At 40.2% G+C, this 502,917-nt stretch overlaps 6 protein-coding genes and 3 pseudogenes across 13 annotated transcripts; 5 read left to right on the top strand and 4 right to left on the bottom strand.

The window, feature by feature from the left end:
- Window positions 1–23,956: 23,956 nt before the first annotated feature.
- Window positions 23,957–71,465, top strand: PROSER2 (proline and serine rich 2). Its single transcript, XM_084876290.1, has 4 exons — window positions 23,957–24,095; window positions 45,130–45,349; window positions 65,386–65,638; window positions 67,286–71,465. Exons 2-4 carry the CDS (start codon window positions 45,212–45,214, stop codon window positions 68,296–68,298), a joined length of 1,404 nt encoding a protein of 467 aa, XP_084732416.1. The 5' UTR covers window positions 23,957–24,095; window positions 45,130–45,211; the 3' UTR covers window positions 68,299–71,465.
- A 44,590-nt stretch (window positions 71,466–116,055) lies between these two features.
- On the bottom strand, window positions 116,056–224,378 carry UPF2 (UPF2 regulator of nonsense mediated mRNA decay). Of its 2 annotated transcripts, none has more exons than XM_084875639.1 (22): window positions 224,237–224,378; window positions 218,907–219,283; window positions 214,387–215,166; window positions 203,050–203,210; window positions 195,157–195,354; window positions 190,426–190,578; window positions 188,674–188,777; window positions 181,421–181,506; window positions 165,305–165,413; window positions 158,598–158,711; window positions 156,353–156,469; window positions 152,279–152,464; window positions 150,258–150,461; window positions 149,130–149,405; window positions 146,671–146,854; window positions 140,694–140,833; window positions 138,258–138,362; window positions 137,869–137,967; window positions 134,348–134,515; window positions 128,494–128,635; window positions 126,038–126,158; window positions 116,056–117,340 (listed from the first exon to the last, which is right to left on the bottom strand). In XM_084875639.1, the coding sequence occupies exons 2-22, from the start codon at window positions 219,263–219,265 to the stop codon at window positions 117,331–117,333; spliced, it is 3,816 nt and encodes a 1,271-aa protein (XP_084731765.1). In that variant the 5' UTR covers window positions 219,266–219,283; window positions 224,237–224,378; the 3' UTR covers window positions 116,056–117,330. The 2 variants fall into 2 exon arrangements, with proteins under 2 accessions (XP_084731765.1, XP_084731766.1); XM_084875640.1 differs by having other exon boundaries at window positions 190,426–190,575.
- On the top strand, window positions 174,902–175,200 carry LOC311611592 (peptidyl-prolyl cis-trans isomerase A-like; annotated as a pseudogene). Its single transcript has one exon. The product of its transcript is annotated as a peptidyl-prolyl cis-trans isomerase A-like (transcript).
- A 483-nt stretch (window positions 224,379–224,861) lies between the features above and the next one.
- LOC311612154 (D-3-phosphoglycerate dehydrogenase-like) lies at window positions 224,862–238,867 on the bottom strand (annotated as a pseudogene). The gene is made up of 2 exons: window positions 237,364–238,867; window positions 224,862–224,914 (listed from the first exon to the last, which is right to left on the bottom strand). The product of its transcript is annotated as a D-3-phosphoglycerate dehydrogenase-like (transcript).
- Window positions 238,868–261,920: 23,053 nt separating this feature from the next.
- DHTKD1 (dehydrogenase E1 and transketolase domain containing 1) lies at window positions 261,921–321,197 on the top strand. The gene is made up of 17 exons (XM_084875830.1): window positions 261,921–262,157; window positions 275,441–275,596; window positions 277,144–277,355; window positions 278,429–278,623; window positions 287,988–288,257; window positions 294,171–294,342; window positions 296,780–296,978; window positions 299,073–299,385; window positions 301,137–301,221; window positions 301,687–301,826; window positions 310,590–310,740; window positions 311,871–311,977; window positions 313,012–313,176; window positions 315,756–315,838; window positions 316,172–316,341; window positions 318,198–318,283; window positions 319,094–321,197. Exons 1-17 carry the CDS (start codon window positions 262,001–262,003, stop codon window positions 319,196–319,198), a joined length of 2,766 nt encoding a protein of 921 aa, XP_084731956.1. The 5' UTR covers window positions 261,921–262,000; the 3' UTR covers window positions 319,199–321,197.
- A 7,850-nt stretch (window positions 321,198–329,047) lies between these two features.
- SEC61A2 (SEC61 translocon subunit alpha 2) lies at window positions 329,048–358,816 on the top strand. Of its 2 annotated transcripts, XM_084876150.1 has the most exons (12): window positions 329,048–329,193; window positions 331,727–331,794; window positions 333,089–333,154; window positions 341,597–341,675; window positions 342,692–342,823; window positions 342,943–343,052; window positions 349,979–350,132; window positions 351,090–351,250; window positions 351,991–352,188; window positions 354,673–354,864; window positions 355,322–355,398; window positions 357,777–358,816. In XM_084876150.1, the coding sequence occupies exons 1-12, from the start codon at window positions 329,187–329,189 to the stop codon at window positions 357,961–357,963; spliced, it is 1,431 nt and encodes a 476-aa protein (XP_084732276.1). In that variant the 5' UTR covers window positions 329,048–329,186; the 3' UTR covers window positions 357,964–358,816. The 2 variants fall into 2 exon arrangements, 1 of the variants encoding a protein (XP_084732276.1); XR_014794346.1 differs by lacking the exon at window positions 349,979–350,132.
- A 253-nt stretch (window positions 358,817–359,069) lies between these two features.
- Window positions 359,070–401,124, bottom strand: NUDT5 (nudix hydrolase 5). Of its 3 annotated transcripts, none has more exons than XM_084876336.1 (9): window positions 400,928–401,124; window positions 389,430–389,537; window positions 371,684–371,751; window positions 368,442–368,491; window positions 366,199–366,306; window positions 364,820–364,915; window positions 364,131–364,236; window positions 361,962–362,015; window positions 359,070–359,308 (listed from the first exon to the last, which is right to left on the bottom strand). In XM_084876336.1, the coding sequence occupies exons 2-8, from the start codon at window positions 389,490–389,492 to the stop codon at window positions 361,982–361,984; spliced, it is 525 nt and encodes a 174-aa protein (XP_084732462.1). In that variant the 5' UTR covers window positions 389,493–389,537; window positions 400,928–401,124; the 3' UTR covers window positions 359,070–359,308; window positions 361,962–361,981. The 3 variants fall into 3 exon arrangements, with proteins under 3 accessions (XP_084732462.1, XP_084732461.1, XP_084732463.1); XM_084876335.1 differs by having other exon boundaries at window positions 364,135–364,236; window positions 400,928–401,107; XM_084876337.1 differs by lacking the exon at window positions 400,928–401,124 and adding an exon at window positions 400,748–400,852.
- Window positions 401,125–401,159: 35 nt separating this feature from the next.
- Window positions 401,160–461,390, top strand: CDC123 (cell division cycle 123). Its single transcript, XM_084876318.1, has 13 exons — window positions 401,160–401,293; window positions 407,509–407,580; window positions 414,312–414,369; window positions 414,909–414,941; window positions 423,319–423,414; window positions 425,429–425,535; window positions 436,482–436,530; window positions 438,793–438,868; window positions 440,218–440,340; window positions 443,078–443,106; window positions 456,430–456,558; window positions 460,202–460,339; window positions 461,145–461,390. The coding sequence occupies exons 1-13, from the start codon at window positions 401,220–401,222 to the stop codon at window positions 461,169–461,171; spliced, it is 1,011 nt and encodes a 336-aa protein (XP_084732444.1). The 5' UTR covers window positions 401,160–401,219; the 3' UTR covers window positions 461,172–461,390.
- Window positions 461,391–471,392: 10,002 nt separating this feature from the next.
- LOC311612138 (annexin A2-like) lies at window positions 471,393–472,349 on the bottom strand (annotated as a pseudogene). The gene has a single exon. The product of its transcript is annotated as an annexin A2-like (transcript).
- Window positions 472,350–502,917: the final 30,568 nt, after the last annotated feature.

Here is a 502,917-nt window from a genome sequence, read left to right as displayed (position 1 = left end):
CAGATGCCTTCTACCTTCCTATATAATTCAGATGGCATACTTTCTCATAACTTAATTAGGATGTCATTTTGCAGTTAAGGTATTTTGACATTAAATGTTTTCATACCAAATTAAAGTCACCATTGATTTTTAACTGGACATTAGAACTTCTCTTTCAGGTTTTTGTGGTTCTTGTGTCTTTAATTCTGAATAACTGCTACTCTACGATCTGAAAGAAATGCTAATCTTTGATGACAAATCAAAAGATCAAATTAGATGAAATCTTAGAAGATATAAGAGTACTGGGAGAAATTGAATTGGTTTTGGGTACACTAAAACAGAGAGATGTTTATTGGGCACCATTCCAAATGCAGGACATACTAGTACAGTGATATTCAAGACAAAGTCCCTAGCTATTTTGTATGAGTTAATGCTTCTCAACTTTTTATCTGCCTTGGCCAATTTCCAGGACCCCAAAAGGGTTGATTTTGACAGTTTTGTCCAGTTTTATACTTGTTTTTAGGAGGGGCAGGGAGAAAGTATTTGTTGACCTTTTCATGACACCATAGGTGGAAGATTGGTCTCTAAAGTGCGTTTAAAATTTTTTTAATGTAATGGGGCATGAAATTACTAGTTTTATGTTGTTTTCGCTGCCCCTATGGTTCTATACTTGTTTTGCTTCATTAATTTAAAGAACTTGCCTAATCCTTGAAGGTATTTGAACTTATAAATTATGGTCCACAGATATGACACCTAGATAATGTCCTTAATGTAATGGAATGTGTAAATAGTGCTAATTGTCCCACAAACATCTGCAATATCCAAAGGACTGTGTGTGCTAGATTCTCTGAGATAGAAATGCATTCCAGAGAAGGTCCTTCTCTTCAGGGCCTCTAAAATCCTGGGTTAAATGAGGAGCATGGATGCAAAGAGATACATAATAAATGGAATGACTGGAGTCTACAGTCAGAAAAAGAATGTTCTTTGTAGGCTGGGAAGGACAAGACATAATGTCTTAAGTTTATGACATACAGACCCTTTACATGGTTTGGAAGGTTTCTTTTCCATTACTAAAGATTATTTAGATGTTTTTACTTAGGGACTTGGAATTAAATTGATTCTGTTGAAGGGAGTGAACTGGTGCACCCTAATAGAGAGAGACAAATTTGGGATGCGACATGTTATCTTGCTGTTGATGGACTATGGACTGCAAACAGAATACTGAACCAAGAACCGAAAGACTTGGGTTCTAGGCCTAGCTCTGCAAATACCTAGGTATGAGGTTTGGGGTAGATCAGCTACCATTTTGAGAAATCTGTTCTAACAACTGTAGAAAAAGGAAGAGGTGTGGGGAAGGGAAAATCATTTTTGGTTCAAATTCTCTGTGATTCTAAGAGAAAAGGAAATAGCCTTCCCCCTACAGCCTCTAGAAGATATGGTTGTTTGCTCCCAGGTATGGTAAGAATAGATCACCAGATTTGCCCAAAGCAATAATCCTTAAAATGGTTAAGCAGGGTGTTTTTAAAAATATATATTTTACAGAGAGGAAGAGAGAGGGAAAGAGAGCTAGAAACATCGATGAGAGAGAAACATTGATCAACTGCCTCCTGCACACCCCCTACTGGGCATGTATCCACAACCGAGGTACATGCCCTTGACCGGAATCGAACCTGGGACCCTTCAGTCTGCAGTCCAATGCTCTCTCCACTGAGCCAAACCAGTTAGGGCTAAGCAGGGTTTTTTAACTTATTTTAACAAAAATACATCTTTATCTGGGGATGGAAGAAGCATATATTCCTACACACACACAAAAATGTCACCTATAATTTCAGGGAATTGACACATCCTCTGGAAGCCCAAAACAGGGACTCTAAAGGAAAAACAATGAAAAAGAGGCCTGACAAGCCTCTCAGGTTTTTGTTTTTTGTTTTGTTTTGTTTTAGAACAAAGAAAAACAGAAGTGAAGGTCTGAATTAAAAACTAACCTGGAAACATCTGTGATAGAAAATGAAAATTGTTCATTGCTGAAAAAGGACTGGAAAACAAAAACCTTCACTCTTAACAGAATTCCAGACCCAAAGGAGAAATGAAAAATTAAAGGCATTAATATTTATCATAGCCAACGAAGGAAGGGCTGCAGGAAAGGAATAGGAAGTCTGCAACAGCAATTATAACCAAAGACAGGAAACTGAGACCAGAGGCTCATCTTATTAGTTAATTTGAATGCAAAACTACAGGGGGATATTTCGGTGGCGTGCCTCAAGGGACCCTTTAATCTTTCCATGGGAAGAGTTCTTCGGGATCATCTGAAGAGTTATTAATGCTCTGTCATGCTTCTTCTTCTTGCCTTCTCCCTTTGAAAAAAATGGAGAAGGGATTCTACTGGTTAAGTGAGCATTTTTTATTTGAACTCCTGGAACATTTAAATCATGTTCATTTTGTAATTAGATTAAACTATTTTACAGAGAACCAGTCCAAGGGCTAAAGTATAAATGTGTCTGACAGAATGGAAGCGGCAGAGCCCCAGGAATCAACATGGCCTGTGGTTTCATGTTAGCACAGCCTAGGCTGCACAGAGCTGGAGGACGAAGTCAGAGGTTATCAAGCACCAGGGCAGGGACTCCCACGTTCTCCAAAGTCACAGGAAGGATCATTATCTGCTCCTAATACTGCTGCTGTATTTATAGGCTCCCAAGTCACTTAGCAGGGAGAATGGCATCAGATGCAGAATCCATAGTGCTGAGGACCTTGGGGACAAAAGATAAAATGCAACAACCTGTGTGTTCACTTGCAGGTCTGTGCATTTTGCTATTTAGAAGGTTGCTGAAGCAAGAACATCAGAGCGCAGTTTAAATCGCCTTATGGTGGATCCTGCGCACAAAGAATTTTCATGTCATCAGTGTAGTATCCTCCAATAGCACGATTTCCTGGTCAAATATGGAACCAGTCAACCCCAGGAGCTCCCTCCAAAGTTTTCGAACCACTCCATTTTGGAAATTGTAGGAAAGACCACCCATGTTCTCATGAAGTTTCCATCTGTTGATTTGTCTTTAGTTTTCCACCTGTCACTGATAGGCTGATTGATGGGAAGGCTACATAAAGCTTCTCTAAACACTGCCCTGTTCTCCCAATTCCACATTTGTATATCCATCTGCCTACCAAAGCCATACTAGAATTTCTAATTGGGCATTGCCAATTTTACAGGTCCAATACACAACTCTTGATTCTCTCCCCAAACCTGCTCCTCTTCCAAGGGTTCCTAAGGTGTCCTTGAGTCTTGTCACATCCAATCCATGTTCCCTGATAAAGTTTCCCAGACACCTTCAGGGTCTGACCACCTGTCGCTATCCCAACTGCTACACAGAGTCTAGGTCACTATTTCTCTCACCCGGAATACATAATAAGAGGGCCTCCTGACCAGCCTCCCATGTCCACCCTTTCTCTCTACACACGTCACACAGCAGCAGTCGTCCCCTGAATGCTGAGTCAAATCCCAAGATTCTCCAATCAAAATCCTCTGAACATGTCCCCTCACCCTCAGAGTTTAACCAGTCCTTGCCATAGTTTAGGAGGCCGAGTTCCTGGCTGCCTCTCTGATTACACGCTCTCCCCACCCCCCACCTCCTGCACTCCAGCCCACCAGCCTCCATGTTGTTTCCAGAGCACTCCAAGCTCACTCCCACCTCAGGACCTTTGCACACACAGTTCCCACTGCTGAGAGCTCTTCCCAGATCCCTGATTTTGGCAAGGCTCATGCTCTTCTTCAGGCTTCTGCTCACAATGTCATCTTGTCAGAGGCCTTCCAGCCATGCAGCCTAAAATACCAGTACATCTTTGTCTTTCTTTTAGCATGGTTTGCTTTTCTTGATAGCACATATCATTACCTGTCGTTACTATATATATATATATATATATATATATATATATATATATATATATATATATGCTGTTTTTTAAAAATTTATCTTTTTAGTGTGTGTGTGTGTGTGTGTGTGTGTGTTTTTCTTATCCCCTGTCTATATCTCTAGAACATGTTTAGCATAAAACAGACATTCAATAAATATTTTAAAATAAATGTTATTGGTTATTCTGCCTAGATGGGTATAAAACATCAACTATTTTCTTTTTATAGTGAAATATCATCTATACAAAGCGCATATAATACATATATACAGTTTAAAGAATAAGTGGATAGATACCCTTGTACTACCGGAAAGTGTACCAACAATATTTTCTGAGTTACTGAAGAGATTTTATACCAACTCCCAAGTACTAAATTAATTTACATTATGAGTCAATTAGGACTCTCTTTGATGCACAAAGCAGAAAGGCTAACTCAAACCAACTTAATGAATAAGAAAAATTTTCATGTAAAGTCTCATAAAACATAATCCAGAGGTAATGGAGTTTTAGGCAATGGTGGTTAGAGATTGTTACCAAAGTGTTGTTTTGATTCTTCTTCCATTCTGCCTCCCTCAATACCAGCCTCATCCTAAGGCTGACTCACCAGTGGTGGCAAGAGGACTGCTGATAGAGCCAGACTATAATGCTTTGTCTTCACATCCAGAGAAAGATCAGCATGAGCTAGAGGCTGACATCACTCTGACTGGACCTGCCTGGGGGCATTGCTGACCTCTGGGCAAATCACATGCCTCCATAGGGGAATGCAATGTGCTAATTGGCTTATCTGAGATCAAAGCGTTTAAATCTTTGAGTCCCAAATAGAAACACATGGATCCTCAAAAAGAAATCAGGGACCATTGGAAAGGCAGTAAAGCAGGCTGAGATGGCATTCAAAACTGTCACCAGAGCTTCAACACCTATAGCAGGTTAAAACATGATCATTTAACTTCAAGGGCAACATCACTAAGTTACTCCTCAGAATAACAGGAATGTTATGATGACCCCGAGGAATAAAACATCCAAATTGTACCCAGTGGACCATATTTTAGAAGGAAAAAAAATGGATGTTTGATGGATTTTGAAGAGATTCTATCAAAACATGAACTATTACAACAATGACACTCAGAGATAAGTTTCAGTTCTTCCAAATGATGTCAACTAACTGAACTGTTGTTAGCTATAATTATCAAAATTATAATGAGATGAGAAGCCATTCCTTCCACAGTTTCAGGGAATTTCTACCAATTCCAGACCTATTATTAAAAAGAAAATTATAACAATCTAAAGAGCAAAATGAGTGTGTTCTCATTAAAAAGAAAAACACAAGTAGTCCCTTCCAATCCCAACAGTTAAAAGGGGGAAATTATATCTTAGGTTACTGTATTTCCCATTTGCACTAGGAAGTATGTTGGCACTAGCTACATAACCATTACTTATTGGGAATCTGAATATTTTAATATGATTTTATTGATTTTATTGATTTTAGAGAGAGGAAGGGAGTGGGAGAGAAAGAAACATCTACTGGATGCCTTTGCCCATCCATACTGGGGACTGAGCCCACAACCAAAGCATGTGCCCTGATCAGGAATTGAGCCAGCAACCTTTCAGTGTATGGGACAATGCTCAACTGAGCCACACTGGCCAGGGCAGAGAACCTGAATATTTTTTTATCTTGAATGTTCCTTACAATATCTTGAACAAGGAAGCAGTAGGTAGCATGACCCACCATTCTACACATGGAGAAATAAAGACACAAACTTACAGGGAGCATTGAGTCCACTCAGGAGAATTTCCAATATTGGCCCTTCTCTAAATTATATGGGACTGTTGATTTTGTTTTAAGATACTAATCAAGAATCAAGATCTGGGGAGGAACCAAAATGGCAGAATAGATAAACACCTGAACTTGCTGCCTCATACAACCACATCAAAACTACTAAAAGACAAAACTATTATCATCCAGAACCATGGGAAGGCTGGCTGAGTGGAATTTATACAACTAGAAGGGAAGAGAAAAGCACACTGAGCCTGCGAGGAGGTACAGAGGTACAGAGGTACTGGCAGAAAAGGGCTGGCAACTGGGTACACTCTTGTCTTTTTCAATCAGGAGGGAGATACAAACTCCCAACTGCTCTAAACTCCAGTTCTGGGCAGGACTCTGGGGACCCAGACTCATATGGGGAGAAACTGGACTGTCTGGCATCAGGCCAGAACTCAAGGATGGCTTTCTCTCGGAGGTGCTTGCAGCAATCATTGTTCCTGCATAGTGTCGCAGGACACAGAGACCCAGGGGCCTCTCAGGGCAGGGCTAATGATCAGCCATTGCTGTTTGCTTCACCCTGGTGATTCCCTGAGACCCCGCCCCACCCAATTTACAACCCCATACAATCTGTGCGTAGAGGTTTTTGCATATGAATGGCCTGGCCTCTTGCAATCTAAAACCTAACAAACTGCAACTGTGTCAGAGAGCCCCAGAGCCTCTAAAAGAAGGCCCAAGGCTCCACAGCAGCTTGCATTACTTCATAGTTGGGCCTCATCTGGGCACTTCCAAATCTCAAACTAAGAGGAGGAATCTGTACATCTCTCTATAGGTCCTGCTGTGTGTTCTCAGGCTTTGCACCTCCTTGGAGATCCAAGAGCCAGTGTACCCAGTGGTCACAGTAAGATCATCTAGATTACAACTTTTCACATCCATAAGAGACACACTCAGTGGACAGACTCAGTGAGTACCAAAGCCCCACTGAAGCAAGTCTTACCCCATAAGGGTGTCTCTAGCACAGAAGTTCTCCTATTGTAGACACAAATCACCAACTCACAGCCAATTGGCCTGGGGGTCAATTCTTCCCAGTGATATCAATAACAATCAAGGCTTAACTACAACAAGACTGTGCACACAGCCCACAAAGGGGTGCATCAACAGTGTCCACCTTAGGTAATTAGGAAGGCTGAGCCACTGGGCCCTATAAGACACCTAGCACACAAAGCCACTCTATCAACACAGGTAAGCAGCCAAAATGCAGAGACAAAGAAACAGGTCACAAATGACAAAATGGAGAAAAGCAAACTATTGTACTGGATATAGAGTTCAAAATCATTATTATAAGGATACTCAAGAATCTTCTAGAAACCTCTGATAAATTTAGTGAGACCCTCAAAGATATGAAAAAGGACCAACTAGAAATTAAGCATACCCTGACTGAAATAAAGAATAATATACAGAGATTCAACAGCAGACTAGAGGATCCCAAGAATCAAGTCAAAGATTTGAAATACAAAGAAGCAAAAACACCCAACCGAAAAAGCAAAAAGAATCCAAAAATAAGAAGATAGTGTAAGAAGCCTCTGGGACAACTTCAAGCATACCAACATCCGAATTATGGAGGTTCTAGGAGAAGAGAAAGAGCAAGATACTAAAAACCTATTTGAAGAAATAATGACAGAAAACTTCCCCTACCTGGTGAAAAGAAATAGACTTACAAGTTCAAGAAGGGAAGCGAATCCCAAACAAAAAGGAATCCAAAGAGGTACACACCAAGACACATCATAATTAAAATGCCAAAAGCAAAAGACAGAGAGAATCTTACAAGCAGCAAGAGAAAAACAGTTAACTACAAGGGAATACCCATACAACCGTCAGCTGATTTCTCAACAGAAACTCTGCAGGCCAGAGGGAGTGGCAAGAAATGTGATGAATAGCAAGTGATGAATAGCAAGAATCTACAACCAAGATTACTCTACCCAGCAAAGTTATCATTCATAGTTGAAGGTCAGATAAAGAGCTTCACAGATAAGAAAAAGCTAAAGGAGTTCATCACTGCCAAACCAGTATTATATGAAATGCTGAAGGATATTCTTTACAAAGAGGAAGAAGAAAAAGGTAAAGCTAAAATTATGAAACAACAAAGTGACAATAAATACACATCTATCAACAATTGAGTCTAAAAATCAAGTGAATAAAAAATCTGATGAACAGATAAACTGGCGAATATAATAGAATCAGGGCATAGAAAGGGAGTGGACTGATAATTCTCATGGGGAAAAGGGTTTGGGGGGTGCAGGAAGAGACTGGACAAAAATCATACACCTATGGATGAGGACAGTGGGGGAGAGGGGTAAGGACAGAGGGTGGGGTGGGAACCAGGTAGAGGGGAACTATGTGGTTGGGGGAAGAGAGGAACAACTGAAATAATCTGAACAATAAAGATTTATTAAAAAGAAAAAGAATGAAGATCTGATACCAAGAGACAGGACTCCATCTGATAGCTCCATATTAGAGATTTTATTCAATTTTTAAATTCACTTTTACAACTGAGTTCATAATTTTAAAACATCATTTTCTTCTTTAATCAGGGCAGCCTTAAAAGTGAAAGTAGGAGGCAGTTGCCGAAGTGATGAAATCTGAGGGCCATTAGACAGTACCACAGACTGGAGGCTTACCAACACTTTGTTCTGGAGGTTGAAGTCTGAGGTCAAGGTGTCAGCAGGATTGGTTTCTACTGAGGCCTCGCACCTTATAGATGGCCACCTTTTCCCTATGCCTTCACATGGTCTTCCTCTGTCTTTGTGTACAGATTTCCTCTTCTAATAAGGATAGCAACCATATTGAGTTAGGGCCCACCCTAATGACCTCATTTTATTTTTATTTTAAAAAAACTTTGTTAATCTTCATCTGAGGATTTTTTTTTCATTGATTTTTAGAGAGAAGGGATGGGTGAGACAAACATTGATGTGAGAAAGACACATCAATTGGTTGCCTCCCACACACCCGACCAGGGCCTGGATCGAGCCTGCAATTGAGGTACATGTTCTTAACCAAAATTGAACCCAAAACTCTTCAGCCCACGGGCCAACACTCTAACCACTGAGAAAACTGGCTAGGGCACCCTCATTCTCATTGAATCCCTCTTTTAAAGACCCTACCTGTAAATACAGTCACATTCTGAGGCACTATGGTTAGGGCTTCAACATATGAACTTGGGAAGGGAGGGCATGGGTGGGAGGGGAGGACACAACTTAGCCCATAATGACAACTGATTTAAATGAATCTCTCGAAGGCTCTTGACTCCTTTCCTCAACACTGTCCCTAAAGCTGTTTCAAATCAGCCACATCAGGTTTTTCCGAGGCAGGTTTTCTAGTCTGAAGCTCTCCTGGAAAAAGGTAGCCAGGACACAGTGCAACCCCTCAGACAGCTAACTCGTGGGTCTGTTTGTTTTGTCAGAATTAGAAGTGGGTTCTGTGCGGAGTACCCTGAATTGCCCACAAGGCAATTAGTCTGGATGGGGCCTCTGGTGATGGGCACACACACTGTGATATCCCAAGAAGCTGTAGACCCAGGCAAAGGGCTGCCGACCAGTACAGCTGACTGCAAAGTAAAGCATTTAAGAATTAAAGGGAAAAAACTGCACCCCCACGGAAATAATAACAAAAGCTCCTGTTTCTTCCGCGGGTTGACTCCTGGCAAAGCTGGCAGCGCTCACCGGGATCTCTGAGTGAGGCAATCACTCAGGCTCCATTTCAGGTTTCATCACCAGGGTTGCAGACATTCCTGAAAGAATAGCCTTTAGTCAGGATTTGCCTCCAGTTATTTGGGGCGCTTCTCCCCCACACTGAGGTTATTCCCGGCCTACAGTCTGAGGCCCATTGTGTGGGGCAACGCTGGGCCTCTCAGTCTTTCTTTTCTCGCTATGTGACTTCATCCTGCTTCTGGAAAAAAGCCTCTTCTCCCCCCCACCACCCACTCCTCATCCCACTCACCACCCTTGCCACTGGGCTGTTTGCAGAGTCCAGAAAGCACAAGGAAAATTCTATACACAATCATACCCGCCCAGTGGCCACCGCAAATGGCAGGGTCCTCTCCACTATTTTAGGTCCAGAGAGCTCAGGACTGGACGGCAGCTACCTGCCTTCCTTGGACCAGGGCCTCCAAACACGGTCCAGCAGTTCACTGACACAGCCTTAACTAACCTAAGAGAAAACCTTGCCCTGCTCTAGAAAGGAATAAAATCCCTCTTCTAGAAAATTTAAAAAATAAGCTAGAGGCTCATACCTACTTGGGCCAGAGGAATGTCTCCTGAGGCCGTGCTATTTTCTAATCCAGAACCCGGCTGAGTGGCTTCTCAACAGGGACCCCTGGAGAGGACCGTGAACACCCTGGACACGGTGGCCTTTCCCCTCCTCAGCACCCGCATGGATGGGATTTAGCTCTGGCCAGAATATGGACAGTGCATTTGTTACAGGGCATTTCCTCAGGGGGCTCTGCTCTGAGACACTAACACTCTGCTCCATTGCCCGAGTTCTGTGGGCCCTTTTACGGGGCAACAACTGCCAATGACAGAGTCTCCTGCAGTGTCCTTTGCTTCTGGTTCCATCAAACTTGCTGAGAACTGTCTACATTCAACCCTTCTGCTCTTTGAGCCATCAGTGCATTGCTCCCCTGTTTTTCCCTCCAACATTCTGCCTCCACTTCTTGACCCCCTAGACCTATGGTCGGCAAACTTTGGCTTGTGAGCCAAATGCGGCTCTTTGGCCCCTTGAGTGTGTATTCTTCCACAAAATACCACGGCCTGGGCAAGTCTATTTTAAAGAAGTGGCGTTAGAAGTTTAAGTTTAAAAAATTTGGCTCTCAAAAGAAATTTCAATCATTGTACTGTTGATATTTGGCTCTGTTGACTAATGAGTTTGCTGACCCATACCCTAGTCTCTTCCTTGTCCCTTCAATTTGGTTTCTATCTACACCAAATAAACTTAATTGTTAAAATGGTTCCATGTGCCAGGTGCTTAGGGGAATGAAAAAGTGGCTTTGGGTGTAGAGATCAAAGATTTGATCCACTGGGGGCACTAAGGAAAATGGGCATGGAAACACCCACAGCACCAGATGGAATAATCAAGCAAAAGAGGGAGGGCGGGGGGAGGAAGGGAGGAAGAAGGAAGGGAGGGAGGGAGGGAAGACACTCAGGAAATCTCCATGAAGGAAGCAGCAACTAAGCTGAGATTCAAGCACCGGCTGCATCTTTTAACAGGTCAGTATGTCAGCAGCCAGGCAAGGGGTGGGGGCAGGGACAGCATGGGAAGCATTTATTCTGGCCACAGAAGGAGTTAGTGAGGGATCCAAGTAAAGAGAGTATTTGGGAACCAGTCAGAGGAATGCAGAGCTGAATTTGGGGCTGGGCCGAATTTGGGGAGCCACTGACTGAGCTGGACTCTACTGTGAGGATTACTTATCAGGTGGAGTAACATCTCACAAACAAGGGCTTAATTCCAACCTGTCTGCTTACTATCGATAGTAACAAGGGAATTCAGTCATTATTACAACTGCAATAGATCCCCAAGTTTTTTGTTTTTGTTTTTGTTTTTTTATGCCAAGCCTCTTGGTCCTTTTCCACTCACGGGGGGAAAAAGGAGAAAATCCAGTGGTTTTATAATGTGTAATCGACATTGGAATTTTAATAGGAGCAGGGTCAGAAGTTGTCATTCTCAGTCTCCCACAAACCACCTCTGAGCCTGGGCCCAGCAAACAAACGCTGTGGGGAGGACAGGCCTTCGGTCCCTGAAATTCAGGGCTGCTCCAGCAGGACTGGGGGTGGGGTCCTCCTATCTCTGCCCCTCAGCATCTGTCCCCTCCCACTGTGACTTTGAAGAGAACTGGGTCATCACTTCACAATCTTGAACCAGCTGCCAGGAAGGCTCCCTCCCCGAGGGCAGTATTGGCTGCTCCTGGAAGGCTAGCCCTGGTGAAATGGAAGGCCTGTGAGATAGCGAACAAGGCCTGTGGGGGATAGCGATCAGAGCCCGGAGGGGTGGGCAGCCCAGGCCGGTGCTGAAATGTCACACTGCCTTGGCACACGTGGGTCCTCCTGTTTCAGTTACTAGATACTTTTCACTTATTTAACGATACCCAGCCATTGCCACCGTACGGGTATCTCTTCGCTGGGCAAGTGCATGAAGGCTGTGTATTTTTAAAGTGTATGTAAACAGTCTCCCCCACCCCATATCCAATGTTTATGGGGGTTTTTTTTCAACTAATTGGCTGAAAATTATTTTGGCAAAAATCATAGTGTGTTATTCTATTGCTGATTTTGCTTTAATAATACACTGCTGGGGTGGGGTGAGTGAAATGATTGCAGGGGATCAAAAGTACAGATTCCAGTTATAAGATAAATACACTGAGTGGCCAGATTATTATAATCTCTGAACACATAATAACCTAGCCACTCAGTGTATATCCTATATAATATAAGGTTAATATGCAAATTGTCACCTTGACCAGAAGTTCGACCAGCAGGCAGGCCGGCCAACTGCCCATGTTCCTTCCTCCTGGCCAGCCTGGCTGGACCTCACCCATGCACGAATTCATGTGCCCGTTCTCTAATATGTACACTGAGTGGCCAGATTGTTATGCATTCAGAGATCATAATAATCTGGCCACTCAGTGTAAGTCCCAGGGATGCAAGTGCAGCACGGTGACCATAGTTAACAATCTTGTATTCTATACCGAAAATTGCTTAAGATCTTCAAGGTTCTCATCACAAAAAAACACACAAAAAAACCCACAAAAAAAAAAACCTTGTAACTAATGTGGTGATGTATGTTAACTAGACTTATTGGGGTGATGATTTCACAATATATACAAATATCAAATCATTAGGTTATATATCTGAAACTAAGAGAGTACTTTATGTCAATTATATCTCAATTTAAAAAAGAAATAAACTGCTTTTAGAGAAGCGCTACCTGTTAGGCTGTGGCCCTGGACTTCTGAAGGCCTGTTATTGCAGAAAGCCGCACCACGGGGGTCAGGAACCAGGTTCTTCCCGGGTTCTTTTAGAGCCTCAGTGTCTCCTTCTGAAAATCGAACAGATACTGTCATCTAGGTACTGAGTCAGCATCTGAAACATGTTTTAAGACAAAGGCATGGAAAAATACTATAAGTCCAGAGCTACAGATATAGCTCATTTTAAGCAAAAGGATTATTCCTGTGTGTAATCTGAATATTCATTTTCTTTAAAAAAAATATTTCATTGATTTTCCACAGAGAGGAAGAGAGAGGGATAGAAAGTCAGAAACATCGATGAGAGAGAACCATCAGTAGGCTGCCTCCTGCACACCCCCCACTAGGGATGCGCCCACAACCAAGGAACATGCCCCCCATCGGAATCGAACCTGGGACCTTCCAGTCCGCAGGCTGATGCTCCATCCACTGAACCAAACCATTTTCGGCAATCTGAATATTCTTAATTCATCCAACAAATTCCCGATTTAAAGGTACCTTTTAGTGAATGCATTTATGAACTAAACAATTATTTGGCCCTCTTAGACACTTTTAAACATTTGTAATTTCTTAACATAATTTTTTTTAACACAATGAAAGTTATAATGGCTTGTTCTTTGGCATATTATACATGTGTTAAATTAAATGACTCCTTGCTCATATGTCATATTTAGCTCTAGAGCTAGATCTTAATTGCTTAAACTATTCAATTTAGGAATCCAACTAGGCCTGTTCCTCTTCAGAGATCATAAGCAGGAGAGGAAGGGGAAGGGAAAAACAATGAAAATTAAATGAGTTAATTTTGCTATTTTTAGCAAAGTTGGGAAATGGGCTGATGAAAGACAAAGTTCAAATCTATAATGGAGCTGTTTGCATATCAATTATCCCTGCTATCTTCAAATAGTTACTGGTCCGTGGGAATATTTAGTCACCCTGTTGAGGACAATTATTCTCCCATCAGAACCATGGTTCCCAAGCATGGGCCATGGGTTCTCTGGGGCAGCCATAGAAGAGCAGACTATGTTCCCTCACCCACATCACCTGGACTCCCTTTGTGTCACCCCTGGCAGTCTGGCTCAGTGCTTCCAAACAGCCAAAGGAAGATGTGAAGATGTGCAAAATGAAGATGCTGTTGAGTGTAAATCCTGTCGTATCATGATCTTATAGCTTCTGTGGTTTTGCTTGAATGTAGGGCTTTGTCTGTCTTGGAGGAGATGACGCTTTACATATGCTAGCTTTACCATGGAATGATTCTGTTCTAGACTTATTTGATATATGGAAGCACAAAATCTTTTCATAAGTACTTTGTATTGGGAATTTAGTAATTATTTAGGAAACACTTCAGGAAAACGTTTTGATGCTTTTCATCAAAATCTTAATGGATCTTAATCTTAAACTAGGTAACGCAGCTTCTATTTTTTGTTTTTCCCGTAGCCCCTCCATTCCATTTCCTCAGTTGACTCTACTCAGATAATTATTTAATGAGATGAGATTTCTACTTTTCTAATGAGTTTACACTTTTCTAATGTTTCTTGCTATTCCTTAAATGCTCATAAAAGGTTATACTTTTCCCCAGTAATAATTTAATAACCTTTAAAATAGTCAACAAGAAGAGCACAAATTCCTTACTTGGCTTTATATAGAGAAAATGCATGAAAAAAGTAGTACTGTGCTTGATGCACAGGGATTCATGGAAGGCAACTCTGGTGAAAAGCAGAAAGCAGTAGATTTCATTATCGCTCTGCCACTTACTACATGAATTTTAGCAGATCACTTAATCTTTTGAGCCTGTTTCCTCACCTATACAATGGGAATGATCCCTTCATTCCAGGACTATTGTGAGAATTAAATGTGTGTGAATGAGTTTTGTAAACTATAGAATGGTATTACAGATAAAAGTGTACTGTATACCATTGTGTGTGTGTGTGTGTGTGTGTGTGTGTGTGTGTGTGTGAGAGAGAGAGAGAGAGAGAGAGAGAGAGAGAGAGAGAGAGAGAGAGAGAAAGAGAAGTTGCCTCCCACGTGAGCCTTGACTGGGGCCAGGGATTGAGCCTAACCCAGGTACGTACCCTCGACTGGAATCGAATCCAACACAATTCAGTCTGCAGACCTATGCTCTAATCTAATCACTGAGAAAAACCAGGCCGAGGCATTATTATTCATTATACCCCTGAAATGTGTCAAAGAAGGTCTCAAGGCCTTTTAAAGAGCTTAAAAAAGGTCAGGGGTCTGAAAGAATATTAGGAACTTAAAGAGAAACTAAAGGTGAGGGTCATACACTTTGTGTGGTGAATATATATGTAGCTGGTCCCATTAGTATGCACTTATACAAAGAACAGGCACCTGATGCCATAGGTCAATGTCTTGTTTGTGAATATTACACAATCTAAGCATCTCCAAGGACTCCAGTTCCTGAAGTCATTGTTTTACTTAATATTAAAATGAAATGACTTAAGTTGTCTTAATAGCAGAATCTAGAACACTCTTATTTCTCTAACATATTCAAGATCACAGGGGTTTGCTTTCTTATCTATATTATAACTGATTTCTGGGCTGTCCTCTGACTCCAAAACATCACTGCCAGCTCTACTTTAACTCTCCCTGCTTTCCTGAAACCGTGGGATATAGCCTTCTTCATTGCCCCCAGAGCTGCTGGTGTTCTAAGGTTGGGGATTGCAGAGGGTATTACCATACCAGACATCATTGCTCTCTTGAAGTCCCATCATTTCCCACACAAAGAATGGTTACATCCATGTCTTTCCATGGGGCCTGGCCTTCTACCATGTTCCTAGCTAGCCTTCCCTGCCCTTACCCTCTGGAGTCTAGACCTTCTGTTTTCTTCTTCAGTATGTATCCCAATACCCTTCTTGAGATGCCAGGGAATAATTGTTTCTGTATAAACAAAGAGGCCCAGAACCAGAATGGGCACTCACCTTGTTAAGTACGTAAATAATGCCCTGGGGTGGAGATTTCTCAGGTCATCCCCACAGAAGTAAATGTGAAGCCAGGGTGATGAATGCCTTTGCCCAGGAGAGAGTGTGATTCTGCTGAACACTCAACTTTGGATAAAAATACTTACATTTCATGGATGGTCCAGACTGTGGGATGACTGAAAGCTAGTACAAGAACTAAGAGAATACAGCTTCAGAATTATATAGAAATAGACCCTGTAGGGATTCGGATTGAGCCATCCCAATATACACCTCAATGGTATGCAGATTATTCTGAGCTAAAGGCAACTGAGACCCTGCTGGTTCAAGAGAAACTTCTGCTCCCTCCACGCACCCTTAACTATCTAGAAGAATTAAAATTAAAATTAAAATTAGCCTAGTCCATGATAAGCGTTATCACCAGAAATTACTTTTTACATGTGGCAAGGCAACCTGATATTTACTGAAAATTTGTTCTCCTTGTACTTACCTCTGCAGCTCCAAGGTGCATTACCTCATCTCCAGTTCAAATGTCTTATATGCTTCAATTTCCCTTTCTGTCTCTAAACCGCTCATGTATGTGCGGTCTGACTCTCATATGTGCAGGGTTCCCATACATATGTATGTAATTAAATTTGGTCATTTTCTTTTGCTAATCTGTTTCATGTCTATTGGGTTATTAGACCAGAGGAAAGAATTTTGAGGGTAAAGTTTCTTCTTCCCACACAACCCCAAACAGCAGGAGGTTAGGGAATAAATGAAAGGTGAAATGGTGGAGGCAATAAATAGCCTGCTACATTTTTATGTGAAGCATTTTCAAAGTTAGTAAACATTTTAAGAAAAAGAACTTTATTCCTATAACTGGTTTATTCAGGATTCTCAACTTGTTGGTGTGTAAACATGAAATTGTTTTATAGCTGGCAGCATCTGCCCCCTCCCGTCCCTGTAGTTTGTTGAATTCCCATTTCCCATAGAGCAGCAGTACATCAGTGATCAACCTGGCCAGATTTAATAATTTCCCTAATATTTTTGGTTATAAGACCAGTCTCATGTTTGTATTAAGATTCAGTTCTAATTATTAAAACAAAAAACAAAAAAACAACACAAAAATAACAAGTGTTAATAAGGATATGGAGAGACGGGACCTCTTATATACCGCTATTGGGGATTTAAAATGGTGCAGCCACTGTGGAAAACAGTGACATCCCATCATATTTGCAGGTTCCACTCATGTTTAAAGGGACTAGAACCTTGGGGACCAGCTTAGACTTCTATGTTCAAAATGTTAACCATAGAATCGCCATATGATTCAGCAATTCCTCTTGAGGACAAATAGCCCCAAATCATTGAAGCAGGGAGTCAGACAGATAGCTGTACAGCCATGTTCACTGCAGCATTACTCACAACAGCCAAAAGATGGAAGCAACCTCAGTGTCCATTGACAGCTGAATAGATAAATAAAATGTCACCTATACATACAATGGAATAATATTCAGCCTTAAAAAGGAAAGAAATTCTAATACATGTTGATAACATGGATGAACCTTAAAGACATTATGCTAAGTGAAAGAAGCCAACACAAAAGAACAAATATCAGATGATTCCATTTATATGAAGTACACAGAATAGGAAAATTCAGAGAGACAGAAAGTAGAATAGTGGCTACCAAAGGTTGTTCAGAGAGGAAATGGGAATTAATGTTTAATGGCTGTAGAATTTCTGTTTTGGATAATAAGTCCTGGAGATAGATGGTGTGATGGTTGCACAACATTGTGAATGTAATCAATGCCACTGTACATTTAAAAATTATGAATATGGTAAATTTCATGTTATATAAATACACACACACATACAGACACACATATAATTGTTTTAGTGTGTTTTTTTTTTAACTATGTTATTATTGATTTCAGAGAGAGGAAGGGAGAAGGAAAGAGAGACACAAACATCAATGATGAGAGAGAATCATCAATTGGCTACCTCATGCATGCTCCCTACTGGGGATGGAGCCCACAACCAGGGCATGTGCCCTGACTGGGAAGCAAACAGTAACCTCCTGGTTCATAGGTGACACTCAATCACTGGGCCACACCAGCTGGGCTATTATGTATATTTTACTACAATAAAAATATTTTTTTTTTTTTAAAAAAAAAGATTCAATCCTAGGCATTTGAAAACTTCATCTCAAACTCACTTGCCTGGCCCATCAGCTCTCCAGCAGCTTGCTGGGACTGCCCTCAGATAGCTTCTGTATTCCTGAGCCCCAGGAGCCAACAGGTCCCTTTTCATATGCTTGGAAGGACTTTGAGATCTGGGGTGGGTGAAGCTGCCCCCTCATCTTTCCAGACTCAGTGTGCTTGCAACCCTTCAAGCCCTGATGGAGTGGATACTCCCATGAAAGCTCCAGCCTGGGAGCAGGCATGTGTCTTTCAATCTGCCCCACACCTTAATGGAAAGGAGATTTTTGTGCCATGTTCTTTGGCTTCCAGACTGTTCACTATGATCTTTCATCCCATTTAGCTCCTTATGGCCTGTGGGTAGCTGTGGGGTGTGCTCCTTAGCAAGAACCCAGTATTCCTGGCTTGATGAACCCCCATGTTTATGAGTGATTGTCTTAGGACTCCCCCCATCACCTGGCTGTGGAATAAAAGGAAACGCTCTCTTCTATGGTAGGAAGAATTCTAAGCTGGTCCCCAAGGTTCCAGCCCCCTTAGATGTGAGTGGAACCTGTGGTTATGTTGCCGTATGTGGCAAAAGGGATTTTATATAGATGTAAAGACCCTAAACAACTGATTTGAAAATAATTAGAAGGGAGATTATCTGGTGGTTAGAATAGGGACATATTCCTCCTCCCCTTGCCCAGTGAGTGCTAACTGCCCCTCCCCAGAGTTTAGGACCCTCCAGCCTCTTCTTCATTGGGAAAAGGGGATGGATTCGGGGTATAGTAGGTGGTAAAGCCAGTTCAGATGTGTTAACTGTCAGTAAGTTCTGAGGAGATGGCTAGTTCCTAGTGACTTCTTGAATTGCCTCAGTGGCAATTTTAGGACAAGACAGGGGGAGGGGGGCAGGGGAGAAAGAATCCCACAACATTTGATTACTCACAGTGGATGGTAGTAGTATCTGGTGTGATTCCCCCCCCCCACCCCCCCTGTTTTTTTTTCTGTTGTGATTCTCTGTGGGAAAGTTTTTAAAAACCAATTTAATGACCTAGAAGTTAAAATAAAATATTTTAAGCTTATCAAAGAATTGCCAATAAGGTTTTCCCCATCTTGGGGTGTTCCCATCTTGAGGAATTAAAATTCCTCATTTTTAATTTCACCTAATTTTAGATGATTTGATTGTTTTGAATTTTCTAACATTAGAAAAAGGGGAGATAGTGTATCTTTTTTGCACAAATCTTTGTGCTCATTTCTGATTCTTTACAGAGAATCTTTAGGTATAGAATTATAGAGCCAAAATATAAACATTTTAAGGCTCTTAAAATATTTCACAAAATTGCTTTCCAGCCCAGCTGTGGCTCAATGTTTGAGTGTTGACCTCTGAACCAGGGTTGCAGGCTTGATCCCCAGTGCTGGGAGGACAGGAGGCAGCCAACCAATGATTCTATCTCATCATTGATATTTCTCTCTTTCTCTCTTCCTTCCTCTCTGAAATCAATAACAAAATATTTTTAAAAATTCCTTTCCAGTAAACATTATATCAACTTATGTTCCCACTTAATAATATATAAAATTGTTCATTTCTATGCACTTCTGCCAGTATTGAATATAAAATTTAAGAAAATATTTTCTAACTTAATAGGTGCAAATATATATTATTTTTAATTTTTAATCACTAGGTAGTGCAAACACTTTAAAATATAATTACACATACATACCACAGAGAGCTAGTTACTAGACATATTTTTCTTTTTGAGGAAATTTTTTCATTGAGCTACTAATTTTCTTATCGATTTGTATACTTTTATATTGAGGATAAAATTAACTATCAGGTTTATCATGTATAGTTCTATAGAGGTTTTTTTCCTTCTCAAATTTTGTTCATAATATTTTTAGTTGTCAAAATTTCAAAGTTTTTATGTAATCCAGTCAAATGGTCATTTCCTGTATGATTTACTCATTTCTTTTTATCCCTCCATCTTGAGGTCACATAAAGATTTGCCTAAATTTTCCTAATTTTAAAATTCTTTAATGTAGCTGAAATTTCTTTTAGTACACAATGAAAGTTAAGGGCGCACTTGATTATTTTTTCAAATTACTAGTTTTCTCAAGCCCATTTGTTGAGAAGCTATCTCTTTATTATTATTTTAGATGACTTTTACCACATAGTAAAGTCTACACTATATCAATACTATCTTTTTCTGGATTTTCTATTCCATTCCATTATTTACATCATTCAATATTAATTATTCTTCTATTATACTTTAAACTAAAGGCCCAATACACAAAATTCGGCCAGCCTGCACCCTCTCCAATCTGGGACATCCCTCTCACAATATAGGACTGCTGGTTCCCAACTGCTTGCCTCCCTGCCTTCCTGATTGCCCCTAACTGCCCTCCCCTGCTGGCCTGGTCCCTCCCAACTGCCCTCCCCTGCTGGCCATCTTGTGGTGGCCATCTTGTGTCCACATGGGGGCAGGACCTTTGACCTCATAGGGGCAGCCATCTTGTGTGTTGCGATGACAGTGAATTTGCATATTACTTTTTATTAGATAGGATAGAGGCCTGGTGCACAGGTGGAGACCAGCCGGTATGCCCTGAAGGGTGTCACGGATCAGGGTGGGGGTCCCCTTGGGGCATGGGGTGGTCTGAGCAAGGGGCCTATGGTGGTTTGCAGACCAGCCACGCACCCCAGTGACCTGAGTGGAGGCCCTGGTATCTGGGGATTTATCTTCTATAATTGAAACTTTGTAGCCTTGATTGGAGACCAGAGCAGACCAGGGCAGGAGGAAAGCTTGGCTTCCTCCATCGCTGGGAAAACCCAAGCTTCCTGCTCTCTCCAGCTCCATGGCTGCCGCCATTTTTATTGGGATTTATTTATCTTCTATAATTGAAAGGTTTATAGCCTTGAGTGGAGTCCAGGGCATGTCAGGGTGTGTAGGAAGCTTGGCTTCCTCCATTGCTGGGGAAACCCAAGCCTCCTGCTTGCTCCATGGCCTCAGCTATCTTGATTGGGTTACTCGCTCCTGATTGGCTGGTGGGCATGTATAGCGGAGGTACGGTCAATTCTCATATTACTCTCTCATTCGATAGGCTTATTATAGTCCTACACTATCCTATTTAATAAAAGGCTAATATGCAAATCGACTGAACAGTCACTATGACGCACACTGATCACCAAGGGGCAGACACTCAACACAGGAGCTGTCCCCTGGTGGTCAGTGCACTCCCACAGGGGAGCGCTGCTCAGCCAGAAGCCAGGCTCATGGCTGGCCAGTGCAGCAGTCTTGGCGGGAGACTCTCTTGCCTCTGTGGCAGGGCTAAGGATATCTGACTGCTGGCTTAGGCCCACGCCCCTAAGCCAGCAGTCAGACATACCCCAGTGGAACCTGGACTGCAAGAGGGTACAGGCCAGGCTGAAGGACCAATCCCCTCCCACCAAGTGCAAGAGTTTCATGCACCAGGCCTCTTGTGTTTCAATACTAAACAGGGAAATTTATCATATCTTTCTTCATTTTCATAATTTTTTTAACTCTTCACATTTGATATTTGTTCAGGTAAACAAAATAATTTTGTTTTAGTCTCACAAAGTAGATTTTAATAGCCTCATTGTACAATGAGAAACTGAGTCCACAAGAATAAATAGCCCGAGATTATACATCTCAGTGGACGAGGCATAAAGCAAAATCATATCTTTGACATCTCCCCTCGCAGCTCTAAAGTGCTGTAATTTTTTATTAAAAATACACACACACAAAAAAAAAAAAAACTTACAAAATTTCTTACCAACCATTCTTTTTCCTTTCCTGTCTGCCTCTCTCTAATGGCCATCATAGATACCGCCCTTTCTCAAATCAGTTTTATATATAGCACTATAATAATTTTCATAAAGTAAAAACATATTTACCTTAACTCCTTTAGTTTACTTTAAAAGTTTTAATTGACATAAGTCTATAAGAGAAATTGTCTAGCATTCAGGGGTCATGTATTACCAGCAATCATCAGAGACCAGCCCTCAGAAGACATTTATTAAAAAGTGAGTGAAGCCCTGGCCAGTGTGGTTTAGTTGGTTGGTCCCAATCACCAAAAGGTCACTGACTTGGCAACCAATTGACGTTTCTCTTTCTCTCCCTTTTCCTTCCTCTCTCTAAAATCAATAAAAACATCTTTTTTTAAAAAAAAAGTTAAGTGAATAAAAGCAAAATTTTATAAATTTCATGGGTTTTAAAGTAGTAACAATAGCACAAAGACCTTACAAGTGTTTCTTTTTCTGTTTTCCTCGCCCTCTCCCATCCCCCCTCTACACACACACACACACACACACACACACACACACACACATTATCTAAGTACTTTCATGAATAACACTCTTTAAATTCCCCTTCTAAGCTACATCTTGTGGGTTTTGTGATATTGTTTTTACCTCACTTTATATCCTTTCTCTCTTTTAGTCCCTCTGTGTATGTTCAGTTTGTACAAAGGTGCCTAGACAGGGGTGCGGAGGGGACTGGAAGCCAGCCTGTGCTCTGGCTCAGAGGAAGGGCCATCTGTTTGTCATTGCCACCAAAATCTGGGATGCACTAGCAGGGGCTGACATCTTGTCCCCTGCTTTCTCTCGGTTGAAACCCCAGTCTCATTTTCTCCCCTGTTCATTTCCTTACCCTCCCTCCTTTCCCTCCTTTTTATTTTGTCCTTCTTCCTGCCTAATCTCATCATCCTTCTATTTCTTCTTTCTTATTCTTCTCCACCTGCAAGAAATTAAATTTTACACAAAAAATGTGTAAATCACCATTTTAGATTTCAAAAGAACTAAGCTGAAATATATTTATATGTTAAAAGCTTGCCCAAGCAAAAAGTACAAAAAGAAAAAAAAAATTTCTGGGAAGCCCTTATCAAAATGTCTTCTTTCCTTTACCTGAGTTTCTTAAAGATAGGGATTGCCCATATTACTCTCATCCAGGAGTGCATATTATTTAACTTTTACTTAGCCAACACGTGATGAATGAATTAGTATTCAACACAACAGAGAACAACATTTAAACGGGGGGAGAGAACGTATACATCAAGGATTAAGGGTTGACAGAATTGATTCTCTCCTGGAGTTGGTTCAGAAAGAGGGGGATAATAATACTTGCCTAATTAACTAGCACTTTGGGCAGATTAAAGTGCTTTGCCAACATTAATTAAAGATGCTGGGAGTTAGACGAGGCCACTGTGTTATTAGCGAAAAAGTTTTCTTCCCTTTAATCAGGTATCTCTTCCTGGGGAGGGCAAAGAAATGATGTAAGGGCTAAGGAATTGGGGCTCAGCCCTGAGCGCTGCCCGTGACTCAGCCATTCTGTGCGACCAACCACTTCCTTCCTGGGTTTTCTGTAAAACGGGGATAAACACAAAGAGCATCTTGGAATACAGGTGATTATCAGGAACGCCGTTTGAGTACATAGCAAATTCTACAACTAATAAAACCCACAACTCTTGCTTTCTCCCTCTGCAGAGAGTTGTTCCACCGCCATGGAAACACCGGTAACATTAACTTCCACCACCTTACAAAGCCTCCCACGACCAGCTATTACCTCAGTCGATATTTCCAGCGATAGAGGCGGGGAGAAAACAGCACCAAGCAATGGGGTCAAAAAAAACAAAAACAAAAACAAAAAACGCTTGGACGAGTTTCTTCACCTCTCTGAGCCTGTTTTCCTGAGATTCTTCCTCTGTAAAGCGGGGGCAAGAAGTCGGGGGGTTGTTCTGAGGGTTAAAATGAAATAATGAGTATATGCTAAATGCCTTGTCCTAAGGTAGTAAGTATTCGATACATAGTGGTAATTTTCATTGTCATTAAATATAAAATAGCCTCTCAAAGCTGACAGCGGTGGAGGTGGGAGGTGGGGGGTGTCCCATTGCTTCAAAACCTCAAACGCAAACCCCTATCACTTTTCTGTGCTCAGAGGTGGCGGGTGGGGATTCCCTCTGGTGGTCCCCGATTCAGACCTCACTCGGAGGCGGAGGGTCCCTGCAGAGGCGGCGGCGCGCAGCTCCCCGCGGGGCTGTCCAGGCAGCCCGGGCGCGCGCTCTGCGTTTGGGGCCGGGCCGGCCGGTGCGCCCCGGGGGTAGGTTGGCCGCGGGGCGGCGGGTGGGGAGGGAGCGCGCGGCGGGGCGGGGCGGCGCAAGGCGCGGGAGCGAGCGGCGGCGGGGGCGCGCACAGGCGCGGGCCGGGCAGTGCGCGGCGGCGGCGAGCGCGCGGCGGGCGGCCCGGGACAGTCGTCGAGACGCGCGCGAGCGACCGGCTGTCCGGCGGCGCGAGGGCTCCGGGCGGCGGGCGGGGGGAGCCTGCGCCCCCGGAGAGCGGGCTGTGCCAGGTGAGTGCGGACTTCTCTGTCGCCGGCGGGGTCACAGCGGCGGGTGACGTCCGGGCAGCCGGTCGCCTCCTTGGCACGGCGGCGGCGAGCCGGGTGGCACTGGGAGTGTGATGAGGGAGGCTAAGGTCCGGCGGGTTTTGGGTGGAGAAGGGTGACCCCCTTTCCTGTGGCCCGCTGCCTGCGCTCCCCACTCTTCCCTGCGGGGCCGTCCTTGCGTGGGTCTCCCCCTGCGCGCTCCCCTTCTCCGCATCGCCTGTCCCGGGTCCTGGGAGTTAGGAGAGACTGGCGCAACCCGGGGGACCGTGGTCAGCCCGGCGGCCTCGCTCCCGGGAAGCCCGGTCCCTCTTTGGGGACTTGAGGGGTCCCAGGGCACCCCCGTCCAGGGCGGGGTGGAGGACGCGGCGTTCTCGGCTCCCAGGTGGTCCTATTGCGGGGCGCCGGGTGGTCCGTGATACGTGTTTAGCTTTGGGCGCAGATGGGTCCGGGGTTCCTAACACTCCTCCCTGCCCCCTCCGTGCTTCCTGGAGCGGTGGGAGGGCGTCGTGGCCCCACTTGCCGCCGTGGCCCGCGAACTCCCGTCGGTGCTCTGTCCCTTACCAGGCGGAGAGGAGGGTGAGCGCCTAATGTTGGCAGGAGGTGGCTACAGCCACCTGTTGAACTTGGGTCCTGCTGAGAATGCACAGTGGATTTTCTTCCCCACCCCTGCTCCACCACCTCTGACCCCCAGCAGGTAACTGAATCACGAAGGCACGTGTAGGGTCTGCCACTGAGCCGGGGCAGGAGGGATTAAAAAGAGAGGAAAATGTGTTGGATGTGATGCAATTTAATAAAAGGCAATAAAATAAACTCCAGTATTTCTCCAAAGCTTTGAAACTTTCCCAGTATTGTTTTACAGAGTCTAAATTTAAGCATTTAGCTTTCTTTCTTTCTTTCTTTCTTTTTTTTTTTAACCGCAGGAACTAACCTCAGAAAACTTTTAACTCTTTGCCAAGTTAAAAGGAGTTGGTGCAGAGCAGAAAACTCAATATGAGTTAAGAAAAATGATTTTGTGTGTGTGTGTCTTTTTCCCCCCTGAACAGATTGAACTGTTCAGGTCTGTGGCTGGGGACTATAGGAATAAGGCTTCTTCTATCTCCAATTTTATTGGAGAACACTTTTTTTTAACCTGTCTTTCTGAAAGGTATAGAAATAGTAAACCAGGTATTAAGTGTAAACTTGAGGAAAATGCTCTCAGGAGGAACCTTTATTAAAGATACTTTTCTGCTTTATTTTTTTTTAAGCAATGCATACTTAGTGCTCTAACACGCACTACGAAGTTTGCCCTCAAAGTTCCATGTCTGAATGCTAGATTGTTTTCCCAGGTGGAGGAGGTATTTTCCTTCATGAGGTCAATGTGGAAATACAAACAAATGCCCTATTTACTGGGACTGGGTGGGAAGGGTGGAAGTTGTCTAAAATCTCCTGCCAAACCTGACAACGTACGTATGGAATCTTGTGTATGTTCTTGCCCAGATCAGTAATAGCCATTTTTATGTGACTGGATATAGTTCTTGCTAACAGCACTTCAAATGAGCTTTCCTCTGAAATTTGTGGATGCTAGTCATTTAAAAAGTAACACATTTTCTCCATTACTAGAGATCAGAAAGCCAAAATGAAAATACTAATTTAGAGACGGCTAGAAAGATCCTTTTAAGAAAGTTTGAATGTGTTTGACTCCCTGGTGGCCTCTTTGGGGGGGGGGGGGGGCGGGGAGGAGGTGGGGCTGCCTGTTTGGGTGCAGGCTCTGCTGTTCTTAACTCACCCAGACATCTTTGTACACTGTTTGAGCACCTACAGTGTGCGGAGCCCTGAGCCCTGAGCTAGTCACTGAGCATACAAACATATCTCGATAACAGCCATATGGCCCAAACTGATTAAACCAGATGGAGTAAGCCATCCTCAGGAGCTGAAGATACCCCTGGCCCTGGTTCCAAAGTTCTCAGACACCTAAGGAGCTATAGTTGTCACCTGTGTTGATTCTAACCATCATCTCAAATAACTACAAGAGGTGGGTTGGAAGCCTTGAAGTCTGAAGGGAGAGAGGTGAAAGGCTTGGGTGAAGCAGAGAACAGGAGATCCTCTGGAACAAAAAGTCCAAGTGCATCTTATCTACCTGGTTGTGGGACAGCTGCCAGTGGCACAGAGGCCATTTGGGGGAAGGTGCCAGGGAATCCTAGGAGCATCCCAGAACTTGAGCTCTTTCCTTTGCTGGTGAAAGGCAGCATTTCGTTTCAGTTTCCATGCTCTTTCTGGTGGCAGTGATGGAGGCTTCCCTCTGTGCTCTAAAGATGATGGGCTCTGCAACTCTCCCTCCCTCTAATGCCTGCAGCATTCTCCTCTTGGATCTTTGAAGGAGCCCCGGGGCCCTGGTAGAAAAACCTCTATTTGCCCAGACACAGGAAGGTCAAATGAAGTGGAGTCACTGATAACAGCCTCTGTAGGGAGTCACAGAGAAGCTGCACCTCTCAGCAATGCCCTGTTCTGCCTTGCCGGTTTGACTCAGCGGTCGAAAGTTGACCTATGAACCAGGAGGTCACAGTTCGATTCCTATTCAGGGCACATGCCCAGGTTGTGGGCTTAATCCCCAATAAGGGGCATGCAGGAGGCAGCCGGTCAACGAGTCTGTCTCATCATTGATGTTTCTCTCTCTCTTCCTCTTCCTTCCTCTCTGAAATCAATAAAAACATATTTTTACCCTGGCCGGTTTGTCTCAGTGGATAGGGCATCAGCCTGCAGACTGAAGGGTCACAGGTTTGATTCCGGTCAAGGGCATGTACCTTGGTTGTGGGCACACCCAGTAGGGAGTATGCAGGAGGCAAATGATCAATGTTTCTTTCTCATTGATGTTTCTAACTCTTTATCCCTCCCCCTTCCTCTCTGTAAAAAAAATCAATAAAATATATATATTTTTAAAACATATTTTAAAAAAATAATGTCCTGTCCTTCTTGGGGACTCACAGAATTAATCTTGAAACCTGTTTTTAAGAAAGTAAGTGCTGGGTTACGGTTCATGCAGACAGGTAAAGAAATGTATAGGGCAGAACACTGTACTTTGCCTTACTGGAGCTGGATATGATAGCTCTTTGTGAATGTATATCTTCAGACTGGATATTTCCAAAGACCCTAGCACTGTAAAGACTTGATATTTTCCCTCTCCCTCTCCATCTCTCTCTCTCTCTCTCTCTCTCTCTCTCTCTCTCTCTCTCTCTCTCTCTCTCTCTCCTCTCTTTCTCAGTAAAATACACATAACATTAAATTTACCATGTTAAAGTGTATAAGTCAGTGGAGTTCAGTACACTCACATTATATGTGTTTATTTATTTATTTTTTTGTAGAGGTCTACAGATATTCATTCAATGAACTTTATTAACTGCATTATTCATCATTAACTTTGTATCTTCTTAACTTGTTAATAACTGAGCTATATTGAAAGATCCCACTATAATGGGGGATTTGACAACATCTGGTACTCTGAGATTACCTGTGCATACAACTTTATATTTTAGTATCTGACCATATGCATTTATAAGTTTATATTGTTAGATATGCAAAGTCAAATAGGAATTGAACTTTCATAATTACATAGTTACTTTTATCACTACTGAGGACTTTTTACTTAAAATCTATTTAGCCTCATGTAATATAGACAGAAGTGATCTTTTCATTGTTGCTGTTGTTATTATTTGTTTGATGTATCTTTTCCAATCTTTTTTAAATTTAAATATCTTTACTGAGGTATAATTGGCATTCAATAAACTGCACATATTTAAAGTGTAAATAAATGTATATTCACAATATTATGCAGTCATCACCACTATCTAGTTCCAAAACTGTTTCATCACCCCGAAGGAAAACCCATATCTATTAAGCAGTCACTTCCTCATTTCCTCCCTACTCTGGTCCCTGGCAACCTCTAATCTGCTTTCTCTCTTCATGAATTTGTTTGTTCTGGATATTTCATGTAATGGAATCATACAACATGTGGCCTTTTGTGTCTGGTTTGTTGCACTTAGTAATACTTTTGAGATTCATCCACACTGTAACATGTATAAGTACCTCATTCGTTTTTATAACTGAAGACTATCTCATTGATGGATGTACCATAATTTGTTTATACACTCATCAGTTCATGAACATTTGGGTTGTTTTCCCTTTTGAGTGTTGTGAATAATTCTGCTACGAGCATTTGTTTGAACACTTGTTTTCAGTTCTTTTGGGTCTACTAGTAAACCAAAGAGTGGAATTCCTGATTGATATAGTAATTCAATGTTTAACCTGTTGAGGAATCACCAAACTGTTTCCTATGGTAGCTGCACCATTGTACATTCCTACCAGTAATGTAGGAGGGGTCTAGTTTATCTACATCCTCGCCAACACTTATAATTTTTCCAAAGGTTTTTTTTTTTATTTAATTGCCATTCTCATGGGCATAAAGTAGTATCTCATTTGGTTTTGATTTTTATTTCCCTAATGACTAATAATGTTGAGCATCTTTTCATGTGCTTTTCGACCATTTACAGATCTTCTTTGGAAAACTGTTTGTTGAGCAATTTAATTCTCTTTTGTATTAGCTTAAGCTTAGTTATTTTTATAGCTCTCAGTTTGTATATGATCTTCCTTCTCAAATATTTACTCTGCTGTTTTGTTATTTTTTTTCTGTTTTCTCTTTCATGCTTCTGTTGTTACTTCTAGGAAACTAGTTGTCTGACTAGTGCTTTGAAATGTTTAAAATTGCGCTTATTTTCGCTGTTGATCCAAAGGCCTGGGTGTTTATCTATTCATTTGGTGATATTTGTAGACTGTTAGGACACCTACAGTGTGCTGAGCATTGAGATAGTAATTGTACATACAAATATAATTAGTCCTCTATGCTTCTATTTTTGATGTTTGCAGCTTACAATTTATTTATTTAAATTAGCAGGTCAGTAGAACCTAGCATAGGGAAAAAGAGCAGTACTAACCTGAAAGTGAGGGGAACCACCTCAGGTATCATCACTAAATAGCTGTATGATCCTAGGAACTTGGTTTCCTACTCAGTAAAATTTGGGGCAGGATTAAGTGGCTGTTTTCGCCTCTCTCAGACCTTGAAACTGGAGATTATGAATTTACTAGAAGCCTAGTGCATGAGATTCATGCACGGGTGTGTGGGGAGGTGTCCCTCAGCCCAGCCCTCACCCTCTCCAATCTGGGACCCCTAGAGGGATATCCCACTGCCCATTTAGGGAAGTCGGACATCTCTCTCACAATCCAGGACTGCTGGCTCCCAACTGCTCACCTGCCTGCCTTCCTGATTGCCCCTAACCGCTCCTACCTGCCAGCCTGATCACCCCCTAACCACTCCCCTGCTAGCCTGTTTGCCCCCAACTTTCCTCCTCTGCCGTCCTGGTCATCCCTAACTGCCCTCCCCTGCAGGGTTGATCACCTCCAACTGCCCTCCCTTGCAGGCCTGGTGCCTCCCAACTGCCCTCCCCTGCTGGCCATCTTGTGGTGGCCATCTTGTGTCCACATGGGGCAGCCATCTTATGTGTTGGAGTGATGGTCAATCTGCATATTACTCTTTTATTAGATAGGATAGAGGCCTGGTGCATGGGTGGTGGCCGGCTGGTTTGCCCTGAAGGGTGTCCCGGATCAGGGTGGGGGTTCCCTTGGGGTGTGGGGTGGCCTGGGCGAAGGGCCTGTGGTGGTTTGCAGGCCAGCCATGCCCCCTGGCAACCCAAGCAGATGCCCTGGTATCTGGGATATATTTACCTTCTACAATTGACACTTTGTAGCCTGGAGCGGAGCCAAGCCTCCTGCTTGTTCCGTGGCTGGCAGCCATTTCTGTTGGGACTTGTGTATTTCTATAATTGAAATTTTGTAGCTTTAAGCTGAGGCCTGGGCTGGCCAGGGTGTGTGGAAAGCTTTGCTTCTTTCATTGCCAGAGGCAACCCTAGCCTTCTGCTCTTTCCAGCTCTGTGGCTGCCACCATTTCTGTTTGGATTTGTTTACCTTCTATAATTGAAACGTTGTAGCCTTGAGTGGAGACCTAGGCCGGCAAGGGCAGGTTGAAAGCTTGACTTCCTCTATTGCCAGGGAAACTCAAGCCTCCTTCCTGCTCTCTGTGGCTATAGCCATCTTGGTTGGGTTTATTTGCATACTTGCTCTGATTGGCTGGTGGGCATGGCTGGTGGGTGTGGCTTGTGGGTGTAGTGGAGTGATGTTAATTTACATATTACTCTTTTATTAGGTAGGATGATTCATCACAGCTTTCTTTTACAAATCCAATTTTGTGAGCATATTTAAAATAGTTCATTTTGCACAGTCTACTTAAAGGAATTATCTTATATACAAAAAAAGGCTGTTCTCTTATATATTAGACTACACTGGTTAGTTTGGTTGATTTCTACCTTCCAAAATGGTGCATATGGTATTTTCTGTAGATTCAGAGGCTTTCAAAACACCAATCAGAAAGAATGTATACACCCCTATGTTCATAGCGGCACAATTTACAATAGCTAAAATCTGGAAACAGCCCAAATGCCCATCAGTAGATGAGTTAATAAAAAAAAAAAAATAGGGGTACATTTATACACAGAATACTATGCAGCAGTAAAAAAGAAGGATCACTTATCCTTTAAGATAGACAGCAAGGAAGGACCTGAAGGGTATTATGCTAAGCAAAATAAACCAGTTAGAGAAAGACAAGTATCACATGATCTCACTCATATGTAGAATGTAATGAACAAAATAAACTGATGAACAAAATGGATCCAGAGATACAGAAGCATGGAACAGGCTGAAGAATCTCAGAGAGAAGGCAGGGAAGGGTGGGTGGGTGGAAAGAGATCAACCAAAGAACTTGTATGGGGCAGGGGGCAAGGGCAGGCTAGAAGAGGTCAATGGGGAAAAAGGGGGGCATAAGTAATACTTCCAAAGGTAAATATATAATTAAAAATAAGTGATTCAGAGGGTTTGAAGAGCTTTCACAAACATTTACATTCCTACCATGGGAAGCACAACTGATAATATAGAAATGAACAAGGTGTGTTCCCTGTCCTTGAGAAACTGTGACCTAGTAAAGGAGAGAAAATAAATGTCAATAGGAGTTGATACCAGAGGCCTACAAGTGTCTTGGGAGCAGAGGTCAGAACATCTGTCAGAACATCTGTTGGAGGATGTAGCGTTGGAGCTGGGCCACAAGGGAAGGAGAGTGGGAAATTAGAATGGTAGAATTGTGGCTTTGATTATCATGATGAAGAGTTTAGCCTTGACTTTGGGGCATTCAGCACTGAAGGTTTATGTGCAGAGCAGATTTGTATTTGGCTTTACTGTGCAGTAGGCATTTGTATATGAAGGAATAACTTGAAGTTGAGTGGGATGATCATAGCTGAGAAAGGGAATACAGAAAGATGAAGATAGTATGGTACAAACAGAGGCGGACACAAAAAAATGTCAAATGTCAAATAGAAGTTTTGGTGCAAAGAAAGTTTTTAAAACTTTTATTTTATTCTAGAGTGGAGAGCTAATGACCTAGAATACATCCAGTTCTTTCTGACTTGCCAAATCAACCTGCAGGCATTGGACCTCACTTTCCTCATATGCTAACTTGTACCCCCCACACACTGAATAGTGCATATATATTAGCAGGAGCTCAATCTGTATTTATGAGTCATAAATATTTAAAAAGTATGTGAGGAAAATATTATATATTAGACTTTTTTTTCCTATTGATCTCTATTATGATTTTAGATATTTTCTGAGGAAAAATATTTTAGTATCAGCATGTAATAAAACCATATTTAAATCAAAGTTTAATTTCAAGAAACACTTTACTTTTTTACAATGTTAATTATCAGTTCAATGCCAAAACATTAAGTTAGCCATATAAAATTACTGATATTCAACTATTTTTGAACTACACAAATGACAGCTTTACGTTATTCAGTCTAATCATTGTGAAGGAAACCACCAACAAAATGCAATGGCAACTTACTGAATGGGAGAAGATATTAGCAAATGATACATCTGGTAAGAGGTTAATATGCAAAATAGATAAAGAATACATACAACCCAACATCAAAAAAAACAATATAATTAAAATAATGGGCAGCCTGGCTGGCATGGCTCAATGGCTGAGTGTCAGCCTATGAAACTAGGAGGTCATGGTTTGATTCCCAGTTAGAGCACATTCCTGGGTTGCAAGCTTGATCGTGGAAGAGGCAACCAACCAATGATTCTCTCTCATCGACGTTTCTATCTCTCTCTCTACTTTTCTCTCTAAAATCAATTTAAAAAATGGGCAAAGGACCTGTATAGGCACTTCTCCAAAGAGGACATAGAGGTATATATAAAGATGCTCAATATCACTAGTCATCAGGGAAATGCAGATCACTTCACATCTGACAGAATGGCTTTATCAAAAATTTAACAAAGAACAAGTGTTGGTGAGGATGAGGAGCAAAGGGAACCTTCACATACTGTTGGTGGGATTGTAAGCTGGTGCAGCCACTATGGAAAACAGTGGCAGTTCCTCAAAATATTAAAAATGGAACTACTTTATGACCCAGCAGTCCTATTTCTGGGTATTTATCTCAAGAAATCCAAAACACTAATTCAAAAAGATAACTGCACCCCTATATTCACTGCAGCATTGTTTATAATAGCCAAGCTATGGGAGTAACCTAAGAGTCCATCAATAGACTAATGAATAAGGAAGATGTGGCACATATTTACAATGGAATATTACTCAGCCATAAAGTGGAATGAAGTCTTTCAATTTGTGACAGCATGAATGGGCCTAAAGGATATTATGCTAAGGTGAAATAAGTCAGACATAGAAAGACAAATACCATATGATTTCATCTTTAGGTGGAACCAAAAAAAAAAAAAGAAGAAGAAGAAGAAGAAGAAGAAGAAGAAGAAGAAGAAGAAGAAGAAGAAGAAGTAGTAAATGAAACAGAAACAAACTGCTAGATACAGAGAATAAATTGATGGTTACCAAATTTGGTGGGGGTGGGGAGCAAAATGGGCAAAAAGGGTAAAGGTACAAACTGCCAGTTATAAAGTTAGTCATGGGGATGTAAAGTACAGCATAGTGAATATAGTGAATATAGTCAATAATAAAATAATTATGCATGGTGTCTGATGGGTACTAGATTTATTGTCGTGATCACTTTTGTAAGATATGTAAATGTCTAACCACTGTGTTGTACATCTAAACTAATATAATATGGTATGCCAATTATAATTTTAAATAATTTCTTTAAATAGTGAATTTAAAAATTCACATAAAAATATAGTGTTTTTATAGTATTTCACAGCTAATTCTCATTTCATAAGGATGTTGGTTTTGCTTTGGTTTGCCAAGGTGGTGAAGTTTACCAAGAGGCCTTTGTCATGACTTAATTGTCAGACTCACTGTTGAGCTACTGAAAGGTTGTGCTTTCTCCCAGAGAGGTTAATAGGCAGTCCTGGGAGTCCTTGAATTTCTGACATTAGGATCATCTTAACTCTTAGTTGGAGTCATCCAGTTTTTTCAACAAACATTTGCTTGTCCCCATTTCTTGAAAAATTACTGAAAGGCTCTTATCTCTTCCTCTCCATTAAAATTGGGATATGAATTTGTGCCCAAAGGCCTGGATTTGAAATGAGTAATTTGAGCTATTTGTTACTAGGTTTCCAGGCAGGACCAAAGAAGCTTCTGGGGAGAAGGGAGCCTCTGTACCTACATCCACAGGTTAAATGCTCTTCTTCCCTTTCCCTGACCAGGGCCAGCAGAGAGATTTTGGAAGATAAGATTAAAGTTTGATGCAGTGGATTGACCCAGCGGGTCTTGTGTGAGCTGTGCATTCCCTGGCTTGGATTTGAATCTGTTCAATTTGAGATAAGATACATAAGCCAGATGTCTGCCTCCAGTCTGATCGGGGTTTATAAATTCCAGTGCTAAAGGAACATGCTCTCAGCTTTGTTTTTATTTGACAATGAATGAAAAAATTAGCTAAGAATTTGGAGCTTCTCAGAAAAAACACACAATATAAAACAATAAGGTATAATTATTGCTTCTAAATAAGAAGTACTACATTTTATCTCACCAGAGTAGCTCTGGTAGTTTTTGCTGAATACATAAAGAGAAAGCATACAAACTTGTTTATCAACAGAACAACTGAAACTGGAATTTTCTTCTTTTTTTTTTTTTTAATTTGCTAAACAATCTAGAAATGCAATTGGCATGTAGAATGTCTTCTTTTTTTTTTTTTCTTTTTTCTTTTTAATGAACTAGAAATAAAATGTTGAAGGGTCTATCTTTGCAAACATTTCATCCAATAGAACTAGGTTTTCCCCTTGGTAGTGCTTGTCTGTTTGCTTTTTCCTGGGCCATAGGTTTTGTTACCAGGTGTTAAACTGAAATCTAGCCAGGTTTTTTTTTTTTTAAATTTCTTTATTGATTAAGGTATTACATATGCATCCTTATCCCCCACATTGCACCTCCCACCCACATGCAGACCCTAAGGGAAGAAGTCTCCTACTACCAGTTTTCTATTTATCATTGAACAGAAAATGTGGAAATTAGATTTTCCTAACATAGAACTTCACCTGAAAACAACGAGGTTCTATGTTAGGAAAAACTAATTTCCACATTTTCTGTTCAATGAGAGACAGAAAACTGGTAGTAGGAGACTCCTCCCCTTGGGGGCTGCGAACCAGCCTGCCTAGGCAAGGCCTCTATCCTGAACTTGTTTGCTTAGTGTAGGCGAATCAGTTACTTTCATGTGGTGTGTGGCCCTGAGGAAAACACTGCCTCCTATTAATAGTTGAAACTATTCACAGTTGAGACAGTCTGAAATCAACCTTGTTTTTCTACACTGTTCAGAAAGAGCTTTAAAAAAAAAAGTCTAAATGAAAGCATAGTAATTGCTCTGGAGAAGTAAAATTACTAGCCTTTAAAATGTTTAATTGTATTTAATACCCTTTAGTGCCAGTTAGAGCTTAAGGTCCTAAATTCTTACTGAAGGCATTTCAGAAGAAAAGAAAACATGCAATCAGAGAAAAGGCAGCATCAGGAAGCAGATGCTAAACCATTAAGCACATCAACATTTGAAAACTCCTGAACAAAACTAACTGCACTCCACCTTCCCCAACCTCCAGCCTCACGCTGAGGTGGATTTCCCTTCGATTTGCAGTGCAGGAGGACGCTGTTTGCTCGTTTGCTAGTTTGCCTTCTGAATATTTTTGAAAGCATTCTTTCCTTTCCAAGGTTTTTGGTTTCTTGACTTTGAGAAACACCCCAAACTAAAGAAAAGTTACTACGTGTGTATTTTATTTCAGCCTGTGTGTGTGCAGATCCATTTTTGAAGGAAATTTTGGCCATGGGTTGCATCTGCAGATGTACATGGGCATACGTTGATGGTGATATTTATTACACGTTAACATTTGGAACATGATTGGTTTAGTGGATCTGGTGTACCAGTTTTTTATCGGTACCAGTTTTTTCACATATTATTGTTTGTGAAGCTAAGTGAAGTGTCTCTTCTATGGCTGTATGTAAAGTTGTCCGCCCCCCTTCTGTTTCCCACTTGCCCTTGATTAAAACCCATAGATTAAATGGAAGTAATTTCTCCTAAATTTGAAGGAGTTGGCCTCTATATGTAATATAGGGGATAGAGGATAAAGGACGGTCACCACAACATTATGAACATATTCGAAACACTAAGTGTTTAAGCTTTCCTTTTAGATCACAGGTCTGTTTAAAGGACTCTAATTTTTTTTTTTTTTTTACAAAAAATAAGATGTTTTTAGAATTTTAAAATATAAATTTTGTTTAAGTAATGGATAATTAAGTCTATATTTTGTGACAAATATTTTCTAAAATTCTGTGGCTACATTAAAAGAGAAAGAGCTTAAATAAGTAAAGAAAATAAAGATTTATGTACATAGAGAAAAAAGAGAGAGAGAGAGAGAGCTTTGCCTACAAGGAGCTTATAGTCTAATTGAGAAAAAAAAAATTACATGCATAAGAAACCAGATGTGATGATCAAGGTCAGAGAAGAGGAGCACTGTGAGAGACTGTCTGGTGCAGACTGAGGGGAGAGTGATGGAGGAAGCAGTCAAAATGTGGCTCACAGCTGAGCAGAACATTGAGGGCACCAAGCTGGATAAAGGATTGATGTGGTGGAAAGGGAGACTGAAGAGATAAGGTTAGGGCAGATTCTAAAGAGACACTGAAACTCCTCTGTTCTTACAGACAGGTTCCCTGGAAGCATAGATTGGAAAATGGACAGTGCCAACGTTGACAGGCCTGTGGTATCAAAAGTAATCCAGGATGGGAAGTCCTACTTGATATTCATTGGAGATTGTTGGACTAAACATTTGTTTTATTTTTAGCAAAGTTTTGGACAGTAGAAAACTTGAAAGAAAATTAACTACAGGACCAACAACTACTTGCGTCTCTCTACTAGGTCAGCATATCTATGTGTGCATCTTTGGTACAGTGAGGGATGGAAGGTTACAGAGACTGTACTTCATGTGTAAAATTAGAGCTTGAACTGAGTTTTGCTCAGAATTATCAGATGTGCTGTGATAACTAGACTAAACTCATTTTTATGGAGCTTGTCTATAAATTATTTTTAGGTGAGAAATGAAATGGTTAATTTGGTCAAGGATGTTTTTAAAGCCCTGATAAAAGGTGAATAATATAAAGAAAGGACTTCAGTACTCAGTTTCCTTTTAACTTATGAATTGGGTTAATAAAACAATATAAAAGAGTATTGGCATCATTTATAGCTCCATCACCTAGTTAATTTCTTAGTATAAAATTAATTTTTGTCAACACATGTCACAGGAATTAACACAGAACCAGGGAGAAACACTAAAAGTTTCTTCTTTAATGTTTAAGTAAATCAGAGCAAAGTGCCTATCACATCAATACATGTAGAGCTACTAGCATTAAGGCCAACAGCGCTAGTATTTTGTGTTCACTGACCATTTCATCAAAGAGTGTGTGCTTTTCACCAAAGATGGTCATTCTCTTTATTTTCACCCACTGCTTAACCATAGGAAAAAACCCATTCATGGTTCAGAAACAATTCTACTATACTAGTAAAACTTCATTTTTAATGTTCTTGAAGGTTAAAAAAACAAAACAAAACACCTATCTGTTTTTTTTTTTATAATGGCTTGGTTGTTAGGGTTTCTTACAATATAGCTTTAAAGATAATTTCTGTCCCAAGGTTGTTTTTATAGATTTGGCAACAAGTCTTCATAAAATTCCTGTGAATGGAAGTAGGAGAGAATGAGAGATCTAAGGGTAGGGCTTAGGTGGAGCGTTGATCCTACCCTAGTGTAGGGTCTGACATGGAAAGGAGAGAGGGGAGATTTTTTTTTTATTAAATTATTATCTGTGTACATATTTTAACATCCCCCCCCCCATATATACCCTCCCTCGAGGGGAGATTTTTAAGAAGCTTATTTCTACCCCTTTCCCAGCTAAGCTGCGGTTAATAGTGGGTGACTAGACACGGATGAAGGCCTAAAAACCTGTATCATGGCATCCATGGAGTTCAGAATCCCAGGATCCGCACCTGGATATTCTCTTTTGTGAAGCGTTTACCTTGGCAATGAGTTGGAGCAGTTCTCTTTAAAAGTGTATTACAGACATGCTAAGCAAAATTAGTGCCACATCACTTGGTTAAGGTGGTTAAGTTTCCTATTCATGTTCAGAATTAACATAGACAATAATCACCTCTGTGATTTTGTTTAGCCTGCCTGTTGGGAACCTAAGTCTTACAGGATATGATTTCTTTCCCCCCACCTAGAAGGTACCAAGCCTTATAGTTGAATGTGAGGGAACCTATTTATAGTTCCAGCTTAGTTTCTTTCATAAATTGGATCAGGTCAACCTTTCCCAGGTAAATTTTTAGCTCACAGGTTGAGAACTGCTGCTGTAGAGCCTACGACCATCAGAAGACACAGATATTTACATTACGATTCATTAACAGTAGCAAAATTACAGTTATGAAGTAGCAACGAAAATAATTTTATGGTTGGGGTCACCACCACATGAGGAACTGTATTAAAGGGTCACAGCATTAGAAAGGTTGAGAACCACTGGCCTAGAGAATGGTTTAACACTCCCAACAGCAGTACATGTGGGTTCCAATTTTACCACATCCTTGCTGATATTTGTAATTTTTTAGTTGTCAATACAGTAGGTGTAAATAATATCTTATGTTCATTTTAACTTGGACTTCTTTAGTTTAGTCACTTGGGTTTTCTCTCTTGTATTCTGCTTAATCATGGTTCTTGTTCCTTTTTTTTCTAATGAGTTTCCTGTCTTTCTTGTTGATTTTCAAGAGTTTTTCATATATTCTAGCTATCAGTTCATTTTCTTAGCCATAGTAAACCCCTTCTACCAGCCTGCCACTTTTCTGTTAACATTGTCTATGGTGTCCTTAATTTTTATGTAGGTAGATCCATTGAAATTTTCACCTTAAAATTTGTACTTTTTGAGTCCTAATGAATAGGAAGATCAGTGGAGCAGAATAGGAAATTCAGAAATAGAACCTAAGACTTAAATATTTAGTATAAAATAACATTTAACATTTCAAGGTAGTGGAAAGATGGTTTTTTCAATATTTGGCATTCGAGTAATTAGGAAACTTTGGCTTAGGGATAGGGAAGTAGGTCTCTACACTAAAATAAATTCAAGTTGGATCAGATATTTAAATATGAAAAGTGAATCCATAAAAATCCTCTCTCCACAGTGAACCTTTGTTGGAATTCTGTATTTTCAGTTCTTGGGAACTAGGACTGAGGAGCCCTGCCTTTGCTTATCCTTTTTATCTGTTTGGAGAGCCAACCACAGTTTGTTTAATTAGCAGTCTCCTTAGACCTGAAACATCTTGGAGGGCTTGGCCTAGTTGTCACATTTCTGCAAAGTCCCTGAACCCTCTCAGGAAGCATTGCACGTCTTCCCCTGTGCTTCCCTGGTTCCCGTGATGACACTGAATACAGTTTACACATTCGCTTTCCACTACAGTTGGCCTCGTGTGGCAGAATTAATTACCTAGAATTTACCCAGTGTGAAGCAGGAAAACAAGTCATCAAAAGAATATGCTTCCTCTAGAAAGGAAGCTAGCACTCAAATTGAAGCAAGCACTGATGGATTGCATGAAACTTTGATTCTGAAGCCGTTGGGGAGTGGGTGAAAATTGATTGCTTGTAGGAGAGTGGTCACATCAACGCGGTGTTTCAAGATTAATCCAGCAGAAGAATAAAGGAAAAGTACAGAGAAGAATGAAAATGCGAGGAGATCTAGATGGCTATCTCAGTAATGTAGACATGTGGTATAATGGTGCTGAACTGGTGGGACTAGAAAAGAGTGGATACAACTGACATTGCTCCGAAGGAGCAGCAGGGCTTTGCAGCTGGTTGGTTGTTGAGTGGTGGGAGGAGGGAGGAATCAAAGGTGGCTTTTTGTGTGTGGAAGCTGGCAGCCACTGTGCCTGTGGGCAGGTCTTTGACTGACATAACTCAGCCTTGGGGTTTGGCCAAACCAGAATTTTCAGGTGAATGATGGAAATTATTTGGGCTGCTCTATAGACCTGATTGTGGCTATTTGGAACTTAGATGGAGTGAGGTGATGGCAGAAGGAGGACTTTCCAAGTCTTTCTGGAATGTCCAGGGGAAGTTGAAAACGAGGAGCTGCATTCATTGTTTTCTTCGCTTCAGATCAGAGGGTCCGCTAATCTAACTAACCTCAGCGCCACCCCATCCCCCAGCCCAGCACCTTCAGATTGGACAGCTGCTGCCTCCTGACCAGCTATGCTTGGCAGATGTAGATTTACTAAGACTATAGATCTCTTGTCACCTTCTCTCTTGTCACCACCCCCACCCTCCAAAAAAGAGATGTTACTGGTAAATAATGAGAAGTAAACATAGGAAGTAGAAGAGAATAAATAGAAAAACGCGCGTGTGTGGCTCACATTTCTGCTCCTGTTGTGTTAGGTTTGCCATGACTTCTTAGTGATACTTGTTCTGCTCTCCTGGTAAAAGTCAGTTTCTTCATCTGTGGGGCTATCTTAGTCTGACCCTAGTCCCACTTTTTACCAAAGAGTTATTCCTTGAGACTAAATATTTAAAGCGGTAATGACCTTCATAGACTCACAGCTGTGTCACTGCAGTCAGACCCAGCTGCTTCTTATCCCCTGCTTCTTTTTCTCATCACATCCCCTTTCCAGGGCAGAGCAGAGAAGAAGGCAGCTTGCTTGCCCTTCCTTTTCAGAAAACTCTGCTCTCTCTACAGTGTATCTCCCATAGAATTCTGTATTTTGATTTCCTGGGCCCTAGGACTTGGGAGCCCCTAGTTCTCCATTCCTGAAGAGTTCAAAGACTGACATCTTGCACCTGTAAAGGATGTTGAACCAAGGTTTTCAATTTCTCCCCCATAACCTCTGCCGTCTGCAGAATTCTTGTAAGCTTTCTCATAGTCCTTCAAAAGAATAATTTATAAAAGTCCAACGTTATAGTTTTATAGTGTCAGAATAGCTTTTAAGTTATAGAAACACAAGAAAATGGTGTTCTCTTAAATGGTATGATAAAATTACCATTGTGAGGGCCTTAGAGTGTGGCTCTGACTGCACACTTGTAGCCAAGCTCCAAACCCTTTCCCACCCACTAGGTGGTTCCACCAGGTTCCTTCATTGTGTCGGTGAGTGGGTACTCACTTCCCTGCCTTTCATCTCACTGTTGTGTGGGGGAAAGACTTACTGTCCCTCAACCCCCTACTTTCCTTGGAGCAATGATTTACTTAATCTATGAATGAATTAGAGCTGAGTCCGTGGGAAGAATCTACAGACCAGAAGGAACCCAAACATTGGCTTGTCCTCTCTGCATTTGCGCTCCCACTTTTGGGGCCGAAGCTGATGACGGGCTTAGAGGATGTGGCTGTGACGTCCACAGTCCACACCTGCCTTTTCCTGGCTTTGTCACCGGCAGCTGTCGCCGACACACTCTTACTGGTATGTCCACTGTGTGTGGTGTGTGTTCTAAGTTCATATCAGGCGTTTAACTTACTGAACTGAACACTGTGGTGAGTTTCACCAAGGTTGTCTTTAACTTCGGAGTTGCACGGTATTGGCTGTGTAGGTGGCTTATATGAAGTCTGTTTATTCTATTTTATTTTTTAAAATATATTTTATTGATTTTTTACAGAGAGAGGAAGAGAGAGGGATGGAGAGTGAGAAACATCGATGAGAGAGAATCATCCATCAGTGCCCGCAACGTACATGCCCTTGACCAGAATCGAACCTGGGACCTTTCAGTCCACAGACCGACACTCTGTCTACTGAGCCAAACTGGTTTTGGCTAAAGTCTGTTTATTGCTTAGGCTTTCTTATTAGTAAACAAACTTTAGATTTTTAACATTTTTTACCATTGGGAATAATGGCAACTTACAGAAAGTATATATGCTCAGGATGTTCTGTTCCCCAGTCTTGCTCTTAAATTGCCATGTGACTTGTGCTGATACATCTGAAAAAAATGATGAGAAATGGAGTAGGAAATAGTTTCTTTTTTAATCTGTTCTAATGTTTTCAGGATTTCTCTGAGATTTCACAGTGGACTTAAATGAAAAGGTCCTCCCAAAAGTATGCAATACTGAATGAGCATTCTCCATAATTAGTCACATTTTTGTTAAAAATTAATACACACATGAGCACAATCGCATATGCACACATACACACACTAAATTATACCAAAAGTTATTTTAATTCACGTGCCCCTCAGTATTCTTAAAGAGATTCCTAAGGCATCCTGGCAGTATTTTCTTTCTCCCATTAAAAGAAAGAGTCAGAGGACTATTCAATAAATAGTGTTGGGAAACTTGGAAAGATATGGGCAAAAAGTGAAACTAGGTCAACTTCTACACCATACACAAGAATAAACTCAAATGGACTAAAACTTAAATGTTATACTTGGAACCATAAAAATCCTAAGAGAAAACATAGGCAGTAAAATCTTGGACATTTCTCATAGCAATATTTTTCTAATATATCTCCTTGGGCAAGGGGGGAAAAAAGAAAAAATAAACAAATGGAACTACATCAAACTAAAATTTTGCACAGCAAAGGAAACCATAAAAAAAAAAGATGAAAAGACAACACACTGAATGGGAGAATATATTCAGCAATACATCTGATAAGAATTTAATATCCAAAAATTGTAAGGAACTTATAAACTCAACACTGAAAACAAAAACAAAAACAACAAAAAAAACAAAAAACCACCAAATAATCCAATTAAGAAATGGGCAAGTAACCTGAATAGACACTTCGTCAAAGAAGACATAGAAATGGCCAATAGACATATGAAAAGATGCTCTGCAGTGCTACTCATCAGAAAATGCAAATTGAGACCACAATGAGATAGCACCTCACTCCTGTCAGAATGGCTAACACCAAGAAATCAACAAGCAAGTGTTGGGTGAGGAAGTGGAGAAAAAGGAATCCTCATGCTCTGTTGGTGGGAATGCAGACTGGTGCAGCCACTGTGGGAAGCAGTACCTCTGGAAATGAAAAATGGGAATGCCTTATGACCAGCAATTCCACTTGTGGAATATATCCAAAGAAAACTGAAACACTAATCTGAAAGAATATATGCACCCCTATGTTCATTGCAGCATTATTTACAATAGACAAGATTGGGAAGCAACACAAGTATCCATCAGTAGATGACTGGATTAAAAAGCTGTGGTACAGCCTGGCTGGTTGGGTGGTTGAGCATTGGCCTATGAACCAGAAGGTCATGGTTTGATTCTCATTTGGGGCATAATCCTGGGTTGCAGGTTCAATCCCAATTGGGGGCATGCAGGAAGTAGCTGATCAATGATTCTCTCTCATTGATGTTTCTCTCTCTCCCTCTCCCTTCCTCTCTGAAATCAATAGTATCATAATAATAAAAGCCCAAGAGGTGTCACAACCAAAATGACCAAATGACCGGTCTCCATGAAATGCATGGAACACCTCTCAGGCCCTCCTCTGTGGCCCACAGGCTCTGATCGCAGCAAGGCTGGCGGCCAGCAGGCGGGGCAGCGGGCAGGTGGGCGTGGCGAGGCAGGCGCAGTTGTGAGCGCAGCTGTGAGTGCGGCAGGCGGTGGGCAGGGCCTCGCGATATTGCATGCTGGGCCTCTAGTGTATCTATAATAATAAAAGCGTAATATGCTAATTAGACCAGACGTCTCTCTAGATGACCTTCCGGACAAAGCCAGGGCTTCGAGGAAAGCCTGGGTCCTGGGTGCCAGAGGGAAGCCAGTGCCGGCAGGCAGGGGAAGAAAGGGCTACTGTTGCACTAATTTCATGCATTGTGCCTTTAGCATATTTACAAAAGAAAAGGGGGGGAAAGCCATGGTACATTTACACAATGGAATACTATTTAGCCATAAAAAAGAAGGAAATCTTGCCTTTTGTGACAGCATGGATGAGCCTGGAGAGTGTTATGCTAAATGAAGTAAACCAGTCAGAGAAAGATAAGTTCCATATATGATTTCATTTATATGTGGAATCTAATGAACAAAATAAACTAACAAACAAAGTGGAGACAGACTCATGAATATAGACTGCAGACAGTTGTCTGGGGTTGGGGTTTGTTGGGGGTTGGGTGAGAAGGATGAAGGAATTAAGCAAAGAAAAAAGAAGAAAGACTCACTGTGGCTGGTGTGGCTCAGTTGGTTGGAGTGTCATCCTGTACACCAAAAGGTGGTAGCTTCAATATTCAGTCAGGCACATATCCAGGTTGCAGTTCGATCCCTGGGGGCAAGTGCAGGAGGCAACTGATGTTTCTTTCTCTCCCCCTCTTCTCTCTAAAATCAATTGTTTGTTTTTTTTTAAAAAAAAAAAACTCTCAATGTACTAGTACTTTTTTTTTTTTTAAGGAAAGAAAATTCCTAGATGGTTTTGCTCAGTAGATACCATGTTGGCCTGCAGACTGAAGGATCCCAGGTTCAATCCTGGTCACAGGCACATGCCCAGATTGTGGGCTCAATTCCCAGTAGGGGGCATGCAGGAGGCAGCCAATCAATTATTCTCTCTCATCTCTGCTACTTCATGATGTTTCTATCTCTCCCTTCTTCTCTGAAGTCAATAAAAATATATTTTTAAAAAATAAAAAGAAAGGAAAGACTAATGGACACAGACAACAGTATGGCAATTGCCAGACGATAGGGAGGTGGGGGGAGGTGGAAGAAGGGGAAGTGGGGGATAAATGGTGATGGAAAACTTGACTTATGGGGGTAAATACACAATACAATACACAAGTGATGTATTATAGAATTGCATACCTGATACCTATATAATTTTATTAACCAATGTTACCTCAATACATAAAGTTTTTAAAAAAGAGTCAGTGGACTGTATGAAATTTAGGGCCTTATAGGGGACAGTTTCAGTGTATTTCTTCCTGAAAGTAAAAACATGAACTTTCTGATAGTATTAAATTATGGGACCTCAATATTTTATATAGAAACTAAAATACTGTATGGCTTCCAAAGAGTCTAGAATCTTGGGGATGTCAGCCAAACTTGTATTAGTAATTTATAACTCTTGTCACTTCAGCTATACTTTGAACTGTTGCGAAGCTGGAAAAGGTGTTTGAAGCAGAAAAGGCTAGAATTAATACAGCGTACAGAGGGAACCTGAGCCTGAGCGTGAAAGAGCATGGAAGTATAGAGCCTACGTGCAGAGGAAGGGGCCAGCACATTATTCTATCAAATCATTGGCACCAAAGTAATTTTTAGCACATCCGTCTTTCCTTAAAAATGGTTCTGACATCTTGATAATGGAGAAGGGTATAAAGGAGACCTGGAAACGAGCATCACCAAACCTGTTGACTTAGGGGTTCCTAGTTATCTTTGCCTTCGTGGTTGAGGCCCTAAGTGTAGGTGATGCTTACTCATGCTGAGCTTTTCGGTTGGGGGATAAGGCATTCACTCCTTAGGCTCACTAACCCTTGTGCTTGGTTTCTCTAGAAGTGATCCACGACTTCAGAATGGAACACGGGCCTCTTCCCTGCTTCTTGTGATCAAGCTGCTGGCCGACATTAATGTGGGGATGCCAGTAAACCACCAGAAATCGGACTCTTCAGAGATGGACTCTGACCTGTCACCCAGCTGCCGGCTCAGTGACCTGAGCAGAGGGGGCAGCTTGGAGAGTCGCAGTAGCAGTTCTCGCTCCAGAAGTCTCACTCTGGTGAGTGATGGTTTCCTTCAATGCTTCGATGTGCTTTGGTTGGCTGGCTTTGCCCCAACTTCCTCCCCTTTAAGGAAGATCTTATCACATTATTTTGGGTTAACTAGCTTGATGTTTTAGAATACTTGCTTTGTGAAATGGCATTGAATTTTCTTTTATGTTTTCATTGATTTTTTTACAGAGAGGAAGGGAGAGGGATAGAGAGTTAGAAACATCGATGAGAGAGAGAAACATTGATCAGCTGCCTCTTGCACACCCCCTATTGAGGATGGGCCCGCAACCAAGTACATGCCCTTGATCGGAATCAAACCTGGGACCCCTCAGTTCGAAGGCCGACGCTCTATCCACTGAGCCAAACCTGCTAGGGCTGGCATTTAATTTTTAATCATCTTAAATTTTGCACAAATATAGAGCATTATCCACAGCAGTGAAGAGAATCTCACTGTAGCCAATAACATGGCTGTTTAGACCCAGGAAGTGACAAACTTAGGCAGGGTCTTATGCCTTCCAGTTCAAAAGACCAGAGAGAAGTAAAATGGAGGGATAGGAATGGGAGACACCTGTACTACTATCAACAATAAAATATACATTAAAAAAAAAAAAAGATCTGAAGGAAGAGAAGCTCTTCACATGGTAAAAACAAACTTACTTTAAAACAGATTTTTATCTTCTTTACAAATATAAATGCTTTTGTATCCCTTATTTCAAATTGAGACCCTTACATATCATCAACAAGCTTTGGAAACTTTCATAAGAATATTCAGTTTTAAAGTTAAGAGATGACCTTTTTGTACTCCCCACTCCGCAGGATATCCATCTTTCAAGATTGAGACCTTTTATTCATAGAGGGAAGGACAAGAAAGAATTAACCTTCAATTTTACTTCTAGTGAAAACATGATTTTCCTATAGATGCTCTGAGCCCTAAAATTAACCCCAATTATTAGGAATCAGGGTATTTGGATTATTTTTTGCCTTTAACATTCATTTTCATATGTGCTGGCCTCTTGATAGAGAACCAAAATAATACCTGCCTCCGTCTCCTCCTAGAAGAGGATTGATCCCAAGTCTGTCCAGTGTTTTGGACTTGGGGAAGGAAAGTTGCTACTTTGTATCTCCATTCTAATCTTATAGGGTGCATTCTTCATATTAACCACTTAATGCCTATTTTTATCAAATTCTATGTGGTAGCTCCAACTCACATGCTCCAAATCGAACCTAATTGATCTCTATAAGCATATCCATTGAGGTGTGACATTCATTGACTATTCTATATGGCCTACTGTGTCTTCTGTGTGTGTTATTTACACATCTGCTCAGATGTTGAAGCACTGTCCTAGGTGTTAAAGACAACAATAAAGCCTGCATTCTGGTGACTGTGATCCATTTGACAGGATTGGTGTTGCAGATCAGCTTTCCAGCAGCAGCAAAATGTTTGCACCTGGCTATAAAGCAACTCGTGTTCCTGGGCTGAAGAAACTCTAAGGAGGCTAGTCGCTAGGGCGAGGAAGCTGGGCATTGCTACGTGACATCATTATCTGGCGCCCACAGTGACTGTTTCCTGGGTGGGCTGGGCTGGGCTGTGGGCCACATTTTGTGCCATGGGGTCTCAGCAGAGTTGGCTGTGATTTGATTGGGTGTTGCTGGGGTGGGGTGGGGGGGCGGTTTGTGTCCCACTTAGGGGAAGCCAAGTATTGGTTTGTCAGCACCAGGTCCATGGTGCCATTTATTTTTAAATGGCCAGTGTTAGTCATGGCAACTCCTCCATTGAGAGCCCGCCCCCTTGTGGTCAGTGCACGTCATAGCTACTGGTTGTAACAATGGACACTTAGCCTTTTATATATCCTATATAATAAAGAGGTGATATGCAAATTGACCCTCATGCCCTCGCACAAGATGGCTGCCCCCATGTGGTCAAAGATGGCCACCACAAGATGGCCTTCAGGGGAGGGTAGTTGAGGGCAACCAGGTCGGCAGGGGAGGGCAGTTGGGGGTGACCAGGCCTGCAGGGGAGGGTAGTTAGGGGCAACCAGGTTGGCAGGGGAGGCAGTTGGGAGCAATTGGGCTGGCAGGGCAGCAGTTAGGCATTGATCAGGCTGGCAGAGGAGTGGTTAGGGGGTGATCAAGCTGACAGGCAGGTGAGCGGTTGGGAGCCAGCAGTCCCTGATTGTGAGAGGGATGTCCGATTGCCAGACATCCCTCAAGGCGTCCCAGATTGGAGAGGATGCAGGCTGGGCTGAGGGACAGATTGTGCACACATTTCGTGCACCTGGATTCTAGTATGTATATATAGATTATATGTATATGACTGCATAATTTTGCCTAATATCCCACTTGACTACCTGTGCCTCACTCTAATAGAAGACACATTCCAATACTGTTGCAATACCTTCTGCTTAGACCTGTTGACTACTTTCAAGCACCTTCCTTTATTAAATAATTGAGCTAACTTTAGTTGTCATCGGTTATTTTTCCACAGTTGTGTATTTCCCTTAGATAGAACAGGATCATGGAGAAATCTAACATTTAATTTAATACTATTATTATTATTTTTTTAATCTTTATTGAAAGTATTAAATAGATCCTCTTTTTTTCCTTCATTAAACTCTTCCAGCTTACTCCCATCCTCCCCTCTGCTCAGGCCCTTACCACCCCATTGTCTGTGTCCATGGGTTATGCATATATGCATACAAGTTCATTGGTTGATCTCTTCCTACCCACCTAACCTCCTCTGAGCTTCAATAGTCTGTTCATGCTTCTGTGTCTCTGGATCTATTTTGTTCATCCTTTTATGTTGTTCATTATATTCCACTTATGAGTGAGATCATGTGATACTTATCTTTCTTTGACTGGATTATTTCGCTTAGCATAATGCTCTCCAGTTCCATCCATGGTAAGAGTTCTTTCTTTTATTGCCATGTAGTATTCCACTGTGTAGATGTACCACAGTTTTTTTTTTTATTATTCTCTTATCTGCTGATGGGCACTTAGGCTATTTCTCAATCTTAGCTATTGTAAATTGTGCTGCTCTATGAACATGAGGGTGCGTATATTCTTTCTGATGAGTGTTTCAAATTTCTTAGGATATATTCCTAGAAGTGGGATCACTGGGTCAAGTGGGAGTTCCATTTTTAATTTTTGAGGAAATTCCATACTGTTTTCTAAAATGACTGCACCAGTCTGTATTTCTACCAGCAGTGTGCTGGGGTTCCCTCTTCTCCATAACCTCACCAACACTTGCCATTTGTTGATTTGTTGATGGTAGCCATTCTGACAGGTGTGAGGTGATATCCATTGTCATTTTGATTTGCATCTCTCTGTTGATTAGTGACTTTGAGCATTTTTTCATATGTCTCTTGGCCTTCTGTATGTCCCCTTTGGAAAAGTGTCTATTTAGGTCCTTTGCCCATTTTTCAATTGGATTGTTTGTCTTTCCTTTGTTAAATTGTATGAATTCCCTATATATTTTGGAGATTAACCCCTTATTGGATGTATCATTGGCAAAAATGTTCTCCCATGAAGTGGCTCTCTTGTTATTTTATTGGTGGTTTGGTTTGCTGTGCAGATGCTTTTTATTTTGATGTAGTCCCATTTGTTTATTTTCTTCTTAGTTTCCATTGTCCTAGGAGATGTATCGGTAAACTTATTGTTATGAGAGATATCTGAGATTTTGGTGCCTGTGGTTTCTTCTAGGACTTTTATGGTTTCCCATCTTATATTTAAATATTTCATCCGTTTTGAGTTTATTCTTGTGTATGGCATAAGTTGGTGGTCTAGTTTCATTGTTTTTTGCATGTACCTGTCCAATTTTCCCAACACCATTTATTGAAGAGACTATCTCTGCTTCATTGTATGCTCTTGCCTTCTTTTGACATTTATTTTAAATGGCAACTATAGCTTTCCAAATAACTGGAGAACATTTGACTTTCACAAAGCACTCTCTTAGCATCTAGGTGCCCTGAATCAGTGAACTATCTACACTGGTACAGATTCTTAAACTTAAAAAAAATTTTCTTACCCTCATACTGTATTTTTTGGGATCTAAATTTGGAGAGGAACTATATGATTTCATTTTAAATCACTGGGTCTTTTTATGACTTGTTTCTTTAGAGTGAGACTCAACCATAACAGTTTCTCAACTTTCTGTCCTTTAATTTTTGACCCCATAAAAGATCAGTAACAATGTTTTTAGGCCTCAGTATACCTCTTGGAAGGCTCTTTCAGTAAAAGATAATCTAGTTCCAACTGCAAGTATTTCTTTTAAGCAAAAGTTATTTTTAAAAGACAATGCCTGATGTTACATGAGAGTATCCAAAAGTTTTTAAAAACTTTTAATGTTAGGAACTCTTCTCCTGAGCCAATGCAAGTTAAAAATTAAAATAGCTGCTTAAGCCAAAATCGGTTTGGCTCAGTGGATAGAGCGTCGCGTTGGCCTGCGGACTGAGAGGTCCCAGGTTCGATTCGGGCCAAGGGCATGTACATTGGTTGCGGGCACATCCCCAGTAGGGGGTGTGCAGGAGGCAGCTGGTCGATGTTCCTCTCTCATCGATGTTTCTAGCACTCTATCCCCCTCCCTTCCTTGCTGTAAAAAAGTCAATAAAATATATAAAATAGCTGCTTAAATAGAATTGTCATGGCTATCCATATAGGGAAGTTTGTGAAGTCACTCAAGAGGCTAGTTGTGTTTGTGTTTGTATTTTGTTCTACTTATAAGGAATTCTTGTTCTGAACCTTTTCTAATGAAAGTTTTAATTAGAAGGAGAACAAATTGGCCTAATTCTGAAATACTTGACTTAGAGGATACCTTTTGAATGTGTTTTTTCCTTTGAAATTTAACAAGCTTTCATACAGTACAAGGTACATGTCTTTGCAAAGTTGGTAGTGTAGTTCTAGAACCTACTACCTCAAGAGGTGATTCAGATTCAAAATAAGAGATTCAAAAAGGATTCGGAGACCTTCCTAATGATAGCTCTTTAAGGTGACAAAGGAAGCTTTGCATGTGAGGTTTCCTACGTTCTTAACCTCTGAAGGCCAGTACCTCAAACACTTACGGATCTCATAAACACCTTGGGTGGCACTGCCAGGTACAGAATGCTGCCTCCTTCCAGTGTTCTTTTCTTCTTCTTCACCCTCCTATATTCATAGCATTATTTGCCTTAGCCAAGATCTGGAAATAGCCCAAGTGCACATCAGTGGATGAATGGTTTAAAAAGCTGTGGTACAGTGACACCATGGAATACTTCCAGTGTTCTTTGGCTCATATTCTGAATGTAGACTTGAATGAAGTCTGTTCTTCCCTGCATGCACTTGGAGCTTCCTCTGGAAAAGAATGTGCTTTGGCTAGAAGAGTGGGATGCTCTTATTGCCCAAAGGTCTTAAGAAATTGCATAATATAGCTGCTTCTTTGGGATGGATTGAAAACATCCCAAAATCACAAGCATACCTCCTGTCCATTTTTATCTCTAACTTGGGCAAAAACAATTATCCAAATTCATTATTGAGTTTTTGGAAATTTAATATTCAATGAACTATCCTTCTCACTCAGCTGACAAATGTTGTGGCCCGAAAGTCACAGAATGAGTCTGTGATCAGACAGCAGTTGTCAGCTCCTGATTAATCCCTTCCTTCTGCAGAGCCTTCAGTGTCTTTGGGCCACACTCCTTAGTCATGGGATAAGAAGGAAAGCCAGCAGGGCGAATGCTGTCTTCATGGTCAGGTCGGACTGGAGTCTAAGGAACACACTAGAACCTGTCACCCTTGTTGCTAGATGATCTCAAGGAGAGAAAACAGAACAGGCTGGAAAGCAGAAGCAGACCTGGTCAGTAGTAACCCCCTCTTCCTTTCAGTTCTGTCTCCTTACCCAGATTGAACAAAAAACTTACTGGTCAAAACAGCCATTTTAAGACAGTTTAAATAGCTTTTATAAAAGTTCAATAAATATTTATTGAATGCTTACTACATATAAGAACTAATAGATGATGGACTAAAACCCAGTTTTAATCTTTCCAGGAACTCACAAGACAGCTAGGGAAAGCTCCAGGACAGTGTGACCCATGCTTAGGAGGGCTCTGCCAGAGGTGTGGTGCCACGCACTATGGCAGCTCCATCTCAGTCAAGATCTCTGTGTGATATTGTCAGTTTAAGGCAGCCATGGAGCTCAACTATAATCCTTCAAAGCCATTATTCTTAGATCTGTAATCAAAACTGTACATATATCTCATCCTTTACTGGTTTGTTTGTGTCTCTTTCCGGCCAGAAGTACAGGTTTAAGTTAGCCAGTAGTGAAAAATTACAACAATGACTAGTTAGAAAGAACCATAATTAAACCCTGTCCTGGAACTGTGGGAAACGCCACATGCACTCAGGGTCTTTCTCATGGGGTTGTTGGAGTAAGTAGAGCATTTAAAGTCGTGTGAGGAACTACAAAAAAAACTGACTTTTATTTTCTTCCTTCGGCCCTATTTTGCTTCAGCTGCAGGGCATTCTCTCATCAACTTAGCCTTGCTCAAGTGTCAGCGAGATCATTTTGGGGTCTATAGGAAGAAAATGTGAATATCAAATCACACTCCTCCAGAACAAACGCCCATGGTTGCCTGCCTAGGAGAGACTACTGGTTAAGAGATCTTGGTTCATCTCAAGAACTGTTTTCAGCCATCATAACCATTCTTAGGATTTATTTATTCACTTAGAATAGAGATGAGTCTGCTGGTTCTTGTCTTCTCCTTCACAAGGAGCTGCCACAATCATCTTAGTCTGCAGTAAAACCAAATTTCTTCATTTAAAAACAAAAGGAAAAGTTTAAGAACTACAGTTAGTAGGTGTTTAAGGTAAGGATTAGTTCAGTATGAGTATTTTAAGCCTTCTCAGTTTTTTTTTGTTCAAACAAACAAGGGTTTTCTCTCTACCATTTCCACACACACAAAAAAAAATGAACAATCCTATCTCATATCTTTACTCCCACAGGTATATCTAGGATGGTTGGCTTTTCTGATTATTGGTGACATTCACTGGAAAGGTTAGTTATCGGACTTGTCAGGATATTCCCCTCCCAGTGCTGGTGGAAGCGGGACATTTCCTTTATCTGTGCAGGTGGCATAGGCACCGGCGGGAGGAGGGCTCTGTTCTCCTCACCGAGCCTTGGACAGCGTGCTTACAATTCCTTTGGTAGGTTTAGCATTTTTTTTTTTTTTTTTTTTTTTAAATCAATCTTTATTGTTCATATTATTACAAAGGTTCCTCATTTCTTCCTCCCTCCACCAGGTTCCCACCCCACCCTCTGCCCCCTCCCCATCCCCCATTGTCCTCATCCATAGGTGCACAGTTTATGTTCAGTCTCTTCCTCCCTCCCTTTCCCCGATAGTAAATCCCTTTTCAGATAGTAAATCTGTTACTTAGCATTTTCTCATATCAATAATACCTCCACATGCCCAATGATACACTTCACACAAAAGACATTTTCAAATAGGTCAACCAGCCTCATCCAGGCCCCACCCAAGGCACTCACAGATCAACACCCCAGCGCTATACTAACTCAACACATCCAGATCTAAGACTTCATCACTTGATTCAGCAGACCCTCAAGTTCCCGCAAAAGTTTCCAGCCATGTCTGAGAGGCAGCCGTGGGCAGGTACAGGCGAGGAGCAAGCTGTTTCGGGCCTGGCTGCTCCGGGCCTGGCCTCTGTTGCTCTGGTTCGTTCCACAACCAGCTGCTCCGGGTCTGGTCACTGCCGCTCCCGACCTAGTTGCTCTGGACTTGGCTGTTGCTGCTACAGGCCTGGCCGCACCCGACCCGGCTGCTCTGGGACCGGTTGCTCCGGTCCCGGCCGCTCCGGGCCTGGCCGCTCCCAGCCTGTCAGCCGCTGCTCCGGGCCTGGCCGCTCACAGCCTGGCAGCCACTGCTCCTGGCCTGGCCGCACCAGACCCGGCTGCTCCGGGCCTGGCCGCTCCCAGCCTGGCAGCTGCTGCTCCGGGCCTGGCCGCTCCCAGCCTGGCAGCCGCTGCTCCTGGCCTGGCCGCACCAGACCCGGCTGCTCCGGGCCTGGCCGCTCCCAGCCTGGCAGCCGCTGCTCCGGGCCTGGCCGCTCCCAGCCTGGCAGCCGCTGCTCCGGGCCTGGCCGCACCAGACCCGGCTGCTCCGGGCCTGGCCGCTCCCAGCCTGGCAGCCGCTGCTCCGGGCCTGGCCGCACCAGACCCGGCTGCTCCGGGCCTGGCCGCTCCCAGCCTGGCAGCCGCTGCTCCGGGCCTGGCCGCTCCCAGCCTGGCAGCCACTGCTCCGGGCCTGGCCGCACCAGACCCGGCTGCTCCGGGCCTGGCCGCTCCCAGCCTGGCAGCCGCTGCTCCGGGCCTGGCCGCTCCCAGCCTGGCAGCCGCTGCTCCTGGCCTGGCCGCACCAGACCCGGCTGCTCCGGGCCTGGCCGCTCCCAGCCTGGCAGCCGCTGCTCCGGGCCTGGCCGCACCAGACCCGGCTGCTCCGGGCCTGGCCGCTCCCAGCCTGGCAGCCGCTGCTCCGGGCCTGGCCGCTCCCAGCCTGGCAGCCGCTGCTCCTGGCCTGGCCGCACCAGACCCGGCTGCTCCGGGCCTGGCCGCTCCCAGCCTGGCAGCCGCTTCTCCAGGCCTGGCCGCTCCCAGCCTGGCAGCCGCTGCTCCTGGCCTGGCCGCACCAGACCCGGCTGCTCCGGGCCTGGCCGCTCCCAGCCTGGCAGCCGCTGCTCCGGGCCTGGCCGCACCAGACCCGGCTGCTCCGGGCCTGGCCGCTCCCAGCCTGGCAGCCGCTGCTCCGGGCCTGGCCGCTCCCAGCCTGGCAGCTGCTGCTCCGGGCCTGGCCGCACCAGACCTGGCTGCTCCGGGCCTGGCCGCTCCCAGCCTGGCAGTCGCTGCTCCGGGCCTGGCCGCACCAGACCCGGCTGCTCCGGGCCTGGCCGCTCCCAGCCTGGCAGCTGTTGCTCTGGGCCTGGCCGCTCCCAGCCTGGCAGCCGCTGCTCCGGGCCTGGCCACACCAGACCCGGCTGCTCCGGACCTGGCTGCTCCCAGCCTGGCAGCTGCTGCTCCGGGCCTGGACGCTCCTAGCCTGGCAGCCGCTGCTCCAGGCCTGGCCACACCAGACCCAGCTGCTCCGGGCCTGGCCGCTCCCAGCCTGGCCGCCGCTGCTCCGGGCCTGGCCGCACCCGACCCGGCTGCTCCGAGCCTGGCCGCTCCCAGCCTGGATGCTCCGTGCTTGGCTACTGCTGTTCTGGGCCTGGCTGCTCCCAACCCGGCTGCTCTGGACCGGGCTTCTCCGGGCCCAGCCACTCCGTGTCTGGGTGTTCCTGGACTGGCCACCCTGGGCTTGGCCGCCTCTGCCTCAGGCCTGGCTGCCACTGCCCCAGGTCTGGCTGCTCCAGTGCTGGCCATTGATGCTCTTGTTCTGGCTGCTGCTGCTCTGGGGCCTGGCCACTGCTGCTCCGGGCCCAGCTGCCACTGCCTTGTGCCTGGCCACTCTAGGCCTGGTCGCCGCTGTTCCAACATTCTGTCCCTTTTTTCTCCTTTTTTTTTTCTTTTTTTTAAAAAAAACAAAAACGCATTTATGTTGCAATGTTGGCTGGTGCGTTGAGTTCTGACTTAGTCTTTGATTTTTCAAGATCTTCTTTGTATTCTTTCTTAAGTAATTTTACTCTCATTTGCTCTCACTTGATTTCTTCACATTGAGAACTTCTTTGGTTTCTTCCTCCTTGTCCTGGGAGCTCAGCAGGTTGGCCTGTGGCACCCCTTTGTTCTCCGCGGGCTCCCGCGCTGCTCCAGCCTGTTGCCGGGGTCGGCGCCGCCCAGGAAGCAGCCCCCGTCCTTGGCTCCGTTGCCAGCGCTCAGCAGTCGAAGGCTCAAGGGCACCCCCCCCACTGGGGGCCCCGTCGCCCGGCTCCTTGCTGGCGCCCGGCTGGCCGGTGTCCGGCAGGGGCTCCTGCTCCTCGTGGCGTTCCTCCAGTCTGGAGCTTTCTTTCTCCCTCCCACTAGGGGAGTCCAGGATCAGAGTCAACAGACTGTCCTCTGCACACAGTGTGCGCGACTCCGGGGGCTCGGCCTTTCGCCGCGCTCCCAGGACTCCACCTCACAGCTCTGTCTCCCCCTGCCCGAGCCTGGGTCCCCAGGGACTGGCCCAGACCTGGAGTTCAGGGTGGTCTGGACTGAGGCTCAGAGCTGCCGCCGGAGGCTTTGTTTCTTCCGGCTAGGGTAATCCAGCATCAGAGTCAACATTCAGTCCTCTGCGCGCCATGTGCGCGCGACTCCGGGGGCCCCGCATTTCGCCGTCCCCCGGGATTGTCTCCCCCTGCCGGAGCCTGGGTCCCCAGGGTCTGGCACATATCTTGGGGCTCAGCGCTGCCGGTTCGGGGGTTCAGCCCAGGCTGGGGGTTCTATTTCCTTCCTGCTAGGGAACGCCAGGCAGCACCCAGCCCTCTCCTCTCCGGCTGCGACCTCTCCGCGCGCGCGTGCGTGCGAGCGCGCAGCATGTCTCCGTACCTTAGGCTTTTTTTCAGCTCCTCTGATTTTCCTTCTGGTTTTCTCTCTCCTTCCTATTGTAGAGTTTTCAGTCAGTCGACTACCTGTAGCTCTGGGCAATGTCCACTCTACATTTTAGTTGTATTCCCTTGAAATTGTTGTGAGCTGCTGCGGCTAGGTGTATACCCGAGCAGCCATCTTGGATCCTCCCAGGTTTAGCATTTTTAATTTTCTAGTTTCAACATAGTAGAAATTACTTTTTCAAAACATACATATTTTGTAGAAATGTATGCACTTTTTCTCTTAAAGACTTGTAGCCATTACCTGAAATCAACATGGCAGGCAGAATGTGTAACATATGGTTTCCTATATATTTCTGTCAGCACCTGGAGTTTTGTAGCCTTAAAGGGCTTCCTTTTACTCTACGTTGATGCATTAAAAACACCATTTATAGAAAGGAACGTTTAAAAAAATACTTCTGCTGTCAGCCTGCTACCTTCCAAATAATAGGGACAAACTTAGGGTTTCTTCAATGCAACCCTTCCCAAGAAAGCTGTTGTTTTCGTTTATCCTCAGTTTCTATTCACTTAATTCTTTGGGAAATAAGTTAACAAATCCTACTTCCAAAAGCACAACAGTCAGGCGGGGACCACCACTAGGACTCCAGCTTTCTTTCCTCCTCCACATGGGCCACTAGGCCACAACCTTGCACATCCTATATAATAAAGAGGTAATATGTAAATTAACTCTCACACCCTCACAAGATGGTTGCCTACGACCAGGCTGGCAGGGGGATTATTGAGGGAAGACAAAATGACTGAATAGCAGGCTGCATGGGGTGATCAGGCAAGTGGGGGGGGGGGACTGTGAGGGGGTGATAAGACTGGCAGGGGGGGCAGTTGGGGACAACCAGGCTGGCAGGGGGTGTAGTAAGAGGTGACCAGGATGGTGGGAGGGGGGAGCAGTTAGGGGTGACCAGGTCAGCGGGGGGGAGGACGGGGGCAGTTAGGGATGACCAGGCTGGCGGGCAGCTGAGCGATTAGAAGCCAGCAATCCAGGATTGTGAGAGGGATGTCCGACTGCTGGTTTAGGCCCAATCCCCAGGGGTCCTGGATTGGAGAGGGTGCAGGCTGGGCTAGGGGACCCCCCCCCCCCGCACGAATTTTTTGCACCGGGCTTCTAGTGTGTGTGTGTGTGTGTGTGTGTGTGTGTGTGTGTGTGTGTATAACAGTGACCTAGACATTGTTAGAGTGTCTACCTGAAGACCCAAGGGTCGCGGGGTTCAATTCCCAGGCAAGAGCACATACTTTGGTTGTAGTTTGATATCAGGCCCTAGTCAGAGCAGGTGCATGCAGGTGGTAATCAATTGATATGTCTCTCACATCAGTATTTCTCTCTCGCTCTCCCTCTCTCCTTCTCTCTTTTCTTCCTTCCCTCTGCCTCCCACTCCCTCTGAAAATCAATGGAAAAAATATCCTCTGGTGAGGATAAAGTGAACATGCATATGTTTAAAACAGCTTTATTGATATATAATTCACATACCGTACAGTATGTATGGCACTCAATGGTTTTTAGTAATTCAGAGTTGTGCAACCATCATCACATTTAGAACATTAGAACATTTCCATCACCCCCAGAGAAACCCAGGGCCAGTTAGCAGTCACTCCCTGTATCCCCCCAGCGCTCTGGCTCTGCTTTTCGTGCTCTAGCTCTTCTCCAGGTCCTTCCTTTTTAATGACTGGCTGGGAAGGGCAGTGCCAGCATTTCCTGGGAATGGGAGGAGTAGATAGGGACTTTCTTGGACAAGGGCCAGGTGCCCGTTTTCTGGACATAAATCTCCTGGTACCCTGCCCTTTGGTACCAGGATTTTTCTGTTCATGATTTTTTCCCCTCTACCAGGTGCAATCAGAGTCTGGGTTCATTTGGAGGGCTGCTTCCTATCTGGGGAACTAGGCAGCAGACTGAGCCCACAGCATTTTGGGCCCTGCTGCTTCAGCCAAGGCTCAAGGGTAGACTGAAGGCACCTGGGAATACCAGTCACCCCGCGCATTTTCCAGCCTCTAACGTTAGAGAGAGAGGCTTCAAATAGGTTGAGGATGCAGGAATCTGCCTTCCAGGACGTGGGACTCTGATCACGGAGCAGCCTGGGTAGAACTGATTGGTATCTCATGTTGCACAAGAACACGGAGGTAAAACTGTGAGCTTTAGGGAAAATGCCAGGATACGATGTATGTGACCTGTGTGGGTGTCCAAGCGTGGGTCTTGGATTAATATGTGATTAGAAATGGAAATAAGTAGAATAAAACAAAAAGCAAACACAGTACTAGTTCTAGTCTTGGCCCCTCTGTGAAATAGTCTACACCCCTTGGGAAGACATTTGTTGCCTCTGAATCCAATTTTCACATTTTTAAATGTCGGAACTGGACCGGTTGATCTGTGTGTTGCATCTCTCAGCCTATGAGTCCTATACTTTGTCACAAAACATAAAACAATTGTGTAGGACCTCCCCTTTGTAAGCTTATTTTCCAAATGAAATCTTATGTTGGGGTTCCTTGCTTTTTTTTAAGTTGGATTATATGTGTGAGTTATATGCTCACTTCTTATTTGTGTAAGTTGGCATGTGTATTAAGTTATACACATGCGGGAAGTTGGCATGTGTATTAAGTTATAGGTCTATTATAGGCCAGTTGCCCATTGAATTCTACTGTCTATACAACTACGGGAAATTAATACCTAACCATGGTAGATTATAAAAAATTTGTGAGTAGCCCTATTGAAACACTGAATTGGGAAGGTCACAGTAGGAGGGGAAAAGCAGAGAGCATTATTTCTCTGCATTTTTAATTCAACAAATAATTGTGGTTACAGAGTTGTTGTTGTTTTAATTTATTTGGGGGGGGTTGTTATGGTTGTTATTATCATGTTATCCTAACAACATCCATTATGGTTGTAGTTGTTGACTACAAGGATATGTGTTATGCCAACAGCCCTAATAATTTTAGTTGCAAGGATTTTTTGTTGAATCACAGTGGTAAACTACTCCACACGGAAAGAAGAAATGGTGAAATGAATCTGGGAGAGCAGCAGAGTTAGGAGCAGTGTGCTGAGTGGGTGGGGGACAGCACGAATAAGGTACATGGAGAAAAGATAAGGCAGGAATGCTCTGCACCACATAATGTGACCCTCCAGGTGATCCCACCAATCTGCAAGAAAATCCAGAAAAATCACTAAATGAATAGTGTCGCTTAATTTCTTATGGAAGTTTCATGCTTTAGTCATCAGAGGGCCAAAACAGGCAGGTGGAGGTTAACATTTTGGTTACAGTGACAGCCCTGCAGAAAAGACTGTAAATTGGTACAGACTCTCAGAGAACTATCAGGTTGTATCTACCAAAACACACACGTATCTTATGACCCAGTGATTATATACAGATATATATCCAATGGATATATATTGCTTATCTGTTTTAGCAGTATTCTGTTCTATCTGCTTACCTAACCCATGCTGTAGAGAATTTCCCAAGTCATCATTCCTTCAGCTCATATTACCAGGCTTGTTTGAGAAATGTGCATGTATCTTTGTGTTAGTCATTCCCCAAACAAATGTATACTATGCTTTAAAGTAAAGAAAAGCCACTCACCCTAAGCAATTTAGCTCAGTGGATAGCGTATCTGCCTGTAGACTGCAGGTAGCAGGTTTGATTCCGGTCAAGGGCATGTATCTCGATTGCAGACTTGCTCACATGCAGGAGGCGACCAATTGATGTGTCTCTATCACATAGATGTTTCTCTCTGTGTGTCTCTCCTCTCCCTTCCACTCGATCTAAAAATCAATGGAAAAATAGCCTTGGGTGAGGATTAACAATAATAACAACAACAAAAAGATCTCAAATTGTGAAGATTACAGACCCTGGAAGTTAGATGCTTGGGAAGGAGGTCATGTGAGTGCCTCTGAATCATAGCAGGTAAAGCATTGCTCTATACTAGGTGGAGCAGCTTGAGTCACCTTTGCTTCCACCATAGTTTTTGCTGTTATATCAAAGTTCATGAGCACAGTATAGAGTCTAATAGTTTCATAAGGTTTATGAAATGCATCAATCTTCCATGAATACTTCTACCATCTCCCACTCACCATAAGCAATGACTTTTAATTCATACATGTTTCTTTGAAATTTACCTTCCTTTCCCCTCATTTTTTTTCAAATTATTATTATTATTATTATTTTTTACAGAGAGGAAGAGAGAGAGATAGAGAGTTAGAAACATTGATCAGCTGATTCCTGCACACCTCCCACATGCCCTTGACTGGAATCAAACCCGGGACCTTTTAGTCTGCAGGCCGACGCTCCATCCACTGAGCCAAACCAGTTAGGGCCTTTCCCCTCATTTTTGACATTTGACTATATATCCTTTAAGTATCCTTAAAGTATCCTTTAAGTATGTGTGTTCATATTAAGTAGCATACATTTAAATTAAATCATAAAAACATCTCTTTTTTTCTGTATGCATTACTTTCACTAAACATTGTATTCTTGAATTTGTAAAAACCAGTTAATAAATATAACTATCACAGTCAGTAGTTACTGAAAGAAGACTACATATAAAAGTAATCATGATAACTATACAGGTAAAAACCAAATAATAATAACTTGTACATGTTATCTATGCAAAATATATATGCATGTGGACAAGGACTTGAAGGGAACAATGAAACATGAAAATTTTTTTTTTTTGGGGGGGGGGAAGCATTATATTATTTTGAAAACTCCATTTTAAATGGCTATATAATATTCCATCTGTGAATGAGCTACTTAATCATAATACCTTATTATTGGACATTTTAGTTGTTTCTTGTTTTGCTTGTTTTCTTGCTACTATAAATACTAATAGAATTAATATATCTGTGTGTTTCTGTGTGTGTGTATTGCTACAGGTAAGTTGACTTGTAGATATATGCTTTTTCTCATAGCTCTGAATGTTTTTCTATGGTTCATAATTGTTTCCGTTTTATTTGCTGTCTTCGTGTTCCATGTAGCCCTCTGGTCTCCTTTAAAGTAGACAAGCTATTCACTGCACAGCTGACATCCTGGGGATACCACCATTGCCCAGGGATTCCCTCTCATTCTCCTGTTTCCTGGATCCTTTATCTTTTCCTTGGTTTCCTTCTTTGTCTAGGACAGTGTTTCCCAAAGTGTGGTACACGTACCCCCAGGGGTACGGGAAGAGTTTGGTGGGGGTACACGGTACACCGGAATTTGATGGGGATATGCACTGCACCGTGCTTAGCTGCGCCTAATTCTATGTTCTCATGAGTACGAGGGGTACTCAGTGTTACGACAATTATAGAAGGGGTACACATATGCCAAAAGTTTGGGAAACACTGGTCTAGGGGAACAATCTTACTCCCCACTCCCTTGCAGTAGCTTCTTGACAAAGGCATTTCTTAAAAACATCTTCATTCAAACCTAACCTAAATTTGGTTAGGCATAAAATTTGAGTCCTGAATTCATTTGGAATTTTTTTAAAAATTTTAAAAATCTAAGTCATTATTTTTTCAATTACAATTGATATATCCTACCTTAAAAAAAAAAAAAAAAAAGAGTAATATGCAAATTAACCATCACTCCGCTCCACAAGCCATGCACACAAGCCAATCAGAGAAAGTATGCAAATAGATGCAACTACAATAAGATGGCTACAGCCACAGAGAGCAGGAGGGAGGCGTTTTCCCAGCAATGGAGGAAGCCAAGCTTTCTGCCTGCCCTTGCTGGCCTAAGCCTCCACTCAAGGTTACAAAGTTTCAATTAAGGAAGGTAAACAAATCCAAACAGAAGCGGCTGCCACCACAGGGTGAGCAGGAGGCTTGGCTCTACTCCAGGCTACAAAGTTTCAATTATAGAAAGTAAATATATCTCAGATACCAGGGCCTCCGCTTGGGTCGCTGGGGGGAGTGGTAAGCCTGCAAACCACCACAGGCCCCTCACTCAGGCCACCCCATGCCCCAAGGGAACCCCCATCCTGATCCAGGACACCCTTCAGGGCAAACCAGCTGGCCCCCAACCCGTGCATCAGGCCTCTATCCTATCTAATAAAAGAGTAATATGCAGATTGACCATCACTCCAACACATAATATGGCTGCCTCCATGTGGTCAAAGATCCTGCCCCCATGTGGACACAAGATGGCCACCACAAGATGGGCAGCAGGGGAGGGCAGTTGGGAGGCACCAGGCCTGCAAGGGAGGGCAGTTGAGAGGGACCAGGCTTGCAAGGGAGGGCAGTTGAGAGGGACCAGGCCTGCAAGGGAGGGCAGTTGAGAGGGACCAGGCTTGCAAGGGAGGGCAGTTGAGAGGGACCAGGCCTGCAAGGGAGGGCAATTGAAGGTGATCAGCCCTGCAGGGGAGGGCAGTTAAGGGTGACCAGGCCAGCAGAGGAGGGAAGTTGGGGGCAAACAGGCTGGCAGGGGAGCAGTTAGACATCATTCAAGCTGGCATGGGAGTAGTTAAGGGGTGATCAGGCTGGCTGGCAGAAGCGGTTAGGGGCAATCAGGAAGGAAGGCAGCCAAGCAGTTGGGAGCCATCAGTCCTGGATTGTGAGAGGGATCCCAGATTGGAGAGGGTGCAGGCTGGGCTGAGGGACAACCCCCCACCTCCTGCCCCCATGCATGAATTTTGTGCACCAGGCCTCTAGTAATATTATATTAGTTTCAGGTATGTACTCCAGTGATTAGACATTATGCAACTTACTAAGTGATCATCTTGATAAATTTTATACCCATCTGACACCATACAGTTTTTACAATATTATACTGTACTTTACAGCTCTATGACTATCCTAGAACTACCAATTTGTACTTCTTAATCCTTTCACATTTTTCACTCATCCTCACAGCCCCTCTCCCATCTGACAACTATCAAAATGTTCTCTGTTTGAGTCTGTTACTGGTCTGCTTGTCTGTTTATTTTATTTTTTAGATTCAATTGTTGATAGATATGTATTTATTAATATATTATTATTCATATTTTGATCTTTCTTTGTTCTTAAAGAAGGTCTTTTAACATTTTATATAACAGTAGTTTGGTGGTAATGAACTCCTTCAGCTTTTCTTGTCTAGGGATCTCTTTATTTCTCCTTTAATTTTAAATTAGAGTCTTGCTGGGTAAAGTTGCCTTGGTTATAGGTCCTTACTATTCATCACTTGGAACATCTCTTGCCAATCCCTTTTGGCCTGCAAAGTTTCTGTTGAGAAATTACTGACAGTCTTATGAGAGTTCCCTTGTTGATAACTAGCTGCTTTTCTTTTACTACTTTTAAGATTCTCTCTTTGTCATTAACTTTTTGCATTTTAATTATGATGTGTCTTGGTGTGAACCTTTTTGGTTTCATCTTGTTTGGGACTCTGTGCTTCTTGGACTTGTATATCTATTTCCTTCATCAGGTTAGGGAAGTTTTTCAAATAGGTTTTCAGTTTCTTGTTCCCTCTCCTCTCTGTCCAGCATCCCCATGATGAGAAGGTTGGCACACTTGAATCCCAGAGGCTTCTTACTCTATGCTCATTTAATTTTTTTTATTTTTCTTTTGTTTGCTGTTCTGATAGAATGTTTTCTGCTTCAAAATTATTTATGTGATCCTTTACCACATCTACTGTAATAACTCCCTATAATGTATTATACATTTCAGTTATTGTATTCTTCATTTCTAACTGCTTTATTTTTTTGTTTTCTATCTCTGTTCTTAGATTTTTCTGTATCTTTTGTTTTGTTTTCTTTTCTATATTCTTATGAAGTTCTCACTGAGTTCTTTCCCTAAGTTCATTGAGCATCCTTATAACCAGTGTTTTGAACTTTACATCTTGTAGATTGTTTGTCTCCATTTCATTTCATTCTTTTTCTGGAGTTTTGTTCTGTTCTTTCATTTGGGTCATGTATCCTCATTTGGCAGCCTTCCTGTGTTTGTTTCTATGTGTTAGGTATAGTTACAACATCTCTGGATGTCAGAGTGGCCTAATGTAGTAGGTGTCCTGTAGGGCCCAGTGGCACAACCTCCCCGTTTGCCCAAGTTGGGTACTCCAAATGAGCACCCCTATCCGTGGTGCTTCAGCCTTGATTGCTGGTGGCAGTCAATTGAAGGGATTTATCCCCAGGCCAGTTGGCTGCAAAGACTGGCTGACCACCAACCACTATGGAGGATCAACTGTGCTAAGGGCTCACCCCACAGAGCAGGCTTTACTTCAGCAGGACTCTGGTGCCCACTAAGTCCATCTCTTCAGTGTGCTACTTATGGAGGTGGTTAGATGGTGACACTTAGACTCAGTCTGAAGCTTTCCACTGGGTGTGCTGGCTCTGGGGCCTCCCTGGAGATACAGATACCTCCTGTGTTCTGCTCAGGGCCACTGATCATGAGCTACAAAGCAATTTATAGGTGGCTGTTACTTGTGCTGGGCTTGGAAGTGCCCAGGAGGGGCCAAGCTGCAAACCAAGGTGGGCTGCCACTTCATGAGAGGTACAGGGCACACTGAGATCAGATGCTACTTTTTTGAGAGATTTTAGGAAAATTTGAAGCATGAGCCACAACAATCCATTTGTATGGAAAAGAAAAAAACAAACAAAAAAAACTGTAAACTGTCGGTGGGCCCACAAGTTGGGTGGTGACCGGGTTTCAGGGAATCACCAGGGCAGGACAGTGATGGCAGGCTGGTTGAGTCTTAAATATGGTGCCCACCTGCCAGCACTGTGAGTGAAGGGCTCAGAAAAGGAACAATGGCCTCTGCCAGCACTTCTGTCTGGAGAAAGCTGCCCCTCCAGCCCTCATGCTGATGCCAGACACTTCAGTGCCTCCCTGTAAGTCCCTTTCAAGCTGCTTCCCCAGTGCTGTAACTCAGAGAGAGTGAGTTCAAGTAAGTCTGTTTGTGGGCCCTTTAAAAGGAACTCTTAGGACCCTGGCCAGATAGTTCAGTTGGTTAGAACATCATCCCTCAAGGTTGTAGGTTTGATCCCCAGTCAGGGTACATATAAGATCAGCCAATGAATGCATAAATAAGTGGAACAACAAATCAATATTTCTCCTTTTCTCCCTCCCTCTCCTCTTCTCTAAAAATCAATCAATAAATAAAGTAAGAAAAAAAATTTAAAAAGACACTCCTCGTACTCTAGCACCGTCCCTCTCACTCAGCCTCAATTCCTGCTGGTTTTTACAGCCAGCAGTTGGGGACTTCTCTACCTGGCACTGGAACCCTGGGCTGGAGATCAAACTTCAAGGGCTAAAATACAAGTACCTCCTTGGAGGGGGCTGGTGTGGGCTGGGAACTCTGGCTCCTCAGCAGGGACCTCATCAGGTAAGAATGGGTGTACAACCAGCCCATTCCACATTCCACGCCTCCTATCAGCCTCAGTGTGGCTTCTTCTTTATATCCTTAGGTGTAGAATTCGGTTTGGCTATATTTCAGGCAGTTTTGAGTGATGGTTCTGTAGTGTAGTTGTAATTTTGACTTGGTTGAGGGAGGATGAGAGTACCGCATTTACCGACTGTTTTGTTTTCTCTTCCATTCCCACCCCCTCACCTGTTCTATAGGACGACGAGAGCCTGAAGTACCTCACACATGAGGAAAAGGATGTCATCCTGTTTTTTGAAGAGACTATTGATTCCCTGGAGGATGACTTTGAGGAGCAAGTCCTGTGTGACAGTGGGGTACACTGCCAGCCCCCAAAGTCTCTGGAAGGGAGCACTCCCGGCCTCTTGGAACCAGAGGATGTCATTGACTTAGTGCAGCCAGTATTCGCAGCTGGGCAACCTGAGCGCCTCCCGGATGTGACTGAAACGGCAGGTGAGGAGTGACGCGCCAGTCCCCAGACTCAGGCTTGCTTTGTTAGTGTTTGACATGACACAGGCACTGCTTTCTGTGTCTGCCAGTGTGGAGCTGTTGGGACTTACCAGACTTTTGTAGGTTAGAGGCATCATCTTCATAGTTTGTCCAACTAAGTAGATGTTTTCTTAGCGCATTAGGATGACAACACATGAAGGGCAATTCCAAAAGGGCTAGAGTTAAGGATGAAACTATTTGTCATACAGATAAACTTGATATATACAAAGAAAATAAAAAATGGCTTCAGGTAACAACTCATTACAGAAAGAAAACATACCATAGGAGGTACTTGTATTTTAGCCCTTGAAGTTTGATCTCAATTTTTGTGCAAGATTATATCCCTGCAGCTGTAGCATGGCTGCCGAGATGAGAGTATTTAAGCTGAAAAATCAGCTGGTTCAGGAAAATGGGAAATGACGAGAAGGAAAATTCAGCTCACCATCCTCTTCGTACCTTGCCTAACTCAGGGCGGCATCGAAAGGGAGGTCTGTTCAAGTCCTGTGATAGAACCGGAGGCACAAGGAGAAAATTTTCTTCCATTTTCCTTCCAAATTGGAAAAAATATTGGAAATCAATGTGGTCAAGGGCATAAGGATTAGTGATGAGGAGGAAAAAAAATAGAAGAGAAAATTATTTTGCTCGGCTATCTACAAAATACTGCCATTTGTCACAAGCCTCTAGAAATATTTTTCCCGTTTTTTATTTGTAATTAGGGCTGTGTGTTACACAACATTTTACATACTACAGTTATAGATTCCAAAGATGGAGCTTAGTTTGCAGCCATCTCTTCAAAGAAGAGACTTAATACGAATTCCCCATTTTTATCACAGTTCTTTGAAGTATAGCTCCTAAAATAAATTTGAACCAGCTGTTCCTTTAAAAATGTCAGATCACAGGTTGGCACCAAGGAAAACACATTTTGAAAATAAGCCACCTTGCCCATTAGTTCCCTAACATGACATTTTCATAGCAATTGTAAGGGCCTCCTCTTTGGCAGGCGTTGTGTGAGACTCTGCAGTAAAAGGTAAATAAGGCGGCCTACTGTTTTGCAGCTGGAGACAGGTGTATAAGCCTAAGTCCAGAACAGTAGTAGGTGACCTGTGACCAATGTATGTTCAGGATCTAGTCAAGGCTCCAAGGCTGGCACATTAAGCTCTGCCTGGGGCTGTTGAGAAACACAGCTATTTCATGGAGGAAAGTGATGGGGTTGTTGATGTGCCTCATCACCTCCTAGCTTCCATTTCCCCTTTGTACAAACCCCTGCAAAGGCAAGTTACTGTTTCCTCCTATGCATGGCTCAGGCAGATGGGTCATAAGGAGCTTGCTTTTATGGTATGCTTCCCAGGTACTGACCATTTCCGCCTGGGCAGTCTTCCACCATCACTGGTTCATTCTTCTCGTCCTGTGGTTAGGAGAACCATGTATTCTGTTCTCTCCTGTTGGTCCAGGGGACAGGGATAGAGGAGGGTCAGCTTACAGGAGGTACTGTTGAAGTTGGTATTATGTCCCTTTGAGGCCCTTTTCAATTCGGGGTCTGGGGGAGAGATGCAATGCGTTTATCTTTACATAAAGTTACATAAACTTATGAGGGTTCTGCCTACTTCTCAGGGGCTGGACCTGCCGGAAAGAAAGACACTGCTGTCCCGGAAGGCGGGGCCCAGGACGTGGAGGCTTCTCCCCCACCAGGGTGCACAGGCCCAGAGGCCCTTCCTCGGCCGCCCTCCCTGCCTGTGCCCACAGCGCCAGCCCACCCCAGGAAGGAGCAGCTCTCCTCCTCTCCGCCGGCGGAGCACCCGAAACTGCCCCGTTCCGTCCCTACTCCCCTTGTCATCGCCCAGAAAATCTCTGAGAAGTTGGCGGGAAATGAAGCACTTTCACCCACCTCGCCCTCCAAGGAGGGCAGGCCTGGAGAATGGAGGACACTGACCTCCACGGCCCCTCGAAACGGAGACCACTTGTTGTGGCACAGACACTCGGCACAGCCCGCACCCAAGATCCACCGCTTCCCCAGCAACATCAGTGTGACCAACAGCGCCGGGAAGGAGTTCAACAAGACCATCTCCAAGGCCGCGGTCAACGTGCAGGAGCGGAAAGCCCGGGTCCTGGCCAACATTAACGGAGTCTCTTTCTTCTCCATGGGGGAGTCGGAAGATCGGGCCCCAAAGGGTGATCTCCCTGAGCAGAAGAGAAGCGCCTCTCCAGAGCAGGGGACGTGTGGCCAGAGCAAGCAAGGCCCCGTCCAGGAAGCTGTGTCCACACAGGCAGGAGCACAGACCAGCAGTCAGTCCAGAGGCGTGCAGACAGAGCAGACCCCACCACTGGTGAATGGCTTCCAGAACATCCACGATGTCCTGAAGAGTGAGCCCGCTGCCTTTTTCTCCACTGGGAAAACTATCACTATCCGCCCGGATAAACTTGCACGTCAGAACGCCAGCAAGAGCTTGTATGAGCACCGGCAGCCGGACTGCGGTCAGGATGCTAGGAAGCGGTCAGGTTCGCTGCCCAGGGCCGTGGGGTTTAGACCCCAAGGCATCACCGTCCAGTTTGCTGGTCGGGGCTCCACTGAGGAAGCTCGCCGCGAGGCCCTGCGGAAGCTCGGCCTGCTGAAAGAGAACTTGTGATGGAGGACGAGTGGGGGCTGGAGGGCTGGATGGCCAGGTTGGTTTGGCCTAACGTGGATGCGCATTGTAAGGAGCAATCACAGCAGTTCCAACAGCTCTGCCCTGCTGCAGTCTAGCAATGACGGTTACCAGGACTCAGAAGTCCAGGCTGGGTGCCTGCCACCTTTGAGCTGGGATTTCCTTCTATAAACAAGGGCCAGCACTAGAGCGTCCTTTTCTAAGAACTCAGATAATAACCTTGAAGACCAATAGGTTTCTATGATTTGTAACTGCCATCTATTTTGTAGATTCAGGAGAAGATAGATTGGGTCCAATTTGCTATTCTTGAGTCTCTAACCTAGCCTTTGATCCCAAGCAAATGGACATGAAGGCCAGTTTAGATCTCTTACACTCAATTCTCTAAGCTAGGGATTTCTTCTCCTTTTGTAAGAAAATATTAAAACTGAGTGTTAAATTTTCATGGTGTCTTACCATACATGTTTGGTTTTTTTCTTTTTGAAAGGTATAGGGTAATATGTTAGCCCTAAATATGCTTTTGTTTCTTGATATAATTTGGTTTTCCTAGTTTTTTATTGAAAATTGAGATGAAACCTTTAGAGAATGTTGCACTGTAAGTTTAAGTTATGTGAGTGGAATAGAAAGGTTGAGTGTGGAAAAGATGGTAATTTCAAGGAAGCAAGTCTCATCACGCTGAAGGGTCTCTGCTGTTGAAGGGTATGTGTGTGAATGTCTATTGTGTATATACATGTATAAAATACGTTCATAGAAACATGTTAACATATACATATATAGGTATTGTGTTGGCACATATACATTCATCATTACTTATATATAAACTTCTTAAAACCCTATACTCTTGATAGACACTCAGCATTGGGGTGGGTGACATAGAAATGGTTACTTCCTAACATGGAAGTCTTTTAAGGACACACCTCCAGGATATTTCGGTGAATCCATGTGCTTTTTCCTCCGCAGTGTGTGTCCTGTTCCCAACTAAAGTAACATTCCGAATAAGGTTGCAGATAAGCAAGATAGTTTTACAAAATTTTTAATGAAGAACGTTTTCAAAGATTTAATTTATCACCTGACTTTAACCTAATTTAATTTATAACTTAATTTTGGTTCTGCATGTTCCACAGTAGCTAGTAAACAGGAGGAAACAAAAGATTCTTCAGATCACCTGTGTCCTGTGGGCACGGTCTCAGGATTAATTTAAAAGGGAAAAGACAGCACACTAGATGACAGCATGAAAAGAGCTGGTTTACTCCCAGGCTGTCCTGCATGCTGAGTTGTAACCACAACCATTATTATCAAACTATTTAAGGCTGGCGTCTTTAACCTCTAAACATAGGCTGGGAAGGGCCACACTTAGATATCACGCCCTTTTGTTATTATGACTCAGCCTCTGTCACAGAATGTTTCTTTCCTGGTGAGTATTATTTAAATTCAAATGTGATGTGAAAGACACTTTTTCATAGTGTTCCATTTGCCTTGTAAGTTACAGAAAATGATTGTAATTTCTTTTCCTTAGAATTGCAGTATTTAGTATCTCAGCCGGTTTCTTGATGGTCTTATTTTAAACAGGTATTAAAAATCGTTTTTATTTTACTCGTTTATATTGGATATGGTTAAAGGATTATTGAAGGCTATATTATCTTTTTACAAAGTGAGAGGCCATACACAGTGTTTAAAATAGAGAGTCTTGATATGGATGATTTATTTTTATCTTATCCTATGACGTCATTTGATTAAGGTGAACTTGACTATATGTAGCATATTTGTTTTCATAATGATAATTTTGAAAAATAAATTTAGATTTATCTTATATACAAACAACTTTCGTTTTGCATTTTATACTTTCAATTATTTTCTTTTAAATGTTATATCCTTTCCTTATATTTATTCATAATTTCTTGTATTTACTTCTACCATTGCTCTGGTCCTTTCTTGTGTTCAAACCCTAGAAATTAAAGCCATACATTTTGTTCGAGGTTCAAATTATGGTTGCCAATGAAGTAACCTGTCTGTGTACATATCTTGTTAACAAAAAACAACTAATTTGCTGGAGAACATTGTTTTTCTTGCCATACTACATGATAGGACACTCTTAAAGGGTCACCTTCAAAGAAATTTTAAGAACCATAGTTCAAAGCAAAATTGTAACCAAAAGGAAAGGTGAATATTAAGTGCCCGGTTTTTTGTGTTTTTTTTTCAAGTGATATTTGTAAGTCAGTCTTTGAAACTCTTTATCTTAAAATGAGGGGGAAATTCTTTTGCTTTTATTTTTATTTTTTTTATTTTTTAAGAAAATTTTTTTATTAAAGTATTATATGTGTACATATCTTACCATTGCCCTCCCCGCTTCCATACATACCCTCCCTCCCCAGAGTTTTGTGTCCATTGGTTATACTAATAGGCATATATACAAGTCCTTCGGCAGATCTCCCTACCCTCCCCACTGTAATTTGACAGTCTGTTTGTTGCTTTACTGTCTCTATATCTATTTTTTTGTTCATCAGTTTATAGTGTTCTTTATTATCCATAAATGAGTGAGGTCATGTGGTATTTTTCTTTCATTGACTGGCTTATTTCACTCAGCATAATGTTCTCCAATTCCATCCAGGTTGCTGCAAATGATAAGAATTCCTTCATTTTATGAAAACATAGTGTTCCATTGTGTAGATGAACCATAGTTTTTTGATCCAATCATCTGCTGGTGGGCACTTAAGCTGTTTCCAAATCCTAGCTATTGTAAATTGTGCTGCTATGAACATAGGGATGCATATATCCTTTTTGATTGGTGTTTCTAGTTTCTTAGGATATATTCCTAACGTGTTCCCCCGAAAATAAGACATCCTCCAAAAATAAGACCTATTTACAGGTTTCCTTCTGAGTGAAATATAAGGCACCCCCCCCCCGAAAATAAGGCCCCCCTAGGCTAAACATGAGAGATTTGGTCCACTGATTCTGAAAGAAATGGAGTCACAAGAAATTCATCAGGAAATTCAGGAATTGGATTGTTATGATGATGTTCCAGAAGATGATGACATGATTGTCATTGAATAAATGAGTAAATTCTTGATACTGTAGGATTCACAGTATGTCTGGTTTGTGTTGACAACTACCGTACTACCGTACCGTATACAGGTAATAAATTTACTTTATTTTCATTTAACAATAAATGTGTACGTATTCTTCTTCATGGAAAAATAAGACATCCCCTGAAAATAAGACCTAGCGCATCTTTCGGAGCAAAAATTAATATAAGACACTGTCTTATTTTCAGGGAAACAGGGTAGGAGTAGGATTACTGGGTCAAATGGGAGTTCCATTTTCAGCTTTTTGAGGAAACTCCGTACTGTTCTCCACAGTGGTTGCACTCCCACCAGCAGTGCATGAGGGTTCCTTTGTCATTTGTTGATTTGTTGATGATGGCCATTCTGACAAGTGTGAGATGGTACCATATTATGGTTTTGATTTGCATCTCTATTCTTTTGCTTTTATTTTTTTAAAATATATTTTATTGATTTTTAGAGAGAGGAAGGGAGAGAGATAGAGAGCTAGAAACGTCAATGAGAGAGAAACATCGACCAGCTGCCTCTTGCACACCCCCCACCAGGGATGTGCCCGCAACCAATGTACATACCCTTGACCAGAATCGAACCCAGGACCCTTCAGTCCGCAGACCGACGCTCTACCGCTGAGCCAAACCGGTTTCGGCTATTCTTTTGCTTTTAAAAAGGTATGTGTAAATGGCCCAACTAGAGTCTCCTCTGCAGACTGTAATGCTTTGCAGTTGCCAGGGTAACAGGGTCTGTTCAGTCTCTCCTCCTCCTCCCCATCTTGTTTAGTTCTTGGTGTGCACACTGATTCTCACAAAACCAGCAGAAATGTGGGTTTGTGCCGTCCTCTCCTGCCCACATTCTCCTTCTGTGGCCCCTCGGCTGTGTGTCTCTGAGTCCCAGGAAGTGCTCAGCCCAGGCCCAATTCGCGCCATGTGCTGGCTCCTTGTCCTGACCTGGACAATGTAGGCGTCTTCCCTCAGAACCCCTGGTGGGAGGTGAGCTCCCTTGTGGGCTCCCCACTTGAAATGAGCTTTCCTGAAGAGCTTCGTGCAGTTGATAAACAAGGCCTTATGGGGCCCTTAGGATTGGCCTTTTTATTTGTAAAAAATCAGAAATGTATTCTCTTTATTAAATTCCTGCATCTCTAGCTATGTGAAATTTGACCTTTCAGAGGATTTGGTGGTGGTGTATTTGTACAGAGAATCTAAGAAATCAGTTCTTTATGTTTATTCAAGAGTAATGAAGAGAGAGAACTAAGATAAATATGAAAATGTATTGTTATCAAGAAACTCGTAACTGCTATGCCATTTCCCTGGTGGATGTGGCAGAATGAGGCCCTGTTTTGATTTTATTTTAAATTTACCTATATTGTTGAAAGTTTACAGATGCCCCCCCCCCCCAATTGCTCCTCTCTATCCTGCTCTTGCCCCTTTCCCAGGCCTTCCCCTGACTATTGTCTATCCAGGGGCTATGCATATACATATGCCTTTCCCTTAGCCCCATTCCCTCTGAGAATCATCAGTCTGTTTCATGCTTCAATATCTCTGGATCTTTTTTGGTTGTCAGTTTATTTTGTGCATTAGGTGGAACCTAAGAACAAAAGCTGACTGGCTTATTTCACTTAACATAGTACTCTCCAGGCCCCTCCATGCTGTTTCAAACAAGTTCCATACTTTGCCCTTTTCCATTGCTTTGGCTCAGTGGATAGAGCATGAGCCTGCAGACTGAAGGAACCCTGGTTCGATTCCGGTAATTGATTCCACATTTCTCCTTTTGTGGCCCCTCGGCCGCATGTCATTCCGTCATTGCTTCCAGTCATTGGGGGCTCAGTGCCCAGTAGGGGGCATGCGGGAGGCCTCCAATCAATGACTCTCCCTTCCTCTCCCTTCCTTTCCCTTCCTCTCTGTAATAAAAATATTTTTAAAAATAAATCCTTTTTTAGCCGAAACCGGTTTAGCTCAATGGATAGAGCATCGGCCTGCGGACTGAAATGTCCCGGGTTCGATTCCGGTCAAAGGCATGTACCTTGGTTGCGGGTACATTCCCAGTAGGGGGTGTGCAAGAGGCAGCTGATCGATGATTCTCTCTCATCTATGTTTCTAACTCTCTATCCCTATCTCTTCCTCTCTGTAAAAAATCAATAAAATATATATATTTTTTTAAATCATTTTTTACTGCTGCAAAATATTCCATAGTGTAAATGTACCACAGTTCTTTAAACCATTTATCTACAGATGGCACTTGGGCTGTTTATAGATCTTAGTTATTGTAAATAATGTTGCTATAAACATATTTTTTCTGATTGGTGTTTTTGGCTTCTTAGGATATATTGCTAGAAGTGAGATCATTGAATCAAATGGCAGTGCCATTTTTAATTTGAGGAAATCACACTATTTTCCTTAGTGGTTTTACCAGTCTGTGTTCCCACCACAGTTTCTTTTTCTCCTCGCCAGCACTTGTTTGATGATTTGTTGATGGTAGCTATTCTGGCTGGTGTGAGGTGATACCTCATTGTCATTTTAATTTGCATCTCTGATGATCAGTGACCTTGAGCATTTTTCATGTTCCCTGGCCATTTGTATGTCCCCTTTGGAGCAGTGTCGTCCATTTAGATCTTCTGCCCATTTTTAAATTGGATTGTTTGTCTTTCTTTTATTGAGTTCTTTACATATTTTGGAAATTAACCCCTTATCAAATATATCATTGGCAAATATGTTCTCCCATAGAGTGGGTTCTCTTTTCATTTTGATGTTGGTTCCTTTTGCTGTGCAGAAGCTTTTTATTTTGATGTAGTCCCATTTGCTTATTTTTTCCCCTTATTTCTCTCGTCCTATGTGATATATTGATGAAAATTCTCTGCTATTTGCTATATTAATGAAAATTCTGATATTTTCCCACCTATGTTTTCTTTTAGGATTTTTACGGTTTTATTACTTACATTTAAATATTTTATCCATTTTGAGTTTATTCTTATGTGTGGTGTTAGTTGATGTTCTGTTTTCACTTTTTTGCATGTATCTGTCCAATTTTCCCAACACTGTGTAATGAAGAGATAGTTTTTACTCCATTGTATGCTCTTGCCTCTTTTGTCAAATATTAATTGAAGATAAGGGTTTAGGTCAATTTTTGGGTTCTCGGTTCTGTTCCGTTGGCGTATATGCCTGTTCTTGTGCCAGTACCAGGCTGTTTTGATTACAATGTCTTTGTAGAATAGCTTGATATCTGGTATTGTGATTCATTTAACTTTGTTCTTCTTTCTCAAGATTGCTATGGCTATTTAGTTTCATATACATTTTTGGAGTATTTGTTCTAGATCTGTGAAATATGCTATTGGCATTTTGATACCGATTGCATTGAATCTATAAATTGCCTTGGGTAGTCTGGACATTTTAATACCAATCCATGAACATGGTATATTTTTCCACTTGTTTATGTCTTCTTCTATCTTCTTTTTCAGCGTCCTGTAGTTTTCTGAGTATAGGTCCTTTACCCCCTTAGTTAAGTTTATTCCTAAGTATCTTAATTTTTTTTTAATATATTTTATTGATTTTTTTACAGAGAGGAAGGGAGAGAGAGAGCTAGAAACGTCGATGAGAAAGAAACATCGACCAGCTGCCTCCTGCACACCCCCCCACTGGGGATGTGCCTGCAACCAAGGTACCTGCCCTTGACCGGAATCGAACCCTGGACCTTTCAGTCCACAGACCGATGCTCTACCACTGAGCCAAACTGGTTTTGGCAATTTTTTTTGTTGTTTTTTTGTTACAATGGTAAATGGGTTTTTGTTTTTTTTAGTTTCTCTTTCTGAGAGTTTATTATTGGTGTATAAAAATGCCATCAATTTCTGGGTGTTAATTTGTATCCTGCTACATTGCCAAATTCATTTATTAAATTTAGTAGTTTTTTGTGTGGAATCTTTAGAGTTTTCTATGTACGATATCATGTCATCTATGAATAATCACAATTTTATATCCTTCTTTCCAATTAAGAAAATCACATGATCATATCAGTAGATGCAGGAAAAGCACCCATTTTTTGACAAAAGCTCTCATCAGAGTGGGAATAGACTTGGGGGTGGGGAAACTTTTCTCTGCCAAGGGCCATTTGGATATTTATAACATAATTCACGGGCCATACAAAATTATCAACTTAAAAATTAGCCTGCTGAATTTGGTCAGGCACTTAATTAACTCATCCCTAATGCCTTGGCAGGGCCAGACCAAATGATTCTCGGGCCTTATACAGCCCGTGGGCCGGATGCTCCCCATCCCTGGAATAGAGGAATCATACCTCAACATAATAAAGGCCATCTATGACAAACCTAAGCCAACATTATATGGGCAGGGGTGAGGGGGTCCATAAATTTCCCCATCAATGGGCAAAACTAAAATGATTTTCCCTAAGAACAGGAACAAGACAGGGTTCACCACTTTTATTCAACATAGTCCTGGAAGTCCTAGCCACAGTGGTCAGACAAGAAGAAAACATAAAGGCACCTCTAAATGTATTTTATCCCCCTGACAAGACAAGCTTAATAAACTGCTCCCTTGGGTTCTTAAATGCTTGCACCAAATCCTTGGTTCTCTAAGGGAGCAGGGCTTGTTTTCTGTTTTTCTTCCTGCCCCCACCTGTGCCATGCGCCCAGCTCAGCTGCGCAGGAGGAAGGGGAGGAGCGTGGGGAATGCTCACCTGTGAAAGGTTTGTGTTTTCATTGAAATGACAAGTCACCAAACAGGTTTTGTTTCTTCTCTTCACAACAAGGCCTTTTCCCTGCTTTAAAGTATGGGGAACAAGTTCCATATCTTTTTCTAATCTACTCGCTGGACAAGCCCTGTATTCAGATATCTGAGAAAAGAGAAAGCTGAGCTCTGTGGTGCCTTATCCTGGGAAAACTGGAACTCTGTGACTGGATTTGAAAGAGAGGACTGCCTGGGCACGGGCACCACGACTCAGTCCCTCCCCAGCTCCTGCCTTCCTTCCTGAGCCAGAAATGCCACAATCACCCTCTTCTCTGATAGTAAGAGCTGGCGGGGGGGGGGGGGGGGGGGGGGGGGGGGGCGGTGCGGAGGCTGCGGTGAGGCAGTAAACACCCACCTGTCTACACAAGTAAAGTTTAATGACCAAAGTGCACTCCCTGTCCTGTACTTTTAACATAAAAATGACTAGCCTTTGTGTGTCTCTTTGTTCAAAGAAAGATAAATTGTACACATTCCAAACTTATAGGACTTAAGAAATGCCAGTCACTGCTGCCACTGGCCGGCTCACTCTCCCTCCTGGGTATTGTCCTGCTGGGGGGCCTCCCGTGACCCTAGAGTGAGGTAGGGCCTGCCTCATAGGGTACCATCCCTTCAACCCTGGTCACCTTGCTCTGTAAACATTTACCTCAGGCTTGCTTCTTATCTAAACAGCATGAACTTTCTGGTTCAACAATGAACTAAAAGGAGGGAACATGGTAGTTTCTAGAGATGACCGGGAAAGCCTAAGTGACCAATGCAGGAACTCTGACCTGGGCAGGGGCTTGGAGGGTCCATAAATGCCCTAAGGAGCTGGAGGCGGGAGCAGCACCCATCCCCTCCGAGGGAACTGAGCAATCTTCCCAGGATGCTTTTCACCTCCTGGTTCCCTGGCAGTCCCTAGATCGGTCTGCCATGGCCCCACAGGTCCTTCTGCTCTGGCCACACTGGGATCTAGAGCAAAGCCGGGTCCGGAAGAATCCCCAGCCTCAGTGTTTGAGTTTAATGTAGGTTTTCCTGACTCCCGCTGCTCTTCAAGACCCTTGAGGCCAGCTATTTCCGCAATAGAACATGGCTTCTGAGTGAAGGTCAGTGAGCATTTCCAGTTTATTGTTTTTGTTTTTGTTTTTTTTATTGAATTCAGAGAGGAAGGGAGAGGGAGAGAAACATCAATGCTGAGAGAGAATCATTGATTGGCTGCCTCCTGCATGCCCCGCCCTGGGGATTGAGCCTGCAACCCGGGCCTGTGCCCTTGACTGGAATCAAACCCAGGACCTTCAGTCTGCAGGCTGACACTATCCACTGAGCCAAACCAGCCAGGGTGATTTCCAGTTTTGAGGAGGGCCTGGGTCTCCTCTCTGGGTGCTGGGCTCCTAGTTTGGTGACTTAGTTCTGTTTCGGTGCTCACCCCTTCTCCTCCTCCCCGGCCTCCAGAAAAGGTGGCAGCTGCGCTGGTCTGCCTGGGCTGGAGGTGAGGTTACTGGAGCGCAGTTATTGATAAACAGGTCGCCCTTCATAAACCTCAGGTATTTGTGTGTGAAGCAGAGCTGCCAAGGGGAGTAACCCAAGTTCTGGAAATACTTGTAAGCGGTGGGGCTAAATGAACAAGGAATCCATGTGTCAGGCGTGAAGGGCTCCGGAGAACAGGGAGCTCTGTGCACGTGTGTGCGTGCTTGCATGTGTTCCACGCTTGCGCATTCCCACACACTGCCTCCTTCAGAGACCGGCCGGTGTCTGTCCTTGGCATTCGGACTTGTTGTTGTTTACTCACCCTGAGCATTGAGACCTGCCGCAGAAGCCTGTCCTTGTCACTGACAGCACGCCCAGGCCTCGGTGGCCGTTACAGAGTCAGGTAATCGCTCGTAGAACCCACGCCCCTGACAAGTTTACATGTTCATAGTGTAAAAACAAAAGTTGTTTGAAACTTGTCTGCATTTGTGAAGCTACATGGTCTCTTGGACATCCAACTAGTTCTCCTGTTGTACAATACAACTATTTCCTGGTCCATGAATCAGGACCAAATTCATCCTTTTGCTTAGCCATTTGTTTGGTGTCTAAGCATTTTGAATTTGGGGGCAATAACTCTGTCATATAAAGACCATTCCGAGGAGTCGGAAGGCTCAGAGGGCCCCCCCCCCGCCCCCCCCCCCCCCCCCCCCCGGGTGGGATATGCTGACAGCGGGAGCGTTCTGATGGCCCCGGGACCTTGTTGGGAAGCAAACTCAGAGTCGGGTGCACTCGGTCATGCTCTTCCAAACTCACAGCCCGGCAAACCTAGTAAAGCCCTTTATTTTTTCAGTCCATCCCTAAAAGCCAAATGAGCTGAACTAAGATATTCATGATGTAAAAAGGTTGTTGGAAACTTGTCTTCATTTATGAAGCTTAGGAGATGAAGCTGAAATGACGTTTCTTCGCTCACTCGGCCCGTTGTCGCGCCGTATCCATCCGCTGCCTCAGACTGCCTGCCCGGCGCGTTGTCACCCACCATGATGAGGACATGCAGCTTCTCTCCTCTTCCCAGGACCTCTGGGGGCTCCCGGGTCCACGCCCTGACTGCTGGCTGCAAACCCCTTGCTTCCCGCACCTTCTGAGAGGGGGCGGGGTTGATGCCTTCCTCCTGTCCCTTCTCCTGAGCGTGTGGGCTGACCTGCTCAGTGTCACCCAGACTGCCACCTCGTCTCCCCCACGGAGCCTTTCTCGTCGCCCATGGAGTCATTTCTGGACCGTCCTCACGCTCTACCCGCCACTCACTATGCGCCTCCCTGATTTGCACTTAGGTCTCAGCGGGTGTGGACTGGGGACTTGTGTTTAGGGGAAAGAAGGAAAGACCGGTGAAGAATGTCTTTGCAAAGTCAGGCTTGGTGGGAAGAGCACAGACTAGAAAGAGGACGGGAGCAGTTCACGGGGAAGTCTCCCAGCCTGTCCCTGGCAGCCCTCCGAAGCTGTGCAGTCACTGCGAAGGCCAGCAGCCTCAGTGGGCAGTGCAGGGCCTGGCCGCACTGAGCAGGAGTGCTCCGGGCAGGGCAAGCAGAGCGGCCACTGCCATGCCAGGCCCAGCCTCACCCCAGAGGCCACGGCTCAGGCAAACACCTCAGCACGGTGCGAGGCTGGCCTTGCTTTCCCCATTTCAAACCTCGAACCACAGCCTAGCCATGACACAACTGCAATACAAACAGGTGCGCTCTCTCCAGTCCTGTCACAAATTATTACAACTCTGCTAATACCCTGTTTCCCCGAAAACAAGACAGTGCCTTATATTAATTTTTTCTCCCAAAGTTGCGCTAGGTCTTATTTTCAGGGGATGTCTTATCTTCCCATGCGCTAGGTCTTATTTTCAGGGGATGTCTTATTTTCGGGGAAACACGGTATTTGTAAGTGGCGCTGTTGAAATTGTTGTCTGTGTTGTACCAGGAATGGGCCTGCTCTCAGAGAACTAAGCATCCTTGCCTTGCCAGTTTCCACACTTCATCCAGTAACATTGCTATTGTTTAAATGATGGCTTTGAAAAATTCTTCAAGGAATTCCAGTGCCAGTTTGCTCAATTTTACCTTTTAAACTGAGTTTTTTCTCAGTTCAGTCATCCAATTCTGACAGTCTTATTTCCGAAGGACCATTTGCTCTTTCTAGAAACCAGGTCCACCTTCAATGCTTTATTTTGCTCTAAGTGTCGTCTGCTCCACCCCAGGCTCACTGATGCCTGGGACGCTTTAGAGCAGTGGTTCTCAGCCTTCCTAATGCCGCAACCCTTTAGGCTCTACAGCAGCGGTTCTCAACTTGTGCATCATGACCCACAGGTTGAGAATCGCTAGCATCAGAAAACACAGATATTTACATTACGATTTATAGCAATAGCAAAATTACAGTTATGAAGTAGCAACAAAAATAATTTTATGGTTGGGGGTCACCACAACATGAGGAACTGAATTAAAGGGCCGCGGCATTAGGAAGGTTGAGGACCACTGCTCTAGAAGGAGCAGGGACAGCCAGAGAGCCTGAGCTTCTCAGACCTGCAAATAGAATGTTTGAGAGGCTCTGAGAGCCGCCTCCAGAGGCTTAAGGGCGGTGGTAAACAGATAATTCCGTGTGGCCACAGGGATGACGTGGAGAAGTCTCAGCGCCATGAGGGAGCTGTATAGCACTTAAAGCTGGCTGGAAATTGGAGAGCTGCTCACCAGACGTGAGCTCCCACCTCCTCCTGGATGGGTTGGAGTGGGGAGGATGGAGAGAGATACAAGCAGACTGGTGAGTGCTCTGCCAGAGGAAAGCAGCTGGAATTGGACTCAAGATCACTTCTTCCAACTCTGGTATTTTCTCGTGGGTTCTTACAGAGCAGGCTTTGTTGTCATCCTGACCTGAGTTTGAATCCCAGGCTGACAGTTGTTAGTTATGTGACTGAACCTCTTTGAGACTCACTTTCTTCATCTGAAAAAAGGGGGACAAACCATACTTGCCTCCTAAGAAGGAGTGAGGGCTGAATGACACCAATATGTCAAGTGTGTGACTGGCATGCACCTTCACTATCATCTCCTCCTCGCCACGATTATCATCACTATCGTCATCACCTGGCTGTTATCAACATCATCATCATTATCTCCATCGCTATCATCATTACCACCATCGTCACCATCACTGTTACCACCGTCATCACCGTCACCCTCACCGTGCCACCGCCAGGAATCATAATTCCTGTCCGGCCTCATCAGGCTCAGCGGATCACACAGCCCGTTCTCACACGCAGCCCAGTGGTCACTCCGATTACTTCAGCAAGAAGTAAGCTTTAGATTCAAGTTCCACTGCCTACCGGGAAGCAGGGCTTTGCCACTTTCTAAAAATAGGTCTCCAGAGCTTATTTTCCTTCCCTGAGGCTGGCCAGGCCTGGCTTCCTGCTTAGATACACAACATCGGAGGACTCCCCGTCCACGCTCACACTTTGCCGCGTCTCTTTCCCCGTCCTCGCAGAGCTGGCGCTTCCTCCCGGCCTCCTCCCAGCTGAGGAAGTGCCTGGCCCAGCCCAGCGCCCCACAGGCTCCAGGGAACACAGGGGGATTGTCCGGCCAGGGCCGCTCGGCCGCCTTGGGCTGCGAGGAGGAAGTATTTATTTTGAGTTGCTGGGCTGGCCGGGCTGCGGCCCTCAGACTTTCCACCCCATCCAGCACTCTCAGAGCCAGCCCAGGGGAGGAGGAGCTGGGGCAGACCCTGGAGGAGGAGGGTGGCCTTGTCAGCCAGAGCTCAGAGCGGTCTCTGAGAAGCAGGTGGGATAACCCAGGCCCCGGTTAAACTGCCTTGGGTCAGAGGGTCTCCCAGCACGCCCCCTTCCTTTGCAGCATCATCTCCACCCTCCTCGCCTCCGTGGTCTATATAAAGGGACCCTATAGCTCTTCCTACAATGGCTGCTTCTCAACCCATATTGCCCAGATCCACTTCTCCCTCCAGAATGGAGCAATAGACTCTGCCTCCCTCCTCCCCCCTGCCCTTTCTCCTGTCTACCCTCCCTCCCCAGAAATGCCCTCCTGGAGCCTTGCTATGCCATGCAACTTCTTCCTCCACCGGGGCCCATCCCAGCTTTCTTAGTGGGAGACTGCTCAGAGGCCACCTAGGACCACTCGAACAGACAGCATTCCATGGGAAGCCTCAGGCTTAAGGTTTGACCTTAGCTCTCACCACTTGTGTGCAATTTAGATGATTGGGTGAGAGATTCAGAGACTAAATGAAACAATGGATGTGCAAAATTTCTGGAAACAGAAAGAGTGGTAGGGTCTAGGCCAGGGGTCTGCAACCTTTAAGACATAAAGAGCCACTTGGACCCGTTTCTGAAGGAAAAAAAAACCTGGGAGCCGCAAAACCATTGCAACATTTAAAACAAATATAACACTGCATATATTGTTTCTTACCTTAATGCTATATACCGGATCGTGCAGTTAGCTGTCAATCTGAAGAAAAAAAGGACTTTTTCACTTAACAATGTAAAATATATTTTTGCAAAATAATAGCTAATTAAAATATTTAATTTACCTGGTTAATGGGATTTTTGCTCCTGAACCTCAGTGCATAGTGTCAGCACATCAGGGCTGTAAGACGTTACCTTCATTTTCACACAGGCTTGCAAGTTGTGGGAGCCACGGTAAAGCTTCAAAAGAGCCGCATGCGGCTCTGGAGCCGTAGGTTGCCGACACCTGGTCTAGGCAATGGTTCATAGTGTAGTCCTCTAGTCAGCAAAATAAACATCATTAGGACATTTTTAGAAAAGAAAGTTAGCAGACTCACTCCAGACCCATGCAATGAGAAACTCTGGAGCAGGAACTCAGGAATACAAATTTCCCAGGTGATTCTGATGCACTGGACTAGTAAACAGAAAGCTGGTCCTTTCTTCTAAGGTCCACAGTTGGGCAGAGTCATATAAGATGCAGAATAGGTGCTGCACTGTAATCTCTGGGAGGGTAGGGACCAGGTCCTACCTATCTTTGCCTCCCCAGTGCCTAGTGTAGCATCTGGCACACAATAGGTATTCAATTAGCTCTTCTATTGAATAGGTGTGTGAACAGTAAAAGACAAAAGTAGCTCATGAGTCTTTTTTAAAAAAATATAGTTTATTGATTTTTTACAGAGAGGAAAAGAGGGATAGAGAGCTAGAAACATCGATGAGAGAAAAACATTGATGAGCCACCTCTAGCACAGTGTTTTTCAACTTTTTTTGGGCAAAGGCACACTTGTTTCATGAAAAAAATCACGAGGCACACCACCATTAGAAAATGTTAAAAAATTTAACTCTGTGCCTATATTGACTATATATAAAGTAATTCTCTTGAATAGGAATCAAATAAACACAAAGAAAGTATTTTATAATTACTTTATTATGAAATATTAAGTAAACAAAATAGTGAAAAATTATAAAATTCTTGTCTTGTCTGCACCTACGGCACACCAGGCAACATCTCGCGGCACACTAGTGTGCCGTGGAACAGCGGTTGAAAAACGCTGCTCTAGCACACCCTCCACTAGGGATATGCCCACAACCAAGGTACATGCCCTTGACCGGAATGAAACCTGGACCCTTCAGTCTGCAGGCCGACGCTCTATCCACTGAACCAAACTGGTTTCAGGTCATGAATCTTTTATAATGAACACTAGAGGCCCAGTGCATGAATTCGTGCATGGGTGGGGTCCCCCAGCCTGGCTGGCAATCAGGGCCAATTGGGGCCACGGGAGGTTGGTCAGCTGCAGGAGGTTGGCTGTTGGAGCACACTGACCACCAGGGGGCAGCTCCTGCATTGAGCGTCTGCCCCCTGGTGGTCAGTGTGCATCCCAGTGACTGGTTGACTGGTCATTCAGTGGTTGGGTTGTTTAGGCTTTTATATACTAATATACAGATATGTTAAATTTGTAATTTAGAGAGCAGCTAATGCTATCTGAGGAAGGGGATGGGGGGAGAGAAAAAATAAACTTGGACCACTTTCTCAGTCCTGGGGTAGATGATCAGGGGAACCTTCAACTAGATAAGAGCCTGCATCCCCCACTGCAACCCTGGTCTCCCTGAACGGATGGAGACATCACATGTTGGCTGTGGTTGCCATCCATTGATTCATCCTGTGGGTATTTAAACACCTGTTATGTGTGCCCCAGGGGCTGAGGATATAGTGGTGGCCAGGGCACACATGTTCTCATCCTCCCAACCTGACAATAGAGGGAGAAAATAGACAAATAAAGTATTTGCCAGAGGCATGACTAAACCATAAAGGGGAAATACAGAGGCCAGGGGACAGAGGAGGGGGAGCAATCAAGGAAGACTTCTGGTCAGAGAAGGTGGCTTAGAGGGTACGCAGGAGTTAATGGGACTAACGGTGAGGGGAATGTTCTAGGCTGATGGCTTGGCCTATGCAAAAACCCAAACACAAGTTGGAACTAATGCAATTAGGATGGTCTGCATCTGTTAGGTGCAGTCACTAATATAAGCCCTGTGTGAGGTAGGACCATGAGTGAGGGGTGCAGTCCCTGCCCACATGACCGGCAGTCTAACAATCACTCAATAAACACTCGGGTACCTTTCCAGACACTGAGATACAACAAAACAGAAACAACAAAACAGGCCTATTCTTTTTTTTTTTTTTTTTTTTTTTAATAAATATATTTTATTGATTTTTTACAGAGAGGAAGAGAGAGGGATAGAGAGTTAGAAACATCTATGAGAGAGAAGCATTGATCAGCTGCCTCTTGCACACCCCCTACTGGGGATGTGCCTGCAACCAATGTACATGCCCTTGACCGGAATCGAACCCGGGACCTTTCAGTCTGCAGGCCGACGCTCTATCCACCGAGCCAAATCGGTTTCGGCAAAATAGGCCTATTCTTAAGGAGCTTACACCCTAAAGGTGAAGACAGAAACAATAGGAAAGCCAAGAACAGAGCTTGGGAGAGAAATGTGAATGAAATGCAGGATGGTGGGCCCAGCACGGGGATGGCCATGTCATCACCAGGTAGGTAGAAGTCAGGAATGGGCCAGCTCGCCCCTCACATCACCCCACCACTCAGGGCTTTAACCAGATGGTTCTAGCATCACAGTTTGCAATCAAAGAAATGGGAAATTTCTTTGGGGAGAGGAAGGAACAAGACAAAAAGAGTGCTATGCTGTGCTATGCTAAACTAATACTATATTAGTAACATTGTTATATTAGTATAATATACACATTATACTATACATACTACGCTATGCTATACTAACACTACACTACCACACTATGCCAATACTATGTTATGCTACACGTATTATACTACATGTACTATATTGCACTATACATATACTATATGTGCTTGCTATGCTATGCCATACATACTATACTATACAAACTAGCCTAGGCTTGACTCAAAATCCACTCTTAATAAATGTTTGTGGAACTGAGCTAAGGTTTCTCCAGCTGTGAATGGGGCCTTCTCTCTTCTGCTTGGCCTTCGGGGCCTGTGACAGAAGAGAAAGTACATACACTGAGTGGCCACATTATTATGATCTCTGAACGCATAATAATCTGGCCACTCAGTGTATATCCTATATAATAAAAAGCTAATATGCAAATTGTCCCCTCGACCAGGAGTTCGGCCAGCCAACTGTCCATGTCCCCTCCCCCTGGCCAGGCTGACCGGACCCCACCCATGCACGAATTTATGCACCAGGCCTCTAATTCACACACACACACACACACACACACACACACACACACACACACACTGAGTGGCCAGATTATTATGCGTTCAGAGATCATCATAATCTGGCCACTCAGTGTATATTGGCCTCAGAATTTGGTTTCTGGCACAGAGTTCCCAAAAAAGGGCACTAGGAGCATCTCTTGTTGTAAAGTTTGCTCTTCGCCTCTGTCCCTGACACGGCACTCCTAGACCCTTACAAATCCCTAAGTGGTGAGAGAACCAGGAGAGTTCCCAGACCTCACACTTCACCTGGCTGTCCATCTGTGTCCTTTATCATGTCCCTTAATAAACTAGTAAAATGTTTCCCTGAGTTCTGTGAGTCACTCTAGCAAATTAATCAAAGCTAAGGAGGGGGCTATAGAAACCTCCAATTTATAGCCAAGTCAGACAGAAGTTGTGAGTGGCCTGGGGCCCTACTTCTTGCTATTGGCATCTAATGGGGTCAGTCTCTTGGACGGGACCCTTAACCTGTGGGGTCTGATGTGGCCTCCAGGTAGATGTGTCAGAATTGAATTAAATTTTAGGACACGCAGCTGCTGTCACAGAGTTGCTCGGTGTAGGGAAAACGCACACCCACCTGGTGTCAGAAGTGCTGGGACTGGTAGCAGTGTGAGAGCAAAGCGGAGACATTGCAGGAGAGAACTGAAATTTTCTAAGAGAGGGCCCAAGCGCCGCGCTCTAAGAGTGTCACTCCCAACGCGGGGTCTCTCTCCGCCTGAGAACCAGACCTATCCCAGTAAGTTGAGAGCAGTGATAAATGACAGGGCCAGGGAGGGGTGCTTGTGGGAGAAGCCACAGCCAGGCTAATGACAGTTAATGGTAGATTTAATCCCAGCACCAGCTGTACCTAATCAGAGGATGTTTGGTGGTGTGCCTGCTGGCTGTACCTCTGAAGGACTCACCATGAGTGGGCCCCAAACACCTATTCTCTGAAATGGGGCATTCAACAAAACCCACCTCAAATTCACACTTCATTTCTGAAAAACTGTAGGGGGAGCCTGTATGTATGGGGAAAGTGTAAATGGGCTCTTGGCCTGGCCCTGCCACCAACAAGCTCTGCAACCTGGCCCATGTCACCTCCCACATCTCAGTTTCCTCCCTGAATTAGTCAGCATAGCTGAGGCTATGCTGTGGTAACAAGTAAAGCCCATGATCTCAGTGATTTTATGCAATAACAGTCTATTTTACTCAAAGGCACGTTGTGGGTCAGGTACCTCTCCATCACATGACCACACTCTCAGGAACACATGGCCACACTTCCAGGGTCCTGCTGCTGCCAAAGAAAGAGGCATCTGGAGGGTCTTGTCTGAAAGTGGCCAACATCCCTCCTCCTACACACACATCACGTGACTGAACTCATCCCACGCCACACCTCACCATGAGAGGGCCGAAGGGCAGTCCCTGCCCAGGAGGTAGTGCCATGTCACCTTCACCCACTCAGCTGCTAAACCCATGAATTCAGTCATTGCATTTGAGGAGGGCACCTAATCTGCGGGTACTGTGGTCAGTGTGGAACTACAAAGATTCCCCCATCCTCAAGAGGTTCAGGAGGTGAGACAGACAGAGGATGTAAGGCCACAGTTCTGTGGGAGCAGCAGAGCAGGTACCTGACCCAACCTGGACAAGGCAGTGGGCAGTGCTGTGCAGGCTGGTGTTTAACAACTGACTGGATGGCCATGTATACATGCTTATACGTGCATGTGTTTTCTATGAACTGTACAGGCATAAAGCATGTGTAACACACAATTTACAAATGATGCTGAAATAAGCAATACTCTGCACTGTAAATTCCACATAGCCATTGGTTCTCACAGAATGCATTCAATTTTTGCCAAACATAGGATTTAACAAATGGACTTGCATCACCATCAGCTTTCCCCCCCAATAAATGTGTTGTCCTTAAATCTTGGATGTGATCTGCGGGTAAACTATTTCTCACTTTCATACTATTTGTTTTTATTAAATGAAACCTCTTTTGGTTTCAGCATTATGAATTTCATAATTTCACTCATTTGTTAATGACATTAGCAACTTCTTTGCTGATTCTGATAACAGTTTCCAATGCCAGGAAATATTCCATTTATTGCTCATGTTATTCACAATGTAATGACTAGAGAAACAATCTGCTTTTAAGTTTAATTTGCATTATTAACATTTTCTGTCTTACATGTATAGACAATTATCAGAACAATAAATCAAGCCCCAGTGAAAAACACTTGGCAATGGTCTGACTACTCACTGTGGCCAATTTCCAGCTACCAAGCTGACGTCACTGAGCACAGAGTTGGGAAGACAAGCAAAGTAGTCAATCAGTCTGTGCTGTTTCCACCAAACACAGGGGACATAAATGAGTAACATCAAGAACATGAAAGTCGCAATGAAATTAGAAAATGATGAACTGAGATCATTTATTACCATATTTAATTATAAGTTCATCTCATCTAATTTTAAGATGATGGCTCTGTTGAACAGCTGACCTGTAAAGTTCCTGAAAATGTAATAATTGGTCTAGCCAACCAGGACAAGCTGGCTCACGTGACTAGGAGAGGTCAGAAGAGGCAGGAGCTCTGCCTGCGCTGAATGGAAGCACATGTTGCAGTTATTCCAGAAGGAAAAGGGAGAAGGACCGTGCAGGCTGGTGAGAGCATTCGCTGAGTGGTGCTGGAGCGGGGTGACCAGATAGCCTAGTGTGGCTGGGCAGTCCCCATCTGTGCTTTTGGTCCACAGTGCCTTTTATTTTTAAAAGTACCTCATTTTGGATTAAAATTATAGGACTTCCCCCCACTAGTTGAAGAGCCACAGCCCTTCTGGTTCCCTCGGCTTGAAGCAGGAGTGGGGAGAAGAGAGGCTGATGGGTGGGCAGAGAAGCCAGGCTGGGGGTGAGGAGACGTGGAGGAGGAACAGACGTGGAGGCCGTGGCGGTGGAGAGAAAGGGGGATGAAAAAAGAAGGCACTGGGGATGACAGCTGGCACCTAGAGAGTCTTTCTTTCCAGGAGGAGCTGGCTTGTGGGCCCTGCCAGGGCCTGGGGCAGGTGGCCTCTGCCAACGATGTCTGTTGCTCATTCTTGGTGTCGCTAGGCTGGCCAGGAAGAAGGCAGAAATGCACATTCACTCAGTTACTCAGGTTCTGGCCAAAGGGAAGAGGTGACAAGGTGGCCCAGTTGCAGGGGGCGGGAGGAGGAACAGGAGGGGTTAGAATTCTCAATGGTCCATCTCCTGTAGGCAGCTTCACATTCCCAGGCCAAAGCCAGAGCCACCTCCCAGCTAAGAGTCTTCTGAGGCTGGTGTTTGAGGCTTTTTCACAAGCTGATTCACAACCACCTCACTTTCCCAGCCAGCAAACGTTCCTAAATCCTTATCCTCAAACCCTAATCCTAATCCCTCCAAGTCATCCCAACCCCTCCTTCCCCGGTCCCTACCCCCCACACACACACCAAAAAAGTGGGGGGAGGGGGATAGCTGGCCCTTCCTGGCTCTGGAGCTGAGAGCCAAGAGCAGCACAGGCCCAGCCTGATATGCACACAGAAGTGTGTGTGGCCGGGGGAGGCCAGATTGCTCCCTGGAGAAGCAGCCCAGGACAAATGATCCTAGAATTGGAATGGTCTGACTCCCTTCTAAGTCTTTCAGACCTTCCCTAAATAAGGCAAAGAATTTAGGGAACAATCTTTGGCCTTGAGTAATGAGGGGAAGAGCAAAACCTGCAGGACATGTGACTTTCATGGCAGCATTTCACAAACAGGGCTAAGTGGAAAGAAAATCTGTCTAAGTGCTGTTCTAAAGATGCTTTCTGTGTTTCCTTCCGTGTTTCAGATAGATGATAAGTAGATGATAGATAGATAGATAGATAGATAGATAGATAGATAGATAGATAATAGATGATAGAGTTCATATATATAGTGAATCTATTTAATCCTCACATCAGCCCTTGACTGGAGGAAACTGAGGCCCAGAGAGGTTAGGTGACTTCCAGAATTCCACACTGGTAAATGTCAGAGCTGAGAGTGAACCCATCAGCTTTGCCTACTGTGACACTGAGCTACTTTCCCACACACAGAGTCCTGTCCTGGGTCCTTTCCCTTTGGGACTCAGAGGGGTGAGAGTCATTAGGTCCAGGGCTGGCCCAGATTGTGGGGCCTGCAGCTTAGACAATTTGGGGGAGAGGTGCCTTCCTTAAGACAAAGACTTTGGAACTAATGGCACGGGCTTTGGAAAGGCCCATGTCAACAAGGGGCCCTGAATTTTAAGCTTCATTGGCCCTCGTGGAAGTGGGCCCCTGACTTGGTGACCTCCAGGGCTGCCAGTCTCCATCAGTCTGATTATCTCTACATGATCCTCCTGGAGTCTTTTCTGTCCTTTGGCACCCGGTTTATCTCCCTCCTCTGGGAAAGAGAAACTATATCCCAGAAGGGCAAACTGTAAGAGGATCTGAGGGAAATCCTAAAACAGCCCAGCCCTCCCTCCCCCTGTGCGACCAGCACTGAAATCTGGATTCCTGGAGGCAGGTGCTGCAAATGTGAAGCTGAGATGATTCGGACTAGAAGCTGCTGGCACCAGGCCTGCTTTCAGGAAGCATGAATAGCCAGGGAAGACATGGAAAATTTCCCGACTCGCCCTGAAGCTGAAGTGAAAGTACAGAAGGAGAAAAGGAGTGTTCCTTTCCTGAGTGCGTACAAGGCTATTCTTTTTCAGAAGCACAGAAAGGGCCACAGATGAACCCAGACAGAAGCCTCCTTCCCAGGGGGACAACCGCGTGAGGTGGCACCACAGGTGTCCGGTTTCAGACACTGTCACCCCTGACTAGCATGTTCTGTGCTATCAAAGGCACTCAGACTCTTCCACCTCTCCCTTCCCTCACCATGTTGTCCAAAAACCATAGGTGGGGCCAAGGAAGGTTAGGCGTCCGTGGGGCCGGGGGCACGATGTCTAACAGGGAAGGGGGTAGGAGAGCTGTTGTGGAGCAGGTGGCCTATGACAGGTGTCAGAGCCTGAGGAGGGCAGGTGCAGGGGTGGCATCCTCAGGGAGGAGGGAGCAGCACAATGAGAAGTTAGTCACATCCAGAGGGAGTGATAAAATAAGCCGACCTCTTAAGGATAATGGGAGCCAGCTTTCCCCAACCTGAGCAGTGGGCTACAAAATGGCAAAGAGAAAACTAAAATGACCCTCTGGTGTTGGGTTGGAAGTGAAGATGTGATGTACACTCAAGGTTTTCGATCTACATTGATAGTAGTAATAAACATACTATCCTACTAAGATAGTAGATCTACACTGATAGAAGCAGGAGTGGGGAGAAGAGAGTCTTCTAAGGCTGGTGTTTGAGGCTTTTTCACAAACCAATTCACAACCACCTCACTTTCCCAGCCATCAAACGTTCCTAAATCCCATATACATTGTTTATACCATTTCCCCCCCCCTATTTTTTATGCTTATATTTTCTCTCCCTTCTTTTCTTTTATATTCCTTTTTCTCCCCTCCCCCCTTTTATTCTTCTTATACATATTTTTCTTTTATTATTTACGTGGATGTAAATGTGTGTAGATGCATGTTCCCAAACTCAGTCCACTGACAATGCAATATCCATGAGCACACTTGGCGCCCAGATACTGGCTTCTGAATACCATTGTGAAGGAAAAAATGATTCGTGACTCTTGTTGGGGACAGTAAGGCAGACCATTCAAGGAGAGCTCCTACAAGGGAGATGTGTAAAAGGGAAGAGAAATCAGACTCAAGTCCAACTCCAGCAGGGGTAAGTGGGAGTTTATAATCCAGGAGCGGGTGGAGGTCAGAGGATGGGAAATTACTAACGAAAATGCCAAGGGGAAGGGGCATTCCTGCGGACCAACTCAGCTCAGTTCTTGCTGAAGGCATGCCAGCAAATAGGGGAGGAGGAATCTGATCAGATATCAAAGGTGGTCAGATGCCGAGGGGGTAGGCTTTTGACATCCTGACTTAGCAGGGTTCTTGCTCAAATTGCATTCTGTAAGGACAGAGTGGGGAGTCCAAGCACTGAGGAGGAGCCTGGTTAAGTCAGGCCACCGGAGCTCCACTAAAAAGAACCAGCGCTCCTAAGAGAGATGACCTGTTCCAGAGCTTGCACGGGGAACCTATAAGATGAGCCTGGGACATCTTTTTGTGCCAGAGAGTCAGTAAATGTTCAAATAATGATAGGGAGATTTCAAAAGCATACAGAGGCCAGCTTAAATGGGCTCTGACAACTAAATCTGGGACAATTTGGGCATCAAGATTAATAATAATAATAATAATAATAATAATAATAATAATGAGTCATGACCCATGGGATGAAATAGAAAACTAAGAGTCCACACATATGTTAATTGATTAATTATGTTAATTAGATAGATTTAGAATTGTATTTACAATTAATTAACTGTAGTCATTTGGTGAGTGCATTCAGTTTCAATGTACCTCCTCACAAAATACCTAATAATTACAGTAAAAACTTGCTTCATTTGAGAACCTAGCAGACAGACTTTAATAAGGGGATCACTTACATGAGTGATAGAACCAATGGGAATCATGCACCAGCTGAGAGGACCCAATGGGAGCCCAGCACCATGTCCGAGCTATTCCTACCCAAGATTCACAACCTGAATCTAAGCACGATGTTAGAAAGCTCAAACTCTATTAATAACTGAGTCTGCAATGCTCAAAAGTGTTAAGATTAATAATTTTCCATTAATAAAAGACGGAATACATCTCATATTGAAGGAGACTAAAGAGATGTGACAAATAAGTGGGACACATGATTCTGTGCTGTATTCTTTTGCTAAAGAAGGACATCATTGGAGGACAGGAAACAGTAGGGAGCTCCTTCCACTCTGACCCTCCCTTGGCCAGGAAATTCCACACTGAAAGCAGAAAAGGAAAAGTAATAGGATTTTGGCGAGGACTTGATGGTCAGGGCTAACCCTGGGTGAATGAGAATCTTCACCTATTTTTCAGGTCCTCTGGGCAAGAAAAGCCCTTCTACAACCTGTTTAGTCACCCCGGAGGAAAGGTCAGGTGCAGCAGGAACTCATTGGGAAAAGCATCCTCCTGGAGAGACGTAAACATTACTTATGAAAGGACAATGAGACAAAGACATCCGTTTGAGGGGAGGGTGGGAGGAAGCAAGGCCACCCACTCTGTGAAAAGCAGGGAGACACATGTGGCTGTCAGAGGGAGGTCATCTGGCCCTTGACCATAAGACATTGTTTATACCATTTTCTTTTTCCTATTTTTTATGCTTATATTTTCTCTCCCTTTTTTTCTTTTATATTCCTTTTTCTCCCCTCCCCCTTTTATTCTTCTTATACATATTTTTCTTTTATTATTTTTTCTCTCTTTCTTTTGTGGTTGTTATTGTTGTTTTTGTAGGAGCCTTGTGTATGTTTTTGTTTTGTTTTGTTTTGTTTTGTTTTGTTCTGTCTGCACCCGCATGACAGCTCATACTATGTAGTCAGGGTTGAGCCTCACAGTCAGCCAGCCTGAGAGGAAATCCTACCCACAAATGGGACAACAACAATTAAGACCCAGTGACAACCAGAGAGCTGAAATAAACCACACATGGGACATTCCTAGAGCATCCAGCTTAGAAGATCAAAGAGACTGCACCACCGGTTCCACAGATTACTTATGATATATGGCTATCCCACAAAGACTGCGAGGCATAGAAGTTCTATCTACTACATAGAAACAAATATTGTACAAATGGACGCTAAAAATGGGAGACACAGAAATAACCCCCATGTGAAAGAAAGGAGGAAACTCCAAAGGAAGAGCTGAATGAAATGGAGGCAAAACTTCTACCAGATACAGAACTCAAAATAATGGTTATAAGGATCCTCAAGGATCTTCCTGATCATTACAAGAAATTTAGTGGGAACTACAATAGCATGAAAAAGGAAATAGAAAGTATGGACAAAAACATTCTTCAGTCAGAAATGAAGAATACCATATTTAATATCTAGAATACACTGGAAGATTTTTTACAGGGAGGAAGAGAGAGCAATAGTTAGAAACATTGATGAGAGAGAAACATCGACCAGCTGCCTCCTGCACACCCCCTACTGGGGATGTGCCCGCAACCCAGATACATGCCCTTGACTGGAATCGAACCCGGGACCCTTCAATCCACAGGCCAACACTCTATCCATTGAACCAAACCAGTTAGGGCCGGAACAGTCTTGTGACTGCCCTTTAAGCTCTGTGTTAGGTTCAGAACGGATGATATGAGAGTTTACACTTACAGGAGGTCTAACCTTAATTTTAAAAATATTACGTAAATGTTCAGAAAGGCATTAAGTCTTGTACACCAGCAGTCAATACCAACCCATCATCTGCCAACAAGATTGGCAATGACCAGAGGGGGTTGTCTTGCCATCACGGAATGTTTCCACATTCAGTGGCCAGAGTGGCCATGTGGGAACTATACTTTTCTGAGTCTTGAGGAAATAAATTTAACTGCTGTCTATGGGGTTAAGACTTTTTTTTTATTTGTCTTTATAATTCAGGGAACTTTTTTCCATTCAATAACATATTTATAACTATTTCAAGAGATCATTGTTTTCTCATCACCTAATAAAATTGACGAGAAAGGTGTCCCAAGTTATCCCACAGCTCTGTTTACCCCTGGCCCATCACCAATATCCCCGGAGATTCATGATCCCAGTTTCAGAAGCCCAAGACTAAGGTCATGTCAAGGTTGCAGAAGCGATAGAAAGGGAAATAGAAAAACACTGAAGTGCGGTCAGTCGTTTACACTGTGTGTAAGTGCACCCCCTCCCCCACTCCCCAGCCCCGCCGCCTTTCCAGAGGAAAAGTTTCAAGGTCAGGAGAGAGGAGAAAGCAAGAGGACGGTGATGGGGAAGGGCAGCAGAAGGGACAGAGAGGAGGAAGGGAAGCTGGGATTAGCAGTCAGCCTTCACCTCTGCTTCTGGCCTGGGGCCAGCTTGATCCCTGACATCACTGAGCAAGCATTCTTAGCATTTGTCACACACCTGCTGGTCCCAGGACATTCCATTCCGAGTCCCCGTGCCAGGAGGAGGCTGCATGGAAGCCCCGGGGAGACCAAGACCCAGCTGGGACCTGGCTGGGAGTTCAGGCCACAGCAGTGACCAGCCTGGGCCGCTCCCCCTGGAAATCCTCTCACACCAGGCCCCGGTCCTCCTCGTGGAGCTCAGCACCTGGGCTGCTGGGCCCGCCCTCGGGGAGGAAGCGGCCCTGGTGCAGGTGGCCAGGCCACCCGAAAGGTCACTTTCAGGCCGGGCCAGGAATGACATCACAGCTCCTGGGCTTGTGGATTTACACGCAGGGCCCAGGGGACGGTGGTTGGAAAGCCCCTCTCCTGCCACCTGCACCGTCTCCCCCTCTGGCTGCTGCATCACCAGTTCTGCTGCGGCTGCATTTCCATTTCTCGGGTCTGGGAAGGGATCAAGCTGGCTCCTTTGAAATTAGAGCAGCCTGTTGAGTGTGTCTCTGGGACTCCAGGACCGCTTAAGATGCCTTTGGGCCCGTTGGAAGGTGATGGGTTCTTACTAACACCCCTAGGCCTCAGTCTGCAGAGGGGGCAGGCGAGGAGCCCACTTGTTCAAGCCAAGTTTATGGTTTAGGGCCAACACAGCCCCCTCCAAGGTAAGTCTGTGCCAAAGTTAAGTCTCTAAGACTCCATCTGACAAAGCCCTCCAGAACCCCCTGCATTCAGATGTGGACTCCCTGTCTTCCTTGCCAAGTGATGCTGCACACATCTCAGACCTTGTCCTGGGTCCACCTGGACCAGTGATTAACAGGCGCTTTGCTAAGGGTTTACATGGGTCACCTGAATTCCTTCCCATGACAAGCGTGTGACACTGGTTGGAAGTTAAAGTATAGAGAGCCGAAGGTCCAAGGTCAGCAAGTAACCAAGCAGGACTGGGCACAGAGCCTGTCATCTGACACCAGCTTCCCCCACCCCACCCAACACCCTGTGGGTGGGATCAAGATGTCCTGGGAGACAGAATGGACTGGTGAGGTGGGGGATCTAAGGTCCAAGGGCTGGGCGAGGGGCACTCTCCAGATACCCTGCCCCATCTGGGTAACATGTTGGTCAAAGGCATACAAGAGCCTATTCAAAGAGGTTACATCCTCCATTCCTGCAGCTCTGAGGTCTAGGTCACACACAGGATGGGACCTGGGAGGCGGGGGCGTGGCAAAGTCACCGCTGAGCTGGCAGGGGCACACAGACTCCAGTAAACAAAGCAGCCCTGAGGATGGAAACACCCTGCCTCTTCAGCAGGAAGCTGGCCGACCTCTGCAGAGGCCACTCCGCTCGTTGCACTCACGTCTTTTGTAAACCAAACCCTGTGGAATGAGCATTATGCACCCGCTGACCATCTTTCCCAAATCAACAGTCTTTACCTGGAGCTGCCTCCAGGGACAGTAAGCCCCCCCCTCCCCATCCCTCTCATCCTTCTCCCCGCCCCCCCCTCCAACCCCCGTGTCAGTTCCTCATCTGCCAGCTGGTGAAAGGCAACCCTTCCATTGAAGATGTGGTGTGGGGTTGGGTGTGGGATTGGGCATGGGGTCCCGCAGAACGTGACTTTCTCTCAACCCCATAAGCAGGTTCCGAGAGAACTGATTTGTGTTCTGCAAAAAGTCTTCTTGAATCTCTTTATAAAGCGAGGATGTGATCTGTGTTAGCTGTGCCCTCACAGGCATCCGGGGCGGGGGTGGGGGTGGGGGTGGGGGCGGTGAGGATCTGGGCAGCTGTCCAGTGATGCCCTTCCTGACTCTGTTTGTCTTTCCTAGTCTTTTCAAGGGAGGCAGTGGCTTTGTTACACCGAGTTAGCAAATACTGAGCACAGGTCATAACAAGGCTGTGCCAAGAACAGACTGAGTGATTCTTAGGTTTTGAGGTGACCTCTCCAGAGACCATGCTCTCCCTTGCAAGTCAGAGGTGATAGTGTTCCGAATGGCAGTCACTCTCATTACCCAACAAGTCAGAATTTCCTATATTCTTGAACATGGCATTTGTGAGTCTGAAAGGGATTGCCCAGGTTCATTATCTAATGAAAATATTTTCTTATCCACCACAAGAAGTCTTTTTTTTTTTTAAATATATTTTTTATTTATTTTTTACAGAGAGGAAGGGAGAGAGATAGAGAGCTAGAAACGTCGGTGAGAGAGAAACATCGACCAGCTGCCTCTTGCACACCCCCCACCGGGGATGTGCCCGCAACCAAGGTACATGCCCTTGACCGGAATCGAACCCGGGACCTTTCAGTCCACAGGCCGACGCTCTACCACTGAGCCAAACCGGTTTTGGCCACAAGAAGTCTTTTGGGCCTGGGTCAGTGCAGAACTTTGCTGTCAGGGGTGTGTTGTGAGGATAGAGGGGCAGAAGGAGAAAGAGAACATTTAAAAGAGGAAGTTAAGGGTTGACACACAAAGAGAAGTCCAGGAGAGCACAGAGCAGTCAGAGAAAGGACGCCTGGATGCCTGCAGCGGAAATAGGACCTCTTAGCTGGGCTGTGGCTGCTCCTCCCTCTTCACCCCTGGCCCCAATGGAGGACCCTGACTGGCCCTGCCCACCCAAACATTAGCTCCATCTGCAAATACTAACAGGACAACTTATCTGCATTGCCTAACCAAGGTAAACAGCCCTGCGTATGCCCAGTCACTGCCTTCACCCCAAAGGGCAGTTGCTGGGCCAAAGGTATGCACAGGGACATTTTTTCAGTAACTATTTCCTCCTGGCAAGACTTCTGGATTCAGATGGTTTTGGTTGAGTGGTTAATGTCGTCATAGAAACCTGAATCTAGAAGAATTTTTTAAAATATATTTTTATTTATTGATTTCAAAGAGGAAGTGAAATTAATGATGAGAATCATTGATTGGCCGCCTCCTGCACATCCCCTACTGGGGAACGAACCCACAACCCAGGCATGGGCCCTGACCAGGAATCGAACTGTGACCTCCTGTTCATAGGTTGCTGTTCAAACACTGAGCCACGCTAGTGGGCTAGAAGGATCTGTAAGCAGTTATGAAGTCTGTTCCCTGCCCCTTTCCCAAACTTTCTGCCCTTTTTGGAGGAAGAAACCCTGCAATTGCTGCTGGCCACACAGTGATTCACCCCTTTTTCAAACAGGAAGTCTTCCTGAGGTTTAAGCTAAATCCTCCAGGTTTCAGGGTGGGCCTGTCCCCCTCTGCTTGTCTCTCACCCATTCACCCATAGCAGGCTTCACTGCATTCAGCCCGGCCAGGCACACCCATAGCAGGACTAACCAGCTGTGTGACCTTGAGCAAACCTCTCTGAGCCTCAGTTTCCTCATCAGAAAAATGAGGAAGGAGGCTGGACTCAAAGGTCTCTTGGGCCCTGTTACAAACGGAATGGGTTCCTCCCACCCCCACCCCCCCAAAAAATTAATTCATATTGAAACCCTAAACCTCCAATGTAACTCTATTTAGAGATGGGCCTCCTAGGACATAATTAAAGTTAAATGAGGTGGTTTGGGTGGGGTTCTAATCCATTGGCTGGGATCTTTACAAGAGGAAGAGACACCAGATTTCTCCCTGCTACACACACACACACACACACACACACACACACACACACAGAGAGAGAGAGAGAGAGAGAGAGAGAGAGAGAGAGAGAGAGAGAGAGAGAGAGAGAGGTCAGAGGAGAGGTCATCTGCAAGACCAGGAGAGAGGCCTCACCAAGGCCCAGCCCCACAGGCACCTTGATTCTGGACTTCCAACCTCCAGAACTGTGAGAACTAAATGTCTATGAGATTTGATTATAGCAGCTCAGGCAGACAGACCCTTCTCCTCTGTCATTCTGATGTTGTTAAGATGGCTTGAACCCTGGTGGGAAAATCAGCAACCCCCAGCCCCTCCAGAGATTCTGAGCAGGAGCTGTTTTTGATATTGTCTATGTCAGTGAGTTTCTTCTGCAGTGTTCTCTCAGGTATAGATCAACTGGATCCTTCACCAGCCCCTACTTACCACCCCAATCTCTCCACTGACAAAAGGCCCCTGACCCGGAGCCACGAAGAACCGAAGGGCTAGGGTGCCAGAGGGAGAGGAAGAGCGAGAGGCTAGTGTATGTGTGTGTAGGGGTGGTTCTCTGCATGCTGCCTCAGTGCCCCTCTCCGGGAGGTCTTTCCTGTCCCCAATCCATCCCCCAAAGTCATCTCTACGACAAGCACTACGGCCATGCCAGTTTGCTGATCTCCTTCCAAACCTTGCTGGTTACATCTTTTGGCCCAAAGATTTTAGCTAACAGAGCCCATCCCCCAGTTATGACCTTGAGTACCACTCCCTTGGTCCACAGCTGACTGGCCCCTCCCTTTCGATTCTCCCTGAGGGGTTTATGAACCTGGGCTCTGGAGAGCAGCTGACTTAACTTCCATCAAGGCCCCCGCACCTGGTAGCTGGACAATGTCAGGCTAACTACAGACCCTCTTGAAGTCTTGTTTCCTCATCCTAATGTAGGGTCCCCTGCTAAGGTTCCTGGGAGAATTCCCTATAATTACATGTGTAAAGCACTTAGCATGGTGCCTCTATAAATATCCTATAGATTCTATAAACGTTCTGTAGATTCTATAAATCTATAAATGTTCTATAGATTCTACTTACCATCATGTAATCATTACCAAAAATAGGCACTGTGATTTTAGTTGACCACACCTTGTTCACTCAGAGATGTGGGAACGGGGCCTGACTTTGGGTGCCTACCTAGGCTGGGTTCTCCAACTTTCCAGTCAGTCCTGTGAGCCTCCAGCACACTGACGCTACCAGAGCTGGTCCCTGCTGTTTGTGACTACAGCTCTGCAACCCTCACTGGCCTCAAACTGCTTCAGCTCCAAACTCCCAGCAGCTCCCCACAGGCATGTGCTGCTGCCCCTGGCTTTTACTCAGGATCTCTCTGCTCTTCTTTATCCAAATAATTCCCACGTACTCTTTGAAAGCTCTCAAGGGTCCGCTCCTTCAGGAAGTCCCTTGCCTGCTCCCTTCTTCTGAGCTCCTGTAGGGCCTGCACACATGGGGAGTGTGGGGTGAAATTGGGTTTTCTTTATCCTTCCCTAGTGTCTGGGGCACAATGTTTACTTAATAATGTTAGTGGATGGTGGACAGATGATGGATGGATGGATGGATGGATGGATGGATGGATAAAAAAAAAATAACTGTGTCTCTAGTTGTCCCTGCTTTGAGTGATTTTCAGCTAAAGTCTGAGTTGGCACACTTCATGGCCCAAATACCTTCAGAGCTTGTGCACTGCCTGCCAAGTACAGTTCAGTCTCCTCAGTCTGGAATCTGGCCCCTAACTACTTTCTCAGTTCTTCTCTCCTTCTCTCCCACCATTCTCCATGTAAGCTGTTCCCTACATCCTTGGTACTTAGAGTGACCCTCCAACCTGCAGCATCAGCTCTACCCGGGAGCTTGTTGACACTGTCAAGCCCTATCCCGGATGCATTGTTCAGAATCTGTATTTAACAAGATCTCAAGTGGCTCATGTCCAATGAGAGTTTGAGAATCGCTGCTCTAAGCTCCTGCCAGTTGTCTGTCAAAATCCTATACAACTTTTCGTGCTCAGCTTGCCTGTGCTCCACTACCTGTAGCCCACCTGCCCAACCAAGCCCACCTACACAGACTTGCACAGGCGGGCACACACACGTGCCGTTTCTTCCCTGGAACTATCGCAGGACTTGATTTATGCCTCTTATCACAGAGCTCACATTGTTCCCGGGGTTTAAGTGCCTAGTATTTGAAACTCATCCCTCTGTTGTAAATTATAAAGGTCTGAATAAGAACCTTGTTAGTCTATTTCTTCCCATATTATGCCTCAAAAGATACCTTGTACCAAGCTGGCATTAAAAATGTGAACAGATTGTTGGAGTTAGGACCAAATGAAGGTCAGGTCCTTAACACAGAAAGATCCACAGAATCTTTGGTGGCAGTTGCCCCAGGCACCTGAGGACAAGAGTTTTAGATGTTTTCTCCTGGCATCCTTCCCTGGAATAATGGGGAGTTTCCCCAACCACTCTGCATCCTGGAGTGAAGGGGAGTGAGATACAGCCTGTGGTGGCACAGGACCCTTTGGAGGTTACCTGGCTTCCCATGCATGGGGACGGCGGGGCGGGGGGAGATGGAGGAGAGCTACCTTATTGGAGAAGCACAGCAAAGCCTGCACTTTATCAGCAGTACTGAGTTCAACCACTTCTGTTGTCATCCCAGTACTGAAATGTCAGGACACTCAGACTTCCTGGCCTCAGTGAGCTCATGCACCTCCCAACTCATCTCTTTGGGAAGGCTTCCAAACGCCCTCACCCAACCACTGCGGGGCTGCCCAGCAGGCCTGAGCGACGACGAACAGATTACTCCACACAGGCTTCTGTGAGAGAGAGGCTAAGGGGCTGTTTTACTTCAGAAGTAAAAGCATCCCTGTTTGCCTGCTTCATTGGCTTTTTATTGTAATAACAGCTTGAACTCAAATTAACCTCTGATACAACCAGCAGGTAAGTATCCTTGAGAAAATATATGCTTCTACAAGGTCGGGTCTTTAAAGACTAAACATAAGAGATTCTAGCAAAACACCCCAGGAGATCGGACTTTTTGGAAAAGTCAAGGTAATGGCTGCCGCCTTCGATAAGGTCCCCTCAGAGGCCCTGACCTTTCAGAGAATCCTCCTGACAGACATGCCAACCAAGTCCCGCGCTTCCCACAAACCACCCCTTTTTGTTTTGCGGGCTGCAGAAGACAGAGGGAGGCAGTGAACTTTCTGCTTTGGAAGGTTGGGGTCTGCAAAGCACATTCACTGCTCGAGTTCTGGTTTTGTAGACTATAAGAGAATTACAATAACAGCAATGGTTAGTCCGATCAGATACCAATTGGTTTTAGGAAAGCATGTGGTGGGGTTCTATCTACTCTAAATGCTCCTTTACCGTATTCCAAGTAGTAGGCTGCTTTCTATGCTCATTGATAGCAAGTAAGGACTCTCTAATTTGCCTTTGCAATGTGTTTACTTTTTTAGTAAGGTTATCATAAAAGACTCCCTATAGACGCCTTTTAATATCAATCCAGTGACAGTGACTATTGTTCTATCTTAAAGGGGTGATACATGTGTGTTTATGCTCCTAATCACAATTAAGCATATGCCTGTATACTATAGGGCCCTGTATTCAATGACTGCCTCTATTGCCTGTAGTCTAGCTAACATATTTTTTATTTATGTGCTGTTGTATAGTGAATTCCTTAATTATAGCATAGGGCATCTTGTCTATAACTGTGGCCGTCTGCATAGACTCAGAGAGGGCTGCTCCAGCGACGCTGGCAGTAGTGAGGACAACAACAGCTGAGATGATGGCTGCAGTGAGCATTCCCAAAAACCTTTGGGCCGTAACTGGCTCAGTGCTCTTTCTATGACTTTGGTAGCTGATGAGCCTTGCCGTGCCCTGGTGAGATTAACGGGTATCAGGATTTCTGCTTATCTTCTAAGTACCATAATAGTGCCGATGTTCAATGAAGTAATAATACTCTGAATGGTAATAGAAGATGCAGAAAGATAAGCTCCTTCTCCAATTTGTATTAAAAAAGATGAACTATGCTTTATTAGTAGAGTGGGGCCCATAACAAAGATATAGGGGTGAGTGGTGCAAGTCAGGCCATTGTCAGTAAGATTATTAGCAAAAGTTATACTAAAGTGGACAGAGGAGTTCTGGGAGTCACCATGCCACAACCTCAAAGGGCTGAAAACATGGCCTAATCTCCATAAAGTTTCCAGAACTGGCACGCCTGGTACTTGAGGTCATGTACCCTCAAGTCCAAACCTCAGGTATGCCTGCATAACCGACGAAACTACCGTGTTTCCCCGAAAATAAGACATCCTCTGAAAATAAGACCTACTTACAGGTTTCCTTCTGAGTGAAATATAAGGCATCTCCCGAAAATAAGGCCCCCCCTAGGCTAAACATGAGAGATTTGGTCCACTGATTCTGAAAGAAATGGAGTCACAAGAAATTCACCAGGAAATTCAGGAATTGGATTGTTATGATGATGTTCCAGAAGATGATGACATGATTGTCATTGAATAAATGAGTAAATTTTTGATACTGTAGGATTCACAGTTTGTCTGGTTTGTGTTGACAACTACCATACTACCGTACCGTATACAGGTAATAAATTTCCTTTATTTTCATTTAACAATAAATGTGTACCGTATTCTTCTTCATGGAAAAATAAGACATCCCCTGAAAATAAAACCTAGCACATCTTCGGGAGCAAAAATTAATATAAGACACTGTCTTATTTTCGGGGAAACAGGGTAGCATTAGATGTATGGTATGCCAGAACGTCAATGTGGTTGGCTTGCAAATGACCATGTAGGCTCCAACCTGTTGATCTCCTAGGACCGTCAAATGAGTATGATTTCCTTGACAAATTTCCCAATGGAACACCACAACAGAGGGGTCCCACCGCTTATTTTGCTTACACGGAGGGATGGGAGGCACAGTAGCATTAGTCAGATTACCACAGGCCAGAAAGCCTGCTGATAGAAATATTTAATTTACTAAATTGTTTTAAAAATGCTTCCTTATACCTGAAAAACAAAAAGTTTAAGAATTATTAATATTTTTAATAAAAGTTATAAAACCTAATCATTTTCTATTAATTTAGTTCTATAATAAAATTGTTTCTTCTTGCAAAACAATATTTCATAATATTATAACTTATAACAATAGGTATAAATGAAAGCACATTAGAATTTATTTAATATGCCTATATAAATAGAATATAATTATTATTTCCTTATTTGACAGAGTTCCCCATGTATTTTAAGTATAAAATTTCCTTTATAAGGAGAGAAAGTAAATTTTAAAATTTAAACCCTGAGAAGGTAGTCAAATATATTATTATATGTTATGATTATTATGATGATTAAACAGTATTATTTTATTTATTTTAAGTAATCAAATTTCTGATTAATAGAATTATTTTAATAATCTATATATATATAAAAAACCAGCGACCAGAATGCCAGAACGACCGGACCAGCTGGTCACTATGGCGGCCACTGTGGCCAGTAAACTGGCCCGGTCAGGGGGCAGGGCCAACAGCCAACCTCCCCTTGACCTTCCCTCCCCCTTGCCCCCCTCCCAGGCCAGCCCCACCCATGATTGGCCCAACCCACCCTGTTCAGCCTACAGCTCCTCCTCCTGGCCAGCCCCACCCCTGATCACCCCCCTCTGCCCCAATAGGGAGTGGGGCTAGCCAGCCAGCCAACCATCCATGGTCCCTCCACCAGGCTGCTGGTCCCCATTTGGGGATGGGGCTGACCAGCCAACCTCCTGCAGCTCCTCCCCCAACCTGCCCACCCTAGATCGCCCCCTCTTTCCCTGATCAGAGGCAGGGCCAGCCAGCCAACTGCCTGAGACCCTCCCCCTGACAGGCCCCACCCCTGATCTGCCCCCAACCCTGATAAGGGGCAGGGCTAGCCAGCCAACCACCCATGGCCCCTCCCATAGGCTGCTGGCCCCCGATTGGCCCACTGCCCACAGCTCCTCCCCATGGCCAGCCCCACCCCTGATCAGCCCCCACCACCCCAATCGGCCTAGGCCCCTCCCCTCAGATGGCCTGGCCCTGATGGGGCAGATTGAGGCAGGCTGGCCAGCCAACTTCCTGCTGTCTCCTCCTCCCAACATGCCTGGCCTCAATCCACCCCTGACTGGGACCGGGCTGGCCGGACCCCACCCCTGCACAAATTTGTGCACTAGGCCCCTAACATATATATATCCTATCTAATAAAAGTGATATGCAAATTAACCATCACACCACTACACCCACAAGCCACACCCATCAGCCAATCAGAGAGAGAGTATGCAAATAAACCCAACCAAGATGGCTACAGCCACAGAGAGCAGAAGGAAGCTTGGATTTCCCTTTATCGGCCTAGGCTTCCATTCAAGGCTACAAAGTTTCAATTATAGAAGGAAAATAAAGCCCAATAAAAATGGCTGCCGGCCACAAAGCAAGCAGGAGGCTTGGCTTTGTTCCAGGCTACAAAGTTTCAATTGTAGAAGATAAATAAATTCCAGATACCAGGGCCTCTGCATGGGTCGCCAGGGGATGTGGCTGGCCTGCAAACCACCATAGGCCCCTGGCCTGCACCCCACACCCCAAGGGAATCCCCACCCTGATCCGGGACACCCTTCAGGGCAAAACAGCTGCCCCCACCCATGCACCAGGCCTTTATCCTATCTAATAAAAGACTAATATACAGATTGACCATCACTCCAACACACAAGATGGCTGCCCCCATGTGGACACAAGGTGACTGCCACAAGATGGCCAGCAGGGGAGGACAGTTGGAGGCACCAGGCCTGCAAGGGAGGGCAGTTGGAGGCACCAGGCCTTCAGGGTAGGACAGTTGAAGGCAAACAGGCTGGCAGGGGAGCAGTTAGACATCAATCAAGCTGGCATGGGAGTGGTTAGGGGGTGATGAGGCTGGCAGGCCTAAGTGGTTAGGGGCCATCAGGAAGGCAGGCAGGTGAGGAGTTGGGAGCCAGCAGTCCTGGATTGTGAGAAGGATGTCCGACTGCCCATTTAGGCCCCATCCCAGTGGTACATCCCTCGAGGGGTCCCAGATTGGAGGGTGCAGGCTGGGCTGAGGGACACCGCCTAACCCCTATGCATGAATTTCGTGCACCAGAGTTTCTAACGGCTGATATATATATCCTTTGCTTCTGAAGTAAATACAGGAAAACGCTTCTTTTTTTCCTTTACTTTTAGAAATAGGCTTATTTTTTTATGGAAAACATACAATTTTTTTTTTTTTTTTAAATTCTCAGGTTCTTTTTTTTTTTTTTTTAATATATTTTATTGATTTTGTACAGATAGGAAGGGAGAGAGATAGGGAGTTAGAAACATCGATGAGAGAGAAACATTGATCAGCTGCCTCCTGCACACCCCCTTACTGGTGCCCACAACCAAGGTATATGCCCTTGACCGGAATCGAACCCAGGACCCTTCAGTCCCCAAGCCGACGGTCCATCCACTGAGCCAAACCGGTTTTGGCGGAAAACATACATTCTTAAGAAGCATCAGAGAGATAGCATGACCTTGACAACTCTCAGGAGGCTGGAGGCGGGAGGGTGTGTAGGGGGAGTAGCAGGTCCTGGGCTTTGTTCCCAGGATGGCAGTAACTCCAGGCCTTTAACCGCTTTGGTGTAAAAATGGCTTTTTTTTTCTTTACTAGGGAAGTACTCCCCCACCCCCACCTACTGCTGCTGCCACTTCTGCAGCTATTCAAGGGTATTTCTGTAGCTCTAGCCTTCCAGGATAAATTTTTGGGGAGTTTAAATAATTATTTCCCATATTTTTTTCTCTTTTTGAATAGATTAACAAAATGAAATTTGGAATATAAGAAGAGATTTTAAAAACAAAAACAAAAAATATACAGGAAATGAAAGTACTCACAAAAGCGTGGACTGGAACATTAGTCTTAGAATTTTATTTTATATGAATCTAGTATACTAAATAACATCAATCAGTAACCAACTTATATTACAGACAGACAAGAACTTCTACTAAGAGTTTCTAACGGCTGATGTCTTGAGAGGGGGAGCAGGAAGGTCCCCAAGAATAAGAGTTCTTGGCAGCTGCTGGGAAGTTCTTGTAATCCCTAGCATGAGTTCAGCCTGTTACTAGTAGCGGGGGCCTCTAGCAAAGTGAAATATGCCTAATTTTTAAACAAATGAAACCAAACAGCAAAGACACAAACCAACAATTAACAAAGACACTCTATGAGCAACATTTATAGACACGCACAACCTAATCAACCAGAGTCCTTTCCGTGGATTTTTCAGATGTCTTTTAGTGTCTGGGAATTACAGCTGAATGCAGCCCAGAGGCTCCAACACCTACAAACAGCCTGTTGTGCACAGATCTCATTATATTCTGTTCTCCTTAAGAGATGTTGACTGGCATCCAGAGTTGTTTTTGCTAAAATCTGCCGGTCCCAAGGAGTCATGTGATAATTTTCAGACAAGGCATTAAGGAGTACTTTTGTAAATGGACTGTTTGGCCCATTTTCTCTAACACTTTCCCTTATTTCTTTAAAGGTATTAAAGGAGAGAGGCTCATAAATTCTATTACCTTGTTGATCTTGCATAACTGGGCAAGCAAAAGCTCTCCTTCTAGCATGGCTGCCTGACACAGAGCCTGATAATAGAGGATTCAGTTGATGAGCCTTCCCTCACTGGAGGCAGAGGATCGGGAAATATTTCCTCCAGGGGCAGGGCTTTGGATATCACAGACTCCGCTTCAGGAGAGAGCAGCAGTACATCCTCCTGTTGCTCTGCAGGTTTTTGATCCTCCATATGAAGTGGGCATAATGCAGCTCGAACAAGAGCTCACATAGTTAATGATGATACAGGCACTCGTTTTCCCTGAGCCTAATTTCTTTTTAAATTCCTGCCCACTTGTTTCCAGAGATTAAGGTCTAGCATTCCAGCATCAGGGAACCAAGGATTATAAATCATAACAAATGTTAATAACTTTTTTAGTTGTTCTTCTGTAACACAGGCACCACCTGCTTTTAATAAGTGTTTCAGCACTGTGATATACGGCTGCTGTTCTGTGGACAAATGTTGTCCCATTATGAAACCTTAGCTGAGAAAGAATTCCCTTGAACTTGGAAATTTGAAGCAGGCTCCAATGACTTCTTACTGCGCAGTTATGTTCCTTTTCTTCCTCTTCATTTTCGAGGGTTTCACCGCGTTTCATTGTGTTCCTGGCCTCCTCACATGGGGCACCAGCTGCCGGGGCTGACCAGCAGGCCCTGAGTGACGACGAACAAATTACTCCACACAGGCTTCTGAGAGAGAGGCTAAGGGGCTGTTTTACTTCAGAAATAAAAGCAGCCCTGTGCACCTGCCTCGTTGGCTTTTTATTTTAACAACAGCTTGAACTCAAATTAACCTTTAGATACAACCAGCAGGGTAAGTATCCTTGAGAAAGTATATGCTTCTACAAGGTTGGGTCTTTAAAGATTAAACCTAGAGATTCTAGCAAAACACACCCGGGGGATTGGACTTTTGGAGAAAGTCAAGGTAGAGGCTGCCACCTTCGGTAAGGACCCCTCAGAGGCCCTGACCTTTCAGAGAATCTTCCTTACAGACATGCCAACCAAGTCCAGTGCTTCCCCACAAACCATCCCTTCTCAGGACCCTTGGTACTGAGTATGATACTTGGTTTTCTGTGTTAGCACTTGAATAAAGAATATCTATTGTTCTTCCCAATGTGGGCATCACCCTATTTCGTTGAGGGACTAAATAGAACAAGACGGTGGAGAAGGGCGAGCTTGTTCTTTGTTTCACCTGAGACATTAATCTTCTCCTGTCCTCAGACATGGTGCTCCCAGTTCCAGGGCCTCCAGAGTCAGACTGAAATATACCACTTGCTTTCCAATAGCTCCAGTTTGCAGAAGGCAGATTGTGAGACTTCTTGGCCTACATCATTGAATAAATCAATCCCTATAAATCTATCTACATATAGGCTATTCTTTCTGTTTCTCTAGGACCTCTAATATCCCAGGTGACAAAGGGTAGCACATCAGAGCTCCTCTCTTGCAATGACGGTTCTGTATCTAGATTGTAATGGGGTTATATGACTATACATGGGATCATATTATGTAGAAATACAAACATACTTCTAGCCTGATGCAGGTGAGCAAGGATCACGGACACCTTCAGCTTGGGCAGCCTCTGTTTTGTCTCCAGAGTCTCTCAGGAAAAGAGGCAAAGCAAACAAACAAAAGTCAAATTAAAGGAAAGGAAAATCCAGGTCAGGCCCAACAGAGTGAGAGATCAGTTTACAGTCAGCCCCTTTCTCACCAGTGACCCAGCATCACCCTCACTCCTCAGGCCCGGGCTCAAAGAGGACAGGCAGAGCCTGAGCTATAAATGCTTCATATAGAATCATACTTCTAAAAAAGACCACTCCACCCCCCTTCTTGTACCTCCTTTCCCTTTCCCAGAGCAATGTCATCTCAGCTCTCTGGCCAAGACCTTGCCTGCCCACCTGTATGCTAGGATGTCTCCAGGAGCAGGTCCATTTAACCATGGCCATTTTCACTGGCAGCTTGTAAAAACAGTAGGTATGGAGCCAGGCTATGCAAATTACTCAAATGGAGGAAGCGGGAGCCTCCTGACAGCTCCCCCTTTCAATGAGTGACACCACCTGGGGACTGTCTGTGTGCATTCCTTCTCAATACCCCATCCACTCAAGTGCTCAGGCCAGGAGCCCAACAATCCCTTCATACCAACCCTGCTACACAGATTCCCATCATCAAGTCCTCTCAGCTCTACTTGGGAAATCTATCTTGAATCTGTCTCCTTCTCTCCGACATCACCCCCATTGTCTCTGGTTGTTCCCTCCTCATAGGTCTCCCCAATCCTACTTTAGCTCCTTCAATTTCTCTCTCCACTCAGCAGCCAGAGAGATCCTTTAAAATCAGATCAAATCAATTGTGTCACACCTAGAAAATCCAACTTTCTCAACCTTGCTGACAAAGCCCTCTCTGATAAGGGCCCTGCCTCTCAAAGCTCTTCTGATTCTTTCTTCCACCTTTCACTTTTCCTCTCAGTTACTCAAACAAGCTGTGCTCTTCCTTTTCTCCCTCATCTTGTCTGGGATGTGCTTCCCCATCTTCAAGACAGTCCAGCCTGTCTTTGCAGAGAGGACTCTTTCTCTACAGGCCCAATCTCAAGAGGCCAAGCAGCCACAGCACCTCACCCAACAGAGCACTTGGGTTGCAGTCTGCGTCTCAGGAAAGCGGACCCTGAGAGGAGTTGAGAGCACAGGATGTTCATTAGGGAGCTCTTGTGGGATCAACAACTGTGGAAGGGGAGCAGGAAGGGGGTCAGAGGGGCAAGTTGGCTGTGATACAGGCTCAACAACAACTCCCGTGTGGAGCTCCACAGTTGAAATGACCCTGGACTTGGATGCAGGATGGCTAGGTCTTTGTACTTCTATACTGATCAATCTTTGCATGTGGGCCTCCCAAGACCATCTCCAGCAACATCTGTGGCTGAGCCCATCCCAGAAGGAACTGACAGCTCAAGGCTGCTTGCCAACAGCGCTCCCTGAACAAGGCTTTCAGAGAAGACGGTCTGGGTTGCACATCACAGTACCCATCATAGCTTATCTCTACTTGGTATTTTTCTGTATTTTTCATTATGCATGTCTCCCTCTCCTAGAGTTTAAGTGCCATAGAAGCAAGATTTTGCCTTGTATATCACTGTGACCTCATGAATGATAAAGGAATTTAATTTTCACAACCACCTGGAAGATTCATAATTCTATTATGGTACAAATGAGTTAAACAAGGCTTAGGTTAAGAAGTTTACCCAGTAAGTGGCAGGACCAGTCAGCTCTGTCTAGCTCACAGCCAGCACCCCACCACACTGGCATCATGGTATGGGGCAGTGTGGTAACTGGTCTTGTGTTGATGTGGGAGAGAACACATTCCGTGTGTGACTTTGAACAAGATTATAAATTACTAAAGGATTTGGATCATTCCCTACAATTCCTCCTAGTCTCAGTGCTTAATCAATGGCCTCTCTGAACACAGAAATCCTAGTAAATGTGGGTTCACGGATTTGAAAACCAATCCCCTCAGGCCCTTGTGCTCAACACACAAGCAAGGGGTCAAACTGATTAAATTGAAAAACAATTCTGCTTTCTCAAGTCAAAACTGCTTCTTGATTGGCTCCTTTCACTTCCTGTTCTTTGCCAATGCCCTCAAGAAGCCCAGCAAAAATCCACCTCAATCTGAAGATGACTTTGGAACATTTTTCTGGCCCCCTCTGTTTGTTAATAGACAAGTCACCAGCCTATGTGGTTTTGAGGATCCCCATCTCTTCCTAAGGGCATTCTGGAATTTTGTCCATCTGACCCCCATCCATGATATATCTTAGAAAACTCTCAAAGTGGTTTGACCCAATAGCTCACTCTTATTGGAGATACTGGACTCAGAAACTACCATGATACTTTTAGAGTCATATGAACTAGGACTACCATGCATCTGTCTTTAATATTCAAATCAAGCACCAACCCCTGTTAAGAAGAAACATACAGGAAAAAATTCATGTGAAAATAAAAGGTTTATGCTTGAATCTAAGTGGTCAGTGATTTCTGGGGAATGGGGACATTATTTCTCTATTTGGCAAGGACACAGGACTCGGTCCAGGTCAGAGTGGCCTGAAAGGTGGCATTTCTGCTGCTTGCTGTTCAGGCACATTTTTCTGTGGACAATCAAGTATTTTTTACTAGAAATTATTATTGAACTTTATATTCACTCTCTGCACACCTGAAGGGTTTATGAATTTTTCAAGGTCAAAGTCAGCTTGGTCAACTTTGTATCCAACACTGTATCTGGTATATAGAAGCTGTGGTAGTAATACTATCATTACTATCAGTTAACCTTTACTGAGCACTAACTATACAACAGCCACTGTATTAGGGCCCTCATGTCTATTATCCCAGTCTCCTCACACAACTCTAATAACTCATCCTCATTTTACAGAAAACTGGTCTATAGGTTAATAACTACCCAAAGTCATACAGGTAGGAAATATTGCAGCTGGTGCTCAATAGACATCTATGATTGAGTGAATGACCATAGTCAGCCTGGTGCCTTCACTGCCCCTCAGAACCTAGGAGGTATCTCTTGCCTCTGGGCCTCTACTGAAAAAAATGTAACAGACCTGTGTGCTCCCTAATGGCAAGTGTATACAGGTGCACAGAGCTCTGGGGGAAATACATGAAGCTCACCTGTTCACGTCTCCCATTACAAAGCAAACAGTTCATGAAACTAGAATGACATTCTCTACCCATCAATCCAGGTGAGAAATTTCCTGCCAGCACTGACGCCGAAGTTGCCTTGCTACCATCCAGAGTCAGTGAGAACCGGGAAATGGCAGACTAGTGGGACCTGTTTCCACTTTCCAAATTCCTGAGCTCAATTGATCAAGCCAGACGAGGCAAGTAAGAGCAAAGGTCAGGCAGAATTTGGGTCAAGGGCAAAAGTTTTGTTCTGAATGTGGCAGAGGCAGGTGGTTCAAAACATGGCCATGTGCATTTCCTGAGGGTTGAGCAGATACTCCAGAATTCCCATGGTCTGGAGGGAAGCATTTGCTGAGCACTTCACAGGGATCCTCCATCCCTAGCCTTGTGCTCCCAAATAAAGGGCTCTGCTTTTCTCCTCTGCAAAACAGCAGCAGAGCAACCACATTTCATTAAACCTCTTCTATTCCCTCCCTGGGGTGGTCAGGCAGACAGAGAGGCATTTTAATAAAGCTCAAGTAAAGCACTTAAATCAAATGGTGACTAGTGAGGACATAGCAAGGTTTCCTAGAAGAGGCAAAGTCTGGACTGAATTTTGAGAGGTAAGTAGTATGAGCCAGTAATACAGAACAGGATATTCCCAGCAGAGGAAACAGCGGATGCAAATGTGTAATAATAACAGTAGCTATCATCAAACAAATCCTTCGGTTGCCAAGTATTTATATACATATTTGGTCTTATTTTATTCTTAAATTTATTGAAGGTAATGTTGGTTAATAAGATTAAATAGGTTTCACGTGTGCATTACTATGATACATGATCTATACATATTATACTATATGCCCAGGCATCCCAAATAAAACTGACTATACAATATCATGTAGGATGCCAAAGAACAGGCAAAACCATGAATCTTTATATACATACATGCACACACTCAACAGAATTTGAAATGATTTTCCAATAACTAAAAAGTAGAACCACCTCCAAGGAAACAAACATTTGAAAAGTAACCCAACCATCTTCAATTACTCCTCCAGAAAGAAGCATATTTAGAGATAACAGAAGATGGTCAAGTTTCTTTTGGACTTTCAAAGTAAAACACACACATACACACACACACACACACTCAAACACACTTAAATAAGAATGCCAAAAATATTTTTTTACTTGTAACATGCTAAGAATTTCTGAATTTAAATGGACTCCACCTCCATTTTGTTTTAATGCCTAGGGAAGAACACCAGATTGAAAGCTGGGACAACTATTATATATCCAGGGCCAGCTCTAACCCAGGGGCCAGCCATAGAGTAAAATGGATGTTTTAATGAGAGCTTGTACTGATAAAAAATTCAGAATTCTTTAAAAATGAAGCTTTAGAAAGCTTACAGCTATGTGGAAAATCCACATTTAAAACCCGAGCGCGCTCAAATTTTGCATAGTGGGTGTAGGAAATGGTCCTCCCCAAGTAATTATGAAGGATCCTGGAGAGTAGCCATACCACCCCCTTGACTACAGATCACTGGTCCAAGGACAGACACCTATGCCAAGTGGGACCAGCAGTTCTGTGGTTATGCAGATTTTGCTGCAGAGCACCTGTCACTTCTGTACCTGCAAGACATAAAAGCCAGGGACATTTGGCAGCCAAGTTTAGTTAGTGTTATGAACTGAATTGTCGTTTCCTCCCCCCCCCCCAACCTTTTAATTCATTGGTCGAAGCTCCACCCCCTGCAGTGTGGCTATATTTGGAGACTGGGCCTTTGAGGAAGTAACCAAGGTTAAATGAAGTCATGAGGGTGGGTCCCTGACCCAATGAGACTGGTGTCCTTTGCAGAGAGGAAAGGCCATATGAGGACACAGTTGAAAAAACAGCCGATTGCAGGCCAAGGCTTCACCAGAAACTGATAATGCTGGCACCTTGATCTCGAGCTTCTAGCCTCCAAAACTGTGAGAAATAGATGCCTGCTGTTTAAGCTGCCCAGTCTGTGGTATTGTTATGGCAGCCAGAACGGACTAAGACAGAGGAAGAATAAAGTTGAGAAACAGAAAGCACACATGAGAGTTCAGACTGCATTTAGTCATTTCTAAAGCCCAACAATACTCGTCTTGGTTTCAAACTTTAGGATCCTTACAATAACCTCCCATGAGTTTAACAGAATTTAAATTGGGCATCTTTCATTTGCAACTATTGTAAATAACATACTAGCTGGATTCTGGACAGTTGGCAGTAAAAAATTGAATGTAAAAAACTTTAAAGCCACTTTGGATGGGAACCTGAGATATATTTCATCTCTGCCTTTTATTTAAAAACATTATTTTTAAAAATAGAAAAAAACAGCCCTAGCCTGTTTGGCTCAGTGGATAGAGCATCAGCCTGCAGACTGAAGGGTATTGGGTTCGACTGGGTCAAGGGCACATGCCTGAGTTGCGGGCTCAATCCCCAGTAAGGGGCGTGCAGGAGGAAGCTTATCAATGATTCTCTCTCATCATTGATGTTTCTCTCTCCTCCTCCCCCTCTCCTTTCCTCTCTGAAATCAATAAAAACAAAAACAAACAAAAAACCACCACCATTACCTCAGGTTTTCGAGTACGAGTATTATAAAGGTATTTTATGATATGGCTGTAGTTATTAAGAAATCTGAGGTCTGCTTTTCTTTGCTGGTGGCCTCACCACTCTAGGCCTATTTCCTTCTTTTAAAGAAGTTATTTCTATTAATTACAAAACACTACATCATCGATGACTGATCTCACAGCACTGAAAGGAGTTAAGCCCTCACACCTCTGCAAACTGGGGGTTTCTTCTAAAGTTAACATTCCACCCGTTCCAGGACCACCACCCCAGGGCCTGGCAGGGTCTGGGCCAGGATCTCTCCTCTTTATATTTCTGTGCTTTGCTTATGTGTTCACTTTTCTAGTCTTGCTTCTTGTTTGGCTTTTCTAGGTACTGTGTGCTACGTGTATCCATTCTTTTGTCTAGCCACCGGGTTTTTTCCATGGGTCAAGTATAGAGACTAAGAATATGCAAGGGCCTGGGCAGCTTTCACCAGACTCTTAGGTTCCCAGGGGTCTTTTTAGCTTTGCCCTTTAATCCTTTTGGGATCAAAGGATTAAAGAGCAGTCCAAAAGACTGGCAAAATTATGAGAATAACAGTATTTTTTTAAAAATCAGGCTTTTCCCCTCTTGGAAAGCCACCTGATTTTATATAAAAGAGGGGAAAGCCACCTGATTTTTAGAAAATATTATTATTCTCATAATCTTGTGTACCAGGTCTCTAATGTGTGCGTGTGTGTGTGTGTGTGTGTATGTATACACACACTAGAGGCCTGGTGTACAAAATTCGTGCACAGTGGGAGGGTGGGGTGGATGGCAGGATCCCTCAGCCCAGCCTGCACCCTCTCCAATCTGGGACCCCTCAGGGGATATCTGACTGCCTGTTTAGGCCCAATCCACAGGGATCGGGCCTAAACGGGCAGTCGGACACCCCTCTCACAATCCAGGACTCCTGGCTCCCAACTGCTCGCCTGCCTGCCTTCCTGATTGCCTCTAACCACTTCTGCCTGTCAGTCTGATCACCCCCTAACCACTCTGTTGCCAGTCTGATTGATGTCTAACTGATCCCCTGTCAGCCTGTTTGCCCCCAACTTCCCTCCTCTGCTGGCCTGGTCACCCCTAACTGCCATCCCCTGCAGGGTTGATCACCCCCAACTGCCCTCCCCTGTTGGCCATCTTGTGGTGACCATCTTGTGTCCACATGGGGGCAGGATCTTTGACCACATGGGGGCAGCAATCTTGTGTGTTGGAGTGATGGTCAATCTGCATATTACTTATTACAGCGTTTTTCAACCGCTGTTCTGCGGCACACTAGTGTGCCGCGAGATGTTGCCTGGTGTGCCGTAGGTGCAGACAAGACAAGAATTTTATAATTTTTCACTATTTTGTTTACTTAATATTTCATAATAAAGTAATTATAAAATACTTTCTTTGTGTTTATTTGATTCCTATTCAAGAGAATTACTTTATATATAGTCAATATAGGCACAGAGTTAAATTTTTTAACATTTTCTAATGGTGGTGTGCCTCGTGATTTTTTTCATGAAACAAGTGTGCCTTTGCCCAAAAAAGGTTGAAAAACACTGACTTATTACATAGGATGGAGATATGTGTATATGTATGGCAAGCTTCTTGGTGGATAAAACAGAATCTACCTTACATATCACTATGTAAGCTATTTTTGTTATAGTAATCTAACTGAATAATGTACGATCTTATTTGATCTTTCTTTATGGTGCCCAAAAACACCACACTTGTTCTTTCTAGATGACATATGAAAGGCAAATGAAGGTTAATTACAGCTGACTTTCAGATATCCTCTGAGTTGTGCATAATATACAGTATAATTATCTCTGGCTCCCCCAAACAATTTAAAACAGAAATGACAAAACTTTTCCAACTCTAATGACTCTCAGCTGAATTTGAAAAATTTTAGCAATAGTGATTGCAGGCACTCCTTTGGTATACATGTAAGCAAGCCCTGGAATGAACACCTAGAAAGAAATGGAAAACAATGGTTCTTGTGATTCCTTTCTGAGTTGCCTGCCTTTCAAAGGCTTTTATCACCCAGGTTTGCACACATTCTGGTAAAAACATAAACACTCCTCATGTTAGACGTGCTGTGCCAACATTTTCTAATTAGCTTTAAGCCTATTTGTTCACTGGACTCCACAGGATACTTTTTGTACTGACCCAAAGGTAAGCTAATAACTCAGGCACCTAGGAAAACAATGCAAATACAGAATGCTAAAGTGAGAGCAACAATACTAGTGAGATGCTGAAGAAATCTGAGACAACTTTAGAAAGGATGAAGATGACCTTGAAAGATACTGATTTATCCATTTAGTAGGTTTCCAAAACCAAAACCAAATAAAACCCAACCACAGCATATCTAAATTACAACACTTTATTGCAGCATCGGCAAAGGTCAGATTTCTGAAGCTGGTGAAGATTGGGCAGCATTTCCATGTGAAATGTTACAACTTTACAAGTTTTGTTTCTTATTCAATTCTACATGCAGAAACTGAAACATGGTAAAAGAAAAAATGCAAAATAGCTAGAAAAAAGATGTAATCAAGTTGTAGCATACAGATGTGCTCTTTAACTAAATTTACTATGCCTATTGAAAAGCAAACGAAAGACAACTATCCTAATAAATTAACAGATTGCCAGAAACAGACTAAGAACCCTCATTTCTATTTGGGGGGGAGGGAGAAGGAACAAAACAAAACAAAAACAAAAAGCAAAATAAAAGCTCTACTGTTTCCATACTTTGTTTAGAGACAAAGGCTGTAAACCCATGAAGGTCAACAAAATCTTCTGATCCACTTCTTGCTGTCCTTCGTCCATTTTCTGTGACATGCTGACTGGCACATTTGTTTTCAATGATACTTACAATGGGCTCAGAATCCCTTTACTCAGGCTGGTGTGACTTCCCTAAGTCATCTGAATCCATGCTCTTTGTAATACTAACAGTCTTTCACATTTTTCTTTTACCCAAATGGGCAATTTTATATCACTGACTCTTGATGGATAAAACTGATTTTTGTCCCTCATCCCTTGTTCCTCTTGAAACAGATTCCTAAACAAAAGCCTTCCTGGTGGATTATCTGATACTTTGATATTTTTCATCATTTTGTTGTCCTGCATGTAAGTTTTTACTAGAAGATTTTACTGCTTGCGCTATACTTTCCTACTGTAGTTCTGGAGCCCCCAAATGTATCTTCTTCCAACATGGGATGTTCAATTCAGAGACACTGTAACTCAAATCAAGTTTAAAACTCAAGTTCATTTCCCCCTTACCATTACCATTACAATCACTTCTTCTCAGGCTCAGTCATCTCACTGACGCTCTTCTTTCTGGGTGTAACTGCTCAGTAGTCAAGTTAACCATCTCATGTCTTGACTGCCATTCTCAGAGAAGATTAACCCTCACGTGATTTCCATTACAAAAGGCCGTTTATGCCCTATCTGGAAGCGGCTTGTTCCGGTGTTGGCAGAGGCTGCTGTTTCTGCCTCATGGCCCCAGCCTGTCCCAGGTTGTTCAGATTCGCAACTCTCTAGACCGACATGCTGAGATGTGTCCACTGCTCTCATTCAATTGCTGGAGGACTCCACTATCCACAACATCAGATACAGGACCTAATGAAATGACACGTGCTGCTGGATCAACGTCTCCTAGAAGCACAAACAGGGCAAGGTTAAAGAACTAGTACCGAGGACAAACCCCTGGTAAGAAAAGAACCCCTGAATTCCACCAGTCACTGTTTACTGTAAATTAATCAATGCTTTTTAAGGAGTACACAAACTCCTATTGGATTAAGACAATAGAATCCTGAAAGGGGGCTCTAAAAAAAGTAATTCTGACAGTGATCCAGTTATCTTTTCTACAACTACTTTCTAAGATGCTGAGAATTCGTGATTTTTGTTATGGTTGAATTGTGTACTCCCAAGTCATGCTGAGTTCTAAATTCTTGGCACCTCAGGAAGTGACCTTCTTTTGAAATAGGGTCATTACAGATGTAATCAGCCAAAACCGGTTTGGCTCAGTTGATAGAGCATCGGCCTGCGGACTGAAAGGTCCCAGGTTAGATTCCGGTCAAGGGCATGTACCTTGGTTGCAGGCACATCCCCAGTAGGGGGTGTGCAAGAGGCAGCTGAGTGATGATTCTCTCTCATCGATGTTTTTAACTCTCTATCCCTCTCTCTTTCTCTCTGTAAAAAAAAAAAAAAAAAAAAAAAAAAAAAAAAAAAAAAAAATCAATAAAAAATATATTAATTTAAAAAAAAAAAAAAAGAAAGAAAGAAGAAGAGGCCACATCAGAGTAGGATGGGCCCCTAATCCAGTATAACCATGTCCTTAGTACAAGGGGATTTTGCACACACACAAGCAGAATGCCACATGCTGAACAGCATGCTGTTAAACAATGATTGGGTTACCAAAGAGATCAAAGAAGAAATTAAAAATATCCTAGAAACCAATGACATTAAAAACACAACAATCCAAAATCTATGGGACACAATGAAAGCAGTCCTGAAAGGGAAGTTTATTACTCTACAGGCCTACCTCAAAAAATGAGAAAAAATGGTAGTAAATCATCTAACTCTATAATTTAAAGAATTAAAAAGAACAAGAAAAGACCAGAGTGAGCACAGGAAGGAGATAATAAAGAACAGAGCAGAAATAAATGACATAGAGACACAAAAACAACAACAACAATACAAAATATCAATGAAACCAAGAGCTGGTTCTTTGAAAGGATAACAAGATTGATGGACCTCTAGCCAGGCTCACCAAGAAGCAGAGAGAGAGGACCCAAATAAACAAAATCAGAAATGAAAGAGGTGAAATAACAACAGACCCCACAGAAATACAAAGAATTGTTAAAAAAAAATACTATTCCAACAAACTAGACAACATGGAGGAAATGGACATATTCTTAGAAAAATACAACCTTCCAAAACTCAATCAAGAAGAATCTAAAAATCTCAATAGACTGATAACTATGGAAAAAATTGAAGCAGTCATCAAAAAGCTTCCAGCAAACAAAAGCCCGGGGCCAGATGGCTTCACAGGGAAGTTTTACCAAACATTCAAAGAAGAACTAAGAACTAAAACCTATCCTCCTCAGACTATTCCAAAAAATTTAAGAGGAAGGAACACTTCCAAGCTCCTTCTATAAAGCCAGCATCACCCTAATACCAAAACCAGATAAAGACAACTCAATGAAGGAGAATGACAAGCCAATATCCTTCATGAACATGAATGCCAAAATCCTCAACAAAATTCTAGCAAATCGGATCCAAGCAGCACATAAGAAAGATCATACACCATGACCAAGTAGGATTTATCCTGAGGATGCAAGGATGGTACTATACCCACAGATCAATAAATGTGATGCATCACAAACAAATTGAGAGATAAAAATCACATAGTCATATCAATTGATGCAGAAAAAGCATTTGACAAAATCCAAAACACCCTTTTTTGATAAAAACTCTCAGCAAGGTGGGAATAGAAGGATCATACCTCAACATAATAAAAGCTATATATGATAAACCCACAGAAAGCATCATACTCAATGGGCAAAAACTAAAACCATTTCCCCTAAGAACAGGAATAAGTCAGGGATCCCCACTCTCACCACTCCTGTTCAACATAGTACTGGAAGTTCTAGCCATTGTGATTAGACAAGAAGAAGAAATAAAAGGCATCCAAATTGGAAAAGAATAAGTAAAACTGTCCTTATTCGCAGATGGCATGATACTGTACATAGAAAACTCTAAAGATGCCATCAAAAATTATTAGACTTTCCGAAACCGGTTTGGCTCAGTGGATAGAGCGTTGTTCTGCGGACTGAAGGGTCCCATGTTTGATTCCGGTCAAGGACATGTGCATTGGTTGCAGGCACATCCCCAGTAGGCAGGAGGCAGCTGATCGATGACTCTCTCTCATCGATGTTTCTAGCTATCTCTCTCCCTTCCTCTCTGTGAAAAATCAATAAAATATATTTAAAAAAATTATTAGACTTAATAAATGAATTCGGCAATGTAGCAGGATACAAAATTAATGCCAAGAAATCTATGGCTTTTCTATACACCAATAGTGAACTTACAGAAAGAGAAACTAGGAAAGCAATCTCATTTACCAAAAAAATTAAAGATACCTAGGAATAAACTAACTACAGAGGTAAATGACCTATACGTGGAAAACTACAGGACACTGAAGAAAGAGATAGAGGAGACATAAACAGATGGAAGAACATACTGTGTTCATGGATTGGTAGAATCAACATCATTAAAATGTCCATAATACCCAAAGCAATCTACAGATTCAATGCACTTCCCATTAAAATACCTATGGCATATTTCACAGACCTAGAACAAACTTTCCAAAAATTCATCTAGAATAAAAATAAAAAAAAATAAAAAAAAAAGACCCCAAGACCCCGAATAGTTGCAGCAACCCTGAGAAAGAAGAACAAAGTAGGTGAGATCGCAATACCAGATATCAAGCTGTATTATAAAGCTACTGTTCTCAAAACAGCCTGGTGCTGACACAAAAACAGACAGATAGATCAATGGAATAAAGAACCCAGAAATCTACCCAAACCACTATGCTCAATTAATATTTGACAAAGGAGGCATGAACATACAATGGAGTCAAGACAGTTTCTTCAATAAATGATGTTGGGGAAATTGGACAGATACATGAAAAAAAAAAAAAAAATGAAATTAGACCACCAACTTACACCATACACAAAAATAAACTCAAAATGGATAAAGGACTTAAACATAAGATGGGAAACCTTAAAAATATTAGAGGAATCCATAGGCAACAAAATCTCAGACATATGCTGAGGCAATTTCTTCACAGATACTGCTCCTAGAGCAATGGAAACTAAGGAGAAAATAAACAAATGGGACTAAATAAAAATAAAAAGTTTTCCACAGCAAAAGAAGCCATCAACAAACAACAAGAAAGCCCACTGCATGGGAGAACATATTTGCCAATGTTATCACCAATAAGATTTTAATCTCCAACATTTACAGGGAACTCATACAACTTAACAAAAAGGAAGATAACAACCCAATCAAAAAATGGGCAAAGGACCTAAATAGACACTTGTCAAAAGAAGACAGAAGGAAGGCCAAGAGACATATGAAAACATGCTCAAAGTCATTGATTATCCAAGAGATGCAAATCAAAATGACCATCTCACACCTGTCAGACTGGCTATCATCAACAAATGACATGTGCTGGTAAGGATGCGGAGAAAAAGGAACCCTTGTGCACTTCTGGTAGGAATGCAGACTGGTGCAGCCACTGTGGAGAACAGTATGGGGTTTCCTCAAAAAACTGAAAATGGAACTCCCATTTGACCCAATAATCCCACTTCTAGGAATATATCCCAAGAAACCAGAAACACCAATCAGAAGAGATATATTCACCATAGCTAAGATTTGGAAACAACCTAAGTGCCCATCAGCAGATGAGTGGATTAAAAAACTATGGCACATCCACACAATGGAATGCTAAGCTGCAGTAAAAAAGGAATTCTTACCATTTGCAACAGCATGGATGGAACTGGAGAGCATTTTGCTAAGTGAAATAATCCAGTCAGAGAAAAATAAATATCACATGATCTCATTCATTTATGGAATATATTGAACAACATAAAGTGATGAACAAAAACAGATCCAGTAACAGAGAAGCATCAATCATACCATCAAACCTCGGAGGGAAGGTAGGGGAGGGTAAGGGGGAGAGATTAAGCAAAGGACTTGTATGCATGCATATAAGCATAACCAATGGACACAGACAACAGAGGTGTAAGGGCATGAGTGGGGAGGGCAATGGGGGATAAGGACACATATATTATACCTTAATTAAAGAAATTTTTTTTAAAAAAATTGTAAAAAAAGAATACTTTAAATAAGTTCAATGAATGATAGGTAAAAAAAAAATGATCCTAGTCCTTGGTAAATAAGACACATTTATATCCTTATAGTGTAGGGGGTGCCACTTAACTAGTTTATAAGCAAACAATGATTGTGAGAGATTTAAAAATGTAAGAGTCCAAAAAGTACTTACAATTTACACTCTGGATTCCAGAGGGATTCTATTTTTTTTTTTTAAATATATTTTATTGATTTTGTACAGAGAGGAAGGGGGAGAGAGAGTTAGAAACATCGATGAGAGAGAGTCATCGATCAGCTGCCTCTTGCACACCCCCTACTGGGAATATTTTAAAGTTTAAGGAGCAGGGATGCAGTCCATATGAATTTGCAGCATATAAATCACATTAGTACTAACACCTACCAAAGATGCTAAGTTATAGTTTTTCAACACTATCAGAGTGGAAAACAACCTTGTTATGCACTATAAGATACCCAGATAATTGTTTACTTAGAGCATTTCTGCTATTTTTAACTTGTTATAAACAAATGTTAGAGCATTACTACCCCATGAGAAAGACTGAGATTTTAATTTATAGTCTCTTTCAATCCTTATTAGAAAATGAAAAAAGCCATAACACCTCAGAGCCTTATCAAAATCCACAGGTAAGAAAAACATTAAGCTGCTTTGATAACCAGTTTCTAAATAAATTTCCCTTTATCTGCCATATAACATCAACAATATTAACATTTTTAAAAAGCACTAGCCAAGTTAGGAGCCAAATTGAAAACAGTTTTGAGACCTCATTCACAGAATTTTCTTTTCAATCCTTTAAATAGGAATTCCCCACTCAGCATGTTCTCCTGAAGACATCTGGTGAACCACTGCTCTACATATATATCTTTCTGCTAAGTCTGGCCCAGTGTTAAAAATAAAACAAAGAGGCGCCAAACCGCCAGGGAAATCCACCCCATCAGTTAGTATGACTACACATTTGTTCACTTAAAAGTTTAAAAAACATTTGGTGCTCAACAGACTAAAAAACTCATATTTACATGTCTGCTTGTTCTACACTGCTATCACCACTGGCTTTGAAAATATCACAATAGTTGGCAGAGAACCATTTTCAAGAGTGATGGACAAGTTAGGATTTTATTTTTTGGGTTATGATTTTAAAAAGATATTTAAACCAGGTACTGAGGGTAGATCAAGAGTTGGGATTCTCACAAAATCATGAAATAAGGAAAAAAGCCAGGGAACAGAACATGTGGGAAAAGTTTATTAAATGACTACACATAGACTTATAAAAGGCCCTTTGTTCATTCAACAAATATTTACTAAGCATCTATGTGCTAGGCACTAAAAGCTTTGCCTTTGCCCCCATTCATTCAACCTCATGGAGAACATAAGCAAGCTAGCAAGTGATTGGCAGTGTCTTTGGAAAGACCCTGAGCCAGGACAGCAAGTACATACTGACGTATGTCAGACTTCAGAATACCAAGGAGATACCTGCTGGAGGAGCAGTGTGGTCCAGAGATAAAGCACGAGAGGGTTCCAAACAGAGGAAGGTGAAAAGATGGTAAAAGAACTAAAAGGCCAGCTTGGTTGGGAGTGGGGGGGAGGGGGAGAAATAGCAGGAGATAAAACCAATAATGTAGTACACTCTCAACCTGTTAACCAAGTAGAGGAGTTAGGACTTTCTCCTATAAGCCACGAGGACCCACTGAAGAGCTCACATAATCAGACAGCAGATTTCATTTTAGAAAGAACACTGTGGGTACAGCAGAGACAATAAAATAGAAGGGGTTGAAATTGAAGATTAAGAAGTAGATCAGGAGGCTGCTGGCAATAATGCAATGGTGATGATAGCTGGATCTAGAATCTTGCAGTAGAAGTGGAATAAAATAGGAAAGTGTAAGAGCTATTCAGCAGTAGAATTAGAGAATTTGTTAATTAACTAGATATGGAAATTGATGGAGAGAGGAACTAAACTAAAAACCTCCATTTGTAGTCTGGACAACTGGGTAGGCAGTGTTTCTATTCACTAAGCCAGAGAACAGAGAAGCAGAGCAGCTGGGGGTTAGGGACATAGTGATGTTTATGCTCCTATGAGACATCTAGGTGGCCATCTAGAAGATAGTTGGATATATAGTCAGAAAACAAAGACATAGCATCTCTAGGCAGAGGCAAGTCCAGAAAGGAGTAAGGAGACAGAAGTAGGATGAGTCAGTGAAAGAAAAGAAAGACCAGAAGACAGCAGAGCCAAGTGAAGTGAAGAGAGTGTGCCAAGAAGAAAAGGTCCATATGCTAAGTGCTCTGACAGCCTAAAAGACTCCTGAATGAAGCATTCAGAGGCAGCTTGGTGGCTGAAAGGCAGTTTCAGTGAAAAGGCAGGAAGACAGCAGACTTCAGTGAGCCTCACAATGTGACGTGAGAAAGAACAAATGTGGCCAATTCTTCCAATTTGCCTAACTAGGGGCAGGCAGAGCTGGAGGGAGGAAAGAAAAACAAATTTTAACAAAAAATTTTGAAAAACTGCTGCCAAATTAAGAAAGGCATGCCTTTGTACTCATACATACATCCATTATAACATATAAGTTTACACTACTGTTTTCCAATATTTTTGTTTCCTATTGCATAAGAAATGTTTGGTACTTAACAGACTTTCAATCAATGATTTTTTAAAGAAATATACGACTAGGGAAGAATTAGCTCTCTCAAGTTACCTGTACTTGGTTTTCCAGTGGACTATATAAATAGACCGAAAGTTAACACGTTTTCCCCCCCTGACTTTTCAATTTTCCATAATGCAGGGCTGAATCCCTGGTAGGTGCTGGATGCATGTAAGTTGAGAGGAGCAAACCCTACTGCAGATATCAATTGTGTATCACCCAATGCATTACAAATTAGGAAGATGCTACACTTGCAATATGGACAGGTGAACTTGATAGAGAACATCAATATAAGAATATTCTAACAGTTCTTTTCTCCAATCACCAGACAAAAAAAGGAAACAGGTATTATCAAGAATACTGTGGTATATATTTAATGCTACTCTAAAAAAATATAAAAGCAGGAAACTAATATTCCCATGGCATGTTAACCTAGCTAGCTGCTTCTACATTTTGGCAGCAATAAAAGGTTTTATTAAAGAACTTTAATGAAATTTGGATATTAAATATAACCTAATATCTTACTATGCTTAATTAGATGGGTTTGTATAGCATTTCTTTTCCTTCCTCCCTCCCCCAGCATTTCTAAAAACATTACAGCTAGTAGACATTAAAAACAGATCCCCAGCCGAAACCGGTTTGGCTCAGTGGATAGAGGATCGGTCTGTGAACTGAAAGGTCCCAGGTTTGATTCCGGTCAAGGGCATGTACATTGGTTGCAGGCACATCCCCAGTAGGGGGTGTGCAGGAGGCAGCTGATCGGTGTTTCTCTCTCATAAATGCTTTCTATCCCTTTCCCTTCCTCTCTGTAAAAAAATCAATAAAATATATATTAAAAAAAAAACCACAAAAACAGATCCCTAAACAGTCATGACAAACCAATTTTCAAAATTTCAATTAGATTCAAGTTGCCTGAACATACAGTTCAAAGAAAACCATCATCAGGAACACACAAGTATATTAGTGAGTAAAAGATACAGGCTTAAAGAACATCTGCATTTTCGAGACTCTCCTCAACAATGAGTTACTCCTGCTACTCCAACACACTTCCTTCTACACCTGTTCATCTGGCCTCCAAATAAGGTGACATCTTGGGTCTGTTGTATATCCTCAGTCTCAATACTAATATTCAAGAGAGAGCTCAGTAAGAGCAGCAAAGCCAATGGCACTTTGGGTCCTAACCCAACAACAAGAAAATTGAGTTGATGGTTTAAGTTTTAGGTGACCTCCCAAAAAATCTTTGGATAATTTTATTCTTTAAAAGTAGATTTTAAAAAGAGGCTTTATTAGGGAACATTTTCTATGTGAAATTCCTTATAGAGTTTTAATTATTTAAGGTTTAGCAATTCAAGTTAAAGTAGAAATAACATAAATCCCAGCAGGACATTTCATCATTTAACAAATAAAATAACACAAAACAAACTCAACCTGCTTGCTATACTTTCAAGTTTTTTTAAACATTAAGATGACTAAACACTGACCTGAGAGAGCCTAACACAAAGCCTACGATTTCTCTCAGACTAATATATAAACCAGTCTTCTCTAAAAATGCAAAAGAAAACCAACCTTAAAAACAGAAAAGACCCCTTGGGAGAGTGAAAGCCAACATCAGTGTGGCTGAAATCAAGACTTAAAAAACCAAACACCTGTAACTATTTTATAAATAAGTTTTCTTTTCTTAAATACCTATAACATGAAGACTTTACCATTTTGCTAATAATTAGGTCTTTATCATGAACAATAATCCAGAATTACCTAATTTATACACAGAAGAGCTAAGGGAGAACTGAGAGACAGTCATACCTCCCACCAGTCTTAAAGATTAGATCCGCATTAGGTGCTCCCTTTGGATGTTGGTAACGGGGCCTCCGCTCACGATTGGTGTTTGCTGGAGCTGGGCGCTGGGCAAGAGACTGCAGCATTTCTGTCATGAGGAGCAAAATAGAAAAGGTGGTGAACTCTGGTAAACGTTCTCTCCCATGAAGCATAAAACACCCCAGAGAGATCACGTGTATTAGTTCAGTCATGTTGCTGACTAAAGAAAATGACAGTTAAACAGATTAAAATGATTAAATACTGAAAGATCACATCAAGAAATGAGATTTGCTCTTTAAAATCCAATGTCTCCATTACTGTCAATTTGGCCTTTATAGTAAGTATCTTGTGAGGCAGTAAAAGAGTATGAGATATAGTAATACTGTTTTTGGAACAGGATAATGTTGGTTCTGCTGTTAATTAGTTGTGGGACTTTGAATTCAGTTTCCCTAAATATAAAATGTGAATAATAATCATTTATAGAACTGTGAGGATTAACTGCTTTGAAAAAGTACATAAAACAGTATCTGGTCTATAGTTATACTGAATATTAGCTATTATTGTTTACTAGAGGCCTGGTGGGGTCCCTCAGCCTGGCCTGCAGGGATCAGGCCAAAACCAGCTCTCTGACATCCCCCGAGGGGTCCCAGATTGCAAAAGGGTGCAGGCCAGGCTGAGGGACCCCACCAATGCACGAATCCATTAAACCAGGCCTCCAACATCCCCCGATAGGTCCGGAATGCAGGTGACGCAGATTCGGGTCCAACAGTGCCCCAGCAGCAACCTAACCCACGGCTGATTCCACAAGGAATCAGGCTCCCTCCTCTACTGGTCAGAGCGTCTGCTCCTGGTGTTCATTGTGCATCACAGCTACTGAGCAAACGGCCAACGGTCAGATGGTCACTTAGGTTTTTATATGTGTAGTTTATTAAAAATGCTGTCTAACCGAAACCGGTTTGGCTCAGTGGATAGAGCGTCAGCCTGCTGACTGAAAGGTCTCAGGTTCGATCCCCATCAAGGGCATGTACACTGGTTGCAGGCACATCCCCAATAGGGGGTGTGTAGGAGGCAGCTGGCCAATGATTCTCTCTCATCAATGTTTCTAACTCTCTATCCCTCTCTCTTCCTCTCTAAAAAATCAATAAAATATATTGGGGGGAAAAAGAAAAATAAAAAGAATGCTGTCTATCCAGACAATGAGGGGGGAGTGAGGGGAGTAAAGGTCTGGGGTGGGGGTGGGTCTGAGCTGGTGGGGGTCAATGAGAGGAAAGGGGGACACATGCAATACTTTCAACAATAAAGAATTATATTATTTTTAAAAAGAATGCTGTCCATCAACTGGAAGAGGAGATGCTAGAAGTGAGATTTAAAGACAGAAACTGAGTGTTTATTTACACAACAATCGCTTGCACAAAAAGGCATTTTGCCAGCCTGGCCAGTGTCAGTCAGTTGTTGAGCATCAACCTATGAACCACGGAGGGCACAGTTCGATTCAAGTTAGGGCATATTCCTGGATTGTGGGCTCAATAGCCAGTAGGGAGCATGCAGGAGGTAGCCAATTGATGATTATCTCTCATCACTGATGTTTGTATCTCTCTCCCCCTCTCTGAAATCAATAAAATAAAATTTCTTTTAAAAAGCAGTTTGTCAGTATAATATTATATAAGCAACTATATTTTGGCTCTAAAATCTGGGTGCCACAGAGATGCCAAAAAGATGGCTTATGAGATATCCATGGATTCTTTGCATAAAGTTCCAGTTAATCCAAGAATATTAAGTATCTATAATAATCTATAATAATAAAGGCATAATATACTAATTAGACCAGACATCCTTCCAGACAACTTTCCAGGCGAAACCAAGCTGAGAGGGAAGCCCAGGTCCTGGGAGCCTGCTGGTGGCTGGAAGGAAGCTCAGGTCCCAGTTGCTGGAGGTAAGCCCAGGTACCGGGTGTTAGAGGAAAGCGGTGCCAGCAGCCAGGGGAAGGAAGGCCTACTCTTGCACAAATTTCGTGCATTGGGCCTCTAGTGTCTATATAAAAGTAGAGCTCTAATTTGAGCATACCCTCAAATATGAAGGAATATGGGTTCCTCAAGACCAGGATTTCCAAACAGGCAAAAAGAGATCATAAATATTTGTTGAGTAAATTTGCTCACAGTTTGGCTGACATGATTAAAAATTGATTATCTCACTTGCAAACATAGCTCTATTGGTATGGAATCTGAGTTATGGAATTAGCAAATTATGATGACAATTATTTTTATTTTATAAATAGGTGAGAGAAAAATGAAGATAGAAGGGACAAAAAAAAAAAACATTCAACTTCTCAGACTAAATATATATAAACATGATATGGAAAGGTCAACATGATGTTTATTTTCTATATTTTAAAAGACCTAAAAGAATCAAATATTTCTACTTCTGTCCTTTAAATGATTTTATACCTTGATAATCTTCTTGTTCTTGTCGTTCATTGATATCTAGCGTGAGCTTTTTCATTCTCATCCTTTCTTCCTGTTCTGCCTGTTGCTGGTTCCAATGATTTGCAGCAAGTTGGGAAGACATGGGTACATTAAGGATCTTAAACTGAGGGGGGAAAAAGGAAAAAACAAATGACTTGAGAAAATCAAGAGGGGAAAAAAAGATTTCAAATAAAATAACAAGAAGAATTAAATGAATTTAGAAAAAAAAATAATGTCTTTCCTTTCCCATAAGTCAGTAAAGACAGTAAAATCTAAGAACATACACAGAAAATAGTACTACTTTATTAGAGACAAACCTATTAGATTTGGATGGGAAGTGGAGGCCATCAAGTTCAACCTCCATGAAAAGCAGAAGCTCCTCTTCCCTGCACCCTGCTTGGCAGCACACACCTAGCAATGAGAGCATTTCCATTTTGTAGACCTTCTCATATAATTGTCAGAAAGGCTTTATGTAGCAAACTGTAATCTGTATCCTTTTCATTTCTATGCTCTGGAACCAGTTTTGCCCTCCTGAACAACACTGAACAAATCTAGTCCACCTTCAGTATTAACAGACCTTCATAATTCTCAAGATAGCTGTGATGCTGGAAAGAAGGAAGAGTTAAGGAACTGACATACAAGATCTATTTCAGTTATGCAAGAGAGTCCTTATCTATGGAATGTTTTTGTTTTCAGCAGGATGTCCTTGGTTTATAATTGCACAAGGTATACAAAATAAGATAAAACCTATAAATATATGGAAATTGTTAAGTAAGCTATGCAACTATCTGAGTAATAAATGGAGATGTTTTGTAGCCTAAATTCTCTCTGCTGTGTATAATTTGCACCCTCTCATTATAGAGTCCTCCTCTAACACTCTGAACTAAAGGAATGTCTGATGCAGAAAGGAAAGACATGGAGAGCTGTGCTCAGGATCCCAGACTTCTGCCTGCGTGACCTATGCTTTTAAATGCCTGCATCCTTAAAATTATTAGTAAAGCTTAAAACTGCATAAGAATGCTAATCCATGCCCTAACTGGTTTGGCTCAGTAGACAGAGTGTTGGCCTGCAGACTCAAGGGTCCCAGGGTAGAAATGCTTTCCAACCAGTAGGTTAGCTTGCTGCTGGGGTCCGGTTGATCGGGACTGAGTGAGACAGGCTGAACATGCCCTGGAGCCCTCCCCCAGTCCCTCCTCAGATGGCCAACCTCCGGTGTCCCTCCCTGGCCCCGATCATGTACTGGTGGGGTCCCTCAGACTGGCCTGTGCCCTCCTGCAATCCAGGACCCCTTGAGGGGTGTCAGAGAGCCGGTTTTGGCTTGAGGTCAGGCTGAGGAACTCCACTAATGCACAAATTCGTGCACCAGGCCTCTAGTTATAAATAAATGACAAAAACACTTTATGACCTGATACAAGTTTTACAAAAGGGAAAGTTCTCATGTAGTATGTGCTTTACAAGAATAGAAAAGAGGGAGCACAAGAGACAAATTTCCTGATGCCATCCTCTCCAGTGCCTTTGACATACTGATATACTTTTAAAAGAGAGGTTCTTCTTATAGCAAGATAGATGGCAAAAACAATAGTCACTCAATTAGATTTCCTGGAATATGATAATGGGTAATGGTGATTTACACTGTATTTTAAAGCTACTTCAATTAATAAAATAAACTGATGAACAAAACTGGTCCAGAGGTATGGCTGCATGGAACAGACTGATATATCTCAGAGGGGAGGTGGGTGTAAGGGACAGAAACAGATTAACCAAAGAACTTAATATGCATATCTGTGCAGCTCATGGGTATAGATAGCAGTGGTGAAGGCCTGGGGTGGGGCAGGGAGTTGGGTGGAAGAGGATAAGTGGGGGGAAATGGGGAATATCTTTAAAACTGTCAAAATAAAAAATAAATTTAGCCCAGATGGCATGGCTGAGTGGTTGAACATCAATCTATGAACCAGTAGGTCACGGTTCAATTCACAGTGAGGGCACATGCCCAGGTTGCAGGCTCCATCCCCAGTGTGGGGCATGCAGGAAGCAGCCAATCAATGATTCTCTCATCACTTACATTTCTATCTCTCTCTCCCCTTCTCCCTAAAATCAAAACAAATATGTTAAAAATAAATTTAAAAACAAAACTACTTCATAACTGTAGCTGAAATTGCAGAAAAAATACATATATGTATCCAAACACATAGACATAATCCCAAGTTACTATGACAGATAGTATCAGTTACTCCAGTCAAAAGATATGTAAAACAAATAATGATTCCTTATAAATATTAACTGAAAAAAGGGTTGTTTACAAGCATTAAACTATAATATATTGTGCATTTGTTTAAAATAATAAAATAGCTTTATAACATAATGATTTTATTAATTTAAAACATTTAAGTAATCAAAACATTTTATTTCAACTCAGTATTCTAATTTATAAATATTAAACCTAGATAAAATATCAATAGAATTATCCTTCTTTCTTTCTACCTACTCACCTCAGTGGTATAAATTTGTATTTTCCTAATGACTACAGGAGAAAGTTATTTCTGAGTACAAATTTGTACACAAAGAGATCTTTCACTTAAGAACCAAAGATTCCTATAAAGGCAACACATTTCACATTTCTAGAAAAACCGTTGCACCAAAAGGGCCAACACCCAAAACGCAAATAAAGAAATAAAAACCTGAACAAAATGTATTTTCTTTTTCAGACCACAAAAGAGCAGTGATGTTTCTCAAATAATGTTCATAAAGTTGAACCTTTTCCAAAATTCCAAATAAAGTTTGAGTTGAAAATGTACTTAATAACCAAGTATTTTGAACTCTCATTTCATGTTTGAGAATGTTTTTTAATAAAGTTCAATAAAACTGTTTTCTTAAAAATTAAACAAAATTTCCCATTTTAAGAAGGACTTCTACTCATTTTGTATAAAGCTACAAGGGTTACACAGTATATAACCTACCCACTTTAAACTAAAAACATTCCTTTTAATAAATAAGTACACTGTCTTATTTTGAGCCATATGAGTTAGAATTTAAGTCTGCTGAAATAAATTTATTGTTCAAAGCTCAAAAGTATTTTTAAGAGAGGTTTTTTATTTCATTTCTGAAAAGGTCATATGGGGTAAACAAGTTGACAATGGTATAATGAATTTTCATGTGTGCCTCACAAAAGGGAGGGACAAATGAAAAACGTACCGTAAATAAAATTACTCTGTGTAATTATATTCCTTCAGTAGCTGCAAGAGCTACAAGGGAATAGGAACCAACGTACTGCTAACTGAAGTTATCAGTATTGCCCTTCACAATAACAAACACACCTTTTTTAACAGTGATGGTACATTTATACAATGGAAAACTACTCAGCCATAAAAAGGAAGAAAATTTTACTCTTTGCAACAGCATGGGTAGACCTGGAGAGTATTATGCTAATTGAAATAAACCAGGCAGAAAAAGATAAGCAACATATTTCACTCATATGTGGAACTTAATGAACTGAACTAACAAGCAAAATAGAGACAGACTTACAAAAAGCAGACAGTTCTTCTCGGTGGCAAGGGTGTTGGGGAGATAGAGGTATTGAGCAAAAAAGAAAAAATAGAGAAGGAACTCATAGACATAATGGTATGGTGATTGGGGAAGGTGGAAGGTGGAAGACGGTATAGGGCAGGGGTCCTCAAACTTTTTAAAGTGGGGGCCAGATCACGGTCCCTCAGAGAGCTGGAGGGCCGGACTATATGAACTACTAATTCCTAATTCCTACTAGTTTGAAGACCCCTGGTATAGGGGAATAAATAGTGAAGGGAAGGGAAAGGAGGAGAGGGGAGGAGAAAGGAGAGGAGGGGAGGGGAGAGGAGGGGAGGGGAGAGGAGGGGAGGAGAGAAGAGGGGAGGGAAGGGGAGGAAAGGGGAGGACAGGAGAGGAGAGGAGACGCCCTTTTTTTGGCACCCAAACATCTGGTATTAAGAACTGAAAGTTTTTTAAGAAAAATAAAACGAAGCAGTCCTAAAATGCAATGATAGAAATAAAAGTCGATCACAGAGAACATAGTCCCAAGAAAAGCAAAAAGTCTGAACTTTGAATATCCTGGTAACTGTGGTAAACTAGCAGTTCCATGTGTACTGAGGACAGCAATCGTGCAAAGTTCAAAGAATTCCTCATTTTTCCAGAGAATGAGTGGAGGACAAGCAAGAATTTAACCTTGATGTAAGGATGAGACAGGGTGAAACTTTCCTGAATGCACCATACTGGAGAATGAAGAATGAACTTATGAGTGGAAAGGAATTATGAACACAGTATCTGAAAAAGTTACAGCAGGGCTCTGAACCTAAGTCAAAGTTAACTATTAAAATGAGTCATGATATAAATCCTTTCCAATGTTCATTCCACATTCTAATTAACATATAGTTCTTGAATCACAAGATTTACCTGCACTACAGCAAAATAATGGTTTATTGTGCAACTTTAATCCTTTGTGTAAATATGAAATTACATAACAAAAGCAAAGATAAAATTTAGGCAATCATCTCTTTGAGAGTGCACTGGTAGGGAGGGAACAGAATATCCCTTCCACCATGAGATACCTTATTAGAGGTCTTCCCTGATCATCCACCTAAAATAGTAATCTCCCTCTCATGGCCCAACCCAGTCGATTTCTATCCTCTTATCTTGCTTTATTTTTCTTCATAGCAATTAGTATTTTATTGTCCGCCTTCCATAAATAGAATGAAATCTCCCAAAGAGAGGAGGGACTTTGCTTGCCTGCTGTATGTTCTACACATAGGATAATGTATGGTGTGTAGCAAGTAAACAATAAATATCTGTTAAATGACTATTTGAATGAGTGTGGGAGCCAGGTATTAAACTCTAAGAGAAGTTGTTGTACCTACCCTATTTCATAGAATCTAAGATTCTATTGTAAGATTATTTTACATACCACTAATCAGGAAAATGCTGTCAATTATCACGAGATTCTATCAACTTTAAGCAGCAACTTGATTTCAAAAATACTCCTACAGCACTGGTAATGCATGATATATCTTAGAGTGTGTCTGAGAGCTGGGCTTTATTTTCTTCATAGCACTTTTCACTATCTGCAAGTATATGATGTTTATCTATCTCCCTCAGCAGGATGTAAGCTGTCAATGTATGTATCCCTGAAGGAACAGCTTAACAGGGAAATGATTCTGAGGGCCATCTGTGAAGTACAGGAAAGAAGAGGGAAGCAATCTAAGGAGAATGGAGAAGCATCCAGAGTCAAAAAACAATTATTTTTAAGAAAAACCATAACAATTGAGCATTTCCTTTTTTTTCATTATCAACATATTTCATTTTTTTTTAATTTTTACTCATTTTTTTCTTAGAGAGAGGAAGGAAGAGGGTGTGTGTGGGGGGGGGCACGAGAGCGCGAAAGCGAAAGAAAGAAACATCAATTTGTTGTCCCACTTATTTATGCATTCATTGGTTGATTATTATATTGTATATGCACTAACTGGGGATGGAACCCGCAACCTTGGTGTATAGGGGCAACGCTTTAACCAACCCTTAGCTCCTGGGCAGGGCCTGAGCATTTTCTTGAGATGTATCTGTCCTCTTTGCCTTTCCCACTATGAGCATACTTAAGAACCTTCCCTACTGAAATAAATGTCCTTTCATTCAAAAATACCATTCTGTACAAGTCAGAGATGTGTCTTCTGAATATATACTAGATGAAATTATTTCTACCACTGAATACTTTCAACTCTTTTCCCCTTTTAGGCAAAAAACAATTTAGAACCTAAAAAATATAGTTACTCCTTCTACTTGATTCTATCAATCATGATAACAGAGGGCCGTTTCTTACCTGTTGTTTATTGCCTTTTCTAGTTAACATGACAAATGGCATTGTATCTGCAGATTCTGTCTCTCCTTCTCCACCACCAAGTGGAGGTCCTTTCCTCAGCTGACTTTTGAGATGCAAGGGAATAGCAACATCAAGTTGGTGCACTTTAACAGATTCGCCACTTCGTTGCTGAAAGACAGAAATGAAAAAATATAAATACTCCAAGGCACACTGATATATGTCAATATAAACTGCAAACAATTCATTCAGTGTTACATTTTTTCAAACACAATCATTAGAGTCTGAGTAATCTTTGTGCAGATGAAACCACTGGCCCCCAAACCCTTATTAACCCGTGAAGAACTGTGACTTGGCTCCAGGTTATCACTCCAGCCCCTCCATGCCAAACACACAATGTTGTTGCTTCTACTAAATTTCCCTGTTCCTGTAATGTACTGTGTCTTTTCAGTCATAATCATAGCACACATCTTCCCTCATAATTTTCGTATGCCATAACTGCCTGTTTATCTGTGAGTCTCCCCCCAAGACTGGTGGGTTTCATCACTGTATATGCTCTCACAATCACTCCATTTATGTTTCTCTTGATCTCCAGACATCTCTATGATTTATGTTTCTATGATCTCCAGACATTTCCATAGGCTTCTCAAACTTACCATGGCCAAGTGGAATGCCTGCTCACTCTGCCCTTGTTGACTGTCAGAGAGACTAGCAAGTGGCCCAAGCTAAAAAAATTGAGTATCATCCTTGACTCCTCATTCCCTACACCACTATCCAATCAAGCACCAAATAAATCTAGCTCAAATCCAGACTTCTCTCCAGGTGCCCACGCACTATCAAACAGATGACCATCATGTCACACACCACAACAGTCTCTCTGAGCAGTTTCCCTGCTTTTAGTTTGTCGAAGGCACCACTCCAAAGGTGTCCCATTCAATAATCTATTCTCATGCTGTGCTACTCTTCCACAGATTGACGATGTTCCATTAATACCGACCTTCTGGTTCTTTTCTGCTTCAGGAACTTCAACAAATCATTCTCCTATTTCCCCTACATGACTCCATTTTACCTGTCTTTTCTAAAAGTCATGATCTCAGCCCTAGCCGGTTTGGCTCGGTAAATAGAGCGTCAGCCTGTACTGAAGGGTCCCAGACTCGATCCCCAGTAGGGAGCATGCAGCAGGTAGCTGATCAATGATTCTCTCTCATCATTGATGCTTCTATCTCTCCCTCTCCCTCTCCCTTCCTCTCTGAAATCAATAGAAATTCATTTTTTTAAAAAGAAAATATTCTATAAATACCCAATAAAATTATTTTAAAAATTAGAAGTCATGATCTCAGAGATGCCTTCCCTGATTATCTTATCTAAAGAAGGCCCTTTCCCTTACTTTCTATGAAAACACTGTTCTTTTAATTCTTGAATATTTATCACAATTTGAAAGTATGTGTTTGTTTACTTGTTAAATATCTGCCTTCCCCATAAAACTACATTCTAAGAGTAGAAAGCAGGTCTGTTTTTTTGTTTGTTTGTTTTTTTACGTACTACTTTATAGTAAACCTGTTGCTCCACAGTTAAGCACGTAGTAGGTACTCAATAAATACTTGCTAGACAAATGAATAAGTGGCTTCTGACTAATGTAAGATAGTTTCTTTATAAAGAAAATTGTTTTATTATCTTATCACATGGAGTATCCTATATAATAAAGAAGTAATATGCAAATTAACCCTCACAAGATGGCTGTCTACGACCAGGCTTGCAAGAGCATTAGTGAGAGATGACCAAACAACTAAACAAGCAGACTGCATGGGGTGACCAGGCCAGCAGGGGGGTTAGTGAGGGGTGACCAAATGACTGAACAAGCAGGCTGCGTGGGGTGATCAGGCCAGTATGGGGGCTATGAGGGGCGACCAGGCCGGCGGGGGGGGGGGGGGGGGGTAGTTGGGGAAAACCAGGCCACGGGGGTGGGGGGGGGGGGGGTGAGGGGCAATTAGGGGTGACCAAGACAGCAGAGGGGGCAGTTGGCAATCAGGCCAGCATGGGGAGCAGTAAGAGGCAATCAGGCAAGTGGGGGCGGGGCAGTTAGGGGCAACCAGGCCAGAAGGGGGGGGGGGGGGCAGTTGAGGGAGACCAGGCTGGCGGGGGTGGGGGGGGTGGCTAGGGGCGATTGGCGATTAGGCTGGCGGGGGGGGGGGGGCGCGGGGCGGGGAGAAAGCAGTAGGAGCAACCAGGTAGGCAAGGAGAGTGCAGTTGGGGTGACCTGGCCCGCAGGAGTGGGGGGGCAGTTAGGGGCAACCAGGCAGGCAGGCAGGTGAGCGGTTGGGAGCCAGCAGGCCTGGATTGTGAGAGGGATGTCTGACTGCCGGTTTAGGCCTGATCCCTGGGATCGAGTCTAAACTGGCAGTTGGATATCCTCCAAGGGGTCCCAAACTGGAGAGGGTGCAGGCTAGGGTGAGGGGTATCCCCACACACACACCTGTGCACGAATTTCATGCACAAGGCCTCAGCAGACTATAATGATTATTTTATTTGATTTGTGCTCCTAAGTGATGTAAGATTTATTTACTAAATTAAGAGCTTTCTAGATACATGAACAAATTGGCCTACTATACCTTTAGTAGTAATTTGTACATTATCATAGCCTTCAGCCTTAGTAGAAGCAATGTAAGTAAAATCCATTATTTTTTCTCTAAAGGATTATTCCCCACAAGTATACAGACTCTGCTATTATTTTCCTAGTATCTTTAATCTCAATAATAATCCACCTCTTTTAACTCTGACCTTCTTTAGCTACCTCCCCATTTCTCTTCCCTTTCTAGTAAAAACTCCTTAAGAGTTAGCTACATCTATTAGCCATCATTTTCACCTCATCCCTTCTCATTTTCTATTAAACCCACCCCAAGTAGCTTTCATCCCACCATTCCAACAAAGGTACTTTTTTCAAGTCACCAAAGTGTTTAACAACAACTAGTATGTATAGGGCTCAAGTATACAATCTATGAGATTTCAACTCTATAGGAAAACATAATTACTCTAAAATTACTGGCTTGACAGAGCTTTTTCTAAAATCCAGTGCTTTAATGTCATGAATACATTAAATAATTAACAATTCTTTAAACATCAAATAACTAATATTCCTCTAAATATTTGTTATTCAAATTATACATCAAATTTAGGAATTTACAAAATTAAATTTCCCTAAATACTTATCTTCTGCAAAGTATGACTCCTAACCAAACTGCAAGTAAAGGGTCTTAGAGATGATTCAGAAAGAAAAGGTCAAAGTTGCTATAATGAAATTACTCTATTCCAGGTCTTGTATTTACTACATTTATTCCCACACTATCTTAAAGAAAGGTACAAATCAGGACATGAAATCCAAGCACTGGCAGCTGCAAATTATACAAATAAGGAGAATGCTACAGAGGCAAATATTTACATAGTAGAGACCTTCCTATTAACCAGAACTGAATGTGCTGCAATGTTTTGTATTGAGAGATATTGTGAACTAGAACAACATTTCATACCTGAAGATTTTCTAACATCATTTTATCCAGAGCTTGAATGAAGTCCTCATCTTCTATACAAGGTACATGCTTAAGTCCACCTCCTTTGATCATTACCTCCTTATTAAAACAAAACAAAAATAAGAAATCAGACCAGAAATTGTAACATTAATGATTTGTATAACAGAAACTTTGGTATTTGATAACTTAACTTGTTTCACATACTTAAGGAATGAGTAAGTAAAATATATAACATTATTAAATATTAAAAGAACTTATTAAAAAAAAGTATTTAGGAAAACAAACTGAAAATAAACACCGAAAGAAATAGTTTTCAATAATTATAATAAAACTGAAATACTATGAAAATGTTGCACAATTTCAAGAAGCAAATTTTCAGCCATACTTACAGTATTTTCTTCATCAGTTTCATTCTCCTTATTTGAATCTGTAAGATAATCTGTATTCTCTTCCTCATCTTCCTCTCCTTCCTCTTCATCATTATCAGAACCCTCCTGAAATTTAACATTAGATGATTAAAACATTTTAGAAAGGGTAATTACATTTTACATGCCTTAAAATGATTTTAAAACGTCTGTATAATTGTTTATTATTCACAAATGTAGGGCAAAGTCAGCGGGCAACAGTTACTACATACCAGCAGCTGAAATCCCATTTCACTATCTTTCACTAATCTAATAACACAAAGATCCTTTGTAGAATCTCTTCCATGAATTCCACAAAGAATGGGTTTCCTGAACCTTGTGTATTTTTCTCCCCCCTAACTAACTAAAGAGCCTGAATTTGTCATAATTGGTTTTTAATATCCATCCAATTCTGCAAAGCAATAATTCATTTTAACATCATTACCAATTGAAAGCAGTCACTCAATTTTATAAAGCACTACACTGTATAAAAGCATCTCAGTTTGGGAGGTGTTCTCACATACTACATTTTGTTTTTGTTTTACCCAATTCTAAAGAAGGAAGGATAAGCTTTACTGTCCCCATTTTTATACATGAAAAACCCAAGGTTCAGAAAAGTTTAAATAACACTTCTAAGTTATCATACTCTCCTAAATGCTTTAAGCACTCAAGGAACACACACACACATACACACACACACACACACACAAATACACCTTAATATTAACCTTAATAATTATAAACTTATATTTATAATTGTTTTAGTATATGAGAAAGTGCTAATTCCAAGGTTTAAATTTTATTTTCATTATTTTTTATTCTTATGTATCCTTCTTTTTATTTTTTAACTTTCTAATTTAAGTATACATAATAGAGACAGGATACTTAATGAACCCTTAGTTACGCATTTCACAACTGAACAACTATTAGCTCATAATCAGTTTCTAGTTTCTTCCATACCCCTAACATTCCCCAGTCTACCTCCAGATCATGAAGCAAATCTCAGACATTCTATTATTTTAGCTGAAACTTTTAAAACTTAAGCAGGTTTAGAAGTAAAAAGGAAAGAATTAAAACTATTAGCTTAATCTATATAAAAAAATGATATTTTGGTAGGTCCAAATAGAAGATCAATTTCATATGGTTTAGCCTAATAGAGTCATAAAAACAACAGGGCATGTTATCACAGTGCATGATGAATTTCAGATTTCTATACCATTATATCTGAGAGAAAAAAAGCTAAGTTCATTAATATGTAGTCAATAATTTTTTTTCCATAAAACCCACAGATTAAAAGTTCATATTCAAAAGTAAGATTAAGAAACACAGGAGAACAAACAACATTTTTCTTCAAATTGCTTACTAAATAAAAATCCTAACCATAATAATACATGTCCATAGACTATACAACACCAAGAATGAACCCTAATGTAAACTATAGACTTTGGGTGATAATGATGTGTCAATGTAGAATTTGTACATTGTAGGTTCATCAATGTGCGGATGTACCACTCTAGTGAAGACTGAAGGAGGAGATTGTGCATGTCTGGGATACTGCATGGAGTACACAGGAAGTCTCCTTACCTACCCCTCAATTTTGCTATAAATCTAAAACTACTCTAAAAAGTTAGTCTTAATAAAAACAGCCCTGCTGGTGTGGCTCAGTAGTTGAGTGTTGACCTATGAATTAGAAGATCATGGTTCGATTCTTGATCAGGCCACATGCCTGGGTTGTGGGCTTAATGCTCAGTGTGGCAGTTGTTCAATGATTCTCTCATCATTGATGTTTCTCTCTCTCTCTCTCTCCCCCCCCCTTCCTCTATGATTAAATAATAATAAAAAACAATCCTATGATCAGTATTTACTTCTTAAAAAACCTTAATGAATCCAGAGATTTTATTTCAGAGATACTATTAATTATATCCTATAGAATAAAGAGATAATATGCAAATTAACCCTCAAACGATGGTTGCCTACAACCGGGCCAACAGGGGGGTTAGTGAGGGACGACCAAACGACTGACCAGCAAACTAAGTGGGGCGACCAGGCTGGCGGGGGGATGGGGCAGTTTGAGAGGGGGCGCAGTTAGGAGCAACCAGGCCAGCAGGGAGGAAGCAGAGGGAGGTAGTGAGAGGTGATCAGGCCGGCAAGGGCGGGGGGAGGAAGAGGGAAGCAAGCAGTTAGGGGCAACCAGGCAGGCAAGCAGAAGAGCATTTGTGAGCCAGTGGTCCTGGATTGGAGAGGGTGAAGGCTGGGCTGAGGGGAAACCCCCCTCCACCGTGCATGAATTTCATGCACCAGGCCTCTAGTTTACTATCATACAACTGAGGGGTAGATTTTATTTTATAAAGGAAATTTTGCTCATATAGTCAAAATACTCTAGTACAAATGTACCTATTTGCTATAAATTAAAGTCATCACCTCTTCTTCTGGTTCATTTACTTCACTTTCATTTCCAGATTGTTCTTCTGTTTCAGCTCCTCCTTCTTCTTCTTCTTCATCCTCTTCAAGATTTTCTCCTTCTGTCATAGAATCTTTTGAATCTTTGTCATTTACTAGGCCTTGCAGTGAGAGGAAAGTAGAAAAATACATTTTAAAAAGATAAAGGCAAGTTTTCAATACCACTTCATTTAAAAGTATGTATTAAGAAAATTCAATAGCCATTTTTTCCAAAACAACAGTAAAATAGAAACAGAATTTAAAACTATTTTGATAAACATTTAAAAAATTAAACAGAACTTCCTTTCAGTTGATATATTTCTTAGTCACTAACAAAAAAGAAAAACACACACATATTTTCCCCTACTCTAGAGTTTCAAACTGTTTATCTTAGCCTCAAAAAGTAGCAGCACATAAGATGCCACCTCAGCCATATAAAATGTACCTCGATTCCACTTATTTTTTCAGTTCCACATTTTAATAAGTATTTCAAGGATCTCTAAAAACTCAGATATAAAATTGTCACTTTAATGGAGAAATCACATTTGAATATATATTTGAATGCCTGCAAATTAAGACTAAGGAAAGGCAAAACAATATGGTGACACACCTAACAGCTGTGTCACCACAGAACTTAATTTTTTTGTTCAGTAACAGCATTCTCCTCCTGAGGGAACTCCCTGGCTTGAATTTGCTTCTACCTCCCCATGTTCATCCACATTCACTATCTACTCAATTCCTCTTATCTTCTGAATACCAAACTACCTCTCTACTTCCAAGAGGCATATAATACAGCTTCATCGGATCTCTTTCCCATGTTTTTTCCCACGCCTTCTGCTATAGTGAGGTCAGATTCTTGTCATTAAAAAGCACATTACCTTGCAATCTTGCTCATCAATACTCTTCTCAAAATAAAATCCAAATACTTTCCCCCCTACTTGCTTTTACAGCACTTGGAGAGTTTATCAGAACACTTTACATTTAAGAATATATGTATGTGTAATATTTTTTTTTAATTTCAGAAGTGTTACATTAGATTAGAAGGCCCTTAAAAACAAAGAACTTCTTATATATGTATATTCAAAACTTATCAGAGGCCATATATTGATACTACACAGTAGGTGTTTAGTAAATAGTTGTTTACTCACAGAATCTTAGCCAATTAGTACAGAAAGAATGATATGATTTAACCCTTCCATTTTGTGAGGAATACGGAAGCCCAGAGAGTTTTAATAACCCAACCAATAAAAGTAAAAAAAATCGCCAAAACCGGTTTGGGTCAGTGGTAGAGTGTTGTTCTGCGGACTAAAAGGTCCCGGGTTCCATTCCGGTCAAGGGCATGTACCTTGGTTGTGGGCATATCCCCAGTAGGGGGTGTGCAAGAGGCAGCTGATCGATGACTCTCTCTCATCGATGTTTGTAACTCTCTCTATCCCTCTCCCTTCCTCTCTGTAAAAAATCAATAAAATATATATATATATAAAAAAAAAGTAAAAAAAAAATCACTCCAATGTCCAAAGTCTAAGCAATTAATTAAACACTGACAATGTCCGGCCATTGTGGCTCAGTAGTTGAGCATGGACCTATGAACCACAAAGTCATTGTTCAATACTCCGTCAGGGCACATGCTCAATTGCTGGGTCAATCCCCAGTAGGGGCTGTGCAGGAGACAGCCAATCAATGATTCTCTCTCATCATTGATATTTCTCTCTCTCACTCCCTCTCCCTTCCTTTCTGAAATCAATTTAAAAAATATTAAAAAAAACAAAAAACAGAAAAATATGGAAGTACAGTGTGATTAAAGTAGATACATTCAAGTTTGGAAATTTTAAAAAAATTTTGAGAAGATGGATGAAGCTCAATAAGATCTACTTTACATGGAAAATAATACTGAGATTTAAATTCCATTTAACTTAAATATTTTCCACCTACTACTTATTAGTTTTCATAGAAAGAAATAGACTTTACATGTAAATTTTATTTGTTTTTAGGGACAAGAAGAAGCAAAATATTGGAAAAGTTATCAGGGACAAAAGTTATCAGGGACAAAAGTTATCAGGGCTGTATAAATCTAAGCATCCTCAATAAAAATATCACAGTGGTGATAAACTCATATACCATCACATGCTTGTTATGTCCATTTAAAATGTGTCATGGGAAGAACTATATTGTATAGTAAGTCTTTGTTTTGATATGGACACTTCTAATTTGTAAGGAAAATACATACTATTTAATAACATTTTTATTCTCATTGCAATTTAGTTTCAAAAACAATTTATAAGTATTATATTCTGCATTTGCTAAACTATATAACGATCCAGTTGCTGAACCATAAGTCACATGCAGATTAAAATGTATGTGTAAAAAACAGAGATAACAAAATGCAAACTCTAGACAGTAAAATATTTAAATGTGTGTCAGAATTAAGTGTACTTGGAGATAGAAAACAAATACTGTCCTCTTAAATTTGAGCTGCTTGGTGCCTCCATTTTCATGCTCATAGCAGAGATGGTAATAAACTACAGTACTACCTTTTAGATTGTATTTTAATTTACATTTCTCTGTTTACTAAACATGCTGAGCATTTCCCCCATATACTTAACATGTCAGAAAGAGCAGAGTTGACTTGATTGCATAATCTAGTGTTTTGATTTGGGCTTTACTTAAACTCTTATGTCAAAAATCAGAAGCATTACCTTCCTATCATTCTGACAATCAGGCAGTACTCAATAAAAACACCAACTCTTCCCTGCTCTCCCTTATTTGATTATGTCCTGCTCATTTTTCTTTTGTAGTATTTTATTTTATTACCAATTTATCTGTGTTCTTTATGTAAGTGCTAACAACCTAGCAAGAAAATCAATTTTTTATTATATACTAGTGGCCTGGTGCATGGATTTGTGCACATTGAAAGGAAGCAGGGCCACACTCCTTCCTCTGTTTCCAGGGTGTCTCATCTGAGAACTGTAGCTGCCAAGTCACTGCAGCTCGGCAGCTCCTTTGTTGAGCATCTGTCCCCTGTTGATCAGTGTGTCATATGTACCAGCTGGTTGGGTGGTTGGACACTTAGCCTTTTATATATAGATAGATGTTTTAAAAACCTAAATCTATACGTATACTTTCTTCTATCATTTTAAATTTGATAAAATTAGCCTTGAAAATATTTGATAATCCGATCTATTTTTAACTTTGAAAAAATAAATATTTAACTCTTTAATCCACCTAGAGTTTGGCGATATAAGATGTGGTTCTCTATCAATTTTCCTCCCAAATGCTCACCTATTGCCCTTCACCTATCTTTAACATTCCTGGCTCACCATAAATTATTGTTCTGTATTTAACTGGAAAAATTCTGGGCCTTTTATCTATCCTACTTATTTTATTTCTAATTTATGAAATACACTCTTTAAATTTATAATATAATTTATTCTTATGGCTTCTTTCCTTTTTTTACTTTTATTTTCCTCTTTTTTGTTTCATTTATTATAATACTAGTGAGAACTTCCAAATCAGAATTAAACAATATTGCTTATTACCATCTTAATTTTGTTCTTAAATTTAAAGAGAATGTTCTTGCCAATAATTCTGTCTATACTAAGAAATCAAATTGCACAAGAAAATTACTCAAGCGTATTATTTATAGTGGTGCAAAATTTGAAATAATCTAAGTGTCAACAGGAATTAAACAAATTATGGTACACTTATACGAAGAAATATAGTCAGTTTTTAAAAAATATAATAAAGATTTAGAGAAATACTTTTTGTAAGGGAGAAATTTCATAATGTATTATGTGAAAGGAAATTCACTTATAAAACTGTATAATCATGAGGAAAAAATTTAAAGAATAAAAGAAAATATATCAAAATGTTAATACATAATTATCCTTAAGAATGGAATATCAGTGATTTTTGACTTTTTGGTATTTTTCAAAATTTCTGCCATGAACATATAGTACCTTTAATAATATTAAAATTTATTTAAAACTAACATTAAGCATAATTATAAGAGAAATTTTAGTGTTTGTCCATTAACTATTATGCTATAATAGAATTTTGTTGCTATAAAACTGAGATAATGAATTTGCTAAGTGCTTGAACAAAAAAAACAAAACTAGCAAAGACTCTTGATACTGTATTATCTTCTGGATTTAATCAACAGGAAATAGATTTAATGTAGATTTATCCATGCAGCTTTTCTTCCTGATACTTAGACTGTTTAAAACAGAATTAAATTGGGACAACTCCATAGCATAATTTCCAGTTACAACTATCTTCAGAGTTTCACTTGCAAATGTTGATCTATTTTTCCCGTTCCATATATAAAAAGACTCCTCAGGATAGTCTGAAGTTTTTTAATTTAAACTTCAGTCAATAAAAGATAAAACAAATTGCTCTCTTTACTGCTACCAAACTAGCGTCAAACTAGCATTCCCCCATGCCCACTATACAGAGCATCATTCATAAAGGTCTTTGAGAAACAAGACTAAGACTCAATTATTTCAAAGCATAAAACGTAAATGAAATAAATAAATAGATAAATAAGCACTTTGCTTAAAATGATAATTTTATACAACTAGAAGTCTAAAAAGGAAAAGAAAGTAGATAATTTGGAACAAAGTATAAAAAGATGCACATGTGTCTTTATGGGTTGAGTAGTAAGAAAAGTTAATAGTTGCATAATCAGAAGCACCTTTAAAATTAATGCTCAAATAGATAATAGCAATCATATTCTCCAAAAGAGGATTTATCTATGGAAAAAGAAACCCTTCTAATATGCTGGATGTAATATAAAAAAAAATAGTTTTAGAGGGGGAAAAGTACCAAATGCTTTCACTATGAAAAGTAGTTCTTCAGATATGCAATGTAGTAAATTTATACAATTAATATAATTGGTGAAGATAAGATCTCTTAATGACAGACTTACAGGTCCCATGTGCTAGCAGGAAATAAAATACTAGCTTAACAGCCTCAAAATGTATGTCACTTTAAAATGACTAAAATGAAACCTAACAACTGTCTGCAAATAAATCAGAGTAGTAAGGTTACATATTCCAGTTATTTCCACAAAGTTAGTTAGCTCTTACAGTCCCTCGTGAGAGTTATTCAAGAGCTAACTCCTACTCAGCCAGTGTGGGTCAGTAGTTAAGCATCGACCCCTGAATCCAGAGGTCGTCAGTTCTATTCCTGGTCAGAGCACATGCCCACTTGGGGGCATGCAGGAGGCAGCCAACTGAGTTTCTCATTGATATTTCTATCCCTCTCCCATCCTCTCTCTTTAAAATCAATAAGCAATATACAATATATATATGTATGTATGTATATGTATGTGTGTGTATATATGTATATATACACACACACACACATACATATAAATATATATATATATATATTTTTTTTTTTTAAAGAGCTACCTCTTCTTCCACAACAATCTCAAAAGGACACAGAGAAAGTAAATAGACCAATTCTCCTGTAGCACATTTCTCACATTTTCTCTAGTCCTTAGAAATAGACAACTCTCCCAGTGAATAAGGTCTGAAATTCTGTAGTGTAGGGTAGTTCCAAACTTCTAACAGGTATTCCCCTTCTATAGTTTCTAGCCTACAATGTCTTAAGAAATAACACGTGTTACAATTACGTACTATATTGCAAGAGGTGCTCTAATTAAAAGTAGATTTTATATTAGCAACCAAAAATTCTAAAATTAAGAGAGGCCAACAGGATTGTATTTATTCATCACTATCATTGGCTTCAATTCTTACATAAGTATTTACCTCAAATTTGGTATTACTTAATGAAATTAAAAAAAACATGTCACCCATATGTCTTACCTAATATTATGTAACACTCAATATAAAAATGGAAAGTATACAAAGGTAAACTCTGGTAGTATTATAAAGCAAATTCTAAAAACAATCTGCCAAATATCACCTTCATTGTCTCTCTGTAATTAATTGCTTACCTAGTTTTATTAAGAATTCTCGTTCCAAGTCTTGTACCTGCCTGATGGATTCTTCCAGAGAATTACAAAGTTTGATCTTTGGTCTTAGCAGTTCTAGTGTATCACTGATCATGTAATCTATGTCAATAGGAAATGGATGATCTTTTGTCCAAACCTCCAAACTTTTCTTCCACCAAACATAACGCTGATGACAAACAAAAGATAAATTTAGCTATAAAATATTAATAACAAAAATATTTTAAATAATAACCTGTAACATTACATCACCTAACTATAACAACTAAGTTAACAAGACACCTACCATTTTCATTAATGGCCGACAGCAATGATTCTAATTCCAATTATTTCCCTCCATCTACAGTTTCTAAGCCATTTGGTGCCTTGAATCTAAATATTGTTTTATTATAATTGTCATAATCTTTTTAAAGACAAGGAAAAATTGTGAATAAAATACCAAATGAACTTTCAGATAATGAAACAAGTCAGAAACCCCACTCCCAAACTGGGTTTAAATGTTAAAGTTTACAAAAATAACCAGATTCAAAAATATAGTTTTAATAAATGTTCATCATTTTCCCTATAATACCTGCTTTGATTTTTAAAATGTCAATTAAAGTATCTAAATATATGGGTGTTTTAAATATAAAAATTAATCAACAATCATTTACTGAACACCTACTGTGTATATGGCACTGTTGGGATATTTTCCCTCTTCTCTTACCCTGGGTCCCTCATTCTGTTTCATACTTTACATATGTATAAAAAGGTAATCCTCTGGGTCAGTGGTCAGCAAACTCATTAGTCAACAGAGCCAAATATCAACAGTACAACAATTGAAATTTCTTTTTTGAGAGCCAAGTTTTTTAAACTTAAATTTCTTCTAATGCCACTTCTTCAGAAAAGACTCGCCCAGGCCATGGTATTTGTGGAAGAGCCACATTCATGGGGCCAAAGAGTCGCATGTGGCTTGCGAGATGCAGTTTACCAACCACAGTTCTGGGTGCTTCACTCTTCTTCCCCAGTTTGTTCTAGGTCCTTGCTACTCAAAATTGTAGGCTTCAATGAAGTCTGTTAGAAATGCATAATCTCAAGTCCCACCCCAGACCAATTTAATAATAATATGCATTTTAATGCTATTCCCAGGTAATGTGTATGCACATTAAAGTTTAGAAGCACTGCTATCGGTGATCCTTTCTACCTGGCCTTCCAATACATAACTATTCACTCTATAGTCTAGGCAAAACACACTGACCTCATCCCCAGGCCTCACTTCTTACTCCATCCCCTCAGGTTTAATCCTGGCGCATATTTCTGCTGCCTGTTAATCAATGTGGAAAATGCCTTTCTCTTTGTCTCTTGGATATTTTGGGATAGCTCTTTTCTCTCCACCTGGGATGTCAGATTAAATGCAAATAAGGATTCTCTTCTGAAAGAGATTCTACTTTGGATGCTGACAATTACAGCTAACACTTTGCAGCAAAACTGGATTTCAATATAGGCAGTCTCCAACCTAAGACAGTCCTTAGAGACAAAGAGAATCTGATTCTCAAATGTGCAATCCCCTTCCTCACGGGAGGATAAAGTTAATGAACTGCTCTTCTCCAAGAACATTTATCTCTCCTCCCCACTTAACACCAGCCATTATGTGGATGTATTTTTTATACCTCCAGTTTTAGTTTTAAATGTATTTTCATCATCAAAGGATGAATGAAAACAATACTAGAAATAGTGATCATATAAACTTTAATGGTACTATGGATACCTTCTTTTAATAACATCTGGACAATTCAACAGAGAATTGTTCACCCTACTCAGTATTTTATGGGAAACAGTGACTGGATTCCAAACAACCAATCTACAAAGTTAACTTTTGGAACACCTATTTTAAAGGAATAGTAGAAACATCTCTGTTTTTGTACCTGAATTCAATTTATACTATACTTGCTCTAAATCGTAAGCTTACATAATTAACTAAAATTAAGATATGAAAAGCACAACTCAAGAGATTCTTCCTGTGTTAAAACATTTTTCCCAGAATGAGTTTTTTCTTTAAAAAAAGTTAATCATTTAAAAATAAAAATTTTAAATGTAAAATCAAAACACACCTGTGTTTTGATTTCACATCTAAAAATAAATCACAAGTTTTTAAATTCATAAGTTATTGTACCAAATATAATTCATAAATTACCATTCCAATTTTATAAAGTATAACAAAATAATTTTCAAAATTAAGTCAATCATATAAAAGTTACAATGCAATTAGAATGTTTATATGATAAAATTCATCAACTTTTTAAAATCTCTAAAGCAACCCTGCAGAAAGAATAAATCAAATTTATTCTAATTATGGACCTATCTCATATGTGATATGTGAATGCTATAATGTTTCTGCTTGAATATTTTTGTAACACAATCAATGTATTAAATGGTGCCAAACTGCATTATTTCAGCTTATATACCTGAAAATATACAAGGAAGCAATCAAGTTTTCGTTTACTGGAACCTCTGTCAAAGTACTGGCCACAAGTATCCAAAATAGTGCACACTAGTCTAATTCTGAAAAGGTGCTCAGGAGGGTCCAGTGAACTTGGAGAGCCATCAGGATTAACACCAAATGAAGTAAAAGAATAAAGAGTTCTAAAAATAACAGCTGATTCCACCATGCGGTAATTATAAAGTTCCCCTAAGAACTTGGCACTGCTGATACGTCTCTGATTAAATTTAGGTTGATTAACCTAAAAAAAAAAAAAAAGAAAAACAAGATTTGCATTAAAGAACAGTAATGTGGTTGAAAAGAGGTAAAATTCCCTTTGTCACTTGACAGTATCAATTACTTAAGAAACACTGAACAGAGAAAAATTAATGGGATCTTTGCTTCTTTTCTAATAAAGTGGTCACTTGTGAGTATCCTTTTTCTCTCTTTAGGAAATGGGTATCTACAAAACATAAAGAAAAAAAAGTTGCCCTGTTTGGTGTAGTTCAGTTGATCCCATGCACAAAAGGGTGGCAGGTTTGATTCCTGTTTGGGGCACATGTGGAAGGCAGCCAATCGATGTTATTCAAATAATTTTTTTAAAAGTTTAATAAAAAAATATGTTAACTATTAAACTTATTATTAAGCTATCATTAAGCGAATTGATTTGATAGTCTATTAAACAATTAATATGTAATTCTCCCTTATCAGCCCCATATATCTTATTTTCTCTATAATCCTGAATTAACAATAAGCTTACAAAAAAAGGGATCTGCTTACAGGAAATTTTACCTAATGATTAAAATTCTTCTAATTAATAAATTTATTTTCCCAATAGTAACCCAGAAATAATAAAAATGTACTATATTCTTCCAAAATAAGCTTAACTAGACTTGAGAAAAAGAGGCAAAATAAACCCCAGGATTTGCCTGAGAGAAGCATATAAATCTAGTACAGCAGGGTTTAAGAAACCAGTAATTCTGAAGAGATAACAGTAAGAGATAACATATAGATAAAAGAAGGTCTTCAAATTATTTTTCAATAATAGAATTTAAAAGTTATTTAAATTCTTCCCAAACTCCAACTTGACAACTTTAAAGAAAGTCTGTGTTACCTCCATTCCTAATCGAATATCTTCTAAAACTCCATCCACAACATGGATTCCAACATCCTCTTGGTAGAGCACTAGTCCTGCTAAGAGGTTTGCCACACAATGAATACTATTATATTTCACATTCCAGATGTTTATCATACAACAAATAACATAATCTTTCACTTCTTGGTCCTGCCAGGGCAACTTTCGCATCTGTCTCAAAACCTAAACAAAGAGAATTTTCTTTAAATTACTAGACAAGTATATAATGCAATATATCCAATAGTATAGATATGGTATTATGATTATTCAGATTAAGAACTTTTGAAATGGGAATACTTCAGAAATCCTCTATCAGCTTTTTCACATTAGAGATTAAACATGAGATTTTTCTAATTATTAACAAAAGGTATTCACATTTTTCCTCCATCTTTCTATAATGTCCCCATATTTCCCGAGTTTCTATGTCTTCAATCAAGTTAACATTATACACTCATACACTAAGATCACAGAAAGAAATTCCCAAGGGTCATCAAAAATAATGTTTCTTTTGTGCTTCATTTAATCTAAATAATCTTAGACACTTCTTGTATAAATCAAAAATTTCCAATAAATAAATAAATAAACCCAAACAAATTGGTTAAAAGATCACTTAAAATGGAGACATAGCATCAAGATTGACATTACAGTGTCTGATTCCTCAGTAAAAGGGGGGATAATAAAACCACTTACTAGTTTGTTGTAAGGATTAGACAAGTTAAAACATGTGATGTAAGAAAGTGTCCTCCACATTGTAAATATCCATAAAAATCAGGTATTACAATTTCAAAGACCCTGTCAATAAGATAATTAGCAGAGCTCTACCTATCATCAAGTTCTATCCATTTTGATTCTGAAAGAATCTAGATGTTATTGGCAGATTGCAAAGTATTTCTTTCATTTCTATATCCACAATCCATCTTTTAAACACTAAATATTTTCTCATATCAGCTTCACTGGCTATTTTAATGTCATCTCAACTTCATAAGCATTCTATATTTTTCAACTTCTAGTCAATTCTAAACAGCTATCAAAAACCTTTTGTTTCAAACAACTATTTTTCTAACTCTGAAAGTTGATTTCAATTTTGAAAGCTGCACTATCATTCCTATTACCTCTTATCCCACCCATGTATTATTTCATGCCTTTTATCCTCCTCTGATATGTTCTCTATCCAGAAGTTAATTTCCATTACTTTATCTCCTAAAAAGAAAAAAGTTCTACACTGTATTGTCTCAACTTGCAGAATAAACCAAGGAAAGTTTTGCTCAACATATCTTACTTAAAAGTGAATATGTAACTACATATCTAGCAAGGTAACTACGATAATTCAATTGACAGATCAGTGGTTCTTAAACTTTTCTGGAAAGTGACTCCTGCTGAGAATCTAAAGAAAGCCACAGACCTTATCTCCAGAAAAATACAGAAAGCCCCAGGATTCAAAACTATGAAATTCCAGAGGGCCATGGGCTTCCTAACACCCATTCAAGGTTAAGATCCCCTGCTCTCAAGAAAAATATGTAAAGGCAAATCCATTACAGAATATGAATATATACACACAACAAAATTAAATTTAGAAGAATGGCCATTTTAATTGGAGTAAGAAGGTGTTATCATAATAGAAAAATAAAACATTGTCCCATATATTATGTATCATCATATGAATTATTTCTTAGAATGATTTGGATAGTCAATCATAATGGAACTTGGGATCTAAATCCAACTTTCCTAAGCTTCACTTTTTAGACTTGAAAAGCTCTGCTTTAATTTCTCCATTTACAAAATGTGAATAATGCAAAGTACTTGCATTTCTTATCTATAATTTATGAGGCACTGAAGCAATTTATAAATAAACTAATCTAGGAAAACTGAAATTTATGTCCCTGACCTAAAATTTCAGGCACTGCTTATACTATTACCATTAGGATGAAAAAGAATTTAGTTGATTATATAACTACCACAAATCTCAAATCTCATTATTCCATGATTCCATTAAGATTTACCTTCTCAGTGGTGACCTTGGAGAGATCTTTGTACAAAAGTTTCCGGATATATTCCTGGAGAGGAGGACGTTTCTTTTTTACTGTTTTTTCGGCTGGAGGTGGGTTGCAGTAGTAATATGCATTCTCTACCATTGTGACATATCTTGCATCAAGATGCATTGCTTGTTTCTTTCTCATCATTTGTTCCTAAAATAAAAAGTCTATACTAGTCAAAATATTTCCATTCTAAGGTTTCTTTATTCCTAACAAAGCTACTATTCTCAGTAATAAGATTTTAGGATAAAGGTCTAGAAAAAGAAAAAGAAAAAAACAATCAGTTGGTATTTCTAAGAGTTTGCAAGCAGACTAATTATTATACCACTGATCAATTGTTTATAACCAATTAGCTAATAACTGCTTGGTTTTAGGTCTTTCCTCAGAGAACTTCTGCTACAAATGTAATTTATAACTCTGCCAAACTACATGAACTCTAAGTATGACAAGTTTCATATATATGAGTGACTGAAATTAAGAACCAAAAATATGAATAAAGGGGTACTGGCTGTCGTCCCACATCAACTGAGAAAAAAAATTATTCTCAGAGCTTGTGCCATTCAATACTGTACCAGATAAATCTGACATGTCTCTATAGACAAGAAAACTAAAAGCCCCCAAGGTCTTATAAACACAGATCTAGTCAATCATCATCGACTTTAGGCTTTTTGAACTTGACATTTTGGTCTGGATAATTCTTTGTTGTGGGGCGATGGGGGTTGTCCTATGCATTGTAGGATGTTTTGTGCAACCTTGACCTCTATCTACTATATGCCTGTTGAGAACCACTGACTAATTGAAGATCTTAATAGCACCAATTCCTTTTTTTTTTTTTTAAATATATTTTATTGATTTTGTACAGAGAGGAAGGGAGAGAGATAGAGACTTAGAAACACCGATGAGAGAGAGTTATCAATCAGCTGCCTCTTGCACACCCCCTACCGGGGATATGCCAACCAAGGTACATGCCCTTGACCGGAATCGAACCCAGGTCCCTTCAGTCCCCAAGCCGACGCTCTATCCATTGAGCCAAACCGGTTTTGGCAATAGCACCAATTCTTAAAATAGCATCATACTAAGCACTAAGATTACTGAATTTGTTCAGTCATTCAACAAACATTTTACTTAGCACTTATTATGTGCTAAGCACTATTCCAGGTGCTGGAACTTACCAGTGCATAAGACAGACATGATTCCTACCTTTGTGAAGCCTAACAGTCTGGCGTAAAAAGACAGAATGAATAATTCAACAAGAAAACTAACAATCTTTTAAATAATAATTATAATCAGTGGTATGAAGGAAAATAATACAGCATTAAGATGGAAAGTTATGAGGAAACTACTTCATACTTTAGGTAGACGGCCTCTCTAAGAAAGTGAGATCTAAGTTATGACCTGAAAGACAACAAAAGGTTGAGAAGAGCCATGGAGAGAGCATTCACAACAGAAGCAATAGCAAGATCAGAGGCTCTGAGGCAAGAGAGTTATATATTGTATGTTACTGGAACTAAAAGAAGGCCATTGAGGTACCCACAAGAAATTGCATGAAATTAGATATGAGAGGTAGAGAGGGGCAAGTAATTACAGATTCTGCTGACATGGTAAGAACTCTGGGTTTTAAGTATGTAGAGGGAAAGGGCTGGTAAAGGACTCAGGGCTCTTTTTAAATCTAGTTTGTTGCTTGCCACTCCAGTTTTATCTGCAGCTGCTTGACTAGATGTGTCTTTCTTCTCTGCCTTAAAGACTCAGATTAGTCTCTAAAACACCACTTTTCCAGGAAACTTATCCTGACATAGACTAGATTAAGTGCCTCTTCTATCTATGCCCTGCATAGCTTTTACACCATATATTCCAACTGCCTATTTACTCCTCTGTCTGACTTAGTAGACTCCAGGAGAGCATGGACTAACTTTTCATTTTTATACCCTACTAGAGGCCCGGTGTAGGAAATTCATGCACGGGGGTGGGGTTGACACTCAGCCCAGCCTGAACCCTCTCCAATCTGGGACCCCTTGAGGGATGTCCGATTGCCTGTTTAGGCCCGAATCTGGTGGGATCAGGCCTAAACAGGCAGTTGGACATCCCTCTCACAATCCAGGCCTGCTGGCTCCCTCCCTGCCTAATTGCCCCTAACCGCTTCCACCTACCAGCCTGATCACTCCTAACCACTCCTTTGCTAGCCTGATTGATGCCTAACTGCTCCCCTGCCGGCCCAATTGCCCCTAACTGCCCTCCCCTGCAGGCCTGGTCCCCCCCACCCCAAATGCCCTCCCTTGCAGGCCTGGTTCCTCCCAACTGTCCTCCCCTGCTGACCTGATCATCCACAACTGCCCTCCCCTGCCAGCCATCTTGTGGTGGCCATCTTTGACCACATGGGGGCAGCCATCCTGTGTGTTGGAGTGATGGCCAATTTGCATATTACCTCTTTATGATATAGGAAGATATATAGGATCGGTCTTACATAAGAGTTTATACTCAGTAAATGCCATGAAGCTGTTAGGGAAGATATTTCTTGATTTATCAGTCTACCTAAAGTACTTCCTCCATGAGCCCATAATGTTCTCTGCATAGCTCAATTAAAGCACTTACAACATTGTATTCAAATTAGCACTAGATATGGACCACTTTGGCAATTGCATTCTTTGTACCATTTCTCCTAACCTAGCCTGACACATAGGTCCCACAAAAATGTTAAATGATAAATAAGGTTCCTATCCAGAAAGCAAGAGACTCACTAATAAAGGCTAGCTTCTTTTGCTGTAAGAGGGGAAAAGGTCCACTGAACCAAGAAAACCAGTCAGACAGGAAGGACTCTGATTTTTAATAACGTGATGTTCATCCATACTACCACAATTAGTAAACATTTTCCCCAGCAAAAAGTAAATATTGAGGATTCAATGTTATAAATAAAAAGTAGATAATAAAAACTAAGCTTTCCTAGCATCTCTATTACATTTTTATTTAATTAAATATATTGGGTAACATTAGTTAATAACATCATGTTTCGATTAATACATTTTTTATTTGCAGTGTCTCATTTAACCTATCAGTATGAGCCAAAGAGGAGAAAGAATTTTCTCCTTGTTATAATTAAATTTGAACTTGGAATAACTATTATATGATTAATATGATATAAACTTAATGAGAATTTGGAAATCAATTCTATTTGATGGCCTTCACATTAATATTTTTGTTTAGGATAAATAAATTCTCATCTTTCTTCATTTTTAAATATTATTGGCAGAGAATTCAGGCTTACAACTGGATTCTAAAAAAATAAGATACCTAGAGAAAATAACACAATCAAGACTTTTTAACAGCAACAGTGATGTAATGACAGTGTATGCCCAGAGCTCTCTTGAACACTAATACCAACCCTGCAAAAAGCTATCAGCAAACTGCATGAATATTACCAATAAGCATAATAACTTAATTGATTAATAAACTTGATGGTCATTAGGCATTCTAATTAACTTACGAAATAACCTCTCCTACAAGGTAATTTTTTAGATTTTTATGTTTTTTTAATTTTAAAATTTAATTATATATGTTTAGCTTATAATTTATGTGCTTACGGCACGCCAATCTAAGGTAATAGTATTAAGGTAATAGTATTAAGAGTACCAGCTCATTTGTATCACTGTCAAAAGTTATTTTTGATTAGAACTTGTATGCATATGTGTATAACCCATGAACACAGATAATAGTGTGGTGAAGGCCTGAGGCAGGGATGGGCAAGAAGGGGTTGATGGGGGGAAAAAGGGATGTCTACATTTGTAATAATTTCAACAATAAAGATTTTTTTTAAGTTATCTTTAATTAAGCTTAATCCCCGTTCACAATATTGTTAACTCACTAAGAGCCAAGTGAGAAAAATACCAACGGCTGACCAGGAATGGCAGCTCATATGTATAGGATGTTCTAGTTAAGGTAGAAAAGTTTGTTCTATGACAAAGCAAGATAACAGGCAATGGTCAATATTTTTAACCCCTGAAGTAAATCAACAACCTCAAGTTCTTGCTAGAATTCTCAAACCCTTACCAAAAGTACACTGGTCCTCAAGTGAGATTCTGGAGATCTGAAAAGAAATCTTCCACATGTTTCCAATAGGGTACATGCCATTTCAATATGGTGATGGGAAAAGTCTGATAGAAGCATCTGTAATAATAATAATGATGAAAAACCACAAAGACAATACTTCAATCCTATTAGAGAAAAAAAATATATTTCTAATGTGTGTAACAATTTTTAAAAAGTCAGTATAAAAAACAAAAGCTAGTCTTTTGGTTTAACAGTCCTCATCGATGGACATCTTTTGTGGTTTGCCATAAAAATCTTTTCTAAAAACTTCAATATATTTAATGTTTTTTTGTTCTAGATAGATATATGGAAATTAGTATCAAATCCTTTTCTAAATGTACTATTAAATGCCACATATTTAAACATATCACATACATAGCTTACATATTCTAAATTATTTTGTTTTGGTTTAAATAACATTTATTTTTAAAATTCTGACTACAAAAGACTTATAGTATAAAATTTATAAACACAACACATTACCACAACATTTTAATAGTATTTATTCTCCAAACCTATTTCTATGCCTATTTTCTAAACCAAAATAGATTCAGACATATCACATCATTTGATATATTGTTTTGTTTTGTTTGTTTTGACTAACATGAATATTTTTCCATGTAAATTCTGAATCTCTTGGGTATAGTGCCAAATACATCAAGACTGTTAATTGTGCTGTTCAATTCTGTATATATAGTACTTACAGATGTTTGTCTGCTTGTTCTTTCATCTATTAAAGTGTTTTCAAGTCTCTCACTATGATTGTGAATTTTTTTATTTCTATTTTATTTCTCTAGGCCCGATGCATGAAATTCGTGCACGATAGGCCATGACAGGACTTCCTTCCCCTGGCTGCCAACATCGGCTTCCCTCTGGCACCTGAGACCCTGGCTTCCTTCAGCCCCAGCTTTGTCCAGAAGGACATCTGGTCTAACTAGCATATTACCCTTATATTATTATAGATTTCTTTTGTCAACTGTTTGTATATTTTGAAGCTACATTACTGATTCAGGAAGTAACACTTTCGTATTAAAATGACCTCTACATTGCTATCAACTAACCTTCTTTATTCGTTTTTTAAAAAATATGTTTTTATTGATTTTAGGGCAGAAGAAAAGGGGGGGAGGAGTAATAGAGAAACATTGATGTAATTGGCTGCCTCTTGCTGGACCCTACTGGGGATCAAGCCCTCATCTGAGCATGTGCCATGATAGGGAATCAAACTAGCGACCTTTTGGTACATGGGACAACACTCAGCTGAGCCACACAGGCCAGGGCCAACGAATCTTTATTTCTAATTCAGCTTCATCCCTTAATGTCTACTTTGTCTGACAATAATGAAACCAGGTGTCTTTTAAAAAGTGCTTCCACGGTATATTTTCCCCATCTTTTTACTTTAGCCTTTTTGATTTTTATAAAGGGGTGGGCAAAATAAGTTTATAGTTATACAAATCAATAATAAATTAATAAATAAATAATACAAAGATAAACTGTATTTATCATATTCAAACTATAAATCTACTTTTGCCCAACCTTGTATTTAAGAGTATGTTTCGTCCTGACTGGTTTGGCTCAGTGAATGGAGAGTCGGCCTGCAAGAGTCCTGGGTTTGATTCAGGTCAAGGACATGTACCTTGGTTGCGGGCACATACCCGGTAGGGAGTGTGCAGGAGGTGGCTGATCGATGTTTCTCTCTCATCGGTGTTTCTGATTATCCCTCTCCATTCCTTTCTATAAAAAAATTAGTAAAATATATATTTTTTAAAAAAAGAGTATGTCTCTTATAGGTAGCATATAGTGGTGGTCGTATTTTTAATTTTTTTTTAACCAAATATCTTTTTAAAAAATATTTTTTTTTATTGATTTCAGACAGGAAGAGAGATGGAGAGATAGTTAATGATGAGAGAGAATCATTGATCAGCTTCCGCCTGAATACCCCACACTGGGAATCGAGCCTGCAACCAGGACGTGTGCCCTGATCAGGAATCAAACAGTGATCTCCTGGTTCTTAGGTCAACCACTGAGACAAGTCGGTCGGGCCATTATTTGTTTTCTATTTTGCATACCTGTGTAATGTCCTTTTTATCCCCTTTTTGCCTTCCTTTGGATAAATCAAATATTTCTTAATTATTTCACTTTTTCTAACATCTATAACAAAAACTTTAAATTTGTCTATTAAAAATAACTCAAGTAATTCAGCACTAACCTTTAAACAATGCAGTGTATCATTTTTTGTGAACATCTTAAATTTAGTTAGTTCTCCAATAAAACGAACAGTTTTATTCTTTGTTTCAATATTGATCTGGTCCTTTTTTCGTACCTACAAATTAAAAGAGATACTGGTTAGATAATTAACACTTAGAAATCTCCGATAAGAACTTTTATTTTATTGAGACTGAACTCACTCTAAATACTTTAAATAAATTTGGCATAATTTCCTGCTATATTCAAATTGTTTTACATTAAGGCAAAATAAGATCTGTATAACACGAGTGCCAGAATGTGCTTTGCAAAAACAGTTCCATGGTCAAATAATGCATTTTATAAGGCTAAAGGATCACAAAATAAGAAATCTGTTTAACTTAATTTAATTGTTTCTCAAATTTATTTGGCAACATAAATCCCCCTTTTGAAATGTTAACAATGACTAGTTAAGATTCCATTATATTAATATCATAAGGAACACACTTTAGGAGATGCTGCTTTATAAATAAAGAACATCAAAAGCTCATTTAAGCAAAAATATTATTAAGGCTCAGTTAGTGTATTATAGTGACAAACTATACAATGCATTTTTTATTATAAGTTCATTATAATGAAATTTCCAATATAATAACTATTCTCTTTTACTACTAGTCACAGCCATATATCAGAGTTCAAGTCCTTTGCAAATATAACCTCCTACTTAGGTACACATTTGAAGAAATACTGAATATAGCAAAACCTTATTACAGCAATACAATGTGAAGAGACACCTCAAGATAAATGTAATTGGATTTAACCTCAGAATTACATTTTCATCAGAAAACCAAACCTAGTTTGGTTTCTAGTTTCTAATAGTAAACAAAATTGTGTTGAATAAACTTGACTGTTTTAGCCTTGCAATTTAGAAAAGAGTACAGCCTTCATAAAGACCCTTTCACAAATATGTTTGATCAAATTTTTAATTTTTCTTACTTTGTGAACTCCTAGGAATTACAAATGTGGATTCCTGGGCAAGATTTGCTGGGTTTAAATCCAAGTTCTATAATTTACTAGCTGTTATGTAAATTCCATGCCTCAACTTCCTCATTTGTGTAATGGAAATAATAAAAGTAACATACCTAGTAGGGGTGTTGTGAGTCTTAAGTGAATTGGTACATGTACAGCACATGCAACAGTACTTACAAAGACCAAGAAGAGTCCAATATCTACTAGCTACTATTAATTTTATCTATATTTGTATATTTTTATCACTAATAAATGGACATTAAATATTTACTGAGTAAACAAATAAATGAAAATGGTTAATGTTTATGCATACATTGTAGAAATGAAAGAACAAAATATCTATGGTCAGAACATCTTGGCCTTTATGGTCACTCTATGCCATTTTTTGAGGGCATATGATCTTAGACAATTCACAAAAACCCCCTGAACCTGTTGGTTCACTTGGTAAAGTAAGGATAAAAATAAGGATGATGATGATGATGATGCTGCTGGTGGTGGTAATGATAACTACACTTCACTTGATAATAAACAAGCAATATACAGGACAAAAGATTATACAATCTTTAAAATGATGCATAAGAAGTGTTTTAAATGACACTGTAAAATGTTTGTGTGAGAAATAAAGAATGGAAAATTGTACATACAATATAAATTCATCCATGAAAAACTATGAAAAAATAAAGGTAAAACTTTACTGGAATTTGCTTTTTAGTGATGGAATTATGTGGTCTTTCTACCTTTTTTCTATTTTATATGTTTATATTTTCTAAATCATGAACACTGAGCATGTGTTTATTTTAGAGTTAAAACAATATAGAAATAAAAAAGTGTAAAAAAGCATTTCAAAAACGATACACTGATGCTGAATATTTAGGGGGAATGGGACTGGGAAATACATATATGTTTTTTAAAGTCTCCTTGGGTAATTCTGGATGCACAAGCTCAACAACTGCAGTGGAATATCATACAATTTTAAGTATTACTGAGCATTACAGCTTTCAAAACATGTAACATAGTGTATTTTCCACAATTACTCTTAAACATTATTGAGATTAAGGAGATACAATCTCAATGACATAACAAAATTATAGAATTTTTAAGTGAAGTATTAGAAATCAATTATCTCATTCCCTCATTTTTAGATGGAAAAAAAAGGCTTTTCAAAAGACTGTAACTTATAAAAAAGACTAACTCATTCTGAATCCTCATTCAATATTTTCCAGTCTCATTTGTTGACTCCTCTAGATCAAAAAGTATGTCAAAGCACTTCTGCAAAAGCAAGTACAGATGAATTAACAACATATAATTTTTATATATATTTTAGTTCAATGTCATGTATAAAATTTTACTTATATAATTAATTGTCGTTAGCAAAAATGTTGCTTACAGCTCATTTATTAGTGACAGGTGAAACTGAGATTGAGTAACTAAATTCATAAGCAATATTAATAAAAACTCTTCAGATATGTCAACATATAAAAAGAATTTCCAAGGCCTATCATTCATTATTCTCCTATAGAAAGAATACTCACACCCCTAAACGTCATCTTAAGTAGACATTATAATTTCTACTCACCATAATTTGCTCATTTTGTTTTATATAAACTTTATTTTTGCAATGACTCAACTAACTTTTTGGAGAATCTATTATAGGCTAAACACTAAGTAGGCACTAAATCTAATAGTACATTTTCCTTTAAAAAAAAAATTTATTCTGTGGACCACTAATATACAAAGTAGGATGGGCAAGACTCTACTAGGCAGTGGTCGGCAAACTCATTAGTCAACAGAGCCAAATATCAGCAGTACGATTGAAATTTCTTTTGAGAGCCAAATTTTAAACTACTTCTAACGCCACTTGTTCAAAATAGACTCGCCTAGGCCATGGTATTTTGTGGAAGAGCCACACTCAAGGGCCCAAAGAGCCGCATGTGGCTCACGAGCCGCAGTTTGTCGACCACGGTACTAGGGTATGGCATACTGGAATTTCTATTTATGTTTTTGGTTTTTATATAATAATTTTCAGTGTCCTTTTATATGTTTTAGAAAGTACATAAAATATTTGGTACAACTGTAAAGGCATACTAACTTATAAATAAATATGCTTATATTGGAATATGTGGTTAACTTATTTTACCGAGAGGCTTACTTAAAAAGCTAAGAGAACACTAATTTTAAAAATGTCCATCAGTTACAAACAACAGTGTGGTGATTGCAGGGGTGGAGGTGAAATAGGGTATAGGAGAGATTAATGGTGATGGGGAAAAATTTAAAAAAATTTTAAATGTCAATCAGTGAGGATGATATGTTCATATTTATGTAAAAGTTGTCCCCTCTTGTTATCAAAGAAGCAAACTCTGCTAAAAATTTAGAGAACTAGAAAAGAAAAAATATTTCTTACTATTCAAAGACAGTCACTGCTAACATATTAGTAACACATTTTAACATAACTGTAAGTTTATTATGTGTAACATTTTATAGCTTGCTTTTCCCTCTAAAAGTGCTTTCTCTATGAAATGAAAATTTTTTGGTAAATACCATTTTTAATGGCTCTATGTCATTTTTTTAATCCACTGTTTGGCTTTTATGTTATTTCCTGTTTTCTTTTTCCTTTACAATTCATAATGTGAATAAAGCTTTGCAGGTATATAAAAATTTTAGGACAGATTTTCAGAGTTGTCCAATGTATGAATACCTCTTAGGGTTTTGAAACATATTGCTAAATTTGTTCTCCAAATTTCGATCACAGAATATGTGAATGGTTTCATTTCTATTAGCTTTATTATTCTATTAGTCAAATTAGCAAATCAGTTATTTTAACTAGAATACTAGAATTTCTTTGACTACTATATGTATTTCATACAATTTTGCTAACCAGCTTTATTTCTCAGTCGAGATTCTTTAACTATGTCAAATAAAATCAGATGTGACAATATGATGGAATTAGGTAGAAGGCAGAGATGGGGATACCTGGTTAAAAAGCTATTCTCATATTTCAAGCACTGGAAAATGAAATTTGAGGAGGTGTTTTAGAAAATAGTATCAATGGAATTTGATGATTATGGCTCCTAAATGTCAGAGGAGCAAAAATTGAGGTATTTCTCTTAGTGATCAGATAAAGTATATTACAAATTTACAGGGAGAATATAGAAGTTGATATAAGGAAAAGAAGGATAAAGACATTTTTTAGAAGAAATCAATGAGTTTATGAACATATTTAGCTAGACGTACATGAGAACTTACTAAGCACCAGGAGAGAGGTTCTGGCAAGAGATATGTATTGGAGGTTGCTGGGAAATAGATGTTAACTGAACCCCAGGTAAAATGTGTTCCATCAAAAAGGAGGGTGAAGGAAGAAAGTCTGGGGAACACCAACACATAAACTCAGCTGGAAAAAAGAGCAAAGGACATTGAGAATGGTAGTCATAAGTAAGAACTAGGAGAAAGTGGTGGCAGAGAAGAATTATTATTATAATGATATTTATGTCCCGGCACTGTGGGATCAATTTTATATGCATTATCTCATTTAATCCATAAAAACAATTGTTTTAAAAGATACAACTATTATCCCAATTTAATAGGCAAGGAAACTGAAGTTTTGAACACTTATGTAACTTGGCCAAAGTTACAACACTAGCATGTAGTAGAGCCAGAATGACAGTTTTGTAAAAAGCAGAAGAGTCAGCAGTTTAGAATTTGCAGAGATATTGACTAACATAAAGCAATTAGGAAGACACTGGTGGTCTGTGCCAGGGTACTATGATAGAACAAAGGATAAATGTCAGTAGAAGAGACAAGTATACTTTAAAAAAACTTGAAGAAGGAAATGAAAGAATGGGGGAAAAGGGGTTGTTTGAGGTAAGTTTACTTGTTGCTATTATTTTATTTTCATTTAAGGATATTAGTGTTAAGTATATTTATAGCCTAATAAAAAGTCATTGGCAAAGTGTGCAGATTTGGGGGTAGGGAACAAACAGATCTTGTGAAAAGTAGATGTTTCTTCTCTTCCCCCAAATACCCACAAGAGCAGTGATTACCAAAGTATAGTCCTAACACTGATATTCTTCTAGTGATGAAAGTATGCCAGTTCCTTCAACTCTCTTCCAAATTTTTAAAGGTGAGAGGGGAAATATACATGAATAATATTTTCTTAATTTTAAGTTTCTCACCAAAAGCACTAATTATGCTTGTGCTTGGTGTAGCAACTTGCATTTTATTTAATTTTGGATTTGGTTAAGGGTGTATGCATATAACTCAATACAATACAATCATACTGTTAGTAAAAGTTTCTTATCTGTATGATGAGATTAAGTATATCAACAAAAATATCATGAATTCTGATGCATCTGTCCTTGAAGCAGCATTTATCAAAGTGTGTTCTTTGAGTGACTACCTATTTAACCCTCCCCAGAAGATTCACAATGCACATTACCCTATCAAAGCTTTCAGACTTCTTATAATGAAACAAAGATAAAATAATTTAACTTCTTGATCTCAGTGTTTCCAAACTTCTTTAAACATAGAAATGTACCATTACTTAATACTATGAAAATGTGAAATACACTTTAGCAGAAGCGGCCCAAAAGAATCTTAACCACAAATATCCTATTAACAGATTAACACCTAGAACAAGAAGCCCATCACTGACACTTGCTCCTTCCTCTGAACTCAAGGTAATGACACTCTCAAACAAGTCATTTGGCAATTAAGCATGCAAGTCCTTATAATATCAAATATATTTAGGGCTTACATTTTTATTTCTCTCTTGCTTCTGTGAGTGCTTAGTCTTATCTCCCCAACTACAGGTAAGATTCCTGACCTAAGGAATTGTTCTCTAAGTGCTCAACAATAGTGAATTGCATAATGCAAGTGCAATAAAGTGCATACTGAGCATAGGAAACATTTATTTGCATTCAAAGCAATTCACTATAAAGCTAAATTTTGTAAACACAATTTTTCCATTGGTTAACAACATACACACTTGAATCTCACATCTTTTCAAAGCCTACCAATGCTCACTTTCAGTCACTTCTAACATATCATTTTACTCTTTTTAGGACTATATTTGAATCTTTATCACCTCCACAAGATAACTATGTAATATGGGTTTTAAAGAACCACTTACAGGCAGATTCCTGGGACCAGAAAGGGAAGGAAGGTGCCTACTCACAGGGCCCTAGTACTTTACCAGGGTACTTTTTAAAGAATTCACCACTATCTAAGATAAAGATTCTTAAGGCAAGAACCAATAAAAACATGGGCTACAACAGCATTCACTGAGATCACATCCTCTGTTGAACCTCATGTGCCCCAAGTATTTGGACCCCCAATAACTAAACAGGCATCCTATAAGCACTGTGTCCTGACTGATAATAACCAATCCTATGTTTCTTCTGGGAAAACCTGTTGCTTCTCTTGAGAATGTTTACTTTACAAAAGTAAAAATGGCAGTACCTATAATGGAGAAATAAGAGAGCAGTAGCAGCTCAACCCCCTAATTGTAATATCACTTAATCATTTCAGGCTTTGTTGAGTAAATTTATATTTTAAAAATTTAGACCTATATTATGAACTGTTAGGCCCCTATCAGATTTCAGAAATATGCTTACCAATAATAAATCATATTCTTAAATTAAAAATCCTAACTCAACTTTTAAGTATATGAATCTATGTAAATTACAAAATAAATGCTTAAATACATACATGAAATCTGAAATCCCCCCTCAGCATGGAACAAAGATCCTCTGCTACATCAGACATGCAGGGATGCAATGTAGCAACCAATCTTGCATAAAATGGTAGCAAATCCAACCTGCAAAAGTTATATGTGATATGTGTAAAAAGAAAGACAGAATAATTCATTTAAAAAATTAAATTTCCTTAGATATATTCACAAATTAATAATTAAAAAACTAATAATCATACAGACATTCTTACTTATTGCCATCATAACGAAGTACACAGAAATTTAATTTGCTTTGTGAAAGCTTATTAACAATATAGTATTTCCACCCAGTGCTTAAATCATACATTTGCAATTTTACTTAGTATGCAATTTTGATAGAATATCAAATGAAGAAAATACTTAGTTTTTACATAGGCTAAATTTTTAACTACATAATTACTAAGTAAACGAAGTTAACTTAAATAATGCAGAATCCTTTTAACCATTTACTTTACTTATCATTGATAAGTTATTTGGAAACCTCAATGTCTAAAGTAAAAGGGTAACCAATAACCCAAAAGGCATCTAAGGGTGAAAACCATATCACAACCTACATACTAACTTATGTATTTTAATCACTATAGAACCCTCTCAAATTCTTGTGCAGTACCTATTTGCTCTTTAGACAATAAATGGCAAATATGTGGTTACCAGTGCTGAATTTTATTAGTTTTAATTGAATTTTTATAGTTTTTAGCTTCCTTCACTGTCAGCTCATATTACTTGCTGCTGTCAGTGCAGTTGTTTATTTACTAGAGGCCCGGTGCACAAATTCATGCACCAGAGGGGTCCCTTGGCCTGGCCTGCAGAATCAGGCCGAAACTGGCTCTCAGACATCCCCTAAGGGTTCCCGGATTGTGAACCATTTTATTATCAGAGTACTTTCTCATCAAATTTGGATGCAGCTCCAGAATCCTGCTTAACACAACACTCCAGGCAACCATTACCCATCAAAATCAACACATGAGCTAAAATTTATTTTTCATTCCTGCCATAAACATTTTATAAAACTTGATTTTCCAATGAATCAACACTCACTAGATTTGATACTGAAAATTAGAAGCAGCCAGAAACTAATCCTATATAATAAAAGCCTAATATGCTAATTAACTGGTCAGCCATTCAACCAATCAAAGCATAATATGCTAATGATATGCTAAGGTTGCTCAATTGCTCACTATGACATGCAATGACCACCAGGAACAGACAGTCGACAGGTTGCTATAATGTGCACTGACCACCAGGGGGCAGATGCTCCAACAAGTAGGTTGCTTGCTGCTGGGAACTGGCCAAACAGGATTGAGGAAGATGAGCTGGACATGTCCTGAAGCCCTCCTCCTGAGGTCCCTCCCCAGCTGGCCAACCTCCCTTGTCTCTCCCCATCCCTAACCGTGCACCGGTGGAGTCCCTCGGCCTGGCCTGGGCCCTCTCACAATCCTGGAACCCTTAGGGGATGTCTGAGAGCCAGTTTCGGCCTGATTCTGCAGGCCAGGCCAAGGAACCCCTCTGGTGCATGAATTTGTGCACCGGGCCTCTAGTAAATAAACAAACAACTGCACTGACAGCAGCAAGTAATATGAGCTGACAGTGAAGGAAGCTAAAAACTATAAAAATTCAACAAAAGAGGCCCAAAACGACAACAGCCTGAAGCCACTTAGACCACGAACAAATAATCCTATGTTGTAATTATCCCAGAATCTATCACTATAGAATATTACATGAAAATAGTTTGATCATCAGAGAAAAGTCTGAATACATGAAAGTCTTAGACTTAGATCTTGAAAACTCCCAGCATGGACAGATTAAGCTTTAGCTGGAAGAAGGGACAATAGTGAAGGAAGGAAGTCTGCAGATGAAATTTAAAAGGTAAATACTCTGATTTCTCTTCATATTACATAGCTCCTTGCCTTTTACTAAAGATTTCTGTGGGAAGGAAGAATTAAAAAAAATTGGGGGTGGGGGAGATATGGGGTAAAGAAAAGGAAAGTGCTCAAAGTCATGCCTATTAGCCTCAAAAACTTTATACTTTACCATTAAAATTTCTTTTAAAAATTAACATTTATTTAATTCTTACTAATCTGCCAGGCCCTGTCTTAGGCACCTAACACACATTATTTAAGTTGTTCATTCTGTGAGGTGGACATTAATAATTACTATTTTAGAAGGGAACAGATATTGAAAGAAGTAAACAACATGGTGGCTTTGTAGTAGGTAACTCAATAAGCTTTTTAAATGCATCATAAGAAACAATGAAAAATATAATCCACTATGTAAAAATCTGAATCAAAACATTTGATGGTAAAATTCTAAAAATTATTTTAAAAGTTTTATCAATTTATGAGGTCATATAAGTACTATTTGAGAGATTTAGAATCCAAGTCTCCTAACTCTTAGCACATTGCTCTTGTCACAGAAAATGAACACATGTGGGTCACATTACTCCTTGATATTACAGAAATGAGATATTACTGTAAGATACTCTCATAAATATGTAATCATTTTCTGAATGTCTACTGCTACCAAAAAGAAAAAAAGAAAAAAAGCCTGCCTGAGGCAAATATTTACTATTCTTGCAAAATAAATCCTAATACCAAATTTACTTTGTAAGTTTTCAAACTTTAGTTAGAATGTCATAGGTTAATATATTCTATTTGTTAGAATATCAAGTTTTACTTTTTTTCTTTTTCACATAATCAATTGCCAAATACAAATATAGGACTTTAAATGTATGCTTAGGTTCATCACTTCCAACTGCCACAACTACAGGTAAGAAAAATTAAGATGACTTAAAGTCATGGGATAACAAAGAGCAATGTGATAGGAGTCAGGAGACTTGGATTCTAAATCTTTCAAATAGTACTTCTGAGACCTCATAAACTAATCTGACTTCATCTACTATTGTCTCCTGCTCACTGCTCTCACCAGCCCCTCACTAATTCTCAACACAGCAGGCAAGCCCTTACCTCAGAGCCATCACACTGGCTGTTCTCAGTTAGTTACAGTTCAGCTGTAATCCCCCAAATAACTATTCATGCTGCTCACTCCCTAGGAAGCAAGTCAGCCCTAAAAACACCTCCTCGAGACCCATTGTGAATGCTCCCTTGAAACTGCAAATTCACCCAACCCAATCCCTGTACCCTGCACTGTTTTTTAAAAATAAAATTTATCACCTTCTAACATCTACATATATAAAAGCCTAAGTGACCGTTTGACTGGTACCTATGATGCGCATTAACCACTGGAGGCAGATTCTCAATGCGCAGGCATGGAAACATGGAACAGACTAATGAATCTCAGAGGGAAGTGGGGAGAGGGGACAGGAAGAGATTAACCAAAGATTTTACATACCCGTATTTTTCGGACCATAAGACGCACTTTTTTTCCCCCAGAAGTGGGGGGAAAAAGTCCCTGCGTCTTATAGTCCAAATATAGCCTACACATATACTGTAAAAAAAAAAGTTTTTTTACTTGCCTGGCTCTGTGTGGTCTCTGTGTGCTTGCCCGGCTCTAAAATGGTTCTAAATGCTGCTGTTTACTTTACAGGGTTGATTACATGTGTTTATAACTGTGATGTTGGGTTTTAATGCACATAAAATATTTTAGGACACTATTTGTTTCAGAATCTTTTTTTCTTCATTTCCCTTCTCTAAAAACTGGTGCGTCTTATGGTCCGGTGTGTCTTATGGTCCGAAAAATACGGTACATACTAGAGGCCCGGTGCATGGATTCATACACCAGTGGGGTCCCTCGGCCTGGCCTGTGGGGATCCAGCCAAATTCGTGCAGCAGGCCCCTATTATCCTCCGAGGGGTCCCAGATTGCTTTTGAGAGAAGGAAAAACATCAGAGCACAAGCCAGGCCAAGGGACCCCACTAGTGCACCCGGCCTCTAGCATTATATAATTTACTTACTTGTTATGTTTATTGTTATCTTGTCACCCTTCCCCATCAGAATGTAAGCTCCATAGGAGTCAGTTTACCAGCTCTCAAAACAGTGCCTACATCATAGTAAGTGCTTAATAGACACTTGTTAGATAAATGAAAGTCTCAGGTATCTCACAATTAAGTATATTATTAACTTAAGTCTATTCTTCACTATATTATAAAACATTATCCTATTTTTGTAAGAATATTAAACTTGATCAAGTTTCATATGTTGTAAATAAAAGCTCATTTATCAAATACCTTTTATGCAATTAATGGGGGAACTAATCATAGGCCCTGACCGAGTAGCTCAGTTGGTTAGAGCATTGTCATCCTGATATGCCAAGGTTGAAAGTTCAATCCCTGGTCAGAGGACATACAAGAATCAAACAACAAATCAATAAGTAAGTGCAATAACTGATGTTTCTCTCTCTCAAAAATAATACAAATTTTTTAAAAAATATATTTTATTGATTTTTTTTAGAGAGGAAGGGAGAGAGATAGAGAGCTAGAAATGTCGATGAGAGAATAACATCGACCTACCAGGGATGTGCCCGCAACCCATGTACATGTCCTTGACCGGAATCGAACCCGGGACCTTTCAGTCCGCAGACCGACGCGCTACCACTGAGCCAAACCGGTTTCGGCTAATACAAAATTTTTTAAAATAAAATAGTTACACAGTTCTAACTACTGGTATTATATAAATTAATAGGTTTCTTATTTAAATATCTTTTCATTCCTACAGTCAATCCTCTTTGATCATGCTAGATTTATTTATTTACTTATTTTTTTTTATTTACTTATCCTCATGTGAAGATATGTTTTTATTGAATTTAGAGAGCAAGAAAAGAGAAAAATCAACGTGAAAGAAACATCAATTTCCTCCGATACACAACTGATCCAGGTTCAAACCCACAAGCTAGGTATGTACCCTGACCTGGAATTGAAACCAACCTTTTAGTGTACAGATGACAATCCAGCCAACTGAGCCACCAGGTCAGGGTTAGATTTTTATTTTTATTAAATATGATGTTAATGGTTTACTTAGAATTTTTATAACAAAATTCAAAAGTGAGATTGGTCAATACTTTTAGCTTCCTGGCTTTTTTTTGTTTTGTTATAAATTTTGCCTGTTTCTTCATATTACAATATGACAAGTTTTCTTTTTATGCTCTGGAATGAACAATTTAGCAAAAAAATTACTTGTTCATAAAGGCTAAAAAAAATCAATAAAGCTATCTAGTCTTAATCTATTCAAGACAAAATTAACTGATAATTTTTTACATTTTTCCCCATGATGACTCATCTATTTTGTCTTGAATCATTCTAAAAATGTGTATTTATTCCAAACAATCATCTGTTTCACTAAGATTTTCAAGTGGTTTTTAAATATCTCTAGCATATCATCTGGCTCATTTCTTAAACTTTAAATGTTCTTTTATGTTTTCTAATGCTTCTTTATTTAGATTTTTTGAAGAACTAGCTCAAGTTTTTAAATTTTAAAATTAATTGTGGTTGTCTTTAAAATGTATTTTTCAAAATAATTTCAGATTAAAACTTAGCATCAAAATTTTTTTACCAAGGTCATTTCCTTTGTCTTCTTTTCCTGGGCAAGACACTTACACTTTGCTTCATTTCTTTCTTTTTCCAATTAGCTGAATCAACTTCAAAGTTTCTTCCCAGCCCCAGAAGAAACCTAAGTATAGCTATTTATTTAAAAGTAAAGCAGTGTATGCTATCCCTTCAGGCTCCCATCAGTACACTAACAACACAGGCAAGTGGTTTCAGCTTCAATAGGGATTTAAAACATAGTTTAAGGATTCCCTAGAAGATCTGAACTCTTTTAAGCCTTTCCAGCTAGTTAGTAATCCTGGGTTTTGTTTCTATTGGAATTGGCTACATGGAAGTTCCATTCTCTCAGAATCTTCTACCCCCTATTAAACACAACAAGTTCTCAAACAAGTTCCCAATATCCCTTTTTTTCCATTCTGCTTTTACAAATAGATAGCTGAACTAAATGTCATCCTGCCCTATTTAAATCTTCAACTTTTATGATTCTTCATTTATCACTTCACAAAATAAAATCCCTAATATCATAAATAATATAACATTTTTAATGTTAATCCTGCACAAGTGTATTTTTCTGTCTTTTCTACAAATATGAGCCTGAAAGAAAACGGAGTGCCAAATTCTATATCGAGCACATTAAAGTTATTTAAACATAAATAGAACATTTTAATCAATTTAAAGAGCAAATTTCTATTAAAATTTAAGCTACATTTATTATTTAATTTGACTCTTCTGAAATTCAATTAGAAAATAAATTTACATCCTTTCTTTGATAATCGAATTTTATAATCTTCTGAGACTGATAATTATTTTACCAAGTTAATGAGTGGGGAGAAACCAAAATGGCAGCATAAGTAAACACCTATACTGCTGCCTCACACAACAATTTCAAAACTGCAACTGGAAGACAGAGTGGATATTGTCCAGAACCACCAGAAAGCTGGCTAAGTGGAAAATTCTACAACTAGAAGTAAGATAAAAGAACACTGTGACCCAGAGGAACTGTGGAGGACAGGTGCGGAGACCAGTGTGTGCGGAAAGGGAGGGTAGCTGAATACGTGGCTAGCAGACTCTCGGTGCTCGGAGACTCACGGCGCTGATGGTGGGCAGCAAGTGCGAGGCTAGCTTCCTAATTCAGAAGGGAAACAAAACCTTTGGACTGCACTGAAATCTAGTTCCGGGTGAAACTTTGAGTACCCAGACTCATTCAGGAAGAAACTGGACTGTCTAGCAGCAGGCAACTCTAGGGAAGCCTTTTCTCAGAGGTGCGTGCAGCCATTGCCACAGGAAACCAAGGCTGTCTGCTCAGCCCTGAGACTCTGCCCTACCCAAGCTGGGCACAGAAGCTCTCCCAGAGGAGAAACAGCTGATCCTCACAGCCAATTAGCCTGGAGGTCACCTTCCCCCAGTGATAACAACAATCAACTACAACAAAACTGCACACACAGCCCACAAAGGGGTGTACCAAGAGTGTCCCCCTCAGGTAACTGGGGAGGCTGACCCACTGGGCCCTGCTAGGCTGCCTGGTATACAAAGCCACTCCATCAACTCAGGGAAGCAGCTAAAATGTGGAGACAAAGAGGCAGGCCACAAATGAAGGAAATGGACAAAAGCAAAAGATTGGATATTGAGTCAAAACCACGGTTATAAGGTTTTTCAAGAATTTCCTAGAAAAGGGCAATAAATTTATTGAGAACCTTGAGGATATGAAAAAGGGTCAACTAGGAATTAAGCATATACTGACTGAAATAAAAAATACTATAAAGAGACCTAAAAGCAGACTAGAGGATCACAAAAATCAAGTCAAAGATTTGGAATATAAAGAAGCAAAAAACACTCCTTCGGAAAAGAAAAAAGAAAAAAGAATCCAAAAAGTTGAAGATAGTGTAAGAAGCCTCTGGGACAACTTCAAGCATACCAACATCAGAATTATGGGGGTGCCAGAAGAGAGAGAGCAAGATACTGAAAACCTAGCTGAAGAAATAGTGACAGAAAACTTTCCCCACCTGGTGAAATAAACCTAAAGTCCAGGAAACGCACAGTGCCCCAAACAAAAGGGATCCAAAGAGGACTGCAGTAAGACACTTCATAATTAAAATTCCAAGAGCAAAAGACAAAGAGAGAATATTAAAGGCAGCAAGAGAAAAACAGTTAGTTACCTACAAGGGAGCACCCATACGAATGTCTGCTGATTTATCAACAGAAACTATGCAGGCCAGATAGGAATGGCAAGAAATATTCAAAATGATGAATAGCAAGAAACAACAACCAAGATTACTCTACCCAGCAAAACTATCATTCAGAATTGAGGGTCAGATAAAGAGCTTCACAGATTAAAAAAAAAAAAAAAAAAAGCTAAAGGAGTTCATCACCACCAAACCAGTATTATATGAAATGCTGAAAGGTATTCTTGAAGAAGAGGAAGAAGAAGAAAAAGATAAAGATAAAATTATAAACAACAAATATGTATCTATCAACAAGTGAATCTAAAAATCAAGGGAATAAAAACTCTGATGAACAGAATAAACTGATGAATATAATAGAATCAGGGGCATAGAAAAAGAATGGACTGACAATTCTTGGAGGAAAAGGGGAGTGTGGGATGCAGAAAGAGATTGGACAAAAAGCATACACCTATGGGATGAGGACAGTGGGGGGTAGGTAAGGGTAGAGGGTGGGGTAGGAACTTGGTGGAGGGGAGATATTGGGGGGGACAAGAGGGACAACTGTAATAATCTGAACGATAAAGATTTATTAAATTTTAAAAAAGTTAATGAGCCGAAACCGGTTTGGCTCAGTGGTAGAGCATTGGTCTGCAGACTGAAAGGTCCCAGGTTCGATTCCGGTCAAGGGCATGTACATTGGTTGCAGGCACATCTCTGGTAGGGGGTGTGCAAGAAGCAGCTGGTCGATGTTTCTCTCTCGTCGACGTTTCTAGCTCTTTATCTCTCTCCCTTCCTCCTCTCTGAGAAATATCAATAAAAATATATTAAAAAAAAAAAATTTAATGAGTAAATCTTTTAAAAGGATGTTTTTTCCTCATACAATAATAAAACCTTGTTTATACTTTCAAGGTCTCCTAAATCATACATTTAAGTATCCTCCTAGCAGTTAATGATCATCAAGTTAGTAAACATCCAGTCAAATAATAGAACAAGTAATAACAAGAATGTAGAAAGAAACACACATGTTACTGAGAAGGGAAAAGGCATTCTTAAAGGTTTTTATCTCATAAACAGTTTTCTAAAAGAAATTTCCAGGTTTTTTTTTTTTTCTTTTTAAAATCTAAAGAATTTCCCTGGCTGGGTGTTGCTCAGTGGGTTGGGCGGGCACTGTGTGTGCAATAAAAGTTTGCCAGTTTGATTCTCAATCAGGGCATATGCCTGGCTTTCAAGCTCCATCTCCAATAGGGGGAATGCAGAGAGCAGCTTATCCAGTCTTAATTTCACATAATATCTCTCTCTTCCTCTCTCCCTTTTTTTCTCTCTCTTAAAAAAAAAAAATCAAATCAATGCAATCTAAAGAATTTAACTTGAAAATTATGAATTCTGTGTGTTCAAAATGTCTTGAAAAAACTAACAGATAACACTCTTACCACTCAATTAGGAAACACTAAGGCAGATGATTCAAAGAAACATGAAATATAATATGCAAAAGATTGGGGTCATCTACTCTGAAATCAATATTCAAAGGCTGAGACTTTTTTCAGAATGTTCATGTTCCCAGACCAACAGCGCCATCAAGTGACGTAACATACTAATAGATTTCCCACAAACTGTTTTTTTTTCTTTCATATTTCCAAATTGAGCAAGAAGGAGGGGAGGAAGTTCAATTAGAATGTCTCTCATAAAAACTCCAGCAAATGGCTTTGCAAATGCCGCTGGCCAGGAGCTGCCCATGACCAACCCTAGTGAACCCCAGTGTTCTTTGACATTGCCATCAACAGCAAGTCCTTAGGGCACATCTCCTTTGAGCTGTTTGCAGACAAAGTTCCAAAGCAGAAAACTCCAGTGCTCTGAGCACTGGGGAGAAAGGATTTGATTATAAAGGTTCCTGCTTTCACAGAATTATTCCAGGATTTATGTGCCAGGATGGTGACTTCACCAGGCGGCAAGTACATCTATGGGGAGAAATTTGAGGATGAGAACTATGTCCTGAAACATATAGGTCCTGGCATCTTGTCCTTGGCAAAAGCTGGACCTAACACAAAAGGTTCCATTTTTTATCTGCACTGCCAAGGCTGAGTGGGTGGGTGGCAAGTACGTGGTCTTCAGCCAGATGAAAGAAGGCATGGATATTGTGACAGCCATGGAGCACTCTGGGTCCAGGAATGGCAAGACCAGCAAGATGATCACCATTCCTGACTGTGAACAACTCTAATAAATTTGACTTGTGTTTTATCTTAAAAAAAAAAAAAAAAAAACTCCAGCAAACTCTCCTAAAAAAAAGTTGAATCAGGAAAAGCTGTTTAAGAATCAAGGGAAGCAATCCACCTCTGAAGTGTTCTGTTTATATTAATCTAAAGAAAGTCTGAATGCCCATCTACTAAAATCTGGTTAAATCTATATGGCTTCAAAGTAACTAAACCAATACAAGGTTTGCCTATATCTAAAACAAGGAATTAAGAGATTCTTAGGTAGTACTTCTCTGATTCTGACTGACTTCATACACAATAGTTTGAGGGAGCTTTCTGAAGTGCTAGATAGTGGTTCTAATCTTTATAGATTTACTACAGGCCCGGTGCATGAAATTTGTGTGTGTTGGGGGGGGGGGGGGTGTACAGGGGGGGGCGTCCCTCAGCCCAGCCTGCACCCTCTCTAATCTGGGACCCCTCGAGGCATGTCTGACTGCCCATTTAGGCCCAAACCTACCATGACTACTGGCTCCCAATCCAGGGCTTCTGGCTCCCGAATGCTCACATGCCTGCCTTCCTGATTGCCTCTAACTGCTTCTGCCTGCCAGCCTAATCATCCCTAACCACTCCCCTGCCAGCCTGATTGATGTCTAACTGCTCCCCTGCAAGCCTGATTGCCCTTAACTGCCCTCCCCTACAGGCCTGGTTCCCCCAAACTGCTCTCCCCTGCAGGCCTGGGTCCCCCCTGAACTGCCCTTCTCTGCAGACCCAGTTGCCCCCAAATTCCCTCCTCTACCAGCCTGGTCACCCCTAACTGTCCTCCCCTGCAGGCTTGATCGCCCACAACTGCCCTCCCTTGCAGGTCTGGCCCCTCCCAACTGCCTTCCCCTGCTGGCCATCTTGTGGCGACCACCTTGTGTCTACATGAGGGCAATCATCTTTGACTACATGGAGGCAGCCATCTTGTATGCTGGAGTGATGATCAATTTGCATATTACTTTTTATTAGCTAGGATGATATAAACACTTCTGAGAAATTTCAATTATGTATGTGTATAAATTAACTATAAAATAATATCCAATTAAGGGAAATTCTAGATTTAATTTCTAGAGTGGAGTTCTTCAAATTACTAGGCTGAAAAATAAAATGCCAGCCTTTTGAGATGATTTTAACCACTATTATTTATTATTATTATTATAGAGACGGAGGAAGAGAGAGAGGGACAGGAGAGAGGGATTGAAAGAGGGAGAAAAAAAGGCAGAGAAAGAAGGAGGGAAGGAGTGAAGGAGGGAGGATGGGAGGGAAAGAGAGAGACAGACAGATGGACAGACATTGATATGAGAGAGAGACACTGATCAATGCCTCATGTACATGCCCCAAGAGGGAATCAAGCCTGAAATCTAGGTATGTGCCCTGAACGGAAATTGAACTCACAGCCCATCAGTGCACAGAACGACACTTCAACCTACTGAACCACACCGGCCTGGCTAACCACTATTTCTTTAATGAAGGAAGAACACAATTGAAAGTTAAAACCTTTAAAAATTATAAAAATTGATTAAATCAAATTTTAAAACTTGTAACTGATATCAAGAAAGCAAAAAATAACTCATAAAATGGGTGAAATATTTGCAAATTATGTCTGATAAGGGACAGGTACAAAATATAAAGAACTCATAACTAAAAAAAAAACAACATAACTAAAAAGGGCTAAAAGGGATTTAAAGACATTTCTCCAATTAAGATGACCAATAAGCACATGAAAAGATGCTCAAAATCATTAGCCATTAGTGAAATGCAAATCAAAACCATAATGAGATACCACGTCACATATACTAGGATTGCTATAAGCTACAAGAGACATCAAGCAGTGGTGAAAACTTGGAATCCTCAATCATAGTTGTTGGGAATGTAAAATGGTGCAGCCACTGTGACAAGTTTGGCAGTTATAAAAATGTTAAACACTGAGTTACCAAGACACGGAAATTCCTCCCCTAGGTATATGTACCCAAGAGAATTGAAAACATAAAATGTACACAAAAACTTGTACACAAACAGTCACTGCAGGATTATTCACACAGCTAAATAGAAACAATTCAAATGTCCAATAACTGATAAATGAATGTGTAAACAAAATCCAGTATGACTATACAATGAAATATTATTCAGCCTTAAATAGGAAGAAAATTCTAATCAAGGCTACAACATGAATCAATCTTGAAAACACATTAAATGAAAGAGGTTTTGCAGTAGTTTGATACTAAGTCTCACTTTTGCACAGAAATGCTCTATCAGAAATGCTCTTTCAACATTCCCTTTCCTCACCCACCCCTAGTCTACCCTATTTCCCCGAAAATAAGACAGTGTCTTATATTAATTTTTGCTCCCAAAGATGCGCTAGGTCTTATTTTCAGGGGATGTCTTATTTTTCCATGAAGAATACGGTACACATTTATTGTTAAGTGAAAATAAAGGATATTTATTACCTGTATACGGTATGGTAGTACGGTAGTTGTCAACACAAACCAGACAAACTGTGAATCCTACAGTATCAAGAATTTACTCATTTATTCAATGACAATCATGTCATCATCTTCTGGAACATCATCATAACAATCCAATTCCTGAATTTCCTGGTGAATTTCTTGTGACTCTATTTCTTTCAGAATCAATGGACTAAATCTCTCATGTTTAGCCTAGGGGGGCCTTATTTTCGGGGGGGTGGGGGGGGAAATGCCTTTTATTTCACTCAGAAGGAAACCTGTAAATAGGTCTTATTTTCAGAGGATGTCTTATTTTCGGGGAAACACGGTAGATAATTCCTTTCTCAGAACTCAGATTAAATGCCCCTGTTCCGGCCAAGCCAGCATGGCTCATTGGTTGAGCATCAACCTATGAACCAGGAGATCACAGTCTGATTCCCAGTCAGGGCACATGCCCAGATTGTGGGCTCAATCCCCAAGGGAGAGCATGCAGGAAGCAGCCTATCAATGATTCTCTCTCATCACTGATGTTTCTGTATCTCTCTCCCTCCTTCCTTCCTCTCTGAAATCAGTAAAAACATATAAAAAATAATAAATGCCCTTGCTCCAGGCAGCTTTCTCTCACCCAAGAATAAATCAATCAGTTCCACTTGATATATAGTTGAAGGCACACTGTGATTCTTCTTGGTAATTATACTTAAGCATCTTTATCTTTCTATCCAAGCTATTGTCCGCATGAATACAAGAGTTAAGCCTCTCTTGTTCACCACTGTACTCATAAAATGGGTATCTAAGCATTAATCACAGTATACAACAAACTCTTAATGCAGCGATTTTTTAACATTTTTCATCTCATGGTGCACATAAACTATAATAATTACTAAAATTTTGCCACACACCAAAAATATATATATTTTGCCAATCTGTTAAAAAAAAATTTGGTATAATTCTGATTCATTCACACCAGACAGCTATTATGTTGGCTGCTGTCATCTTGTTTTTTGACAATCTAAGGAAAAAGAGATCAGTGTTCCTTAGTCAGGTACTGCATGTTTTGTTTTAAAAATTCTTGCAACACAGCAGTTGAAAATCAGTCTTAATGAATTAATCAATGAGTGAAAAAATTTTAGAACACAACTCTGCCAGTATGGCTAGTGGCTCAGTATCAACCAGGAACCAAGAGGTCACAAGTTTGAGTCCAGGTTAGGGCACATGCCAGGGATTGCAGGCCCGAACCTCAGAGTGGGACATGTAGGAGGCAGCATATCAATGGATGATGTTCCTGTCTCATTGTTGTTTCTACCTCTCTACTCCTCTTCCTTTCTCTCTCTCTAAAAACCAATTTTAAAAATATTTTTAAAAAATTTTAGAACATAATTTAATCTTTCCTGATCACTTAGGCTGATTTATAAGAAACCTAAATTAGCGCTGGCTGGATTGCTCAGTTGGAGCATTGTCCAGTACACCAAAAAGGTTATGGGTTTGATTCCTGGTTGGGGTACACACCAGAGGCAATTGATCAATGTTTCTTTCTCACATCGATGTTTTTTTCTTTCTCCTTCCTCTCTCTCTAAAATCAATCAATAAATTAAAAAACTCTCAGATGAGGATTTAAAAAAAACACACCAAATTATTAATATGTACACATTTCAGATATGTAAGATTATGTGTATGTGGTTTCTTCCTCATGGCTCCAGAATGTTATACATTCATTTTAAGTACATGTATCTTTATTTTTTTCTCCTTTCAAACTATAAATTGTCACTTTCTAATACTTTCAAGTCTATGTTTTCTAGCAAATTCCAACTACTTCTAATTTGCAGAAATCTGCTAAGCTAGAAGCAGATAAATTCAACTATAAAGAAATAACTGGTAGGGAGATCTGGGGGAGATAAGAGATCAACCAAAGGACTTATATACATGCATATAAGTACAACCAATGGACACAAAACTCTGGGGAGGGAGGGTATGTATGGGGGGGGGGGGGCAATGTTAAAATATGTACACAGATAATAATTTAATAAAAAAAAAAAAAAAGAAATAACTGGTATAAGAACCAAATAGTAGTACACAGTTTCTGAGAATTTTTTCTTTTGGAGACAGGAGCAGGCAATAGTGGAATAGAATGAAATGGGGATACAAAGAAGCAAGATGCTCTTTTATAAGTAAACTACTTAAATATCATTGCATAATTTCTTTGTTAACAAAGTCTTTTATTTTTGCTAACTTTGGTTTATTCTGTTAAATAATTCCAGACGATTGCTATAGATGTTTCTGCTTTATAATAAACAATTCTATATCTCTCTCCCTCCTCTCTTCCTCTCTGAAATCAGTAAAAATACACAAAAAATAATAAATGCCATTGCTCCAGGCAGCTTTCTCCCATCCAAGAATAAATCAATCAGTTCCACTTGCTATGTAGTTGAACAGAAAAATATAAAAGTAAACTTTCTATTGTATAAGGTAAAAAAGAAAAGAGCATTATTTAAAAAATTTTGGTCCAAGATAATGGGGAAAAATAATATTTGAGTTCTCATCAACTCAAGGTGCACTTTTCCCATTTACAAATACAGGGTGGGGCAAAAGAAGGTTTACAGTTGTTCATACGGAAAATAATGCAATAATAACACAAGAATAAACTAGGTGTTTCATGTACTCATAACTATAAACCTACATTTGTGTGTAAGAAAGTGAAATATGCTTCTTAATCAAGGCCTTAAAATGGCAATATTTTTCTCTTAGTTGCACATAAAATAATGGTATACTTTATAACTAATAGCATTTTGCATTTGATGAAATATATAATTTGATGCAATAAAAACATTAATCTTTTTTACTTTCTCAACTAGATAACTGTTATCTACTCATGGTATTAGCACATTCCATTTCCCTTATGCTCAAATAAAAAACCTAATGCTCATATTAATGATCCTAAGAAGAGATAAAAACCAATACAAAAGAAAAAAGAAAAGCAGTGATTTGGTTTCACTGAGAAATCTTATCATTAAAAGATAATGGGCCCCTATTAATGAATGAACCAAATTAAAATCTTGCTTAAGAAACCTTTAGTAAAATTCCTTAGAATTCTTATCTTTTGTATCTATCTTGGTTATGTTATATGTAGTCATCATAATAGTTAACAAAATTCTTTAATAATTTATTGTTGAATAAACAGAAATAAATCTTCTCAGGTTCATAAGATGAATAATCTATAAGTAGTCCTGAAATTTGCAGATAAAGTAAGGCATTAAATTTAATGTAATTTAGAGCATTAGAATTATCTATAAGTATAACACACACAACTGAATATACTACTTCAATTCTCAGCAACTCATATTAATGTGACTTCGAATTTTAAACTATCATAATTACAAAATAACTTGAAATTTTTCATTTAAATACAAAAGAACTGAACACACTCAATTAGTGTAATCTTTATACAAAATAAAACTCTCCACAAAACTTATATACCATTTATTTTTTTTCCTCAGAAGCAAAAGTGTAAACCAAATACTTGTAGCAAAGATTATCATTTCTCTTAAAATAGGTTATATTTTCTCTTAAATAGGAAAGCATCAGAAGAAATATTTCCACTTAGAGCTAATGACAAAAAGAACAAAAATCAATGAGAAACAAGTTATAATAATAATGTCTGTTGACAAAGAATATTTTTAAAGAAGTAACTAAATAAAAACTTTGATCTGATAATCATCACTCAAGTAAAAACACTAACAAATAACTATTTAAAAAAAAAAATACCTACCTTTGTCTGGGAACTATAAAGAGTGCTCGTACCAACTTCTTCCTATTTGCTTTTGTGTTCATGTTCATGCAAAAATCCATTGCTGCCTATAGGAGAAAAAGCAAACTTTTTCTTTAAAAAAAAAAAATAAATCTTTATTTAGCTACTAAAAACAGAAACCCCGGATACTACAATGGATTTCTACTTGGTTCCTAAACATTTCAAATGGTTTTAAAACACTAGTATTGTAAGCATATCCAAATTAAAAGATTACCGAGCTTAAACTCCTCTGTTCTTACGTTATCTCAAAATGTTTCATAAACTTTTAAATTGCAACCTAGTGTTAGAAAAAGAACTTTGAGTGGGTAAATTGATGATCATGCAATGTTTGGCAAATTACATTAAATGCACAATCAATGCTTTAACCTCATTCAAGTTAAAAAAAATCAATGTTGATAATCAGAAAAATTTTCTGCAAGAACAGTTACCAGGAGCCAAATAAATTACTAATACTAAACCAGATAATCAAAAAGGAATAAAGATAAAGTAGGTAAGAGAGATAGGCATAGATTATTCCAAGGAACATGTAAGAGTAAGTGCCTCAACAATGACTGAAAGGTTCAGGGTCAGCAATCAGATTTAGTAAATTAATTAAGCAAACCATATCACAGGACTATAATAAATATCCACACCTGTTATTTAGTATAGTACTCTACTGTTTTATATTTTAATAACAAAAATACATTCAATATTTCTTCAACATGTCTAACATCTAATATTTGTGTAAAAGAACAAAATAAATCCAGAGACAGAAACATGGAACAGACTAAAGAATCTAGGGGAGCCCTAATCGGTGTGGCTCAGTAGACATTGGCCTGCAGACTGAAGGATCCCCGATTCAATTCCAGGTCAAGGGCATATATACCTTGGTTGCGGGCACATCCCCAGTAGGGAGTGTGCAAGAGGCAACTGATCGATGTTTCTCTCTTCTCCGTGTTTCTAACTCTCTCTTCCTCCCCTTCCTCTCTAAAAAAAAAAAAATCAATAAATATATTTTTTTAAAAGAATCTAGGGGAAGTCGGGGAGGGGGGGGAGAAAAGGGGTGGGCGGGAAGAAAGATCAATCAAAGAACTTATATACATACTAGTAGCCTTGTACACGAATCCGTGCGCTAGTACCTGGCCAGTAGCTCGCTGCTGCCCTCCAGTAGCTCTCTGCCAGCTGACCCACCCTCCTATAGCTCCCCCTCCCCACCCCCATAGCTTGCTGCCCTGCTGCCTTCTGTAGCTCTCCACCAACCACTAGTAGTCAGTAGCTCCCTGTAGCTGCCTCTGCCTCCCTCCCCAATAGCTAGCTGCCCTGCCCTCTCCTATAGCTCTCTGCCACCAGCTTACTGTAGCTCACTGTCCCACCCTCCTGCTGATCCGTGATCCGGTCGTTACACAGTGTAACAATCAATTGCATATTACATCTTTATTATATAGGATATGCATAACCCATGGACACAGACAATAGTGTGGTTAAGGCCTGGGGCAGGAAGAGAGGATGGGCTAGAAGACGTCAATGGGGGAGAAAAGGGTTATCTGTAATACGTACTTTCAAAAATAAAGATAAATTTAACATTAAAAATAAAAAAGAGACCTGACTGGTTTGGCTCAGTGGATAGAGCATTGGCCTGCAAACTGGAGGTCCCAGGTTTGATTCTAGTCAAGGGCATGTACCTTGATTGCGGGCACATCCCCAGTAGGGAGTGTGCAAGAGGCAGCTGATCAATGTTGCTCTTTCATCGATGTTTCTAGCACTCTATTCCTTTGCCTCTCCCTCTCCCTTCCTCTGTAAAAAAATCAATAAAATATATTTGAAAAATAAAAATAATAAAAAAAATGAAAAAGTCTAAGAGAGTTATATGTTCTGGGAAACCACTGGAAAACGACAACACGAAGTACCTGGTATTTTTAAAATATAGGCATGTATGTTTTTTTAATGTTTTAGGAAATAACAAGTTTGTTATACTTTAAAAAGGGATATACTATTACCAAATATCCCTTTGAGTTTCTCAAATATTTTCCTTTCATAGGCTCACATAAGTATTTTATCATCCATACCAATCTTCAGGTAGATTTGAAAATTGAATACAAATAAAAGATTCTCAGATTTTTCTGAATTGGATTTCTATTCTTTACTGTAGATGATAATATAATAAAACACCTCTCATTTGGTTAAAACTTTTGATGAAATAAATAGCACAACTGAAATTGATAATGTTTAAACTTAGGAAACTAGCTCACATTGAAAATATCCACCAAGACTAAAATGTTAGATCAATTAGTCAAGGAAGCAAAATCTATTTAATTTTTTTTCTTCTGCTTAAAAAGGAAATGTAATAAATGTCATTGAAGTTTACATTTTATGACATTAAAGATTATAGTTAATGAGAATAACAAAGAAAAACTTAAAATTCAAGCAATTCACTCAAATTAAAAATTCGGGGGGGAGGGGGCAATGGTAAGATATGTACACATATAATACCTTAATAAAAAATTCTGAATCTACTAATAAAAATCCCAAAGGTCACATACTTAGAAAACTAGAAAACTTCACACACACACACACACACACACACTCACACACACCAAAAGAAAAAAGAAAAAAATAACTTACATATCAACATCTTTGAAAAATATATATTTAAAAAAAAAATTTAATGACTAATAATGGCCTAGTTTTCAACATAATTAGGAAATACAAAAATAAAAAGTACTTCAATAACTATTTTAGACATTATCTTTTAAATATATATGTACTCTAAATTTTATAAAAATAGATTAGTAAATAAGTACTTCTCCTATCATTATAATGAAAGGCCAGTTAGATGAAAAACAAACAAAAAACAGAAAACCAGTATAATGTTCAAAACTTTCCACAGATTAAAAGTTCGTAAAGCATATCAATGCCTGGTACACACAATAGGTATTCAATAAATGTGTCAGGTAAAATTGTAGAGGAGTGAGAAAACTGCCAGAATTAATAAACCTGAAGAAATTTAAAAATAAAAAAAATAAGCTTCACATGTATATTAACTCTTAGATTTAAACTGGTTCTGCCCTTTGGGGAGAAATGAAAGTAAAAAAGATGTCTTGGTTACAACTGCTGCTTGACAACTCAGTAAAAAGTTTTTCAAAAACTTGTTTCAAAATGTTTTAGGTAAATGAAAGAAAGTTCAACACTTTTTTTTTAATTTTATGAAGTAAAAATAAATTCTTCTGATCATCAAATGCATGCAGAAATAAGCATTACCAAGTGACCTAAAAGAAATCTTCACTTTGGGTTATATACTTTATCTTAATTATTGAGTTCAAAAAATTCTTAGATGTTTCTACCTATTTCCCAAATACTTTTCCCTCTTAAGCCATTTGGACCTTTGACAACATTTATAAAAGAAATTCCTGTCATGAGAAAGCTGACTCCCACAAGAATCCACCAGGGTCCAATCCAACAGGGAAGAGTGGCCATTAGTATTTTTCATTTGACCCTCAGAAAGCTAACTTAGAATTTAATATATGACTATTATTGTCCACACCACTTAATACTGAGCTGGGCACTAAAGGATACTTTCCAATAAAGATTCATACCAATATTGCTACTAACATACAAAACTGATGACATCTTTCCTACCATTAGCTTTCACTATAGTACTCAAAATGGACTTTGGGAGGTGGAGCAGGAGTACCAAGGTATTTCTCTTTCATCCTCTGTTTATATGCAATAAATAAATTAAAATTTAGCAGGGGAAAGATTTAGTCATATTCCAAACTTGGAAAATAAGCAATTGTTTAAAAGATGGTTTCTGATACACTCTTTAAAAGAAAGAAAAAAAAGGCTTTTTTTTTTAATCCTCACCTGAGGATATTTTTATTGATTGTTTAGAGATACAGGATGAAAGAGAAATATCGATGTGCAAAAGAAACACTGATTGGTTGCCTCCCATACCCACCCTATCTGGGGACCAAACACTCAACCTTAGTGGTATACAATCAGCTGAGCCATCCAGCTGGGCTAGATTACCTAAAACTGAAATAAATCTGTAATTACATTTTTTAAAACACTGATCTAATCAATGCAAAAAGTAAGGTAATTTAGAGTTTAAAACCTGTTTGATTATATATAGTTATTGAAATACATCTAAATTACCTGAAAGAGAGATGCAGAAACCAAAAGTAAAAAGTAACCTAACTTCTGTAGTTCTCTATAGGGGGCCCTCAAAGCACTATGAGCAGGGGGAGGGGGGAGGCGGGGGAATAAAAACACGGCCTAAAGCAACAATTTTCAAGCTTTGGGTCTCAAGAGCCTTTTATGCTCTTAAAAATTATAAAAGCCCAAGCTGGCCAGTGTTTCCAAGTGATTAGAATGTCAGCCCTCGCTCCAAAGGGTCACAGGTTCAATTCCTCCTGGTCAAGGGCACATATGTGGGTTGCAAGTTCAATCCCCAGCCCCAGTTGGGGTGTGTGTGAGAGACAACCGATTAATGTGTCTAAAATCTATGTTTCTCTCTCTACCCCCCCCCCCATCCCCAACTCTACTCTCTCTAAAAATCAATGGAAAAAATATCCTTGGGTAAGGATTAACAACAAAAAATTATTCAGGACCTGAGAGAACTTAATTTATATGGCTTATATTTATTGGCATTTACTGTTAGAAATTAAAACTGAGAAACTTTAAACTTACCAATTCACTTAAAAATACCAATAAACCTATTATTTGTTAACAGTTTTTGGAAATAAGTATATTAAAAAAAAAATAAATGTTGCCCTGCCCAGAGTGGCTCAGTTGTTGGTTGGGCACCATCCTGCATACCAAAAGGTCTCCAGTTAATTCCCCATCAAAGCACATACCCAGGTGGTGGGCTCGATCGCTGGTCAGGGTTCGTTTGGGAGGCACCAGATCAATGTTTCTCCCTAACATCAATGTTTCTCTCTCTCCCTCCCTCTTCCTTCCTCTGTCTCTCAAGACAATAAAACACATATTTAAAAACAACTAAAATAAAAATTTAGGGACAGACAAGTGGCACTCTTTTAGAAGATAACAAGTCTGATATCTATTATGCATGCAATCTGTTGTGATGTGTTTAGCTGAACTATATGAAGAAAATCCAAATTTACACATATATATAGCTAGGAAAAGAGGTGACTTTTAATATCCTTTTCGGGATTTCTAAATATTCTATGATAAGTGGTAGGTTCTTAAGGGTTAGGAGAAATGTGGAATCTGAAATTTTATCAAATTCTCATACTGTTGGATTAAAATCTACCTTGCACTTGGAGTGGATCCTTAACAACCAAGCAAGTTTTGGTTAGCATTGTGCACTGATTACTCAGAACAATGGTTTACTGAGTTAAGCTGGTCTTCCAAACACATACATGCTTTTTTAAAATTACATTATTTAATATCACCACCATACCTATCAGAAAAATCTCATGGATAAAGTCTCCTCAGAAAACAACTGGGAAGCTGTCAAGTTTATAGTAATGGACTTAAGTTTTTCAAAATTCTAATTTTTGTTAACAACTCAAATGTGTTCATTGGCAATAAATACTTTTAGTTGTTTTCCTTGAAGTGTAATATTCATCTTGTTCATGTTAGAAAATTGTCGCTATTCTGAGTTTTTTGTTTGTTTTTTTTAATCCTTACTGAAGGATATTTTCCCATTGATTTTTAGAGAGAGTGGAAGAGAGAGGGAAAGACAGAAAGAAATATCAATGTGATAAAAACACATCGTCTGGTTGCCTCCTACATGTGCCCCAACCAGGGCACCAGCCAGGAAGGAACCTGCAACCCAGGTACATGCCCTTGACAAGAATCGAACTTGTATCCTACAGTCCTTAGGCCAATGCTCTACCCACTGAGTCAAACTGGTTAGGGCCATTCTGAGTATTTTAACAAAATAGATTGGGAAATTAAACTAAGAAGAGCTTATAAATTGATGGACTACAATCCACTTTGAATTAATGATTACATTACATAACTATCATTAGATAACTTAGTTATATTATTTTCTTGGTATCAATAAAATTTTACTGATCTACCCATTCTGTTTTAGTCTATTTCAAATAACATATCCAATTCTAAACATCATTAACTATAGGCAATGAGTGACTCTGACATCCATTCCAATTCTTTCAGAAATTTTTGGAGTGGAATACAAGATTATTTTAATAGTCGTCATGATTACAAACAGAATCTTATCATAATCTTAAAAAAAAAAAAAAACAAGAAAAAAGAAAAATGTCGGCTGAACACCCAAGATGGAAAAATAATCACAGTTCTTTCAAGTAAAAATGGTATTCTATGAAAAAAAAATTAGTTCAGCTTGTAACTCAAACACAAGACGTTTTTCCCAGACAACTTTAAGAAAGCAGAAGTGCTTTACCTGTCCTCTCATTTTGTCAGATTAAAAGGTCAGGTACTCAAAAGTTGAAATGAAATAAAAGCACTAATTTGTATGGATTCATCAAGGAGATTCTTAAGTGAAAGTGACATTTTTTAAAAAATTCAAATGCATTGCAGCAAAGACTACAAGGGCTACAAGTACAGCTTACTACCACTTCATTTTGATTTGTGTAAAAATGTCAGCGGCTTTATCCTTAATCATTTTTGTAAATATTGAAAACCGTGAAAAAGGAAAAAAAAATACCTTAATATTAGTATGAAAAGAGTTTTGACCTTATATACCGCCATTAAGTGCCTAGGAAGACAGCAATAGTCTTCAAAGCTTCTAAAAGTTTCTGTTCTACTTTCGAAACTGTGGGATCCTTATGTGATGAGATGTCAAGCAAACAGGATTTTAAGGACAGTTCCACTTCCAAACTGAACATCTATAGAATGGCTCCAAATTTGTGCGTTTATTTTGGATACCAATATAAGATCCCATCTGAGTCCTGACCAGTTTCAGTCAGTTGGATAGAGTGTCGGCCTGAGGACTGAATGGTCCCAGTTTCGATTCCGGTCAAGAGCATGTACCTTGGTTACGGGCATATCACCAGTAGGGAGTGTGCAAGAGACAGCTGAATCAATGTTTCTCTCATCGATGTTTCTGACTCTTTATCTCTCTCCCTCTCTGTAAAAAAATCAATAAAATATATATTTTTTAAAAAGATCCCATTTGAAGAAATGGTTCATTCTATAACTAAAATAGTCCAAAAACTGCAGAGATTATTAATTAGAGTTATCCTACAGGGTGTATGTGCTTCAGTAAAGTTATACTGAGACAATTATACCTTGTCTATTAGATCTCGGTTCACACAGTTGGGCAATTGCTGGAGAAAAGCATCTACTATGAGCTTCAGATGAGATCCAGTGCTGGTTTCTTCATCCTCTTGTTCTAGGTTTTAAAATAAGCAATATAAGAATAAAAATATGCAATTATTAGTTATTTGGGAAATAGATAATCTAGAGCACTTTTCTTACCAATGAAAAAAAATAAAGCATTTTTTGAGATTTGGGCCTAGAAAGTTTGGGTATCTCTACTTGGGTATCACAACCCCAAGTCACTACACCCTTTCATATATCAACAATAAACTAACAAACTTTTGCATTAGACACAAAATATTAATCATAAATTGCATGTAGTTTTATGGTAAGTCTGTTACTTTTATTTACCAAGCATCCCTTCCTGCGAGTTTTCAATTAACAGCACTCTCATTGCTGCCTTTTGAAGAAAGTCCATGGGGTTCTGATGGGGAAGGGTTCTGCCAAATCACAGGACACCTCCATTTCCCCTGGGTCACCAGCTAAGTCCTTCCATGACACTTATATAGACAATGGAGAGAATCTCTTTCCCTTTATGTCACTAGCTGGTATGATTTGAGCATGAGGCACCCACCACCCTCTATTCATGACACTGAGAAAGAAAATCTGCAGCAGTAAATAATGAAGCCATTAGAGAGAAAAGTAATACTGACAGAAGATATCTTTCTAAATAAAGAATCCTAAATAATAAAACAATATTTTTATTATTGAATATAAAGCATTACTCAATTATAAATACAGATAAAATGATCACAGATGAACTGATCTACTAGTTGTCTTATCTATCAACCATTTATTTTATTTACTTTACTATTTTATTTTATTTTATTTATTTATTTATTTATTTATTTTTATTTTATTTTTTTTAATTTATTTATTTATTTTATTTTATTTTATTTATTTTATTTATTTATTTTTTTTTTGGTGCCCTGGCTGGGAATCAAACCAGCAACATTTCAGTGTATGAGACGACACCTACCCCACTGATCCACACCGGCCAGGGCTATCTCTCAACCATTTTGAATAACTCTCAGATACATTTATATTAAGACTAGAGGCCTAGTGCACGAAATTCATGCCTGCACCCATTCACAGTCTGGGGGATGCCTAACTGACGGCTTAAGCCCGCTCCCTGCAGAGAGCCAAACTAAGTTGGCAGTCAGACATCCTTAGTGCTGCTATGGAGGCAGGAGAGACTCCCACCACCGCTGCTGCACTTGCCAGCCATGAGCAGCTTCTGACTGAGTAGCACCACCCCCCTGTGGGAGCGCACTGACCATCATAGCAAATAGTCATTTCAGAGTTCAGTCAATTTGCATATTAGCCTTTTATTATATAGGATTGTAAAGATTATATTATAGAATTAAAATAAATTCAGAATAATGCTAGGAAGGTCTACGGCCATACCACCCTGAATGTGCCCGATCTCGTCTGATCTCGGAAGCTAAGCAGGGTTGGGCCTGATTAGTACCTGGATGGGAGAATAATGCTAGGAAGTAGAGAAGCATAAGAAATATCTATTAAGATAGAATTTAAATGATCATTAAAGCTTATAGTCATACAAACTGGAATATACAATGTTGCAGATCTAAATCAAATTCTGAAGCAATGATAGCTTGGAAACAAAAGGAAAATAGGAAATAATGAGTAAAGATCCACATTCTTAGGCTAGAGCTTTGGGTAGAAAAACTAATTAAAATTTTTGGCAAAATAATGCTTACCTTGCTCATCAAGAAGTTTCTTTGTAAGATCTTCAGCTTCATCTGCACCCTCTAACTCCAAGGTGTCATCATTAATTTCTAGATTCTCCAACTCAAGTTCTAAATCATCAGGATTTGATACCTCCTTATTATCTTTAGGTTCCTTTGTCTCTGCTTAAAGACAAAGAATCAGTCTCTGAATTAAAAGTCATATTGAAATTCTACTTCAAAAAAATATAAAAATTCACAAAATTTCCATTATTTATCTTAGAATCTACATATATCACTGGAAACATTTGAGTACAAATTTAATATATTCATATTTTATAAAACATATATGCTCACTCAGAAGCAAGACCATAACTTCTAAATGGATGGATGGAGACATACATGTATGAGGATTTCTGTTAAAGATGAGGGGAAAATGAAGTTGATTAGATAAAGCAGACTCAGGATAAGAAGGGTCTCAAACTCTAAGATGAGTTCAGACTTTTTTTTTTAATGTAGTATAACCTTTGCTGGGTCATGAGAATAAAATTTAAATGTGATATAATATGAAAATTATAATAACTTACCAACAATATACAAGATAAATTTCAAAGACAGGAAAAAATAGCATATAGAGAGACCAATTAGGAAAATATCCTTATAATTTAGATGTCAGGAGTTAGGGGAAATAAAAAAATTGCAACAAAACAAAATGTCCAGGAATTATTAAGACACTAAATGAATAGCAAGGATAACAAAGAAAAAGAAACTGAACCTAATCAACAAGATTGGCATAATGTTGACAATTACTACTGCTCAGTAATAGGTAATTACCAGTTTACTACATTAGACTTACTTTATGTTTGAAATTTTCATAAATAAAAAAACAAAAAATCCTGAATTCAAGAATTAATGCTTAAGAGTGATGAAGTTACAGTATAAATGAAATTTACATTTCTCAGCTTCATCTTCTCTTACAGTCCTCCAATCACATTATTTCTGCACTGAAAGCAGAAATGTTTTACTGATACTTAATAAATACCATACCATATTTGAGAGAATCAAAACTCTAGTATAGACTGGTTTTGCTGCTTCTAAATAGAGACAGACTAATATCTACTCATTCACTCTTCCTTTCAGTCAACTAAAATTTAAAATCCTACTACATGCTAAATAGTGTTCTTAGCACGAAGACAAAAACCCTGCCCATATGGCGCATATACTCATTCTATAATGTTCCCTGATGCCTGATTATCAAAACCAACATTTGCTGACTAGCCACTATGTATTCAGAACTATACTAAACATTCAGAAAAAGCTTAAAATCTGACCTTTGTTCTCAAAAATGCACAGTCTATCTGAGGAAATTAAACCAATATGCACTTGAGAGTCAAGTGGGGTATAGTGATGAGAGGACTGCAAGCAGAAAGTAGAACAATGCATAAAGGCCATCAAGCAACAAGACTGGCTGTTACACAGACTTTTTGTAAAGGAGAAAAAAGAGCAATACATTAACAGATACAGTTGAAGAGGAAGACTTTTTTTTTTTTTTTATGTTTTTATTGATTTCAGAGAGGAAGAGAGAGGGAGAGAGATAAAAACATCAATGGTGAGAGAGAATCACTGATTGGCTACCTCTTACACAGCCCCAACTGGGGATCAGTTTGATATGCCCTGACCACGAATCAAACTGTAACCTCCTGGTTCACAGGTCGATGCTCAACCAATGTGCCACACCATCCGTCAGGGCAAGAGGAAGACTCTAACCAAACTATGCAGGGCCCTCAAGACAATGTTAAGTTTACGTTATATTCCAAATAAATGTAAAGTCATTGAAAAGTATTAGGTAGAAGAGTAAAAATTATGTTTTAGAATGCATAGAGGGAACAAGAGCAAACACAGGGCAGCCAGGTAGGAGGATAGGAAATGATGGTAGCTTAGATTAGAATAGTAGCAGTAAATATAAAGTACATTTGAGGTACATTTAAGAAATTAAATTAGCCCTAGCCAATTTGGCTCAGTGGATAGAGTCAGCCTGCAGACTGAAGGGTCCCAGGTTCGATTCTGGTCAAGGGCACATGCCCAGGTTGCAGGCTTGAATCCCAATTTGGGGCTTGCAGGAGGTAGCCAATCAATGATTCTCTCTCATCATTGATGTTTCTGTCTCTTTGTCCTCCTCTCCCTTCCTCACTGAAATCAATGAAAACATTTATTTTTTTAAAAGAGATTAAATTAGTAGACTTGATTATTAAACTGACTATTTCCCCTTCTTCCACTGGATCCTAAGAAACACTGGCATTTAACAGATTTATGAAAGTGGAAGTCCAAGGTAAGTAGAAATAAAAATCAGGAGGGTTTAGTATCACAGAAGCAACAAGGAAGAAATGATCCAAAAAGGAAGCAGTAAATTTGAATGGCTTGAGATCAAGTGACACAAAGACTAGGAATTGCCCTAGAAATACAGCAACATAAAAATAATTGGTAACTTTGGGTAGAGGTGGTGTTTTTAAGTCAAATTGGAATGAATTGAAGAACGAGGAAGTAAGAAAGTGAAGTCTCCATGCATAGCCAATTCTTTCAAGAGGACTCAAAAGAGCTACAAGAAGAGTAGAGGCCCAGGGGGTTTCAAAGTATTCACAATTTGATTTTATCTGTTTTGTTTTTAAAAGATGAGAAAACGTTTGTATACTAAGGTCGGGATCCAGTAGAGACAGATAGATTGAGAAAAATTGGTACTAAAGACATAGACAAGGGATAATGGATTACACAAAGTTCAGGAGAAACAGAGAGACAAGACTCAGAGAGAGAAAATGGACTGGCCTTTGACAGATGTAAAAGATCACCATATCACCCAAGGAAGAAACATTATTTAAGTAACTAGAGGACCAATGCACAAAATTTGTGCAAGAATAGGTCATCCTTTCCTTGGCTGCCGGAACCGGCTTTCCTCCGACACCGGGGACCTGGGCTTCCCTCCAGCCACCAGTAGGCACCTGGGACCCAGGCTTCTCTCTCAGTCCTGACTTTGTCCAGAAAGTAGTCCGGAAGGACATCCAGTCTAATTAGCATATTATGCTTTTATTATTATAGATAAGGCAGGTGGATTTATAAATATCACTGGAGAACTCTCTGATAGTTCCTACCTTCTCTACAATGTAGTGCATCATGCATAATCTTTTGCTAAGGAAGGAAACAGAATAAAAACTAGAGAAAGAATAAAAATGTGTTATGCAGCATGAAAGAATATCTTAAGATAATTTGAAAAGCAGTATAACACAGCAATTAAGAGCACAAGTCATCCAACCGGTGTGGTTCAATGGTTGAGCATCAACCTATGAATCAGGAGGTAAAAGTTCAATTACTGGTCCAGGCACTTCCCCAGGTTGCGGGTAAAATCCCCAATGGGGAGCATGCAGGAGGCAGCCAATCAATAATTCTCTCTCATCACTGATGTTTCTCTCTTTCTTCCCACTCCCTTCCTCTCTAAAATAAACAAAAAGATAGACATTTTTTTTTTTTTTTTTTAAAGAGCACAAGTCACCCTAGCTGGTTTGGTTTAGTGGATAGAGGGTTGGCCTGCAGACTAAAGGGTCCTGAGTTCAATTCCAGTCAAGAGCAAATGCCCGGGTTGCAGGCTCGATCCCCAGTAGGGAATGTGCAGAAAGCAGCCAATCAATGATTCTCTTTCATCATTGATGTTTCTATCTCTCTTTTTCTCCCTTCCTCCCTGAAATTAATGAAAATATATTTAAAAAAGAAAAGAAAAAAGCACAAGTCACTGACAGTCTAATAGCTGTCTTAAGTTATTTAACCCTGGGTAGTTGTGTAATCTCTTTGTGCCACAGTTTCATTACCTAAAAAATAGAGATAACAATAGTAGGTGCTTCAGAGTTATTATGAGGATTAAATAAAAAAATACATTATAAAATGCTAAAATGATATTTGGTACAAAGTGATTATTAAATAAAAATTATTAGCTATTTTTTTAATGAGTTCCCTAATAAATGCAAAAGAATATAAAATTACTTTTAAAAAAGTTAACTGCTCTCTCTCCAAATCTGTCACCACCCCCTTCCATTTCTTCATTTCTATGGTTTCACAGAATTCCCTTCAGAAAACATAGTATTACTGGCATTCAGGACCTTCCACCATACTGATAATCTCAAAAATTCTAATTTTTCTAAAGTAGTTCTTCCTCACAAAGAGATATCTAGCCTAGAAAGAGCATTCCACTAAAACAGCACTAAAGAGATAACACTGTCCCTAACAAACCAACTAGGGGAAATTTAGATCTTATCAAGAACTCACATGAATTCACTGTATTATAAATATATTCAAATTATTTCACATTAAATTCTTTTGACACTATTGAAAGTATATCAAACTCCATTCCATATTATTCTGTCATGCCTTTAACCTAATGAGTCAAGGTTTCTATTATAAAACTAGTAACTAGCCCTAGCCAGTTTGGCTCCAATGGATAGAGCATCGGCCTGCGGACTGAAGGATCCTGGGTTCAATTCCGGTCAAGGGCATGTGCCTGGGTTGGGGGCTTGATCCCCAGTAGGGAGTGTGCAGGAGACAACCGATCAATGATTCTCATCATTGATGTTTCTATCTCTCTCTCCCTCTTCCTTCCTCTCTGAAATCAATAAAAATATTTTTAAAAAGAAAAAGTAGTAACTAAAAAATATTTTTTTACGAATAATATTTTGAAACTAATTTTTATAACAAGTAAGTAAAAATTTGTCCTCTAGAATTTACCTTTAGAATCATCTTTGTTGGACTCTTTATTCTGACAACTTTTTTCATTATCTTTAAACAAGATGGCTGGAACAAAAGCTTTTAAATCAATGAGGTTCTCATAGAAATTCCGAGCATCTTCATCTTCCCATATACCACCTTCCAAGTCATATTCTCCAGGTTTACCAGGTGTAAATATATCAATTCCAGGCCCATGCTCTACAAAAAAATAAATCACAGAGAATTAAAACTATTTCAGGTTAAGCATGCTAAACACCACAAGATATTTTACATTTTCAATTTTATAACTAATGAATCTTGAGTGTTCAACTAACAGAAGCTTCTTCAATCAATGAGCACTCTGGACTATTCTCATAACCATCTTTAACATCAAATCAGAAATTGTTTTAGGTAAAGCTCTAAACAAGAACAGACTAGAGGACAGCATAGGATAAAGATGATTTTCTATACAATATTTTAAGTAATTTATATGAAAGTAAGTAGCCACTTGATATATTAAGCCTACCTTCATGAAACTTAAAACCAAGATAAAAATATATAATCATGGACATTTCTAAATTATCCAGCTTCAAGACTCCCCTTCTCCATTAAGCCTTTTTTATTATTCCCAATCCTCTTATATCATAACTAGAGGCCTGGTGCACATGGGTGGGGTCCCTCTGGGTGGCCTGCAGGGAACAGGCCAAAACCCACAATTCAATACCACCTGCAGCTCCTACCTGCCACTCCCGCTCATCCAAGCCCCACTGTGCCTACCACAGGCTGGCGCCCAATCAGTCCTGATCTGGAGAGGTTTGTCCTGCTGCAGCAGCGCTCACATCCATGAGCCCCGAGTCTGGCAACACCCCAAGGGGAGTGGCCTTCGGGATCAGGCTATAACCGGCTCTCCAATATCCCCCAAGGGTCCCAGATTGCAAGAGGGTACAGTCAAGGTTGAGGGACCCCACCAGTGCACGATCAGGCCAGGGAGGGACCGCAGGAGGGCTCCAGGATATGTCTGGCTCATCTCGCTCAGACCCCAGCAGCAAGATAACCTACCATCAGAGCATGTGCCCCCTGGTGGTCAGTGCACATCATAACAACTAGTCGATCATTTAACTGTCTGCCCCAGGGTGGTCAGTGCACATCATAACAACTAGTCGATCATTTAACTGTCTGCCCCAGGGTGGTCAGTGCACATCATAGCAAGTGGTTGAGGAGCCTTAGCATACATTAGCATATTATGTTTTGATTGGTGTTTGGTTGTTCTGCCATTTGGTCTATTTGCATATGACCCTTTTATTATATAGGATTATCTCCCCATAGAGACCATAAACCCTTAATTAAAAAGCATCTTCCATATGCACCCCTTTGTTCATTGCAGTGTAATTTACAAGAGCCAAGAGATGGAAGCAATCCAAGTGGACAAAGAAGTTGTAATACAAAGGAACATTTTACCCTTTGCAACAGCATAGACAGACCTAGAGGGCATTATGCTAAGTGAAATAAGCCAGTCAGAAAATAAACAAAATTGAAACTGACTCATAGACACAAAAAGTGGACTGGGGGGTTGCCAGGGGGGAGGAGGTGAAAGAGGTAAAGGGATTAAGAAATACAAAATAGCCCAGTAGATATGATTTAATGACTGAGCGTTAATCCATGAACCAGGAGGTCGTAGTGAGGGCACATGCCAAGGTTGTGCCAGAGTTGTGTGCTTGACCCCCCAGTAAGGGGCATGCAGGAGGTAGCCAATCAATGATTCTCTTTTATCATTGATGTTTCTCTCTCTCTCTTTCTCCTTCTCCTCTCCCTTCCTCTCTCTGAAATCAATAATATTTTTTTAAGAACATATTTTTTTAAAGATAAAAATAAAAAATAGTTATAGGGATGTAAAGTAAGCATAGGGAACATAGTCAATAATCTATACTAGCCCTAGCCAGTTAGTTTGGCTCGGTGGACAGAGCATCAGCCTGCAGACTGAAGGGTCCCAGGTTCAATTCCTATCAAGGGCACATGCCCAGGTGGTGGACATTCAGGAGGCAGCCAATCAATGATTCTCTCTCATCATTAATGCTTCTCTCTGTCTCTCCCTCTTCCTTCCTCTCTGAAATCAATAAAAATATATTTTTAAAAATAATAATAATAATCTATATTAACCCTTTGCACTCCGCTGTCCCCTCTCAGGGGACATCGGAATTCTAGCATATCACTCGGATGTCCCCTCTCAGGGGACATTGCAGTTTATTAGTGATTATGGGGAATTGAGTTAATTCAACGCACGTTTCGCAAAGTAGCGTCGAGTAGCTGGTAGCCAATGTCCAGAATGGTTCGGAGTAGCTGGTAGCCAATGTCCAGAATGGTTCGGAGTGCAAAGGGTTAATAAAAGCCGACGTGGCCCTTGCACACAACGTTATCACAAGATGGCCACCACAAGATGGCCGTCACAAGGATCCAAGAAGAAGTCCACATTAAAAAAAAAATATTGGCACTGTTAAACTTCACTGGCCAAAAACCAGAAGAACAGTAGACTGAAACTGGAAATATTACTAGGGAAGAATTAAAACAATGAAGAAAGAAAAAGGAGAGGAAAAATCGAGGTGGTAATGGAAGAAATACTAAAAATTGTTAGAGACCGATGAAACGCAAAAGTAAAAGGTGACAAAAGCAGGGTTAATATCCAGCATTCAGTTTCTCAACTATTATCACATAAAGATAAGGAAAAAGAGGTAAAAGAGAACAATAAAAAAGGAAAAATAGGAGATCTCTACCATAAGATTAAAAAATTAAAGGGAAATTCAAACGTAGATTAGGAATGCTAAAAAACCAACAAGAAATCACTATCTGGCCAGGAGAGCAAAAAGGGGAGGTGGAAATAGTATACTGAAAATCTATTCAGAAGAGACAAAAGGATGAGATACCTTTGTGGAAGATTACTATGAGAAAGAACCTGTAATTCTAGAAAGTGAAGTGAAAAGTTGCCTTCAGTGTACTGAGAAGAAATACATCACTAGGGGTAAATGAAATACCAATGGAATTATTTCAAGACACAAGTGCTAAATCTGTTAAAATCCTAACAAGATATGGCAACAATATGGAAAACAAAATAGCCTACAGATTGAGAACATTCAATACACAGGTAGTCCTTGGGTTATGTGGGATTTGATGTACGTCATTTCGTGGTTACATCGCCTTTTCCAATCCTAAGAAAAGAGTACAATGCAAATTAACCACCAGTCTGCTACGCCCACCAGCCAATCGAAGTGAGTATGCAAGAGCAGGAGGCTAGGGTTGCCCCAGGCGATGGAGAAAGCTAAGCTTCTGCAGCCCTGGTCGGCTCAGGCCTTCACTCCAGGCTACAAAGTTTCAATTGTAGAAGGTAAATAAATTCCAGATACCAGGGCCTCCGCTTGGGTAGCCAGTGGCATGGCTGGCCTGCAAACCACCACAGGCCCCTCGCCCAGGCCACTCCATGCTCTAAGGCAGTGTTTCCCAAAGTGTGGTACACTTACCCCCAGGGGTACGGGAAGAGTTTGGTTGGGGTACGCGTTGCACCAGTGTTTGGTGGGGATATGCACTGCACCGTGCTTAGCTGCGCCTAATTCTATGTTCACATGAGTACGAGGGGTACTCAACGTTACAAAAATTATAGAAGGGGTACACATATGTCAAAAGTTTGGGAAACACTGCCCTAAGGGAACCCCCTCCCTGATCTAGGTCACCCTTCAGGGCAAACCAGCCAGCCCCCACCCATGCACCAGGACTCTATCCTATCTAATAAAAAAGTAATATGCAGATTGACCATCACTCCAACACACAGGATGGGTGCCCCCATGTGGTCAAAGATCCTTCCCCCATGTGGACACAAGATAGCCACCATAAGATGCCCAGCAGGGGAGGGCAGTTGGGAGGCACCAGGCCTGCAAGGGAGGGCAGTTGAGAGGGACCAAGCCTGCAAGGGAGGGCAGTTGGAAGTGATCAACCCTGTAGGGGAGGGCAATTAAGTGTAACCAGGCCAGCAGAGGAGGGAAGATGGGGGCAAACAGGCTGGCAAGGGAGCAGTTAGACATCAGTCAGGCTGGCATGGGAGTGATTAGGGGGTGATCAGGCTGGCAGGCAGAAGTGGTTAGGGGCAATCAGGAAGACAGGCAGGTGAGCAGTTGGGAGCCAGCAGATCCTGGTGGGATCGGGCCTAAACAGGCAGTTGGACATCCTTCTTAAGGTCTCAGATTGGAAAGAGTGCAGGCTGGGCTAAGGAACATACACACACACACACACACACACACACACACACACGCATGCATGAATTTTGTGCATCAGGTTTATAGTTCATTTATTTAAAAAAAAAAAAAAGTTCTGTCATTTTGATGTTATGTACATACATGCTTTATGTTTTTATTATTTTTTTTACCACAAGTAAAGGTCAGGAATTGTTATCTTTCTTTAAAAATTTTTTTTTACTGTCTCACTTCATTTCTGCTGTGTATGTGCTCCATGTGAGTGACATAGGTGCTTATGTAGGTGGGTTCTGACTAATGGCAAAATCACAGTACATCACGCTGTAGGAAAAGATCTCCAACATAACCCAAGGACCTACTGTATAGCACAATCATCAAGAAAGATGCAAAGGAGTACAGTAACAACAGCACCATTGTTCAAATTTCCCACACAAGTAAAGTGATATGTAAAGTGATCCTATATAATAAAAGTCTAATATGCTAAATGTCCAGTTGTCTGGTTGGCCATTCAACCAATCAAAGCGTAATATGCTAATGAAATGCTAAGGCCGCTCAACTGCTCCCTATGCTGTGTACTGACACCAGGGGGCAGACAGTCGACTGGTCAACCAGTCACTATGACATGCACTGACCACCAGGGTATAGATGCTCAGACCAGTAGGCTAGCTTGCAACTGGGGTCCGGCCAATTGGGACTGAGCAAGGTAGGCCGGACATGCCCTGGAGCCCTCTCACGGTCCATCCCTGGCTGGCCAACCTCCTGCGTCCCTTCTTGGTCCCGATCATGAACCAGTGGGATCCTTAGGCCTGGCCTGCACCCTCTCACAATCTGGGCTGAGGAACCGCCCCTGCAAAGTGCACGAATTTTGTGCACCAGGCTTCTAGTACAATAATAGCTTCTATCTTACATGGTGTAAGAAATGCCAGATGTTCAAGATGGATTCAGAAAAGGAAAAAGTTTTGAGATCTAATTGCAAGCATTTGCTGGATAATACAGTGCTCCAAAGAATTTCAGAAGGTTAGTATGTGTAACTTATACACTATACTAAAGCCTTTGATTGTGCTGATCATGAAAAGCTATGGGTTGCTCTGAAAGAAATGGGTGTGCCTCAGTATTTGATTGTCCTAATGAATAAGCTGTATCTTGAACAGGAAGTCAAGAACATGATATTCTATCATGAAAGAATATAGAGACAAAATAATCTCCTAGAGGCAAATGTGCCACACAAGGTTGCATTTTAACTGTTTAATCTCTATGCAGAACATATCACATGAAAAACTGGGCTAGACTCAGAGCAAGGAGGAATGAAAATTGGTAGAGTAAATAACAATAACTTAAGATATGCAGATGATACTATCTTACTGGCAAAAAGTAGCAGCGATTTCAAACGACTTCTGGTGGAAGTAAAAGTGCCAAAGCAGGACTGCATTTGAACATTAAAGTCAAAAATCATGACTACAGAAAAAATACACAACTTTAACGTAAACAATGAAGACACTGAAATTGTTAAAAATTTTGCTTACCTTGGTTCACTTATCAATTCAAATGGAGGCTACAGCCAAGAAATCAAAGAAGTCTGAGACTCAGAGAAAGGCAGCAATGGAAGAATTAGGATAGATCCCCAAGAGCAAATATGTGTCATTAGAGACAAAGGGTAAAAGTCATCTACACCCTTAACTTCCCAATTACTAGTAAAGATGAGAAAGTTGGACAATGAAAAAGTTGACAGGAAAAAACTGATTCATTTGAAATACAGTGTTGGAGGAGAGCTCTACCAATACCCGGACAGCCAGAAAGATGAACAAGTGAGTTCTAGAGCAAATTAAGCCTGAAACACCACTGGAAGCAAAAATGACAAAATTGAAACTGCCCTACTTTGGTACATCATGAGAATGCAGGGTGCTTTGGAAAACACGAGAGTGCTGGGAAAAATAGAAGCAGCAGGAAAAGAAGAAGATCACATATGAGATGAATTAACTCCATAAAAGAAGCTATGGCCCTAGCTTTGGCTCAGTGGATAGAGCGTCAGCCTGCAGATTGAAGGGTCCCTCCCAGGTTCAATTCCAGTCAAGGGACATGCCTGGGTTGCGGCCTTGATCCCCAATGGGGGGACAGGGGGTGCAGAAAACAGCCAATCAATGATTCACTCTCATCATTAATGTTTCTATCTCTCTCTCCCTCTCCAAAATCAATAAAAATATGTTTTAAGAAAAATAAGAAGCTATGGACATGAGTCTACAGGATCTGAGCAGGGTGTTGAGAACAAGACACTTAACATCACTCATTCAGAGTCACCAGGAGTTGGAACTGGTTTGACGGCACATAATACACACACTGTATAAATACTTCCTGTTAAAATTTTTAAGTAAATAGGATTGCCAGATAGTTTTAAGATTAATAATTTATTTCAAAAAGATTACTAATTTATTAATACTTATCTACCTAACATAAATATAACTATTTTATCAAGTAGTTAGTATGACAGGTTAGAGCAATATATCAGAGAACCTACCATCTTAAGGACAATCAAAAAGGAAGTTTAAACACCTTTGAAATAATATGAAAAATAACTCCTCTTATAAATCATAAACAACCCTGGTAGGCATGCTCAATGATTAGAGTGTTGGCCTACATAATAGTTCTCAGGTTCAATTTCCAGTCAAGGCCATGTACCTGGAATTGCAGGTTCAATCCCCACCCCCAATCAGGGCGCATGCTGGAAGCAACCAGTCCCTGTGTCTCTCTTAAATTGATGTATTTCTTCCTCTCTTTCCTCTCCCTCTCTCTTCCCTCCCATGCCCTTCCACTCTCTCTAAAAATCAGTGGAAAAAATACCCTCACTAGTTGGGTGAGGAATATAAATAAGTAAATAAATAGATCACCATCATCATAAACAATATCACAAACTGCAAGGTAAGATTTAGCTTTAAATAACAATTTAAGATAATATATCATTGAAAACAAACAGATTAAAAGCAAGGATATAGATATACTAGAATTCCAAAGGTCAAATGCATTTTATTACCTATCCTATATAATAAAGCCCTAATATGCAAATGAACCAAATGGCAAAACGTCTGGTCGCTATGACCGCACTGACCACCAGGGGCAAATGTTCAATGCAGGAGCTGTCCCTGGTGGTCAGTGTGCTCCCACAGGGGGAGCGCCACTCAGTCAGAAGCCAGGCTCACGGCAGTGAGCAAGAAGGAGCAAGAAGTCCTGGACTGTGAGAGCCCCAGCCTAAGCTGGCAGAAGGACACCCCCCAAGGGATCCTGAACTGCCAGAGGATACAGGCCAGGCTGAGGGCCTCCCCTATCCAGGGAACAATTTTCCTGCACCAGGTCTCTAATTTGGTAAATAAAGTGAATCTTTCTATAATTCAAGAATGATTTACAACAGGCCCCTTGGATATAAAACAAGAACATTAGTTACAAAAGAATTCAAAGGAACTTATCATAGTATTATGAGTTAATAATTATTTTCTAAATTTAAAACCCTTTACATTCAGCAGAGCATTTCAAGTAGTTTTTCAAGGTTATTAGGTCTTATTACTACCACATTTACAAATTTTTAAAAGCATGTAAAACGTTTAAATTTTCAATACACATCTGGCAAATAATATTCTTTAATGATAGTACTTAGTAAAAATTATAATATTTGTTTTTAAGAATATCTTACCTTCTGGTGTTGGTTTGTCTTGAGGAAGATCTGGCATATTTTCATCCAAAAGATCTGCTAAGGATTGAGAATTTGCCAGCAGCTTCTGATAAGACATAGCAAATTCCTCATACTGTTTATGCCTATCTTCACTTAGCTCCCCTTTAGAATGTAGAATACGTCTATTAAAAAAAAAATTTAAAACTGATAATCCTATCAAAATACATATGATCATATGTTCCACATATCACACAAGCTTATTACTACAATATTCTTTGACAACATATTTTTATTAAACATTTTCAAGATATAGCTAAAAACTAAAAATTTGTATACAATTCACCTAAGCAATTACATTTTAACACTGGTTCTTCAAAGATTAAGTATGATTAACAATCATGCCTGCAAACATAAAATTTAACATTATGCCACTAAATAAAAATTATTTAATCTTATTAGAGTCATACTCCCCTCAGAAACATGGTTAATCAAAAATACTTAAAATAACTCCTGATACAACCTAAATGAGTTCTTTTTCAAAAATAAGTTATACTACTAGAAAGAACCAGTATCTTTATTTATTTATTTTTATTTATTTTTTACAGAGAGTTAGGGAGAGGGATAGAGAGCTAGAAACATCAATGAGAGAGAAACATCCACCAACTGTGTCCTGCACACCCCCCAGTGGGGATGTGCCCGCAACTAATGTACATGCCCCTGACGGGAATGGAACCTGGGACCTTTCAGTCCGCAGGCTGACACTATCCATGAGCCAAACTGGTTTCGGCAGAACGAGTATCTTTAAACATTCACAAATATTTGAATCAACATTATCTTTTGGAAAAAGCAATTATCTTCTACATAGCCAATTCTTAATTTATTGTGCAAGTACTGGTTATTTATCCATGTAACAAATATTAACTGAACAATCCACTTAACCAAGCCCAGGTCATTTCTAGGAGCAGAGGACACAACTTCTCTTCCACTCTGTAAACAGTTTACTAAGTCACCCTTAATTAGAAATGCAAAACGATTGAAAATTTTCAAAATATATAGTGAATTAAAAATCTTACTATGTTAGTATAGATGGTTGATATGTCTATAACTAGATCTAGTTTTTTAAATAATTAAAATTTATGCAGTAGTGTAACATTTGAAATTTATAAATCTAAATGCAAATGACAGATTTCACAAAGTCAATTATAAAGTGATTTTCAAAAGCAATATATATAAAATTGTTTTAGTTCCTTGTCATTTGAGTTTTCCTATAAACAAGGAAAAAAATGCTTTAGAAGATTTTTTTTGTGGTTATCTTCTTAAAAGTTACAAAAAATAAAGTAGAAAGACTATGCCTACATTTATTCATTCCTGCTTATTTAAAACATTTTCCAGATTTCCCCATCTTACTCCATTCCTACCTACTTTTGTGTATATCTTGTAACATTCCAAATAGCATTTTCTATTTTAAGAATATCGGTTCCCATTACAAGCACAAGATAGATCAATGTATATATATTAGTTACTATTTATTCACTCCCAAAATTTTTTTTCAAAATATGGCCTATTAGGATCTAAAATGAGAAATTGTCAATCATTTTCTTATGATTTAAATATACATTAGACCATATAATTGTATGGACAGATTAGTAAAATATCATAATAGTTAATCCTTAATAAAAAGCATTTCCCTTAAAACTAAAAATACTGTCATAAAGAAGTTTCTCTCTCCATTTATTTCAGACTAATTTTACAGGCAAAAACAAAGTTTCTTTTGGCTTTATGGTTAAATTTTAAAGCTTAAAACAAAAGTGTAAAGCATTTAAAAATATTGAAACTACGAAAGAAATTACTAACATTACTTTGAATGAGCTTATTAGAACTTTCAATTACAATGTCATTTTGGAAGTTTAAAAAAGTCACTAAAATTAAATAAATGATTTAATAAATACTACTCATATGTTCTGCAATGTATTAGGAAAAAATGTTAATTAATAAAAACTGAAGTGTTTATGCTGAAGCAACTTATGTTAGAAGGGTTAAGAATTGCCCTAGCCAAGTGGCTCAGGTGCTTGGAGTGTCGCCAGATACATAGGTTGCAGGATCAATCCCCAGTTGGGGGGCAACTGACAGATATTTCTCTCTCACATTGATGTTTCTCTAACAAAAAAAAAAAAAAAAAAAAAAAACTGTAAAAAATCAATGAAAGCATATCCTCCGTAAAAAAAAAAAAAATAGTGGTGGACCTAATCTGGCCTATGGACAAAAGTTTGCCGACCCCTGTCATAATTTGAGTTAACTTAGTATCATTATTAAATGTATTATAAATGAGCTCTTTCTCTCATATCACATATGAAAAACAATGAAACAATATTAATTCCAAGTCATATTCATTATAACAAAAATAAAAGAAAGTAGCCAATCACCCAATATATGTAAGAAATCATGGTCTGAAAATATCCCTAGGGTACATCAATCCTTGATTTCTGGAGTGTTTTTATATTAAAGCTGACAGAAAATAGCGAATAGTCCACTCTTAAATCAAGCATTATCTCATAAATCTTGTTACTTCTTTTATTTTGTATACTGTTTACTACTGTTTTATAATTTTAAAAATTAATTTTTAAAATACAGCTAGCATATAAATTTTCAAATCATAAGATGCACAAAGAGAAATTCTCATTGCAAAATCATACTGGCCCTAGCTAGTTTGGCTCAGTGGATAGAGCATTGGCTTGTAGACTGAAGAGTCCCCAGTTTGATTCCAATCATGGGCACATGCCCGGGATGGGAGCTTTCCCCCAGTGTGGGCATGTAAGGAGGCAGCCAATCAATGATTCTCTCTCATTGCTGATATTACTATCTTTCTCTCCCTCTCCCTTCCTCTCTGAAATCAATAAAAATATATTATTAAAAAATTTCTGAAGGATTATTGCAGGCAATATATTAAGAGAGAACTAACATTTATTATACTTAAAATGATCCAGATACTATTATTAAGTGCTTTCACAGACATAAATTCACAAATCTAGAACTTGAGCCCAAGCAAGTCTGGCTTCAGACAGTACTGACTTTCAAATTAAAATTACCCACTTGATAATACTGAAATTAGAATGTCTCTCAAATGCATATGTCAAAGGCAAGCTTTCGATATATTGAAGGTGCTAGTTTTATATCCTTTTTTGGGGTCCTTCTTTTGTTTGGTAAGTACTGAACTTAGTAAGTACTGAAAGGCTTGGTAAGTACTGAAAGGCTAATGTAGTTACTAGACACTTTAAAAAGTACAGGTACTAAATGCAGATGAAGATGACTACTAAGGAAGATGTGGAAAATATAGTATGAAGAGGAAGGAAAGAAAATGATTTTGTCACTTACTACCGTGTTTCCCCGAAAATAAGACATCCTCTGAAAATAAGACCTACTTACAGGTTTCCTTCTGAGTGAAATATAAGGCATCCCCCCCCCCCCCCCGAAAATAAGGCCCCTCTAGGCTAAACATGAGAGATTTGGTCCACTGATTCTGAAAGAAATGGAGTCACAAGAAATTCACCAGGAAATTCAGGAATTGGATTGTTATGATGTTCCAGAAGATGATATGATTGTCATTGAATAAATGAGTAAATTCTTGATACTGTAGGATTCACAGTTTGTCTGGTGTGTGTTGACAACTACCATACTACCGTACTGTATACAGGTAATAAATTTCCTTTATTTTCATTTAACAATAAATGTGTACCGTATTCTTCACGGAAAAATAAGAAATCCCCTGAAAATAAGACCTAGCGCATCTTTGGGAGCAAAAATTAATATAAGACACTGTCTTATTTTCGGGGAAACAGGGTAAGTCACACTGGGCAAGATCTTTAATCCCTAAATCTGATTTATCACATTCAAAATAGAGATTTCTTTCAAGGGTATTATGATCATTTAAGATCATAAAAACAGTATTTTCCTGAGAGGGGGGGAAAAAAAGGTAGAGCCCACTGTTGAAAAGGCAAGAACCTCAATGCCAATATTATTTTGATCTTCAAATATTCAAATTAAAAAGAAAAAAATCATGACAAGAACAGAAAATCCATTTTAGCTTCGACCTATGGAATCACTCAAAATAACATAGAAAACATGGTTAAAATCTTGAAAAAGTAATCATGAAGCAGACCCATAAAAAACTCCTAGAGCCCGGGTGGTGTGGCTCAGTGATAAGAGCATCAACCCATGTATCAAGAGGTTTCCAGTTCAATTCCTGGTCAGGGCTCATGCCCCAGTTGTGGGCGCAATCCCCAGTGGGGGGCATGCAGGAGGCAGCCAATCGATGTTGATGTTTCTCTCATCAATGTTTCTCTCTCCCTTCCTCTCTCTCTGAAATCAATAAAAACATATTTAAAAAATTAAAGAAAACTACTAGGTTTTACTTTTCATCTCCTTCAGCACAATGTCAAATTTTCACAAGAATAACTTAAATTTCATGAGTATTAACTTACATTTTTTTGGTTTTTTTTTTTTATAATCCTGTGCAAAAAGGAACTAGAGCACAGTTAAAGATACTTTTAATTTCATATAGGAAGGGAGAGAGAGATAAACATCAATGATCAGAGAGAATCATTGATCGGCTGCCTCCTGCACCCCCTACATTGAGGATCACGCCCCCAATCCGGGCATGTGCACTGACTTGGGAGTCAAACTGTGACCTCCTGGTTCACGGGTCAATGCTCAACCACTGCGCATGCTGGCTGGGCAAATATCCTAGCTCAGTGGTCGGCAAACTCATTAGTCAACAGACCCAAATATCAACAGTACAAGAATTGAAATTTCTTTTGAGAGCCGAATTTTTTAAACTTAAACTTCTTCTAACACCACTTCTTCAAAATAGACTCGCCCAGGCCATGGTATTTTGTGGAAGAGCAACACTCAAGGGGCCAAAGAGCTGCATGTGACTCGCAAGCTGCAGTTTGCCAACCATGGTTATAGCTAATAAAGAGGGAATATGTTAATTGACCCTGATGCTATTGCAAAGATGGCGACATCCACAGCCAATAAAGAGGGAATATGCTAATTGCTTCCCCGTCCTCAAAGATGGCAGCACCCACAGCCAATGAGGGAATATGCTAATTGACTGCCCTACCCTCAAAGATGGTGGAGCCTACAGCCACAAGATGGTGGCACCCAGTCCCCTCAGCCCTGCTGGGGCGCCTACCTCCAGAGTCCCCCAGTCCCCTCAGCCCCTCAGCCGCACAGAGCCAGCCCAAGACACAGGCAAGCCTTAGATGTTGTCTGCCTAGCCACCCAGAGCCAGCCCGAGGTGCAAGCAAGCCTAGGATGGTGGCTGCCCAGAGCCACCCGAGGCTCAGGTAACCAGGGCCAGCCAAGGCTTGCCTGTGCTGCCAGCAGTGGCAGCAGCAGAGGTATGATGAGGATCGTCTTTCCTTGATCGCTGGGTCGCCTCCCACCCCTTAGGGCTCCCGGACTGTGAGAGGGGGCAGGCCAGGCTGAGGGACTCCCCTCCAGTGCATGAATTTTCATGCACCAGGCCTCTAATATATAGCCCCCTGTGCATGACATTCATGTACTGTTGTGAGGGTTGGGGAGTCCCTCAGCCCAGCCTACGCCCTCTCACACTCTGGGACCCCCTAGGAGGATGTCCGCCTGCCAGCTTAGGAGTGGGCCTAGGCTGGCAGGCGGACATCCCCCAAAGGGTCCTTAGCGCTGCGGCAGAGGCAGAACAGGCTCCCACTACTGCCTCTGCGCTCACCAGCCATGAGACCGGCTTCTGGTTGAGCAGCACTCCCCGTGGGAGCTCACTGACCACCAGGGGGCAGCTCCTGCATTGAGTATCTACCCCCTGGTATCTGTGCACATCATAGCAACCAGTCATTCTACCATTAGGTCGATTTGCATATTAGGATTTTATTATATAAAAGTTTTAAGTTCTCACCTGAGGACACGTTTTTTTTATTGATTTGAGAGATAGGAATGGGGGTTGGGGGTCAGAGAGAGAGAGAGATTGATCAGTTGTCTCCTGTCCATATCCCAACAGGGATTGAACCCACAACCTGGGCATGTGCCTTGACCAGGAATCAAGCCTATGTGTATGGGACAATGCTCTAACCGAGCTACACCAGCCAGGAAAATCTAATATTTTTAAACAACGTCAAAGTATAATATTTTTAAACAACGTCAAAGTAACTGAATCAAAATCAGAGAATATCTACAAGGAGGTAACAATTTTAAAGCAGTTATAAAACTGTTAAAGCCCCTGAGTCTAATAAAGCATAATGAGCCGAAACTGGTTTGGTTCAGTGGATAGAGCATTGGCCTGCGGACTGAAAGGTCCAGGGTTCGATTCTGGTCAAGGGCATGTACTTTGGTTGCAGGCATATCCCCAGTAGGGGGTGTGCAAGAGGCCGCTGATCGATGACTCTCTCATCGATGTTTCTGACTCTCTATCCCTCTCTCTCTTCCTCTCTGTAAAAAATCAATAAAAAATATTTTTAAAAAAAGCATAATGACATAACATTTTACTAGTGCTTAAATACTACACAGTTTATCGAACAATCTACCTGTAAAGGTAAGGTACAACTTACCCTGAAAAAAAGTGAAAGGTAACACTATTTAATTTAAGGTCAATGTGTTTTTAAGTTTCAGCATTAGTAATGTCTCTTTAATTTGCATTAATAATTAAAAAAAAAAAAAAAAAACCTCCTGATTTTATTAAAAATGGAGGGAAAGCCTACATTCTACCTACATTCTTTCTTTTTTTTTTTTTAATAAACTTTAACGCAAATCACTTACTGCTGCTGAACTCTGTTTGCAATTATGAAGGTTGTAATTCACCAGTATTGAATAGAGAAACTTGTCACCATTCCCATCAATTAGTAGGGAAAAAGGAATTAAGACACTTCAAAATTATTCAGGCAAAAATTCTGACATTTCACTATACTGCAAGAAACAATTATTACACAATTAACATTAAGTTATATTAGGTTATATTACTTCTATGAGAATAATATCTCCAAGTATAAAGTATATCTCAAGTATAGAACATTGACTATAATACAAAATCTACCAAGCAAAATCTACCAAGTAAAGCTATTAACTCTAAATTGGAAAATACTACTAGATGATGTTTTTAAATGTATAAATACTATACTCTCCAGGTCATTTAACCAAAATGTATTTTTTAAAATATTGTTTTAAGCACAAAAAGCTTATAAACTTAAGTTTAATAGAATTCACCCAACCCTAGGGTCAGCTGTATAGATTGCTGTAATATCTAAATCCCCCAGGGGCTTAGAAACAGAACAAACTTTCAAATACCTATGGTAACAGCCCAGATAACATGAGAAAAGAACAGCTGGGACTCAGTGAGTCTCAATCAATTACTGTACTGGCTTTCAATCATTCATTAATGTCTTTAAGAAAATATCAAAGATGTTTTTACTCTTTTTTTTAACTGGTTAAATGAGCACAGACTAGGACTTCACAACTTAAGAATGAAATAACATGGGGAGTACATGTAACTGCCATCTCCCAAGCTACTTAAAATGACAAAGAGCACTTGGGATTATAGATTTAAAAATTGTATGTTTGATTTTTTTAAACCATCATTATCAGACATTGAATAAAGGCTTAAAATAATTTAACTGTGTATGAGTCTTAAATATCCACTTAGATTCTAAACTAGCATTATCATGTTAAAGAGAAACAATACTGGGGGAAACTACTGCCCATAATTTATTCCCATGATATAGAAAAACCTCAAAACACCTACTAGATAATGATTAGGAGGGAGAAAATGTTGGAAACTGGTGATTTTAACAGTACACTGTAATATGCCCTCTTAGAAAAAAGGAGACTAACATTAGACCAAGTAGAAACTCTGCACTAATCCATTCTTCAAGTCTTCTTTGCTCAGTCAGGTATTTAAATCACTTTACGAGAGGCTGCTCAAAGTGAAGATATCCTGAAGCCTGAGTTATTTATTAAGCCACATGCCAATTATTTTCCATATTGTGATTAAGATTCTCACATCCCCCAAACTATTACATCTAAGTAGATAATCTCCTATGACAAAATTATTATTACACTGCTAAGATCAATTTACACTAAATAAATAACCTCCTCTAACAGGTTAATGGTTCTGTATTTAAATGTGTGAAAGTTTCTGGAGAAAAGCCACAAAAGTGTGCTCTTTAATACTACTATATCCTGCTGTATAAAATTCCCATAGTGACTTGAATAATGAAAAAACAGATCTACATATCAAGCTGCAAGTGACCAATGGATAAGTACACTTAACAATACACATATAATCAATGTTCAAAATTATCATTAGGTTAAAATGCTATGCCAAAAACATCTAAATAAAGTTTATAAGCGATAAGTCTGAAATTAAGTCTAAAAAAATATTTCTCTAGCTCAAGATGAAGAAATGGCTTGGCAACAGTTCATTTAAGAAAGTAGGCTTGCCGAGACCGGTTTGGCTCAATGGATAGAGCGTTGGCTTGGGGACTGAAGGGTCCCAGGGTTCGATTCAGGTCAAGGGCATGTACCTTGGTTGCAGGCATATCCCCAGTGGGGGGTGTGCAAGAGGCAGCTGATTGATGACTCTCTCTCATCGATGTTTCTGACTCTCTATCTCTCTCCCTTCCTCTCTGTACAAAATCAATAAAATAAAAAAAAAAGAAATTAAAAAAAAAAAAAAGAAAGTAGGCTTTAGCCGTGACCGGTATGGCTCAATGGATAGAGCGTCGGCTTGGGGACTGAAGGGTCCCGGGTTCGATTCCGGTCAAGGGCATGTACCTTGGTTGCGGGCATATCCCTAGTAGGGAGTGTGCAAGAGGCAGCTGATTGATGACTCTCTCTCATCGATGTTTCTATCTCTCTCCCTTCCTCTCTATACAAAATCAATAAAATATATTAAAAAAAAAAAAAAAAAAAAGTAGGCTTTAGCCCAGCCAGTGGTTGCACACTGACCTATGAACCAGAGGTCACAGTTCGACTCCAACTCAGAACACATGCCTGGGTTTCCAGCTCGATCCCCAGTAGGGGGCGTGCAAGAGGCAGCAGATCAATGATTCTCACCATTGATCGATCGATCTCTCTCTCTCTTTCCCCCCTCCTCTCTGAAATCAATAAAAAATACATTAAAAAATAAAAAGAAAGTAGGCTTAAGATGTATATAAGCCTAAAAAAAATCCAAAGTATGACAAGGCAGTTATAAAACTAATGGAATTGTAGGTCCTAGGCAAAAAACAATGCATCCAAAACAAATGTCCTAAAACAGTAAAGTATCTGAAAATCATGGAGCAAACTGAAGGAACCAGAGGTATTTAGCCTAAAGAACATGAAAGAGAAACATCTGAGCAGTTTGCAAAGACAGGGTGGGACAAAAGTAGGTTTACAGTTGTTCATATGGAAAATAATACAATAATTAATAAATGATAATACAAGAATAAAGTCTGTGTTTCGCATACTCACAACTTTGTACCTACTTTTGGCCCATCCTGTATTTTGATAGTCTGAGTAATATCTGAATAAGAAGTCTGTACTTCTCAAACTGTGATAAAGGAATAACTTTTTTCCAGTCCTCACAGACACTTATAAAATATAGTAACAATAGCAAGACAATGGAAAATTGCTATTAAAATGTCTAAATGCTTATTCTCAGTTTCTGTACTTAAGTCACTGTAAACAGGTAAACAGGTCATGGCTTCTCTTTGAGTAGCTTTATTCCATCTGTACTAGAAAAAAGTAGTAAGTTAAAGGGAACCATTTTATGGGGAGTTAAAATTTCAGCTTGAATTCCCAGCAAATACATGTGTCCAATTTTGGAATGGCTCAGAGCACTAATCACCTTGGAGAGGTTTTTAGAGAAAAAATTTGTGTCACATAATCTGTAAAATGGATTGCTACACTGGAAAGGTGATTAGGTTAAGTCATTGTAGAATCTCTCTAGCCTCTATGCTTCTGAGAGGCCAATCAAAAGCAAACACATAAAATCCTTAAAGTAGCCAATAAAAATAAAAGCATACTTAGAAAATCAGTTGTGATATATTAGGTAGAACATATGTGAAAAGGAAAAAGATAGAAAAAAGACAAAACACTATGTAAACCATAATTAAGAAACCTTAAATATGTGAGATTTATTAATAAAGGATCACTGTTTTCCTTTTTAACTCATTACTGACTATGTAAATACATTCTCGTTGCCCCTTCAAAGTTTAAAACAGTCCTCACTACTCAAACCACAAAACAAGGATTAATTTTAATTTTAAGAAACATTGAGGAACACTATTGCCATTTTAAATTCTCACCTCTAGTAACCATCAACCACCGAAAGGTTTACCAGTATAGCCTCTGTACCTATCTTGACCCTGACCTAACTAAATTGGCATGAACAATATTAGCCTTCTCTTCTGGTTAAATCATTCACTTTCTATTGGTAACTACTTAAATGAGTCTGTCCTTCCCAACTAAAGTCTTAAGGAAATAGAAATATGTACTCCCCATATTATTTCATGATCAATAGCAATTTCACAATTTCAACCATAAATGTTAAACAGTTGCAAAGTATTCAGGCAAAAGCTATTGCTATTGCCTCCTTTCTGTACCCCCTCAGTCCTCCTCCAAATCCACCATCTGGAGAAACTGAACTAAAGCCAACCAACTACTACTATTAATTGTAGTTTGTTGAGGGTTCTTAGGTAGAGATGTTACACAGTAGTCTACAATATCTTGTAAGAACAAAGGTGGTACCAAATCAGGTGTCTTCACTAATTACCATATGCACATACATCATTTCTCTAGAATTATAAATGAATATCCTTAGAAGAAAGACTTCTATTAATGCAATTCACACTGTTGTATTTTAAATTATTTTTTTCATAGTAAATTTGGTACACTATTTTCTAAATTTCTGATCTAAAATACCATCGATAATGAACCCATTTTTTTTAAAAAGCAAGTATCAATAGTGATATCAATAAATTAAAATACAAAACAATGAGAGCAAAGAGTGGGAATAAACACACAGAAAAAGAATAGCAGATAAGTTAAAGTGATAGAAAAAAAAGAAAACTTATCCCTCAACAGTGACTTTTTAAATCACAAGAAAACAAATCCAAAGTAAAAATCACGATATGCTTGCCAGCTTTCTTTTAAAATCAGACTCAAAAATCTATGAATAGACTCAGTTAACATGAGTACTTAAATTGTTACACTTTGAAATTTTCCTGGAATGTTAAGAAATCACCTGCAATGAGCCCTTTTCCACAAGTTCTTTCAGAGGAATGAAGACTTTAAACATTTTTAAGTATGAGCTCCAAAATAAATTCTCAATTCTGAGAAACATTTGAAAATCACCTGTTTTGTCTCTCAGTATTCTGTAGCTCCCTGTGGTCCCTTTTCAGATGTTTGGTCAAAGATGTAAAGTATTCTTTTAAAAGATTCTGGAAAGGTTGTTGTTTCTCTGGACTAATTATCTCACTAGGAGGAAAAGTCAAATTAAACTTCTCTGCAGCACTCTTTACTTTCCTTGGTATAAGTCCAGCAATATCATCTCCACAATGTCGACAAAAACTAATCACCACAGAAACATGAGTATGTGATTCCCGATCAGCATTAATAATATTTTTAAGCTGTTCATAGATTAAAGAAAGACCTTCTTTGTCAGTGAAAATCCCAACTATTGTCAATTCCGCAATAAAACGTAAATCAGTTCTTAATTTGGTAATGTTAGGTGTTTTCTCTTCTTTCCTTGCTTCAAAATGTTTTTTCCAAACCTGTAGAAGTGATGGAGCAAAGTCGACATAGCGCTGGTGAAACAGAGAGCATAAGTGCACAGCACAATTCACATCAGATATTTTTAGCTTTGCTTCCACAATAGAAGCTACAGCTTCTGCAATGTATTTACTTAAATTTAGGCCACTAAAATCATGGGACAAGGAGTCTCTCTGTTGCTCCGTAATAGTTTTTAGTTTCTTGACAAAAGCAGTATTTTTCTTCAAACTTGAGTCTAGTCGGCTAAAGAAATTTTCCTCTGGTCGGTTGTCCGGAGCATTTTGGTTTTTGCTGCGAAGCTCCTTTCTTAACTGATGTCGTTCCCATGCTTCCTGATGAAGCTGAAGAGATTCCTCTTTCTCTCTATATAAAAAAAAGCAAACAAATAAAATACCCTGTTTACTTCAAAGCATCACTGCCAAAACCCATATAAGTGAAAGTCAATGAAAAGTAATCACATAAGCATCACAATCTCATTAAGAACAAAAAATGCAAAAGGCCCTTTCACTACTTTTAAAGACATTTTATTAATGACTTAAGATATGAACTCTGTACTGATAATACCATATATGGTAGAGGAGATGTTTTAAATAATTAAATTAAAAATCAGTCTGCCAACTGGTAAGCTAAATGGATAAAGCACTTTTATTTGGCATTTATACCTCAATGAAGCTGAAAAAAATAAACAAACAGATAAAGCACATGATGCTTAATATGAAAAATCCTCCTATATTATAAAAACATAGTATGCAAATTGTCCCCTTGAATGGGAGGTCATTTAGGAATTCGACCAGGGGGCGGGGCTGGCCTGGGGAAAGGAGGAAGGCCCCAGTCAGCAGTGGCAGTGGCAGCAGCCGGGGAAGGGAGGGAGGCCCCGGCTGGCAGCCAGCAGCCACTAGGGACCCTGTTAGTGTACCAATTTTGTGCACTGGGCCTCTAGAATATAACAAAAGGCTAATATGCAAATTGTCTCCTTGGGAGTTCAACCACTCACTCTAACACAGGGGTCTTCAAACTACGGCCCGCGGGCCACATAGGGCCCGCAGAGGAGCCTGATCCTGCCCGCCAGGTTTTTTGGGCAGTGAGCGCAGCCGAGGTGTTACAGTAGGAATTAGTAGTTCATATAGTCCGGCCCTCCAGCTCTCTGAGGGACCGTGATCTGGCCCCCACTTTAAAAAGTTTGAGGACCCCTGCTAACATGTGGTGACCACCAGGGAATGGCACGGAATGAAGGCAGGACCTGGCCGAAAGCCGGTAGCTGGTGTAAGGAAGTTCCCTTGTGCTCTGATCACCGACCAGGCCTAGGGAGCCTACCTATGCACAAATTTTGTGCACCAAGCCTCAAACCTAAAACTGCCCTCACTGGTGTTGCTCAGCACTCAATTGCTCAATGGTCTCTATGCACCAGAGTCTCAGGTTCAGTTTCCAGTCAAGGACACATACCTGGATTGCAGGTTCTCAATCCCCAGCCACAGTTGGGGCGTGTGCAAGAGGCAACCAATGTCTCTCTCATCACATCAATGTCTGCCTCTCTCTCTGTCTCTTCTCCCTCTTACCCCCTTCCTCCCTGGAGGATATCCTTGGGAAAAATATCCTTGGGTGAGAATTAACAAAAACAAACCAAAAAAAAATACATTAAAAATGTTTTGAGACAGTACCATTTTTCCGTACTTAAGCATTAACCAAACCTTTAATTAAGTACCTTGTTACATTTCAAGTGTAACTTTAAAAATTTGGAAAGGAACTAGAAGAAAATTATATGGTAAAAGCCCTGCAAACTCAGTGTATCCTGAAAAGAATAGTTAAAAACAAATCTACCTATATTCCTACTAAAAAGATGAAACGTGTTTAAATTGCAAAAACAGTAAAATAGCTTGGGCAGAAGTAAAAAAGGGGATAACCTGACTTTGAGGTTTCTAAGACACCAAAATACGTAACTTTTAAATATTTATTCCATAAAAAGTAGATTTTCATCTTCCTGAGATAACTATCCTTGAGCCACCTGTAATTCTCATTTTTTTCCCCACTACAAGCCACAATGTTAACAAAAGTTGCATCCATCACTAGGAATAGGGACATGTGAACATTTCTTGAAAGTCTCCCAGCCACAAACAAACACAGATTAATAATTAGTATACTTTAAGAAACTATAACTTGAGCAGGAGTGCAGCATATATTTGCATTAACTGAATTTTCATCAGCATTAAAAATACTTTAAGATATATAATGAAATATGTATAGATAAAATAATGTGATCTTTTAAAATACTCCAGGGGAACCCTGGTCTGTGTGTAAGTGGTTAGAGCACCAACCCTCAAACCCAAGGGTCACAAGTTCAGTTCCTGTTAAGGTCAGTCAAGGGCGGTCAAGGGCATGTATGTGGGTTGTAGGTTCCCCACCCTGGTCGAAGCATGTGTGGGAGGCAACCTATTGATGTGGCTCTCTCACATCGATGTTTCTCTCTCCTCTCTCCCCCTTTCTCCTCCCACACTCTCTAAAGTCAATGGAAAAATATCCTCCAGAGAGGATTAACAAACAAACAAAAAATACTACAGGGGGAAGGGGAAAGGAAGGGAGGAAGTACATAATAATTGGTGCTGCACAGATTGGGGTGCTGGGAGGGAGTATTGGTTCATTATTACATTCTACTTTTGCATACAGTTGAATTTTTCCAATTTTTCCTTTAATGTGTTTTTGGTTGTTGTTTTAAGCTCTTTGTATTTGAAGGGAGAGGGAACAAAAGTTACAGTGAAATTAAATACCTTTGTGAATTTTTAAAGAAAAAGAAAATATAAAATAAGCAAGAAGCGCCACTGGTGTGGATCAGTGGTTGATCATGGATCCATGAACCAGGAGATTAAGGCACATGCCTAAATTGCAGGCTCAATCCCCAGTAGGTGCCATGCAGGAGACAGCCTATTGATGATTCTCTCTCATCATTAATGATTTCTACCTCTTGTTCTCTCTCCTTTCCTCTCTCTGAAATCAATAAAAAAAAATATTTTTAAAGAATTTGTTTTAAAAAAAAAAAAAAAAGGAAAGAAACTCTCAAGAATCATGGTTCTGAATATTCCAAACCTAGAATACATTACTATTGCCTTCCAAACTTAAGGGTCAATTCCTCATTAAAAATAGAAGTACTGCCCTGGCAAGTGTAGTTCAGTTGATTGGCCGAGATCCCATGCACTGAAAGGTTGCCGGTTTGATTCCTGATCGGTGCACATGCTCAGGCTGTGGGCTCCATCCCAGGTAGGGGGCAGGCAGGAGGCAGTCAATCAATGCTCTCACAACAATTATTTCTCTCTCCCTCTCCCTTTCTCTCTATAAAAATCAATAAAAAAAAATTTTTTTTTAAATAGAAGCACTATGCTAAAGAACTTTTGTAAGAAAGTAGATGGCTGAGCTACTCCAGAGATCCATAATAACTTACGTTTGCAAACAGCAATATATGTAAAGAGAAGAGTTCCTGCCATTCAATAACTGTCATTTGCACTACATCCTAGTAGTCTTCCTATGAAAACTACCTGTTTTTCACCATTTACTATATTATTTGCATAGATTTACAAGGTTAAAAATAAGTTTAGATAAAGGTAAGAATGGGTGGCATTACAGAATTATACTTAAGGACAAAGGTTCAAATCCTAGTGCACTGCTGTTTACTATGACCTCGGGCAAGTTACTTAACCTCTTTAACTTTTATCAATCTGTAATATAAGGATCATAAAACTTCATTAGGACTGTCTTAAGTATCCGTACTGATACACTTCCTAGTGCCAAGCACATAGTAAGAACTCAACAAATAGCAGCCATTAAGAACTAAAGATTTTTCAACTTAAAAAGAGAATGTACCATAAAAAAATTGAAACTTTAAAAAACAAATTAATTCAGATTACCCTCTATCTCAAAAATATATTAAAGACTACTATTTAATTCAAAGAATTAAAGCACCATAGGCATGCCTCCAGTCAGTGAAACTAACAGAATATACAAAATATTCCCAACTCTTAAATAACTGTTCTCCCAAGTTTTATTTATATAATCATTTTTTCCAAATATTTCCACCTTCCCATTTCTCACATCAATCTTTAAAATAATGTTCTTACTTCAACTGGGCAGCTTCTTCCTCTTGCTGTCGTTTTGCCTGCTCTTCCTGCTTCTTTCTCTCTTCTTCAAGTTTCTTTTTTTCTTCTTCCTCTTTTTTCTTTAATTCCTCTTCTGCCTTTACCTTTTCTTCTTCTTTTTTCTTGCGTTCTTTGTCTTCTTTTTTCCTCTTATCTTCTTCCAGTTTCTTCTTTTTATCTTCAGGGACCTTAATAACCTCTTTCTTGGCAGGGAGCTTGATCTCTTCTTTTGGTTTCTCCCTGCTACTCACTGGCCGCCTTTCACCACAATCTTTTTCCTTGTTGTTTAGCAAAGATTCTTTTTCTTCCATACTTGCCGGCTTTTTACGCTCAGCTGGCATTATGTTACCCAGGACAATCTGTAAGAGTAAAAGAATGTCAGTATTGTAGAATCAGATGCAGTGACTTTTTTTTTTTTTTTTTAGCAATATGACACTATTTTAAGCAGAACATCTTAATGCAATTTGGCAATTGTGAGATTAAATAAATGCATGCAAAATGAATACTATTTCTGTGGTAAAATAATTTATTGGTCACTTTCCACACTCTATCATTATTAGTTATGCCTATGTCTAAGTACTTTTTTATTAACAAAAACCTCAAACAGAAACAGAAGTAGAGAACACAATATAAGGAGCTTCCTTCCATATACGTAGCACGCTAATTCAATCATTATCAACTGTAAAATAACATATCATTTAATCATTAATATTTTAGTAATGTATCAGACATTTTGAATCAGTATTAACCCCAACATTTCACATCCTTTAAGAGACCCCAGTGACACTATTTCGCATAATATTCAATAAAATTTAAATTGGAGCATAAATGAGTTCTTGCCCCCTACAAATCAACTAACAAAATAGAAGACTAGCCGGGACTGGTTTGGCTCAATGGATAGAGCGTCGGCTTGGGGACTGAAGGGTCCCGAGTTCGATTCCGGTCAAGGGCATGTACCTTGGTTGCAGGCATATCCCCAGTAGGGGGTGTGCAAGAGGCAGCTGATCGATGACTCTCTCTCATCGATGTTTCTAACTCTCTATCTCTCTCCCTTCCTCTCTGTATAAAATCAATAAAATATATTTAAAAAAAAAAATAGAAGACTCACAAATGTTACCTCATTCTTCTAAACTTGTGAAACTTTCAAATTCAAAAACTGTCAACTATCTCAAATTAGATAGACTTTTAATCTCTTCATTAACAATAAACTCATTTCTAAAAATAAATATCTCTTAGAATGTAATTTTTTATGGACATTGCTCCATGTTTTAACTCCTAAATCATGAAAAAGTTGTATAAGAAAAATCAAAACATTTTCTATTTAACTTCCTAGTTCTTTATTAAAAACTAAACTTACATATATTCGTAAATATTTTCAAATATAGGTTTTAAATTAAAGCAATAAAAACTAGATTATCAAGCAAAACATTTGCAATAGTATTTTATTACTTACTAACACACAAAGCATTTATTTTAGCACTCTAATAAAATGTTATCACAGAAGACAACCCAAGCCAGCAGACTGCACTTGAGTAATTTTTGAAGGCACATGTCATTCTGTACCTTTTCTGTCACCTCTTCCTTCCCTTTTTTCTTTTATTCTCTTACTTTCCTCCATGTTAATCCTATTTAAGCAATCATTGCAATATGAAAGAGCATAACTTACACATGTGGCAAGATTGTTAATATTTATATTATCAATTCTTATACGCTTCAATTAAAAACCCTCCTTTAACGTGAAAATATTATGCCCTAAAGCAAGCAAACTTTTCAAGGAGGTAATAGCTACCACTCACTGGTCCATTGTAAACATACACTTTATCTCTTCTAATACTGAAATCTTTATGAGGTGGGTATTAATTTCCCTATTTTATAAATGTGTAAACTGAGACTTGACCAAGTAACCTGACCAAGGCCCCTATAGTCAGTGACAGAGATGGAATCTGATGAACCCATATTCTTAATCAAAGTTATTAAGAACCGTGAGAGTACTAAATGATGAGTTGGAAGACTTCGTGATAGATATTAAGAAAAATCACAGAATTATTAATCTTAGAGTAGAAAGAGTCCCTGATAATGATTAAGCAGTTTTTACATTGTTTTTAAATTTTGGCAGATTCTACCTTAATAGGGGCAAGTTAATTTTTTTTAAAATATATTTTATTGATTTTTTTACAGAGAAGAAGGGAGAGGAATAAAGAGTTAGACACATCGATGAGAAGAATCATCGACCAGCTGCCTCCTGCACACTCCCTACTGGGGATGTGCCCAGAACCAAGGTACATGCCCTTGACCAGAATCGAACCTGGGACCTTTCAGTCCACAGGTCAACGCTCTATCCACTGAGCCAAACCGGTTTTGGCGTGGGGCAAGTTAATTTTTAAGATACCAATACAATCTTATTTATGATATTCATCATTATGCGTAAAAAATGTTTACAAAGATTTTGTATTTTGATATTAAGTATCAACAAACCACATTTTAGCAATACAGGAATAAAAATAAATTTATAATTAATGTCTCATTTTCTAATATAAAATTAGATACCAAATACTCTTGAAACATTAAAAAATTTACTTGAAATCTGACAAATTCATACATGATAAAGGATTATCATTTATTAGCTCACCAAAGTCTCCCAAATGTTTGTGACTCTCTATAGCTTTCATTTTTTTTAAAATATATTTTATTAATTTTTTTTTTTTTTTAACTGTCTGCCCCGTATCTGTCCGTTATGATTTCACTCAATTCGTCCCGGTCATCAAAAGGCAGTTTATTCTAGGGAGGTATAGTGACAATCAGAGCAATACTTAGCTCAATTTGTGTATCATCCCCCCGGTATTTTATTGATATTTTTACAGAGAGGAAGGGAGGATAGAGAGCTAGAAACATCTGAGAGAAACATTGACCAGCTGCCTCCTGCACACCCCCTACTGGGTATGTGCCCACAAACAAGGTACATGCCCTTAGACCAGAATCGAACCTGGGACCCTTCAGTCCGCAGACCAATGCTCTATCCACTGAGCCAAACCGGTTTTGGCAATAGTTTTCATTTTTAAATAAAATTTTAAGTGCCTACTACACCAAACTGTAGTAAGCATTCATAAATTAGATACTGTTCTAGAGCATACTAAAACAGACTCTAAAGAAGACCCTTAAGTCTTGGTACTGGTATCTTCTTTGTATCATTTTATCTTTATATTACAAACATATACTCCCAAGTATATACTTGGAACTAAATTTCAGTGAACAAAAAAATATGACAAAAATCTAAAGGTTCGTGTAAAGGTATCAATGCAACATGTAAAAAAAATAACATAGGCTTTGAAGTCAGGAAAACCTTAAGTGTGCATCCCAACTCTGCAACCTGGAAATTGGACAACTTCTGAATCTACTTATTAATAAAATGGAGATATTGCTACCTTTCTTACAGAGCTCTTAAACTTCTAACGTAAAGGAGGCATTAATAAATATTTATATTCCCTCACACAGAACACTAAAGTTCATTATGAGAGATTTTTAGAGTTAGGACTACTAGATTTTCATTTATTCCAGTTCTCAATTTTTACATTGAGGTGGCAAGAGAAGAGTGACATACCCAAGATTACACAACTAGTTAGCTGGTTGGGTCAAGTCTCAGTGTCGAGTGCTCTTTTGCACTATATACCCTGGCTCTAAGATTTAAAAATAAAATAAATATACAAACGATATAATGTAGATCAGTGTGTTTGTATGATGCCAATTAAAAAAATTAAACTGAGCATTAAATTAGTTAATGAAATGCTAAACTTCTTTTAAACTATTTTAATAAATCCATGTTACGTAAAGTGTTTCAAAAAGTATTTCAAGTAAAAACTAGGACTTTAAATAAATTCTATCTCGAAATAATAAAAATTAACAATCTTTTAATTAGAATATAATTAGCTCTTCCGTTATTCTACTGACTACAATTACATTCATACGGTCCCTAAAAGGAACCCATACTTTAGAACCACCTTTCTAGCTCCCAAAATAGTGTCTTGGCCCTTGGGCTTTATGTTTTATTTGATTTTCTAAATATATTCTGAACTTAAGTACAACTACTTCGCTAGTAAAGCAGGTACCATCGGAGTGTACTGAGGGACAGAGTGCAGAGAAGGGGTGTTTGTCTTTTAAAAATACCATATGGACTCTGTATGAAATCACAATCAGACTGCTCTGAAAATACTCCAGAGTAAGAGAATGCTGTTTACCTTTTAATTCAGTGTTATTCAAATGGTCTAAGGGTGTAACAGCAAAGGGGCATTATTTACCAGTCTTTGAAGTAAAGACCATCCTTAGTGTAAAAGGCTCAAAAGTTTTTACAAATGTCACCGGTGCTCAAAAATGGTTCTCCTGGTCAGCTGTACAATTTTTACAAACACCTACAAACTATGATCAATGAGAAGGGCGAGTTTCACTTTGGTCTGAAGCATCACTACGTACAAGTCCCAAAACAAAAAGAGCTGACGGTCCGGTCCAGTGTGTACTCTCAAGCCTATCAGGGGGCTCTGCTTGGCCAACCTGGAAACCGAATATCCTGCGATCATCTCCTTCTTCAACAGCCCTAACAAGAGTACCAGGAGCCATGGGATGAAGGCAAAGTGAAGGTTCGCCGGCTTTACCAGACTAAAAGGAAGCAAACCAAACAATCTATGCCCACCATCCCCAGATACACCAAAACCCCTGCCCCTAAACACGCATCTCCCACAAACCCCTGTTCTCGCTCCGTTCCCATACCTACCACGCTTCCCCGCCGCTAGTTCCCTTCCTGTGGGCATCCACGGTCACCTTCGACTACCATCCCTGCCCCAACCCCAACTTCACACCCCACCGGCCCCCACACCGAAGACCGAAACTCTCCTCCGGCTGGTCTCCCCGCTCCGCATCCTCCCACACGAGCACCTCCCCACTTCCTCGCCCTCGCCTCCCTCCCGGCTCCCGAAGAGCTTTCCCCAACCTCCCCCGCTCTACTCCACACCCCCAAACACCTTCACCCCGACACAGCAAGCTCCCCGCCTCCAGCCGCGAGGCCCAGCCGGGGCATGTGGGGCAGGCGCCCCTCATGCCTGCCCCGGGTCGGGGGCTCCGGCGTCGGTGGGAGCCTCCGAAAAAGAGGTGTGAGGAGGACGACGCTGGACCCGCGGTCCGTCTCCTGCTTGCCGCCCCCGGAGCGCCGGGGTGAGGAGTCGCCTCTTGGGTACCACGGGGAGTGGGAGTCCAGGCCGGTGCTCCTCAAACCCGCTTCTCCCCGGTCGTTGGAGCGGAGGGGAAGGGGGTTCTCCGGAACTCACCTCGAGCCTGTTGTCAACATTAGCCCCGGGTTTCCCAGCACTAACTCCAGCTCGGGCTCTCCCCTCCCTTCCCCCCACCTATCTCGCAGCCGAGGGCCCGCCTTCCCTCAGCTCCCCCTCCTCCCTCCGCCCGCCGGCCCTCCCGCCCGTCCGCCCGCCACTCACCAGCGCGGACGAGCTGTGAGTGGGGGCGGGGCGGAGCGTGGTGGAAAGGAAGAAGCTCTCCCCTACATTGCCAGATTGAACACAGTTCGGATCGCCCATCCTCCAGCATACCGCTGCCCTCATTTCAGCTACGAAATGGTAGATAGCGAGCAAAGGCTCATATGAGTGCCACACACTTAGTGGCTCGTTTGAATTGTCCGCTTGAAAAGAGGAGAAAATTTTTTTAGACAGGCAATCAGTAGGACAGCCAAAACCAGCACCTCGAGCCAGGGCCCCAGCTGAGGGGAGGAGTGTTCCGAGAGCCGGAGGCAGGAAGTGGATTGGTCGCCAGGAAAGGGAAGGCGCCCTGTATTGGAGGTGCGCAAGCGCAGGCCTCTGGGAGAGGGGAGAGGGAAGGGAAGCGAGAATGGGCGGGGCGGGGCTAACAGGAGGTAAGTAAGGGCGTGGAACAGTAGGAGAATTACGGAGCGCCGTGAAGGACAAGATTGGCCACGTGATTCTCGTGGGAGTTTCCTGGAGTTAATAACAAGGAAAGGGTGTGAGAAGGGAAAGTTGGATTGTACTAATTCGAGGGATGCGGGTGAAGATTTGGAAAATTGGAAACTGGAGAAGCTAAAGAATATAGCTCAGGGGTCCTCAAACTTTTTAAAGTGGGGGCCAGATTAAGGTCCCTCAGAGAGCTGGAGGGCCGGACTATATAAACTACTAATCCCTACTGTAACACCTTGGCTGCGCTCACTGCCCAAAAAACCTGGCGGGCAGGATCAGACTCCCCTGGGGGCTGCATGTGGCCCGCGGGCCGTAGTTTGAATATTATTATTATAGCTGGTGAGGAAGGTAGGAGTTGGTTAGGAATGGGTCTGGATTTTAGAGTGACCTGGAGAAAGTAAGAAAGTCCCCTGGAGAAATTTCAGGAGCAGTTTTAGGTGTTCGACATAGAAACACCTCATCGTGAAGAATCAAGGCTCTTTCCATACAAGTTTTTAAAATATATATATACGTTTATTGGTTTCAGAGAGGAAGGCCGAGGAAGAGAAAGAGAAACATTAATGATGAGAGAGAATCATTGATCAGCTGCCTCCTGCAAGCCCCACACGGGATGCAGCCTGCAACCTGGGATGTGCCCTGACCTGGAATAGAACCGTGACCTTTTGGACCTTCTGGTTCATAGGTTTACCCTGGACTACACCGTCTGTGCTCCATACAGGCTTTAGAAAGTACCGGGTTCTAGCAAACAAATTTAAAAGTTACAATGGAATGACTTCCCTTTTTTAATTAAGTCATTGGTGTGTTGTTTTTATAATAGTCTTGTCATTACTTCCAAATGCAAACCCAAGTGGACTCTTTAAAATAGGTATCATTTTATCCACACCACTTACTCTCTCTTAAATTACTAAATTTGTGCATCTGGCCTTCGATTTTTATTGAAACAGTGCGAATGTCTGTCAACATGATCTGGCTAGGTGTCCGAATAGTCTGTCGGCTTTGGCTAGTCAGGAGCCAAAGAAACAAAGGTGCAACACTGGTCTTGATTCTTTTTTTTTTTTTTTTTTTTTTAATTCTTTATTGTTTAAAGTATTACATGAGTCTCTTTTTTTCCCCCATTGACCTCTCCCCTCCACCCTCTCCCCCAAGCACAAGCCCTCACCTCCCACTGCTGTCTGTATCCATTGGTTTTGCTCAGATGCATGCATACAAGTCCTAGGTTGATTCTTGCTTGAGTTCGGGGCCCCACCCAGTTTCCAGTCCCACAAAATGAGCTGCTATATTTGAGGCAAGTGTAGTTTTTCCACTTATTCAGCTTCTGCCCATTTGCCTCTCTGTGGTGTTTTACTTTCCATTTAGTCTTAGCAAATTGCCTCCCAAACTGAATGTTGATTTTTCCTGTATATAAGTTTTAGTGTTTTTTTCTTCAAAACACTAATAGGTTAATCATTGAAAGGGGAATAAAAGAGAAAAACAAATTCTGCTGTCAGTACCATTGATAACTAAGAGAGAACTGTCCCCAAACACTGGTGATAGCTACCCACATTTTAAATATATTTTTATTGATTTTAGATATTTAGAGAGAGGGGAAAGGAGAGGGAGGGAGAGATAGAAAAATCAATGAGAAACAGCAACATTGATTGGCTGCCTCCAACAGACTCCCTATCCCTGCTGGGAATGTGCCCTGACCAGGAATCTAATTGGTGAACATTTGGTGCATGAGTGGATGCTCAACCTCTGAGCCACGCTATCCAGGCATAACCCACATTTTTAAGTTTTTTTCCCCCATTTTGTCTGACTAACTTAACATTTACCCCATGTGATTGATAAATAAATCCCTCTTAGCCTCAATTAAGTCAATCTTTGCATTTCATCAGTTGTTGAAAGAGGGCATTTTTATTGAGTATTTGTTATTTTACCTATGTTATTTTAACTAATAATCACAAGAATCCAGTAAATATTATGGTCCCTATTTATAGGAACTGAATCATAGAAAGACTAAGTAATTTACTCCAGCTCACAAAACTAGTAAGCATATTATCTAGTAGTATTATACTCAAATCTAACTCTAAAAACCCAAATTCTTTCTCCTATATTCCACTGCCTTTATGTAGGCTTTTATATTGACTGACAATGCTGCCAATCATTTTGTTTTCCAAAGAAAGGATGTCAAGCTATCCACCAAAACCCTTAATTTATAGCATATCATTGCGATTGTAACTGGAAGAAACACTGCTCTGAAGAAACCATCATTTCTGAATTTTGATAATATTCAAACTTTACTATTTTCTGAAACTATATTAAGCTTTTAAATGTTTAGATATTTTATTATTTGAGAATATTCTCAAAATGTCCATTCTTGGATTTCTTACCCTTTGAGACAACATGGAGGGACCTGGAGTGAAATAAGCCAGCCAGAGAAAGACAAACATCACATGATCTCACTCATATGTAGGATCTAATGAACAAAATAAACTGATGAACGGAGTGGATCCAGAGACATGGAAGCATGGAACATACTGAGGAATCTCAGAGGGAAGGCAGGGGAGGGTGTGTGGGAAGTGAACAACCAAAGACCTTGTATGGATATATGCATAATATGCATAACCCATGTACGTAGATGGAAAAAAAAAAAAAAGTCTATTCTTTTTGCCTGCTTCAATTCACAGAACTCTACCATGTTAAAAAAAAAAAAAAAAAAAAAAAAAAAGAAAGAAAGAAAGAAAAATAAAGAAAGAAACAAAAAAACAAAATAAATATGAAAACTGGTGTATATATACATATATTTTTCTTTCATGCAATACTATTTTCTACTTGAAACCTGGTTATAATTCTACTTCACAGAAGAAAGCAAACGGCAAGAAAAGCGATTATAATAATAAGGCTGAGTGTAAAAAACAAAAACGGGCCTTATGTGAAATGAACTATATGGTCCTCTGCTGGGTGTCTGTTGTTAATATAAACAATTCTAGCTGTGTTTTTAAAGCCACAGTCTAGTTTAGCTAACTTAAACAAAGTTAAAATATTTTTTTTAATATATTGTTATTGATTGCAGAGAGAAAGGGAGAGAGAGAGAAAGAGAGATAAAAACATCAGTGATGAGAGAGAATCACTGATCAGGTGCCTTTCACATGCCCCACACTGGGGATCAAGCCCAAAACCCCAGTCATGCGCCCTGACCGGGAATTGAACTGTGACCTTCTGATTCATAAGTCATTGCTCAACCACTGAGCCATGCCAGCCAGGCCTACCTGTTTTTTCAAGCAGCCACCTCTTTATGGAATATCTCTGGTGGAAATTTTTCAACAACTTGATCTCTTTCTCTTACTAACAGTTTCTGAAATAATGTGCGGAGCTGTTTCCATTCAATAAGAAATCTAAGAGAGGAACCCAAGATGGTGGCATAAACACCTAGACTCCTGCCTTGCACAACAATTTCAAAACTAATACTAAAAGATAAAACATCTATCATCCAGAGGGCTGGCTGAATGGAAGTTCTACAACTAAAAGGAAAGAGAAAAGAGCATTCAGTGCACAAACGCCAAAAAGCTGGGGTATGGAGGTGCGGTGATTCGGGCTGGCAGTGGGCATTGCTTTCTTTAACCTGAAGGGAGACAACCTCCCTATTTCTCAGAAATCCAGTTTCTGGGGAGCCGCGCAGGACCCAAACTCCTACAGGGAGAAGCTGGACTGCTTGCCATCAGGTCGGAAAGTGAGGATGGCTTGCTTGCAGAGCTGCACGCAGAAATAATTGCTAGCTGCGCTGGGGCACGAGATGTAGGGATGCGGTTTGCCAGCCATTGCTGTTTGCCATGCCCTAGCTTGGTGACACCCTGAGAACCCGCCCTGCCCAACCTAAAAATCCACTCAAGATCCAAGCAGTGGCTTTTGCATATGAATGGCTTTCCCTACTACAGCTTAACCTAGCAAACTTGCAACTCTGTTCAGACAGCTCCAAAATCTCCAAATCCCAAGCAAATAGGAGAAAACTGTAGTTCTCACTGTAGCTCCTGCAGGGTGGCCTCAGACAGCAGCTGACCTGCACCCCATTGGAGATCGAGAAGCCAGTGTACCTAGTGGTCAGTGTGAGACACCAGATTTCAACTCCTCATATCCATAAGTGACATATTCAAGAGGCAAACTCAGTGAACAACAAAGCCCTACTGAAAAAAATCCTGCACCATAAGTGTGTCTCCAGTGCAACAGTTCTTCCATTATAAACACAAAGGGTCCCCACAGCCAACTGGCCTAGAGGACAATTCCTCCCAGTGTACCAACAGCAATCAAAGCTTAACTACACCACGACTTTGCACTTAGCCCACAAAGGGGTGTACCACGAGCGTCCACATCAGGTGATTGGGGAGGCTGAGCTACTTGCCCCTATAGGTCACCTACCACACAAAGCCGCTCCATCAACACAGGGAATCAGCCAAAATGCAGAGACACAGAATCTTGTCACAAATAAAAGAAATGGAGGAAAGCAAACTATGGGACGACATAGAGTTCAAAACCACATTTATAAGGTTACTCAAGAATCTTTTTTTTTCTTTGCTTGTTTTATTTATTTATTTTTTAATAAATCTTTACTGTTCATATTATTACAAATGTTCCTCATTTTTCCCCCCTCCATTGCTCCCTTCCACCAGGTTCCCACCCCACCCTCTGCCCTTTCCCACCCCCCATGGTCCTCATCCATAGATGCACAGTTTATGTTCAGTCTCTTCCCACACCCCACAATCTTCTTTTCCGCAGGAATCGTCAGTCCACTCCCCTTCCATAACTCTGATTCTATTATATTCAACAGTTAATATTGTTCATCAGGTTTTTTTAATTCCCTTGGTTTTTAGATTCACTTGTTGATAGTTACATATTTGTTGTTCATAATTTTTATCTTTATTTTCTTCCTCTTCTGAAAGAACCCCCATCAGCAATTCATATAATTCTGGTTTGGCGGTGATGAACTCCTTTAGTTTTTTTTATTTGTGAAGCTCTTTATCTGGCCTTCGATTCTGAGTGATAGCTTTGCTGGGTAGAGTATTTTTGGCTGTAGGTTCTTGCTATTCATCACCTTGAATATTTCTTGCCATTCCTGTCTGGCCTGCATGGTATCTGTTGAGAAATCAGCTGCCAATCATATGGGTGCTCCTTTATAGGTAACTACCTGCTTTGCTCTTGCTGCTTTTAATATTCTCTCTCTGTCTTTTGCTCTTGGAATTTTAATTATGATGTACCTTGGTGTGGTCCTCTTTGGATTCCTTTTGTTTGGAGATCTGTGCACTTCCTGGACTTGTAAGTCTATTTCTTACACCAGGTGGGGGAAGTTTTCTGTCACTATTTCTTCCAGTATGTTTTTGGTATCTTGCTCTCTCTCATCTTCTGGGACCCCCATAATTCTGATGTTGGTTCTCTTGAAGTTGTCCCAGAGGTTTCTTACATTATCTTCAACTTTCTGGATTCTCTTGTCTTCTTGCTTCTGCGAAGGAGTGTCTTCTGGCTCTTTATGTTCCAAATCTTTGACTTGATTCTTGCAATCTTCCATTCTGTTTTTAGGACTCTGTATAATATTTTTTATTTCAGACATTCAGAATATTTTATTCTTTATTTCTTGTTGACCTCTTATTATTTCTAGTTGATCCCTTATTATTTGTAGTTGATCCCTTTTCATATCCTTATAGGTCTCATTTATTTTATTGGCCTTTTCTAGGAAATTCTTGAAAAACCTTATAAGCATGGTTTTGAACTCTATATCCAGTCATTTTTTGTCCTCCATTTCTTTCGTTTGTGATCTGTTTCCTTGGCTCGGCATTTTCGCAGCGTTCCTGAGTTGGTAGCCTTAAAAGTCTCTGTGTTCAGCTTGGATGGGGTAGAGTTTCAGGGTGGAGCCTACAGCCTTGGCTTCCAACAGCTCTGCCCTATGAGGCTCCTGAGTCTCAGTGTTCCTCAGTGTCCTTCGGTACTTGTTGCAAAGACCTCTGAGAGAAAGGTGCCCTTGGGTTTCGTATGCTACCAAACAGTCTAGGGTCTCCCCCAATGAGCCTGGAACTGGGGTTCAGTTCAGTTGGAAGTGGGGTTCAGAGCAGTCTGGAGCTTTTGTCTCCTTCCCACTAGGGCAATCCCACAGCACAGTCAACACTCTGTTCTCTGCGTGCAATGTGCATGTGCCTCTGGGACTTCCTTTCGCTGCTCCCCTGAGTTTCCACCTTACAGCCCAGGCTCCCTCCTTATGAGCCTGGGTCCCCAGGGTCTGGCCTAGAACTGGGTTTCAGTGCAGTCGGAACTGGGGCTCAGCACAGTCCGGAGCTTTTGTCTCCTTTCTGCTAGGGCAATCTAGTAGCAGAGTCAACAGTCCGTCCTCTGCGGGTAATGTGCACACCTCTGGGATTGCCTTTTGCTGCTCCCCTGAGAATCCACCTTACAGCCCAGACTTTCTCCTTATGTGTCTAGGTCCCCAGGGTCTTGCCCAGAACTGGAGTTCAGTGTTGTCGGAACTGGGGTTCAGCACAGTCCGGAGCTTTTATCTCCTTCCCACTAGGGAACGCCAGCCAGGTACTCAGCCTCCCTCCTCTCCGGCTCTGTCCTCTCCACACGCACAACGTGTCTCCGTACCTTAGGCTTTTACAGCTCCTCTGATTTTCCTTCTGGTTTTCTCTTTCCTTCTCATTGTAGAATTTCCAGTCAGTCGACTTTCCTATAGTTCTGGGTAATGTCCATTTTGTATTTTAGTTGTATTTTATTGAAATTGTTGTGTAAGGATGCAGTTAGGTGTTTACCTATGCCGTCATCTTGGTTTCTCTCTTTGCTTCTTTTTCTACTCAAGAATCTTATAAAAACCGCTGAGAAACTTGATAAGACCTTCAAGGACCTTAAGGAGGATGCCAAAAAAAATGGAAAAGGACCAGTCAGAAATTAAGCATACACTATCTGAAATAAAGAATAAACAGAAACTCAACTGTAGATTAACATACCCTAAGAATTAAACCAAAGATCTGAAATATGAGGAAACAAAAAACACTCAACCAGAAAAGCAAAAAGAAAAAAGGATCCAAAAATATGAAGATAGTGTAAGGAGCCTCTGGGACAAGTTTAAGCATACCAACATCCTAAGTTTTGGGGTGCCAGAAGAAGAGAGAGAGCAAAATATTGAAAGCCTATTAGAAGAAATAATGACAGAAAACTTTCCCTAGCTGGTGAAAGAAATAGACTTACAAGTTCAGGAAACACACAGAACCCAAAAAAAGATGAATCCAAAGAGGACCACACCAAGACACTTCATAATTAAAATGCCAAGGGCAAAAGACAAAGAGAGAATCTTGAAAGCAGCAAGAGAAAAGCAGTAAGTTACCTATAAGGGAGTACCTATATGACTGTCAGCTGATTTCTCAACAGAAACTATGCAGGCCAGAAGGGAAAGGTAAGAAATATTCAAAGTGATGAACAGTAAGAACCTACAACCAAGATTACTCTACCAAGCAAAGCTTTCATTCAGAATTGAAAGGCATATAAAGAGCTTCACAGACAAGAGAAAGCTAAAGGAGTCTATCACCACCAAACCAAAATTACATGAAATGCTGAAGGGTATTTTTTAATAAGAGGAAGAAGAAGAAAAAGGTAAAGATATTATTTATGAACAACAAGGAGACATCAAATACATACCTACCAACAAGTGAATCTAAAAATCTAGTGAATAAAAAGTCTGAAGAACAGAATGGACTGGTGAATATAATGGAATTAGGGACATTGAAAGGGAGTGGACTGTCAATTCTCAGAGGAAACGGGGTCTCAGGGGTGTGGGAAGAGTTTGGACAAAAGTCTTACACTGATGAAAACAGTGGCAGGGGGTAAGGGCATGTGGTGGGGTGGGGAATCAGGTGGAGGAGAGCTATGGGGGAGGGGGGGGAAAGAGGAACACCTTTTATCTAAAACCTGAAGAATTAGAAGGTCCCAGTTATCCAACTACAGATATCAAATAGGTAGTTGGAAATCAGAGGAGAATTTCGGCCTGTAGATTACATCAGAGCATCATCAACAAAGCCAGTGTTTAAAGCCATAAGAAAAAAAATCGCCCAACTGGTGTGACTCAGTTATTGAGCATCAACCTATGAATTAGGAGGTGCTCGTTGGATTCCAGGTTATGGCACATGCTCAGGGTTGAGGATTCAATTCCCAATGTGAGACATGCAGGAGGCAGCCAATCAATAATTCTATTTCTCTTTTCCTCTCTCTTCCTCTCTGAAATCAATAAAATTTCTTAAAAAAAAAAAAAAAAAAGGAGATCACCCTACCAACTCAGGGAAGCAGCAAAAATGCCGAAACAAGGAAACAGATCACAAACGAAAGAAATGGAGGACAAAAAACGGCTGGATATAGAGTTCAAAACCACGCTTATAAGGTTTTTCAAGAATTTCCTAGAAAAGGCCGATAAAATAAACAAGACCTATGAAGATATGAAAAGGGATCAACTAGAACTAATAAAGAATCAACTAGAAATAAAGAATACATTCTCTGAAATAAAAAAATATTATACAGAGTCCTAAAAACAGAATGGAAGATTGCAAGAATCAAGTCAAAGACTTGGAATACAAAGAGCCAGAGGACACTCCTCTGCAGAAGCAAGAAGACAAGAGAATCCAGAAAGTTGAAGATAGTGTAAGAAACCTCTGGGACAACTTTAAGCTAACCAACATCAGAATTATGGGGGTCCCTCCAAAACCGGTTTGGCTCAATGGATAGAGCGTCGGCTTGGGGACTGAAAGGTCCCGGGTTCGATTCCAGTCAAGGGCATGTACCTTGGTTGTGGGCATATCCCCGGTGAGGGGTGTGCAAGAGGCAGCTGATCGATGACTCTCTCTCATCGATGTTTCTAACTCTCTATCTCTCTCCCTTCCTCTCTGTACAAAATCAATAAAATATATTAAAAAAAAAAAAAAAAAAAAGAATTATGGGGTCCCAGAAGATGAGAGAGAGCAAGATACCAAAAAACATATTGAAAGAAATAGTGGCAGAAAACTTCCCCACCTAGTGTAAGAAATAGACTTACAAGTCCAGGAAGCACACAGAACCCCAAACAAAAGGAATCCAAAGAGGACCATACCAAGACACATCATAATTAAAATCCCAAGAGCAAAAGACAAAGAGAGAATATTGAAAGCAGCAAGAGCTTTATAGGTAGTTACCTATAAAGGAGCACCCATAGGATTGGCAGCTGATTTCTCAACAAAAACCATACAGGCCAGACGGGAATGGCAAGAAATATTCAAGGTGATGAATAGCAAGAACCTACAGCCAAAAATACTCTACCCAGCAAAGCTATCACTCAGAATCGAAGGCCAGATAAAGAGCTTCACAAATAAAAAAAAAAAAAAGCTAAAGGGGTTCATCACCGCCAAACCAGAATTATATGAATTGCTAAAGGGGGTTATTTAGGAAGAGGAAGAAGATAAAGATAAAAATTATGAACAACAAATATGTAACTATCAACAAGTGAATCTAAAAACCAAGGGAATTAAAAAACCTGATGAACAATATTAACTGTTGAATATAATAGAATCAGAGGTATGGAAGGGGAGAGGACTGACGTTTCCCGGGGAAAAGAGGAGAGGGGGGTGTGGGAAGAGACTGAACATAAACTGTGCACCTATGGATGAGGACCATGGGGGGTGGGAAAAGGGAAGAGGGTGGGGTGGGAACCTGGTGGAGGGGAAAAAAATGAGGAACTTTTGTAATAATATGAATAGCAAAGATTTATTTAAAAAGAAAAAAAATGTAAATAGAAAGCAGGGTCGAATACTGAGCCCTGAGAAACTTACAGATAGAAAGGTTAGGTCTCTAAAAATGTCTGTGAGTAAGGAAAGCAGAAACCTGGAGAGTATAGTATTATGAAAGCCAAGAAAAGACCTCCTTCCAGAAAGAGAAATTGATTTCCCATTCTCAAATGTTGCCCAGACATGTGCTAATTGGATTAACCTCATAATGATTAATATTGACTTTGTATGAGGTAGTTCAGTGAAGTATTTTGGGACAGATTGATATCTGAGAAATTTTAAGGTGAAGAGCAGCAGAAAAATATAATTCTAGTAGAATGTGAGCTCAGGGAAGTCTTGTTTGTATCTTTTACTTTTATATCTTTTTAGCATTTATTTAATGATAGATTTAGAGAATGTATACTGATGGGAATGATCCAATAGTGAGGGAATATTAATGACATAGGGGAGAGGAAAAAACGATAATATAGAAGCAAAATTCTTCTGGCAGTAAGAAGGAATGAAATCTAAGGTAGAAGTGGAAAGCGTGCCTTTGAGAGAAGCATGATATCAAGAGACAAGACAAAGAAGATGGGGCATGTACAGATGGGCTAATAGATTTGGTTGGGGGGAGGGGTTATAAAGGACATCCTTCTTGATTGGTCCTATTTTTCTCAGTGAAACTGGAGGCAAGGTCAGCAACTAAGGTGAAAGAAACACCTTGAAGAGTGAGAACGTAGTGGAGAGGTATAGTAATGGTTACCAGGTCATGCTGGAAGCTACTTGAGGTTTGTGGTATGAAATGAAAGAAAAACCATCCAGCTTACATATGCCAGTTTCTCCAATTAGGTGTTTTTGTTTGTCTCTCCTTTTTTAAAAAAATATCTGTTGATTTTAGAGGAAGAAGAGATTGTAGTTTTTCATAGGGTTTTGTGGATAGTAAATGAGGTAATTCAAATAAAATCACTTAACCCAGATTTCATCATATGTGCTTTGTTAGCTATTACCAAATCATTTTTGAAACAATAAACACAATTTAAATGGCTTTGAAATTTGAGTAAATGGTGCTTCAAAACAGCCCTTTTTTTTTGTCCTAACACTGGTGTAAAACCAGGTCACCTGAAACCTTTTACTCCAGCATTATAAATTTTGCTAAGACAATGAACTTTAAAATGAATATCTATTCTATATAACAAAACAGAAATATGTAAATTTACTGTATCTCCATTATGCATGCCAGCCAATCAAGAGTGAGTATTGTGCAAAGACGTTGGGTTAATTTGCATGCACAGGCACTGTGCAGAGAGCAGAGCAGGAGAGCTGGTGGAGAGTAGAGTGGCTTGGGGAATGTAGCTCCCCAAGCCAACAGAAGGAGAGCAGAGAAGGAGAGCTGGCAACTTGGAGGACTTGGCAGAGTGGGAGACCATGGGACAGAGACAGAGCAAGAAGGGAAAACCAAGAATGCCTGGAGCACCAGGAGTTCTGGTGGTAGCCCCAGGACTGGAAGCAAAAGCCAGAGCACGGGTAGCACCAGGAATGCTGGGAAACATAGTTCTGGTGGCAGACGGGATCTCCTAGTCCAGTGGTCAGCAAACTGTGGCTCGAGAGCCACATGCAGCTCTTTCCCTTTGAGTGTGGCTCTTCCACAAAATACCACATGTGGGCACGCAGGTACAGTGCGATTGAAACTTTGTGGCCCATGTGCAGAAGTCGATTTTCAGCTCTCAAAAGAAATTTCAATCATTGTACTGTTGACATCTGGCTCTGTTGACTAATGAGTTTGCCAACCACTCTCCTAGACATTAGAGAAAAGTGAGCCTGGAGCAAGTTACTGTTGCAGTGGGGGGTGGAGGGAAAGCAAAGGTGAGAGACATATGTAAAATCAGAGTGTCTAGGAAAAATTAAAGGGAAGATATCCTAAAACTTCCAGGAAATTTTCACCAATGAAGCAAAGAAAAAAAAAGCCTCTATTATTCTGTGAGCAACAAACCAAACTGGGTTGGGGTCTCAGACAATTTGCTCATATGATTGCAAAGACAGACAGAAACTCCTGGATTGGAGAGGGCTCCCAGATTGGAGAGGGTGCAGGACGGGCATTGGACCTCTAGTATTCATATAAAAGCCTAAAAAACTGGAATGACCAGTCGCTATGGCATGCTCTGACCATCAGGGGGAAGAGACTCAATGCAGGAGCTGTCCCCTAGTGGTCAGTGTGCTCCCACAGCCAACCTCCCCAAGCCAGCCAAACTCCTATGGTCCTTGTCGGCACCTGAGCTGGGACGGGGAACAGGAGATGGGTGGCCCCTTTCCCAGGGAGGCCAAAGGCTGGGTCTCTCCGGCCTCCCATGCTCCATCCCTCCCCCTGGCCAGCAGGCCCCGATCAGCCCACCGCCTGCCTACCACGGTGGTGGCGCCGTGGCGAGTGAAGGAGGAGAGGAGGAGGCAGGGAACTTCAAGGTAGCAGGGTGCTGACGATGTCGGCATCTAGCATCCATTCCTTCCGCACCCAGCCTGGCAACCATTGCCTCCTTTTGACCCCTTTCAGCCTGGCCCCAACTGCCAGTTTAGGCCTGATCCCCCAGGGAGTGAGATCAGGCCAGCAGGGGAGGGCAGTTGGGGTGATCAGGCAGGCAGGCAGAAGGGTTAGGGCAAGCAGGCAGAGGCAGTTAGGGGTGATCAGGCAGGCAGGAAGGTGAGCAGTTAGGAGCCAGCGGTCCCAGATTGCAAGAGGGATGCCCATGACGTGCCAGGTCTCCTCATTGGACACCACCAAGGTCTCGTAGGACAACAGCTGCACGCCTGCCTCTGCCAGGAGCCCAATCATAGTAGGCAGCATGGCAGGTTTTGAGGGCTGAGCCCGGAACAGAAGCAGGGGCAGACCTCTGCCGAGAGGCACTTCTGGTCTGAAGGCAGCTCTATTGAGTGCCTGTAGCACAGGTGTGGTGCCCTGGACAAAGCCCACAGCCTGGTCGGGGACACTTGCCAGGGTCACGCTCAGGAAGCCTTCCCCACATCCTTGCTCTCCTGGCACAGTGGGATAATGGGGGGTGCTTACATTGAGGCTGGCCTCCCTCACCAGCAGCTTGGCGTTCACCAAGTACACACCTGCATGATTAGAAGTGTCTTTGAGAAGGCCGGCAATGACTGCGGGGCTCAGGCAGTTCCCAGCATTCTTCAAGGATAAACCCTGTGTTACCACCTGGATGGTCCCTTTGGGGAACCCTGCCCAGGCTCGCATTAGAGTCTCCACAGCTTCTGCCAAATGATCCAAGGTTTTGGTTTGCAGAGAGAAGGCACTGGTAAGGGCCTGGGCATTCACGACTCCCATGGGGGCTCTCCCCTTCACCATATCCACGAACTGGACACCCATCTTCTCCCTGAAGCGGCTCTGGGCCTTCTTGGTGCTGGCGCCCAGGTGGGGACAGCTGATGACATTCTCGTGGTCCACAAAGGCATGGTCCTGAGGTGGCTCCTCCATGAACGCTAACAGCGCTGCGCCCGTTCTCTATCCTTACTGCAGGGCCTAGAGCAGGGCATCCTCATCTACAATCCCTCCATGGGCGCAGTTCACCATGCACACGCCCTTCTTGTATAGGACGAAGATGCTGTCATTCAGCAGGCCTGTCGTGGAGGACAGGAGAGGGGTGTGCACAGTGATGAAGTCACAGAGGGGCCAGATCTCCTCCAGGGGAAGCTGCTGAACACCGAAGGAGACCGAGACCTCTGGTGAGATGATGGGGTCATACCCTACAGTCTTCATCCCCAAGGACTATAGCCACCTCTCTCCCGATCCTCTTCAGGCCAAGAATTCCCAGGGTCTTTCCATTCAACTCGGTTCCCATGAACTTCTTTCGGTTCCATTTGCCATCCTTCATTGAAGCTGTTGCCCGGGGAATCATCCCACAGGTGAGCTCCGCATTACTAAGACTGTTCCCATTGGGAGTGTTCATGACCAGGATGCCCTTCCTTGTGGAGGCCTCCAGATCCACTCTGTCCACGCTGATGCCGCCTCCCCTGGCCCCACGACCTGGAGCTTCTCTGCTGCGTTGATGACATCGGCCGTCACCTTGGTGGCCGAGTGGACAATAAGGCCTTCACAGTCCTTCAGCTCGGCTACCAGCTCCTCTTTGCTCAGGTTCTGCTTCTTCACCACCTGCAGCCCTTCATCTTGCAGGATCTCCTGGCAGCAAGGGTCCATGCTGTCACTGATGAGCATTTTCTGTAGATTTGCGAAGGCCATTGCTGGCCTTAGGATCCATACTCTCCCTGGACAGAAATAATTCTAAGCCCCTAGATTTGGTTCTTATTGGTCAGTTTCTATGCCAGTGAGCGTCTAACGCTCTGCCTCCTAAGCAGCCATTGGTTCCTCACAAGTCACCCAGATTTGATTCTGATTGGTCAGTTTCTATGCCAGTCAGCATGTCTGGCCCTATCAATGGGGCCTGATCAGAAAGGAGTTGCTGATCAGCAGCCCTGGTGGAGGTCAGGAGAGAAATGGAGGTGCAGCTGCTGGCCAGACTGGGAGAGAAAAAGAGAGGCAAGTACTGGTCAAAAGCTGACACAGAGGCAATGGATCAGTCCCTGCTTCTCTCTTCAGCCTCTCTCTGGCCCTGATTTGCAGCCTCCTCAGCAGTCTGTGCTGGGGCACTCTGCCTGAAGCCGAAGCAGTCAGCGCTGGGTTACCATGATAACCCAGCACTGACTTCCGGTCTGGTAGAGCTTCAGTCTAAAGTCGTTGTACCCTGGCTCTTTATTATAGAGATAATAAAGGGCTAATATGCAAATCGTCCCCTCAGCAGTTCAACCAACTAGGAGTTTGACCATTCAATATGATGTGTGCTGACTACCAAGGGGTGGCACAAAACGAAAGGAAGGCCTCAGCTGGCAGCCAGTACCAGGGGAAGGAAGGGCCTGGCCAGACAAGGGTCTTCAAACTATGGCCCACGGGCCACATGAGGCCCGTAGAGGAGTCTGATCCGGCCCGCCAGGTTTTTTGGGCAGTGAGCGCAGCCGAGGTGTTACAGTAGGAATTAGTAGTTCATATAGTCCGGCCCTCCAGCTCTCTGAGGGACCGTGATCTGGCCCCCACTTTAAAAAGTTTGAGGACCCCTGAGCTAGAAGGTCCCAATCAGCCCTGATCACCAGCCAGGACACTACTCATGCATGAATTTCATGCACCAGGCCTCTAGTTTAGTATAACATCCCATGTCTCAAAATTGATGTTTCTTTTCTTTTCTTTTCTTTTTTTTTAAATGAATGTATTGGGGTACAATATGCAAATCGTTGTTAAGCATAACAACCAACTGTGTAACAACTGGATCATGGATCAACAGGAGGGTGGGGCAGTGAGCTACAAGTGGTTGGCAGAGAGCTACAAGAGGAGTCAGGGCAGTAATCTATGGGGGGGGGGGCGTGGGAGGTGGAGGGAGCTACAAAAGGGTGGGGCAGCAGGCAGAGAGCTAAAGGAGGGCAGCAGCAATCTACAGGCTACAAGCAGGCAGCGGAGAGCTACAGGAGGGGGCAGGGTAGCAAGCTATGGGGGGGGGGGCTACAGGAGGGTGAATCAGCGGGTGGAGAGCTACTGGCACATAGATTCATGCACAGGGCTACTAGTCCTATATAATAAAAAGGTAATATGCAAATTGACTCTACCTCTGCTACACCCACAAGCCACATCCACTAGCCAATCAGGAGTGAGTACACAAATTAACCCAACCAAGATGGCTATGGCCATGGAGCAAGCAGGAGGCTTGAGCTTCCTAATAATGGTGGAAACCAAGCTTTCAGCACACCCTGGGTGGCCTAGGCCTCCACTCAAGGCTACAAAGTTTCAAATATAGAATATAAATAAATCCCAGACACCAGGGCCTCCAGTTGGGTCTCTTGGGGGCGTGGCCGGCCTGCAACTACCACAGGCCCCTCATCCAGGCTGCCCCACGCCACAAAGGAAACCCCACTCTGTTCCAGGACATCCTTCAAGGCAAATTATCCGGCCCCCACCCATACACCAGGCCTCTATCCTATCTAATAAAAGAGTATTATGCAAATTGACCATCACTCCAACACACAAGATGGCTGCCCCCATGTGGACACAAGATAGCTGCCACAAGATGGCCAGCAGGGGAGTGCAGTTGGGAGGGACCAGGCCTGCAAGGGAGGGCAGTTGGGGGCAATCTAGCCCACTGTGAAGGGAAGTTAGGGGTGACCAGGTTGGCAGAGGAGGGAAGTTGGGGGTGACCAGGCCTGTAGGGAAGGGCAGTTGGGCGGGACTCAGTCCTGCAGGTGATAGCAGTTGGAGGCGGGGGGGGGGGGTGGGGAGAGCAGGCCTGCAGGGAAGGCAGTTAGGGGTGACCAGGCCTGAAGGAGAGGGTAGTTGGGGACAAACAAGCTGGCAGAGGAGAAGTTAGGCATCAATCAGGCTGGCAGGGCAGTGGTTATGGGTTTAGCAGGCTGGCAGGCAGAAGCTGTTAGGGACAATCAAGAAGGCAGGCAGGTAAGCAGTTGGGAGCCAACAGTCCTGGATTGTGAGAGGGATGTCCGAATGCTCAGTGGGATTGGGCCTAAACGGGCAGTCTGACATCCCCCAAGGAGTCCCAGATTGAAGAGGGTGCAGGTTGGGCTGAGGGACACCCCCCCAATGCACGAATTTCATGCACCAGGCCTCTAGTGTATGTGTGTGTGTGTGTGGGTGTGTGTATATATATATATATATATATATATATATATATATATATATATATATATATATATATGAAAGCCTAAGTGACCGAAGACTGGTCAACTGGTTGCTATGATGTGCACTGACCACCAGGGACAAACATTGAATGCAAGAGCTGCCCCCTGGTGATCAGTGTGCTCCTACAACCAACATCCTGCTCCTGGCCAACCTCCCGCGGTCCCTCCCCCTAGCCCACCGCACCAGTCAGCCCCTATTGGGTCTGGGTGAGATGGCTCTGATCACCAGCCAAGCCAAGGGACCCTATCTGTGCACAAATTCATGCAGCGGGCCTCTATTATATAGATATATCATTACAAAAAGGAAAAAGAATGTATTCTCAGCTATTATCCTATATACAAATAAAAGTCTTAATATAAAAATTGACCAAATAGCAGAATGACCAGTGGAACAACTGGTCACTATGATGCGCACTGACCACTAGGGGGCAGACCCTCAATACAGAAGCTATCCCCTGGTGGTCAGTGTGCTCCCACAGGGGGTGTGCTGCTCAGCCAGAAGCTGGGCTCATGTCTGGCAAGTGCAGTGGCAGTGGCAGGAGCCCCTCCCGCCTCCATGGCAGCACTAAGGAGCAACGAGCCAAGCAGTAAGGAGCAGCGAGCAGGCAGGCAATAGGAGCAAGGGGTCCCAGACTGCGAGAGGGCAAAATTCGTACAGTGGGCCTCTAGTTACCAATAATGACAGAGGTTTATAAATGTCATCTCTAAGATCGATATTACTTCGACTTGCCCAGCAGAATAACCATTCTAAATATTCTTTGGGGAAATTAATGGATAAATGGTGAGAATGCTAACCCTATGAATGTCATCTAATTGGTCTTAATTCTTTAATTCCTTACCTATATTACTAAGTCTTTGCTGTGGGGTGTCTGTGATGAAATATTCCACACACTTCAAACTTAAAGTCCAAAACTTAACTTAATATTGGTTTAACTTAATCTACTTCTTTTTCTATTTTTGTTCTTTTAATTAATGGTGCTCAAAGGGATCCAAATATACCATCAAAAAAAGGGGGCCACTTCATGGTAAGGATTATTTTGAATTGAAGGCAATCAAGACTAGATGCTGGAAAGTTTTCTAGAATTCCCTTTTATCAGCCTAAAAACAAAAGCAAGGTGAGAATTTATCTTTGTGGAGGTGTCTACCCCTTACTCCCAACTCCCTATCAGGAAGAGGAAATTAACTTTTATTAGGGGAGATGGAGTGTCAACAACCAGATGTGTTTACATAAACATTTTATGCAAATAAGATAATATTTCCTATCCACTTCCCAATGATTTGTCATCTCTTGAAACCCAAGCCCCCTGTCCTTGGTTAAAATAGTATGTAAGCCTGCTTTAGATGGTTTAGCTCAGTGGATAGAGAGTAAGCCAGCGGATTGAAGGGTCCCAGGTTCAATTCTGGCCAAGGCATGAATCAAACATGCCTGAGTTGCAGGCTTGATCTCCAGTAGGGGACATGTAAGAGACAGATGATCAATGGTTCTCTCTCATCATTGATGTTTCTATCTCTCCATTCCTCTCTGAAATCAATCAATATATATATATATATATATATATATATATATATATATATATATATATTTAAAAATAGTATGTAAGCCCCAAGCCTAACCATCTCTTTGTTTTACTTCTTTTCGGTGAACTATGTACATAAATAATAAAATCATATGCTTTTTCTCCTGTTAATCTTCCTTGTTAGTTTCATTCCCACTCTCCCACTGAAAGAGGATAGAGCAAAAAGTTTTTTTCTCCCCTGCAAATGCTTTCTTAGAGGAAAGAAAAATCTGTATACTGATACAGGAATGTGTAGGATTAAACTAGAGTGAAAAGAGCAGAATATTTTGGAGGAAACCATCCTAAACTAGGGTTTAATTTTTTGTTTACCAAGCAATATACCCATTGTTAACAGTCCAAATACAGGACTCCATACCCCTTTTATGTGATTTCCATTTAAAGATAATTCAAGTTTGTAACACTGAGTTTGAGTGGATGAATAAAGAGAAATAAACAGATACTTCTTTCTTAGTGTGTGTCAGGCATTAATCCACCCAATGAGTCTATTTAGAAGATACTCTTTTTGTTTGTTTGTTTTTATAGGTAAGAAAAGTAGGGCTTAGCATGGTTAAATAATGTGCCCAGGATGACACAGCTACTAAATAGAATCTCTGCTTAGGACTGCCTGATTCCAAAGTTCATGCTCTTATGTAACATTTCCTCCCATTCTAAAATGTTTTCCCTACCTTATATAACCAAATATCGTCACACATAACAATGCAGATATCCCCTTTTACATAATCAGAATGTAGAATAAGAAAAGACATGATTTTATAATCTAGTTCAAACAAGATGGATAAATATATATAAATATAAATGTCTGCGTAAGTCAGATAGTGTGCTGATAAATCTGTGCCCATGATAGCACAAAGGAAAGAAGGCTGGCCTGGGTATTAAAGACCCAATGTCCCGTCTTAGAGTCTGGCTACTGCAAAATGTAACATAGTGAAAGTAGGGGAAATCATTTGTAACCTGTCTGTGACATGGAAACATCACTTAAAAATGAATAGGTTACACTTTATGATCCCCAATGTTGTAATTTTAATTTAATTTTGGCAGTATACCTTATTGTTTCCAAGTGTTGATGAATCCAAGTGAAAAATGGTTGCCTTCATAACTCAGGATGATAATGTCACATTGAGAAATATAACTGGGGGAAAAAATTATTACTCAGAGAATCTTCTGGCATTATTTCAGTTCTTGTATCAGTTGCTAAAGGTAAGGAAAAGGAATGGGTGTCATTTCTAGCTATCTTTTCTTCTGGAAAGGTCTACATTGCTATATAAAAATACATTATACTTCCCTAAATTTCCTTATGAAATAGTCATTTCATTGTGTTTACCCCATTCCAGTTTAATGAAAGACTCATCTAAATAGGGGTGCCCCTTTGTATTAATCTTTTCATACCCAATAACAATCTATACTAATAATGGAGTAATATGCAAATTGTCCAGGATGCCATTACAGTAACAGTAATGACTAAACAGCAGGCTGTGTGGGACAACCAGGTCAGCAGGAAGGTTAGTGAGGGATGACCAAATGACTAAACAGTAGGCTGTGTGAGATGACCAGGCTGGCAGGGGGGCAGTTGGAGGTGATCAGGCTGGCAGGGGGGCAGTTAGGAGATGGATTGTGAGAAGGATGTCCGACTGGCAGTTAGGCCCAATCCCCAGGATCAGGCTTAAACCAGCAGTTAAACATCCCCCGAGGGGTCCCAGATTGGAGAGGATGCAGGCTGGGCTGAGGGGACCCCCCTCTCATGCACAAATATCATGCATTGGACCTCTAGTTATAATATAAAATACCCTGGATCCGTCACATCCACAATGACCAGGAGGCTCAAACAACCAAAAGTCAGTCCTGCAGTCAGCGCTGGGTTGCCGTGGCCACCCAATACTGACTGCTACGGCTGCAGGCATGGTGACCCAGCACTGACTAATGAAGGGGCTGCAAATCAGGCCCTGAGGGAGGCTTGAAGAGAGAAGCAGGGTCTGAACTGTAGTCTCTGTGGCAGTTGTTGATCAGCACTTGCCTCTCTCTTTCTTTCCAGGCTTGGTCAGCATTTGTGCCTCCATTTCTCTCCAGGCCTCCACCAGGGCATTTTCTGTCACTTAGGGCAGCCTGTTGCCATGTTGTGGGCTACTCTTTGGAGAGGACCACACAGCAAAGAATTGACGGAGGCTTCTTACCAACAGCCAATGAGGAACTCAATCCTGCCAACTGACTGAGCAGAGGGTAAGTTGAGTCTCCCCCAGTTGAGCCATCAGATGATCACAATCTCAAACAACAGCCTGAATGAAACCTCCTGAGAGGCCTTGAGCCAAAAGCACTAAGCTAAGCTCTGTCTGGATTACTGAACTGTAAATTCTGTGAGACAATGTATGGTGGTTGTTATCACAGTAATTTGAAAATTCTGTTTTTTAAATTATTTTTATTGATTTCAGAGAGGAAGAGAGAAGACGAGAGAGATAGAAACATCAATGATGAGAGAGAATCATTGATCATCTGTTTCCTGCATGACCCCCCACCCCCCACTGGAGATCAAGCTCTCAACTCAGGTATGTGCCCTCTCCGAGAATCGAACTAGAGATCTTTTCACTCATAGATTGCCACTCAACCACTGATCCACACCAGCCAAACTGAGAATTCTTTCTAATGAAATGTTGATAGTGGAAAAAATTAGTCTAGCTTCAAAAGTATGACTTCTGGCATGCTTCAGGCTTTAAAAAATAAAGCCAACATTAAGAAAATATCATGGACTGAAGGGTCCCAGGTTCAATTACAGTCAAGGGCACATAGCTCAATTGCAGGCTCAATTCCCGGGCCTGGTTGGTGCTCATGCAGGAGCCAACCAATGGATATGTCTCTCTCACATTGATACTTCTGTCTCTTGTCCTCCCTTCTACTCTCTAAGAGAGAGAGAGAGAGAGAGGGGGGGGGGGGAGGGAGCAATGGAAAAATATCCTCAGGTGAGGATCAATAACAACAAAAATAAATAAATAAATATGAAAAATCATAAAGTGTTTTACTTGTAGTATACCAATCCTAAAAGATAGATACTGTTACAATTCCCATTTTACAGATAATGAAACTGAGGCTTAGAGAGTTTAACTCTATTGAGTATAGCCACCAGGATTTGAGTATAGACTAGTTAAACTTTGACACCATACATTTATAGGAATAAATGTTTCTTGGATACCTATTTTGTGCTAGGCACTGTCTTAGGCACTTAAGATTCATCAGTGATACTATCTGGTTTGGCTCAGGGGATGGAGCATCAGCCTGAGAAGGGTCCCAGATTCGATTCTGGTCAAGGGCAGGTACCTTGGTTTCAGGCTCCTCCCTGACCCAGGCCCTGGTCGGGGCTCATGCAGGAGGCAATCATTGATCACATCGATGTTTCTGTCTTTCTCTCTCTCTTCTATCCCTAAAAATCAATGGAAAAGTAACCTTGGATGAGGATTAACAACAACAAAAAAGACACAACAGTGAGCAAAGCCTACAGAGATCTTTGCCCTTGGGGAGCTTACATTTTAGTCAGGGGATAAAGGCAAAAAATGATAAACAGATTTGTGGTATGTTAGGAGATGACACATGCAATTGTAAAAATTAAGAGTAGGACAGAGCTAAGGGGACCAGAAATATATTATAAAAAGTGATGAGGTTAGTTGCAATTTGAAGAAGGATATTAGGTATATCTCATTGAGAAGATAACATTCTATTTTCCTAATTTTCTATTATAATTCTTAAATTTTAAACAATATTTAATATTCCAAATATTTTAAAATGCTGAAAAGAATAATCATAAATACTGTAATACATATTTATAATAATAAAAGCATAATATGCTAATTAGACCAGACAGCTGAATGACCTTCTGGACATCCTTCTGGACAAAGCCACAGGGGCAGGAGCCTAAGCAGAGGTGGTTAGGGACAATCAGGCAAGCAGGCAGAGGCAGGTAGAGGCAATCAGGCAAGCAATCAGAGAGTTTACAGGTGATTAGGCAAGCAGGCAGAGGCAGTTAGGGGCAATCCAGCAGGCACAGTGGTTAGGGGTGAACAGTCAGGCAGGCAGAGGTGGTTAGGGCATCAGGCATGCAGGCAGGCAGACTGGTTAGGGGCAATCAGGCAGACAGGTGAGTGGTTAGGAAGCAGTGGTCCTGGATTGAGAGAGGGTGCAGGCCGGGCTGAGGACCCCTTCCCCTGTGTGCATGAATTAATGCACTGGGCCTCTAGTATAACCATATTTACTGAGATTGGTAATCATTCTATCTATCCATATTTTTATACTTTTACTACATATGCTCATATCATTAAAATATACACTAGTAAACCAATTTTGTATATTTTAAAAATTTATATGAATATCATATCTTTTTTTCTTTTTTTAAAATATATTTTATTGATTTTTCACAGAGAGGAAGAGAGAGGGATAGAGAGTTAGAAACATCGATGAGAGAGAAACATCCATCAGCTGCCTCTTGCACACCCCCTACTGGGGATGTGCCCGCAACCAAGGTACATGCCCTTGACCGGAATCGAACCTGGGACCTTTGAGTCCACAGGCCGACGCTCTATCCACTGAGCCAAACCGGTTTCGGCTATATGAATATCATTTCTATCTCTCCCTCTCAATTGTATATTCTTGGTGTTCATTTTATGTTGAATGTGAAAAATAATTCATTTATTTTTAACTAGAGTCCTGGTGCACGAAATTCGTGCACTGGGAGGTTATCCCTCAGCCCAGCTTGTCCCATCTCACTGTCTGGGAACCTTCAGGGGATATTCTCTGTGGGAGGCGACCAGGCTGATCAGGGGAAGGCACCAGCCCCATCATCCCGCTGCTGCAGCCACTGCCAGTCACCACAGCCACCAAGGTGTTTTCACCAACATGGACTCCAGTCCTTTCACCAAGAAAAAATGACAACTTTCTTAGGCATTTTCAAGATGTCTCTTTCATAGGATATGCATTTCTTTCTTTCTTTTATTTTTTTATCCTCACCTGAGGATATGTTTCCATTGACTTTTAGAGAATATGGAAGAGAAAGGGAAAGACAGAGAGAAACATCAAAGTGAGGAGAACACTTTGATTGGTTGCCTCCTGCATGAGCCCTGATCTGGACCCCGGCCAGGGAGGAACCTGCAACCTAGGTACATGCCCTTGTTCAGAATCGAACCCAGACCCTGCGGTTGGCAGGCCGAGGCATTATCCACCGAGTCAAACTGGCTAGAGCAGGATATGACATTTCTTAGCCCTCCAGCAGTGGACCTTCGTTTTTTTCTCATAAGTGTGGTGGGAAAACCCTAGATCACCTTTTTGGATTCTTATTACCCAAGTTACTAAGAATATTACCAGTGGCATACAGGAAGCTTAGCCAATGTGCAGTTAGAAAAGGTGTTTCCTCTATAGTTCACACCAATCCCTGGCTGGGCCCTGCCAAGGCCTAAAGCCTCTGGCTGAAGCTTTAGGCCTGGGCAGGGGCCATCTAGCTCCCTCTGATCACCACCTCTGCTCCTGCCCAGGCCTGACCAGGCTGAAAGCCTCTTGGGCAGGAGCAGAGCCACAGCTCCCTGCAATCAATGGCAGGAGGTCCGCTCCTGCCCAGGCCTTACCTCACAATGACCTGGATGTCTGGATGTTCTTAGCACACAGGTGCTGGGTGCCTATGTTTGCAAATTAACCACCATCTTGTTTGGGTTAATTTGCATAGTCACTCTGATTGGCTATTGGTGTAGCGAAAATATGGTCAATTTACATATTTGTCTATTATTAGGTAAGATATATGTATATATTTCTGTGTAGAATTCCATTGTATGAATAAATAAAGCCCACATTTTAAACTTCTCATCTACTGAGCCAGTATACTTTCTTTTACTTTTTATATTAAGCTTTAGAATAAAAAACATTCAGAACTTGAAGGAACCTTAAAACAATGTAGGCTATGAGAAAATAAGGAGTTTTTGATCTCCCAATTTCTCAGAATTCCAAGGTCACATAGCCAATCAATGGAAAAGATGGACTTAAAACCTGATAGCCAATACCCAGCACAGCACTCATTCAATTACAACAGCATTTAAATTCTAGATATCTGTAATATAAAACTACTAAAGGCCCAGTGCATGAATTCATGCACAGATGGGGTCCCTCGGCCTGGCCGGTGACTGGAGCCAATAGGGCAGGGGTCTTCAAACTATGGCCCGCGGGCCACATGCGGCCTGTAGAGGAGTCTGATCCGGCCCGCCAGGTTTTTTGGGCAGTGAGCGCAGCCGAGGTGTTACAGTAGGAATTAGTAGTTCATATAGTCCGGCCCTCCAGCTCTCTGAGGGACCGTGATCTGGCCCCCACTTTAAAAAGTTTGAGGACCCCTGCAATAGGGCCATCTCACCCAGGCCTGATCAGCTGGGGTCTGGCCAGCTGGGGGAAGTACCATGGGAGGTTGGCTGGGGGAGCACACCAGGGGACAGCTCCTGCGTTAAGCATCTGCCCCCTCGTGGTCAGTGCACATCATAGCGACCAGTCTACTGGTCATTAGGTCATGTGGTCGCTTAGGCTTTTATATATATAGATCTATAGAAATATATATATATATATTTATTGATTTCAGAGAGGAAGGGAGAAGAGAGAGATAGGAACATCAATGATGAGAGGGAATCATTGATCAGCTGCTTCCTGCACACACCCCACTGGGGATCAAGCCCGCAACCCAGGCATGTGCCCTTGACCAGAATCGAACCCAGGACCCCTCAGTCCTCACTCATCGCTCTATCCTCTGAGTCAAACTGGCCAGGGCTATAGAACTCTTTTTATATAACTCTATATATCTATAGTCTAAATGGAAATAGTACAGTAGTAAAAAAGAGAAAAAAAATACTTAAAATTTCCAGGAATAATAAAGCTATTAAACTAAATTATATTGACTATAGTTTTAAAACAGCATTAATAACCTATTTATGATTAAAATAATTCTTTCTCCACAGTTGGCTATGCAAGGTTTTTTTTTTGTTTTTTTTTTTTAATTAAATGCTCTTATTTTAAATCATTTGTGTCTGTTTTGTTTTTATTTAGAAAATAAGAACACCAGACTATGAGATTGTAGAACAGGCTTGAAGACAGGAGTCAGTGGAAGTTCTCTCCTAGTTTGAGCAGCAGCAAGGGCCCATGGAATTACAAGGCACAATTCTAAAACCGAGTTCTCCCAAAGCTAATATGCGGGAGCTAATGCTTTCTTTTCTTACCACTTAGTTTCCCAACTGTTATCTACAGGTGTGTCTTGATTGCCTATTACACGCAGAGGACTATAATTCCAAAATCATTTCTTGGAAGAAAGAGTTTTAGCATCTATGCTTTATCTTACATTCCCAGTGAATGAGAGTTCCTGTTACTCCACAAATTTACCAAAATATGGTGTTGTCAGTGTTTTGCATTTTGGTTATTTCAATATATGTGTAGTGGTATCTCATTGTTCTTTTAATTTGCATTTCCCTAATGACATATGATTTTTGCTTATGTTTACTTGCCATCTATGTATCGTTTTGATAAGGTATCCCATTTTTAAAAATATATATTTTATTGATTTTTTACAGAGAGGAAGAGAGAGGGACAGAGCGTTAGAAACATCGATGAGAGAGAATCATAGATCAGCTGCCTCCTGCACACCTCCTATTGGGGATGTGCCCACAACCAAGGTACATACCCTTGACTGGAATCGAACCTGGGACCTTTCAGTCCGCAGGCTTACACTCTATCCACTGAGCCAAACCGGTTTTGGCAGGTGTCCCATTTTTTAAATCACATTGCTGTTTTCTTATTGTTGAATTTTATGAGTTCTTTGTATATTTTGGATAACAGACTTTTATAAAATACATATTTTTCCCCAGACTTTATATTTTAGTGCAGTTTTAGGTTAACAGCAAAATTAAGGGGAAGGTACAAGGTCTCCCAGATAGTGTCATCCATATAATTTTTAATATATTGCTATATATCCATCATTATTTTAGAAATAAAAATACAAAAATGAGTAAGGCACTGTTCCTGGCCTCAAGGAGTTCACAATCTAGTGAGGAAGATGGGCAGAAACTGATGACAAAATTATTTGAAAGGCCCACCAGTATCCTAGGCCATTTCATTGTTCATGTAGAAGACCCTGTCCTGTACCCTAACTTCATTGGACCTTAACTTTAGCTTGGACAATTTTAACCTTTGCCCCTCTTCAGCAAGTCCCTCCAATTACCACGCCCAGGCAAATATTTCATTTCTAAAATCTCACATGCCAACATACTGTCGATATTAACTGAGAACTTTCAATCCTTTAGTGCTATCTCTCCTCTGTAGGCTCATTTACTACCTTTGTAAGATAAGCCTCTTTGTCCTGATTTTCTCTCAGTCTATCTCCCTGCCTTGGTTTACTCAGTGTTCTATTTACTCCTCAGCATATGTGACTCCAACTTTTCAATCACTCTCTCACTCTTTTTTTTTTTTTTATATATATATTTTATTGATTTTGTACAGAGAGGAAGGGAGAGAGATAGAGAGTTAGAAACATCGATGAGAGAGAGTCATCCATCAGCTGCCTCTTGCACACCCCCTACTGGGGATCTGCCCGCAAACGAGGTACATGCCCTTGACTGGAATTGAACCCGGGACACTTCAGTCCCCAAGCCGACTCTCTATCCATTGAGCCAAATCGGTCCCGGCACTCTCTCACTCTTAATAATAATCATAATAATGGTAGCTACCATTTATTGGCCATGTACTGTGTTCCAGCCACTGCAAATTAGGTGTTTTATATAATACTTAAATATTTTATAGATGAGTATATGGACTAAGAGTTTAAGGCTTATGTAGGGAAGGGGGAAGAGGATCGAGGCATGCCAATCCACAATGTGCCACTGTGGTGCACTAATTATTTTGAGCCTAAGGCAATTGAGAAATAGCAAACACAGGAGGAGCTATCTGCCCTTCCCCTTGCTGCACAAAAGCAAAGCATAAATCGCCCTTTGTAAAGATGACATAAAACCTTACTAAACAACCCATTGAGTTCCTAGTCATCTTTCACAATTTGCTATCCCTAAGAGCCCAAACTAAGAACCCAAACCCCTTTTCCTGTGTCTAGTCACTTCTCCACTAGCCTTTTGTTAAAATGGTATATAAGCTCCCAGCTCTAATCACTTCTTTGAGTTTCCACTTCTTTTCTGTGAAGCTTCTGCAAATGTGGAAATACTAACATCAATATAAACATATGCCCGTTCTCCTGTTATTCTGTCTTTTCTCAGTTTAATTCACAAGCCTCCAGAAACAGAACCTGAGCTGGCAGAGGAAAAGTTTCCTTCTTCCCTAGGTAGTAAATAGCAAGGCCTCAATCCAAATCCGATCTCTCTGACTCAGAGCTCATATTTTTCCCCCACCAGGCCACACTGTTCTATATCCTTTGAAGATATATTAGATTCTGGGCAGAAAAGCATTATGCAATTTCATATCAGTACATGAGACTAAGGGTGAATTATTGCCCTCAAAACTGACTAGGTCTCAGAACAGTTGGGACTAGAGACTTCTAAAATCATCAGGATTTTCTCTCTCTCATAGTTTGTCTCACCATTATGAGGTAATAAATTCTTGTTAACTTAAAAAAAAAAAAAAAAAAAAAAAAAGCCGGGACCGGTTTGGCTCAATGGATAGAGCGTCGGCTTGGGGACTGAAGGGTCCCAGGTTCGATTCTGGTCAAGGGCATGTACCTTAGTTGTGGGCATATCCCCAGTAGGGGGTGTGCAAGAGGCAGCTGATCGATGACTCTCTCTCATCGATGTTTCTAACTCTCTATCCCTTTCTCTTCCTCTCTGTACAAAATCAATAAAATATATTTAAAAAACAAAACAAAAAAAACCTGGTGAGTAGAAATGTAAAATAATAATTTAAAATTTATTATTTTATAGGTTTTGTTAAGAATGAATATTTTAGAAGGGCAGAGATCTTAAATGAATAATGTTCTTTATAGTATAATAAGCATCATGGCAATGGATAAGAGAATGGAAAGTTTTAGACCTCAGGCCTGCAAACTAGATTTAAGTACTATCTCTGCTGCTTATTAATTGTACATGCCTCAGGTCTGTAGAACATCAAATCTGCAAAATAAATGTGCTAATCCCCACCTTAAATTGTTTTCTGAGCTTTATATGTCCAACTATGTACCAGATGTCTGCACTCAGCAGTTTCATAAACACTTCAACATCAGTATGAAATTAATCCTGCTTTACAGGCTTTTATTCTTCCAAGGAAACCTTATCTCAGTTAATGGTACCACCAACCACACAGTACTCAATTCAGAAGCCAGGAATTGTCTCCACCTCCCTACTTACTCTTTTGTTTGTTTCCTAATTTCCAGGTGTACACACAAGGTGTTCATGTGAGGGTTATAAGGACATACTGATTTGTTTTTAAATCTTTATTGTTGAGAATATTACAGATATTCTCTCCCTCGCTTCCCCCATTACTCCCCTCTACCTTGTTTTCATCCCACTCCAGGCCTTCACCACCCTATTGTCTGTGCCCATAGGTAATGCATATATGCATGAAAGTTCTTTGGTTAATCTCTTCTGGGTCCCCCATCTGTCTCTCTTCCCTCTGTGATTCATCAGTCTGTTCCATGTTTCCATTCCTCTGGTTCTATTTTATTCATTATTTTATTTTGGTCATTAGATTCCTTGTTTGTTTATTTTGATTTTCAGATTCCATTGTTGGTAGATATGTATTTATTAGCATTTTATTGTTCAGAGTTCTTCCTCATTTTCCTTTTCCTCCTCTTCCTCCTCCTCCTCCTCCTCCTCCTTCTCCTCCTCCTCCTTCTCTTCCTCCTTCTCCTTCTTCTCCTCCTCCTTCTCCTTCTTCTTCTCCTCCTCCTTCTCCTTATTCTCTTCCTTCTTCTCCTCCTCCTCCTCCTCCTCCTCCTCCTCCTCCTCCTCCTCTTTCTTCCAAACTGTTTTTCCTTTGCTGCTTTTAAGATTCTCTCTTTGTCTTTAACCCTTGACATTTTAATTATGATGTGTCTTGGTGTGGGCCTCTTTAGGTTCCTCTTGTTTTGGGGACTCTCTGCACTTCTTGGACTTGTAAGCCTTTCACCAGGTAAGGGACATTTTCTGTCATTATTCATTCAAATAGGTTTTCAATATCTTGATCTCTCTCTTCCCTTTTGGCACCCCCCATAATTCGAATGTTGGTATGCTTGAAGTTGTCCCAGAGGCTCCCTATACTATCTTTCTATTTTTGGATTCTTTTTTCTTTTTGCTCTCTAATTGGGTATTTTTTGCTTCCTCATATTCCAAATAATTGATTTGATTTTCAGAATCCTCTACTCTACTGTTGAATCCATGTAACTTATTCTTTATTTTAGTTAATGTATGCTTAATTTCTGACTGGTCCTTTTTCATGTCTTTGATGTTCTCACCAAGGTTATTGAAATTCTCACTAAGATCCTTGATATTCTCACTAAGTCCCTTGAAACTCTCATTAATATTCTTGAGCAACCTTATAGCCATTGTTTTTAACTTTGGCTTTTCTTTTCTTTTTTTTAATCCTCACCTGAGGGTATCCATCCCCTCACACACACACACTTTACCCCATTGATTTCTAGAGAAAGTTAAAGGGATGTAAGAGGGGGAGAGAGAGAGAGAAACATTGACATGAGGGAGATAATGATTGTTTGCCTCCCATATGTCCCCTGACCAGGACTGGGGAAACTGCAACCAAAGTTCATGCCCTTGACCAGAAATCAAACCCAAGACCTTTCAGTCCATGGGTTGATGCTCTAACCACTGAACAAAACTGGTTAGGGCTGTTGTGAACTCTGTAGTAGTTTGCTTGCTTCCATTTCATTTAGTTCTTTTATGTTGTTGTTTATTTTTGGAGATTTCTTCTTTCATTTGTGATATATTTCTTTGTCTCCACATTCTGGCTGCTTCTTTGTGTAGTTTCTATATATTAGGAAAACTACTATATCTCCTGGAATTGGTAGAGTGACCTTCTGTAATAGGTGTCCTGTAGGGCTAACTGGCTCAGACTCCCCATTCATCTAAGGTGGGCACTGTAGGTGCATCCCTGTGTGGGCTGTATACCCAATCTTATTGTAGTTGAGCCTTGATTGCTGTTGGCGTCACTTGATTGCTGTTGGCGTCACTGGCGTCACCTCCAGGCCAATTGGCTATGAGGATCAGCTGTGAGTGCAGTGGAAGAGCTACTGTGCAGGAGATACCCCGATGGAGCAGGACTTGCTTCAGTGGGGCTTTGGAGCTCACTGAGTCTGCCCCTTGAGCTTGTCACTTGTGGATGTGTAAAGTTGTAATCTGGTATAGTCTAAAACTGTCCACCAGGCCTACCTGGAGGGGCAAAGTCAGTCACTGCCTGGGTCCACTCTACAGGAGCCACAGAGTGATTGTATATGACTGCTACTTGTGTAGTGCTCAGAGGAGGCCAAGCTGTCTTGGGCCTCTTATTGATAAGTATGAGGCATACTGATGCCAGATGCTGCTTGTTTGAGAGATTTTAGGAAAGTCTGAAGCTTGAGCCAGGATAGGCTATTCATATAGAAAGGCTGCTGCAAACAGCTTAGGCAGGTTGGCATATTGGATGGAGCAGGGTCTCATGGAATCACCAGGGTGGAGTAAACAGTGTGAACCAGGCTGATGGAAACTTAGATATGGCTGCCAGTCAGCTCTGCAACAGGGGAGGTCTTAGCATAGGAACAATGATCCCTGCAAGCATCCCTGTCTGGGAGAAAGCCACCCCAGAGTTCTTGCTCTGATGCCAGACAATCCAGTCCTTCATCATATGTCCTTGGATCCCCTCAATGTGTTCTCCAAGCACTGGAGCTCAGAGGGAGTGAGTCCAAGTAAATTCATACACTGGCCCTTTAAGAGGAACTGCCTGGATCTCCAGCAGTCTGTCACTCAGCCACAATCCCCACTGTTTTTTACAGCCTGAAGTTACGTGGACTTCTCTTCCCAGCTCTGGAACCCTGGGATGGGGATCTGATGTGGGACTGGGACCCATTGTCCCTCATAGGAAGCCTCCAGAGCCAAGGTATCTCTCCTGATTTAAAAAAAAAAAAAAAAAAAAAAAAAGCCACATGTGGGTGTCAGACCACCCCGTTCCATTCCTCCACCCTTCCTACTAGTCTCAGTGTGCTTTCTTCTTTACTTTTCTAGTTGCAGGACTTCCATTCAGCCAGATTTCAGGTGGTTCTAAATGATGGTTGTTCTGAATGATGACTGTTCTATATTTTAGTTGTAAGTTTAATGTTATTGTGGGAGGCAGTGAGTATCACCATCTTGGTTTCCAGGGTCTATACTTTTTAAAAAAATATTTTTTAAAATTGAATTTTACAGAGAGAGGAAAGGAGAAGGAGAGAGAGATAGAAACACTGATGAGAGGGAAACATTGATTGGCTGCCTCTGGCATGCCCCCCGCCTGAGTGCAGGTCCACAACTGGGCATATGCCCTAACTGGGAATCAAACTGGAGAACTCTTAGTGCATGGGTTAATGCTCAACCACTGAGCAGCATGGCCTGGCTCCCTACTTACTCTTTTTTAAAAATATACTTTTTTTATTTTTATTTTTTTTTATTGATTTCAGAGAGGAAGGGAGAGGGAGAGAGAGATAGAAACATCAATGATGAGAGAGAATCATTGGCTGCCTCCTGCATGTCCCCTACTGGGGGGTCGAGCTTGCAACCCTGGCATGACCCCTTGACCAAAATCAAATCTGGGACCTTTCAGTCCACAGGCCCATGCTCTATCCTCTGAGCCAAAAGGGCTAGGACCCTAGTTACTCTTTATGTCTAATCACTGCATCTATGTTCTACTTTCATTAATTCATGTACTCAAAATTTATTTACTGAGCACCTGCTTGGTATATTAGGCACTGGGAATAGAGCAAGGAAGAAAACACACATAATTCCCACGGTCTTGTAACTTAACTTTAGTGGGAGGGCCACCCATCAGGGAGTCATACCATACTCACATTAAACTGCATGAATTTAAGCAATTATGTAATTACTAGAGGCCCCACATGCAAAATCACATGAGACCCAGACTCCGCCACTCTGCTGTGGGCAGGACCCATCAATGCACCTCCTGGTGACTGGTCTTTTGGTCATTCCTGCATTCCGGCATTCTGGCCACTGGGTATATATATATATATATATATATATATATATATGCTTGGGAGGTAGAGTAGAAAGAACCATTAAAATACTACAACTAAGCAAAATTTAGATAACTACAATTATGACATACCTGACACTCAGGAAGTACTTATCAAATTATATAATGTAATAAGGAAATGTATGGAGTGCCATGAGAGTGTACAGTATGGAGAACTAAACTAGTGAAGGGTGACAGGAACACTCCCCCCCCCCCCCCCCCCCCCGGGCAGAAAATAACTCTAAGCCCAGTGGAGAAGGAGAGTAGGAATTATCCAAGTGTCTGTGTTGCTGGGGTTGGGGTGAGGAGGAGGAAGAGCTTTCCTGGCAGAGGGAATGACAGGTGTGAAGACCCTAAAATAGGGAAGAAAAGGTGTTCAAGGGACTAAAAATAGTGTCACTGAAGCACAGTGAAACCTCAGGAAGTTTGATTCCATGAAGGTGAAAGGAGAGGCAGGCAAAATCACAGCAGACTAGGGGTTGCAAACACAAGTGGCTAAAGAATTCAGGCAGGGAGACCCCATAAAGGTAAGAGTGGTGGAAACAAGACTGGCATACACATGCCATCTAAAGAGGAGAGTCAGCACTCAAATCCAGCTGATTATTGCCCTAAAGGAGAGTGGGTTCAATGTGGCCAGATCTTCTGGCTTTTTTTTTTTTTTAATTGGAAATCTGGACTTCAATATGTAATTTTCTACATTTTTAATATTAGCATCCAATTTTTAAAAATTAAGACATTGTCATGGAAAACAAAGCATACAGCAGAAGTTTAGTTGGGACCTGCGGGCCACCAAGTTTCCAATGATGATATTTTAATATAGCATGGAGTCTGGTATATCATGAGTTCATAGTGATACACTAAAAAGTGAAGATGTCAGTAGGCCATATTCCACATACATGATTCCTGAGTTCAGAAGAGAGATTCATGCTGATGATCTATATTTGGTATCATTCTTACAATGTTGTTCACTAAAGCCATGAGTATGAGTGAAGTTGAGAAGGAAAAGGGTTTGGAAGTTTGGAAAAGTATGGCACATGGAAGTTTCTGGCTTGAAAATGGGAAGGTGGGAATTTTAAGGGATGAGTCAAGGTTTAAAGATCTTTAAAGAGCTTTAAAGTTATGCTAAAAAATTTAGAATTTATCCAAAGAAGAACAGGGAACCATGAAAAGGTTTCAGGAAATAGTAATATGAGATATGAATTTTAAGAAATAGCTCTGACTTTAGTGTGGAAGAAGTATGACCAAAAGCAAGGAATCCAAGGCAAAAAGTCCATTTAGGAATCTACTGTGGGAGGAGAATCCAAGATGGCTGCTCGGGTAGGCACCTAGCCGCAGCCGCACGCAACAATTTCAATAAAATACAACTAAAATATAAAATGAACATTACCCAGAACTACAGGAAAGTCGACTGACTGGAAATTCTACAACGAGAAGCAAGGAGAAAACCAGAAGGAAGTGCGGAGGAGCTGTAAAAGCCCAAGGTACGGAGACACGCGGCGCGCACGGAGAGGACGGAGCCAGAGAGGAGGGAGGCCGAGTGCCTGGCTGGCGTTCCCTAGCGGGAAGGAGATAAACACTCGGACTGTGCTGGGCCCCCAACTGCTCTGAACCCCCGTTCTAGGCCAGACCGCGGGGACCCAGGCTCATCCAGAGGGAGCTGGGCTGTAAGGCGGTACCCGGGGAAGTGGCGAAAGGAGGTCCCGGCGGCGAGCACACTTCATGCGCGCAGAAAAGGGCCGGCCGGCTGTGCTGTAGGACTGCCCTGGCGGGAAGGAGACAGGGGCTCCAGACTGCTCTGAACTCCATCTCCAACTCCACTTCCAACTGAACTGAACCCCAGCTTCGGGCCCATTGCGGGAGAGCCTACACTGTTTGGTAGCAGGCGAAAATCGAGGGCACCTTTCTCTCAGAGGCGCTTGCAACAAGTACTGAAGGACCCTGAGTCTCAGGAGTCGCATAGGGCGGGGCTGACGGAAGCCGAGGCTGTAGGCTCCACCCTGAAACCCCGCCCCATCAGGAAAGCTGCCTGCGAAAATGCCTAAACCAAATAGATCACAAATGAAAGAAATGGAGGACAAAAAGCGACTGGATATAGAGTTCAAAACCACACTTATAAGGTTTTTTAAGAGTATCCTAGAAAAGGCCGATAAAATAAATGAGACCTATGAGGATATGAAAAGGGATCAACAAGAAATAAAGAATACATTGTCTGAAATAAAAAATATTATACAGAGTCCTAAAAACAGAATAGAAGATCGCAAGAATCAAGTCAAAGATTTGGAACATAAAGAGCCAGAAGACATTCCTCTGCAGAAGCTAGAAGGCAAGAGAATCCAGAAAATTGAAGATAATGTAAGAAACCTCTGGGACAACTTCAAACGATCCAACATCAGAATCATGGGGGTCCCAGAAGATGAGAGAGAGCAAGATATCGAAAACATACTGAAAGAAATAGTGACAGAAAACTTCCCCCACCTGGGGAAAGAATTGGACTTACAAGTCCAGGAAGCACACAGAACTCCAAATAAGAGGAATCCAAAGAGGACCACACCAAGACAAATCATAATTAAGATTCCAAGAGCAAAGGACAAAGAGAGAATATTAAAAGCAGCAAGAGCTAAGCAGGTGGTTACCTATAAAGGAGCTCCTATACGATTGTCAGCTGATTTCTCAACAGAAACCATGCAGGCCAGACGGGAATGGCAAGAAATATTCAAGGTGATGAATAGCAAGAACCTACAGCCAAAAATACTCTACCCAGCAAAGCTATCACTCAAAATCGAAGGTCAGATAAAGAGCTTCACTAATAAAAAAAAGCTAAAGGAGTTCATCACCACCAAACCAGAATTATATGAATTGCTGAAGGGGGTTCTTTCAGAAGAGAAAGTAAATAAAGATAAAAATTATGAACAACAAATACGTAACTATCAACAAGTGAATCTAAAAACCAAGGAAATTAAAAAAAAAATCTGATGAACAATATTAACTGTTGAATATAATAGAATCAGAGGTATGGAAGGGGAGTGAACTGATGATTCTTGGGGAAAAGGGGACAGGGGAATGTGGGAAGAGACTGAACATAAACTGTGCACCTATGGATGAGGACAATGGGGGTTGGGGAAAGGGCAGAGGGTGGGGTGGGAAGGGGGGGGGAAGGAACACTTGTAATAATATGAACAATAAAAATTTATTAAAAAAAAAAAAAAAAGGAATCTACTGTGGTATTCCAGGAGAGGTGTTGATGGCCTTAACCAGGGAAAGTGGATGGAGCTGGGAACTATTTTGGTTGTATTTGGGGTTCAAAGATGGGATCTGTTCATTCTTATATTTGCTAGCCTTCCCTCCCCTCCTTCCCCCAGCATAGAGTCCATGTTTTCTTTCTTTATGTTTTATAATCTTCACCAGACGACATGCTTTTCTTGAATTTTAGATAGAGATGGAGGGGGTGGGCGGAGGAGGGAGGGATAGAGGGAGGAACATCGATATAAGAGAGACACAGCCGTTGGTTGCCTCTTTTATGCACCCCACCTGACCTGTGATGAGACTAGAAACCTGGGTATGTGTCCTGACCCAGAATCAAACCCGAGACTTTTTGGTGTACCAGATGGTCCAACCAACTGAGCAACATTGGCCAGGGCTCATGTTTTATTCTTTATATTGTTCTCCAGCTTCACCGCCTTTGCCTGTTGACCTTTCTATCACATCTGCCTGGACAAACTCTAGCCCTAAATGAATCCAATTGTCATTCTGACACTCCCAGTACCGAGGCAACTGAGCACTAATGGAGAAAACCACAAAGGAGCAGAAATTAGTATCTCTATTCATGCTCATCAATCCCCAAAGTGGTGCATTTTACTGCTCTCCTCAAGAACAGTTTTATACTCTCTCCACCTTTCTCTACTGTGACTCATGTCCCCACTCCCAAGCCGCTCAGGTGGTTCTCTGGGGGGAAATGATCTGGTCTCATATTTCACACTGAAGAAACTCCCTCTGAACCCCACCACTGAGTCTACAACTCCGTCTTCTTTTGCACCCGCCTTCTCTGCCAGGCACAGTGGTTGCGAGTGAGGTAGAGAAGTATCTTGAGCTCATAATAGGTGTAAGGAGTAGGGGGTAAGCTGACCAGGAATGGAACGATGGAGTGAGGACTCAGATTCCCTCCCTCCCCCACCATACTGGCAAAGTTAAAGGTGAGTCAGAATAAAGTAGCCTGGGGAACTCTGTCAGAGATAGACTAATGAAGAACCTCAGATATCTCTACATTGCTGAAACCTTAAGACCAATTTCTTTTCACTCATAGTATTCTATTTCTTTAGCCCAGGCCCCTCCCCTTTGTACTTTCTCCCTCAATATTTCTTCATAAAAAAGGGTGAGATATTTGATTTTTTTCCTGGCTTCTTCTTGCGTCCCTTGGTCTCAGTCCAAGCTACTTTCTGCACACCCAGACGCTAACTTCCGTGTGTGTGTGTGTGTGTGTGTGTGTGTGTGTGAGACAGCCTCCACGTGTCTGTGCGGTGGTGCCCGCGGGTCCCAGCGGCGGGGGTGCGGGGTGCGGGTACCCTCCGGGCGGGGGGCTGTGGGACACACAGAGGGTCACGTTTGGTGCCGGGAGGCCCGGGACGCGGTAGAGCTGGGCTCCGCACGTCACCCCACCCTTCCCCACAACGCGGGGCGACCCCTGCCTCTAGGCCCGGAGTCCCGCCGGGGGCGGGCGGGGCGGGGCTCCGGAGGGCCGCCCGCCAATCGGGGGCCCGGGCGCGGGGGCGTCGCCCGCGGGCGGGGCTCCGGCTGCCCGCCCCCCGCGAGCGGTCCGGGCCCGGGCGCCGCGGGGCCGCACTCTCCGCTCCCGGCGGCAGCAGCCTGGTCCTCGCGCCGGGCGCTCGGCGGAGATGGCCTCGGTCGCCGCGGCGGCGGCCAGACGGAGCCTCGGGCGGGCGCCCCCGCTGCTCCTCCGGCGCGGCTACCAGACCGAGAGGGGCGTCTACGGCTACCGGCCGCGGAGGACCGAGCGCCGGGAACCCCGGGGTGCCCGCGCGCACCCGCCAGGTCCGGTGGGGCGGCCGCGGGCCCGGGGGCTGGGAGGCGGGTCCCTCTGGCCGGGCCTGCCGCGAGGTGCTGTTGTTGGGCGCGGGGGCTGTAGGGGGGCTGCAGTCCGTGCGCGGGCCGGGGGAGGGGGAGCGAGGCAAAGAGGGGGCAGAGAGGGGAGCCGTGGGTGCTGTCAGTGTGGGGGTCAGCCCTGTGCAGCCTCTGGAGTTGGGGGACTTTGAGGTCAGGGTCGCCACGTCGGTTCCACCTTCCGAGTTCTTATGGGTGTTGGGCGCTCTTGCCTTCTGTTCCTATGCAAACTTGTGGGAACCGAGCTCTTTGCGGAGGCGGAGCCGCGGGAAAAGTTCTAAGATCTCCCAGCTCCTGGAGTTTACACAAGAATACATTGCAAGGCCACGGCCACAGAGTGATATTTGTTGCCTGTTTATATCCTCCAGCTAGCCTCGAACTTTAATTTCAGCATTTAACACTCTTTGCTGAATTTAGAACCATGTTACTGGAGTTTTAATGGACTACAAGACAGACCTCTTTCTTCTGTTGCATGCTCGTGTGCAAGAGATTAATTTTGATTATTTGATTTATGCTCCAAAGTTATAGTATGTTTAGTCATCCTCACAGAGTAGAAAACGAATACAGATCAATTTTCAGAATAAAGTCATTTGGTATCGTTGATCCAGTCATTAGAGCAACAATGAAGATCCCCTTTATCATCTGAGCACCTGACCTTTGAATCTTACATCACACACTGGTATCTCACTATTTTGCTCTTGACCTCAGGGAACATTTGGGATAAACCTGATTTCTCTCTCTTGAACTCATTGGGGTTTCTTTTAGGGAAGGCATTTGGGAACTACATTGTTAATCCATTGAGGGTAAGACTATAGGTATCTTATTTCACTTTGCAAAATGAGTGTCAAACATTTAGGTGTCACTTCTCAAACCTAAGAGTGTGTTCAGATCACTTTGATATTTGAAGTGCCAGTTTCCAGTCCTCCTTTCCTCCTTCTACCCCTGGGTTCCAATTCAGTGGTCTGAGATGAGATTCAGGAATATGTATTTTTATCAGACACCCCAGGTAATTCTCTAACAGGAAATCCATGGCCATCTGTGGCCAAATATTGTTATAGTCAGAAAGAGATGTATGTGTGAAATCTGTTTGACAGTCTCTTCTTCATATAAGATCATATTAGTGTGTGCTCAGTGCACAGTTACTATGATCTCATTTGAGGTGTTTCCTCACAATTGGTCTCTGTTTGATTCTTCAAATTATTTTATAATAATAACTCTTTTTTGTAGATCATTATCTCCTACCAGGCTGTGTGGGAGAAGGCGGAAGGAGAGTTGTGTATATTACGTCCAATAATATCTCATTGGCCAGAACTTGGACACTCGTCTATATACATGCAAGGGAGATTGGAAAACACGGTCTTTATTCAGGGTGGCCATGTGCCAGCTAAAAATTACCTTGAGAAAGAAAAGGAAAATATATATCAGAAACTAACTAATAATCACCATACTTTATCCCTCTGGCCATTCAAGTAACATAAACTTTTCTTTCCAAACATAAAACATGTTCATCTCTTTTCATTCAACTCCTAGATCCAGCTCAAAATCCATTTATTTCTGGAGAGTATGTGGTTCTCTTCATCTGGTCTGACTGTGACTCCTCATGTGAACTGCCACCCACCCCATATATACACCTATGATACATAAAGAAAACTTCCATCTGTAGAAGGAAAGAATGAGGGATTTCTAGCAGCCACTGGTTCAAATCAATTACCAATCCTACTAGGGAGGAGTGATAAAAGCTCCTTGTGGCTATGTAGTAAGTTCACGAGTCTATTTGGCCCTTCAACACGGCCCTCTGCCCATTCCCCTGGATTTGCCTTATGGATTCTTCTCTATCCAGTATCTTCTGTGGCCATCTTTGACATGGGCATGCCCTTCTCGGGGGCTGCACCCCTTTCACAGTCCACTTTGATAAGGTTAGGAGCTTGAGGGTTACTTTAGGGGGTCATCAGTTACAGGTTTTATTTTTTTTTCTGGGAAGAGTTGGGATTTCTTAGGCAGTATAGTTTTCTTATAAAATTCATAACCGTGCAGTCTTTTTACTTCTGGTCATTCTATGAGCAAATTGCTTAAATATCTCTTCCAGCCCTGGCTGAGTGGCTCAGTTGGTTGAAGTACCTAAAAAAGGTTGCAGTTTGATTCCTGGTCAGGGCACATACTTAGGTTGTGGGTTGAATCCCCTGTCAGGGCACATATGGGTGGCAACTGATCACTGTTTTGCTTTCACATCGATGTTCGTTTTTTTCTCTCTCTCTCTTCGCTTTCTAAAAATAAGTTTAAAAACACCATATCCTCAGGTGAGGATTAAGAAAAAAGATCTCATCTAGACCTAACATTTATGTAGTGATTGATTTTAGGGAGAAGAAGGGGACGGAGCAGGGGTGGGGGGGTGGGGGGGAGAGAAACACTGGTTTGTTGTTCCGCTTATTTATGCATTCATTGGTTGTGCCCTGACTGGAGATCTAACCCGCAGCCTTGGCATAGGGGGACCTTGCTCTAACCAATCTGGTACCTGACGAGGGCCTCTAGACCCAATATTTAAGCCACAAAACTTCAGTCTGCTATTCATTGCTTCTGTGTTCTACACGTTCCGCTCCCTAAATTTAATGTTGCTTACCTGACATCAACCAAAATAATAGGCTTGAGTGGGAAGGCAACACTCTTTATCGGATCTTGAGGTCTCAGCAGGCTCCCCTTGTCTAACAGAGAATGCTTATTAGAATGTACCTGAAGAGGGATTTTGTCAGTTCTATTTCCTATTATCCAGCCTTTTCAAAATCATGTTTTCTAAATACTTCTGATTTTCCAAACTGACCAGGGTCACTCTATGCAGAGTGAATTTTCTGCCATCTCTTGTTGCTGAGTAGCTAGCTCCAACTTGACCTTGTCTTTCTCCCAGGGCTTTCCTGAAAGTGACAGGAAGCAGTGAGAACTCACTACTAAGCTACAGCATCTGTGGGTATGTAGTCTACCTCTCAGGGTATTGCAGCTGACAGTTTTACCAAGTCAGATAGCAAATCGGTGTGAATCAGCTTTCTATTCTGAACTATATGGGTCCTTGGCACCCACTACCTGGCTGCTGAGCCAGTCAAGCATTTTAGCTTCTACTATGGCAGCAAACCACCTTGGGTACTGAGTTCTATAGCAGATAGGACGATTTCAGGGTTGTGCCAGAGGCCTGGAATAATAATGACAAGTAAGTTAATAAAAATCTAAGCTGGTATGACAGCTTTGCTCTGCAGTTTCATAAGGGGTCAAGCTCCTTCTTTATTGTTCCTTCATCATCCTGTGGGTATTGCTTTCAACTCTGGTCTGAGATAGCTCACCACTGTATCCATGAATTGGCCAATAGGAAGAAGGGAAGGGTGAAGGGAAGAGTACCAGGCAAGACCCAAAAGAAGTATATATCACTTCTATTACCTTCTTATTGGTCAGAACTTAGTCACATGGCCACGCTGGCTGCATGGAAGACTAGGAATGTGTATCTCTATTTTGGATGGTCATATACTCAACTATCTATTACCATGAAAGAGAAGGGAAAATGGATATTGAGAGTTTTAGGAATATCTGTTGCATTGTAAAATTCTGGGGTAAGCACTGCACCTTCAACTTTTTCACCTCATACTTCATATCAAGTTTTGAGCATTGTATATCTCAAAGCCTTGCTTTTCTATATATGTTCACTAACTAGGATCCTAGGGTAGACCTTTAATTTTGGTCTGCTAAAATACAAAATAAGTTTAATTCAAGGGTTCTTAAACCTGAGTTCATGAACCCATATGAAAAGGTTTCAGAGAGACTGTGAACTTTGCACAACTCTAGGGAGTCTATCTGTTTTAGGCAAATGGCTCATAGCTTTAAAATATATATATTTTGTTATTGATTTCAGAGATGAAGGGAGAGAATGAGAGACAGAAACATCAATGGTGAGAGAGAATCATTGATTGGTTGCCCCACCTCACACCCCACACTGGATATCGAGCCTACAACCCAGGCATGTGCCCTGACCAAAATTGAACCTTCACCTCCTGGTGCATATGTCAACGCTCCACCTCTGAGCCCTGCCAGCCAGGGAAGGGCTCATAGCTTTTATTAAATTCTCAAAAAGATGCATAGCTTCAAAAAGGTTAAACTGCTAGCCCCTCTGGTATTAAAATTTATAGCCTAGTCCCTTCCAGTTTTTCTAAAACATTGATCTCATTGAGTCATTTTCTTACTCAGGTCTCCAAAGGCTCTACTTTGCCTCTCAGAATAAAATCCAAATTCTTTAGCTTGATATTCAATGCCCTTCATGTGTCTTAATTCATCCTACCTTTTTTTTTTTTTTTTTTTTTTTTTTTTACGTCCCTCCAACAAAAATACCCCCACATTTCAATCTTTACACCAAATTCTTCTTCCTCATTCTGTGCCTTTTCACTTATTACCCATCCTCCATGGTCCAACTCCATTCACACTTCCTCCATGATATCTTTCCAGACAACACCAGGCCATCCTGATCTGAACTCTCTCAATTCTCAATATGAAGCCCTTTGGACTCTATTGAACTTTTTCTGATTGTGTATGAGGTTCTATCTAGTAAAGGCCTAGTCTTATATTTTTCTCAGCTCTACACTTAACTGAATACTTATTAAATTATTCACTCTTTTTAATACATGGAAATAGGGTTCTGTATTTGTAATTTACTTGTGACATTTAGCACATTTGAATTTTGCATGTACAAACCATAACCTCAAGTGCCAAGAAAGGAAGCACTTTATATATTGAGTAATCAACTATCGATATATTACTATTACTATGTTAGTAATAGTGTGTACTATTAATAAGTTATTTAAAGAGTTGTAACTTCTTTTTTGCTAATGAAGTCAATTAAGACTTGTTGGGTTTTTCTTTAAATTCTGGGTAAGTGTGTGCTTATAGTCAGTTCCATTAATTAGAACAGGAGGCTTATGAGGCCAAGGACATGGTTTGTTGGGCTCTATCTAGTCTTTTTCATGCCACCTGCCATTTGTCCCAACAGTTGGCATGTTGGTTGAGAGGAATGACCGAGTTGGTGTGATGGATCGTGTACATAACTTTCAGTGCTGGCAAAGTGGATTAAAGGACAAACCCTACTAAAAATGACTCTTAGCATCATCCAACATTAAAGGAGATATAAGAAGAGGGAGGAGGGATAGTCAGACTTACAGTATTTCCCTCCTCCCTTTGCCCTTCGTCAATTGTCTTTCTTCATATGTTTATCTTGGCTGAAAAGCATTGACTTCATAGGATGACTACACTGTTAATAAGACTTCCATTGTATCAGGCTTAACAGAGATACTAAATTTGCTTCTTGTAATCTTTTGGATGGCCGAGGTTTCACTAGTTAAAATTTGACCTGTGATGAGTGTTCTTTGTGGCTGTTAGTAACAGCATGTACTTTAACCTCTGTAAACCTCAATTTCTAAGTAAACGTGAGTTTATTTATCGGCAATCCCAATTTAAAATGGAGATGGATTTAGGGGGGATTTACAGATATAAATTTCGCTATGGCAGAATTCAGGAGATGGGAGCCATAGGATTCCGGTGTTTAGTGGTTATTGACCTTGGCACTGAGCTGTAGTAGTTGAAGTGAGATGTAGGTATGTTACATATTAGAAATAACTCCTTTACTGGAGTTATGGGGAAAATGGTTGACTAAAATTTTACTGCATTAGAGATTTTTAAAAATTTAAATAATTCTTAAGCACAAATGCAGACCAAAAAGGCTAATGACATTAGCTCTTGTACTAAAAAATAAAAGAAGTCTTAATAACTTTTAGTTTTCTCATCCTTTTGCTATAAGCTCTGGACTTCCCAATTCAATTTAAAAAATCAATTATAGTTGATATAGACTATTATTATTATTAGTTTCAAGTGTACAACATAGGATTTTTGTTATAGTATAACTACAGGTCCGGTGCACGAAATTTGTGCACTCAGGAAGGGGGGTCCCCCAGCCTGGCCTGCACCCTCTCGCAATCTGGGAGCCCTTGGGGGCAGTCAGATATCTTAGTGCTGCCGTTTGTTCCATGTGCTAGCTGTGAGCCTGGCTTCTGGCTGAGTGGCACTCTCCCTGTGGGAGTGCATTGACCACCAGGGGCAGCTCTTGTGTTGATCGTTTGCCCCCTGGTGGCCAGTGCAAGTCATAGTAACCGGTCATTCTGCTGTCCGGGCGAAATTGGCTCTCCAACATCCCCCTGAGAGGTCCCAGATTGCAAGAGAGTGCAGGCCAGGCTGAGGGACCCCACCGGTGCATGATTGGGGAGGGATGCAGGAGGTTGGCCAGATGGGGAGGAGCCAAGAGAGGGCTCCAGGGCATGCCTGGCCTGTCTTGGTTAGTCCCTATCATCCGGACCCCAGCAAGCTAACCTACCAGTTGGAGAGTCTGTTCCCTGGTGGTCAGTGCACGTTATATCTACTGGTCGACCTATCGACTGTCTGCCCCCTGGTGGTCAGTGCATATCATAGCGAGCGATTGAGCAGCCTTAGCATATTATTAGCATACTAGAAGCTCAGTGCATGAGATTCATGCACTCAGGGAGTGGGGGGGGGATCCCTCCCTCTCCCTCCCCTGACTGATGGCTTAGGCCCACAGGGAGCGGGCATAAGCCATAGCTGGATATCCTTAGTGCTGCTACAGAGGTGGGCTGCTGCACTCACCAGCCACCAGCCCACTTATGGCTGAGTGGCACTCCCCCTGTGGGAGCACACTGACCACCAGGGGGCAGCTCCTGCATTGAGCATCTTCCCGCACATCATAGCGACCGGTCGTTCAGCCCTTCAATTGATTTGCACATTACCCTTTTATTATATAGGATTATGCTTTGATTGGTTGAACTGACAACTGGACAACCGGACACTTAGCCTATTAAGCTTTTATTATATAGGACAGTTAAAACACTGGATTGAAGTCAAATTCCAGCTTTTTAATGATCTGTGCCACCTTTTGTAATTCATTTAACCTTTGCAGTTTTCGCTTATGCAAATAAGAACACCTATTTTCAAGTTATTGCAAGGACTAGGTAAGATGATGTGTGTGAAAAATCCAGCACAGTGTGTACCAAAAATTAGTACTCAGTAAATGGTCACTGTCATTTATTACCAATCTGTGACAGGTAGGTATCTAACTTGGCAATGATTTAAGAAAGGATTAGGGGAAAATGGAAAGGACCAGACCAAGGTTTCTATTTAAAGTCTGGGCTTTTTATTTCGTTTTTGAAAAGAAGAAATAGCTGGCAAAATTAATTTATTTCGTAAAGATATATTTGAGATGGGAAGGAAGGGTTTGATACGCAATGAATTCAGTTGCACAGCCTAGGTCTATTTGAGTTTGTTGCACAGAATATAGTATTCTGGTACAAAGTCTTGGCTTTTAATGTGGTTACCTCTGAAGTTCCCAAGTTGAAGCTGGAGGCAACCATCTCATATTTATAGGATTCTAAGGGACCCCAGTTATGAATTTCTCTTTCTCGGAATCTTCAGTGTTTGTATAGGTATCTAACATTCTTAGTTGCTTTAAGCATATGCTGCCTTGAATGGAAATATGCTGTGGATGTGATCTAGATTTTTTTTTGGGGGGGGGGGGGCTAGTGACTAGGACCAGCTGATGAAAGGGAATTGTAATGACTTTTAGTTTAAGCACTAAGTTTAGTTGAGTTTATCTGTCAGTGTGCTTCATGTTGATTAATAGAAACAATATTCTTCCTGATAATAAAACACTCTTAGTGCCCCTACCATGTTTACTTACAGCAGAAAATAAAATAATTGATGTAGATATCCCTATCATAATTTTTTTTTTTTTTTTTTTTTTTTTTTTTACTTCCTGTATTAGCTAAGATTCTCTTGGTCACAAGCAACAGAAACCAACTCTGGCTATTTTAAGCAAAGAGGAGACTCTATTTGAAAGGTACAAGGATATCTCCTAGAACTGAAGGATATGTGCAGTAAACCAGAGGTAGCTCTGGGAATATTGGCAGAAGCTATGTGTGGGCTCACAGAGCACAGCTATTAGGTACTCAGCACCAGTGTCACCCATAGTGTGTGTTGGGTGTCCTTCAGGCCATGCCACATCAGGAGTTAGTATATAGTTTCACTTAGTGCTAAGATTTATTACAGTGAAGGAATAAGGATGCACAACCGGATCAGAATGGACAAAAGCACAGGAAGAGTCTGGAGGAACCATCGTGCACGCTTTCTTATGCTCTCTCTCCCACAAGGGGTAGCAGAACGCACACCTCTTCAAGTGACAAAAACCTGAAACGTGTGGAATGTTTATGCCCAGTTCAGCCAATTAGAGCCTTGACACCCAAGGTTTTTGTTGGGGTTGTTCCTGTAAGCACCCTCTATACATGCCACAATTCCACATCCCATAGAAAAGCAGGTATCAGCATAAGCCACATTGTTTGCACCACGTAGGCATAGTGAACCGCCCTTATTAGTTAGAGACAGGTGAGGACATTCCTGAAAGCCAAGTTCCCAGACACCAGCCAGAGGCTCACCTTGCAAGCAGGCTTTTCTAAGATAATTTTCTCCAGGTAATCCTTTTCTTTTTTTAATTGGAAAGAGAGAGAGAGAGAGAGAGAGAGAGAGAGAGAGAGAGAGAGAGAGAGAGAGAGAGAGAGAGATATCAATTCATTGTTCCACTTTTTTATGCATTCATTGGTTGATTCTTGTATGTGCCCTGACTGGGGATCAAATCAGCAACCTTGGCACATCAGGACGAAGCTCTATTCAACTGAGCAACCCCGCCAATACTCTCTGGCTTCTTAGGGATTTAACGCTAATTCCTTTGGACTTTTGGAGATATCATGAGTTCTGAATTGTTTGGACAGTATTATGCCTAACATAAAGGTATTTGTTTTTCTGTTACAGTAACCCTCCTTTGATTTGTACAATAATAGAAAGTTATTTTATTTATTTATTTATTTAAAAAAATATATTTTATTGATTTTTTATAGAGAGGAAGGGAGAGGGATAGAGAGCTAGAAATGTCGATGAGAGAGAAACATCGACCAGCTGCCTTTTGCACACCCCCCATCAGGGATGTGCCTGCAACCAAGGTACATGCCCTTGACCGGAATCGAACCTGGGACCCTTCAGTCCGCAGACCGACACTCTACCACTGAGCCGAACCAGTTTCGGCTAGAAAGTTATTTTAATGAAGAATATATACATTCTATTGCTATGTTCTCATCCTCTTAAGTATTTTTTTTCTTCCATATTTTATATTCTTTAAATAACCTAATTTAATTATTTTTATTACATATTTTGTTTTAAATATATTAATATTTTGTAACAAATACTTTCATTATTTGCTACAGAAGAAAAACAGCATTTGAAACTAGAAGTTTGTCAGTTTTTTAGAAAGTCATTGACACAAGGATTATCACAAAGACGTGAGATGCTTCAAGTTATTTTAACCTAAATATTTATAGTTTTGTTTGCATCTATGCAAGCATTTAAAAAGAGCCCATGAAAGCAATCTGAGTGCAGAATCTTTCTACATGTTTATAGTTTCTCTCCTAATATTTTATTTTTTTCTCACAGCAACAGGCTTAGGAACAAATATAACAGATTTTTACCAGCATTTAGTCAGTTGGTGAGGGCAGAGGTGCAGGTGTGCTGAGAGAAACCACTTATCAAAAGCTTTCAGAAGGCAGTGAGCAGCAGGCATGTTTAATGGATACAATGAAAAGAGTTCTATTGTACATGTCCATTGTGGAAAATAGAAAATATGATAAACCAAAAAATATCAGAAATTTTGTCATAGGGTAAATAACTAAGGTTTTGGTCTGTTTCCTTTACAAATATAAAATATACTGTGTTTCCCCAAAAATGAGACATCCTCCGAAAATAAGACCCAGTGCATGGAAAGATAAGACATCCCCTGAAAATAAGACCTAGCGCAACTTTGGGAGAAAAAATTAATATAAGACACTGTCTTATTTTCGGGGGAACAGGGTATGTATAGATATATACATATACATTTATATGAAGTATAGATGTTCTAATGTGGTGCTATATAGACTATATAATGAAATAAATATGTTATATTAGAGGCCTGGTGCCCCAAAATCATGCACGGGGTGGGGTTGGGGGTGGTTCCTCAGCCCGGCCTGCACCCTCTCACAGTCTGGGATCTCTGGCTCCTAACCGCTCACCTGCTGCCTGCCTGATCTCCCCTAACCACTCTGCCTGCCTGCCTAATCACCCCTAACCACTCTACCTGCCTGCCTGATCGCCCCTAACCACTAGCCTGCCTGCCTGCCTGATGGCCCCTAACCGCCTCTGCCTGGGTCTTCACCACAGCAGCTTCATCCTGAAGGTCGTCTGGAATGAGATCAGGAAGGTGATTCGGCTGTCCAGTCTAATTAGCATATTATACTTTTTTTATTATAGATAATATTAACACAAACAACTATTTAACAAAAAGCAGGCTCATGCTATATGTATTGTATTATTGCCTTTTCTCATCTAAATAAATGGACACTTTCCCATTAAGCATTTTCCTACAACATGATTTTGTAATGACTTTTGGCAAATGGAGATTAGTTAACAACAGTACAGTATGTCCCTCAGAGGCTGGGGGTTTATAAAGAATTAGAGGATTAATGATACAGAAATGTTAACGAGGAACCAGAAGGCTTTAATTCCACCTTCGATATTTGAGGAGTATAGTTATGGTTGATCAATAGTTTCACCTTCTACTGGTGGCCTGCGGGGAAACCAGACTCCAGTTAGGATAAGAGTTTAAGGAATGTTCGGGGATGAGTTTAAGAATCTCCAGAGGTTTGTTAATCATGAAACAGAATTCCAGAGGTCACATGGAAGGGCTTATGGGTCAGAGAGGGAAGGATGTAGGATTGTGTGTGGTAGAAGAAACCAAGGCAATGAAATGAGGGTCTAAGAGAAAAATAAATTGTCAGGAGGGTTGTAGGCTGTGTCCAGGGGTGGGGAGAGAATAAGGCCTTCTCTCTGCTCTTCCAGAATAGTAGATGCCATATGCTCTTTCTGATTTCTGTTGGCCACTTTATTAAATGTATACACACACACACACACACACACACACACACACACACACACACGGTGGGGCAAAAGTAGGTTTACAGTCCTGAGTATGTGAAACAGTTTATTTTATGCAAAATACAGTTTATTTTTTGTATTATTATTAATTATTCTATTATTTTCCATAGGAACAACTGTAAACCTACTTTTGTCCCACCCTGTATATAAATATATTTAAGGAACTTCAATAATGATTGTCTTATAAAGGCCATTCCTTCTTAAAAATACATCCTTCCTTTGGCTCTATGGCATTGCAAGATACCTGCTAACAACCTCAGTCACTTTGGGGTGGACTCTTCCTCTTTGCTCACCTCTAAAATATTGGTACTCTATTATGTACCTAGGGTCACTTTCTCAATCTACTTTCTTTCTAGGTGATCTCCTCTATTTTCCACAGCTTCTGGTATTATCTACTGAATTCCATTTTTATTGGGATAAGTCCAATAGTGAATATACAATACATGGTTATCATCATCATCCTCATAGCAATCCAGTAGTCCTTTCAAAAACATTCTCTCAGTAAACATCAACTTACATAGATCACAGCTCCTCTTTCTTTCTTTCTTTCTTTCTTTCTTTCTTTCTTTCTTTCTTTCTTTCTTTCTTTTTTTAAAATATATTTTATTGATTTTGTACAGAGAGGAAGGGAGATGATAGAAACATCGATGAGAGAGAATCACCTATCAGCTGCCTTTTGCACACACACTACTGGGGATATGCCCGCAACCAAGGTACATGCTCTTGACCGGAATCGAACCCGGGACCCTTCAGTCCCCAAGCCGACGCTCTATCCATTGAGCCAAAGCGGTTTTAGCACTGCTCCACTTTCTAAATGCTCACTAGCCAAGCTTTTAATAATACACTACAATGCTTACATGGGAGTTGGCACAAAAGGACAGAGCTTTAGATATGATCTATCTGGATTTTAGCCACAAATATGAAGATTTCCTACTTCATAAAATAGCAACTAAGAACTTTAATACAATTCAGAATAAACCCTATGACAATATACAAGAATTCAGTTCATTTACTGGGATTGTTTGATTAGTGTAATAGACATAATATGGATCCTCCTAACTGCAGTGTTAATGCAAACACACCCTTTACATATTCAATACATCTCTGTTCTGTCCTCTGAGCTTGTGCCAATAGGTACACTTTGCAGTATACTGAATACAAACCCAGGCACATATATAACTGCGAAATCGTTGCATAGTAATACATGTTGAAATAATAGTCATTAAATATTTGAAAATATGCTAATAGTTTTCTTTGGACTCTGAAAATAAAAATGCAAATTTTAAAAAATGTTCAGAAAATTGTGTGCCCTCTATAGCACATCTGCTCATCCTCAGGGATTTGTGCTCAGTTTGTTTAAAACTACCTTGACAAACTCAAGGTTAAATGAATGTCGGCATGAGGAACTCCCCCCCCCCCTCCGCCCCCCCCCCCCCCTGCCCAATTTTAAGCCTTGCATGTAGAAAGGAAAGAAAAACAGCTTTTGGCTGAATATGACATCATCTCAGATAGAACTGGATTCATTAGATAATAGCTTCCCTTTATGTGAGACTGCTGGATTACTCATTTAGGGCTTTACAAAGGGGATTTTTTTTTTTTTTTTTGTATTATGTGATTGACATTACAATTTTTAGTCTTCATCTAAGATTTTATGAGTTTATGAAATAACTATGTACCTGAGGTCTTTAAGAAATAAGAAATAAACATAACATTTTGTAGTTCTCTCTATATTTTTAATGTAAGGTGTTGAAAAATATCTTAAACAATAAGAGGACTAATTATCCATAATTTCAGCATTGTAAGAGGTTTTTTTTCAATTTGAGGTATTCCATTTTAATATTATTCATATACATAGTTATTTTTATAAATGTATAATCATAGTCCTATTTCCATTTTCTTTTTTAATGACTTTAATTATCATGAGATACATTTAAGGAAATAGTGTGTTTTCCTGGATTCTGAGTCTTTAATCCTGAAAAACTACTGGCAGATGTGGTGGGTAGGAGCAATGCATTAAAAATGTCGAAGGCCACAGACTTCTTTGAAAAACTAGTTTTTGTGGTTTGTGGGCATTTCCTAAACTATTTGTATTGCTTTCTTCCCTCCTAAAATAGTTGATCATGGACTTGCCAGGTTGGTGACGGTATATTGTGAACATGGCCATAAAGCTGCCAAAATCAACCCCCTCTTTACTGGACAAGCCCTGCAGGAGGATGTGCCTGAAATCCAAGCTCTTGTGCAGACCCTGCAGGGACCCTTTAATACCACAGGTAAGGCCCATTGGCAATAGACCTTCCGTGACAGTTACCTGCCAACAGGTGGGGCTCCTTCCTCTGCTCTTGAAGAACCCGTATGCTCACTGGAGTTGAGGCTTTCATGGGGAGACAGTGAGGAGCACTTTCAGGCACTGTCAGGGAGGAGCAGTCTGTAGTTCTAGAATGGTCTTTCGATAGGGCCCATTTCATCTGCATTCAAAAACCAATAGACAAATAACCAACAGATATATGAAAAAGTACTCAGGGAAATGCAGATCAAAACCATAATGAGATATCACCTCACACCTTTTAGAATTGGCTATTGTCAAAAACCCAGAAGATGCAAGTGTTGGTGAGGGTGTGGAGGAAAGGAATTCTTGTGCACTCTTGGTGGGAATGTAATTTGGTGTAACCATTGTAGAAAACAGCGTGGGGGTTCCTAGCAAATTAAAAATAAAACCATCATATGATCCAGCAATTCCACTTCTGGGTATTTATCTAAAGGAATTGAAATCAGGATCTTGAAGAGATATCTGCACTCCCATATTCTTGCAACATTAGTCAATCAATATCAAAGATCTAAAGTTTATTGTAAGAAACTTAAGAAATACAAAGTAAATATTTGTTTGTTTTTTTGCATGTGACATTTGTGATACTTTTTATTTATTTATGTATTTTAAAATATATTTTTATTGCTTTCAGAGAGGAAGGGAGAGGAAGAGAGAGAGAAACATCAATGATGAGAGAGTATCATTGATGAGTAGTCTTTTGCAGGCCCCACACTGGGATCTGGCCTGCAATCCAGGTATGCTCCCTTGACTGGAATCGAACAAGGGATCCTTTTGTCCACAGGCCGACACTCTACCCACTGAGCCAAACCAGCAGGGCAATGTTGGTTTGTTAACTCATGCTGTAGGTTTAGGCAAATGACTGATAACTGATTTGGTACTGAGCTAATGACATTACAAACTTCCCTTTTCTTTGGTTGAGTATCAGAGAGATTTCTTTTTACCTTTAAATGTTGCTTTGGAATCAATATTAATTCACATTAAGACCAACTGTCTAATGATAAACATTGCTTTACAGATATTAATATTTTGGTAGATAGATATTTGAGATAAAGGTAGGACATAAGCTATATAGCTATGAAGCAGATGAAAAAGTAGGTTTGAAGTATTTGTTTAAATGACTCTAGAATCAAAATTTGACATAAAACAGTATGGCTGTATGCTTGTGAAAAGAGATTTTTTTTTTCTCTTCTAGTTTTACTACCTTGAGGCTTTTGATCATATTTTTAGATTTGCTTCTAGGAAAATGTAGATAAGCACTGATAAAACCATCATATGATCCAGCAATTCCACTTCTGGGTATTTATCTAAAGGAATTGAAATCAGGATCTTGAAGAGATATCTGCACTCCCATATTCTTGCAACATTGGTCAATCAGTATCAAAGTTATTTGTAATGAAATGCTCTAAATTGAAAAAATTATTTTGTTATGTTCTATAATTAGTTACATGGTTGATTTTTCTTTAAAAGGATCTCTTTGATTCCATTTCACAGGATTATTGAACATGGGGAAGGACGAGGCCTCCCTTGAGGAAGTATTAGCCTATCTCAACCAAATCTACTGTGGGCAGATGTCCATTGAAACCTCCCAACTTCAGAGACAGGAGGAGAAAGACTGGTTTGCAAGGCGGTTTGAGGAGCTGAAAAAGGAGACGTTTACTACAGAAGAGAGAAAACATCTGTCCAAGCTAATGCTAGAATCTCAGGTATAAAAGCAGCAGCTAATAAATGGAATAGCTCATTTATCATCAGCTCATTCCCTACGAAGATCTATAAATACTGGAGAAAGGGAATTAGGCATTAAATCTCTGAATATACCCCTACTTACCCCTTCCCCTTTACCTCAACACAACAGACAATATAACACACACCACTTTATTCTGAGGAGGAAAAACAAATCACCAAACAATGGAGCTATTGGTTGTCCTCAGTCAGGATACATTTTATTTATTTGTTTGTTTGTTTGTTTGTTTGTTTGTTTGTTTTTAATATAAATTTTATTGATTTTTTTTACAGAGAGGAAGGGAGGGATAGAGAGATAGAAACATCGATGAGAGAGAAACATGGACCAGCTGCCTCCTGCACACCCCCTTACCAGGGATGTGCCCACAACCAATGTACATGCCCTTGACTGGAATTGAACCTGGGACCCTTCAGTCCGCAAACCAACTCTCTATCCACTAAGCCAAATCGGTTTCGGCCAGGATACTTTTTATATGTGTGTCTATTCACTCTATAAAAGATTATAAAATCCTTAAGATCTCCTTTTTATTTCCTGAAGTAATAAAAAAACAACAACTATGCATGGAAGACAAATCAATATGAATTAATGGGATTGAATGTTTGACAGGGCTATTCTCAGGCCTCAGGTATATCAAGAGGACAAAAATTTTATTCCCAATAATTCAGACAGTTGGCCAGTTTGCATCCTTAATAAAATAGTACTGTGAAGCCTGATACTGAAACTCAGGTACTGGTTCAGGCTGCGGAAATCTGAGGCTCTGCCCCTGCTATGGAAGAACACACATTAAGGGGTTCCTCTTGGGTTAAGTTATTCTACCTCTCAGGCCATTTTCTCTTCATCCCTTACTGTGGCCGGTATCCCTGGCAAGATGTTCCTGCTGGACTCGGGGTGACATGTTTTTCTCTGGGTTAGGCAGTGAAGGGCACAGCTGCAGCCACTTGAGGTGGTGTGGGGTCTTTACACATAAGTATGTCTGATTTTGACCTAAGTAGTCAGCTAATGTGTAACTAAGGTGTCTGATGTGATGTCCCATAGGAATTTGACCACTTTTTGGCCACCAAGTTTGCCACAGTGAAGCGATATGGAGGCGAAGGAGCCGAAAGCATGATGGGCTTTTTCCATGAGCTGCTGAAAATGTCAGCCTACAGTGGGATCACTGATGTCATCATTGGGATGCCCCACAGGGGGAGACTTAATTTACTGACAGGCCTTCTGCAGTTCCCTCCAGAGGTAAGATACTTTCTATGACATACAATAAAACCGATGGTAATAATTTCTTTTAGAAAACTGACTAAGTATATGAATCATTGGTCCAGGATATAGCTTAGTTAACTGATGGAATCCATTACTGCTGGATAGAATGGGTATTTAGGTTGATTTTTTTTTTTGGCATATCCTTACATGGGTTCGTTCTTTCAGGGCATTTAAAGTTTAGTTTATTTCCTTAAGGATGATATGAATAGATAAATTCTGTTCTTTGAAGCAAAATTTTCTTACTTCATAAAATTGTTCTAAAGAACACAAAGATTTGCACAATTTTATACAATATTACCTTCTGAGAAGTCAATGTTAACTTTCAGTTATTTACAGAGTTTATAGTTTGTACTAAATAGATTGTTCTAAAACCAATGATACATTGCTATCTTAAGAGACCATCTAAGTGAGTGGTTTTATAGATAATTGGATCTTGGTATTTCTGTTCAGTCCAATTCAGCTGCTCTACTCTATAAGTCACTCAAAAGACTTTGGAATCAGGACTGAAGATCTGATGTCAGAGAACATCAGAGAGATTTGATATTTAACAAAGTTGTGGCCATTATGTGTGAATAGCCCCATTACTGTCCTTTTCCAGGGGATTAAAAATAACTACAAATGTTAAAGGGACTGTCAAAATTAGATGGAGTGAACAAAATTAGATGTGCTGTCTTTAAGAATATTAGAAAATCTAGGTAGTATCATGTTTAGGGGCCAAGCTCTACCACTATTACTCAGACCTCAGTATTTCTGATGCTAAGAGATTGATAATCAGCTTTTAAAAGACAAATACCATAGAAAAGGTAGTGTATGACAGGATAAAGTAATTGGCAGATGGAGCATGTGCTTAGATACATGTGTTGCCAAAGCGAGCACTACATGCAGAAATTCTTAAACCAGAAATTGCATTCCTAAAATATCTCAGACAAATCACTCAAAGATGCAAAAGTGATTATAAATGATCATACCTGTGATAAACACATCTGTATATACACTATGTATGGTTCTATTTGTAGATAGGTAATTAAGCTTTTGCAAATTAGAGAAGCTTCAGGGTCATTCAAATGATTTGGCAAACTGAGAATAACATGCTGTTTTTGGTTAATACTTTGGTTTGAGACCCAGCTTTGCTATAGGACCTTTAACAATTTAATTTCTCTTGTTCACTTTATTTATTTTTTTTTTCTCTTTTTTTTTTTTTTTTTTTTTTTAATATATTTTATTGATTTTTTTTTTTGCCCCCCACCCTCCCTCCCACACATCCCCTCCCTCCCCAGAGTTTTGTGTCCATTGGTTATACTTATATGCATGTATAAAAGTCCTTCGGTTGATCTATTATCTCCCCCAGATCTTCCTCCCCTCCCCGCTGTAATTTGACAGTCTACTTGTTGATTTACAGTCTCTATATCTATCTTTTGGTTCATCAGTTTATAATGCTCTTTGTTATCCACAAATGAGTGAGGTCATGTGGTGTTTCTCTTTCATTGATTGGCTTATTTCACTCAGCATGATGTTCTCCAGTTCCATCCAGTTTGCTGCAAATGATGAGAATTCCTTATTTTTTATGGCCGCATAGTATTCCATTGTGTAGATGTACCAAAGTTTTTGGATCCAATCATCTGCTGACGGACACTTAGGCTGTTTCCAAATTCTGGCTATTGTAGATTGTGCTGCTATGAACATAGGGGTGCATATATCCTTTCTGATTGGTGTTTCTAGTTTCTTGGGATATATTCCTAGAAGTGGGATTACTGGGTCAAATGGGAGTTCCATTTTCAGTTTTTTGAGGAAACTCCACACTGTTCTCCACAGTGGTTGCACCAGTCTACATTCCCACCAGCAGTGCACGAGGGTTCCTTTTTCTCCGCAACCTCGCCAACACTTGTCGTTTGTTGATTTGTTGATGTTGGCCATTCTGACAGGTGTGAGATGGTACCGCATTGTTGTTTTGATTTGCATCTCTCGGACAATTAGTGACTTTGAGCATGTTTTTATGTGCCTTTTGGCCTTCCTTCTGTCTTCTTTTGAAAATGTTCTATTTAGGTCTATTGCCCATTTTTTAATTGGATTATTTATCTTCCTTTTATTTAGTTGTATAAGCTGTTTGTAGATGTTGGAGATTAAACCTTTATCAGTGGTATCATTTGCAAATATGTTCTCCCACACTGTGGGCTTTCTTGTTGTTTTGTTGATGGTTTCTTTTGCTGTAAAAAAGCTTTTTATTTTGATGTAGTCCCATTTGTTTATTTTCTCTTTAGCTTCCTTTGCCCTAGGGGTAGTATCAGTGAAGAAGTTCTTTTGGCATACGTCTGAGATTTTGCTGCCTGTGGATGCTTCTAGTATTTTTATGGTTTCCCGTCTGATGTTTAAGTCCTGTATCCATTTTGAGTTTATTTTTGTGAATGGTGTAAGTTGGTGATCTAGTTTCATTCTTTTGCATGTGTCTGTCCAATTTTCCCAACACCATTTATTGAAGAAACTGTCTTGACTCCATTGTATATTCGTGCCTCCTTTGTCAAATATTAGTTGAGCATAGTGATTTGGGTTGATATCTGGGTTCTCAATTCGATTCCATTGATCTATTTGTCTGTTCTTGTGCCAGTACCAGGCTGTTTTGAGAACAGTGGCTTTGTAATATAGTTTGAAGTCTGGTATTGAGATCCCTCCTACTTTACTCTTCTTTCTCAGGATTGCTGTGGCTATTCGGGGTCTTTTATTGTTCCAAATGAACTTTTGGAGAGTTCTTTCTAGGTCGGTGAAATATGTCGTTGGTATTTTAATGGGGAGTGCATTGAACCTATAGATTGCTTTAGGAAGTATGGACATTTTGATGATGTTGATCCTACCAATCCATGAACATGGCATGTTCTTCCATCTCCTTACATCTTCCTCTATCTCTTTTTTCAGTGTCGTGTAGTTTTCCCCATATAGGTCCTTTACTTCCTTAGTTAAAGTTATTCCTAGGTATCTTAATTTTTTTGGTGCGATGGTAAATGGAATTGCTTTTTTAGTCTCTGTTTCTGCAGTTTCTCTGTTGGTGTATAGAAAAGCCATGGATTTCTTGGCATTAATTTTGTATCCTGCTACATTACCAAATTCATTTATTAAGTCAATTAGTTTTTTAATGGAGTCTTTTGGGTTTTTTATGTACAATATCATGTCATCGGCAAATAAGGATAACTTTACTTCTTCTTTTCCAATTTGGATGCCTTTTATTTCCTCCTCTTGTCTAATTGCAATGGCTAGTACTTCCAGTACTATGTCAAACAGGAGTGGCGAGAGTGGGCATCCCTGTCTTGTTCCTGTTCTTAGAGGGAATGGTTTTAGTTTTTGCCCATTGAGTATAATGTTGGCTGTGGGTTTATCATATATAGCTTTTATTATGTTGAGGTATGATCCTTGTACTCCCACCTTGTTAAGAGTTTTTATCAGAAAAGGGTGTTGGATTTTATCGAATGCTTTTTCTGCATCAATTGATATGACTATATGATTTTTATCTTTCAATTTGTTTATGTGATGTATCACGTTTATTGATTTGCGGATATTGTACCATCCTTGCATTCCTGGAATAAATCCTACTTGGTCGTGGTGTATGATCTTTGTGATGCTCTTCTGGAGTCGATTTGCTAGAATTTTGTTGAGGATTTTAGCATCTATGTTCATGAGGGATATTGGTCTGTAATTCTCTTTCATTGAGTTGTCTTTATCTGGTTTTGGTATTAGGGTGATGCTGGCTTCATAGAAGGAATTTGGAAGTGTTCCTTCCTCTTGGATTTTTTGGAATAGTCTGAGGAGGATAGTTTTTAGTTCTTCCTTGAATGTTTGGTAAAACTCTCCTGTGAAGCCATCTGGCCCTGGGCTTTTGTTTGCTGGAAGCTTTTTGATGACTGTTTCAATTTCTTCCCAAGTCACTGGTTTATTGAGATTTTTAGATTCTTCCTGATTGAGTTTTGGAAGATTATATTTTTCTAGGAATATGTCCATTTCCTCCAGGTTGTTCAGTTTGTTGGAGTAGAGTTGTTCATAGTATTTTGTAACAATCCGTTGTATTTCGGTGGGGTCTGTTGTTATTTCACCTCTTTCATTTCTGATTTTGTTTATTTGGGTCCTCTCTCTTTGTTTCTTGGTTAGTCTGGCTAGAGGTCCATCTATCTTGTTTATCCTTTCAAAGAACCAGCTCTTGGTTTTGTTGATCTTATGTATTGTTTCTTTGGTCTCTATGTCGTTTATCTGTGCTCTGATTTTTGTTATTTCCTTCCTTCTACTTACACTGGGCTTTTCTTGTTGCTCTTTTTCTAACTCTTTGAGTTGTAGAGTTAGATCATTTGTTACACTTTTTTCTAGTTTTTTGCAATAGGCTTGTAAGGATATGAACTTCCCTCTCAAAACTGCTTTTGCTGTGTCCCATAGATTTTGGATTGTTGTGTTTTCATTGTCATTTGTTTCCAGGATGTTTTTAATTTCTTCCTTGATTTCTCTGGTAACCCAGTCCTTGTTTAATAGCATGCTGTTTAGTCTCCATGTGTTTGATTTCTTTGGATTATTTTTATTGTAGTTAATTTCCAGTTTTATGCCATTATGGTCTGAGAAGATGCTTGATATGATTTCTATCTTCTTGAATTTGAAGAGACTTTGCCTATGTCCCAAAATGTGGTCTATCTTTGAGAATGTCCCATGTGCATTTGAGAAGAATGTATATTCTGTGGCTTTGGGGTGGAATGTTCTGAAGATGTCAATTAATTCCATCTGGTCTAGTGAGTCATTTAGGATTGATATTTCTTTGCTGATTTTTTGTTTGGATGATTTGTCGAAGGGTGACAGTGGGGTATTAAAATCTCCTACTATGATTGTATTGCTGTTAATCTCTCCCTTAATGTCCTCCAGCAGTTTTTTTTATGTATTTGGGTGCTCCCGTATTGGGTGCATATATATTTACCAGGGTTATTTCTTCTTGTTTGATTGCTCCCTTTAGTATTATGAAGTGGCCTTCATTGTCTCTTGTTATGTCCTTCACTCTGAGATCTAATTTGTCAGATATAAGTATTGCTACCCCAGCTTTCTTTTCATTTCCATTTGCCTGGAAAACCTTTTTCCATCCCTTCACCCTCAGTCTGTGTGTATCTCTTTTTCTGAGGTGGGTTTCTTGTAGACAGCAGATGTATGGGTCTTGTTTTCTTATCCAATCTGTTACCCTATATCTTTTGATTGGAGCATTTAAACCATTTACATTTAATGTTATTAATGATAGGTACTCATTTGATGCCATTTTTATTCTATACCCCTGTGTTCCTTCTTCGCTTCCTATTTATTTATTTTTACAGTAGACCTTTGAGCATTTCTTGCATTGCTGGTTTGGTGGAGATAAATTCCTTTAGTCTTTTTTTGTCTGTGAAGCTCCTGATTTCCCCTTCAATTTTGATTGATAGTCTTGCTGGGTACAGTATTCTTGGATTCAGACCCTTTCTTTGCATGACTTTGTATATTTCATCCCATTCCCTTCTGGCCTGATAAGTTTCTGTTGAGAAATCAGTTGTTAGTCTGATGGGGGTTCCTTTATATGTAACTTTCTGTCTCTCTCTGGCTGCTTTTAAGATTCTAACTTTGTCATGGGTGTTTGCCAATTTAATTATAATATGTCTTGGCGTCGGTCTTCTGGGATCCATTTTGCTTGGGACTCTGCGAGCATCTTGGATTTGTGTGGGTTTTTTCTTCTCTATCTCAGGAAAATTTTCTGTCATTATTTCTTGAAATACATTTTCCATGTCTACCTCGGTTTTCTTTCCTTCCGGAACCCCTATTATTCGAATATTGTTTTGTTTTGCATTGTCCCAAAGCTCCCGTAGGCTCTCCTCCTGCTTTTTAATTTTTTTTTCTAGAAGCTGCTCTAATTGGGTATTTTTTTCCATCTTGTCTTCTAGCTCACTGATGCGATCCTCTGCTTCTTCTAGTCTGCTCTTGATGCTATCTATTGAGTTCTTCATAGTAGCGATGTCATTTTTCATTTCATCTTGAGTCATCTTCATTTCCTCTTGGGTTTTTTTCATTTCCTCTTGGGTCTTACTCAAATTGTCAAATTTGTCTTCCATTCTTTTTAGCCATCTTAAGATCGTTACTCTGAATTCTTGCTCTGGTAGGTTGCTTGCCTCTATATCGTTTACTTCCTTTTCTGGTGAAGCCTGCTTTTCTTTCATATGCGGGCTGTTTTTTGGTCTCCCCATGATCTATGATGTCTGGTTGTGTAGTTCTCTCTCTCCTGCTTTGATTTAAAGGCACAAAATACAACACAACCAGGTACAACACACAAGGCACTGAATCGAAATGTGTTTGCGATATTAATAACCACCAATAAGGGTGACTAGAACCCAGCTAACAAAAACATGCAATCAAACAAAAAGCATAGGCAAATCAATCTTATAAAAGAAAAGCATACAACTTCAGTAAAGTTAACATTCAACATACAACTTCAGAGTTAGAGAGTAAGACTGTTTTGTTTTTTTTGTTTTTTGTTTTTGTTTTTAGGACAACTGCGAGGGAGGTGTGAATGGGTTTGGAGCAGGTAGTTGGAAATTAGATATATACAAGTAGGGTGAAATTTTAGGAGGGGGGAGACAGATGGAATGGGGGAAATCTAGAGCAGGAAAGGGTTAAGATAAACAGGGTATCAAAGGAAAAGATTGGAAAGAGGGTGAGGGCATAAAGGTAGGGTTGAGATAGAATAAAGCGTTGGAGAAAGAAGGATAGATAAAGACTGTAGAACAGTAATCCTGAAATTTAAAAAAAAAAAAAAATATATATATATATATATATATATATATATATATATATTTATAATCAAATGGAATAAAAATAATAAAAGTAAACAAAAGAAAATAAGATGAAAAAGGTAAATTAGTAGTAGTAATAATGTTGATTACATATACAATGTAATAATTATCAAGATAAAATCAAGTGAGGAAAAAGAAAAAAAATAGTTTCTTGAGTAAACGTTGCAAATAATGAAAACAAAAGTAAAAAACAAAAATTTAAAAATTAAAAAAAAAAATAATAAAATTTTAAAAATTTAATTAAAATTAGCAGTAATGAAGGTTATTCGCTTCCTCTATTGTTATGATCCAGTCCTGATTTTTAGGCAGGTTTTGCTTTGTTTTTATTACACTAGAGTCAATTTGTGAATTAGCCTCTGGGGGCAGTGTTTCTAGGTTGACTTCCCAGACTCTAAAGCCTCTCCAGCTTTTTTTTTTTTTCCGTCCTCTCTGAAGCTGCAACTATGGAGGGGGGGAGGGGGAAGGTCCGAGCAACTGCAATCTCCCGCAACTCTCCGATATCCCTCCGAGCGGGATCCAAATGTGTTGCTCTTTAGATATCTCCCGTTAGGAGCCCCGTCCACTTTCAAGGGTGACAACCGCCCAACAGCGGGGGCTTCTACTTGTAATCACCACCCCTGTCCTCCAGCTTCCGGGAGCGCGCTCTGTGCGCACAGGCTTTTTGTTTTCGCCGCGAGCGCTCTCCACCCTCTCCCCGCGAAATCTGACCTTTTCGCTGAGCAGTGGGGCAATCCTGTGAGGGCAAGTGTTCGCGCCGCTTGGGATCCGCGTTCTGGGGGTCACAGATGCTTGGTGGTCGCTGCGGCTGTGGATATTCAGGCCTCTGACACGATCCTATCTTCCTCTCAAGATGGCGAGGTTTCCCCGTCCAAGCCGGTAGGTAGCTCCGGGCAGGAACACAGCCCGCGTGGGTGCTTCCCTGTGAGGGGCACCTCTGTCAGCAGCCCCCCAGCAGTTTCTTCTGGTGTTCGCTGTCTCCCAGCTTGCCAATAAACACTCACAGCACAAGACCCTCAGTTGCTCTCTCTTTCTGCTTCGGGAGAGGGCTCAGAATCCGCCCATCTATTCTTCCGCCATCTTACCTCCCTCTCTTGTTCACTTTAAAAATGGGTAATAAGGTTTGTCTCATAGAACACTGAAAATGAAGTCAGACAGTATATGTAGAAAAGTCCTTTGAGTATTGGACTTCTATAGTTTTTTTATTGTTTAAAGTATTATTTATGTCTCCTTTTTCCCTGATTGACCTCCCCCCATCTACTCCTACCCCCGAGGGTAAGCCCCCTCTGCCCCAGTGTCTGTGTTCATTGGTTATGCAAAAATGCATGCATACAAGTCCTTTGGTTGATCTCCCATCCCTTACCACCACTCCCCTGCCTCTTGTCTCTGGATCTATTTTTGTTCATCAGTTTATGTTAATCATTATATCCCACATATGAATGAGATCATGTGATATTTATCTTTCTCTGACTGGCTTATTTTGCTTAGCATAATGCACTCCAGTTGCAAATGGTAAAAGTTCCTTTTTTTTTTTTTATAGCAGCATAGTATTCCATTGTGTAGATTTACCACAGTTTTTTTAATCCACTCATCTGCTGATGGGCACTTGGGCTGTTTCCAAATCTTAGCTATGGTGAATTGTGCTGCTATGAACATATGGGTGTATATATTCTTTCTGATTGGTTTCTTAGGATATAGTCCTAGAAGTGGGATTGCTGGGTCAAATGGGAGTTCCATTTTTAACTTTTTGAGAAAATCCCATATTGTTTTCCATAGTGGCTTATGTTCAATTAATATTTGACGAAGGAGACAAGAGCATAAAATGGAGTCATGACAGTCTCTTTGATAAATGGTGTTGGGAAATTTGGTCAGATACATGCAAAAAAATGAAACTAGAACAACAACTTACACCATATACACACAAAAAAACAAAAACCTCTAACTGGTTAAAGGACTTAAATGTAAGTTGGGAAACCATTAAAATCTTAGAAGACTTCATAGGCAGCAAAATATCAGACATATGTTGTAGCAATATCTTTACTGATACAGCTCCTAGGGCTATGGAGACTAAGGAAAAAAAATAAACAAATGGGATGATATCTATAGTTTTTAGATGTAACTTGAGCTAAAAATATAGTTGTCTCCTTTCTAAACAGGATTAAGTTCTATTATTTCCCTCTCGACTTTTAATGAAATTAATTGAAAAAGTTATTTTGAGAACATATTCTAACAAGTGTATTTAAGAAAATTATTGTGTCTACTGCAAGGCGGTAACTTACAGTCTATGTCATGTTAGACTCCTCATAAAGTGTTACATCATTTGATTTTGAAGATATTCAAAAGTTCTGTGCATAGGAGCAGTTAGAAGTTTGTGCATATCTTTAAATAATGGATGGTAATAATTATAAAAGCATGTGCATGAAGTTCCTTTATATTGTATAATTTAAACTAGCCACTTCTCAGTTATGATTAAAAAAACCTTTTTTTTTTTCTTTCTCTTGTATGTGTATCTGCAATAGCTGATGTTTCGCAAAATGCGAGGCTTAAGTGAATTTCCAGAAAATGTACCAGCCACTGGAGATGTCCTGTCTCACCTGACCTCCTCAGTTGACCTGGACTTCGGTGCGCACCATCCCCTGCATGTGACGATGCTGCCTAACCCCTCACACCTGGAAGCTGTCAACCCCGTGGCTGTCGGGAAGACTCGGGGAAGGCAGCAGTCTAGACAGGATGGAGACTACTCTCCCGATGTTTCGGCTCAGCCTGGGGACAAAGTCATTTGCTTGCAGGTACTTCCAGCTTCAGGAAACGTGATCAGGGTGTGGGAAGATAAAGGAGAAAGAATGTCAAAGTTGGTAGGTCTGAAAGGAGATGGCAGGTATTCAAGATGAAACTGAGATAAACTTTTAGGGAAAATAATATTCTGGGATTGTTTTAAAAATCAATAACAGATATGAAGTCTAGAGTCAAGGCAATGGACTTCAGACTGGTTTTCACTGTGCTTTTCCTTTCTCAAGTTATGATTAATTAAGGGGTTATTGACTGGCATATTATACCTACTACTGCTGGGAGGATGGATGTCATTGCTTCTCTGAAAGTATGGCCTTCTAGGAAACCACATGGTACCCATATATCTAACAAGGCTACACGAGTCTGGATTTATTTATTTATTTTTTGCTTGTTTGTTCTAAAGTGACGGTTTTTGGTATTAAGGTAAAGAATACAAGTTATTGCCCTCCCTGGATTGGCTCAGTGGATAGAGCTTCAGGCCAGAGAATTGAAGGGTCCTGGGTTCGATTCCAGTCAAGGGCAAAGGCACGTACCTCTGTTGCAGGCTCAATCCCTGGCCCTGGTCGGCAGCATGTGGGAGGCAACAATGTGTCTCTCTCACATCGATGTTTCTCTTTCTCTGTCTTTCCCCCTCCCTTCCACTTTCTAAAAGTTAATCAATGGAAAAAATACCCTTGGGTGAGGATTAACAACAACAAAATGATACAAATTATTAGTGTGGCTCTTGCTTCCCCAGCACCTCCCCCAGATTTTTCATAACCCAAAAGGTATCTTTTAGAGGTTTGGATTGTAGGTCCCTTTTTAAAAAAAAAATTTTTTTTTAAATTGATTTTAGAGAGAAGAAGGGAGAGGGAGAGAGAGAGACAGAAGCATCAATGATGAGAGAGAATCATTGATTGGCTGCCTCCTGCATACCTCCTACTGGGGATGGAGCCTGCAACCTGGTTGACGCTCAACCACTGAGCAATGCCAGTTGGCTTGCTTATATATATATATACAGACACACACACACACACACACACACACACACACACACCCTGTTTCCCCGAAAATAAGACAGTGTCTTATATTAATTTTTGCTCCCAAAAATGCGCTAGGTCTTATTTTCAGGGGATATCTTATTTTTCCATGAAGAAGAATATGGTACACATTTATTGTTAAATGAAAATAAAGGACATTTATTACCTTTATACAGTAACATGGTACGGTAGTTGTCAACACAAACCAGACAAACTGTGAATCCTACAGTATCAAGAATTTACTCATTTATTCAATGACAATCATGTCATCATCTTCTGGAACATCATCATAACAATCCAATTCCTGAATTTCCTGGTGAATTTCTTGTGACTCCATTTCTTTCAGAATCAGTGGACAAAATCTGTCATGTTTAGCCTAGGTGGGGCCTTATTTTCGGGGGATGCCTTATATTTCACTCAGAAGGAAACCTGTAAGTAGGTCTTATTTTGAGAGGATGTCTTATTTTCGGGGAAACACTGTAGGAGTGTTCGTTTCATTGTGAACCTTTAACTACTAGGGGATAAATAATCCTGGATATCAGTAACCAAGTCTTCAAACTCAACAGAAATCTACAAACTATATATAAGGCAGTAGAATATGTGGCTCTGTATACAGATAACCACAGTATCTTATTCATGTTAATTTTTCATGGGCTAGAAACTTGTGGAAAATACTTGGGGATAGGCAGACTGGATTTGATTATGATACAGCATTGTTAGTATATGAGGTCTGGGTCCAGAGCAAGTCTACCTAGGGCCTGCCATAGTGTGTGGGTTCTTGACTTCACTTAGGAAAGATTTTACAACACGAGTCCAGGTGATTTTGAGAGCATGTTTATTACAGTTGGGGACAGTGAAACAAAGGAAGGGCTTAAGGTAGAAGAAGCCACAGGAGAGAGCCTAGGCCGGGCGGCTGTTAGCTCACCGGGAAGTAAAAGTCACAGTGACATGTAAGCCACATTGGGGCTGCTGTCAGTTCACTGGAAATTCAGAGAAAATGGAGGCCTTGGACACAGGTTCAGGGGGAAAGCCCGGGAGGAGCTGCCGATGCCCACCGCTCCCCTGGTTGTAAGTCTTTTGGGGACCCTTAGAGTTTAGGAGAAAGAGCAGAGATAGCGGGTTGGGCATGCTTTAGCGAGAGTGTGCTGTGTGTGGGTCCTTTGTCTTGAGGCTTTTTATCTTTCTTTGCCTGGCCAGAATCTGAGGGAGGTCTCATGGGAGGGTCTTAACAGAAGATTCATTAGCATTCCAGGGATGTCCTTCAATATGTTGATTCATCAAATTGTGCATATAGAGAAGGGTCAGGGGTTATTTTTGGGTTAGTTTTATATTCAAAAAACATCATTGAAGAGGACTGGGACTGGGGCTGGTCTGCCCTGAGACAGACTGGAATGTGTAAACTTATTTGCTTCTAAGTGTCCTTGATTAGGGAAGATAAAATCTTGTGATTCATTAGCTGCCTGTAAATTGCTGAAATTGTTTGGTCTTGTTTAATTGTTTTGTCTCAGTTTTCCTTATTTCACTTGTCAAGGAATTTCCTTAGCTTCTTACTATGCTGCCACAGTATTTCTAAATAGAAAACTCCAAATAGTTAGCCAGATATTCTTTTTTTCTTTTTAAAATTTTTATTTTTAATTACAGTTTACATTCAATATTATTTGCATTAGTTTCAGGTATACAGCATATGGTTGAACAACCCTGTACTTTACAAAGTGTTCTTCTCAATATTTCCAGTACCCACCTGGCACCATCTAAGTTATTGACTATATTCACTATGTTGTACTTTACATGAGACCATTTTGTAACTATCAATTTGTGCTTTTATATATATATATATATATATATATATATATATATGTGTGTGTGTGTGTGTGTGTGTGTGTATATATACATATATATACATGTATATACATACATATATATATATATATACATACATATATATATATATATTGATTGATTTTTTACAGAGAGGAAGAGAGAGGGATAAAGAGTTAGAAACATCGATGAGAGAGAATCATCGATCAACTGCCTCTTGCACACACCCTTCTGGGGATGTGCCCGCAACCAAGGTACATGCCCTTGACCGGAATCGAACCTGGAACCTTTCAGTCCACAGGTCAACGCTCTATCCACTGAGCCAAACCAGTTTCAGCTGTGCTTCTTTTTAAAAAAATACATATTTTATTGATTTTTTACAGAGAGGAAGGGGGAGGGATAGAGAGTTAGAAACATTGATGAGAGAGAAATGTCAATCAGATGCCTCCTGCACACCCCCTACTGGGGATGTGCCCGCAACCCAGGTACATGCCCTTGACCAGAATCGAACCTGGGACCCTTCAGTCCATAGACTGATGCTCTATCCAATTTGTGCTTCTTCATCCCTTTACCTTACTTACTGATTTTGCATGTGTTTTATTTGTTCTATAAATTACAAAGACAGATATTCCCTTTACCTTTCTCTTGACTTAATTCATGATACAAATTTTTTCCTAAGTGAAGTCAAGAACATTATGGGTAGTCATTTACATTTACCCCCTACATTAAGCAGATCTTAAGATTGATTTCTGAAATAAGAGGTAAAAATGGCATTTTCTTTGACGTTATGAGAAACTGACAGCCAACCTTTGCCTGCTTTGTGTTCCCAAAATATTTTCCCTGCTGTTTTTCATGCCTTGCTCAAGTACACGATTCTAATTTCTTGTGGGAACTCTAAATTTGGAGCCTATAAAACCATGGCGAGTGAGACGTTACTTTTTCTGCCTGTCCTCTGTTTTTCTTAGTCCTGGACCTGGTAAAAAGTGGATTCTCATTGTGATCTCTTGTGTGTGTCCAAGCTCCCTCCTCCCCACCTCCCAGTCACGTTTGACTGCGTGGCTGCCAATCACCCAGCATTTGTTTGTGCTTATGGGCCCTTAATCCCACAGAGCTTTATGGAGCGTAATGGAGTGGTTTCTTTCTTTATTTAAGAGGGAAAATAAAATTAGCAATTGACAGGTGTGCTTTAGTGCCAAGAATCCTAAGGCCAGGATAAAATGAAGCAAGTTATGAACATATGTTCTTATGAAAGCCTCTACTGTAACATTTTGTAAAGGAGCAGAAAAGGCACTTACCTTTCTTCCTTGCTTTGCTGACCTCCATTTACATCCTTCCCCACAATGAATCCCATCAGCAAGGGCGCCTAAGGGTGAGAAACCCCTTGACCCTGTGTGGCTGCCGGCTGGACTTTGCAATGTAGCAAGTGTAGAAAAGACAAGGCCTCTGGAACCAAGAAGACATTTGCTGCCTTGTGGTTTGGCATGTTTGGTTTTTACATTGTTCTCTGAATCTCATAGGTAAAATGAGAGTATATTAATTCCTCATTGTATTCTGAGGATTACGTGAGAACAGGTACATAATAAATTCCTTAACCTAGGAAAATGGCTCGGAGGAGTGGGGAAATAAGTAAATAAAATAAAATAAAATAAAATAAAATAAAATAAAATAAATAAAATAAAGGTGGTATCACAATCAGAGAAGGTCTAGTGTCTAGTGCCAGCCATGTGAAATATATACTGTTTCTGAACCAAGGTTTTCTCATCTGTTAAAAGGACAGTAGTGACTTCCTTATCTAACCCCTCCCTCCAGCCTGGCTGTTGAGTGGATCAGTAGAGATAGTGTTTAGTGCTGTGGAGATAATGTAAGGGTATGTTATCGCTATGTATAAATATTCCACAATGTCAGTTATCCCTCTGGACGCCAGCAATGGGGAGGTGTGGCCCGGAAATTTCACTTAGGCAGAGGAGCATTTTCTTTCTTACTCAAAATATTCTACTTATATAAAAATAACTCTCCTTGGGACATTAACAATATCATTAAAAATGAACTTCTAAGTATTTTTCCTTAACTCATATTTAGGAAAATAAATTAATATTTAATTCTGCTATCATTAGAACCATAAAGATTGCTTTAAGTTAGGGCACATCAGATCATTTTATTCTTTAGTTCAGCATCTTAGCTGTTTATGATAATTGTCTTTTTTAGCATAAAGTCTGTAAGGCTTATATTTTCTTCTAAGATCTTCTAAGATCTAGAATTTCCTCATTATTAGCTTTCAGCTTTTCTTTTTTCTTTTTTAAAATATATTTTATTGATTTTCCACAGAGAGGAAGGGAGAGGGATAGATAGCTAGAAACATCGATGAGAGAGAATCATCAACCAGCTGCCTCCTGCACACCTCCTACTGGGGATGTGCCCGCAACCAATGCCTTGACCGGAATTGAACCTGGGACCCTTCAGTCAGTGGACCAATGCTCTATCCACTGAGCCAAACCGGTTTCAGCATCTTTTAGCTTTTCTTAAAAAAAAAATAAATAAATAAATCCTCCCTCTCTTTTGTGATATTGTGATCTAGCAGACTTCAAATATTCTTGAAGAGTAGTATATTTTAGACATTCTCTCATAACATTTTGTTTTTTCCTCAAAGCAGTTGATTAGGGGTTTCACTGGGCAAAGGGAGAGTTCAAAGCCGTGCACTATTCCTTATATCTCACAGCCTGTTTCTGTGAAAGTTTTAGTAGGCCTGATTTTCTTTCCTGGACCTCCAAGAGCCCTTCCTTCTGTTGATGAGTGTACTAGAATACTGGGGATAGGTGATGATATGGGATGGAGAGAGTAGGTCAACTGGTAGTAGCTGCAAGAGGAGAATAACTGATTTAGCATCTTTGAAAGTTGCTTAGATCAGCATAACTATTTGAGAAAACCCTACAACCAGCAGATTTTTAGGAGGGCAGGGGAGCAGTGAGAAGGTGGTTGTTTTTATTCCTGTTATTATTTGAAAACAATTTATTCCAGTCTGAAAACATAAAAATTTTTCATTGTGTTCCTTCTTTTTTATTCTCCCCCATAATTTAGGTTCACGGTGATGCTTCTTTCTGTGGTCAAGGGATTGTCCCTGAAACATTTACGCTCTCTAATCTCCCACATTTCAGAATTGGTGGAAGTGTCCACCTGATTGTCAATAACCAGCTGGGTTACACCACTCCAGCAGAAAGAGGAAGGTCTTCCTTATACTGTAGTGATATTGGTATGTAACACAGAATTGTTGGTGTTGCTGGGTCAGACAAGGAATTTCTAGAGAAACTTCTAGTTCAACTTGGAACAGCGAGCCTCACTGGTTAGCCCATTTTAAATTTTGGATCAGATACTTTCAGTGCTGTTAGTTAATATTTATTTTAAACTTTGAGCATAGTTGTTACATCCAAGGAAATAAGACTAGAGTGGAACTTAGATGGTGCAATCTCAAATTGCTTAAATATCCAGTTAAATGATCTGGAAACAAGAGATCAACATAATTAGTCAGCATTAAAGTAATTGTCTTTACAATGTTCAAACTTTGAGTTCTCAAATCTTAGTAAAAAAGGATATGTTTAATTTAATAAGAGATTAATGTCTAAAATATATAAAGAACTAATACAATAATAAAAACAATTAGATTAAAAGGGGGAGGAATTGAATACACCTTTTCTCAAAGAAGATATACTGATGGCCAACAGGCACATGAAAAGGTGCTCACCATCACTAATCATCAGGGAAATGCAAATCAGAACCACAATGAGGTACCACACAAACCTCTGAATAAAAAAGACAAGAGGCAACAGGTGCTGGTGAGGATGTGGTAAAAGGGACTCTGATGCACTGTTGGTGGGAATGTAAATTAGTCCAACCACTATGGAAAACAATATGGAGATTCCTCAAAAAATTAAAAATAGATGTAGCATAAAATTCAGAAAATCCACTCTGGCTATGTATGCAAAGTATATGAACACAGGATTTCGACAAGGATACCTGCACTCCATGTTTATGACAGCATTATTCACAATAGCCAAGATATGGAAGCAACCCAAATGTCTATCACTGGGTGAATGGATAAAGAAATATGATAGGTATACACATGGAGTGCTATTCAGTCATGAGAAAGGAATACATCCTGCCATCCATTTGTGCCAATGTGGATGGATCTTTGAGCACAGTATGCTAAGCAAGATTGGTCAGACAGCAAAAGAAAAGTATTGTATGATATCATTTATATGTAGAATCCTAAAAAAAAAAAAAAAAAAAAAGTCACAGATGTGAAAAAGCAGAGTGAAATGGTGGTTACCAGGGGATCAGGGGTGGGGGGAAGGATAAAGGTACAAATGAGTGAATAATGAATAGTAAGTAAGCCATAGAGATCTGATGTGTAGTATATAATGAATATAGTCAATAATACTGCACTATACTGGTATAATGTGATAAATATTGCTTCAATGGCAATCATATAATGATATCTAAAGTATCAAAGTAATATTCTGTATATTTGAATTTATTAATTTTAATATGTCAAATTTATTTTATTTATTCTTATTATTATGTTTTAATCCTCACCTGAGGATATTTTCCCATTGGTTTTTAGAGAGTGGAAGAGAGAGGGAAAGACAGAAACATCATTGTGAGAGAAACACATCTTTTGGTTGCCTCCTGCATGAGCCCTGACCAGGGCCCAGGCCAGGGAGGAGTCTGCTACCAAGATACATGCCCTTGACTGGAATTGAACCCGGGATCCTGTGGTTCACTGACTGATGCTCGTCTATCCACTGAGTCAAACTGGCTAGGGCTCAATTTTTTTTTTAAATGATATATGTTCAGCCACTAAATTTGGCCAAGTAGTCTGGTTAGACATCAGATGTGAAGAATGACGGTTGCCTTCTTTTAATCAATGAAAATTGGCAGTATTAAGAGAAATGCGGGATTCTAAATATCTATATACTTAAATGATGTTTATTGATTTTTTAGAGAGAGGAAGAAACATCCATTTATTGTTCCACTTATTTATGCATTCATTGGTTGCTTCTGATGTTTGTCCTGGTTGGGGATCGACCCTGAAACCTTGGTGTATCGGGAAGACACTCTTAACCAACTATGCCACCTGGCCAGGGCAGAAATGCAGAGATTTTAATACCCCAGTCCCTATTTCACAGAGTTATAAGAAATGTGAGATGGTAGGATCTATTCTGTTTCAGATCCAGAGCCTGGCCTGGATGTGCTTTGGGACTATGTGAATTTTTTGTGATTAGTTAAGAGATACTGAAAACTCATTCTTGAATTCCTCTTTGGAGAAAATCCAATTTTTCCCCATAGGATGCATTAATAGTAATAATGTCAATAACAAAATAACTGTTAGTTATTACACACCAGGCACTTTTAAGTACTCTATATGCATTTAATCTTTACAATAATGCTAAGAAGTAGGAGCTATTATCCCAGTGTTATAGAAAGGGAGAGTAAGAAAACTTTATCAAGGTCACAGAATAAGTCATAGAATTGTGATTTGAACTTATTCTTGTCAGCTGGACTCCAAAATTTTAGATAACAACCAATTTAAACTCTCTTTGAAGATGTGGGCTGCCTCTCCTTGCAGGCAGCAGAACTTGGCGCTGGGCTAGTTTCGTCTGGCTCACTTCATCTTGTCTTCTCTGCCGCAGGGAAGCTCGTGGGCTGTGCCATCATCCATGTCAATGGAGATAGCCCAGAGGAAGTGGTCCGTGCCACACGGCTGGCTTTTGAATACCAGCGGCAATTCCGGAAGGATGTGATTGTTGATTTGTTGTGCTACAGGCAGTGGGGCCACAACGAGCTGGATGAGCCTTTCTTCACCAACCCAGTCATGTACAAAATCATCAGGTACAATTATACACCTTCACTTAACGTGCCCTCTCCCCCTTAGTGTCACATGCTTTTTGTTAGACATCCTCAATTAGAATGACCAACTTTCCTGGTTTGTGTGAGACACGAAGCTTTCAGTGCTAACACTGGGCCTCCAAAGTCCTGGGTAGACTGGGATGGTCATCCTGTGGGTGTTAGGAAAGCTCCCCATATTCTTCAAATTCTACATATTTCGTCAATGAACAGGCAAAGTGGGCCACTCAACAACCTCACTTAGCAGATGGGAAGATGGAATAGGAGGACTAAGGCAGAGCCTTGCCTGAAGTTACTTAGTATGGCATTAACAGGGTCAGAAACAGAACTTCCATGATCCACTTCTGCAAACTACAGATGGGTACCCACTCTGTACCTTGGCACGATGTTGGATTTTAATGAAAGTCCAGAACTGTGCTGTCCAATATAGCAGTCACTTAAGTGGCTACTGAACGCTTGAAATGTGGTGAGTCTTCATGGAGACAGGCTGTGAGTGTAATGTACACATCAGATTTCAAAGATTTAATATGAAAAAAGATGTTAACTATCTCAACAATTAATTATATTAACTAGATATTAAAAGACAATATTTTGGATATATTGATTTAAATAAATGTGATTTAAATTCTACCTGTTTCTTTTTACCTTTTCTAATGTGACCACTAGCAAATTTTAAATTCCACATTGGCTTGTATTAGACACTGAGTGGCCAGATTATTATGATCTCTGAACGCATAATAATCTGACCACTCAGTGTAGACTGACCACAGAGTTGGGATTTTAAAATAATGTTTTTCCATGTATAAGAACTGCATTGTGGGTAGTTAGAAGCAGAGGACTTACTAGCTAGAGGCTGGGGGCCACTATCTCCTGGTCCCTTGGCATATCAAGATTTGCAAGCTTTCCTTTATACATAAGTACACTGAGTGGCCAGATTATTATGCGTTCAGAGATCATCAAAACCTGGCCACTCAGTGTATTTCAGTGCTGAGTCAGAGGATTAATGTGACAGAGAAAAATGTCACTTTTTAGATACTAGGAAGTAAAAATAGATCCCTCTTCTCTACTTTATTTCCTCATAGACATAAATTAAAGCAGAAGAAATAACTTGGTGACATTTTACGAGCCTTTCTAGTCATAGAGAGCAGACTGCTTTTGGAAGAACAAATCTGGATTCTTTATTTAGCTCTGAGCGTAGCAGCTGAATTACTTGGTGTACCCCAGTGCCCCATTTAAAATAATCTATCCTGTTAACCTCTCACTTCGGTCAGAATTAAATATGGTAATAAATCTGATCAGACCTTATAGTTTAAAGTGTTATGCAAATATTGAGTGGCATTATTATTATTATTGGAGCTGAATAGGTTCAGGATTCTTAAAGACACCTGAAACGGATGTTGGCAATTTTGGGTTTAATATTTTTTTTTAAAAACAAAGGGGTGCTAAATGGGTAGATTATGTAGGTCAGTCCTATGAATAACTGAATTTACCAATTGATTGAAAAATTACTAATTATTTCTACCTGAATGTAGATGAAAATTCATAAAGATAAATTTGTTTTCTCTTGCTTCCCTGGATGAAGTTGTTACTCACCACTGCCTTTTTGAAGAAAATAATTTATTGGAGTGACAGTCACATGGCATTCAGTGGACCATTTAAAATTCAATAGCACTTAGTAAATTCACAATGCCATACAACCATCCCTCTATTTCGTTACAAAGCATTTTCTACATGCCTTTTTACAGTGAACACATCACATATCTTTTTTTTTTTTTTTTTTAATATATTTTATTGATTTTGTACAGAGAGGAAGGGAGAGAGATAGAGAGTTAGAAACATCCATGAGAGAGAGTCATCGATCAGCCGCCTCTTGCACACCCCCTACTGGGGATATGCCCGCAACTAAGGTACATGCCCTTGACCGGAATCGAACCCGGGACCCTTCAGTCCCCAAGCCGACGCTCTATCCATTGAGCCAAACCGGTCTCGGCCACATCACATATCTTTGACAAAAACTGTATCTGTCTCTCTTTGATGTTTACAAATCAGATTGATTTATTCCTTTGTTTTCTTGGACAGAGCCCGGAAGAGCATTCCAGACACTTATGCAGAGCATCTTATTGCCAATGGACTCATGACCCAGGAGGAGGTGTCAGAAATCAAGGCCTCCTACTATGCCAAGTTAAATGACCATTTAAATAACCTGGCCCAATATAGCCCCCCTGCCACTCACCTGCAGGCCCACTGGCAGGGCCTGGCTCAGCCAGAAGCTCGCATTACCACCTGGAACACAGGTGTGCCCGTAGACCTCCTTCGGTTTATTGGCGGCAAGTCTGTGGAGGTGCCGGAGGAACTCCAGATGCACAGTCACCTTCTGAAGATGTATGTTCAGGTGGGGAGCCCTGAACTCTCTGATTATTGTTTGTTTCTTGTGCAAATTGCTATTTGGTCATTTGGTTGGCTAATTTGTTTGACAAATATCTATTGTATGCTGTTATGTTCTAGGAACAGATTCTAGTGGTATTTTGGTACTGATAGTAAATTAACTCAGATTTTGTCTACTTTTCTTTTTCCTTCCTTCCTTCCTTCCTTCCTTCCTTCCTTCCTTCCTTCCTTCCTTCCTTCCTTCCTTCCTTCCTTCCTTTGCTCATTCATTCACTTATACATGTTTAATACATTAAATGTACATGTACTACATGCATATTATTAGATACTAGAGGCCTGGTGCATGAAAATTCGTGCACTCGTGGAGGAGGGGTTCCTCAGCCCGGCCTGTGCCCTCTCGCAGTCCAGGCCCTCTTGAAGGATATCCACCTGCCAGCTTAGGCCTGCTCCCTGGGTGATCAGTTGGACATCCTTACTGCTGCTGTGGAGACAGGAGAGGCTCTTGCCTACTACTGCTGAGCTCGCTAGCCTTGAGCCCTGGAGTTCTGGCTGAGTGGTGCTCGCCCTGTGGGAGTGCACTGACTACCAGGGGGCAGTTCTTGAGTTGAGTGTCTACCCCCTGCTTGTCAGTGCAAGTCATAGCAACCAGTTCTATGGTTTGGCTGATTTGCATACTAGCCTTTTATTTTATAGGGTACAGCAATACCAGAAGGCCTGTTTGGATTATTCTAACCAGAAAACACTTTAATTCTTTTGGGTGCCTTAAATGTAATAAATAAAAATCAACATACACACCCCAGAGTCAACTGTTTAGAGCCTGAATCATGTTGAGGTTTTATATATTGTCTCACATTATGCATGTGACAAACACTTCTGGTTTGCCTGGCTCTCAGTTAAAGGCCTTCATCTTTCTTAAACTTGGGTGAAGAAACTGCCTTTTGAATTATTATTTATTTATTTTTTAAATAGATTTTCATTGATTTCATAGAGGAAGAGGGAAAGAGAAATAGAAACATCAATGAAAGAGAATCATTGATTGGCTGCCTTCTGCACATACCCACTGGGGTAAAGCATGTGTTCTTGGCTGGAATTGAACCTGGGACCCTTTAGTCTGCAGGCTGATGCTCTATCCACTGAGCCAAACTAGCCAGGACCTTTTGAATTATTTTTAAAACATTAACTTCATTTTGTTTTTTGTTAATATTCACCTGAGGATATTCCCCCCGCCCCATTTATTTTTAGAGAGTGAACAGATAGTGAGAGACACACAGAATCATGGATGTGAGAAGACACATCGATTGGGCATGCACCCCAACTGGGGCTGGGGATTGAGCCTGCAACTGAAGTACGCTCTTGACTGGAATTGAACCCACAATCCCTCAGTCTGTGGGCCAACACACTAACCACTGAGCTAAAGTGGCTGGGGCCATTTGGGGGTTTTAATTATAGATATAGAGACTATTAAAACAAACTATGCATTCACCATCCAGGTGAAGTAATAGAATATTATAAATAAGTTCCCTGTGAAACCCTCCCTGCTGCCGTCTCTCATTCATCCACAGGGTGAACAACTAACCTGAGCACCTGTGTATTTTGCCTGTTTTAAGATGACAGATGATTGCTATCAGACTTACATGTATTCTTCTGCACTTTCTGTTTTGTTTAACATTATGTTTCTGATACTTCCCATTGTTGCATTACATTTTTTTTTTAACTCTGTGAAAAAGAATAACTTTCTCTCCCCATTCAATTTTACAGTCCAGGCTGGAGAAGGTGATGGATGGAACCAAGTTAGACTGGGCCACGGCAGAAGCTCTTGCCTTAGGCTCATTGCTTGCTGAAGGTAAGACGTTTCTGTTTACCTGCACAGCTGGTAGGAGATGTTTTAATATGATGTTTGATACATGTGATTCTGCAGATTTTTAAGTGATAGCTACCTACTATTATTTTTATTGACCATAGAGATTCTAAAACACATTATCTTTTCTTATCTGACAATATTATTTAATCTTAATATATCATGTTGACAACCTTCATCAGAGAATAGAGCAACATACCTGGAAAAAAAGAGCTCAGGACTGGATATTTTCCTCTAAAAACTGTAGGGTAAATGATGACTCTACATTCTTATACAATCTCACTTTGACTACAGACCTTTACATATAGGACTGGTATATTTGAATAAGGATAATCTATTATGCTAAGAAAACTCTCAGGATAAGTTGATATATAAAACTTCAGGGTCACCATGTCTTATTACTAGGTTATTCATAGGAATCTGGTTTTCCCCCCCTTTTGATTGCTTAAGGTTATAATGTCCGTCTGAGTGGCCAAGATGTTGGCCGTGGAACGTTTAGTCAGAGACATGCAATGGTTGTTTGCCAGAAGACTGATGACACCTACATCCCTCTGAACCATATGGACCCTCATCAGAAGGGGTTTCTAGAGGTAGGATGTTTTCTTACCTATTTGAAAATCCATATGCTAATGATTATAGTTATAGAATTATTTTTTAGCCTATCTAATAAAGAGGTAATATGCAAATTGTCCATCACTCTAACACAGAAGATGGTTGCCCCCATGTGGACACAAGATGGCCGCAACAAGATAGCCTGCAGGGGAGAGCAGTTAGGGGTGAACAAGCCAGCAGGGGAGGGCAGTTGGAAGAGACCAGGCCTGCAGGGGAGGGCAGTTGGGGGAGACCAGGCCTGCAGGGGAGGGCAGTGGGGGTGACCAGGCATGCAGGGGAGGACAGTTAGGGGTGACCAGGGTGGCAAAGGAGGTAAGTTAGGGGTGACCAGGCCGGCAGGGGAGGGCAGTTAGGCATAACCAGGCTGTCAAGGGAGGGAAGTTGGAGGTGACCAGGCTGTGAGGGCAGGACAATTTCGGGCAAACAGGCTGGTAAGGGAGGTAACTGGGCCAGCAGCAGAGGGCAGTTGGGGGTGACCAGGCCTGTAGGGGAGGACAGTTAGGTGCACCCAGGCCTGCATGTTGGGCAGTTGGGGGTGACCATGCTGGCAGGGCAGGGCAGTTATGGGCCACCAGGCTGACAAGGGAGGGCAGTTAGGGGTGACCAGACCTGCAGGGGAGGGCAGTTAGGGGTGACCAGACTGGCAGGGGAGGGTAGTTGGGGGCTATTGGGCTGGCAGGGGAGCAGTTTGGGGTTAATCAGGCTGGCAGGGGAGCAGTTAGGGGGTGATCAGGCTGGCAGGCAGAAGCGGGTAGGGGCAATCAGGCAGGCAGGGAGGAGCAGTTAGGAGCCAGAAGTCCTGGATTGTGAGAGGAGTGTCTGACTGCTAGTTTAGGCCCAATCCTTCCACCATTTCTTACTTCTTTTCAATCAGGTTAAGTTTCTGAACTCTCTAAATCTCTGTTGTCTTGCTAATGAAAAGAAAATTGGATTCTACTGAGTCCCCTAATTACTTACTCCAGGACTTCCGTGAGGATCAAATGAGATGACACATGTGAAAACACTTCATAGACATTTGGTTAAACTGTAAAATGTTTGTACCTGGCTATAAAGCAAGTCAGGTTCCTGCACTGAAGAAACTCCAAGGAGTCTAGTCGCTAGAGAGAGGAAGCTGGGCGTTGCTACGTTATGTCATTACTCAACACCCACAGCGCCTGTTTCTGGGCTGGGCTGTGGGCAGCATTTTGCACAATGGGGTCTTGCAGCATTGTTTGAGATTTGGTGGGGTGTCACTCCAGGGTGGTGGTGGGGCCTGTGTCCCATTTGGCGGAAACCAAGTGTTTGTTTGCCGGCACCAGTTCCATGGTGCCATTTATTTTTAAATGGGCAGTGCGCATCATGGCAGCTCCTGTGTCCTCCTGGTGGTAGTGCATGCCATAGCTACTCGATAGAGCGTCTGCCTCCTGTTGGTCATTACACATCATAACTACCGGTTGGTGGGAAGGACCGGCACTTAGCCCTTTATATATGTAGATACCTGGTATTGTGATTTCTCCAACTTTGTTTTTCTTTCTTAAGCTTGCTGCAGCTATTTAGGGTCCTATATACATTTTTGGAGTATTTGTTCTATATCTGTGAAATATGCCATTGGTAATTCAATAGGGATTGTATTAAATCTATAGATTGCTTTGGAGAGTATGGAAATTTTAATGATGTTAATTTTATCAATCTATGAACACATTTTATTTTTCCACTTGTTTATATCTTTATCTCTTTTTTCATCATCCTGAGGTTTTTAAGTATGTCTTTTACATCCTTGGTTAAGTTTATTCCTAAGTATCTTCCTTTTCTGTTGCAATTGTAAATGGGATTGATGTTTAATTTATATTTCTGAGAATTCATTGTTGGTGTATAAAGATGCCATGGATTTCTGGGTGTTAATTTTGTATTCTGCTACATTTGCAAAATTCATTTATTAAATCTAGTAGTTTTTAGTGGAATCTTTATGGTTTTCTATGTACAATATCATGTCATCTGCAAATAATGAGAATTTTACTTCCTCCTTTCCAATTTGGATGCCTTTTTTGGTTTCTTCTTGTCTGATAGCTGTGGCTAGGACTTCTAGTACTATGTTGAATAGGAGTGGTGAAAGTGAACATCCCGCATTGTTCCTGTTCTTAGGTGAAATGGTTTTAATTTTCCCCATTGAGTATGATGTTGGCTGTAGGTTTGTCATATATGGCTATTATGTTGAGACTAGAGGCCTGGTGCACGAATTTGTGCACCAGTGGGATTCCTCAGCCTGGCCTGGGGGATCAGGTTGAAACTGGCTATCAGACATTCTCCGAGGGTTCCCAGAATGCGTGAGGGCACAGGAGAGGCCGAGAGACCCCACTGGTACACTATCGGGGCTGGGGACGTAGGAGGTTGACCAGCTGGGGAGGGACCATAGGAGGGCTCTAGGGCATGTCTGGCCTGTCTAGCCCGGTCCTGATTGACTAGACCCCAGCAGCAAGCTAACTTACCAGTTTGAGCATCTTCCCCCTGGTGGTCAGTGAACATCATAGCAACTGTTTGACTGGTTGACTGTCTGACCCCTGGTGGTCAGTCCACATCATAGCAAGTGGTTGAGCATTCTTAGCATATCATTAGCATATTACACTTTGATTGGTTGAACGGATGACCTGATGACCAGACACTTAACATATTAGGCTTTTATTATATAGGATATGATCTCTCTATTCCCACACTGCTGAGAGTTTTTATTAAAAATAGGTGTTGGCGCCGAGACCGGTTTGGCTCAATGGATAGAGCGTCGGCTTGGGAACCAAAGGGTCACGGGTTCGATTCCGGTCAAGGGCATGTACCTTGGTTGCGGGCATATCCCCAGTAGGGGGTGTGCAAGAGGCAGCTGATCGATGACTCTCTCTCATCGATGTTTCTAGCTCTCTATCTCTCTCCCTTCCTCTCTGTACAAAATCAATAAAATATATTTTAAAAAAATAGGTGTTGGATTTTATCTAATGCTTTTTCTATATCTATTGATATGATCATGTAATTTTTGTTTTTAGATTGTTTATGTGATGTAGCACACTAATTGATTTGCGAATATTGAACCAGCCTTGCATCCATGGGATAAATCCCACTTTGTCATGGTGTATCTTTTTAATATATTGCTGGATCTGATTTGCTAATATTTTGTTGAGGATTTAGCATCTAAGTTCATCAGGGACATTGGTCTGTAATTCTCTTTGTATTGTATTTATCTATTTTTGGCATTAGGATAATGCTGGTCTCATAAAAAGAGGTTGAAAGTATTCCTTCCTCTTGGAGTTTTTGGAACAGTTTGAGGAGGATAGGTGTTAGTTGTTCTTTAAATTTTTGGCAAAATTCCTATGTGAAGCCATCTGGACCAGGATTTTTATTTGCTGTTTTTTGTTGTTGTTTTTTTTTAATTTTTTTTATTACTACTTCAATTTCCTCAATTGTTATTGGCTTATTCAAGTTTGCTGATTTTTCCTGATTTACTTTTGAAAGATTGTATTTGTCTAGGAATTTGTCCATTTCATCCACATTGTCCAACTTATTGGCATATAGTTACTCATAGTATTTTCTTTTAAAAAAACTTTATTGTTGAAAGTATTACATAAGTCTCCTTTCACCCCCCTCCCCCCCATTGATCTCTTTTCTTCCACCCCAGGCCCTCCCCACCCTATTGTCTTTGTCCATGGGTTATGCATATCTTATATAATAAAAGCCTAATATGCCAGTTGTTCCCTCAACTTGGAGTTTGACCAGAAGTTTGGCCAGAGGGCAAGGCCGGTTGGCCAACTGCCTGAGGCCCCTCCCCGACCATCAGCAGCAGGCACCGGAGGGAGGAAGGCCCCAGCCGGCTGCTGGCAGCCGCTAGGGACCCTACCCATCCAGGAATTTCATGCACTGGGCCTTTAGTATGCATATAAGTTCATTGATCGATCTCTTCCTACCCACCCTCCTCTGCCTTCCCTTTGAGGTTCCACAGTCTGTTCCATTCTTCTATGTCTCTGGGTCTATTTTTTAAACTATATTTTTATTGATTTTAGGGAGGAAGGAGGAAGGAGAGAGAGCTAGAAACACCCATGATGAGAGAGAATCATGGATTGGCTGCTTCCTGCAAGTCCCCCATTGGGGATTGAGACCACAACCCGGGCATGTGCTCTTGGCCGAAATTAAACCCGGGACCTTTCAGTCTGCAGGCCATCACTGAGCCAAACCAGCCAGGGCTCTGAGTTTATTTTTGTTCATCAGTTTATCTTGCTCATTAGATTCCTCCTCTGAGTGAGATCATGTAATATTTGTCTTTCTCTGACTGGCTTATTTCACATCACATAATACTTTTCAGGTCCATCCATGCTGTTGCAAATGGTAGAAGTTCCTTCTTTTTTATAACAGCGTAGTATTCCATTGTGTAAATGTACCACAGTTTTTAATCCACTCATCTGATAATGGACACTTAATCTGTTTCCAAATCTTAGCTATTGTAAATTGCACTGCTATGAACAAAGGGGTGCATATATTCTTTCTGATGAGTGTTTTGGGTTTCTTAGGATATATTCCCAGGAATTGGATCACTGAGTCAAATGAGAGTTCCATTTTTAATTTTTTGAGGAAACACCATTCTGGTTTCATAATGGCTGTTCCAGACTGCATTCCCACCAGCAGTGTACTAGGGTTCCCTTTTGTCCACATTCTCGCCAACACTTGTCATTTGTTGATTTGTTGATAGCTATTCTGAGAAGTTTGATGTGATACCTCATTGTTTTGATTTGCATCTCTCAGATGATTAGTGAATTTGGCTCATAGTATTTCCTTACAGTTCTTTTTATTTCTGTGGTGTCAGTGTTACTTCACCACTTTTATTTCTGCTTTTATTTATTTTGGTCCTCTCTTTGTTTCTTGATGAGTTTAGCTAACGATTCATCAATCTTGTTTATCTTTTCAAAGAACCACTGTTGGTTTCATTCATCTTTTTTATTTTTATTTTTATTTTTATTGTCTATGTAATTTATTTCTGCTCTAGTTTTTATTACTTCGGTCCTTTTACTTATTCTGGGATTTTCTTGTTGTTCTTTAATTCTTTAAGTCATAGGGTTAAATCATTTATAATTAATTTTTTTTTTTTTTTTTTTTTTTTTTTTAGGTAAGCCTGTAGTGCTATGAGCTTCCCTCTAAGGAATACTTTTGCTGTGTCCTAGAGATTTTTGGTTGTTGTGTGTTCATTTTCATTTGTTTCCCGGAAGTTTTTGGTTTCTTTCTTGATCTCATTGATAACGCATTCATTGTTTAATAGCATGCTATTTAGCTTCAATATGTTGAATATTCAATACTTTTGAGTGTTTTCACTGTAGTTTATTTATAATTTCATTCAATTATGGTCTGAGAGGATGCTTGATATGATTTCAGTCTTTTTGAACTTATCTTATTTTCTGTTCTAATGTGTTGTCTATCTTTCAGAATGTATAATTTGGGGTGATATGTTTTATAAATATCAATTAAATCCATCTAATTCAGTGTGTCATTTAGGGTCACTGTTTCCTTGTTAACTTTTTGTCTGAAAGATCTATCTAGTGATGTCAGAGGTGTTTAATTCCCCTGCTATGAATGTATTGTTGTCAGTCTCTCCCTTAAAGTCCTCTAGAATTTTTTTTAATATACTGAGGTGCTCCTATATTGTGTGCATATATATTTCCCAGCATTATATCCTCTTGTTGAATCAATAACTTTAGTATTATTAAGTGGACCTTTGTTATCTCTTGTGATGGCCTTCATTTTGAAGTTTATTTAGTCAGATATGAGTATTGCTAACTCAGCTTTTTTTTTTCATTTCCATTTGCATGAAAATTTTTTTTCCTATGTGAGCCTTTTCTTCTTGGTAGATCTCTTCTAGACAGCATATAGGTTGGTCATGTTTTCTTTACATTCAGGTATCCTAAGTCTTTTGATTAGAGCATTTAATCCATTTATATTTAAGGTTATTGATAGTTACTTATTTATTTCCATTTTAATTTTTTATGCCTTTTTTCTCTCTTTCTTCTTCTCATTACAGCAATAGCTTTAACATTATTGCAGTGCTGGTTTGGTGGCAACAAACTCATTAGCCTTCTTTTTGTCTGGGAAGCTCTTCATATCACTATGTTGAATGATAGCCTAGCTGGATATAGTAATCTTGGTTTTAGACCCTTGCTTTTGATGACCTTGAATACTTCATGCCATTCCCTTCTCGCTTGTACAGTTGTTGATGATAAATTAGCTGACAGCCTTATGGGAGCTTGTTTTAGGTAACAAATTGCTTTTCTCTTTCTGCCTTTAAGGTTCTCTCTTTGTCTTAAATTTTTGCATATTAATTATAATGTATCTGGGAGTGGGTGTGTTTGAGTTCTTTTTGCTTGGGATTATCTGTGCATCCTAAACCTGTGAATTTTTTCTTTACTTTATTATGTAAGTTTTCTTTAATCATGTTCTCTATGCATTGCTCACTTTCTTCCCCTTCTGATACTCCGATTCTGTGAATATTGTTACATTTCACGTTGTCACACAGCTTTCTTTTGCTGTTCTCCTATGTTTTTCTTTTTGATTCTATGATTGAATGATTTTTTTTCAACCCTATCTTTTAATTCACTGATCTGATCCTTGGCCTTCCCTAATCTTCTTTGTGTACCTTCTAGTATTATCTTTACTAGTGCTGTGTCTTTCTTCATAGTTACTATATCTTTTCTCATGCCATTGAGCATCCTTGTCTTTATTATTCTGTGTTCTATGTCTGATAAATTTCTTATCTCCATTTCATTTAGCTCTTCTGGAGAATTATTTTGGTTTTCATTTGGGGCTTGTTTGTCTCCACATTTTGGCTGCCTAATTGAGCTTGTGTCTGTGTATTAGGTAGATCTGCTGCAACTTACAATCTTTAGTGCAGGATTGTGCCAAATGCTGTTTCTGACTTGCCCTGAGTACCCTTTTTTGTAGCCATCACCAATCTACTACTTGTGGCTCCCTCTGCTGGGTATGAATGCCTTGGGAAAGGATCAAGATTTGTGCACCAAGGCCTGATTTTTCTAGCCCTGGGCCCTGGATTGGATCAGGAAAGACTCAGAGCCTCCAGAGACCTGCCTCTGTTTATTGAATGATTGTTATTCAGTCTTGATTAGTCTCTGGCTATTGACCACAGGGTGGAGCAAGTAGTTTTCCAACAGAATGGGGCAACTGCTTTTAGCTACAGGCTGATTGTTATTCCCAGCCTCTTAATGGGCCTCAGAAACATCACAGGGTACAGGAAGGGGTTTTGGAAGAGGGTGGGGCAATTGCTTCTCCCCCAGGCAAAAACTGCCTGCATGGTGAAGGTCTGCAGGAGAAAGGCATCTTTTGCAGTATGAGGGAATGACTCAGCACAGGAAACTGGGGTGGCTGCCTTCTGAGCTCTAACCTCACAGCCCCTAATCCTGGCTGCTGCTCACATAGTTCCAGTCTACTCTGTTCTCCCTCAGTCAGATTCAAGGTGAGTGGCTACACACAAAATTTTGTGTGTTGGCCCTTTAAGAGGGTGCCTGCTTTTCCAGCCATCTCTCCCTGGCAGACAGCAACCCTACTACTTTTCACAGCCAGATATGGTGTGAACACCTTTCTGAGTTCAGTGATCTGGGTTGGGGAGCCCAGCTTGGAGTTTAGACCCCAGAGTTCTCAGTGGGAACCCCCACACCTGAGATATCCCTCCAGAACTTTAGCTGCTGTCTGTGGTAGCCCAGCAAACCCTTTTGAAGTCTCTATGCAGTCTTCAGTTCCTGTCCTTAGTTTTCAGGGTTCTCTCCAGCTAGTCTTTAGTTGATCATTCAGGATGGTTTTTCTGTGTTTTAGTTGTAATTCCAGTTTGGTCTTGGGAGCATGTCACTGCTCATCCTTTTTATTTTTTTTTAAGAATAGTTTATTTATTTTTAGAGAGAGAAAGGAAGAGACGGGGAGAGAAACACTAATGTGAGAAAGAAACATCAATCAGCTGCCTCCTGCACAAACCGTAACTGGGGCCAGGGATCGAACTTGCAACCGTGACCAGGAATCAAACCCAAGACCTTTTGGTGCATGGGATGATCCTGTAATCCAGTGTTTCCCAACCTTCTCTCATGATGAGAATCACCTGGTGGAGTTGTTAAAACACAGATTCCTGAATCCCAACTAAGAAGTGCTAAACTAGAATTTTTGAGAACATATAGGTAAAATTGCATACCTAACTTAGTGCTCTGTATATAACATCTGTCTTAGAGCACTAGTTAAGTATACAATTTTACCTATATGTTCCCAAAAATTCTAGTTTAGCACTTCTTAGTTGGGATTCAGGAATCTGTGTTTTAACAACTCCACCAGGTGATTCTCATCATGAGAGAAGGTTGGGAAACACTGCTGTAATCCACTGACACACTGGCTGTGCTGTGACTTTAAAAAAAAAAAAAAAAAGCCTATATGACACAGTTTTACTCTCAGCTCCAAAGGTGGGTCTTCTGATACATCAATTTTGCTAATCCTTAGAGAAAATCTTCAATGCCCATATTCTAACATCTTTCATATCTTTCTCTTTTTGTTCCAACTTTCCCATATGCATCACTCATAGAGGGCTTTTCCCCCAAGGGCATATAGAGACAACTAAAAACAAAGTTTCTCTGTCTGCCCTTCCTCCCTCTTAAGAGGTTTGCATAAATGTGAATCTTTGACCTTTATTGACTCATGTTGCCATTTCTCTGCCATGACAGTGTCTCTGTTCTCTTTCTTTGCATCAGGTCAGCAACAGCCCATTGTCAGAGGAGGCTGTCCTGGGATTTGAGTATGGGATGAGCATTGAGAGCCCTAAGTTACTGCCCATCTGGGAGGCTCAGTTTGGCGATTTCTTCAATGGTGCCCAGATCATCTTTGACACGTTCATCTCTGGAGGTTGGTTTTGGCATATGGGTGTATAGTGGATGCATGATGCTGGCCTGATGGGGGAAAATGAATGAAAAGGAGCTGTAGCTGCTTTTGAGACTCCTTGTACCACAGTTCCTGGGGAGAGTTGGGGGTTGCCCTATCATCCACTGGGGCATGGCAGCTATCAGAGTTAAATAAACTGAGTACCACTCAGCTGCTATGCAGGGAGCGTCTTCCCATCTGTGGGGGAATGTGCTTGGCTCTAGGAAGCAGGACATGTATCTACCAGGTCCTAAGTATTAATAGTTTGACTTTCAGATCTACTTTTGGGGTTTGTTGATTAGCTGTAACATTAATCACAAGCAGGGAATGGTCACACAGTTGAGGATTTGTGAGCAGAGTGAACATCAGTCTTGAAAATCTGCTTCCCTCAACCCAGAGACACTCAAGTATCTGAACATTGGAAGTTGTGCATCTTGATCATTTTTAATAAACCTTTATAAAAGCAGGACCTGCTTCCTGTGAAAATTCAAAGTATATAAAGTACAAGTATGAGTCTCCCCCATGTGCTCACCCCATTTTGGGGGGTAAGCACTCTTGGATTATGAGTGTGCACTGTAGATCCTTCCCTTGGTTGTGTTACTCTGTGTCTGTGTAGATGTAAGAAACATGCCAAGCAATGTCATCCCAGTAAATGTAATTTACAATAAAAAACAACAATAAAAAGAAACGTGCCTTAAGGAAACTGGACTTCGACATGCCCAGAGACTGTTCTAAAGTGCCTGTGTCTTGAAATTGAGGACAGTGGCCTGTGTTGTCAGGGGATCTGTGAGGGAAAAGCAGGAGCTGTCCAGTCTTGGTAAGAGACGTGCCTGAGTGGATTCGGCATGGCCATGCTGTTCTGGGAGCCGGATGGCTACTGTTGAGTTTGTGTTCCACTTGATAAATAAATCCCAATATGAGCCATTCCAGGATTTCAACTGGTAGGATGGGTATTTTTTTTCTCCCAACCATGGTGTAACAATGCTGGACAGTACATGTAATGAAAATGGTTCTAGTGGGTCAGGCAGGTAACTAACATTTGTTCCTCTACCCAGATCAGATCAGACCTTTCATCTCTGCTCACAGAGGTCTCACTCCCTCCTACTGTTTTCCAGGAGAGGCCAAGTGGCTCCTGCAGAGCGGCATTGTGATTCTCCTGCCCCACGGGTATGACGGGGCTGGACCTGACCACTCCTCTTGTCGCATAGAGCGTTTCTTGCAGGTATGTCCAATGCCTTTTTGATTCCCAGGAATGTTTTCATGATTCTGAGAGGTTTTGAACTAGAATTGCCTCCTGCAGGTACTTAATGTGTGCCTTAAACTGCCAGACATTATAGTATTTGAATGAAACGGATTTCATACCCTGGAAGTGGCAAGCCTGGCAGCCTCGTCACCTGCACTGAGCTCTGTAGTGGCTTCTGCTCTAACTGCTGCCGTTATTTTCCCACGAGGGTTGACTATGCACACCCTCTCTCCAAATTGGAGGGGACTAGTAATACTTGTCAGGATTCTGTTGCTTTCTTTTCTCTCCATTGTTTCTGGAGTAGGGTTAGGAGCCATGTCTTAGCTTTTTGCTACACCAGGATCTTCTGAGATTTAATTCATTGTCCTCAACTTTTTCAACCTTGTTAGCCGCTTTTGATTTTGTTTTGTCTTTAAAACAAGCTAACAGCCCTGGCTGGTTTCACTCAGTGGATAGAGCGTCAGTCTGCTGACTGAAGGGTCCCAGGTTTGATTTGCGTCAAGGGCACATGCCCAGGTTGTGGTCTCAATCCCAGTAGTGGGAATGTAGGAGGCAGCCAATTATTCTCTCTCATTATTGATGTTTCTATCTCTCTCTCCCTCATCCTTTCTCTCTGAAATTAATAAAAATATTAAAATAAATTTAAAAACGTGTAAGCAAGTTGTTCTAAAAAACAAATCAAACTCTTGTGTTTATTTCATTAGAAGACACCATCATAACTCCACAGTAATCAGAATCTGCATTTTTTAAAACATCCCTTCCAGATGCTCCTTGAAATCAGCTGTGTTTGGAAACAACTGTGTTGAAATATGCAGACTCAAGCAAATGGGGGAAGCTCGGACCTCTCCTTTGGTTAATTGTTCACAGGCTGTAAATTTACTTTCTGGTATTATCTGTAACGGAGGGAAACATTTTCTTCTCACCCTTGAGAGCCCTGTGGTCCCTTTGGAGAGCAGATGTTATGATTGTAAGCGATGATCTGAACGTTCTCCTTTCTTTCATTTCTGTTCCAGATGTGTGACAGCGCAGAGGAGGGGGTGGACGGGGACACTGTGAACATGTTTGTGGTGCACCCCACGACTCCTGCTCAGTATTTCCATTTGCTCAGGAGACAAATGGTCCGGAACTTCAGAAAACCCCTCATTGTTGCTTCTCCAAAGATGTTACTCAGGTTCCCTGTAAGTAGGAAACACTATTTGGAAGCCTTTCTTCTCTCATCATTTTATTCTGCTGTGTTCTTTTTTTAAATCTAATTATAGTTCTAAATTACAGAAACCATCTATTTAGTTTTAGTTGGCTTTGCTTTTCTAAAACTAAATCAACCTATCAGCACACACCTCCCTGCCCTCCCTCTCTCTCCCCCTTTCAAGAATAACTAGTTTATAAGTAGCTCTCAGTTTCATTGTAATGCAGGACAGGACAGCATATATTACCACACTGGTATTCTGGTCTGAGAGGAAACAATTTTATAGAAAAAGTTTAAAAGTCCTAATAGTCTACTAGTAAACACTACTGTGTTGATAGTAACAACTTGGGAATTTAGAGCATGTTCACGAAAGGGAGTGGTGTTAGTCATTGACTTTTTTTTTTTTTTTTTTTTTTTTAACATTTTCCCTGTTAAATGATTTATCACAGGTAGAGAGAGGCCTGTTTCCATAAGCACAACATCATAACAGTATAGCTTATTGTATGCGGCTTTAAAAGTATACATTTTTAAAAGTATACATTTTTCTCTTGGTTTACCTGAACTAAGTGTTAAGTGCACAATGTATTTTATTTTATTTTATTTTATTTATTTATTAAATATTTTATTGATTTTTTTACAGAGAGGAGGAGAGAGGGATAGAGAGCTAGAAACGTCGATGAGAGAGAAACATCGACCAGCTGCCTCTTGCACACCCCCTACCGGGGATGTGCCTGCAACCAATGTACATGCCCTTGACTGGAATCGAACCTGGGACCTTTCAGTCCACAGACCGACGCTCTACCACTGAGCCAAACTGGTTTCGGCAGTGCACATTGTATTTTAAATAACAAATATGTTAGTTTTCAAATGGCAGAGTTAAGGTAATAAATACTAATAAGTATTTATTTATCCTTTCTGCTATACTTTTTTTCTCTCTCCAATTTTACTTGAGAATCTTAATTAGAATGAACATTAAAAAACTTGCACTTATTTGGATCCTACAGCTGAGGTGAAATACAGGTAAGTGATTTATGATATGGCTGTTCAGGACTATCTTATGCTTTGCACAAAGGTTTGAGAGTGTAGATTTGGAATTGAGGGGTATTGAGGAAAGTTGCAAGTGACTTGCTTTCACAAGCTGCATTTTTAAGCAGTGCCTAGCCTTTGGAGAGGAGTAAGGAGATATACTCTTATGGTCAGCACTTGTGTGATCCTAGAGTGAACTGAACACCTCCTTAAATTTTGCACTCCAGTCACCTCACCTGTCTTACCCTAGTTATGACTCTGAGGGTCAATATCAAATGTAATGATACTAAATATAATGTATGTGTAGTATCAAGTATTAAGTGAACTACTAGAAATTTTATTGAGAATCTCTTGCTATTTGAAACTGAGAACAAGAGTTCATATTCTGGTCCTAATGTTTTACTCTTTGCCCCCTTGCCCCAAGTATAATATGTAACTTGTCCTATAATAAAGTCCTTATTTGGGAGCCTTAAAAAATACCAACAGCTATACTATAGATTTTAAAGTGAAAAAGTACTCATTAAGTAGTCAAATAAATTATTTTATTAATTGAAAATGAGTATGATCGTTATTGAATTCTGATTTCCTCCTGAAAATTTGATTATTGGTACACATGATCTATTAGAATATAAATCAACCCTTTTTTCCAGGGTCTATTCAGAGATGACTTGCAACGTGATAAAAATGACTCAGGGCTATCGGGAGTTTTTTTGTCAATTGGTACCTAATTCCCACTCCAATTTTCCACCCAGTTCTGAATCCCAGCTTCTTTTGTTTCCAGTCCTTCCTAGTAGGACTGATGAAGGGATATGGTTCAGAATGGAGAAAGATCACATTAGTTAATAAATAGACTAGCTGAATAGTTAATATTGAGTTTTAAAGTTATATCACAATATCCCAGCATCAATGTGGCTCCCCACAATGGCCTAGCAAAATGCCATATACCCATTTGGGACTAGACTGTAGGGAAACTAAATGATAGCAAAAGGAATCAAATCTCTAATCTTGGCTTCATCAGTTTTTGTACTCTAAGTTCTTTGCAACAAGCATTTATTTAAATTGAGCTCGTTAATAATTTCTTTTTTTTATCACAGAAATATTCACTTCTTGTTCCTACTTGTTCTGACTTATATGTTTCATTTAAAACTTATAATAAGAAACTTAAAGAGAGAAATAGTCGCCTTCGTTTCACTGTTTTGGTTCACAGTATAAATCTATAAAACATTGCTTCTAATTCCAAATAATTAAAGCATACTTTTTATTAATAATAAAATTGTATGATCAAACTGAAACTTGGATTCTTAAAATTTTATTGTGGCACCAGACAAAAGGCAATCTTACCTAACCTCAGGAAAAGAATTTATTCTGAAGTATTCCAAACTAAATATTTCTGTAAAGCTATTGTATTTATTAGTACATATGTTTACTTATGTTCCTAGGTGAGAATTTTGATACTATTTCTTGGCAAAGATCCCTCATAGTAGTAAGTAAAAGCATCTTCCTTTCACTCTTTGATAGATTTATGGCTTTTCCCTTACTCCTTAGGCAGCTGTATCAACTCTTCAGGAAATGGCACCAGGAACAACATTCACACCGGTCATTGGTGATTCATCTGTGGACCCAAAAAAGTAATTTGATGTGTATTTCTGTTTTCAGAGTTTTAATTGGTGGGATAACTAGCTCATGTTAAGGAACCCAAAGAGACCCAAATCTCCTCCTTCATAATATAAGTCCTTTAAGTGAGCGAGGTAGGAGTTAACATATGCATGGAAGAGTGGACTTTGGAGGCATATGTTGCTAAAGAAGGCTTGCCAGGGCACTGTATATGTCTGAGCCCCACTACAGAGCCCCACTGCTTTATTAGTGATGTCTTTAAATCTATGTGGTCTCCCCTTTCTTCCGATAAAATTCTCATTTTGAGGTAATTCTCTCTCATCTACTGTCTCTTTTCTACCAAACAGTGTTAAAAGTCTAGTGTTCTGCTCTGGAAAACACTTCTATGCCCTGCTGAAGCAAAGAGAATCTTTGGGGGCCCAGAAACATGCATTTGCCATTATCCGAATAGAGGAACTCTGCCCGTTCCCATTGGACTCGTTACAACTGGAGATGAGCAAATACAAACATGTCAAAGGTAAAGGGTTCTTTGATTTGAAATGTGTGCATGTGAATGTTTTCTTGAGCTATCTCAAATGAAAAGAGGTTATGGGGCAGTGAGAGTTATTAGAAAACTAGAGGCCCGGCGCACGGATCCGGGCTGGCCTGCTGGGATGGGCTGAAACTGGAGATTGAGCTGAAACCAGCTCTCCAACATCCCCCGAGGAGTCCTGGATTGTGAGAGGGCAGTTCTTGGATGACACACCCCTGAATCAGGCTTCCTTCTCTGTGGTTTCTGGTACATCACCTGACAACTGCAGCTGCTGTCACTGCAGCTCAGTAGCTCCTGCGTTGAACATCTGCCCCCTGGTAGTCAGTGTGCATCATAGCTACCAGTCGGAGCGTCTGCCCCCAGGTGGTCATTACATGTCATAGCTACCAGTTGGACGGTTAGATGGTCACTTAGGCTTCTATGTATATAGATAGATTGGTTCTCATGGAATCTAGAAATATGAAAATAATACTTCTTGAGCGAGTGTCTTCATGTCTTTTGTGGTGTTTCTTACAGTCTCCCCTTCTCTCATCCAAGGCATCTAATTTCTTGAGATTTTGGAGGGAATCACTACATTTATGACAAATCAACTATAATTGTAGAAGATAAGCCTTTCAACAAATGGAGTTAGAATAATTGGATATCTTATGCACCTTACACAGAAGTTAAATTAATATTGACTATAACCCTAAATGTAAAATATGAAGTTGCAAAACTTCTAGAAGAAAATGGAAGAAAATCTTTGTGACCTTAATTTGGGCAAAAAGTTCTTAGCTATAACACCAAAAATATGTTCCATAAAGGAAAAATTGGACTTTATCAAAATGAAAACCTTCTGCAAAGAAAATAAAGGACAAGCCAGAAGCTGGGAGAAAATATTTGCAGATAGATATCTGGCAAAGACTACCCAGGGTGTTTAAAGAACTCTTAAAACTCAATAGTAAGAAAATATATAATTCAATTTTTAAAGAACTGAACAGGCACTGAAGATACTCAACATAATTAGTGATAATGGAAATGCAAATTAAGTTAAAATGAGATATAAACATACCTATTTGAATGGCTAAAATGAAAACAAAACAACAAACTGATGATATCAAGTGATGATGAGGATGAGGAGTAACTGTAACCCTCATTCACTGCTGGTGGAAATGCAAATTGGTTCTGCCATTGTGGTACACAGCTTGTCAGTTTCTTACGCAGCCATACGTAGAGTTACCATACCACCCGACAGTCCCGCTCCTAGGTGTTTACTCACCAAAGAAAATGGAAAGCATGTCCCCAGAAATACCTGCATGTGAATGTTTGTAACAGCTTTATTCATAATTGCCTTAAACTGGAAACAAACAAAATATCTTTCCACCATGAGTGACTAAAAATCTGTGATACATCCATACTCAAGGTCATACTACTCAACAATAAAAGAGAGTGAACTATTGCTATCAGCAAAATCACAAATGGATTTTGCTAATTCAAGGAAGCCAGACCCATACTGTATGATTTTATTTACCTGACATTCTGGAAAAGGAAAAACTGTTGGGATAGAGGAAAGATCAGTGGTTGCCAGAAGTTGGGGGTAGGAGAAGGATTTGAGTACAAAGGAACAAGATGAGGGAATTTTTTGGGTTGATAGAATTGTTCAGTATCATGGTTGTGCTGGTGGATACATTACTGTGTATTTGTAAAAAAAAAAAAAAAAAAAAAAAAAAGACACTATGCCATGTTGGAAAAAATGTGTGTGTATGTACACACACACACACACACACACACACACACACATAGTGTGTGTTTTTATGTTACATATGTTTACTTGAGGTACTGAGATGGATTTTCTTTTATAGATTTTATTTGGAGTCAGGAGGAGCCTCAGAACATGGGTCCGTGGTGTTTTGTTTCTCCAAGATTTGAAAAGCAGCTGGCCTGCAAGGTACTATCTCTGCCTTTCATAGTGTTCTTGTATCTTGCTTTTCCTGGAGTGCCAACAAATGGTCTTGTCCCCTACTATCAATCCAATTCTTTTAAATATTAAGTAAAATATAAAGTCTAGTTTTAGGCTGTTCTTTCAAAATAAAATGCTGAGTGTTTATCAATCTATGTGCACATATTAGTAGCATGTAAAAACAAAAAGTGACTACACTTAGAAAGTAAAAGCCCTTACCTGTTGGCTGCTTTCCCGCTAGCCTCCTCAGCATTCTTGTCCTCAAAGTCAACATCCAAGCCACGGGGGAACTGAGTGATGAACAGGCTTGTTTTACAACATGGGAGTAGAGATACCCAATGATGTTTGTTTCAGACCCATCCACACAGCAGAGATCATTACAGGCCAAATTCTTCTTAATTATGCTGCAGGAAGGAGAAAACAATGCGAAGAGTAATTGTGCTTCTGTTTTATCTTTCTATTCTGCTTAAATTAGAACTCTGTTCACTCATTTGATACTAGTTGGCTAGGCCCAAATAATTTTCACATGTGAATAACTCTAATTTAGGAAACTACAGCTAACACCAACTAATAGTTACTGAAGAATAGAACAAATTTGAGAATTTATATACCCTTATTATGCCTGGAATTTTGTTGCTTTTTAGTTGTGACAATCTATTCTATGTAAGTCATTATTTTTCCAAAAAGGTGATTTATGTTAAACAAGATAAGAGAAACACAGGCACCTGCTTGGGTGAACTAAGCAGAGTTCTGATTGGGTCACAGTGTCATTTTATTTCTTTTCTGCTCCAATGACAGCTCCGCCTTGTGAGCCGACCACCTTTGCCAACACCTGCTGTAGGAATTGGCACCGTGCACCTGCAGCAGCATGAAGATATCCTCACCAAGACCTTTGCTCAATGATGTACTTTGAAGAAATACAACTTCCTGTTAAGGAAATTGCCATAAAAAGAAAGACCTGCTTCCTCTACTCTCCTTTTTCCATTAGGTAACATGAAATGTCTGCGTTCCTCTAAGATGCTGGGACTGATTAGGACAGTTTAATCTGGAATACGTGTAGCAATGGAATCAATATATAAATCAGACAAGTAACTTTTATCCTTACATATTCGATCATGTTACAATTTGGTTAGATCTGAGAGTTTTAGAGCTAGGTCATAATCAAGATTTTTCAGATTTCTTTCTCATTAACTGTATATGCCCAGGAAAGTTCTTTAGCTCGACTTTATAGCTACATATAGATTACCTCAACATTACCTCTAAATTTATTTGATGCATGTCACTTTCATTAATTTTCCCCTTCTTTATTCAAAGTCAAATATTTTCATTTATGTCGGTTTTGGTGTAGTCTTCCAGCCACTGTGAAAAATGTTTCACTAGACACTGTAGCAATACTATATTATTTCTGACTTCAAGATAGTTTTACCCATTGTCCTTAAATATATTAAATACAAATCTCTGGGTGTGATCTTTTAGCATAGTGGTACTAAGTTAAGGAGTTTTGTTTTTTTTTAAGTGCATTTTTATTGATTATTTTTTAGAGAGGCAGGAAGGCAAGAGGGAGAGAGAAACATCAATGAGAGAGAAACATTGATCAGCAGCCTCCTGCACAACCAGGCATGTGCCCTGACTGGGAATTGAACTGGCAACCTCTTGGTGCATGGGATGATGCTCAACCAACTGAGCCACATTGGTGGAGCAAGTGAAGGAGTTTTAGGTACAATGAAATTGGTTTGTGGCCTGCCTTGCCATAGTATCTTTCTCCCCTAAATTGTTTTTGTGGTGATATTTCAAATGACTTTGGATGTCTGATAAGAGAATTTCAGCCCCTGGTTATTCAGTCTTGCCTTTAAAAGTCCCTGCTGCAGTGTGATGTTTATTTGCGGTGTTTAAGGTGCACTTTAATTTTGATAGCAGGAACTTTCCAACGACAGGTGCTTGGGAATTTCTAGGGATCACCAACCCACTCCCTTATTCTGAAATTAAATGATACTGGAAACATAACTAAACAGCAGCAATCTGTGCAGCTTTTCATGGCTTGGTGCTGCAGAAGCTCTGCCGTTGACCGTTCTTGTGATACTTTTTCTCAGAAATGATGGTGGAAGTTCTGGGGCACTGGAATGCCCTCCTCACTTTTACCGGCAACTGGTAATATTTTTCAGAATCAATGTATAAGTTGTTCTGGTCAATAGATTTGTGGTTCATATCTTACATGTATACATTAGTGCATTGACAACATTTCTGTAGTATTCAGATCCCTTTTATTCCCATACACCATAATGCTTCCTTCCTGTGTCAAGCCTTATAAATCACGTAACTTGGTGCCACTCATGTAAATCACTAAAATCACAGAGGTCTATTTAATGAGACTGGTTAACAGTATTGTACATCAAACTAGTAAAAAATAAAAGCACAGTGTCATTTTCAGATCTCTTGTTTCTTAAAATTTTTTTAAAGTGTAAGACAAAAATTAAAGGGAAAACTAGATTTTTTTTTCTTAATTTCATGTAGATCTCTTCAAGTTTCTAACTTTGTACCTCAAAAGTCTGTTTATGGTATCTTGTTACATCTTCTCCAACTTGAGCCATGAGCTGTGTACCTCATCCTCACAATCACTACAGGAACATGGGCCAGCATTTTGAATTTCCTTGCAGGAAGAGACCATTTGAAAAATTCCAGATCAAATGCTCCCATGATAAAATATTAGATTAAAAACATAATAACGTAAAATAAAATATTTTACTTTATTCCTTTTTAATTTTTGGTAATATGACTTTTGTATCCCATTTATATCTATCAATGCTAAATTTCATAGTCAATGAAGATTACAGTTCAAATTGGGTATTCAGTGAATAGAATGACACATTATTCTTTGTAAAATAAAATTTTATTTCTTATAAGACCATTTGTTTTATTCAGTCTTTGTTTTCCATACATATACTATAAGGGTATTCTAAAACATACCCTTTTTTAGTCCTACTGTATTACTTTTAAAGTTTTATTATTTTTAAAAACTTTTTTTAACGTTTTTATAAGAGGCATTTATATTTATAAAAGAAATCTCCATTTGTAAGGATGTCTTTCTATCCATTGGTGCATCTAGGTTAACACACCTTTGTTGCTGTTTTATTTTATTAAATCTTTATTACTGAAAGTATTACAGAGTCCCCTTTTCCCCTCATTGAAACCTTCTAGCCTGCCCTCACCCCTGCCCCAGGTCTTCACCATCCTATTGTCTGTGTCCATGGATTAACACACATTTGTAATGCCTCTTTTTTTTTTTTTTTTTTTTTTTTTTAATATATGTTTTGTTGATTTTTCACAGAGAGGGATAGAGAGTTAGAAACATTGATGAGAGAGAATCATCGATCAGCTGCCTCTTGCACACCCCCCACTGGGGATGTGCCCGCAACCAAGGTACATGCCCTTGACCGGAGTTGAACCTGGGACCTTTCAGTCCGCAGGCCGACGCTCTATCCACTGAGCCAAAAGGGTCCCGGCTGTAATGCCTCTTTTTAGACCCCTCATAAGGGTAACTACCCTCAAGTGAGCACATAATTTTAGCTATCCTGTAATGCAGCGTTTTTCAACCGCTGTTCCGCGGCACACTAGTGTGCCGCGAGATGTTGCCTGGTGTGCCATAGGTGCAGACAAGACAAGAATTTTATAATTTTTCACTATTTTGTTTACTTAATATTTCATAATAAAGTAATTATAAAATACTTTCTTTGTGTTTATTTGATTCCTATTCAAGAGAATTACTTTATATATAGTCAATATAGGCACAGAGTTAAATTTTTTAACATTTTCTAATGGTGGTGTGCCTCATGATTTTTTTCATGAAACAAGTGTGCCTTTGCCCAAAAAAGGTTGAAAAACACTGCTGTAATGGATAGAGATTTTCCCGCCTTACTTCCTCCTACTTTCACATAATCTTCTTTACATTCCCCCATTAGTTCCAACTGTTTTTAAAGGGATGCAGCCTTCCCTCCCAGACTCCAGTTGGAAGGCAGTTCCCACCTGGGTCCTCGCTGGTGGGTAGGTGCTGTGGGACATGGCCTCCATCAGGCCTGGAGGAAGCGGGAGGTGCAAGAGGACCAAGTTCAGCAAAAACCAACTTCAGGTCCTTTGAGAAGGACCCATACTCTGATATCACTGTCCGAGAAGAACTAGCCAAGCAAATCCAGATTCCTCAGTCCAGAATCCAGGTATGGTTTCCGAACCGGAGAGGTAGACAATCAAAGGACTCCCAGAGGAGGCCCCATCCGGAGGTAGACGCTGTGGCTCCTGGATCCCTCCAGGATGCATTCCCTGCCCCTCGCCACCAAGGCCTCCAGTGCCTCCCCCCCCACCCAACCACCCCCACATGGCTCTGGTGTCAGAACTCTCCGGAGCTCCTGGGCTGAGCGTGCTTCTGGGCCAGCAGTCCTCTGGGGGTACACTGGTGTGCTGGGCGCCAATGTGGCCTCTCCTACCTCGAGACTCCAGCCAAGGCCTTGGGGAAACCTTCTGGGAGTTTCCATCACTCTCCATCTTCGGGATTCAGCCCTTCAGCTATGGGTGCGTTTCCTGCTTCCCAACAGCCCTTCCAGGTAGAAGCTGGTGGCATAGACACTATTCTGGGGGACCCCAGACCACTCATATATGGGGACTGGGCCCTGTAAGGGCAGAGGTAGCATTTTCCTTCTGATGGGCAGCAGCCATGGGGGGCTGGCAGCCTCTACCTGCTAGCCAGCAGCCACTGTCTTAGCATCCTGGAGCCTGGAAGCAGCCACCCCGCCCCCTTCAGCCCAGGAAGGCTGGCTGCATCCTGCTAAGACCAGATGCCTCAAGGAGGAGGGGGAGCCCTAGCTGTTTGGCTCAATGGACAGACTGCGGACTGAAGGGTCCAGGTTTGATTTCCTTCAAGGGCTTGTACTTTGCTTTGCAGACTCAATCTTGTGGGAGGCAACTAATTGATGTGTCTCTCTGACACGGAAGTTTCTCTCTCTTTAAAAACTTCTTGCCTGCCAATAGAAACAATATCCCTTTCACAAAATTGAGGAAATATGGTTTAAAGAAATTAGGGATTACATAGAAGTCACAGATTTAAAAGTGAAGACATTCAGGTCTTGAGGTTCCAAAAGCTTTACCTACATTTTTCTTTGATGTATCAGGATATTTGGTTCATCTTCAGCTTCTCATAGGGTTCAAGCTAAAACTATTATACTTTTGAGAAATTTGGATAAAATGTTTAATTCCTCAATATTTATAACACACTATTTCACAAACAACTCCTAAATTACTCTATGGACATAGCAATTCGTTGTCATGTTTGTATTTAAATCTGAAAAAGCACAATCTAAAGCAGACTGTTATTTCCCCACTACCAATTATAAAATCAGTTAATTTAAAAAATTTTTTTTAATAAAAGTATATTGCTTTAGTGTTGTTTTTCTTTGTCTCTTCTGGCTTTTATGGAAAACCATCCATAATTGAATAAAAGTATTAAATTACATACTTTTCACATACATAGTAAGAGTAAATAGTATTTCCTCAATGAATATTTTATTGGACACCTATTGCATATATGGCATAGTTCTTAATGCATGGATATTAAAAACACATGGAAGTGAAAAATAAAATGGGTTCCCCTCCATCCTCAATGGACTAGCAATATGTTTGAGAAGACAGTATTTTACTTGTAGAGAGAGAAATGTTTTTGTTGGATGTACTAAAACAGTGTGGGGGGTTAGGGAAGAGTGATATTCCTAATATTGTAGATGTAGATTAGGTGGCATATGTGGTTATACAGAAAAAGTCATGAATAGTATGTAGTAGTAGAAAGACTGAAGAATGTTGGAAGGGCCAAAACCGGTTTGGCTCAGTGGATAGAGCGTCAGCCTTCGGACTGAAAGGTCCCAGGTTCGATTCCAGTCAAGGGCATGTACATTGGTTGTGGGCACATTTCCAATAGGGGGTGTGCAGGAGGCAGCTGGTCGATGTTTCTCTCTCATCGATGTTTCTAACTCTCTATCCCTCTCTCTTCCTCTCTGTAAAAATTCAACAAAATATATTTAAAAAAAAAAAAAAAAAGAATGTTGGAAGGGTAACTAAAAAGTTATCTAGAGTGTCAAAGCTTATTCCCAGGCTCTTACTTGAAACATGGAGTTGTCCCAGAAATAGGCAGTAAGGAGAGGTGGGGTCACTCTTTTCCTTCTGTCAATTAGATTTTTCAATTTAGTGCAGCCTACTGAAAGGAAGTTATATTCACGAAATTAGTGCCAAAACTATATTTAAGTCAACCATTCACAGTTACTGTAGATGATACCAAAAATTAGGTGAGTCCCTCCCTGCCAACTAGAAGTTTATGGTGCAGTGGAGATTTAGACAAGTATGAAAATGAGGTAAAAGTAGAATGAGGTAAGAATGAAGTCATAGGACATGAGCTGATGACCACGGCAGATTTCATTTTCCAAAAGCAGTTATGGCAATATTTTGTGTCCCATATGCTTCATACCTTGCCACACTCCCACTAGAGTTGGAGCCTATTTCCCTCCCCTCTTGAAACCGAGCAAGCCTTTGTGCCTGCCATATAAATACAATACACTGAAAGTCACCTCAAAGACAGGACTTGGCCGCCAGCTGCCAGGTTGTGAGAAGGCCAGGCCACGTAGAGAAGGCCCATGGAGATGCTGGAGCTGATAGCTTCACCTGAAGTCTGCTGACAGCCAGCTCCAAAAGCCAAACTTGCGAGTGAGAGCCTTCTGATAATCCATGTATTGAGCCTCAGAGCTGTCCCAGATGACCAAGTGGAGCGGAGACCCATGCAAACCGTGTGTGTAACACTGATTATTGAAGTGGTCAGGAGAGATTTTAATCGGTAATATCCTACTGCAATGGGAATAACGGTCCAGCTTAAACTCAACTCACTTTGATTTGTAGAGGCAACTGGGCAGTTTAGGAGAATGAGAAAACAGGGAGGAGGTGAGTGGGTGCTCATAGTTAGGAAAGTTGAAAATTTCAAAAAGCAGGAAGGAGGGTTTGGTTCACATGAAATACATCTGGGTTTGTTGACTGAAATTGATGGAAGTTAGGCTCCCACCTTCTGACTAAGGCTGGGAGACAGAGAACCTACCTCTAGGTGTTGCCTGGAACAAGAGGTAAATTCTGAGCTTTCCCAGGCGGACATTTTAAGCAAGGGCATGGTGATCCTAGGGATGGAGCTGTCAGAAAATGTTAGTGTTTGTTCAAGTCTTTACAGGCTAATGTAAGGCCAAGTGGAGAAAGAGCTCAGAGGAGCCTGGCTAGAGTGTGCTCAAGGAGTGAGTCCCACACATACAAGTATTTTGTTTTCTTCTCGTACATAGACCTAAGCATGAGAACAGATCATTGGATTATGAGGCAGGATAGTAAGAAGCTAGGGAAATTCCTTGACAAGTGGAATAAGGGAAACAGACAAAATAATTAAACAATTTGAGCAGCTAATAAATCACAAGAACATGTAGTAGTAGCAAATGGTTTACACGTTCCAGACTATCCCGGGGCAGATTTGCCTCAGTCCCAGTCCCTCTTTAATAATGTTCTTTAAAAATAAAACCAATCAGAGAACCCTGGCCCCTTTACATTCTGATAAATCAACATATTGACAGACATCTGAAACACTAATGAATATTCTGTTAAGACCTTCCCCAGACACCTCCCTAGGATTTCACCTGCCGAAGGAAGATAAAAAGACCCTTCGCAAGCTCCTTCTCCCTGGAGCACACCCACATCTTTCCCTGCATTACTTCTTGGCCCACAGTGTGAGAAATGCTCACCTGTCTGAATTCAAATAATGGATTCAGAGACAGAAGTATGGAGAAATCAAGCCTTTTAATACACTCTGGAGAGGGCGTCTCTGGTTGTACAGGCACACATGGAGTAGTGATCACAGCCTACTTATCGCCATCGTACAAGAGTTCCTCCTCTGGTTCCTCATTGGCTGATACTATGGATTAATAGCTTCTTCATAGGTCGCCTAGGTCTTCCTATCTCCTATTGGGCCATTTAAAAAAAAAATGGGCTGAATGAATCAATTCTTAAACTCACAAAATACCTGCGTTCTCAGTAAAGGAAAAGGTTTGTTCACCTATTAACAATAAAAACATCTTAACCACTGGGAGGGGGGGGCGGGGGAATGGGCTGAGGCCTTTTCTAGTTGTCTCCACCAGCCCCGTCTAGTTGGGGTGGGCACCTGGGGAGGGGAGGGGGGTTCCACCAGGATGCTGGCTCATGTCTACAGATCTTTGTTCTTATATCCTTTTCCCTCCCTACATGCTGTTCACCTGGGGAAAATCAGTAACCGATTCCATTAAAAGTTGCCTATGCTGGAGGTGGATCACACAGAGGCCTAGTTCCTAAAAGGATCTCACTGAGGCTCCTGCATCTCCTAAATTCTAAAGGACCCCAGGAGCCTTGCAACCGGGGTAACGGCGCAGGCAGTGGCAGCTGGACCTGAACTCACTCCCTGAACCCATCTCCTCCCCTGCCTTTCTCCTGTTGCTTCTCCTACCTTAAGCCCTTTCTTTGTTTCACTGCCCCCAGCTTTAATACTAGTAAACATGCTCTCAAGATAACCCAGGCTTCAGTTGTGAAATCTTATACAAAGTCAAGAACCCATACTACCCTTGGTTTCAGGCAGACCCGCCCTGTGTCCCGACCACCTCAGTAATGAAATAAGACATTAAGAATATTCATCTCATATGCACCCCTATGTTCATAGAAGCACAATCTATAATAGCTAGAATTTGGAAACAGCCTAGGTGCCCGTCAGCAGATGATTAGATAAAAAAAACCTATGGTATATCTACACAATGGAATACTATGCTACCATAAAAAAGAAGGAATTCTCATCATTTGCAGCAACCTGGATGGAATTGGAGAACATCATGCTGAGTGAAATAAGCCAGTCAATGAAAGAGAAACACCACATGACCTCACTCATTTATGGATAATAAAGAACATTATAAACTGATGAGCCAAAAGATAGATATAGAGACAGTAAAGCAACAAGCAGACTGTCAAATTACAGCGGGGAGGGGAGGGAGATCTGGGGGAGATAAGAGATCAACTGAAGGACTCGTATACATGCATATAAGTACAACCAATGGACACAAAACTCTGAGGAGGGAGGGTATGTATGGGGGGGGGGGCAATGTTAAAATATGTACACAGATAATAATTTAATAAAAAAAAAAAGAATATACATCTCAGGTAAAAACTGCTGTTTGAATTTTAAACCTGTTAAGGCAATTTTCCTGTGCCTGGGACCATAACCTTTGGAGATTAACCACTGAGTTCTGCTTCTGTAAGATAGGGCCACATTCCAATGTCCAGCAGAATATGACTGGAAATGACCCTGTGGGCTGCCCCCAGTTTTTAGAATACAGTCTTTAGGATTTAGAATTTAGAACAAAGGAAAATTCCTGTGGTTTGAACTGTTGCAGAGTTCCGGTGCAGGGGGAGAGTTTGGAGAGACTTGCTTTGTTCATTGCACGATGGGCTTGGGGAGGATGAATTCAGGTTCTAAGCAAGGTTACAGGCAGAACTTCCTTTTTTTTTATTGTTGAAGAGCCAGGCCTATGTGCACTTAGTGGTTATCTCGATGCTGGCCTTGAAAACAATACAGTTCTACCCAATTGAAAAAGTACATCTGGCATGGTATTGAAATTGTGGGCATATCTGGTCTCTGGCCTACAAGGTCAGACAGCTAAGTTTATCTTCATCATTCTTCAAACTGGCTAAAGCAAACCAGAAAGCAACATTTCATCTAGGAAGAACAGCAGAAAATTCAAACAACAGTTTGTTGCAAAATAGGGGTTTTCCTTCTCAGAACCTTTAAAAAGAACTACCTGCCCCTGAAGCAGTGCAGTCATGTGGAGTCCGCGTGCATGTGGTGCCCTTGCGGCTGTCCTGGCCAGTTATTTCAATAAATCTTTGCCTGCTTTTTAAATAAATCATCAGCCTCTGGTGGTCTTATTTTGAACCCAGGGTTCGACCCCACAACAGGTAACAATGACAGGTCATTAGGGAAGTTTGAAATAACTTGTTTCAGCAGATGTTAGAGAAGTTACACTGCACGGGTTTAAAATTTGAGTTTGGAAAATACATGAGAGCCTTCTATGTGTCCACCTTGGCCCAATTCCACACCAGTAGGATGTGTTTATTATCCTTGTTTCACCCATGTAGCTCAGAAAGGCTAATTGCCCAAAGCCATTATGTAGATAGGGATTAAAATGGGAGGGGGTTGGCTAATTTCTAAACCTTGTCCATTTCCTTTTTCACCGTGCTGTCCAAGAAGGGATAAAAGACTAGTCCGGGGGCAAAATCCTAACCCCTCCAATTTGGTTGAGGCTGAAGGAGCCCGCGCAGTACACAGTGAGAGTTCACAAGATACTAATTTTATAAAGTGTCCCAAATTTTTGAAAACTTCCAGGAGAGGACGGGAGCAAATTACAAAGGCTGTTTGGGTCACGTTGGCTCTAGGGGCGGCTCAGGCCCAGGCCTCAGGAAGGAACCGGCCAGTGCTCCCGGCACCGGGTCCTGACCTGCCCCAACCTGGCTGTCAGGAAACCACCCCCGCTCCACGCCGAGCTCGGACACGTGATTGCAAAGGACAGGCCAGAACCGCCTTGGGCTCCAGGTCCGAGCATGGCGCGCGCACAGCAGCCAAGAAGTCGGCGCAGGCGCGCAGGCGCCCAGGGCCCGGCCCCGGGGGCGGGGCTACGCGCGCCGCACGCGCCCCACGTGATCCGAGGCGGAGTCTGCGCGCAGCCGCCAGACCGCGTCGGCCGCGGCGCAGAGGCCCAGCCCGGAGAGCCGAGGGGAGACCGCGCCGAGCCCCGTGCCCGGGGGCCGCCCAGCCGCCGCCATGGGCAGTGAGTACGGGCGGCGCGGCCGGGCTCGGCGGGCGGTCCGGAGCGGGGCTCTGGCCCAGGGCGCGGGCGCTGGCTGCGGGCGGTGGGGCTGCGCCCACTCGGTGTCCAGCCCGCCGGCCGGGGGGGCGCGGGCCGCTGCGTAGCGCGGGGGCGGGAGGCGGCCGCCGAGGCTCCTGCAACCTTGGGAGGCCCGGCCGGGGCCGGGGGCCCGGGCCGCGGGGGCCGGACCGCAGGGCCGGGGTGTGCTCTCCAGGCGGCTAGGCTGCTGGCTTTTGGGGGGCGGGCAGAGAACCCGGCGAAATATGGACAACTTTGTGAATTTTCGGGGAGCTAAAAAAAGCTCATTTTTAGTGCCACATCACCCCTCCTTGACATGTTAGTTGTGATGAATAAAGCTTCCTGACTTGTCTAATTCAGAAAAGTGATGCATGTCGCGTATCTTAGGGGAAGCAATGAGTACGTTGGGAGAATAGCGTTTCCCTTACATTTTTTATTTGTCATTCTGAGGCGTTTACTGAAAAGTCACTCTGTGTATGAGGTTTAAGCCTTAAGGCCTTGTATTATGGGGATCTTTTAAGGCGCTTCCTAAACACTCACCATCACATGCATTAAGAGCTGCTCAGATGCTTTAGGACGAATGGGTAACTGCACACCCAAGCTGTGCATCAATTGGATGCCAGGAAGAAAGTAGAGGAGACCCTGTCCTTTAATTTCAGTATAATGGGTAAAATACTGCAGCTCAGGAGTGGACATGTGGCATACAAAAGCATTGCTTGAACATGAATGCTGAAGTGCTCATGAAATGTCAAAAATCTGGGAGGGTGGCTTGGGTTGAGGTGGGATGGGAAAGGAATAAAGGGGTTCTAGGAAGTTTTCTGGTGTAGCTACTATTTGTTTTGCATCAGAGATGAACACTTTCACAGTTAAGATTTACTTTCCAAAAGTCCAAAATGTTATGGTTACAAACATCTGCCCATGAGAATTTCAGAATTTTGTCAAATAAGTCTGTGAGTGCCATCCTTTTGAGAGGTTTTATAAAACAAGATAGACTTTGGCCAACTGCTGAAGTGTAATTTTCAGTTTTAAAACAATTTCATGATACTGGTACAGAACACAATGTGTGTAGGGGAAGATGATCATAACTAATTGAGGCCTCTTGTGTTTCTGCACATTGCAGACGCTGGCCAAGACTGACTTTGAAAGATTATTATCTTCATCCTCCAATTTTTGGGCAGGGCTTGACTTCAGTCATGCCAGAGGATGGCATCTCTCCTTAAAGAACCTTTAGTTTATGATATATATATATATAAATATAAAACTAGAGGCCTTGTGCACAGATTCGTGCACCAGTGGGGTCCTTCAGCTTGGCCTGCAGGGATCTGGCCAAAACTGGCTCTCCAACATCCCCCGAGGAGTCCCGGATTGTGAGAGGGCGATTCTTGGGTGATGCACCCTAGAGCACCCCAGAATTGGGTTCTCTCTTCTTTGGTTCCAGGTGCGTCACCCAAGAACCACAGCTGCCAAGTCACAGCAGCTCAGCAGCTCCTGCATTGAACTTCTGCCCCAGGGTGGTCAGTGTGCGTCATAGCCTCTGGTCAGATGGTTGAACAGTCAAGATAGCCACATAAGCTTTTATATATATATATATACAAGAGGCCCAGTGTGTGAAATTTGTTCACGGGTAGGGTCCCTAGCAGCTGCTTACTGCCATCCAGGGCCTCCCTTCCCCTGGCTGCCTGCTGTTGCTGCAGCCACCCACTAGGATGGGGCCAGCTGCGGGGGAGGAGCCACGGACAGTTGGGTGGCCTGCCCCGCCCCCTGTTGGAACTCCTGGTTGAACTTCCTGTGGAATTCCTGGTCAAGGGGACAATTTGCATATTAGGCTTTTGTTATAGAGGATAGATAAGTCTGGGGAAACAATACTGCCTGGTGAAATTGTCATTCTCTGGGCTTTTACTGTGCATAAGCAAGTACTCAGATCATTAAGTGGGAAAGCAACCAAACAATAAATAATTACTTAATGAAAAGAAGTAAAAGTTATCTATAAAGATGATTCCATGGTCACTCCTTGCATCATTTTTTAGTTTAAATAAGTCATATCTGCAGTTTCAGCTCATTTCCTGTTGTACTTTCTTCTCCCTCCTCTGATGTCTCTTATTTTCTTCTTTAAAGCATTGTGTTATGGGTACCACAGTAAGCTGCATTTGCTTTTTTTTCTTTTTAATGTAGTGATACTCATTGAATTATTCCTTTAAATATAAAAGGGTTGGATACAATAATCATGAGGAAGCAAAATCAGGATTTTACTGACTGAGTCCTTAAACCTTTTGGATTTTTTTTCTTTAGAATTATTTCTCTTGCTTTTTATATTTGAAATACTATAATTTTGATTTCTCATTAATTTTAGAAGTGGGGAATGGGAGGGATTACTGTTATAAGTTAGAGAACATTTGCATTTGATTTTGTTAAAAGATAATATATATTTTTAAAACTATGTAATAGGAACATTTATTTATTTATTTATTTTCCACAGTCAAATTTTTAGAAGTTATCAAACCTTTCTGTGCGGTTCTACCAGAAATCCAGAAACCTGAAAGAAAAGTAAGTATAATATTTTAGTAATATAGAAGGTACCTAAGGACTTTCTCTGCTAAACTAGCAAGATTGATTTATTTTTCCCAACCCTTGTGTGGTTGTACTTGAAAAAATATTGCCTGTTCCTCCTCCTTGCAACAGGCATGAAGTGAATAAAACTAGTACAGACCTGTTTAGTTTATCTTGTGATTTCAAAAATAATTGTTCTTTAAGTTCTAACATTTCCAAACCAAGTGTGTTTTTGGCCTGTGTGTTAGGTAAGATATAATGTTTCCTTTATAATTCCTGTAGTATGGGGTGTGTGCTGTGCTTGCTGGTGGTATGATCCACTGCCATTCTATTAATGGCCTTATCCGTTTTATAAGTACAGCTGTTTTACATAGATGAATTACAACTTTGCAAGTATATACCTTCCATTTTTTAAAAAATATATTTTATTGATTTTGTACAGAGAGGGAGGGAGAGAGATAGAGAGTTAGAAACATCAATGAGAGAGTCAGCGATCAGCCGCCTCTTGCACACCCCCTACTGGGGATATGTCCGCAACCAAGGTACATGCCCTTGACCGGAATCGAACCCAGGACGTTTCAGTCCCCAAGCCGACGCTCTATCCATTGAGCCAAACCGGTTTCGGCTATACCTTCCATTTTTTAAATTCATTTAATGCAAAGAAAAATCACAGGAATGCATACAGAAGATATTGTGACTTCATCAAATTGTTCTTTCATCATTGCCTGCTTTTGGAGATAGGGCATTTAAATTCAGAAATATTGTTAATCCCAAACCGGCCAGTTCCCAGGCATTCTTCTACTATAATTTCGATTTTACATGAAACTAACAGGCATAGGGACATAAAAAGAGATAAGTAAAACTTTTGTTATACTTACTTTTTTCATTTAGAAGTATATTCCTTTTTTCATTGCTTTGAGGTTATAAAAATAGATGTTCATATAATATTACATGGGGTCCTAGCTTTGCACAATACTGGATGAACTGAAATGCATACATATTGGATTGTGTCTTGCTTTGCATCATTTTCAGTTTTATTTAACATCGTATAATGTGATGAGGACTACCTGTATTTAAATTATTATTTCTTGAAAAAAGAAAGTTAATGTTTAAAAAAAGTTTGAGAAGTTTAGCTGTTTGCTTTAGCCACTGCTAACTAGGGTGAGAGTATTTTAAGAGTTAAGAATAGCATGTCATGATGGGGAATGTTGGCTATGCTTTAATAGGGATTTTTACTATATATTTGCTTTTTCTTGTTTCTTATTGACTGTTCTTTATCTTTTGTTGTAAGATCCAGTTTAGAGAGAAGGTACTATGGACTGCTATAACTCTCTTCATTTTCTTAGTTTGTTGTCAGGTATGTAACCATACTATTAAATAAATGTCTATACTCTTGTTCTAAGGTTTTGGTTGGTTAGAATCTGAAGAACTTATTTTAGATAAAAAACATACTGAATGATTTTGAGTACTTTTTTAATGAGTTGATAGTGAAAAGGGTTATTTTGTCTCACTCTGTATTTCTTTTGGTTTACTAGTGGGTTTGAACATTTTCTCTTTTTTTTCCTCTTAGTTTTCAGTTACCCATTTTCCCCTTGAGATTTTTTTCTTACTGATTTATGATAGGTTTTAAATATGAAAGTGTTAAGTCTTTGACTTATACGTTAGACATATATATTCTTTCCATTTTGTTTGCCTTTTTTCACATTGTAGATAGCATGTATTACTTTAGAAATCCCAAAATGCCAAACTTTAGAATCCCAGGGATATACTGTGTTTATAAATTAATAAAATTCAATGATGCTTAAAAATTTTTTCTTCAGAAATTAAGTTCATGAAATGTATGATCTATCATAGGGTTGTTGTGAGGATTAAAATAGATAATTTAGGTGAAAACTTTTTGAGGATTTTGAAAAGCTATCAAGATATAGAGAAGTTTTGTTAATCCTCACCTAGGGATAATTTTTTTCCATTGGTTAATTTAAGAGAGAGAGAGAGAGAGAGAGAGAGAGAGAGAGAGGGAGAGAGAGATCTCTTTGTAAGAGAGAAAACAGATTGGTTGCCTCTTGCACTTGCCCCCCTTCCCACCCCTGATGGCAGGGAATTGAATCTGCAACCTGGTATGTGTCTTGATCTGGAATCATACCTGAGACCCTTTGGTGCTCGGGCGGATGCTCCAACTACTGAAGCATCACACCAGCTAGGGCAGAAGACATTTTTTTTTTTTTTTTTTTTAAATATATTTTATTGATTTTTTTTTTTACAGAGAACAAGAGAGAGGGATAGAGAGTTAGAAACATCGATGAGAGAGAATCATCGATCAGCTGCCTCTTGCACACCCCTTCTGGGGATGTGCCCGCAACCAAGGTACATGCCCTTGACCGGAGTCGAACCTGGGACCTTTCAGTCCACAGGCCGACGCTCTATCCACTGAGCCAAACCGGTTTCGGCCAGAAGACATTTTTAAAAAGTGTATTAAGAAGCAGAAAATAAATAGAGGAGAAACCATATATACTGAGTGGCCAGATTATTATGATCTCTAACGCATTATAATCTGGCCACTCAGTGTGTGTGTGTGTGTGTGTGTGTGTGTGTGTGTGTGTGTGTGTGTTTCTCCCTCAGCCCGACATACACCCTCTACAATCTGGGACCCCTCGAAGGATGTCCTACTGCCGGTGTACAGGGATTAGGCCTAAACCAGCAGTCAGACATGCCTCTCAAAATCTGGGATTGCTGGCTCCTAACCGCTCGCCTGCCTGCCTGATTGCCCCTAACCACTCTGCCTACGTCCTGCTTGCCCCCAACTGCCCCCTGATGCCAGCCTGCTCACCCCCAAATGCTCTCCCTGCCAGCCTGATCACCCCCAACTGCCCCGCGTGCCAGTGTACTCACCCTCAACTACCCCCACTGACGGCCTGCTCTCCCCCAATTGCCAACCCCCCCATGCTGGCCTGCTTGCTCTCAACTTTCTCCCCACTGGTCTGCTCACTCCAAACTCCCCCTTTACCCCCCCACTGTCCTGATTACCCCCAACTGACCTCCACTGACCCCCACTGACGGCCTGCTCGCCCCCAACTGGCCCCTCTCACCTCCGCTGGCCTGATCACCCCCAATGGCCCTCTTCTCTTGGCCTCTAACTGCCTCTACCTCAGCCTTACCACCATGGCTTTGTCCAAAAGAATGTCTGGACATATTACCCTTTTATTTTAGATAGAGGCCTGGTGCATGAGTGGGGGCCAGCTGGTTTGCCCTCAGGGGTGTCCTGGATCAGGGTGGGAGTTCCCTTGGGTGAGTCAGCCTGAGTGAGAGGCCTGTGGTGGTTTGCAGGCTGGCCCCGCCCCCACCCATGGGGTGAGGGTCCTATAGGGGGTCGTGGCCAGCCTGGGTGAGGGGCTGAGGGCTGTTTTCAAGCTGACCAGGGCCCCAAGCAGGGACTCTTACTCCATGGGGGTGTGGTCAGCCTGGGTAAGGAGCTGAGGGCCGTTTTTGGCCTGGTCACCCCCCTCCCAAGGGCCTATTCTGCCTCGTCATTAGCTGCCTTCTGGTTATGGATTGTGACGGCATAAGGGCATAAGGATGTGAGGCTTGATGACCACCAAGGCTTTTATTTACAGGATTCGTCTTTTACTGTTGTACGTGTTATTAAATACTAGAAGCCCGATGCACGAAGATTCCTGCTAGAATGGGCTTTCCTTTCCCTGTCTGCTGGCATTACCTTTCCAACCCTAACTCTAACCCTTTCCGCCCAGGCCCCGGAGCTGCCTCTTTCCACTCTGGGCGCAGCCTCTTACCGCTCCAGCCCCTCCGGCCCATGCTGCCCAGAGGCTCTGAGAGACCGGGGGTAGGGCAGACGTCCTGCCCCTGTCACTAGGCGCCTGTGTATGCAGATTAACTCCCATCTTTGTTGGGTTAATTTGCATATCACTCCTGATTGGCTGGTGGTGTAGGGGAGGTATGGCCAATTTACATGTTTGTCTATTAGGTAAGATGTGTTTTCTTGTGTCAGGGAGGAAAGTTCTCTAGTTTAATTGCAGCTTGCCATTTTAACCCAGAAATACCTCTTTTGGATTTCAGTTCCCACCTCCTTTGGAAATTCCTACTTTCTATTTGTCCATCTGGTTGGTTCAGGCTTTTCAATAAATCGTTAAATTCTTGTTTCTCTGAAGTATTATATTGTATTTTATCAAATTGAAACCAATATTATATGTAATAGTGAAAAATCTGGAACTCTCCAACTGTGACAGAGTCATAGGAAATAGCTCCTGTTGCCATCCAACTAATATACAAGATTCTGTACATGTACAATACTGAGTAATTTGTATAATTACTGAGTTTAATAATCTTGTTGACTACAGGAAAGGCAGGAAGGTTAGATCCTATATAGCATCTAACCATGAAGGTATAGTGCCTGTCTCATCAGATGCAATTAAGGAAACTAATTTGACTGACATATTTTCCAGTTAGGGAATATTGTGATATGGACTGTTCAGTACTGTTTGTTTGCTGTTCTTTTGTGTTTTTAAAGAAAATACATTTTTATTGATTTTAGAGAGGAAGGGAGAGGGGGAGAGAGATAGACACATCAGTGATGAGAGGGAATCATTGTTCAGCTGCCTCCTGCACATCCCCTACTGGGGATTAAGACTGCAACCCGGGCACATGCCCTGGTTGGGAATGGAACTGTGACCTTTGGCTCATGGGTTGACACTCAACCATTGAGTCACACAGCAGGGCTGTTAGTTTGTTTATATATTGGGTCGGCAGCTAAGTAATTGCGGATTTTTTAAAGAAAATCAAAGACAATTTTTTCATGGAACTAAATAACTTTATTCTTTAATGTATTGCCCATTTTGATCAATGACCTTTTGCCATCTTTCAGGCAGCATCATAATCCCACGTTCAAAAAACTTCTGTTTTTTATTAGCAAAAAACTGAATCAGGTACGATTTGACATCATCATCATTATTGAAATTTTTACCATTCAAGGAGTTTTGTAAAGATCGAAACAAAAAGTAATCAGATGGTGCAAGGTCAGGACTATATGGTGGATGTGGCAAAACATCCCAACCAAGCTCCATTAATTTTTGCCGAGTGACCAAAGATGTGTGTGGCCTTGCATTGTCATGATGGAATACAACACCTTTTCGATTTGTCAATTCGGGCCACTTTTCTTCAACTGCATTGTTTAATTTTGTTAGTTGTTCAATGTAGACATGAGAATTGATCGTTCGGTTGGGTGGTAAGAGTTCAAAGTAGACAATTCCTTTGTAATCCCACCAAACTGATAACAAAACCTTCTTTTGATGAATATCAGCTTTTGATGTTGTTTGAATTGGTTCACCTGGCCTGCTCCACGATCTTTTCCGCTTGATATTGTTGTAAACAACCCATTTTTCATCGCCAGTTATCAGTCGTTTTAAAAATGGATCATTTTCATTACGTTTCTTTAGCAAATCGCAGCTGCTAATGCGTTGCGTTAACTGTGATTCTTTCAGTTCGTGAGGAACCCATGTATCGAGTTTTAAAACATAGCCAAGTTGTTTTAAGTGATTTTCAATGCATGTATGTGATACATGAAGCTTCTCTGCAATCTCACGTGTTGTACTGTGACAGTCCGAATTGATTATTGCTTTGATTAGGGCGTCATCAACTTCAACTGGACGACCAGAGCGTCTTTCATCTTTGAGTGAAAAATCACCAGAACGAAATTTGGCAAACCAATTTTGACACTGCCGTTCTTTTAAGGCTTCGTCGCCATAAACAGCACATAACTTTTTATGAGCTTGTGATGCGTTTTTCCCTTGCGGAAATAAAAAAGCAAAATATGACGAAAATGTTCCTTTTGATTTTCCATTTTTCAACGAACGCCAAACAAAAACTACAAAACAGATCAAAAAACTTTTTTTACTGATTAACAGCTGAATAGCCAACTATCAAATACAAAATGTGTTTTACATTTGTACTACGTCTGCAAACCTAAAAATTCAACTGAAGCCATATATGTGTGAAACCCGCAATTACTTAGTTGCCGACCCAATACAATAATTTCCTTCCTTTCTATTCCTCAGGTTAGCTGAAGAGTGACAGTTTTCCTCCCAAGCTGATAAAGTCAGATGTTCCAAGAGGTTTGGATCACATGGGTTATTTAAAATTGCTGGCAGCATTTTTTGCAATTTTTAAAGTAAAATTTTTTATTTTTCAATTACAGTTGACATACAATATTATATTAGTTTCAGGTGAATAACCCAGTGATTAGACATTATATAATTTACTAAGTTATAATCCCCATAAATCTAGTACCCATCTGACACCATACATAATCATTAGAATATTATTCTCTATTGCAGCCCCATGATCATTTTTTTACTACCAACCTGTATTTCTTAATCCCTTCACCTTTTTCACCCATCCTCCTAACCTTCTTCCCACTGGGCAACCATCAAAATGTTCTCTGTATCTATGAGTTTGTTTCTGTTCTGTTTGTTTATTTTAGATCCAGTTGTTGATAGACATGTATTTATTGTCAATTTATTCATATTTTTTACCTCTTTTTTTTTCTTCTTAAAGAAGATCCTTCAACATTTCATATAATATAGTGGTGATGAACTCCTTTATCTTTTCCTTGACTGGGAAGCTCTTTATATGTCTTTTGATTCTAAATGATAACTTTACTGGGTAGAGTAATCTTGGTTGTATATCCTTGCTTTTCATCACTTTGAATATTACCGTGTTTCCCTGAAAATAAGACATCCTCCGAAAATAAGACCTAGTGCAACTTTGGGAGAAAAAATTAATATAAGATACTGTCCTATTTTCAGGGAAACAGGGTATTTGCCAATTCCTTTTGGCCTGCAGAGTTTCTTTTGAGAAATCTGTTGATAGTCTTATAGGAGCTCTTATAGGTAACTAATTGCTTTTTTCTTGCTGCTTTTAAGATTCTCTCTTTGTCATTAACCTTTTGACACATTATGATATGTCTTGGTGTGGGCCTCTTTGAGTTCATTTTGTTTGGGACTCTGCTCTTCCTGGACTTGTATATCTTTCATTTACCAGATTAGAGGATTTTTTTGTCACTATTTTTTCAAATAGGTTTTCAATTTCTTGTTCTGTCTCCTGGTACCCCTGTAATGTGAATATTGGTACACTTGAAGTTGCCCAGAGTTCCTTATGTTATCTTCATATTTTGGATTCTTTTTTTTTCTTTTGCTGTTCTAATTGGGTGTTTTATGTCATTATATTCCAAATCGCTGTTTTGATTCTTAGCTTCATCTACTTTCCTGTTGATTCCTTGTATATTATTCTTCATTTCATTTAGTGTTTCCTTCATTTCTAGCTGGTTCTTTTATATGTTTTCTATGTCCTTTTTTTATGCTGTTGAAGGTCTCTCTAAGTTCATCTACTGTTTCCCTAAGTTAATTGAGCATCCTTATAAACAGTGTTTTGAACTCTGCATCTTGTAGATTGTTTGCCTTAATTTTAATTCTTTTTCTGGAGTTTGTTCTGTTCTTCCATGTGGGCATATGTTTTATTTTTTGTTTTTTGTCTCCTCATTTTGGCAGCCTCCTGTGTTTATTTCTATGTACTAGGTGGCTTGGTAAAGTGGCCTAATATACTAGGTATCCTGTAGGATCAAGTGGCATAGCCTTCCCAGTCACCCAAGTTGTCCAAGTGCGCCAACCCCTCCTCCCCACGTGAGCTTTGTACACCCTCTTATAGTTGAGCCTTGATTGTTGTTGGCATGTCAACGGGAGGGATTTACCTGTGGAGGATCAGCTGTGCAAGGGCCTGCCCCAGAGAGCAGGACTTACTTCAGAGGGGATCTAGTGCCCGTTGAGTTCGCCCCTTGAGTGTGTTGTTGTGGAGGAGGTTTGGTAGTGCTTCAGTGTGGTATGAAGCTGTCAACAGAGTGCGTTGGCTCTGGAATCTCCAGGGAGGTGAAGGCCAAAGTCATTTGCCACCTGTGTTGTGACCAGGGCCACCCAGCATGAGCTATAAAGTGATCTGCAGATGGCTTGTAAATTTTTAAAAAATCAGCTTCATATAGAGAAAAGGTTTTTGAAAGGTGGAAATGTATTTTTCTTTGTATCTGATCCCCACTTAGTGGGGGAGGGGGTATGGCCCAGTGCTGTGTCCTAAACATGGGTCATATGATGGGAAGCATTATGTGCTTACTTTAGAAAATTTTCAGAATAAAGAAGAAAAGGTCCACCATAATTTCCGCACCTACAAATAATTGTTGCTTAGGATATAAAAAAATATTTACACCTTGTTACCTTCTATGTGTATTTTTCATGTTTTGAACTTTTCCCTATACAATTTTGTGCTTCTCCTTTTATACGGCAGGGTTTCTCAACAATAGGAGTAAATTTTAGGTTGGGTAAGCATTTGTTGTTGGAGGTCTGTACTGTGCCTTGGCAGCATCCCTGACCTCTAGCTACTAGATGCCAGTAGCATCTTCCCTAAAGTTGTGACAGCCAAAAAAGTCTTCAGTTATTGCCAGAAATTCCCTGGGCGATGGGCAGGGAGCAAAGCTGCCCCAGATTGAGAACCACTGTTTTATACTTAGGATTGCAACATAAGCACTTTCTCATTCTGTTACAAACTTTATAAGTACAATCTTTAGTGGTTGCATAACTTTTCTGCTGTGTACATCATCTTCAGTCTTAATGAAGATGTAGTGTGGCCTTGGAGTGTAGCTTTGGTTGATATTAATACCCATAGCTTTGCAAAGTTATTATGTTACGAGGTAAGAATATCCTATAATTTACTGATAGTATTTTTTTTAATATATTTTTTTTTATTGATTTTACAGAGAAAGGGAGAGGGAGAGAGAGATTGAAACATCAATGATAAGAGAGAATCACTGATCAGCTGCATCCTTATACCCTACGCTGGAGATTGAGTCCGCAACTCAGGCATATGCCCTGACCTGGAATTGACCTCCTGGTTCAACTACTGAGCCACACTGGGCGGGCACTGATAGTATATTTTAAAATTATATTAAACACAAAATTAACTATCTTAACCATTTGTAAGCATAGAGTTCAGTAGTGTTAAGTATATTTTATTTGCATTGTTGTACAACAGATCTTCATACTGATAGGAGAATTTACTAATGAAATGCTATAAGTAATGATTTCTGTTGTTTTTATTTTCATTAAAAAACTATCTTTAAGGTATGTTTGTTTTGTTAAAGAACATGAGAAATCATAAATCACGAGTTTTTATTTTTTTAACTTTTTAAATTTTTTTTATTGATTTCGGAGAGAGGGACAGGGAGAGAGAGAAACATCAGTGATAAGAGAGAATCACCGATGGGCTGCCTCCTGCAAGCCCCCCACTGGGGATTGAGCCCGAAACCCTGGGCACGTACCCTTGACCGGAATTGAATCAGGGACCAGTCAGTCCATATGCGGACGCTCTATCCACTGAGCCAAAGCAGCCAGGGCATAAATCACAAGTTTTTAAAAAGTATTGCAGCCCAGCTGGTATGGCTTGGTGGTTGAGCATTGAGCTATGAGCCAGGAGGTCATGGTTTGATTCCCCAGTTAGGGTACATGCCCAGGTTGTGGGCCTTGATCCTCAGTAAGGGCTGTGCAGGAGGCAGCCAATTAGTGATTCTCTTTTATCTTTGATGTTTCTATCTCTAATCTTACTCTCTCTGTCTCTCTCTCTCTCTCTCTGAAATCAATAAAAATAAATTTTAAAAATGTGTTGCAAACATTAAATGATGAGTTACAAAATAAAGTCAAACTTAATTTATATAATATAATTTTACAAAATGTTTTCTGTTATATTATAGATACCACTATTTGGAATCATGTCATCAGATTCTGCAGATCCTTTCTACTGGATGAGAGTTATTCTTGCATCCAACAGAGGTATGTACTTCTTTTCTTTTGCCCCAAGGGCTCCCAGATTGCAAGAGGGCGCAGGCCGGGCTGAGGAATTCCACCCCACCCCCACCCCCCCCTCCCGTGTGCATGAATTTTGTGCACTGGGCCTCTATATGAAAGCCTAATCACATAATGAAAGGCTGGTAGTCAGTGCACTCCCATAGCCAACTTTCCGTGGCTGGCTAACTTTCCTCTCCCCACCTCGCCTGTTCAATTAGCCCTGATCGCCAGTCAGGCTGAGGGACCCCACCCATGCACGAATTTGTGCACTGGGGCTGTAGTATGCAAATAATTATAGAACCATGTGTTTATTCTAATTATAGAACTATGTTAGAAGTATTGAGTTACACAGAGAATGAAGTGATTACTCTAGAGCATTTTCTGTTTTGTTTATTTTACATTTTTTCCTATATATTTGTTTTCTTTTTTACCCCAATGCACTATGTCAAGAACATTTTTCATACCACTAAATATTCTACAGTGTAGTTTTAGGTAACGTTATATGTAATTTTTTTTGCATATAAAGATATTGCATAAGAGTCATGAATCTTTTCTTTAATATTTTTATTGATTTTAGAGAGAGAAACAATGATGAGAAAGAATCATTGATCAGTTGCCTCCTGCATGGCCTCCTATTGGGGATTGAACCCACAACTGGGGCATGTGCCCTGACCAGGAATCAAATCGTGACCTCCTGGTTTATAGGTTGATGCAGCCAAGCAACGTTACAAATCTTTTTAAATATCTTTTTTTATTTTATTTTTTAAGCTTGGTGTGTAATTTTGGGGCTTGATATGTAATTTTTTTTTTTTTTTTTTTAGATCCTCACCTGAGGATATTTTTTCCATTGATTTCTAGAGAGAGTAGAAAGAAGGGAGGAGAGGGAGAAAGAGATGGGAGGGAGGGCAGAGAGAGAGAGGTGGATAGAGGGAAAGAGGAAGAAACACCTTTGTTAAAGAAACACATTGGTATATAGTATTTACTTTTCCCTTCTTTTATAGGAACTTTAATGGAATTGGGTATCTCCCCAATTGTAACATCTGGTTTGATTATGCAGTTGTTAGCTGGAGCCAAAATCATTGAAGTTGGAGATACACCCAAAGACAGAGCTTTATTTAATGGAGCCCAAAAATGTGAGCATTAATACAATTAAATTTCAAATTTGGAAATTCTGTGGTAAAGATGTTTTTTTCTATGGTCTTTTATGTCTGTGCTTGTAACATGCACTCCCTTTTCCTCAATTTTTTGTCAGTGTTTGGTATGATCATTACCATTGGGCAAGCCATTGTATATGTCATGACAGGCATGTATGGGGATCCTGCTGAAATGGGTGCTGGAATCTGCCTCCTTATCATTATTCAGGTGAGAAATCCTATTTTTTATATGCAGATAACAAAACAGTTTCATTCCTTTTTTCTAACAATTTTTTAGGTGATTGATATATTCATTTTCTCACTTTTCAATTATGAAATATTTTGATAATTGAAGTGATATGTATCATGTTGAAGTGAAAATATAAAATTCCTATAGCCTTATCACTGCATAATATATTGAATTATGGATTACTCTATTTCATTGATTCTAAGATGCACATTTTTCACATTGTGATGTCTCTGAAATCAGGATGTTTTCTTACAGTTGTGATAGTGTCTTACAATTGCTGTCAGCCAGGTGGCAGTTCTGATAGTTTGTCTTTTCCTACATGTGTGTCAACTTGACCATAGCTGTTCATGTCATCACGTCAATTTTTTTTTTACTTTAATTGCTTTTTAAAATGAATTCCAAAACGGTGATTTGTTATTGAAATTAAGTTATTGTGTGTACAGAAAGATATAGGAAGAGCAAGCTAGAATATAAACATCTATATTTAAATCTAAAATAACTTTTTATAAGTAGAGAATCAAATTATTTTGTAATAAGTTGTATCATAGTTTAATTGACAGTTTAATATCTTTGAATCAGTGAAATACTATATAAAAACCCATACATGTATTCTGAGAATTTTTTAAATGGATGCTTTGGAACAGAATTTTTGAAGGCCAACATTAATTTAATCCTCTAATAAGTATCTTAAAGTGTGTAAAGTTTGGTAGATATTTCTGTAATGTACAATCCTTAAAAGTCATTTAGAGAAGTTGCTCAATGAATTGTACTTAAAATATATAGTTATTTTTTGACTTTTGAAAAGAAGTTTGTTTAAATTAAACACTGGGCACCTAGAGTTCTGCTTATCTTGGGAATACCTCTTCTTTCTCACTCTGTGAAATTAGGATTAACTCAGGAAAGTTTTTCTAATGGTCAAAAGGATCAAGGTTAGAAAAATAGTGTAAATAAAATCAAAATACTAGTTTACAAATACATGTATTAAGAAACTAGAGGCCCAGTGCATGAAATTCGTGCACAACGGGAGGGGGGGTGGTCCTTCAGTCCATCTTGCACCCTTTCCTGGACCCCTTGGAGGATGTCTGACTGCCTCTTGTAATCTGGGATTGCTGGCTCCTAACCACTCGCCTGCCTGTCTGTCTGATAACCCCTAACCCCTCTGTCTGCCTGATCGCCCCTAACCACTTCTGCCTGCCTGCCTGATCTCCCCTAACTGCTACCCTGCTGGACTGATAGCTCCTATCCTCCTCTGCCTCACCCCACACCCAGGACCCAGGATTCCCTCCTCCGGCTGATTACAGGCACCTGGGACCCAGGCTTCCCTCCCTCTGGCCAGCCACAGGCACCTAGGACCGAGGCTGGCTTCGCCTGGGCTGCCCACAGCTGCAGGGACCGTGGGCAGGCAGCTTTGGGCCACAGCCGCAGGTGCCCGGGATTATGAGGCAGGTGGCTTGTCCCTCTCCCAGGCTACAGGTGCAGGTGCTGGTGCCTGGGACCTCAGGGTGGGCGGTTGTCCCTCTCCCAGGCCACAGCCCCAGCTGCTAGTGCCCAGGACCACGGGGTGGATGACTTGTCCCTTTCCTGGGCTGCATGTGCTGGAGGCTTGTTCCCCTCCCAGGCCACAGCCTGGCTGGTCCTCATTCCTCTCTCACAAGCTCATTTGTGTCTGTCTGGTCCCCATTCCTCTCTCCCCAGTGTTGAGTGTCTGAGTTGTTATGGCATGAGGGTGTGATGACCATTTGCATATTAACTCTGTATTATATATATACTAGAGGCCCGGTGCACAAAATTTGTGCACGGGGGTGGGGGACGTCCCTCATCCCAGCCTGTACCCTCTACAATCTGGGATCCCTCTCATAATCCAGGACTGCTAGCTCCCAACTGCTCACCTGCCTGCCTTCATGATTGCCCCTAACTGCTTCTGCCTGCCAGCCTGATCACTCCTAACTGCTTCTGCTCTGCCAGCCCGATTGATGTCTAACTGCTCTCCTGCCAGCCTGTTTGCCCCCAACTTCCTTCCTCTGCTGGCCTGGTCACCCCTAACTGGCCTCCCCTGCAGGCTTTATTGCTCCCAGCTGCCTTCCCTTCAGGCCTGGTCCCTCTCAACTGCCCTCACTTGCAGGCCATCTTGTGTCCACATGGGGCAGGATCTTTGACCACATGGGGGCAGCTATCTTGATCTTGTGTGTTGCAGTGATGGTCAATCTGCATATTACTCTTTTATTAGATAGGATAGAGGCCTGGTGCATGGGTGGAGGCCAGCTGTTTTGTCTTGGATCAGGGTGGGTGTTCCCTTGGGGTGTGGGATGGGCTGGGCGAGGGACCTATGGTGGTTTGCAGGCCAGCCTTGTTCCCCGATGACCCAAGCAGAGGCCCTGATATCTGTGATACATTTATCTTCTACAATTGAAACTTTGTAGCCTGGAGCGAAGCCAAGCCTTCTGCTCGCTCAGTGGCAGCAGCCATTTCTGTTTGGATTTGTTTACCTTCTATAATTGAAACTTTGTAGCAGGGAGTGGAGGCCTAGGTAGGCCAGGGCAGGTGGAAAGCTTCACTTCCTCTGTTGCTGGGGGCAACCCTAGCCCGCCCTCTCCAGCTCACTGGCTGCCGCCATTTTTCTTGGGATTGATCTTCTGTAATTGAAACTTTGTGTTCTTGAGTGGAGGTCTGGGCTGGCCAGGGTGTGTGAAGCTTGGCTTCTTCCATTGCCAGGGAAATCCAAGCCTTCCTTTGGCTCTCTGTGGCAGCAGCCATCTTGGTTGGGGTTAATTTGCATACTCACTCTGATTGGCTGTTGGGCATGGCTTGTGGGTATAGTGGCGTGATGGTTAATTTGCATACCACTCCTTTATTAGGTAGGATACATGATATGACTGGCATGGTTGACCATTCTTAATTTTTTTTATTTATTTAGGGAGATCATAATAAGATAATTGTTTAGTTAGCATGACTCGCAACAAGGAGAGAGATTGTTCAGGTATTTATTGGCAGCAGTAACAATAGGGAGGGAGCAAAAGTGGAAGGCAGATTTAGAGCTTGCGAAAGACTTGACTTTGACTTGCCCCTCTGCCATGAAGATGGAAGAGGGTACATGAGAGAGAATGCAAGTGGCTTCTAGGAATAGAGTAGTCCTTGGATGACAGCCTGGGAGAAAATGGTTATACTTCAGACCTACAATCCACAAAATACTGGATTTTGACTTCATTCTGAATGAGTTTAAGATGGATTTTTCCCTGGAGCATCTAAGAGCCTAGGCTAACTAATGCTTTCATGTCAATGTTGGGAGACAAAGCAAAGAACCCAGCTGAGCTTGCCCAAACTTCTGAACTACAGAACTATGAGCTAATAAATTTTGTTTGTTCTTAGTTGCTTAAAACAATAACAACAGATTGGGAGTGGTTTTTTTTTGTCTTTTGACAAGGGGAGGAATTTTTAAAAATACGTTTTTATTAAGTTCTAGCGATAGAAACATCAATGACATGCTCTAGCTGTTCTGGCTCAGTGGATAGAATGTCAGCCTGTGGACTGAAGGGTCCTGGATTTAATTCCGGTCTAGGGCACATGCCCGGGTTGCGGGCTCGATTCCCATAGATGCGTGCAGGACAAAGCCAGTCAATGATTCTCTCTCATCATTGATTTTTCTATCTTTCCCTCTCTCTGAAGTCAATAATATATATATATATTTTAAGAAAAAAAAAAAGAAAAGAAACATTAATGACAGAGAAACATGAGATATGGGCTGCCTCCTGCATGCCCCCTATGGGGATTGAGCTTGCAACCTGGGCATGTCCATCTGAATGGGAATCGAACCAGTGACCTCTTGGTTCCACAACCAGGGCATGTCCCCTGAATGGGAATCGAACCAGTGACCTCTTGGTTCCTGGGTTGAAGCTCAACTACCAAGCCACACTGTCCAGGCACAAGGGGAGGAATTTTGCATCAGAGTTTTTGGTAGTTTTCTGAGCCCCTGTGTGTTTGTTTCTTTTTGGTATAAAGTACATTTCTTTAAAGAATAACTTTATCATTATTTCTCCATTAAAAAAACACTTGATTGGCAAATTTATAGCCTTTGGGAATTGGAGGAAGGAAGGTTGGAATGGATAGATATGGTTGTCTGAAAACTGAATTTAAGATTTCAGTGCATTTCAGTGCTTAAAATTTCTTCATAGGCTTTTGGCATTATTGAGGATAATAATACTAATTGTTGATTTATGTTTAATTTTTTAGCAATTGCTTTATGCAACTCATAGTTTAAAATAATCCCGATTTTTAGAAGATACCCAGAATTGGCATCTAGCTCTTAACATTATGCATCAGTAAAATTTTTCTAGTGTTTTACTAAGGTTAGATTTTAAAAAACCTCAGCTGAGCAGTTCTGGGTTAGTTAGATAAAGTATTGACTTCTTAAAGTGTTAGTTAGTGATTTAAATAGATATTAAATGGAATTAAGCTATTTTAATTTTCTTTTCAGTATTACAAATCCAGGAATAATTATGTTCTAGGAATGTAACAAATTCAGTGCATATATATTTGTTTACATAAATTCTGGTGCACAGATATTTGTGTTATGGTAAATTCTTCTAGTGCTAAGTATAGAGAATATGTCATGTTTATTTAATCATCAGTGGGTAATAACCCATTTGCTTCTTTTTAAGGCATTGCTAACATTGAAAATCTGTGGGTACACTGAAGAGATATGATTGGATCAATGTGTTTCTACCTAGAAACATATGTTTTAAAAACTGTTTGCATGTTCTTATATAAGGTATTTCTCAACTTAATTATTCTTGTTTCATTCACATGGTCAGTGTCTTTCAGCTAGTGAGTTTTGAAATCGAAATAGTGTGTTTTGATTAAAATAAAAAAAGAATAGAAAATATCAGTCCATGGTACATTGTAAAGGTAAGTATTATTTTATCAAACTGAGTTGTGTGCACATAAATACATCTGTAGGATTGAAATATACAGTGTTAGTTTTATGTCTGATTTAGAGATTCATAATATTAGAGGTTCATATTGATTGTACATCCTACAAAAGCATGCAGTTAGTATTCAATTCTTATCACTGTTTTAGTCAGTGAGATGCTCTAACTTCCTAGTGTCTAATTTCTCTCATGGGCATGCGTGCTTTTTTACTATCTTTTATATTATTTCTTTAATTATAGAAACCATTTCTCATTTAGGTTTTTCTATAATGCCTTTCAACAGTTAGAAAAATGAGTTTGATTCTCATCGGATATACACAAATCACTCTATAAACTGATGAACATTGGTGTGAACTGGTAGTTTGAATTATAGTTGATTCAGAGTTGCCCCATGTGATTCTGGATAGGTCATTCAGTCAGTCATTTAATCAGAAGCCCATGATAATGCTTTTGATTGGCTGTTAGTTTGTGGACAGCTATTACTATTCTTTGCACAGGATTGGTTTTCTGGATGATTGAGAGTATTTATTACATAATTGTGGTAAAAATAAAATCTCAGTAATAAATCCTAACTTCTCTTTTATCTTGTTAAAATGTCAAAAGTAAAGGATTCATGAGCTCACTTAGAAGTTTTAAGAATTGTACTCTTTTTCCAGTCCATTGAAAGTTAAACTAAAAGACTGTCAATAGATAAGTTGGGCTCTGTACAACCACTGAAATGACAGTTAAGGAAAAAAGAAATATTCCCTGTGTAAGGGAAACTTGTTTAATATGGTGTACTGTAGTTGTTTGCTCTCCTAATGGGGATATCAGGGAACTGTGTAAGTAATGGGGGAAGCTTCAGAGATGCTTCACAGAAGTGACATTTCCTTAACTTCTGTAAGAGGGTGTCTTTATAGTGGGGACAGGCATGAGATGGGGGTTGGGGAGAATAGAAGTGTATTTTCTACATTGATTAAGTTTCTGAGGTGCAGGTCAAGGTCACTTTTAAGTCTAGGGCTTATTATTATTTCTAAAATATGTTTTTCTTGATCTTAGGGAGGGGGAGAGAAACATCCATTGGCTGCCTCCTACATGCCCTCCACTGGGAATCGAGCCCCAACCCAGGCGTGTACCCTGACCTGGGATTGAACCAGTGACCTCCTGGAGCTTGTGATGATGCTCAACCACGTGAGCCACACTGGCCAGGCTCTAGGGCTTATTTTTAATTGGTATACGCTTTTATAGAAATGTCTTATCCAAGAGGGAAATTAAGAATTTCCAGTTTTACATAAATTGAAGTTAGCATGTTTTCATTTTTTAAAAAATTTACGAACTTAGGAACCTGTGAACTCTTAACTGTCTTGAAATTTACATTCAATCTTTGTCACTATATGTATAGAATGCATTTTTACATTGTTATAAATCTGTGTATGTATTAATTTGTGCTTCACCTTTTTACTTATTCCATAGATATATAATAAGTACACAATATATATAATATTATATATAATATTTAAAAAATGTATCAACATAGTTCATATAGTTTTCCTTTCATGGCAGTGTGCAATTGCATCTTGTTATACCATAGTTCATTTGGCCTTTAACTTGCTTGGAGATATCTGGGATATACTCAGTTTCTTGTCATAAATTCTACAATGGTGAACATTTTTGTTTTATAGTGTGCTTTTCAATAAGTCTTATTTAAGGGACTAGCCTTATTTCCCTTATTGTAAGGGAAACTGTTCCAATGGTAACATCTATTTTAAAAATTGAAATGGCTTCTATACAATATAGCAATGTTTCTAATCATCTGATTTTCAGGACTAGCTTCTGATTAAACCACAGGGGGTTGAAAGCTGTAGAGTCACAATAGTGATATTGTAACCATTAGGTTTGAATGTTAGACATGCCCATACTTTGAAAGTAGTCACTGGTGCTTGTCTTCCCCTTTTTTGATTTTTTTCTTGCTTCCGCTTACTTGCATTTCTTTTCCCACAGTTGTTTGTTGCTGGTTTGATTGTGCTGCTGTTAGATGAGCTGCTACAGAAGGGTTACGGCCTGGGGTCTGGTATTTCCCTCTTTATTGCCACCAACATCTGTGAAACCATTGTCTGGAAGGCCTTTAGTCCCACTACTATTAACACTGGCAGAGGTACAGCACAGTGACTGCGACTGCATGAGTGTTGCTGGATGTGTGTTGAAAAGTAACACGTAATGGAGCAGTACATGCCTGTAGATATCTCGGCTTACTGTTCCAGTGGACAATTGATGCTAATTATTCAAAATTATTAGCAGAGATTTGTGGAGTCTGAAATATTACTTCAAAAAGAATATCTACATTTTAGCCTCTGCTTATTCAAAATTTCAGTGGTCCCAAGCATTTGAACATTTTTATTTGCTTAAGCTATTGCTGCAGAACTCATGAATTTGATCAATTTCAGCATTGCAAGGGGGATCAAAAGGTAGTGGATTAAGATTTTTGAGATGAAAAAATCTGTTATTCTTTGTATCATCAGGGAGCACTAATACTTTTGCTGCTATTCTACTTGGCTTGGTATTTGCACCTAAATTTTGAAAATTTCTACTCTTTCCTTTTACCTATTTTTACTTCTCTCAAAATGCCATGCTAGATTTGAAAGGGTTAACATCTAAGCTGATCCGAGCCTTAAAATAGCAACAACGGTTTATTAATGTTCATGGTAAAATGAACTTAAAGGCAAGCTTGGTAGAGTAACATGTATCTTTTGAATCTGACCTCTACTCTGCTTTGCTGCTGCCATTCCCCCCCTTACCCGCAGCACTCTCTGCCCTTCTTGAAACTAAAGAAGCAAAGCATTATGAATGAAATAGTTTTTTGGCTTACTCTACTTTGGTTGTTTCCATCAAAAACTTCTCTTGAGAAACTTCATATTTATGCTAAAAACATACATTTTGCCTCAATGATCAAAATATTTTAGAAGCTCCACATATGGCTATATTATAAATGCTGATGAATTATTTTCACTCATTTTTTGCTGCGTACTAGAGTTCCAAGGTTATTTGTTTTGACCTTTGGGAGAACTTTGAATGATGCTTCTACAGTTAGTTAATTTTTCTCTTGGTTTATCAGGTACCGAGTTTGAGGGTGCAGTCATAGCTCTCTTTCATTTACTGGCCACCAGGACCGACAAAGTCCGAGCTTTAAGGGAGGCTTTCTACCGTCAGAACTTACCCAATCTCATGAACCTCATTGCTACTGTTTTTGTGTTTGCTGTTGTTATATATTTTCAAGTAAGTATACTTTCTTTCTAAAGTAAGTGGGATGTGGGTTTTTATTTTGCTGTTAAAGAGAATGCTATTTGAAATGTTTGTTTCTAATAACTCAGTGTTTCAAAATCTAGTCAAGCAAATAATTCCTTTGCGACGGAGGTGTAAATAACAAAAAGTACAATGAAAATGAAATAGAAAGGGATTTCTGTTTGCATGGTTAAGTTTTATAGCATTATCTTTTCATACTCCCTACTGTTTCTGTTTTGGCTTTCTGTATTCTTTATATACTAGAGGCCAGGTGCACAAAATTCGTGCACCGGTGTGATCCCTAGGCCTGGCCGGCAATCAGAGCGCCGCTCGCTCTCTTCAGGGCGATCTGCAGGGCAGTTGGGCTCCCGCCCGACTCCCTCAGCGCCTGGGAGCCAGGTGCAGTCCCGCTCCGCCTCCGCTGCTCGCTGTCTGTGAGGCAATTGGCGGGGAGGTTGGGCCCTGCTTGCACTCACCTTGACCTGGCACCACCTGCTCATTTGCTCCATCATCCGCTGCTGTCCCGCTCTTGTTGGGGCCCATTGGGGCTGCCAGGGCCGCATTGCTGACCCCGCCATGTTCCACGCTGCCCCCTGGTCGTCAGCACACGTCATAGTGAGCATCAAACTCCCGGTTGACCTCCCAGTTGAGGGGAGAATTTGCCCATTATGCTTTTATTATATAGGATTATATAGGATGTACAGTTTCTCTTATTCTGAATTTTCACTTTGTAGGGATTTCGTGTTGATTTGCCCATCAAGTCGGCTCGGTATCGAGGACAGTACAGCAGCTACCCCATCAAGCTCTTCTACACCTCCAACATCCCCATCATTCTTCAGTCAGCCTTGGTGTCAAACCTCTACGTTATTTCCCAGATGCTGTCTGTTCGATTCAGTGGAAACTTTCTAGTTAATTTACTAGGACAGTGGGCAGTGAGTATTTTATTATTTATTCAAGTGTTTCCGTTTATTGTAATTTGCATTTCATAGTTATATTTTTAAACTGAAAGACATGAGCCATCATCGAAGTAGTTGCTGTAACATTTTTAGAGTCACTTAAGTAGGAAGCATTTTTGCATCTCTTTTGAATGATCTTTTAAGCTAAAATCACATGGTTCTCATGATTCTCTGTTTTATAATCTCATTCCACTATTGTCTGGAATGTTTTTTAAAAGAAGCTATTTGTTGATAATATATGGAATACAGAAATCAACCTTTCCTGTTTCTCCCTGGTTTTCAAAGCCTGCATGGCACTAAATTGGTTTGTGATTAACTGGGCAGGAGACAGGCATGTAATTACTAAACTGAAGAGAGAACAGATGCTAGAAATAGAATTCAGTAAATTCTAACTTCCTTTTATTTGGGCTTGGTATCAGAGTTTCTTCTAAAGCAGTCCACCTACATTGTTATCGAAGTGTTATGTGGGATTGGATTGAAATCTGATTGGTTTAAATTCTATCACCCGACCAAGGAGTGTTTTTCTCTCCTTTAAAGCTATAGAAGTAAAAAATACTAAGATCCTTTATTCTTTTGCAGAGTATGTAATTCTAGAATTTATATTGCACTAAAGAATATTATTTTTAGTCATTATACTGAAGTATGGTGCTTAATGTATTGTGCATCTTAATATGCTATCTTTTACATTATAAGTTATAGTGACTGACATATCTTTGTTTTTACTGAAGGTAATTTTAAAAAGAAATTTAACAGGGTGAGATAGTGGTTTTTGAATGTTAGTTGGAAGAAATAGGATTTGCTCTATTTATAATGTTCCTTTTCCATTCATTTAACAGAAATTTGATTAATAATAGTCCAGCTATAATTATTACTATAAAAATTTCAAAGTAATAAGTGGATTGAATGGTTGTATAAAATATGTTGTGACCTTGACTAAGATTTTGTTAAAATGAGAGAATTATTGAATTTGTCTATAAACAATGCTTTTGATTTGGTAATATTAATTCTAGGGGCACAGTAAAAGAATCATTTGGAAGTATAAGTTCAAGAATCAAGATAAATTAATCTTTGCAACCAAAATCTTCTTTCTCACATCCTGTATCCCAAATGTTTTATTTAATAAGAGCAAATACATGCGGGTCCCATTTCTGTTATTACAAAAATTCTTAAATATTTGTGTTGCTAAAAATCCCATTGTATATATTTATCAAGACTCATACAAACAAATAATGTTTAGGCAGTGAGTTGTTAGACTTCTGTCAATATTTCAATTGATTACATTATTTTAAAAAATATATATATTTTATTGAGTTTTTACAGAGAGGAAGAGAGAGTTAGAAACATCAATGAGAGAGAATCATCGATCAGCTGCCTCTTGCACACCTCCTACTGGGGATGTGCCCGCAACCATGGTACATGTCCTTGACCGGAATCGAACCTGGGACCTTTCAGTCCGCAGGCCAATGCTCTATCCACTGAGCCAAATCGGTCTCAACTTGATTACATTCTTAATAGAATTCTTTGAAATGAAAGAACCATGTTTAAGAAAGGGTTTTAATGTATTGCATACTCTTTTTATGTTTTTTTTTTTTTTTAATTTTATTGATTTTTTACATAGAGGAAGGGCGAGAGATAGAGAGCTAGAAACGTTGATGAGAGAGAAACATCGACCAGCTGCCTCTTGCATACCCCCTACTGGGGATGTGCCCGCAACCAACGTACATGCCCCTGACCGGAATCGAACCTGGGACCTTTCAGTCTGCAGACTGATGCTCTACCACTGAGCCAAACCGGTTTCGGCTCTTTTTATGTTTTTATTCTCTTTTGTTGGAAGTATTACAGCTGTACCCTTCTTGTTTTCCTCGTTGACCCCACTCCTCTCTGCTCCTGTCCATTCCCCAGGCCTTCATTGCATACTTTTATATAGTTTAGAAAATTTTAGATTCTAAATGTAATAAGAGATTGACTATAGCCCAAGTTGGTTTGGCTCACTGGATAGAGTGTTGGCCTGAGGACTGAAGGGTCCCAAGTTCGATTCTGGTAAGGGGTGTGTGCCTTGGTTGGAGGCTCAATTTCTTTCTCACATAGATGTTTCTCTCTCTCCCCATGCCTTCCACTCGCTTAAAAAAAAAAAAAAAATTAATGGAAAAATATCCTTAGAATTAACCGGGGGAAAAAAGAGATTGACTATAAATGTAGTCTTATTTCTATTTTATCATATATTTTTTCTTAAATCACTCTTTTGTTATTAATATATCTACATCTTTATGTAAGAGATGCTCACTATATAATTTTGAAGGAATAAAGATATTAGATATAAAAGCAAATCTTATTTATAGCCATTAGCTGTAGGTGCTTTGAGCTCAAACCATTGTCATAATTTTTGAGGAGTTTGAAAAGTTATAACGTATGCTTGACAAGTTAGGTTGGCTATTTGTTATTTTCCTTCTTGTTCTGTAGGATGTCAGTGGGGGAGGACCTGCTCGCTCTTACCCGGTGGGAGGCCTTTGTTATTATCTTTCTCCTCCTGAGTCTATGGGTGCCATATTTGAGGATCCTGTCCATGTGGTGGTTTATATCATCTTTATGCTGGGATCATGTGCATTCTTTTCCAAGACGTGGATAGAGGTGTCTGGTTCCTCAGCCAAAGATGTAAGTATTTGCTTTATTTCAAAATAAAAATAATTTATAAATTTTAGATGTCAAATCATATTTTTGTAAATTAAACTTTAATTCATACTTTAATAATGAGGTAATCTGACCTCCCTGTAGGGTTAAAATTGGTTCCTAATAGCTGAAACATAGACTTTACAATGGTTTGTGACTCTCCAAAGCTCAACCCTACCTGACAAAATATTATTTCTTAGTATTAATTTTTCTTGAGAGGTGATAGTGAAAAATGATTGAGAACACTGGCTTAGTTTGTGGGTACTGTGGTTGTGCAGTATTGTAGCCTCAGTGTCCTCAGATTTAATAGGAATGATATGCCAGTGCCTACTTTGGGGTTCTTGTTACCTTATTAGTGTGTAAAAAGCACTTCACACAGAACCGAGTGATAGTGAACAGTGTAATGCTGGTTTGATTTTAAAAGTTGTGTTTTTCTCGACAGGTAGCTAAACAGCTTAAAGAACAGCAAATGGTAATGAGAGGCCACAGAGATACCTCTATGGTCCATGAGCTTAATAGGTAAGGTCATTTGATTTCATTTTTTGCAGGGTGGGGGCAGGCAACATATACTCAGTTTTTCAGTCTTTCGTTTCTTGCCAAATGTTCTTTATTTGTTTAAATTCGTATTTTCAGCATTTCTACTTCACACAAAGACCAAAATTTAACATAAAAGTTAATTGTTCTCATCAAAATGACAACTAAATTAGTTTAATTGGAATTGTGTTCCCCTTCACAGCTCAGCCAAGTGTTAAGATACAGATGGGAGGTTCTCCTTATTGGCTGGCTGTACAGAAAATCACCTGGGAGCTTTTAAAAACTACTAACATCCCATCTTCAGGAATGGTGATTTCTTTGGTCTGGAGTGGGTGGGTCCCAGTTTTTGGTAACAGCTTTATTGGTATAATTCACATACTGTGTAATTCACTCATTTGAAGTATATGGTTTAGTGTTCTTAATTTTTTAAAAACAGTATATTCAGTGTGTGTAATCATTATATTCTAATTTTAAAAACATTTTTACCACTCAGAAAGAAACCTTGTACCCATTAGTTATTTCCCATTCCAACCCTTCTCGCCCCCTCCAGCCCAAGGAAACTTTTTACCCTCTGTCTCTATAGATGTGCCTATTCTGAACATTTCATATACTATAAGGAATCATATAATTTTTTGTGAGTAGCTTTTTTTTTTTTTTTTACTTAGCATAGTGTTTTCAAAGTTCATCCATTCTCTGTGAATATTCCATTGTGTGGATAGCATTTATCCATTCACTAGTTGATAGATACTGTATTTGGGTTGTTTCCACTTTTTGGCCATTATGAATAATGCCGTTATGACCATACTTATACGAAGTTTGTGTGGAAGTATGTTTTCATTTCTCTAGGAATGGAATTGTTGAGTCATACAGTAATTGTTTCACATGTTGAGGAACTGCCTTACAGAGGGGCTATATATGTGTGAAGGTTCCAGTTGCCACACATCCTCTCCAGCACTAGTTTTTGCTTTTTGATTAGTATATAGCCACCTACTGGGTATGAAGCGATATCTCATTGTGGTTTTTATTTGCTTTTCCTTGATGAGAAATGATGTTGAGTATTTTTTCATGTGCTCATCAGCCATTTGTGTATTGTCTTTGGAAAAATGTCTGTTCAAATATTTTGCTCATTTTAACTAGTTTTTTGTTAATCCTCACCCAAGGATATTTTTCCCATTGATTTTTGAAAGTGGAAGGGAGAGAGGAGGGTGAGAGAGATCCAAGAGATTGATGGGAGAGAGACACATGGATTGCTTGCTTCCTGAAGGCGCCCCCACCTGGGTTGGGGGTCAAACCAAAGTATGAGGTATATGCCCTTAACTGGGAATCAAATCCATGAACCTTTGGTCCCTGGGCTGATGCTCTAACCACTGAGCAAACCAGCCAAGGTTATTTTGCTCATTGTTTTTTTATTACTGAGTTGTAAGATTATTTAAAGAACATTTTGGATGTCTCTTGTTAGGTATATTATTTACAAATATTTTGTCATTCTTTGGGTTGCCCTTTCACTTTCTTAATGGTATCCTTTGATGAACAAGTTTTTAATTCTGATGAAGTTCACTGTATCTGTTTTGTCTTGGATGCTTTGTGCTGCTGTTGTATCTAAGAAACCACCATTGCCTAACCCAAGGTCATAAAGATTTCTTTTCTCTTAGGAGTCTCAGCTTAGATTTCAGTCTGTGATCTACTTTGAACTAAGTTTTGTTTGGTGTGAGATAGGCATTCAGATTCTTTTGCATGTGGATATCCAATTGTTCCATAATTATTTGTTGAACAGGCACTAGTATTTATATTTGAATTTTATTTATTGAGAACATAGACTGCAGAGAATAGTATAATGAATCTGCCATGTACCCATGTATATCTAGCTTTAATAGTTACTATTCCGTCATTTTACCCTAATCTTTTTTCTTTTTCTTTCTGGAGAGTATTTTAAATACAATCCCCTTATTTTTAAGTTCTCCAGGTGGTTATAACATGCAGCCATGGTCCAGTTACTGTTAGAAGATTATCCAAATCTTGTCACATAAATATGTCATTTAGAAATCATTTTAAAATTCACTGTTCATTTAGAAGAAGGAGCTAAAGGTTACCCATTTTAAAATATTAAACATTTTAATACTTAAATCTAGTTGAGGATTCTGATCTGATCAAAATCTTTACGCCTTTCTTGGCTGTTAACTGGCTTTTCAAAATCAGGGAGCAAGTCATTTCCTTCGTCAGTTTTCATCAACATGTAACCACTATGGACAGCCCACCAGTACTGCAGACTTCTCTGTTAGATAATTACACTTCTACTTACATATTACTGCTTTTGTTGCCCCTTTTCAGTCCCCTCTGCTGCCTGACTTGGTTTTGTCTTCCAGGTATATCCCCACCGCAGCTGCATTCGGCGGTTTGTGTATTGGCGCCCTGTCAGTGTTGGCCGACTTCTTAGGGGCCATTGGCTCTGGCACTGGAATTCTGCTTGCAGTCACTATTATTTATCAGTATTTTGAAATATTTGTTAAGGAACAGGCTGAAGTAGGTGGGATGGGTGCTTTGTTTTTCTAAATGCTTCAATATTTTTGTGTGAAGGGAAAACATTTTGACACATTGTTTTTGTCAAATAATGCTGACTCCACTCCCTCCCCCCCCCTTTTTTTAAGTGCTAACTGTCCCATTTTTGAAATGGGCACCAAGCTTAAGTCTGTGTGCAGCATTAGTACCAGCTGCCTTAAAACTGAAGTTTACATTACTCGTTAGAACATGTACATGTAGTGTTGCCTGTCATGCTGGAAACCAATGTCCCTGCCTTGCCCTGTTCAGTTTTGACGGTGAGGTAATGTGGATCAGTTTTGCAACATTCAAAACACTCAGCATTTCCCCCACTTGTTTAAAATTTAGTTTAAATTGCCACTTTCCAGTATTTTGGGCTTATCTATATTTTAGATATAATTTTTATACTTTTTGTGTAGCATCCATGTTCCAGCCCTCCCTCTTCATCCCTTCCCTTTGTCCCTTCTCAAAGCAGCCACTTAGCCCAGATGGGCCAAGTCAAGCTTTTGTCATTAGAAAAACTGCTTGTAATTACTATTCATGTTTTCCATTCTTCTTCCTTCCCAGTGACAGCGCGGTTGGTGCTGTTTTTACTGTATTGGCTATGCCTTTGAATCCCAAGTCACTTGAGAAAGATCTTTCAAGATACTGTGCCCCAGTTGTGTTTTTCTTTTTTTTAATCCCTAGAGACATAATTCTCAAGCAGTGTCTGTAGTTCAGTGGGGGTGAACAATGAGTAATTCATGCTAGGAATCTGTGTACGTTGTTGTACTTTGTAGCAGCAACATGAGTGTAAACAGTAGACAATAAACTTTTATTTAATACAACTGTTTCAGTTGTGTTGGAAAAATAAAAAAAAAATCTCAAATTAAGTGCTTCGTGTAAGTTCATTGTATTCATACAAAATCTATCCTGAGATGCCTATTGCAAGAGGTAAAATGTTGACCTAATATATAATTCAGGTCTCTTCTAACCCCTTGAGTTTATTAGGAATACCTAATAAATTTCTTGGATTAGGTTAGATAACAGCTTAAGTTAAAGAAAATGGATTAAACATATTTGCATTTAGCATTTAAATGAAGACTATAGCTTACCTATAATTATAATTCCATACCACCACATGCATATTTTTTATTTTATTAAAAAGGTAATTTCAAATTTCCATTAAATTTAGCTGAATACAAAGTCTTAGTGAAGGAGACCTTATGGCCTTATTTATAAAACAAAAACATGGCTACTCTCCTCAAGCTTCAAAATTTCAGGAAGGGCACTTCAAAAGGCTTTGTATTTGCATGTTTCAGCGCCAGAGCATAGGAATACACCCTAGCATCCACTGTCAGATGTTCTTCAGTTACCAGTGCTACAGGAAGCAAAGAATATAAGTCAGACAATGATGTTAATAAAAGATAATACCCCTTGTCATTCAGTCAATATTTACTGGGCAATTACTATACACCAGTCCCTATGCTAGATGCAGGTAAAAGTGAACAAGACATTTTCTGCCTTCAAGGATCTTACTCTAGTGGAACTGTGTGTGTGTGTGTGTATATACATATATACATATATTCATACATACACACACACACACACACACACACACACACACACACACATATATATATGCCTAAGTGACCATGATGACCAAACAACTGGAACAACTGGTTCCACCAGCGGGCAGACACAATATAGGAGCTGCCTCCTGGTGGTCAGTGTGCTCCCACAGCCAACCTCCTGAGGGGTCCCACGCCTCAGGTGGCAGCTGGCAGGCCCTGATCAGGACTGGGCAAGATGGCCCCCATAGGCCCTGATCACCAGCCAGGCTTAGGGACCCCACCTGTGCACAAATTTTGTGCAATGGGCCTCTATAAAAGCAGGGTTACATTTCAGCTTGGGACAAGAGCAAAAAAGAATAAAGAAGAGCATATCAGAGATGATGATTTTGTGTGTTAAAATAGCAAAGCTTTATAGATTCACTTTTTCATTTATAGCTCACTACTGGACTCTGCTAATATGAAGCTGTATAGCGATGAATACTCAGTTATTTATTGAAGACTCATTCGTGTGTCTTTCCTGCTGCTAGGGGATAATTTTGCACATACACGTTAACTGTGTGCATGGTAGGATTAGAATTCTATAAAAAATGATATCTCGGAGCCCTAAGTGATTTGGCTCAATAGATAGAGCATTGGCCTGCGGACTGAAAGTTCCCAGGTTCGATTCCGGTCAAGGGCATGTACCTTGATTGCAGGCACAAACCCAGTAGGGAGTGTGTAGGAGGCAGCTGATCAATGTTTCTAACTCTCTTATCCTTCTCCCTTCCTCTCTGTAAAAATTCAATAAAATATATTAAAAAAAAAAAATGAGATCTCAGACTTATTACAAAGAACTTTAATGGAGGTTATCAGATTTCAAATTTGTTTTGTTTTCCTAGCCACTTGTTTAGGGACACGCTGAGACATTTTAATTCTTGGAGGCAGGGTTATGTCCTCATCTGCATGCAGGTGCTTGGTAAGTGTTGAAAGCTTATTCCTTGTAGCAAGCTAAACTCAAGAACCAACCTTCCTACTTTTCAAATGTGATGAATAAATGATTTGATTACTATCTTTTGATTCTAGTAAAGCTAGGAGAACTGGTTCTTTTACCCCTCCCCCTTCCCTATAACCCTTTCTACCTACCTTCCTCTCTTGCTTCATATTTTCCCCTTTTCTAAGGCCAGAAGGGAAGTTAACTTAGGTGGAAGGAAGAAGGAATTTAAAAATAAAATTTGCTGATATAAAAAAATAATAAAAAGAGCATATAACATTTAAGCACTGTGTGTCAACATTATCCCATTTATTCATGTCTCCACAGACTGACTAGGGGCTATCTAGTCCATATATGAGAGAAGCTCAGAGAGGCTATGAAACTTGTTCAAAGTCATAACTAATAAATGTTTGAGCCTCTAACCCAGTCAGATTTGTCAGACTCAAAGTTAAATCCTGCCTGTAATTGATGGCCATGGCTTTATCTGAGGAAATACCTAATAAATTATTGAGTCTTCAGTACAAGTATTTCTAATTTTGACTTTGAATTTAAAGGTGGCTTTTACCTTAGGTTTAATTTTTAAAACGGCAAAGTAGGAATGGGAACTTTCTGGGAATCTGAAATCACCGCAGTTTTTGAAAGACCCACTTTACTTTTTAAACAAGCAACAGACATTAGAAATAAAATTATAAGCCATTGGTACCTAAGGGAGGTAGAAAGAGACTGTTCTCAAAGCTTCAGGTGAAACAGGGCTTTGAATTAGTTTTTAAAACAGAAATTAGGTAAGTGAACAGGCACCCCGCTCAGCCTGTGCAGAGAAGCTTCTTAAAAGGCCTCTCATGTCTTCAGTGCAGTGTATCCTGATGTACTTCTATCAAAGAACATCTGTCCACATAACCTTATTTTTTATTTAATTAAAAAAAAATCCCTAACAGATGAGCTGGCCAGGAATTTCACAATAAATTGCTAACTATATGACCAATAATTTACTAAGGGTCACACAGCTAGTTTGTATGGTTCATTATATCAGCACATTGCACTTGGCATATAGTAGATACCAATATTTATAGAAGGAATATTATTCAATTCTCCTTTAACTTATACCTGCACAAAGAACCATCTAACAACTAGCATATTTGAGAATCAGCTAAGTGATATCTAATTACACCTCTGCATTGTCATGGGTTAAAGATTTAAGGTGTAGAATAGTTTGGGCTAATTAGCGGGAATATAATGTTGTCTCTTCTAAGGAGAAGAAAAGCCCCCGGCCGAAAGCTCAGGTGAAAGCTTTCATTGACATGGGATGTTTTGCTCTTTTTTCAAATTCTATGCCACCAGAAAGGAAAAGTATTATTGGCTTTACAACAGTTTCTAGGTATTTGACTTTAAGGAGGAAGAATATAAAGAAACAATTCTCCTTAGTTCCCCTTTGCTGGGGATGGGGAGGAGGAAACCAGAGAAAGTTTGGTAATAATCTCAGGAAAGCTTACCTTCAAGTCTCTTCATCAGGTCATTCTTTGGTAAGGAAATTACTTCCACAAATTCTAAACAAACAAACCACAAGTGAAAACAAAACTAAAGAACGGGAGAGCCTACCAGAATAACACAAATGCCTGTAGCCATTACCACTACATTAAGCCATATACATTGTCAGCCACTGCGAGTTGAATAACGTACCTCCATCTCCTGAAAATAAACAGAAGGAGAAAATTTTAGCAAGGCCTGGAGTGGTAAAACATTGGAAGATTTTTGTGCAAGACAAATAGAATCTGAGAGTAGTAGTCCTTGGACAAAATGAAAGGTGAGGCAGAGGGTGGCTGCCTGTCAACTTGAAAGGGAGGGAGGGAGGAAGGGGAACATTTTTTAATTGCTTAAGATGCTGGAAACTTCACCCATACCACTTCACCTTTTTTGTTGTTAATCCTCACCTGAGGATATTTTTACCATTAATCTTTAGAGAGTGAAAAGGAGGGAGAGAAAGAGAAAAACATTGATGTGTGAGACACATCGATAGGTTGCCTCCTGCATGTGCCCCAACCAGGCTGGGGATGGAACCTGCCACCTAAGTGCTTGGACTGACACTCTAACCACTGAGCACACCAGCCAGGGCCTTCCATCTTTTCTTAACCTCACTTCAATATCTACACAGTCTGCATGAGTGCTAACTCAGAACATACTGGTCTTTGAAAATAAAAAGGCTATCCTATATAATAAAAGCCTAACATTCTAAGTGTCTGGTTGGCCATTCAACCAATCAAAGCATAATATGCTACGGCCTCTCAATTGCTTGCTATGATGTGCACTGACCACCAACGGGCAGATGCTCTGATCAGTAGGTGAGCTTGCTGCTGGAGTCCGGCTGATCAGGACTGAGCAAGATGGGCTGGACATGCCCTGGAGTCCTCCAGGTGTCCCTCCCCAGGCTTTATCATGCACAGGTGGGGTCCCTCGGCCTGGCTTGCTCCCTCTTGCAATCCGAGACCCTTTGGGATGTCGGAGAGCCAGTTTTGGCCCAATCCTGCAGGCCAAGCCGAGAGACCCCACTGATGCACAAATTCATGCACTGGTCCTCTAGTAAGAATATAATAGAAGCCTGGGTCACAAAATTTATCATGTTCACCATTTTTAAAGTTATAATTCAGTAGTATTAAATAGGTTTACATTGTTGTGCAAACATTAGGACTATCTCAAGAACTTTTTCATCATCCCAAATGGAAACCTGTTACCCACTGAACACTAACTTCCCCATCCCTATACCTCTGTTTTCTGTCTCTATGAATGCACTAACTCCAGGTATCTCCTATTAGTGCAGTCACACATTATTTTTCCTTCTGAGTCTGGCTTCTTTCACTTAGCACAATGTTTCTAAGGTTTATCCAAGTTATAGCATGTATCAGTCTCTTACGGCTGAATTTTATTCCATTACATGAATATACCACATTTTGTTATCCATCTGTTAATGGAAGCTTGGGTTGCTTCTACCTTTAGGGTATTCTGAGATGCTATATGAACATTGGTGTACAAGGTATCTGTTTGAGCCCCTGCTTTCAATTTCTAGGAGTATAATTAGGTATATACCTACGAGTGTTACTGCCACATCAATTTGCTACTTAAAAAAATCAAGCATTTAAAATAAGCCGCAATGGGATGCCAAAGCATTTAGGAACAACTAAAGGATAGGAAATGGAAGGCATCACTCTCATACAGGATTTCTTATGATGTATGTATGATCACCTTGTTTGAGGGGGTGGTGAGGAACTGAGGCATTAAAGCTTCTAATTCCAAACTTGCAAAGAAATAGAGAGCAAAGAATTTACTGAAAGCTTTTCTAAGAGTTAAGCTGCTGTTCTGTAATAATTACTTATGCCAATCCTATAAATATGAAGATATAAATCAGTGATTTTGATGATCTTCAGTGTTTACTATTTAGCTTCATACAGAAAATATGGAAATGTGTAATTTAACATTTTATTTTAAGAAATCATAAAAATAAGAGGTAAAAGAATAATGCTAAAATACACAAGATTATGAAAATAGCCAGGAATACTCATGAAGCTTCTGCAAAAGACAATTATTCTTTTGACCAATCAAAAATCAATCTAGTAACTTAGAAGTTAAATGATATTTAATGGAGTTCATCTACCTTCAATGTAGCTCACTTACCTGGATTTGGCTTGGGTCTTACATTTTCAGCCTCATCTCCATTAATAGTTACTGTCACGATGTGTGTGGTACAGTTTGACAAACCTGGATCCACACATACAGCTATAGAGAGAAGCAGCAGGTCATTTTTACAGACACCAGTCAGATGTCATGTTTCATGACTTAAATGTCTTTGGAAGAAGACTGGTCTCATAATTCCTTTAACACAGAATTTATGCATGAAAACTAGTTTAATTCTAGTCAGTATATGCTGTAGGGCTGTAGAGCATAGAAGTAGTCAGTATTCATGTTTTCCCCAGAGTTCCTGCGTAACATTTGGTAAGTCTGAGGGGTTAGATGGTCCTACTGACATGTAAATCCTTTTACTACATCAAGAAAAAAATCTCCAAAGGAGCATGGCATGTGCATAAGGCATGAATATAATAAAGTTCAGATGTGAGAAACTCTGGAAGGCAACACAATTTCCTAATTCTTCTCCAGTTTCAGGTCCTTTCTGTTCAAACTTCCTCTCATTTGGAGGAGATGGGAAGTTTACGTGCCCAAATCTAATTATGATTTCTCTTCAGTGAATTAGCTGAAATAAAATTTATCTGAATTCTTCCCATAAAGAACACCCAAACAATCAATCCTTTTATACACAGAAGAATCTACTATCCCAAGTGCACCCCTGGAAAGCAATACAAACCTGGAGAACATTCAGCAACATCACCTTTATAGCCCGTTTCTTCTTCCAGCTCCCGCAGAGCAGCTGCTTCGGGGCTTTCGTTATCATCTATGAGACCTGGAAGTCCAAATCATTTGTGAGGTGGGAGGCGGAAGTCCACTTTTCTTTGATCCTCTCCTAACACAGCTGCTGCTGAGCTACGTGAGAAGAATCAGAGGATTGTGAAAAGTGGTCTTACAGATAAAGCTGAGGTTTGGAACTTTTATAGGAAAAAAAAAAAAGGACAAAAGCATGAAACCCTGGGCAGATTAAGTTGGTTCTGACAGTTCTCATCTATTCTCTTACTTAGACCTAGATTGTTTCCCAAGCATCTCAGCACTAACTAATAGGCAGCATAACTAATAACAGCATTGGGAGCATCGACTGTGAGGACAAGTGGCTTGGTGGTGCTCACTGGTCCAGGTTTTGGACCTAGCTATGTGTCTACAGCACAGGAAGCCTGTTAACTCAGTTTCCTCTCATGTTAGATGGGGACAGTTGTCACCTATCCCACCTTCCTCCCTCACAGAACAATGTGGAGACCCTGCAGTGAAACGCCAAGATGAAGATCACTTCTGAGGAAGAAGAACAGAAAGGACAGAAGTGAAGGCTGGTGGACTTTACTGTGGTCACTGTGAGAAGTAAGTGGAGAGAGGTCAAGTGGGAGGAGGGCAGTAGCAACTCTGAGTCATTTTCCTGAAAGGAATAAAAATTGCAAAAAGAAAGGTGAAATATAGGCTATTCCATTAATTTCCTTAGTGAATGGTAAGTAAATGAGAGAGAAAATAAAGTTAATTACAGAATGGGATGGTGTTTAAAAATATAAAACTTAAACCACTAATGATAAATGAGATCTAATCTCTTCTGATGGAACAAACCAATTAAATCCTATAATAATACACTGCATAAGTTCTAGATAGCTTAACTTACTGTGCAACTGAAAAGATATTTTAGTGGAAATGAAAACAATTTATTTGGTCTACATACATCCGGGAAGGCCAAGATAGCTTTTCCATTCATCGTTTTTGGAGTCTGGCCTAGTTATTACTATACATTGCTTGTCAGAGGCAGATTGCTAGTGATAGAAGATGAATTGACTAATTAGCAAAAAGCAATTACTCAAAGAGCTAGAAAGAATGTGGGAAAGGAGGGAAGGTGGCCTGGGAAGGTGAGCTGTGACACCGCCTTTCTGTCACCTCGATGGGTTACTGCACCAGGAGAGTGTGGCTGTTGGTGCTGCACTACAGAAATGGTTTTACTGAACTTAGAAGCACAAAAGTTTAAATGTCTAAACCCTGCAGTGCTCAGGCTCTGCCCGACCAGTCCCAAGAAGCAGTTCTGTTCCCTGTGTGCAGACTCACCTGCAGGGAATTCCAGGCAGTATCTGCCCATGGGTGGACGGAACTGTTTCACCAGAATGACACATTCATAGTGAAGAGTTCTTTGCAGTACTGGGATAATCACCACACCTGTCACCAGGAAATAAGACGAAGTCTCTAATGAGAGGTCAGTCTGTTTACAGCAATCTGTTTACAGCAATCTAACTAAAATCCCATATTTTAAGAAATGCTGCATCTGAAATCTACCTTACTTTAGCCACTAGCAACAGGGAGTTAAAAGCTACAGTACTGGCAGTGAACTTGGAAGTTATTCTCACTTAGAAATTAATTATCGAGTCCTCCTGGCTGGTGTGTTGGGTGGTTAGAGTGTTGGTCCATCCACTGAAGGGTCACAGGTTTGATTTCTGGTCAGGGCAGATACCCAGGTTGTGGGTTAAGCTGCGGTCAGGCAGGTGTATGAGGCAATTGATCAAGTTTCTCGCTCACACTGATATTTCTCTTTCCCTTTCCCTTCCTCTCTCTCTGGAGTTAATGAAAACCATATTCTTGGGTGAGGATTTTAAAAAAAGTAGTTAAAGAACAAGCACTCACACTTCCATGTTGTTTATAAATCAAGTGAGTTACCTGGTCTTGCAACAAAAACAAAAACCCACTGGGTCTTAGAAAACACAAACTGCCCAGAAGTAACCTCCTGCTTCCGCCAACACTTTCCCAGCTGGGAAGACAGCACCATGCAAGTACTGTTTGCTTCCAATAAAAAACAGGAACAGAATGGAAAAATAAAAGGGAAAAATAAGAAAGATGTATTTTCTAAATTCCCCTAGACCAGTGTTTCCCAAAGTGTGGTACACGTACCCCCAGGGGTACGGGAAGAGTTTGGTGGGGGTACATGTTGCACCGGAGTTTGGTGGGGATATTCACTGCACCGTGCTTAGCTGCGCCTAATTCTACGTGCTCATGAGTACGAGGGGTACTTAGCGTTACAAAAATTATAGGAGGAGTACATATATGTCAAAAGTTTGGGAAACACCGCAGACCAATGGTCGGGAAACTCATTAGTCAACAGAGCCAAATATCAATAGTACAACGATTGAAATTTCTTTTGAGAGCCGAATTTTTAAAACAACCTTCTTCTAACGCCACTTCTTTAAAATAGACTTGCCCCGGCCATGGTATTTTGTGGGAGATCCACACTCAAGGGGCCAAAGAGCTGCATGTGGCTTGCGAGCCGCAGTTTGCCGACCACGGCCCTAGACCAGAGGCGAATTTCAGGATTGTTTCTGGGACTTTGGCAGTCAAACCATTCATTCTTGGGAGGGTAAGTAAACTGAATGAATAATTGTTTCTTAATCCCATTTCCTTATCCTATATAATAAAAACATAATATGCTATGTGTCTGGCTAACTGTTCAATCAATCAAAGCATAGTATGCTGATGATATGCTAAGGCCACTCAACAGCTCGCTATGATGTGCGCTGACCATCAGGGGGCAGTTGACCAGTTGCTACGATATGCACTGACCATCAGGGGCAGATGCTCCAACCAGTAGGTTAGCTTGCTGCTGGGGTCCGGGCGATCAGGACTGAGTGAGATGGCTGGACATCCCCTGTAGTCCTCCAGGGGGCCCTCCCCAACTGGCCAAGCTCCCACATCCCTCCCCAGCCTCTATCGTGCACCGGTGGGGTTCCTCGGTCTGGCCCGCACACTCTTGTAATCCAGGACCCCTTGGGGGATGTTGGAGAGCCAGTTTTGGCCTGACCCCACAGGCCAGGCTGAGGAACCCCTCTGGTGCACGAATTCATGCACCGGGCCTCTAGTCAGCTATAAACCACATGGATGAGAGTGGGAAGTAGTGCAAATAAGTTTTCCAAAATAAAGGCTCTCACCTAGATCCTTTGAACAGAATACAAAGGATTTCTGAGTCATATCAGATCTAGACTCAGTATATTGCTTCAAATTCTATTGATTTGTGTCTGGCTATAAATATTAGTGTACATCTTTCCCTCAAAAACACTGTGTGGAGCTTAGATATCAGGAGCCAGAAGTTATTTATAAAGAAAGCTCGACTTAGTTACACAAAAACAAAGTATTACAAAAACAAATATTAAATTTAAAGATAAAAGATCATAATTGAAGATCATTCTGCCCTGAGATCTTGGTGACAAACCAAAGCAAAACACAACCCTCATGCACCTTGCCTACTACAATAATGTGTGGTAACTTCTCTTAGGAAGAGTTATAATACAATAGGTTTGCACTCATACCATCAGCTGACTGTCCTTTCTTGGTTGTTCGTTTCACAGTTTCCCAAGTTCTATTTAGGCAAAGAAGAAAAAACAAAATCATTAATGCCAAAGAGGAGAATACTCTTAGGTTTTGTGTGTACAGCAAGAACTTTACAAATGCAGAGCATGCAAATGTACACATGGTCGACAAGACCAAGAAGTACAGATCTGTATTGTTTTAAAAAGCCAATTGTGCTGTCTTACAACTTTTGAAAAGGACCAAAGAAAACCTGCTACGGAACATTTAGCTCTCTGGGTACTGTCACTTGAGTTGCCTTTCAAGTCAATACTCAAAATACTTTAGTTTGGATCATAAATCTACAGGGAGCAGCACAGTTGGTGACAATGGCTTTCGAAGCTGTTAAGCAGTGTGTGTGTGCACGATAAGCCCCCATGAAAAAAGGGTACTCTGCATAATGAGAACGAGTTGGATATTTATACAATTTATATTTTAAAATCTCCAACCTAAAACACACAATTTAGGAAAGCAAGACCTTTCTATTTATTAACTGAGGAATCCTTAAATTTAGGAGAGTGCTCTATTATATGTGTGTGACATCTTATCTAAGAGGAAAATGTCCCTAGAGGAAAATGAGGTAACAGAAGGTTCTTGCTGCTGTTTAAGGCTTCCTTCCTAATTAGCTATTTGTTTCAGAAGAACACTGTACTGAAAATCCAGTTATTGGAACAATCATGTTGTTTACAGGGGGAAGGGCATATGAGAGAAATTCTCCCTTCACTCTCATTCCTTAAGTAAGAAAAAGCAGTGGTAAGAGAGGGGAGTGAAGAAGACACCTGATATGGCTCTGGGAATTGGGATAAGAAAGGCATCAACGTCTCATTACAGTAACAGTGAGCGTAAGATTTGTTACCTGGAGCAAGCCTCATACTTCGTGTCTCGTTTGAGGTTTGGTCATGCCACACTTATATTTTGAAAAAAATTCAGATACTTAATCTAGTTAAAGACACACAACTTTCTGTAAACTAGATCTTTCAATGTTGTATCCACATTTTACAGGGCAAAAACGTTAAAATGAACCTATGAAAATCAAAGACGACTATGACAACTCACAGCTGCCCAACATTCCTGTTAGTAGCAAGAAGCCAACCATAAGCAATTCTGATGTCAGTAACACAGATTGCAAGAGACATAACACCTTTTCGTATAGCTCTCTCTGCTGCCTCTTAAGATTAGTCCTAAGGACTGAAGAAGACAGTGCTAGGAAAAGCACTGAAGGTCCCATCCTAAATACACTAGGAATAAGGGGAAAAGAGTAGCATCATTATAGTGGTTAAGATGAGATAAATAAGCAGTAATAAGCCATCAATTATAAGCAATAAAACAGAAGTGCATTTATAACAAACAATAGAACAAGAATGCCCTTGAAGGCTCTTATTGTCTTAAAGGGACTCTGAGATGTGTACATTGGGTTGAGTAAGAAAATCTTAGTCTCTAATTACCTACTAGCTAACCCATAGCCACAACCTCCTTGAGAGTTTTCTCATTTACAAAGCTAGAGAATTAAGAGCATGTTATCTCGTTAACCTCTTGTAACTTTAGAATTTTGATTCTAATTAAAGTTATTCCATTTTTTAGTCTTTGTTATAGGAAATCCTGTTTTGTTTTCCTCTCTTTAGTCAACCAACACAAGAGATTGGAAGGCCACAAGAGGATGACTTCAATTCTGTCCTGAATGCCAACAAAAGGGCAAATGCCAGCATCCTTTTATACTTCTAAAATTAATTTCACAGCCTCTTCCATGAGTCACACAGTGAAACAAAGGATTCTCTCGCTGCGATTTTTCCTTAAGTACATGCTTTTGTATCAGGTAACATATAAAACATTTTATTAATTTATAAATTGTGGCCTACTGCAAAGTACAGAACTCCATTCTCCCAATGAAAAATGAAATGCCACTGCTTTAGGAAGACCTCTTTGGAGGCCACGAGGAAGACCTATGTGAGGAAGACTGGAAGTGAACATTGAGCCTGCAACCCAGGCATATGGCTTGACTGGGAATCCTTAACCGTGACCTCCTGGTTCAATCACTGAGCCGCGCTGGCCATGACTCTAGTTTTTTCTTACATATCATTTGACAGAGTTTAAAAAGCATATATATAATTTTCTATTTTGTTAGCAAGTTACTAATTTTTTTTTTCATTATTGCTGGGTTGTCTTCATAATCTGCTTTGTGGATGGATGCATGGATTTTACCAAATGAATACACTAAAATAATTATTCCCTTATATTTACAAAGTTTTGGTGAACATCTTTAGGCATAAAACTGATTCCAAATAGTTTTCTTAGCACAGTCTCAGAACCCATGGTGACCTGGCTCTAAACAGCTCTGCCCCCAACCATATCTTTATGGCAATTGATACATGTTGTGAAATGCTTTATGAAAGGTTTTCTTTTCCAATTTACATTTCCATGAGCAAGGTTTAAGCATGTAACTTTTACCTCAAACACAATGTTTCCTCTTTAATTCTAATTTAGAGGTTAGAATTGGTTTAATTAAAAGGAAGAAACCTATACAGTGGTGCCTCGCATAACGAACGCCTCGCACAGCGAACTTTGGACAGGTTTTTCATGAAACCATCGGCCAAAAAGCAGAAAATGGATGAAGATGTGCAAGATTCGGTAGACTCTACTTAGTCTGTCTTAAAATTAAAAAAATGTGTGTTTTTTTAAAAAAAAAAATTATGTTTTTAGATGTATCTAAATAAAAATATGTCATCTTAGCATATTTTTTTTTATGTCATCTTAGCATATTTTATGCTACAGAACGAATTATTTTTTTTAACATGTATTGTTATGGGAAAACGCGTTTCACATAACGAACTTTTCGCATAACAAGCTTGCTCCTGGAACGAATTAAGTTCGTTGTGTGAGGCACCACTGTATTATTAACGATTTTGCTGCTTTATCAGCTTAAATTGGCCTTGTCCCAAAAGTTTTAGGTTCACATTAATCTACTTGGGGAGAATGGTGTTAAAATAACTACCTGACTAGTTATTGTAACTAGTTATTGTAACATATTTATAAATATGCATAGATTGTAAGTTATTCAAACATTCTAACAATAAAAAAACAGCTAAATTAGATTTCTCTATAACATAGTTTCCGATGAAGAAAATATCAAAGTTTATGCCAAACACTAAATAGAGAACTTGAGAACCTCCAATATCAAGCATTTTACAAAAGAAAAAATATAGTTTACCTCGTTTTACCAGCAGGATCCATGTAAGTTGTTTTTTCAAACTTGATCCATTTTCCTTCTGCAATTAACTAAAAGGAGATGAGACGACAGATGAGTTAGAAGCTTTCAAACTGAGTTTTTTATTTAGAAGAGTTTTTATTTTTATTTTCACATTCTCTCTATGGCCTTCCCAATTATCACACTTCCCTTCCAATAATTCATATGCAGGTTTTCAGTTGAGTATATTAAATATTATTTTCCTAACGGGTGGTTCTACTTCTATTTGGAGTTTTGGAGGTAGTACTGAGAGGTGAAAAGAAATGAGTTGAAAACTCTTGGGGTTGGGATGGGGAAGGAAGACCAGAAGGGAGCAAAAAGGAGTGAGGGCTTCTCTCGGATGCTTCTCTTATTCTGGCCTCTGATCTGGGTGCTAGTCATATATATGTATATATTTAGTATATGAACACATCAGTGGCATTTTACTTTCTTTTTTTTTTTAAATTTAAAATTTTTATTTTATTGATTATGGTCTCACATAATTGTCCTTATTCCCCCATTTCCATCCCAAACCCTTCCCTAGATATGCGCCCCCAACCCCTGTTGTCCATGGCCACTGGCTAGGCCCATAGGTATGCACAACAAGCATGTCAAAGTCAAAGGCTAACACAGGCCAAATAAACAAGGTTAAGTTTATGTGGGCTGCAAAAAACAAAAGCTTCTATTTTCATAGAAACATAGGTTTATTTTGATAGAGACATGCTGAATAGAAAGGGCTGAAATAAATGAGTAATCATTAACATAAAACAGAACATTTTAATAAAAGTTAGTATTTCTTCTTGAACATTAATTTACCACTGAATAACTGCATAAATTAATAAGCATAATGCAAATAAACCTATTTTTCTTGTTCTCTGAAAAGCTCACACCAAACAAGTCAGTACCAGATTAATGACGTGGCCATCGGCTGCTAAAATATTTGCTGCAGTATTAGTGGAGAGAAATGGTGCGCCTGTGTGTAAGGAGTGTAAGGGAAATCATGCAACATGATGATAGTGATCAGTCATTAGTGAACGTTGTAGTTCGTTATTAATAATTATGTATAACAGGATATTGTAAGGATTAAATTACAAAATTATTAAGATGTTTCTTACTGTTATATTGGCTGGGCTGCAAAAATATTCGTTGTGGGCCTTGAGTTTGACATGCCTGCTATACAACAAAGTTGAATGTGAGGAAACCATGTCCAATGACTGGATTTCTAATAACCGAGGGTGGCACTCTCAGCATTGTTCTGCCTCGATACTGAGTCTAGGTTCCTGGGACTAACTTACCGATGGCACTGCACTGCACTAAAAGGAAAGTGTCGCTGTGTACATAAAGCAGCTTATAGGCTTCTGAGTATCCTTTTCACTTTGTTCTTTAATACTCATCTTTAGATATGTTTATTGATTTTAGAGAGGAAGGGAGAGAGATCCATTGATGTGAGAGAGAAACATTGCTTGGTTGCCTCCTGACCAGAAATCAAACCCACAACCTTTTTGGTGTACAGGACAACACTTAACCAACTGAGCGCCCAGAAGGCCCGTCTTTCACTTCTTACCAGAAACAACCTACCAACTGCCAAAAGATCGATTCACACATAACATAGACTTATATTTTATTTATTTATTTACTTAACAGGAAAATAGTCTGATTTTTATTTTTGCATGTTATATGCAAATACACAATACAATAATGTCATACATCCCTATATGATTTTTTTTTATGCATTTTACCTTTTTAAAAATAAAGTGTACAGAAGGAGGGCTATATGACATTTAATAGGAAAGTTCTATAGAATAACAACTTATATTATGTCCTTGTAAAAATCTGGACCTCTTTAAAATATTTAACTGAAACATTCATTTTTTTAGCTTTGCTAATCAAAATTGTTTTAAGAATTAAAACTAGGTTATAACTAATGTCAGTATATAATAGTGACTACAATTTCACTTTTTCTTTATACAAATATATTTTATTATATTCACTTGACCAAACCCTTAAGTACCTTTTAAAGATTTCAATATTTTTCTTCAAAAAGAAAAGAACTGTGTATGATTCTAGACTTGTAAGAGAAATGTAAAGTGTGTAAAATAAAACCAGTGTTTTTTATATTTCAGTATATTTAAAAATATATAATTAGATGACCAATTATATTTTCTGAATTAATTTTACACGCCGTCTTAAAATTAATAAATTTCCACTTTTACTTAAGTGTTTTACATTAACTTTGGGAAAAATAAAGAAATAAGGGAGATTTAAAATGTTTTTATTGATTTTAGAGAGAGAGGAAAGAAGAGGGAGGGGGTAAGAGAGAGAAAAAAAAGAAACACTGATTGGTTGCCTCAGGTACACACCCGGAACAGGGACTGAACCCAAAACCTGGGCATGTGCTCTGATTGGGAATTGAACTGGTGATCTTTTGTTGCACAGGACGAAGCTCAACCAACACAGCCACATTAGCCAGGACAAAAAAATATGGGAGATTTTTAAAGGTACTCACAAAAATACCAGAGCTTTCAAGGATAGTACTACAGGGCAATGAATCAAACAATTTTAACCCTTTGTACTCCGCTGTCCCCTCTCAGGGGACATCGGAATTCTAGCATATCACTCGGATGTCCCCTCTCAGGGGACATTGCAGTTTATTAGTGATTACGGGGAATTGAGTTATTTCAACGCACTCCGCCGCAAAGTAGCGTCGAGTAGCTGGTAGCCAATGTCCAGAATAGTTCGGAGTGCAAAGGGTTAAGTTACTTTTTATTTATTTAAAAAAAGCATGTTATGAAGGCCAAAAGGACACAGGAGCTCCCATTGGGACCGGCCCATGCTTTGGTTTTGATTGGCATTCAATTTGGAGTTCATACCAGCTTAGAATACTTGATTCTGGTCTCCAAAATTTATCTTAACATAATCAAATTCTAATAAACTGCGTCCATTTTATGTATTTATAACTGAGTCAGAACTATTTATTTTTTTAAAAAGTCAACTTTCAAAGAAAAACAAAACAGTGAAAGACATTGGGATGTTCTAAGTAAGGCCTTAAATTCTACTCATGCCCTTAGCATACCTTTATCTTATGTTCCAATCAAAGCCAGCTTGTGTGTTGTTTTTGAAAGTTTCCTAACTATTACTGAGAAATAACAGAGTAAACTGAACTTGCCAAGTGTAAATCATAATTAGCATTTGATCTCTGTGGAGCTGTAGCTTCCTTAGTTTTTCTAGCTGGTGACCGAGTTCCCTCAGGGGCTTCTCAGAAGGCTTGGAGCTTAAGTTGTATGAAAATATTCTATCTAGAAAAATCTTAACTTCTATTTTTCAGTTACCAAAGATACTTAAAGGAAGATACCTTTTCGCTTTAAAAATACCAGTGTCCTAATTTTCCTTTTAATTCTTCATCTGAGTAGTCAGTCTCTCTGAAGAGCATTATTTACAAAATGTCCTCATAAATCTCTGCATCTTTGATATTGTTGTAAATTTAATACTTCTCATTATAGATTTTAAACAACTACAACTTGGGGTTGTGTGTATAAATATGTAAAATAATCAATACACTCAGATACATATAATCTACCAGAGGCCCGATGCACGAAGATTCGTGCAAGAATAGGCCTTCCTTCACCTGGCTGCCGGCACCAGCTTCTCTCCGGCACCTGGGACCCAGGTCTTTGCTCTGGCCACCGCCTTCTGCCTTCGCCTTCGCTCTGCCGCCCTCCTTTAATTTCCTCCACCTCTGCATCCCATCCCCCAGCAGACGTCCCGCACGCACTGCTCCATGCCCGTGCATGTGCACAGCCCAGAGGTCTGGAGTGGCTGGGCGGGGTGCAACGTCCTTGCCCAACCACCGCCGTATTTGTGGAGGAGAGATGGTCAATTTTCATATTCTGTCTTATTAGATAGGATATCCTATGTAATAAAAGGCTAATATGAAAACTGACTGAATGACAGAATGACTGGTCGCTATGTCGCACACTGACCACCAGGGAGTAGACACTCAACGCATGAGCTGCCCCCTGGTGGTCAGTGTGCTCCCACAGGGGAGTGCCGCTCAGTCAGAAGCCAAGCTCACAGCTGGAGAGTACAGCGCTGGTGGTGGGAGCGCTAAGGATGTCTGACTGCTGGCTTGGGCCTGCTCAGGGCTCCCGGACTGTGAGAGGGTGCAGGCCAGGCTTGGGGGACCTCCTCCTCGAATGCACGAGTTTCGTGCACTGGGCCTCTAGTCCTATATAATAAAAGGCTAATATGCAAATCAACCGGACAGAACAACCAGTCGCAATGATGCACAATGACCACCAGGGGGCAGAAATTCAATGCAGGAGCTTTCTTCTGGTGGTCAGTGTGTTCCCACAGAAGGAGTACCACTCAGCCAGAAGCCCTGAGCCAGGCTCATAGCTGGCGAGTGCAGTGGCGCTGGCAGGATCCTCTCCCACCTACATGGCAGGGCTCCCAGACTATGAGAGGGAACAGGCCGGGCTGAGGGGACCCCCCCCCTTCCAATGCACGAATTTCATGTATTGGGCTTCTCCCTCTCTCCCTCTCCCTCTCCCTCTCCCTCTCCCTCTCCCTCTCCCTCTCCCTCTATATATATATATATATATATATATATATATATATATATATATGTGTGTGTGTGTGTGTGTGTGTGTGTGTGTGTGTGTGTGTGAGTGTGCGCGCCCATGCACACATGCATATAATTCAGGATAGATTTACATATATAAAGTTGCAAAAGATCCTATGAGCCACAAAGTATCTCTAGGATATTTCAAAACACTGGCCTCAACACTAAGTCTCATTTGTAGCACATAAACATCCCAAGAAAAAGCAACACAGACAGAATAATTAAAATACAACAGGATCAAGCAAAAATTTTCAATAAAGTTTTCTGAAAGTTTGCTATGCTGAAAAGATATATAAATACTCAAAAGAAAGCCTGACCCCAAAGTATATTTTGTACTCTAAACAAAATGAAAAGTAAACACAAACCCAGCCACTGTTCTTTACTTATCAATGCCAGGGATGCAAAGGCTCACATGGAAACTTTCATTGTTATGTGGTCTGAAAAGATTAATAAGTAAAACAAGTAAATGACTTTCATGTTAGCACAAAATTCTAGGTGTACTGGTTAATAATTCAGATTTTTTTCAATAGATGGAGTTACACATATGCAATTTGATATGTATGCTATTTTGTTGTATTGACAACAAAGCTTCAAAACTTCATATGTCAAATTTGCTGAAGGTGTTAACATCATAGATATTTTATGCATAAAAACGTCAAATTTTGTGTCAAAAAAAAAAAAAAGAGATATCTGCGGGAAGTTTTAATTCATTACTTTCTTTATTTTGAAGAAAAGTGCGGCTGAAAGTTATCGTATACTTTGGGAAGTTTATGGTTGAACATACTCCATCTCAAGATACTTGTGAACTCTGGTTTAAACACTTTAAAAGTGATGATTACAATGGGAAAGACAAAGAACATCCAGGTCAACCGAAAAAGTTTGAAGAACAACAATTACAACCATTACTGGATGAAGATGTGTGTCAAACTAAACAACAACTTGCAGAAAGATTAAACGTTGCTCAACAAACAATTGCCAATCATTTACAAGCAATAGGAAAGATTTTAAAGGAAGGAAAATGGGTGCCACCTCAACTGAACGAAAGACAAATGGAAAACCCAAAAGCCTTCAGTAAAATGTTGCTTCCAAGTCTTGCATCAAATTGTGACTGGCAATGAAAAGTGGATTTATTTTAAGAATCCCAAATGCACAAAATCATGGGTTGATCCAGGTCAGCCGTCAACATCGACTGCAAGGCTAAATTGCTTCAGAAAGAAGACAATGCTCTGCGTTTGGTGGGATCAGGAAAGTGTGGTGTATTATGAGCTTCTAAAACCAGGTGAAATTGTTAGTGACAACAAATAATTGAACCACGCTTTGATCGTGAAACTACCAGAATGTCCCAGAAGGCACAACTAAGTAATTTTGCTTCACGATGACACACCATCACACACTTCAAAACCAGTTAAAGTCTCGTTAAAAGATATTGCCTGGGAAGCATTAACCTACCCACTGTATTCATCAGACCTCGCTCCTTCAGATTACAATGGAATACAAAAATCAGAGATACATATGTCAACAAAGATGAATCTCAAAATCTTACTTTGAATAAAAATAATCAAATCACAGAGGAATACTATTATATGTATACTAGTGGCCCGGTGCACAAATTCATGCACATTGAAAGGAAATTAGAAGAAATATTTTAATATCACTACTTGCCCTTTCTTTGTAATAGAAGTGTCAACCAAATTCATGATTGACAATGACAGATTGAAACACACATTTGCTATTGGCACCAGCAAGAGCTTTATATGCATTGTGCACCGACTCTCTGACATCCCCTGAGGGGTCCCAGATTGCGAGAGGGCACAGGCCAGGCTGAGGAATCCCACTGGTGCACGATGAGGGCTGAGGAGGGACACAGGAGGTTGACCAGTAGGGAGGGACTGCGGGAGGGTTCCAGAGCATGTCCAGCCCCTCTCTCTTAGTCCCGATTGTCTGGACTCCAACAGCAAGCTAACCTACCAGTCGAAGCATGTCACAGCAAGCAGTTGAGCAGCCTTACACTCCTAGATATATATCATTAGCATATTACACTTTGATTAAATGGATGACCTGACAACTAGGCACTTAGCATATTAGGTTTTTATTATATATATTAACCCCTCTGCCTGCCAGCCTGCCCACTCCCAATGCCCCCCCCCCCCCCCCCGGCTTGATGGCCCCTATCTGTCTTTGCCTCGGCCCTTCCACCATGGCTTTGTCTGGAAGTATGTCCAGAAGGTCTCCTGGTCTAATTAGCATATTACTCTTTTATATATATAAAGGAAGGAAAATGGGTGCCACAGCAACTGATATAAAATATAATTTTTTTTTTTACATATGTTTATGTATGTATACACACACGCAAAACTAGACAAGACTACTGTTTGGGGAGACATTCAAACATATGTGATTGAACTACAAATAAAAACAGTAGGAATTATAAACAAGGATAACAATGTCTTGGAAACATCAGTATGGAATTTTTTAAAATTTCTTTATTGATTAAGATGTCCTTATTCCCCTTTACTTCCCTCATTCACCCCACTCATGCCCTCAACCCCCTGGTGTTCATGCCCATTGGTTAGGCTTACATGCATGCATGTAAGTCTTTTGGTTGATCTCTCCCCTTTACCCTTATCCTCCCCTATCTTCTCTCTGAGGTTTGATCAATATTTCTGTCTCTGGATCTGTTTTTATTCATCAGTTTATGTTATTCATTATATTCCATAAATGAGTGAGATCATGTGATATTTATCATTCTTTGGCTGGCTTATTCACTTAGCATAATGCACTCCAGTTCCGTCCATGCTGTTGCGAATTGTAAATACTCTTACTTTTTTGCCACAGCTTAGTATTCCATTGTGTAAATGTACCACAGGTTTCTAATACACTCATCTGCTGATGGGCACTTAGGCTGTTTCCAAATCTTAGTTATTGTGAATTGTGCTGCTATGAACTTAGGGATGCATATATCCTTTCTGATTGGTATTTCTAGTTTCTTGGGATATATCCCTAGAAGTGGGATTACTGGGTCAAATGGGAGCTCCATTTTTAGTTTTTTGAGGAAGCTTCATACTGCTCTCTACAGTGGCTGCATCAGTTTGCATTCCCACCAAAAGTGCATGAGGGTTCCTTTTTCTCCCCATTCTCATCAGCACTTGTCATTTGTTGTTGATAGCCATGCAGTTCCCTCTAAATGTTAGAGATTAAACCCTTATTGGAGATAACATTGGCAAATATGTTCTCCCATACAGTGGGCTTTCTTATTGTTTTGTTGATGGTTTCTTTTGCTGTGAAAAAGCTTTTTATTTTTATGTAGTCCCATTTGTTTATTTTCTCTTTAGTTTCCATTGCCCTATGAGCAGTATCAGTGAAGAAATTGCTTCGACATATGTATGATATTTTGCTGCCTGTGGATTCCTCTAGTATTTTTATGGTTTCCCATCTTATGTTTAAGTTCTTTATCCATTTTGAGTTTATTTTTGTGTATGGTGTATGTTAGTGGCCTAGTTTCATTTTTTTTTTTTCATGTATCTATTCAATTTTCCCAACACCATTTATTGAAGAGACTGTCTTGACTTCATTTTATGTTCATGCCTCCTTTGCCAAATATTAATTGAGCATAGTGGCTTGAGTCGATTTCTGGGTTCTCCATTTGATTCCATTGATCTATATATCTGTTCTTGTGCCAGTACCAGGCTGTTTTGAGAAAAGTGGCTTTGTAATACAGCTTGATATCTGGTATTGAGATCCCAGTATGGTGGTTATTGATGGTGGAGGATGAGGGAGAGGCATGCAGGGGTCTTTGAAATAACTGGTATCATACTATTTCTTTACTTGGGTGGTAAATACACATGTTCTCTTTATTATTCTCTTAACTCTTTTATATGTAGAGGCCCAGTGCACAAAATTCGTGCATGGGGGAGGGGTATTTAGCCTAGCATTTACCCTCTCCAATCTGGGACCCCTTGAGGGATGTCTAACTGTCTGTTTATCGGGCCTAAACGGGCAGTTGGACATCCCTCTCACAATCCAGGTCTGCTGGTTTCCAATAAGGTTCCCTGCCTGCCTTATTGCCCCTAACGGCTTCTGCCTGGCAGCCTGACCACCGCTGAACCACATACTTGCCAGCCTGATTGTCGCCTAAGCGCTCCCCTGCCAGCCCAATTGCCCCCAACTGCCCTTCCCTGCTAACCTGGTCACCCCCTACTGCCCTCCCCTGCTGCTCTGGTTACCCCCTACTGCCCTCCCCTGCTGCTCTGGTCACCCCCAACTGCCCTTGCCTGCAGGCCTGGTTACTCCCAACAGCCCTCCCCTGCAGGCCTGGTCACCCCAACTTCCCTCCTTTGCAGGTTTGGTCCCCCCCAATTACGCTCCCTTGCAGGCCTGGTCCCTCCCAATTGCCCTCCCCTGCAGGCCTGGTCCCTCCCAACTGTCCTTTCCTGCAGGCCTGGTTGCTCCTAACTGCGCTCCCCTGCTGGCCTGATCACCCACAACTGCTCTCCCCTGCTGGCCATCTTGTGTGTTGGAGAGATGGTCAATTTGCATATTACCCTTTTATTAGGTAGGATATATTTCTCAGTAACACAAAGAAAACACACATTCACATAAATGTACATCCATCCATATTTATACAATGGAATACAGAAACCAGAGGTACACATGTCAGCAAGGATGAATCTCTAAATCTTAGTCTTGAGTGAAAATAATCAAGTCTTGGTACATATATACATACATTCATATATATAAATATGTAAAAGTATTGATAATTATTAAATGGAAGAGGTAGATAATATACATGTGTGTATTATGCTATAAACTTTCCTGAATGTTTCAATTTTTTACAAGAAAAAGTTGGAAAAACTACCTTTGAAGGCCTTTAGAAGGAGCATGATCTCTCTAGTTCACTGCCACCCCCACTATTCCTTATTAATAACTCTCAGCCTGTTACATAATTTCTAGTACCTCTGGTCCCTAGAGACATTTGAATTTGCAACTGGGGGCCCTGCTTGTTGGTTTTGGTCCCTCCTCTATCTCCCTATCCCCTACATGTAAACAGATCATGGTGGAGGGACATGACAGGCATTTCTCTCATTCCCATAGGCCAAATAAAACATACGTGAAATTTTGCTTTTTAGAACAGGTTAAGTACAGCACAAGCGATATAATTTCCCACAAGCAGGCAGTAGAGAGTAAAGCCCTCTTCACCCACCTCCCAGCAACTACAGCAACTTTGGCAAGATGTACTATACCTGATAAGACAAACGTGGGGCCTTTATCCCAGAAGATGAAGAATTTTACAATTTTTATGACTCTTGCAGTGTATTTGGCACCAAAGATAAAAAGGGTGGGAAAGTAAGATCTTCCAGGAACATCAAGGGACCAATGGTACACACTACTGCATCAGGGATACAACCCTATATAATAAAAGGGTAATATGCAATTTGACCCTAACGGTGGAACAACTGGTCACTATGACACTCACTGGCCAACAGGGGGCAGATGCTCAATACAGGATTTCTTCCCTGGTGGTCAGTGCGCTTCCACAGGGGGAGTTCTGCTCAGCCATAAGCCAGGCTGATGACTGTAAGTGCAGCAGTGGTGGCAGGAGCCTCTCCTGCCTCTGTGGAAGAACTAAGATGTTTAACTGTGGCTTAGGCCTGATCTCCCAGATAGCAAGGCTAAGCTGGCATGTGAATATCCCCTAAGGGCTCCCAGGCTGCCACGGGATGTCTGACTGCCAGCTTAGGCTTGATCCCCTGGGGACATTCCCCTAAGGGGTCTTGGACTATGAGAGGGTGTAGGCTGGGCTGAGGGATCCCTCCCCCCAGTGCATGAATTTTCAGGCACCAGGCCTCTAGTCCTATATAATAAAAAACTAACATGCAATCACCCAAACAGCAGAACGACTGGTTGTTATGATGCGAAATGACCACCAGGGGGCAGAAACTCAATGCAGGAGCTGCCCCCTGGTGGCCAGTGCACTCCCAAAGGGGAAGTGCTGCTCAGCCAGAAGCCAGGCTCACGACTGGCGAGTGCAGGGGCGGTGGCGGAAGCCTCTCCTGCCTCTGCAGCAGTGCTAAGGCCGTCTGACTGCCAGATTAGGCAGCTGCACATCTCCTGAGGGCTCCTGGACTGCAACAGGGTGCAGGCCGGGCTGAGGGAACCCCCCACCCCCCACTGAGTGCACAAATTTTATGCACTCGGGCCTCTAGTGGATGAGATAAATCACTGTTACCTCTGCTTGGACTTGGGAGTAAAAAGAATTCATTGAGGATGTACAGGCACAGCATTTTAAGATAAGAAACCATTCCTCTACAGACTGATCGTTTCTTATTTCTCAGAGTCCAATGACATTAGGGAACCTGAAGCAGCTTCCCAGTTAGCATTTTTCTAGCCATGTTCAGTGATATGACATGTGCTTTCTTTGCAAACTCTGGTTTTCACTCCCACAGTTATCACATTGCAGCTTGGTTATTTCTGTACACACCATACAGCATGAATTTATCTAATTGTTTAGTAGGCAAAGCAGGCTTAGAATGGACAGGCAGATAGCCAGAGGCAGGCAGTGTCCACTGGGGGATAATCTGAGGTTGTTCAGTGACACTGCATGACAGGCTGGACCAGCAGGCCGAAGCAGGCGGGGAAATGGCAAGATCCCTGTCTGATTTTTCTCATCACCTGAACTGAGAGATCAAGATCACTTACCTTCCATCTCTACTCACCTTTGACCTAGGACTAGACCTGGGTGGTTTTCACTGGCTGTGTAACCTTTGAGAATGGTCTTGCCTTTTTGATTTATTCTTGATTTGATCTCCACAACTTGCTGACTTCCCAGATCTTAGAATTTCCACTTGTTTCTGATACCTAGATCTCCATATGACCAGGCATTGGCTTAGGCGGAATATTGATGCCTGTCAATATTTCTCTGTGACCTGCTTTAGTTATTTGCTGCCCACATCCTATTGTGACAGAACTCACTTGAGGATTTGATGCTGCTCTGATAAATCCTTACCAGGCCAGGGACTGAAGATAAGGGAAAGAAGGACTCTATTACCAAAGCTGTAGTATCAAGAAGATACCTGCAGGCCTCTGAGAAGGAAGTGAAATCCAAGATCAGACAATTAGCTGCTAAATTGTGACCCAGGCAAGGACAATACTTATCATGTATAATGCTAAAGAGGAAAGTCCCTACTGTAAAAATGTGGATAAAGATAGAGAAGAGGACATCCATAAAACAATGATGTGAGTGTGTCATCAACCAAGGAGTATGATTAATACAATTCTGTGAGATCACTTTAAAAAAAGGTAAGGATCAGTGTACTTACTAACAACAGGTTCTCACATTACCAGGTTTCCTCATTTCTTTGGCTATCATTCCATTTTCTTTGACAGTGTAGGATGGCCAGGACCACCCATATACCAAGAAAGTCTCTAAGCCTAGGAAATTCCTATCCCTCTCAACTTTAGTTCAGGTGAGAACCAATTTTTTCCCCCCTCAAAAAAGAAAACAATATGAAAGTATAAAAACCAACATAGTGCTAGAACAGAGTTTTTACCTTAGTTTTTCCAGGGTACAGGCAGATCTCAGTGATCTAAAGCTAACAAGTCTCATTTTCCACATTTCAGTCAGTCCTGGACTTAACTTGCATTTGAACATTCCCTCAACTTGAGCTGAGGTGAATCTATGCAGGAGCCTTGCCAGGTCTAGTAGGATTTTGGGGTGTGTGTGTGTGTGTGTGTGTGTGGTGTGTCTTCATGAAGAAATTTGTTTCCAGACCTGTTTGAATAAGAGGCTCAATCTCTTTCTTTAGACCCAGTCATCTCCTTGTGGGGAGAGGCCAATTCTGTTGACCAGGCTATCTGGTTCCTGGACCTTACCTAGGTTAATGGAGGCTTGAAGAAATGTCTACCTTCTGCACCAATATATCCTAAAACCTTCTGGGAGAGAGGAAACTGAGCAGTGCCACAGAAAGGGCTGTGGGTAAGAGAGTTTTTGATCAGTGACTTTTCACCTACCATTAAAAGATGTAGAAATCTGACCAGTTGGTGGAACAGGCATGCCTAAAAATTAGTGCTTCCTCCATAACAGGAGATTGGTTAAGTGAACCATGGCATATCCATACAATGAAATGCTCTGTATAATGTTATAGAAGAATATTGACATAAAAAATATCCACAATGTACCATTAAGTGAAAAAGCAGGACACAAAACAGTATAATGTGATTCTAGTTTGGTTAATAAATTATACATAATTGTTACAGAAAACCGAAGAACAACAAAACAATACCAGAGAGATGGAGTTACATTTATTACGCACGGGTACAGAGGAAAATATCTCTCAAATTCTGGGCCCCAAAATGTAGGAATTCTCCCTATTTATATGATTTTACCTTCTTTGTCTCCCAAATATGGAGTGTTTCTGGTCCCTTTTGCAAGTTCTTAAAGAGCCCGTATGTTCTGGGTCTTGAGACCTCAATCAGAGGCCTGGCCTGATGCCAGCACTGATAACCTTGTCTAGGGAAAGTTTAACGGCCTGGATGAAGCGGGAGTAGTCTTAGCAAGCAATAATTTACAGAAGCCAATTAGCAGAGTTAAAATTTCAAACAGCAGTTTTCATATAAGATGGATGCTTCATAATAACTAAAAAATATGAGTATGTATATATATAAAATATATATATATGAGCAAGGCACTAAGTAATGTTTTACATTAATTACTTTATCCTCATGATAACCTTATGATGTACATAGGTATTATATTCATTCTTCTACAGATGAGGAAACTGAGGCAATAAGAATTAATTTGCCATCGTTCACTTAAGTGGCAGATGTGTTGAAGTCAAGAGCCCAAACTCTTCACAATGAACTCTATCTATGTCTATATTTGTACAGAAAAAAAGTGAAGAAAGATACCATGATGTTGACAGTTAACTGGTTATTTCTGGGTGGTGAGATTATGAGTGACTTTTGTTCCCTTTATGCTTTCCTGAGTAGTGTGACATTTTCATGATTTACATGGATTATTTTTATACTCAGGAAAAACAAATCTATTTCCATTTTGAATAAAGCAAACAAGCCATTGTTTCCAATCTGTAGGCAGCAGACTGCTGGCAAATGGGGGGAGTAACTTTATTACAAGGTTTTTGGAAATTCCTATATGGCCCAAGCACTATCTATCATAGAAGGAATATATAATGTGCTTCTACATAGGTCTTTTTCAAATGTCATGATGTATACTGCCATGATGTGCACCCATAGTCCTTGAGTTCATTACAAATTTATTAATCAATAGATATTAAAAATACAACCATTATCAGCACTGGTTCTGATCACTCCACACTCTCAGTGGGTGCGAGCGGCAGCTGCTGACCCTAATGGCCCCTGAGGGCTCTCCACCTCCCCCTACTCCTGAGAGGCGATAAAGGCCGGCAATCGCCTTTTGCACCCATTGCTGGGGACAGCCTGCTTGCACCCACTGCTGGTGCTGGAGCTGCTGCTCCCATCCTCTCCCAGTGCCAGCCCTGGCTCGCACCAGCAACTGGTGCCAGAGCCACTGCTCACACCTGCTGACGGCACCGGCCTCACTAGCACCCGCTGCTGGCGCTGGCCCCAATCACTCCACACTGTCAGCACGTGAAAGCGGGGCTGGTGCTGTCAGTGCATGGGGCTGGTGGCAGAGAGGGGACAGGAGGTCACAATGGGAGGGCCAGGCAGGGGTTCAGAGGATGGGCTGAGACCCGCCCCTGTGCCCACTGTAGCCTCGTGGCCCACAGTTCCTTTCAATGTTCACAAATTCATGCACTGGGCCCTTAATATAATATGTTAGGAGAAACAAACAAAATGTAAATACAGCAAGGAAGTGCTCAAAAGATAAAATGATGGGCCATGTCAAAAGGATATACAGGAGCAACCAGGAAGAGCTATCAATGGCCAAAGCTGGAACAATTGGAGCAACAAGATAAATAATGTAGTATTGGATTATTATTGAAAGTATAAAATAACCCTGCTCATGTGGCTCAGTAGTTGAGCATTGAGCCATGAAAATAGAGGTCATTGGTTCTATTCCCAGTCATGGCACATACCCTGTTTGCAAACTGATCCCCAGTAGGGGGCATGCAGGAGACAGTTGATTTAGGATGTTTTTCATCCATGTGTCTATCTCCCTCTCCCTCTCCCTTCTCTCTCTAAAAGTCAATAAAAATATTTTAAAAACAAAGAATAAAATAAATATACACAGGTTTATACTGATATAAATAAATGATTGAATAAATAGATAAATGGCAATTCTGTAATTCCTTACAGAATTACAAAAAAATATATGTAGATACTCTCCCTTCCAGTAGATGGAGCTTGATCCTCATGCCACCTCCAAGTTGCACTAGACTTAGTGATTCAATTCCAAAGAATAGAGTGTGGAAAGGAAAAAACAGTAACTTTCCAGTGGAAAAACGAGGCAAACACAGACTAAATCAGCCAAGCAAGGTGAATACACAAGCAGTAAGCCATGTTGACATCATGTAATGAAAAAGGCATTCACCTCTGTAGTATTCTTTTCCAATATCATAAACCCAGTCTAACTATGAGAAAAACATCATCAAAGCCCAAGTAGAGGAATACTTTATAAAATACCTAATCAGTACTCATGAAAATCATTGAAGCCATGGAAACAAGAAAAGAAAATCACACACCAGAAAAGTAAAAAGACATGATGACTAAATGCAATGTGGTATCCTAAATGTTAGTGAAAAAATGGTGAAATCCCAGTAAAGTGTGGAGTTTAATTAATAGTAATGTACCAATGCCAATTTCTTAGTTTTGACAAATGTACTGTGGTTATATAAGATATTAACATTAGGAGAAACTGAGTGAGAGTTATATGGGACTGTATATGATCTTTGCAGATGAATGGATTAAAATACTTTGGTACAGCCAAAACCCGTTTGGCTCAGTAGATAGAGTGCCGGCCTGCAGACTGAAAGGTCCCGGGTTCGATTCCCGTCGAGGGCATGTACATTGGTTGTGGGCACATTCCCAGTAGGGGGGTGTGTGCAAGAGGCAGCTGATTGATGTCTCTCTCTCATCGATGTTTCTAATTCTCTCTCTCTCTCTCTCTCTTCCTCTCTGTAAAAAATCAATAAAATATATTTAAAAAAATACTTTGGTACATCTATCTACACATTGAAATACTATGCTTCTGTTAAAAGGAAGGAACTCCTGCCAAAACCAGTTTGGCTCAGTGGATAGAGCGTCAGCCTGCGGACTGAAGGGTCTGGGGTTCAATTCCAGTCAATGGCAAGTACCTTGGTTGCGGGCACATCCCCAGTAGGGGGTGTGCAAGAGGCAGCTGATTGCTGATTCTCTCTCATCGATGTTTCTAACTCTCTATCCCTCTCTCTTCCTTTCTGTAAAAAATCAATAAAATATACATTTTTTTTTTAATATTAAAAGGGAAGGAACTCCTTCCATTTGCAACAGCATGGATGGAGCTGGAGAACATGATGCTAAGAGAAATAAGTCAGGCAGAGAAAGGTAAATATCACATGATCTCACTCATTTGTGAATTATAATGTACAACATAAATCAATGAACAAAAACAGATCTAGAGACAGAGAAGCATTGATCATATGCTCAAACCTAAGAGGAAAGGTAGGAGAGGGTTGGGGTAAGGGGGAGAGATCAACCAAAAGACTTGTATGCATGCATATAAGCATAAACAATGGATGCAGACAACAGGGTTGAGGGTGAGGGCAGGACTGGAGTGATGGGGGAACAATGGGCAACAAGGACACTTTTGTAATACCTTAATCAATAAAGAAAAAATGGAAAAAATAAATTACAGTTTATATTTTACCTAATAAAAGAGTAATATGTAAATTAACCATCAATCCGCTCCACCAGCCACGCCCACAAGCCAGACAAGTCAATCAGAGCGAGTATGCAAATAAAACCAACCAAGATGGCTATAGCCACAGAGAGCAGGAGAGAAGAGTTTCTCCGGCAATGGAGGAAGACAAGATTTCCGCCTGCCCTTGCTGGCCTAAGCCTCTTCTCAAGGCTACAAAGTTTCAATTGTAGAGGTAAACAAATCCAAACAGAAATGGCTCTCACCATGGAGCGAGCAGGAGGCTTTGCTCCACTCAAGGCTACAAAGTTTCAATTGTAGAAAATATATCCCAGATACCAGGGCCTTCACTTGGGTCACTGGGGGGCATGGCCGGCCTGCAAACCAAGATAGGCCCCTCGCTCAGGCCACCCCATGAGGACCCACCCTGATCTGGGACTCCCTTCAGGGCAAACCAGCTGGCCCTCACCCATGCACCAGGCCTCTATCTTATCTAATAAAAGAGGAATATGCAGATTGACCATCACTCCAACACACAAGATGGCTGTCCCCATGTAGTCAAAGATCCTGCCCCTATCTGGACACAAGATGGCCAGCAGGGAAGGGCAGTTGGGAGGGACCAGGCTGGCAGAGGAGGGAATTTGGGGGCAAACGGGCTGGCAGAGGAGCAGTTAGACATCAAACAGGCTGGCATGGGAGTGGTTAGGGGGTGATCAGGCTGATAGATAGAAGCAGTTAGGGGCAATCAGGAAGAAGGCAGGCGAGCAGTTGGGAGCCAGCAGCCCTGGATTGTGAGAGGGATGTCGCAGATTGGAGAGGGTGCAGGCTGGGCTGAGTGACACCCTCCATTCCCATCCCCTTGCACGAATTTTATGTACTGGGCCTCTAGTTAATAATATTTTGTATTAGTTTCAGGTGTACAGCATAGTGGTTACACAATTATATAACATTACTAAGTGTTCCCTCTGACCTCTACCCAACCAAAACCATGCATAGTTATTATAATATCATTAACTATATTTCTATTTTGTGCTTTACATCCCCATGACTATTTTGTAACTACCAATCTGTTCTTCTCAATCCTTTCACAGAATTATTACTTTTGACAGGAAAAAAAAGTTATCAAATAAATGGCTAAGTGAAAAAGGGAACAGGTATAAAGTTTAAAACCTGTCTTTAAGAATTAAAAAAAAAAATAATTTGAAACAACAAATAGTCTACATTTCTTTGTAAATTGGTTTTATGTGGGGAGGGGAAAAGTAAGTGAAAAACTATACCTCCTCTGAAATAGTAAACTGTTTGTTTTTTCCAGAAGAATCCACTGGTTCTTGGTTTTCCATGTTCAAACTGGTCAGTCTTTCCAGTTCTTAGATAAGAAGTTGACACTGCAAAGAATGAGATAAGTTTAGGCTACATTTATTTTTCTGAATTAAACATCTGTTCATAAGCCACTGATCAAAGTACTGTCTGGTAGCGGGCGAAACTAGAGGGCACCTTTCTCTCAGAGGTGCTTGCAGAGTGTACCAAAGGACACTGAGGAACACTGAGACTCAGGAACCTCATAGGGTGGGGCTGACGGGAAGCAAGGCTGTAGGCTCCACCCTGAAACTCCACCCCATCCAAGCTGAGCACAGAGGATTTTGAAATTTTCCAAGTCTAATCAAATAAGGTTGTCTCCTGGCATAGACACAGCTGATCTTCACAGCCAATTGGCCTGGAGGTCAGTTCCTCCCAGTGATACCAACAACAATCAAGACTTAACTACAATAAGGCTGTACACACAGTCCACAAAGGGGTGCACCAAGAGTGTCCACCTCAGGTAACTGGGAGGCTTGACCCACTGAACCATTTGGACAACTTAGCACACAAAGCCACCCTACCAACTCAGGGAAGCAGCAAAAATGCCGAGACAAGGAAACAGATCACAAACGAAAGAAATGGAGGACAAGAAGCGACTGGATATAGAGTTCAAAACCACACTTACAAGGTTTTTCAAGAATTTTCTAGAAAAGGCCGATAAAATAAACGAGACTTATGAGGATATGAAAAGGGATCAGTTAGAAATAAAGAATACATTGTCTGAAATAAAAAATATTATACAGAGTCCTAAAAACAGAATGGAAGATCGCAAGAATCAAGTCAGAGATTTGGAACATAAAGAGCCAGAAGACACTCCTCCACAGAAGCAAGAAGACAAGAGAATCCAGAAAGTTGAATGTAAGAAGCCTCTGGGACAACTTCAAGCGAACCAATACATACTGGAAGAAATAGTGAAAGAAAACATACTGGAAGAAATAGTGAAAGAAAACTTCCCCCATCTGGTGAAAGAATTAAGACTTATAAGTCCAGGAAGTGCATAGAACCCCAAACAAAAGGAATCCAAAGAGGACCACACCAAAACAAATCATAATTAAAATTCCAAAAGCAAAAGACAAAGAGAGAATATTAAAAGCAGCAAGAGAAAAGCAGGGAGTTACATATAAAGGAGCACCCATAAGATTGACAGCTGATTTCTCAACAGAAACCATGCAGGCCAGATGGGAATGGCAAGAAATATTCAAGGTGATGAAGAGCAAGAACCTACTGCCAAAAATTCTCTACCCAGCAAAACTATCACTCAGAATCGAAGGCCAGATAAAGAGCTTCACAAATAACAAAAAGCTAAAGGAGTTAATTACCACCAAGGCAGAATTATATGAAGTGCTGAAGGGGGTTCTTTAGGAAGAGGAAGAAAATAAAGATAAAAATTATGAACAACAAATACATAACTAACAACAAGTGAATCTAAAAACCAAGGGAATTAAAAAATCTGATAAACAATATTAACTGGTGAATATAATAGAATCAGAGATATGGAAGGGGAGTGAACTGATGATTCTCGGGGAAAAGGGGAGAGGGGGCTGTGGGAAGAGACTGAACATAAAATGTGCACCTATGGATGAGGAAAATGGGGGTGGGCAAAGGGGAAAGGCTGGGATGGGAACCTGGCGGAGGGGAGCAATGGAGGGAAAAAAAAATGAGGAACATTTGTAATAATCTGAATAATAAAGATCTGTTTTTAAAAAAAGTACATTATGGCACCAACCCTGTCACATATACCTATATTTGTATGGGGTGTATGTGATGGGATTGGTGCAATGATGTCATCATGCCGGGTACCCGTATGTGGGTGGACCCACCTGGAAACGAATAGAGGAGCAGTGTCTTGATTCCTAAGACCACTGGAAATATGCTTTTCAATGGCCTTAGGCGATCCCTGTGAAAGGGTTGTTCGACCCCCAAAGCAGTCTCGACCCACAGGATGAGAACCGCTGCCCTAGATGGAAAAGTAAACACAAAGGCCCCAGAGTAGGGGTGGGGAACTTTTTTTTGCCACTTAGATATTTATAACATCATTCTTGGGCCATACAAAATATCAACTTAAAAACTAGCTTGCTACATTTGGTTAAACATTTAATGATTTCTGGCTGGATATTCACCCACCCCTACCCTTAGAGCATCCAGGGAAGAACTTAAAAGCCATCCCAGTTAGGTCCAATCCTTAGCAGCATAGTTCCTCTGTGCATGTACTAGGACACCTTAGATAACATTTTTAGATTTTCTGACTTTACATTTAATAGACATTCCAAGGGCACAGTACCAAGATAGAACACTACTCCCCATGACACCCCTCAAGTATTGTCCTTTATCAACCCTTTATAGCTAAACTTCCAGAATTGTATGGGCTGGCTGTTTCTATCATCCATTCAATTTTTTTTTTTTTTTTTTTTTTTTTACTGTGGTAAATGGATATACCATGTTAATAATTTTAAAAATGTACAGTTCAGTGATATTAAATACATTTACATTAGTGTGGCCCATTCACTTTAAAGTTTTAATGTGCAAAGTCACAGTTAACTAGGACTACAAGATCTGTGATGATAAGAGTAGTCCCTTCCCATTTGTTTTAACTGCTCTTTCCTCTATCCTGGCTAAATTCCCTCATTTTTCTGTACCCTGAATGTCTGAGCATCTTTTCTCGGTCAGTTTATTGATAATCTGGCTATATATAGAATTATTAGAGGCCCGGTGCAGGAAATTTGTGCGGGGAGGGGGGAGAAGGGAGGGGGCGATGAGGGAGTGGGTCCCTTAGCCTGGCCTGCACCCTCTCACAATCTGGACCTCTGGCTCCTAACTGCTTGCCTGCCTGCTTGCCTTCCTGATGGCTCCTAACTGCCTCTGCCTCGGCCCCCATCCCCCTGGCTTCTTCAGGAAGGCTGTCTGTAATGACATCTGGAAGATCGTTCTGCTGTCTGGTTTAATTAGCATATTATACTTTTATTATTATAGAATGCACTGAAAATTATTTTCTAGAAGAAATAGAGAGGTGATGCCCAGTTTTTCTGTTTCTGCTACTGCTGTTAGAAAATTTGAAGCCATTCTGATTCTTGATTCTTTTCCTTTGAGACCTAATTTTTTGCTCTGCAAACTTAAATTTATTCATGTCTTCATGTTGATGTTACTGTGTAGGGCACTACGTGGATCCTTTCAATCTGGAAACTTCAGACACACATTCTTCATGGGAACTTTTCTTGAATTATTTCACCAATAACCCTGTACCCCATCTTCTCTGCTCTCTCAGGAACTGAATTTAGCTAAACTTCCTGAATTGATCCTGTCTTGTCTTTTTTATTCCTATTTTCTGTTTCCTTGTTATGTTACTTACATTTCTCAATGGCAATTCCAACCCTTCACTGCTTTTAAGTTCCATAGTTCCCTAATTCACCCCACCTCCCAACTTTAGCTCCAGAGAAAATACAGACATTAAGAATTATCACCTCTCTCACTGTCTTAAGAGGAAAAAACTGGCTTTGCTCTACATTTCTCCTGGGACTTAAAGTGATAATTAAACTATCCATCACATCTTCAATATTTACCTCAGACAGCAAGTTTCCCCCACCCTAAAACACAACCAGCAAAATAGAAACAATCAACCTTCTCATACCCTGTTTTCTCCTCCAACCTTGTCAGATTTCTTGAAAGAACAGATAAAACTATCTTTATCTTTAGTCTACTTCCCTAACTATATCTACCAATCATCCCCAAGCTAGAAATATAAGTATCTTCAATCCTTTATTTTTCTTTACCAACCATAACTTATCCATTGCAAATCCTAAAAATTCTACCTCTAACATCCCCACCATCACTACTCCCTCTTAGGATGAAATAATTTTCAAAACTATCTCCTAGACACTAGATTTTCCTTTACATGGTCCAACTTTCAGCACTGCTCACAGCTATGTTGCTATAAAAACTCCCTAAAATCACTGCTGAATAAAGGAAAGAATAAAATGAATCTGGCTGGATAAGTCTAGAGAGTCTTTCTGTTCCTAAGAACTAGGTTAGTGTGGGGCATGCTTAGATTTGTTCAATTGTTCCTCATCTACTTGTTTTTATTTGACTACGTTAAACACAATTTCAAAATTATCTTGGCACAAATTTAAATGACTCACACTGCCTGATTTCAAAACTTACTGTAGAAGTAATCAAGATGGTCTGGGTACTGCCATAATGCTAGACATATATACTTAGGGAATAGAACTGGGAGTCCAGGATTAAATCTATAGGTTTATGGTCTTTTGATTACCTACAAGAGGGCCATGACAATTCAGTGGGGAAAAGAATAGTCTTTACAACAAATTGTTCTGGGACTAGATATACACATAAGAATGAAAACAAACCTCTATTTATACCATATATAAAAATTAACTCAAAATGGTCAAAGACCTAAATCTAAGAGCTAAAACTATACAACTCTTAAAATCCTATATAATAAAAAGGCAATCTGCAAATTGACCAAATGGCAGAATGACTGGTCACTATGACATGCACTGACCACCAAGGGGCAGACTCTCAACACAGGAGGTCAGTGCACTCCAACAGGGGGTGTGCGGCACAGCCAGAAGCCCTGAGCTGGGCTCATGGCCGGAGAGCGCAGCAGCGATGGCCAGAGCTTCTCCCACTTCCATGGCAGCACTAAGGGTGTCCGACTGAGGGCTTAAGTCTGCTCCCAGTGGGGAGTGGGTCTAAGCTGTCAGTCAGACATCCCCTGAGAGCTTTTGGACTGTGAGAGGAGGCAGGACAGGCTGAGGGACCCCAATGGAGCATGAATACATGCACTGGGGCTCTCGTATGCATATAAAATCTTTGGTTAATCTCTTCTCACCCTTTTCCCTCCCTTCTGAGATTCATCAGTCTGTTCCATGTTTCCCTGCCTGTGGTTTCTGCTCCTGCTTGAGCGTCTGCCCCCTGGTGGTCAGTGCATGCCATAGCTACTGGCCGGTTGGCTTAGGCTTTTAGATATAGATAGATATAGATATGCTATATAGATAGCATCCCCTGGATTTTTTAAGGGATTGTGATCATCAAAAAGATGAAGTGTTATTCTTAAGTATAGTTCTGCATCTGTTCATTTACACAAGTTAAACTCAAATTACAAAAGCCTTTAATCAAAAGAATAGCCCTAGCTGGTTTGGCTCAGTGGATAGAGTGTCAGCCTGCAGACGCAAGGGTCCAGAGTTCGATTCCAGTCAAGGGCACATAACTTGGTTATATGCTCCTCCCTGGCCTGGGCCCTTGGTCAGGGCACGTGCAGGAGGCCACCAATCAATGTGTTTTTCTCACGTGGATATTTCTTTGTCTTTCCCTCTCTGTTCCACTCTCTAAAAAATCATGGGAAAATATCCTCTAGTGAGGATTAAAAAAAAAAAAAGGAGTAAGTCTGGGTTGGCAAATGTAACTACAAACAGTTGTTTCAGACAGATTATATTAAAAATATTTAAGCTAGAATGTAGAGACCTAAAAGACAGCCCCCCTCCCCCCAAAAAAAACAACACACCAAATATAAACAAACAAAAAAAACAAGCTACAGACATAAATTACCCAATTGTGGGCAAACCTAGAAAATCAAGAGAGAAAAATGTGGCAAGCAGGGCTGGGCCTCTCTAAGGTAATTACTTTAATATAATCAGCCCCAAGGGGAAACAGTATTCTGTTGCAATCTATTAAATAATTAGATATTGTTGTCTCACAGGTATGAATAATTAAAAATGTGAAAGCATGATTTCAAAAGTATATTCTGCCTTGCCGATGTGGCTCAGTGGTTGAGTGTTGTCCTATGAACCAGGAGGTTGTGGTTGACTCCTGGTCGGGGGCGCATGCATGGTTTGTGGGCTGGATCCCAGTGTGGGGCGAGCCGGAGGCAGCCAATCAATGATTCTCTCCCCCACCTCCCTTTCTCTCTGAAATCAATAAAAATGTATTTTTAAAAAATGTATAATATATACTGTATTGATTTCCAGAATATTCAGGATTATAAGAGCATCTCAGAAGTATCACAGAAACAGAAAAAATTATTTTTAGCACCATTTCTAAATGGTGGGGCCAGTCACTACAAGTAACACGCTGCAGAAACAAATGAGGTTTCCATTCCATACTTCACACTCCTGTCTTCATTACTGAGACAAGGCGGCTTTTCTAAGCTGTCACAAGGCTATGATGAGATCTGAAAGTTTAACTTGAATTTTATACACTTCTTTAGCCAGAATTTAAGGTCTACATTTTGCTGTTATACTTAAAAGAAACACTCATGTACATAAATGTTTAAATGCTTTACTTTTTTTTAGAATATATTTTTTATTGATTTCAGAGAGGAAGGGTGTAGGAAGCAGTTATAGGGTTAAGCCTTGGACTGACCTGCTGGCAAAGCAGCAAACAAGTCCCAGCTAAGTGGGCACAGCCCCCTTAGCATAATTAAGCTTGATCTTGTAACTGCTCCCTAGATCTTTCCTGGGTAGCTAGTGGGCTGCGGGAGGGGCAGCAAGTGCTGCCCAAACAAATGAAACTTACAAGAACATTGTATATTACCTTGCTTGTCCCTGACAATAAATAAAACATCAGCTTTGCAATCTGGATCTGTTCTGTGGCCTCAGCAAGATGCAGAAGATCCACCTAGACCCAGCTTATTCTTGTCTGTCCTTTTTTCTCCATCCTTCACCGCCCTCCCTCAGGTTCACCGAACCCTAGGCTGTGTTGGTGCAGCACAGAAGGGAGAGACAGAAACATTAATAATGAGAATCATTGATCAACCGTTTCCTGTACACCCCACACTGGGGATCAAGCCCACAACTTGGGCATGTGCCCTGATCAGTAATCAAACTATGACCTCCTAGTTCATAGGTCAATGCTCACCCACTGAGCCACACCGGGTGGGCAATGCTTTACTGTTTTAATTCACATAAGCCATTTTAACTGGTTTGAACAGTGAGGGTCTTTGGTATGTCAAATGTTATGATTTTTTTCAGGGCACAAAAACTGAAGTGAGGGAAAATGTTACAGGATTTAGAATTCTTGTACAGTGGAACCTCAAACTTTGAGCATGGGCAGTTGAAAATGTTTGAGTATATGTAACTGTAAACTGACCGCTTTTTTTGTCCTTGAGATCTTAACAGTTTAGCAAACAACCACAGGGGCAAATGTCTGCTGTAGAGATAATGCAATACCAGGGTACGTTAAATGAAGACAAATACATCCACTTGGGAGGTGGGGAAAACTGTAGACTTTTAAAAGGCTACTTACTACTAAAAGGTAGGCTGACACTGAGATTTGCAGACCAAGAGGCAGGGAAAGCATTCCAAGTAAAAGGAACCACCATGAACAAAGCAGAGACATAATCTGGGGCAAGCCCTGTGGTTCTCAAGCTTTCCTTCCCTAAACCCTCAAAACCAAAACCAAACCCCAAAAAACCCAAAACCAAAACAAACCCCACATATAATGGGTATTATAATGGTAACACATTTCCAAGAGCTGGATTTGGCTGAATGGTTGCCCTCTTCCCCCAAATTTGCAGGCAAAGCACCCAACAACCTGTTAAAAATTTTTAACTACCACAGCTCAAAGTCTTTTTTCTTTTTTTAAGAAAGGGTTTATAAGACCAATTTTACAAAAAAAAAAAAAAAAAGACTTTTTGGGGTATGGAATTTAAACCACCCCAGCATGGGTAGGTAGGAGAGACAATGTGTCTGTCTTCTCCCTGGGGTCTTGCAAACATTTTTATAGATCAAGTAGGAGGAAAAAAGATAGGTAAGCCATTCTGAAAGGATTTACATTAGCTATAGACAAAGAATGGACAATGGTAAGAGGGGCTAATTCCAGGATTGGCAAGAGTCTGAAAGGAAGTGTGGGCTCCTCAGGATTGGAATGTTCAGGTGCAAATAAGTGGAGCCTCCAGGAGTTCTCCAGTACCAGGCTGTAATCCTTTTAGATAATCGGAAATAGCCACCCAGAAATTCCAACGAATATACAGGAATGTGAGTCTTTTGTGAGAGCTGTTCCACAGCTGTTTTGTCTCTTTTTCTTACTCTGTGGAAGCTGTTATTTAGAACATCTCAGATTTTTTTTGTGTGCAAAATCCTAACTCATGCCAGACTCTTGTTGTTACTCTTGGAGTTAGCTTTATATTTCTCTACTGAAGATAAGTGATTACTTTAACAAGTTTGAGTATTTTACTATTAGTAAAAATAGCTGGATAAGTGGAAGTTAAAACTCAATAAATTAGCCGAAACCGGTTTGGCTCAATGGATAGAGCCTCAGCTTGGGGACTGAAAAGTCCCGGGTTCGATTCAGGTCAAGGGCATGTACCCTGGTTGCGGGCATATCCCCAGTAGGGGGTGTGCAACAGGCAGCTGGTCGATGACTCTCATCAATGTTTCTAACTCTTTATCTCTCTCCCTTCCTCTCTGTACAAAATCAATAAAATATATTAAAAAAACACAAAAAAACAAAAACTCAATAAATTAAACTGAGAATTTCAAAAGCCAGACTGTGATGTTTGAACTTAGGGTCATTAGTTTTATTCATATTATTACCATTCTTGAATCTCAATTTGCAATTCACGTAGTTTGCAAAATGAAGCAAAAATCTCAATATGAAATTTTATGTTGGCTAATCTCTCCCTGGTGAAAGCTGAGTATTACGAACACCATTTATTTTCAACAAAATAATACACATAGGAACTCAAATCATAAACAAAGCATTTGATTGACAAATGAAGATCAAGCAGTTAGAACAGTTTAATCACTGGGTAGAGAAATCAACAAGGCACTATGAAAGAAATTAAGTGGGAGAGGATCTGTGTTTGCAAAAGTAACTTTATGATTGTGTGTTAAAGTAAAAAATTTATCCATTGATTAGACATGTCTAAGATGCAGCTCTACATTCTTTCAGAATAATTGCATATAAATTATTATAATGAACAGAGAATCAATTAGTACAGTTCTATTTGATAGTTTTGGTTATAATCATAAAACTAAAATTTAGGGTTTTTTAAAGGTAGTATTTTGATTAATCCTTCTTTGTATAATTTATGTTATGATTTTGGACTTCAAATAGATTCACTTTAAGTGAGCTTTTCTTTGCTGACAATTATCCTCAGATAAACGAAGACTTCCTGTACTTAATTTGTATAGGAAAGATGGAAAGGCACTGAAAGTTGTTGTTTTTTAGGCAGGGGTAGGGGTTAGATGAGTAAAAGTGAACTGGCTGTTTATTATCCTGGAGTAAGTTTAATGGGTTACAGGAAAGAACCTTTTGGAATAGCAGAGGCCTAGGGTGGCAGCAGTCAAAAGAAAAAATTGACTTCTTTGAAGATGAGCCTTTATTACTTTTCTTCAAAGAGTTTCTGCAGAAGGGGTCTCCAAAGCTAATTCTAAGAAGATGATCTTAAAGGACATTGCGATATCAGAAGAAGAAAGGAGTGGTGCACTGTTAAATTTGGATTTACTAAGTTTAAGATTTTGGATAGATTTCCAAGTGGAGAAAACCAGCAAGTGGTTGGAAATATTAACATAGAAGGATCAGTCATGTTATGGATTCATAGGACATCCCCCCCCCCCCATGATTTAATCTGTAATTGCACAATAACACCCAATCGTTTAGCTACTAATTTTTTTTTGACATGCACGAGAAAAAGCAACTATTTCCATTGTTGTAAAGGTTTTATTGAAGAAACTTAATGAATATAAACACTTTATGGCTAAATAAAGACAAACACTGAGGCTTAAAAATAGTGAAAGTAAACTTTGCTGAATCCATTAAAAATACTGGACTATCTGTTTGGAATGTCAATTTATTTGATGCTGGTTAAATGTGTAACAAGTTATATTAAATCAGTTGTAATACTCAAGTCACTGAACAAACCTCCACACTAAAGTTTCCTGGGCTATTACTGTATTACTCTTTCCAGAGTGACTATGTTTTGGGTTTCTACCTTCTCCTATACATCTATTAATTCCTATTTTCAAGAGAAAATACCTTAACCAAATTCACCAGTGCTAGCATTTCCTTTGCTGTAACCTATTTATTCTTAGGTTAATCCCAACAATATTTGAGTGACTGCTCCATCTGGCATGAGGTTACTATTCTAACATATGTGGAATATTGCTTCTTTTTCCCTTTCGAAACAGAAAGGATTGCATAATCATGGATCTCAAAATTATTTATGAACCACTACCGCTGCCCTCTCCCTTAACAAACACTGCAACATTATAACCTATTTACCTCTGCTTTGAAACTGTATCTTTAAAAGAAAACAGCTTGCAACATTTTTGAGAAAAACAATACATGAAGAAGGGAAGAATTTCCAACTCCAGGCACAGATCCTAGTAATTATTCTAATGAATACCTCTTAGAGAGGCCTGTAGTCGGGTTCATACTTTTCCAATTTAAAACTGCTTCTATGGAGCAGTAAGTTGTAAAGTTCTTAAGGAGACATCTAAAATGCGTGTCTTTAGGCATAGTTGCTTGAAACGGTAAGAGTCAAGGGCTAGGTTTAAAAGACGTTTCTCAGCAGCTGGTCATCTCTTTCGTTCTTCAAAAGAAACAAAAGTGAATAAAATAGAATATCTCCTTCATATTCTATTTTCTGGTCGCTACTAACACCCCATTCCGGAAAGAGTAGGGAAGATAGAGGATAGGGTGGTGGGGAGGGAGGATGCAAAGTTAGACTAGGATTCTGCCTTATTATTCCGGCATGGCATGGATACTGAAGAAATCAAGGCTTTCCCAGGCTGCTATTTTTTGCGGGGCTGGTGTAAATAACCTCGACGCTCAAAGGAGAAACCTCTCTCCTTTCCTCTATTTCCCCCAATTTACCTCTCCTCTTACACTCCAAGTCTCACTCCCTAGGGTCGTACAGATGGGGTTCTTGCCCTATGTCATATAACGCTCCCCCCCAAAAAAATAAAAAAAGAAGCGGGGTTACCCCCCTCCACCATGCACATGCTTCAACCACTGCACTGAAATTAATATTTCACTGTGATGTTTCCTGATTTCTCTACTCCGAAGAGCCAAAGCTCTTCTACTCCGGTCCGTGGATTCCCCGAGGAGCTCGGCCCTCCTTCCCGCGCCTCCGCGGCCCCCGCCCCTCGCTGCCGGGGGCGCGGACCGGGAGAGGCGCCGGGCGGGGGATGCCCGCGTGGCTGCCCGCACGCTCCGGGAGTGTCCCCGCCCTCTCCCCCCACAGAGCTAGTGCGTGACGGGCCCGCGCCCGGTTACCTACTCCAAGGTGGGGGGTGAAGGGAAGGGGGCGAAGGAAGAAGCACGAGTCCGAGGCTGCAGTCTCCAGGGTAGCCGGCGCCACCGCGGGAGACGGAGCCGCGCGCCGCAGGTATGAGGATGCGCACGCGCCCTCTCCCGGCTCCCGCGGAACCCCCGCCGGGGACGGAGCCTAGGCGGTTACCTTCCGGGGCGGCGCGCCTCTCTGAGGGAAGCCGGCGGGTACTTCTTAACGTCTCCTAACTCCTCCGGGACGCCTCTGGGGGATCGGACTCGGGGTGTTTGTGTGCGTGTGCAAGCGCGCTCTGAAAGTGCGCCCCGCAATCCCCCTCCTCTGCTCCCTTCCCGGTCACTTCCTCCCCGCTTTATGGACCGGAAGGGTTCTTGAGCCAAACCAGCTCGGCGGGCACTTCCGGGGGCTGGAGAAGGAGGTTCCGGGAGGCGCTGGGAGCGGCGGCAGCGGCCGTGGCTGGAGGATGAAGAAGGAGCAAGTGCTGCACTGTCAGTTCTCCGCGTGGTACTCGCTCTTTCGAAGTGTCACCATCAAGAGGTAACTCAGGAGGGGCCTACTCCGGGATGATGGCAAAGGAAACTCTGACATTTGGGGGAAATTCTATCTCCATAAAAAAATAAAAAGCATAAATAAAAAATGTAGGCCTTGTGGGCTGGGAACGCCAAAGCCGAGTTTTCGACTTCCTAGTGAGATATTTCAGGTAGGGAGATAAATGAATTCGATCCATATTTGCTGTGCGTTCTGTTGCGGGTCAGAGAGTGTGCCAGAAGGCTATGTCATGGTTCAGAGAAGGTCAGAAGCTGGTGAGCAGTGGATTAAGCCTGTTTAGGCTTGGGAGTTCACCATCATTGTTTTTAGAATCACCAGAGAGGGAGCAGGTCGAGAGAACTGGGTAGTTCCTGCGATGCCACTGGCTAACCCAATTATATTGTGAAGCTACAATGTGACAGTGTAATTGTAAATGTGACACTGTAAATGTAAATGTGAAAGCGTTAGTTTAGTTATATATTCTTAAGAATGCTTGTACCGCAAGAGGAAGCTGCCTGGAAAAGTTGTGGAACAATATTTGTTTTCTAGTTCTCCACCCTACAATCAAGGAATCCATCCCTATTTTGCAGGGCAAGCATAGGATTAACTGTTTCATCCTTCACCCAGATAATTCAAGTATTGTAGGCAAGACAGCTAGGAGAATATAGCCCCAAATGTTCAAAAGCAATCATGCCATCTGGAGCAAGATGCAAGGGCAGGTTTTCATTCACTAAGAGGCATCGATCAAAGAATTACATGTCCATGGATAGCATTTTTTGTACTTTGCCCTGTCCTCCTTTAGGCCTAGTTTCCAGTTATTTAGATATCAATTGTCACTTGCTTTTCATTCTGTCTTCAGTGCTGAGAGTGTGAATGCAGAGAGGGAAACTGTTTTTGAAATCCTGAGGGATTGAAAGAGCATAAAGAGATTATTCAAGACAATTCTTTTCCATCCTCTTATTCATACATACAATCAGCTTCCAATTACTCATGATGTAATGGAGGTTAGCCAGTGCTACCGCATGAGACTGCAGCCTGTCCATTTCACCTTGGCTGGCCCTCACAATTTTGCCATTTTGAGGATAATTAGCATCTATCCATTACACCTATCCTAGAAGTAATTTTTCTACATGATATGCTAATCTTTTATTACCTTGCATAATTGAAATAGGCTTTGGGTCTGAGGTAATGATAGCGGTACTTGTTTTGGGTTGCTACAATATGAGGTATGTCTGTGAACTTGTCATACATTTTCACACTGAGTTCACTTAAAATCGACATGTACTTTCTGTGCAGTTCTTTTGCAACCTCTGGTGTACTTTTTCTTTGCCTTCAGCAGTAAAATACCTATAATGGTTAAGAATTGGACGCTGGAGCCATCTACCTGGCTTTGAATTTTCGTTCCACCAGCATCTTGAGCAAAGTGTAATCTAAGTCCCATCTGGGAAATTGAGACAAAACAGCCTTATCATGGGCATTAAATGAAATAAAGCATTTAGAATGCTTGCCACTGTTTCTGGCATAGAGTAAACAAATTGCCGCATGTTGTCACATTTTGGATTTTGGATTTAATCAAAACTCAATTGAAGCAAAATAATTTTAGTTTACTTAAAATGTGGAACATTCACATGAAGCTGAGAGTGAAAAATAAACCAAGAGGTGGGATTTTCTGAACAGTCAAAAACTAAGCTGTTCTTCCTGAAACCATTCTTTACTCTCTTTAAACTCTTCAGTGTAGTCACTCATGTGGTGATATCACTGAACCTAACATATGGCAGGATAACCCTCCACAACTCAGGCCAGTCGGGTGGAGTTGTTAGCTTTGCCATTGCCATTGTCAGCTTTAATGCTGAGAGACTATATTAAATCCCGTTTTCTACTCAGCATTATTATTTAGGGTCAGCAGTGAAGCAGTTAAGAATAGAAGTACATTTTTTGACAAGTTCTACAGCTTTGATTTAGGCTTATGAACAACTAGCTAGAGGACTTTGGGCATCCACTTTTTTTTATTCCCTCAAACATGAAAGTTATAGCAATCTTGTAAAGGCCCCTTCTACCTCTACAATTTCATTAGAATAACTTGTCTGTATATATGTAACTATATCAGCCTGGTGGTGTAGGTACTTTGACAGTTAAGTCTTTTACATCTGCCAGTAAAACCTCATTGGATTCTTGCCTGCAAAATAGATTTCAATGACAAATTTAAGCTCTTCTCTGGCAGTCTTATAAAGCGTGCCTGGCAATGACTTGTTTTATGGCTTCAGTCTTTCAGGCACGATTCCTTTTTCCTCTGCGTTTTGGTAGTATTTAGTACATCTTAGCACAGCATTTACCATATTGTACTGTGATTTTTTTTTGTTTTGTTTGTTTTTTAAATATATTTTATTGATTTTTTACAGAGAGGAAGGGAGAGAGATAGAGAGCTAAAAATGTCGATGAGAGAGAAACATCGACCAGCTGCCTCTTGCACACCCCCTACCGGGGATGTGCCCGCAACCAACGCACATGCCCTTGACTGGAATCGAACCTGGGACCTTTCAGTCCGCAGACCGACGCTCTACTGCTGAGCCAAACCGGTTTCGGCAGACTTTGCATTCTTAATGGAATCACCTTGGTATCCTCCTTGACTTACATGTTATAATGTAAGATAAGTCATAAGGATGAGTTTAGAAATGACCGTAGAACTCAGTGACTCATGAGAACTAGAATCCAACTTGATATCACCTAATAGAGGTAAGAGTTATAGACCCTCCAAATAGGAAGAATATGCAAATAATTCATAATAGAATCAAACATTAGATAATTGTTTTGAATCTAATCAGTGGGTGATAAAACTTGGAGGGAAAGCCCAGATTCCAATCAGACTTGAAAATTAGAGTCCTATAAAGCAAATGACATGGACTCTGAAATCATTGATTTGGGGATGAGAGGCTTTATTGACATAAAAGAGGACTCGGTCTGCTCTCACTGTGGTCAGGAAAATCACCCTACATGTCTAGGAGCTGGTATTCTGCCAACATTTCTCAGTCTCAGAACCCTGATAAAATAAACTTCACATTCTCTTAGAAATGTGGTCTCTAATTCTCTTGGGATGACATTTTACTTTATGGGTGTCTTTAACCCTAGGAAGAACTAGAATTAAACAGAGGTGATGAAATAATTCAGACTTAAGAATTTTATCTTTTTTTCTAAGTTTAATATCTTTAAAATTTTGCCATTTTGAGGATAATTAGCGTATATCCTATATAATAAAGACCTAATATGCTAATTAGACCAAACAGCTGAAAGACCTTCCGGATGACCTTCTGGATGACCTGGACAAAGCTGGGGCTGTGAGGGCCAGCCAAGGTAGCCAGGCTTGCGAGGGCTGGCCAGGGCTACAAGGGCTGGCCGGGGTGTGAGGGCCAAGACCCTTCATGTATTTCATGCATCGGGCTTCTAGTCTAGTATATATATAAAAGCTTAAGCGACCATTACAACCAGACGACCAGCTGGTAGCTTTGATGCACACTGACCACCAGGGGACAGGTGCTCAATGCAGGAGCTTCTTTCTGGTGGTCAGTGCACTCCCACAGCCAACTTTCCGTGACCGGCCAACCTCCCACAGTCCCTCCTTTTACCCCCATCGGCCCTGATTGCTGGCCAGTCTGAGGGACTTCACCCATGCTCAATGAATTCGTGCATCAGGCCTCTAAAATAAATAAATAAATATATATATATATATATATATATATATATGGAACAGGTTAACATATCACCATTGTAAACCAATTACACAATTTAAATTGGAACCAAAAGGCTAACCGTTAGCCTTTTGGTTCCAATTTAAATTGTGTAATTGGTTTACAATGATGATATGTTAAACTATCTAAGAAAAATAGTTAAATATTTAAAATAGTTATAAATATTTTATAATATTTTATATATTCTATATTTTATATATTCTATATATAAAATATAAAAATAGTTAAATATTTAAAATAATATCCGAATGTTTTCAAGAACCTTAGATTCACTATACTTACAGGTTAGTTAATTTGCTGGCTTTATAAGAGTTAAATACCTGGAAGGCTTATTTAAATAGTTGACATATAGGGTGGGCAAAAGTAGGTTTACAGTTATGACTATATAAAACAGTTTATTCTTGTACTAGAGGCCCAGTGCACAAATTCGTGCATCAGCGGGGTCTCTTGGCCTGGTCAGAGGGTGCAGGCCAGGCCGAGGGACCCCACTAGTGCACAATAGAGGCCGGGGAGGGATGTGGGAGGTTGGCCAGCCAGGGAGGGACCGTGGGAGGACTCCAGGGCATATCTGACCCATCTCGTTCAGTCCCGATCAGCCAGACCCCAGCAACAAGCTAACCTGTCGGTTGGAGCATCTCTGCCCTCTGGTGGTCAGTGCACGTCATAGTGAGTGGTTGAGCAGCCTTAGCATACCATTAGCATATTACACTTTGATTGGTTGAACAGCCAACCGGTCCATCAGCCACTTAGCATATTAGGCTTTTATAATATAGAATTGTTTATTGATTTGTTTACTTTTTAATTCTCACCCAATGAGTGAGGACATTTTTTCCATTGATTTTTGGAGGGAGTAGAGGGAGGAAGAAGGGGAAGAGATACAGTGATTGGTTGCATTCCACTCTTGACCCAACCAGGGCCTGGGATTGAACCTGCAACTAAGGTACATTTCCTTGACTGGGAGTCCAACCCGTGACCCTTTGGTCCAAGTGCCCAGGCTCTAACCACTGAACACCCTGGCCAGGGCTGTATTTATTTATTTATTTATTTGTTTATTTATTATTGTATTATGAATATGTATTACAACTGTAATCCTACTTCGCTCACCCCTGTATTTAAAAAGAAAATGGAACACATTATTTTTGTAATAGAGTTAAATTTTTTAAAGCAACCTTTAAGTTTCAGAGGCTCACTTGAAATTGGTTAAAATTTAACAGGTTTACAAATACATTAAGATTTGTTAATTGAACTTTTTTTATAAAAACCTGAAGAGCTAGGCTTTTGAATGTGAAATTATAACTTTGATAAATCAGTTATTAATTTTTAAAACCAAAGTAGTCCATGAAATAATTTTTTTGCACAAAAACCATTGTAATGTGCCAAAAATTATTCTGTAAATAAGTGAAGCATATTATAAGTTGTTACTCTATTGACTCTCTGAAAGTAAGCAGGAGATATATATATATATATATACATATATATCTTATGATCAAAGTAATAACATTACCTGTAGGTATCCAGCCGGATTTTTTTGGTGATTTATTATTACAGAGGAAAAAACAAATGATCCCATGAGTTTTTTAAGTGACTTCACTTTGCCATTCTTAGTTATGATGACCTGAAACAAATGGAACTAAAGGATGGCCAGTTAAAGAGCTTTATTGCTCTGGTGATCAGTTAAGTAGGATGCCACAAAAGCATCCATACATCACAGGTATTCTTCGGTTTATGTGTTCATTGACAGCCAAAGAACAGTTTCCAGAGCTTAAGTACACTTCTGCCCTCTCTTCTAGGAGGTGGTCAGAATGCTGTTCCTTTTCTGACTTGTTTGTTGCACTTCCTGTGTTGCTGCAATTATCTCTTGTCTCTAATTCCGTAAAGGCATATAATTATTGTACTCAGAATTCTTTTTTTTTTTTTTTTAAGCACACATTATTATTATTTTTTAATATATTTTATTGATTTTGTACAGAGAGGAAGGGAGAGAGATACAGAGTTAGAAACATCGATGAGAGAGAGTCATCGATCAGCTGCCTCTTGCATACCCCCTACTGGGGATATGCCCGCAACCAAGGTACATGCCCTTGACCGGAATCGAACCCGGGACCTTTCAGTCCCCAAGCCGATGCTCTATCCATTGAGCCAAACCGGTTTCGGCTGTACTCAGAATTCTTTTGAGTTTGTTACTTTCATACTGTGATTTCAGCTTGCTTTTTTGGATTTGGCTGACTTTTGTCTTTATCACAAAGACAGTTGTAGTAACTTTATGAACCTAATTTAGCTTACTGAAATATTTATTCATATTCTAATTTCTAGTCTGTCGCCATCAAATATACATCATTAACATTTTCCACTTCATAGTTGTATTATGGGAACAAGTAATTTAAAAACTGAGTTTGGAAATTTTTTCTTTCTGTTTATGTTTGGCCTTTTTAAATAATGCCTTTTTTGGTATATGCATTTTTTTTTTTTTTTTTTTTTTAGTGTTATTCTTCCACTTCCTCAGAATGTGAAGGATTATTTACTTGATGATGGAACTCTGGTGGTTTCAGGAAGGTAAAGTATATCAGAAAACAATTTTTAATACTTTTATCATAAAGGAATGTTGTACTGATTAAATCTCAGCCATTGCCATATAAAATGAACCATTCTCTCTCCTTTTTTTCTAGATAAGATTATGTGCTGATTTTGATCCTTTATTTTTTTGTCAATGCTCAATTAATAAGATTCTTAAAATTGGGTACTTCTCTAATAATTACTATTTATGAAAATGGGCAATTCCTTTCTCTCTGCCTTCATAAAATGGGGATGGAGAGGACTGGTGGGGGGCAGAGGGCATGTTATTACCCTTTGGGATTCTTCAGGTCTTTTAAGATAAGAATTCATTGTTCATTGCAAACAAAGTTTTCCTGGGGTGTATCATTAAGTACTCAGCATTTTGTTCCCCACAGTTAACCTGCCATGACTCACCTCCACGCTTCTCTGTTCATGTAGTTCCTAAATTGTAAAAGGAAGAAGTAACTGTGCTTTAGTCTTTTCAGTGTAAACTTGAAAAGTTTAAGCATTGTACAATTTAATGATATTCCATGTGTTCATTCAGGTCTCTGCTCAGAAATCGTTATCTTAGTGCTCATCCCTCACTATCCTTTCTAAAGTAGCCTAATACCAACGCTTGCTGGAATTTTTTTTTTTTTTTTTTTTTTTTTTAAGAATTGTAGGTTGAAATTAATTTTCCCTTAGAATTATTAAAAGTTTTGTTTTATTGTGCTCAAATACACATAAAATTTACTATATTAACTACTTTAAAGTGTACAGTTCATTGGTAGTAAGTACATTTGTATTGTTGTGCAACCGTCACCACCAATCCATCTCCAGAACTTTATTCATCATGTAAAACTGACAGCTCTCTGTGCCTTAGATTTCTCTTCTGTGAATGGGTGACTGATGTCAGAGAAGTAACCTCATAGCGTTGTGGCAGAGATACAAATGGAAACTGTGTAAAATGTTTAGCCCAATGCCTAGTGTATTGTATGTTCTTAAAAAATACTGACTGCTCTTGTCATCATTAATGTTTTTAAAAAATATATTTTATTGATTTTTTACAGAGAGGAAGAGAGAGGGATAGAGAGTTAGAAACATCGATGAGAGAAAGACATCAATCAGCTGCCTCCTGCACACCCCCCACTGGGGATGTGCCCGCAACCAAGGTACATGCCCTTGACTGGAATCTAACCCGGGACCTTTCGGTCCACAGGCCGACGTTCTATCCACTGAGCCAAACCAGTCTCGGCTTGTCATCATTAATTTCAGTCTGATCATTAAACACTTCGTTAAGTATCTGTGAAAATTGTGATAAGTGCTATGAAGGAAATGGGGAGGCCACTGACATATTACGTTACTGAGGGTGGAAGTGGGGCTGAGGATTGCAGGGCGGGTCAGGGAATTTCCTGAAGAAGTAACTTTTATGAGCCTCTGAGAAAGGAAGTTTGGGTAGAAGGTAGTGGTGGAGGGAAGAATCTTCCAGGATGAGGGAACAGCATTAAGGAGGGCTCTGGGGCACGGAACATCTTCACGTGCAGGAAACAAGTGGTGGGAGTCTCAGTTGTTGAAATGGAAGCGATGGTCAGGGTTCAGGTTGAGGTATGTGTGTGGAAGTCATGTTAAAGATCCTAGAATTTATTGAGAACTCAGGTATTGAAGGGCTCTGAGCAAGAAAGTGACTTTGGCAGATTTCCTTTTGTAAACAATGACTGGTTACTGTGTGGGACTTGAAGGCCAGTTAGGAACCTGATACAAGTGAGAGCTGATAGTGGCTTGTTCTGAGAGGGTGACACTGGAGCGGAGAGAATCCTGCAACTTTCAGAACTCAGTGATGGAGAAGGAAGTGGCAAGAATTTCTGCTTGAACAACCAAGTCGATGAATGAAGATGCCATTTGCTCAAACTGAGAAAAGCATTGTTTATTGAGTCTTTGATTTGAAAAATGTAATTTTATTTATTTTTTATTTTATAAAAATATTTTTATTGACTATACAGAGAGGAAATGAGAATAGAGAGTTAGAAACATCAATGAGAGAGAAACATCTATCAGTTGCCTCCTATAATCCCCCTACTGGGGATTGAGCCTGCAACCAAAGTACATGCCCTTGACTGGAATTGAACCTGGGACTCTTCAATGCCCTATCCACTGAGTCAAACCGGTTAGGGCAAAAATGTAGTAATTTTAGATTGTTTTACTTTTATAGTTAAAAACTTGAAAAATTAGCCCTGGCCAGTGTGGTTCAATGGTTAGGGTGTTAGCCCATGCATCAAAAGGTCAAGGGTTTGATTTCCAGTTAAGGGCATGTACTGGGTTGCAGGTTCTGATCCCTGGCCCTGGTGGGGGTGCATGCAGGAGGCAAATAATCGATGCTCACATCAATGTTCCTCTCTCTCCCTCCCTCCCTCCCTTCCTCCCTCCCCTCTCTTTCCCCCCTCTCTCCCCCTCCTCCTCTCTCTCTTTCCCTTCTCCCTCTCTCTCCTCCCCGCCTTTCCCCTCCCCCTTCCCCTCCCCTCCCTCTCCCCTTTCCTTTTCCCCTCCCTCTCCCTCTCCCTCTCCCTCTTGATCAGTGTAAAAAATATCCTTGGATGAGGATTAATAAAAACAAATTTGAAAATTATAGTATAATTTATATGAGGTACATTTACAATAAAATGCACAGATCTGTTTTACCACCACTCGATTGAAAATATTGACCATTTCTATTCCCCAGAAAGTCCCTTGTATCTCTTTTTGGTCTCTCCTTCCTACCTCCATTTTCCCACCAGGCAAACACTGGTCTGATTTCTATCTCCATAGCTTAGTTTGTCAATTCTAAATGGAATTATATAGTATTTTTGTGTGTCTCTGGCTTCTTTCTTTCTTTCCTTATATTTTTTGTTAATCCTCACCCGAGGATATTTTTCCATTGATTTTTAGGGAGAGTGGAAGAGGGAGGGAAAGACAGAGAGAAACATCTATTGGTTTCTTCCTGCATGGGCCTTGACCAGGGCCTGGAGCAGGGAGGAGCCTGGAACTGAGGTCCGTAAACTTGACTGGAATCGAACCTGGGACCCTTTGGTCCACAGGCAGACTCTTTATCCATTAAGCCAAACCAGCTAGGGCTGGCTTCTTTAATTAAATATAATGCTTTTAAGATTCATCTAAGTTGCGTTTTATCACTGAGTAGCTATTTTCAAACATGTCTTTTTAAAACTCAGTGTTTGTGTTTTGCATGTGGGCTTAGGTGTGTATCCCTCTCAGTACGTTCCTTGCTACACTAATCATTTTATCTCCCCGAGTTCAGATAGTAACAGTTTTTTGAATGAGTGTGTGTGTTTAAAGTATTATTTATAGAAGACCACAGCTGCATCCATTACTACATGAATACTTTAGCTTCTTTATATGAAATATATCCCTGAATCAAGGGATATAGTGTATAGCAAGCATGTCAAACTCAAAGACTAACAAAGGCCAAATAAACAAGGTTTAAAAAAACTTAAGTTTGAAAGTTTAAGTAAAAAAAACCCCAAAAGCTTCAATTTTCATAGAAATGTAGGTTTATTTTGAAAAGTATAGTATGAAAAAAACAAGAGCAATGGTAAAATTAATGTTTTCTCCCTGACACTTGGCATCTCTTCTCTGCTACTGTCTCTGCTACTTCGGGGGCAATCTTGTTCACGGTGATCACTTTCAAAACTGACCCAAGGTGAATGTCAGGAATTCTGGATCTGACGGGAGACTTACTTCCTTTCATAATTGTAAATAACTGCTCACACTGTTATATTCGCTGGGCTGAAAAAAATATTCTTTGTGGGCCGCGAGTTTGACATGCGTGGTGTATAGTTACAAATAAACATACTGGTGTTAATGAACTAGAATTATTGACTAATCTTTTTATTGTGAGTAGACCAGTAAATTATTTCTAGATGTTGAGTCATCAGTCTCTTGTGATTTTGATTAATGTATATCAGTTTTTTAATCAACTTTTCTTAATTCTATGGAATTGAATTTCCAGAGGCACAAAGCTATGAATCACATAGGCTCACTGGTTAGCTTGTACAGAGGGTAGAATTTCAGAGCTTCTGTAATTCTTGGCACTGGACAGACTGTGGGTCTTGCTAAGGTCACTTATGCAGCAAGAATGTATGGTGGCGTGGCTCAGTAAAAAGTGAGATTGGAAGTTAAAAAGACTTATTTGACACCTAAACTCAGAAATACATGGTGTCACTTGTTCTGTCTTTTGTTGGTCATAGTGAATCTTGAAGTTGGTCTAAATTAAAGGGATGGGAAAATAAATGCTATTTCTTCATGGGAAGAGTAGCAAGTCACCCTTCAAAAGGCTTGTCCAACGTGATGGGAAGAATTATTGTAGCCATCTTGGCACATTATTTAAGTTTCCCCCCCCTTTATTCCATTCATTGTGCAATATATATCTGGAGACCTATGCTTTTCAGTTTTGGGAGATTTAAAAATATTACATCTTTTATAATTTTCTTTTATTTTCTTGCTTCTGTTTCTGGAACTCCTGTTGCTTAAATGTTGGATCTGCTGGATTCTCTGTATTTTATTATTTCTTCTCTATTGTCGTTTTCTTTGTTGTTCCAACTTCTAGGTAATTCCCTTGACTTTGTCATTTATTTTGAATTTTTAGTTTCTACAAGTTCAATCTTGTCCTCTGTTCCTTTCTTATAGCCTCCTATTTTTTTTTTTTATGGATACAATAGCTTGTTTTTGTTGTTGTTAATCCTTGTCCAAGGATATTTTTCCATTAATTTTTAGGGAGAGGGAAAGACAGAGAGAAATATCAATGTGAGAGAAACACATTGATTGGTTGCCTTCTGCAGGAGCCCTGACCAAGGTCCGAGCCTGGAGAAGCCTGCAACCAAGGTATGTGACCTTGACTGGAATGGAACCCGGGACCCTTTGGTCCACAGGCTGATGCTCTATCCACTGACCCAATCCAGCTAGGGCTCTTCTTTTATCTTTAAGGATATTAACAATGTTTAAAATATTTTTCATTTAGCCACTTTATTGTCTTTATTTCTTCCATGTACCTTTTTTTTTTTTTTTTTTAGAAATGTTTATAAAACATCTTTCTTCAGTTTTCTGATGATTTTAGGCCTCTATTCATATTTAAGAGTGAGGGACACACACACACACACACACACACACACACACACACATATTTGGAAACTGTATACCTGGGGGGGCTTGTTGACTAAAACTGCCAGCAATTAGACTCTGGGGTTTTCCACTTTGCACAGAGGACAATTCTCTCACCTGTCTGCATTCTGACAGCAGGGTAGGAGGACGGGAACTAGGGCTCTTAGTTCAGCATGACTTTCACATGGCTCCTCATCATATTCTAGCATTTCACTCCCATATTCCTCTGGGCCATTATGGACCTGATCCGTGAGCCTCTTTAGTTCACTTTTCCCCCAGAGAATAAACCTGCTTAGCCATGGGGTGGAAGAGGATTAGTTGCTTGGGTGTGTAAGTTTAAGGAGATTGGGTGAGTCTTTGTCATTTTTTGGACCTCCCACAAGTAACCCTATTCATAGCCCAGAGATGCAGTTTTGTCATCGAGAGGTCTCTAGGTTCTAGCTGTTGCTTAGTGGGTGACCCCTCTTGGCTTTTTGTTTTCCAAACTTTTGTTGCTATCTTCCTTCTGTAGTTGTCTTCTTGTGGGTCCTCTTTCTTCTTGGGGTCTTTCCTATCATTTTAATGGAGTTCCATGAGGGAACATAAGGGTAGATAAATGCCCATGGTAACCAGAGGCCCCATTTCCCTTTTTCTTGTAGTTTCTTGGTCCAGATCCTGTGCTCCCTGTTATTCTGATTGTTATTTGTTTTCATTATATGAGTTATTCCTAGGCCAGTTGTGTGTAGTTCAGTATTTTTTTTTAAATATATATTTTATTGATTTTTTACAGAGAGGAAGGGAGAGATATAGAGAGCTAGAAACGTCGATGAGAGAGAAACATCGACCAGCTGCCTCTTGCACACCCCCTACTGGGGATGTGCCCGCAACTCAGGTACATGCCCTTGACCGGAATCGAACCTGGGACCTTTCAGTCCGCAGACCGACGCTCTACCACTGAGCCAAACCGGTTTCGGCTGTAGTTCAGTATTGAGGAGGGTCCAGGGCAGAGTTATCCCCTCTGAGTGCCTTCAGCCTTTGCTTCCTCCTGGGCAACGAGATTGGCTACTAGATGCCTCCTTCCCATACGTGCTTCTTCAAAGAGAGTGTGTCTGAGTATTTCTTTCTCACTCTCTTCCCCATACCTCTCTGTGTTGCCCGTACAGCCTCAGGGAATTCTGGACACTAGTCCGCACACTCTGTTTTCACTGTAGAAACTAGGGAGTCTTGCCCCTCAGGGGTGTTCCCTCAGCTGTGCAGAACAGCTCTTCAGCTGTTTCCTCTGGTGTCTTCCTTCATCCCGTTTGACCTTCCTGGTCTCTGGCAGCACTTTCTCACCACTGGACTCCATAGTTGTGGATGATCCTTGGTGTCATCAGAGGAAGACTTTGAGCTTTCTTTCCCTTATTTCTAAGTGATTTCTGAAAGCAGGCAGAAAGTTTTTATTCTGCCATCTTTATTGTACTCTCATTAATTTCATATTGGTTTTTTATTAGTTTCTGTCTCAAAAAGTCGACTTTTTCTAATATTACACTCCAGTTGAAAGGCTTTTTATATACTCAACTGAAATTCTGACTACATAGTACACAACCTTTTTCTTTCTTAATTTTTGCTTCGTGTCCTTCTAGGGAAGATCCTCCAACATCTTCTCAGCCAGACAGTGATGATGAAGCAGAAGAAATACAGGTTGGTTCTACTCTGATTTGGAGACTGTTCTAATTTCAGTGATCTCTGAAATAGTTCTGACCTTTAGTTCTTAGCATATATTCATTGAAGTGAGAAATTACATGAAAATCTCACTTTGAATGTATACTTTTATTTACATACCAGAGGCCCAGTGCACAAATTCCTGCACAGGTGGGGTCTGGCTGGCCTGGCCCCAATTGGGGAAGGGGAGAAGATGGGGAGAAGGGCTGGGCGGGGGGCAAGGGGGGAGAAGGGGAGAGAGCATAGGCCAGCTACTCTGCCCTTGATGGGGTGGGAGAGGCCAACTGAGAGCGGGGCCAGCGTGGGAGAGGCCACGGTGGTTGGCTGGCCAGCCCCACCCCAGATAGGGCTGGTTTGCTGGCTGCAGTGGGCGTCATAGCGACTGGTTGTTACAGCATTCTGGTTGCTGGCTTTTTATATATCTGTTTATGTATAAATTTTACATAGAGTACTACTTTTTTGGAAGCCCAGTACATTATCGACATTTAATGTTTTTTTCTATTCTCTTCTTCATGCAGTGGTCAGATGATGAAAACACGGCCACACTAACGGTAAGAGCAGAGTACCAGCCTGGGGACAGCCTCACACTATCACACAGCTGCTTCAGGCTTCAGTGCCTGCCTCTTAATGCCCATCTACTCGCCATTTCAATTGTCTCATTTTTTTTCTGTTGGCTATTATGTATTAGTTTTTATTAGTTTCTGTCTCAAAAAGTGGACTAATAAAAACTATCATTTTTAAAATTTATTATTAAAGTTTTTAAAAATCTATTATTATTGATTCCAGAGAAAAAGGGATACACACACACACACACACACACACACACACACACACACACATTAATGATAAGAGAAAGAATCATTAATTGGCTGCCTCCAGCATCCCCCTCACTGAGGACTGAACCCACAACCTAGCCATATACTCCTACCAGGAATTGAACTGTGACCTCCTGATTCATAGGTTGATGCTCACCCACTGACCCACACCAGTTTAGCTATTAAAATTCTTTAAATTTGATTTTAGAGAGAAAGGAGGGAAACATTGATATAAGAGAGAAACATTGATTGGTTGCCTCTCATAGGGCCTCAACTAGGGATTGAACCTGCAAACCAGGTGTGTGCCCTGACTGGGAACCAAACTTGCAGCCCTTCAGTGCATGGGACTATGCTGCAACCAACTGAGGCACACTGGCCAGGACTGTTATGTATTATTTTGAAAAATAATTTGAATCACTCTTTTTATTTTTATTTTTTTAATATATTTTTTTGATTTCAGAGAGGATGGAAGAGAGATAGAAACATCAATATTGAGAGAGAATCATTGATTGGCTGCTTTCTGCACGCCCCACACTGGGGATCGAGCCTGCAACCCAGGCATGTGCCCTTGATCAGAATTGAACCTGGGACCCTTCAGTCTGCACACCAATGCTCTATCCACCGAGCCAAACCAAGTAGGGCTTGAATGACTCTTTACAGGCAAACATGGCTTGCCCTTTCCCCCACTTTGGTTCCAAAGGAAATATTTTACGTTCATAATTGATGCTTTGACTTGTTTCTCTTAAGCTCTGAAAGAAGGAATCAAGTCTAGATCTATGGGAGCTAAATTAATGTGAATAATCTATATTCGCTTACTCACATATATTTAAATGTCATAAAACATTACAATTTCTTTTAAGTGAGAGTAGAGGACTTTATGACATTAACCACTAGCCTGTGTAAAAATGTAAAAGTTGATTAAGCTTATAATTTTTCACCAGCACTTGTCATTTGTTGATTGTTGATGGTAGCAATTCTCTCTCTCTCTCTCTCTCTCTCTCTCTCTCTCTTTTTTTTTTTGATGGTAACTATTCTGACAGGTTTGAGGTGATACCTCATTGTTTTAACTTGCATCTCTCTGATGATCAGTGACTGCACATTTTCTCACGTCCCTTGGTTTTAATGTGTGTCCCCTTTGGAGAAGTGTCTAGTTAGGTCCTTTGCCCATTTTTAAATTGGATAATTTGTCTTCCTTTTGTTATGTTATATGAGTTCCTTATATATTTTGGATATTAACCCTTTATCAGATGTATCATTGCCAAATATGTTCTCCCATTCAGTGGGCTCCCTGTTCATTTTGGTGATGGTTTCTTTTGCTTTGCAGGAGCTTTTTATTTTGATGTAGTCCTATTTGTTTATTTTCTCCTTTAGTTTCTTTTGCCCTAGGGGACATATCTGTAAACATATTTCTACATGAGATGTCTGAGATTTTGCTGCCTATGGTTTCTTCTAGAATTTTTATGGTTTCACAACTTACATATAAGTTTTTTATCCATTTTAAGTTTACTCTTGGTGGTCTAGTTTCATGTTTTTTGCAATTTTCTCAGCATCATTTATTGAAGAGACTGTCTTGACTCCATTGTATGCTCTTGCCTCCTTTGTTAAATATTAATTGAGTGTAATGGCTTGGTTCAATTTCTGGGATCTCTGTTCTCTTCCATTGATCTATATGTCTGTCCTTCTGCCAATACAAGGCTGTTTTGGTTACGGTGGCTTTGTATTATAACTTCAAATCTGGTAGTGTGATCCCTTTGTTCTTCTTTCTCAAGATTGCTGGGTTATTTGGGGTCTTTTTGGTTCTAAATACATTTTTGGAGTATTTGTTCTAGACTTGTGAAGTATGCTGTGGGCATTTTAATAGGGATTGCATTGAATCTTTAGATTGCCTTGGGTAGTATGGATATTTTAATGATGTTAATTCTAACAATCCATGAACATGGTATATTCTTCTACTTGTTTCTATCTTCCTCTATCACTTTTTCCAACATTCTGTAGTTTTCTGAGTACAAGTCATTGGTTAAGTTTATTTCTAATTAGCTTAACTTATTTGTTGCAACGGTAAAGGGGATTGTTTAGTTTCTTTCTGAGAATTCATTATTGGTATATAAAAGGGCCATTGATTTTTTAAAAAATTTAAATTCTTTATTGTTGAAAGTATTATATATGTCTCCTTTTCCCCCATTGACCTCTCCCTGGCTACTGCCACTCTACAACACACTTCCTTGACCCCCTATTGTCTGTGTCCATTGGTTATGTTTATATGAAGCCATCGATTTTTGGGTGTTGATTTTATAACCTGTTACTTTGCCAAATTCATTTATTAAATCTAGTGGTTCTCTAACCAACTGAGCTACTGGGCCAGGGCCAGAAAGAGAAAGACTGTATGTTTTGTTTAACTCTGGATATCATACAGGTCAATCTTTATGAAAATTCTATTCAGTATAGCATACTTGTTAGTTATATACCATATCTATGGCACTTGATTTGATTCCTGCTACCATCCTATATAACAAAAGCCTAATATGCAAACTTACCAAATGGCAGAACGACCAGTTGCTATGAAGTGCACTGAGCACCAGAGGGCTGATGCTCAACACAGGAGCTGCGCCCTGGTGGTCAGTGCGCTCCCACAGAGGAAGTGCCACTCAGCCAGAAGCTGGGCTCATGGCTGGCAAGTGCAGCAACGGTGGAGGGAGCCTTTCCTGACTAAGGAGCAGAGAGCCGAGCAGTAAGGAGCTACCGAGCAGGCAGGCGGTAAGGAGTGAGGGGTCCCAGACTGCAAACGGATGTCCGCCTAAATCTGCAGGCAGACATCTCCCAAGGGATCCTAGACTGCAAAAGGGTGCAGGTTGGGCTGAGGGCAACGCGTCCCCTCTCCCCCCCTCCCCCCGAGTGCATGAATTTTAGTCACCAGGCCTCCAGTGGAGGTTATAAACCTATAAACCAGCAGGGAAAGATGCCCCAGTTTGGGTGAAAATGACAAAATACTGTCAGAACAAAGAGAACAATTAGAACTGAGGGTATCTAGAGGTATGTAAAGGGAGAAGTAATATTTGATCTGGCCCCTTTAAGAATTTGATAATTCTTACCACAATTTGATAATTCTTACCAATTTGATAATTCTTAAAGTGGTAAGAATTATCAGTATCAACTCAAGTTTTTAGATATAGATAGCTATAGAAATTAATAATATATGTGTGCATATGTCTTTTTACCAAACTCTTCACTAAGTTCTAGAAGTAATAATATATGATATCATGGTAGCAATGAACATATCTAGTGTCCTGATCTTGGTTTCTATATGCCATTCTCCATGAAAAGGAATCAAAGCTCCCTGTAGAAACTCAAGACTGAGGGTAGGAAAGTAAAGATGAGCATGTAGCAATTTGTAGTCAGAAAGTAAAGAGGCTCTGAAGGAGACAAGGAAGACTACCAGCCTGCAAAAGAGACTACTTTTGTTCTTGATGAAGTGTGCAACGTTGTAAAAGAGGTTATAGAAAGTATCATCGGTGGCAGTGCCAATCAGTACAGCAAAGTGAATCAGTGGACTACAAATGTGGAACAAATTTTTAAAAATGTATTTTTATCGATTCCAGAGAAAAAGGGGGGGGGGGGGGAGAGAGAGAGAGAGAGAGAGAGAGAGAGAGAGAGAGAGAGAGAGAGAGAAACATCAATGATGAGAGAGATCATTGATCGGCTGCCTCCTGCACAATCCCCACTGGGGATTGAGCCTGCAACCCAGGCATGTGCCCTCGACTGGAATCGAACCTGGAACCTTCAGTCCGTAGGCTGACGCTCTAGCCACAGAGTCAAACCAGTTAGGGCAAAAGTAGAACAAATTTTAAACCAACTCACCGAGCTGGGAAAACCATTTAAATACATTGAGACCCATGTAATTAAGCAAAGGAATGGAGCAGGATTACACACAGCAAGTTCTTGCTTCTGGGACAGCTATACAGATGGGAGCTGCACTGGGTGATGGGAGAGCAAGACTGTCATCAGCACCTTTGGATTGTCCATCTGACCTTATCATCCACCCAAGTTCTTTCTCCTTTTGTCTCAACATTTCTTCTATCTTCTAACCACCAGCCGTGAATTCAGTGAACACCTTCCTCATTTTCTTTTTCTTTCTTTTTTCTTTGTGTGTGTGTGTGGGGGGGGGGGGGGGGGGAGGGGGCGCTCTCAAAACACAAATAACTACACTGTTCTATAATTAGCACACGCTCAGTCAGAGGAATTTTTTTACCTTAGGCAATCAGAAGCCAGAGTTGCCTTAACTCTGAATATCTCTGTCCAAAGATGCTAAAAACTCAAATCTGCTGGTGTGAGAAAGGATAGTTACATATTCTTAAATTATTGCACCAAAATCACTTATTAGTTTCAAAAGGAAAAACAGTAACTTTACAGTGGAAAGACCTGGCAGCCGAGTACTGCAGGTGAACCTTGTCCGGATGGACAGACCTACATTGCTTGCTTTCTGATGCAATGCACATCACCTGCCAAAACCTGAATCCAAACACGAGGAGATGTTACATCCATCATTTTAGAAATTCCACACAATAAATTTCCTTAAGCTTAAAAAATGTCAAGGTCATGAAAAATGAAGAACAGAGAGAAAAACTATTAGACATGATGACTAAAGGCAATGCATAATTCTAGACTGGATCCTGGGTCAGAAAAAAATGTTTTGTTTTTTTTTTGCTATAAAAGACATTTTTAGGACAATTTTGAATGAAATCTGTCAGTGAGAAAAAGGTATTTCTCAGTGTTAGCTCTCTGATTTAGACAATTTTGCTAGGTTATGTAAAAGAGTGTTATTTTTAGGAAATATGTACTGAAGTAATTTGGAGTAAATGGGCATCATGACTTTAACTTACTTTAAAAGAATATAGGGCCCTGATCGGCAAACTGCAGCTCACTGGTCCCTTGAGTGTGGCTCTTCCACAAAATTCCATGGCCTGGGCGAGTCTATTTTGAAAAAGTGGCATTAGAAGAAGTTTAAGTTTAAAAAATTTGGCTCTCAAAAGAAATTTCAATCGTTGTACTGTTGATATTTGGCTCTGTTGACTAATGAGTTTGCCGACCACTGGTATAGGGAAAAAAGTGTGTCTTATGTGTAGATATAAATAAATACACAATGCCTACATAGTTATATATTGAGAAGGAGTTGAGGGGAGAATGATAAAGCAAATGTAATAAAATGCCTGGGTGAAGAGGCATTTGTTTCTCTTTTAATGCTTCTAAAAGTCTGAAATTGATTTAAAATAAAAAATTAATTGAAAGAGTGATTGGGTTTCACTGGATGAACTAGATGTTGGGCAGGGAAGACATTCATGACAGAAGAACACTCTTAGGGGAATGTGAGCCAAGATCCAAAGTGGGAAAATAGAAGGTCTTGGTGAATGGTAATTGTCCATTAGTGTAGATACAATTACATTGAGCCCAACTGGCATGGCTTAGTGGTTGATCATCCATCTATGAGGTCTCGGTTCAATTCTAGTCACTGCATATGCCCAGGTTGCAGGCTCGATCCTCATTGGGGAAAAGGGGAGCATGCAGGAGGCAGCCAATCAATGACTCTCTCATCATTGATGTTTCTATCTCTCCCTTCTTCTCTGAAATCAATAAATACTTAAACAAACACACACACACACACACACACACACACACACACACACACACACAGAAAAACAATTAAAAATAGGGTTGGGGGAGAAGATAGGTAAATTTCAAAAGCACATTAGTGAATTTCAAAGCTAAAAGTATATCATATGACAGCAGTTATGCTAAAATTTTGAAATGTTATATTTTATGGACAGGCACATGTTTCGTAAGTATAAAATAATGACTACAGAAGAATATGCCCAATTACTAATGATGGTTGCCTTTGGGGATAGGGAAAGATTAGGGAGGAGAACAAGGAGGTAAAAAGCTTCAGTTGTATTGCACTGCTTTTTTCCCTTAAAAATTTTAAAGGTCTGGATCAAATTATTGAATATTTGCCAAATTGTTGAGAGTGTGTTAATATTTTTTGTATATTGAAAACATTTTATGGTTAAAAAACCACTTTTTTTTAAAGAAATACCCTTTCTGAATGGGTGTGGTGCAGGAGTGTGCTGGTGGATAAAGTTGGAAAATTGGTGAGTCCAGATCACAGAAAACCCATGGATATGATTAAAGTACGGATTTTATCCCACTTATAATGGAACCTTTTCCAAGACAACTGAGTGTTATGCAAACTTAAAATCAACTGAGGCTGTGAGCTTAAAAGATTCCTGTTAGTTAAATTAGTTGTAAGATAATTTCCAGAAAAAGGTAGAAGCATGACTTCCCTATAGATATACAATTCTTTAATACACTTTGAGGTTTAATTTCATTCATGAGGGAGTCAGGCAGTTATAACTTATTCAAAGAGAACCCAATAGCCCTGGCCTGCTGGCTCAGTTGGTTAGAATATCATTCTGATACACCAAGGTTTTGGGTTTGATCCTCATCAGGGCACATACAAGAATCAACCAATAAATGCATAGATAAGTGGAACAAAGCAATGTTTCTCTCTTTTTGTCTGTCTCTCTCTGTCTCTCTCTCCCTTTCCCTAAAATCAGTAAATGAAAATTAAGCCCTTGGCCAGATAGCTCAGTTGGTTAGAGCATTGTCCTTATACCCCCAAGATTACTGGTTTGATCTCCAGTCAGGGCACATACAAAAGTCAACCAGTGAGTGCATAAAAATTAGTGGAACAACAACAGATCAATGTTTCTCTCTCTCCCTCCCTCCCTCCTGCCTTCCCTCTTTCCTAACTTTCTTTCCTCTCGAGGGAGGTTGTCAGGTCTAATTAGCATATTATGCTTTTATTATTATAGATGACTTTTTCAGCCTTTTTCATCTCAGGGTGCACATAAACTAATTACTAAAATCCTGTGGCACACCAAAAATATTGTTTTTGCCGATATGACAAAAATAATTAAGTATAATTTTGAATAATTCACATCAGATGGCTATTGTGTTGACTTTTGTATTTTTAAACTTGATAGTCTGAGGGAAAAGAGGTCAATGCCCCCGATTAAATAGTCAGGTATTGCTGTTTTAAAAATTATTGTAGCATATCACTGTGCCTCATGCAGTATGCGCAGCACTCTGGTTGAAAATCACTGGTATAAGCCATTTGATTTATTTACAATGTGTAATTTAGCTATTTTTAGACCTGTTTTTAACTTTTCCCCCTCTATGGAAGAACTTGTTATTACTGGGTTTTTTCAGAATTTGAAGCTGTCCAGTAGATGGCAACATATATTAAAGGGATACCTGTGACTTTGTTGAGTATCTGTTAATATATTTGTGTTCTGTCTCTCCTTCAGGCTCCACTTCACATCTCTCATTCCCCTTTTCTGTACTTTATTTTTGTGTGTTCCTTTCACAGTGACATAGGCTTGAGGCAAAGCAGTTAAGTTCCTTCACAACAGTAGTTCTATTTACTTCCTGGCTGAAATGACAATATGTTTTGGTTTCTTACTTATATAAGATCAACTTTCAAATCAACCAAAAAAGAAAGAACACTTTAATTTCACCAAGATTCTGTTTTTGAGGTTCGTTTATATTAAAACTTGTCAGGAAATAGTAGTGTTTAAATATAGTTTTATCACATAATTTATTCTCATTCTCATGAAACCTTTTATGGGATTTATCCCAGAATCTGTTCCTGCAAATGAAAAGGCGTCTGGACCTTTAAATGTCAGGAGTTACTTCTGAGAATTGGACTATATGTACAGGTGATACTCCGTCTATCTCTTTTCACTTAATAAAATACTGGTTTTATGTAGGTGTTAAAGAACCATTCATTTCCTTCCTCAAATCCCCAGGTGCCTTGTGACATCTGTCTCTTTAGTTTATGGGTTTTATTTGTTTTGGAAAGTGACATTTGGGCACATTTCCCCTTTTTGGCAAATGTTATTTGATTATGGATTCTGTTTAACTGAGTTCAGAATTCTGATAGTGATTTGCATTCTGAATAACTTTTTAACATCTTTAATAGTTTACCTTGAAATTTTGATTATGTTTCATGTATTTTTTGTGATGATATTGACTTGCCCAAATAATTTCTTTTTCTCTTTAGGCTCCAGAATTTCCTGAGTTCACCACGACTGTCCAAGAAGCTATCAATTCTCTTGGGGGCAGTGTGTTTCCTAAGCTTAACTGGAGTGCCCCAAGGGTAGGCCACATCAGTAAATCTCTCATTGTTTGAGTATCCTTTGCCTTGCTGTTCATTTCACTTTATGTCCCCACAGAAGGGCTCATTACATTCCTAAGTCTAGGGAAAATGCCATGGAATTTATTTTTATTTTCCCTTGTTATTCTATTTTCCTGATTTTTGTAGTACACTTTCCTGGCTCTGTAAAGTACTGTATATTTTCCCAACAGACAGTTTCAATCTCTTGTGCTGCTGATCATGCTAGAAATATAATGAAATCTATCTTATGTCCTTTTCAAAACTTCAGCTGTTCAGTTTAACAAAGATTTTTCTCTGTTGAAAAGGAATAAAATTTAAATGTCACAGCATCTAGAAATAGAGCATTTTGAGAAATCAACTGATACCTTCTTATGTTGTTTTATTATTTTAACATTTCATCAACAAGATTTTTTTTAAGTTAAGGTCTGTGGAAAAATTTACTATTTTCTCTAATCCAGTAGAAAACAGTTTTATGACACAAAGGTCATTGAAAGAAATCAAGGACTTTGCATTTTCAGAAATCATTTCATGATTATCTTTCTTTATTCTAAAATGAATGAGATTTATTTAATCTAATGTTTATTTTCACTTATTAAAGTTAATAATATATATACATTGTTTAAATTTTCAAAAGCCCTGGATGCTTCAAAAATCAGCAGGTCCTGACATGCTTTGTTTCACATTTCCTATTCCTCAGAGGCTTTAAAATATTTTAGTATATTTTTTTGTTATTTTCTCCTACTTCTTTATTCTTCAATGTTATGTATTTATTATTGACTTCCTACTCTAAACAGAAAGATTCAACTTTTATTTCCTATTCCACTATTCTCATCATAGCAATATCAAACTTTTGATCAGATTAGTGTTTAGTGTTTCTAATATTATGATTATGCAAATACTATGTACACACCTGATATATACTATATTATAATTACTTATATGTTCTTATTCAACATTTTGTTTTCTCTGGAATTAATAATTGTTTATTTAGTTGCATAATTTTCAGTGTATATACTATTGTTTTAGTGGAGTTAAATCTCTGTTCAATATACATCTTTAATCACAAGTTCTTCATCTTTTTCAATAGGAAAAATTTAAAAGAAGTTATTAAAACTCATTTTTACTTTATATGTGAGCAGTAATTTGTATCATTCCTAACTCCTGAACTAGGTTGACGCTTTCCACTTAAGTTGGATAAATTATTTGTGGTTTAAGTTATTCATTTGTTCTTTTCTTATTTATTGAGTGCCTACTATGTACCAGTGTTTTCCCATATTGTAGATAATTGAATAGTTTTAAAAATAATCATTGGTCTTCTCAAAATTATTTTATTGTCCTGTGTCTGATCTATCTATGGGAGAAATATGTTTTTTAAATGACAATTATTTTGTCATTTTTAGGCATGTTTCACTAAGTTTTGTGCCCATTGTGCCTGATATTCTTACTTTTTTTGTTTTGTTTATATGTATGATTCATAATTTAAAATTGTGATGTTCAGAATATCTGACCACTTCTACTCTCCCATATTTGATAGACTTGGGTCTTAAGAGCTCTAGTTCTCAAACTTCAGGTGTTCTAGTTCTCTCTGCAGAAATAGGGAGAAGGGAAAGGCTCTCCTTTGTCTTAGACTCGAGAGTAGTTGGTAAGGCTATTTATTGATACCTCTGTCTTCTAGCTCAAGAGTTAGCATTTCTGATACCTTTTTGCCCCCTTCTTTCATCATTAGCCAGAAAAACCTAGGGAAGTGCTTGGGCCTGAGTTAAGAGGGTGAGGGCTTTAACATCTGTGTTTATAATTGAGTGTCAACATGCAGTGGTGATACTATTCATTGTTTGGAAGTATAATTGACATTTGACAGTATAGCTAAAATTCTTACCTGGCTTTTTTCTTTAAGCCCTTGTAGAAGTAAGCATTATTAACTTGGTATATAGGCCTGCGTTTCAGTCATAGTAACTGACTTAGAAAAATACTAAGTTGCATGTGTTTTATTATTTAGGATGCATACTGGATAGCAATGAATAGTTCTCTGAAATGTACAACCCTCAGCGACATCTTTCTACTGTTCAAGAGTTCTGATTTCATCACTCGTGACTTCACTCAACCGTAAGTATGTTTCTTGTTCTCCATGTCAGTAGTTTCCTTACTTCTGAGAGTTTTTCTGCAGATGAAATTTCATTAGACCTAGATCTATTGTAAACAACAGTTCCATGTAACAAGTCTATTTCATATTCTCAAATGACCTCTTAAAACAAACCTTTCTTTTTCCTTTATAGAAATGCTATATACAATGAATATCCCTAAATGGGCTTTTTTATATATCCGCACATTAAATGTTTTGGTACTTTTGTTATTATTATAAAACTACAATAGTATATGTATGTGTAACTGCTATGCTTTACATCTGAAATTAATATAAAATAATACTGAATGTCAACTGTAATTTAAAAAATGTAAAAAAAAACCTACCCCCTGTATATGCATATCATAAAAAAACAAAACTAGGAACTATAGCTAAACAAAAATAGGAAATGTAAAAGCATCCATGATCTCACCACAGTTAGTTTGATATACTTAAAAATTTTATTTATACATAATATATATCTGTATATACCTGTATTTAATTGTATTCTAAGTTTTTAGAACGAAAATGGGATCCTATATTTCATATTGTTTAGTAGACTGCTTTTGCACTTGTAGTGTATGACATTTGTATTATGTGTTATAAAATACTTGAATGCCTCATTATTCTAAATTACCTTACTAATATCCCTCTGGATAGTGATAGCATAATTTGTTTGACCAATCTTCTCTCTTTATGGACATAAAATAAAACTCTGCCGTGAATATGTAAATCTTTGTGTACTTTTCTAATTTTTCTCTAGGATAAAAGAAAATTTCTAGAAGTGTAATTGCTGTTTTTCTTCCTTTGCTGGTTACTCTATTGCTAAAGAACTTGAGTCTGCTCATGTCATGTTAGGCAGACAGCACAACTGTACTGTTGAGCTGTGGGTGATCTCTTTATGCTTCTTTTGTTTTGTCATCAAATAGCAGTTATTCTTCTAGATTTCTTATCCTACCCCATCTTAAATCAGTTATCTCAACTAATCTTTAAACTGACCTCTAAAGTAAAGCAGAGCACAAAATTTAGAAACTTAAGCAGCTGAAAACAGTGTAGATGCATGTCATTTCTTCTTCATCCATGCAATTTAGTTTTTCCTGCCCATTCATTTATTTTAGCTTCCAATTCTTTCTTGAAGAGGAGCCTGGAAGGAAAAAATAAATTTACTACATATCAGTTGTGCACCAATTCTTTTGTATCTGAGTTTGCAACTTGAGCATATGGATTTAGTATTCATTAAAGAAAATGAAGTTAAGTAATAATATTGGTATTAGGTGTATGATAGCCCTTGTTTTAGTAATAATACAGTAACATTTTATTCTAGAATACCCTCTGATTAGAGGAAGTCGTGACTATCTTTTTTTGGATATAAAGCCTTTTGACATCGAATGCTTTAAGTAAAGAGGTCTTGAAATATTTTACATTAAAAATACTCTATTAATTCATCAGGTCTGGATTTTTGTGTACCTTTAATATTAGTTGTAGTGAGAGTATGACAAAATCTTTTACCAAAAATAATTGTAAATCACTTTTCTCTGTGACTGTTTTCTAAGTCATTTTCCCAGTTAATGATCTTCCTTTTCTTAGCCCATCTCTCCCTTTTGTCCGACATGAATTTAACTATGATTCCAGTGGAAATATGAGTCAGTTGTTTTGCATTTTGTACCTTTTGACTTTTGCATGGGAAAGAAGTTAAGTCATCAGGTGAATTTGAAGCCTTTAATTAAGAATGTTTACCCACAGAATACCATCTTTCTCTTCATATAAATAATTGGGAGTTGGCAGGATCTAATGCCAAGTACTCAGCTTTCAGCCAGTAGCACTATTATGTCATCCTTTTCTGGAAATGTTTGTTGGTAGTCTGTTGCAGAACAATTAGTAAGTCTAATCCTATATAATAAAAGGCTAATGTGCAAATTGTCTCCTTGACTGGGAGTTCAACCGTGAGTTTGACCAGGGGGCAGGGCCAGCTGGCCAACTGCTCATGGCCCCTCCCCCTGGCTGTCCCCACCCTCGATTGGCCCCCCCATCCTGATCGGGGGCAGGGCCAGCTGGCCAACAACCCCCAGCCCCTCCCCCCAGCCCAATAGGTCAGGGCTGGGCTGGCTGGACCCCACCCATGCATGAAATCATGCACCAGGCCTTTAGTTATAACATAAAAAGCCTTATTGATAGGATCTTTAATGAAATATGAACTTTTGTCCAGAGTTCTTTTAGGACACCTTAAAGATTAAATTAACAGTATAATTTTTTTAATTGGATAGGACGTCAGTGACATAATCATTTCTTTGATCGGTTAGAAAATTGAAGCCTAAATCTATCAGTAATTTATTCCCACAAGCTAATTAATAGAAACAAAACCAGAATAATTTCAATAACATCATTCTAAGTGTTCTCTGTACTTTCATTTAATAAAGTTATGATTTCTCCTTTTCAAAATGTTTCAAATTAAAATATAACAGAATAGAGCCGAGACTGGTTTGGCTCAGCAGTAGAGCGTCGGTCTGTGGACTGACGGGTCCCAGGTTTGATTCCGGTCAGGGGCATGTACGTTGGTTGCGGGCACATCCCCAGTGTGGGGTGTGCAGGAGGCAGCTGGTCCATGTTTCTCTCTCATCGATGTTTCTGGCTCTCTATCTCTCTCCCTTCCTCTCTGTACAAAATCAATAAAATATATTTAAAAAATATATAACAGAATAGAATAAAATATTATAATATATAGTTATGTAGGTATGTATAAAATTGTGTGATATTATGAAAGTGAGATTATGTTGTTTATACTATTTTGGGACTTGCCTTGAAAAAACCCCACAAAGATATCATCAGGATTACAAGTTAACAGAAGGCCAACTAAAAATAATTTACACATACAGGGTTTTAAAAAAGATATTATTTAACAAGAAGTCTGCTGATTGCATTTTTCTTTAAAAAAATATATATATTTTATTGATTTTTTATAGAGGGAAGGGAGAGGGATAGAGAGTTAGAATCATCGATGAGAGAGAAACATCAATGAGCTGCCTCCTGCAACCCAGGTGCATGCCCCTGACCAGAATTGAACCTGGGACCCTTCAGTCTGCAGGCTGATGCTCTATCAACTGAGCCAAACCATTTAGGGCTGATTGCATTTTTCTAGGTTAATCTGCAGCTTGTCATGGTTACCAGGGACCCAGACTCCTGTCTTTCCCTGCTGTAATCCTTGGCTGTGGCTTGGTATTTGGGTTTCCCACCTAAAGGTTACAGAATTGCTGCTACAGTTCCAGGTATCACATAAAGACATGACAGTACCTTTATAAAAAAATCATCAGAATCATCTGGGACGTTTGATAAAACAGATTGCTGGTTCCCCCCCCAGAGTTCCTGGTTTAGTAGGGTAAGAGTGGTGCCCAAGAGTGTAATTTCCAACCGTTCCCAGTTGATCCTGATGCTGCTGTTCAGGCCCTCACCATGAGGACTATTAAAGATTAGTCCGCACATGTACCCCTGGGGTCCCAGAGGGGATATCAGACCTCAAGTGCTTCCTGATAGGAACAGTCACAATTCTGTTGGCAAGGATGAAGGTGGGAATAGTTAAAGGGTAGACCTTTAGGATTAATAACCAATTTTGTGATATTCTCTAGAAAAAATGTACAAAAATTATGTTGAAATAGCTAAGTATAAATTACTAAGTTAAGTGAAATGTCCTAACCTCTAGTTAAATCTCTAGTTAGTCATAAGACTAACACAATCTCTAGTTTGTCTACCACCACTGTAATTTGATATGGAATGTTAAGTAACCTATTTTTCCGGTTCCTCAAATGGTTATCATACCCAATAAGCTTTAAAAAATGGAAATTAAAATAGGACACATTTAAAATAATCTGCCTGCATTGTACTTGCTGAGTGTATTATTTGCCCAGATATAAACATTTTATGTGATTAGACTTGCTGAGTCATAAGGCTTTTTTCATTAATTATTTTATTGATAAAATATCACTTCAGTCAGCCTATCTAGAAAAAGATATCTTTTACTCACTTGGGCTAAGTGAAAAATTAATCCATTAATTTTTTTTTTTTTTTCCTCTGAGGGGCTTGTGTCTAACTAGAGATTTAACTAGAGGTTAGGACATTTCACTTAACTTAGTAATTTATACTTAGCTATTTCAACATAATTTTTGTACGTTTTTTCTAGAGGATATCACAAAATTGGTTATTAATCCTAAAATTCAGCAGCAAATAGTTTCAGGAATAAAATTTGGTTCTTAAGTGGGACCTAGCAGAACCTTTACCTCATGATTTTTAAGGCCCACTTATTTAAATGACAGTTTTCTGCTTTAGGTTGTTTTTGAAGAAAAGTTCTATGAAAATTAGTATAAACACACCTAATGACCATTAATTCATTATCATTTTACTTTTATCTTTTCTTTTCTGCCATGAATGAAATCTGAAGAAATAGAATCTATATGCCAGAACTCTTACTTTGGTTCCTGGTGAGCAATAGAACTGTACCAACAGAATTTTGATGTTTAATTTCTCCTTTGCTCTGTATTTGTTTTTCTGCCCAAGATTTAAAATATTTTTCCTTTTTTAAAAAAATTAATCTTTATTTTTGAGATTATTACAGATGTCCCTCTTTTTCCCCCCTCATTTTTTTAATTAAGGTATTATATATATACATACCTTACCAATCCCCACCCCTTGAATGTCCCTCTTTTTCTCCCATAGCTCCCCTCCACCTGGTTTCCACCCCACTTCAGGCCCTCACCACCCTATTGTCTGTGTCCATAGGTAATGCATACATACATGTAAGATCTTTGTCCAATGTCTTCCTGCACACCCTGCCCCCACATCCTTTTCCCTCTGAGAATTGTCTGTCTGTTCCATTTCTGTGCCCCTGTTTCTATTCATTCACCAGTTTATTCTGTTCATCAGATTTTATATTCACTTGATTTTTAGATTTAATTGTTGATATGTATTTGTTGTCACTTTTCGATTCATATTTTTTTTTAATCTTTACTTTTTTCTTCTTCCTATTCTTAAAGAATACCCTTCTTTAAAAAGCCCAAGCACTTTCAGTGTTATTTCCTTGTCTATGCCAATGGATGAAACTTTTCCTTGTGCATCTTTTGCAGAAGGTGCTTAGGGGTCTGTTTTCTAATTCTTAACTTCATTTTGGCTTAAGGCTTAGGCTCCTATCCCTCTGAAGGTATTAAAACCTATGTTCCTTACCAATTATGATAACTACCCCAAAAGGCTTATCTACCTAACCTTCTTGTTCTCAGTACATTTTCCCCCCTTCCATTTCAAAGGCAAGTTTTTGGTTCAACTGTGTTCTGGTTCAATCAGTGAGGAAATAAATAATGCAAATGTTTTAAAATATGACATGACTGAAGAGATTTCTTTGTTTCTATTAGTATACTCATATTTTCTACTACTATTGTTTCTGCTAGTATTATCAATGTTATAAGTAGCCTTGATTTAAAGATTTTTTTTAAAACCTGGAATATTAGGACTATTAAATTTATAAAAGGATTATAAAAATTCAAGAGTTGTTAGTACTCTTAATTATCTCACTCAATTTTGCTTTTTCAACTTACCTTTTTCAGAATGTAAATGGGATATAAATATCAACATACAATATTCCTTCCATATTTTGATTGAGCTCTTGAAAATATTATTGTTGACCTTTACATTCAGTTTTAACTATATGGTTCTCCACTTTGCTCTCCTTTTAGAAATGATAACTTGGGCATCTGGTTAATCATCTTAGCCTTGTCCAGTAACCTCACAATGCCACATATGTTTTCACTGCTACCTTGAAACTAGTCAAGTTTTAAAAATAACATTAAATGCTAAACCAATCAGCACTTTCTGATACGATAATAGAAAGCAACTATGTATTGAAATGTGTATCTATTTTAAAGTAGCAGTAAGAGGGTTATCTAAGGGTTGAAATCATAATTTGTAGGAATATAGAAACATGAAAAAATTAGATAATGGAACATTTGAGATCTTGCTTCCCGATATTGTCCTCACTTTGGTTCAAATAAATGCTTCAAATAAAATTTTAAAAATATTACATAATGAAAATCTATGTTCCTTTTGATCTTCCTATAGTGTTTTTAAAATAGATAGAAAACCTTAATATACCTTGTTCTTTATAGAATACTGTTTTAATAATGTCCTTTATTATCAGATTTACAAAAATATGGCTCCCACATTATTAAAATCACATTTCAGAAATGAAAGTGGAAGTAGTTCTGTTACTACATTAACTATTGAGATAATGTGATGTTATTTTGTTTATTCGAGTTCCTTTGTCATTTGTCTCCTTTCATCTCTCTTATTTATTTTAGATACATTTAAATTAAGAAAAGAAAGGCAATCAGTTTTATCATGATCATGACTATTGGTTAGTTGGAAGCTAAAATATTAATTTTTAAAGTGAACTTCAATTGGCTTTTTAGAAAAGCAACACATATGTACTTTATACTTTTTTGTATTTTTAAATTAAAAAAAAATTTTTTTCCATCCCTTCACTCTCATCGTATGTGAGTCTTTTATTCTGAGGTGGGTCTCTTGTCGACAGCATATATTTAGTTCATATTTTTGTATCCATTTAGCTTTCCAATGTCTTTTGAGTGGAGCATTTAATCCATTTACATTTAAGGTTATTATTGATATGTATTTATTACCATTTTAATTCTGTATGCTTGTATTTCTCTCTCTATTTTTTCTTATTTTAGCAGCTCCCTTAGCATTTCTTGTAGCTCTAGCTTTGTCCAGGAAGCTCTTTATTTCACCATCTATTTTGAATGATAGCCTTGCTGGTATAGTAATCTTGGTTTCAGATTCTTGTTTTTCATTACCTTGAATACTTCATGCCATTTCCTTCTGGCCTTTAGAGATTCTGATGAGAAATCATTTGACAGCCTTATGGGAGCTTTTTTTGTAGGTAACGAATTGCTTTTCTCTTGTTGCCTTTAAGATTCTTTCTTTGTCTTTAAGTTTTGACATTTTAATTATGATGTATCTGTGCAGGGACCTGATTGGGTTCCTCTTGCATGTGACTCTCTGTGCCTCCTGAACTTGTGTGACTTTTTCCTTGAGCTGGTTAGGGAATTTTTCTGCCGTTATTTCTTCAACCTTGATCTCTATCCCTTGCTCACTTTCCTCCCCTCCTGGTACTCCTAATTTGTGAATATTGTTACATTTCATATAGTCCCACGTCGCCCTTAAGCTGTCCTTCAGTTTTTTAATTGTTTTTTGTTTGTTTGTTTGTTTCTCTGATTGGGTGATTTTTTTCTACTATGTCTCCTAATTCACTGATTTGATCCTCGGCTTCCCCTAATTTCATTCCAGTGATCTTTATTAGTGCTCTGTCATTCTTTATTTTCCAGTGTCCTTTTTTCATAGTACTATGCCTTTACTCATGCTTTTGAGCATCTTTGATATCATTATTCTGAACTTCCTATCTGATAAATTTCCTATCTCCATTTTGTTTGGCTCCTCTTCTGGAGAATTCTCCTGTTCTTTCACTTTGGGCTTGTCTTTTTGACTGCCTGTTTGAATTTGTGTCTCTGTGTTAGGTAGATCTGCTATGATATCCAATCTTCAGTGCAGGACAGTGTCAGACACTGTTTCTGATTGGCTCTGAGTACTTTGTTTAGAGCTATTAGCAATCCACAGCTTGTGGCTCCCTCAGCTGGGGCTGGGTGCCTGAGGAAAGGATCAGGATGTGCACCGGGGTCTGCTTTTGCTAGCCCTGGGCCCAGAAGGAGATGAGGCAAAGACTCAAATTCTCCAGAGATCCCTTTCTGTCTGCAGTCCAGTTGATTAGCTTCACACTATGGACCATCGAGTGGCATGAGAGGTCTTCCTACAGGGTGGGGGAAGTAAAAAACCACCTGGATAACAAAGGTCCACAGGTGAGAGATTTCCTCCATAGTGTGAGGACTGACTCAGCACACGAAACTGAAGTGGCTTCCTCCGACCTCCAACCCCAACTCCAGTCACACAACTCTCCTGGACTCTCTTCACACAACTCTAATCCACTCTGTCCTCCCTCTGCCAGAGCCCATGGTGGGCAGCTGCCTACTTAATTTTGTGCACCTTGAAGAGTGTGCCTGCATTTCCAGCCATCTCTCCCTGGCACACAGCACCCCTACTGCCTTTCACAGCCAGATGTTATGTGGGCACCTTTCTCAGTTCTGGTGCTCTGGGCCAGGGAGCCCAACTTGGGATTTAGACCCCAGAGTTCTCAGTGGGAACCCCCCACAGCTGAGCTATCCCTCTGGGACTTCAGCTTCTGTTTGTGGGAGCCTGGCCAGCCCTTTTGCACCTACACGCTTCTTATCAATCTCTAAGTGCTTTCCACTTTCCATACTTGGATATTAGGATTCCCTGTAGCTAGTCTTCAGTTGAGTTTTCAGGGTGGCTTTCTGTATGTTAGTTGTATTTCTAGTTGGTCCTGGGAAAGTTTCAGTGTAATTTCCACTTAATCTGCTGCCATTTTGGAATCTCCCTTTTTTTTTTTTTTTTCTTTTAATTGAAATTCTGAGAGCTTTATAATAGCAGCTCTAGGATCTTTGTCCTTGAGAGAAGCGGTGCAGCATGTGGTTTAGTGCTTTTATTTGATTTCTCACCTTGGTATCGTCATGGTATAAATGTGGATAATAATAATAGCACTTTCTCATGGGATTAGCAAGGATTAAATGAGGCAGCAGAAGTAAGATGCTTCATATGGTGTCTGTTTACTAGCACAGAGAGAACCCACTTTAACAAAGCACCTTCTGTGTGCCTATAATTCAGATTATATCAGTCAGTGCCTCATTATTAAAACAAAAGTTTCTATTCCTGAGGATTTTGGCCAACCAAATAAATTAGAATTGTTATTGTTTGTAATGTAAATCATAAATGATCACAGAGAATTCTAGCCTAATCATACATTCAGAGAAATTTAAAAGCTTTTAAAACTCACTTTTACTTGTGGATTACTTCAGACATCTTTAAAGGCATTTTTTGTGTTATTTGTTTATTGTTTTTATAAAAATGTCTCTTGACCGCAAGTTTTACTCACTCTTGAATTGTTGGTTTTCCCAAGGGTTCTGTCATCTGCCTGAAGTGATCACTGCTGCTTTCCGGACTTCAGCTCTTGTACCCATGTGATGATTACTCCCAGATAATTATCTTCAGTTCCTCCTTTTGTTTCCCAGTTGCTTACTAGACATCTCTGTGTGTTTCTCCCAGGATGTTTCTAACTCTACACAAACATAATTATCCTCCATATTTTCCTCACCTTACTTCTGCTTTTCCTAGTGAATGGCTTTCTCATAACAATCCAGCTAGTCATCAGAGCCAGACACCCAGAGTCATCCAGGCCTCTTTTCCCTCATCCCTCACTTCTGTTAGTCAAGAAGTAATACTGATGCTGCCTTTGAAATACCTTTATGTAGTGCTTCTATTTCTACTCCCATTGCCTTAATTAAACTCTCCCCAGGACTATTTAAACAAGCTTCCACCTGGTCTTTCTGCCTTCTGGTTTGCCATCCCTTCTTCAGGCTACCCAGTACCATTGCCATAGTGATATTCTTAAAGCTTCAATGGAATGATTTTGTCACATGTTTAGAAACGTCTGCTAGCTCCCCATCCTATATAATAAAAGAGTAATATGCCAATCGACCAAACGGCAGAAAGACTGGTCACTATGAAGCACACTGACCACCAGGGGGCAGATGCTCCACAAGGGGAGCACCACTCAGCCAGAAGCCAGATGAGCAGAGCCTCTCCCCCCTCTGAGGCAGCACTAAGGAGTAGCGAGCCGAGCAGTAAGGAGTGAGGGCTCCTGGACTGCAAGAGGGATCCCAGACTGCGAGAGGGATCCCAGACTGCGAGAGGGCACAGGTTGCGCTGCAGGACCCCCCTGAGTGCAAATTTTCGTGAACTGGACCTCTAGTTTCTGAATAAGAAAGTACAACCTTCCTCAGTAGACAGATAAGACCCATCATTCCTTGTCCAAAATTTCTCTCTAACCTCATCTTTTGGCAGTTCTCCCCTTGCCTTCTACACTCCATCAGTCCTGACCTTCAGTAGTTCTATGATACTGTGTGACTGTTCTCACTTCCCTCCCTGACTAAACACCACTTCCCTTTGCCTTAAATGCAGGCCCTTTTCTTCCTGTTGAATGGAGTATTCTTGACTATCTCTTTCCTTCCCCCGTCATAAGAGCCAATCTCTTCTTTCTTTGTGCTATCAGAGTAATTTATGTTTTCAGTGTTTTTAAATCCTTCATTCTCTTGCTAGTCTTTCCTTACCAGACTAACCTCTAGGTCAAGAGACTGTTAATCTTTTTAGCATTCTCAGTGCCTAGTGAGGCTTTGGCATAGGTAAACATTTAATAAACAATATGAAAAATTGTTCATTAAACCAAGGATTAGAGGAGGAAGCAATATACTTAATGGAGGACTAACTAGTCCTATCAGTTATTTTTTAAGTGGCATTAGGGAGAAAGTTTAGATTAACTCTGTTTCTTTAGATGGCAGAGTTGATGTCCATAGAGACTTCTGCATCATTCCTAAAGAACACAGTGAAAATTGCAAAACCAGCAGTGCCATCCTGCCTTCATTTGGAATCCTGCAGTTGACACGATTTAGGTTATAGTCCTTGTTTGGTTGCCAATTTAGTCTTTACTGGGTCTTATTTTTGTTTTTGACAGAAAAATGAAGATTATAGTAGCTCATCTAGTGGTTTTGAGGACTAATGAAACAATATTTCAGGGGGTTAGACTAACATTTGATATCAAGTAGTGCTTAATTCAGGTTCATTGAATTCAAATTTTTCTTCTAGTTCTGGATACTTTTAGTAAAACCTAATCTCACATTAATATAAGTTATGTGTGTGCATAAACTGACACTATTAAAAGAGATTTAATTACATTTTTCCCCCCTCAAAGATTTATCCATTGTACTGATGATTCCCCAGATCCTTGTATGGAATATGAGGTAAGAAACTTTTAAAAAATCTGAATGAAGTTGATAAAGTATGAAGAAGTATTGAGAACTGCTATTCTTAAGTGAAATGAATGAAAACTTTTGGATTAATTTCTTTAGGCACCTAGGGTCATTGAATTTTTAAATTTATTAAATATACATATAAAAATATATATTCTCTTTTTATAGAGTGTATGTAAGAAAATATTGTCTCTCAGTATGTACAGGGAATTAGTCCCAGGACTCCTGAGGATGCAAAAACCTAGTTTGGAAAGCTTAAAAACATAATATTCTTAGAATAATTAAAATGAAAAAAGTGACAAGCAGAATCCTATGTATTATGTGCTCTTGTCTGCATGTATCTACAAAGATATATGCATACATTATATAGTCACATATTCCTAAGAATACTTCTGAGAGCTATATGAGAAATTGACAACACTGCTTGCCTCTGAGGAGAAGGACAAAGGGGTTCGATGGCATAGATTCACCTTTTTGTAATTTTTTTTGGTCAACCACAAATTTATGTAGTACCTGTTCAAAACATTATTTCAATAACGCTTATGCAAATTTTCTAAAAATTTAATATTAGTATATAGCAATTGCTTATTTCTTTTTTGCTTAAAAAGTTACCAGGGCTATAAAAAATATATGCCAGCATAAGCTTTTAATAGATAAGAACAGTGTAATATTTTAGTTTGGGGTTCTTTATTTAATAATTAGGTTCTCTTCAAATAACTGGACACATTTAAAGCTTAATCTAGGATATACAATGATGAAAATTTAAATCAGTGCATTTTAGCCCTAGCGATTCACCTGTGGACTGAAGGGTCTTAAGTTCAATTCCTGGCTCTGACCCAATCCATGTTTTTTCCTCACATCAATATTTTTTTTTCTTTCTCTTTTTCTCCCTTCCAAAATTCAATAGAAAAATATCCTCGGGTGAGGATTAAAAAACAAAAAATAAACCAGTGTATTTAAATTTTCCAAGTCATCTTTTAACCATATAGTTTTTTAAGAAAAGCAAGTTATTAATATTTTTATATTTTAAAAATATAAAACTACAAGGAAATATGAAACTATTACCTAGATATGTCCTCAGTATTAGCATTTGAGGGTGTGTGTGTGTGTGTGTGTGTGTGCATACACACTTCATAAAGCCATTTGTGTACTGTTTTCCCATCACTCTTATAGCATAGTATGGGCACTTTCCTAGATCATTAAATATTCTTTTTATCATGATTTTAGTGTCTACTTATTTTACATGTTTACTCTTTTATTTGACAAACATTTCCTAAGCACCTGCCGTGTATTACATACTTGTGCTTGAACACAGAAATGAATTAATTCATTGCCCTTAAGGAACTTTACTGTTTAGTAGGGATGAGATACTTATATAAAATTATCATATAACAACATGATATGTGCTTGCAATAGAATATCGTGCACAGTAAACTGTGGGAAGCACAGGATGTGGGGAAGGAGAATCTTGAGCCCACTGGGTGATTTGGAATGGCACTGAGAGTAATTCAAGTTCTGTCTCACAGGTTTTAGAGGGAAAAGAACAGTATAGCAGGATAAGGGAGGCTGGAGACAGTAACCATTTATTAAAGTTAATGTTCTCCAAAGTACATTTTAAAACAGATTCAGAAGCATACATTTGTCAACTGTCCTATTTATAAAATTGTAGCAATTCAATAATGTATAAATAGTATACTAAGTAATAATTACAGTAAGAAAACCTATTTGTGACTTGGTCACTGATAGAATTGGTTTAATTTATAATAAAATAATGCCAGCATCATGGAAGGGTTGTACTGATTCTTTGTAATAAGCCATAATAATAATTTTATCAGAGTACGTGTTACAGAATGGTGTTTAAGGTAGATAATTTGAAATTATAGTATTGATTATATTCTTAAAGGAGAGAAGAACATAGGAATTACAGGGCAACTTATGGCAAAGCAGTGATAAGACTTGACTTCATCATCCTTGGGGGTTTATTATATCGGACCTCTCAAAAATAAATGACAAAGATTCATTTTGTCATAAAGTGTTTAACACAATTTCCTGTTAATTAGACTAATAGATCACAACTCTGTTCCCTGTATCTCACATTAATGTTTTCCGATGCCTCCTTTTAAAAAGATTTTAATAACGGCAAGTGTTAAGACATAATGGGCATTTAATGACTCAATGGGCATAAAATTGTCTGTTAGACAAGTAAGCATCTTTTGTTATATAGTTATGTTACGTTTTTTCTTTTTTCTACAGCTTGTTCTTCGAAAATGGTGTGAATTAATTCCTGGAGCTGAGTTCCGATGTTTTGTCAAGGAAAACAAGCTTATCGGTAAGTTCTTTTACCCTTGAAAGTAATTGTTAAAAAAGACAAGCTTTTGATGGAAGGAAATTTCTAGTAATTAGGACAATCAGTTTTTATCTCAGATTCTTCCTCCAGTTGAACTGACTTTGAAATGCTGAGGCCATATTCAGTTTCCACAGAACATACTATTGTCAATTCACCATGTCTGGATTCTGGGTTGAAAGTAAGGGTCCTTATTCTTCTCAATTTAGGATATGTCTAATGCTACCTGCTTTCTCTTTGGGACTATTCTAAGTATTACTAGCTATACACTAGTAATTATTTCAAGCATCATAAAAAGTCAATTTATTTTCTATTATTGGAACACTTTATTATTCTAGCAAGAGAAAATATGTGGACAAGTAAGTGTGTTATTTTAAAAGCCACCCATTTTCTTTCAGGTTGTTATTTTGTTTGCTGTGATCAAATTAAATATGGAGGATAATTTGCTTTTTCTCTCTCTCTATTATTTTTTTTTTGTCTGCACGTTTTTCATGAACTAAAATTTATCTTCAAACAAGAAAAGTGTAATTTGAACAAAATCAAATTAATATTACTTATTTATTGAATTTTATGTTGGAATTTATTAACTTAAAAGAAACTTAGTGTGTTGGAATTTATCACATTACTAGTATTCCTGAAAAAGCTGCACTGTAAGTACGGCTAAAGAAGGGAGCATATTAGCATGTGATTAAGAAATTGGGTGGAAGCCCTTCTTTTAGCACACAGAACTTTTTTCCTATGCATAGAGCAAATTGAAAGAGTTCTTCCAGTAGTCTCTTTAGTTTATTTAGAATAATATCAGCAAAGCACTCTGAAGAAAGGAATGTTTACTTTTCCATGCCTTTAAATATCAGGCTTGTGAAGGCCTGTATGAACAAGAAAAATAGACTGCTTCTATGAAGTACAATATAAATATTAAGGACATATAGCAAGGAATATTTTACATTTTCCCAAAGTAAGTGCAAAAGAATAGCAATTTATAGAGTTCATTGGAAAAAGTAAAGAAAAGCAATTGACTATGTGTGCAGGTTAAAAATTGGTTCATTAATTTTTTTTCTTACATAATAGGCATATTTATGGCTTTGAATTCTTTCCATTATATAATATTAAATAAAAATAACTACTATTTCTATAGTAAGAATGCATGGCAGTATGGAACTATGGGATTCACCTATCCATATAAACCTTTACAATTGATACTTCTGTCATTCAGTCAGTATTTTTCTAACTGGTCTTCTGGTCTATTTTAATGGTTCTGTCAAGAAGAGTTTAAATCATATTTTGGTGTTTTCTGAATATTATGTATTAACAGAATATAAAATATTCTCTTGCAGGTATTTCTCAAAGGGATTATACACAATATTATGATCATATTTCTAAACAAAAGGAGGAGATTTGCAGATGCATACAAGACTTCTTCAAGAAACATATACAGTATAAATTCTTAGATGAAGATTGTAAGTATTTTTTAATGACTCAATGAAATGAAATGAAATACATAATGTTAATGAACCTTATTTCACAGTGGCATTTAATTTAAAACTAGAGGCCTGGTGCACAAAAATCGTGAACTGGGGGTGGGGATCCCTCAGCCTGAACTGCTCCTTCTCACAGTCCGGGACCCCTCGCTCCTTACCACACGCCTGGTTGCTACTCCTTAATGCTGCTGCAGAGGCGGGAGAGACTGGCTTCTGGTTGAGCGGAACTCCCCCTGTGGGAGCACACTCACCACTAGGGGTGGCTCCTGCTTTGAGTGTGTGTGCCCTGGTGTTCAGTGTGCATCATAGTGACCTGTCATTCTGGTCTTTCAGCCATAAGGGTCACTTATGCTTTTATTATATAGACTAGAGGTCCAGTGCATGAAATTCGTGCACTGGGGGTAGGGTTCCCTCAACCCAACGTGCAACCTCTCCAATTCAGTTCCTCACGGGGGATGTCTGACTGCCGGTTTAGTCCTGATTCTGGGGATTGGGCCTAAACCGGCAGTCAGACATCCCTCTCACAATTCTGCACCACTGGCTCCTAACTGCTCACCTGCCTGCCTGCCTGATCACCCCTAAATGCCTCTGCCTGCTGGCCTGATTGTCCTCAACAACCCCATACCCCTTGCCAGCTTGGTTGCCCCCAACTGTCCCCCTTGCTGGCCTGGTCGTTCCACACAGCCTACTGTTCAGTCATTTGGTTGCCCCTCACTAATCCCCTGCCGGCCTGGTTGCCCCACACAGCCTGCTTGTTTGTTGGTTACGTTGCAATGGTTGCTTAGGCTTTTATTATTTTAGACTAGAGACCCAGTGCATGAAAATTCATGCACTGGAGTGGGGGAGGTCCCTCAGCCCAGCCTGCCCTCTCTCACAGTGCAGGAGCCCTCAGGGGCAGGAGGTGACCCAACGATCAGGGGAAGGTGACATCTCATCACACCTCTGCTGCCAAGAGTGCAAGCCTCACCTGGCCCTGATTACCTGTGCCTCTAGTAGGCCCTGGGCGGCTTGGGGGCTGAGAGGTCTGGGGGACTCCGGAAGCAGGCACGCGGAGCAGCTGGACCCGCCTGGGGTGGGCCCGGCTGTGCCACATGCCTGCCACCTTGGCAGGGCTGAGGGGACTGGGTGCTGTCATCTTGTGGCTGTGGGCATGCTCATCTTTGAGGGCGTAACAGTCAATTAGCATATTCCCTCCTTATTGGCCGTGGGTGCCATCATCTTTGTGAGGGTGTGATGGCCAATTAGCATATTCCCTCTTTATTAGATAGGATAGGATTTGAAACACTATTTTAAGTGTTTTGCTATATTATTATTTGGTATTTCTGATGGTTGCATGTTAATTTTACCTTATTTGATCCTTTCTTTTTCTTTTTCGATTAGTCCTCACTGGAGGATATTTTTCCATTGATTCCCCCCCCCCCCCCCCCCCATGCCAATCTGTATTCCTTGATTTTTAGAGAGAGTGGAAGGGAGGATGAGAGACACAGAGAGAGATCAATGTGAGAGAGACACATCGATTGGTTGCCTCTTGCATGCATCCAGACCAGGGTTAGGGATGGAACTAGCAACCAAGGTATGTGTCCTTGACCAGAATTGACCCTGGGACTGTTCAATCTGCTGGCTGATGCTCTGTCCAAACTGGCTAGGGCTGACCAGAGTCCTTTTTTAATACTAAGAGTTTTTTCGCTTGCCATTTTAGATATATTATTATATATTTCAAAGGATCTATCTACAGATGACATATGCTTCTGTTATTAGGACTAAATTAGCTAGATGACTGATCTGCTTTCTTAGATTATTTCTTTAAATGATCAGATAGCATCAGTTATAAAGTAAACTTTTGTGAGTTGGCTTTAAGAATAGAAAGTTTTTATGCATCTTAAAATTATATCTACTATGATTTACCCTTTTTACACTTGCCAAGCCTGGTTCTATGGGAGATTTAATTTAAAAAGAAAATTAAGCATAGCTAGATTTTATGCTTCTGTACTACAAAGTTTACTCATTTCATTCCCCATTCCATTGATTGGTGCTTCTTTTATTGGAACATAAACCTATTTATTATGATGAACTGGTTGAGATGATATTGGTATTTGGTTTGAATTTTAAATATAATGGATTATAAACCCTAGCCAGTTTGTCTCAGTGATAGAGCATTGGCCTGTGGACTAAAGGGTCCTAAATTCTATTCCATGTCCAGGTTGTACGCTCAATCTCCATTAGGGGGCATGCAGGAGGCAGCCAATCAGTCATTCTTTGTCATCATTGATCTCTCTCTCTCTTTCTCCTTCTCCCTTCCTCTCTGAAATAAATAAAAATATATTTAAAAGAATTTTAAATATGTATATATTGGGTTATGGTTGAGGGTAAAGATAGGAAAAACAAAATTTTATAAATAAAACATTGCAGTTTATGTTTAAAGTTTTGAGATTTAGAATTATGAAGTCCTCTAGGTTAATTATATTCTATTGTTGGACTAATAATAAAATGCATTTTAATTTTCAAAAGGAAGCTTAGATCAGCGGTCACCAACCGGTGGTCCACGGACCACTGACGGTCCATGAGGTTCAAAAGATTGGTGACCGCTGGTTTAAGGAAATCTTTGGAGCAGCGGTTGCCAACTGGTGGTCCATGAGGTCTGAAAGATTGGTGACCACTGGCTTAGATCATAAAACAAGTAGCTTGTTATTAACTTTTAATTTTTTTTTTTTTACAGTTGTATTCGATATATATAGAGATAGTACGGTAAGTAAACACTATGTATGATTACTTTAAAACAAGGACTGATCTTATAACTGGACTACATAGCCATTATGAATGTAAAGGGCCTACTGCTCAAAAAAATATTTTCTCAAACTAAGGTGTTTGAAAGTCACTATGGTCAAGAATCTTGTCTTAAAATACACTTAACATTAGAAGACATGCTATCAATAATTAATTATGTACAATAAATTTAGGGAGTTTTCAAGAATTTAAATTATTTTTTATTTTTCAATTACAGTTGACATACAATATTATTTTAGTTTCAGGTGTACACCCCAGTGATAGATATTACATAACTTACTACTAAGTGACCATCCTGATGAATCTAGTAACCATCTGACACCATAACCTGGTTATTAGAATATTATGCTGTATTTTACATCCCTATGACTATTCTGTTACTACCAATTTGCACTTTTTAATTTTTACTTTTTCACCCATCCCTCCAATTATCTTCCAATCAGGCAAAAATCAAAATGTTCCCTGTATCTATGAGTCTGTTTCTGTTCTGCTTCATGTATTTCATTTTTATAGATTCACTTGTTGATAGATATGTATTTATTGCCAATGTATTGTTTATATTTTTTATCTTTTTTTTTCTTGCTTCTTAAAGAAGATTCTAACATTTCATATAATACTGGTTTAGTGGTGATAAACTCCTTCAGTTTTTTCTTGACCGGGAAGCTCTTTATATGTCTTTCCATTCTAAATGAGAGCTTTGCTAAGTAGAGTAATGTTAGTTGTAGATTCATGCTTTTCATCATTTTGAATATTTTTTTGCCAATCCCTTTTGCCTGCAAAGTTTCTTTTGAGAAGTCAGGTGGCAGTTTTATGGGGGCTCCTTTGTAAGTAACCAACTGCTTTTTTCTTGCTGCTTTTAAGATTCTCTTTAACTTTTGGCATCTTAATTATGATGCATCTTGGTGTGGGCATCTTTGGGTTCATCTTGTCTGGAACTCTTTGTTCTTCTTGGACTTGTACACCTATTCCTTCACCTGTTTTTTTTTTTTTTTTTTTTTTTTTTCAAATAGGTTTTCTATTTCTTCCTGTCTTCTCCTTCTGGCACTCCATGATGTGAATGTTGGTACTTGAAGTTGTCCAGAGGGTCCTTACACTATCTTCATTTTCTTGGATACTTTTTTCTTTTTGCTATTTTGATTGGGTGTTTTTTGCTCCCTTATATTCCAAATCACTGTTTTGATTCTTGGCTTTACCTACTCCCCTGTTGATTCCCTGTAAATTATTTTTTTATTTCAGTTGGTGTATTCTTCATTTCTGACTGGTTCTTTTTTATGCTGTTGAGGTCCTCACTAAGTTTCTTGAGCATCCTTAGAACCAGTGTTTTGAACTCTGCATCTAGCAGATTGCTTGTCCCCATTTTGTTTAGTTTTTTCTCTCTGGAGTTTTGTCCTTTTATTTCATTTGGAAAATGTTTCTCTGTCTCCTCATTTTTCAGCCTCCCTGTGTTTGTTTCTATGTATTAGGCAGAACTGCTACATCTCCTGAGCTTGGTAGAGTGGTCTAATGTAGTACGTATCTTGTAGGGTCCAGTGACACAGGCCCTTGATCACCCAGGCTGGGCATTCCAGTTGTGTCCCTCCCCTTCTCCCCAATGTACACCCTTCTGTTGTAGTTGAGCCTTGATGGCTGTTGGCATATCAGTGGGAAGGATTTACCCCCTGGCTGAGCAATTGCAAGGACTGGCTGCAACCACAAACAACTATGGAGAATTAGCTATGCAGTAGCACTTCACATAGTCGGTTTTATTTCATTAGGGCAGTAGTTCCCACTGAGTCTGCCCCCTGAGTGTGTCATTGTGGAGATGGTTGGATAGTGTTTTGATGTCGGTCTCAAGATATCCACCAGGTATGCTGGGGCCTCTCAGGAGGTGTGGGCGAAGGTCAGCCAAGGCCCCTTTGTTCTGCACACGGCCACATGGCTTGAGCTACAGAGTGATCTGCAGCTGCTTGCTACCTGTGCTGGGCTTGGAGATGCCCAGGGGAGGCTCATCTGTGAACTAAGGCCAGCTGCCACTAGGGCCAGACCTGGGGCCACTTAGGAAGAGGTATGGTGCACATTGAGGCCAGATGCTACTTGTTTGAGAGATTTTAGGAAAGTCTGAAACATGAGTCAAGACAAATGGTTCATATGGAAAAGACATGGAAACCGGTGGAGTAGGCTTGCAAGTTTGGTGGGGTGGGATATCAGGTATTTACTAGGGTGGGACAAACAGTGATAGCCAGGTTGATGTAGACACATAGATGGCTCCCGCTTGCCGTCTCTGGGGTGGAGGTCTCATCCAAGGAACAATAGCCTCTGCCAGCACTTTTGTCTGGGAGAAAGTTACACTCCACTCTTAGCTCAGGCCCTCATGCCCAACGCTTCAGTTTCTCCCCGTATGTCCCTGGTGCCTTTTAGGCTGCTGTTCCAGCACTGGAGCTCAGAGGGAGTGAGTCAGAATAAGTCTGTGTGCAGGTCCCTTAAAGGAACTTCCTGGGATTTCAGTTGCCCTCCCTCTCACTCAGCCTCAATTCCCACTGGTTTTTACAGCCAGAATTTATGGGAACTTCTCTTCCCAGGACTGGAACCCTGGACTTCAGGGCCTGGTGTGGGGCTAGGACCCCTTGCTCTTCAGGGTGGACCTCTGCAGCCAAGATATCTCTCCTGATTTTTATTCAGTACATGTGTGTGTGGACCATTTCGTTCCATATGTCTGTATCTCTTAGCAGACAACATGTTTCTTTAAATTTCTAGTTGTAGGACTTATATCCAGCTAGATTTCAGGTGGTTCTGAGTCATAGTTTTTCTGTTGTTTAGTTGTAATTTTTATATGGTTGTAGAAGGATGTGAGTAACACATTAACTATGTCACCATCTTGATTGAAAGTCTCTGGATTATTATTATTATTATTATTATTATTACTATTTTATTGATTGATTTTAGTGAGAGAAAAGAAGGGGGGAGAGACAAACATTGGTTTATTGAGCCTGCAACCTTGGCATAGATGACAGTGCTTTAACCAACTGAACTAGCCATCCAGGTCTCCATTACTGTTTTTAATTTAAAATTTTTTTTATTATAGTTGACGTACAATATTATATTAGTTTTAGGTGTACAACAAAGTGTTTAAACATAGTACCCACCTGACTTGGTTATTACAATATTATAGACTATATTCCTTATGGTGTACTTTACATCCTTGTGATTGTTTTTATAACTAGCAGTTTGCATATCTTAATCATTTGCCCTTTTCATGCATACCCCCAACACCATCATTTGGGAGTCTTCAGTTTGTTCTCTGTATCTGTGAGTTAGTTTTTGTTTTGTTTGTTCCTTTATTTTGTTATTTAGATTCTATATATAAGTGAAATCATATGGTATTTGTCTTTCTTTGTCTGACTTGTTTCACTTAACATAATACCCTTTGGGTCCATCCATGTTGTTGCAAATGGTAAGATTTCACTGTTTTTTTATGGCCAAGTAATATTCCATTGTTTGTATACATATGCCACATCTTCTTTATCCACTTGTTTATTGATGGACATTTAAGTTGTTTCCATATCTTAATTGTTATAAATAATGCTGCAGAAAACACAGGGGTGCACATATCTTTTTAAATTCATGTTTTGGATTTCTTCAGATAAATACCCAGAAGTGGAATTGCTGGGTCATAAGGTAATTCTATTTTTCATTTTTTAAGGAACTACCATACTGTTTTCCACACTGCCTGCACCAATTTATTGGGTCGGCAGCTAAGTAATTGCGGATTTTTTAAAGAAAATCAAAGACAATTTTTTCATGGAACTAAATAACTTTATTCTGTAATGTATTGCCCATTTTGATCAATGACCTTTTGCCATCTTTCAGGCAGCATCATAATCCCACGTTCAAAAAACTTCTGGTTTTTATTAGCAAAAAACTGAATCAGGTACGATTTGACATCATCATCATTATTGAAATTTTTACCATTCAAGGAGTTTTGTAAAGATCGAAACAAAAAGTAATCAGATGGTGCAAGGTCAGGACTATATGGTGGATGTGGCAAAACATCCCAACCAAGCTCCATTAATTTTTGCCGAGTGACCAAAGATGTGTGTGGCCTTGCATTGTCATGATGGAATACAACACCTTTTCGATTTGTCAATTCGGGCCGCTTTTCTTCAACTGCATTGTTTAATTTTGTTAGTTGTTCAATGTAGACATCAGAATTGATCGTTCGGTTGGGTGGTAAGAGTTCAAAGTAGACAATTCCTTTGTAATCCCACCAAACTGATAACAAAACCTTCTTTTGATGAATATCAGCTTTTGATGTTGTTTGAGTTGGTTCACCTGGCCTGCTCCCCGATCTTTTCCGCTTGATATTGTTGTAAACAACCCATTTTTCATTGCCAGTTATCAGTCGTTTTAAAAGTGGATCATTTTCATTACGTTTCTTTAGCAAATCGCAGCTGCTAATGCGTTGCGTTAACTGTGATTCTTTCAGTTCGTGAGGAACCCATGTATCGAGTTTTTGAACATAGCCAAGTTGTTTTAAGTGATTTTCAATGCATGTATGTGATATATGAAGCTTCTCTGCAATCTCACGTGTTGTACTGTGACAGTCCGAATTGATTATTGCTTTGATTAGGGCGTCATCAACTTCAACTGGATGACCAGAGCGTCTTTCATCTTTGAGTGAAAAATCACCAGAACGAAATTTGGCAAACCAATTTTGACACTGCCGTTCTTTTAAGGCTTCGTCACCATAAACAGCACATAACTTTTTATGAGCTTGTGATGCGTTTTTCCTTTGCGGAAATAAAAAAGCAAAATATGACGAAAATGTTCCTTTTGATTTTCCATTTTTCAACGAACGCCAAACGAAAACTACAAAACAGATCAAAAAACTTTTTTTACTGATTAACAGCTGAATAGCCAACTATCAATAACAAAATGTGTTTTACATTTGTACTACGTCTGCAAACCTAAAAATTCAACTGAAGCCATATATGTGTGAAACCCGCAATTACTTAGCTGCCGACCCAATATAATCCCACCAAACGTGCAAAGGATTTTCTTTTCTCTATATCCTCACCAACACTTGTTTGTTGATTTATTGATGATAGCCATTATGACAGATGTGGTACCTTTTTGAGGTTTTAATTTGCATTTTAGGCATTATTAACTTAACAAATAACTAAATGGCCACCTTATATCCTACTTTCCACTGTTGTCAGGAGTCTGGGTGTGCTTAAAATAGTTCAGTTTGCACACTTTTATTTTCTTCTCAACAATTCTTTTCAAGATAACATTTAGAAATAATCAGATATTCTCCCCCACCCCCTCTCCCTACAAACAGTTTTTCCAGTCCTTGACTAGTGAAATTTTTCTAGAGTGATTTTATAGGTCTAAGCAGAACTGTAGAGTTCTCTCCCAGCCTGTACTAGGATGAGCAGACAAAAAGCAATCCAGGGCACATCTGACCTGTTTGCATACTTAAATGTGGCCAGGAATTTGTCATTTGATATTTAGGTAATTATTTTTAGCATTATTCGAGAACCTCTGATGTGTTAGATGCTATGCTTCTAATAAGAAGCTTCCAACGAGATGATCTGCTGTGACCTCGAGGAGCTTAATCTCAAGACTTGAAACCCAGGGCATTGGCATGGTGGCAAGCTGGATTAAGTCACTTAGGGAGTAAACTTAGCCCTTTGTCCTGAATGTGCAGCACAGAAGAGCTTTATTCTCATTTAATTCAGTATCTCAATCCATATACCCCTGTGAGGTACGTATTATTTGTTCCCAGTTTACAGATATTAAAATTGAAGCAACTATGTGTTAATGCAACTATAATAATCGCATTTGAAAATTTGGAATTTACCAGTCTCTCAATATTTCCCTGGCAAATATCCAGTTCTGCAAATGTCTTAATTGAAGTTGAAGACGTGCAAAGTAATTACTGCTGTGATCTTACACAATGAAAATTATTGAATGTTTTTTTTTTTTTAAATATATTTTATTGATTTTTTACAGAGAGGAGGAGAGAGGGATAGAGAGCTAGAAATGTCGATGAGAGAGAAACATCAACCAGCTGCCTCCTGCACACTCCCCACCGGGGATGTGCCCGCAACCAATGTACATGCCCTTGACCGGAATCGAACCTGGGACCTTTCAGTCCGCAGGCCGACGCTCTACCACTGAGCCAAACCGGCTTCGGCTGAAAATTATTGAATGTTTTTAAAGTGAGAAACATACCAGTATAAACACCCTGAAAGTTTCTGAGATTTAAACCATGATGTAAAACTAATTTGCATTTAGTTAGTTTCACCGTTTGTTAGGCACTTTCTTAAATATGTATTTTTGTGACTTTTCATAAGGAAAATTAACTCTTATTTTATGTGGTCTCATATGAAATATATCTAAAGTGTGTGGGCTTGGCAATATTTTGATGTGTCTGCTTTCTTACTGTGGCTAGCGAGTTGAGTCAGTGCTGATAGATTCTAATTTCGTGTATGTAAAGCAATGGTTGGAACATGTATTGTAAGATGCTCTGTAAGTGATGCTGATGCACCGCTAGAATTTAGAGTAATTGCCCTTAGATACTTGAAAAATTATTCTAGGTCCCTTATATTTACTGTCCTGGTACTGTGTCTGGTCTTGAGTCTTTAATGCTGTTGAGATTGGCTTTGCAACTTGGTCACTTTTTTTATAGCTCTTCTATGTATGATTGAAAAAGAAAGCACAGTTTCTAATGTGTCAGGTTTCTGCAGCTGTTTGTTCGATTAAGCTTAGTAATGTTGTTAAAATCTTTTGTATCTCATGAATGAAATGATGCCTGACAATACCTTCAAAATAATACAGATTTTGGGATCTAGATGAAAGATCAGCCATGGGGATCAACAAGATTACTGGAAACTGAGTGTTAGATAGATTGGGTTCTATCTAACACTAAACGATTTTTTCTACTTTTGTGAATGTTTAACCTTTACATACAAAAATATTTTTTAAAACTATAAAAAAAATCTTAATTTTCTCTCTCTACTATCAGTTACTGAACAGGTTTATGTTAACATCTCCTCTTTCTAATTCTTTTAGCTTTTGTGTTATAGACTTTAAGGTTATATTTTTCAACAAATACTAGTTCACAGTGGCTTTGTTTTCCCAGTGAATTCTCATGGTCAGGCAGTGATTCTATCCCTAAGAATGCTTTTGTGCTTTTGGCATTAAAGTATGTTTCGCTCTGATATTGACTGTGTTATTACAGTTTTCTTTTGGTCTTAGAATTTATCTTTTTCAGTCCTTTTTTTTAATAGCTGTTAGGTTTTAGGTGTGTGCACAGGTCTTATAAGTAATATATTACCAGTTTTGTGTTTTTAATCACTGATATTTTCTGGTTTTAACTGTCAAGTATTGTTTGCATTTATTACATTGGATATTTGAATGTTTTTCACCATCTTATCTTGAATTTCAGTTTGCTTTGCTTTCCTATACTTTTTTTCTTTTAATTTATATTACTGGTTTTTCTTTATTCTTCCTCCTCACCCCTCCACATTCCCTCCCTCCCTCCCCACAGCCAATAATTTTGAAGTTTAGTTTTTTATTTCTGTTAGTTTTGGTAGAAATTAACAACTAAATCTTAACATAGATATTTAATAAGCTCTGAAGTTAATTTTATATCCTGTTGTTTTTGTGATACAGTGACTTTTGTACACTAATTCCCAGTATCTGCTTTTGTCTTACATGTGATGTCTGATTTTTATTTTTTAATTCTGTTTTTCAAATATATTTTTATTGATTTCAGAGAGGAAGGGCGAGATTAATGATGAGAGAGAATCATTATTGATCAGCTGCCTCCTGCACTCCCCACCCTGGGGACTGAGCCCACAACTCGGGCATGTGCCCTGGCCAGGAATTGAAGTGACCTCCTCGTTCATAGGTTGACAACCACTGAGCCATGCCGGCTTCACGTGATGTCTGATACTTATCGATAGTTTACTTGGTGTTTATACCCCTAACTTAGTTATGCTTGTTGCTGTTCAGTGTCTTTGTACCACTGCTTCTTGCCTCTCACTGCTTTCCGGATTCAGTTCTTCCTAGTAGTATATTCTTCAGTAATAAAACTCCTTAGCCTTTGGCTTGGCTGGAAAAGATTTTGTTTACCTTCATGCATGATGACAGGCTTAGCTGGGCATAGAATTTTTCAGTTGACCATTTCGGTGGCCTCAGCACTTTGAAGACACTGTTCCATTGTTCTTTGGCTTCTTTTCTTTTTGGGGGTCATGCTTTCTAGATCTAAGAATTCACTTCCTTTGTTAATTGTGGAGAATGTTGAGCTGTCTTATTAAGTATTGCCTCTTCTATCTTTTGGCCTTTGAAACTTTATTTATAGTTAGGTATGTTAGAGCTTCTCACTTTATCTTCTTGTCTCTTGACTTCTCATTTTCTACCTCTTTATCTCTCTGTACTGTGTTTTATGTTTTCTCAGATGTACCAGTTCACTTTCAGCTTTGTTTGATCTGATATATTTAACCTACTCACTAGGTTTTAAATTATATCAGCTATATTTTTTCATTTCTATAAGTTCTATTTGGTTACTTTTAAAATCTGTTTATCTTTTCACTAGAGGCCTGGTGCATGGAATTCTTACAGTGGTGGGGGTAGGGGGGGGCCTCAGCCCAGTCTGTACCCTCTTACAGTTTGGGAGTCCTTGGGAGATGTCCGACTGATGTCTGAGGCCCCTTCCCTATGGGGAGGAGTCCTAGGCTGGCAGTCAGACATCCTTAGCGCTGCTGTGGATGTGGAAGAGGCTCCCACCACCGCCTCTTGCTCACCAGCTGTGAGTCTGGCTTCTGGCTGAGCGGCTCTTCCACTGTGGGAGCACACTGACCACAGGAGGCAGCTCCTGCATTGAGTGTTTGTCCCATGGTTGTCAGTGTGTGTCATGGCGACCGGTGGTTCCACTGGTCAATTGACTTGCATATTAGCCTTTTATTGTATAGGATAGTATCTTGTGTTTTAGGGTTTTGATTTCCATTATATTGATATTTTAAATCATTTAAAACTGCTGATCTTTTTTCTTTAGATCTTTTTGAGATATAATTTATATAGAGTTGGCATTGACCCTTTTTAGTGTATAGTTCTATGAGTTTGAAGAACACAGCTGGTTGTGTAATTACTATTATAATGATGATGTAGAACTGCTTCACTCCCCAAATTTCCTGATGAACCTCCCTGTACTCTAACCCTTGGAAAGCACTGCTCTGTAAACCTACTGAGTTATTTTTAAGTTTTTAATTTATAATACATTTACACTGCTTAAAAAAATCAGTGTGAAAATATACCCTTGACCCTCTGCTCTCCTGCAAGTTCACTTTTATTCGTTTTTTTATATCCTTCCAGTATTTCTTGATGCCCCCAAAAAGGTAATGTACTTATTTTTTCATTTTTCTTATATAGAGTTAGCATATTATATACAGTCTGCACCTTGCTTTTAAAACATTTTTAAAAAACAATGTATCTTTGAGAGCTTTCCAATTTACTGCTGTGGCACAGTGTTTTGTGCTGTGGATACACCGTCCAGTTTGTTTAGCTACTTCACTATAGACGAACACATAAGTTCTTTCTAGACTTTTGCAAATTGTGCTGTGATGAACATCCGATATATATTTTACTTCATACATCTGCAAGTATATCTACAGGGTAAATTCCTAGAAATGGGATTGCTAGCTCAAAAGGCTAAATGTATTTTAATTTTGATTATCCTTTGTAGAAGCTACACCAAGTAATTCCACCAGAAATGTACCTGGATATTTCCTTAAAGCTTGCCCACAGAGTATGATAGATGAAAAGTGGTGTTTCAGTATAGTTTCATTTTCTTTTTTTCTTATGTATTAGGATGCATTTTATCTTTTGTAGGGATCATTTCTATGTGTTTTCCATTTTTTATTGTCTTATTTATTATCCTTTAAAATATAGGAATAGGATTATCCCATTTTATTAGTCTTTTACCATGAAGATAAAATGTTATTTATTTTATGACTTCTGAATTTGAGTCATAATTTTTAAAAATACCTCCATTTATTTTTTAGCTTTTATGACTTATTGCTTGTATATTTAAATCTTTGATCTACTTTGCATTTTCCTTGGTGTGTGATATGGATCTAACTTTGTCTTTTTCTGGATTTTTACCCTGTTGTCCTAACACTAATATCTTTATTTTATACTAGAGGCCCAGTGCATGAAAATTCATGCTCTGGGAGGTGGGCATGGGGAGTGGACTAAGCCACAGTCTGCTCAATGTACGGGCAGCAATCAGACCAATCATGGGAAGGCACCGCCCCCATCACCTTGCCTACTGCTACTACCTCTAGCCTCCCTCTGTGGGAGGTAGCCAGGCTGATCAGGGGAAGAAGACAGCCCCATAACCCTGTAGCTGCTGCCACTGCTGGCTGCTGTGGCTGCCGACCCTCCTCAGCCCTCGCAGCCACAGTGGCTTTGTCCAGGAGACGTCTGGTCTATCTGGTCTAATTAGCATATTTCCCTTTTATTAGTAGATTCTCCTTTAGGTTGATGATGATTTTCCTCAGTTCTTGGGCCTTTAACCTTTGATTGCTCTATTTGCATATTCTCATTCATGTTGATTACTTTTGGTTTTGTAAACTAGTCTATTTTACCATGGGTTCATCTTCAGTGAGCTTGTTTTTAGGTTTGTTTGTTTTGTTTTTAATCTGTGAGAATCTCAAAGATTCTCAGTTTCAAGTACTTCGCTTCTTCCACATTCCCAGACCCCGGTCAGAGAAAGGCAGTCAGGCTTCTTTGTTCTTTTCCAATCATTAGTTTTATCTTAAACTCCCTTTACTGACGTGGCAGCCCTCCAGAGTTACTTCTTGGTTCTGATTCCCTTCTTGTGGCTAGTCTCCTGTTCCTGTGCGCCTGTTATACCCCGCCCTGAGCTTCGTGGTAGGAGGCTCGCCCACCGCACATGTTTGTATGATTGCTTCTGTTTTTTAGGTTCCTCCTCATTTCTGGTGCCTGGGACCCCCTTTCTTTCTTGTAATCTTATTTTATTAAAGGGATTATTTTAACCATAATTTCATCTGATTTAGAACTAGAGATTTTTGAAGTTCCATAATTTTCTGGGACCCCCTTATATTTTACACTCTAGGAAATAACCTGTGTCCAGAGTGGACTGTCTTTTCATGGCCTTCACACCTGTTAGTTTTTGTTGTTGTTCCCCCTGAAATGGTCTGCTTTCCTCCCACCATCTACCCTCCTCCCAGATCATCATCTATCATCTTCAAATTCCAAGTTACTAAGGGGAGCTTTTCCAGCTTCACAATGCAGATTAGGTAGGTTCTCCTTACATTCTACTAGTCTCACAATACCCTGTTCTCATCTCTATTGGATTATTTCCCCCTGTGTACTGTGATTGAAGGATGGTTTTTATTTCTCATGCGTGCGTGCACGCGCGTGCACGGGTGTGTGTGTGTGTGTGTGTGTGTGTGTGTGTGTGTGTGTGTGTGTGTTTATCCCCTGGTTCAGGACTGAGCTCTCTGGAGGAGTAGATTCTGTGTTATTAGTCTTTACGCCCCAGTGCCTGGCACAGTGTCTTTCTAGCACACAGAGATTTATTTGGGCTGTGGGGCTGGTCTGGTAGATTTCAGGAAGGGCCGATCTTATCTCAATGACTGCCTAAAAATAGAATTTCTCAGGATGTCTCCTGTCTGAGCTATCACCTGAAACCATGTTCTAGCTATAAGATCCTCATCTTGATAGATTTATACCTGATTACAGGTGCTTTTATTTTTAATTGAGTTAGAGAATGTCTTCTGAATTATAGAACAAACTGCCCATTACTAGCTCTAAAAGTAGTGATCTGTTTAAGTTTTAATTATTTTACAGTATGCCATATTTTTATAGAACATAATATTCCTATATTAATCGGCCTAATAGTGTTTTCTTTTTATAATGAGATGGTTTTACTGGTTATAAAACTCAAGTAGAAAGTGTTTGAAAGTTAGAAAATACCCATTTTGTTAAAATAACACATAGCATGCGAAAGACATCTTAGTAAATGCTCCGAAAGCAAAGCTGACTTTATACCAAGAAGTTGATGGCTGACGTTATTTCACAGTCACGGACTGTGCGAGAGGGTGCCGAACTGCTGTGGGGAAGCAATTCAAGCAGCCTAAAGGAGTTGTAGGCTTTCTCCTGGGATTATATAAACTAAGAAACCCAATGGTGTGTGGTGCAACTTCTGGCAATGGTTCTTTGCCACTTACCAGATGTTTCAGCTGTTGGAAGCAACTGCTAATTAGATATTTCTTAAATTTTTTTCTTTAACTGAGATGAGAAACAGTGCTAGATATTGGTAATGGTGGCTCTACAACCTCGTTTGTTAGGCATATGAAATTTTACACACTCATGCAGACATTGAAAACATGATAACTACACATTTACATGAAAACCTAATTATCAACAAAAAAAAAAATCAAACAAACAACGATGCAATGATATGAACGTTTTGAGAAAAATCAAGAGGAGCAAAGATAAAATTTTGAAGGAAACGGGTATTACTAAATGTCACTGTGTCTCTGTGGTTATCTGTTGGCTTCAGTCTCTTGGCAGGACTTCAGGTCCCAGTGCTATCATGTCAGCGCCCTGTCCTTTATGCCGAGGTGCTCCTGACTCTAATTGAACTCAGTCTGACCAGCTCAGGGGGATCCTTTCTCTGAGCCTGGAGCTGTCATATTGCCCACCTCTACTCTCAGAGTACGAAAAGTTAGACATTTCTCTTAAAAGTTGATGTATTTTTTAGATCTCCCCTTCATGTGCTCTAACATATAGACAAACCAATATTACATTAAAGTTAAAGAAAGTTGAGCATTTCCATTCTTCTTTCTATATGCTTAAAAAAAAATGCATCCTTGGCAGCAGCGGCCTTCGGGGGTAAGGAATGGTGTCTCTGGAACTTCTGGCTCTTTCCTTCCTCTGCAGAGTGAAGGTAATCTTGAAAGATGATCAGAGATACCCCCTGAAAGCATTCGGTCATGCTTGGTTTAACTTCCTGTGAAATTTTCCTTTTTCCTGTTTGGATTTTTGACCTAAAATTCTCATGTGATCCAAGCAGGACTTGAAATATATGTCTTTGTCAGGCTTTTATTTTCTAGGTCTCTCTTTTACAGGAGACCTTCCCTTTAGATAAAGCTGTAGCCCTTTTTCAATGAAACCTGGAGGACTTTCTCTGATGGTACCTGGAGGACAGCTTATAGAGCATAAATGTTTGATTTTAGTCTATGCCTCTTAATTGTTCTCTCTGTCCTACAGGGGAAGGTGTGGCTAATCGATTTTAATCCATTTGGTGAGGTAACAGATTCACTGCTGTTTACTTGGGAAGAACTGATATCTGAACGGAACTTAAAAGGCGATTTTAGTGAAGGAGATGCTCTGGAACAGGTAAGACAGTAAAAGTAAAAATGTAAAGGAAATATTTTAATCTTAACAATTGCTAGTTCTCTAGGCACTTGGATAGGCAGTGACTTGTACCCTTGGAAGTACAGAATATGACAAATTTACTAATAGATTCTTGCCTATAGAGGTGAGCGAGAAAGGGTGTGCATGTGCTTCATTCATTTAAAGAAATAACGATCATCTGATATATATTTTTCCTGATAATTTTTCTTCTTGGCACCTGCATCCTTGATCCCAAGTTCAAGTGGGTGCTTATTACACTGTCTTATTTCCCTCATCAGCTCCTCTTCCATCAGCCACAGTGGCAATTTCACACCTTTCCATGCTCCTCTGAACCTCTGGCTTCCTTCTCTTCTCGGCAGAGATTTCACATCCTTCTCCAAAAGAAAAGATAATTCATTGGTGGGATCACTCAGTTTCATTGTCAGTAAGCCTCCAACCTTGTCTGCAGCCGTCCTAAGTCTCACCTCCACCAGCCTCCCATCTCTCCACATGCTTTGTGCTGTCATGTATCTTCTTTCCTGTTTCTCCTGTCTCTTTCTGTCTACCAGCTCCCAGCTCTCAGCAGTTAATCATGTTCAGATCTCTCGTCTTAAAATCTTTAAGCCTTGCTACTGTCTTCTTTCCTTTGCATCACAGCCAAACTTTCTTGAAACAACGACTTTGGAAAGCTTTGTTCTTCCTATAGAAGTACTACCTGCTCATTTTTAAAGAAAATTCTAAAATCACCCATAAAGCTACTGCCTTGAGACCCACTGCTTTTATTTTAATACTAACATGCCTTTTCCACATACAAATAAACGTGCTTAAATAAATGAGATTACACTACATATGAACTTATGTATCTCAAGTTTTTCATTTAGCATTATCTTGTGAGTATTTGGGTATTTTACATCTTTTTAAAAACAGTTGTTTTTGCCCTGGCCGGTGTTCTCAGTGGTTAGAGCATTGGCCCACACACTGAAGGATCTGGGGTTCGATACCTGGTCTAGGGCATGTACCTGGGTTCCAGGTTCGAATCCCTGGTTAGGGCGCGTGTGGGAGTCAAGCAAACGATGTGTCTCGCTCGTCGATGTTTCTCTCTCTCTCTGTCCTCCCCCCTCCCTTCCACTCTCTCTGAAAATCAATGGAAAAAATATCCTCAGTGAGGATTAACAAAAAATTAAAATTAAAACAGGGGTTTGTTGTTTAGCGTGGTCATTTAAAAAAAAGAGAGAGGCAAGACTGGAAATCCTACAATCTCCAAATAGTCATTTTTATCACTTGAGTTAATATATTCTCCAGACATTTTTTTTCTATGGATGCACCATACATTTTTACATAGTGGGATCATACTAGTTTCCCTCATGCTGCTATGTAACTTGCTTTTTTGTAACTACACAGTAATTGTATATCCGTCACAGCCACTTCCTTACATGGTCATCTGTCCTTGCTGCCTGCTGCTTCTCACCCGTCTCACCTGTCCCTCCCCAGCCCAGTGAGCCTCAGCCCCTGCCACCCACATCGACTGCTCTTGGCAAGGGCTCCCCTGCTTTGTTGCTAATTCCAGTGAACGTCCCACTGCTCTTCTCTCACCCAACCGCTCGCCACCGTTTGGACGTGTTTCCCTCTTGTTCTTATAGCATCTCTTCCCCCAGCTTCCCTGGCACGTCTTCCTTCTGGGTTTCTTCTGGCTGCTGCTTTGCCTTCAGTGTGACCATCTTTCCCTTTGTCCATCTCTGAAATGATTTTTTTTCATCATTACTCTGTCCTGGGCCTTCTTTGGGCCCGTTTCTCTAGATCTGGCTCAACTAGATTTTCCCCCTATCAAGGCGCTTGCCCACTACGTGATGCCTGCCTGTTGCCTTGCCTGTGTCCTGCTTTAGACTGCAAGCTCTGACCCCAGAGATAGAGTCTCTTGCTCTCCACGTAGCTGAGGGCTTAGCACAATGCCAGGCACAACTAATGAGTGTTGAGTTAGTGAGAGAAGGAATTTTGTCCCTGATGGCATCGTACAGTTGTGGGCTGTTAAAGTGGAATGTCTAGGAGAAGAATGTAAATTATTCAGCACAGGGTTATTTATAAATATGAAGGACACCGTTAATGAATAGAAACAGTTTGTACAAGGTTGAATCTATGATCCAAATAATATGATCAGATCTTTCTTTTTTCTTTCTCTATCTCTCCTTTCTCCCTTCCTTCTTTCTTTTTTTGCTTAATTTAAACAGCATTATATTGGCAGTTGGGGAAACAGGAACTGGGTCCTGCCTTTGCTCAGCGTCACTCTCTGCTTATTTTCACTCCACAGAAACCTACCTGTCCTCTGTTTCTTGAAGCTCCAAACCCTGCCTCTCTGCACTGGTTGTTCCACTGCCTTCAGGGCTGTGCTCTGCTCCCAGACCTCCGGGCTGATTCTGTCATACTTTCCATCTCTCAGTCCAGACATCCCCTCTTTAGCAAGGTCTTCCCTGGCAGACCACCTGGCTCTCTGTGATAGCAGTCTGTGGCTTTGTTTTTGTAACATTTTGTACTATCTGAAATAATCCTGTTAGTTTATTTGTTTGCTTGCTGATTGGCTGTCTGTCTTGTTTATCGGTTTATCTTCCATACCTAGAAAAAGGTCCAGTACAAAGTAGGTATTTCATAAATATCTGTCAGATGATTGGTCTGTCTGTCAAAACTATGGCCTGCTTTCTAGGTCTTGCTCCATTCAAGCTTCTGGCCTGTCTCCATCTTCCAGACTCATCCATCCCTCAGCGAGGTATCTGTCACCATGGAGTCCAAACCCAAGGCCTTCTGGGCCTGAAACTCTATTTGATACAAGGCAGCATGTAAATATCATATGCAGGCTCTAAGCAGGTACAGCTGATCCTTGAACAACATGAGTTTCAACTGCGTGTGTCCACTTACATTGGATATTTTCCCAATTGACCCATGCAGTTCAAACCCACATTGCTCGAGGGTCAGCTCTGCGGTTGGGATCTGCATACGCTGAGGACGACTGTAGTTACATGGAGATTTTCAAGTGCTCAAGTGGTCGGTGCCACCACCCTCCCTGTTGTTAAGGGCAACTGTACATGAAAGAATGTAAAGACTTGTTCAGGATGATACTTGAATTTGCGGTGTTGCTTGCAGTTTTGCGTAGATAATGAGACAGATACATAAATAAGGTAAATGACATAAAAGAAGTATTAAGGTGTTAGGAATTCAAAGCATTTGCTTGCCATTACTATTAAGCCAATACATCTTAACTGCACCTGAAGAAAGTGATAATATTTATAAAGCATTCTGGTTCATATGAGATTGCTCGAGGCAGTAAGTAGCCTGCAGCCTGTGACCCATTGGGAACTACAGAGACACACACCCTGTTTGTATCACACTCGGGCTGCAGGCAGGTAGCTCTTAGGGATTGGCCTCGCCCTCCAGGACACTGTTTGCAGATACCCATGTTTATGTTATATTGAATATCTAAAGATGTTTTTGAGCCGTTGGTGCCTTCTTTTACTTCAGAATCTTATTTCTTTCTTGCCTAGTACAAAAAAGAAGATGAAGTTGAAATTGTTATGATAGAACCTTTTTCAGTTTGGAGAAGAGACTTAAAATTCTCACAGACTCCCCCCCCCCCTTTTCCCCCCTTCTTTTTGTAAAGGATTTTCCAGCTTTCCGTTGTACAAACAGTGAAGCTACAGTCCAGCCAAGTCCCTATCTAAGTTATCGAATGCCCAAGGACTTTGTAGACCTCTCTACTGGAGAAGATGCTCACAAACTCATCGATTTCCTTAAGCTGGTAAAGTCTATGTGTACTTAGCATCTTTATTTTCAAATTGGCTTTTTAATATTTCATCTTAGTTTTATTCTACTTAGACTTTAAAAAGTATATATATTTATTGATTTCATAGAGGAAGAGAGAGGGCGAGAGATATAGAAACATCAATGATGGGGGAGAATCATCAGCTGCCTCCTGCATTCCCCCTACCTGGGGATTGAGCCCACAACCTGAGCATGTGCCCTGACTGGGAATCAAAACATGACCTCCTGTTCATAGGTTGACGCTCAACCACTGAGCCACATCGGACAGGCTCTACCTAAACTTTTATTTTACTTAAGAAACAGAAGTACTGAGTTAGGTCAACTTAAAGTGATAATGTAATATGAACTGAAGGAATAACTTATTTAATAATGAGAATGACAAAAATGTTTTTATGATGTGCATGCTTTTTGCATAATTTCCACAGTACTTCTAATTTTAAAGTATGTCTACTAGAGGTTACAGGGCTAAGAGAAGATCAGAGCTGTGCTGTGGTAACTCAAGGAAGAAAGTGAATATGTATATTTGTGTGTGTTTCTGGATGGGAAGGCTTACACCTGTATAAGAGAGAGTAGAAAATATTCAAGGGCCTGAGGATAACATACTCTGGAACCAAAGTGGTAAACTATTTGAGTAAATAAGTCCAGGCATGTTTTTCCATGATAATTTGGCAAGGCCTCTAGAAAATAAAACTTGCTGACAGAACAAGTAACTCTAGGTGAACAAATATGCCAGTTAGAATGTGTTATTTTAATGTAGTCTTGGTTTCCTTCTTTTCTTTCAGAAAAGAAATCAGCAAGAGGATGAGTGAGTAGAGTGCTGGAGTTCAAGGCCAAGTTAAGGAGGAAACCACCGCTCCTTCAGGAACTGTTCATGATCCACAGCTTCCTAGTAACCCAGTCTGTGGGTGGGGTGGGCAACGTGGAAATCAGTTGCTTTTTATATTCATGCATATTAAACTGGGGGAAAAACAGGGACTTTGCTACTTGTAAAAATAACATAATAAATAGAATTTAAATTTAGGAAAGCATACTGTTCTGATGATGACATAATTTCTGTGAAATACCTTTCTCTTTTGGCTCAGTCTATTTAGATGTATCTGTTTCTTATGCTATTTTTATACCTATCAGGCAGATGGGAAAATTTATATTTGTTATACAGAAGTGGATTCTTTCCTAATCATTCCTTTTCCATTAAAAAAATAGAACCTCATATTACTATAGAAAATATTTTTCCTACTCGGAGGATTTTCATATAATCTTTCTGTCAGTTTAGCTTCAATTTGGGTATAACTAAAAGGATGCAGACACCTCAAACTAAAATAACCTTGAAAACTTCAGTATATTACACCCATCTCAATATATCCTATGTCAGTAAAACTAACACAGATTTAATTAGAAGTTGGCATTTTAAAAAAATACTGGAATTGTTGGGAGGTATATTCACTTTTTAGGCCGCCATTTTAGTGCTTTTTCGGTGGCCTGATTGATGAGGATGATCATGGTGCCATCATATTGCCTGGGCACTGACTACATGCAAGACACTGCTGTGTGCTCTTTGAGTTATTTTACGTCACAGAAGTTTGAAGAGACAGATATCACCATTGCCCTGAGTATCTATTTAACTTGATATCAAATAATATTTCACTAGTTGGAGGGATGTTTCTTAGCACCAGAGACACATATGAGAGCTGTCCAAGGAAGATGTGGAGCCACCTTCTTTGTATAGTTAAGTCAGCTTATGTATAATGCTGTAACAGATCCTTCCTTTTTGCACTATCTCAAAACTGTAACTTTCAGTGTGGTTTCTCAGTTATAATTCCTTGATATTCATCTTCTAAATAGAAAGATCAAGTTGTGATCTTTGTACTCAATGTCTCAAATGCCATTTCTGAGGTCTAATTTTTGCACTAATTTCCTTAGAGAAATTGAGTTCAATTCTCACTTTACATTTAAAATGTGATTTTTGTTCATTGTTTATTAAATTTAGTGTCCCAGTGCATGAATTCATACACATTGAAAGGAAATTAACCAGAAGAATTTTAATATCGTTACCCACTCTTTCTCTATGACAAAAGTACCAACCAAAGTCACGATTGACAATGACAGATCGAAATACACACCAGTGAGAGGTTTATATATATAGCACATGTGCGAGTTAACTTAGCCTTTTATATATATATATATATATATATATATATATATATATATATATATATATATAAACTTGCTTAATTAGACCTGCTTTCTGATGTAGTTAAACTTTGTCCAGCCCAGTGAAGCACCCCAACTTCTCTTTCAGGTAATTGTCAGCAACACAATAGTAAATATCACCACAAAGCAGATTATTATTGTAAATCACGCAGGGAGAACAAAGGGTAAAATATTTAACTGCAGCAGTGTTTGACTATATTCTGTGCAGTGAGAAAGTCTGAAGTCATTTTCAAGGTCCATCATTTCTTTTTTTCAATAGGGTTAAGTTTCTAAGCTTTCTAAATCTCCATTTTCCAGCTAATGAAAAGAAAATAAGATTCCACTGAGTTTCCTATCTATCTACACCAGGACTTCTGTGAGGAACAAATGAGATAAGGCACAGGAAAATGCTTCACAGACATTTGGTTAAAGTGTGAAATGTTTCCACCTGGCTATAAAACAAGTCGTGCTCCTGGGCTGAAAAAACTCCAAAAGGCCAATCGCTAGGGAGAGGAAGCTAGGTGATGTCTTTACCTGGCGCCCACAGCCACTGTTTCTAGGCTGGGCTGGGCTGTGGGCCACATTTTGCACCATGGAGTCTTGACAGTGTTGGCTGTGATTTGGTGTGGTGTTGCTCTAGGGTGGTAGCGGGGTCTGTGTCCCACTTGGGGGAAGCTGAGTGTTGCTTTGTCGGTGCCTGGTCCACAGTGCCATTTCTCTATAAATGGCCAATGTGTGTCACATAGCTCCTGCATTGAGCATCTGCCCGCTAGTGGTCAGTGTGCGTCATAATGAGCAGTCAGACACTTAGCATATTATCCTTTTATATATATATAGACTAGAGGCCCGGTGCATGAAATTTATACAGGGGGAGCGGGGGAGTCCCTCAGCCCAGCCTGCACCCTCTCCAATCTGGGACCCCTCAGGGGTTGTCCCGGCGATCGGTCCTAAACTGGCAGACATCACCCTCACAATCCAGGACTCCTGGCTCCTAACCACCCGCCTGCCTGCCTGCCTGCCTGCCTGCCTGATTGCCCCTAACTGCTCCCCTGCCGACCTGATTGATGCCTAACTGCTCCCCTGCCAGCCCAATTGCCCCCAACTGCCCTCCACTGCCAGCCTGATGATCCCCAACAGCCCTCTCCTGCTGGCTTGTTCACCGATAACTGCTCTCCCCTGCTAGCCTGATCACCCACAACTGTCCTCTGCTGGCCTATTTGCTCCCAACTGCCCTTCTCTGCTGGCCATGTTGTGGCAGTCATCTTGTGACCATGTGAGGGTGGCCATCTTGTGATGATGTGAGGGTGTCACGCAAGGGCGTGAGGACCACCTAGGCATTTATTAGTTTGGATTTTAGTGTACTATCCTGATGTTAATATTAAATATAGGCTGTTGAAACTGATTTGGCTCAGTGGATGGAGCGTCAGCCTGCGGACTGAAAGGTCCCAGGTTCAATTCTGATCAAGGGCATGTACCTTGATTGCGGGCACATCCCCGGTGGGAGGTGCTGATCGATGTTTCTCTCTCATTGATATTTCTAACTTTCTATCCCTCTCCCTTTCTCTCTGTAAAAAATCAATAAAAAATATTTTAAAAAAATTAAATATAGGATAACGTATAAGAAAGTATTCTCTTAAACCCAAATACCAGTTATGCCTGTCTAAAGATTGGTTTTGAATTATTCTTTTATTTTATGGCATTACCTGTTTCTTTGAAGTACCTTAGGTTTGTGCTTGCTTCTTTTGCCTGGTTCTGAAATCCTGTCTTCTGAAGAGAAGACATTGCATCTGGTGATTGGGCAGGTTGGGATAACATGTTTAATTTGTCCTGCAGGCAGTGGCATTTAGCAGGGGCCTCTAGTACAGTGGACTTTGCTCAAAAGTTCTGCTTTAAAAAGTCTCAATTTGATTTTTTCTTTTCCGGGTTCATAATTTTTTTGTTTACTCAGCTGTTTCTCCTTTTAATAATTGAGGATTGTGACTGGAAAAACAAACAGAAAACTTATATGACTGAGTTTTTTGAACTTAAGTTTTTTTCTTACCTATAAAATTAGAGAATAATAATCATTAGTAAATGGATTTATTAAAAGAGATAACTATGTAAAGCTTTTCATATAGTGCATCATATTTAATGAGTCCCCAACAATGGTAGCTATTGTTATCATTTTGCTCGGCAGACCTCTGTGTATTTATTAAAGGCAAGGTCTTCTTAACAGAATTAAGAAAACTTTGAGTGGAAAGGGACTTGAGAGATCATTCAGCTCAGTGTCTTTTCCTTTTTTTCTCCCTTCCTTCAGCCCTCCCTTGCTTCCTTCTTTCCTTTCTTCTTTTTTTTTTTTTTTTTTTTTTAAAAAATATATGTTTTTTTATTAATTTCAAAGAGCAAGGGAGAGGTAGAGAGAGAAACATCATTGATAGAAAATCATTGATCAGCTGTCTCCTGCACACCCCCCAGACCTGGGATTGAGCTGCAACCTGGGCATGTACCTGACTGGGAATTCAACCATGACCATCTGGTTGATAGGTTGACACTCAACCACTGAGCCACACTGGTTAGGCCTTTTTTTTTTTTTTTTTTTTTAAACACAGGAGAAAATAGTGGTCCTGAGGCGTTGCAACTTGTTCAAAACCTTAATTGCAGCAGAACAAGGACCACAAAAGAACTTCTAGTCTAACGCTTTCCTTTGAGGAATTTTCAGCCTAATTTTTTTTATAGCTGTTTCAACTAGGACATAATACAATTTTCAAAAAAGAATTGTTTTTTAAATTAAAATAAATACAAATTAATCTCACACATTTATATGTCAAATAAGTAAATAGAGATATTAAATACAGAGAAAGTAAATGAAAAATAACTGTGTCTTTGAAAGGTTTAATTTCATTTTTATATTAACCAGGCTGATCTTGAGAGGTGACATAGCCAGTTAGACTTAAAAAAAATACAAGAAGTTTATTTAAACAGCAAAACACTTGCCATGAAGATTAAACTATCTAGGACTCATTTCTTTTAGAGTAATTTGTCCCTAGTTAAAGATAGATTGTCCCACAAGTAACAGATATATACAAAAAATTATTAAAACTCCTTGATTTCACAATGATAATGAAAAAGATTAAAATTCTCCAAAAAAGGTATGCAAGGATTTTTATGGTTGTTGTTGTCCAACAGTGAGAGCAAAATAACTTACTGGAATCTGTATATATAAAAGCCTAATATGCAAAGTGCCCCTTTGGGAGTTCAACCAACCGGGAGTTCAATCGCTCGCTATGATGTGCACTGACCACCAGGGGGCGACGCAGAGTGAAGGAAGGCCCTTGCAGCCAGGGAAGGGAGGCCCCGGCCGGCAGCTGGCAGCTGCTAGGGATCCTACCTGTGAACAATTTTCATGCACTGGGACAAGTATAAAGATAAGAGCTGAATGAGCATGCCACACTTATGGAGAAAGGGGATGTTTTCATTTAACCAGTGTTTTCTTCCATCATATCTTCATTTGATATCTTCATCAAAACATACCATTTAGAATATATTTTTTTTAACAAATCTTGTGCACATACTTTATGTACAATAAAGGAATGAGGGAGGGGAAAGTGAACAGAAAAAAATTATACCCTGTTTCCCCGAAAATAAGACAGTGTTTTATATTACTTTTTGCTCCCAAAGACGTGCTAGGTCTTATTTTCATGGGATGTTTTATTTTTCCATGAAGTGAAGAAGAATACGGTACACATTTATTGTTAAATGAAAATAAAGGAAATTTGTTACCTGTATACGGTAGTACGGTAGTTGTCAACACAAACTGTGAATCCTACAGTATCAAGAATTTACTCATTTATTCAATGATAATCATGTCATCATCTTCTGGAACATCATCATAACAATCCAATTCCTGAATTTCCTGGTGAATTTCTTGTGACTCCATTTCTTTCAGAATCAGTGGACCAAATCTCTCATGTTTAGCCTAGTGGGGGGCCCTTAGTTTCGGGGGGATGCCTTATATTTCACTCAGAAGGAAACCTGTAAGTAGGTCTTATTTTCGGAGGATGTCTTATTTTCGGGGAAACACGGTAGTAGTCAGGATATGGTTGAATTCCAGTTTTCTAATTGAGAATGCTTTCTTGATCTGGAGAAACCATGTACGACGGGAGCAAAGTAGCAGGTTCCCCTTTTTGTAGACACTTCCTGTCTGCTGCTGGAACACACTAGTGTATCCTCTGTGTTCAACTGTCCAGGTGTGTTTATTCCACTGATTGGCTGCTCATCAAATCAGAATCCGACCATTCAACAAAATAATTAAGGTACCTAGGAATAAACTTAACCAAGGAGGTAAAAGACTTGTACTCAGAAAACTACAGGATGATGAAAAAAGATAGAGGAAGATAGAAACAAGTGGAAGAATATAACGTGTTCATGGATTAGTTAGAATTAACATAATTAAAATATTCATACTACCCAAAGCAATCTACAGATTCAACGTAATTCCTGTTAAAACACCAACAGCATATTTCACAGATCTAGAACAAATTCTCCAAAAGTTTATATGGAACAACAACAACAAAAATCCCTTTCAATTTTTAGAAAGACAAACAGAGTTGGAGGGATTACAATACCAGATATTAAGTTATACTGCAAAGCCACCGTAATCAAAACAGCCTAGTACTGTCACAAGAACAGGAATAGAAATTAATGGAACAGAACAAAGAATCCAGAAATTAACCTAAGTCATTATGCTCAATTACTATTTGACAAAGGAGACAAGAACATACAATGGAGTCACAACAGTCTCTTCAATAAAAGGTGTTGGGAAAATTGGACAGATACATGGGAAAAAATGAAATGAGACAATACACAAGAATAAACTCAAAATGGATAAAATACTTATATGTAAGTCATGAAACCATAAAAATCCTAGAAGAAACCATAGGCAGCAACATCTCAGACATCTCTCATAGCAATATGTTTACTGATACATCTCCTAGGGCAAGGGAAATTTAGGAGAAAATACACAAATGGGACTACATCAAAATAAAAGCGTCTGCACAGCAAAAGAAACCATCAACAAAATGAAACGGTAACCAATTATATGGGAGAACATATTTGGCAATGACACATCTGATAAAGGTTTAATATCCAAAATATATAAGAATCTCATACAACTTAACAAAAGAAAGATAATCCAGTTAAAAAATGGGCAAAGGACCTAAATAGACATGTCTCTAAAAGGGACATACAGATGTCTAAGAGACATGTGAAAACATGCTCCAAGTCACTGATTATCAGAGAGATGCAAATTAAAACGACAATGAGGTATCACCTCACACCTGTCAGAATGACTACCATTAACAAATCAACAAATGACAAGTGCTGGCAAGGATATGGAGAAAAGGGAACTCTAGTACACTACTGATGGAATGGAGATTGGTGCAGTCACTGTGGAAAACAGCATGGAGTTTCCTTAAGAAATTAAGTATTGAATTGTCATTTGACCCAATGATCCCATTTCTAGGAATATATTCTAAGAGACCTGAAACACCAGTCAGAAAGAATGTATGCGCCCCTATGTTCATAGCAGCACAATTAACAATAGCTAAGATTTGGAAACAGCCCAAATGCCCAGCAGATGAGTGGATAAAAAGTTGTGGTACATTTACACAATGGAATACTATGCAGCTGTAAAAAAGGAGGGTCTCTTACCCTTTGAGAGAGCATGGAGGGACCTGGAGAGTATTATGCTACATGAAATAAGCCAATCAGAGAAAGACAAGTATCCCATGGTCTCAATCATATGTGGAATCTAATGAACAAAATAAATTGATGAACAAAGCAGACATAGAAACCTAAAACAGACTGTAGAATCTCAAAGGCAAGTCGGGGGAAGGTGTGTGGGTGAGTGGGAAATCAACTAAACTTGTATGCATATATGCATAAATTATGGACACAGAAAATAGTGTGGTGAAGGCCTGTGGTGGGGGATGGGGGTTGGCTAGAGGGGTCAATGGAGGGGGAAAAAGGAAACATATGCAGTACTTTCAACAATAAAGATTTAATTAAATAAGGTAAGTGCAAATCTCTCTTCCCACAACAAAAGTTAATAATAATTTGCAATGTAATTATTTTGAGTTTTGCTGATTGATCATTATTTAATTTTTTAAAGCCTCAGTATGAACTAAAGATGACTTAAATTGTATTTTGTGCATCACTGGCTTTCATGAGTATTTGAGATTCACATATAATGTGTAGAGTTTTTAGGTGGATTATCTCACCATGCATCTGTGGTAAAAACTTAAACTGAATTTCTCCTACTAATTATAAGTGGCCTGATAGCCTTTTGAGAAAAAAAAAATCTATAGAGTGAGCAGCTGGAGTGTGAACTATCCATAGCATATATATAAGCAATCATTGAGAACTTGAGTATAACTACAGATTGACCTTCAAAATAAGCTAAAGCGAATCTTAGTAATTTGAGGAGAAACATTTCTTTGAAGATCTGGTGAAAGCTATGGGCTCTCAGAAAAATTTTACACATGATTTCAGGGAGTTATAGACCCAAGATTAATGTGTCCCCCACATTTCCCCGCTAAAGTAGTGTGAGATGTGATTAGAAGCCACGGCTTCTGCAGTTGTACAAATGGTGCCATTTTTTAGTGCACTTCAAAGAAGTAAAGCACACAGATTTAGTTTTAACTTAAATAAAATTTCTAACAACAGTGCATATGTAATTAATTCATTTATGGTACACTTCATAGTACATCCCCCTCATAGAATAATGTTAACTCTCATAAAGAAAGTAAACTGTTAGAATTCAACCAGAGCAGTAGAACCAGTATGAGATGTATATGTACAGACATAGATATGTGTATATAAAATTTTACTGTGTGGCCGAAACCGGTTTGGCTCAGTGGATAGAGTCTTGGCCTGCGGACTGAAAGGTCCTGGGTTCGATTCTGGTCAAGGGCATGTACTTTGGTTGCGGGTACATCCCCAGAGGGGGTGTGCAAGAAGCAGCTGATCAATGACTCTCATCGATGTTTCTAACTCTCTAACCCTCTCTCTTCTTCTCTGTAAAAAAACAATAAAATATATATTTTTTAAAAAATTTTACTGTGTGTATATCCTATATAATAAAAGCCTAGGAGGCATCACATGCAACATCGTCACAAGATAGCCATCATAAGACGGCCATCCTCACTTTATCACAAGATGGCTGCCCTCACATTGTCACAAGATGGCCGCCACAACTTGGGTGGCAGGGGAGGGCAGTTGTGGATGATCAGGCCAGTAGGGGACAGCAGTTGGGGGCAACCAGGCCTGCAGGGGAGGGCAGTTGGAGGCAATCAGGACAGCAGGGGAGCAGTTAGGGGCAATCAGGTGGTGGAGTGGTAGGAAGCTAGTAGTCCCGGATTGTGAGGGGGGTGCCCAACTGCCGGGATCAGGCCTAAATTGGCAGTTGGACATCTCCTGAGTGGTCCCAGATCGGAGAGGGTGCAGGCTGGGCTGAGGGACACCCCCTCCCCATGCACAAATATGTACTAGAGGCCTGGTGCATGAAATTCGTGCACAGGGAGGTTTACTCAGCCCAGCCTGCACCCCTTCGCAATTTTGGAACCCTCAGGCAGGCAGGCGGTGGACAGAGTGGTTAGTGGCAATCAGGCAGGTAGGCTCTCTCTTCCCAATAGTGTATTCTGTGAGGAATGGGACTTCCTCCTCTTTTCATGGTCCAGTTTGAAGATTGGCCACACCCCCGAAAGTTGGAGACTCAGAATTCTGCAGCACCCTCGAGGCCCAGGGCCCACAGACCCCTCTGGCCTCCTTGCCTTGGTGGCCCAGGGTTAAAGACCCTTTTCACCACCCCTGCACCTCGGAGGCCCAGGGCTCACAGACTGTTCTTGCCGCCGCCCTACCCCAGCAGCCCAGAGCCCACAGACCTTTCCTGCCTGCGTGCCTCAGTGGCCAGGGGCCCACTGTTTGGTCATCTGTCCTGATTGTGATGGCCTTAGGCTATTATTACTATAGATGTATTCACACATATATGTATGTATAACTAAGGGATTGCTATATGTAAGTGAGAGGGGCTGGCTATGCAAATCCAAAGACTAGGACAGACTAGAACTCCATGGGCATGGGCATGGAGCTCTTGTCCACAGGTGGGATTTCATCTTTCTCAGGAAAGCTTCAGCCCTGCTTGGAAAGCCCTCCAGCTGATTAAGTCAGGCCCACCAGGATAATCTCTCTGAAGGCCAATTGATAGGGACTTTAATTACACCTGCAAAAATCTCTTCTCAGCTGGAGTTAGATGAGTAAGAGTGCATAATGGGACTATAGCCTAGCCAAGCTGACACAGGAGAACCATCACAGACTTGTATTTACAGAGCTAGTTTTGGTGATGGATTGCCATGAACCTATTTCAAGAGCATGCTGTGTGATATCCTTTATAATAAAGAGCTAATATACTAATTAGACCTTTTGGAACGACCAGTGGGCAGTGGGCAGAGCCACGGGTTGCAAGGGCTGAGGCAGCCGGGCTGTGAGGGACTACGCTTGTATGGATTTCATGCATCGGGGCTCTAGTAAGTAATAATTATGATTTTAAATTCTTTTAATTTCTAAAGTAAAAATTCAGTTTATTCATCTGTTTATGACACATTACATAAGAGGCAAGGTGTTTTGCACCATAGATTTCACTTTCAGCTCCTTCGGATGTGCATTTCTTTGGCTAAAAAAGACTAGAAAGGAAAGCAATGCAATGCTTAAGCAATGGAAATGAGGATAGGCAGGGGAACAGTGCTAACTCCATCCTCACAGGGATGGGTACAGGGAGCTCTTAGTTATAAGCTGATTTTCTAAAATTAGCTGGAAGCATAGGAATACCACTCCTGGATGCTAGAGCCCCTGCGAGCCTCACTCATCCCCACATACAGGTACAGCAGGGCTTTCTGATAGTCACCCTGGTATCCTGTTGGATGTAGTAGTACAGGGACCCGCCATACTTCCTTTTCAATTCAGACAGACCTGATTTCAACATGCAGGAGACCATGGTTCTGCTCAGGACCTTATCTCGAGTCCCATTGCCTTTCATTATCTCAGCAAAATACAGGGACTTGTTCTGATTACTCTGCACCAGGTTCAGGAAAGCATTTTCCAGGTCTCCCTGACTTCCTTCTTGATGCTCTCCAACATGTCATAAGGGCTGTAGCTCTTGTCCCTTTCATATGCTTTCTGGAGGTGACACAAGCTCTCTCAGTCATAATGCTGATCCACTTGGGAACATCAGTCCCTTTTCACTCCAGGCTCTGGGAGATCACAGACATCTTTCAGCCAGTTCATAATCCATGACAGAGCCATCTCTCTTCTACCCTTCACAAGGGCAGCCATCAGCTTGCAGAAGTCACCAGTTATGTCAGAAATAATGTCCTTCTCCAAAACTGTCTTTCACATTTCCTTGTAGACTGTTAATTTCCTGCAACTCTTGTTCAGTCCTTGAGCATCAGATGATCTCAATGAGAGAGTCCTCATTCGTCCCCTTCATGGAGGCCTTCAGCTCTGAAGCATCATACTGAGCAGGCGTTTTCAATAGGCCTCAATCACCCTCCCCAGGTGAAGGCTGACTTCAGTGCTGATGCAAGCTCCTTTTTGGTCCTTCTGTAGTAGGAAAAGGCAATATCTTATCTCTGTTCATTGCTGCAATTGGTCAAAATGTAGATGGTGGTGATTTCATTCACACCTTTCTTCTTGATGGTTGTTTCAATGTTTAAAGCATCCCAGTCGGCATCAAAGTTAATATAGGCTTTGACTGACCCATAGAGTGATCACCCTCAAGCTGAGCTTGCACAGAAGTCCATGAATAGAAGACATTTTGAAAGAAGCTGGGCCAGGTACTGAGAGATGTGGGTGTCCCCAGATGCCAAGCTAATTCTGATTTCTTTTAAAGGAGCAAGTTGATTTTTTATTTTATTTTATTTTTATTAAATTATTATCTGTGTACATATTTTAACATTGGCCCCCACTCACATATATACCCTCCCTCCCCAGAGTTTTGTGTCCATTGATTGTACTTATATGCATGTATACAAGTTGTTCGGTTGATCTCTTATCTCCCCCAGATCTCCATACACTCCCTGCTGTAATTTGACAGTCTGCTTGTTGCTTTACTGTTTTTCTATCTATCTGTTGGTTCATCAGTTTATAATGTTCTTTATTATCCATAAATGAGTGAGGTCATGTGGTATTTCTCTTTCATTGACTGGCTTATTTCACTCAGCATGATGTTTTCCAATTCTATCCAGGTTGCTGCAAATGATGAGAATTCCTTCTTTTTTTTGGCAGCATAGTATTCCATTGTGTAGATGTACCAAAGTTTTTTAACCCAATCATCTGCTGACGGGCACCTAGGCTGTTTCCAAATTCTAGCTATTGTATAATAGATTGTGCTGCTATGAACATAGGGGTGCATATATCCTTTCTGATTGGTGTTTCTAGTTTCTTGGGATATATTCCAAAGAGTGGGATTACTGGGTCAAATGGGAGTTCCATTTTCAGTTTTTTGAGGAAACTCCATACTGTTCTCCACAGGGTTGCACCAGTCTGCATTCCCACCAGCAGTGCACGAGGGTTCCTTTTTCTCCGCAACCTTGCCAACACTTGTTGATTTGTTGATGTTGGCTATTCTGACAGGTGTGAGATGGTACTGCATTGTTGTTTTGATTTGCATCTCTTGGATAATTAGTGACTTTGAGCATGTTTTCATGTGCTTCTTGGCCTTCCTTCTGTCTTCTTTTGAAAATATTCTATTTAGGTCCATTGCCCATTTCTTAATTGGATCATTCATCTTCCTTTTATTTAGTTGTATCAGCTGTCTGTAGATGTTGGAGATTAAACCTTTATCAGTAATAATATTTGCAAATATGTTCTCCCATATAGTGGGCTTTCTTGTTGTTTTGTTGATGGTTTCTTTTGCTGTAAAAAAGCTTTTTATTTTGATGTAGTCCCATTTGTTTATTTTCTCTTTAGCTTCCATTGCCCTAGGGGCAGTATCAGTGAAGTTCTTTTGGCATATGTCTGAGATTTTGCTGCCTGTGGATGCCTCTAGTATTTTTATGGTTTCCCGTCTTATGTTTAAGTCCTATATCCATTTTTTTTGAAACAATATCTCAACTTTTATTCCATTGTCTTGAATCATGTAAAATTAGCTAAAAATATATTATAGATCTAAATGTGGACAGGAAACTCTAAAAGTTCTGAAAAAAATTAGATGTGTCTTAGGATTAGGCAAATATTTCTTCAGTTGACACAAAAAATACAAACCATAAAAGAAAACATTGGTAAATTTTAGTTTTTTCAAAAGTTAACAAATTTCTGCTCTTTGTAAGATACTGGCTAAGAAAATTAAAAGACAAATCACAGATTGGGAATAAATATGAGCAAAACATTTCTTATGAAGGATTTGTATCAGAATATATATCTAAAAAGTCTTTTTTTTTAAATTTTATTTTTCATTTTATTAAATTATTATCTGTGTACATATTTTAACATTGCCCCCCCCCTACATACCCTCCCTCCCCAGAGTTTTGTGTCCATTGGTTGTACTTATATGCATGTATACAAGTCCTTCGGTTGATCTCTTATCTCCCCCAGATCTCCCTACTCTCCCCGCTGTAATTTTACAGTCTGCTTGTTGCTTTACTGTCTCTATATCTATCTTTTGGTTTGTCAGTTTATAATGTTTTTTAATATCCATAAATGAATGAGGCCATGTGGTATTTCTCTTTCATTGACAGGCTTATTTCACTCAGCATGATGTTCTCTAGTTCTATCCAGGTTGCTGCAAATGATGAGAATTCCTTCTTTTTTATGGCAGCATAGTATTCCATTGTGTAGATGTACCAAAGTTTTTTAATCCAATCATCTGCTGATGGGCACCTAGGCTGTTTCCAGATTCTAGCTATTGTAGATTGTGCTGCTATGAACATAGGGGTGCATATATCCTTTCTGATTGGTGTTTCTAGTTTTTGGGATATATTCCTAGGAGTGGGATTACTGGGTCAAATGGGAGTTCCATTTTCAGTTTTTTGAGGAAACTCCACACTGTTCTCCACAGTGGTTGCACCAGTCTACATTCCCACCAGCAGTGCACGAGAGTTCCTTTTTCTCCACAACCTCGCCAACACTTGTCATTTGTTGATTTGTTGATGTTGGCCATTCTGAAGGTGTGAGATGGTACCGCATTGTTGTTTTGATTTGCATCTCTCGGATAATTAGTGACTTTGAGCATGTTTTCATGTGCCTTTTGGCCTTCCTTCTGTCTTCTTTTGAAAATATTCTATTTAGGTCCATTGCCCATTTTTTAATTGGATCATTCATCTTCCTTTTATTTAGTTGTATAAGCTGTTTGTAGATGTTGGAGATTAAATCTTTATCCGTGGTAACATTTGCAAATATGTTCTCCCACACAGTGGGCTTTCTTGTTGTTTTGTTGATGGTTTCTTTTGCTGTAAAAAAGCTTTTTATTTTGATGTAGTCCCATTTGTTTATTTTCTCTTTAGCTTCCATTGCCCTAGGGGCAGTATCAGTGAAGAAGTTCTTTTGGCATATGTCTGAGATTTTGCTGCCTGTGGATGCTTCTAGTATTTTTATGGTTTCCCGTCTGATGTTTAAGTCCTGTATCCATTTTGAGTTTATTTTTGTGTATGGTGTAAGTTGGTGATCTAGTTTCATTCTTTTGCATGTATCTGTCTAATTTTCCCAACACCATTTATTGAAGAGTCTGTCTTGACTCCATTGTATATTCGTGCCTCCTTTGTCAAATATTAATTGAGCATAGTGATTTGGATTGATATCTGGGTTCTCGATTCGATTCCATTGATCTATATGTCTGTTCTTATGCCAGTACCAGGCTGTTTTGAGAACAGTGGCTTTGTAATACAGCTTGGAGTCTGGTATTGAAATCCCTCCTACTTTACTATTCTTTCTCAGGATTGCTGTGGCTATTTGGGGTCTTTTATTGTTCCAAATGAACTTTTGGGGAGTTCTTTCTAGGTCTGTGAAATATGCTGTTGGTATTTTAATGGGGACTGCATTGAACCTATATATTGCTTTAGGAAGTATGGACATTTTGATGATGTTGATTCTACCAATCCATGAACATGGTATGTTCTTCCATCTGTTTACATCTTCCTCTATCTCTTTTTTCAGTGTTGTGTAGTTTTCTGCATTTAGGTCCTTTACTTCCTTAGTTAAGTTTATTCCTAGGTATCTTAATTTTTTTGATGCGATGGTAAATGGAATTGCTTTTTTAGTCTCTGTTTCTGTAAGTTCACTGTTGGTGTATAGAAATGCCATGGATTTCTTGGCGTTAATTCTGTATCCTGCTACTTGCCAAATTCATTTATTAAGTCAAGTAGTTTTTTAATGGAGTCTTCTGGGTTTTTTATGTACAATATCATGTCATCTGCAAATAAGGATAACTTTACTTCTTCTTTTCCAATTTCGATGCCTTTTATTTCCTCTTCTTGTCTAATTGCAATAGCTAGTACTTCCAGTACTATGTCAAACAGGAGTGGCAAGAGTGGGCATCCCTGTCTTGTTCCTGTTCTTAGAGGGAATGGTTTTAGTTTTTGCCCATTGAGTATGATGTTGGCTGTGGGTTTATCATATATAGCTTTTATTATGTTGAGGTATGATCCTTGTACTCCCACCTTGTTGAGGGTTTTTATCAGGAAAGGGTGTTGGATTTTATCAAATGCTTTTTCTGCATCAATTGATATGACTATATATTTTTATCTTTCAATTTGTTTATGTGATGTATCACGTTTATTGATTTGCAGATATTGTACCATCCTTGCATTCCTAGAATAAATCCTACTTGGTCATGGTGTATGATCTTTGTGATGTTCTGCTGGAGCCAATTTGCCAGAATTTTGTTGAGGATTTTGGAATCTATATTCATGAGGGATATTGGCCTGTAATTCTCTTTCATTGAGTTGTCTTTATCTGGTTTTGGTATTAGGGTGATACTGGATTCATAGAAGGAGTTTGGAAGTGTTCCTTCCTTTTGAATTTTTTGGAAAAGTCTGAGGAGGATAGGTTTTAGTTCTTCCTTGAATGTTTGGTAAAACTCTCCTGTGAAGACATCTGGCCTTGGCTTTTGTTTGCTCAAAGCTTTTTGATGACTGTTTAAATTTCTTTCCAAGTCACTGCTCTATTGAGATTTTTACATTCTTCCTGATTGAGTTTTGGAAGGTTGTATTTTTCTAGGAATATGTCCATTTCCTCCAGGTTGTTCAGTTTGTTGGAATAGAGTTGTTCGTAGTATTTTTAACAATCCTTTGTATTTTGGCGGGGTCTGTTGTTATTTCACCTCTTTCATTTCTGATTTTGTTTATTTGAGTCCTCTCTCTTTGTTTCTTGGTTAACCTGGCTAGAGGTTAATCTATCTTGTTTATTCTTTCAAAGAACCAGCTCTTGGTCTTGTTGATCTTATGTATTGTTTCTTTGGTCTGCATGTCGTTTATCTCCACTCTGATTTTTGTTATTTCCTTCCTTCTGCTTACACTGGGCTTTTCTTCTTGCTCCTTTTCTAACTCTGTCAGTTGTAGAGTAGATAATTTGTTACCATTTTTTTTTTTTTTTTTTTTTTTTGCCATAGGCTTGTAGGGATATGAACTTCCCTCTCAAAACTGCTTTTGCTGTGTCCCATAGATTTTGGATAGTTGTGTTTTCATTGTCATTTGTTTCCAGGATGTTTTTAATTTCTTCCTTGATTTCTCTGGTAGCCCAGTCCTTGTTTAATAGCATGCTGTTTAGTCTCCATGTGTTTTATTTCTTTGGATTATTTTTATTGTAGTTAATTTCTAGTCTTATGCCACTATGATCTGAGAAGATGCTTGTTATATAATTTCTATCTTCTTGAATTTGAAGAGGCTTTGCCTATGTCCCAAAATGTGGTCTATCTTTGAGAATGTCCCATGTGCATTTGAGAAGAATGTATATTCTGTAGCTTTGGGGTGGAATGTTCTGAAGATGTCGATTAATTCCATATGGTCTTGTGAGTCATTTAGGATTGATATTTCTTTGCTGATTTTTTGTTTAGATGATTTGTCCAAGGGTGACAGTGGGGTATTAAAATCTCCTACTATGATTGTATTGCTATTAATCTCTCCCTTAATGTCCTCCAGCAGTTTTTTTTTTTTTTATGTATTTGGTTGCTCCTGTATTGGGTGCATATATATTTACCAGGGTTATTTCTTCTTGTTGCATTGCTCCCTTTAGTATTATGAAGTGGCCTTCATTATCTCTTGTTTTGTCCTTCACTCTGAGATCTAATTTGTCAGATATAAGTATTGCTACCCCAGTTATTTTTTCATTTCCATTCTCCTGGAAAACCTTTTTCCATCCCTTCACCCTCAGTCTGTGTGCATCTTCTTTTCTGAAGTGGGTTTCTTGTAGACAACAGATATATGGGTCTTGTTTTCTTATCCAATCTGTTACCCTATGTCTTTTGATTGGAGCATTTAATCCATTTACATTTAAAGTTATTATTGATAGGTACTCATTTGACGCCATTTTTATTCTATACCCCTGTGTTCCTTCTTCGCTTCCTATTTCCTCATTTTTACAGTAGACCCCTTAGCATTTCTTGCATTGCTGGTTTGGTTGAAATAAATTCCTTTAGTCTTTTTTTTTGTCTGTGAAGCTCCTGATTTCCCCTTCAATTCTGATTGATAGCCTTGCTGGGTACAGTATTCTTGGATTCAGACCCTTCCTTTGCATGACTTTATATGTTTAATCCCATTCCCTCTGGCCTGATGAATTCCTGTTGATAAATCAGTTGCTATTCTAATGGGGGTTCCTTTATATGTAACTTTCTGTCTCTCTCTGGCTGCTTTTAAGATTCTTACTTTGTCGTTGGTGTTTGCCAATTTAATTATAATGTGCCTTGGCGTCGGTCTTCTGGGCTTCAATTTGCTTGGGACTCTGTGAGCATCTTGGATTTGTGTGGGTTTTTTCTTCTGTATCAGGAAAGTTTTCTGTCATTATTTCTTGAAATACTTTTTCCATGTCTACCTCAGTTTCCTTTCCTTTTGGAACTCCTATTATTTGAATATTGTTTAGTTTTGTATTGTCCCAAAGCTCCCGTAGGCTCTCCTCCTGCTTTTTAATTTTTTTTTTCTAGAAGCTGCTCTAATTGGGTATTTTTTCCCATTTTATCTTCTAGCTCACTGATGCGGTCCTCTGCTTCTTCTAGTCTCCTCTTGATGCTTTCTATTGAGTTCTTCATGGTAGCGATGACATTTTTCATTTCTTTTTGGTTCATCTTCATTTCCTCTTGGTTCTTCTTCAATTCCTCATGGTTCTTCTTCATTTCTTCTTGGTTATTGTCAAATTTCTCTTCCATTCTTTTTAGCCATCTTATGATCATTACTCTGAATTCCTGCTCTGGTAGGTTGCTTGCCTCTAACTTGTTTACTTCCTTTTCTGGTGATGCCTGCTTTTCTTTCATGTGCGGTCTATTTCTTTGTCTGCCCATGGTCTCTCTTTTCAGGATGTCTGGATATGTTGTTTTCTTTCTCCTGTGTTGATTTAAAGACACAAAATATAACACTACTAGGTACAACACAAAAAGCACTGAACAAGAATGTATTTGCGATATTAATAACCTCTACTAAAGGTGACCACTAGAGAAAGGCAAATTAGGAGATAGGAAAGAAAGAAGAAAGGTAAGAAGAAAAAAAAAAGGAGTGATAAATAAAGAGATAGAAAAAGAAGGAAAAAGTAATGTTGAAATGAAGTTGAGAAACAGGAGAGAGAGAGAGAGAGAGAGAGAGAGAGAGAGAGAGAGAGAGAAAGGGGAAACAAACTATATATATATATATATATATATATATATATATATATATATACACACAAACACACACACACACACACACACACACACACACCGTATTTTTCGGACCATAAGACGCACCAGTTTTTAGAGAAGGGAAATGAAGAAAAAAAGATTCTGAAACAAATAGTGTCCTAAAATATTTTATGTGCATTAAAACCCAACATCACAGTCATAAACACATGTAATCAACCCTGTAAAGTAAACAGCAGCATTTAGAACCATTTTAGAGCCGGGCAAGCACACAGAGACCACACAGAGCCGGGCAAGTAAAAAGTATATGTGTAGGCTATATTTGGACCATAAGACGCAGGGACTTTTTCCCCCCACTTCTGGGGGGAAAAAAGTGCCTCTTATGGTCCGAAAAATACGGTATATGGAGAAAATTCCCCTAGAACAACCACTAATCCCAGCAAATGCCAGCAATAATACTTGGAGATTAATACAAACTACAACATCCACTATTATTAAGCAAGGCTACAATAAACATAAGTAAAAAACAAACAAAAACAAAGGAATTTAAAAAATACTAAGCAACAATAACAACAGAAGAATAAGCATAACAATTTCACTAAAAATCATAAAAATTCTTTATAATCAATATTCACGCAAACAACAACAAAAGGATAGAGAGGAGAACAGTGTTTTTTTTTTTTTTTTGGTTGTTTTTTTGTTAACTAGTTAATATAGTGAAGAGAGTGGTATTTATACACTTGGAGAAGGGGGTTGGAAATTAGGTCTATAAGTATGGTGAGAATTTTAGCAGGGGGTATACAGAAAGAATAGGGAAAAACTAAAGCCAGAAAGGGATAAGATGAACAGGAGGCGAAAAGGGTAAAGGTTAGTAAGAGAGTGATGTTGTAAAGGTCGAGTTGAGATAGGGTTGAACGATGCTATAGTAGAGATTAAAATAGAATGAAGACTAATCCCCACGTAAAATAAAGAGAAGATAAAATGGTACTGAAAAAAAAAAGAAGAAGAAAAAGGAAACAAAAAATGTAAAATAGCAGTAGTAATAATGATGATTGAGACTGAAAAATGTAATAATTGAAAAGGTAAAATCAAGTAAGGAAAAAAAGAAAAAATTCATTTCTTAAGTAAAAGATGTAAAAAATGAAAATAAAATAAAGAATAGAAAAATTAGCATAAAAATGTCTAGTAGTGGTCATTCACTTCCTTTGTTATTCTATTTGGCCCACCTGATTCTCAGTCCAGACAGTATTGCAGTTCCCAGCGTTCCACTGTACCTCAGTTTTGTAAGCTAGTTCTTAATTTCACGTAGGCTATATCTAGTTATTTGTGTCCATTTATTTTTGATTAATTAAAAGTAATAAAAAAAAAAGGAAAGGAAAAAAGGGGAAAAAAAGAAGAAGTCAATTTGTAATTCAGCCCCTAGGTGGCAGTGTTTCTGATTTGACTTCCCAGTCTTTTTGGCTGCTCTTGCCTTCTTTCTCTATGGCTCTATGTTTTGTCCCGGTAGGCTGTCAGGGTGCTGGCTCCCAGACTGTCTTTTCTTGCTCTGATCCCCTATTTTTAGGAAGGCAATTTCCCCCTGCAGTCTTTCAGGATATGCCAAACTGGGCAGTCCTTCCCTAGTACTCAGAAGCAAGGGGGTGAAGGGAATCAGGCGCAGGATGGGTCTGCACCAAGGTGTCCAGATGTTCTGCTTTTGGTTGGATGGTCCTGATTCTTAAGAATTTGTCCCGCATCTCTTGGTGTTTTTAAAAAAGACCCAATTTTTGGGAAGATCACGCCAAACCCAGCACTGGGTCTTGCAGCGTGCGATTCTCTCTGTAGCCGCTGTCTCTTTCGGCGCAGCTCCGGGCGTGGGGCCGCGCGGGGCTAGGGCCGCTGGTGGCGCGGGGCCGCTGGAGCACGAGGCGCCGGGGCTTGGGGCCCCTGGGGCGCGCTGTGGTTACAGTCGCTGCCTGCACCGAGGTGACCCAGAACCCTCACGTTTTCCCCACAAACTCTGACCTTTCCGTGGGTGACTGAAGAACTCCCTTGAATCCACGTGTTTGCGCCATTTGGGGTGTCACAGCTGCTCGATGGTCTCCTCTGCTGTGGGTTTTCCAGGTCTCAGAGAAGATCCTCCTTTCCTGGTAAGATGGCGCAGCCTTCCCTCTGAGCCCGTACCTCCGGGCGAGGTCTCCGCCACCGCAGTGCTGGCTGCTTGGTCAGGAAATCCTGTCCAGAGGACCCTTACCTTTTTTTTTGAGTTCTGCTACCCCTTAGCTTGCCAATCTATACTCCCTGAGTGACTTTTAGAAGCTGATTCTATCTTTCTGGGACTAGGCTCAGAGCAAATCCATCTGATTGGTTGCCATCTTGTCTCAAGATCTTTTTATGAGTGCAAGTTGATTTTTCACTGGAATAGTTTATCCTTGAAAGTAGGTGTTTTAGAGAAGACTCTCAGTGTTTCCCAAACTTCTCTCATGATGAGAATCACCTGGTGGAATGCTTAAAATACAGATTCCCGAATCCCAACTAAGAAGTGCTAAACTAGAATTTTTGGGAACATATAGTGCTCTAGCACTAGTTAAGTATACAATTTTATTTATATGTTCCCAAAAATTCTAGTTTAGCAATTCTTAGTTGGGATTCAGGAATCTGTATTTTAACAACTCCACCAGGTGATTCTAATCATGAGAGAAGTTTGGGAAACACTGCTTTACACTTATGTTTGTGATGCTGCCGTCACTCCAAAACCTTTTCCTGAATTTTTTTGGAAGTTTCTTTAGATCCATTTAGAAGCCACAGAATAAAATTTAACATTTTATTCAATATCTTGTTTTTTGACCAAATATCACACACAGCTTCATATCATACACTTTTTTCATATTCATCAGACTTGGTTCAACCCCCCCCCCCCCCCCCCCCCCCCCCCCCCGCCAAACTTAAATGTCCACTTCAAAAAGCTTTAATTTTAGGTACTACTAGGACATTAATTTTTCTGAAGCACAATTCCAGTCATTCTGATGCTTAAAGCCTCTCAGAGGTTTCCCATTTCTTAAAATTTTAATTTTCTTTAATTTTAAAGTACAGACTTCTCAGATCGTCATTCAAAGCCCTATGCAATATTGTCCAACCTATCTTGGTGGCCTACTTTCATTCTCACCAGCATATACTGCTCTCTAACCAACCTGGATTACCTGAGAGAGCCAAGGATGTCTGTCTATCTCAACTATTTTGCTGTGCCTCACCACTTGCACCTCCTCTAACTCCCAGTTCAACCTTGTACTTAGAAAAAGCCAGCCTTCAAGGCCTGGCTCATGTGGCTTGTTTCTCATGAAATTATCCAAAGAATGCTTTCTGTGTCAGGATTTTCATAGCACCTTGATATTACTATTCCTTTTGTACCTGGAACCCTATCCAGAATGTGGGATATAGATGTCATAATTAAATAATATGAATTGCAAAAGTAGAGAGAGTGAGAATGGTATCCTTGCTTTTTTTCCTCACTGTGCTTTGCCTGTGCTCTATCTTGGCCACAAGGAACGTGATGCGATATCACTGAAGGTGTTCTGACTTATAAGCAACTCAAAGTGACTCCCCAAAGCACTTTCCACAACAGGAAGACCACCAGAACTGAAGCATCACTCCCAGGTTGGCACATTGAATAATGCAAGATCAATTTTGTATTTTAATCTGTCTTTTTTACTCACATTATGCAATCATGAGCCTGGGTATTAATGAGCTCTTGTCTTTCCTTAATTGAACCAGACCATCAAAAACCTATTGCCGAGATTACATCTCATGGCACTCATGCTCCAACATGTACTGGCCCTTAAATTGTGAACAAGTTCCAACTGTGTAATTACTTCTGCCTATTTGTTCTTAAAAAAAAATCTTCAGAACTTCACTACGTTCTATGTGTGCTTTCAGCTCATCTTTTAAGACATTCTGCCTCCTTCCAGGTCCCCATTTTCCAGCTCTTATCAAACCCTGTCTCAACTAGAGCCATCACAGACACTGTGACCACTGCCTGGGGAGCCATGCCTGCCATACATTGAAGTCTTTCAGAATGATAACCTCTAAGGAAGTAATTCTGTTTGTGTTTTCTTTGTTTTGCATTTAAGTAGAAAATCAGGCTTTGGGGCTGTGGTTGCCTGTTAGCACATCCCAAGGATTAATCGGGTGGATTCTACAGCCAGGCTGCCTTGGTTAGGATTGGCTCAGCAGCCTGCTGACAGCATGATACTGGGCAAGGTGCAGAATCTCTTGTGCCCTTGGTTTCCTAATTTATGAAAGAGATGGCAATAGTACCTGTCTACAGGGTTGTTGCCAGAAGTCAATGTAGAACAGTTCCTGGCATCATACTAAATTCTCAGTAAATAGAAGCTCTCATTCAACTATATCATCATTGTGTGATTTCAGTTAGCTATCTATCTCTATAGTATAACTAGTGGCACGGTGCACAAATTCATGCACATTGAAAGGAAATTAATTAGAAGAAATGTTTTAACATTGCTATTAACCCTTTCTCTATAATAGAAGTGTCAACCAAATTCACAATTAACAATGATAGATGAAAATACACCTGTGCAATTGGCGCCAGTGAGAGCTTTATATTTATCTTGTATGTGTGAGCCAACTTAGCTTTTTATTTATATACTAGAGACCTAAGGCATGAAATTCGTGCAAGAGTGGGCCTTCCTTCCCCCAGCTGCTGGCACTGGCTTCCCTCTGACACCCAGGACCCGGGCTTTCCTCTGGCCTCTGGCAGACACCTGGGACCTGGGCTTCCCTCACAGCCCCAGCTTCGTCTGAAAGATCATCCAGAAGGACATCTGGTCTAATTAGTATATTACACTTTAATTATTATAGATAGAATAAACTTGTTTAATTAGACCTGCATTCTGATGTAGCTAAACTTTTTCCAGCCCAGTGAAGCACCCCAACTTCTCTTTCAAGTAATTGTCAGCAACACAGTAGTAAATATCACCACAAAGCAGATTATTATTGTAGATAAGGCAGGGAGAACAAAGGATAAAATATTTAACTGCAGCAGTGTTTGACTATATTCTGTGCTGTGAGAAAACCTGAAGTCATTTTCAAGGTCCACCATTTCTTACTTTTTTTCAGTTGGGCCAAGTTTCTAAATCTTCGTTTTCCAGCTAATGGAAAGCAAATAGTATTCCACGAAGTGTCCTATCTACCTACACCAGGACTTCCATGAGGATCAAATGAAATGAGACATAGGAAAACGCTTCATAGACATTTGGTGAAAGTGAAATGTTTCCACATGGCTATAAAGAAAGTTGTATTCCTGGGCTAAAGAAACTACAAGGAGGCTAGTTGTCACTAGGGAGAGGAAGCTGGGCTATGTGAGAGACACAGAATATTAGCCTTTAATATATATATAGATAATCCAGCAACATTTTGTACTTTCTGTCTTGCTTTCTGTTTGGGAAAGAGTTATAATGGAAGAGTCCTCAGTGCTTTTATTTGCAGTTCACAGGGTGTCTAACTGTTAAGATGTTCAGCCAGTGATTACTCTGAGCAGGTGGAGGCTCGTCTTCCTCTTGATGGAATGATTTCTTCAGAAGGAGTAATCCTGTTCTTAATCTCACTGAGTTTTTCCTAGTCACATCATTGCACAACACTGGGCTAATAGGCATAGTTCATTTTTACCTCCCTCCCTACCCCAAATAAGAGGGGGGCTGGCATCAGGGTAAGAGGGTGCAGATGTTATGTATGCACCTGTACACAGGCAATTAAATATAAATTTAAAATTGGTTTGCTTTGGTATGTGAGGCAACACCTGAATTTTGAATAAGAAAATGGGCCAATAACACAAAGGAAGGATCATCCAAAAGCTGCATTCCAGAAGTGTGAAGGGTGACTGGGAATGACCTAACCTCTGTGGAAACTTCTCAGTGTGTCATTGTGTAGGGTAAATGGAAGTGGAGCTGGACCAGAACCCTGGAGAGTTTTTCCCGACTCTCAATATTCTCTGGACAAATGATAGCTCTTCTCCTCCCCTCACCTCTCCCCCTATTTTCCTCACAAGAAGTCATTTTGTTCAGCCACAGTTTATATTCAGGGCCCATTGGTTAGGTCTGAGAAATGAGACAGGATGATACTCCGCATTATACATTTATTCTTCTGGGAAGAATAAACAGCTCATTCTTTAATGTTTACAAATTGCTTTGTAGATGAAAAGTGTTGAATAAATGCCAAGTAACATTATTGCTTTGAGGGTTGTTTGTTTCCAGTCTGTAAAAAGCATATATCTCTAGGCCCAATGGAAGCTTAAACTTCCATAGCCAGAATTTATATCTGTTTCTCTCACATATAATAAAAACAGAGCCTCCTGTGTGCACACTGATGATGCTACAAGCATTGTAAGTTTTGGTTACTTAAAAAAAGAACCCACGGGAAGAAGACATCGGGTAGGGACAGGGAAGGAGAGAGGGAGAGGCATATCCTCAAATACTCTTCAAGGGCATGCAGTTTGATGGCAAGGGAATTAAGAACTGGAATAATAAATGGAGTTTAAACTACATTTTAAACAACTTAAAATATATTCCAGTGCAGAAGGATCCCAGGTACCTCTTTCATAAAGGAGTAGGTATGGCGAAAGAAAGCTGAAAGGGTGTCAGATCGCTGCTTCCCATCACCACAGTTGTCATGAAGCTGTCTTCTTTGAAATAAAAATGAGAATCACTGGGTTCAGCCTTAGAAAAAGGAGAAGTGCCATATCACAGGATGTGGCATGCTTACTTTTGGATTTTGAATGCAAAATAAAGCTGTGGCAAAATTGAATAATGGGAAGAAATGTGTTCAATCTGTTAAACTTTAGTGCAAACTACAGAAACCAACTCTGGTTAAGGGGATAAATTGGAAGGATATGAAGTACCTTAGAGAACTAATAGCAAGTCTGCGTGAATAGGCCATGGAGAGGACAGGGACCCAAGCAATTTCAGAGATCTCGTGGGAAGTGAATGACACCAGACTTGGCCATGAGAAAGCTTCTGGTTGCTCAAGGCTCAGAATCCCAGGAGAGAGAGTCTAACTGGCCCAGTTTAGGACAAGGGACAAGTACTGCTCGTGTGAACAATATGTATCATAGTTCCTTAGAAATTCAGAGGAGGGGGATGGAAGACACAGTGGTTTGGCAAGGCCTCAGGGAAGAGGACAGGTTTAATATCATGCACAAGGCCTGAAGTTTAAACAGTAGTTAAAAACCCAGCCAGAGTGAGGCACAGCACTTTGATTGACAGTCCAAACAAGACCACATGCACTGGGAAGTTCTCCAAAGGAAAACTGAGGAACCAGCAAAGGGTGACAAAAACAACAGATGTCATTACACATGAGTGGGCAATGGAGAAGAGAAAGAGGATGCTGGATAGAGAAGTTCTTCAGAGATTCTTACCCATTATTATTTTATCCTTATTAGATATCTAGGGCATCACTCAGAGGGCTCTACTGTGCTCAAGGCCTCAATTCTTACCTCTTCAGCGTTAATTTCTCTTTTCTGTCCTGGATGTCTACTTAGGTGTTCCAACTTTCTCATTTAATTCTAGTTAACCAAAATGTACCAAGCAGTTGCTACATACATCATGCTAAGTGTGAATAAATGTTATTCCTGACTTAAGAAGGTTCAACTCTCATAGAGAAGCTCATTATCTTGCCAAATTCATGCTCTTTACTCCACACCAACAATTTATTTTACTCATTAGTGTTTTAATAGTATATGCCCAGACCTGTTCTAATCGCTCTCTACATATTAACTAATTTAATCTTCATGACAACATATAAGGTAAATACATTGTTGTCCCATGTTATGCATAAGAACACAAACACACAGGTTACATGACTAACTCTAGGACACCTTATTAGTTAGTGGCAGTTGTAGGATTTGAGTCGAGGCATTGTGGCTCCTGAACTTTTGAACCCATCCACCAGGAGACACACACACACACACACACACACACACACACACACACACACAAGGGCAGGTACAGAAATACAAGAATAATCATGAACATTCTCTGATGTTGGAGAAATGCATCCCAGTGGAGAAATAGACATACACATACAACTATACCTGTGAGAAAGAGGAAGCTTGTGTGGTTTGCATAAAGAATAGCCAACCTGAATTATGTTGACCCAGATCCAGCCATTTCTGCAGCTCTTCCTTCAATTCTTAAAGGTCAAGTTTCTTTCCCTCTAGCATAATTTCCCTTTAGCCCAAAGAACTTACTTTAGCAGTTCTAGATTAGGACAGCTGGTGGCAAATTCTCTCAGTTTTCCTACATCTGAGAATGTTTTTATTTTGCCTTTATCCCTGAATATTTTCATGTGATACAAAATTCTGGATTGAAAGTTCTTTCCTTTGAGAACTTATTTTTTCTTTTAAATATGTTTTCATTGATTTCAGAGAGAGGAGGGGAAAAGGAGAGAGAGATAAAAACATCAATGAAAAGAATCATCAATTGGCTGACTCCTGCACACCCACTACTGGGGATCGAGCCCTCAACCTGGGCATGTGCCCTGATGGGAATTGAACTGTAATCTCTTGGTTCATGGGTCGATGCCCAACCATTGAGCCATGCCAGGCTCCTTTGAGAATTATTAAAATGCCGTGCCAGCATCTTCTGGACTCCCTGGTTCCGAGGCTTAACTGCTGGGATTCCGATAGACAAGGCGCTCTGCACTAACTGCTTTTGAGATTTTTTTCCTTTCTGAAGTTTGACTTATCGTGTGCCTGTGCATGATTTTCTTTGTATTTATTTTGTTTGGGGCCCTCTGGGCTTCTTAATCTGCAGGTTTATATCTTTCACCAAACTTGGGGAATTTGGGGTTATTATTTTTCAAACATATATTCTTCTTCCTCTGGGAATCCAACGACACAGATGTCAAATCTTCTGATTGTCTACAGCTCTTGAGGTTCTACTCCCTTTAAAAAATATACTTTAATTTTACTCTTCAGACTAGATATTTCTATCTTCAATTTACTGAGTTTTTCTTTCCCTTGCCATCTCCATTTCTAATCTTTCCCAAGTGTTAGTCTCTTATATCTGTGGACATTTGCATGGAAAGCATCTATAAACGCACCACCTTCATTACGTCTGTATTCCCCTCCGCAGCACCGGATGTGTGTTTCCATCGGGGGAGTTGGAAGGCTGGGCGGAGGAAGCGGGGAGCCACAGAGAAGTAACTTCCCTAGGGGTGCTCAAACCCAGCGGCCTTGACTTGAGCAGACCAGTGGCAGCCAGCCCTCCACCCCAAGGGCGTCCATGCCACCAGACCAGCAAGAAATGTGTTACACACTGTGAGTTGAGGGCAACAGGGAAAGCAGTGTTGCTTCATGGAAAATCCTGCTCTTAGAAAAACCTTTTCATTGTTTCCGTTTTGCCTTTCTTTTTCCTCTAAATTGTTATTGAGAGGGGCCCCAGGAGAATTGGCATTCTCTTTAGGGGGATGGAGATGGAAGAGTATGGAGCAGAATACTTGTATTTTTCCTTTTATAGGGTGTCATCTGTTCTGGATGCAGTTCCTCTGTACCTGAGACTGAGTTTGTGACTTAATCAGTGACCTGTGGAAGGGGCAGTGCCAGCGGGATTTGGGGGGGCGGGGGTAGCAGCGGGAGTGGGACTTTCTCCCCTGTTCTGCACACACATCTGTCTCCCTTCTCTCCCAGTATGACTCTGTAAGCACTGCCTTCAATTCCTCTCTAGGGCCTTGCAACAATTTCTACTGCTTATCCCAAGCCCGTTTTCCCTTCTCCAACATGCTTCCCAATGCCTAATTATGCCTTTGGAGTTTCTCCTTCCATCTTCTCTCCCCTTCCTTCAGTTTGGTGTATCGCAAACATGTCCCCAGAGCTTTTGGTAATGGAACAAGAAGAAAATGGACAACCCAAATCCAGACTTAGTCACCACCACACTCTCAGCACCCTTAGTTCCTTGTGTTAATTTCCTTTTCCTTCTAACATTTTCTCTTGGCTGCGAACAACAAAAAAAGAATGTTTCTCACTTTAGATCTGTGGTCTTGACCCTCCACCAAATGGTAGTGAGCAGTGAAACTGGGCAAGGGGCAGGAAGGGAGCTACAAAATCCTCCTGCTCCTTCATCTAGTTAATGACCTGTCAACACACTTTCCTCCTTTGTTCCACCAAAATAACGTCTGCTTTTGGGCTGCCTGTGGCTTCCTTTGATGGTCTTGCCTTCCTCAGAAGCTGATGGCCAATTTCTAATCACATTCCTCCCCGGGCACTGTCTGTGGCTTTCGCTGTCCCACCTTTTGAGCCGTGCCCAGCACCTGCTATCTAGAGAGCTGAAGTGAGTTGCTTTTTTGACCCTCAAGATCATTTTCAGGCACCCCTCCTCCAATTTCCTGGAAGCTAATTGTGAGGCCCCTCACCCTTCACTGTTTATTTCTTCCAGTAGAGTGACTTCCCTTCACAGTGATCCATTTTTACCGAAGGATGGCCTCAGTCAGCCAGGATGGCTGTACGAATTTAGCCACAAGTGAGCTTATATGTGGCTGTGCCTTGAGCATACCAGTGGGCATTTAACAAATATTTGTTTAACCTTAATCTGATCAAAACAACTCAGGCTGTGGGCAAGAGAGAATTCTGAGTAATTTTTAAAAAATGCAATCAACAAGGTACTTATTTAATGACCATTATGCTTCAAGCATTGGGTTCTTCTGTGGTTCACTGTGATGAGATATGTCATCACTCAGCCAGTCAAGGGCACTCACTGAGCACCTTCTGTGAACTTGACACTGTCGTATAATCATGAAGCAAGAAAAGGACTTAGGAAGCTTTTTCGGGCTCGGGTGATTTACAGTGGGTTGAGGGGTCTGTTTGCTGTAAGGCTAGGTGGGCAAATAAAAAATCCTGAGAGTGGCTTGGAGTTCTTCAGTCCCTCGCTGGACAGGGTTGGGTGTCCTCCTCAGCTCTACCCCCATGACTACCCCTCCGGAGATTCAATCTCTGATTTCATAACCACACAAAATGCAGAACTTCACCCCCTTCCTAACCAGTGTGGGTTCGCTATCTAAGTTGAGAACTTAGATCTACAGCAAAGACTGTGCGACGAGAAATGAGGAAACCGTACTTTCAGTTCTGGTTCTGCAGATACACAAACAATTGTGTCAAGTTTTCATGAGTGAAGGGGACACCCTACATCCTTTCTGTAAGTTTCAGAGAGACCCCACAGGGTCACCCTTTCTCAGGTTAAAAATAGTTGGTGGAAAAGCCCAGAGTCCTTGTGCTCAGACCGTAAGTTCCTTTCAGGTTGTTTGAAACCAACCTATCAATGACCATATCTAGAAAATTTCCCTTATGTTTAAACCATTCAGACACAAGGTAATACAGCTTAGTCTAGAGCCTGAAATGCTGAATGAAGTTTTTTTTTTCTTCTTTTTTTTTTTTTTTCTCAAAGATAGGTAATTGTCATTAATTTTTTTTTCTTCTGTGAAACAGTCAGATTCCTTCCTCAAATTTTCTTTCTGGATTCTGTGATTGCTGACTTTCAGATAGGGAAATCTCAACTAATATTTATTAATTCTTAGATCAATAGAAAACATGCCATAAACGGTTTTGTTTTAAATTAGGAAATGGAAGTTTAAGCTGTTCTTAAACTGGCCAAAAATAGTCTAAATACACTACACCTCACAAAATTCATAAAGTGGAAAAATATTGGCCTTTTGTTTCTTTCAAATTGCTAAAGGGATTTGCCACAAGATGGCACCATGCAAATGGCAGTTAATAAAAAGGAAGGCTTAGTATCATTTATCTTGCATTAGGCCCTCAAACTTAAGAGCATGACATATGGCATATTTGATAATGCTATTTACATGAAGACAGATGTCTTTCTTGCTATGTGGGTTTTTTGTCACTAGAGTCTGCCTCTTGTGTTCTTTATATGTGTCCCGCCTTTCAACCAAGCCATTCTAGAAACATGCTATCGACACAACACCAAGCCCACATTTGGGTTCACAGTTTGAGAAGGTGGCTCCGTCAGGTTCATCTCTGAAGGCATTTGCTGTTTTCCCCTGAGCTGCGGATGAATAGTGTGGGAAGGATTGCATTCAGCATGTTTTGTCTCGTGGATTTGTTTAAGTGGCAAACACTTGCTTTCCTTCATCTATCTGTAGAAGGTGAGCGGCAGAGCTAAAAAAAAGTCCATAGTGCTTGCGAATCTCATTTCTGAGAACAGAAGGACGAGAATGAACTCCAAGGCCAAGGGACACCTTTTACTTCACATCTGAAAGCAAACCTTCGATATTTATTTCATCCTTTAGAGAGTCAAATCCTGGAGAACTGGATGATTTGGGAGTTAAAGGGGCCCAACATTCACATGGTTTTTTAACACTTGGAAAGGTAGCCATCGGAAGGGCTGTAGCTTTTTTTAATGTGTGTGAAGAGAATGGAGTTCAGGGCGTGTGTCTTTGAAGTTAAATAGCACCTGCGCTGCCCTGTTGCCAGGTAGCTAGGTAAATATTTGCAAAGTGCCTATTGCTTCTCTGAATTTGGGGCACATGTCTACTGGATATGAAGCAATCTCTGTGGGGAAGTGGCCTGCCCAGTGCTTATCTCTTCACCGAACATGACACAACCTCCAGAGGGAAGAGAGGCCTATCAGTTCTTATCTTCCTTTCTCATCTAGCACTGGGGCATTGACCAATGGGGTCCTCTGCAGGAGCCCTGGAGAGAAGAGATGGTACCAGTGGTTCATCTTCTGAATATATATTCCTGGAGTTGTGGTATTGCCGAAGGCCTCATGATGAGAATTCATTGAGGGATAGACTAGTTAGCTCCATGGGTGTTAGGGTGACAATCTGTAAGAAACACTGAAAAATCATGGGAATGTAACGAGATGGAAAATCATATTTTTCAGAACCTTTTGGAGGTAGAATATTCCAAGGGGTAGGAAGAAATACGTTTATAAGTAGCTTATGGTGAAGATTATATGCTCAGCCCCCACCCTGCTGGAGTCATAACCACAAGCTGCCCCAACTGCCTTCCAGCTGAAGAACTTGTTGTAAAGGGGGGTTCACAGTGGGGGCCTGAGCTAATGCTTAGGGACAGAAGAGCAGAGGCTGAGTTATCAGACGCTGTCTCCTTCTCTGCCTCCCACTACCATCCTCACAACATTAAACACTTCCTGAAAGACCATGGATTTAAAGCAGGGCCCAGTTCTGGACTTGTTAAAATCTCCAGTGTCTTTCCCATGTCAGGTGAGGCAGATTTGCTGGAGGAAGGCGGGGGCGGGGGGGGGGGGAGGGGGGGGGACGCGGGAAAGGGGGGTACTCAGCAAAGAGAAGCAGAACAAGAAACAGTTCCTGTGAAGGGTATTATTATCTGCGTGCTCACTAGGAAGGCCTTCAGCTTTACACACCTGCTTTTTTCCTCTTCCCCGGGACAAAAATAGAAGCCATATATCCTGAACTCTCAAGAACTGTCTGTTTTTAAACATTTTGTCCATTTTGTTCAAACAGTATATACCAACTTGATGATCAGTTATATCCTGACTTTTGGGCCAGAAGAGTAGTCACCATAGATTCAGGACTTGGAATTCAGCGGTTCTGCTTGTTCTGCAGGAGGAAATCCCCTGCAAGACGATCAGAGGTGGATCCTGGGGAAAGCCGCAAGGCCAGTGGCTGGATATGGCACGTGGGACACTGTTGGTGAAGGTGGTAGTGAAGATGAGATGGATCAGAGACCAGGCTCAAGGGAGATCCATATTTTTAGAGAGCTATGACTTTTTAAATAAAAGTCTTCTCAAGTGTGAATGGACCCATCAGAACAGAAATTTAGTTTTATGGTTCTAGAACTTTTTGCTGCCTGACAGAGAGCACTGCAGACGGCCCAGCCTGGTGGCACGTCTTCTGGCCATCTGTAGCAATCCATCTTTCTTTTATCCCATTTCTTTCCCTTTCTTAAATTCCTCTTATGTTTTGCCAAAGTAGTCTCTTGGATAATCTTTCCATGGTGGGTACATGAGCGATAAACCTTCTGAGTTTTTGCATGTATATCCAGCAATGTCTTTGTGTCCCTTTAGAATAGTGAATTGAGTGGGTAGAGAACTCTTAAAATCAAAGCCACTTTCCACAGAAAATTTGCTTCAGGCTTGTCTAGCACAATTATTTAAAAATTTTAAAATTTAATGAGTTTTCTTTCAGGCCATTTCTTTCATCCATCAAGCCTCCCCACCCCTGTTTATTTCTGTTTCTTAGGCAAAGCATTTCCTCATAACCAGGGTGGGGTAATCACTTTTGGTCAGAACTCCCTCTGAGAGTGTGCCTGCCTCCAGAGGATCAAACATTTATACTCAGGATGAAAAGTCACTAATCTGCAGTGTTAGGGGCTGAGAGTTGGGCCTTTTATGGAATTTGTGACTCATCATTCGAGAACCTAAAAGATTAAATTGCTTCTGTTGGGCTCCTAATTGCACAGACTGAACACCAGCTAGTGGCCTGAAATCCAGCATCTAGACACCATTTAGCCCAGGAGCTCCGTTTTTCTGAATGGGTGTCAGAGTACAGAACACCTGTTTTGTGAATTGCCAACTTCTACATCTAAAAGTATCTTCAAATTTTGCTGAGTCACAGGGTAAGAGACAACCAGGGACGTTTATGCAAGGGAGAGGAGTACTTCATGTTTGTAAGAAGAGGTGAGAGCTGATTATAGCCCCCTCAGCATGACTAATTAATAGGAATTATGAATTGAGCCAAAGGAGGACCTCCTAATTGTCACAGCTGGCCTGAAGTAGTAGTTGTTGTTGTTGTTGTTGTTGTTGTTGTTGTTGTTCTTCTTCTTCTTCTTCTTCTTCTTCTTCTTCTTCTTCTTCTTCTTCTTCTTCTTCTTCTTCTTCTTCTTCTCCTTCTCCTTCTCCTTCTCCTTCTCCTTCTCCTTCTCCTCCTTCTCCTTCTCCTTCTCCTCCTCCTCCTCCTCCTCCTCCTCCTCCTCCTCCTCCTCCTCCTCCTCCTCCTCCTCCTCCTTCTTCTTCTTCTTCTTTTAAAAAATATATTTTATTGATTTTTCACAGAGAGGAAAAGAGAGGGATAGAGAGTTAGAAACATCAATGAGAAAGAATCATCGACCAGCTGCCTCTTGCACACCCTCTACTGGGGATGTGCCCACAACCAATACATGCCCTTGACCGGAATTGAACCCGGGACCTTTCAGTCCCTAGGCTGATGCTCTATCCACTGAACCAAACCGGTGCCAGCGAGAGTTCTTCTTGATGGAGATATTGTAAGTCAGAGCCAACAACCTATAGAATGGTTAGAGTACATGTTCTTTAACTCCTTTTTTTAACCCTGAGAATGTGTTTGCAGTACTTAGTGTAATGCCTGGCACACAGTGGATTCTCAGTATGTGCTAAATAAAACATCTGTGGACTGCATGACGCCTCAAGCTCCAAGATGAATGGTGTGAAATTGTTTTCATTTGCTGTGATTCAAGTTTATTCTAAGCAGGTTTTAGTCACAACTACCATCAGCTACTTATATTGAAAAAGGAATAAGCCATGCTCTTCCTCAAACAATTGCTTGAACTGGGGACTCAATTTTGGTCCCAAACCCTCTATTGCTTAAAGTCACTTATCTGTACTATCACAAACTTGGTGTTGTGTTGACATAACCAACCACAGAGGGCACGAAGCAGTTAAACAGCAAAGCCCTGCTTAATCGTCTGGATTAGGCACCGCCTGAAGGGCTTTTGAATAGGAAAGAGGCTTTCAGGCAACACCTGGCTTGGAAAATACAGCTTTGAGGAAAGCATGCCAGAGTGTGGCCCATCTTTCTGTGGCTCTTCTGTGTACTTGCTTGTGTGATGTGGTTAGGGACAGAATCTGTAAAGGTGGGGACAGTGGAGACACAGTCAACGTGCCCATGAATTCAGTGAGAAAGCTCGAAAAGATGGAACCTTTAGTCATCACCAAGAGGCGACTGGCCTTCTGGCCCAGTTGATGGTCAAGGACAACAAGCAAGGGAGAGATCTGGCTTCCCAGGAGGAAACTCTCACCTCTCTCAGCTTCTGAATAAAAAATTGGAACTTTTGGGCTGAGAGAGAATGTTTCCTGTTTGGGGAATTAATTAACCAACTAATGAATTAAATATATCTTTATTGATTTCAGAGAGGAAGGAGAGAGAGAGAGAGAGAGAGAGAGAGAGAGAGAGAGAGAGAGAAACATCAATGTTGAGAAAGAATAATTGATTGGCTGCCTCTTGCAAGTCCCACACTGGGGATCAAGCCCACAACCTGGACATGTGACCCAACCAGGAATCAAACCATGATCTCCTGGTTCATAGGTCTACACTTAACCATGAAGCCATACTGTCTGGGCTGTGAATTTGTTTTTGTATATGCAAATAATATTATAAGAACGATGCAAAAGAAAATTTCTCCATAATCTCATTATCATAAAACAACATTATCAAGCTCATTTAATACCTCCAGGCTCCCTGCAGTCGCATATACTTTTTTAGAAGCAGATGGTTTATTATATTGCAGTGCAAATATTTTTACTATTTAATATATCATATGCATTTTGGTAAATGTTTCTCTAAAATATTCTCTAAATATTTCTCATGGCTAAATGGTATTTTGTCAAGCATAAGGAATTATAATATTGAACATGTACTATGTTTATTATATACTAAGGTGACTGCCATGTGCTTTCCATGTTTATCTCATTTATTTTCCACAACTTGAGGATGGCAGGTGATATTATTTACTTCCTCTTTTTAAATTTTCAGATGAGACATTTTGGAGGGCACAGTCATTGAGGGGCAGAGCTGGTGTCTGCCCAGGTCTGATTCCAGGGCCTAAGCTTTATAAAAAGTATTTTTATTGATTTCAGAGAGAAAGGGAGAGAGAGAATGAGATAGAAACAACAATGATGGGAGAGAAGCATTGATCAGCTGCCCCCTCTACCCCTGGCATGCTCCCTACTGGGGATGGAGCCCATGACCTGGGCATGTACCCTAAGAATCGAACCCTGATCTGCTGGTGCATAGGTTGGTGCTCAACCACTGAGCCATGCTGGACAGGCAAGGGTCCTAAACTTTTAACCAGAATGCCTAATCATTTCTTTTCTGTCTGAATATTTAAATTGCTCCATTTCCCCCTTTTGTTATAATAACTAATTTTATAAAGGACATCTTTATCTATAGGCCATCTGCAATGAAATTCTGTTGACTCTAAGCAACAGTCAGAATAATTTGATGACAATTGATATCTTGTGCCAAAATGACTTTGAAAAAAATTCTGCCAATTTATAGCAATATGTAATTATATATTGATTCTTTATACATCTATTTATAAACTACCTCTTTGCCAGCATTAGGTATGTTAGTTAAAAATTTATTTTGCTAATTTAGTAGCAAAATGAAAATTTAGTATTTTAACTTCTTTTATTAGAACAATTTGGATACTATTTTATTTATTTGTCGACTGGATCTAGTTTTTTGAATGTTAGGTTTATGTCCTTTTCCCATTTATTCATTGGAGAAATTTTAAAAAATCAATTTAAAGGTCTTTTCTCACCCTAGCCAGTTTGGCTCAGTGGATAGAGCTTGGACTGTGGACCAAAGGATCCTGGGTTTGATTCTGCTCAAGGCATATTGATTGCCGGCTGCTCCCCGGCTCTGACCCTGGTCAGGGCTCATGCAGGAGGCAACCAATAGATGTGTTTTTCTCACATCAATGTTTCTCTCTGTCTTCCCCTCTCTCTTCTACTCTCTCTAAAAATCAATGGGAAATATCATCCTCTGATGAGGATTAACAACAACAACAAAAAGGTATTTTCTCATACTAATAAAGATATTGACCCTTTGTTAGATTTGGTGCAAATTTTTTCATGGTCTGTTTATATTTAATTTATTTTATTTTTGACATGTTTTCAGGAGTTCATGTAGTTAGGAATAGTCTTTCTAAATTTTAACTTAATATACTGCTTCTAGACAAAGCTATATCCTCCAAGCTCTCCTCCAGGTATTTCACAAATATTTTATTTCCCTCTAGTTTTTTATTTGGTTAAACAATACTGTTTGGAATTTATTTTGCTTTTTGGTGTGACATATATATGCCTAACATACTCAAGGCTGTGTCATAGCAAGCAAAAAATCCATATCCCACGCACCCTCTAGCTACTACGCTTTCTTCACTTCTTTACCTTCCTCACACATCTCTACCCACTCCAGTTTGGATTCCATCCCAGTTACACCTACAAAACATCTTTGCCTCTCAACTTCCAATGACCTATGTTTTCATTTCTGTTGGGTAAATTCCTAGGAGTAGAATTGGTGGGTCATATGGTAGGTGTATGTTTAACCTTATTTCAAAAAACTCCTGTCATCCAAGTGGTTGGAATAACTCCCACTAACACTGTAAGAAAATCACAGTTGCTTTACCTCCTTGCCAACATTTAATATTGTCAGTCTTGTTAATTTGGTAATGGGTGTCAATGACACATTGCTCTGGTTTTAATTTGCATTTCCCTAATGTGTAATGGTTTTGAGCACCTTTCTACAGGCTTATTGATAATTTGTATGTTGTCTTTTGGGAAAGTCTTTATCCATTTAAAAATTGGGTTGTCTTTTTATTTTTGACTTGTGTAAGTACCTCTGTAGAGATCTTGCACATCTTTTTTTTTTTTAATATATATTTTATTGATTTTTTACAGAGGAAGGGAGAGGGATAGAAAGCCAGAAACATCGTGAGAGAGAAACATCGATCAGCTGCCTCCTGCACACCTCCTACTGGGGATGGGCCCACAACCAAGGTACATGCCCGTGACTGGAATCAAACCGGGGAACTTTCAGTCCGCAGGCCCAGGCTCTATCCACTGAGCCAAACCGGTTTTGGCAATCTTGCACATATTATATGTATTTCTAAGCATTTCATAGTTTTGATACTATTATAATTGTATTGTTTTAAACTTTTATTTATCACTAGCATATATAAATACAATTGATTTTTAAAAAATATATAAACATTATATCCTGTAATCTTGCTAAAATTCATTTTAGTCCTTTTAGTGGGTATTTTAATTTGTGTTATACCCCTACCCCCAAATTCCTTAGAGTTTTTTACATAAACAATTATGTTATGAGCAATAATGAATTTTACTTCTTCCTTTTTATGTTATGAGCAATAATGAATTTTACTTCTTCCTTTTTAAACTGTTTACAATTAATTTTGCCTTATTGCACAAGCTAAGTACTCCAGGATAATGTTGAAGCACTCAATTTTAGAATGCAATCACTATTTCAACCTTAAGTATCATTTTTATTTTCATGAATGTCGTTGAAATTTGTCAGATGCTTTTTCTTCATCCACAGAGATGGCCATATAAGTTTTCTTATTTATTCTGTTAAATTGGTGCAATACATTAATTGACTTTTAAATGTTAAACCAACTTGTTACACCATTCTTGGAATAAACCCAACCTGTTTATGATATATTATCCTATATAATAAAGAGGCAATATGCAAATTGACCATCATGCCCTCACAAGATGGCAGCCTATAACCAGACCAGCAGGAGGTTAGTGAGGGATGACCAAATGACTGACAAGCAGGCTGTGTGGAGCGACCAGGTCCGTAAGGGGTTAGTGAGAGACAACAAAATGACTGAACAGCAGGATGTGTGGGGCAACCTGGCTGGTGAGGGGACCCTGAGGGGCGAACAGGTTGGCAGGGGGGCAATTAGAGGAAACCAGGCAGGTAGGCAGATGAGCGATTAGGAGCCAGCAGTCCATGATTGTGAGAGGGATGTCCGATTGCCAGTTTAGCCCCGATCCTGGCATTCAGACATCCCCCAAGGGGTCCTAGATTAGAGAGGGTGCAGGCTGGGCTGAGGGGACTCCCCCTCCCCTTGTGCATGTATTTTGTGCACCGGGCCTCTAGTTATAGATATAGTTGCTTTATAGACATCCTTTGCTTTGCTAACAGCTTGTCGATAACTTGCATCTTTGTTCTTGAAGGATATTTGTCTGTACTTTTCTTTTAATTTTTAATGCTCTTATCTGGTTGTTCGATGTTCAATGGACACAGGCAATTGGGTAGTGAAGACCTGGAGTGTGGTAGGGGCTGAGAGAAGGGGAGAAGAGAAGGAAATGGAAGATATCTGTAATACTACCAATATATTAAAATAAAATAAAATAAAATAAAATAAAATAAAAGGATTTCTGTTAGACTATTTGTTGCAATCCCATAGATCATTGAATCTCTGCTCATTACTCAATCTTTTTTCCTCTTCATTGTTTAGTTTAAATATTTCTGTTCATCTCTCTAGGTCTTCTGATTCTTTCTTTTCAGTGAACTATCTCCTATAAATTCTATGTTATAAATTTTCATTTCAGACATAGTTTTCTGCTGTGGGATTTCCATTTGGTTCTTTTTTGGAGAAGAGTATCCATATTACTCTTAAATTCACCATTTCTTTCCTCTTTGTACCTACCTTCTCCTCGACAATCTTTACCATATTTGTTTGCTAGCACCAACAAATAGGTAATCTGTGGGCCAGCTTTTATTAGCTGTTTTTATTTCTTTTGACAATGGGTACACTTTTTTCTTGCATTTATAACTTATTGGCAGGAAGTTCATTGTAAGTTACTGGTAGAAGAACCCTTTCTTTGTTTTCATTTCCACATTGAACAAGTCAAAATGATTTTCAAAAGTTGTAGTGTGGGTTCTAATCCCATTTCTACTATTTGATAGCTCTGAGATCTTGGACAAGTTACTTAATTTTTCTGAGCCTCAAAAAAATTCTCATCTTTATTTTTATTGTTGTTATTATGATAACTATTAATTTCCTCGTATTTAAAAAGAGAAAATTAGAATATGTGTCTCTAGCTATCTGATTTGGAGATTTTATGATTGTAAGGTGTTTGGTGCTAGGACTCAAGCACAGGTACTGGAGAACAAATTTTTAGTGCTTTTACCTCAGAAAGTTCTGCTGATAAGTATCTTCTTTACCTCCGAGCAGTTTGCCTGGGTGACTTCCTTTGCTTATGCAGGCAGCCAACTGCAACTAACCCACCCACAAGGCCTTCATCTTTGAAGTAATTTTTTTTTTGTCCTCATATTTCTTTCTCAGGAGCAAGGTACCTTTGAACTAGAAAGAACATCTGTGAAGGCAGGTAAGCATGGATGAACATCACGCAGCAGAGAAAATTGGTGTCACCAGAAATTCATCATCAATGGGAAGTTTTAGTTCCATCTTGGAACTACTGAGTTGAAAATGCAGGGAGTAGGGCTCAGCACTGCACGCCCAAGTGATTCAGTGAACACTCAAGATTGAGAACCACTGGTTAGGGGAGAATGGCCAAATAGGGCAGGAATATCACTCGCTTGCTTGGGATGGGGGCAGAAATACAACAGGGCAATCACATACAGGCATTTCTTTTTTTTTTACTTTTATTTTTAAAAATAAAAACTAGAGTCTATTTTGGTATTTGGAAAGTGGTCACTGAAAAGAGTGGGTGGCATTTCATTGGGTGGTATTTAGGTTGTTTTGAGAAGTAGAGGATGAGGCAAGGACCACATGGTCAGAGTAAGCTTTTCTCCAGGTCATTTTAAACCAAGCTGCTTCTTTGGTCTGTTGAGGGCAGAAGCACCTCAAGAGGGGGGCCTTGCAATCACACTAGCTTCTATATGGATGGAGGTTTGGTGTTGGATGTGCCCAGTCGGAGTTCAGATGTGTTTCCCTAGACCAGTGGTTCTCAGCCTTTCTAATGCTGTGACCCTTTAATACAGTTCCTCATGTTGTGGTGACCCCCCAACCATAAAATTATTTTTGTTTCTACTTGATAACTGTAATTTTGCTGCTGTGAATGAATTGTAATGTAAATATGTGTTTTCCGATGGTCTTTGGCTCTACAGCAGTGGTTCTCAACCTATGGGTCACCTAAGACCATCGGAAAACCCAGATATTTACATTACGATTTATTAACAGTAGCAAAATTACAGTTATGAAGTAGCAATGAAAATAATTTTATGATTGGGGGTCACTACAACATGAAGAACTGTATTAAAGGGTCTAGGCATTAGAAAGGTTGAGAACCACTGCCCTAGAACCTCATGGAGCTCATTGCCTCTGCTCCTGTGGTGGCCTGAGGTTGGCCTCCTAGTCCAAGGTGGGGCTGGGCAAGTAGTCTTAGGAACAGTCCAGAAGGTTTGGCTGACCCGGTGTGAAGCACACAGCATGTGTTATCCTAGGAGCACAGCAGGGCAAACAGTTTCCTTTCCAATCAGGAGGAAATGGAGGTATTTCTCTGGCTCAAGAGACTGTTGAGCCAACATCTATGGAGCAAATTCAAATACATGTAGATTAAAAGAGGAAGGAGGTAGGGAGGAGGAAAGCTGATTAACAGGGTAAGAAAGAGTCTTTGTTTCAGATGGTCAAAAACCACAATAGGTTAGTTAAAACAAGGAATGTAGTCTTGTCCAGAAGAGGAAGAACATACTCTCTTATGTTTACTGGTTTCCTAGGGAGGACTGTACTTAAAATTGTATTGAGAAATTTTTGCTACCTCGTAGAACATTGCTTTCATTGAACCACTCGCTTGCTCAAGACCTCACTCCTGTCTGCCTGCCATGTGAAGACTCCTTTTTGCTACAGCCTCAGGCCTGAGCTTTTTCCTAAGGTTTTAACATCTTTCCTTAATTGGTTCAATCCCACCTTTCTAACCTCATTTCTGAATTCCTACCAACACTAACCACTGCCTCCTCCAGGCAATCTCCCATCTCCCACTCACACCACCCTCTTGCTCACTGTGGCCTGTTTGTCTTCCTAAAGTGCCTTTTTCTTCCCTAAACTAAACTGTCCATCTTCCGTGTCCCAGCGACCCCTCCATGGCTACGTCAGTCCATACTAGACTGTCTCCCTAACCCGACATTTGTAGGCTCTGCTCCCTAGTTAGTTGCTACATTAATACTGTCTTGCATATTTACAGATTGGCTTTCTATCTAACTGGTTTGTTCCATGGAGGGAGGAAGCTTAGAGTCTACTTCCTCTGGGTTCTCCAGAGGAGCTGGCATAGGGCTGGTCTCAGGGAAAATGAAAGTGACGCTTCATTGTTGGTTAGACTAGAGAGTTCTTATGTTTAGGTATAGGTCAACTCTGTGGTTGGCAAACTGCGGCTCGTGAGTCACATGTGGCTCTTTGGCCTCTTCAGTGTGGCTCTTCCACAAAATACCTCGGCCTGAGCGAGTCTATTTTGAAGAAGTGGCGCTAGAAGAAGTTTAAGTTTAAAAAGTTTGGCTCTCAAAAGAAATTTCAATCGTTGTACTGTTGATATTTGGCTCTGTTGACTAATGAGTTTGCCGACCACTAGGTTACCTGGATCAGGGGTTCCAAGTGTATTCCAAGGAACATGTCGTCTGTCTACCAGATAGATTGGGCACACCTGCATCAATGGCCACTGTTTCTTCTCATCATATGTGTAGTTCTAAGTGAAAGCCAACTGGCTGAAGCTCAGAGGACAAGAAAATGAGTGGGCATGTTTATTATTCTTTCTCTT

This window comes from Pipistrellus hanaki (assembly GCF_964339955.1).
Source record: "Pipistrellus hanaki genome assembly, chromosome: 1".
Classification (NCBI taxonomy): domain Eukaryota; kingdom Metazoa; phylum Chordata; class Mammalia; order Chiroptera; family Vespertilionidae; genus Pipistrellus; species Pipistrellus hanaki.
The sequence above is the reverse complement of the archived record's forward strand: the minus strand, read 5'-3'. Positions and strand labels throughout refer to the sequence as shown.

Bases quoted from the DNA above. Each gene is read 5' to 3' on its own strand.
- DHTKD1 (XM_084875830.1), top strand. From the start codon at position 262,001: ATGGCCTCGGTCGCCGCGGCGGCGGCCAGACGGAGCCTCGGGCGGGCG. The intron at 262,158-275,440 runs GTCCGGTGGGGC...CTCCTAAAATAG, and splicing joins TGCCCGCGCGCACCCGCCAG to TTGATCATGGACTTGCCAGG. The intron at 315,839-316,171 runs GTAATTTGATGT...TCTACCAAACAG, and splicing joins TCATCTGTGGACCCAAAAAA to TGTTAAAAGTCTAGTGTTCT.
- SEC61A2 (XM_084876150.1), top strand. The intron at 343,053-349,978 runs GTGAGAAATCCT...CTTTTCCCACAG, and splicing joins GCCTCCTTATCATTATTCAG to TTGTTTGTTGCTGGTTTGAT. The intron at 352,189-354,672 runs GTGAGTATTTTA...CTTGTTCTGTAG, and splicing joins ATTTACTAGGACAGTGGGCA to GATGTCAGTGGGGGAGGACC.
- PROSER2 (XM_084876290.1), top strand. From the start codon at position 45,212: ATGCCAGTAAACCACCAGAAATCGGACTCTTCAGAGATGGACTCTGAC. The intron at 45,350-65,385 runs GTGAGTGATGGT...CCTGTTCTATAG, and splicing joins GCTCCAGAAGTCTCACTCTG to GACGACGAGAGCCTGAAGTA. The intron at 65,639-67,285 runs GTGAGGAGTGAC...CCTACTTCTCAG, and splicing joins GGATGTGACTGAAACGGCAG to GGGCTGGACCTGCCGGAAAG.
- CDC123 (XM_084876318.1), top strand. From the start codon at position 401,220: ATGAAGAAGGAGCAAGTGCTGCACTGTCAGTTCTCCGCGTGGTACTCG. The intron at 407,581-414,311 runs GTAAAGTATATC...GTGTCCTTCTAG, and splicing joins ACTCTGGTGGTTTCAGGAAG to GGAAGATCCTCCAACATCTT. The intron at 436,531-438,792 runs GTAAGAAACTTT...TTTTTTCTACAG, and splicing joins ATCCTTGTATGGAATATGAG to CTTGTTCTTCGAAAATGGTG.
- UPF2 (XM_084875639.1), bottom strand. From the start codon at position 219,265: ATGCCAGCTGAGCGTAAAAAGCCGGCAAGTATGGAAGAAAAAGAATCT. The intron at 195,355-203,049 runs GTAAGATATTCT...ATTTTTTTGTAG, and splicing joins AGACAAACCAACACCAGAAG to AGCATGGGCCTGGAATTGAT. The intron at 188,778-190,425 runs GTAAGCATTATT...TTTAAAACCTAG, and splicing joins GAAACTTCTTGATGAGCAAG to AACAAGAGGATGAAGAAACC.
- NUDT5 (XM_084876335.1), bottom strand. From the start codon at position 389,492: ATGGAAAACCAAGAACCAGTGGATTCTTCTGGAAAAAACAAACAGTTT. The intron at 371,752-389,429 runs GTATAGTTTTTC...ATCTCCTTTTAG, and splicing joins AGTTTACTATTTCAGAGGAG to TTAATTGCAGAAGGAAAATG. The intron at 366,307-368,441 runs GTATGAGTGCAA...TCCTGGTGACAG, and splicing joins GAAAGGACAGTCAGCTGATG to GTGTGGTGATTATCCCAGTA.